At 40.3% G+C, this 494534-nt stretch overlaps 4 protein-coding genes and 1 long non-coding RNA gene across 20 annotated transcripts; 4 read left to right on the forward strand and 1 right to left on the reverse strand.

Annotated features, from left to right (window-relative positions):
- Window positions 1–1217: 1217 nt before the first annotated feature.
- On the forward strand, window positions 1218–210108 carry MYLK (myosin light chain kinase). 11 transcript variants are annotated; one of them, XM_065070503.1, is made up of 34 exons: window positions 1398–1609; window positions 4270–4368; window positions 15815–15871; window positions 63338–63495; window positions 89567–89774; window positions 91488–91536; window positions 92926–93091; window positions 96394–96559; window positions 99340–99376; window positions 101293–101867; window positions 103938–104141; window positions 105264–105398; window positions 110870–111022; window positions 128506–128643; window positions 129312–129509; window positions 130698–130944; window positions 137454–137534; window positions 137890–139019; window positions 148667–148783; window positions 150737–150820; window positions 162123–162173; window positions 163364–163491; window positions 166701–166854; window positions 179110–179415; window positions 182893–182928; window positions 183025–183118; window positions 184134–184337; window positions 189122–189339; window positions 194551–194674; window positions 202497–202649; window positions 203668–203791; window positions 205015–205144; window positions 206022–206141; window positions 207996–210108. In XM_065070503.1, the coding sequence occupies exons 2-34, from the start codon at window positions 4359–4361 to the stop codon at window positions 208253–208255; spliced, it is 6015 nt and encodes a 2004-aa protein (XP_064926575.1). In that variant the 5' UTR covers window positions 1398–1609; window positions 4270–4358; the 3' UTR covers window positions 208256–210108. The 11 variants fall into 11 exon arrangements, with proteins under 11 accessions (XP_064926578.1, XP_064926577.1, XP_064926574.1 ...); XM_065070506.1 differs by lacking the exon at window positions 15815–15871 and having other exon boundaries at window positions 1218–1609; XM_065070505.1 differs by lacking the exon at window positions 15815–15871 and having other exon boundaries at window positions 1346–1609; window positions 4296–4368.
- Window positions 210109–212490: 2382 nt separating this feature from the next.
- Window positions 212491–236540, forward strand: HACD2 (3-hydroxyacyl-CoA dehydratase 2). Of its 2 annotated transcripts, XM_065070518.1 has the most exons (7): window positions 212491–212666; window positions 219000–219117; window positions 219468–219486; window positions 223617–223705; window positions 229601–229722; window positions 230369–230547; window positions 232776–236540. In XM_065070518.1, exons 1-7 carry the CDS (start codon window positions 212536–212538, stop codon window positions 232856–232858), a joined length of 741 nt encoding a protein of 246 aa, XP_064926590.1. In that variant the 5' UTR covers window positions 212491–212535; the 3' UTR covers window positions 232859–236540. The 2 variants fall into 2 exon arrangements, with proteins under 2 accessions (XP_064926590.1, XP_064926591.1); XM_065070519.1 differs by lacking the exons at window positions 219000–219117; window positions 219468–219486 and having other exon boundaries at window positions 212509–212666.
- An 8963-nt stretch (window positions 236541–245503) lies between these two features.
- ADCY5 (adenylate cyclase 5) lies at window positions 245504–455396 on the forward strand. Of its 3 annotated transcripts, XM_021300981.2 has the most exons (22): window positions 245504–246667; window positions 250291–250380; window positions 368543–368692; window positions 373815–373936; window positions 397621–397732; window positions 397903–398030; window positions 401633–401791; window positions 402837–402978; window positions 410451–410591; window positions 423587–423609; window positions 428346–428490; window positions 430124–430221; window positions 432892–432979; window positions 439508–439624; window positions 441186–441350; window positions 443595–443770; window positions 447647–447673; window positions 448497–448629; window positions 449699–449962; window positions 450222–450426; window positions 451235–451359; window positions 452813–455396. In XM_021300981.2, the coding sequence occupies exons 1-22, from the start codon at window positions 245657–245659 to the stop codon at window positions 452939–452941; spliced, it is 3750 nt and encodes a 1249-aa protein (XP_021156656.2). In that variant the 5' UTR covers window positions 245504–245656; the 3' UTR covers window positions 452942–455396. The 3 variants fall into 3 exon arrangements, with proteins under 3 accessions (XP_021156656.2, XP_005512379.3, XP_021156657.1); XM_005512322.4 differs by lacking the exon at window positions 250291–250380; XM_021300982.2 differs by lacking the exons at window positions 245504–246667; window positions 250291–250380 and adding an exon at window positions 279228–279343.
- A 5970-nt stretch (window positions 455397–461366) lies between these two features.
- SEC22A (SEC22 homolog A, vesicle trafficking protein) lies at window positions 461367–481822 on the reverse strand. 2 transcript variants are annotated; one of them, XM_065070517.1, is made up of 8 exons: window positions 481690–481822; window positions 478064–478295; window positions 475704–475907; window positions 474329–474492; window positions 472883–473077; window positions 468093–468211; window positions 465712–465777; window positions 461367–462158 (listed from the first exon to the last, which is right to left on the reverse strand). In XM_065070517.1, exons 3-8 carry the CDS (start codon window positions 475883–475885, stop codon window positions 461958–461960), a joined length of 927 nt encoding a protein of 308 aa, XP_064926589.1. In that variant the 5' UTR covers window positions 475886–475907; window positions 478064–478295; window positions 481690–481822; the 3' UTR covers window positions 461367–461957. The 2 variants fall into 2 exon arrangements, with proteins under 2 accessions (XP_064926589.1, XP_064926588.1); XM_065070516.1 differs by having other exon boundaries at window positions 481681–481796.
- Window positions 481823–481873: 51 nt separating this feature from the next.
- On the forward strand, window positions 481874–488436 carry LOC110366100 (uncharacterized). 2 transcript variants are annotated; one of them, XR_010473996.1, is made up of 4 exons: window positions 481874–482007; window positions 482727–482785; window positions 487561–487656; window positions 488214–488436. It is a non-coding gene; the product is annotated as an uncharacterized LOC110366100 (long non-coding RNA). The 2 variants fall into 2 exon arrangements; XR_010473995.1 differs by having other exon boundaries at window positions 481877–482007; window positions 482730–482785.
- Window positions 488437–494534: the final 6098 nt, after the last annotated feature.

Consider the following 494534-nt stretch of genomic DNA (forward strand, 5'->3'; position numbering starts at 1 on the left):
GCCCTGTCCCCTGTCTGCCTGAGAGGGTGCCTCATTGCTGGGATTGGGGTAGGGGGTGGCAGGACTGCAGCTCTGTACAGACCCCTACCCTCTCCATACACACTCAGCATGGGTGTGGTCGGGAGCAGCTGAGGGACCTGGGGAGTTCAGCCTAGAGAAGAGGGGCTGAGGGGGAACCTTCTCGCTCTCTACAGCTGCCTGAAAGGAGGCTGTAGCATGGAGGGTGTTGGTTTCTTCCCCCAAGTAGCAAGGGATTGGATGAGAGGAAATGGCCTCAAGTTGAGCCAGGGGACATTTAGATTGGATATTTGGAAAAAGTTCTTTGCGGAAAGGGTTGTCAGGCATTGGAACAGGCTGCCCAAGGAAGTGGTGGAGTCGCCATCTCTGGAGGTGTTTAAAAGGCATTTAGACAAGGTTCTTAAGGACACGGGTTAGTGCTAGAGATAGGTTGGGTTATGGTTGGACTCAATTATCCTGAGGGTCTCTTCCAAATGAAATGATTCTATGATTCTGTATGCACATCCCTATAAACACACACCTTAAGCATCCTATTTAAGTCCCATACAGGCCTTCATGTACATCCTCTGTGCAGTTCCCCTATATGCAAGCCATACATTCAGCCCAGAAAACATATATACATTCCATACATATTTCACTCACATCCCATACAAGACTATAAACACACCTTGCTATGCTTCCCTATACAGTCTCCATACATATACTGTTTACACCCCCCATATGCACCTTATGCAACAGCCACTTCCCTATACACTCTCACACACATCTCATATAGCACCCACGTGCACTCCTATACAATCTTCACACGCCCCACATACAGAGCTCTATACACTCCCCCACACCCAGCCGCCCCACCTGTGCGAGCCGCACTCCACAGGTGCTGGGCTGCTGGCCCGGCATGGCCGGCCCCTCCCCACCATCATCGCTTGCTGTGGCGAACCCAGGACCCCCCCCAGCCCCGCGGCCGCTGCCTAATAAGGCCCCGAGGCGGCCGCCGGCCCGCTCTGATGGGGTAGGGAAGGAGTTAAAGGGAGCCGCGCTGACCGCAGCGAGTATCGCCGCCGGGCACCGCTTCCCCCGCGGGCTCCGCGCTTCCCCCGCGGGCTCCGCGCTTCCCCCGCTGCCGGAGTGCGCGGGGCTGTGGCTGCCGGCTGAGCCGAGCCGAACGGCAGGTGGGCTGATCCGGAGGCGCCGCGGCCGGGCCGGGCTGGGGGAGTTCAGCAGTGAAGCGGCTCTGGTAGCGCTACCCGGACCCACGGGGTTCGCCGTGCCGGCTGCGCTCCGGGGCGGGTACCCGTGAGGAGCCCGGTGCATCCTTGGGGCGGAGAGGGTGGAGTAGGCGGAGAAGAAGGAGGGGAACCTGCTTCTCCGGAGGGACGGGGCAGCCGCGCTGCAGTGAGCCGGCCCAGCGGAGCGGGCTGCGGGCACATGCCGGGCTTGGAGCATCGGAGCCGCGGGTTTTCTGCGGGTGTTCCAGCCCATCTCCCGTCTCTGCCCCCGAGAGAGCGTCGGTCGGGCTCCTGCAGGGAGAAGGGCTCATCTACGGCTCACCTCCCAGAGCGCGTTAATCTGAGAGCAAGTAAACCGGGCAGTAAGTACTTGTCGTCTTTTATGTGTGATTTGTTGTAGTTTTATTGTTCTTTGCTGGCAAGTAGCGAAGGACAGTTAAGAACAAGCATTTATAGGCTAGGCTGTAATGATAATCTCCTGGGCTCTCCCTTAGATTTCTGAGCCTTTCAAATGTAAGGGTGCATATGTGGAGATGTATGCAGAAATGTTCCTTCACTGCACATCTACATCTTTCACGTTTCAGATAATATGTATGCTTTTCTTTCAACTTCTGCTGTTTTCAAAGTAATTTGTACCCTGTTACACAACACACTTAGTGCCTCAGTGAAGTATAAATCCTGGTGACACCACTTAAACATATTGCATAAGGATGGGAGAAGGAGATGGATGCTTAAAATCAGTAACTTAGTAGAGGGGGAGGAGGATGTGAAATCATTTCTCAGTGTGTTGCCTTCACGCTATGGAGCCATTTGCTTTTTGGGATTCTTTGCCATTTAATCCTCTTTCCTGTGTGTGCACATCTGGACTCTGGCCTGGCACTGCTCCTTGCACTTGGACTGGGAGTGGCACAGCAGACAAGCAGGAGCTGGAGACCAGGGACAAAAAGACAGAGAATCCTCCCCTTCTCTTGCAGTTTAAAAATACTTTTTAGCCACAGCTCTGTTCTCTCCAGAGTAAACCCATAGGAGAGTCAGGAAACAGAATCAAAAGTGTTTTGAAGCATAGATTATGTTGTCTACAAAGGGAATGTCTGAGAGGATAAATGCAAATACCTAGTTCCACACACCCTGCTTCTGAGAGTTTTCAAGCACTGAACCCTATGGAGGGTGAGCATGGACTTACATGACATGTCAAAGGTGTGTTCCCCACTAAGACTCTCCAAAATGATACCACCTCTTAGTGTAGTTCTGAAAACATCATTTCTGTCAGGGAAGCTCTAAGGGAAGGAATAATTTTTCTCACATTTTAAATCCCAGACTGAGTGACTATCTCCCTCCCCTTACTTCCTACACGTGTTTATTTTTTTTTCTTAGTGACTTGCATTATTATTTGTCAAATATGGTATGTGTCTTCCTGTGCAACTTCATATTTGCTGAGATGTTTCTGGTACTAAGTTCTAAGAGTGCACTTTAGGAGCTTTTCCTTTTTAAACCAAAATTATATTTACTAATAACTGTCAGATGGCATGAGTAGTTAATTTTCTACTGGCACATGTTCTCAGTATTTTATGCTTCCTTAAATGATACTCCTGTAGTTAGTTGCTATACGCACGGTAGTTTTGTAGCTTGTGCTCACTGTAACACATTACACTTATGTTGCACTCATCCTTAGCATTTTGTGTTCTAACCCGATAGGACAAGTGTTTTAACTCTAGCAGTAATTGGGTGACTTTGATTGTAGTACGACAATGTTTGCCACCAGAGGACCAGCGACTATAAAGATTGGCAGCACATTCTGTGCTGGTGTGTGATTGTGGTGTTTAACCTCTGTAGAGAGACATAAGCAGAAAAAATAAGTGCCCGGTTTAATATACATCACAGCTAGGATTTTATGTAAATGTGGGAGGCTAACACTAGTTAATATCACTGACCCAAATTTTATTGCTCTTGTAGGGAAATTTTAACAGGTCTGCTGCAAAGAAAGTTAGAAATCTGATACTTTGTTGCAAGCATCTCTCCATAGCTTTGGTTGCCTTGCTACATGGTGCAAAGGAGGATGAAGGAAATAAGCCAGTGAAGTTCTGTTGGTTTGCATGTATAATGTTGAAAGGGAATTTATAAAGTCTGAAATAAGCAGTGGTTACGTATTATCATTGGCTTAAGTTAAATGTAAGAGATGCAGGATTTTTCACCAGTTTTTGGTCTGTTTTGAGTTCTCCCTGACTCCTCCTTTAAGATCATTAGGACTTCCTCTGGGCGATGATCCTATTTTTACAGTCAATCAAAATCCATACCAATATCCTTATGCAGGCCAAATACACTGTATTAGAAAGACTATAAACCAATAGCTACAAATTACTTTCAGAGCTCTCCTAAAACAAAATGCAGATGTAAATAGAGTTCAGAACTGCTCCAAATGCTGTTGTGCTTGTCTAAATCTGGAAAGTGTGCTCAGAAGCTCTGTTTGAGAGCCATGTAGGGAGATGGATGAAGTTTTTGGTCAGACTCTGGAGAACTGGGAGTCATAGTCTGTGGTTGTTGGACTTGTCTAGGTAGTTTGGGTTCAGGCCTGAGCATGGGCTGGAGGGGATTCTGGACTGTTTCATCCTGTTCTCGCAAAAAGACTCATCTCCTCTCCTTCATAAACCTGTCACATTAATAAAAAATACACTGCAGTTGTTTGCTTTTGCTCTGTTTAGAGCTTTAGAGTTCAGAACTTTGCTCCACAGCTATGAGTTAGGAGGTAACAAATGTAACTTTTTTTTTTCTCTGTCTGGTTAATACTCTCTTCTCTCTTCCATGCTAAATTATTCATTTTTAAGTTCTCATTGGAAGATAGGGTGTTCTTTCTCTCATTGCACTAGAAACATGTTGCTACACCTGTTGCAGTAGACTTCTTAAAATGTTTTTTGAGCCTGAATGCTGGCAGTGGCATCCACTGTTCCAGACAGGATCTTAGCAAGCCTTGCACAGCTGCCTTCCTCCCCTTCGCTGATGGAAATGCTTCTGTGATGTACTTTAGGATTACATATGCTGTTTGGATTTCAGCTCTGCGTGCGGAGAAGATATGATGAATCTATAGTGCTGAAAAGGATTCACTAGTGAAAGCAGATGGAGCCAGGTAGGATGGACTCTTGACTTCTTTTGTTTTGTTTTTTAGTGGGTTTGGTTTTTTGTGTTTTTTTGTTTGTTTGTTTTTGTTTGTTTTTTTTTAAGTTTTTCAGGGCTTTAAATGTCATTTATGTTGTCTGTGATTACAGTATGAGTTTTCCTAAAATATGTGTTTTTCTGAGCAGTTGTTAAGGGTCTGTTGAATGTCCTGCAGCAAGGTCTGTCTCTAATAATGTCTTCATTAAGCCTTTCTACAAACAGAAGCATATACTAATTGCCAGACTAACATGTCATTTGGCTCTGTGAACAAGCTACTGAATGTTAACTTATGAATGGAAACTTAGAAGGATCATCTACAACCTGCTACATGAAAGAAATGCTGAAATAAAATTAAAATACATTTCCACCTCTCTTGTTGCTGTTGCTAATAAAGCTGATATAGAATTCCAGTTTAACTTTACTGGGAATCCTGACTAATTCCATAAACTTTTTTTGCCTCTGACATTTCAGCAGCTGTTCCTTGTATAAAAGCTAGAAATAACTGGTTCTCCTTTGGTGAGAATGAAAGGAGAATTGAACTCTATAGAAACGAGGAGATTAGAACTCCATGAGGCATATACCCATTTAATGCTGCTGAAAACCAAGCCTGCTTGAATAATCTTAACTCTCACTTCTGGTGAGCAGAAATTCTAGGGAAAAAAGAGAAATTCCCTCAGTGACTTATTAACAAAAGCTTTTCAGGTTTACTGGGATTTATCATGTGAGCCTAATCTACCTTTTGTTCATCCAGTTGGCAGGCTTAAGATTTAAAAGGGTCTGCAGAAACTCCTCCCCCAAACTCCTTATTTAATTAAAGAGGCTTTGTGCGTTATTTACCTTTGAGGCTTCCATTTATGTGGGAACTCCGTATTAGGGTTAAAATATTGTAAAATATTTGTGAATTATGCATTATAAGCAGAGATGGGGGGGGAAGCAGAAGCTCTGGCTGTACCTTCAAATTTACACCAATTTACATGGGTTCATTCAGAATGTCTGGAAATGAGGCCACTCCTACATAAATACTAAAGTATAAATACAGGTGTGTAAGTACAACAAATGTCCCTGACTCTGTGGGTGATTAAAGAGTCTGGATGCAAGACAGTCTTCATTTGCTTCTATGGGAGCTCTCCAGAGTAATCAAATGTGCAGTTTTGGCCTTGCACATGCCAATATTTTATATATTTTGCTTTGGTGGTTCAGCAAGACAGGCTGATAGCTGTAGTTGGTTCTCTCACTAGTTCCCCCAGTTTCTTCTCCTCCCCCACTCCATTCATTTCTGTAGCTGTGAGCATCAAGTTGCAGATAGAGCAACTTCTGAGAGAGCAGTGGGATGTGGCTCTTGCCAAAGGCAATTAAGTGCTTAGGATTACAGTGTGCTTTACAAAGTGTGTTCTTGCTGAATCCCTTTCCTCTTCTGCTTGCTGGCACAAAGCAGTTTCTTGGCACTTACCTTTGTAATAACAAGTCTGAGCATTGCTAAACTTCACTACAGGGTGTCAGCTCTCTAAGTAAGTCTAGCATGCTGCAGTGCCTTATGTTTTGAGGATAGTCTTGCTGGTGTTTCTTCAGTAAGAATCAGCTTGACCTCATCACCTCTGCTGTAACTGGATTAAAATCACTTGCTTGCCAAAAATATGGCCAGCTGATGGCATATTAATTATTCAGACTCAAGTGCTACTTTTTATGCACAGGATTCTTGGTTCAAAAGGTATTTTTAGGGCTTGTGATGCACATGATGTGCCATATGATACAGAATTGTCACAGATGGATGTTTTCACTTATGTTCTTCATCAATAAAGGATTAAAACAGGCCACACTTTCCATTTGAAAGTAGAAGGTATAACCTGTGGGAGAAGGGAAAGATGCGCTAGTTGCCAGTCATGTGTTTCACTTACTATCTTTTTCTTGTGAAATGTGATAAATTGCTGAGAGTCCACAGGTGGTCTGAGGCTGCAAACCTCCTGGCTGAGGAAAGTGAGTGATGGCATGTGGTGTTTTACATAGCCACTGCAGTTTATTTCTGATTGCTGCACAGCAGGTTAAGACCATTGCTCTGAGTTGTCTTTTTACTGCTGCTTCTGTTATTCTTCAGCTGCCTTGTGATCTGAGGTATTTTCAGAGTGACAGGATGATATCTGAACAGAAAGATGTGCCCAAAATGATACCAGAACTGTGTAGTGAAGGATAATCTGACCACAAAACCTGTAGTTTCATCCCAAGACCTTTGATATAGTGTTTAAACCAGTGTAATCCAGCTTTTAGTGGGAAATGCCGCTAAGTAGTAAAAACCGCTATCCTGATTGTTAACCTCAGGAAAATATTAAGGGATGAGTGGGTAGTGGGGAGACCAAGGACTGAGTTGCAAATACTCTTACAAAGAGGATCAGGATTTGAGTAGCTGGAGAGACACAGCAGTACTTGGTCTGGCACAGGCACTCTCTGAGATATTTAAAAATGTGAAAGGCTCCCTGTTCTGTGAGTTAGCTGGTCTTATCTGCCTGGAAGTGTTGCAGGTTTCCTGTTTGTTTCTAAGGCTTCTAAGAATTGAGTTTTGCAGGCAAAATGAGTGAAAGTAACTACAGCTACCAGTTCTTAGTTCTGGTCGGGACATCATTGCATCTGATTTCACGGGGGTGTTGTTTTTTAAGTGCTATAAACTGAGGAATACTCATGGTGCAAAATGATAGATAAACAAGGTGAGATGGGGATGTAAGATTTTCCGTACCTACTAAGCAACAGTCACGATTTACATTTACAGCGTAAATATGCAGTGTAAATAATAACAAGGATGCATGCTTTAATACATTATCAAATGTATATGGTAGTGTAATAACATTTTCTGCAGTGTTAGCTCTTATGAGGTTGCTTCTTGTCTCTTAATGGAATAAATGTATCATTACATTTATATATATATATATATATATATTTTAATCTTTTTTTGGTCATATATTTGGAATCAGTGTTGTGTAAAAAGAAAAAAATAAATCACTGACCATCTCTCCAGAATGAGGATTAGCAGTCTGACTGGATAAAGTGTGAAGGCACGTTCTGTAAGAAGAACTCACATAGTCTGGGTCAGGGAACCACTCTTTGTATGGTCTTACACTGTCAGTTATATCAAAAGGAAAGTTACAAAACCAAAGCAATAAGCAGACTGTGTTTAAAATACACAGGAAAGAAAAAATTGTCAAACATGGTCTGCTTTGCTCAGGTTTTTTACCTTGATCTTGACTTTCCCTTTGGTGGAAGAAGAGGAAGGTATTATGTTAATACTTCATGTCTGAAAGTGTTACAAGGTCTCCACTTCAGTAGTTCAAGTCCAGTCTAGTTTTCAAAGCAAGAAACCTCTTCTGTTTTGTGCAGCATAAGTTTACTCCAGCGCTGTTGTAGGTTGGATTGGTGGGATCTGCTGTTGTTTAAGCTCTGACACTGTGGTTGTGGTGGCCTCAGGGGGTGTATCGCAGGCAGAGCCTGTGAGACCATTGGCTTTGAAATGTAACAGCTGGTGTATGGGTGTCTCACCCCCAACATCACAGCAGTGCAGCTCCTCTGACCTCAGCCGAGTTGCAGCATTCATGGTTTTCAGTAATGTGGGAGCGAAACTGTGCCCATATTCTTTTAACTGGTTTATTTAGCAGCTCTCTTCCATATGCAGTCTCCATGCCAGTGACAGGAGCTTCCTGGAACTGACAGGAGACACAAAAGACCCTCTTCTCTAAATCACTGGACCTTAAGAATATTGAAAGGATGTTACAACAATCCTCATAATACACCATTGTCAGGCTCTCTCTGAAGATGCCTGCAGTGGTATCGTACCTCTAAGCTTTCCAGAGGGGGTGCGATGACCCCACATGGAAGAAAATAGAAGAGTAATGGTTTGGGTGGCTGTGAGGAATTTTATGGTGCTGCTACCCCTGGCTGTAACTTGAAACCAGCTGGAGGGATTTAGGGCTGACTGAACTCATATCAATATAACACAAGCAAATATCTGAGCATGTATCATGCAGTTCTTTTAGGAAGAGATCCTGGCTCAAGTGTCTGGGTGCACCTTTCTCACACACAGGGTGTGTTGATAGGTTTGTTTCCTTTTCTTTCTCATTCCCTTTTCTCCTTGCTATTCATTTTCCTGTTCTGATGCGTCACAGCAGTTTTTCATCTTGCTGTGAAAATGTCCATGCTCCTCAGTGAAGTGAAGACATTTGAATGGAGAGGGCTGCTGGTTTTTGAAGTCTGAACCTCAGTACTCCCAGGGGAGCCACAGAGTTTGCATTCTGTACTTCCCTCAGCACTGCTCAGGGATGTGCCCTGGCACTGTGTATTAATAGTATTCTCACTGGAGAGTTCATGGCAAGCTACCTCTGTGCTGCTGGCAAAACAAGCTTGAGTTGGAGGATTTAATGTCTTATTATTTTCTTGGCAATCAATACAAACTTGTGACTGCTGATTCACATGCTGAGGAACAGGACCACCACAAACATTTATGAAGTCACTTATATAAATACTTAGTCAGCCCTTTCCTGGGTAGTCTCTGTTGTCTCTGTGCTCACTGCAGGTTGCAGTATGGTGGCAGTGCTGAGGCAGGCTGTCCCTCAGGATGCCATAGAATGTCCTGAGTTGGAAGGGACCCACAAGAATCATCGAGTCCGACCCCTGTCCCTGCATATGACAACCCTACAATTCACACCATGTGTCTGAGGGTGTTGTCCAGTCTCTTCCTGAACACTGTCAGGCTTGGGGCTGTGACACCTCCCTGAGGAGCCTGTTCCAGTGCTCCAGCACCCTCTGCATGAAGAACCTTTTCCTAACGTCCCTGTCCTTTTTGCCATGGAGGACCTCACAGAGTGTCCCCAGCCCTCAGTGGCTGCCTTATTATTTCCCTGACTCCTTGTATCCAGGTGCTTCTCTGGCTGAGGGAGGTTTTGGTGTGTGGGGCTCTGGCACACAGTGGTTTTCCCTGCTGGGGACTCCTCAGCACCAGAGCTGGCAGGAACTGGCTGGGACCGGCTCAGGGTGGCTCATGTTCTCCTGACAGACCATCCTGCTATGCAACTTCTCGCTCACACCAGTTGCAATGTTGCTATGTGAGAGATGTGAATAAAGGTGTTGGCTATGGGGATGGCGGTGAGTATCCTGAGGGAATCCCCTCATGCTGAGGGGCAGGTGGGGAGGCAGGAGCTGTGCTGTGTCCTGCAGACATGATTGGCATGAGCATGCGCCATTTTAGCTCAGCTCTGACCTGTGAGGCCTAAGCTTTACTGCAACTGAGGGGAAATTTTGTCCAAGTAACATTCTTTTATCAACCTGAACATGGGTACTGGGCTACTTAGTGTCAATTAAGCACATCTCATGCAGAGTAAAAGTCAGTGTGGCTGTTTAAAAGGCTGTTTTATGCAGATTTTCTTCAAATACTTCTAAACTTAGTCAGCAGAAGTATTGCTCCTTCATTTTACTTGAATGTGTCATTATCTAGTTCATCTGAGATGACTAAAGTATTTAGTTCTCTATTCAGTCTATTTAGCTGTTATATGATGTGGAACTTGAAGTTATATTCCATCTGCAAGGTATTTGCAAGCCGTAGCTGTGGACGTTGAGGTTTGGAGATGAAATCGTTAGTCCTGGTTAACCTGAATGCAAGTGGGGACTTGGTTCCTGACTGGACACAGTCACATCCAGAAAATGAGGTTGCAAATGTTAACAGCTGGCATGCTTCTCAACAGCAAGGGCAGAAAGTAAGAGATGTAGGAATGGTTTTCCAGGTAAAATAGTGTGGACCTTGCTCCTTCCTCCATATGCATCATTTTGAGCTTAGACTTAATGTAGTGTCCTCTAATTGTGGAGTCCTTACCACTTGATCCTTTTTGTGTTGTCTGAGATGGTAAATGTAAACATAAACATGTAAATATGTTTTAATACTGGATGTTATATTGTTTTGGTGTTTGGGTCTTTTTAATTGTTATTATTATGTGGTACTTTGCTTGACAACTAAGGTAACTCGCTTTGAACTTGCTGTGATTGCTCATTGGTGCATGAGCACCATGCAGTGCCCTGTATTTGTGCCACATACCTGTATCACACATTAGCAATGGATGATTTTTGGTACTGGTGTAGGGAAATGCAGTAACATAGCCTATTTCTCACCAAATTAAGAAGAAAAATGCTAATGGTGTTTCATGTCTGTTCGTGCCTGTCATCTGTTCTGCAGTGAACAGAATTTACTATATTGCTTTCTAGTGCTAGTTCCTTTCTAGCCTGTTTTATTACAAACATAAGTTTTTGAGACAGTGTCAAGAGCAGGCGTAGGAGTTATCTTTGTCAAATCTTGTTAATTTTTGGTCTGTATAGCACAGAATTATTTTCCCCAAGAATCAAACTGTAATATTTTCTTTTAAGACTGTAAGAGTTACAAGAAAATGAACTAAATTGAACCTTAAAACAAAGGATTTATTGTCTTGAAGACAAACTCACTGTAACTGGACATCTTGCAAGGTTTGGTTTTTTCTGTCCAAGCTTAGATTTCACTTACAAGACAGGAAATACAGTTTAGATAATTTTTTTTTGAGATATAAATAACTTATTCTCTTCAAAGATTATGCTAATTTAAAAAATGCTTCTACAACAAAACTTTGAGTTAACAATGAAGCCTAAATCTTGATTTACCTGGCTTGGTAAAATAGTTACTTATGGATGTCTGGAGTGTGTGTACAAATGTAAAAGGTTCATTCAGGGGGAAGGGTGTTAAAAGAAAGGCTCTGGCACATATATCTGGTTTAAATTAATTTCCTATTCTTTGTTGTTCTTGTCTGTCCTTGTCCCACCCCTACCATGAGAGAAAATGATTGTTTGCTTTCTGTCAACCTGCTCCTTTGCTGGGGTTATACAACAGATAAAATAACAAAATGAATGCAGAAGCTGATCAGGAGGAAAATACCACCTGTGTGTATATTTTATTTTATTGTATCGCTTGTGGATAATTATAATTTGATACAAGAGACAGTGGTCAGCATGTTGGCAGAAAGCAGATCTCTAAAACAATATTCCTGTGTTTAGCCAAGCAGTGAATTGTAGTTTGGTTGTCACAGTGGCAGGAGGTCCTTTTCTGAAGCCCTAATGAATGTTGGTTATCGCCTATCCTCCATAAGTGGTGTTTTGTGTGGGAATGCTGAGTCTACCTAAAAAATGAATAGCATTAAAACTGCCTCAGCACTCCAACTAGCACAGCATTGTGTCTGACAAGTTGACAGAAAATTCTTTTTGAGATCCACTTTTCTACCTACCTCTCCGATTTTCACAGGTTTTGTGTTAAGAGTATTAGAAGATATGTACAAGTATCCGTTTATGGACCTGTTATCCAAGAGTTTGTTTAATCCCTTTTTGAGTTGAGGGACATCCTTTGCCTTCACAGCTTAAAGTGACAGGGAGTTCAATAAGCTCGTAACCTGCTGTGTAAACAATATTTTCTATTTAAATGAGTTTATTGCTAGTATTGGTGAGTACCACCTTGTCTTAGTGTTGTGGGGTCTGGCAAGTAAGTTCTGCATTCAGCAGCCTGTGGGTTTTTTGTTGTATCTGGTCATATCCACCCTGAGCCACCTTCTTTCCAAACTGAGTTGTCCCAGCCTTTTTAGTCTCTCCAAGTAAAATATCTGCTTCATTCCTATTTGGTTGTCTTTTCCTGCGCTCCTCTGACATTACGATATCCTTCTTGTTATGCAGAGAGCAGATCGCAATACTCTGAGTACAGTGGCAGAATGGCCCTGCTTGGCTCTCAGTAGCCCTATGTTTTGCCTGCTTTTTTGACTGCCACTGAATACTGAGTCAAGGTCTTTAGAGAACTGTCAAGGATGGCTCCAGCTTCTGAATAGGAGTGGTTAGAGCTGATATTGTCTAGAGGAATAACTTGAAGTTTATCTTCACTAAAGCCTACCTAGCAACCTTTTTTTCCCAATCAGTTAGTTCTCTGATTGATGAACAAGCTGAGTAATGTCAGTGCCAGCACTGATTCTAGGGATTGAACTGCTCTCAGTCGTAAAAATGTTTAAGCTCTGTCCTTTGCTTTCTTATTCTATTTAATGTGCTTGCTCTCACTGTGAATGAAGTTGGACTTGACAGAGAGTGGTTCTCAAGTTCCCCTCCTGTAGCTGGAAGTTAGGCAGGCAGGAGCCTGAGTCCTCCGCACAGAGGCTTTCTATAATGCTGGTTTACACCCTGGCTAGTGGTTCTTCAAATTCACATCTGAGTTTCTTCAGAACTTGTGTGAATATTGTTCTGTCCCAGTGGTTTATTAACATCTAACTTCCTTGTTTGGTCTAGTGTTTCCTTCAGATTGATCTGGCTCCTCTGTCAGATTTGCTACAAAGAGCGCAATGGATATGAAAATCTCCCTCAAGATTTCAGCAGTGAAGACTGATGTAAAGAATTCACTGAGCTTCTCTGCTGCAGTGTCTTTGCTACATACCCATCTGCCCCTTCTACACCTTTGTCATCCAGCAGTTTGCTTTCCTGGCTGACTTCCTGTGGTTGATGTATTTAAAGAGCTGTTTGCTAGAACTGTGATCTTCCTTTGCTAACAATTTTTGGATTGGCTTTTAGCCCTCTTAATTTCCTGCTTACATTTGACTTGCCATGTTTTATGGCCTTCCCTGTCTTTACTCAAGCAATCTATTTTCTAAGAGCTGACCTATGCCCTGAAATACTCTTAACTCTCCCTGAGGCTTCTTGCTTTCTGAACTGCTCCTCTTCAGTGTCCTTTTCTTTCTTGCATCATCCTTATATAGTTCTTTCTTGAAATTGAATATCTGTACACTGGCTTTGTTTGACCCTAAGGATCAGTGCCATTCTTTGTGTTATGTAACTGGTAGCCTTTATAGCTTTTTCTGTTTTGGATTGTACCCTATACTTTTCCACTATTCAAAATTCAAAACCCCTGCACTTAATACATGAAGGGAGAAGATAGCCTTGTTGTTCTGGTTTTGCAGATGTGGAAAAAAACTGAAGAAGAATGCTCAGTGTTTATATGAAAGGTCTCTGTAGACATGTATACAAGAGCTGAAGTGTGTTTATATTAATTTCTGTGCAGTTACCAGAAGACTGTCCTTCTTTCATAAAGCATGTGCATGCATTTGAAGGAGCAGTACAGAAGTTTATTCTGTATAAATGCACTTTGAAGAGCTGCTTTTACAGATGCAATCCAGCATTGAAACAAGATATACAAACAAGATATTGTTGATTAGTATTGCTAAGCTAGTTGAAGCTAATATTAAGCCATAACATCTAAACAGGCAAATAAATCTAGTGTTGTGTTCCTTTTGCACTGCATCAGCAGAGTCACATATGTTCATTTTACTAGGAGAACAGGAGTGGAGTGGCTTTTATTTTTTTTGGTTGATATTGGGATTTTTTTTTGGGGGGGGGGGGGGTGGCTTGGGTGAGAGGGAGGGATTTGTTTTGTTGTTTGGGTTTTCTTTGTGTGGATTTTCTGTTTGTTTTCTTTTGGTTTTTGTTTTTCTTTTGGGTTGAGGCATGTCCTGTCCCCCGCTATAGCAATCACCTTGCATTCTGTAAATAGAAACACCTGAATTTGTGGATCTTGCCTGTTTGAGCCTTTATTTAGCCTCTCAGTACTGCACCAATCTTGCTTCAAATCTAGCTATGCATCTGTGCTTTGTTGTTGAAGGTCTTGGATTCAAGCCTACTACATATCAGCCTGGACCAGAAAGCTGTTGGAAATTTATACACTGTCTCTGTGTAATGACTTTTCTGATGAGTTGCAGGAGTTTCCCATCATATGAGATAAATAATGAAGTACAGTTGTATACTTTAAAAGTTGCCTAAAAAAAAAGGAAGTGAAATTGTCCAGAACAATTTTTTCATCAAAGCTGACTGGAGTAACATCTGTGGTGAAAACTTGTACCTCATCACGTTGTTGTAATATGTGCAAGGGTAATGATGTTAAGTGAAACAGTTGCATGACATAAAGTGGAACTGCACTTCACAATACAGAAGACTTCTTCCAGTCCTGTATCTGACTAATCCATTCTCGTGAGTGATTTCTTATCAAATTAAACTTCAATGGCTGTTGGGATCTTTTGTGATCATTGGCTTCTATGCAAGTATTTAGCTGTGGAATAGTTCTCAGTGCCAAGCTTCAGAAGGATTTTGCTTGTTATCTAGATACCGTTTTCTGCTTTACAGTTAGACTGGTAGATTTATGTAGCTGTTCCAGCCAGACTTCACTTGTCTGATATTTAGGTATTGATAATTTCAACAGCACACTAATTTGTTTTTCAAATTGTAAAATACATTCCTTAATGTGAATTATTTGCAGGATTTCTAAGGGTCTCTGAGGGTCTCTAAGATTTTGCCCTGTACTTGCTTTAGTATTAGTTTTGTTGGCTCAGCTGCATTAATTATCTCAAAAATATGTAATTAATTTAATGGAGAGCCAAAATATTAACTTCTTCCATAATGGGAGACTCAATGTAAAAACAGCTTTCAGAATTTAACTCTGACTTCTTGTTATCCGTAGCTATTCCACCCCATCAGCAGACCAAGATTTTTAGACGCTTATCAAGCGGACATGAAGCTATTACTTGCTACCTTTGGAAATCTGTAGCCTGAAAAATAAAAAAGATTAAAAATCACTCTTTAAACTTGTTACATGGATTCCTTGTATCTTGCCCCTTCCAGATGACAAAGTTGTCCACTCTTTCCCATCTTCACATGAGAGAACCTGAATATGCTTTATAGGAAAACCACTCTGCAAAGTTTCCAAGCTTACAGGGAAAAGAAAAACTTCTGGAAACTAAAAAAAAATGGCTTACTAGAAAAATAAAATCTTTGAATTATTTGACAAATATGGAATCTCAACTTGTGAAATAAAATTTGAGTTTAGGTTCAGTGTCGGGACCTGACACTGTTTTGAACAGTTCTGGTTAAATCCAGAGCAGGAGCTGGCTGCTTCTTTTTGCATTATGGAGTACATAGTACAACAATTAATTTTGAGTTGTGTTATGCCAGATGCTGTGCAAACACTGAGGAAGACCTTATCACTGATCCCAAAGAGTTTTGTCCAAGATAATGAACAGCTGCTTACTTCCAGGGCAGGGATATTTTGTGTATGTATATATATATAGAGACCTGTACTGAGCTGATAAAACTCAGTAGCTGTGATTTGTTTCATTCTTTAATCTAGGGGAATTTGATGGACTTCTACTTTTACTCCCTGCTTTTCAGAAGTGTGTCTTTTCATTGGTCTTATACTCAATAACTCATGTTGTTAAAACCTATTTTCTAGAAAACCACCTGGATTTTTAATCTGAAAAAGATAGGAAAACAAAATTGCGTGTAGTTGTGATTTTGTTTGGTGTGTGGTGTGTATTTGTTTGTTTCTGATTTGTTATCTTTTCATCTTGCTTTAGAAGAAAGGCACTCAAATTCAGGCTTCTGCAGCTTCAGATTCCAGCCCCTGGGTTTTGGTATGTCTTTCTCTGAGATAACTTTAGCATCTGGTACTGCTAGTCTGCCTCTGAAAGTACTTCTGCTCTGCATGATAAGAAACCTTTGTAACTATCTTAAACTGAACTTTGCACTTTTTTTTTGGCTACAATAAACAAATGTATATACTTATATTTTTAAAATATTTTTCCCAGTCTCCAAATCACTGTCATGCCCCATTTAATTTTCTCCAGAGCTTTTCAATGCCCTTTTAAGTGTTTACATGGATAACTCTGCTGTCAAGGCAGAAGTCTGTGGTTCTTCTGGCTCATGTGTGAGAGGACTTGCATCTGCTGCAGTGAGGCTGTAAACATTTTCCTTCATGTGTGTGTACATCAAACTGAGACTCCTTGTTAGCACTTTGAAGTTCTCTGAAATGGTAAACTTAAACCCAAACACTGGGGCAAAAAGGTGCTAATGTTGTATGTTTTTTAAAGAAAAAAAGGAAGAAAACAAAGGAGAGGAGGGACTAACTAGGCTCCTGGGGAATTATCTTGACTGTGCCTTATTACAACAGCTTTATCCTTTCCAGTTCTTAAAGATGTTGTCAGTTATTGAACTCTGATGACCTGATTAATGAATTGGAGGGATGCCTATAGATTGTGGTACTGATATTGTTTCCAGATGGTCTCCTGGCAAGCAGATTGGCAGCAAGATGTCATCTTTGTGGTGGCAAGGCAGAATAAAGTGGAGCTTTTCTCAGCAAATAAATACCAGTCATTGGGTCAGTTGCTTTGTAAAACAGTAGCCTTGTGGTAAGATTACCTCTGTAGATTTATTGGAGTCCATAGAGTAATACAACAAAAGGATATGAAATCTATATTGCTTGCAGAGACTTAAAAACCCTGTAATACCTGCCTCTCCTTCAGTCAGCAGGGAGCTGTCTTTTGAAGCTGCACGTATCCTGTGCATGTGGAATCTATGGGATAATCCCAGATATGTTTCTTGGGCAAATACTGGATTTCACTGGACTTAATTCAGAGAAGATTTGAGTTCAGTCAATGCAGCAGCTCTTAGAAATTCTTGAGACACCCCTATTTAGGATTTGTCTCCCACTATGTTGTGCTTCATCCAAGTGGCAACAACCAGTCTCAATAGAGGTGTGAAAGGGTTAAACTGAGTTGCTTACAGTGTCCAGTAGATTAGAACAAATAACTGTCCCTTCTAATGTTCCTCCCTGTCTCTTTGTGACAACAGTGTAGTATGCTGTCCACTTTTCTGTGCTACCAAGAAAGAGCTTCTTTTTAGTGACACACAATTTTGTTTGCATGATGGTCACATGTACAGCTGGTTCCATTTAACCCATGAGACTGAAATAGTTTAGGAAGTGGCTTCTTATTTTTATTGTTAAAGCAAAGATTAACCTCTAATCTCATGTTTCTTACAAGAGGATTTCTTCCATGTATCAAAATATAAAATGAAGACTTGTTGGGTGGAAGAATCACGTGGGAGACTGGGAGTGTCACAATGCAGTTTCTCCTTTGGATCAGAATTCTTTTGATCCCAGAAAAATGCTTCCCTTCTCTGAAGGGAAAGGAGCTGGATTCAGTGCAAACTTCCTATCCTAATAAACTGAAAATTACCTTACTTTCTTAGGGAGATTTGCAAGCTGTGCTGTTTCACTGTCATAACACATTTTAAAACTACTTCAGCTATGTCTAGAGGAGCTGTTCTCTGTGCAAACAGTAGTGTACGTATGTTCTATGCATCATAACTTATATGGAATGAGATGGAAACTTGCTTTTTTTTTTTTTTCTTCTACCTTCATTGCCTTACCGTTTCACACCACATCCATATAAATGCATGATTCTACCTACAGACATGCTAGGGCACAATTTTCTTCCTTTCTTATCTGTTGGTCTAATTTAATGTCAGAAGAGATCAAGATAGAACAAGGTGATGTGTTTTGCTGACCTCAGGGCTGCACATGAGCCAAGTGGTCTGCACAGAAAGGTTTTTTTAAAAGGTGGGTGCTGTATCTCTGGACTGTTATTGCATGTTTACATATAACCTAGGGAGACCATTGTACTGTTTGACTTTTAACACTGGAAGAGAGGGAGATAACCAACTGCTATAGGATGCAAAGCCTTGGCCAGAGTTTCAAACTTTAATAACTGTTTTTGTTGCAAGGAAGTTCTGAAATTGCAGTGGTGCTGAGCCAGGCCATGCTATAAATCTGGGATCTTAGAGACAACTTGCTGATCATGTTCTCTGAGATTTCTTACAGAAAATGTGGTTCTTATTGCAATATGCCTCCTCATTCCAAGAGGACTGGCAGCTGGTTCTACTACTGCTTGTGCCAACAAGGCTGTAACTCTGTTTTTCTCTTTATCATCAAGTAAATTTTCTTCTAGCCCATGAAACAGACTTCCATTTAGACACAGGTTTAATGGTGGGTTTAAACTTGCTGCAGCCTCTAGGTTGGTAGTGTGCAGTGTGGCAGGGAGAGGCTCATGGCTTTGGCAAAGTTCCACTTATCTACTTCGCTTACATTCAGTTTATGGCCTGTCCGCCATCAGCTTCAATACTGAGTCCTATTAACTCTATCTACAGCCAGGCCAGTAAAAATGTCATAGGAGTTTGAAGTGATGCATACAAGACACAAAGCCAACTCCTGCCATAGTTCTAAACCAACTAAATCCCTAGTGACTGATTTGTGTCTTGTGAATATCTGGCCAACTGTTCCCATGCAGTAATTAATGGCAACTGTCTAGTGAGCAATCTCTAGTGGAAGGATCGCTAAAGCTTTCTATGAGAACTTTCAAGGCCAACCAGTGTTCCAAATTCATTTTACCACTTTGGTCACCTTCTGAGGATCCACAGCAGCCTGAAATACACAGAAGCAACAAAAGTCTTGCTCCGGTTTGCATTACAAAATTGAATTACCGTGGAGAGAAACTGCGCATCAATGTCATCGGCTAGTGTCTTCCACAGGAGAAATTACTCCAAAATGGGTTCATTGCTATAGATGTTTGAGAGAGGCAGGGAGCATCTTGGTGTACTCAGTCTAAAGCAAGGAAATTTGAAATAGAGATTTATGTTCCCAGCTTAATTCTTAAAGCTGTGGGTAGGGAGGGAGAAACAGAAGTGTATTCAGTGGTATGAGGCTAAAGGCAAATTGCCCAGATCTGCCCTCAGAAATGTAAGCACAACTTTTAGTAATTTCAGAGGGATGTGTGTGACATAATGCCAGGATAACGTGATACACAGAAGTAGCCAACTCTGGTATTATCCTTTCAGGGAGCGAGACCCAGTGGTCCAGGGGGCCTTGTCCAGCCTTATTGATAACTGTGCCACATAACCTCTCATACTCTGATCTTTAAGAGGAATTAACCTTCTTTCTTTAGTTAGTAGGAAGCTCCTCTGCCATATTGGATGTATTTTTCTAATTTCTAATCTAAATATATTGACTGTTCATTTTATACCCATGACTTTTATGTCTTTGTTTATCTCAACCCCTTCTTATTTGTAATTGTTCTGTTGAAATATATTTCTGTTTGATATCTGTGAACAGTGGGCTATTGAGAGTGGGGCTAAAACCCAGCAGGGGGATGTTTACAGTGAGAAAGAAAATGTTAGATTGCAAAACTGCAGCTTTGGGTGTAGAACTATTCCTCTCGGAAGGCACAGCTGACCTCTTCCTGTGTTCCTTTGCCACCTGTGCAAGAGGAGGCTGGAGGCACTGATGGCCTTATACACATGGTTCTTGGAAATGCCCTGGTCTTACCTAGTGAAAGGTGATCTGTGTCCAGAAAATAAATCAGCTGGGTGCTTCCTAGTCCCTCATTTTATATGTGAACTTTTAAGTCCATGAAAATTAGCAGTGTATTTAGTCTTTCAATGGCAAGAGATGATGCAGAGTAGTAGGTGACAGAGATAATTAAATAGAAATGTGAGAGGTAGCACAAAGTAACACTTTATTTTGTGCCAAGTCTAGTAGTTCCTAAAAATAAAAAGAATTCTGCATTAGTTCAGTACAGATGAAGCTGGAATGTGTGTTATTTGGTTTCTACCTTTTTCACTTTGTGTGGTAGCAAAAAATATTTACATTCTGTTGAACAACAAAGGAATTTAACATAAACCATCCAAGGAGCTCTCTAAAAAATTTGTTCTCTGTGAACTACATTGCTTTTGCAATGATTCTGGAGAGAGGCAATGCTCCACTTGGGAGCAGGGATCCTACCTGCCTTCCTGTGGTTCTCCTGGGTAAGGGCTGAAATAGAACAGCAAGTTCCTCATCTATGTGGAAACAGGAAATGAGTCTGCTGCTCCATGCTTAGATGCATGTAAAAATAAATAAATAAATCAGCTTTTTTTTGGTTACTTTTTTGATTGAAGCACTTAAACATATAAGGTTCGTTTAGGTATGCAAGTTCTCTCCTTGGCTATATCTCAAATTTGTTCCTCAGTAAACCAAAATAAGCTGTGCAAGTATCAGGGAAGAATATAACTTGAAATCCATTACTACAGTGTGCCATGTTTTACACTGGACAAAAGCCGTTAGGTGGTATGTTATGATAAGAATAAAGGAAATACAAACTTGCAATAGCAACAAAATGAAACTGGTTTGCTATGAGGTTTCTAAGAGTCCTTCTTATTTCCATTTGAAGTAGTAACTGAACCACAGTGAGCATTGGTGTGAGCTGTGCTGCTTCTGCCTCCATCGGACAGCGTGCTCAAGGAAGGCCTAGAAATAATGCTGTTAAATATATGAAGGGGTAATGTTTGAGTTGTATGCCTTCTTCCAGTTTCACCTTTTCTTAAAGCATCAGCACACATACAGTTGTTTTTTCCCAGTGGAAGTCTCCAGCACATTTTGTTTAGTTCTTCATTGTGAAGCTCACTTGGATAGTTAATTGCAATTGCCTTTATATTTATATCAGTCCACCTTGGGAAACTAGAGAGCCACAGCATGTCTTGGGCTACTGTGTTGCCTTGTGTTGCTACATATTCTGCTTCCTCAGCCAACCTAGAACACTGAAGGTAGTAAGCAAAATAAAATTGTTTTATAACTCAAATTCTCCTCTTCACACAATTATCATGCAAGCTGATAAGATTCACTCTTCCCCCAAACTGGAAAGTACCAGAAACTTCCCTTAAGAAAGACTTTTCTTATAGCCTTGCTTTAAATTACGGTTATGGGCAAGTATTACAAAAACTCTAAGGTTATATAATGTTTGGCTCATATCTACTTGTGTGGAAAATTATAGTATGCATTCCACTCACTACTGCAGAGGCTATAGCATTTTTTTAGCTTGCAAAAAACCCTGCTATGGCTCTTGCCTGTGCACCAGATCTGGATGCAGTGAGGGCAAACCCAGATTTGCCTTCTTTCATTTGCAAAAAATGACCTCGAAGCTTCCCAACTCTCCTCTTGTTCTTTGTCCCCAAAAAGTATCCTAATATTGGGAATTTGTAAACACAGAATTTGGGATTCCGTATGCATCTGGAACTGAAACTCTGTTATTACAGAGATGTACCTCTTTATACCTCTAACCTAGGAATTCTCTAGACAAAACTTAACGGGACATCTGATGTAGATGTAAGGAAATTCCTAACAGCTGAAACCAAAATGAAAAAGTTGCTGTTGAGTTAGTCGAATTTTCATTGGAAGCTATGTCACTGGGGTGGGTGTGTGTGTGAATAAAAAAAAAATAGTCTGCTTGGTGATAAATATACCCATAATATTTTTGAGCTAGAAACTGAAGAGATGTGAGTCAAACAAAACTTGTCAGATGGCATTAGTGGGTGAGAGAACCTTTTGGAAGACAGTGAGTAGTGAAAGGGGGGGGTGTAAAAGAAACTCCCAACAAACCAAAACCTCACCCTCTTAGATTACTTGAGGTTCAGCGAATGGCTTTGTTGAAGACACAAGAAAAGAACTTAAATAGAGAAGGCCTGATAAGGTGCAGGGCATCACAGATCTGTTTCCATAGTGACATTGTTCAAACAGAGGCTTAAAGGAAGATTAATACCATTGCAGCTGGACTCTACCCAAGATACCAATCTTCCAATGGGGATACTGGCTTCTGTTTTTTTGATGTTTTTCCTTATTAGCTGTATTTGGGAAAATGGTGGTGAGGGGAAAACAAGGGCTTAGACAAGTTATTGGCTTGACAGACTCCTGCTTCCTTCCAGCTCCTGCTTTCTGCATTTTACATGACTTCTCCACTCATTTTTACTTTGACTGTTGCAATTGATAAAGATAGCATTTAAGTGTTTTCATAAAAAGAAATAGACACCCCCGCCCTGCACTCACCTATACTGAAGCAAATACAACTTTATAGCAGTGTGGGATCCTAAAATGCATGTTCCTTCGTGACTGTGTTTATTCTCCTTTCATAAAATGGTGCAACTGAACCATTTAGTCAAAAGTGAGTGCGGTGTGAGTGCAGCACAGTACATTTAGTATTTCCTGTTGCCCAGGATTAGTGTCCTAATCATCCTATATCCATTTGGAAATCCACCAAGCATCACCACCTTTTCATAACTGATGCTTTCCTCTTTGAAAAGCAGTGTCAAGTTCTGGTTAGAAAAAAGCTGTTTCATGTAACAAATATCATAGTGTTAAAGTTCTTGATTCCCTTCTTCTTCTCAAAATTGCCATTCTGCAGATTTTTCTTAGCTAAATGTACTCTGGAAACAAACACAAAACCCTTAAGTTATAGCTGTACAGAACATATTTTAAGATGAAAAGTATAGCAGTCACATCTCTGTCTAAATTATGATACATTTTCTTAAAAAAAAACAACCCACACACTTTAAATAAAACCACAGTGGTTCTTGGACTTGAACTTTTTAGTACAAACTGAATACACAACCTCATAAGAAGAGAAATATATGTAGAAGGAGGATAAAAAAAACTCTGTGCTTCTTTAGCAGCTTGACTTCAGTGCATAGAAGAGTGTGGCAGTATGGAAACATTGATTTTTTTTATTTTTTTTTTCGTTTATGTGTTTGTTTATTTTTAAAATATGTGAGTGGCCAGGTTTAGATAACTCTCACTCAGACATGAGTATCTTCATATTTTGGATGGATCCGCTGATTCTTATCATTACCATGACTGTTCCTCTCAAAGTGTATGACACTGTGTGGAGTCATTGGAGTTGCACCCAATCTGGATCTGATCATTAGCCTGTTTTCATCTAACAGGAGTAGTTTAAAGTGAGAACATTATGTGCTCATTGAATCCATTGACCTTGAGTTTTAGGGAGAATTATCTGGGGAAGGGTTTTAGCTTTAGTGAGGTAAATTGATTAATTTTTTTTTTTCCTCAGACTGATTAGTTGACCCAAAATTTTACCTTTAAAGTAACTTGAATGCATATTGCAAAATATTAATTTTCCATATGTTGATTCAATAGCTGCTTTACGTAGACACATCCCAAAGGTGCTCAGAAGCAGAGGGAAGAAAAACAAATTATTGTGAAAGTGCTATGTCTTGGCATGAATGTGCTAACTTTAAACATGCTATTCTAGTTAGACTTTGTGTTTGTTTTGGTTAAGGAAACAGGCTTGTACAAATGTCCTGTAATAGCATAAATTTGAGATTTTAAGTCAGACTGTGATAATGACAAACTTGAAAGACAATTCATTTTAAAATGGATGTTTCTGCAGAAACTACTTATATTTTGTAGTGAAATCAGTTTTTACATATTCCATTTTTTTCTTCCTCTCAATCATAGCCCTTCTGAGTGCCAAAACAGCGGGTAGTGCTCATTAAATTCTTCCCTTTTTCCACCCCCCACCTTAAGGGAAAAACTGCTTATATTGATATTTCTTATTTCACCTCTTGGGAGGGATAGAGAGCTGGGAATTACAGACACCAAAACAAAAGTTATTTCTCTTTAAATAGTGTGGAAGCAAAATGTCAATTTTAACTAAACTCTACTTTTACAGAAAGGTGCTGTTTTGCACTGTGCTGTTGCATTTAATATACAACTATGTAAATTAGCCAGAAACTGAAAATTGGACTCTTCAGTTTCCACTTTTCTCTCCAAAGAGATTTCATTGTCAAGCGTCTCCTGCTCTAGTGGGAAATTTTCAAAGATTTCATATATAGGCTTGTCGATCAATCAGTAGCTTGCATTTACTTGAAGGGGAGGTACAAAGACGAAATAGTCAAGTTTTTCTTAGTAGCAGCAGATGGAAAAATGAGGAGCAGTGTCTACAAGTTGCATCTTGGGTGGTTCACATTGAAGCTTCAGAGGGTAGTTCAGGACAAGAACTGGTTACTCAGAAATGTTATGGCACCTCTGTTCGTGGAGGTATTCGAGGCTTGTCGAGACAAAATTGCAGCTGATTTGATCAGGTGTTGATGGTAGTTCTTCAAGTGGGATGTCGGGTTATGAATGTGTAGAGATCCTTTCCACCTAACACTTCTGGGGCTTTGCCATTACATTATCAATTTATTATGTTTACTTCCTCTGTCCTCATCTCTGGATAAGACAAAGAGCTCTTACAGCATCTCCCAAAATCTGGTGAACTCTGAGTTCATAGTTTATAAATTTGGATGGCTCATTCTGAAGTATATGAAGCTGTCTCTATAATCCCATTTCTGAAATTTCCTGGATCTCAGGAAACAGTGTTAGTTTTTGATCATATTCTCACTTGTGTTTTGTAGTTGTTGTGGGTTTTTTGTTTGGTTTTGGAGGTTTTGTGGGGATTTTTTTGTTTGTTTTATTTTTTTTCTGATAAGACAAGCAATCTCTGCCTATCAACCTCTCATGGAAATTATAACGTCCTAAATCTCTTAATTTACTGCCATACTCTGAGCCTAAAGATGCGTATTCTTAAAACTCTACATGATAACTGTAGAATATTTACTTAGCTGTCTGGAGTAGAAAATACAAGTGATCCTGACTTTAAATATGGTGAAAACATACACATTTTTAAAAACAGTTGTCTCATTCAGTGTCGTGTTTCTTACTGCAGCATGTCTTTTTGAAGTCCTTTTTTAGAAGGAGTATAGTTGCACTTTAACTGCCTGCCTTATTAGAGCCTTTTCAACCATGTGCTTGTATAATAACTGGGTGGTTTGTTTTTGAACCTGAAAGGACCATTAAGTTTTTGACTAGAGTCAAAAGTAGTACAACTCAGGTTCTCTCTCTGGAGCTTGCACTAGTGCTTTGTTAATGTTGGCTTGGCTTTCTGTAGGCGAACACTTTTCTGTGAAGAAAGTACATGTTGGGTCATATAATTACACTGTCCTAGTCTATCGGAGCTGACTTATTGTCACAAGCTCTATAGCTGGGGTTTGAATCTGCCCTCTGTTGCACTTCATGCCAGGAAGGTTCTTGTTTTGATAGTTTACTTTTGCATATGCAGATATCTCTACTGTCAGTGCAATTCACTGAAGGTGCCACCTGTCTCTTTTGGATATTGGAGAAATGTACTAGAAAGCTAAACATGACAAGCACACTGTCATATGCTGCTTTTAAGGCTCATTACTCCTTCCGTAAGAATGGGATGCCTTTTACTTTTAAATAAGCCTTAATACTTTGAATCAAGTTACACTGAATACAAATATTTCTTTTAAAATCCAAAATATGTAATACTGCTTGAAAGATTTTTATAAAGACATAGGCAACAAAGCTGAGAAAATCATACTTCCCTGCCAGATCAAATCTTCTCTAACAAACAGAAAATGAATGCTATGCTATGATTCTGATGATGCAGTTGTCCAATGTATATCCATGCAGGAGAAACTTGGTTTAATACAGCTTGTGAATTTTATTTGTCCTGTCTGGGATTTACCTGAGGACAGCAGGTCATCTGACAGCCCAGTAGGAAGCAATTTTGCCTCTCCTCACTGGTACATAGACAGTTTCTGCCTCTTTGGATGTGCTATTGTCACTTTGGTAGGCCAGATACAGTCATCTAAGTTTTACCATCCTATTATAGTAAAAAAAGTGATTATTTTGGTGTCCCTTTTCTTCACGCAGTTAATTGGATACTTCTTTCCAGTGTAGCAAACACACCTACTGCTCTGAGTGCACCAAAGGCTTATTTAATGTATTAGTAAGAGTGTGACCAGCAGGTCAAGGGAGGTTCTCCTTCCCCTCTATTCTGCCCCGGTGAGGCCACATCTGGAGTGCTGCATCCAGTTTTGGGCTTCCCAGTTCAAGTAGGACAAGGAATTACTGGAGGGAGTCCAGCAGGGAGCTACAAAGATGATTAGTGGTCTGGATCCTCTTTCTTATGAGGAGAGACTGAGAGAGCTGAGTCTGTTCAGCCTGGAGAAGAGAAGGCCGAGAAGGGATCTCATCAGTGTTTAAAATATCTCAAGGGTGGGTGTCAAGAGGATGGGACCAGACTCCTTTCAGTGCTGCCCAACAATGAGATGAGGGGCAATGGGTGCAGACCAAAACACAGGAGGTTCCATCTGAGTATGAGGAGAAACTTCTTTACTTTGAGGGTTCCAGAGCCCTGGAACAGGCTGCCCAGAGAGGCTGTGGAGTCTTCTTCTCTGGAGACGTTCAAAACCCACCTGGACACATTCCTGTGTGATCTGCTCTGGTGAACCTGCTTTAGCAGGTGGGTTGAACTGGATGATCTCCAGAGGTCCCTTCCAACCACAACCATTCTAATTATCAAATTATTAATTCACTGTGTGGTAGGTTGTTCTATCTATCCTGAGTATTGCAGTAAACGTATTTCATTATAGCATGACAAGAGACTGCTGAACTGTATACAAAAGTAGGCTTGAATTAGTTAGTGAAGTATGCTACCAGCTTAAGATTAGACATTAATTTGGCATCATGGACCTATGTCCACACTCTGTTTACTCCTTAACAAAGGATATAAGGAATATTGTGACATTAACCTAGAATGTATTTCTAAGACAGCATGTAGAGAGGGACCTTTGAAAAAATCCATCTTGGAACAGAAGAAGATATTCAAACTCAAAATTCTGGTCCTTTTGAATGTAATGTGATTATTTTTTATTTTTTTTTCTTTCTTCAGTCCTGATGCAGCTCCCTCTGTGCTTGAGTGAATGCTGGACTTGGTAAAAAGGGAAGGGTAGGAATATGAGAATGAGTTGGTGGGCACAGGCAGGAGGGGTGAATGTAGTCATTGGTAGCAGCTGATACTTAGGGTGTAGATCTTAGATACCTCTAGACTGAAGATTAGACACCTGTTCTTGTTGCTGTGTAAGCACTAACAGGCACAGATCCTGGGCTAAGGAGTTTCTGCTTAAAATCACAAAGGTCCCATCATTTAACAAGCGAAGAGATGAGGAACTCTGTCCTGGAAAGATGAAGTACCCTGACAAAGATCACTGTAGTTACCCCTTCTCACACAAACTGATAGTGCTTCAATTCATGTCTTCTGAGTCCAGGGCATTACTGCCAAGCCATGCGTTTCTTTCCCTAATGTTTTCTAACAGTCTAGTCAACAAAACAAAGCTGGTTACCAGGGAGCTGGCAGAGACCTTCCCTGTGCTGTGGAGGGACTGTGTGTGCATATTCTGTTCCTAGGATAAAACTGCAGTTCTGCCTTCCAGGAGCCTTTGGAAATAACTTTCTCTCATTTGCCATCTAAGCAAGCAGCATTCAACTTGTGGATTTGGGATCTTTGAAGTGTCCTGAACCAGTGGTTATTTCGGAGCCCAGTATTGCATGCACAGAACATGGAAGCTCTCAGTGGGTGAGAAAAATGTGATCTTTTACAAGTACCTTTCAAGGTATATACTGAATGATCAGTTGTTTTTTTAAGACTGCATTATTATTGGTCGGTCTTTGTCTGAGTTAACATTGAAGACTTAGTGAATTAGGACCTTTTTTCTACTTCCAAAGGAATCTATGTTAGTTTTAGTTATTCTGGTTGTTCAAAATGAGAAAATTAGTTAAAGTCATGTCACGAGGGAAAAAATTATTAAAGACAATTAATAATCTTGCAAAGGAAGTGTCCCACTGTGAAACCTGACACCAGTGTTTGGGTTTTTTTCATTTGTGTGGGGGTTATATTTATGTTCTCCCCTCCCATCTTTAGTCACCCCTCTATTTCTAAGTGGTGTGGAAAATGTTGGTGCCAAAAATAGCTAGATGAAATATTGATAAATGTGGGAATTGCTTACTTAGAACAGAGGCAAATTAGAAGGCAGCTGGTTTTCATCTTTTCTGTTAACTTGGGAGGTTAGTGGGTGGGTGTGTGTGAAGAATTGAGGCTACTGATTTATGTCCCCTTATCATGCTCTTGGAGAGGGGGGGAAAGCAGGAGTGCTGAGAGTGAGAACTGAGCACACAGCATTTCTTCAGGCTTCTATTCATTGTAGATTGACTTCTAAGAAACGGAGGGAATGGTTTTTGCAGCTTTTTGTCTCTGCTTTATGTCAAATGTCCTAAGTGCTAGGGATGATATGAGACTAATTCATGGTATGCTTTATTCCCAAAACAACTTTCTACTTGAAAACTTTACTGAAGTGGAATGAGTGCTCTCCTATGTTTACAATGTTGAGGAGAAGTTGTGGTGTTGCGCATAGTGTCTGGGAAGGTATTGTAGTAATAAATACAACTGAGGAGTTGAGAATCCCCACACAATATGTTAATAGAGAATGTAATTTAATTTCTTTCATTTGAATAAAGGGAGAATTCATTAAAACTCAGATTATGAGCTTAGAACAAGTTTGTGTTTTGTTTTGTTTTTTCTCTTTAATACAAGACATGTGCAATTGATTCTAGAACTCACTGCAACAAAATGTCAAGAAAGCTTAGATGGGTTCAGGAAGAGGTTAAATTTATAGAGGTTAAACTCAGGGACTATGAAACATGATGGTCTGGCTTCTTAAGTCCATAAACCACTCATTGCCAGGAGGGTGTATTTGGGAAAGAATTGCTGTAAGCTTACTCTGGCTTTGTGTTCTTTCCCAAGGCAAGTGCTACTGATGGTCACTGGAGATAGGATATGCATAAGAATTAGACATTGGGGCAATTTTATGGCTTGTTTTCCAACATTTTTAGCTGTCTGACTCCATTTACAGACATGGTATTTTGGTAACATTCCACTTAATGATCAAACTACATACTTGTATTTATTCTATACTCTCTTTATACATCAAGGTGTACAGTAGCTCTTTCTGCCAGAGCATCATCCAGGAACTTCTCCAAGTTACCTTTTCACTGATTCTGTGAATTTCATGATAGTGACAGCTTTGTGAGGTGCTGATCCCAGTTTTGGTTTGCCTCTTTTGCAACATCAGTACACTCCATCTTCACTTGCTGTCACTTTAATCATCTTGGAAGCCTTTTCCACTTCTATTTATTTATTATAGTTGTTTCCAGCCACTAACCTTTCTGTTTGTCCACTTTCAGTTATAAGTATTCCTCAATTGAAACAGTGGGTGGGGGAATTTCCTGCTTTTGTCATGGAAGGGATAGAAGTGTGGTGTTCTGGTTCATGTTCGTAAATTTGAAGGAAGCAATACTGTAAGCTGTTAGTTCTGTAAAGCTCCTTTGACAAGTAAGAGACAATTGTATTTCACGTGGGCAAAACGCATGTGAGATTTTGTTATTCTGGATTTCACTTGTTTAATCCTGTAACTTCCATGAGTGGAATTCCAGGTCAATGCTCTTGTCACATTAGTGGTGTGTGCACCAGTGCAGGGAAATTGCAGGGGCATGCTGGTTTGTTAATCTCTGTACTGGTGTACTTAAAAAGTGTGTATATTTTTGCTGCTGTCTCAGAGACTGGGAGTGGGAACTTGGAAGTTTCCCACTACAATCAATAGGAAACCAGCAAGTACTTAGGAATGAGAATTGCTTTCCTTTCTGGTATCTGGCCCACTGCCTATTTTTGTGATTTATGTGATATTCCAGCCTTCACACTCCTCTGGGGGTGCAGAGGTGACTGCTTCCTTCCCTGGCCTTGCATATTAAAACACAGCTTGCATGCAGTATGAACGTATGCAACTCTAGGCAAGCCATCTTCAGGAACCTGAGGAAATTTTTGTCATGTTGAAAAATGTTGTCCCAAGGAAAAAGAAAGAACTGTCTCTTAAATGCATGACTTCCAAACTAATGAGGTATGCTTCCTTAAAAAGGACTAGCTAAAGCTTGGAGGCTACACGGATGTCATAGTTCTACTCTATTTTCTATGACCAGAAGTTTTCAAACTAACTCTATCTTTAAAAGGTTTTTTTACAACTACTGAAGAGTGACCAGTATGTTACTGCTGCAGCCAGAGCCACCTGAGTTGGCAGGCAGCCTGAGACAATAAGCCTTGAGGTGTGAATTCCTTTCATTCATTGAATGGATGGTTGATCCAAATGGCATTGATACAACTGTAAAGGTGAACGTTAACTGTTTCATTGTGCATCAAAGCAGCTAGAAAAATGGGAAGGTGTGTAATGAAGGTGGGTTGTATTGTGTTGGGCAGTCTTTTAAGTACATAGGCTGAGCTAAAGACTTGGCTTCTGAGTATCTGTGCAGCCCAAGTCTGCTCAATTAAAGAAACATTAGCTACGGATGAGCAGCAGTAAACAACAGAAAGTATTAAATGAATAAAGAGAAAGCAAAAAATAGACCTTTGTCATAATGTTTTGACTGGAGTTAGTCATGTATTTGCTTGCAGGCATTCTCATGCTTATAGAATTCTTTGACACTCTTGGCATCAGAAAGAGGTTGCCTACTTGGTGGATGTGGGGTTAGTACCTACCTAGTCTGAAGGAGGTAAGCTGAAGTTCGAGATAAGGAAGTGCATGCTGTATTTTGTTGCTGACAGAGGTAAAGAGTAACTTTGAGATTTTTCTTTTTCTTTCCATTTAGCACAAAATGATGAGTTTGAGAGGAAGACATTTGTTGCTATGTAGTCTGGCTCAGGAGGAACTGGCATGCCCTTTTGTGCTCATCTGAATTAGAGAATATGAAAGAAATCTACTGCATGAGCTTTTATTTTAAGGCACCTCCAGCTACTAAATAACCATTCTGAGAGGCTGATATGCATCCAAAAATCTTCTTTCTCTATATCAAACATAATTGCTCTAATTACAGATTGTTATTCATATTTTTCAAATTGCTGTTATGTTAAAGGACTTCAGTGTTGTAGTCTGGCGAAAAGACTTCTAGCCTCAAAGTGCTTCAGTCTGGAATTAAGTCAAGTGGTATGAAAGTAGAAGAGGAAAGTGGTAAAGCTTTCCAAGACATTCAGTGTAGATAAATTATCCAGGAAGAAGAGCTCTTGGATTTGGATGGAAGTCAGTTCTGTAGAAGCCAGGAGCAGATAGGCATTGGAAACTGTCAGCAATATAGGAATACTTGAGTATTTATAATTAATTATAATGAAATCCTCTTAGGCTGTGTCCTCCCTTTACAGAAGCTCATTGAAAGCAGCTTCTCCTTGTCCAAATTCATTTGGACATTAATGACAAAGTACATTTTTGCCAAGAGGCCTGGAAGGTCAAATAGCATCCAGAATACATTTGCTGGACAAAATTATCTTAATTCTATTCATTAGGCCTCAAAGAGACTTGCAGTTACCTCAGGAAATTTGTGTCAGTTCTGGGTTTGAGTTGTCCTGGGTGCCCATTGTCAAGTACTGGTCTTCAAAAATTATACTGCAAGATTTTTCTGTCCCAATTCGATCAGTTTCCTAACATGTGCCCTACCTTTTTTTAGAAACTCAAAGCCACAGTGAAAGAGGCAGTGCAGTTTTCATGTGTATATGCAAAATTGTCAGGGCCACCTTAAAATCTGCTTAGCTTCACACTCTGCCTTGAGTCATTACTTTTTCTGGTGTATCACATGCACTTTCCAAAGGAAGGGGCCAAATGCTGTGAAACTTACTGGAAAGGCTTAAAATCTTTGACCTATTCTATGTTCTACTTGTTCCCATTTTTCTTAGACTCTACAATTGGTAATTCCATTCAGTCTGTCCCATATTCTTCTAATCAATTCTCTCCTAGATCTTTTTCCATTTGGCTGTTCTTGGAGACTTCTGATCTTGTTGCCACAAACTCCTAAAGTGGTTCATTTTCATGACTTGTGTTATAAAAATTTTTTTTAAGGGTGGCCAGTATTTCTCAAACTCTCCATTCCTTTTCCAATGTCTGAATCTGAGAGCTGCCCAGTCATTTAAGCTGATGTCTGAACTGATCCTGCTGACCTTGCACAGCTAAAACTGAGCATCCCAACTCAGGGATGGCTGCACTCCAGAGCTGGATGTAACAATTAATGCATAAAACTACAATACCTGGAAAGCAGCTTGGGACAAAAAGGACATGTGAATGTGTCCGATATTAATGTCAGTGTTCCTGGAGGCCTTACTGTCTCCCCAGTAAAACAGGTCGAGAGATTGGCTTTGTATCCCTGTGACAGAATTCAGCCAAGATCATGCCCATCCAACTTCTTAAGTGACTTGAAAACACTGAAATAAAATGCTTTAAAACCTAATAAGTAATTTCTGTTACTAAGAAGGATGTATTCACTGCCAGCATGGTACTGGTGCTGAAAGTGGATTACATTAGCCTTTTGTTTGAAATCAATTGAGTTTACAACTCCACTTCAAAGTCTTTAGAGCTTTAAAATAGAGCCAGCAGAAACTGTTTAACAAGTCAATGATGCCCTGGGATTTGCATTGTTCTGTCTTTAGTTGTAAGGTGGAAAGACTTAATTTTCCTCTACTTTCACTTTATCCAGGGAGAATGGTGCAGAACAATAATAAGTCTTTTCAGTTTTGCCTCACCACTGGTTTGTTGGGTTTTACCTATGTGCAGATGCCTCCCTACACAATGAATTGTAATTTCTCTGGAGTTTCAGATTGGTCTCACTTTAAATCTTGATTTATTTTTAGATAAAACTGTTCTTTTTGATTGTTTCGGCTTTCAAAACTCTAGTTATGATGAAGAATCACTTAAAATAAGTTGATGGAAGAGTGGAGCCTTTTAGACTTCACACATTAAATTCTTATTCCTTTTGTACAAATGGAAGCTCATTCTTTTAGAGACTCAGGGAAAAGAAGAGCATTAGTTTAAAGCACAGATGATATCCTACCATTTCACCCTACCACTAATAAACCAGGAAGCCTTAGTTTAAACATCAACTGTTTCTTCTGAGGTGGGGGAAACATTTTCTATAAAATAAGGCCTTCTCTTTAACCCACGCACAATTAAAAGACTTTTGTCAACATAAGTAGGCAGAAGGGGAAGAAGAGAGCGAGTGGGTGAGAACCATTGTTACTTTAAATGTTTGTCTTTGCACTCTCATTTGTGGCTCAAGTAGTGAGGAAGGTGAAGTAAGCAACAAAGTGCTTTTTACCTTAGTGAAAGGCTACATCAGTCTTGGCTGTCTTTTCTAACCTTCCTTGGTCTGTGTTGTTCCAACTCAGGAGTAAAACTTCCATATTTTGCAAGGGTCACTAACTTGGAAGAAGATGAAGTGAAACATCAAGTCTGTGGGAACAAAAGTCATAGTTGTTCCTTTTTTTAGGACTGAAACAGTTTAATCTCTAGTTTGAGGAGAAAGTGTAGGGTCTAGGTTACTTGTAGAGTGTCAAAAAAGGAACAGATAGTGAAAAGCAATACATACTCAAATGAAGCGTCAATCCTGATGTGTTGAGCATAAAGGTTTCTCTGTGGCTCTGCTGCAGAAGGGACCCCAGGCTGTTACAGATTCCCTTCCTCTTTTACCTCAAGGACAGGAGCAAGGGGAGATACAAACTCATTATATGCTTACCATTAAAATACTTTTTAGATTAACTGAGGCACTTCACATGAATTGAGTCATGTAGAAGACCGAGGTTCAATAGTTGTGTGATACAGGCAGAATCTGAAGCAGACTCTCCCACAGCCTCTGAATATTTGTTCTCCTGACTCCTTTGGGGTAAGTCAAGGCTGATTTTTTCACTTTTTTCATTGATAAGAAGTTACCTTCTTCAGAGTAGCATTTATCTTTCCATGAAATGCTTTAACTGTAACAAAGATCCTGTTTCCTTAAATGTCAGAAAGGTCCTCATTCACCCTACTCCCATCCCATTAGCATCCTGTCTTTTTCAGAGAAACATGAAAAAGCCTTGATTGTCCTGTTCTTACATGTGATACCTCTGGCACCTTAACACAAGGCTCTACCTTGTTGCATGAAGAGAAGCAAAGTTAAAGTAACCTGACAGAATGAATTGCTGAAGTTTTGGACTGCCTGTGGTGTTTGCTGCTCAGAGTTTCCTTGTTCCTATAGCAAATGCACAAAGTGCTGGTGATGGAACAAACTGATCTTGGTGTACGTGTGGAAGTGATAGTGAATAAAGCAGTACGCCTCCCTCTGTAACTGTTGTTTCTCTAAAGCATGCATATGGATTTCTTACGTCAATGATTCACAGTACTAACAAGGTCAAAGTAGTTACATATCAAGTAAGCAAAGCTTTAATTCGATTTGATGCTCTGAACTTTTATCTTATGATTGGTAATATTTTTACATTCTAGGGTGCATAGGATTGATAAGACTGAAGGTTGTGAGCAAAGTATACTTATTTTTGCTTTTTCCTGAAGACTTGTGTAAGGGAATAGAGAGAGAGATAGCAAAAGTGTAATAAACCCAGGCCTTGTGTTTAGATCTTGGGGGGGGGGAGGGGGAAGGGGGGGAGGCGGGCAGGGAAGTTAATATCAAAAAAAATGGCTTTAAATGAGAAATAACTGATATTTACAATTAGTGTCTTCTTTTGGAGTGCAATTTGCATCCTAACACAAGGTCTTCATTATAAGCCCTGGTTTCCCTGTACTGGTACAGAAAATGCATCAGTGCCTTGTGCTGCCAAGCACACAAGCACAGTGGTTTTTCAGAAGGAAGAATAAGGCTTAATGCTATTTGTTCAACCCAGCCAGAGATCTACTGTTTATAATCTGAAATATCATAAAAATGTGTTTTCAATTACCTTGTGCATATTTTTAAAGAATTAAATTTCCATCAAAGGATTTCAGGAGCTGTTTGATCTTGCTGTGTCTAAAGAGCCCAATCTGACTGGAGATAGTTTTGTCTGAACACATATGGCACAACTGTAACAAATGTGCCCTTTGAGTGGATGTGACTTTAAGTGAAATCAGTCAATTTATTACTGAGAGAAGAGAATGGTAGGGGGCTAATTTCTAGAGTTAGCTGTGGAATAAGTAGCTAAAGACTAAATGTGTGAAGGGAGCATGATTCTTTTGTGCTATATGGCTGACTTGAGCTTTTGTTTTCTTCTGTGTTAATCTGGATATACTATTCCACTTTCCAGACATCTTTAAGTGTGAGACAGAGCCCTACCCTACCGTGAGAACCTGGAAACAAAAGATGTAATATTTTTTTGTTGTACTGAAAAAGACTGCTTGTGATGCCATTGTGCTAGGCTCTGTACAAGCACAGAGATTCTTTGCATAAAGCAAAGATAAAAGGAAAAAGAAAGAAAAGTGAAATAGTTTTATGTAGAAATAGTGTCTGATGTTTTAATTCCTACTATTTGATAGTTCTGCCTGCTAGACCGTGTTGTCTTTCTGGTGTCAGGCTCTAAATGGTTTAATGATAGAATTCAGATTTCTGCTGCACCTGAATGGAAACTGCATTTCCTGAGCTAGAAAAGCAAGACAAAATATCGAGAATACATAGTTTTGCTTTCTGTGCTGATATATCTTACACAAAAAACACCTGGAAAATTTAGCTTGGGTCTCAAGAGTGATAATTAACCCAGTGGATTAGCATGTTCATGTTGCTATTTTAGCTTTGGAACTGGCCTGGATATTTTTATAGGACACTGTACTGCCCTGATTAGGCTTATAGGAGATGTAAGAACACCTATTCCATCAAAGTAGCTGTTATGTCTCCTTTTTCAATGCAGCTATTTAGACATAATTCTCCTACTGCAGTAAAGCATATATTATAGCTTTTGATCTCTTTATCTCTAAGGAATCTTGACACAAAAACAGAGTTTTTCTTACGTGTTTTGCTTCTTCCCAGCACTTACTGTTCACCTCAAATCCAGGTCTTGTTTTAGCTCAACTGAAGATTGGGTAACAGTTGCTATTTTTTTTCTATGTACCTCTTTTAGAAAGCTATGTTTATCTGCATTTAACTAATTAAAGAAAATGTGTATTACATGAAATTAAACTGAAATTAAGTTGGGAACACTTGATTATGTGCGTTTGTGTGGTGGTATTTGACCCATCTTTTCCTGACATTGTAATTGTTACTTAGGAAATGCCAATGATATCACAAATAGATGTGAGGTAGAAAATAAGCAGCAGTAGGTGAAGCCTTAAAAAGACAAAGAGCCTTTTTGTGCAGATGTTGTCCATTCTAAAGAGAAAGAAAGAGAAAGCCAGACACTCTGTACAGCAAGAGCACAGTTATATCTAAACAGAAAGCTGCCTGTTTTTCCACAGTTTCCAGCTAGTGATAGTAATGAGATACAGAACTGCTTTCCATCTCACTCTGCCAATTCAGCTCCAACAAAGATGCCAAATAAGTTTCCATGTATGAGCTTTTCAGTAGAAAACAGCTTTAGCAAAATCTGTTTTATTCCTGCTGAAATTGTCTTTCCCAACTTGTGATATTTGCTACCTGTCTGACTGTCATTAGCATGAAGCAATGGAAGATTTTTTGTAAATGATATGTATGGAAAATCCCTAAATCATTCACTAGCTGTTTCTTGGTGTTTCTGGAAGGGAAAGAAGTGACATCTCTAGGGATGGTTTTTCTATCAGCTAAGCCTTCACTAACGTGATTAGCAGGCTAAGTACTCCAAATGAATCCATCACTGGCATAAATTGCATCAGAAGTGAATTTTGTTCATATATTAATACATCAATAAAAACCCAGTATTAGTTTCCAAGAATCAGTGGAAATGGATTAAATTCAATACTTATTTTTATCCACACTGTGTTTCAAATTAGTGCTTCAATATAACACGTACAAAACCATTAATTTCTCCTGACCTTTGCTTCTACCAAAATCTTACGGGAAATTCCCTCATAAGAGAAGCACTCTGACTGCAGTACACAGTGTTCTGATGCTAGACAAATGGTTAATTCTAAGGTGTTATTGACACCATGCAAGCTTCCATGGGGAAGAGTGGGTGTTTTTTTCATTGTTTTTGTTTGTTTGTTTTGTTGTGTGGGGTTCCTTTTAATATATGTATTTGGGGTTTTAACCCATATTACTATATATATTCCTTACCTTATTGGTTAAATATATTCTAATCTGGATCTTATTGCAAAGCGGACATTTTTGTTAACAGTCACTTGTTAGATCATGTATATGGGAACAGAATGTGGGTCACAGAAAATGGAATATTACATCTGAGAAAGCAGCTTTGGAAACATTTTGGGGCTAGAACTGGATAAACAAGGAAATGAGGATTGTTATTGTGATGCTGTAGGCAAGAGATCTGATTAAACCCTTTTTGAGATGTAGAGAAGGGAATGAAACATCAATGATGAGAGAGCTGAGGTGTTACTTTTTTGTAACACTGCAGAGATCATTATCCACTTAACATATTCAATTCTAGTAGCCACAGTTCATGAAGGAGGCTGAAACTGGAAAAGATTCAGGGAAGAGATAAAAGAATGATTCATTGTCTGGAAAAATGTCTTGAAGCCAGAGACTAAAGCAGCTCAGCCCATTTAACTTTACAAAAGGATAAAAACATGACTCTAACTGATTATAATTGTACCTACCTGGACAAGGGGTACAGATTGTAGGTGGTAGAATTAGACTCATAGGTTGAAATCTGAAGGAGGGTTTGATTCTCACTTGAACTGAGATGCCAAAATGTTTAATGATTTAAAAAAATTAATAATGACTTTAGAGATGTCTTGGGGTGATTAGACATCTTCTCTAAAGAATCTTCAAGTGGAAAAATTCTTGCATTGTTTCTTTGGGTTGTGTCCCACCAAGCCTGGAAAAAAATGATTGGAATAATCTCTTCTAACTTAGAACTCAATAGAAGTTATCAGTTGATGGTTTGAATTCAGTTCAAACTTCCAGTTTGTGGTTCAGTTTATAGTCTGTCTGAAGGTCTATTAAGATGCTGATTAGTGTTGTCTTATTTTTGGAGGACAGATATCTGTTAAAAAGCATCCTTATAACCAGTGCCAAAGGAAAGTGTCATTAGAGCCTGCATGGCTTTGATAATTAATGTCTCTATTGCTGCCAGATTGTTTTAACTCTTGAGTTCCCATAGGCTGTCTTTCTGTAAATCACGTTGAAAGACTCATAGGCCAAATGAAGACTAAAATCTGTTTGTACTGTAGTACAGGTGAGCTAGGACAACACTGGGGTATACAGCCAGACTTAAAGCATAGAAAAGGGACAAACTTTTCAGCTTGAATCCCACTTCTGCAGTGGTTGAGAACTCACTTTGGCAAAAGATGTTATGAGCAAGTGAGCATAAGCGTGTGTGTCTGTCCAAAACATGCTTAAGTAGGAGATTTACGTAGAACAAGCAAGGGAAGCTTCTGTTAGGTTTTTTTCGTGTGAGGCAAAGAAACTTGGGGGAAAACCGAAGCTTAATGAGGGTGGTTTGGGTTTTGTCCACTGTAGCTGTGACCTTTAAAAATAATAATAGTTATTTGATGGAAGAAAGCTCCAAAGAGCAGCTGGGGGTTATTACTGTTAGGTGTCCCAGTCACAGGAAGGCTGCTGTCTGTCTCTGTCAGGGATATGGAAAAACTGGCAATCTTTTAAAATGCCTCACTTCTCAGCTCATACTCAAATTGAAGGACAAAAGAAAAAATAAGCTCTCTCTATCCTCAGTCTGTCTGAGGAGTTAGCTACTGATAATGAAAACATATATGCTATTGCAGAAGGAGAATTACTTCATGAGCACTTTTGTGATCTTTTAAAGAGAGTTGCCACTGCATTATTTACCTACATAACATCTAATTAATAATGTATTCATCTGAGTTTGAGAGGAAAAGCTGAAAAGCAATCAGGTTTTATTAAGCAAAACTTTGAAGGGTAACAGCACAGTATTTCCACCACTGAGTGAAAAATTGGCCCCTGATAGTGCTTTTCATGTAAACATGTACTTTTTTTCAAGTAACCTTATTTCATGAGACCATTTATTCCAAAATACACAAATCATTCTGGGTGAAAGCTACAGACTTTATCATATTTGTTTTAGTTGGAAATGGTCTTGGTTTCTCTCAGATCCATAGAAATTGAATAGTCTAGTGATTGGCGCAGTGGGGAAGAATTTAGACTTCCAGATTGCAGTTACCAATATACATGGAAGAAGGATCTGTTTTCTTGGGCGTTCTGGAGAACAAACCATCTTCAGGGAGGTGGCAAATTCTTTTCTATGTATGCTGCCAGCCTCTACACCTCACTCTGCTTACACAGTTTTTGAATGTCTCTTGGAAATACCTGGAAAGAATGGGTCCTACAACATGTTTTTAAACAGTTTTTTTGCTTCATCTGTGTTCACAAAGCCCAAGCATATGAGCAGGAACCCTGAAAATTTTGCTGAGTCCTAATTTAGAAGATGGGTGCCCATACTTGAAGTTCTGCACTGGAAGCATCTTAGGGTGAATTTTATTCCCTATAATAGGATGTCATAAAGCTAACACCACCAGGCTTGACTGAAAACAACAGTGATTATTCTGTGGGTTTATTTCTAACATATGAATCTGTTGTCTAACGCTCTTACCTTTTCTATTTGCAGATTACTCAATAACACAGAGAGCATAGTCTGTTTCTGATCAAGGCACTTTCTTACAGGGCAGGTTGTCTCATTTGTATTTGTACTATCTTACCTCTTTTTTTTTTCTGCAGAGTTCAAGGTGTAGCAGCCACTTTTGCATGTAACTGGAATTAGCTATTACAAAGGAGAAGCTGGATTGCACCTATATTACTACTGTGCCTGTTAACCCTAAATGGGGTGTGATACTGCGCTAGACTAATCCCAAGTCTCACCTTATTAACAAAGCACCAGAATCAGTCTATGTTTGAGCTTGGCACAAAGAGAATGTCTGGGGCACTGTAACTTGGCCATGGCACATTATCTTTGGGAATGGCAATACACTGTCTAATTTGGATGTCTTGGAATTTAGAGAAAATGGGGAGGGGAGGTTCTCCTGTGAGCAGGCTTGTTGTTATAGGTGGGAAACACTTTTCCTTGCATAGTTCTTCAAAGAAGAAATGAAATATTTCTTTGGGGAACATGGCGTACAAGGGAATTTTCTTCTAGTTATTGAAAATTTCATGGTGACTAGGAGTGGTTCAGGTTTGTTTCTTAACAGAGAGTGGCACATATTTTTGCCAGACATGGCTCAGCTCTGATTAATTTAAATCCTGATTAAAGGGAATTTCACTATATTTTATATGATTGAACTTTCCTTCCCTGCTCCCTTTCCCATCCAAAGATCCCCACAGTGAAATAAAAAGATTGTGGTCTCCCTTTAAGAAGCTACATTAAAGGAACTGTACCTCATAAAAAAAACTGATGCAAGTCATTCTAATCTTTCCAGTTCCTTTTTGTGCATGTCTGCTTCTCAGGTGGATTCAGAAATCCCCAAAGGATTTTAGATAAACAAGATTATATTATGTAATCAATAAAAGGAGAAGCAATGAACTATTAAGAGCATTAAACATGAACATTCTAGATTAAAACATTTTTGCAAATTATAATCTTAACAGTTTTAAAACTACTGAAAGGTCTCAGGTTCTTCTTTTTCTTCCTTTTAATATTAAAATTTTAACGTGGTATAACCCTCTTCTGCTTAAATGGGTATCAATGATTACATTTTCAATTACCGTATTTTCCACTTTTTATGAGTGTTCAGACCTCTAAATAGCACCTGTATAAAACTCTTAAAGGCAATAGCACCATTCCTGTAAATTCATTAATTCGGTCCAGTTTGGATCTTGAGCCCTTTAAAGTGCTGTGAATTGAACTTGCAATGAATTTCCATTTTTCCCTCTTATTGAGTGATGTCATTGCAGGCATAAAGAAATAAAATGATTATAGATGGAGAAGCCAAAATTCACATGAGCAGAATATGCTATTTTTTTATTAGACATTCATTCCAGAGAATTAAGTCTATTTTTCCAGCATTTAAAGCCATTACATTCCTATTTAGTATTGTTTTTTTCCCCAAGTTTTGGCACTAGTTATAGGTCAGGAGATGACAAAATCTGGTCACAAGCAGGTATTGCTTAATCTGTTTTCTCTGCTTGTTGATGATGCGGTGTTTCCACTACAGAGCCAATCTCTTGATGAACCCCATGGGATCAAATGCAGATAATTTGATCCTCCAACAGCTGTAAAATCCTGATTTATTTGTGGTTTCACATGTCCAGTTTGAGTTACAGTGATAAATATGCTTTTTCAGCAGGAAACAAAATATCAGTTATACTGAGTGAAGGCAAGTCAAGATAGCTCCTGGTATTCTGAAGAAACTCAGTATTTTAAGTCACGTATCTCTCTTTTTGTCTTTACCTAGTAGAAATGTGGAATGTGCCAAGAACAGCCAAAAGCTTTTTGAACTTTTAAGGCAGGAGGTGCTTTGATGCAGGGCTGTCAACAGTAGCTCAATTGGGTCTTCTTGGTTTTGGTTTGGTTTAGTTTTATTGATATACTTTTTTCATCATTATTCCTGTGATGCAGGAATTTAGAGGGTTACGCAGGTCTTCATCACTTACTCATTGCATTGTATGTGTGGTCCCTCATTAAGAGAGGAAGCTGATTGGAGGTGCAGTGGTGAACACCTCCAGTTCAACCCCAGGAAGGTGCAATTGCTGTCTCTGTCACATATCAAAAACCTGTATGAATCCTCAGTGCTGAAAGCACACCAGTTTCCAGACAGTTAATACAGTAGCTTTATTAGCATAAAATTCACCTGTGTCTTTGGGGTGTTATTGGATATGTTTTTTTCTTTCGATACCCATTCTTAGTGAATGAGCTTTATCAGGTACTTTCTCTGAAGCAGTGATATGCAGGCATAACTAGTGTGCCTAGTGGAATCACTCCAGTTCAGAAAGTTGGGTTGAACCTGGACATTAAACAATTTGCTAGGATGGAAAACTAATACTCTGAAGCTGATCTTGATTGTTCTCCTTTAAAACAGTGAAAGACATTCATATGTGCTGGTGTTCCTTATTGGTTTGTGCTAGTAACCTCTGTGAAATAAATTGTGACAATTAAATTATAATCTGGCTTTTCATACTCAGATTGTAGAGTGGACTGGAGTTGTCTCAGCTTGAGTCGTTTCTAATGGCTGGAATGCAAAGACAATGCAAATGGCTGGAATGCAAAGCCTGTATATGCTTTACTATATGTTGCTACTGCACTGACTCAGCTCAAGGGAAGCCTCTATGCCATGGCCAATTCTTTTGGTCTGAAAAATCAGACTACAGAAAGCCGCTGACTGCAGAAAACGCATTAATAGGAAAACTGCTTGTCCTGGGAAGAATTTACAGCTGTAAATCTAGCTCACATTTTTAATTTCTTACTCAGATTCCCTTAAAGAAAGGTTTGATCTTCTAAGCACGTTAACCTTGAATGCTGCATATGTAGGAGTACAAACAGGTTGTATGTTTTCTTTGTAGATTTATAAGTTTGTCTGCAAAGTACTTTGAAAACACTAGAATGTTTATCTGGTTAAATAAGTTTTGATTGTTGAGCCTCTGGTATAATGGTAAACATAAGACCAAAATTATGATGTTCTTTGTTGCTAGGAAATATGTTCCTTTTAAAACATAACTAAAAGTGACCTAGGAGAGCAGAAAACAGGAAGAGGGAGAAAAGGTAAACCCAAATAATACACAAGTACAGGTTTCCTCAAGCTCCTGGCTGGACAGTACAGTTTAACATATGTCTTTCTGCAAGAAGCATTATAAAGGGGTCTTTTCCTAATGCTTTAACTAACAACAGATTTTCCTGATTATTTACATTTTTTTGTAAACAATGCAAGCCTGTTTTACCCTGTGGATGAACTGAGTAGCTTGGAGCAGATGTTCATGCGCTTAGATTGTACTGGATGTCTGTTCCTGAGCCTCACACCTGTCAGCAATGCCCTGGTCTGTGTCACAGTGGTGCTTTTCATGCCCTGTAAGTTCAGAATCAATCATTGCCATTAAAACATTTGTTTTCCTCAATGTTTGCTTAACTCAAATGCAAAAACATTGCAAAGGATTCAGTTCTGTCAGATCCAAATAATGTTACGCCTGAAGACTGCAGAGGATTAGGCTTCTTCTGACTGAAAGTTGTGCTAAGGCTTGTCAGATGTGTTCCGTGGTTGTAGCTTCATTTTAATTTCTGTCTAGGTGTTTATTCTTAATATTGCTTGTCTAAATAGACTCACCAAACTCATGAAGAGCTTTACGTATGTGCAAGGTTGTGCAGCAAGCAAGGAAGCTTGCAACAAAGTCCTTAGGGAAAGGGACTGACATTAACTGAGACTAGCACTTAGGGAAACAGTTTTCAAACCAGAGGGCGCACTATGTAGCATGCTTTATATGGTGTGCATTTATCTGTTCTATTCAATGAACGTTAAAAATGCAAACCTCCCATTGATATTTTTTTCCTATCATTCAAAATTATTTAAAAAAACCCACAAACCTACAGGAGTTTACACTTCAAAGTCAAGTTGACAGTCTCCAAAGGATGGGAAAAGAAGTAGCTTTGTAACAATGCTGAGAGCCTGAAGAGGCTAGAAACCTGTAAGCAGTCATTTTTCTGGTTTTCATCATTCACATTTTTTCCTGAAGCTACATGCCTTTGAGAGGAGCTTGTTAGTTTATTTTGCCTACTGACAATCTTTATTTTGTTGGAACAGCAGCGACATCTAACAATTATTTAAGTGACATGTAATTTCTTCTGCCTCTAACAGACCATTTGGGACTTGGGTGATTTGAATCTTCCATGCAGAAGATGAGCAGCTCTGCATAAGAGGGGTTAAAACTTAGACAGTACTTCAGTCTAAAGAAAGTAGCAGTTAAAATACGCATAGCATAGGGAAATCTGGCAAAAAGAAAGCCCACAAAAACCCTTTTCTGCTCTCTGGGAGATTTATAAGGTGCCACAGGACCTTCCCAAAATAAATTAAAATTATTTTAAAGATGTGGCAATACATCAGGAAAGTTACCACTAGCACTTTCTGAAAACTTAGATGGAAAGATGCAGAACTTAAATGTTTAAGAACAACAAAATCCAGATCATCTAGTCCTCCAAAATAACTACTACTTTAAAAACAAAACTGCTTGGACAGGAGTGTTTAATCAAATACTCTTCCAACAATCTCCAGTTACTGCAAGAATACTTTCCACTTCTCTGGGTGGATGTTTTGCACCTGATAATCTGGAATAGTGTTACTGATGAAGTTTGCCAAAAGGCACAATCAAAAGTCTCTTAAATTGGAGGAACCTTCTCCTCCCTTGAATGTGAGGTATCAACTCAATTTTAAGTTGAGGCTGGTTAGAACAAAAGCTAAATACGAAGCTATTCATTATATGCCCAGTTTTCACTGCTTGTTTTAAAGTCACAGCCCTTGACAATATCAGGTCTGTTCCTTGACAGAATTAAAGCCTGGCATATAGTTAAAATTTTTAATATGCCAGCTTTCAGCTGATCTGTCTTTCTACAATAAAGTAGAGAACAATTCAGGTCCTAATACTGTGAAAAATTACTTTCATGATTAGTTTGATTCAGAAGTGCAATCATATTGATCTTGGCCAAAACTCTTTCCATGCAAACTTTCATGCTGTTTGGTGTTGTGCACAAAGGCTTATGGGACAACCTCTGACAAACCTTTGCAAGCTGAGCAGGTGATGATCAGGACTGTCAGAAAAGTGGCCCATGGATGAGATTTTACTTTTATTTGTTCTGCCTACTGGGTGATTTGTTTCTTCCTCAAACACAATAATATTTGTTTCTTTTGAACTTTAGGAAACTGGCATAATGTAGCTCTGTGCTGCCAGAATAATAGAATTGCTTAGGTTAGAAAAGACCTTTAAGATGATTGAGTCCAATGTCAACCTAGCACTGCCAAGTCAACCTCTAAACCATGTCCCTAAGCACCAGAAAGCTGGGCAGCCCTTTGGAAGAGGTGATTAGAGATCAGTCTCTTCACTTAAGCTTTGTTACCTGTTGTCTGGCTTGAGCAGTACAGTGTGTTTGAGCATGAAACCATCAGGAATTAGGTCACTGCTGCAAGTATTATAGAAAACACTGAAGCATATACTCTGCAAGACAGGCTGCTCTCAAAAATTCAGATTTTATACAACTGTATAGAAAACCTGTCTTCTTTAACATTCTTCCCAAGGATCAAACATCACAAGATCATTTGTCAATGGCTCCGTATGTGAGATTTTGTATTATGTCAATGGCAAGCAAAGCAAATAATAAAATCTGAGTCCTGACATAACCACTTGGTAAACCTCAATCATTAGGCAGCATATCACTTCAAGAATAGAAGTCTCAGCTTCCAGTTTGTATAAATATAATTAGAAGTGCCCCAAATCTCTTAGTCTTCCAATTGGATAGTGTGTTACTTTGTATTAATAATTTAATATTATAGATAGTACTTCGTAGTATCATAGAATGTCCTGAGTTGGAAGGGACCCACAAGGATCATTAGTCCAACTCCTGTCCCTGCATGTGACAACCCCACAATTCATACCATGTGTCTGAGGGTGTTGTCCAGTCTTTTCTTGAACAGTCAGGCTTGGGGCTGTGACACCTCCCTGGGGAGCCTGTTCCAGCGCTCCACCATCCTCTGGGTGAAGAATCTTTTCTTAATGTCCAACCTAAACCTCCCCCAGCACATCTTCCTGCCATTCCCTTGGGTTCTGTCACTGGTCACCAGAGAGAAGAGTTCGGCACCTGCCCCTCCTCATCCCCTTGTGAGAAAGCTGTAGCCGTGATGAGGTCTCCCCTCAGTCTCCTCCAGGCTGAACAAACCAAGTGACTTTAGCTGCTCCTCATACAGCTTCCCCTCCAAACCCTTCACCAACTCCACAGCCCTCCTCTTCCTATCTAATGTTTCCTGTGACTGCCCCTTCCCCCATGTCTACATATATGGGACATATAGGTAAGAGCGTATGTACCTACCTGGTCAGTTATGATTTGTTTATGGTGTTATAAATCTAGATTAACTTTATCAATACCAATGTATTTATTTCACTTTCAGGAAAACAGCATGCATTGGAGAACTCTGCAAGTCTGTTTCAAGGATTTAATATTTAAAGAGTATTAATATTGACTTTTTAAAAGCATACTTTGTTTGATCAGGTATTTCACAGCAGTTACCCTTGTATTGTTATCTTTGTGTGATCCAGGAAACAAAGCAAACACAAGAGCTGTTTTTTATATTCTCTATCCTTATTCTAGTTTGGAAAAGCGTTATTTGGAATATCTTTGGGCAGTGAATTTCTGTTTCTCCTTTTGATGCTCCACTGTGTAGGAAGAATAACCCTCCCCAGGACAGAAAGCTAACTGCTAACATATTAACATGCAATAATGAATAATTGGAGATTTCTTGTGTGCTCGTAGAGGAACTTTCTGGCAAAAAGCTGCTCTGAATTTTGATGATTTTTTTTTTTTTTTTTTCTTTTAACCAGCTAGCATTTTTAGTTTAGTTCTAGTTCATTATTGCTTCTGGATAATGCAAAATATATATCCTGTCTCTGGGAAGGCTTTTTTAAACAGCTTAAAACAAAGTCTTACTCTCCTGTGACAAGTGCTCTTGCTCAAACAAGTGCTTGCCTACTCAGCAGGTGTGTCTCTGGTCTGTTTAAAGGCTTCTCTGGTAATTTTCAGTCACTGTGATGCTGTTTTGATGCTCCTCTCTCACCTCTTCAAAGTCCTGTTAAGAGGAACGAATCATCACTAGTGGCACTTTACATAGAAAGTTTCTAAACTTACAAAGCAGAGTGGTAGAAGTGCAACTGGCACCTTTTCATAACAATGTCTTGAAAATTTGAGGTTGATGCATGAAAATCCTGTATGACTGTAGTTCCTGTCTCCTGTCAATGTGACAGGAGATAGCCCTGCTGCTCTCCTGCCATCTGGTACTGTCCCATGCTGCCCTGAGGCGATGGAGTATTGCTGAGTGTTGATATTTCCATTATTCCCTTCTTGCTTCTAAATCCCTTTGATCATTGGATCCACATGGTTGAATGCAAGTGGAATTAATATTGTTTTAAGCCTCCAGGCTTGTTCAATTTAACATGTCTCTTCCTTCATATGTATTCAATATAGAACCTCCTGTTGAACTGAAAAAAATAGTGTATTTGTCTGCTTAATTCATTTTACAAGCTTCTAAGAGCTTATGCTGCTGTGTCCCAGCTAACATATGTTAAAAAAACCTAGCAGAAGGCTAGCTTCATTTTTCTGTGGCTTTGTGTGGCACAGGAGCAAAGCAGTCACTTGCTGAATAGGACCAGTAGTTTTTCAGCCAAAAAATTATTATTGTGACTAGAGCAGCAAGAATGTCTGCAGCTTCACTCATACAGGCTCAGCATGGATCTGTTTTATTCCATTTCTGCTTGATGTGGGTTTGCATTAAGCTTGGGTTTCAAATTCAGGGAAAAGCCAATACTGGAAGGAAAAACTTGGTGTGATTAGAGATGGCAAAGGTAACTGAAATGTTTGCCACCCTCAGGAAATTGGCCTAAGTTTTAGACTTACAAGAAATCACTTTAAATTGGGCAATTTTATTCTTAATTTAAGTTTTGTTCCAAGGATTTCCAATTGTGGTATCAAAACCCTGTAAAAATTGGTTTACTTCTCAGTTTCTCTTAGATTTCTCTTCATGCGTACCACCAGTAAACCCAGAGAGTGTCTGTCTTTTCCAGCACAGGAGCAGCTACCTTTTTGTAGGAAATGGTTAATGATTGTTTCAGATATCTCCTGGTCTTAGATAATAGTGCTGGGAAAAGCTGCTCTTTTCTGTTAAACCAACAAACCAGTTCTTATTTAGAATTCTTCTGCATCCTGTTATTTGTTCTTGCTGTTATTCTACATCAGAAATTTAAAAATAGAAAATAGCATAGTAACAAGTTTCTCTGGTATCTCTCCTGACTGCAGGAATTGCTTTTTGCTTTCATTTCTTTTCCTCCTTTTTTTTTTTTCTTTCCCCTGACTTTTCAAGAAGGGAATTATTTTTCTCATTGTATTCATGACTCTGTTTGTGTTAGAAATGCTGATGCTTTGCTGAACGTACCATGTAACGTCATCTTCTAGGATTCTAGAAAAGCTGTTTTCTTCCTTGTTGAGTCAGTCACTCAGATGAACACTGTCAAACTGCACATAAGTAACAATGTTGCCTCTGATCACTTGGACTGAAATGTCCTCAAAGCAAAACTGCATCTGACCACACACTTCAAAGCTTTCAGAGTGTATTGTGGTGTTCACTTTAATGATAAAGCATAAAGCTTCAATAGGCACCTCATGAAAACTTGCATAATTTCTATCATCTATTTTATAGCTAATCTGTATTTCTGAGTGCCTCAACAGCTGCTTGCTAAGGGCTTCTTATGTAGAAATTGTTTGGCTGTCATTTCTAGTCATATGAAGTTGACATGAATGAATGGCCTATATTGTGCAAATACTAAAGATGATTAAAAACCAAAGACTCAGGCCCTACCGATTTCTTGCAGCAGAGTTTTGATCCAGAGTTGTCAAACATGCTTTTAAAGAACTTAGCTATTAAAGCCATCTCGGATTCTTGCACCAACCAGAAGATGCACTGAGGCAACAGTGGCAGAAAAACATCACAAATTGGGAGGGAATCAAGATCAGAAGCAGTATCTGGAAGTTTGAGCTCCCTGTCTCCTCTTCAAATTACTAGATCATGTGTGGGATTTGCCTGGATTACTGTTTCAAGGTTATCTATTAAAGCAATGAAAAAGATACTTTGAAATATCTCCAGTGTCTGAAAACAGGATCGTGCTATTTAATCTAAAGAAGAAAACTCTTGCTAGCTACTCTACTTCTGGTTTCAGATAATCTAGTCATTCCAAATATGAGGCTGTTACCTAAGAGGCAGAAATAATCCATTGTCCTGTACCTCACCAGGCAGATTCCTGGAGGATGGTTTTTCCTGCCAGATAAGAGAATAAATAAAGCAGAGTCACTGTGATTGCGGATCTCACAGAACTGTAGCACTGTAGTTCATGATTAATGGGTTTACATTGAGCTGCCAAAACTTTCACAGGAAGATGTGCTACCAGAATCCCTAGCCAGTGTAAACTGGTTCACTTCTGTGACTCCATGAAAACAGACTGATTTATACCAGCTTAAAATATAAGTCCTTACCTTAAGACACTCCTCTCTCTTATAGAAACACGATAATATTAATCATAAATAACATTATTTACCTGCGCTTGTCTGGCCCCTGTGCTTTACCTTTTAAGTAGTCTAGTGTATCATGAGCCACACATTTATTAAGTCATCAGTAATGGTGTCTGTAGAATACACCACTGTACTCCCATACTGTGAAAATGCGTCTGACAGTGATGTTGTCGGAGCATTGTGTCACTGGAAATAGTAGGAAAATGACTGCAGTTACAGGAAAAGCAGGAATTGTATTTGAGGCATAGGGGGAAAGTTTCCTGTGTTGTAACCTGTGACATCCTTACGCTGTTTGTTTGAGCCCGTGTGGCAATGCACTGGCGGAATTCCACTGCAGACCTTGAACTTCCTGTGCAAAAGGCCTTTGTGCTTTTTCTGACATCTTGGCTTCCTGTGCTGTGGGTCCTAGAGGTAGTTACTGAGGGTTTAGGGTTTGCTGATTCTTGTCAAAATATTGCTATATTAATTTGGAGTTGTTTAGTGATGTAGGTATCTAGTCTATATATTCATGTAGTCTTATTTTTATTAATAACCTTTTCTTTAGTTCTCTGTCTTGGCAGCTAGATTCCTCAGAAACTATATCTGATGTTAAAAAAAAAAAACAAACACCAACCTCATTTTGATGCCTTTAGATGTAATTTAGTTATCTTTTTCTGGAAATGGCTGGGTGCTGAGGTGTTTGATTTCTCTTCATGAGTGTTTGTGCTTACAAAATTTTTTCAACGATCAATTATTTTGCATGTGATTTTTGGAGGCATCTTTTAAAACTGAAGCCTAAGCATTCCATGATCAGGAGACTTGGATATATATCACATGAGGTGCAAACATTCCAGGAATTTCCTCAGCAAGACCAATGAACTTTGTTTGTGTACTTTTGCAGTAATCAGTACAATGACTTCTGCTCCCTGTTTACTGGTTCTGGATATAGATTATCCTTACAGTTGCCTTTTGTTGGAAAAACACTGTTTTAACAATTTCTACGAGAAAATGAAATGTTCTTGTGTAACTGGCAAAACAGCCCTTTGCTACACAAGTGCCTGTGTTGTATCTGTGGGTCCACTGGGAAAATCAGTTTTCTACCCTTCTCTCTTCCCCCCTGCCTCCCCCACCCCCAGGCTGGTTTCAAGATTTGTGGCACAGAGGTTGTTGGTTTTGTTTGGGTTTGTTTGTTGGTTTGTTTATCTAAAAGGGCACTTCTGGGGTTTGCAAAACTCTCATTTCCATTTGACATCTTCTGCAACAATTTCATAAGGTAACTTTCTGCTTGCTCCTGATATAGGAAAAGAGACCCTGCTTAAGGGGAAAACAGTATTTTATTGGTGTTTTCTCAGACCCCTTTCCCAAGCTTTACAAAATTATTTAAACTTTTTAATGCTGTTTGTAATAACCAAACATCAGGTGTCCCATTTGTTTTATTTTGAAGTTAATTAAGAACCCTTTCTCCACAGACTTCTAGAACTGAGGCACACTGTTCCTTTTTTAATTTATCAATGACACCCCAAGGCACATCTGCTTTAGAACTTCTCTGCAGACTTTAAAAATGGACCCAGTTCTAAACGGGTTTTCAGAGCCCGCATTGCTCTGTATTGAGTGTGCACAGAAGCCTCCTGGCAAGCGTTTGTAAGTGAAGAGTTTGCCTTGGGCCAGGTTCCCTGCTCAGCCTTTCATTGGCAGCCTTGCTACTGGCTTCAGTGAAATCGAAATGAGAAGTTATTTTGTCCGTTGCTCACCTCAGATATACTGCTTGTGGAATAAAAATGTGTGACCAGGAACAAAACACAGAAACTGGCTGGGTTCTACCCTCTCTCTTCCATGGCTGAAATTGTTTTTCAGAATAAATTTGAGGGAGAGAGATTAAATTTTAATCTTAAGTCTTCAGCATGCTGGTCTTCTAAGAAGTCTAAGTATCTCAGTGTGGTGGGGAGGTAACTTAAGGGGAGGAGAGAGATGATTCTCTTAATCTGTTATTAAAGAATAAATATCTGATAGGGACTGCATACAGAAGAAACTGAAAAGAGAATGAAGAAAACATGAATAATTCTTGTTTATACAAAAATATGCAAAAGAGATAACAAGATATGACATGTTAGTGGCATGTGTTGCACTAGATTTTTTCATATGTGCTTTTTAAACAACTTCCTTAATGCTTGATCTTAGAATAGTGAAGAAAGTATTTTTCTGTTTTTAATATCAACATTGCACTTTTTTATTCACATCTGTGTAAACACTTGGATAATTGGCACCTTTCTGACCTGCTCACTTTCAGTATTGGCATCCAGAGCAGTTGTTGGGATCTCATCTAAAGTGACTGAGGCACTTGGGTGGGGAGAAATAAAAAATGTTTTGCAAACACCAAAGCTTAAAAAAAGTAGAGGAACATGAAGGGGAATGACTCTTCAGCAACGGACTTTGTGGGTGAAGTTCTGTCAAAAGAGGTTTGTATGAGCCTCGGTCATTCTTGGATTATTTGTCTGTTTTTTTTATGGGGTGGGGGGAATCAAAGAAAATGTCCTGTTATTCATTCAGTTAAACCTGTGGAATTCAACAATGGAGCAATCATGATTCTCAACCATACTGCCAGGACAGCTGAGAATTAGCTGGTCTTTGACAGTCTTCATCTTATGTTTCTTGTTATATATTCTCTCTGCCTGTGTGAACAAACTCTTCCCTCCCTCCTCATTACCTCTCTGCATCTTCAGATAGTTGTCTTTTTAATCAACTGTTCACTTATTTTTCCTCCTTTTTCCCTTTTTTTCTTGTTCTTAATCTTTTTTTTTCCCTCCTTCTTCTCATCTGTTTACTCCTTGCTGGGGATCATCTCTGCCAAGTAGTGACATGAAATGGAGTTCACCTCCCATCTTTCAATGCCTGTGAGGAGAGCGTGGCCAGTTGAGCCCAATGTGATAGACAAACTGATGTGACGGACAGGATCGAGCCTCTCTAGAACATCTGCATCACAGTGCTATGCTTTGCTCAATTTTGGCCTTTTAAAAGGGGATAGAAAATTATCACTTTGTAGACACGATGGAAAAAATTTATTATTCCTACCACATTTTTCCTTGTTGAAAGTATAAATGTTGATGTGTTCATTGAACGGATACACTGTGTAAAGAGGGACTGAGGACTGGATGGGGCCCAGATTTCATGAGAAGAGCCATTCTAACAAAATTCCATGTAGAAGAAAGAAAATGGGCCCTTCTTGGGTCTGTCTCCCAGCTGGAAGCAGAGCAGCCAGGACAGACTTCGATCTCAGACTGAATCCCACCGTTCTTCTGTTCACACTGGCCCCAGTGAAATGTAAATAGGGTCTAAACCACTGTTCTGCATTTGCATCTTCTTTTACGTACACTTTTAAGCTGATAGCTTCAAGATCGTGCATTGTGGGCTTTTGTAGAACACAGCTGAACAAATGTGATGTGATCTAAGTAACTTACTGCAGCTTTCTAATTTAGAAATGCAGTAGGAAGTACATATAAAAGAAGCTTTTCATGCAGTAAGATGTTCAAATGTAACAGGGCAGTTTGTGTTTGAAAATGGAAGTATCTTTAAAGGCATTAATTTCTTTGCCTGCATATCCCACTCTCCGCAGTCTCAAATGAAAGCTTCGTTCACTTGTTATCAGAAGTGGATATTTGGCTGAGATTTGCAAACTGGTGCTTAAGATTAAACCAGATTCTTTCTGTCTGCCTCCTTGCTAAACTCTGCAGTGTTAACTATTTGTATATTGATGCTGTTGTGGTTTTCGTAGGCTTTTTTTTTCACCTTATAACAGTTGTTTCTTTTCAGATTTATAATGTCCTCTACAGAATAATAGTTGTTCTACTGGCCCATATCCAGCATGTGTAAGGCTTATATTGTAGTCCAAATTTAACATCAATTGTCAGATGAATCATAGAGTTATGGGATTGGAAGGGACTTCAAAAGGCCATCCAGTCTTTCCCATGTCCAAGGCTAAATCAACTGTACATGTCATTACTGACAGACATTTGTATGGCTTCCAGCACTGAAGACTCCACAGACTCCTTGAGAAATCTCTTCCAGGATTGCTTCAATTTTTCTTTGTTAAACTTTCTCACTAATGTCTAAATTGTCCCTAGTACAATTATGACTTCGCATCTTATTTTTATGTACATTGAGAATAAATTTATCTTCATTTTCTTTGCAGCAAGCTGGTAAGTGTTTGAATATAATTACCACCTTAACTTCTCCTTTTAGTGGGGCCAATTTGGGGAATTATTCTGCTTAAGAATTTATAAAAATGCAACCACTTCTTGTTCACTTGTTTCCAAAGTCTCCAGCTGGTTCTTGCCTCAAGTGCAGCTTGCAGCACTGGATGTGGAACCTTACTAGTTGTAAGAAGAGGAGACAGATGGCCTCAGTATTAGGAGTTGGTCTTGTTTGTTTATATCTTTGCTAAAACCTGGACAGTACAGGTAAAGTAGAAGTCTCCAGCTCAAAGGATGCATGGAGAGGTTCACATCTCATCACCTGAAGACTGCTTTAACTTCTGGTGCAGCTCTCCTGGATGGCACTCTTTCATTTCTTTCTATGAATAAGGACAGGAGGAAGATGACAGGAAGGTGTCCCATGTCAGATGGTAATGTGCGATTTAGGGGGTTATCGTTAAGTACATTCTCTCTAGTAGACATTGTTTTAACCTGAAGTTCTGAGAGATGTTATCCCTGTAGAAAAATTTTTGCAATTGAATTGTAGATGTCCTTGTCAATGCTGTAACTGTTTGACTGCCTGGAGCATCTTGCAGCAATAAGTTTTGCATGTTTTCTTGTGCTTTTGTGAAATAAAACCAACTCTTTGTTAATTAAGAAAAAAAATATTGTCATTGTATAGCCCCATCTCACAGCTAGGTTATAACTTTTTCAGTAAGGTGGTGTTTCTGTTTTCCAAATACTTTAAGGATTGATGCATAACCAATGATTGCTGGAGTATGCTGGCTTGCATACATGAACAAAACTGTTGTTTCCAGAAAAAATAAACTTGCAAGGAGAAATTATGGGCTGGGTTTTCTGCTGACAGTTAATGGGACTTCATAGAATGGAAGACAGCACAGAATTTGGCCTTGTGCAGAGTATCTCAGCATGAAGAACCAGTGGCTCTTTCAAACAAAGAATCTAATTCCTTTAGTATTAAGTATTTACAGCATAATTTGAAACTTAGTGATGTTTATCCATGGCCCAGTCCATCTCTGGCTGAAGTCAACAGTTTTATTTCCAATGTTACCCCGGGGTTCACACACCTCAGCCAGCAGAGTGCATGTGTTCATTTTCCCAAATGGCACAGGACTTGGCAGACTTACATCTCTCTTTGGTTTTGGAGTTCTGGCTATATTTGAAACTAAAGCACAAAGCAAAATTTAGAGGCTAAGAATTCTATGTTTTATGAACCACAAATCTTTCATGAGTCATCTTTCATGCAATTTTATGGTCCTACTGGCTTGGGAATGGGCAATAGCAATTGGCCACCTGCAGCATCAATATCAAGTAAAATTAATGTTGTGGTTACTCTCTGAAATGTGGAACCTAAAAAAAAAAATATAAATAAATAAAAACAAACAACAGACAACTTCACTTGAACTTGCTGATTTTGAGAAAATGTTCTACTGCTAAGATATTGGGAAAATATGATATTTTCTATAAGACTTTTAATTTGAATCAAATTGTAGGCAGACCTTTCAAAACTTGCCCCATGATAACTAGCTTCAGAATTAAAATTGTTAGCTCTGCTAGAAGCCTTGCTGAAGCCTGCGCTTGGGTGAACGCAATTACCTTACAAAATAAATAGGAAATAAGATTTTTCTTTCTTTTTAAAAGGTTCACTTTTTATTCAGTCCTTGGATCTTCCTTGATTTCAGTTTTATTTTGTTGTCTCCCAGCTCTATAGTCTTATGCTAAATCATTGAAGCACCGAATAATTCTTCTTCCTTAATACTGGGAGAGTTAACATGTATAAATGACTTTCAAGGGGCTTGGATGGAAGGTATTGTGGAAGTGCCAAGTACTGCTGTTAGCAAAGCAGTTTCATTTGGCTTGTGGATGTTAATAAGGTCTGAAGCCAGAGCTGTAGCTGTGAATTTGTGCTTGTGGACTTGAAACTTCATGCTATTATCAGCTTATACTGAAGAACTTCACCTCCACATGGTCACCACTAGCACTGAAAGTTACTCTAGAATGGCAAGTTACATTTCAAGATGAGTTTAAGAGTCTCTCTTCCAAATGTTTCACACAAGTCCTTTTAATTATACAGTCAGATGGGATTGCCAGGTGATCCTCAGGTATTCTGTGTTGTTCGGTCACTGATGCCACATGGATGCAAGTTAGAGAGGAAACAGGTTGGAACTTCTCATCTGTTGTGTGAGGGTGACCTGAAACAAATATCTTTCTATAGGTTTCTCTGCTACTTGTATCAGTGTATATCCTGAAAGGCAGCACAGCACAGGGAAAATTGTTTTGCTTCCTGAAATATAGGTTAGAAGTTCAAGTCCTGCTGTTCAGTGGTCAAGGTCACATCCACACCTAGAAGTCACTGTGAATTTTGAATAATCTCTGACAGGTGCATGTTTCTATCATGAACAGCAACTTTTACCAGTTGTTTTCTGTACTTGTAAAGCATAAGATGTAAGGTGTAACTTAAGTACAAAGGTTTATTGGTGAGATGAGGACTGGTGAGATCTCTCTTCCTTCAGATATTATGACAGATGTGTGCTCTGCTTATCTTGAAAATCCTCCTTCAAGGACTATAAAAGGTATTATTAGAAGTTGTTCTTTTATGGGACCAGTTGGCAATGATGAAATTCAGATTGAGTTTTTTGATTGCAAGCCTTTTCAAGACTGAAGTGTTTGGATTTTGACACATATTCAGTACTAGAAATGACTCTTCAAAGGAAAAGCAGTGTACTGCTGCTTAGCACACTGAAATCCTTTCTGTAGGTCTTGGTCTTGCCCTTTTCTTTTTTTTTTTCTTTTTTAGTTTTTCTTTTTCTTTTTAATTTTTTTTTTTTTTTATGTTGCTTATAAGCTAGAGTCGTAGCAGGTTTTGAAGTCAGATTAAATTACTCTTCCCAATGTGCCACTTTGGAGTTGGCAAGAGCAAGCCCAGCTTGCATTCTATTTGCCATCTGGATTTACCTCTGGCTTCAATTTTCTGCTACAAAATAATTCTTAGGTATGGATACTGTACTGAACCTACCTAATGCATGTCAGATTTAGTTACTCATATTTCTTCCAAGATAACAGATCCAAAGATGTTTCTTGTGGTCTTCCCTGATTTATTGCTTCTTAATCTGATGTTTCAAATTAAACATGCAATGTTTTGAGTCTTAAAATGTCATTGCATTCTTTTAAGACACATGTTCAGCTGCTTTGTAATGGGCATGTTTTTTCTTGAAGTTTAATGCTCAGTAGTTATGGAATAATTTAATAATGTAGCATGTCTGTTTATAATCAAGATGAGTATATGTTATCAAAGGTATACATTAATTTTCTCTTTCATATGTTTTTCTACATTCTTTCTTGTAACTGGCACACCCTTTGCAGCTACTTTTATATATATATCAATAAACCATTAAGATGCAGTTGTGGAAGAGCACATATTTGGGCTCATGTTAAATGTGCTCTGTTGCAGCAACATGACTACTGACAGTAGGTGAAGTTAGATATTGGTGCAAATCCAGTGGACCTGGTATCTTTGAGTACCCTAAACTGCCATGTTAAGTTGAGGAAAATTCGAGAATCCTTACAACTGTCTCTATCCACAAGCAAGTCACATCCTTGCTAGTGATTTGTTTGCTGGGCAGCACAGTGGGCTAGGGAGCACAGGGTTTTCTTTCTCATTTAAAAGAACAAGTAGCAATTACTTTTCCTTAGATGATTTATATACAAAAAAGGTTTTTGACTGCCATCCTTCTTGAGCTCTAATAAACCTATCTTTAAATAATTGTAGGTCACTTAGTATCATCTTGAGTTATTCTTTTATATAAAATCAGGATTAACTTCCTCACCTAGCTATGTGATTGTACCACAGAGACCATTTCAGGTTAAAGCCTATACTTCATTAGTTATGCAAATATAATAAAAGCACCAAATGTATTTATTAGATAAATTCTCTTCTTACTCCTCCCTCTGATCTGCTAAAAATAGCTCAGTTCTCTGTCACACAAGCTGTATGGCAATATCTTTTTGTCTCTTGTAGAGACTTGTCAGCTGAATATTAATTATGGAGTTTGTTCTCAGTCACACTGGGTGAGTTACTTTTGCCTACAGGCACTTTACAGTTGCCATTGTTGTGATTTGCTTATTCAACAAAATCTAATGAACTAAGCATCACAGAAGCCCTGAAAGAGTATGTAGGAAAAGCTGTTATTATTTTTTTGCAAATATACCCAAGACATACAGTAGACTAAAAGAAACCTGCCACAAAATGCTTTCATTCTCCTCTAATCTCAGACAGTGCAGCCCAAACTCACAGAAGATATTGCGCAGGGCTACATAAAAACAACATAGCTTCATTTCAGAAAGCTCGTACTGTACTTCATAGCTCAAGTTCTATATCACAGTCTCACATGTGTACATCTCCTTTGGAGCTTGACATGATTTCAGTCTTTTGAAACAATCCGGAGAATGTTACTGTGCCGGAATAAAACATAGGGCTTGCAATAGTGTTTTGTTAAATTGAGCACCTGGAACAGCTTGAACCTGTACTTTCCTTTTTCTGTGTACGAACAAGATTCTTGCTAATGCAAAGCCTCATGGCTGGCTTGCTGAGTGTGAAATCCAAGGCACTAAAATTATGACATTTGAAGAACTTGCTTACTTCTGAGAAAATCTTTAACATCACAGTCCCAAATAGCATTGTAATTTTATTTGGAATTTTTTTGCTGTCAAGTTAGTAAGCCTAAGCTTTAGCACAAATTGCAAGTTGATCTATAATTCCCAGTTGTGTGGGACAGTTATGTAAATGCATATTGTGGGAACATGCCCAGGGATTTTACACGCATGGTGTTGCCAAAACTGAAGCTTGCAAACTTTTTGGAGTTGTGCGTGAAGATTTGGCATCTGATCCCGTTCCTACTGCCTTGTCTAATACCTGCTAGCAAATTTTACTGGGAAAAGGACAGGACATTTAGGGGTCTGGGTTGAAAATGCCTTGAAAATTTTTATGACGAAAGGGCTTTTCTAGAATCTAAGTATGTAAAGTAAAGAAAGATGATGAGGATCCTTTGTGGATGAAACAACAGAGGAAGAAATCCTAGTTGAGTCAGGTCTGACACAAAAATCTCACTTGCTCCTATTGTGACACATTCTGAGGCTCTGCTTGACCACAACACTCAGCAAAACCTACAAATAGAGCACAGGCACAGTAAGATCTGACAGTATGTGGACAGTATCCTATTGTTCCCTTAGAAAAATGAAAGATCTGTTTCTCTCATATAACATGGCCAGTTCAAATTATTCCTACTTCCAGCAGCATCATCTTGTTGTTGTTCCTTTTCTAGAGGCCTCTTATAATCACAGCTCTGAAGGAGAAGATGCCCAGCAGAGTGCAGCTGCCATTGGGGGGGGTTACAAGTCCCTCAGTCCTGTTCCAGCTTCCAACCCAACCTTTTCCTATCTGCTAAATCTACACATGACTTCATCACCTTTGCTGATCCTCCCTGGTTTATTGATCTCCCTATACATTGTTTCTTGGGCACTGGTAGCTGACAGAGGCAGGATACTTCCTTATGTGGTCTTGTAGGGCAAGACTGAAAACACAGTTGCAAGTCATACGGCTGCTAAACATCATTTCTGTAGCTTTGTGGAGAATGCATTTGGTTACAGATTTGTATAGAAGTATGGTGACCACATGTTAGGCCTTGTGGTAAAGAAAGAAGTTGTAGGAAAGGAAATAAGGTATGTGAAAAGGGGAAGCTATCGAGCACACTTAGAAATGAAAGAAACTATTTTAAATACTTGAGGTTTTGAAGCATAATGGATAACATTTAGTCCTTAGTAAAACCCTGTTGAATTCAGAGGTCTGTGTAAGGGGATAAATTTTACCTGGTATTTTAGAATGTGTGTCTTTTTGAAGACACCTCCCTGATAGATTTATTAAAAAAAAAGAAAGCTATAATGAGATCCAGCTTCCTATAAGTTTATTGTAATTTTGTGCCTTTTGCTAGTTATGCTATTTTTATTATATGTGGTTCTATTAGTGTAGCCTGACTCCCACCCTCTAATACAGTTATCCTTGCAGCATTTCTTTGTGGTAAGGAAGTACAATAATCCCCACTTTACAAATGGGGAGCCACAGCAAAAGAGAGGCTTAGTGATTTGCCTGAGGTCACACAGGCCACCCATTATGGAGCAGGGAATTCAACCAGGACTCTAAAAAAACAGACAAATGCTCCAGCCCCTGGGCTCTCCATCCTTTTGCTCCTGTTTTTAAAGAGCTAAAAAGGTTCCATCCAGATTTCAGAGGTGGTTCAAAGGTTATTGAGGGCAGTCTGTCTAAAATAACAGAATAGCTGGACCAAGTGAAAATGTGCTGCTTAGGTGCAGAGTTGCACTATGAGTGAGTCAAATAGAGGTTTTTCACCTGGCAGCTCTGGTTCCCTACAGTTGCACAAACTTGCTCTCTCATACGCACACACACGCCCCTCTGCAACTCATTTTTATTCTGCCTCCTTTGGTAAAAGGAAATTAGTATAATTAAATGGTTATGTAGGAAGTTGAGGGTAAGTATTTACTTATAAAATAAGTAGAGGAGAAAAAACTATGAGGTGGATTTCTTAGTGTCTGCCTTTTGGGCAGACACTTTGTGTATTGAGGGAAAGAGATTTGGTCCCAGTAGAAAATGCTTGAAACACATTAGTCTGCTTCAGTATTAGAAAGATTAGAGGGCACACTGTGATAATTTGTAAGGATTTATGTGCTTTTAAGAAAGGATTAAGAATAAAAAAAATCCAGATTAGAAATGCTGTCTGACCACATCACTGCCCTACAAGCCAACATTTGCATGGTGGTTTTCTTTTATGTTTAATGCTGCAATGTTTGTATTGCAACTTCAGTTACAGTTGGTTTTGTTTAAAGACCATAGTCTAGGTGTGCACAGCATGTGAAAAGCTGTGACTTCATGTAGCATCCTTGAAATCTCATTTAACAGCAAGCTCAAAATAACTAAAAAAAAAATAAAATAAAATTTAGTGATAGACTCATTCTAGAAAGTTTCTTAAATGGAAAAGAAAAAAGAGCATCAGATACATTCCATAACTTATAAGTGTCTGTTTTCTTCCTGTCTATCAAATTTGAAGTTTGAACAAGTTGTTTTTTTTTTCCTGGAACATAATTTCTTTAATGTGTTTGGACATAATAGTTCCATAGTAACACCAGACTGCACAACATGGAATTATTTATTTGTTTGGAAACGTAATTGTTAAACATCCTCTAAGCTAAAAAACAAAACCAAACAACTTACCGATTATTTACTAAAAGCATCTTCAGCATACATAGCTAATTAAATTCAAACTGCTAAGCGTGGATGATTAGAGGCTTATGTTGCTAGAAAACTGCATGTGCTGACTTGAGTTAATAATAATTTGTAAAGTCAGTCCTGTTCAGACACTTTATTTAGGAAAACATAAATCCATGCAAGATGTATGCTGTTACTTTATTTTATACTTTACATTCTCGCTCTATTAGACATCAGTTTGTTGACAGTTTTTGACATCTTGCCAACATGCAATTGAAATACAACCTGGCCAGTAAGAGCAGCCGTCTTAGTTTCTCAGTTTTCAGGATTTTAAAAAATTTCTACTTCATTCCCCTACCCTTTGTTTTTTTTTTTTTCCCCTTCTGTTTCATTTTGTGTAGAGTTTGATCAAATAGGCAGAGAAATCAGTGGAAATAGGATGCTGGGCTCTAGCTCAGTCTTTTCTCCAGGGGATGTTTCCCAGCCACAGGACTTCTCACCGAATGCAGTGTGGACACCCCTGAGCCCAGTGATGCCTGGAGGATGAGGGTGTGTTGGATACGGTCTATTTTCCAGGCATGTGCCGGTGCCTCTGTTTCAGGTACTTGGTGAACTTGGTCTTACAGTATAGCCAGTGTGGAGGTTTCTATGTGTGAGCAGGTGTGGTGCCCAACAAGTTCCTTAAAGTTGCCTGGCATCAGCAGTGTGTGGTACCTAAGGATGGATACTGGTGTGTCCGCAGTGCGTACAGTTTTCTTTCTTGCTTGTGTCAGCCATTGAAATGGCGTTGACCAAAAGGGAGTTCCTTTTGCATGGATGAATATCCAGTTTTAGTTAGTTTCTGTATGTTGGTTGTTGGGCTTTTTTGTTTTGTTTTTGATTTTGCAACTCTTACAATATTATTTTTAAAACAAAATTTAGGGGGTTATGTGGTTTTTTTGATGATGTTTTGGCTTTGTAAACTCTGCAAAGTTGGCACAGATGTGCGTGGAAGGATAGGTTTATTACATCACTGTGTCTTCAGATTGGAGAACATTTTCATAGCATCTGTATTATACCTGTCATGTTATTGTCACTACTGTCACTACTAAAAATTTTACTGCAGGCTTGTGTTGGCAGACTGATTCGTTAGCTAAGAGTTTCACAGCTAGAGAGACATTGCAGATTTTGGCATTTATTTGCTATGGAAAGGTGTAGCTTAGCAGAGGAAAATAACATGTTGGAAGAAAAACTGAAGATTGAGTTGTTAGTTGAGCGTGTTGAAAAGTGAAAATCATCTGTGGAAAAGAAATTCAAGGAAGCACTTTGAGAAAGAGGACAAAGGAAAAAAAGATTAGAAATAAACCTTCAGATGGCATTTAGGCCGATTTAGAATAGGTAAGCAGATACAAAATTATCAATGTCAAATACTAAAAGTGACTAAAGATTGTTATTGATATTCATGGAAATTTGAGATTTGAAAAATATTTGTTCTTAATCTGTAAAAAAATGTAAGTTTTAAAAATGTGCTGGCAAACATGGACTCAGTATGCATTAGTTTACAGCTTTGTAACTTATTGAAAAGCTGCTGGATAAACTTTGGGTTTAGCTAAGTGGAGAACTAAGCTTACAGTCTTCTCCTTGATGAAAGAATAGTTTAATTAAAAGGATAATTGTCTCATTTTGGGGGGCAAATGGTTTTTCATTGCAGTGGCTACAGCTGTGAGAGACTTTTTGTCTGTTTATGGCGCTAAGTACATTTGTTAGAAAAGAAGCAAGTCTTTGATTTTAATCCCTTGTCTCTGGAATACAATCAGTTTCTTTTTTATTTAAATTATGTTTCCATATGGTTTTTTGATAAGTTAATGTCCAAAGATAATTTGGTTTTGTGGGTTTTTTTCCTGTTTGTGTTTTAAAGAGGTTGTTATACTGGAAAGACTGAGCTGTGCTCTCAGGTGACTGGATGTCAATACAAAAATTCACTGCAAGATTAATTACAGTGTAAATTAAAGCAGAATCTCTCAGTTGTAATCCTCTGCATCATGGTTAAGGAAATCCTTCATATAGTCAGAAATAGTGGGACCCTAGTTGAATTTATTTTTCTCTTGTTCAATTTGAAATTTCCATGCTGATTTACTAGTCTATGTACTGTAGAAAGATTTGCAGTAGAGGTTTGGAATTTCTGCAAAAGTATTTGTTTTGTACTAGCAGTGCTTTGGAGGGAGATATCCAGATATTTCTTAAGATCTTAAAAGCATGGTATGAAAAATCAGATTTTCCACATTCCCTCTTGCAACTTAAATCCAGTGCAAACAGAGGTCTCTTTATTTCATAACCACTTGTTTAACATTGGCTCTACTTTTGAGACTTATTGATTTTGGTGTATTCCAGGCCAGGAAAATCAAAGTCACATTGTGAAAATATCCTCCTGAAATAAGTTATTACAATTTAATACAGTTGTAAAGGGTGACTTTTTGGTTAAGGCTCTGGCCTGGGACTTGAGAGTTCAAACTGAGTTCAGCTCAAGGCTGTGACCCTGACCGCAACGGTAGGCTCACCAGGCAACCTTCCTGGGTCTCGGTTCCCCACCAAGGAAATAGCATGTTTTACCTTAGGCTGAATACTCTTACTATGTGTATCAATATAGCAGACACATAGAAAAATGTGCTCCTGATCTGATTCTAAGCTGCACTGAAACGTGAGTAACTAATCATTGTAACTTTTGCTTTACCACTTGTTTCTCTTTTACAGTCCACATCATGGGGGATGTGAAACTGGTGACATCTACTCGAGTCTCCAAAACCTCCCTGACACTCAGCCCCCCTGTCCCTGCCGAAGCACCAGCATTTACTCTTCCTCCTCGGAACATCCGCGTGCAGCTGGGAACCACCGCAAGGTTTGAGGGAAAGGTAAGAAACGGAGATGATTAAGGGCTTTTCATTTGGTTTTGCCCTTTTCTGAAGCTGTCTAGTAGGCTGCAAAGACATTGAAATTACCTCTGCAATATGGGACCTTTACTCAAGAAGAATATACCAGGGTTTGCCCTCCTGAGGATGCAGGAACACTACAGGTCTTTCTCTGAGGAGAGTGTTGCAAAAACCTGAGGATATACAAAGTATAACCTAGTTGAGCATGCCAGGCAATGAGCTTAATATCAGTGGGTAACTACCTCAAGAGCTGTCTTTGATCAGAGAGTACGTATTCTCCTATTGCATATTTATTTCCTTGTATCCCAAATCTGCCCATTTGTGAAGCTTTATAAGTAACCCAAATCTGTGCTTCAGCATCTCTTTCCTAGTAGTCAAGCTAGGATTCTGTAAAGAGAGTTGTGATGGTTTTGTATCTGTACCACCTCCCATACTTCTCCCTGATCTGAAAGCAAAAAGAACGTTTTCAGAGGAAAGATGGGTTGATTCAAGGTATTTTGTTAACCCAAAGGGTTTAAAAGGATGCATAGTGGTGTATGTATCTCAGGTTCCCCCCTTCCTCTCATGCCTGGGACATCGAATTGTCCTTACTGGCATCCATATTTCTTTCATGCTTCAGTCCTGTTATGATCTCTTCCTTGTTTCAGCTATTTTCCTTTCTCCTTCCTTAACCCCAGTCTTTTTCCTGGAATTTTTCTTCTCAGCTTCCTTCTGCTTGTATCACGCTCTGATTGCATGCTGACAGCTGTATCATCACACTGACCACACTGTAAATCTTTGAAGTGCTGGGACTTGTCTGACAGAAGCAGGAAACTGCAACTTTACTGTAACAAAAGCAAGGGCTAGAAGGAATTTGGGAAATTCCTAACTTCTGAAACTCTAACTTAAACAGAAGGCCAATAGAGGGCATCTGATATTTATTTGTTTTTGCAAGAGCAGGCCAGAAACTGGGATCTTTCAACAGGAACTGGGTAGAAAAACAATTTTTGGAGTATATGACTTTTTAAGTGGAAAACCAAAACTCAACTCAGAAGTAGCTCTTGGATTTGACTTTTTGGCAATTTTCAGAGGAAGCAGACAATTTCAATGAAAGTGTTTAAACCAAATAACAGGTTTATTATCAAACCTTTAGAAAAGTTCTGGTTTATTTTTTTTTGTTAGCTTAATTTTATTGTGATTTTAAGGCAGCAGCCAGAAACTATCCGTGTGCCTGACGTTGGCCAGTCCCACTGAGCATTCCGTTTCTTACTGGTTTTATCTCTTTCTTTTTTCTTTTCCCTCATTATTTCACCTTCCTTTGTTGTAGACAGTGGAAAAATGGCAACATGTTGCTACTTTATGGATGTGACACTTATATACAATACTATTCTAACTCTGACTGGTTCTTCCAGACAACACTGCAACTGGCAATAGCAGTACAGTGAAATCAAAGTTGAAGCGTGTGATGTTGCTAAGATTTGGTTTTGTGATTCCGTGTTTCCTAATTAAAAGCTCGATCAGGATATTTCCAATTTTCAGTTCTCTCTTCAAACTTTTTCTTATTAGTCACGTGGAAGCAATTGTAAAATTGCTGGAGTGTTATCAGCGCTTTGCATTCTTTTCAGATCTGGTTTTAAAGTGTTATTTTTCAAGGATAACTATCTTTTTTTTAAAATTTGCTTTGAAGCCTGGAATGGTAAAGGGGGGGGGGTGGTGCGCGCCTTGGAAAAAAAATACACAAACTCAATACTAATCAAACTGACAGGCTTAAGTTCCTTGAAGGAACAAAGTTTTGACTGAAGTCCTCATTTGAACCTACTTGATGAAAATCTAAATTCCAGTTCTGCCTATTCAGTATACGAGCATGACTGAAACCTTTAATTTTCCATCCTTAAAATGGGGATGATAATATACTAGTTGCATGCATGCCATATAGCTGAAATAAATCTTCAGCGCTCCAAGTGCTTTTTAGAGTGTCAAACATTAAGAGCACAGCTCCACTCAAATACATGTGAGATCTGCAATTACTTTGTGGTGAGTAGCCTGCCTTAATGGTTTGGCAAACCAAGATCACACAGTTACGGCCACTGTCTTTGACACTTCAGCCTCTTGCTATGCATGGAGCATTGACTGGTTTTTGTTCAGTGCAGCTTGCTGCCCTGAAGGAGTTTTGTTTTACCTTTCAGGTAACACAAGTGTGAAGAAATATATGACAGCTGAGACATGAAACAGTCAATCTTTCTCATTATGAATCGGTTCCAAATTTCCTGGAATCCACCCTGGCTGTTATTGGGGGCAGGGGGAGTAGGGAGAACAAGCTACTCTCTGTATCCAATTATTATAACGTAATGGAGCACAACATGTTCTTCTTATTATCTTATGCAAGAAAAATTAATTTTAAAATTACAATACCAACTATTAAAATGAGTCTGTGTGATCAGTTGTTTATAATTTAACACAGTTGGGGAGATTGTGTTTGGTTCTGCTTTTTATTAGTATGTTGTTTGTGCTCCTAGTCTAGTAACATGAGCAGGGTGAGGGTGCATGCAACGGTACAGTTTGAAAGGATTCCGTCACCTAATCACTGCAGAACTACAAGATTGCAGCCTGAGGGGCTTGTATCATTCGGCTCCATCTTCAGCTGGTTCGCACAAGGCTGTTTCTTCTGTCACTTGAATGTTCCAGAGGTTCAGAAGGACAGTGGGCCTGTTCAGAAGGACAATCTTAATAAACACAATTTATTAAGAATTAGTAATAAAAGTAGCTACTGAACTTATTTAGGTTTTTCTGTCCTGGGAAATAGGCTACAGATGTCACGATGGGTTGTTGCTGATATTCTTGCTTCATCACACAGTATAAATATTAAACTAAACTTAGGCTAAAGAAAAACAAAAAATTTAAAAAATGGCTAGACAGGAGATTTTCTTCAAAGAGCTCCTTCGCAGTGGAATTTCTTATCAGAAAGAACAAACATTTTGAGAGTCCAAGACAGGATATAAACCTGATATTTTGATGATCCTGTATTCTCATTAATTTACAAGGAAGAGAAGACGCCAAAGTCAAACTTGTTGCTTTTCTTTCCAGCAGCATGTAAGATAAGTTGTGTGAAACGGCAATTCAATTGAGGAGAGTGCAGAAATTGAGAAATAGCACAAATGTAAGGAAATTGAGGTAAAAAGGAACTGGAGTTGCTATTAACAATATTTTTTTTCCTGTTCCTCCCACTGTCACTCTGGTTTTCTTACTAAAATATCAGTGAGTTTACCTTTATCTGACTGCAGTTCTCGGTTGTCCAATGTGGCCTCAGTATAAAAAGTTAGCTCATCATCTTTGAAGTGTATGGGGAAGATTTTGGCCTGGAGCACAGCCTGAGGGGTGGAACCTCTTAGTAAGGCAAAGGCAAGGTTACCTTCCCTAGATGCTCCCCAAATGTCTGCTGTTCATCAGTCAGTTGCTGAGGTGATTTTCAGGGAAACCATCCCAGATAATTCTGAAATTGTGTTGTAGGTTCTCAGCTTGTTAGGAAGTGACTGATGGGCTGTTCTTCAACTGCACATCATGTGTGAGGTGGACAGGTCAGAATAGTAATCTCCTGCCTTGTGCCAAGACATTGTAACTTGTCTGTCAGATACAATTGGAAAAGGAAAGCAGGCCAGTGTTACCAGGCTTTGTTTTAAGCTGTTTGTTTCTCCATTGTATTAATCTCTGGAATATTTATCATTGTTTTGCAACATTAAATTGGCATTGTATATTTTCCTTTCTAATTCAACTGAACATCACCGGATTTTGCAATACTCAGTGACATACTAATGAGGGAGATTAATTTCTTTGTAGCAAATATCGTGGGGGTTTCTGTGTCAAGTGTCACATGAGAGGACATGGAAATTATTTACAGCCATAGCATCTGAATAAGCATCTGTAAATTATTAGGCAAGGTGGTATTTTGATGCTGTTGATAATATTTTATTAATTCATAATCCAAGCACAATATCCTATCAAAGTCTTTCAAATTTTGAGTGTTCCTAAATTTTATTTTGCAAAACTGTGCAGGATACTTCAATCACAACATAGAGCACGTTAGTATGCTGACCTACAAGTACATATCTAGTTTAAAATTTAATTTGTTTGTCTCTCTCACTCCCATGCTCAGCTGCACTATTCTACAGCAAAAGTTCAAAATGCCATAGTAGATCAATATGGAAACTCCAGGTTCAGTGACTTTGGGACATAAGACAGGCTTCAGTCTAAACTCCATTGTTTTTGAGAAGACTCAGTCCTTCATATTTAGATATTTGACTCCTAAATCTTAGACAATTTCATTTATCCAGCTCAAAGTTCCCACTGTAACTGGAAGTTCCATTGTAAAACCTAGCAGTTATTTAAATGTTAGCCGACTCCACTCTGCATCCACCTATAACCACAGCTTAAGTGTTGCTCTTCGCCTGAATTGGTTCCAGTTAAGCTTTTGCTTGGGTTTGTGAACCTTGCCATGTGTGAATTAAGATGGTATACTAATCCTCTGGTTCTGTTTCTGTATTTAGAAGGACTGAAAAGTTCTTTCATGACTGTCTGGGAAGTCTTGATAGCAGGCTGGCTTTCTGTGACAGCAAAAGCCTGACACTGGAACCATGAAGTGCTGGTAGTGTGTGTAGTGTAGGTGAATCGAGCAGCAGGAGGGGCTGACCCCAGCAGGGCTCTGCACTGTGAGTGCCAACCTAAGGAGTCAGTGAATATTGGTGCTTTCATCCCTGTTTCCCTAGTCCATAATAACTTCTGTACAGAAAGAAATGTTAAGGCCTATTGAGATTTACTGAGGTTTCTGCAGCAAACTGATGGAGAAGCTGAGAACAAAAAATTAGAATCTTTGCTGTTCTCTAACCGCTGAACCACATTTTCTTGATCCTTCCCTCCCTATTTTAAGCTTTGGGTTCTGGAACCAATAAAATAGTCTGCAGCAGGGTTGCTTTAAAAAAAAAAAAAAAAAAAGAAAGAAAAGGTGGTTGCCCAAACCAAGCATTTGTAGTTGATAACTATATGATCAGCTGCCCACACATAATTTTGCCAAACTTAAATAGCAATAGGCTCACATCAAAAATATAGCATGAACACTTCTGGCTCTTTACTGTAATGTCGCTGAGTGTCAAGCAGTGAAAAATGACATCAGTTTCCAACAAACCTTTCCCTGTCCAGAGTGATATTAACCTCTGCATTTTATTGTGGCAAGCAGTTAATTCAACCTGCTTTGGCTGCACACATGTATAACTTTTGAGGGTAATATTGGTGGTTATTAATTTTATGAGCCTCAAAAACACTTGTGCTATAGCTCTGCTAGAAAGGAACAGCCAAATGTCATGCTACGGACTGCAGACTGATTGCCTAGGGGTCAGGAAAGAATTTTTCTCCTTGGATAGAGCATTGCATAATTGGCAACAGTGCAGTACAAGTTGTTTTTCTGTTTCATGTGAACCATCATATATGGTTGATTGCCAGAACCAAGATATCAAACTACTAAATCTAGTCTGGTATTCTAATCCCAGGGAGCTTGATTTCATGGATTCACATGTAGTTCATAGTCTGAGTAGATGTTGGGGTACTTAGTTCAGCTGCCCAGTCAACAGATACTGTTCTGCTCTTTCCCTTCCATTCCTCTCCAGGTAATGGAGCTGGATGGTCAATTTTAAGGCAAGCCTGGTGCATGTCAAATCCTGCCCCCAGTTAATGTGCTTTCTGGTTCTCCTTCTATCACCCTGCTATTGCAACACCCTGTCTGTATCTGTTCATATCAGTTAAGTCCAGTGATGTGCATCGATTTGCCGTCTTCTCAGCTGCTTTTGCTGCTGCTGGTTACACAGGTACTCTCTGAAATGTCATGCCTTAGAAACTGAGACAAGGCAATGAGGAACAAGAGACTGTGGGAATATTGACAGTGATTCTGCCATCTGTTCTGAGAGAGAGGAGACTCATATATGTGGTGTGTTAAGATATAAAGAGTAGGGAAGCATTAAAAGAAGCATCGAAGGGAACGCTGCCACAGCATTTGTAAATCCTATCAGCTATCTGCTAACAGGAAAACCAAGATCTAACCAATTTGTTTTACTGTGGCTGCTGCACTAGCTTTGCATGGCAAAACCTTTGTTATCCTTCCTTTGCTTTGGACTTCAAGCAGCAATGTGTTCTCCATTTCCAAGCTCCGGTCAGCAGGCACTCCACAAGTATGCCTTAATTACACTGTATGTCTACATTTGAGATGGCAGGCTCTGAAATGAGAGAAGCCCATATAACGGCAGAGAATGATGACATGACACAAAATCCTCTGCTGTAGGCAGGAAATATTTGCTGTTACAAAATGTATTGGGCAGTTAATTGCAGGAAGCTGCCAGCAGGTTTGGATCTGCACTCTGTGGAGGGGTGACTCTGCTGAGCCACATGAGGGAAAAACCTCAGGAAAGATCTGTGTTTTTCACATGAGACAGTTGTCTGAGGAAAGAGAATGCTGTGGGAGGACTTGTACTGATTTGTAACACTACCATGCTCTGAGATGCCCCCAGAAACCTGATACAAAACACTGAGGCAAGTTTTGGGGAGAAAAAAAATAGAAAAAGTTATTGATTTGACTGCAGATTTGATTTGATCTTTTTTTCTACATACCAGTGGAAAGAATTTTTCTTGGGAAAATTTGGTCTGTTTAGAAGTTACTGAAGCATGCTGTATCAAATAAGCATTGGGGTATAGAAAGCTGAAATAAAAAAAGGAAAACAAACAGAAGTTAAGTGGATGCAAACAGCTTATAGCACACGTTTTTTTCTGTTTGAGTCTTCTGCTATTTCTTTTTCCTTGCTGTAGCTAACCTCCCATTATATTTGCTTACCACGGTAGATGCATTATTTTATTTGGTTTTATTTCATTGCATAACTCTGTCCTGGCATATAGAAACAGCAGCTTGAAGAGTTTCAACTTCAGACAAGGACAAAGTGAGAGGGGCTGCTCTGCTGTGAAGTGGTTAAGGTGGGATTCAGGCAAAATTCCTTCCCCACACACTTCATCTGCACCTAGAATTATTCAAAGACACTTCCCTTCATCAACTGACACAAGCACCCATGTGTGGACACCCATTTTCCCTGCTTTGCACATGGTATGTCCTTTAGAAAAAAACTGCAGAGGTGTAAGTGACTGCTCAAGAAGTTTCTAGGTTTCAGACAGAAGTGATGGTCTGTGAGCTCTAAATCAGTTTTTCAGTCTCTTTAACTCATAAATTCATACCTGTCTCCCTGTCACCTATGGCCTTCATAGTTATAATCAGGATTTTCCAGGTATAAGTATTTAAGCATTCCTTCTGTATCATGTGTGCAGGATATGGACTTAGTCCACCGTCCCACACAACTGATCTGTATATGTGTGCCAAGGCAACAGCCAAGCTTTTTGGGCGTTTGGCAGCAAAGTTTGGTCAGACCTTTTGCAGAGTTGCTCCAATATGCCAGACATTTAGAAATCCTAGACAATGCTGATTATCTTCAGATTCCACCCAGACAAAATTTCTAAGCAGGAAAGAGGCCATAACTGGGGAAGACCGGCCATACAGTATCCCTATGCTCAGTTGCCCTTTCTCAGGGTTGATTTATATATATATATATCTTTATAGATATATTTATATATATATCTTTATAGATATCTATATATATATATACACACACACATGTATATATACACACACATATATACATAAATGAGCCTGTTTGCAGTAACTCATCCCCAAACTATAGAAGAAATGTGTTATTTGCAGCTATCATATTTAGTATACGGTTTGCTTTCTATCTCCTTTCCTACCTTAATTGCTTATCTGTAACCAGTTGGGGACAGGAGGACTCTGCTGATTTCTGTGATGGCAGAAAGAGTAGCTCCCTATTCTTGACTAATTTGATATGATATGAACTACTGTAATTAAAGGAACATCAAACCCATTTTAAAAATAACAATGTTAATAATAATAGAAGTATTTTAGAACACTTCAACTAATGTACATATGGAGCTAAAGAGAATCTCTTATTTTGTGTAGTATCTACTCAAACCAGCATTGTTTTAGCTGAAGCCAGACTCTGCATTTGTGCTGCTCTTGGACACTGATTTTTCTTTCCTTCTTTACTTTTTCTTTAATGCGTTTCCAATTCTTTTGAATTTTGAGATGGAAGGAATTAAAATCACATAAGGAACTTGACAATAAAATCCTGTGTGATTTAATTGTATCTGCCCGCTCCCAGTCTGAGTTGGAGAAAGGAACAAACTTTTGATTCTGAGAAGTTTATTGTAGGTATCTATTTTGTGATCACCCACTACTGTGATGTATCCTCGTGAAGCATGGTTTTGTGGCAGCTAAAGAAGGCAAGTGTGTTTTTTCAAGGATTTATTCATAGTGATATCCCTGGGGTTGATTTGGAAGAAAATAATTTACTTCATTAGTAGGGATTTCTGGCCTTCTATTTTTCTATAGTCCTCAAATAGAAATCAGAGAAAAACTTAGATATTGTCAACATTTTTTAAATATTGCAGCTTTGCAGAGGAAGAGGAGATGTGAAATATTAATAGTGTGGTTTAAAGGAGATTTGGTCTTTTTAAAAACTAGTGATGGAATACACACAGTGACTAATCATGAAGTCCACCATTTGTGGATGATAAGATAAAAATATCTGAAAAAAACAATAGAATAGAATCTAGCTGTTTTCCAAGAGAAAACCCACTAATCAGCACATGCTAAATAGCTGAACAAAGATATGTTCAGGGATTGAGTCCATGTAAGTCAGGGTAGAAGGGATCAGTATAATTCTTATTTTTCTTGTCCTATGATGGTTAATCATGAATCTCTCAAATTTCAACAAAGACTTACTGGATTCTTCAATTCTGTTTTTAATGTAAAAAAATATCATTATCTTTTCCAGGCTAGTTTCCCTTGCTGCTCTGGGCCAGTGCATCCTTGTGGTCAATTCCACTGGCAATAAAACTCATCACGTAGCATTGTGCGTTCTTATTTAAATAAATGTTCTTAATAGTATGTGAAACATGACTGCAATTTATTATTATGATGTTTTAAAATTGCTTTTTTGGGGAATTGATTCTTTTCACAGTCATAATAGATTTAGAGGTTAAAGACCCAGTAACTGGAACAGTGTGAGCAGTTTACTTTCTTTTCCTTGTGCTGCAATATAGCAAATAGTGCTGTGAAAGGGCTTTTGTTATTGTTGTTGACTTGGGTTTTTTCTTTTGGCTTTGGGGCCGTGGGGGGGGGTGGGTGTTTGTTTTGGTTTTGTTTTTTCTTCCTTCTAGAAATACGCCCCAGCCAGAAAAACTTAAAATTTCTTTTTCTAGCTGAACCAAAAGTTAGGATGGGACATGTATCATCAGACAGGCAGTCGACTAACTAGCAATGTATGTCTTCTCCCATTATAAGCAAGGCTTAAACTTCACTCCAGCACCTTGCTTTCATCTGGCTTAAGAAACCACTGAGGTCAGGGAGGGGTTCAGTGCCGTATATAACTGCAAGACCATGTAAAATAGCAATGTATGTCTTTGACTGTCTATAAATGTGTCCCTGAGCATTTGACCTAAATTACACCAGATGACACCAAGTCACACTTTTTGGTATAATTCTGTATTTCCCCTGTAGGAAAATAAATAGTCATTAACAGACAGCAAGCAATGACGCATTCAGAATCATTGCAGAAGGCCACATGTGGAGAAGGTTTATAATCAAAACACATCATTATTCACTGCGGTTTTGCTCAGTCCACACTCACTCTAGCACCTAGACTCCAAAGCTAAAAATTTCTGCTTTTGACATGTTACTTGGCTCTGTTTACTCATCAACACAGTATGAAGTTTGGAAGCCTACTGGGCAAAACCAGACAACATACTTTTTTTACATGTAACATCTGGATTCCCTACCATTTAAGTGCATGCCGAACAGAAAACAACACTGCTGTGAATTGTGTACAGTTCAACACATTCATGCAGGAGAGAATCCAACTTGTCTGACGGGGAGCAGCACGGGCTGGCTGCTCCCAATGGGAGGCTGAGCCAGGAGCTGAGGGTGAGCCGTGCATGGGCTGTGCCATCCCCAATGGGCCGTAGTCCCACCAGCTCTGAGCAGAGCAGTCAAGGCCCTGGGCTCTAACAGGGTCTGTGATGGTCCCAGACACAGCCAGCAATGAATTGTTTTCAGGATCCAACCAGAGGATGCGATCAGGAGAAAATTAGACAGGGCCAGACTGTCCTTCCATAGGTCCCCAGTCAGTTCTTAGTGTTCCGTCTGTAAGATGTTATCACTGTGTTTAGTGGAACTTACTGTATCTCTAGCAGGTGCCAGAAACAGCACATATTTCTGTGCCTAAGCTGCCAGAGTTCATTGTTGTCTGTGGGTACAAACCTGCATTCATCATGATTTTAAAATAAAAAGTAATCCCAGTTCATAGTTCAGTATCACACGTGAACAGATCTCTCTCTGTGTTCTTCTGTTCCATGAAGGAAATAACCTTTGGAAGAGGAGAGAAGCTGGTATATCGGGGCAGTGCTCGATAAGTGGGACACTACTACTCCTATTGCTGTCAAATGTGATTTGTCAAAGCTCTCTGCACTAGTAGGAGCCAAAGAAATCAAGGCATTCCACCGACTGGTCATCCTTGAGATGACTAGTCCAGTATAAGGACCCTGAATTGCTGGTCTAAATATGTTGAATTCACTGTTCTGGGAAACCTGACAACTAAGTTATTTGTTGAGAATCAAATAATGCTGTTTGACTGACAAGTTAGTAATGTGACATCTGGTCTAGCCTTCCTACATTAAGGATACTTTGTGAGATTCTAGAGATGATCTAAGCTCTTACACCTTCCTTCCTTAGAGGAGTTTCAGGTATATGCACCACTTTTCATGAGGGAGTGAAAACCTGGAAATGTTCCATTATCAAAGAAGAATATTAGTGTAATGCATGGTATTTTGTAAAAGCTTTGTTAAAGCACCTCCCGCATACACTAGTATCTGGTATCATGTATCCGAAATCTAACTCGTATCACATTCCCATACCCGTTAGGCAAACAATCAGTTAAGAATTTTTCTGTTCTGGGAACACCCTGGAACAAGAGTTCAATAAGATTGAATCTTTTGTCTATATAAATTCTGGTGTTCCTTTATAGAAGAATAACTCAGCAGTTTGTCTCTACAGGGATGCAAATATAAATATTTCAAAACAAAGTGATGTTAAAAGCCAGGGCACTGGAAGAAAAAGTATGATAAAACCTTGGAAATACAAAGAACTATGGTAAATGGTATTGATTTTTGCATATTTCATGGTGCCACTTAAACAGCCCAATTCAACTGGAGTCCTAGTATATGTTTGCTGTGAGAGTATTTAACACATATATGGGGCAGACCAGAGCTGGACCCTTCCCTGATGACCTTCCCAGCTACCAGAACAGAGGAAATAGTCATCGTTACCCTCTTTGACATTTGTGCGAAGTACTGAGGCATGGTGAAATTTCTTGGTTTGTGCAAGATCACGCAGAAATACGTGTCTGGATTCAGAATTGAACTCCTGTCCTCTAGAAGTTCAGTTCCCATTTGGTACCTTAGACATAAACTTATCCTTATGAGAGATAAATAGCTCCTGGTTTTGGAAGAGAAAGTTAAGATTTGCAATAGGAGCAAATATCACCAATATCTAGGTGGCTGCTGTTGGATTAAGAGCATCACTTAATGAAAACACTCTGCCAGAATTAGGTCCTCAATGTCTTGATACAAAAGCTAGTTTCCTTGCCTGTTGGGATATGCTAATGGACAGGGCGGTAAACAAAGATTTCTCTGCTCAGGACCCTCATAGGTTTAATGGAAAACTTTATGTTGAATTTGTTCAGATCTCTCAATAAGAATGCCAAAGACTGCAGCTAAGTGGAACCCTATCGAAAGCATTTGCAGAACAAGCACTTTTTCTGCAACCTAAACAAATATAGCTACTTTTGAGTGCACGTGTGTGTTGCTTTTACCAAGATCACAGCAATTTTAGTTTTGAGAGAAAGCACTGGAAAGAAGAGACGAGCCCACAAAATTTCTCTTGAACTCAGCGTGTCTATAAATATTTATTCTGAGCTGTTGAACTAGAAATTCATAGCCATATTTATTCAAACTTACTCTTTCAGTTAGTGCTTTGGGGGTTTTTTTCTTCTGAACAGTTGTTTCTCAGCTCTTTTATTTTAAACATAGCTTTATATTGTACAGTATGAGTTATCTCTACTAAGCTCTTATTAAAAAATATATGTGTGAAAGAAGCCTTGAAAGTTTATAGATTTTATACACAATTACAGGATAAAAACATCACTGACAGTTGCTAATGAGCAGTTGCTGTTTTGCAATAGGTTTATGTATGGAAGTACCTAATTATTTAATGCATAACAATAAGATGCACATAGAGGAATAAACAATGCAATGAGAAATGCTAGATGTTTGGGCTGTTTAATGTATTTGTATCTTCACAATCCAACGTTATATTTTATATCTCTTTGTAATAACATTAATTCTACTTTTTAATGAAATTTTAAACAAATGCCATTTCATGCACTTCATTAACAATTAATCAGCACTTATAACTGAGGAGAATTTTTATAACATATCCAGAGCTCTGCCTTTGCCAGCAGCATTCGTAACTGCCAGCAGACAGTCTTTACATGAACATACAGCTGTGCAGTCAACTCAGCAACAAAATCTAGTTTTAGCATTTCCTGTGACCACTGACAGACTCCTAAATTGCAGGAAATAAATCCTGTCTGGCTGGAAATTGATAAAGTACTGGCGTGATCATTCAGAGCAAAGAGTTTTTGTCACCTTACACTCCAGATGTGGATTGTTGCCCTTAATAATGAATTTCATAGCGCCAAACAGTAGCTTTGTGTTTTGGGCACAGAAACAAAACACATTTTCTTTTTTTATTGATTTTCCACAGTAGGTCATGCAGACTGTGTGTGCTTCTGTAAGTGTATAGAGATTCCTTATCTCTTGATAGTATGCATTGATATTGAATTGCTAAGGACAGCATCCCCAAACTAGGAAAGTATGAAGCTCTTCTGGTCAGTGGTATAGGTCCTACAATGTAATAGGGCCACTAGTATTCAGCAACGTGTAAAATCATGTCCTATTAAGACAGAAATTTCTCATCAGTAAGAAAAAAACTAACCCTTGATTCTTCCAGAAATAATATGCAATGGAAAAATCATTGGTTTACAGGTCTTATTACAGTGAATGATGGTTGTTCTCTTGAGAGAGGCAAGAAGCAGGGTGGCTAGTATTAATTTTAAAGTAACTGCCAATTCAAACCCTAAAAATTTTTGTTATGAAGGGATCATTGCTCTGAAAATAATTGACGTCGTTTAGTTTTGCTATTGTTGTGTGGTATCAGCAGAGTTTTTTTGACCTGATGGTTCCCCAGTCTCGGTGTGAGGCTCATTGTGTCTGGATTTCATGATCAATTCTGTGAGATAAAACAGTTAAGTATTTATAGTTTTAAGTGGGAACATACACACATTTTACTAATGACAGAGCAAAATGTTGGTGTTAATTTTATCCTGTATGTGTCACAGGGCTTCCTAGTACTTTAAACCTGTGTTTAGACCTGTGCTTGGTCTAAACAAGCTTCATCCACATTTCTGTGTTGTTGCTGAATGAAGAATTCACAACTGAAAGTAAAAACATTACTCAAGAGTTAAAAGCTAATCTTTTTGTGGTGGAAAGAGGGGAGACAGTTTCCCAATGGCTTGTTTTTCTTGTGTTTTAAGTTTCAGCCTTTCTTCTAGTGCTGCCAAATAAAATTTATGAACACAGTAAATCAGGCTGTCCCATTGAAGTGGAGATGAATGAACTGCTCCTGTTCTGACAGCCCTTGCAATACAGTGAAACTCTGGTCTGATTTTTTAAAATCTTGTTTTCTGTAGTAAAGGTTCCTGCTGCTCTGAAGTGAACACTGGCCTAGCAGGAAGCTTCTGGCATGCTCTTAAACTCATTGCTACTGACTTAAAGCAACTGCTTCCTTTAGTAATATTTTATAGACATCTTAATCCAGAATCACCAAATATGTCAACCACTGTGAGCCCTCCTTTGAAAAAATGTCAGAATTTCACCACTCTGTAGAGACCATGTCATATTTTTGTGCCAGTGTAACTCATCAAAACGTGCAACAACTGCAAGGGAGTAGGAGGGAGCCAGGACGGCATCTGGGTGGCAGTGAGGAAATAGCCTAAGCTTTCTTCTAGACTTTAGCTAAGGTTTATGGCATCTGACTGCTTTTGAATTGCCAACTTAGACAAACTTTTTTTTAAAAAGGGGATAAAATGGACAATGACTAAATATAAATATAGATCTAAAGACGGACAGAGATTCAGTCTATTTATAATCCTGTCTTAAGTTCAGAAAACTTGTATCTGCAGAAAAAAGGTCCAGGTGAGCTATATGGGTGGTTTGAATAAAACTCCTCATGCGCTTAATGGCCACAGGTCAGCTGGCTACAATGCAGGGGAAGTAAAAAGGCAGATGTTGCTGCTGGTAGAATGATTTATTAAAGCTCCATCAAAAAACTGCTGCCACTCTGAGACTGCAACACCTGTGCGAAAATGCCCCCACTAGTGTAACAGAGGTTTACAACCTCTGATCCACTTGCTGATTGACATTATAGCTACATGGAAATGTGTTTCTCCATGTGGTGCGTTCCTCTCATGTTCACTAGACTGGAAAGCATAGTCATCCTTAATAGTGTTCTATATTCCATCCATTTCAGGTTATTTTAGGGCTGTCTGAAGACTGAAAATGTTACTTTAAATGCCATAAATTTAAACTTATTCTTTAAATAAAATCTAATTTAGAAAAAGCATGTATGCATGTGATTAAGATTAAAAGACCTAAGTAGGGCTTAAGCATTTTCTTAAGAGCTTCATTAATTGGGGCTGGTGCTTGAACTTAGAAATCAAATAAACTCAAAATGGTTTGATACCCAATTCTGCTCTGAAATTCCATCTCAGTCCTTCAGAAATAATTTATGACAGATGAACTTCTAGATGTTATGGTACCTGGGAAGGCAATGCTTTATTCCAACAGCTATACTCTGGTGACAGTGCAAAACCAACACTCCGTGCACCTCTGAGAAATCTCCACACCAAATTTTACAAAAATAATATTATTAAATGTAAAAGACCGAAGAAGAAACAATCTGCAGCTGCTGCCTGCTTTTCAGTTAGCAGGCCATGTCTTCCACAGATAAATACTTCCACAGATAAATATTTCCACAGATAAATACTTTCCTGCTGGGAGTACCATAGATGCTGATTCCCCTAAAGAGCCGTGGTAGCACCTTTGCAGTCTGCAAAAAGGGGTTCAATAGTGAGCTAACAAAATTTGCAGGTAATGCAGAACTACTTTAAAGAGTCAAAACTAAAACTGGTGGTGTGCCATTTGCAAAAGGATCTCATTCTGTTTAATGCCACGACAATAAAATGTCAAATGTGATTTGGCATTGATGAGTACAAAGAAGAAAAATAAAATATACTTAGTCCAATTTTTATTAGCTGTTACTATTCAAAAGAGAGATCTTGCACTGAACAGCTCTCTGACTAACCAGCTCAAAGTGGGAAAAATAACAAATAATGTTTAAAAAAAAAAATGGAAGAAAAAAATCAGCTGTATCAGTCTAGGAGTCTGTGGGTTCCTGCATTTTGGATACTACATGCAGTAGTATCTGATGTGTCCTTATCTCAGGCTAGAAAAGAGACAGAGAATTTGGCAAGGATTATCAGATGTGTTTCATGGCTCCTAGTACATGCACGAATTAAAAAACAATGGCTGTTCAGCTTGAACAATACAAGCAGACAAGGCTTTTAAACAAGTTTATACAATCATGAATGACATGGAAGGGAATAAAGAATGTTTATTTACTGTTTTCTAAAATATAAAAAAATAGGAAGCCACAGTAGAATGCCAAACAACAAGGTGAGATGAGACGGTGCCTTGCAAGCAGTCTGGGGGCCCTCCTGAGCCTGCCCTGATGATGGACACAGGTGCTGCACTTGCCCGGGTTTGTATCCTCCAGAGCGGAACTTGTGGCTGTTCTCTAAATTCTGATGGTAAGCATGAAGTAAATCTGGTTTTGCAACCATCTCATAACTTGATATTTTCAGATGGAAAATTCAAACAAACTTTATTTGTATCATTTCTGTAAAACTTCACAGAAACGTAGGCTCCAAAGTGTTCTTACAAAGAAGCACGTTTTTCATGAATTCCAAAGTGCCTTACTGTTTTGGGAACCTTTCTTTTCTTTTCTTTTAGTATCTCTTGCTCGTGACCACCATAATGGCTGTGTTTGTGTAGGCATTTTCTGTGTGTGTGTTTCTTTATGCATTATAAGATGGAAGTTTTGTCCTTGGCTACTTGAATTCTTGCTTAAACAATCAGGAACTGTGAAGTGTGCTGGTAGCTCACTAGACCAGCTACATACTTTTCTTCTAGATTATCTAAGTAGCATGTGTGTAATGTCAGCATTTGTTTATGATCTGAACTGAATGTACACTTCCAGCCAAGTGGAGCATTGCGGAATTAATGAAGAAAGATCAAATGAGTTTTTAGCAGAGTCAAAGAATTTTGTATATGATAAACTTTCGTAGTTTTGCTACAGCATTCTAGATTGTCAGTACTCGTGTCAGGGACGGAATATGCACAGAAGCATGGCAGAAAGTTATTTTTCCATGCGATCAAATCATTCCACACTTTCTAGGATGAAGGGACTTTTTGCCAGTCTCCTGCAGAAATCCTTGCACATTGCCAGACAGCAAAGTGAAACTCTATGAAAGGATCTCTTGTGTGAAAATTCAGAAAATCCTTTAACTCTTTACTTTCCCCCTCAGCACTTACTATCGTGCTTTAAGGCAGTGAAAACTACACATTACACAGCATCTTCTGAAACTGAGTTACAGGTTTTTCCATAGGACTAGGAAGAGATAAATTCCATACAGCATAGTAACAGTTGCATTGAAACAATAATTTTAAAGGAACAGTTTTTACTAAATAGGAAGAAGGTGGTAAGTCTCTCTTTCTTTCTGACTCTTCTTGAATTCTATGAATTGTATTTCCAGGTTATTTTTCCCTATTTTTCATCAGGGCAAACAGGACAATGATAAATCTTGCAACCTTTGGGTGTTAGTGCTGTGGCATATGATTTTTCTACTCAAGGCTAAAAGAATACAAGATTTCCTTCACGAACGGTGCTAAAATTAGTGGTATCAAGGGGTTCAACTTGGCAAAGATTTTCCTTTCATTGCCACAAGTGAGAATCACACAAAATGTGTACAATTTGACACTCGTATAGGTGAAACTTTGATAAGGAGCTGGGCATAATTATGCATGGTCTGATATTCCCTAAGAACAGAATGCAGTGATTGCCAGGGATGGGTACCTGAAGAATGAGTTGTGGCATTTGGTGATTCTTTGCAGATGTTTGATTCTACTTTTGATTTTTTTTTTTTTTTTAATTGTTGCTGGGTTTGGTTGGGGTTTGTTGGTTTGTTTATATGTTGTTTTTGTTTGGGTTTGAGTTTTTTATGATTTTGTTTTGGTTTCTTGGGCTTTTTTTTTGCAAGACAAGGGTCTGTTCAAAGGCCTGTGTTGTCATTTTTCTCTCCATGCTCCACTCCATTTGGGGGAAGGAACAAATAATTTCACACACCAGTTGTGAAGACTTACGTCTTCAGGGTTGTGTTCCAGTTAAGGTTACGCCCAAAGAACTAATTTATGAGAACTGTCTCCATGTTGAACAAGAAACCTAAACACATATGGTGTACCAGGGTTCAGCTCTTAAACAAAAACATACCCAAGGTTTATAGAAAGACCATTATTGTTTCCTGTACACACAATAGGTAATGCTTTGAAGTGAGCTATGTTTAGTCCTAGTATGTATTCCATTTTTGCTTTAAATGAGGCAACTGTAGATTCTAGACCACTGCTTTGTTTGCAAGATCATAGCTAAGTCTCCAAATATTTAACATTTTCATCTTTAACCTTGCCAGGCAAGTTCTGTTTTAGAAGCATGCTTTTAAAATAGATAAACTATTCTTGAGACATGGTTTGTGTGTGTTTAAAGTCTCAGAAGGAGCTTGAAAATGTATCATGTCCACTTTCCTTTATCAAGAACATCTGCTGTTCATTTGTTAAAGCAAACTGCAGTTTGAGCCTGACAGAAGCTTTGTCAAGACTTACAGAAGACTTACAGAAGAGCTGCACGGGTCAGAACCATGCATTACTCCAAAAATTTAAATTAAGAAAAAAATACACCACCTTTTAAGTGGAGTTGTATTCATAATGTTCATGTTGTAATCTCCACAGTTTTGTAGTACTTTTTTTTCTTAAAACTGTCATTCAGAGTTCCTATCAGTATGAACTATTACAACAAGAAGTGGCTTTTTTTCTTGTTAGATAGAACAGCTCTGTCCACGTGGACAGAGCCCGTTGCAGAGTATCCAGTTCTTAGACCTCATTGCTAAGTTTGTTTTCAAGTACTGCATTCCCCCCACAAGTCTCCTGGTGAAAGTCCAGATCCAAAACCTCTTGGCTCTGGATTCAGGGAAGACAGAGGACACTGGCCAGAGTCTGATGATGGTGGGAAACACTTCTTCTTTTGTAGGACTCAGGATAAGCCTCATCCACAGAATAGCTTTTACTGTATGGATTGAATGTCTTGGGGCTGCATGAGGGCCTTTAGATGAGCCCACCTAATATATAGCCTGTAATAAAGTGGATAATGTTCCATGTTTGCTGATATCTAGACACTGGAAGAAGAGGTACTCTCTACAGTCTATACTGCATTTAAAGTGTAAGTGCTATACATTGTTTTTTCCTGTATCTTCACTTCTTTGAGCAGAATTACAGTTACAAAATTTGTCATGCTGCTTAATCACATTTCTTCTGCTGTTTGTTTCATACAATCCAATGAATCAACACTCCAAGTTTTGCAAAAGGTGCAAGCAGTTTATGCCCTGCTAATAATATTTGCTTGGCCAAGTCCCTTCTATATTGTGTCAGGCTTTTGTTTGCAGTCAGCAGAATAAAGGTCAAAGTTTGTGAGATATCCTGAGTGATTTTCTGCATCTCCCTTTATGTCTCCTCCTGGTGTGACTTCTAATGATCTGTCCAAACCATACTCTTCGGGAAGCTCAATGGTAACATCTGGCAACTATAACCGAGGCTATCCTCTTTTTATCCCTTAATGCTTCTGATCTCTGTGGCCTTTTTTGAGTTTCAGTTCGCAGAAATGACTGGTTTCTGGTTGAAAGTGGGAATGGAACAAAGTATAGCTAGAAACCCTTTTCAGAAAGTTACATCACTCTCTGATGTTCCTTAATGTTAAGACAGACAGGCAGCCAAATAAGCAAAACACCTGCTGTTCTTCTAAAGGTCACTGCTGTGAGACATCATCTACCAAGCCAGTGGCCAGTCTCATAAAAGTCTATTGCTTGTCCTATTTACTGTGGACGTGGGAAACAGTCTATTCTCTTCTGCTTTGCAGGTATCTTTATGCATTCAAAAACATTTCACATTACCACCACTCTTCTTGAGACTTGTTGCCCAGGTCATGCAACCTTTGTTTTCATGTTGTTTTAATGCTTCCAGACTCTACAGTCTAACTGTAGATCTACCTACACTAGTAACCATCAGCATTTTTGATAAATGATTTCTCTGTGTTGCAATGAATGAGGTACAGGCTGAGAGCATAACTTTTAATAGCCTCAAGGGCTACGTATCCCTAAAAGTCCCAAGACAAGTGGAAAAGTCTATTTTTCATAGCCCTTTATCAGTGCGTATGTTAGTCAAAATAACTAAAACTTCCATACACTTTGTCTAAGTAGTAAATTTGGTATTTTTCTATCTGAAACATAAATGGGCAGTTTTCATACCAAGCTCTCGCTGAGAATCAGGTGCCAAAAAGCAGTGTTACTTAGTTGCAGGAACAGCAAACCTGCTTGGTTTAGGCTATTAAATACTATCTACTGTACCATGTTGTTCTTTAACAGCCTATAAAGGAGACAACCTTCCTCAGGTGTGCAAATTGGCTTGACAGTTACATTTTAAATAGCGTTGAAGAATACAAAATTGAAAAGAGAATATTTCTGGCTTTCAAAGGTAAATTCAAACTCAGTTTTCTTTTGACGGATTGCACCACCCAAATACAAGTGATTTTATTCAATGATTGAATACTTCACTTACACAGGAATAATTCGGGATTTTGTGGAATTAAATGCAACGGTAGTCTACAGAAATAGCAGGACAATTGAACACTATGTGCTCAGAGAGTCTGGATGTTTTAAAATTCTGACTTCATGGGAGAAAGATTGTTTCTTGAGAGGAATGTTAGTTATTAGGGGAATTCATATTGCAGCATATGAAATCATTTCTACAAGAGGAGTTAGTTTCAGTAGCAAATTCGTAACAGTTGTATCATTGCCAGTATTAGTACAACTTTGAACGTGTCTGTCCATATATGGTGTAATTTGGGAGGATTTTGCAAACCAAGACATCTTTTTGATAGATGTTTTCTTTCTAATCTCATTGTTGGTGCGTTGATGTTACCTTGAGCAGCAACACAGGACATTTATCTCATCCTTAACATCAAGAACTGCACACCTCAGCCACTGTAATGAATGAATCATGTAATGTTTGCCATAATTTCCAATAGTCTTAAAGTGTTACTGTCAAAGTGAGAAACATTCATAACAGTATATAACTCATCAGTGTTTCACAGCTACTTACTTATGCTTCGGTTTATTGTCACTCATGGGTGACTCTTTTTGGGTGCTGTGAGCTGTGTTTATTGTCATCCTCCCTGGAGCCATCAACAGTTATTACAAAGCTGGATATCAGTTTTGACTTAAAAGCATGAGCCAAAAGAGTGCATCTCATTGCCCTAAACTGCTACAACTGTGATGCATTTAAGTAAGCAAAACTATGGTTTTCTGAAATTGGTATATAAACTGCTCTTTTATGGAGGAAAGATATAGCCCAAGTTTTAGATAATCTTTTCTGCACTTGCAAACAATAAAAAGGGTCACTGAATATATTTGACCTTGGTGGTCACTGAATGCCTTTAGGTTTGTGACAATGGGAACTAGGTTGTGGCAGCACATTTTTTAATAGTACTATCCTTTAGTGTACAACTTCAGCTGTATTTTTGTTCCTTATTTATTTTCTTTGGGAACCTACCACCATCCCTATTCAATAGTGTTCCCCCAGACCTAGATGCAGAACTGAATCTTAACTCTGGAAGTTTCACAGGCAACAGGTTCTCTCCCAGCACTTTCTACTTGCTGTGTTGATGCATGGAGCAGAAGGCCTGTTTTACCTTAGCAGACTTTTCCAACAAGGCTCTATGCAGTTGATGGATCCAGACAAAATCTCAAAACTCATGTTTGTGCTAATACAATGGTTATTTGCTGCTTCCTGTCAATTTTCCACTTGTTAGTGTTGTAGAACAGGTAAAGAATAGCTGTAGCCTCCCTGGGACTGGCAACACTCACACAGACCAAGCTGTAAATAAAGGTTATAGCCTGCTGCTGGGCATTAAATAAGCAGATAAATTTCTTTTTGCTGTGGATTTATTCAAGGCAGATGTTTTTAGTGAGCTCTGGAAAGGTTAAGGAGGAATATAAAACCTGCTGCAGTTCTGGAATTGATCCATTAGGATCAAAACCTAGTAACCAGTGATTCGTTTAAGGGTCCTTGACACTTTTATGGCAAGACGATGTATTTCAGAGAGGGCTGGCTCAATTTGAAACACATTCCAAAACCAAACCTGAAATAAATCCTTGCAACAGAGCAATTCTATAAACTTCTGCTTTCCCATCATTTCATTTTTGACAAAAAATGAAAGAAAAAAATACAGAAATTGGGAAGGGAATGACTTAACCTTTTGAAAGGATATGGTATGCTGACCACCTGTGTTTGTAATTTTCTGTGTGGCATTTTCTCAATGTAGAGTTGTAGATGAACAGAATAATACAGACACAGCAAGCATAAAATAAACACACATGGAAGGAATGGAAAAATACTCAATGCAGGCTCAGCCATGTGATACTGGAAGGGTATGTATAGTGGTCTACTAGAGTTTGAGGGTCAGGTAAAAATGGCCTTGTGTGGTCAAGAAAGACTTAATAATATCACCATAGAATCATAGAATACCAGGTTTGAAGGGACCCCAAGTATCATCTGGTCCAACCTTTCTTGGTAAAAGCATCATCTAGACCAGATGGCCCAGCACCCTGTCCAGCCAAATCTTCAAAGTGTCCAATACTGGGGAATCCACCACTTCCCTGGGGAGAGTGTTTTCATTATTAAAAAATTCTCTCTTGCGTCCAATCAGAATCTCCCCAGGAATAACTTGTACCCATTACCCCTTGTATTTTCCATGTGATTCCTTGCAAAAAGGGAGTAGTCTTCTTCTCTGGAGCCACCCTTAAAATACTGGAACATGGTGATCAGATCTCCCCCTAAGCCTTCTTTTCTCAGGGCTGAACAAACCCAGTTCTCTCAGCCCTTCCTTCTATGGTGGCTGCCCGTTCCTTTGATCATCTCTGCCTCCCTTCTCTGGACCCTGTCCAGCCCCTCCATATCTTTTTAGTATAGTGGTCACCAAAACTGACCGCAGTATTCCACGTGTGGCCTGACAAATGCTGAGTAGGGTGGGTTAATGACTTCTTTGTCTCTGCTGGAAATGCCCTTGTTGATGCAGCCCATCGTCACCTTGGTTTTCATCGTCGCAGAAGCACGCTCGTCACTCATATTGAGCTTGTTGTCACCAGGACCCCCAGATCACTTTCCACAGAGCTGTTTCCCAGCCAGTCAGATCCCAGCCTGAGCTGCACTCCTGGATTATATTTTCCCATGAATTTAAAACATCATGTTAGATCACATATATTGACCATAATGATCTGCAATATGGATTTTTCACACTTTAATAAACCAACAGCTACTTCAGTAGCAGAATGCATAGCTGATAAAACAAAAATAAAAATCAGAGGAAGGTGTTTCCCATTACTTCAACCCCAATTGTTCTCTGGGACAAGTGATGGAAGGTTTATGCTAGAGAGCTTTCAAGCTGGGTTGAACAATACATAGAAGAAACCACCAGAAGGAATGATTGTGGACTGGAAAACACATGGACTGGTGTGTAATTGATGATTTGTATTCACAGGCCAGGATCTTAGCTGTTAAGAGATGGGACTACACTAATGTTCATAAAGGGGTTGTGGTGTAATGCACTGAAAACGTTTTTTTTCATACCAATTCAAGTGCTACTCTGTTTTTACTGTATTGTATTACTTGAAATTTACTTACAGTTTCAAAGCCATTTTGCCTCAAATATTTCAAATCCAAGAAAACCTTAATATCTAGTGAAGCAAAAATGAGAAGTAAATCTCCACTCTAATATACTCTCTCACTCTGGATAAGTCACTTAATCTCTCTTTTGGATCCTTAATCTAAAATGAAAAGGTAGGTAGGAGAGCACTGACAAGTTAATAGTAAGAAAGTCACTTTCTGTACCAGTGAGCACATTATCAACTAACAAGAGTTACACTACTGTAAAAGTCTCATATTGATGCTTTGCAACTTCCATCTTCTGATAATGAGATGAGCTGAGAAAAATACTTCTGGGAGCCCGCCCTCTGAGTAAGCATGAAACCAATACACCAGAGTAGCACTAAGGAGCGTGGTTGAGTGGGAGCTGCTGTTTTCTGAAAAGGTACAGCCACAAAGAGATTTAGAAAGATGCTGTAGTATTTTTAAATAGCAGTCAACTCCCCACTGCGCAGGATCCCACAGCGTATTCTTTATAGAACGTGGCTCTTACTTAGGTAAAGACAGACTAAGAAAGAACTTGAGAAGTTTGTACCAGAAGTGGAAAGTTTCTCCAGCTTATTCAGGATATTCATGCTCTTGGCAAACATTAATGCCCTCTCTATATATATTGAGTAAGTAGTGCCAGGAAGACAGGGTTGCCACATCAATGGCAAAATTAATTTGTCTGAACTGATACTGAAGGAATTAAAGGAAAGAGAAAAATTTCTGACAGCTGTTGGTTAAGATCCAACAGACAAGAAACACAGCTGGAGAGAGGTGGGGCTGGATTAAAAATTAAAGGTTTAGGAAGAAGAGAAACTTAGAAAGGGCAAGGTTGGTTAGCTAAAGATTGTAATTTGGAAAGTAAGTGCTGTGCAGTCGGAAGAAAGTAGAGCTGAAATGCCGATTTGAAACTGAGAGGAGAATGCTAGGAGGAATTTGTGCAAGCCACAACCAAGCCTTCTTCCAGTCGAGACAGATCATCAATATTTTACCCACCTGGAGGTTGAAGGGACATCCTGTTCACTTGCCAAGACTGGATAACATAGTTCAAAATGCAACATTGCTCCTTTCCCAGTGAGCAAACACAGCCACAGCTATTACTCATCCCAGCTCATCTTGATCCACTCAGTTACTTTATGACATGTAGGCAAAGGATCAAGGAGTCAGAAGATGGAGAAGTAACACATCAGAGTGGGGAAATAGGGAAGAAGGGGGGAAATATTGTAATCATGAGTTGCTATGATGACTGGAGAAGTGTGCTAAAGTGACCTTCAAAGAGGATGACATCTCTCACAAAGCAGAGGAAGAACCTTTACCTGATGCGTTAATTCTTTCTTGGAAACTGGTGTATGTCTGCTTTTCCCTTTTTTTAATGAAAAAATATCCACAGATCCTCAGCAGGTTTCAACAGTTCTGCTGAAATCAATAACTCTATTCTCAGTTATGCCAACTGAGAGTCTGCCTGCAAATCTGAAGGTATCATTAATACCATAGCAGGTAAGGATACATTAGTACAGTTGCTGTTTAATGAGCACAGGACTGGCTCATTTTGTTGAAAACTCTTCACAGAATCACAGAATCACAGAATCGACTGGGTTGGAAAAGACCTCAGAGATCATCGAGTCCAACCCTTGGTCCAACTCTAGTCCGTTTACTAGATCATGGCACTAAGTGCCATGTCCAATCTCAGTTTAAAAACCTCTAGGGACGGTGAGTCCACTACCTCCCTGGGCAGGCCATTCCAATGCCTGATCACTCTCTCTGTAAAGAATTTCTTTCTAATATCCAGCCTAAATTTCCCCTGGTAGAGTTTAAGCCTATGCCCCCTTGTCCTATTGCTGACTGCCTGGGATAAGAGACCAGTCCCCACCTGGCTATAACTTCCCTTCAGGTAGTTTTGAGAGTGATGAGGTCACCTCTAAGCCTCCTCTTCTCTAGACTAAACAACCCCAGCTCCCTCAGCCTCTCCCCATAGGTCTTGTGTTCAAGTCCCTTCACCAGTCGTGTTGCTCTTCTCTTCTTTGGGCTACCAGTAGATCACAAAACTGTTTAAGTTGAACAGTGTCTCTGTGTGAATACCTCTAGGTCTTTATAGTCCTCCTACCACTGTAACGTGAGAATGACCCTTAATGGCACTTTCTCAGATGGCAACTCCTTATCTTCTGCTTTTAAAGATCAAGACAAATTTTGGTATGTGTCTGCATTTCTTGCCTGTATATTGTCAGCAGCTAATATATCTTAGCACATTTGAAAACTGCAGGGGTCCATACAGATTTACAATATAAGCCTGATCCTTGGCTAGAAACCATGCTGTAAATTTTTGGTCTTTGAATCTTGCATATTAGAGATATAGTAGCACTACAGCCCTTGAGGAGTGGGACCCATGTGTCAGAATTCTCCACTGGCACTGTCATTGTGCTTCTGCAGGTAAACCATTCTAGTGGGAAACTTTTCTGTGTTGGTATCTGTCTGCCTGACTAGTCTTATGGTTTTAACAGTTTGACTTATCCAAGAGTTTTTTCATTTTATTATGTTCTGCCATTTGGCTTGCAAAGAGTATGTGTTTAACAGCTCCCGTGTCAAGAATTTTCCACTGCATTGCTAAAAGTCCAACATTTCTTCCTAATGCCATCATCTGTTGTGTTTGCCTTCTTTCTCCGCTCTCACATCTTCCCAGGTCAGAGGCTACCCAGAGCCTCAGATCACATGGTACAGAAATGGGCACCCTGTCCCGGAGGGGGACCATTATGTCATGGACCGCAGCATTCGGGGGATATTCAGCTTGGTAATCAAAGATGTACAGGAAGGTGACAGTGGTAAATATACCTGTGAGGCTGCAAATGACGGTGGGATTCGTCAAGTGACTGTGGAGCTGACAGTGGAAGGTAAGAGGGTACTTATAATGTTGTGATTATTGTAGCATTTTATTAAATGAACAAGCCGTGTTAAACTGTCTCATTAAAATTGCAACTGTACACACATGCTTTCTCACTGGTGCAAGGGCTGCTTTTCACAGCTTCAGACATTTTGCAGGGAGCTACGATCTCCGGCTGGATAAAGTGTGTGTTCAGTTTCAGATATGTATGATGATGCTCAGGTAACAAAAGACCAAGCTTTAAAGACTTCACTATAAATGTAATTTCTATGGACACCACCACTCAGGACACAACAAAGGCCTGGAAAACTGGCATTTTCTCTCAGGCAGTAAAAACTGTGGCAATCTTGGTTGTTTCACAGCCTATCAGACAGGCATACTGAGGCAATGGGTTTCTGGAGTTCTCCATGCGTGCTTCCATTTGCTAAGCTGAACGGCTGGTTGTAATTGCATGCTTAATGTCACACAGGAAACAGCCAAGATCAAACCCAGGAATTTTTAAGAGAACATCTGCATATTAGATAGTTGCAAACTGCCAAATTTTAAATGTGAAGAGTGACACAAAGCCAGGGAAGGATGGAAATCAGTTGTACTGCTTCTCTCTTTGGTCATGTTAGAGATCTGTTGAATATCAAAGCTCCTCAGGTCAATACTTTGTGTTGAATTCTTGAAGCAAAGCAAAAATCCACAGCAATCCTGAAACAACAAGCATTTGGGTTTATTCAAAGTCAAAATCTCTAACAGATATCCTCAGAGTACATACTGAAATATGCATGGACCTGACATGACTGTTACTGCCTTCTGTTGTAAAAATTATGCTTCCCCCCGCCTAGTTTTAAGTTGTGATAACTTCTATGAATGACAGTTTCCATGGAGGTAGAAGATTTTTTTTAAAGCTGTTTTTATAACAACTTTTCTGACCTGGGCCTTTCTGCAGTTTAAAAGCAATTTCATGGCAGTACCCAATGACTGAATTTCTCAGAGTTTAAGAATTACATGGTCTTTGTACTAAAAATCCCTCTATAGAGCAAGATAGCAAAGAACAGGCTTTTTTCTGTTCTCAGCAAAGATATCACGATGTGTTGTTGACTGCTACTTGAAAAAACAAATGACTGAAACACAATCTACTTTTTCCATCCTGCATGGCTGTCCTATCTGACAGCAACATAGATTCTTGTAAGGCTCCAGAACACTTATTTCACAAGAAATCCTGTGTGCAGTAGATGGCGCTGAGCTTACACGACTTCTTACACCTCTCCCTGTTGCTCACTCCAGCAAGCATTATAAGCTACTGTGCTTTAAAAAGAATAACTTTACAGAAATGGTAGCCTGGGCTAGTACAGGGCTAAAAAAAAACAAGTGAAGTAAGACCTCTTTCAGAGTCCAAAAGCTTTTTTTTTTGCTGTCTTAATTTGAATTAGTGCTGTAGGATTCAGACACAATGTTTCATTCACTTGTTTAAAAATATTTTTGCATGAATACTTTGCAGTGTTGTTACTAACTGAGGCCAGAGGTTAGACGGTAACTATGGTAAAACTTGTTTTTGAAATTGGAGAGCCTAATTTTGGACTACAGATGACATAACTTTATACTGCAGGTGTTGCATTCCTCCTTTATGTGTGAAACCTGGAGAAACGCATATTTTACATAGTCTTTAGTATCTGTAATTCCCAATGGTCTTGATAGGCTCCTCATCTCCTGTCTTTCTGGTCTGTGCTTACAGGAAACTCCTTGAAGAAATATAGCCTGCCATCCAGTGCCAAAACCCCTGGGTAAGAAGTCCACTGGCTTTGATGTTGTTTAACAAACACCTGAGTATGTTTTAGTAGGAAAACAAGTAAAATTACTCTCTCTAAAGGATAACCACTTCTTCCCATTTTAAGTGCCTCTTGCACTTCTTTAATACACATTTATGCTCCTATTTAGTGGTAACATGAGGAAGATGATATTAAAAGCTATCAGATATTTATATTATATGATGAATATACATTTTACAGTCACTTTTCTCTCCCAAGAATTTTTACTGGTCCTCTTGTCCATGTAAATCCTTTCATTATGGTATTGTCTCTTACTTAGAAACCTCAAGCTGCCTATATGGCAACCATCATGTCTTGACAGCACCATGGACTAAGGCAATGCAGTCTCTGTTAATATCTGACACCTGGTAGAAATGGTGAGGTATTGTCACATCTTACTTGCATGTGGTAAAAGACCATCTGGAAAAGCAGGTCTTGAAAATGGTTCCATTTGCTTGAAATTAATGCTTATAAAAAAAAAAAAAAAAAAAGAGAAATCACCATCTGCCATCTGCTAATATGTGTCTGTGCTACCAGGGCTTCAGAGCAAAGAGTGTGAGTGTTCCCTTTGAAATTAACAGACTTAAAGTTGCACCTTTATTTTTTGTCTTGCCATAATACTGCCTCATGTTTGATGTTTTATGGCTGTGTCACGGAGGTTTTTGGACTGCAGTCACTGATGTCAGTGTAGTTTCATTCCACATGTCGTTTCCCAGCTGTGCCATCCAAGTAAGTAGAGCTCGGCATTTACACTTAACAGACACTTACCCTGGATGTGCGTGTATTATGCTTTGGTTTTTTGCCCTTTACATGTTTGCTTTGCAAACGTTGTAGTGAATGAGATTCCAAACAGAAGCCTTCCCCAAACCAAAAATCTTTACCAGGACATGTCAGAAATGTCACAAAAACAAATCGCTGATTCATAAATCAGAAATTACTGTGTCATTACACTCAATGTCAAAACAAATTACATGATAGAGAACTGTGAACAGTTATGCACAAATAGCCTTTTAGGAGGCAATTAAGAAACTGAAAAGGGGGAAAACTAAACGTATGCAGTGTTTTCTTTCATTTGGTTTGCCCGGCTCTGCTTATAAACAACCAAAATTGTCCCCGGGATGTGTTATGTGAGTTATGCCTATGCTGGATGAGGGTGTGTAACACCACATTATTCAGTTGCATGAGGAATCAAGAGCAGTCATCACCAGCATTTCCATTTCTTCCATTGGCCAAAACATTGTGTAACTGTAATTTGCTTACCACCAATTATATACACTCATTGGTCTGAAATGCTTCCAGAAGTGTGCTCTAACCACAACAGCTTCCAGTTGTTCTGTAGAACCAGGATGTCAATTGTCTTTCCAGGGGAAGACTCACTGTTCCATCTGTGGAGCACAGGCCAAGCATCTGGGGAGAGAGTCCACCCAAGTTTGCTACAAAACCCAATAGAGTTGTTGTGCGTGAAGGCCAAACAGGCAAATTCTCATGTAAAATAACAGGACGACCTCAGCCTCAAGTAACTTGGTTTAAGGTATGATTTTTAAAACAAATAAATAATGTTTTCTTTCTCTTTTGAAATTTGCTTGCTTGAAAGGATGAAATGCACTCGTCACTGCAAAATATCATGGTGGGAATTTACATACGAGGAGAGAAATATTCTTCCTCATTTTTATGCTGAACGAGCACACAAAAGATAATTGTGTTCCTTCTCAGTATAAACTTCTCCTTTATCTGTCTCATTGTTGAAAATATCTGCTCAAAAAAAATCTGAAAGTACCAAAGAAGATCCAGGTTCCATTATAAAATAGCAAGCATGGGACATACCTATCCAAAGATCTTACTAAATAGATAGGAAAAACAGACAAAAGATGGCAGATGTGAATATTGTCATAATCTCTGTTTTACAGAGAAGGTCTGCAGGGATTTAATGCTTTGACTGTGGTTACAGAGGAGTCTCTGACAGCTGTGAAAATTACAGCTGTATTTTCGAAGTCCCATGTCAGTTTCTCAGCCATAAACTGCCTTTTTTGTATCGCTCACATTGGGTTTTACCTGTACATTAGAATGAAGATGATGTTTGTAAAGAAATAAAATTGGATTGTAAAGAAAATTTACCGTTAAGGAATTAACAGATACAATTGGATTTCAGCATGTATGATTATTTTGGAAAAAAAAAATCCAAGGCAGATGAGCAACAGTTCAACTGCTTCAGTCTGACCTCTGCTGAAATAGTGATGGCAGAAAAGTGTCTGACATAAAATAAAGGAGATCTGAGCTATAAATTTCAGATCTGCATTAAAATTGGTAATTGTGAGCATTTGTCATTTAAAATATATATATATATTAAATAAGCAATATTTACAGTTCACTAGGCGTTTAAAGCAGCATTGCACACTGAAGCCCTAGTGCCCCCTTTGGGCATACACAAGATTTCCAACCACTTTTTTTTTGTTAATAAGGAGAGAGCTTTCAGGTGATAATTAAATACTATGCTGATGAGGCCATTGTTACTGAAACTATTAGTATTTTAGAGAACTGTAATTAATTTGGAGGAGCACATATATGACTTCTCTGCTGTCATCCTGCTCCCCTTCAGCCTTCATCACGCAGTTGCCGTATGTATAGTAAAAAAAAGCCAACAACACCACCTGCTTCCAAGTCATTGCTTTATTCCACACTTAGCCATGTTGTCGGTAAGACAAGAATGACAGGACACATCTCGGAAAACCAGCAGCCTCTTGCTGTGAAGCGCTAACTAAGACAATAAGACATCTCCTTCAGCTGGGGGCTCCATCTGGAGTCTGCTTCTCCCCCCAGTTGCCAGCAGTTCTTTTGGGGCTGCTGGCTCCCTGGGCAGTCTGCGCCACAGCTGTGCCACAACAAACCGCTTCCAGTCCCACTGGACTTGCTCACGTTTTCCAGCCATGCAACTCAGCACAAAACAGGATTTGTCAGTCAGTTCTCTTTGTTCAGGGCTGCGTAGTAAACAGCAAGTAGGGACCAGCAATCCAACAGTTGGGATCTACACCTGGTATTTCTCCATACATGTTTTTGCAGTTTGTTAGAGGTTATATTATATATTTTGCAATTGTTTGTCAGCTTCCCTAAGGTGTTATTCTACAATCTGGCATTTATTGCCTGATCAAATGAATGAAGTATGCAGAGTTCTTGCTATTAGCAGCTCCGTGAGTTCTGTTCATGTTTATGTCCTTAAAAATCATATTTCAAGACTTCCAGGTCTGCATGTACTATTCTGTAAAATACCACAGGTGTGTTGTTCAGGAGTTGAGTAGTCATGCCATTGCTGGCCTGCAGACACCTAGTCCACTCTCTTGAAGTTATCCTCAACCCATTGCTTTTGTTTAAATTTATTTTATTTAGGCTTTCATAGCATTATTTTAGCACCTGTTTTGGGCACCAAGAAGCTGTCTTTCAACAATTCATATACTCTGTAAAGTGCAAATATGCTGTTGCTTTTTAACAGAGTTTTATTTGTAGGCTGTTGTTGTGAAGCGTGTTTTTGCATCCCTGTTCATAAGGCATGGGTTAACAGGTAACCATGCATGTGCTTTGGCTGGCTGCAAACAAGCTCAGGCAGACAGTGTTTCTGCTCCTGTCAGGATGGTGCTGCAGGGTCCTGCGGAGTGGTAGGAATTTCAGCTCTGCCTCAACATCATGGGAAAGAACTTACATGACTGCTAGACTACATCTGGTTAGTGCGCAGCCAACACAATCACCTCCCATCCAGCACGGAAGCTTTATAAACAACTAAAATTTCACTGTTTAGAAGTAATGAGTAAGCTTTTGTGTACGTCTTACTCTGCTTATTGTTTTCTTTCCCCTTCTCTCATTGTTACATTGCAAAGAACAGAAGCTTCTACTGTATTGCCACCAAACCCCTGATGTGAACTAGCTTTTTTTTTTTGTTCAAATAGGACTTATAGTACCCAGGTAGAAGTACATTGATAGAGACTTCAGCAATGACAGTTTCTGAAAACATTGTGGTATTTCCCAAACGTTTACTGACCAAAGCCCTACAAATTGTAGATTTGTACACTTTCCCTTCCTAAACTTTGGATAGGAAGATCTGTGGTGCCTGGTAGCAAGGGACTCCTTTAACGGATGGTGCTGAAGCAGAAGCACTGATTTACTCACAAATGAGGTGCTGGTCAATTATTTCATAGAATTTAAAGGCAAAAATTGTCATTCTGACCATCTAATCTGTATAACAGAGAGCATAGAACTACATGCCTTTCTTCCTGCCTCAAAGCTGTAGCCTTTGTTTTAATTCCTGTGTGGCACCACAAAGGAGCTGTGTTGTAGCAATGCCTCCTAATGTATGCCTACTGCCTTCTGCCAGCCTCACCTGGCCATGGATGAGGTCATCTTGGGAAGAATTTTTTCCTCTTTCTGAAGTGATACAGCATAAAAGAGTTATTGATGGATAGAGGACTACTCTCCAAGTTGGAAGTTTTTGCTTAAAAGTGTAATGTTCGACTTCCTGGAACAAACATGAACAGAAAACTGTTTTGAGTTTCACATACAGTGAAAAGAAATTTTTCTAGGTATATGGATATAGTAAATAATGAAAAGCCAAAACCAAACTGAGATGCGTGGGTGGCAAAATGCAGGTAAAAGCAACCTCCTGCAGACATGAGTTATAGAACTTTTGGACACAGTGTTTTGTTTATACCATCTGAGTATTATTGATTGAAGGAATTTGGCTAAAAGATAGGAGAAAGGCATTTTGACCTCATATTTTACCAAAAAAGTTCTTTCTCCCCTTTTCTTACCAATAGCTAGCTGTCTTATGGTGTCTTGTGATATTTGCAGGGTGATATTCCGTTGCAGCAAAATGAGCGTTTCAACATGTTTGAGAAAACAGGCATCCAGTTCCTGGAAATCCAAAATGCTCAGCTCGCTGACTCAGGAGTTTACACGTGCACAGTGGTAAATAGAGCTGGGAAGGCATCTGTGTCTGCAGAGCTCACCGTTCAAGGTACAGCACAGAGTTTACAGGACAGAGCACAAGTGAACCAGATATCGCTTTAAAATATCTTTGGTTGTGTTCTCAGTATAAGCATTTGCTTTTCCACACTATTTTCCTCTCTCTTCATTAAATGATACTGTGATAGCTTGCAGTGCCATCGTGCTAGTTCAATGGGAAAAAGGCTATCCAAATGCTTGGTAACAACCTTCTTTAAAACCAACTTTTTACTTCTACTGTGATTTTTGACCTCCATGTGTGTTGAACATATATTTTAATTTCAGAGGATGAAAGCCTTGTGCTTGTCATTATAATCAGTAATTAATTTTGTATTTGTTGAGTACCAACACCAGATGCATGTTTATACCAGCCCCACTTTGGGAAACAAAATTGTATCTGTATTTGTAGAACCAGGAAAGAAAATTAAAGGAGCATAAGTCTAAACTGTAAGACAGAAAAAGCAGCTTAATTAAGTTAAAATCCAGGCTTTCTAACTCCCAATCCTGCTTAATTTCACTGCTGTTAAAGGAAATCAATGTCTTTGTATAAATAATTTAGGAGACATATATATATATACACAATCCATTTTGCAGTTTGGTGCTGCTTAGTATGTCCTTTGCATCAGCCTCGAAATCATACAGCCTTCAGCAACCACACTAAAGAGGAATTTCATCAGTCAGTGGGTAAACAGTCACTGGACCCAACTAAATAATTAAGTCAACAGCTGCTGGCTTCAGCTGTAGTCATAAGATCAATGGGTTACAGACACACCCAGCAAGGATTTTTTTGATGCAATATTTTTAGGTTCACATCAATCCTGTCACTCTGTAAGACATCAAAAATAAAAATAATAAGAGGATTTACACTTGAGATCCTCAAAACCACAACTAGCCTTTACAAGTTAAAGCTGTACTTTTTATCTGTAAGTTCCAGTCTGATGAAGCCATTGTGGAAGGAGCTTCTACAGGTTGCCTATTCAACTAATGTTTTATAGAATGGGCCATTTTGTTCAATAAGCCTTTTTTTCTAAACATGAAACTCAATCCTTACTTGCTCTCCCTGAAGTGGTGAGCTGTCTGTTGTGCAATGGCTATGTCTGCCTTGAGAGCTGATGCGGAACTGGGGTCACAAAGTCAGTTGTGGTATATGTTTGCTTCAGATGCTGACCGCATCTCTGAATAATGCAGGCATTCTTTCTTGGATTAGTACAGGTCACTAAAAAGGGCACTCTCTTGCAATGTACTTGACTAATCGGATGATTCCACTTACCTAACCACGATATATAATACCTAATTCTTTCATCATCAATTAAATCAGGTCATAGGAGGTGGTTCAAGGTGCTAGCAGACAATCAAGTGGCTCAGAATTACTACATTTTATTTTAAATCCATGCAATCTTGTATATAGATAATCTTCTTCTAAGAGTTAAATTTTTTCCCCTAAGTTCCAATAGTGAAAAGTGGAGAGGAAGAGGAAAAATGTTCTTTTAATTGACAGGGTTGCATGGTATTGTTTGCAACAAGAAATAATTCAACTTCCTCTTCTGTATTTATCCAGTGTCTTTTCAGCTTTAATTTTTATATGAAGAATTTAGTTTACTGTTTATTTAAGTGAAGCCAATGAATTATTTCCCTCTCTCACTGCAACTTTTGTGTGTGTGTAAATAGATTCTTTTAGTCACTCTGAATAGTGTGTCAAGTTCAAGCATTTAGATGTGGATTTTTGCTTGCAAAACACAGTGGAAATCAGGGTATTATTCATCATAAGTTTTTTTACTTTTTCCTGAGGAAAAGACTCTGAAAGCATTTTTGTGGAGTATTTGTTGATGACTTGCAAAATTTATTATCTTGTAAATTCATTATCACATGTCTCTCTGCTGTAGTTTCTAGTCTAATAGCTGATAACTGCGTAGATGCAACCTTGATCTGATCAGAAGAAAGCAAGCTGTACCCTGTAGATTTAACTAGGGAAAAATCAAGAGACTTGGTTAGTATTTGACCTGGGGTGGTATTTCTCCCCTCCCAACTATTTATTATCTCATGCTGCCCCCCAGACAAACAAGTACTGTCAAGGTTTGAGAGAATGCATGGAGGATTACATACATATGAACTGAGAACATGCCCCATTACAGTGAGGAACCTGATGAAGTACCTTGGCAAATCCATATAGCTCAGGCATTTTCCCAGATTTTCTGGAGGTGTCACAAAGTGAAGAAATGTGATATAAGAGATTTTGTGTTATTCATGTTAAACATGATAATACTTGCTACACACCCAATGAGTTGGTAAAAGTTTATAGGTGGGCACAGGTTTTGGGAGTTTTTACTACCGTTAATTTGGGTTTGTGTTTTAGCAGAGGACAGCTGCAGTTTCACTGCGGGCATGCCCAGGTGTAGTACTTTTGGTTTGTCTTTCTCCAATTCTACAAGCTCTGTGGAGTTCCCATACGATTTGATGAGCTGCCTCCAAGCTGGAATCTCTTGCTTACCTCTCACCCCCAACAGGGACCCTTTGAGGTTCACAGAAACTTTAGTTCTCAAGGGACTTGGGAACTTACCTGACCCAACAATGTCTCAAAATGGATCAAGCCCTCTTTGTGTTTCAGCCGAGCAGCTTGCTCTTGTCCATATAAAATTTCAGGTGTGGGGATAGTCAATCTTTACTTCAATGGATTGAAAATATGAAGAATGAAGGTTCTTAAGTATATTATTTGCTTAAAATCTTTCAAATTTATGGAATTGTGTACAGTACTGTATGTTTAACTTACCTGTTTTTTCCTTTTTTTTTCTTCAGGTCCAGATAAGACTGACACGTATGCTCAGCCACCATGGTACGTTTTTACTAGAGTACTTTCTCAGAATATTTAATTGCAGTGCACTGATTTTGACATTTACGGCATGAGTCTTCCTCACAAAATGATAAATATTTTAAATCAGTCTGTATTTAGAAGTTAATGTTTACTTGGGATTAGATTCTTTCTTACTGCCAAATTCAGTTGTCCTGGTAGACTCCTATGAAATAGTTGGTGGAACTGGTGGCAACACTATGAAGCACAGAGTTGTGGTCTGTTTGGGAAAGCAAAATTTAGATGGCTTTATACTCACTGTCCCCATGTAGCCAAATACTTACATATAAGCTGAGCAGAAACTATGTGAGGAGAAATGGTCTGTACCAGTTGAACAAACTTCCTGTTTGGAGTCAAAAACCTGCATGCAACTTGTCAGTACTGAAGCTGGTTGTTCTTTGCTGCCATCAGTAAAACGTGGTGTGTCCATGATATTTGCTGATGTCTGAAAATATATACAAAAGTATGGGTAAAATAACAAGAAACAAAATATTCCATATTTTAGGGGTTTATCAAGATTTTTAAAGTTAAATTACCATAATTTAAAAAAAAAAAAAGTAAAATGCTCTGTCTTCATGAATAGAAAATGAAGGGATTAAATGCTCTAAGCTGACTATGTAAGATGCTTTCAGGAAGGCCAGTTGCTTTACAGTCTTCAGGGTGTTTAATCTGTCCTCATATGGCTTGGATGGGATTTCAAAATGGCATGTTTACATTGTCCTAACTCCATGTCCACTGCAAAGTGGATATGAAAATGCCGTGATACCCTGTTTTTCAGATCTGTGTGAGTTTTAGGAACATACCTTAAAATATGTTTAGTGTATATGAAACTGTCCAGCCCTACAGCCAGAGCTCCCTGTGTTCTGGGTTGTCCATTGGAGTTTTGCCTCCTCTATCACTTAAAAAAAAAAAAAATAAATAAAAATTAAAAAGTATATATATATACGCATCTTACAGTTGTAACTGCAAATCTCGTAGGCATTATTTCTCTAGTACATTTAACTCTGACTGAATAAAGTACCACAACAAATATCCTGAATATCCCTGAGAGAATAAGTCATTGGCACTAAGCATACCAAAACAGAGCAGGGCTAGAAATTACTCCTCTAATTTCAAATATGTCCCAATTCTGCCATGGAGTAATACTTTGGAAGTGTGAGACAGACACAACACTCGACAGGTGAGAGCTTAGTGGTCAGGGCAGTCAACTTCAATGAAGGAAACTTAGATTCAAGTCCCAGTTAGTCAGCTGTTCTTGTGCTCCCAAAATACTGAGCAGAAGATCCATAATAATTCTGAGAAACTCTTCCTAATAAAACTGTAGCTGATATTGTTACATCCAGTCAATTGATTTCTTTTTTTTTTGACAGAGCCCCTCTCCCTCCCTTAGACTTTAGTCAACTTTTCTGATCAGTTCTCTTTTGAAATCACCTAAATTACAGGATACCATAATTGGAAACAGTAAATTCAATGCAGAATTTACATTTTAATTTCCCTTTAGGGAACAATGCTATGTGGCATTTTGAGCTATAATTATATTTGACCACAATTTATTAAAGCATGAGGCAGTGTTACATCATGGTCACTCCAGGGCCTTCTGTAATTGTTCTCTATCTAGAGCAGTGGATGCAAGGTCAGTGTCTGAATAACAGAAAATGTCAGAACCTGAGCAGTGGATTTGTATCCAGAAACTCCTCAGTTATGACAGTGTCTGAGCATGGATCATGTACTATGAAGCTTTGTCATTCACCTCTTTCATCCATGTTCTTAAACCGTATGAAGGAAACTAAAGGCTAATTAGTTCATCTTCTTTGCTAATGGCTTGTATGTTTATATCATTGCTGAGAGTAGTTAGTCTTTATTCACTGTCATATATCTTTAAACGTATCCTTTTCCTCCAGCATGCCACCAAAACCAACAACACTTGCTGTTAAAGCTATTGAAAGTTCAGAATTCAAACAAGCAACTAGCAATGGGATTGCTAAAGAGCTGAAATCCAGCAGCACGGAACTCATGGTTGAAACCAAAGACAGGGCATCAGTAAGGAAAGAGACCTTGTACATCACCAGAGAAGCCAAAGACAGTAAGCAGGGACAGCACCAAGAAGCCATTGCAGTGTCTCCTCCAGAACCTAAAGAAGGAAAAAAGGGATCTCAGGTCTTGCAGAAAACTTCAAGCACCATCACACTACAAGCTGTGAAACTGCAGCCAGAACCAAAGGCAGAACCCCAGGCCACTTTCATCAGACAGAGTGAAGACAGGAGAAGGGCTGTGCAGCCCCTGGTGTCAGCTCAACAAACCTTGTCTCTGACAGGGCAACTCAGTCAAAGGAGTAGAGAAGGAGAAAACAGATCTGGAGCCCGGAAAACTGTAATGGAGGAGAAGAGGGAGCCTCTGGGAATTCCACCTCAGTTTGAGAGCTGTCCACAGAGCCTGGAAGCATCAGAAGGCCAGGAGATTAAATTCAAGAGCAAAGGTAAAGAGGTGAAAGTTATCAGAGCCCTGGGGTTAATTAGGTTCCCCTTCTATGTGTGGAAGTGGGGAAGCAATTCCTTCTTCATTGCAAGTTGTCCTCCTCCTGAAGGATTTTGGAAATAGGTGCAGAATCTCATGCTGTTTCCACAATACTCTTCTCAATGCAATGTTCAAAATATTCTGTACCCTAATGTCTATCCCTTCTCTTATCTGGGTTTTCCACAGGTGTAATCAATGCCACTCTTTCTAGGAGGTAGTTTTAGGGTGTCTTATATGAGGGTGCAAGAGAGAAAATGGACAGTACCCTTTCCGTAAGTGTAATCAGTTACATGGCCCTTGAGCCGAAAAAAATGATCCTGTAAGAATCTACAATCTGTCACTGCATTTTCCTTGTGGCATCTACATATTGGGTCAACTCAAGGCTGGTCTGCGTGCTTCCTAGCAGCTGAAATGATAAAGTTAGAATTAAAAGGGAGGTTTAGAGCTTACTCTGCAGAATTCGTCTGGGTTTTAACCTCTCAGAAGAGTAATGAGAGCTGCATTTTGCTCAATCCAGATAGTAGACTTGGAACACTTTTTTTAATTACATTTTAAAAGAAAGCTATTTTGGAACACTTCTCTACTATTTTTTAAAGTAATATTTGCACTTTAAAGTGCAAGTGAGAGAGGAATTGTTTTTTATGTCTCTGGAGGAAAAAAAAAAATATCACTACAAAATCACATTAAATTATTTCATTTCTTGAATGTTCTTGTCCCATGAGTAAAGAATACGATTTATGTGACAAGCCCAGAGGATAAGGAGAGGATAAAATATTCCAAAGATCCTGGCACCTTTTGAATAGTTTGTTTTTTCAGGTATGTTAGTACTGGGAACGTGTATTGACTTCCATCAGAGCATCTCAAAATCTTTGCAAGCTTTAACTACTTCATGGTTCTGTTTGGTGGGGAAATGTAGTCCCTGTTGCACAGAAACCAAGGACATCATTCAGTTGTTATTGAAGTCAGTGAATGCCTTTGCATTTGGCTTTGGACTCAAAGCACAAGCTCCTATGTCCAAAGGCAAGGGAAGTTACAGGGGAATGTCCCTAGTGTGCTTTAATAAGTAATCTGAGAAACCCTCTTTCCTGAGAATCCTCTCCGCAAGGGGTGACCAGGATTGGTTTCAAAGCCACCTCTGATGCCTGGTTGCAGTGGACAAATGGACAATGGAAATGCTGTTACACCCTTAAGGAGGCTTCTACCTGCCAGGCTGGATTATTTTTTTCTTCTCTCCCCAGCTTTTGGAGGTTCTCTCATCTCAACTGTTCTTACTAATTCTCTGTGGATTCCAATGTAGTTTTTCTCTACTGAGCAGAAAAGAGAATATTTTCTGAATAGTAATTTCTAGTGGAGAAAATGCACAGAAAAAAAAGGACATTTCCTGCTTTCTAATGTACGCAACGGACATTCCAATTTTTGCTGCATTTGTGGGTGTAATGGTAATCTGCCCCCTTCCTCAGACAGAATCTCCTGTGCTTCAGTTGGTGCTCATCGCCTCTAGTCCTATCACTGAAAAGAACCTGGCTCCGACTACTTTACGCCTTCCCTTCAGATACTCATATATATTGATGAGAGCCCCCTCAAGCCTTCTCTTCTCCAGGCTGAACAGTATTAGTATAGACAACCTCAGTCGTAGGTTCCTTGGATTGCAAAGTACTGCTAGGTGCTTAAAGAAAACAATTTAGCAGGGTAGGAAGGAATGGGGAGAAATTTCTTTCTTTCTTTCTCCTCTATAATATCTCATCACATCCATTTTCTCTCTGACTTCTAGAGGAACATTTTTCAGATAGAGGTGCTTGGAGTTTTTCAAGTTGCCAGATACTTGCTGTGTTAAAAGATGGACTGGCCAAGAGGTTTTGGAAGATCAGAAATATCAATCAATCTTTTTGAAGATAGTTTTGTGTATTACTTGCTCATTAAGGTTTGTGTAGTTATATAAATGTTAATTATACCTAATTTACACTTAAGCAAATAACAGAATTACACTAAGGGGAACACATGTTCATAAGAATTCAAATAGCTGATTGTCTAGTTTCAGGGAAACCAAAACCAGATGTGGAGTGGTTCAAAGAGGGTGAGCCTATTAAAGCTGGAGAAGATGTCCAGATATATGAAGAAGATGGAATTCATTGCCTATGGTTAAAGAAAGCCTGCTTGGGGGACAGTGGATCTTACAGCTGTGCAGCTTTCAATCCCAAAGGCCAGACTTCCACCAGCTGGTTGTTAACTGTCAGAAGTAAGTTCTCATGAGCCCATCTGCACTTTGAAACCTGTGGTTGGGCTTTTCTAAACTGTCAGAGGATGGTGACGGCAAAATGTCTATTACGACTTCTCGATGCAGGTTAATTCTGATTCCTAGCTCTGTGAATGATGTGATGTAGGACAGCCGACAATCCACTTTCTGGATCAGTTTCTCTTCTGACTTGTTGTTGTTTGTATAGATAAAACCGTCTCCTTTAATGTTTGTACATAGGGAGGCCTTTTCTCCACTGAGGTTTTTTATTAATGCTTGTATTCAATACAGGTTGCAAAAGATTTTATTTTGTTGTTCAGTATTCAGTTCTTTTTGAGGTGCTTAGGATTTCTATAGCATATCTGAAATGCTTTGCAAGCACAAACCAATCCTGTTCAGTACAGTAAACATGAAGAAAAGTGGAGGAATGAGAATTGTGTTCTGCTAAATTCAAGTTAGTTTCCCAGTGACAAATTATTTTGAGCTTGAAGGCACTGTCTTACTGGTGTGGTTGAAAGATTTGTTGGCCTCTTAGCAAATCCTGTCCTCAATTCTCATCTTTTCACGTGGTTTTAGGTTTTGACCTTGAGCTATGATAATGTATGCAACATTTCTCTATTTGCTGTGCCTGAGGTTAAACCAGGATACCCAAGATGCTTTCTTTCTGTCTCATGAGAGACCAGTAAACTGCATCCTTAAGCCACCCTGTTTCACTGCCAGCCAGGGGAAATTTGAGAGAGGGACTGGGAGAACACAAACAAGAGGAGAGAAGAATTGTCCTTCCTGTTCTTTGCGCTGAGTTCTCTGGTAATATGTCGCATACACTGATTGGCTGCAGATGGTGGATTATGACATAGAAAACCACCACGTAAATATAGTTTGAGAGCTCGCAATGCCTGCCTTGTAGATTATAAAAGAACCCATTCTTTATACCAGTCCATTGCTCAAAATTATTTCTGTTTCCCAAAAAAACATTTCACCGTGGTTTTGATTTCTTTTTTCTTGCTTGTTTGCATGGGATGAATCTGTTAGTCACCTAAGCATACCCAGACAAAGTCACTAAGCGGTAAACATAATTTTTTTTCAATTTGGGTTAAAGGTACTCTTTTCATTTTGGTTTTAAAGGGCCTAAAGTTCAAGAGGTTGCTCCATGCTTTTCCAGTGTCTTGAAAGGATGCACTGTGAGTGAAGGGGAAGACTTCGTGCTGCAGTGCTGTGTCAGAGGGGTACCTGTACCTCAGATCACTTGGCTTCTCAATGGTAAGGAATCCCCTGCACACCTGTACACACTTCCATCTACAGTCCCAAATGCCACTCTGACCACTACATAGCAGGGCTGCAAATACTCTGCAAAGCACTTTAAATCACTGTAATATAATCTATTAGAATATCGAAGAAGGGTAGTTTTCTTGAGCAGTTTTCTGTCTTACTGCAGTTCTTCGGACCGCCCAGCAGGGGACTCTGGTGACAAGATTGTTCGCAGATGGGTTTCCTGGGTTTTGTTAAACACAGCTTTAGACCAAGCTGAAGCAAAGCTTGTGTTGCTGCTGTATCCTGCACTGCCCCCACTCCTTCTGCATGGCCTCTGCTCTGAGAGTAACGGGTTGGCATCATCATCCTGCAGGGATAAGTAGTTCTAAGCAAAATAAGTGCAATATATCACTCTTTATGGTATGAAGGAAACCCATGTCTCTTAAGATCAGAGTTGGGCCCAAACATCAGTGTTTTGCTTAGATTCCAAGTTATTTCAGAGATTCAGGGAATACACACTCTGTTTCAGGGCTCTTTCTATTCAGAACCATACCAATTCAACACTAGACAGATTTATTCAGTTTAACCCTTGATCAGCTCTGTTACTCCTGAAGCGCAATTGATTTTTTTGCAGACTCTCACCTACCTATCTTTGTGTGTGTGTGTGTAATTTAAAGACAAAGAATAACATACTTTGCCATAAAGCTGTTTTCTCTAGGATTGTTTTAAAATCAATTATTTGCACATCACCTCTGTTTTTCTTTGGCTATTTGGAGTAAATGGGATAACTGAAAAAAGAGGCAGGGCAAATGAACCATGACCTTGAGATTGGTATGTTCCCACAGCCTGGTCTGTTCCCCTTCCCAATAGCTCCATGTCTGGAATAGAAAGGCCACTGTTTTATTTACAACATGAAACATGTGACTAAAGGCTTTGACACTCTCCCATTGGAAATAATTTGTTTCTCTGTTGAAAGGCTACTCTGCAGTTCCTCCTTTGCAGACGTGAGTAGAATCACTGCTTTGCTATACAAGAATTACATCTTGCAGCACAGAAGAAGCAACTCTGACTCACAGGGTCAGTCATTTCCCCTTCATATTCCAAGGGTACTCCCTGCTTGTAAACAGTTCCCTTAGTCAGTGAGTGGTGTAGTTATACCCAGTTGTCTTCCACACACAGAGCATCTCCCTGTCTCAAATGACTTTCTGTGTTACAGTTCATCAGGCACAGATACAGCATCTTCATTCATGCAACGGTGTTCTGCTTTGCTAACCAGAAATCCATTGACTCCTGAAAAATACAGCCTGGAGATCAATAAACAACCTGTTTCTGTAGACCTCTGGCATACACTGTGCCCCCTGTCTTTTTTCAGGATTCTGTTCTGCATTGATCTTTCTTCTTACTGATCTCAGATGAGTCTGCCCCTGTTCAGGTATAACCAGGTTTATATTGCATCCAACCTACTAACTGCAATTGGATCAATATCACAAGGAGGCAAAAGCAAACTTTTTTTCACATAGTTGGATTTCAAACCCTTAGGGTTCTGTAAGTGAAAGTCAGTGCATTGACTCTGCTCTAAAGTCAAAATGCAGCGATGACTCTGAGTAACAGAAACACAAGAAATTATAATAAAAATTAGGGACATCATGTATTATTCTAAAGATATAAGCACACCACTTTCATTCCAGACTCCTAGAACAGACCACTATAGTTTAATGCTTTTCTGTCTTGCATCTGATTGTGATACGTAACTGTTTATACAACATTTTGATACACACTTGAATAGATTATAAACAGTAGTTTAATGCTTATAAGTCCATGTATACTCCTAGGGTCATTATTTTACCTAAGGATCAAATTAACTATTGTGATATCCATTTGAATGCAAACATTTCCTTCCTGTCTACCAGCTAGCTAGATACTACGAACTTCTCATATTTATACCCCTTATAAAATAAAGGAGAAAGTTGTGTTTCTGGTCCTGAAATATCACTCCAAGAAGACCTAACAATATTTTTGGCAAAATGACATGATGGAATCTTTCATCAACGGGCCATATGAAGAAAACCATATATTCACAGTATATAATTAGAGGCAGGCAGACAAATTTTGTTTTAGAAAAAGATGTGTTATAATCTGTTGTCCTAGCTTGGAATATAAAGCTTTTTACATCCACAACTGATAGTCTGCGGCAGAGAAAAAAGCAATCTGCTGAGAGCAATCACACTGCTGCTTAAAAGACAGCACTTTTGCAGAACTCCATAGAAACAAAAATCATATGGGACAGAATGTGAAAAGTTCACAAGAAAATATCAAATGCAAATTGTCTTCCAAGCACGACAATGATAACGGACTAGAATTAATTTTTGAAAGGAAGTGAGAAAAATATGTGTATCTTGGCAAAATAATTAATGTGAAGACCAAGTTATCAAGTCATAAGAAACATGAACAGAAGGTTGCTTTGAGAAACAAACAAAAAGAAATGAAAAAAGCAGAACAGTCTCACTCTTGGGCTGCCCAGCCCTTGATACTGAACAGCTGGTATGATGTCTGATCTGCCTTCCTGCGATCTCTGAGAAATCTAAACCACCTGAGAACTAAAAGACTTGCAACAACTTCTTGTACAATGTTACATACAAGTACTACTTTAGATACTGAGCATGTTTACCAGCTGTGACTACGTACAAATTTAAAACATTTTCCAAGCCCTTGTATAGATAGACCTCTCCTTCAGGTCAACCAAGACAAAAACTACATGATGTATGTTGTGCATTGTCTACAATTACTTCTTAGCATCTGTGAGGATAAGTAGTTTTTCCATATTCATAGACACTGCGCAAATAAGAGCTCTTACTCTTCTCTGCAACTCTACCATCTTCAGTTTCTTTCTTATACTTTTTGCCTATTTTAATGATTTAAGGCTTTTTTCCAACTTTTTCAAGATGGTTCTTCTGTCCCATTTCTCTCACTCTGCCCTTTATTTCAAGTTTCTTTCTGAATTTTCACCGATTTACTGGCAAATAGCCTCACAGTAAATTTCTTGTGTTTAAGTTCTGGCCTCACCAAAATGTTATAAATAACTTTTTACTCGTGCTCTCTGTGACAATACTTCAGTATGTAGCACCAATTTACTTCAGCTTCTTTAAATACTTTATTGGTAACTTCTTTTTTAAATTACGGGAATAAGATGTATATGACTGTATTTTAAATATTTTGATTTTCATATTGCTTGCTGTGTATGTTTTTATTTCCCCTAAGCTGAATTGAACCTCTTTCTGCTCAATTTAAAAACAGTATGACCATGACTTTAGCATAACAATTCTCCAAGTAGTGTTTGGTTTTAGGATAGCTTTCTGATCTGTCCAGAAAGCTTCTAATAAATAGGCCAGGGGAAAATTTCCTTTCTTCTGGCATAACATGCCAGCAGAAAGGTATTTTTTGTTATTGTTCCTGCTGCCAAGCTGTCATGAAGATTTGACTGTTCTGCCTCTGGAGAAGGGAACATTTCACTACTGGGAGGGATGTTTTTATTACCTCAAAATATAAGTATAATGAATATAACTTAGAATCTTGCTGCAGGTTATTCCACAGGGCTGATGTGTTTGTTTTCTGGGGTTTGATGAAGAGGCTGTTTTGTAAGTGAATTCACTATTGTATGAATAGTGCTAAAAAATAGTCACAGTTTTGCTGGGAGCTGGAGTGGAAAAAAGGGTGCTCTGACAAAATTTGAGGACACAATGAAGGAGACCAAATTTTCTTTTTCCACATAAACACTTGCCCTATTATTTTTCTTATTTAAAACAGAAACAAAAAGGCATTGTTCTGGGTTTTATGATGCAGCTTTTACCCTGAGTGTGTTTCTGATACGGTTATCATCACAGCATCGTTAAGCACCATTCATAGTTTTACTGTCAGAATCCCAGACAGGACTCCTGTCAGATTAGACATTCTACAGGCAGACCAGGAGGCCAGTCCGGTGCCCCATGGCCTCTTACAGAAAGCTTTGTCTGCATGGGCTTAACTCCACATGTGCATATTTGAACGTAATGTTATTCCCACTTGCAAAAAATATGTGATTGGACCTAATAGTTACAACAGTAGCTGAATGAAAGGAAGATCAAAGGAACTGGTAATAAGAATATGTAACCTGTGAAGAAAGTGGAGAGAGTTAATTCTAAAATTGGAGTCTGCGGGGAAGTTGACTAATTGTTGAATTCAGTTTTTCATGCAGTAGAAAATTTGCTAACTTAACAAACAGATGACTTATAAGAGAACTGAAGACACAAGATCATCGGTGACATTTTACAACATATATGTCTTGAATCACAGTGATTTTGGCACATGTTTGTATTTCAGAATGAAACTTTGTATGCAGATACTGCATAGATAATGACTGCCTGATTTTGCTAGTGTTGAAAATCAGACGTGAGAGAAAAATCTGTCCCATCATGTAATTTATCCTGCTCATAACGCAGAGCTGGTCATTAGAAACCTCTGAGTTTTGTCCTAAACTTTTAGAATTATTTTAGCAACAAAATCAAGTTTGATCTTTCCTTTTGACCATGATTTCCCAAGTGACAGGTATCTTTGATCAGTCTTATACAATTTCTCTGCCATTTCACCCTCTTCTCTTAGATGACCCTAATTTATTTTTCCAGCACAAATATTGGACCCTCTTAAGCATTGCATGCACTGGGAAAGCAACTGATGAGTCAGTATTGGAAACTATTTAATATAGGGAAAACAGATTGCAGAAGCATTTCAGAAAGTAAGGCCGAGATTGATGACAGTTCTTGAAACAATAGCAAAGCCACTTTAACCACTCTACACTAACATTTATGCATGTTCCAAACCAATTCAAGGATCAAGTTTTTAAAATGAACTTATTTAATAGTGATGTCACCACAGATCTGACTGTACCTGTCTGTTACCAAACTATACGTACTATAGCATAGATTGACTGCTCGTGTAAATCAGCCTCCTGGTTCCATTGTAGATTTTGCTGTCTCTCTTGTGATGTCTTCCACTACGAAATGCTTGATGGAGGACTTCAAGAGCTTCTTCATGGCCAACACATTTTGCACATCTAGACGATAATGCTAATATCTAGTTTCAGGCAAAGTGCAAGATAGAGACAATGGCTGAAGCAAACACACAAGATATTTATTTTCTTATCCACCTGAAAGAGAATCTATTTAAATTACAAAGATTAACCCTTCTCCTCTTGCTGATACTCAGGCCAACACCAAGTGAACCTAATGGTAAGATTTGTCTGACAGCCAAATTCTGCTTTGTGTTTGTGATGCTGCTGTTTATAGTCACTAGAGAGCAGTGGCTGTGCACCCACCAGACAGCAGGACTTGGCTCTGCAATTTAATACACTAGCTGGTGTTAAGTATCCAGATTTCACTGAAAACAAGAAGTGGTTTTGAAACTTGTGGCTGTTGTATTAAAACATTTCTCTTCCTTTCTATCTGCAGACCAGCCAATTCAGTATGCCGATTCCACTTTTGAAGATGGAATTGCAAAATTGACTGTCCAAGATGCCCTACCAGAAGATGATGGCTTTTACACCTGTCTGGCTGAAAACAACATAGGACAAGCATCTTGCAGTGCTCAGGTCACAGTCAAAGGTGAATATCTCAGCCTGCTGTAATTATTGTAATGATATCTACTATAGTATTTACAAAAACAAACAAACAAACAAACAAAAAAAACTTGGATCCTTAACAGAGATTGTTGTAAGTGGATTCTGCTTGTTTTCTAAGCTGTTGTCAACTGGGTACCTTTTATCCCCCGTGGAGATATGGGCAACTTCAATGTTTAAGGACTGTGAAATGTTAAGTAACATGAATGTTTCAGAAAAAGCTATTCATGCTCTGTCCTTACCAAGAAGAGCTTTGTGTGGTACAGAGCAGTGAGGCTAAGGTTTGGAAGAAGTGTACCAGTGTAGGAAGGTACAGTCCCTGCTGAAAGCAAAAATAAGTGCAATATTATCAGTATTACCTATTAGGCAGACAGTGTTTTGGTGAGGAGGCAGATGCTACCCCTTCCTCTTGAAAGGCAGAGCACAGACACCAGTGCCAGAGACTGCAATTATGGTAGCAAATGCCAATATTCTTGTTCTGTTACCAGCATTTATCAGACATAATTCTGAAGAGGTATATATCAGGTAACTGGGAGAAGTATATCTCTAAATAGGCAGAATTTTGATAGTCAAGGTACCAAAAGAACATTGTAGTGAGCAACTGAGGAGATCTGTTGTCTCTGAAATCTGAGAATAACCTCTTTGCAAATATCAATAATTTTATACCCTCAGTATTGGTTTAACATAGCTGATTTGTCCATGAAAGCCATAATTCTACACTAGGATCTGAACAAACACAGTCTAAAAGACCACAGTGAAGACAAGATGACAGAATCCCAAGGATAAATTGGACAGTGAGGTAGTATCAATCAGTATTATGGTCTTTATTCTTGTAATCTCACCTGATATCAGTTTATACAGGTGTTTCGCTTTATGCCCTGCAGATGATCAGTCCTCTCCCTCTACAGTTCCCCTCCCTCAGACTCCGTATCCGTCTGCAATCAAACTTGCATTTGGTACTTGTCATCTGCAAATTATTTTTTCCTAAAGTTGTAATAGTTTGGCACTGCCTGTGCAAGAGACTGAGGAGTGACAGCTGTTAAGGGAACTATTCCATTTGTCTATGACCAAATAATATCTGCCCCAAATTTGTACACATAGTTTGGTGGGAAATGTATCCTGATCCCTGGATCCCAAGATTTGTTCTTTGTTTGCCAATGTTCTGTGGTGCTTGTCTACAGCACTTCAGTGATATGCCTGCCCCTATTCTGTCTGTATGAATCCACTTAAAACCCTAGACAAGCTTAAAATGAAAACAAATTCTGGTGAATTTATGAGCTACTTTTTTGATTACCGAGTTGGAAATGCAGTCAACGCAGCCCAGCCCACCCTCTCCTCCTCTGAAAAGAAGGCACAAAGTAGGAAAACATTGATTTAAAATAAGCCTGAAACTAATCTGTTCTCAAAGCTGTCATTTATAATTTATCTGAAGCATTTCATCTGCATTAGTTGAGGGCCAATCAAGAGTGCTCCACTTCAAGGGACCTGTCTTTGCCATAGGACCTACTGATTCTTCACTGGGATACAGGAATCAAAAAACCTCTCTCTTACTAACGCTTTCTGAGTTATTTTAGGGCTGATGTACAAAGCTAATGTGGGAGCAATAGTGCCCCAGCCTTTCCATAGGCTTGCGTACTCTGCTGAGCTGTTTCAGGCTATGTAGCTGCTGGTTTATGAGTTAGTTTCCTTCTGTACTTTAGCTAGAAGGCTGCATTGCCACTTTTATGTGGAGCTGTCCCTCTATTTTGCATCCCATTCTGTTTTCTGGGAGTCATGGGGTGTTGGGGGAAGAACAAGAGCAGAATTAAGAACATGCGTGACAGGCTGTGAAGCCACGTGTTCAACATTTTTACAGCTTTAGCTGTCCCCTCCATTTCCTCCCTAAACTCATTATGTCCCTGTTGCCATGAGGATTACAGTAACTTTCCCAAGACTCAGATCAGTGTGGATTTGCCTGCCAAAAGTAGTACAAAATTTAAAATCACAATTTCCAAATGTCTTACCTGTTCATATATTTTTTACAGCAGACCCTCTAGCAAATGTTTATTGGTGTTAGAGTTCTCTGAGACTCTGAATGCTGCTGCTAAGGCTTTTCCAAATACTCAGCTTTTGCAGACAGATTACAGTAGGAAATCAGTGTACACACAAAAAGAGTGAAAACTTTAAAAATTCCTCTCCTGACTGGACATGGATTTTTGGAATAAAGTGTGTAAAAACTGTTTCTGAATTGTAATCCATCTCTCTCCAGTTTCTTTTTCTCTCCAAGATGATCTAGGGTTTTCAGGTTTCATGAAGTGCTCAGTTTGCTCATTCATTGCTATAGAAATATTTTCCTTTTGTATATGAAAAGTAATTTGTATTTGATCTAGGAAGGAATGGATGTTCCTGGCATATCAGCAGTATCAGACCAGTGTCAGAATTCAGCTCTTCGTTAACTTGCTACTGTGGTCCTTGGACACATCTCTAAGTCTGTCTGGGTCTACATTTCACTTCATATTCCCATTTTTGGCTTTGCTGTTCTAATGCAGCAAGGATCTCATGGAGGGGCATATCTACAGTGACCACTGGGGAAACTTTACCTGGAATGAATTGTCAGTCTTAACAGTAAAACTCAATTCTATTTTCAAAGCCAAAAAGCTCCACCTCCTGAATTAAATTAGGCTCACAGATGACTCAGAAAAGTCCCATACTAGTAGGAAGGACAGACAGTGCCAAACTGTTCAAAGGGGGAAAAAAAAGCAATCACAATGTAAGCCTCATGTTTGAACTATATTACAGCATGATACTTAAAACTGCTAAGAGGTTACAGGTGTTATCTGGACACATATTTTGTGCATTTTGTCCTTTACAAGATCTGTTGCTTTGTTTCTGTCAAAGAAAATTTCCTTTTGTGGGATTCTTGTAGGAAACAACATTTTAAAGGCCCTTTATCCCATAAAGGGTGACTGCTCCAACTGCTGTCAAACTAAAGGGGGAGATTTTTTTCCAGTACTTTCAGTACACTTTGCATTGGGCCTTGGATAACCAACTAGGGCTATTGTGGCATAGCACTCCTTCTAAGTCATCAGGCTCAGATTCATTTATGGCTGTCTTTTGCTTCCTTATTATTAATCAGGATCAATTCTGCCTTTCACTGGTTTTGTATGAAAAATGCTGAAGGTACTTAGCTGTTTGTTGGAGGCTTTTGGCACTATGTCATATAGTTCATATGACAGTTCATATGGATGTGGCATAAGAAATGCAATAGTCATAAAGAATTCAAACTAATCTGTCTCTGCTTATTTAAGACAAGAAAATATTCAGATCACTTAATTAAGTGATCCAAAGGCTGAGTAAATTGGGATAGATCCATTAGGTAGTCTGTGGAGAAACTAAGTTAATCAAGGTGAAGCTAATTTTGGCCTAAGACTAAGCAGACTAAATTGAAACCTGACAGCTGTCTTCCCTGTGACAGTGGTTTCTTACAGCTGAAATACAGGTAGAGATGAACTACAGAGAATGAGCAACATTTCTTTGGGAAACAGTCCCAACAAATGTCTTCACCTTGAAAACTTTTTCTAACTGAACTTTCCAGTGAGTGGGGTTCTCCAGGTAAAATTCTTTAATTAGTCTAATGCAAGAAAACCCGAGACGTGGCAAACATGGTCCAAGCTACTCAAACATTCAATGACAGACATTCCTGAAATGGTACCATTTGCAGTTCTGCAAATGTTGTGGGTTTTTTTTTCCTTTAAAATTATGCATAATTTTCTATACACATAAGTGATAATAACTGGTATAGTTGGAAGGTAAGGCCAGCTCCCAGTCAGAGTAAGTTTTCTTTAGGTCTTCCACATACCTGAGATAAGCCTTCTGATATGTGGTTGTCTCTGTCAGTTAACAAATCACTGACAGGAAAGGTCACATCCACCTGCAGAAAAGATGTGTTAAAGGATTCTTTAACCACCTGACATTCACACCAATAGCTGGGTGTACTACACAAGATTACAGGCTGAAGGGTGAACAGGAATAGGGATGGGACATATGATGGACTCAATCTACTGTTGCACCAAACCAAATTAATACTGTGTGTAGGATACTTTTTTTCTTTTGCAGACTCTGCACAGAAGAGGCAGTTAAGTGTTTTTTCCAGAATGCTTTTTCCATCATACCTTTTTCTAGGTATAGTATCAAGCTGGAGTGCTTGTTATGAGTGCTGACTCCTAGGAGAAAGATGTCCTTGTCTCCTGCAGTTCTGCAGTAGATGACAAAATATCCCACCCACTGCAGGCTTCTTGAGAGTTCTCCAGCCTTCTCCCAGCAGGCACCATCATCACAGATTTCAAGAGGAAGGGCATGAGGTGTGGGTAATGACAGTAGCTTGCAGCCAGGGTACTTTTCTGGACTCTAATGCTCTGCAGCCCCTCATTTTGCTAATGCTTGTCTTCCACACATTGCTTTTTTGAATAGAGGCCTAATACTGCCTCCCTTGGTGAGCAAACACTATTCAGCAAATACCGCTGCTCCTGCTCTTTGGCTCCTAACCTCATTTCTCCTTCCCTGCCAGTGGTGCACTTTCCTGACTTCACATCTGTTCCCCTTTCTCAGTCACCACTTTCTGTTGACTTTTTTTTTCTGACTTTTTTTAGTGCAGCTTCCCCAGCATAAGTGTCTATGTTGGGAAGTCTGTAGCCCTTACAATCCAATTACTGTAGTCATTCATTGATTGTTGGATGAGCCGATTAGAGTCACCTGAAAGGCTCTCAGAGTCCCTGCTGTAACCAGTTTATAAGAGCAAGGTGCTTTCTGGAAAACCAGTTCCTTATGTTCCGGTCATTCTTCCATCTGGTGTGAGTGGGACCATAAAATATAACCAGGTGGAAGAAAGGCTTTCAGGTAGGAGTCTTTTCTTCCAGTCATGAGAGATGCTGTCTTTAGACGGTGGGTTGCTTTTCCTTCTATCTCAGAATGACCTCTCTTAGACCTTAATCTTTTAAAGAAGGTTATCACTGTGATAACCAGTCTCTCTTTGAAGACTTAATTGAGGGGCTACAGCTTTGTTTCTCTGAGATATAAAAACTTCTGCCTAAGGTAAACAAAGGATGATGTCTTACTTGCCTACAGTGATCAAATATTTGTGACAACTTTTCAAATCACTATTTATTTGAAAGCATTTTGCTGTATTTCAAGTGCAACGTTAATATAAAGGACTATGGAACAAGTCTAGAAGAAAAATATACAAGTAGAAGAAAATATACAAGTCTAGTCTTGTTACATGTCCAAAAAGCATTCCACACCAGTAGACTTGTGGAACCACTTGGCTGTGTAAGAATTGGTTATGAGCACCAAAGGAAAGGGAGGGGGGTTTGTTGCTGTACTGAAAGGTCAGAGGTAAGATGCTGTGAGCAGGGCTAATATTAGCCATCAAAGAAAATCTGTTCTAGTGCTTTCAGGAGTGTCCCAAAGTTCTCAGTCCATCACTCTGTGTGGGTCACTAACAGCTGTAATCCTTGTAAGACTGAGTTTTCTTTCAGCATCTCAAGACCAAACGTGAAACACAATGCCGGCTAAAAACCAAAAATGAAGGACAAAAGCAAAACATGTGTGGCAACTTTTAATGATATAGGATTTGTGCCATCAATATAAACAATGTTTTCTAAAGACAACTTCTTGGTATAAACCATTTTCAGTAAAACGGAAACCAAATTTGGATGTAAATGAGGGATGGGTGCTTGCAGAATGAGAAAAGTTAAATGGCAGGAATTGCATTAATATTTCTTATAAATGAAAAACAAAGATGAGATGCCACCAGAGAAAAAATGTTTAATTTAAAAATAAAAGAAGAAGAAAACCCTACATTTGATGGTGGTTTTGACTTTGAAGTGATCAAATGCAGTGAATATGAAGCTATTATGTACCAGAATGACAGAAAACAGATGGTTATTATAACAGTCTTAGGAATGGCCCTGCATTGGCCAAGGGGTAAACTGCCCCAACTTGGATTGCCAAATTCTATAATGTTGTAGGTTTCAGCTGAAAAGAAGTAGTCATCAAAATACAATTAAAACCTGTAAATTGAATATATGCCAGAGTAATTTTGAAAGCATGAGCGTGATGTTGACCCAAAGAATGTTTCCAAGAGCAGCTGATGTGGATTAGCTAATGGGAACTCAAACAGTCAGCCATCAAACTGTCTTATAGGATTACCTCAATTTATAAAATTCTCCAGAAATCACTGTTGTGCAGGTAGATTTGAGGCATGTCAGCTGAAGGATGGAAGGAAGCCCTAATCAGAATTAATCACTGAAAACTGGCCCTGAAGCATCTGAGACCTGGATGTAGTGTGCGTGTATTTTTCTGGAGGAAAATGGACTTGGTTTCTGACAATAAGCATCATTTCTGTCTGCATTTGTTTTTTGGCCTTTTTCCTGGTTTTCTCATGTAGTTAAGAGTTCATCCAGTTTATATCGCTTCTATGAATTGACTTCCAGCATAGCTTCACTGAGCTCCCTTTCCATGACTGCTAGATTAACTTGAATCTATCAAAACATGGTCCTGTTCTGCCAATACTGTTAAACAAATGACAAAAACCAAATGCATGTTTTAGTCACTTGTATACTATCAGTCATGATACATCAAATGCAGTAGTCACCAATGGGAAATGTAGTCTGCAGACTGCTTATGTGACAACTAAAAACCACTACATAGCCAAGAACATCACAGGTAAAATGGTTAACTAAGTGCTAAAAGGTGACCTGTTTCCACATCTAAGATTTTCATCTCTAGTGCCTCATATTTAGGTAGAGTGAGAGTCACAAATGGAAAACTACCTGTGGGATTGACATTTGCCTTAAAACCACAAATCAAAAGGTGAAATACATCTTTTAAAAAGTTGTTTCCCAACATTACAATTAAAATTCTAGAGGCAGCAAGACAGACTCTAAGGATACATCTGTACCTACTTTTTTCCATTTTATTTTTTAAGATAATTAGCACATCTGTTAGTGTGAGTTTTTTTCCTTTCTATTAATTTCTCTCTCTTGGATTTGGGAACAGACATGCTGACGGCATTTAGAAGCCTGTGGTATACCTTGTATTGCGAGCTGATGTAAAACATATACACACACAAACGCACATTCTCCAGCACAAAAATCTCATGGAAGCTTCACTTACAAGAAAAAAGATTCTTGCAGAAGCAGATGAACATGACCAATGCTTACAGAGAAACAGAAGATGTCAAGGTCTCACAAGCATTTTGTGTTGTGTTCAAGAAAATAATAATTTTAACAAGGTCCTTAATCAAAGGACTCAGTGAGCTGAAGGGATTAGTTTGAAAGCAGGGTAATGAGCATGTTTCTGCTCAGTATAAATATTTTTGTGAATACCCTTATCAGAAGTATAGGGAAATGGGAGAACTACAGAGAAGAGTTGTGTATGTATAAGCAAGTGATATGCAGCTCCAGCAGAAACAGAAGAGTTGTAAAGTCGGGAATGACAGAATTGCTTTAGGAACAGCAGAGGCAAGAGAAATAGTGTTGTAGGAGAGGAAGGTCCAAGTGAGGAAAAGAGGAGATGAATTTTCCTAAGGAAACCACCGTACTTTGACTAAAGAGAAATCTGATAATCTCAAACACATAAGCTGGTGGATATAGAGCCAGGTAAGGGTGGCAGGTTCTTAAAGGTATATATTACTTCAGTTCAGTTCTACAAATTTAACAGCATGTTGCTCAAGCATCTAACTGTGCTGCAGCATAGAATCCAGGGTTAGTACAGAAAACCAAACTTAAACAAAGCTGAAAAAAAGAAAAAATACAGGGTTCCCATGCTGAAATGTGGCAGGTCCTGGCTTGTCCTTACTAGTTCTGCACATCTGTGCAGTTCTCTTGCCCTAAAAGGCAAAAATGTTAAATGTCCATGTAACAGAAGTAGCGTAACAGAATTTGTTGTATGTACATTTGGAAGAGAAAATATGTCTAACTAGACAGTGTGTCACTCCAACACCTGCTTTAGCACTTCTTCAGATCTAATTTTGTCAAGCAGAGATCCCTCAATTCTTGAAGATTAAGGTTGCTATTACAGACTGAAAAAACGGGCAATACAGAAACGTCTCAACACTTCGATACAGGTTATAGTGTGAGTCCTAATGAACAGGTCATTTCTTTGCAGTAGAGAAAAGAAACAGAGGGCAGGAACTTTGCAGAGCTGCACACTACCAGACTTAAATGCTAAACAAGCCTTGCTTCAGAATTCCTTTCTGACACCAACTTTTACCCAACAATACAATGTTGCTGTGTGTTTTTTTCCTTTGGATTAGTCTAACTTCAAATGTTTCCTTGCTCTCTAAGTCTTATTTGTCTCATTTGAGTGGTTCCTTAAAAGCATTCTTAGTACAGAATTGTTTTGATTACTCACTCAACAGATTGAGCAGAAGTATTTTAATGTTACCACAGGTAACTATTCTGTTGCCAGTGTGGATTTGTCAGAGGACGGAAGGGCTGAGAGGGCTGAAACTCTTTATATTAGTGGCATCCTCTTTGCACTTTATGTGACTGCCTGTTCCTAATGTGCTTCAATTGCATTTTAGCTCACACACAGTCCACATTTTTTCCTAATGGCAGTGGTATCTCTATACATCATGATATTCTGTAATTAAGTTAAATACTACCTGGGCAGCCACACAAGAAATTGAGACTGAACACGTGAGGGTGAAATTCTGCCTCAGCAGTATGCACATTTTCACAGTGGAGCTAACCTGGCTTGATCTAGTGTATATAAAGCACCTTTTCTGCAGTTCTCCATGTCAGACTGGTATCTAATGCTGGGGAATGTGTTAGCAGTGGGGCAGCTGAGCTGCCTTTTAGGTGCATTTAGTAGGTATATGCACTCTCAGGCGTTCCACGGAGTTGCTGTCTGTGGCAGTGACAAAAGAGCAATTACTTGATGTAAATAACTTGCAAACAAGGTTAGTCATTAATAAGGCAGACAGCTCTGAAGGCAAAAGCAAACACACCACCACTCTGGCTGCAAAAACTTCCAGTGAGACTGTCTCTGAGGAATTTGGTCTGCCAACTGCAAAGTGATCTGAATTCAGCTGCATGCCTCGTATCTCTGTCCACTGCACCCTAAACTGAAACTTTTCCTGAGGAGGGGAAGAGGAGATGGAGGTGCTGGTCTCTCCCCCCTGGTATCTGGTGACAGGACACATGGGAATGGTCCCAGGCTGCACCAGGGAAGGTTTAGACTGGACATTAAGAAGCACTGATTTCCCAAGAGGGTGGTCAAGCCTTGGAACAAGTTTCCTAGAGAGGTAGTTGATGCCCCAAGCCTGTCGGTGTTTAAGAGGCATTTGGACAACGCCCTTAACAGCACACTTTAGCTTTTGGTCAGCCCTGAATTGGTCAAGGAGTTGGACTGGATGATCATTGTAGGTCCCTGCCACCTGAAATAGTTTGTTCTGTTCTATTTTGACTGTTTCTCCCAAATCATGTTTCTTATTGGTGTATTCAGCCTTTTGACAGCAGGATTTCTGGGGCAGCATCTCTTTAAAATGCTGTGGGTTGCAGAACAAACTGAGTAGACAAAACAGAGGTTAAAATGCTGATGATCTGGTGATAGCCCATACAGAAGGAAAGATTTTGGAAAGAAGGAGCATACGTGGAGTTGCAGGACGGGCTTGAAGACTAGGCTGCAGTAAAATAAATAGATTGCCAGACTGGATAAAGTGGAACTCGGCCTCTTTTTTATGTTGTTAACCACCCTTAGGCTTAGGGCATTGTCAATCTTGGGTTAATAGTTTTTCTGTGTAATGCAAGGCACAACATCCAGACTATAACTTGGCCCGGCTCTTCAGGGAAGGCATCTCCTAAGGATATTTAAATCTTGTCTTCCATTTACAAAAACAGATTATAACTGCAGAAATAAATTATGGGAGGTAGATGTGTAAAGAACACTGCTAGGCCATTAGCATCTAGTTCTCATGACCTAAGTTTGCAAAACGGCATACCAACCTGAGATCTTTAATAATGCAGAAATGTCCCCACATGTCTCAAGAACGGAGAGGTCTCGTATTTTTTCATGCCAGTATAAATCAAGCTTGGAATTCTTGGAAAACTTGCAGGAGATATTTTGACCGTATCACTTCAGGCCTGAGACAGAAAAATACTTTACAGAAAGTAAGACAAATGAGATGAGTGTCCTAATATCCATTTTCTGCCTTATAAAATCTGTTATTTTGTGAGTCAGTAGCATTGTTAACATGAAATCTGATAAGAGCTAGAATTATTTACATTGAAAATATTTGGAGAGGTGAAACTCATTTCAAGATCAAGATCTCTGTGTGATCTTGAGTCTTGCTTTGAGAGATGTTAGTGGAATCTGCCTCTTCTCTCTCCAAGCTTACTCACACAGAGAGCTTTTTGAGTTAAGCATTCTCCTCAGCTCAGTTGACTTATTAGCCTCTGAGCCAAAATGATATTTAAACACCATAAATGGTAAATGTTGCTGAGGCAGTCCTTTCGCACGGCTCAGCCTAGGCACTATTTGGCAGCTAACCACATGACTGGCAAACAGATTCCTCGTGGATAATTAAATCTCTTATAAGACTAAACACCGCAAGTTGTTTGCAGTGTTCTGAACGTAAGGCAGCAAACTCTCTATTCTTTGCGTGTCTTTGACTCGTAACCAGTTGTAACCCTGACCTTGTGCAACAGAGCAAATGCACTGCAGGTGTGGATGTGTAGGGCTGCAGCTGACCCTGCCTGAGCCAGGGGCTGGACTGGACCATTTCCATAGGTCCCTTCCCAGCTCAGTGATCCTGTGCAGTGTTGAGCATGCTGAAGTCCTGATATTCCAACAGGAGGTGTCAGCATTCTGCAGCTCGCACTAGAAAAAAATCTTCACTACATCTGGGTAGGCAAATGAGCAAGAGATTTTGCTAGAAGAGATGATGTCCGTAATGTTAACTGTTTTGACAACAGGCCGGGTAAAAACCAGGTCCAGTCTTTGGAAACCTTTTTAAAGTTCCCATCCTGATCTGGATTTTCTTCCTCACTCTGGTTTCAAGAGCAAATCTGGCAATGGAAACACCAGAGTGCAGTTATTGATTCTTACTTTCCTTTTCTCCAAGTGTATAGACTTATCTCTATATTTTACCTCAGAAAGTAAAAAGCTGGTTGCATATTAGCACTTAAACTCATACATGTCTCTTGTATAATCAATTTGTAGCAAGTTAAGTGTACAGTGCAGAATGATTTTTCCACTTTTTCTTTTACATATATGTCTTCAACACAACAACTCACCCTTGCTTGTCAATATAAAGATGTTTACAGTTATGTTCAAGCATCAAGTTCTGATCCAGGTCTAGGTTTTAAAAAATGCAAGTGGATTTTGGCCTAGGCCCATAGCTGGCATTAAGACTTCTCTTGCAATAATTTCCAGTCTACAGATATGTGGAGGTTAAATGTAAGGACTCTTTAAATCCTGGATTGAGAAAAGTCACAAAAATAGGAAAGCATTTTTTTATCACCTTAAATTTCTGTTAATACATCTTAATAGAAAAACCAAATGTTTGATATGCTAGATTTATATGGATTAACTTGCTATCGATTACACAAACACAGGAAAACAGAATAAGAGATTAATAGAAATGGTTGTGTATCAGAGGCAATGTATCTCTTTTCCCATTGCTATACAAATACACTGAGAATCTGTATTTTTGTAAGAAACTGGAAGAGTTTCAATTCTCCTTAATCTCTGTGGGTTTAATGCACTAAGTGGCTTTTTTAAACATAGATTTGGATGCTTATTAGAGTGTCTTTCTAACAAAAAAAACAAGTTCTTAGGGGTAAGGGAATGCTGTGGGAAAAGCCTATATTAATTTTGCTTTGTAAAAAACATATGTGGGTATATAAGGTACCCTTCAAATGCTTTACTTACTATTTCTGGTCTCCCAGACTGTGTTTCCCACTGAGCTGTGCAACTTATTATTTGCCAACACTCGTGCATATTAAAACCTGAAGAAAGGCAAAAACCACAGGAACCATATATGTGGTGGACTTTTAAATCAGTCACCTTGTGTGATGCCGTATCAAAAGCCTGTTGCAATGACAGAAACCCCTGCTCACCAGAGAATGCCCCAGCTGAGTCTAGATATTATGCCAGACCACAGCTTTGTGCAGAAATTTTTAAACTTTTTGATCTCATAATTTTATAACAGCCTTTGAGAATTCAGTGCTCTGTAAGAAGCCTTTGGGAAAATCATAGCATCTTCTATACTGTCTTGTATGATTTGACCTGCACAAAACCAGCAGCTGTGGTTAAAAAATATGTCATCGTTTATAAGCTACTGTAAACTAAACTAGTTGCATGGTCAGAAAACAAATTATTGAAATGTACCTGTGATTTACCAAGCCCAGCCCAGGTAGTGCTTTCTGATGTTCCTCATTAATTGCTTTGACATGATCCAACTGCTGCAGCAGCAGCAGTTTATTGGGCAAAGGAAAGGGAAGGAGGAAATTAACTGCCTGTGGTAGAATGTTTTTTAGTCACTATGGCAGTACTGCTATGTGTTAACTCTTACATTATTTCTTTTCATTCTTAGAGATGCACCTACTCCTACTTAGAATTAATAAGAAGTGAGTATGGTGAGGAAGATGTTAAATTGCTATAGGCGATTACAGCATATTAACACGTTAGGAAGAGATCAGATCTCCTCTTTTCCACATCTATTTGATTAAGCCTGAGGATGCACAGGTATATAACGAAGTCATGCCCTTATGCTGATGTCAGACAATTTTTTCCTCAGGTTCCAGATTTTCTTTCTGGTGCCAAATGTGCCATATTTTTATTGTCTGTAGTTTTGGCAGCAAAAATCCCCTGCAATGTTGTGAAAGAGGTTGTCTCAGCCGTAAGTGCAGTGACTCGCAGTGTCTGAGCTGGGAGCTGTACCTCTGCTTTCTTCCTTCTCATCCTTCCCCTTGCTCCAGGCTCTGAAGCCAGCTGCCTCTGGAGAGCACATGAATTTTGAACCCTACCAGAGTTCTTGTGGTAAAAGAGGCTTTGGAAGAATGAGGGAAAGCAAGTTCTAATACTGGCCTTTCGTTATACACAGCTTGCTTATTTGTGTCCTGTCTTTCTTGTTTCTTTGCCCCCCTTTTTCCTGGTGCAAGTCACAGATTTTGTTCCTGAAGTAGGAGACTATCCAGCACCTCACTGTGGCCAATGAGTGTGAACTTGCATTGTTGTTACACTTTCTACAGCTACCCTTTTGCAAACAGTGCCTGTTTTTTTGGTGTATGGTTTTCCTTGTACTACTTTAATAGCAAAATAATTAGCCAAGTATTTCCAAAAATAAGTAGAATCACACAGTATCTTGTCACCATAAATGGGGTCAGGATAATTTGCTTAATCTTGAATGAACAGCTTCCCTTTTCCTAAGTGCCCTCCAAAGTAAAATTGTTGTTTTTCCAAACAAGAGCTGTAAACCCTAAAATTGAAGAAGCTTTTAGGTGTATTAAAATAAGCAGTGAAAATGTACAGTGCTGCTGTCTCATGGTAAAACTGTGAAATTGTGAAGCCTTCATCAGAGGAGCACTGAGTCACTGCATGGTGCTATGTAAGAAATAAACAAGTAAAAGCATTTACAGGCTTCAGAGGAATTTGAAAATAGTTAACATTCAGGCTTTAAAATTTGGCCTCTGCATGATTGTATCAGTCTCTTCCGAGATAATGCAAAGATTTTAGACTAAGACTAAATAAAACTAAATAGGATATCTAAAACTGGCTGTGTTGTCTTTCATGAAACAGCTGTGAAAAACTAAAGTTGTCAGTAGGTCAGTTTAATTTTTTTCTAATATCAAATTGTGAGTAAAGGAAGAAGAGTTACATGAAATGAGCCCCTATGGTTTCTTAATGAGAAAATAGAATTTATGGATTAGAACTTCAGTATTTTTAATTGTTGCTGCCAAATCAAGAAATATTAGACAATTTTTGTGGTATTCTACTTAGGTTGTTGGTACAATAAACATATGCTACTGATCAACATATACTACAGAACAACAGTAGCATAATACTAGAGTTCAACTTTAAGAAAAAAAAAAATAGAAGAGAGTGCTTGTGTTTTGAAGCAAGACTGTTCAAGTTGCCATGGAGTCAGTCGTCAGGTTTTTTAGCCAGATATTTACTGTATCCTGGATGTCACAAATTTGAAAAGGAATACTCATTGCCTTAGCCATGATAGTTTCTATTTTTTGAGCTCCTTCACACAGCAGATTTCGTATCTGTTAGTAAAGAAATGCCTTCATGGCCCCTGTGTACCAAAAAACATCAGCAATGGGAAGGGAGACCTTTTTCTCCTGCTATGTAATAGTTATTGAGAAATCAGACAATACTTTGAAGTGTATGTGCATTGGTATTCCATAGGTTCACAGGGACAGGAATGTCTATGATATATAAAGTTGCCTTTGTTTATATACCTGGAGTAATCCTCAAGTTTTCAATATTTCAGATTTAATAATCCATCTTAACATTCTTCTGTGTGATTACATTCAGTTTCCTCTAATAAAATAACTCTTCTATCTCTCCAGTAACTTCTTGCACTGTTGAGGCTGTACCCCTTAAGGTTTTTACTACTCATATGCCATAGACTTCTGTTTTTTCATACCACTATAATTTAAGCACAGAACTGGTATTCATATTTCATACAAGAGATCAGCATAAACCTATGCAGTGCTTATATTTAGTGTAAACACTATTTGTAAAGTTTGTGCAATGCTGAGGCAGGTTCTGGCCCCCTCATTTCAATTTGACAACTTCACTTACAAATAGTGAGCACTGATAAGCAACAATACCAAGTTGTTCTTCATCCTTTAATCCTGCAGGTCACTCTTTTAAAGGCAGAGTTCTGCACCCCCAGAAAATCTTGTTAATGTCACTCATACCAGCAGGTCTCCTCAACAGCATGGGACACATCTGCCCGAGATAATTTCAGAAACTAAGACCCAACTTTTTTGTAATCTTGTTGGGTTTGTGATTCATACATGCAGTTACTGTGAATTATTTGCTTGCACCCTTTTAATGTTTATGCAGCTCTGTGCAAGAAGGTGTTTTTATTTCAGTCCATGAAACTTTCATTTCTGCAGCACATATTTTGGAGGAGTTGGGAAATCCTTTTGGGAAATTATTTTGCTCTGTTCCTTCTGTAGTTGCTCACCCATTTCTTTTTAATAAGCTGAGGCTATTATACTGTGTTGTCTTCCTTGATTACCGAAAACCATTTATTTAGACTACATGGAACAGGCACATCAGTCTAATAAAGCAAAGAGCCAGTTGGGAGGGCTGTGGAGAGCTGGTAGCACTTAAGTTGTTTGTACCAGGGCTCTGCTGGGGGCAGCTCAGTCTCTTCGGGGACAACTGCTGTTAGGGCCACTACCAGGAAATTTGTCTTCTGGTGACTGTTAACTTTCTCGTGGGAGCTCTTTCATCTCTTTTTTATTTATCTGTCCTCTGAAGGCTTGAACTGCTCCGATCGTACTCCAAGTGTGTATCTCTGTTGGTCTAGAACCACACCTTTGATTTTATGTTTCTTTTCCCTGCTTTCCGTTTATTGCATATGTGCCTTCTCAATTTGCAATGTTATGAATTATTTCAATAAAAAGGATAACAGAAACATCATCATTTAAGTGTCTTTTTCTTTTTTCTTTTTTTTTTCCCTGTGTCTTTTTCCTGTCTTATTATTTTCTAGGTTTTTTTTTTTTTCTTTTCTTCCTTTCTTCTTATTTGCCTCCTTTTTCCCATCATATGGATTTCTGCTTTCCCTCCCAGGTCTGTTCCAGCATGATGGACAAAGGAATTTTTTGCAAGGCATCCAAGTATTGAAGGAGCATGTGCTGATATTGCTTAGTATAGCAGTTGTTTGAAGCTGTTTCCCTGAATACACAGTACAAAACAGAGGAATATGGTGAACCACTGCAGTTTATTATTGTAGATGGGATTGACCCAACTTCATGGCTATTTTCTATACAGCACTAGTCACTTACAAGTAGGTGCTATAGGAAGCCCTGAGATGGATCAACGTGGTCTGATGGTGAACCAGGCGTTTCAGAGAAGTGCACAACCCTGAGCTGAGTGGGTCTCAGACAGGTCTCATATTTCCATTCTCACATGCATCAATGTCTTGCTGCTCAGTGCCAAGAAAAGACCTGTGACATAAGCCAGAAAGACAAGATTTTTGGCTAGAAAAAGCTTTGCTAGAGAAGAGGAAAAACTTCCTCCCCAGACAGCTTCCAAATTTACATTGAGCTCAAATAACCCTGGGACAAGCTCAACTTTTTGCCTCAAGGTAGCTCAGTGGACTTGTTCAGTGAGGTGCTTTCAGTTCTTCTAATCACCATCCTTTTATAAATGGTGGGGTTTTTTCCAGTCTGGCACTTTATGTTGCTGTAGTACTGTTTTGAGTGATCTTGACATACCTTTGAAAATTTTGAAGGTAGGAAAAACCAAAACGAAACTATTTTCATGTGTGGACAAAAAATAGAGTTAGCATTTTAAAGGCAAGACGTAAAAGGTCTGAACTCAAGCTAAACAAAACAAAAAGTGTATCCAAGTGACCGATAAATATTTACGACTTCTTACATTTGGTCATGGCCACTGCTTTGGCTTCAAAAGTGTCTTTGCTCAGGTTTTTAGAGCAGTAGTATCTTTCCTGGTCTGGTTTATTATATAGATCACAGTTAAATGATCTTGTTTCATAGCCTCTGAATCCAAGACAGAGGAAACCATGGGGGCTGCTGGAAATCATACATCTTATCACAGATAGATTTTATTTTTAAGAGTGATTAATTTGACCCTAACAATCATCATTTTATTGTACAGCCTGGAAAAACAAAGAAACAAAGAAACAAAAAAATCCAATAGTTTGTTTTGTGATATATGTCGATAACCTCAGGCTTTCCCATCATCATTGCCCCAATGTAATCCAGGAGGGGATATGGAACTTGAACCCATTTGATGTTGACTGTCCAACAAACTAAATGTTTTGTAGTTTCATACAGAGTGGTAAATCCTATATTCCTGTGATTTTATATTTTTAACTCATTAACTATTAGCAACTTGTAACATAACGTAAGATTTTATGTGAATTTAGCAGTGATTAAAAGCATTGAATTGCTGTTTACAAGTTGCTTTGGGGTTTGTGTTCTTTCTTTTGCACCTGAGTATGTGTACTTGGGAAAAATGAGTTTAAATTTCTGTTTGATACTCTGTGATATCTGTTAACAATTATTTAGGAGGATCCCTGGAGAAAAGATAGTTCCATTCCCATTTCTTGACTTTCTGCTTGGACTACTGGAAAGGCAGAAAAGCTGTATTGGGTGGTTTCAGTTATTTCTGCCTTCTGAGAGCTGAAACAAGACCACTGACTCAAAACCAGTCTGAACCTAAGGAGAGTCAAAATTTGTCATGAAATTTTCCCCTTTTGTTCTCTTGACTTCACAGAAAAGAAGAGCAGCAAGAAGGCAGAAAGTACACAGGCTGCCCAGTTAAATAAGACTTTTGCACCCATCTTCCTTAAAGGGCTGACTGACCTCAAAGTAATGGATGGAAGTCAAGTGATAATGACTGTGGAGGTATCAGGTGTGTAGCTATAGAACAGTATTATTTTAAAAATGTAAGTCCTGCTGCAAAGTGTGTGCTTTTTTCCATGGCCATTTTCTTTAGCAGGTGTCTTTGCATTTGTAAATAACATTTCAAGGAACTAATTTTTTAAAAATAAATAATAGGTTTGTCTAATCTGATCTTCAGGATGGATGAACATTGTCCAGTGTTAATGTGTCCAGACCTGTAAAAGTGTTTACTTAATGGAATAATAATAATAATGATGTTATTATTGGGTCCTGCTGTTGAACTAAAACTAAGTCTCAGGGTACTTGTAACAGCTTTTGTTGTGAACCAAACAAGACTGAATTCCTTCCAGCTGGAGTAAGATTAGTGCTGCAGAAAAGAGTAGTCCTGGTATCAACTTTGGTAACAGAAACCCTTGATAATCACCTTTGTGGGATCTAGAACTCATTCTCCCTGTCTGTTGTATACACACTTCCCTTATCATTTGCATTTTAACTGTAATAAGACAAACTTAGAACTATTCCACATTACACAGCATCGACAGAGTTAATGAAATTCCAGAATTTTTTGAAAATGAAATTGCAGAATCAGTTGGCAGACAACAACCAACCTTGTTTGTTTTCTTAATATATGGCGGGTTTTATGTGTGTCTCTGGTTTTTGTTGTTTCCTACTTTTCAGCTAACCCACCTCCTGAAATTATCTGGCTGCATAATGGGAAAGAAATCCAGGAGACAGAAGATTTCCACTTTGAGAAGAAAGGCAATGAGTACAGTTTGTACATCCAGGAAGTATTTCCTGAAGACACAGGCAAATACACCTGTGAAGCCTGGAATGAATTAGGAGAAACTCAAACCCAGGCTACATTGACAGTACAAGGTATAAAGTTCTTCTCCACCTTAGGGAATGCTAGAAGAAAATAATTCTGATGTGCTGGAGGAGTGTCTATTTAAAGTACATGAGTGTTTATGAAGTCTGTTGTGAAGGATGCTGGGAGTTCTCAGTCCCTGCATCTGAATTTAAAAGGATATTGAGCAGAAGCAACTTTAAAAAAATCTTTTCCCTCTGGAACATTATGTTACTATTTCAAAAATGCATTCCTGAGTCCTATTCCTAGGGACAGTGCAAAACTGCTAAATGCAGCTTCAGATTCTAACTCTTAGTTAGCTCTGGACTTAATGTAAACCATTTAATTATGTTTTTCTTTCTAATTAAAGACCTGAGTATTTGGAAAATCTGTCTAGGTGGCAGGTATCCTGGCCTTAACATTAGTGTTGTGGTATCAGGTGAGGAACACGTGATTTCTGCAATTTGAGAACTAGCTCCAGAAAATTTGGCTTTGAATCTGCATGCATGATGTAAATCCCACAGTAAACACTGAAGTACCTACAAACTTCCTGTGATTGGGCTTTCACTACCTTCATGACAGGGGACTTAATCCTATCTTACTGTAGGCCAACATTTTCCCATAGTCATTACTGAGAATTATTGGAAATCAATAGGAGACTTTTATTATTCTTAATGTAAAGGAACTTAATCAAAGGATTTAAGAGAGCTGTGCCTCCAGGGGTGGGTCCATATCTGTTGTCACTGTCTACTCTGAATTCAGACCTTCCTCTATTCTCTACAGTCCCCTGAGGTCTGGCCTTGGGGTCAGTCTGCTATATTAAACGCAATTTTATGCAACTGTTAATGATGATTTATTTCATGAGCTCTCAACTGCACAGCAGTCATAGTACTGTCTCTTGCCCTTGAAGCTATTCCTACTCTTATTCTCCAAGGACAAGTCTTCAAGATTCCTTTTAGGGCAGCTTTAAAGTCCTTTTGTTTTGCTCTTAATATAAACCTGGATGGAGCCAGTAAAGTGCCAAGTAAATGATTAATTTTAGTACCAACACAAGTTACTTCCATAATTAAAGCCTGACTTATTTTCAAATTAAAAGCTTATACCCTGCATGTTCAAAATAACTTTGTCTTCTGTGAAAGCCCCTGAAATTATTTATCTTATTAGTTACAATCAAGCTTGGTATTTTCTCCTGATTTGTAAACTGTGTTTGTAAACTACAGAACCTCAGGATGGTATTCAGCCCTGGTTCATTAGCAAACCAAGATCAGTGACAGCAGCTCCTGGGCAAAATGTCCTTATATCCTGTGCCATTGCTGGAGATCCTTTCCCCACTGTTCACTGGTTTAAAGATGGGCAAGAAATAATGCCAGGAATGACATGTGAAATCCTGCAAAATGAAGACATCTTCACACTGATCTTGAGGAATGTGCAGTCCCATCATGCAGGGCAATATGAAATTCAGCTCAGGTATGTTTGCCATGAAAAGAGTTGTTCTCTTGGAACAATGTTATATTTACCCTCACACTGAAATTCCCACCTGCTCGCACAAAACAGAAGGGTACTAAAGAACCACAGAATCATAGAATTTCAAGTCCTCTTTCTAACATTTGTGACGGTAGAACCACAAGGGCCATTACCTTTTCGCAGATAAGCTCTTTGTTAGATATAGGCCCTTTGTACTCTACAATAAATTGTGAACTGACCTCTATGTGAGAAAGCGACCCAAACTCTGGGATTTGTTACCTGCTGCTGGTACATTTCCACACTTTGGTTTGTGTCCTCTGGACATGGGCATCTTCTCTTATGATATGCTGGTGGTTTCACTTGGACTGAGAGAGAATCAGCTATTTCAGGAAAACTTCAGGGACAGAAGAAGGAAAGAGAACAAGAAGAACAAAGGAGAGCCAAGAGGGCTTTGTGGCAGATTTTGTTGTGGCTGTGTTAGACAAGTGAACAGTAATGATCCGGTGTAGTTGTTGGTCATCCAGGCTAAGTTAATCGCTGAAGGCACTTGTCAAAGTGAAAGCCTCATGACTCTAGAATATAACAGAATGTACACTTAGAATATTAATTGTTTCAGAAAATTAGCAGAGAAGAACAATTTTGGGAGAGTGCAGAAGTAAAATTGTAGCTAGAAAATAACACAGCAGATTAAGTGCTAGTTTCACTTATTCCCTAATCCTTTTACTGGAGAAATAACTGGGGATTCCACAAAGATCAGTGCATTCATGATGGCTTTTTCTAATCCACATTGAGTAAAGCTATGTTGTAATTAGAGCAAGGGGAATGCAGATACCTCTTTTTACCTTGCTGTCATTTGTAAAATTCCTGTTACTCTTTGGGGAACAGAAAGCCATGTGCTTTTAGGCAATTGCTTATTACTGTGAACAACAGAGTAGTAACTACCTCTGGAACATCCAAGGAGCCAAATGTCAGCTGTATAACTTCAAGTTTCCAACAGAGCTAAAATAATTTTCAGCAGCAAATAATCTTGTCTAAATAGCTTTTGAACTCCTTGCTTTTGTCTTGAATATTTGATTGAGAATTGTTTATATATTCAGAAACAGTCTTAACAGTACCTGAGAGGAGAGCTGTGTTTTCTGTCTTTCTCTCAAAAAAATCCTATAAAGTCCATTAAAAATATTGAATAACTGAGAAACCACAAGTCAATTCACTGAAGAGTTTATGGAGAAGTTGACAGTAGTCTATTTTTAAACAATAATTTTCTTTTCAAATAAAATGTGCAGCTCTTTTCATGTATTTGTTTTAGAAGCATGTTGCATAGTTGCTTTTAGGCAGTCATTCCCTCTCCAACTCCCTTAATTTAGTCTGGGCATGGTTTCCTACCAGTGTTAATTATTTTCCAATTTTCTTCTCCATTATTGTTAAGCTCTACATTCTGTCCTAATACCACCACAATTCTCCCTTTTTGTTGGCTGCTCATAAATTAAAACACTGGTATTAAAAATTTGGATTTAACAAAAGATCTTTTTGTCTCTTCATAGTTCTTTGTCCTTTCATCAGAGTGAAATTACAAGGGTGTGTAGCCCAGTGTGATTCTAGTGTGATCCATCAACAACTGCTGTCTGGGTTGCTTGCTTTCCCTCCTTCAACGTTATTTCGAAAATGCGTTTGCATTGCATTTTACTATATAGCAGACTACCAAGTCTGACTTTTAAGAGGGTAGTCATTGTAGCCTCTCCCAGTCCCTGTTTAAAAACTACACAGACTTCTGATTCCTCTATACTTGCATTCTTTAATTGTCCTAATAATGTTCCATTGAGCCTTTTATTACTCTGGCCTCAAGGAATGATGTTGCATAAATATTAATATAAAAAGAACAGAATCATCCACTATTGTGGTTCATCCACTGAAATTTGAACATTTTACAGCCTGAAAAATGCCAGCCCTTGCAGTTGGGTCAGAGTCTCTGTGAAAACATCATGACTGAGATGGGAAATAACAATCATTTTTCGATGCAGAAAACCAGAGACATCATATTCTGCTCCTGTCCTTTGCATCCTTCCAGTGATGCAAGCACTGGTATCCTTTTATCCCAGTATGACTTTCCCACTTTCTTTCAGTCAGAGGGTACATCATAAATGAAGAGGTAAGCAAAGAAATGGGCAGTACTGGACAGACATTGACTTTGTTATGCAAAACCTTTATAATAGCACCGTCAACATGAGAGACCTCAGAAGTCCTCCTGCAGTTCCTTAAACAAATCATCTGCTTTGTTAACCTTTGTCTTTTCAGACACTGAGTATTTCTCCATAAAAGTGTGATTAGTGTTGATTAATCTCATTTAGAGGTTTTGGTAATCTGATTAAAATCACAGACAAATATTCATCTTATAAATCAGTGGTACCTCAAGTACTGTGCGATTCAGGTTATATAAAAATCAGTTGTAAATTTACATTCCATTACACTAAAGAGTAAACATAGTTCTGTCTTTTCAGTAAAACATAGTTTGCAAACCTTGTTTTCAGATATCAACACATTGTCTGTTTTTAGGAAACAAAACCATGACTCCTTCCCACTCCATTCTCCCACTCAATGCTATAAAATGCAAACAAAATGACTGGTCTTTCAGGTATAAAAGTTTTTGGCCAGACCCTCAAATGAGGTAAATCAGTGTATCCTCTTTGAAGCCAGTGGAGCTGCTCTGCTTTATGTCAGCTAAAATTGTGATCCAGTAGATTAGTTGCTTTCTTTGGGGTTAAAGCTTCATGGAGTCTGGACTTTCTCTCCATTTAACTAACTCACAAAAGAGTTGCAAAACTTCATTCTGAGGCCTTGCAGTTACCTGCACTGAAGCACCAGCTGGGATCTACTTCTTTGCCCCCTTCAGTTCATTCTTAAAAAAATGTGATTTACTCTGCAATACTGTTTTCACATTTAGCAGCCTGGTAGGATTTTTGGTGTGTCCCTACACTTTAATTAACGATGGTTTTTTTTTCCTCTTCCTCCAGAGAGTCCTTCCTAGGGACACGCAGACAATAAGTCTCATCTAAGCTTCAGTGAAAATATTTGAATAGATTCTGCCAAGAAACTACTATTTCAAGATATTTTGAACATAAAAGCCATTCCAGGGAAAACTGATCTCACAATAGGACAGAGTGCTATTTTTAAAATTCCTTCAGGCTTTGCAGCTGGGGTTTTATTTGTTTTTGGTGGGGTTTTTTTATAATTACTCCTTGACATTCTAAAGATAAGTTCTGTGCGTGAGCATTCTACAGAAGAATACTGCAAAAGTCAACACTTCCAGACACTTCTTTATAGCATAGCTGCTGAGCATAGGTTTTATCCATGTCTATCATTATTCTACAATAACAGAGCCACTAACATCTGTCTTTGTCTAGGGTTTTGTTGATAAAATGCCAACACAGAGAACCTCAAGTTGCAAAAGTAATATTGTTATTGCCAGGATTCAAAACAGTGGAGACGTGAAAGACTTTGCTGTGCTTGTGTACTGCAAAACTGTTTTTTCTAACTGCCCCTGTGTATCTTGCCTTGCCTAGATTCTGAAATTACGTAAATGAAAAAATATTTACAAAGTTTCCATAATTATTCTTGATTTAATTTAGCATCTAAACCATCCAGTCCTTCTTAATTTTTCTTGGCTTGTTTCTCTTTTTCCATCTTGTGATCTCCAAGGTGGGTCAGTGTTATTAATTTCACCTTTTTAGACTCTGCAACTGAATTCAGAAGACAAAATTAAGTTTTCCCTGCTCCTAAAATCAGTAACAAAACTCACTGTGATTTGGCTGGGAGCAGGACTTGCCCTGAGAAGGCTACACTTTTGAACGGGGATATGATGAATCAGACACAGACTTGAGATTTGTATCCAGTGGTCTAGTTTTCAGCCATTCACTTCAGTCAGAAATCATAATTAAGATCAGAAAACTACCTTGTGAATATTTTTTTCCATCTAGGTACTTCTATATCCCACTCTTGCCATAATTTGTAAGTGCTTCGCAAGGTTTTAAAAATAGAAAGGACAAAATGCTCTCCTGCTTTCTTACCCCCTCCTTTATTTTCCAAACCCTGTGAAAAATAGCTTAGTTTAGAAAGGTTTACTTTGCTTTCCTTACTTGCTTCTTTGCATATGTGAAGAATTTGCAGAAGGAAAGACGCATTGCAGAAACGGGTCCTGCAGAAATGCTGTTATTCTTCACAGTGGTCAGGACCGTGTTCAGTATCCCGAGATCCATCTCCTGGGAGAGTACTGTCTTTGTTACTTGAACCTCTCCCATTGGTGACACAATTCTTGTGGGCAAATATTTTTGCTATACAGTCATGACAGAAGTTGTGCAGTGGTGCCTCCCTATTTGATGTATGCTGTAAATTGTCTATACTTCAGCTTGCATGGCTTCTCCTACTTTGTCAGCTTTGGATTGGTTTTAAGTCCTAAAGGAAGAGTAATTGAGTTCTAGGAGACTTATAGGAGGGATCTGCTGGTAAAGCAACATCCTGCTAACAGCCCTGTAGCACTGCTGGATGAGAAAGTACTTGAACAGTTTCAGAATGCGTCTGCTTTTCTTAAAAGCTTCTGAGAGCAGAGAAAAAAAAGTCTTGAGTTTCCATATTGGCAAAAGGGAACAGTTTGAAATGCATTGTTTAAAGACAACAGGTTTTCAGGAGTGTTGGTACCCTGCCATCGTTTGATGCCAAGCAGTACATTGGGAGGATGTGACGTGCAATTCTTTATTTTTCTGTCTTTGCTTCTTTCTATTTCTCTTGCTTCCAAGTGGAAGTCACACATAAGAGGAAGTAAGAATGGCAGATCTCCAGTGCAGGACTGAGTTAAATACTCTTAGCATTAGCTTGGATCCTCCCCTGCCATTTGGACAGTTTCTGTTTGGTACTTGGATGTTCTCTAGATTTTGTATTGAAGGAAATGAGGGCTGTAACTTTCAGTGCTATCCTTGTGCATTGCCTTCAACAGTAGTCTCTAGTGTACATATTTGGACTTGTTGGATATGAAGCGATGAAAACATTTCTATGGATTCTTGTTCTCAAAGCTCTCAAGGTCAAGTAAGGTGTGTTCCTAGCAGCAGGGCCTTTACTTTGCAATCCAGTTACTTCAGTCAACCCTTCCAATTTCTTCTTAGTGTTAAAGGCTTGATTTTCATATCAGGCTGATCCACTGTTTCATTTTCTAAAGAAACAGAAAGCAAGGGAAATACCTCTGAAAAGGTGATGGCACTAACTGCTGTTATAAAGATGTAACTTAGTGCCGCACCTGTGTTAATGATCTTGCATACTGTATGACTTCATTGCAAGTTGCAAATGGGTGAAATTATAGCTTATCCATATCTAGGACTATATTTCCATGGACTATTTAAAAAACAGGCCAGACAATATGTTTATGGCAAACTACCAAAAAGTACTCCTGAGTCTGTGTTTTAAATGTCAGGGCAAAGTAGACTTGAAGGTACTCTTATCTAGCAAGTCTTTTGAAAGCGGAACACAGCTGGGAAAATCCGTCTCTCTTTCCTTCCTCCCCACTACACAGATGTTTTGTTCATGTCCAGGAAATGTTTTCAGTAGCAAAAATTATTTTTGTTTGAAAAAGAAAAATCATCCAGGACTTTGCAGTCCATTTACAAGGGAAGGACAAAAGTGTTTTCACTAATGAAAAATATCTGTAGCCCTTAATCGATTCAAGTTTGGTTTCTTAATAGCAGTTCAGGGGAATGGTGGCAATAGTTACACAACTGCTGCCCTGGGAGGGTTAAATTTTGCTTTTGACATCTCCTGTGTTGAGTCGAGAAGAGCCATTTGGGGCTAGAAGAATGATATATATCTGTGGGAGGGAGGGAGCAGCAGGGGTAGGGAGAGCACTTTAAATGAATTCTTTAATGGGAGCCCTTTCCAGAAGGCATCCGTGGTATTCCTCTGCAAAAGGAAGAATAAGTACTCAGCACCATATATGGTGACACTTTTATGTTTTTTAATATAAACACGTACAGGCTGGAGCAATCCATGTTGATGGGTTTTGCTGATTGGTTGGGCTGGGGGGGAGGGAAGGAAATGAGACCCTGCTTTTAATATCTTAGCATTAGAAAACTTAAGAGCTTGGGTTTGAATAAATAAACAGTAGGCAGAGTTGGAAAAGTTTTCAACTTTGCAAAATAGCCCCTTCCCCTGCCCTGATTTTCCAGCTTTTATATTTGTTTTCCTTTAGCTTGTTTGTTTGCAGCTGTTTCATTCTGTAAATTGCTTTGATTTTTGTTCAGGGAGTATGTTGTTCCCAATATAGACAGCAACAGATCAGTAGAAGTTATTTGAGATAGCTTGGCTCCAAATATAGGGGGACCAAATCCACGCAGTCAGCCCCCACTGGGCACAGGAAAGGAGGGTGCCCGCTGGGTTTGAGCTGCTTTAGTGCAACACACAATCACTTAGCTCAGGCAGCTTGTAGTTTTGGAGGGAGAAACCTCTGCTTTTCTGATTTCACTTAAATATTTCAGGAACCAAGTTGGAGAATGCAGCTGCCAGGTGTCTCTGATGCTGCGGGAGAGTTCAGCTTCCAGAGCAGAAATGCTCAGAGAGTGAGTATTTTTCCCAGGGAGTTGCATGGGTGGGTTCTATTTTTTGCTCCGTTAATTCCCTGCTCTTACGGACCCAGGCTGGCTGCTGTTCAACCTAATCCCCAAATGTGACCCAACAAATTGTTTTCATCATAAAGTCTAAGCACATTGCACCAAGCCAGAGTAGAGAAGATCTTTTTTGTTTGTGCCCTTATATGGCTCCTGAAGTCATCATTGATGCAATAAACTAATGGAGTGTGCTCCTCTAATCAACCTCCCCTTCTATAAACACATTTTGTTCCTGCTCTGAGATTGTTCCCTGACATTTTCAAACCAGCCCCTTTCCTGGCTCTCTCTTTTCTTTTTCGGATCATAGTGGGAGGGAATCAGCCAGCTCTGGAGAGCAAAGAGATGGTGGAGATCATGGTAAACTAACATTTGATAGAACAAGTGGCTTCAAAAAGAACAACAGTGAAACAAGAGCAGCTGAGGAAGAGCAGGAAGACGTCCGAGGTGTGCTGAAGAGGCGAGTGGAAACTCGGGAACACACAGAGGAGAGCCTGAGGCAGCAGGAAGCTGAGCAACTTGATTTCCGTGATATTTTAGGCAAGAAAGTCAGCACCAAAAGTTTTTCTGAGGAGGAACTGAAAGAAATCCCAGCCGAGCAAATGGACTTCCGAGCAAACCTGCAGCGGCAGGTCAAACCCAAGACCTTGTCAGAGGAGGAAAGGAAAGTTCATGCTCCTCAGCAGGTGGACTTCCGCTCTGTGCTGGCCAAGAAAGGCACCCCAAAAACCCCATTGCCAGAGAAGGCACCACCTCCTAAACCAGCAATTACAGATTTCAGATCTGTGCTGGGCTCAAAGAAAAAGCCACCTGCAGAGAATGGCAGTGCTAGCACCCCAGCAGCAAATGCCCGCACCAGTTCTGAAGCCCAGAATGCAACCCCCAATTCTCAAGCCCCTGTTGCCAAACCAGCACTGAAAAAAGAAGAGAAGAATGACAGAAACCGTGAACATGGGTGTCCAGTGGTGGATGGTGGAATAATTGGGAAAAAAGTTGAAAACAAAGCAGCAACAAGCAATCCACCGGCAAGTAAACCACCAGTAAGCAATGCACCAGCAAGCAATCTACCAGCAAGCAAACCACCAGTAAGCAATCCACCAGAAAGCAAACCACCAGCAAGTAAACCACCAGTAAGCAATCTACCAGCAAGCAAACCACCAGTAAGCAATCCACCAGAAAGCAAACCACCAGTAAGCAATCCACCAGAAAGCAAACCACCAGCAAGTAAACCACCAGTAAGCAATCCACCAGCAAGTAAACCACCAGTAAGCAAAGGAACAGCACCTTCCTTTACAGAGAAGCTCCAGGATGCTCAAGTAGTAGATGGTGAAAAATTGGTCTTACAATGTCGGATTTCCTCTGATCCCCCTGCAGCTGTCACCTGGACTCTAGACAGCAAACCCATCAAATCATCAAAGTCCACTGTCATCTCCCAAGAAGGTAAATTAATTGCATTTGAAGGCAGCTGGATGGCACACTGTTATATCCGGCTCTTGATTAATAATACTTAGTTCATTAAACGTAAAGCAATACTTTATTTAAGTGCTGTGCTAGTAACTATTTCCAGATGCAACTTTCTTGTTATTTCAGTGGAGTACACAAGGAACAGTATTGTTTGACATTTCTTGCAGATTCTTCTTTAACAACCTGCAGATGTAATTTTTATAAAGTTGTCTTCTTGCATTTTCAAATGCTGTTTACATTGCTAACGCTGTTTGAGGAGCTGGTACATGACATTTACTTAAGCTGTACTTTAAGGATTTAGAACGTTGGAAACAGAATAATATTCTTGCTGGTTTACAAATTCTAATTTAATTCTTCTGCATGTTTAGTATTTCAGGCTTTTTATTGCAATAAGAAACACAGAAGCAAAGAGGTGTTGTGTTATAGAAAGATATTACAACAACTTCTAGTTACATAGTTAAGATCAGAGTTGAGAATTTATTTCCAGTCTATTTAATGCCCCACCACAGATGCATCTGTTGCCTTTACAGACACTTAAATATTTGAATCCCACTGGCCTGGCAACTTTTAACTAATGTAAGAACAGTACAGTGTTTGGTAGAAGTCCTCAGAGAGAACACTTACTGTTGTCAAATTGAGTGATCTTTTTATATTCCACATTGTGAATAATGAAACCCTACTAGGCTGGTTTTGTATGAAAGTTAATATTGTTTCTGGACAAAATATGTTTTCCCTGGGACAAAAATAGGGAGGATAACTCCTAATACAAAAATATTATTAACTTCATATTTCTTTCATAAAACACTGAATTATACAGAGAATGACACTGTCCTGCACGTGGTATTAAAAAGTTCTTGCTCACAGTAAGAATTATAGCTTAGCATAGTGGTGTGCACTCTTAATTGTGAATCTTTTTAATCCAGACTATTTTCAGTATTATTAAATGAGAACCAAATGAATATGCACAATGGTTCACCACAAGAGATGAATCCCATTGCAGTGTTCCAAGCACTGAAACATGAGGATCCCTTTAAAGTGGATGCAGTCAGAAATAACATCGCCTTCAGATAGCATGGGGGGAAAAAAGGTACCCAAGCGCTACATTAAGGGGATACCAAAGTAAGTAGACAGAGAGAGGGAAACGGTAGCAGGTGTGTTGTGTCTGGCATGTGTCTGAAGTAGCATTAAAAAATTATTTATGAGTACATGATGATTTGCACCAGACTGTATAGAATAGGGGTAACTGTCATGTATGTGAGAAAAAGTTGAATGATGGAAATGCCACCCTTGTAAAAGTTACTGACAGGATCAGGAAGGTGGAAGACTGCAATTTAATCAGCCTTACACTGGAAGAAAAATTTCAAGGGTTTTCTTGCAGTTGCTCAGAGTGAAAAGAAATTATGCATCTCAAAGCTTCATGTCTCCTACCAAAGTACATCAGATAGACAGCATCTCTGTATCAAAACTTCTGAGCTGTGGTAGAGCCTCCTAAAATTCCAAAGCATTAGTGTTGTCGTGCTGAAGAAACATGTTTCCTGACAGAAATAATCTGAGTGCTTACCTGTTACAAACTCCCAACTTATATTCACTTTATAAAATGATACCGTGGAGCTGAAACTCCAGTGTAGTTGTGTTTACAGTGGAGTGATCATCAAGTACAGAAATGCTCTAGTACCTGCCTGAGCAGGGCATGTGACTTTTCCCATCCAGTTTGTCTGGGCTAAGTGACACTCTGTCAAAACACTCCAGAGCTGGTATTTTGTCAGGATGTCACACTTCAGCAGTGCTTTCCGTGGAGGCAAGGAGCACTGGATAAGGAATCCACACTTTCAGGGCAGCTTCTTGCAGGGAGTGAATAAACTGTCCTTATGTTTGAGTTTTACCTGCATTATTACACTAGTATACTGCTTAGGCAGTCAATACCACCAGTACTTCAGAGTTCTGCTTTCTTTTGCACATATTTGCAGAGCATCTTAGAAAGAAATACTACACAGGGAAGTAAATGGTATAATTTTCTCCCCTAATGGAAAGAAATTGAATGAGGATTAGAGCTATTTTTTATAAACCTTATTACATGCCCTCTGGTACACTGAGGGGATGCCTTGCACGATGGTGGATTTAGGGTTTTTCCTGACAATACCTGCTAGCTTTGGTACTTGGAGAACAATGTGTTGCTGCTCTCCCGCTGTGAGATGCTTTCATGCCAACTGTTAAGTAATTAACTAGGTGTGCATGATACTCACTTTAAGTCCCACTTTTCTCAGAGATTGATTTTTCTCTTTTCCCCTCATGAGGAACACATAAATAGTTGAAAGAACCAGGGGAGGAGAAGGAATAATTAGAGCTGCAGACTAGAATTGAGAAATAACAAATTCGGGATGAATATCAGGAAATATTGTTCAACAGAGAAACTGTATGGATTAGTTTCACAGAAAACGTTTGGTGCAGCTTTAAACATAGAGAGCAACAATAAAACTGGATGCAGGACTCAGCAGCCCAATGCCAAAACCCCAGATTCCACCTTTTGCCCCAAACGCTGAAAAAGCAGCTTTGTCACACCAGCAGGTGTCATGTCCTTCAGCAGCAGTTGCTTTGGCCAACCTTGGAGCAGCATTTAATGGGCTCTGGAGATAATTCCCTAGAGTCATCCTCAGCTCAAAGGAGGTTGAGTCTGTGGGGAAGGAGAGGAATTCAGAGCAAACGGACCTAGCTCATATTGGCAGGCTTAGATGTTGCAAAGCCATTTTTCATTTCTTCAGTATGACCTTGCTCCTCTTGTGTCCAGCAACAAAATCCACTATGGAAGTGGATAGACTGAGTCTATTCTTAGCTATTTCAGCAAACAGTTTTGTGCTGCTGTGATGCATGGTGACCACTTGTTCTCAAGTATGGAAAATTGTCCAGAGATACCTCACAGAAGAATAATTTATTTGTTCTTAGTGAGCTGGATACTGGAAAATCCTCTGTCTAGAGTGAGACACATCTATCTGCTTCTAATCATATTACAAGCCCATCTTAGTATGGGCCACTGGCCAGTGGCCCACCAACTGTTCAGTATAACCAGCACATGAACCAGCAGAATGCCATGTATTTGTCTTTTGGAAATTCAATAAACCCTCTCTGACATTGCTAGAAATAGATAACAGTTTCCTGATGACCTGGTGAAAAAAATATCGCAAAGATAAATATACAAAATCTCATTTCTGGAACATGCCCACCTGATAAAACAAATGGCATATTTGGCCAGGAAGGGTGGACTTAAAAGTATACTTGTGTGTAACAAGTTCACAGGATCGACAAACAAATTAGTCCCTTTATGTGTCACTGAAAGTAACTTTCTTTGGCATATTTGTCCCAGCTGATAGTTAGGCTCTTTACCTGTTAGAAACAACCCTATTCACTCATCTCCTCTGTGTTTAAAGACATGAACACTACATCGCCTGTCCAAGGCTGTTCAGCCACTAGTGTGCAAGAGAAGGGGGGACGTTAGCCCCACTTCTGTACCATTGGAGAAGCCCGAATTCAAACACCCGGAGCAGAATAATTGCTGATTAGTAAGGCAAAGGAAAAACTAAATCATGCCTCGAAAATGACCTTCATCTTCAGGTGTATTTATACAACATTTCTGTTGTAGTCTAGTAATTAATCTAGGGCTTGCAAGGATCCTATTATTCCAGGGTTAAGTTTCCATTAGTAATTAGAAGTCAGCTCTGGGCAGCATCATACTGAATGTCACGATCACAACATATCGAAGATCAATCTCATTCCTTCCATTTTGCATTTCAACTAGTAATACTATTTTGTTTCCCTTTGAAATCATGGATGTCAGTACTTGTTTCTCCATTTTTCTTAATAATTCCCCAAATAGTATTCAGTCTGTTGATTGGTATGAGTGATTTGTTGCTTTAAGTATCATTTTGGTAGGAGTTTATTAATGCTTTGATTTTACTTTTTTCTTATTTTAAACACTTGTCAGAGTGTGGTTATCTACATTCCTGGCATAGATACTGATGAGATTTTTTTGTCTGTGAAATCTCAAAATAAATGGTAACTGTAACAAACAAACAAAAGAGAGTACTCATAGATTAGACCATTATGCAGTTATATGGACAGGTTAGACAGTGTATGATTAAAAGGCAGTTGATTTTCATATGAGAGAGTTTTTTGTTTGAAATTACAGGGGGCTTTTGTTTGGAGAAAATTTTTTAAGAAGCTCTAGCAGACATGACAGTGGACTTAGACTTATAAGGACCGAGTAGAATAAATTTCCTCACACAGTGAACTCTTTAGAGCAGGAACCATTTTGTTTTACATTTGTATGGTACTTGGCACAGCAATGCCCGTCCTGGTGTGTGACTCAGGCTTGGATAGAAAATCCAGATAGAAAATTTTTGCATGATTACGAAAGTTGTTCTAGAAGATGACAGTGAAAGGGGTTTGGAAGCTGGCAGCCTTACTAGACTGAAGAATTGAGGTGCACAATGAATTTAAGCAAAATCTGGCAAAGTTGCCATTTTTTAAATCAGCTTGTTCTGCTTTCTTTGGGTAGATTCAGTGCCATGTAGCTATACAGATGGAAGAGGAACTATTCACTGTAGGCTTAGGTAGTAGGGGTGGTGTAGCCCAGAAATGCCCAGAGTTTGTGCTGCTTTGTGCAACACAGCATTTTTTTTTCTTGGCAGCTATAAAAAGTTGGTAATCTTGTTAGCAATAATGCCTTAACAACTTTCTTGTGACTTAACTCCTAAATCTTCCTATCAGTTGTGCAAGTCTGTGTGTGTCAGTCTAACTAGGATCTGCCATGACTCTTTTTATTTCTTTGTAATTAACTTCGAGCAAGACTTTCATGTATAATTAACATAACTGGGTGTACTGCTGAAAGTAGGTGTATTCTGCAGTTTAAAAAAAGCTTCACAAAGTTTAAGGCTAGGGAGATCATCTGAGCGTCAGTTCTGACACAGCTCCATGTTTGTCACATGCCACAAAATTTCCCTCTATACTGCCATTTTTGTCTGAATCTTTCTTCCAGAAATGCATGTAACACAGGTTTCAATATAGCAAAAGAGAGCCATTTGCTATAATCAGTGGTAATTTATTGCAATGCCTAATTATTCATATAAGTGTTTTCTTTTTAAAACAAGAAACAAAGCAATTACTTAGTTCTAATTTGAATGTATCTGGTTTCTTCCTCTGTACACTTGTCTCCTTTCTCTCCTAAGCCAAAGAGCCCATTTATACTTGATAGAATGGTTTTGACTCTGTAATGTAGATACTTCTCTGTCTCTCTTTTTTCTAAAACTTAACAAGTCAAGCTCTTACTAACTTTCTCTCCATAATGTCCTTTACCCAGCCCTTGGAGGCTTGAGGTCATTTTTTGTTCTTGTTTTCCTGTTGTCAGCTTCTTTGTGAGATCTTTATTTGGGCAACCCTAACTCTCCCTAACATCAAAGTCATTAATATAGAAATACAACAATATAGCATTAATTACAGGCAGAATAATGTAAGCACAAATATTTCAGTAAAGACGAAGAAAATTACCTTTACACAGATACATTTGCCAATTAAATGTGTAATCTCATGAATAATGAAAGTAGGGTTCTTATGTTGTTTTCCTCAAAACACCATCAATTAGCAATAATTAAATTTAACAGCTTTTCATCTCTGAAATTCATGTGAATTTTTTCACTATTTTTCCTGCTGTCATTATAACTGTAGTCAATATTTCCAAGTCAACCTACTTGCAATTTTTACACAACTGTGACACTAGCACATATTTGTACTTTCCCAAACAATTTGTGATTTATTAGGAAATTAACACCAACGGGCCAACAAGTTCTTTAACAAATTTGTTATGACTCCAAGGCACAATTTCTCATGGCTTAGTATTTATTTATTTTGTCTAAATACTCCATAGTGCTTCTTTATGCCATGGGATACCAATGAGAAAGACATGAACTTCAATCTGCATCATGGATAAGATGCCAGTGCAGGGAATTAGACTCAGGAGCTTTTTTGTGTTGGTTTGTGTATTTGTTTTATATCTGAAGTTGACTTTCTGCAGAGGTTCATGGAAAGAATGCAGAAGCCTAGAGATATTTTAAACTGGCTTGCACTATTTTTGAGTAAGTCAGAAAATCCTTTAATAGCTCAAAATGCAAGGGAAAGGCTTTGTGTATCTAAAGCAGAGCCTCCAGTAAACTGACGGCTTCTGTGGCTGTTCAGGTCTTTTCTAGACCTGCACCGGTTCCGATGTCTAAGTGGAATATCCCCTTACTCATCTTTATTCCAATCCTGCCCTTTGTAACAGTATTTTAAAGACTGTCCATGGGCTGGTTACTCAAAAAAGAAGGGATGAGGGAACTAAATTGACAACAAATTCTTTTAGTTGGCCAGGATTTGTGAAGAGTGAGGATTCAGAACAATCAACTGGAGTAACCAGTCTGGGATTTCTTGCAGTTATGAGAAAATAAGCTTGTTTCAGGTCATTAAGGGTTTTTGTAGAGGAAATACCAAATTCTTCATTGAAAGACATTTGCCCTTCTAGCCCCGGGAACTGACTGTAGCTCCAGATCACAGAGCATAGGCCTATTGGGGAGTTTCCTGTCCTTATAAAATCTCTTCAAGTTTTACCTGTTTCTTTTTTCTGGCTTTCTGGTTTTCTATAGCCATGTGCCCTCTCAGCCTTCCCTTACACTCCTGACCCAGCCTGGCTAATACTTTTTTGAACCATTGGCAAATTTCACACTAAGTTCTAGAAGCCCACAGTTTCATGAAAAGTAGTGGCTAAATAAAGGAGAATGATCCAAATTATCTTGTTTCCCCCTCACTCCTCCACTGAGAGCAGAATACCACCCTTGCATTGGGTGGTAGCGGCAATCCCAGCAATCCCCATGTACTTTGTATGTGCTGTTCCAGTGCAGTTGCTGGGGAGTATAAAGGACTGGAGGAAAACGGGATGCAGATTACTGCTGCAGGGAGCTGGAAGTCAGGAGAAAAAGGATACAGTCCTTGAAAAAACAGGCTTCCTTCACTATTCTTCTCACAAAATAACTTCATTAAAATTCAAAACATATCAATATTATTTTGGAATGAGTAAGACACTTTATTTCATGAGGACTCTGCCTCCAGTGGAATAAACTAAAGGCAGATTCAGCCAGACCCCAGCCACGCAGCCTGGCCAGGGCTAGATTTTAAATGCAAAACTAACACTGATCACGCATGGCGAGTAAAGGATCATCATGAGAAAAACATAGGATTTGCTTCTACTTTTCAGTATAATTGTGGGGAATGACTTATTGTTAGGGTGGGATGTTTCTGTTTGTATATGCAGCACAAGGAATTGTTTCTCATAAGGTGTTATCTTGCTGCACCGTGGTGGATGGACAACACTGCCATGGCATGAGTGGTAAGGGATGAGCCTAGGTCACATTAGTCTTCAATCAGCTGATTAGCGTTCAGGTGAGGAAGGGCTTTTGAACCAGTAGAAAACTCCAGCAAAAACTAAATAAGTAAATGCCGCTTTGTTCCAGTCCCTTAATCATCCAGTTGTCCTTACAAGTCAGACTCCTTCCCTGCAGTAAGGGAGACAGAGATCTCCTTTATAGGTATGTGTCTTTGTTCTGTAGTTTTATGTTCGTTTTCAATAGCATTTTTAGGTTCTAATGTGGGATCTTTCCTAATCATGTTATATAGATTTGTACAAATTCTCAGACTGGAAGTTATCTTTGGCTTGCTCTCCAGTTGTCTCTCTAAACAGCAGAGACATGTGAATTTATGTTTGCTAGATGCCTGCAAGAATACTTTTCTAGTGTCCCTCCTCCATTTGGAATGGAACTGCAGCTCGTGACATTTTTGGCTCAGCCTGACTCATGGAGATGAGCTGCCTCAGGGAAGGCATGTGGCTTTTCTTTTCACCCTGTTATTGGCTGAGCACAGTGCATGTGAGTGAGGGTCAGTGGTCTTCATCTGAGATTGCTTTCACATCATTTCTCAGGGGAGAAGTTGTATTATTTAGAGCTTCTTGATTTTGTGGAGGATGAGGAGGTGGGAAAAAATAATTTTCTTCTAACCCTTGTACATGTCTGGCAAACCCAGTTTGTTGGGAACCATTTGAATGTTTTTTTATAAGATTTGTCTTGAATAATAACATCCAGTTTTACAATGAGGAAAAATCTAAATGCCAAAAGCATAATTGCCATGTCAAAACTGAGGTCTAGTCTCCAAGGGCAGTCAGTAAACAAAGATTTTCTGACAGAGGGATGTTCTTCCCAAGAACCTTTTGAGATCCTTTTCAAGGACCACTGTCACCTGTGCCTGTGCCATCTCCCACATCACAAGGGATACATTTGATGGGGAGTCTGTGGTCAGGCACTCTGGAAAGCAGAAGGCAACCTTTGGTTAACACAGAGAAAAGTGGCAAATAGTAAGAGAAGCTGGGAAATTTCCTTTTGCCTGAGGACATGGGGGAAATGTCTAAAACATATCATCTGTACAGTCTTGCCATTAATTAGGAGAGCCTGTGTATCATGTAAATGGAGGAATGTGGAAAGGTATTACTGTGGCTGAAACAAGTGGAGGGTGGTGGCATTCTGGACAAGCTAACAGCAATGGGTGGCAGTGCACAGTGCCTCAGGCTGTGTTTAGGGGACAGGCCAGGCTTTCCAGTGAGGGAGGAGGAAGTAAACCCACACTTCACCCTATGTTCGGAAGGGGATATTTGGAAAGGGAAAGTCTGGAGCATTTTATTTGGGATTCTCCCCAGAGAGCAAAGTACTTCGTTGTTCCAAGCAATGGGAGTGAGCATTAGGTAAACCACAGTTCTCCTTCCTCATCCCCCAACTACTGGGAACAGCTTCTGTTTGGGTTCACAGAGTTTTATTTGTTAAGAGGAAATGCGTTTCCCTTGGGTCATACGAAATTTCCCTTGGTAACTACAGAGCTTATGTCGCATCCTGTTTCTGTAAATCCAATGAATTAAATTTTTGCGCTTTTTTTTTTTGTAAATAAATTGATTTGTTGCAGTGACAAATCTGACTGCCACTGTTATATTGGACTTTCTAACAGATGTTTTACAGTATCAGACACTTGTTCTCTGAGTAATTAAAGCAAAAAGAAAATGGCTCTCTGTTGTATTTAAACTTGGGCACTAAGCTGATGTACTTTCACACGTGGATGCTCATGGGAGTGGTACAGATAAGGCTGAATCAAAATATTGCAGATGGTCAGTTGATAGAAGCCCTGTTATTTATGGTCCTACACTACTAGCACTTTTGGAAAAAGACAATCAGAGTGAGGGCTTCTTATCCCTGCTATAAAACAAAGAACAGCAGCAGAGATTCTGCTTTGGCTCTTCTCTGCCCTCATCCATTAACCACTCTAGAGCTGCAGAGGCAGCTTCAAATTTCCAATAAGATTCATCTGTCAATGTACTTTTATTTTATTTGGCATTAATAATGTTCCAATCCTGATGTTGAATTTTTAAGGACAAAACATCTTTTTTCTAGCTGTGAATATCACCTGTAGTAAAGGACTGGATCATTTGATGCATTCTGTTCCTTAATAGCACTAAGGTATTTGTGAACTGCAACATAAGATCCATTTGATCTCTTCTTCCTTTGTCTTAGGGACACTGTGCTCACTTACCATTGAGAAGGCTGTGCCTGAAGATGGGGGTGAATACAAATGCATAGCTGAGAATGCAGCAGGAAAAGCTGAATGTGCTTGCAAAGTGTCAGTAGAAGGTAAGTAATTTGCTGCATGTAGGAAAACCTTTCCTTCAGACTTGCTCCTTCCCCACTTCATTTCCCAAAAACAGCCTTTATGAAAAACATACAAACAAAAGAACTCTGCCTCCTCCCCTCCTGCACTTTTCAGTCAACACGTAATTCAAAGTCTGCCATGAAGGAGCATGAGCAGGGAGACAGTGGTTTTTCCTTTGACTTTGTCTTCTGATCTCCTTCAAGTGGTCGCTTTTCTTCCTGAGGTCTCCCTTAGCATATTTCCCACTTCTTATTTCCTGCTGGGCAGTGCACATTCTAGGAGGCTGGAGGTAGATTTTGGCTTGCAAAGTCTTGATCACGGGAGGCTGTCAGCTCATGACATATTCATTGCATGACAACGTGAATGGTGTTAAACCAGCTGCCAGGCTCACCCTGATAGCAGCACCCATGGTGTTAGGAGCTCTCTGCTCATGCAATGTCCGACACCAGAATGACCACATTCCTTGTCTTGATACTGGCTGCCTCATCTGTCTTTTCCACTCATTCCCTACTGGCATGCTGCTTTGTATGCCTGAGAAGAGGTTTTTGACGAATGGCAATAGAGCAAACCCCAGCTACTTAGGAGAGACGCCATTTGATAATTCATGTCTGTGACTAGCAAAGGGGATGTCTGTTATTTTAAAATAAGAATTCTGATCTAAAACAACAATTAAAATTGTTTCCTTCTACTCAGTCTGCTATCAGCATCTCAGACACTGATTTTTAGACTCAACAAGTAATCATAAATATCATTATATTCCATTTGGCCCCATCGACTCAAATTAGACTAGAGGAGTATTTTATTTCAGTTGTCAAATTAGCTCAGGGACCAATCACTAGAATCTGGGTGTCTGAACTCAGCTCTAGCACAGCCCTCTTCTCTGAATTGTTTGCTAGGAGATTCTGTCTTCCCATGTTAACTTTTTGGAAACTTAGAGAGACCCACTTTCATGCTCTGGTACCTAAAAGTAGGTGACTGAAATAGATGGTTTCATAACATTTATGTTACCCTTTCTCTGGTAACTAAATTTCAGGCAGCTATCTCATGCAGAAATCCTCTGAAAGATGAATACTTGAAAGCTATAAATTAATACAGCTATTGCTGAGATCATAATCCAGATTTGGGATCTTTCTTCCAAAAAGAAATCTCAACATCAAACAGTCTCATATGTGGAGCTCATTAGAATTAGTATTACATCACATGCTCAACCTGGGATAACGTTGCTGAAAAAAAGGTTGCACCTTCTGGTTGTGTGTGTCTCTGTCATATGAGATACATGTGGAAGGCAGCTTGTACTGACTCCCAGCTGCTTGTGGAGCCTGTAGTGCTGAGTAGTTGCTGGATATGAGCTGTGTAATCTTGAGAACAAAGAAATTCATCAAACTTGAGTCCTGTGTTGTCCCTTTCATCGTTTTTCTATAAGAATGAACCAATGTGTAACAGTATCTTCTTGGAAAGATTTAAACATACAAAGGAAATGCTCCTTTTCAAAATGTGTTCATCTACATAGATCGCATAGCCAATGGAATAATCGAATGACATGGCAAGAGGTTCTTTTTGATGAAATGATGCTTCAAATCTGCCTTTCTTTCCCTCCTCCATGCACTGCCTAAAGCAGATTTGCGCACATTATACTTTGTTCCAATCAGTTTAAAAAGACCTATCAGTTTAGATGGTGCTTCTTGTCTAGTTGTTTTCTTAGGTTCTCAGTACAGCTGCTTTCACAGAGGGCTTTTCCTTCTCTGCTCCCTCTTCCTTTTAGAATGTGACATTCTCCTGGAAGTCTGTCCAGAAACTATTTTCTTAGAAACTAAAGGGGCAGCAGTTTCTTCTAACTTTGCAGAAAGATCCTAAACAAACTGATGTTAATAGGCAGTTTTTTAATTATTGATTTTTAAATAGGATTTACATTTTATTGTTTGTTTTGATTGCAGATGCCTCCGCAAAGACCTCAAAGTCTGCTGAGAAGAAAACCAAGAAGCCTAAGACCACACTTCCCCCTGTGCTGCCAACAGAGAGTAAGTGACAGTGATTTCTGATTACTTCCTTTACACTGGAAACAAAAGAGTGCTTTGGGATTCTGCGGTCATTCCCTTTTGTTTGCAGACACAGTATCAGAAGCTTGTGCTGTTTCTTTAACCCTTGCACATAAGTCATGCGACATGAGTTTTTGCCTTGTGGGGATTAGTGCTGAAACTCTGAGTTCAGACCAAGCCCACTCTATTTTCAGTTTTCCATAATAATGCAATAAACTTATGACACAGATTTATTTTTGGCTGCCTCCTCAAGAGCACAGAAATTCTCAAGTAGTTTTCTTCAACTTGTACTGTGTCCTGTGTAGACAATATACTGCTTTACCATTGGTAGGCAAAGTATCTTGTCTGAAATGTCCTGTGGTATAATCTGTCCTTCTTTCTATGGCCACGGGGAGTGGTTTGGTGAGTGTTACATTCCTTGTTTAAAGCACAGATTCTTTAATTGCTTTTAATGCTTTCTGAAATAACAAATGAGCCATAAATTCCCATGCTTACTATTCTGCATACACGTGTTTTAAATGGTAAATTCAACAAAATAATGTCAGTTTAGAAATTCTTAATACCACTGCTGCTTTTGAAATTAAGAGTCCATGGGATACAAATCTCTCTTAAATCAAACACTGGACTTTGAAAGTTGTTTTTTTCTTTCTAAGATGCCCACCATGTGAGTTCCTAAATAAGATATGAAACACGGTCCTAATGGAAACATGAAATATTTTATCCAGCTCTCTCAAATCTAAAGCAAAACAAAACAACCCACAACACTATAATCTGATTTTCCAGCATGGAACATTTTCAGCTGTTTTCAGCAGGGCTCAGTGCAGTTTTGTACTGATTGATGATCACAGGTAGTAATTGTACTTCTGGAACTGTTGACTTGCATAGAGCTATATCCTGGGCTTACAGCTATTTCTGAGTTGCTGGCTGAGCATTTTAACTTTACCTCCACCCCATCGTTCAGGGTGTGGGAAGGGTCACACTGACATGCTCCACCTCTGCACCTAGGCTTCAAATGCTGTAAATAATAGCTATTAAGAACAATCATTTGTTCTTGCAGATCAGTAGAAAAGAACGTTTTAAAGCTATTTAAAGCTCCACAGGATAGTGTTTTGAACAGTGTTTTCTATGCCCATGAGTGTGTACGTTTCCTCTGATCCTCCCAGCAGTGTTATCAATCGCAGCTTTCCCAGGAGAAAGTGTGAATCTAAGTCTAAATATGCAAATACATGACATGATCCACATCCTGCTGAAATCACTGCTTGTCTTGCTGTTGATTTTACTGGAAATTGGATACAGGTAGCAAAACAGAAGCTAGCAATTCTGTCTTAAGAAGTTATTGGGAAAATAAAGTTGAAATACTGGTGAATGGTATTCTTAAGGTTGTTCCATAGCATATTGCATCAGTGATTAAAGTTCTTGAACTTCTCATAAGCTCTTTTTCCAAAATACCTTTAAAACATCTTTACTCTTGAACTGAAAACATCAAGGTAACGAGAGAGAATGTTAGGAAGTTGGGCTTTGGAAGAGACTTTGGAAAAACGCATATTTAATTTTAAAAGGATTTGGCTGCAGAGATTCCACAGGTGGTGTTTAACATCTCAGCCTCGGTCACTGAGGACTGCAGATATTTTTCTGCCTGAAATGAGTGTTGTATTTGTATGTTTGTCAGGGGCAAAATATACAAAACTGATGCAGTAGGCTTCACAATTTCAATTTAAACAGAAACTCTTTTCAGACGCAGAGATTTTAAAGTTCCTTACCTGAAAGAGAATGGGCTTAACAAGTCAGATACTTGCATCTTTACTGTACTTATCTTGAAAAGAAGGTTAATAAAGAATGACTGTGAAGTAAGATGTCCCTATCTAATATGAAGATAAATTTTTAGTCAGATGTTTTCTAGTCTTTGTTACCACATCAACTCACCAACAGTCCTAATGGCAAGTAGAGTGTGAGGAATAATATTGAAGAAACAGAGAACAAAATTTCTTAATAAGCCCACTGAATAATTTTGAATAGTGAATTTGGTCACAACAGTGTATACTGTATGGGGTACCGAAGCTATATACTCTGTCATATTTAGAAATACTTCTTGGGGGGGAAAATCCATTTTCTGTAAGAAAGTACATGTCAAATTTCATGGTTACCAGTTATGTCAAACTTTTCTCCTTTCAGATAAATTATAAGTGAACCACTTCCCCCCCCCCAGGAGAAACCTTCAGGAAAGTAATTAACTTTTAGTTCCGGAAAGCAAAAATCGATACATTTCTTTTTGTGAGAGGTTAAATGTTGTCAGTGTGTTTAATCTGTAGACTCTGTCTCACTGTGAGAACAGTTGCTGACCCAGGTCATTTGACTGCTCATTCTGACAATGTTATTTTATTACTGGAAACTTGGGGTTTGTAAGCTACAGAAGTCCAATCATAAGTAAAATTTTGAGTATTACCGCTTCTAAAATGCAATATATAGTAGACTCTGGTTTAGAATAACCAGTTTTTCTCAAAAAAAAAAAATCTAAGAAGGCAGTTTTTAACAATATCTCTGAATGGATGCATGCAGTGTTTATGTGCATAAAGCTCTCATGCTAGCAAATTAGGAAAATTACAATATATTTTTTTGCTTACAATTATTATTCTGTCACCAGAATTTAGTAATAATTATGACTCTGCAGAATGCCACTCTGTAATGATAAATAGAATAGCACTCGGTAATGATAAATAAATAATAACGTTTATCAATCCTGAGGAAGAAGGAAGGAATGACACCTCTTTTTTAATGTTGGAATTGGTTCATTCTTCACTGACTGTACTGATTTAGGTTTTGTCGCTTGTGTCTTTGCTATGTGGATGTGAAATGCCACTGAGTTAGAATAATAAAGTGTTGCATTTCTTCTGCACAGATATAAAAGACTAGAAGAAGCAGTGGAAAATTGGAACCTTTCATTATTTATCATACTCCATGCTATGCCAGAAAATCAGTGGATAATCTAAGGGTCTTCTAGTTTGACATAACCCTGCAGCAGAAATACTAAGCTAAAAATTCTCACCACTAGAACATTTCTGTAGTGAGCACCTGCTGTAAAGGTCTTTGGGCACCCTATTCCCATTGAAATAAGATGTGCAATTAGCCCAAGATCACACATTCATTTGCAGGCCTAGAACTCAAATTTCTTCATCCTCAGTCTTCCGAGTAGTTTGCTTGCGACATCCAAAATACTACAGTGTTTTTTTAAAAAGACATCCCAAAAATTTACATAAAACATAAGTTTTCCAAAAGGCAGATTTTTTTTATCATTTTTTTTATTTTTAGAGAGAGGTACTGGGGGAAAAAGACATATTACAACAGTTAAATGTTATTTCTTGACCCTGACCAGGGCTGAGCAAAGCAACATAACTTTACTATAGTAGGAAGAAGTTTTATCCCAACCATTGCTACTGAGAACAGAATGGGCTTTAATGTTTTAGAAAATAGCCCACCTAAATCTAAGCATTGGATTAAAGTGTTTGGAAAGAAATGCCCACTGGTTTTTGTAGGGCTAATTCACAGCACTACTTCCAGTAAATATTAAGAAATGGCAACTATCACTTGTCATAATCAGTGGTATGAAAACTTCACAGGATATCCTGGGTTCCCTCATCAGAGCAATACACTTGTTAAACCAGCTGTTCCCATACCCAATCCACACATATTAAAGGGATGACCCAGCACAGAGCCTCATTGCACAAATAAAAGTTCTTCTGCTCAGTTAAAAGTAAAGTTATGTCAAAGAAAATAACTTCTTCCTCCATACACGTTCAAGTAAAGGGGCCCAAAATACATTACTTAGCAGTATTTGGTATCTTGCTGATATAAATCTGTTATATCTGCTACTATGTAAAATCTGTTTGATTTCCTGTCAAACACATTTTTTGGTTAAGTAATGATGCATTCGCTTGCTGACAGTTGTTAATAAAATGTCGCCACTGACATTGTCCAGATCAAATCTTCTGCAGGGCTGCACTGTTATCTTCCCGTTTCTTGACATTGTTGGTACTTGAACGGAAGGCTGAGCAGTGGCCTCTCTGAAGGAGCGTGTCATAAATGTAACTAAGTCAGACAGGACTCCTTGTCATTTATATCTTATTTTCCATAGCGGGTGGGTTTCTAGGCATTTTAATTGCCATGGAAAAATTATGAGTCAGTGGCCAAGTGATTAGTATGCAGCTCTGTTATTTACTCTTCAATAAACAATCTTGTCAGAGAATCCAATTCCAAAAGTACCATCGTTAAAACATTAGACTTGATGTGTCCAGTTTAGATAATATATAACTAAATCAGTAAACATTTCAAGTGTTTTCTTGATTTCCATTCTATCAATATAATATGAATACAAAACATTTCCAAATCTTCCTTTCATGTCAGATTGTTTTGTCCTCACTATAGAATGTGCTGATTTCTAAGGGAAGAACTCAGTTACTAAGGAAGTAAATGATCAGGCCAGAGATGTTCTTTCAATTGCAGAAATAAGAGCACTGTGTAGCAGCTGTAATCTGGTGATGGTGCTGCTGCTGTCCTCTTTGGTCCCTGAGGGAGTCTGAGATGCTTTTAAGGGTCAACAAGGCCATTCATATCAGTTCTCTCCGTTCCACTCATTTCCCAGTAGGTCCATGCTGCTCTGCTCATGGCTGGTGCAAAAAGAACTATGAGATTTTCTGCACAGTGAGTGTAAGTACTCGGTGTGTTGGAAGAATATGAGTTACATTGCCAGGGAAGGCTCTGACCAAACTTTTTCAAGGAAAATAATGAATGTTTTTTTCTAAGAGAAGCTGAAACTTCCTCTTTTAGTCTATGTAAATACAATTGCCATGAGCTAGTTTTGAGATCTAGATATTATTTCTCTGAAACTCAGAATAATGAAAGGTGCTGATACCATTCCTCAGGACTGGAGTCCAAGAATAAGGAGCTGCGGTACAAGGCCAACCACACTAGCTGAAGTTAGAAGGCGATGTAAGATTTAACTTGGTGATTCTAAAGGTTTATTGCCTCCACAGCTGGAAAGAAAATTCAGTTACTATACGTTTAAAGAAAGCAATGGAGAAACACTGATTTGTTGTGTAAATCACCTCTCCTTGATGCCCAGTTCAGCACTGTTTAGTTAATGCCAGGTATGCATTTTGAATCTCTGCCAGCTTACTTTACAGCTTGCACCAGACTGACATTTTCTGAGTTAATATTGGCACAGAACAGTATTTTCCATGTGTTTTTCATACAGCCCATCCTACATAGCTGTATGTTGACAGAAGAAGACAGAAATGTTTATTGGCTGTCTCATGCAGAGAGAAATGAGAACAGTTTTTGCAACGTGGCCTTGAACTGAGGAGATGCCACACACAATTAATTCCCAGTTCAGTTATTGACTAGAAATGGCAGCACTGAGGCATGTAATAGAAGCATTGACCAAAGTTTCTCCTCTATAAAACAGGGACCTAAATCCAATGGCTTAATTAATGTGCAAAAATATATAACATCTAGCTTTTCCCACTGAAATCATTTGGATCTTCTGAATGTCCAAATGACCTGACAGTATTTTCCTACTTACTAGACTGAGTATCATGCTAGTAATCTAGTTTAGATTGCTGTTCCTACACACTTTGGCACAGCATTTTAGCGTCTAATTGTAGCTGTTCTCACAGGACATGAGAAATATGAAAATGAAATCTAGATTTAAGAAATTAACATTGCTGTCTTGCTCTCAGCAGAGCTTTTAGTGGAATGCACATGAGCTGGGTTCTTTGTAAGCTCTATTTGATACTGGATCTCTTCTGCTCAGATCAGCTTTAATTGCAGAAATTGCTCAAGCACTGTCCTATGAAAGTGCAATGGAATTGATTCTTCCTCCAGCTGAGCTGTTTTAAAATACTGAGTCACTTTCACTGTACTGTGTTGCATTATTGAAGCTCTTAGTGTGCCAGTATACGTGAGCTCTCTCTTGACTGCAATGCATGAGTATTTCCTGGATTTTAATTTTTATTTTGAGGAGGTGGTCGAATTTTTTTTCAATTAGAGGACAATCTCTGCTTGATTTAGAAAGTAAATATGGGATGTTGCAGCAAAATGACAGTTGTTTTAAATGAAAAATATAAAAGCTATTAAAAACTTTTTTGAAACATGTGCACACTCAAATAAGTGTCTTGTATGGCATTTAGTTTTTTAATTTCTGCCTGTCATCAAATTTAAGCCAGAGTTGCTTTTTATTTTATTCTATGTAGATAATAAACAGTTATTTGGAAACAGTATGGGGAATTTACTCTTTGAGAAGAATGAAGCAGCACTGTTTAAGCATTCAAACCTTGATAAAGTGATCAGGCTACTGGTGCTAGTGCATTGTCACTGTCATTCTTCCCTGCAGCAATTAGTGTAGGTTCATGAATGTATGAATAAATTGGTAAGTAATCATGTGTTGTCTTTTTCTACTATAACTGTAGCAATCATCTGTCTCCTATATCATTTTGTCTGTGCTAATACCTATAATAACTTTTTGTACCATCAAGGAAGTCTATAGCAGAAGATAGAACTCAATAATTAATTGCCTTGACCATAAGGTCAAGTGTTTTATTTTTTCTGTACTTCTAGGTGTCAGTCACTCCTTTTTTTCCAGCAGAGCAGTGAGTAGTGAAGCCTTACAGACAACAGTCACCTTTGATTCAGCCTCTGATATCTACCCCCAGAGGGATCTGAAGGAGGTTGCACAGTGATTCATTTACACGTGGGAGAGAGAGACTTCATAATGTCACATCCCACATGTCTGAAGCATTCAAGTGAGATGGGGAAGAAGGAGCAGAGACTTGAAGCTGGTTTTTCCATCTCCTGTATAAATATTCTTGTTACCATGATATGTGACACTTTGCAGACATGAGTTCTTTTTTTCAGCTTCTCTTAAAGGAAACTGAAAATAAACCGATTTAGATACTCTCAGTAGATGAAATCTTTAAAAGTTTTACATGAGGAGAAAATATTTTCCTATGTGTCTATAGTATTAGAGTATGTCATTAGCCCTTCTGCTATTCTGAGCTAAAATGAGGCTATTCCTCTAGCAGAAAGGAGCAGAGAAATGTCTTGGTCCTTATGTTAACGGAGTTAGGTATTTACTATACTCTTGCACAAGGTGCTGAAATCCATCACTATTGAAGACATGCACATAATTTTAGGCACGTTCCTCAAGGAAGACAGTAGGAATTATGGACTGCTGGGAAATGCTATCCTGAGTACTGATGTTTTTTTCAGATTGTAGGAGTTTTACTTCATGCTTTATGAAAGCAAGTTGTGCAGAGAGCGATTTCAGGGGAAGGCTATGCCTATTTTTAGTAAAATTCCAAAAAAGGGAAACAAAAAAGAAGGACGGAGGCTTCTGAACATATCTGCTCTCACGAATTCAACATCAGGACAAAGCATGGCACAACCAAACATCCCACAGCTATTGGTCTATATGGGATCTTTCCCTTTTTTAGTTTATGTCCCCCTCCAAATACAAGCTCTCTAAGAGGCAAACCTGCCTATAGAGTTATGTAAATACCAGCCCTGTAACGTTTACATTAAGTTGTTTCTAGAAGGCAGATTCATTTAAGGAGAAAATATTATGTCCTTTTTCTTCCAGACTGGTTTTCAGCTTCAGCCTGTTTCAATGTAAATATCCAGAGAGACAAACTGCCTTTTTTTTAAAAAAAAAAAGCAGAAGAGGCAGACTTGAACTAAAGTTTCCAAGAGGCTGAAATATTTTAATGAAAACAATCATTTGACCTTGTCAACTTTGGGTAATCTTATTAAATTTCTTTCACTAACTGTCTCCAGCAGGTTTTGAAATAAAAGTTGCATTTCAAAAAAAATGCATGAGATGAGCTGATATTCTCAAGGAAGACCTAAGAACAGTGGAGTGTGCCCTATTAGCCAAAGAAGGCAGCTGCACAGACCCCGAGACACATCCCTGGATTTATCCCCTTCCACACTGCCCCTGCCTTTCATTTCTGCTCAGGGCTATTTGTGTCTGCAAAACAGGATATTCAGACAGACCTTCCAGCAACCCTTTCCAATCTGCATGGTTTGATGAAGTCCAGTGACAGTCTGTATATCCTCAGTTAAGTGAATGTAATGTCCTGGTGGGTAAAAACTAAACAACAAACACATTTTTTAATATTTGCATATAAAAAGTAGTAGCCTAGCTGAATGAGGTGATGGATTCTTGTTCTTTGCTTTGCCGCTATGGAAATCTTCATTTTGATGAGAGCCTTTTGAACTGTCTTAAGCATAGCCCTTGGTTTTCCAGGGCTAGAAGGGACACCATGCATTTATTCCACTTACAGGGTAAATTAATACCTGGTGGTTCATTATACATCCTATCCTGTATAGAAACATTGTTCTTTATTAGTGATGAGTTGAAAGTCACTGACTGTAGTTGTGAATGCACAAATTATGTTATTGAGGTTCCTTCTGTGATTAACTGAAAGTGGCTGATAGAAGGCAGAGAAAATGAGAGTAGTATCTTGAGTACATAGGTATCCATTCTTTGCATATATTGTGCAGAGGCAGAGAGTGACATTGTTAGCCAGGAGGAAAAAAAAATAATAAATTAAAAATAACATATTAAGAATCAGAATGAAACATGAACATTTGGAGAGCGTGATGATTGCACAAGCACCTTGCTTGTTAACTTAGATGCTACAAATAAATGCACAATGTAGACCAAGAGGTGATAGCTGATTGAAAATCATGCTGGATTAAGGAATTTACTTTTCCTCCTATTTGTGTGCGGTGACATTTCTGAAAAATAGCAATAGTATCTGCAGCCCAAGATGGCACTTGACAAACACGGTGGTTTTTCCTCATTGTTGGTGCTCATTGCTCTTATCAGGCTAATGGAGTGTGGAAGTAATCAAATTCATGTAATTGCTTTAGCTTGTATTAAAAGCCATTGTAGTTCTGAGGAGACGCCCAACAGCTATTTCATTCTCTGTTTAGAGAAGAGCAGAGAATCTGATGTCAAATACAGCACACGTACACACACAAATATTCACATGTTTCTAAATTGTATGTCTGAGCTAGTTTCATGGGATTATGCACCTAATTAATACCTAAAGGATTACATCCATTAATAGGGATGTTTAACAGCAGGTGATAGGCCAGACTCCACAGCCCTTCCAGGTGTACCTGACCATATAGGCAGTTTCACCCATGTAACTGTAACTACAGCCTGAAATAAATGAGAGTTTTAGCCCAGGGTGTGACCATAAAACAAAACACCACTTGTTGCCTTTGCTCACATAGCTTGAGCAGGACAGAGGAGCTGGAGATGTATTTGCTGTCACTACTGCAGCAGCTAGGGTACACGGCAGTCTGTTGGTGGCCCAAAATGGGTCTCTTTAACAAGCAATAGTGCTCTTTGAAGGCCTCCAGTTAAACAGGAGGTCAAATGGAAGACATGGCAGGACAGATACCCAGATCATGCCCTGGTGGTCCACTTATACTGAGATAAACACCTCACAAGTACGAATCTAAACCTTTAATTAGTTCTGTTAAGCCGATAGTCATTATAGAGGGACTTCTTGGGACACATCTGACTATTCATTTTGACTCATCCATAAGTACTGCAAGAATAGCCTGCCTCTCCAATGTTGCATTTCCGGTTCCAACAAAATCAATAAAGACAGAGCATATAAAAGCTAAGCATACTTTGAGAGAAAATTACTATGAAATTAAAGTTTAAAAAAAGAAGGTGGCAACAACTACTTCTATATACAACGCATAGTCAAATATTCCCCAAAATGAACTGAAAAAACTGTGCTGTTAACAGCTAAACCGTAATATATTTATTAAAGCATTTGATTTTTAACAACCTATAGCACATCAGTTACTATTTCCAGTGACTCTGAAATTTAAAATCAACCTTCACATCTGTCTGTTGCTTGAGCTGTAATGTTATAATGTGAACCCCATGGTGGGTTCACAACTGATGGCTCCTTATTCATGGGGCGCCAGGTGATGTATTCCCTGGGTAGCATGCACAGCTGGTAGTTTGCTGTGGCAAAGGGGGTTAAAATAAAAGACTGTCTGTATTGGTTTGGAGTTTTGAAGATTTTTTTTTTGCTGCTCAGTGTCTTTGATATAACATAAGTAAACAATGAACCGAAAAATTCAGACCTTTTGAGACTGTTATGACTATCACTAGGCACATATGTATATGCTGCCAGATATTCAAAAGCACTGAGCAGACACTGCCTCCATCAGAGGCAATAACATCTTCAAAGCCAGACTACTTCAATCAAGCTGCCTGCTTGAGCAGAAGAAAATAGGAAATGTCCTTTCAGAGCAGAGGCCATCCTCTGACAAGGATGCTTTGGATAGCAGATAAAAAGAGAGTGCTCTCCAAGGAATGAACCCCTCCACTTCTGGAATTCTGTGGTTTGAAAGCATTCAGACTGTCATATTTAACGGCCACCACTAGACCTAACTCTGAACCTTTTGAACCTATTTACATTTTTATCTTGCAAAACATTACTTGTCTGCAAACATATCATATGTGTGCTATATTTTTAAATGCTTCTTTTGCTACTTTCATGCCTGCTGCCCAGTAACTTAATTTGGTGGCCCTTAGTTCTGCTTGTGAAAAATAGCTACTAGTCATTTTCTACCTACCTGTCTTCTCTTTCTTTCTACCTACCAATCACAATTTGTTGAATATTTTCTTCCCAATATTTGTGTGCCCAGGTTTTAAATTCGGTTTTGACTCTTTCTTTTGTGAATAAAGCAAAATGCTGTCCCTGCCCAGGGAAGAGGATGAGGCAGAGGGGCAATACTAGTGTTTACTGCCTGTATATTGCTTATTTGCTAGCTCACCAGTGGTGTAAGAAGTAATATGTGGTGTTAACTGCCCTAATTTTAAGTGACCACATTCAGCATTGACAATGCTGGAAATCTGAGCTGAAATTCAGTATGAGACTGATCTTGTCCCTATGTTTTCACCCCAGTTAAACTGCTATAAGGAATGGAGTATCACAGAGTATGGGAGATGTGTAGCAAATTGCTCCGATTCTTTAAAAAGTTCCAGCTTCGACTGTGAGTGTTCTGAGGATCATTCAGGATAATAAAAGGGGATTTTTTTAAAGTATTTTTAATTCTTGAGTTTAATATGCTGAAAGAACATATTAGATTCTCAACTGCCAACAAAGTATCACTATGGATGTAAGCTTTGCATTTAGGTTGGTACCTTCCAAAGTTCACCTTTTAATTAACTTTTTTTTTTTTTTTAATTAACTAGGTGAAGCAACAGTGAAGAAGAAACCAGCTCCAAAGACTCCTCCAAAAGCAGGTAATTTGTTGCATGTGTCATCCTGTAGGAATAAATAAAAAACAATATGGTTTTAAAGAACAGACACCACTTTTTTAGGTAGAGCTGTTTGCCTACTAAATTTGTTCGGATATGTGATTAAAGGGTGAGTATGAAGTTTTATGAGGAGAAAACTGGAAAGCAAAGTCCATTTTTCAAACTCATCCTTAAGGTTACATTACACTAAGACTTAAATTACAAGCATGCAAAAAAGTTTATATTGAATAAGCCATAGCAAGATCCTACCAAATGTCAGCTGTAGTATTGCAACAACACACCTGAGCCATCAGTGAAAGAGATTTCAGTGCCTTAAAACTTTGTCAGACTTTCCAATTGTTCAAGCTCTTTTCTTTGCATATGTGTGCCTCAGCCTAGTTTGCTTCATGCATTTCAAAACACAAAACACTTTTCAGAGAACGAGTCTAGGGAAAGAAGAAAAAAACAAAACAACAACAACAAAACCACACTTTGTTTTAATTACACTGAAAAGAAAAAGAAAGCACATTTTTCATACCCAGTGGCCCTGTGCTTTGGACAGGAATGTTACATTTGCCAGGAGGTCGTTCTAATTTTGGAGAATGCCATTGATTGTTTCTGTCAAAGTGTTCTCGAATCTGCTCGCATACACATGCACACAAACCCCCCCAAATATTTTTTCCACTGTGCTGCTCCTGTAAAGCAACAGAACAGGTTTCACTCTGGAGTGGTCCAGGCTGTGATATTTCTGGCATCTGTCCTGAGCAGCTACCAGGGCTCTCGCACACTCAGCATCACCCCCAAGAGCCGGGGAGTAGCACATTAGCAAAAGAGATGTTCTGCCATTTATTGATACTCAGGCAGTGAGAGGGAAGAGGAGGAGAAATACCTGATCCAGACATGGAGTAGTATGAACATTTGGAATTGGTGGTAGGTCTTAACACTTTGGATTTCTGTACGTTGATCTTGCATGAGAAAAATTCTGATGGGTAGACTGCTATTGCTTCACTACAGTAGAATTAACGATGTCCACAATTGTTTCATTGCAAGCAACAAAAGAATACTAATCTGGATTTCAAATGCTGCTCTGAAACTGTGCAGCTGAGAGGTGTATATGTTTTGAATTTTAAGAAAAATAGAAAGCACAGTCACCTAAAGAGAGATATTTTATTTATTATTTTTTTTTTTTTCATCAGCTGTTCCTCCTCAGATTACTCAGTTCCCAGAAGACAGAAAAGTCCGTGCGGGTGAATCAGTGGAACTGTTTGCCAAGGTGGTAGGAACAACACCCATAACTTGCACCTGGATGAAATTCCGTAAGCAGGTAAATTGTTTTCTGGTCCATTTTAAAGACAATTGAAAAAGTCGAGCTGGAAAAAAACTCCAGTGACCCACCTTGTCCATCTCCCTTCCCTAGAAACTGGCAAAGTCCATTGTAATTCCTACCAGATGTTTTTCTCACCTCTGCTGAAAACTTTCCAATAATAAAGTTTTCACAGCCTCCACTAGCAGCCTATAGCAGTGCTTAAATATCCATAGTTTTAGAAATTTCTTCCTAATGCCAACCTAAATCTTTCCTGCTACAGTTTAAACCCTTTGCTGGCTGTCCCCTCCTATAACAAATGACTGTTCCTTTGAGAAAAGCCTTAGACAATGTAATTAAAGGGTAGGTGATGTGAAAGATATGGGTATCTGAAAAGTCCCTGTCACAGAAAATGTTTCTCTTCTTCAAAAATAACCTCTTCTTCATTGATGCTTGGTCTAAAGTTATGTCAGAGGGGCAAAATGCCATATAAGAAGCCTGAGTGAAATGTCTTACAACACAGGTGTCACCAAGCAAGACACAACCACAATTATGCTGCTGTGAGTGCTCTCACCCCTCAAAGTTTAAAGTTACTTCTACTTGAATTAATTTCCTTGAACTATATTATATGTGTCCATAAGGGCACTTTCTAAAGAGAGTTGCTTTAACAAATAATAAAACCACTCTAAATCAAATAACCCAATATGCAAGTACAAAGTGGAAGATGAAGTGCCGTGTTAGGACAAGCAAATGTAAATATGTACTGTAGATGCTCTTCTGTTTATTTCATTCTGACCTCATTATGCACTCTGTAGAACATAAATAACAACATCTCTTCCTACAAGAAAGTTTAGACTCTAAATCTAGATGTGTCAGCATTTAATTGAAAGAATTCAAAACAGTTTGCTAGTGCAAAGGGTATTTCAGAGTCCATCTTTGCTAACCCTAAATAAACTCTTACTTTAGAGGAAAGGATGTTTGTTTGATTTTTTTTTTTACTGAACTCCTACATTTTCTTAAAATTCTCTAGTTTCAAGATTGGAGTTAAAAAGTGGCCTACTCATTTCTACAAAAATAGGTCTCAGAAGATCCAGTGACATTCAGTGTCCAGTTTTGTTGAACTTTGTATTAACACATGGGTAAAATGTAGCATTCAAAAGAGCGTTTCTGGTTTGTGCAGAATTCTGAGTTCATTGTTGAATACAGCAATCCTATTTACACAGATTTCAAGGCCATTTTTATATATGAAATCTGTGTGATAACAGAGAACAGCAGCCATATCAGATCCATAATCTGTGATCCTACACCTTTTTTCCTTGTAAAAGTTTATTTTTACCATATTTATACTTCCTTTAGTTATTCATTATGAGACAATCGGAAGGTTTGCAAAATCATATATTAAAATGACATCTAAATTTTTTAATGGTGATATAGAAAGGAAAAAAACTGCAGGAAGGTTAATAAACAGTGTATGTGGACAAGCGAGGGCAGCAATCTTTCTTTTATTAAATTAAATGGGGAGCCAGTGACTATGTATCGTGCTGCAGCATTATTTTTCTTTTTGACTTATACTTCACCACACATTATTTTATTCTTGGATTTCTGCCTCTTCTATAAACGTGGTTGATTTCAACTCTGTTCCAGTCACAGTTCTAAAAGTGAAAATCACCCAGGTGTTCTCACAATTTTCGTGGGGGCTATTTGTAGCAGTGATTTGAGCAGATTCAGGAAGTGGTGAGCTGTGATTTCAGCGCTGCCACTGTGTGCTGCAGCGTGCGGGAGGGATGGCAGTCTAGCCAAGGGATGCTGGAACTGTGCTGAGCTAAAAAGGGTAAAGCCTTTGAAAGCCTCTTCTTTAGCAGAGGAGCAAAACCCATCGTTTAACACTGGTAATTGTTGGAGATTCTCAGCTACAACCAGTGACTTTCTTTAGGGAATATGGGGATCCAGCTGAGCATCCTTTCACAGCTTTCCCTGCATAATGCACATTTTGTTCTAGTACCCTGATTTTTTTATTGCTGTTACCCTTTGACTAATTCTAATGAAGCAAAATATATAACATAGCGTAGAATCTCAGAAGAACAAAGTAGAGGAGTGGGGAGGAACAACTTTCAGTATAATTTAAACTGTAATCCTGCATAATCCCATTCATTAACTTTCTATTCAAGTTACTGTAAGAGCATCTTTCTCAGGTTACTTTTGGGCATAGAGTAATGTATGTGTCTCCTCAGCTGAGGAGAAAGCAGCACAAGTCCTGCTATTAGCCTTGTAGTTTCTTATTTTCTGAACATATGAGACAAGATAAGGCAAACTAAATAGCCTTCATTTATAATGAAATTCTGAGAATGAGCTGCAAGGGTCACTTATCTAAGAAGGAAGTTGTGGGAGGAAGAAGGGCATTGACATTATGTTGTCTGTTTCATAAGAACGCAGTGTACAGCTTCTATAATTGCAGTATAGCATTATGAGGTTTTTAAATAATGTCATGTCTCAAGCTAATACTGATTAAAATCTAAGTCTGCTTGGCCATTTATGTTATGATAGCTTTGTTTCAATTAAAAACTAGTTCATAATATGCCTATAGTATTCAGCTGAGATTTTGATTTTTGCTATAGGAAAGCTAATCTGCTCTTTGTATGTCTCTCTACACAGCTGTAGCATTGCTTAATGATCTTAAAAGTCTTTTCCAACCCAAACAATTCTATGATTCCATCTCAATTTCAAGCAGCATCAGCTTCAATTGTTTAAATCGAAGGAATTTTTACCCTTTTTTATGTGGAAGTACAGAATAAGGTTGGGTAAGACAAGATGGTAAAACTCACAGCTAGAGATGATTTGTACATTGGGCCTCTAAAATAGAATGGCAAATGAATTAGGGTATTTAGAGCTAAACCGTTGTTCCACTGTGGTCTCTGTGAGATATGCGAGACCAAACTTTGTTCTTTTGCCAGTTATACAGTTTGCACTTTCATCCTGTCAAAGAGGAGTCAGAAAGTGAAATTCTTGTTCCAACACTAATGCCCCCTCTTGTCTTTGTAGGACTGGAGCCAGTATAATGTTCCACTGCATTTCTAGTTGTTTTGTGTCGTGAGCTGCACATATTCACTGTTGTAATAGATTTATATGCAGGTAGCACTCAATATGATATCCTTGTGTTGTAATTTGAACTCTTTCAGATAGGAGGAGTGTTATATCATAAAATCTTTATTTTTTTCCTTTGAATTTGGCAGATTGAAGAAAATGAATACATTAAAATTGAGAATGCTGAAAACAGCAGCAAGCTAACAATAACATCAACAAAGCAGGAACACTGTGGATGTTACACCCTAGTTGTAGAGAACAAACTTGGCAGCAGACAAGCACAAGTCAACCTTACAGTTGTTGGTGAGTCCATAATAATGTTTGAGACATACTCATTCTTCAGACATCACTCTACATTTGCTTTATATATGATGATATGTAAGGAAATAAATAAAATAATCAGATAAGTTAAGAAAACTGAAATGAAAAACTAGTACTTTATAAAATACCTGGGCTGGACAGTGACATTGTAACTACAAGCATTTTGACTGTAAGCAAGTTCAGTAGGACTGAGTTTTATTTTGAAAAATTACTAACTACAGCTGGAGGCACAAAATAGCTTGGAAAATAGCTTTTTTTGTTAGATATCACGTCTTCTTCCCATTTGATGTTTGTTAGACTGCAAATTTTAACATTGTTATTTCAGGAAGGATTGCGGTGCTTTCTGTTAGACTGTAAATTTGAAAATATCCTGTTGCATGGGAGAAGGAGATTTTATCCTTTTAACTGAAATTCCCATCATAATCTACTCTTTCATAGTGGCAGAAAGCAGTGAAGAAAGGCAGTCAGGTTTGAATATGGAGGACTTAATATATGGGCTTTTACACAGACGTATTTTAAAGCTCCAGCCAGCCTTGTCAGGTGACAGGTTCAGGGCATCAGTTTTGTTGTAGGAGGCTGTGGGCAGCTGCAGATGGTTCTACACTGGTAGACAGTTGCAGTATGTTTGCAGATAAAGCTACAGCCTGAATCTAAACCAGCTAGCTTGACTATCAGGCAAAATCTAGAGCTGTGACATCTAGCTCTGAATGGGCTAATGAACCCACCCTGGTGTGGAAACACAGCAAATGGTTTCCACGGAAATCTAGGAAAGTTCTACAGGCAAGGATGGTGATGTGGTTAAAGAGTTAGTCTGTGGAATGGGTGTTTCTGGGCTCTGTTGTCTGTGGCCTGCAGAGGGGTTTTGACACAAGGTGGGGGTAGGCAGAGCTTGCCTGGGCTTTTGGACGAATTCTAGTTCAACCAGCAAGGCTGCATCCTAATCGCACACTCAAAACTGCCTTGGCTCTGCTGTCTGAACTGATATGTAGGGTAGTGAGCAAGTAAGGAAATGCAGGTATAAGGTCAAAGATGAAAAACTGACTCCAGTGAAATCAATGGTAAATATCGTTAACCGAAGTTGGGCTGGAAATTCATTCCAGCAATCCAGTGAATAACATACACAGCTTAATGAACAGAATCACACTTACAAGTACAATATCCACTGCAAAAGAGTGGATGTCCGTCAGCTGCATACTGCTGTGCCTATTACCAATAGCGGCCTCCTGATTATTTAAGTGAATTTCACCTGATCCGTGGCTCTCATTGCAGTTAGAAGATAACTGAATGAATGAGTATAAATATCAAGTAGGTTCCAGCAACATGCCAGAGAATTCACAAATAGAAGAAAACAAAATATGTATTCTTCACATGATGCACAGATAAATTGCACTGCCCCTTCCAACAGTGGGCTGTGTAGATCAGAAGTATAGCTAGGTTAAGAATAATGACCATGAAAAATGGGTCCTTGAATAAACATAAAATACGTTGTTCTGGGTAGAGCTTTTGGCTCCAAAGCCCAAACACAGCTGATTAGCAGAGAGAAGAATGGCAGGAGGTTAATTGCTCTTTATATTTCCCTTTTTTTCACTCTTTCCTAGGCGACTGCTGCAGGCTGTGAACTGCAGCACATTATTGGGCAAGGTGGAGTTTTATTTAGCTGACCTAGGCTGACAATTCCTATTCTCTTGTCACTGTTTGAGCCTTGAGTCATTATTATATAAGTCACTGGTTTATATCCTTTGGAGTTAATTGGTTTGAAAGTCTTTGAATTCTATAACCTTATAAAGCTACATCTCAGCCTCCTGCCTTGCTCTTCCATAAGAAATGTTCCAGAGAACCATGGGATTCCCAGAGATGCTTTTGGGACAGTTAGTGAAGAATCCTTACAATGTGCTGGAGTCTGCCATGTGTTTTCACTGATGACAAGCTATCTGTTTCCAACTGAAAAGAATAAATTCCCTCTTGTAAAATTGCCCAGCTCTTCAGTGAGACATCTCGCTGATGTCAGCACTGCCAAAAGCATGACAAAGCCTCAAGATTCCTAGTTTGCTACACATACACGTGTTTTAAGGCCAGATTCTTCCATCTGGGTACTCAAACGTGGGAGAAAGGAGCAAAATTGTCTTCCTTCTAGGAAGTGGGTTGGAATCTCACTCCTGAGATAAAATCCTTCACCCTGTTTGCACCTTGGAAGGTGTTAAGTGTTCATGCAAGTTGGAAGGTATTTTTCTCCAAAGCCTGCTCCAGTCAAAACAGGGAAACTATCTTTCAAATATGCAAAATGTGAGATCTCTTAGTCCATCAAAGATCATCTTTAGTTCTAAATTCCCACTTGTCTTTTCTCTCTGCTCCATCCAAAGTACTGGGAAGAAACTTGTCCTCCCTGCCCTGACCCCACATTCATAGCAAGTGTTTCTGGAGCAGGCCATAGTGCTAAAATCGGCTCTGTTTGCCTCAGCTGTTTATAATAAGGCTTTAAACTGTGTGAGCTGCCTCGCTATGAGTTTACTGACAAAAGGCACATCTATGTGTATGCCGTGTGCTCAAAACACTGCTGACTGACCACAGTTCACAACTGAGTCTTGAATGTATTAAGGGAAACTACAAATAGAGAACATCTGCTCTCAGGAGGAGCATGTTTCAACCATCCTAGAGCTATGTTTCTTAAAGAGGTAGCTAACAGGCTTGTCTGTTCTGAATTTCAGCAAATGAATGGGATTTGTTAAAATATAAAATGAAATAAATAAATATTTCTTTTATTATTACCCCTTACAACCATGTGGGTTGCACAGTCTTCATGCTGATGGGCAAGCTTCTTATGTGAAAGACTCCAATAAGCATTGCCTAAACTAAATTTGGACTACAACACATGCCAGGGTGCAGGTTGCCCAGAAAGGTTGTGCAGACTCCACCCCTGGAGGTATTCGAGTTCAGACTGGATAAGCATCTGAACAATCTGGTCTGACCTTATAGCTGACCCTTCTTTGAGCAGAGGGTCTAAACACCTTCCTGGGAATATTTAAGATCTTTGTTTTATGCTTTCAGTTGTTAAAGATGTTTCTTCACAAAAAATAGCATTATTGACTTACCTCCAACCAGAAGACAAGGGACTGAGTTTATCTGCCAGGACTCAAATCAGAAATGATCCTGCTATGATTTAAACCCTGGGTCCCAGACTGTGAACTATAGCTGGGTAGGATTATTGTAAATGATTTTTAATAATGACTTCTAGGGGAAAAAAATCTACCTTGCATTCATTTGAATTTGGCTCCTAAAGTCTTAAATTGAACTGCTAACAGTGTCAGGCTCAGATTTCAACTGCAAGCTTAACTGAACTGAGCTGGGATTCTGACACAGAGTTTGAATAGTACATGATTCAATGCAGTTTGAGCCTTGGGAAAAGATGCTCTTGAAAGAACCCCAGATTTATTCTAAGTATTGCTTTTTTCCTTTGCGATTTTAATTAATATCATCAAACAAAATATCCATTACTCTCAGCCTAGAGCATGGGCTGTTTGCATTACACACACTCACTGCAGAGATCTGTAGTCAAGTTAGAGGACACTGTTAATTGATGGGCAGTGCAGTGGTGATGAGCACACAGCAGTGAGCCACAAGGTCTGCATCTTTGGTTTCACGTCGATTCATTGTGTAACTTTGTCTGTATAAGCACTAATAACACTGGGAGAACGGCAGTAGAACTGAGACATCCAAGTTAAGCAATGCGTTCTTTTAAAGGGTTGATTGGTCCCAAAATGTCCATGTGAGCTCTCCTCTATTGTTATGATTAGCTCTCTTAAAAAAGCAATTTAATTAGCCAAGTGATCTCTCTGGGGAAATTTTGCAACATGTTTCTGCTCCAAAACCAAAATGGTCTGATGTGGGACTGAGCTAATGATTTACAGCAGACATTGGCAGATTAAAGAGGACTTTTGTTGCTAAAGCTACATTAAATGAGCCAGTGATGAGCTTAGTGTAAGACAGGACTGATTTAGGTGAAGTAGAACCCTCAGTCTACAGTGCTAGTAAGGCATATTCATTGCTTTTATGCCATTTATTAGATGTATATGGGTAAATTTATCAGCTTCTGGTTCTGAACATTTTTGCTATGTGACAGGAATACCCCAATCTGTAGCCACTTTTGAAAAAGGAACTTGGTTTTCATACTGGCTAAATCTCGATACTGTGACAAAGAGTCAAAAGAATAATGGAGTATTCAACAAGGAGAATTTGGCACTAGAGAAGTGGTCTGTTCTGCAGCTATGCCACAAGGTTCCTCCATTACTGTGGGCAAACTACTTCATGTTTCCATGCTTAGCATGCAGGGGTTTCCTGATGATCAGTATTTGATGAACATTTTGGATATTAGTGACATCTTTTACTTTTGTTAATACCGAAGTAAAAGCACATGGGGGCTGATTTTTATCAACTTCGTCTAAGTCCTTTGGATTTGTATTGTTCCGGGTGTGGTATTGTATAAAAAAATTATCATGGTGATTAGTGAGCTATATGATATGTATATACAGAAGAATAAGAGCAATATCATTATACCCTGAGAGGCCCAATGATAATTGTTACGGTGCTTTTATTAATGCAGGCATTTGTGCATGTACTGTGTGTTGTGTCCTCATGCGCTGTTGTACAGTGATGAGCCAAGTACTAAAGGAAACATATATAAGCATGCTGCACACAGGCATGGAAATAATATAATGTGAATTAACTAAGTAATTCTTGCTCCTCTGCATGAGATTACAATTCCATACTTGATTTGGGATGGAGAAGTTACTTTCTGTAAAGAAACTGTTACTCCTATGCCTTTAACAGAAGCTGTATGAGCAGAATCTTCCCAAGTAAAAATGAGAAATTACAGGTTTAGCTTGACAACAAGATCTGATCATCACTAACACCTGTAGTCACTGAATATAATGGTAGAATTATTAATTGCTTGTCTTAGCATCAGTTCGTTGTCCTGAGACTCTATTAGAAGTAAATGTGGAAGCATAACCAACAGTTCAGAGTGGCACTACTGGTGGTTTTGGTGAGTGCCTGAGAAGGCTGGCTCAGCGCTGGTCGCTCACACCGAGTGGCTCCAGGAGTGGTCAGAAAATGTGCATTCTCTCTCTGGAAAAGCAAGAACAGACAACTGTAAGGAGAGAGTGAAGCAGAACAACCATAAATGCTTCTACAGAGAATACTGCAGCTCAGCAGTGCTAGCATGAAACTTTATCTTCTTTTGAGAAGCATCTTGCAGTATCCACGTGATTCCCTGTTTACAGTTCAGGTTGAGAATGCAGTGAATTTCCTAAGAATATGTGGGTGGACTCAGTCTATAACCTTTAGCTTTTTAAATTCCTCTGGATTGCTGAAGGATTTTGTCACCAGTTTAATTGTTAAAGGGCCACCAGACTGTGGTTAAAGAAGAGATGTCTTACGTTGCTGTTGCTGCTGTTGTAGTTCAAGTGTCGTAACCTCCCCTGTCAACCTCCCCACTAATGCTTGGTGGCAAAACTCTGCAGCTGTATCAAAACAGATAACAACGTATAGAGGAAAATAGCCTACGTTGTTCTATGCATCAGTGCCGATACATTGATCCAGATTTATTCTTTGAAGTGCCATCTAGTTGCAATGTCATTTCTATTACGAGAAATTCCAGTAGAACTCCCTGCCTAGTTATTTTCCTGGTACTTATATTCACCTTTCTTCTAATGAAGAAAAAGAAATATCATGACAGTATTTCTCCCAACAAAATTCCTGTATTTTACCTGCTGTTAAATGCTAGGAATGTCTTAGTTACTAAGAAATTATTGATCATGACTCCTGCACATGAACATGGGATTCCTAGGACCCAAAGTCATGCCGGTGAAGATGTGGAATCTGCTGACAGTCCTACCGGGGAAAGTCCTAAAATTTATCCTGCTTTTCAGTGGACAGGTATCAGAGCTCTAATTCAATCAGTTATCAAACCAGATGTCTAATGTGTAGCACATGATCAATCCAAATAGCTTGTTGACTCAGGCACGGGAGCAGATGGTTTAGAAAAAAAGGCTCCTGAGAATGCATTATATATTTGTTTGTTCCATTAGGACTGTGGCAGAAGGAGATGTTCCTGCGCTGAGGGCATTTGCGTGGGAGTGGTGAGCTCTGGTTTCGTTCCCAGCCCCATTCGCCTGCGTGTCCTTGGGCAAGGTCATTTTACTCTTTTATGCCTCAGTTACCCCAACTGGCAAAGTGGGAACAACAGCACAGGGTGGTGCTCTGGGCCCCCAGTATTTGTGAGTTACTTTATCCGCAGGTCTCAAAAGGGCAGTTTTTAAACAACTTCATTTTATGTCAGAGGTGTCGGGAAGGGCAATATGGTGAGGGATCACACTCGGAGGCAGCCAGCAGCAGTCTGCAGTGTGTGTTACATGGGAGGGGCGAATTTCAAACTCTGGTCCCCTGAGCTAACTAACCTTGTCCATGTGGACATCTGCTCTGCTGGGGAGGCTGTTTCATTAGGAGAAAATTTCTGCTCAGCTTCTCCTGTGTTGTTTTGCAGAATGCAAGCATTTTTCTCTAGTTTAATTTTATGCTAAACCTATGGTACACTAACATCCAGAAGGGTTCTAATGGGTGCTACAGGGTGTTAAGGAGTAATATTATCTCTACTTGTAGCACTCTTCTCCCTCGGAAAAAAAGCTGCAGGGCATGGTTTTCCGAGCAAAGCAGAGAGGTCTGCCATGACCCGGAGCCCTGTCAGCAATAATGCAGAGTTCAGTTATGGCCTTTTATGGTTTCGCTTTTCTCCTGCTGATGAATTTCAAATGAAGGCTTTGCCAGTGCTGTCGGCATGGACAGTGTTCAACTGGCTTTTGCAGCATATTAAATACCTTCTCTGGCTAAACAGCTTGTGGAATGGAATTAAAATGTTTCTTTCTGTCTGTTCTTTATCTGGCAGACAAATATCACCATAGCTAATAATAGTATTATACAGTAATACGATAACTGGATTTAGAAAGAAACCAAACCAATTTTGAGAACAGATAAAGAAAACTACTTCAGAGACATTGTTTTAGTGCTGTCTCTGTTCATAAAAGAAATAATAACTTTTTTTCAGAGGCTGTGGTTATACTGTTCTCAGTTTTCAGAGGCTTTCTGCTGGAACAGCATTGCTGCTTAAGAGCCCAGCGGAGCCCTGCAAGCTCTTAATGTGCAGAAAGTCCTGCCGCTTTGCTTTAGCTCGGCCTGACCCTCAGAGCAAGTAGCAGAACAATTTCTATTCCCTGTGCTCAGAGTTAGATAAGGAGGTTGCTGCCTTTTTTGGTCTCCTGGAATGGTGCTTGTGTTCTGAGGACTCTGTAAACCGATCTACGTGGAAAAGGCAGTGAGATCTGGATAGCATGGTTTCATGTTATGTGGGCATCCTGTATGAGCTGTGGGTTCACCACCTATGCAGAGAGAAAGTCCCTTTCCTTATCAGGAGGAATTTTGGGTTACACACCACTGAAAAAAGAGACAAGGACCTCAAGTCAAATTTTTCTCATAAATAACAATGATTTAAAGGCTGAGCAGGCTTATGCTTTATGCTTCTCAGAGTGTACAAATACAAATTAACTGAAGGTTACTGCAAGCTGTATATCAAAACGTGTTTACAAAAATACTTCTCAGACTTTGTCTGAGGAAGGAGTGCAGCTGAATTCAATTTGAGAGTAAATAAGAAGTGTGCGTTTCAATCCTGGTATGGTCTTAAATGTGGCTTATACATTTCATGTGAGGCCAGCTCATGACCTTACCATCTGCTGTAAGGAATGCATGCCACAAAGAATAAACTGGAATCTGACCTCCTTGCTCTGGGGTAGTGGTAATTTATGTCTCCCTTTGTTGGGAAGTAGTTTTTTTTACTCTGTGCCTAGTTTGCTGGAGCACAGAGGGAAGAAAGCAGTAGAGTCCTCCTGCACAGCACCTCCACTCCCTTCTGGCTCCCCTATGCATGATGTATGGCATGTATGAGTGGCTAGTGCTGTTTCCTCTGTGCCACTAGTGTCAGTGACTCTATGCAGTCCCTGTGCTGCTATGCAGAACAGTCCCTGAGGTAGACTTAAGCCCAAATTAGCTGTTTGTCCATCTTTTCTGCCTGCCACTAGATTTTGGGAGCCAGCTCAGGCAACCTGACTGATACTCCTGTAGAGTTTACATAGGGAGCTTTGTGCTTGAGTCCTCCTCAGCAGTTAATTTTGCAACCTCTTGCTGTCTTGTTAGGCAAATGAGGCGATCATGCATCCTAGTAAAAGAGGTGTAAGTACTGTCTGCTACAGAGGAGGTGGAGTTTGTAGGATTCTGACCAAGTTCAACAGGACTGTGGGGATACAGCCAATCTGACCAAGACAATCTAGAATATCATTTTGGTGTTATATGCATGCTCTAAGTAGCCGAGACTGGACTACACCTAGTTTCATATAGTTAAGACATCTCATGGTGGAGAATATATAAATGTTTTCTGTTTTATTTTGTTGCATGTAAGAGTGAAAATGGAGTTAGAGCTCAACATTTTAAATTAATTGCCTTCCCTATAGAAATGTTCACAATGAGCGGTTTATTTTTGAATGAACTTCCTTCCTTCTAGTTCATGTGTTGTGGCTATGGTTTGGTCCAGAACAGGGAGAACAAAACTACAGTCTGATGAAGCCTATGTAAAGCCCTCATAATATAAGCATAACTATGAAGTATGGTTGTGTGTGTAAAAGACCACACACGAGATGCAAAGGAAGTATTGAAGATGGGCAGCTCAAGGACATCAAAGGTATATTAAATACGAAAACAGAAGGACAAAATAGAGAATTGTGCTTGGCACACCCCTCCTCAACCCACTGGATATTTTTATTGGAAGCAGTTGATTGTGCTGATAGAGATTTCATATTCCAGAAGGGAATGTTGTTTGGCCAAATATCCTAGCTTTCAATACAGACAGATGAATAAAGAGTAACCTTTAAAATCCCAATAGAATAAACTGTTGAGAAACAAAACAGACACATGGAGAGACCATCTGCAAATTTTCTGAATGTGCAGAGCAGTAGAACACCATCCAGTCTGGTACCAAATCATTTTAGCATGGCAAAATGGTACATATACATCTGTCATATTAAGAAAGAGCAAAGATTAGGCTTTTGTTCTTGTTTATGATCTCCCATAGCAGCTACTACCCCAGTATTTATACATTGAGCAGATCTGCAAGCAGTGGCACATGGTAGACTTCAAACAAAAATGTACATCTCTGTGGCTCAAGAGAGTTCAGCCGGGATTGCAGGTTTTTGTCTTTGTCTACTGGGAAAAATCTATTAGGAAAGAAGAAATGCTCCCAGGGCTGGCACATATTAGACTAAAGCCATGTAGCATTTTCTTTACTGCTGATGTCCCCTTGGCCATGAATATTTTCTCTCCAGTGCTCACATACCTGAGCCTTGGTTTTGTAAACTATGCTGGCCAAATGGATTGTAGTTATCTAGGTGAGTCATGGAAAGAGAGGTCACTAAAGTAACTGTGGCCTAGGCAACTAATAAATCATGCTTAGAGTTCCATCTGGAAACAGAAGTGTGTTGGAGGTCAGCAAAGAGAGGCTGTATTTTCAGGTCCTGCATGGGAAGCAGGCTACTGTGCTCTGCAAAGACTGAAGCATATGGATTCTTTCCTCCTTCAGTGTGAAATTCACTGCAGAGCATTAGAGTAAGCTAACACTTTTTTTTTCTTTTTGTTTTCTTTTTTTTTTTTTAATAAACTCATACTGTCCATATTTAGCTGTGTGCATATTTGCACTACTTTGACAAACTCGAACAGATGCCTCTGGAGGTTGATAGGCTACTGGCTTACCTTTTTCTTCAAAGTATTTTCCTCTTGCTATCAGCAACAGCTCTTTTCTCTTGGATTTAGGATAAGTCAGCTGTTACTTATCCAAGTTCTTCTCTTGGCATCTTGGGATGGTGTAATGATGATTATACAGGAGGATAACATGACACACAGCTGAATATTCTTCTTCTGATTTTGAACGGGACAGAGGTTGCATCATTCCCTACAAGGTCTGCATGGATAATAAGTTGTAGTGAAAAGAAGATGGCTGTATCTGCTGTTTGACTAAAATCATATAATCCACATGTGCCTCATAACCAGATCCCTGGTGGCTGCTGTAATATTGTTCAAGGATTCTGATACTGTGAATGGCGTGAGCACTGAATTTGCATTCTTGCAGCTCTGAGGAGGCTGGGGCAGGACTAGTACAGGGAAGAGGGATGCCACTGTTTGGGAACCAGGAGATCAAGATTCAGTTCTCATCTTTGCTACAATCTCTCTTTCTAACCTTGGACAAACCATTTAACCCATCTGTGATTCAGTTCATTATATCTACACTATAAATACATTCTTGTTTAAATAGTCCCTTTTATTCTACCAGAATGTAAAATGTGACAACTAAGCAGGGCAAGAAGCCATTCAGAGGTTAAGGACATCTGGTCTCTGATTTTTGTGTTTAACAAGGGATGTTCTGTGTAACGATGACTCCTAGTGGAATGGTGTTTTAAATGTTGCCAAAATGCACAAAGATAACCTGCATTCTGGCAGTCTCTTTTTCTCCTGCCTGATCGTTCTCATGCTGAATGCAATGGCAAGCTCTTGGTGCCCATCTCCCTCCTTCCCAGTCTTTTCCCTCATATTTAAAAGTTCTATTTATGTATCTTCTAATCTGTTTTAGTCGTGCAAGGAGATGGATTTTCCATCACAACTGAACTGAAAGGAATTTGAAAAGTATTCTTCAGGCAAGTCATTAGTCAACAGAACTTGCATTCTTCCAAATAGTGAACTGCTGTTTAAGTGTCTTGATCAGATTAGATTACCCCATCTTCCCTTTCTATAAGTGAAACCACAGCCATCAGAGAAGTCCCTCTGTCCAAGAGCTAAAAACATGTTTATGGCAAGCTGTGGCTATTTCTGTCTGCTTAGTGGAATGATAATTTGAGTATGGAGAGATAACTGATACAGCCTCCCACAGTAAGGCTTTGATCAAAGTCAACAGCAGTTTCCTCCAGCATTTGGATGCTTTTGTTGCTGAGAAAGTGGCTATATTTTTTGGCTGGTTTGGCAGTTCTGCCTTTCTTAAAAAGTGACAATGTCTATTAGCAGTTTTAACCAGCAAAATGCGATGAGATTTTATCAATCCATGTCCAGTGTAAACACCATTTGTAGCATCTCACGATTTCTTTCTTTTTCTTTTAATCTTCTGTCACTTTATCCCTCCTTTGATTTCTCATTCAACCTTTGGCCACTAGTTCATCCTGATCAACATCATCATTATTTTGTAGGTTTTGCTAGATTACCTCTGAGAGGATTATTCCCACGGAAGATATTTGTTCCCTTCAAAGTCTTTCGAAGTACTTAACTTCCATAATGATTTTCTCAATCAGTGGGGTTTTTTAAAAAAAAAAAAGTCAACACTTTTCTGTCTTAGGAAAACCTTCATTTCAACAACTATGTAATCATTAAACTTCATTTTGAAAAAGTCGTGTAACTGCAAGGTTTTTGTATTGTGTTGGATGTTTGCATAGTTGGTTGCTCATCTGCACACCAGGTTCTGCTGATATTGGCTCTATTCATGCAAATAAGGACTGTAGGAGAAAGCCTCCAACTGAGGAAAAACAGAAGTTTCTGTCTTCCACCTCCCCAACAAATTCCAAAATTCACATGAGATTAAAAAAACCCTCCATATTTAAATGATGTATCCTAAGTTCAATTATTTTTTATCAAAAAGTGCACTAAGCTTCCAAAAACTGCACATGGGCAAAGTTGGCACCCTTCAAGATTTGTTCTTCTACACCAACAAACTGGCTTTGGTATTATAGATACACAGGTAGAATCAGATAAGTGTCACATTCTGAGGCTGTGAAAGGTTAATGGTGGCCCTGAAGTCTGGAAGCAGATGAAAGGAGCTGGAAAAAGAGCATCACAGCTGTGGTGACTGTTACAGGGGTAAAGTTCTAAGGAAGTTCACTGTGGAGTGGTTTGCCCTATTGGGGGAGATTTGATTTCATTCCTTGTAGGCATAGCTATAACTGGTTTTAGTCTCAATGGTTTTAGTCTTCAAACCTCTGAAGCAGAGCAATGTCAGGGAGAGAAAAGGGCTGTTTGGTAGGGCCAGTAATACCCTAACAAAGTGACCAAACAAAATACCTCTTACCTTGACTTCATCTAATGTGCTTTAAATGTATATTTTTACAGATAAACCAGACCCACCTGCAGGAACGCCTTGTGCATCAGACGTACGGAGCTCCTCCCTCACTCTCTCATGGTATGGTTCCTCTTATGATGGTGGAAGTGCGGTGCAGTCTTACACTGTGGAGATCTGGAACTCCGTGGACAACAAATGGACAGACCTCACGACCTGCCGCAGCACCTCTTTCAACGTGCAGGACCTGCAGGCTGACCGGGAGTACAAATTCCGTGTGCGAGCTGCTAACGTGTACGGCATCAGCGAGCCCAGCCAAGAATCTGAGCTGGTAAAAGTTGGAGAGAAACAAGAAGAAGGTTAGTTTTTAAAAGAAAAAAAATTATGAATTCAATTAAATGATATCTTAACAGTTCCCCAGTGAGGTCGGGCAGCTATGCGCACTCCTTTGCATGTGCCTCTGTGCAACAAATGCTTATGCCGCCTGTAAGTGCTGAAGTCCCTTTGCAGACTTCACGTGGATGTCTATGCATGGAAGTTTTGCATGCATCCATTGTAGAAACCTGTCTTCAGGTATTTCAAAACACTACCTTGTGAAATCAACCCGTAATTTAACTTCTGGCTTGCTGTGTGAGTGCTGGCTGACAGACTTGTGTAGTTCAGCACACAGTTAATGGGAGATTAAACCTTTTGCACGTAAACTACACATTCAGACCATGCCCAGTTGGAAAATTATGTTTGGTGGCTACCTGAAACATACTGATGGATTCATTATAGTCTGTACTGGACACATCATGGAAAAACAAGCCATAAACAATATCCCAAATTTGCTCGTGGAAAATGAATCAGCCTCTCATACCTAATTGTAGTTTTTATGCTTCAAATCTCAGCATGCTAGTGCACCTCAGTCCTGTTGCCACCAGTGCACCAATATTGTGAATTCAAGGCTCTCCTACTTAGTAGGTTGGTTTTGCAGCATTATGGGTGTTAAAAGTATTTTTTTAGGGTTTTTTTATTACAGTTGCACACACTTGTAAAAATATTTTCCAGTATCTCTTGGCTCTTATTTTTTGCTTGATATTCTCAAAGGACTAACAGAAGAGATGGAGTATTTTAGAAATCATTCAGAAACTGGTACCAAAATTTTAAACACACACAAAATTCAGCATTTGATAGCCCTACCACACCAAAAAGCCCAGACCTGGACTAATGTATTTTGCCAATTTTGTTTGTCTTTAAGGAGTGGACTGTGAGTTGTACCTCTCCCTCCTTACGCATGCAGGGCTTTGAAGTTTTAAGTGTCCCACATAAGCCTTTTGATGTTATCTTTTATTGCCACAGAAAGACAAAATGATAGCAAAGTGGTGCAGCATCATATAACTGTGCAAACCTCTCAACAGACATTTCCAAACAAAAGTAAATAATATTTCTTTTCAAGTGCTAAATTGGATGCATTCAGAGAACTTATTTTCCTCTATTTTAAAGATTTAAAACCTGATCTAAACCAAGATGCAGCTTCTCTTCAAAAGGGGGAAAATAACACTAAGAGTACCAATAAAATTGAAAGGAAGCCAGAAGGTATTGGCTCTTCATAATAAAATTCCCTGTGTTTGCATGCCCTCTTTCTTCAGTTGCAGGTCAAACACCTTCAGCAGTTTGGGACCTGACTTCACTATATTTGTTTTTGCTCCAGCAAGCACTACTTGTACTGGACCAAAGTAACAAGTTATTTTTCTATTTAAGACTGAGAGTTTTCTTACACAGATTTACCAACAAAAAAAGTTGTTTTGAGTAAAAAGAAAATGTACTCTGTTTGCAGGATGGTAGGTTGTCTTGGTGCTCTCAATGCCAGAGCTTCTTGATTTCAGTTCTTGATACCACAGCTAGCATGGAGAAAGGGCAAGTCATATAAAGCGCGATTTTTCAAGTGTGTGAATGTAACTAGTGCTTTAATTAAGGACAGTGGAAAATGTATGTGTTCAGCACCTCTCAAAGTCGGGACTTTAAGCTGCCATCTATGTAAACACTGAGCTGAGTAACCAGGGATTTTCCATTGCTGCCAGAAAGACTGATTACTCTTTTTTGTACTGAGGTGGCCAGTGCATATTAGCAATCTCAATATACTCTTAGCGAAGAAAGTCATTGTGCATTGTGCATTGTGCATTGTGCATTTAAAGAAAACAGCTATTAAAATAAGGTTGCAAGCCACAACAGATTGCCATGTTTAAGGAAAATTTGGTACTGTTGACTGAGTTCTGAGAAAGGTTTTAACACAGCTACCCAGCACTTACAAGCTCAGCTATGTTCCTCTTATCTAATTTAGGCTTCCACTGATGGACCAAAATGTTTCTAGTTCATGTCTTCACCATAGTGTCGTAGAACCAGGAACTGACTTCTTTGTCTAATCAGTATTTGGCAGACATCAAGTACTGGCAACGTGGCTGGGATCAGCTCCCTTATGCAGCCCTTAAAAGGGGAGGAAAATGTGCTGTGCTCTGTGCAAGTGTGGTTTCTAGCTGGGGAAGATCTGAGGACAGCTGCCCCTGAGCGGGGAGGGCTCGTTTCCCGCCCTGCTCCTCTGGTAAATCACTGCAGACCAGCTCCTCTGTTCTGGGACATGCAGGGGTTGCAAATCCAGAAAAAAAGAGAGAAGGGCTTTAGTAATAGATTCTATCTACTTGATTGGCTTTGCCGCCAGAACAGAGATGCAGCATTATGTGTTGGATGTCAAAAGGTGATGCCTGTGCATCAAACCAGCTATCTGCTTACCCTGCACCCTTTTCTTCTGTTGTTTTCTTCTCATCTGCCGCATATAACTCCAAACTCCAAAGCACCCAGCAGCATCCAGAGTACCGCATCAATGTTTCATGACATAAATTTGTTGACACAGCAGGGATAAATCACTTGGTCAGGCTGGCGCTCTATGATGGCGAAGTGCAGCTTCAGCAGCTAAAGGGAGAATTGTACAGGTCACTGTGCAACTGCCTTTGCAGTTTCTCAAATTACTGGCCATAGCCACAGGTCTTAGGAGCAAGCCCAAGCAGTGTAAGTAAAGGTACCAACAGTCCAGCTACAACCCCTTTCCACTCATACCTGCAGGCAACATAGGGAACAACACACAAACCACTGCTACTGACAGTTCATGCACATGAAAATTAAAAATTAAAATCAAGGCACTCAGACCAGCTTTTATTCTGTCCTATGTCACTGGGTTTGTCAACACCTCTGCCTGCCTTTGAGCCTGCAGAACTGAGGCTCCATTTGGACCTCAGTGATTTCAAAATTCAGCCATGCTCAGGAAAGTGCATGCTGTCCAAATGCTCTAGTCATCTCGAGTCTGAAGAATTTGTCTGGATGCTTTGTAGGAAATCTTTTCATATACAAACTTTCTTCACTTTTGGCTTTGCAATCCCAAAAATGCATAGAAAACCCAGAAAAGGCTGGCATTGAACATGAAGTGTTGTTATTGTTTTTAATATTTTTAATTTATTTCCTATTTCACTTAAGTATTCCTGAAGCTATTTATTAGATGACTTTGAACTGATTCAGTGAGCTGATGTTTCTATTAGGCAGGTAAAATAGACAAGTGCTGCAAAACACATGAACTTGATTTATTAAGAACTTCTGACCAGATTGTGATTGTATAGTCAATAGTTACAAGGGAAGTGGTAAACAGATTTTAATTATTAAGTTTATGCCCAAACTCCCTGACTGCTTTTTGCTGTTTAGCCATAGGGTCTACCAATTGCCCATATTACTGTGAATAATTTCACTGTCTTCAGTAAGTACTATAGCCTATATAATAAGCTATTCATGCCTTTTTATTTTCATTGTAGAACTTAAAGAGGATGAAGCGGAGCTGTCCGATGATGGTAAGTTCATGTGTCAATCAGGACAAATGCAAAACTGTGTTTATAATTCACGTTTTATGGAGTTTTTTAATCATGGTCCTTAATACTTATTTACAGAAGGGAAAGAAACAGAGGTTGAGTACCGGACGGTTACTATCAACACTGAACAAAAAGTTTCAGATGTCTATAATATCGAAGAAAGACTGGGATCGTAAGTACTGTATTGCACTTTTGAAGACACGGAGTTTTCAAGGCTGCCAGTCAAGTATAAGGATCATGTGTATTCATTCTTTGACAGTGTTTTGCACTTTCAGTGCTCCAGCTGGGCTCCTCTGTTGCAGTTAAAGTAGATTTTAACATCTGTTCACCTCCACTCCATAATTATCCTTTATTATTATTATTAATCGATAATTTTAAATAGGTACTACATGTGTTTCTGGTGAGGAAAATGGAGCCCACAGATGAATAAAGACAGAACATTCATTCGTTTTTAGTGTTCTAAGAACTAGCAGAAAAAAAGGCACACATTGTGTGCTTGCATTTCCATTATATCCATTAGCGGTAATAAAATTATCCTGCCCACGGGCTGGAATCTCTGTTGACAGTGGTCATAATCCCAAGAGCATTAATAGTATTGCTCAGTGAAGGTCAGTGATTAGCCCGCCTGGGTATCTCTGTGCTCCAGCTCGTTGTTATGTGAGCTGCATGCCTTGATAATCTTTCAGCAACTTGTGCTGCTGGCGGTGCTGAAGGCCAGGGAATCCTGTGTGCGGCTGTTAATAAATCTTGAGAAAAGTATCGTAGAGGTAGAACTGTACATATAAAGCAATGTGAAATAATAGTACTGAAACCTTTAGCATTCAATTTCTGATTTCATCTATATCCTACACCTGAGATGTCTCCTGCCTGCTGCCGTTCTGTATGATCTACAGAAAACTGTGTGCAGAAAGACTCGAGCCACATGAATTAAAGCCTGGTAGAAGTCTACTTTTGAACCCAGTTAAAAAAACATGCTAATTGGAATACTGAGGCATCTCTAAATATGGTACTTATTCAAAAGTTCCTGCAGATTACTCTGCACAAAATCAGTAGAGAACAGTACTTGATATGAAGACATTTTTATTTCAGAATGGAGTGGTTGTGCTGGAATATTTAGTAAAATGTTACTATTCATGGTGGCCCATACATTGCAAAAATGTTTTACGGAAATAGTTGTATATTTTCAGGGGAAAATTTGGACAAGTCTTTAGGCTTGTTGAAAAGAAGACTGGAAAAGTTTGGGCAGGAAAATTTTTCAAAGCATATTCTGCTAAGGAAAAAGAAAACATAAGGGATGAAATCAGCATCATGAACTGTCTACATCATCCAAAACTTGTCCAATGCGTAGATGCCTTTGAAGAAAAAGCCAACATCGTTATGGTCTTGGAAATGTAAGTATAAAGTGGATCACACTAACATAGCTAATAACAATGAAAATAATTGTACATACGAAAGTAGCAACTTACCTAGACATGGCACTGTGAAAACTTCAGGGTCTGGATGTTTTTAACCAATTATTTATCCAATTTGTTTAAACTGTGTAAGTGCATCTGTGTTGTATCTCTTCAAAATCAGAGATGTGTTACAGTCTTTATTGTCTAGTTTGTTTGGTTTTTAATCAAGTACATGTGCTGTTTTTCTGCAGCTCACTCATTTATTGCCAGCTTGGGAGGGGAGAAGAAAAAAGTTAGCTGCAATTTGCGTTTGCATTTAGAACCAACAATATGTTTAAGGAGAAGAAAAAACGTTCTCTAGGCAGTTCTAAACATGTATCAAATAAGCTTGTGTCAAACTCCGCTTAAACACTGATCAGTTGCCTCTTGCAGAGACTTGAATGTTGGTGAACAACAGATTGGAGGGGAGAAAGATATGCTTGAGAATGCAAACATCTAAGCTGCAATCTAACAAAATTGTTGCATTTCTGTGAAAAAATTTCCCAGTCAAATTTATGGTACTCAACGGGTATTTGGAACGTTTATCATCAAGTGCTATATCCAAGTTTTATATTTTAAGAGTCCTTAAAGGATAGTCTGATTGCAAAACATTTATTTATAATAAAGCAGGGCTGTCTGAAAAATCTCTGCAGGTGAACACAGTGAATGTCCTAAATCTAGATCAGTAGAAGCAGAAAGATTGAACATACTCATTGTTTCACCAAAAAAAACCCCTAATTAAACATGAATTGATCTGTCCCTAACGTCAATATACAGATTCTCCATGACGGTCCAGGCATGGCAGTTGTAAAAGGGGATTTCTCGTTTACCTGAAAGACATCGTACTCTTCATCCAAAGCTATACAGTCACGTAAAGCTGAATTTCAACCCAGCCTATCTTGCTGTCTTGTTCTTGCTGAGCAAGGTAGCAACAGCCCCCAGAAACTCTTTGCCATGGGCTACTTATTCCACACCACTGTGCAAAATAGCAGAAAAGCAGCATGAAAGCATCTCACAGGGCTGTGACTTAAGTATCTTTGTATTTGAAGATAGTAGATATTTACTTATAGAGAAGAGTAGGTTCAGAACATGTTCTTCATGCACCAGAATTCATTATAAGAAAAGAATCTGCACAACACGGGACCGAAAGTAATGGTCAGACTTCAATAAGAATGACCAATGCGGCCAATGTTTGCATCATCCAAACGCACCTGCTTACTGTGATCTCCGTACTTGTAGCCGTAGCAGCTGGAAAGATGATGAAATCCTGATCTGTGCTGATTATTTTCCCAAAAAGTTACATCAGTCACTGTTCTGCTGCCACATCTACTTCATGTGCTGTCTGCTGCAAGAAGGTGAAGCAGGTTTTTTGCTGTCTGGAAGTGGTGAATAAGATATAAATTGTTAGCAGCAAAAGAGACTACACATCTATTTTACTTCCTTGGCACTCACCTGAATTATGTGCAGACTGCTATTGCAGTTGCATATTTTAGAGACAGGATGTCCATTATAAAACCTTGGTGCTTATGTGCAAGAAGGTGCTTTTATTTTTAGATTAGCAGTTGAGCAAGCTGATGACGGTAAGGGCATGGAGCCCTACTTAGCTTGGAATTGCGAGCTGGCAGACCTAATGGAAAACAAGGAAATGTATAAAGAGTTTTGAATAGCATATGGCTTTACACTCCATTAGTACCCCCCTGCCAACAAAGGGGGGGCACTTTTTAAAAATATAGAAAAGTGCAATCAAATTTAAAGTAGTTTTGTTAATTAGTCTAATTAGGATTTTAGTTTGGGGTGGCCACCTTTTCTGACTATTGAACACCCACACTGAAATGTCTATAGAGAGCCACAGGAGGAGAGGTTCTCAAAGCAGGACGCGGGCAGGCAGGAGCAGCCTGTCCCTGTTCTGGACCAGCTCTGGGCAGTGAGATGCTTGTGTGACACCATTGTGCCAGATGACTTGGTTGCCTCCACGCCATCACATGTTACTCAGCTGACACAGTCCCAGCACGGCGCTGTCACTGACGGATCCTTTCTGGTTTAGCTATTAAGCTCATATTTTGCGTATCAAAGAAGTTGCGGGAAATACCTTCAAAATTTTTAGCATCCAGGCTGTTTTCTTCATTCCCATCAGGGTCTAAATGTGTAGACTTCAAATGGGTCAAGCTCATTTGCCCATCAGTCTCCCTTTAAAACAGATTTTAGCACTCAAATTGGAGCTATTGATGAGGAGCAGCACCTTTGGATTTTTCTTCATGATATTCACCCTAAAATTTTCATTTTATTCCCATGTGATTCTTACAACTTTTTGAACTTTTTCTTCTCTTTGTCATGCCACTAGTTTGTATGGTTTGATTTCATATTTAGAATAAATTTAGAAATTTTCATCATTCATCTATAGTCAAACACTATAAGGATTCAAATCATTTGATGTGCTCCTACCTGAAAACCCTCCCAACTACCATTTGCTGCACGTCAGGGGCAAATCTCAGACATTTGCTTTTCAAATATAGTGATACACCTGTTCCACAATAAGTGGAAAAATAACATCTGAAAAATAGTAGCACATTGGGAATGGCATTCAGCATTGGGAGCTAAATGCCTTAAAGTGTTTTTATAATTCAGGTAGTTTATTTTCACATTGATCAAAAGAAGATTATTGTATTGCAAATTGAGGTTACTAAAGCAAAATTTCAGCAGTAAACTCCATGTTTCTCCATTAATCTGGTGTGATTTAAGTTGGCACAAGTCGCTAAGGTTTCCATTTCGATTTGAAGGGAGATTTATTAAAATCAAGGGTATATTTGCCTGGGCAACCCTAAAGTAGATTTTTCTCACTGTTCTTCCGTGACCAAAACCTTACAATAAAATATTTTAAGATGTGTATTTTGTGACTCTATATACAGGAATATTTTCTGCTGTGACCTCGTTTAGAGAAGACTAAAAAGAGGAGAATCAAGAAAAGAATGGGACATATAGATTCTGACCTAGTTGTGACTGTGTGAAGAAAGCACACTTCTCTGTATATGTAAATCTCATCTGCATTGGTTCAGTTCAGCTTCCTAACCTGGCAAAAATCAAACTGGATTTGGTTCAGGATATAAATGCAAAACCACACATTCTATAAAGGCAATTGCAGTTTAATCCAATACAGTTCCCAGAGTGTCTAGACATCCCAGGGTAAAAACGGCATGCACATGTATTAACAATAGTTAATTTCCAAATAATATGCTAAAAAGTGGTGCTTGAGACAATGGTATGATTTCTGAAAAAAATTCAATTTAGAGATTTGAAAAATATGGCACTTTTATAGGAAAAATAAGTTGTCATTATCTGTGTTACACAGTCAAAAACAACTGATAATTTTTATTATTAGTTGGTTATCATTTGGGATTGCAGAGTGTTCTGGATACAAACATGCTGTTTTTATGGTAATAGGAAACTGCAGTAGCATTTCTAAGTATATATTTTCTGAAATCTTATAGCCAAAGCAACAGATGTGCACAGAACTCCAGATGTCTCAATTTCAGTTTAGTACACAATTTCAGTTTAGATATAATATTATGTCTGACAACCTGAAAACATTGCAAGGCCAATTTTCAGTTGTGTGGGTTTTTTCTGTAACTGAAATGTACAATTACATTTGGCAATAAGCATGAGCACTGCAAAATATTAAGCCATACAAAGAGCATGGAGCATTTAATTTAGAACAGAATTCTAAAAGCACCATTTGCTCCTTTCTGTAAGGGTCATTTATCCACTGCCTACAAAAACAGTATTTCCCCTCTTTGGACCTAAGCAGATAAAGCAGTTGGATGATTGCTCAGAATTTAAAAAAAAAATAATAACAAATTGCAACTAAAATTTTGCTTCATTAAATCTATGTTAAAAATGTCCCACTTTAGTTCCACAAACAGTTCAATCCAGGAGATTCTATCCTGGAAAGACCAATTATTTCTCATCTTAAATAAGCATAAAAAGGGAACTGACCTACAAGGAGTGTGAAGATGGTTCAACTAAAAATACCAGCACTGAAAGACTTGCGGGTTACATTCTTGACCTGTCATAGCGAAGGAGGAAATTCCCTCTGAGCTCATTTGGGTCAGTAATTTACCCTTTGTGCTTTGTGTTCCAATAGCCGAATCATTTCAACTCTTCCTTCTTCAGCCTTTCTTTGTCACTTTCAGTCTCTCTTCTACCGAAATTTTTGCTTATCTACTAGTTGTTTTGTCCACTTTTCCTGGGACCCATCCCGTGTATTTTCTTTTTCTTTATTTCTAAATTATGTTATCTGCCCTTGTGTGGTGCTGGAGCACAGGAGGGAAGGCAGCGGTGTGAACCACGAGCGTCAAGGCTGGAGCAGAGTTATAAACACCCGTCAGCAGGGTGACAATCACAAGGCGCATGCTTCCCTGCCAGCTCCAGGTGGCTGAATCCTAAGGGCTGGATGTAAATCCAGCTATATATCCCTACTGCCTGGGACAACACTATGAGTGTTTCACAGTCCTAACCTGGGAAAGAAATGCAGAATGGAAAACATCTATTGATTCATACCACACACAAGAGGTGATTCTTCCTAGATAGTCTGTCTGTCGATGGAAAATGCAAAATCACAAAACATAGAGGTGTCCCGAAGTGGCTATTGCAAGCTTGAACTAACTGTATTTGTGTAAAGAAAATAGTTTGATTATTCTCAAAATGAAAATGCTAGAGAAGACCTCTTTTCATTCTGTCTTTCATAGGGTTTCTGGAGGAGAACTCTTTGAACGAATCATTGATGAAGACTTTGAACTGACAGAGAGAGAGTGCATTAAATATATGAAGCAGATTTCAGAAGGAGTTCAGTACATCCATAAGCAGGGTATTGTCCACTTGGATTTGAAGCCAGAAAATATTATGTGTGTCAACAAGACCGGTACAAGCATCAAACTCATTGACTTTGGACTTGCAAGAAGATTAGGTAATAACATTTCCGTCTATTTCAATGTGACATGGGGAAAAGGGCAGGACAAGCAGTAATTCATACTTACTGTTATATTTTTTTCATGTATAAAGAGTAGGTAACTCTCTAACTGTAAAAAATAGAACAAAACCTTGCTCTTAATGAACACTACAAATCCTTGACATTTGTAACAGTGGGAATTAAGGTGATATTCTAGAAGACTTTCAGATATGGATACTTGCATACCATTTACATTTGCCCATTAGTTTTACCATTTCTTACCCTGAACACCAGCATATTGTTATACATGTTAAACGTGGGAGGAACTCTACAAGGAGCTGTGTTTTGGTCATGCTCAAAATGATTAATAAAATAGCACAACTCTTAAAATAATGCAATGGGACAGGGGGAGGAGGGGAGAAAGTTCCATTTGACACACTCTTCCTCTTCCTAAGCTGTTGTGAGCTGCTTTCTGTCATTCAGTTTGGCCAAAGCTTTCCAACATGCTCTGCAATTTGAAAGCCAAAGACCTTGGAGGGTTCTTGTCTTCATATGGCCCAGTGTTAATTCAGCTCTAAAAATCAGCCCTCCTGTTGTGTTTGTTAGTGTTAAACAATACTTGTATTTTCACAAGAGAATCAAAAAATAATTTCAGGAGCTACGACGTGCCTAAATACTTTCTGAACCTGTTATATTGGGCAAGCTGAAATTTGTGGCTCTTCTGTCATTAAATTGACTGGGGCAACTCATATGAATTGCTACTTTCCATACAATGTGGCCCACAGCTAGATTCATAGTTGTAATCTTTCACATTCCCTCTTTAAATAAAATAATATATAATACTTTTTAAAAATAGAACAATTATATTTGTAAGAGTAAAATTTGGAATTACAGCTTTCTGGGTTTTGTTATCTGCCTACATGCTGCTCATCCTTCTTCTTTGACACTTGACTAACAGGCTACTGCACACCCAAGAACACATTTTTTCTAAAACAAGCTAAAACTTGTATGTTGAATGAATAGCGGAAAATAAATCATATTTTTAGATGATGTTCAACTCCAAAAGAGTATTACATGAATCTTGGTCACATGGACAGTGTGAACTCAGAGATAAGGCATTTACTTCATTCATTTAAAAAAAATCACTGCCATTTGTGTTCCTACACCAGTATGGAGCCACAGTTTTCTGGGAGCACGAACGGGATTTTGTACTTGTTGGGGAAACAGATGAACTGTTAATCAAGTTCCAGTGCTGAAGGGTTTTTTTTCAATCAGAGGTGTGTGAAAGGCTTCATCCCATGACATTCCAGCTGTCAGCCTGAAAACTATGCATCTGTTGCTAAAGTGAGTGGATTTCATCAACAAGGGAGATAATGTAACCACAGAATGGCCTTTCTATAGAAATTTCTTCAACTACCTCTTTATCTTCAAACCACAGTTAAACTCACATTTAGCAAAAGGAAGACTCTGTTTTCAGTAGCCTCTTCATATCCATCAGCTTTTCCATTTGTCTGTTAATCTCCTGCCATCACGGTGTATTGCACAGCTGACAGTGGCTTGTGAGCTGCTAGAATCATGCCATATGTAGTAAATCTCTAACCCATATATAACTTTTCTTGCTGTGGAAGGATGGCAGCTATGGGCACTGACACCGATTTTGATTTTACAATAATGTACATTCATTTGGCTTAGTATGTTGCTAAATCTTGCAAAGTTACATTATAGGCATTTGCTGTTTCTTTCATTGCTCTGCTGTTCTGGAGAACGCGGAGTGTGGGGCATTTCACTAGGAAAAGAATGTGCCCTCCTGTTCCATGCCCACAAAGCAAAGCCACTATGTTAATCATGAAGAAATATGTAACATTTTGATTGAGATGTTTTCCAAAACTAGAACACAATTTTTACTGTTGCATTTACTTACAAAAATTGCTAAAAGCACCCTTCACAAAGTGCCCTATTCTTGCCTGTTTTCTCGTAAGTTGCACTGAGGGCACGTTCCTCCACTTGTGTTACTTCAAGCATTGTGATTTGAAATTGTCCGTCAAATTCACTTTGGCTTCAATAGATATGGGATTGGAGCCCTTGTACTGTGGACCTGACCCTGACTGAGCAGAAATCGCTCAACCGAGGGACTGCTAAAGGGAACAGGAGCTGAATTTGCACTTCAATTTGTGAGATTTACTTTTAACTTTTTTGTAACTAGTGCAAATTAATGCTTCTAAATATTCAGTGTTTTAATCAAGTTTAATGAAATGAGGATCAGCTCCTTCTGCAGTCATCTGCTGCAGCTAATTAGTTCTCCTACACTGTCAGGAAATACCAAAGCTGCAGTGGGATATTTTCCTGACCTTTTTTGGTGTGCTGAGGAACCCATGTAAAAAATTGTTTAAGATAAACTTCTTAAGGAGAAAAGAGAATGGGTTTTGAGTACTGTAAAGATTTTTTTTTAAACGGTTGATTATATACAGTGTCGGCAACGGTTTCCAGCTAGCTTGTCAGCTTTCTATCTGAACTACAGGATATCCAAACACAGATCCTACTTGTGTACTGAGCTTGTAAACATCTGGGTAAAGATTTGACATACTATTGCATAGAAAAGGTCTTATTATTTTTTTCTTTTTTTCTTTTATACACAGAAAATGCTGCATCAGTTGTTTCACACCGTATGCTCGCACTCTAGTGCCATGTTTTCAAAAAAAACATTTATCGGACCTACGGGCAGCACATTTCATACACCAGCCTTTTGCATACACAGTGGCTCGCGACAGTTTACACAGAGCACAGAAAAGCCTCCAAACTTGGATGTGAAAACCTGAGCCTGAGATTTGGATGATCACGCTGAAGCTTTTAGAAAAATAGGGTCTTTGTGACAAATTTCAGTAAATTTTCGTAAGGTCGGTTAGAAAACAAAATGTAGGTGTTGATCTTACAAAGAAGGCAAATGGGAAGATGGGATCTTAGGCTTCCCGATTGTGCTTGGAAAAGGAAGAGTAATCTCCAACTCCTCATTGCCCCTGTGGAGAAGACATTGCCCTTGTTTTAGGCTACATCACTTTAGGTTGGATACAAAAAAAAAAGGATCCCGCCTTTTGGGGTAAAGGCGAGTCAGACATATGGCAGGAAGGTCTTGATGATGGTGAACCTGCAGGGGATCTCGGTGCTTTCCTGGGGCTGCTCCCAGGCATTCTTCTGTCTGTCTCTAGAAATGGGTACTCTCTGCATGGAGGGGTCTCTGAAGGCAGGATAACATGTGGAAATGAGGTTTCAGCAGTTAATTCACTATCACCATACTTGAGCAGAGCAAAAAGGGTTTCACAGCTTTTAAAAGGGGGAAGCTGGCACGACTGAGTGAATTACTGTGCCAGTGCTTAGAAGATACTCGAAACATGCTGCTCAGTCAACAGGCAAGTTATTAACCCCATATATCCTTCAATTTTCATTCAGTAAGTTGTGGATTTGCATGCCGCAAAAGAGTACTCACTTAGGTCGATGACTGCATTTTATGGAATGGCTCAACAGCTTTCCATGGAGGAAACTAGTTGTGGAGTCAGTCCTGGGATCAGCATTTATGTCGCAAAACTTGGTAGGGGAAATTCTAGTAACCAGAAATATTCTGTAAAGATTCAGTGTTGTGGACAAGTAGCTTCTATTGTAGTCTTCTCAAAACTTTGATCTTCTGCTGTTTGAGGTTTCTTAAGCTTTTCTCTTGACCATAGAGCTACAAATCTCTGTATTTACTGTAACCTTAACACAGGCAGGATTGAAATCTGTTACATCTGGTTTTCTTCCCATTCATACCTGTTTTGTTTAGATGGCAATCTCTTTGGGAGAGGAATGGTTCCTCACTATGCCATTCTGCTGTGCTTAACCTGGATGCTACTCTTGCACAAAAGATAAATATAATGCAATTAATCCAACATAATGCAAATATTGATTACTCGGGCACATGTGCAGACTGGACAAGAGTTTCTCAACCTAAATCCAAGCCTATTTCAAATCAGAAACAATTTCTTTCCTGACATTTTTATACTTTTATAATACAATTGTTTTATTGTGATTGTGTTTTATTTTCCCCAGTCCCTGATCTATTCCTTAATTTCCTTCCTTCCTGACCTTGCTTGTTCTTCTCCTCCTCTTCCCATTCTATTCAGAGTGAGAATCAATGAAAATGAGCCCATTGAGATTTGCCTAATAATTTCTATCTAAATGATTTGCATTGTGTTTCACACTATGACTAAACGTTAGGCATACCACTCACAGTTGCCCACTGGCAATACCAGGTTCTGAACAAGCGGTTATTCCACCTTCATCACTGTATTTTCCAGTAGAGCAATACTGGTGGGTCAGCACAAGAAAGATGAAGAGCACATTCATGCACCCTATGACCTCATTCTTTCAGTTCTTATTGCTAGCAGTACCTTCAGTGTAGCTCATTTTAAAGGCATCAGCATCATGTTTAAGCAGAGCCAAATGTAGGACACCTGTGCTACAGACCAGCTGGATAAAAGTTTGGAGTGGCAGCTGATGACTAAGCACTTGTGGTCCCCCTTCACCAGGCTGGAGCTCCACAGGTCCACTTGTAGGCAAGCCTGGTTCTGAGAGCAGGCTCAAGCCCAGATTTAACGGCAAGGCAGTGATCTGACAGGCGCACGGCATCTGCTTCTGTTCTTGTTTCACCACAGACCTGTGCCACTTTATAGTTCAGAGACATGCAACCCAGTATTGATTTTCTTGTTTAAACTATAAAATGTGTGTTGGATTAAAATAGTTATTTCTTAATATATCACTACTGTTTCTCTTTACCATAAAATGCAGATCCCTGAGCTTTGATAAAACTTCAATGTCTTTCTAACACTGGAATCCTGAAATCTGCTTGTGCAACTGCTGAAGTGATGGAGGCTCAAACACTCTTGTGCTTCAGGACGTCCGAATTCGAATTAAACACTAACAGTTCTCCTCATTCTTAGACTTGGTGTTGTGGAAACTCCTTGCAATAGGAACCTTATTATGTGCCTTGTACAGTGTTGTGTGCTTGAGGATGCTTAATAAATATTTATTGCTATACATGTATCAGCTGAGAAAATAGCAGTTAAGGCATCTTTTTTTTTTTCTGATAAGGATCTTTAAAAAAAATCACAAATACAAAACTGGTTTTCCTGCTATTGGGAAATAATTGCTTTTAAAAAGCTGCATGTAGCAGTTAATGGTTTTCTCTTTCATTCTTCACAGAAAATGCAGGTTCTCTGAAAGTTCTCTTTGGGACACCTGAGTTTGTGGCTCCAGAAGTTATAAACTATGAACCTATTGGATATGAAACAGATATGTGGAGTATAGGAGTTATCTGCTACATTTTGTGAGTACCTTTGCTATTCTTAACACAGATCCTGACAGTTGCTGAACATACAAAATTTTCATCAACTTCTGAATTCTTCTCCAGTTTTCAGGCCTTTTGTATTCTAATTAGCATCTCCAGCATGTTTAATAAAAATTCTCTGTTCTCTGATGAGTGTAATTGGTAAATTGCAGAACTAGAGTTCTGGAAATTCAGCCATCTTCATTATAAACAAGTAATGCTTCATCTCATTTAAAAAGACAAAGTGACAGTATTTTATTATTAACTTTAAACTCTTTTTCCTTCCTAGATGTTAAAGAGAAATGTTTGGACATACACTAATAACTGATAATTCCTATTCTTTTGTTCCCAAGAGAGAAATTTCTTCTGAAATTTTGGGGTCTCCTTATTCAGATTAGGTCCCCTGTGGGACAGACTAAAGTATCCCAGCATGACTGTATCTGTTCACAGTGCGTTTTAATTTATTATTAAGCACAAACTACTGGATAATACATTTTATAAGCAGCATAGATCAAGCTCATGGAAATATTTTAGAAGATGGTTGGCTGCAGCTCTCGGTTACATATTTCAGTGCTTGATTTGATCTTAATTTGTGATTTGATAACGCATGAATATAAACTTCAATGGGTCTGGAGAAATGCATATGGAAATAGGATCTCCATGCCTAGAACAGCAAGTGATCTTCTTCCACCTGTGACTTTCCACATTTGATGCCATATAAACAAATGAAAAGAGAAGCTCAGTTTGGAGCATGGTTCTTCATGTTTCAATAATAAGTAAACGGCAGATCTGCTTTGCACTTATTCTTTTAAAAAGCAGAATTTTCTCAATACCTTACTTCCTTTTTTGAAAGCGCCTCCTCTGCCCTGGCTACCCTTTTCCTTCACACCTGGCAATGCACAGTTGTTTGCCCCATGTCCACTCGGTCTCTCTGTGATTCTGCTTGCCCTTGTACTTCTTCTCATCCTACTCTCATTTCCAAGCTAAGCAACATAATTTTCTTTCTTGTCCTGTGCAAAAGCTTCTACATCAACTCTCTTACTCCCAGCAAAGACTCGGAATATTTCTGTTATCTTCTGCTTCTTATATGAAGTGTGCTACACTCTTCAAGGTCACTTTCCTCTGCCAGTTTATTTACAGGATGCTTATTTTCCATTCACTTCCAGCATTTCTTTCTAGATCTTGAAAGCTCGTTTGGATCATTCTGTAGTTCAAATAATGCAGACCACACAGGCAGTACTCAGATGACAAATTCATGTATTTCTCTGGCTGTTGAGGCCTCCTGAGTTGCAGAGCACAGCAGAGCGGTGTGGAGATGCCGGAGTGCCCGCCGATGGGAGCCCAGCCGGGACACCAATGCTGCATTGCCCTCTAGAGGCCTCTTCTCTGTGATGGAACCAAACATCAAGCACTGTGTTACACGCACATTTGGGGGTTTAGCGTCTTTTGCTGTCATTTGTTATGAAAGTAAATGTGAGGGTTTGTGTGTTTGCAATATAAGCAGTGACATGTCAGGCAACGCAGGCAAAAATGGGTGACAGCAGCTGTGTGTGCTCCTAAGGCACAGAGCCCGGGTTGCTGCTCCAGTATGGGACGTGCTGGAGAACACCATCATTGTTTAAGTAAACAAGGCAAAGGCAGCAGGTGAAACAGGTGGAGAACAGGTGAAATGTCTTGCCAACGACCAGTCTGCCAGCAGTGGCAGAACTACTGCTTCCCAATTTCCCTGTGCCACCAGAAGCCAGATATTTGAATGCTGTAATGTTTGGCTGATGGGACTGGGGTGGTGTTACAGTTGATGCAGATGACCCAATATGCCTTGTGAAATATATTATGAAATTACTTGTTTGCTAAGGTGTCTTTAAGCTTATTCAACACTTCATGAGGGGAAAATTGCATTATTCCAATGCAACAAAATATCTTTCTTTTTTATGTATAGCAATTGCTGCAATAATGATTAACAGTAATAATCAGCTTTTGTCTTTCTTGTGATAAGAACAAGGTAACAGAACTTGGAGAAGACCTGTGAGTCATCACTTGGACTTTCTCTCCCCCTCAGAGTGACAGGCCCCCAATCTGTCTTCACTTCTTTAAGGCCCAGCTATTTTTGCAGACTCACCACTATAAGCTGTTATCCAAAATGGAACATCACATCATCATTACAGAATGCAAATAGAAGTCATTGAGAACTGCACCTCTCTTTAGCTGTAGCTCTGCTTTCCTGTTTTGCGTATAAGCTCAGAACTGCCAAATCTCACGCACAAAGTGTAAGACTCGCTCATTTGGTGTCTGACTCACATACCATGGCTGCGCCTGTAACCCAGCATTGCTTCTTCTGTCCCCCTGCCACGGTGAGCGGGGCCATGGAGGAAGAGGTGAGCACCGCACGAGCACCGGGCTGAAGGATGGGTCTGTGACAGGCAGATGATGGCCCAACACTGTTGCGTCCGCCACTTGTCCCAAGTGAAGCTGCAGGGAGTGTGCTGTGGCATGCCCTGACATAACACCACGAGGGAGGGTTCAGAAGTGTTGAGAGACTTGTAACCTGCCTAGACAGAGACTCTGTTTCCATTATATCCTGTGCAACAACAAATACAAGCCAGGTTTAGCAAAGAGCTGCTGAAGAGATCTCTGTAGGCAAAGGGTCTTCCCTGCAGAAGAAAAATGGGTGGGATATAATCCCAAGTAGGAAACAGGGTAACAGTGCTCCTCCAAAACCCTGCAGCTAAACCTCTCTCCTAGCCTGCTGCTGTGCAGGTGTAAGCACAGAGATCACACTCTCTGTTGGGATGCTGCAAATGTCTTCCTTATGGCATGGCTGACTTAATTCCATTCTGCAGCTCATGGATTCCCTTTCCACATTTCTAAGCTACACATTAAATCCTTTTAATCTTTCTTGATAACTTATTCAGTCCCGTCTCTTCATCAGTCTTTGTTCTTCCTTAAATTTCCCTGTTTGCATTTTCCACCTCATGTTTTTTATCTTCTGCTTTTATCTTGCTCTCTGTCCTGTTCTGCATCACAGTGCTGTCCCACATACTTAAGCTGATCTATTGCCTTTGAAGTAACAGCCACAAATATTATAGCTTGTGTATATCATCTCCATTTATGTCTACTTGAGTTTTTCTTTTTGCATTTAAAATAATCTTCATCTAATGACAGTTAAACCTCCTGAATTCTTTCCAGCTCCCTCTGGCCCATTTATTCTTCCAGACATTGCTAAATTTGTTTGTTGGTTTGTTTTTTTTTTTTCCTATTTCTGGTTCTTTTCTGATGATCCACTTGAATAGTTGGTGTTTCCAGCAGTTAGCAATCTGAAACAATTTCTAAATTCTGTTTTTATTTCAAAACAATTTTGGTCTAAGACTGTAGCACCACATGTATATACATTAAGATAGTCCTTTTCCTTCTGTCACCGTGGAGTCTGACTAGTTTCAGTGAGGAACGGGCTATGGCTGATTCTTTTGCTTACTTTCCATTAGTTTGGCTTGCGTTATCAGTGCAGGCAGTGTACATCTTTTCAGAGTAGCTGATCTCTGTCAATTAATATTTTTAATATGCTATACCTTAGGCTGGTTTTTAATATCATATTTGTTATTGCTGTGTGCTCTTTTCCTTCAGCGCCTTCGTAATAACATGCACCCCGATTCTTCAAACATTCTCTTCCCTTTTATCTGTTGTGTTATTCATCACTGCTGTTATTCCTTGTTTGGCAGTTCAGGTTGGTTGAAAGATCTTTTGGCATCGTTCATCTTCTGGATGTGCTGACTTGGGACTTCAATAAGACAAGACACATTGCTGGCTTACACTTGGCCTCATGTTGTACTAAAAATTTAATCCTTGTTAATAGAAAGATGAGAGCGCATTCCTTGTTCTCTCAATAAAGCAAGTTAGGAGGGCTCTAATGTCATGACTGTACTGCCCAAAAGAAAATGACTTATTTTTTCAGTGGCACTGGCAAATTGTGATTCCTCATTAATCCACAGGGCATGTAACAGAAGGGTGAGAACGCAGTAACCCCCTTGCTTCAGCAATGAGCCATCTTCCTTTACATGGGTTCAATGGTCTGTTTTACCTTGAGATGGCCCGTGTGGAGTCAGTCTGCCCTCAGCTGAGGAAACGGTGGTTTTGTCCAGTGGGTGTGTGTCACCCACAAAGTAACCTGAGACTATTTATTTGTTTGATTTCACTTGTAGAAGAACTAAATTACTACATAATCTCCAGGGTGCAGGCATGGTTGTGTGCTTATTTGATCTGACCTGCACAGGTGTATCATAAGCAGATATTATGGTACTCTTCACTGAAATCAGCTACTTTTTTCACTGCTAATGTAATGCAGACTGTAAGGAGGAGCTCATTGTCATCAGCCCAAATCAGCTGCTGCTGCAAGCATTGCTTGCAGAGGAGTGCTCAGGGTCTCACTTTCTGAGACATGCAGCAAATTCATCTGTCCTGGATTAGTGGCAGTCTTAAATACAAAGATTTCCAAGTGAAATGCTATGGCGTTTGTTACATGGGCAGTCAGACTGGTGACCACATTGGACCCTTTTGATCTTAATATTTCTAAATCTGTACTCAGAGCTCTGTTAGAACAGGGCAATACATGTTAGGGAACTTTGGAGGATAAAATATCTTTCTTCTTTATTTAGAAGTGGAAAATGTGAAAGATTTTCTAAACAAATGGTTCTTAACATGCCAGGAAGATGCCTGGTTAAGTAGCTGGAAAAATGTTTTCAGTAAACAACTCACCGCTTGTCTAATAGTAACTTTGCAGTGTAAGCTCAATATTAATTTTCTGGAGCAGTTGCTCATCTTTATCACTTAGCCTCAGCATTCCAATGAAATTGTTTCCATAATCTGTCAAAAGAGTTGCTGAGCCATTATTACTTTAAATGGCTATTAAGAAATGAACAACCAAGGCTGAGGTCAGTGAAATCTGTGCTAAAGATAAGAATTTCCGGTTATAATCTACATTAGTTGCTGGATCTTGTTTTCTGACTATAGACAAGGATCTATTTGTCCTTAAAATGTTTTAATGACAAGGCAACTGATTCACAGTGTAAAACCGTGGTAGAGAAAGAAAATTCTTTTAGCCCTATAAATTTGCACATTCAGAAATACAAAAATACATTCATTGAAATGTTTGAATGGGTACTGTTACACTGGTGTTTGGAAATGACAAAGCAACCGGAGGCTTAATCGATACCCATCTGGTAATTTACCAAATGCATGGAATGGGTCAATACTGCCACATTTAAGACTATATCAGATAATTTTGTCATGCAATTCTTAAAAAAAAAGCCAACCAAAACAAAGTTATTTTACCTCTCTAATCTCCTTCTGTTTAAGCTCATCCCTCAAAAACTGTGTGTGCCATGCAGAATCCCTTTGCCCAGAAAGCCAAATGTCTTTATAGCCACTGCCCCCGACGGCAGTGCGGAGCAATGGTGCTTCCACATGAACTATGTCTCTGCATCTGTAGCAGTCTTCTCAGCACGAAAATGATCTCTCAATATTGCAGCTTTAATCTGTGGAAATAGGCCATAATATTATCACATGCAACACAAGAGCTGCACAATACTGTTGGTGGTAATAGCGTGCAGAGGTCAAGTTGCAATACTTCCATCAAGTATTGGGGGAAACAGGTTGTCATTGCTCTGGCTGCCCAAGTGTGTCCTCTGGAAGCTCACCTGGGCAAAGGGAATATGTGCAGCTCCTGTGTTGACAGTGAACTGAAGAAATACTTTACAGACCCTCCATTTATATAAAATGTGAACCTTTTGAGCAGCTGCTGAATTGGCTGAGAAGTTGTTGTACTTACTACATAGTCAAAAAAGAGACAACTTGGCAATCAGTATCTGGAACCCAAAACTTAGAACTGCAGACTGGATGAGATTTTTTTCACATTCTAAAATATTATAGAGAATGATGGCATTGTCATAAATAGGAAAATGCTTAAATATTGGAGTGGAAGTAGGTTCAAGGCCCTGCAGCAGTGCTTTGTGGATTCCAGAATGGAGATTCTGCTTCAACAATTTACCTGGCCGTGACGGCCCATGTGCACAAGGACAGAAGAGAGTCTCTCGTTGTGCTGCAGCTACACCAGCTCTCCAGTGCTATCAGGCACAGACCTTGTCTCTCCCAGTGAAGGAAGAGTCAAAGGCAGGGAACAGCTGTGTTAAAGTTGTTTTATGTGAGCACTTTTTGTCACCTTTATCTTTCAGCTTTCTCTAACTCATGCCTATTATATGTTCATAAATGGGTCTATGCCACCTTATACATTTACAAAGTCATGCTTCACTGTTGCATTTGAATGCACCCCATCTAATGGAAAGTTAGACAGCAAATACCTTCTGTTCTGATTTACTTCTTCCTGCCTGAGAAGAAACAAACCTTTCATCTTTATCTCATGTATTATTACTAGCAAACTTCTGAAGTATACATGTAAGATTCTGGACTCTGCTGTACTGCACACAACTTCCAGAAATGGTAAAAGCTTTAGTATCTGCTTTGTCTGAGGCTTCAAAGAGTGGGTGTTTCTGCTTTGCTTATAGATACAAAATCCTTAGGAATAAATTCCAAATCAGTTTTTGAATCCAATTAGGAAGAAAAGAGTAGCAAAGTAACTTTGGAGGAGGGGATTATGCCAATATTATTAATCAATTAGCTCACTGGATTTGATCCCAATCTCTTTTTCTACCAGTCTGCTCTGTGATACTCAGTAGCATCAGGATATTCATATAGTACTACATCCATATAGTATTTTCAGAACCCTAATAAGTTCCACTTACTTTTCCATATTAAAAGAAAATGTACTACTGTTGAGATGTAATTGGTTAACATGATTGTACAGAGGAAGCAAAGTCTGTAAGATTTCATGAAGAATAGGTTATTATGTACATTGCATGTCAGGAAGAAGACTTGGAAAACTGAATAACTTGTAGTTCTAAGAAATAAGCAACCTTCCACCTGAAAGTTTTTATTGAGAGAGTGATATATACTGGAATCAAAAGTATCTGGAAGCACAAAGGTACAGTATAATAAAGGACAACTCTCAGCTGGAGAAAGATACTCTGCAAAAATGACACCATGTTGTTCTGTAATTGCCTTTCACTGGCAATTTATCAGTTTTATTGAGTAAAAAGCCTTAGAAGCTCAACTTAGGTTATAAAAGAGCGTTATTTGCGTTTCATGCATCATCATGACTGATTGAGAACATAAAGACCAAATCACTTTTGGATGCATCTGCATAACCCTACAGCCTGCAGTGATGTAGCACTGCTTTATCTGGCTGTATCATTCAGGGTGGTTTTGTTTACAAAATAGCATTGCAGATTTCATGATTTCACAACGCATCTTTCTTCTTGGACTCTGTCTGCAGGAGTAAATGGAATAAAATGTACAAAAAACCCTTGTTTTGACAGTAAAGGCAGCAAAGCTACTCTGAAAGCACCAGGAAAAAAAAAAATCAGCTGAATTTGGTGTGAAAATTGCAGGATTATTTATGCAGAACTAGACAAGTCATTTAACAAACTACTGTGCTCCACTTTCAGCTAATTCTAGTTCTCTCCTCAAAAATGTCTTGGGAAAAGAGAAAGAGCAAAAATCTCCCTTTCAGTTTTGCAGTCAAAATTCTAGTTTCCTTCCCATGAGACTGTCTGTAGTTAGCTTTGAGTCCTGGTTTTTGTTTTTTTCTTCTAAGCTTTTACTGATAAAGATCTGCAGAGCCTTGGAGATGTCACAAGCAGTTTTAATTTGCTCCTCTGATACTTTGCAAATTCATGTTGTTTGTTTTGTGTCTGTCTGTCTCTTCTATCCCCAGGGTCAGTGGACTTTCTCCTTTCATGGGAGACAACGACAATGAAACCCTCGCCAACGTTACCTCAGCAACCTGGGACTTCGATGATGAGGCTTTTGATGAAATATCTGATGATGCCAAGGACTTTATCAGCAATCTACTTAAGAAAGATATGAAGTAAAGTTGTTGGACTTGCTGCACTATGTTTGCATTTAGCTGAACGTGTCGTTCTTGTTTCCCCACTCTGAATCTGCAGGCTGTGGAAGCAGGCATCTCTGGCAATACTTTATAAGGAGCTCTGTGTGTCCGTCTGTCTCTGCGCACAGCTCTCACTTATTTTACGGTGCAGGGTCTGAATGGTGCGCTTGCTTCCCATCGCCTGCTCATTCTGCTTTTCCCTTTCCTCAGGAACGATGCAGCCTGAGGTTTTCTGTAGCTACTTTTATCTTCACTGTAGTGTGATACAGACTCCTGCATGACATGTTCTGTCTTGATCTGAATGGGTCGCAGTTTTGCTAGATTTATTTCCATGTGTTGCTTTTAAGTGTGGTACCTCCAAATAGGCAACTTTCCTGTAAATGTAATGATTGGGCAAGAAAATAAAAAATCAGAGTAGGAGCCGTGTTTACAGCAGACTCCAAACAAACCAAAGAAAGAGAACGTACTTCTTCCAATGAATTTGAAATCAGCTGGATGGAGAACAGAGGGTTATTTACCTGTGTACCAAGAACAAAGTGAAGAATGGGTGTGGCTTCATTAGAGATTTGGACATTTCTGCTTTCTTAAATGTTCAGTGCTGCAGGGGAGGAGGGTATTAAATGGTGGGAAAGGAGAAATGTCTGTAAATGAAGGAAAGGAGATCTAGATCAGGGCACTGCCAGCATGAGGTAGCTGAATCATTGCCATCGTGGTTCTGCTGCAAGTGTTCCATGCCTAAAACATATGGCTTTCTGTGCTTTGTTTTATAATGTTTTATTAACACTTTAAAATGCACAGTATTCTCTGAAAAAAACCTACAGAAATTGTGAAAGTGAGTTTAAGAAGTAAGCATGGCTGGGAAAGCAGTGCCACGTGATCTGTGTTGCTAAATTTAGGAAACAAAAGACAGCTTTCAGCAAAGAGTGCAAAATAATGTTAAAGCAGGTAGGTTCAACTATCATTAATGGCAACACTGACTAGTCTTTTTATGTAACAGGAGTCGCTTAAATTGTACTCAGTGTCTTCAGCATCCTTGGCTGCAGAAAGATACCAAAAACATGGAAGCAAAAAAACTTTCCAAAGATAGGATGAAGAAATATATGGCCAGAAGAAAATGGCAGGTAACGAAGAAGACATAGAATTGGGCCAGTTATCCTAATAAGTCTCTTTATTTCTAATGTTTATGATTCTGAGAAACACCTTCTACCAGGTGTTTTCTGCCGCTGGTGGAAACTCCAGTGTGGCCAGTGTATGAATGCAGGCAAGCAGGCTTGGTTTCTATGGGTGAGAAGCAGAAGGCTGCATAGCTGCATAGATGTGACACGTGATGATTCCATTTCAGGCTACTAAAAGGCGTACTAGCTCAAGTAGAAATTTTCCTGATCTTTGGGGAAGAAAACCCCACTGAGGGCTGGGGAATTATGTTATCCTTCACAAACCCGAACAGCTAGGGAAATGCTTCTCCGCCTGGCCTCTCTACATACACCTCATTTTGCAGTAGTTTCATTCTCCTAAGCCAGTAGTTCTGTTCAAGCTTCTCATGGATTCGGTCAGATCGGTTTAATAATTTTCTTAGATGTATTCAACCTCTGTATCTTCTTTGTTCTTAATCCTGGAAGCATTAAGTAGCAGGTCCATCTGTGCTGTTCTGAAAGCTAGGGGAGTTGATGTATAAAATCCTGGACCCAGTCTTTTGAGTAGCCTACAAAATATTCATTCATGTAAATCTACTTTATATTTCCTCTTACAGTCACAGAATCACAGAATGTGAATCACAGAATGTGTTCAGTCTACTGAACATGTTTCTTAGGAGCTCAAGCAAGTTATAAAAAAATGCAAGTGTCCGTACTACAGAAAAGGTAGTTTGAGCATATTTTAGTATCCTGGTGGTTGATTCTCGAGCCTGTCAGAGGTCTGCTTCCATCATGCAGATAGTGCTTTCTCATTCATTTCGTATTAGCTGGTTATTCGTCCTTGGTGAAAGCCGGTCCAGCCCATACAGCTATTAAGAGAGCAGCCCGCCACCAGAGTTAAGTTCCAGTTAAACAGGACAAAGCTTTTCGCTGGCCCTCCTCTCGCACAGTGCTTTTTATCCGCAGCTAACAGAGACATTCATTTAGGTATGAGTTCATCAGGGGAAGTTTATATCTGCAACTAAATTTGGTAATTCGGACCAGCCTGCTCTGTCTCTCCTAAAACAACAGAGCTATATATAAGCAGTTTGTCCAACAATTCCAGCGAGGTCCGCAGAGATCCCAGATAATTTGTGCGAAGCACGATTGTTACAGAAAATCACATGCCTTTTGGATTGGATTGATCAGAAGCCTTTTATGTTATGTCTTAGAAAACAGGCCATGCTGTGAGAGCAATAGGAAGACTGTCGTCCATGGCGATGATTTCTGGTATGAGCGGGAGGAAGGCCTCCGGGAGCTCGCCCACCAGCCCTATAAATGCAGACAAAGTAGAGAACGAAGGTAAGGATTTTTGCTGCACCATATTTTTAACCTCTCTGTGAATCAGTCTTACTAAAACTTATAGTGAAATGCTAGAGATTAATCATTGAGATGGTTATTCCTGCTCTGGCGCTCTCTCTCTGTTTTTATGGTCTTTTTTTATGTTAAAGAAATCTATGAAAAATTCATTGTTCTCATATTGTTCTGTTACTTAAATGCCCCAGTATAAGTATGGGCAGTGAACTCTTCTCTTTTTAAAGCCAAAGAATTTAGGCAGATTTCTCAGCTGCACTTTCTATCAGTTTGGGAATGCATGTTTATACAAAGATTACAGTGATGAATTACCTTCTCATGCAAGCGAGCAAGCAAGCATTAACACTTGCTGTAACCACGATGTACCCTGCATAAACCATGCTGTTCAGACAAGGGAATTTCAGAACAAAAATCATGTGTCTACATTATACCCCTAGGTCCCCATTTGAAATGTGGATTTGGGGTGTGTAACAATCAGAGGTGCAGCTGTTTGACACTTGCGAAAATCGAGCAAGTCATTTTGACATATCCACATCAACTGCGGGCCTGAGACAAGCTGAACTGGTTTACCTCTCTGACTAGCAAAAGTTCAGGTTCAATTAGAAACAAATTCAAGAAAAAATAAAGATGATTTGTAGCACGGTGACCTGCATGTTGATTTAATTCTATTTATGGTCTGAATCTTTGTCCTGTTGCGAAAGTTTGGCACAGAACTAAGTAGCGAATGTCCTCACAGTGCCATTAGGCTTACAGAATTAAACAAAATAAAAGATGCTTTCATTACCATCTGATAATTAAAAATTAAAATGCATCTTTTGAGAACATGCCCTATAAAACAATTAACTATATCTTCGCTCTTCTCCAGATGCTTTTCTTGAAGAAGTGGCTGAAGAAAAGCCTCATGTAAAGCCATATTTTACTAAAACAATCCTTGACTTGGAGGTTGTGGAAGGAAGTGCTGCTAGATTTGACTGCAAAATTGAAGGTACTTTGAATTAGCCTATCTCTTTCTTTCCTTCCTTCCTTCCTTGCCAGCTTTCTGCATCATGTTGTTGTTTAACTTTTTCAATTTTTTCCTTTATTATTGTTGAGTTGGTGCCATTTTGCTTTACCAATATCTGCATGTCACGGCTTGAATGTGTTGCAATAACAGGAATTATTTGAAGCTGTACGGGCTTGTTCTGTGCTTGCCGTAGAACCGAAGTCTCCAAGAGTCAATGTGTGAATCACTAATTCAGAACAGCAAGGGGGAACTGTACGGTGATTTTTGAGGGTAGAAACAGTAAAAACAAGATGCAACATGGTACCATAAATTGCAAGAGTACACTCTGAGAGACTGCTAACTGGAAATAATAGGTAGGAAGTCACTTGTCTGAAATGACACACAAGTTTCAGGTGACCTCAAGATAGCTTTAAGCCGTACATACATTGTACAAAAGGCAAAGTGGTCCCTAACAGTGTATTTGCATGAGAAGTAATGCTAATATAATTGCACTGGTTACAAAAATCATAACTATAAAATACTATATTGCTGTTTGGTTTTTGTGGTTTTTTTGTCGTTGTTTGTTTGTTTGTTTTTAACTTATGAGTTCAAGAAATTAAAACTCAGACTGGAAGATGCAGATAGAAGGAATAAGTTTATGAGAAGACACTTGAGGACTTGGCTCTGTCAGCCGAACAGCCTGCAGGCCAGGACTGTAAGCACTGGTACTGCAGTGACACTGGACCTTCTCTGTCACAGCTGCTGATGCAAGCTGGAAATTAGGAAGAGCTGTTAAAACAAAATGGGTAGTCAGTGCCATATTGCACGTGTTTGTTAGACAAATTCTGATCTTAAAATGAGGTTCAGAAACTGCCTCACTGACCTTCTGCTTGTTTGTTTCTGTGCTCCTAATCTCTTTCACTGCTGTTTCCTACCTCACAGTGGAGATGTGAGGATGGATTATTGTTGCTGATGGATGCTCAGCGTGAGGGGTATGTGCATAAGTACTGCATGGAATAAAATAGATGGATCTACCATGGTTGATGTTCCAAAGTTTCCAGCGAATCACTGTAGTGTTCGTTGTGTACCAGGGATTCCTGCAGTTTATTTCTGCTCAGCAGGAAGTCACAGCCCAGAACTTGGCTGAGACAACGAGCCTTCAGTTTGTTATAGCAGCCAAGAGTACTGTATAAGGGATTGTTCTCCAGCATGCAAAGTACAGCCCTGCTCCGGATGCTTGAGGACAGCAGCCATTTGCTTCACAAAAAGCTCCAAAGCTCCCGTTGAGATGCATAATCAAAATGTTTCTCTTAGACTCCCTTGCTTATCCTAATAAACACAATTAAGAAATAAGACAGGCCAGTGTGTAAGGAGCAGATTAGGAGGAGGAAAATTCAGAATAGCCACAATGAAACAACCTGAGAAGGAAATTACACTGTAGCTGTTGCCCCAAACACCTTATCCTTGAAATTCTAAATCTCAGTGTCAGGAACTCTGGTTTCCACAAACGCTGCAAGGTAAGGTAAGCCTCGAATACGCTATTAACAGTCCTTTGCTGCCTGATGTCTGAGACACAAACAGCTGCCTGGAGTCACTGCAAAAGTAGTGGAAAGGGAAATCTAGTGAGAACCTCAGTGCTAACTTTCAATTTTTTGCTATTCATATTAAAGCTGTTTCAGGTAAACGTGAAGCAAAAAGGCCTCAGATCACCTACATTTATTTTAAATAGAATTCAATGAAATATCTGTATAGCAACACATTGGCACGTCCATACAGACATGGAATTAAAGCTTAAAGTAATTACAGATAAGTCAATACCCATTCATTGCAATTGCTGTTCTCTCTGCCCTGTTGCAGGCTATCCTGACCCTGAGGTAATGTGGTACAAAGATGATCAGCCTGTCAAGGAGTCCCGTCACTTCCAGATAGATTATGATGAGGAAGGGAACTGTTCTTTGACAATTTCTGAAGTGTGTGGGGACGATGATGCCAAATACACCTGCAAAGCTGTTAACAGCCTTGGGGAAGCCACGTGCACCGCAGAACTCCTTGTGGAAACAATGGCAGAAGGAGAAGGAGAAGGAGAAGATGAAGATGAGGAGGAGGAGGAAGAATGAAACAAGGCTCAAACAAAAAAAAAAAAAAAAAGAAAAAATATATTTAAAGACTTTCCCTTATAAGGCTCAGAAAACCAAGTTATCAAAAGCACCTTGTGTGATACATAGGTATTTGGGGGTTGTTTTTTCAGCATGATCAGTTGATACCTGTTTGCTTTATGTATGGGCATTAATTCAAATCAGCAGGCAATTTTAAGTTGCTAGCATGATTTGATTTACTTTAAGCAAGTCATCAACTAAGTTGCCCAGTATATTTTGAAAATTAAATGTATGGAAAACAAGTCTACAGTTATTCTGAAAGAAAAAGTCTATTTACTGAGCTCATTGCTCTATACTATTACTTTCCTCAGCCAAAACTGCACCTAAGTTGACTCCCCAAGGTCTTCTTTACAAGGAATCATCTGACACAGCCAGAATTGAAATTTGTATGTTGGTATGGTTCATTTTTCATTTGTTTTAAACAGAATTCCACAGCCCTAACTTCAAACACAGTTCCTGCCCTTTCTCAGTGCACTGTCCGTGCCATTGCAATACTGGCTCATGTTGCACATCCAGGTGGTTTCCTGAGAAACTCCTGATCTTGCTTTTAACCAGCTGATCACACCCTTTCACCTCTCCCTGTCACTCAGTGCAGTCACAGCTGACTACTTAAGAAACAGACTGAAAACACAAAGGCTGACCATATTTTCTGTTTTTCTGGTCAGTCTAATGATGATTTATGATTCATATATACGCTGCTGGAAAAAAACAGGCTATTGCACAATCAGGAACTTCTATGTTCATGTGTGTAAATGGAATCCCAGGTTAGCTAAAGTTTTACTTGTATTTATTTGGCAACTGCAAAACAGATTTCAACTGATAAGCTGGAAACTCCCACAGATTTTTGGAGCAGTCAAGAAGATAGTAGCCTGGACTACAAACTCCTCTATACCTAGCAGTTTCCAAAGAATTTTAACCTATATAGGACCTGTTTCTACCTTATGAGCTTGACTGTCTTGTTTTTGTCTTAAACCTGCACCAATAAGGCTGCTGAGTTTTTTAAAACTGCAGAAAAGCAAAACAAAACAAAAAAATCCAAGCCCTGGGTTTGTTTTTGGTTTTGTTTGTTTTTGTTTTTGGTTTTTTTCTCAGAAATGGTTAATGCACTCAGATTTAGTAACTTTGCTTTCCTTTCACAGTATTGGCACCTTTTTTTTTGCTGTTGTTCAGAGGTAATATCAGAGGCTGCAAGGTGATTTGCATCATCTAAAACCAGTGTGTCTTATATCTGTGTATCATTCCAAAAGTGATTCTTTTTCTTTTCCACTTTTTGTGCATAAAGTGCAACCATTTGCATTTCAAAGGTTACCTCTTTTAAAGAAGAAAAGATTACCTTAAATCCTCACCACTAAGTAGCTAGTGTACTTTAATACCGGTGTGTACCATATCGACCTTAGGTTGTTTGATATTACCTAGTTGTGTATGTGTTCCATATGATTTGCTCTTCTACATTGAAAGCCCAGCTAATGTGGACAACACAATGGGTTTTAACTGCTTTACTCTTTGCTGCTAAGTTCAGATTGCCAGCATGTCTTTTCAATTGATAAAAACCTCTTGTTATACTAAACACAGTATTGCCACAGTTCCTTATACAGAAAGGTTTTGAATCTGATTTACAGCATACAAAGCTTTTCTCACGTTTTGTTTTGTTTTTTTTTTTTTTTTTAATGTTTTAGGCAACAACGGGGTGTATTTTGTACCTTAATAAAAATATGCTAATATTCTCCCAGTTTGTTAAACCATCAGAATTGCAAAGATGAGAACGCTACGGCTGTAGTTACTCACAGTTCCTAAATAAATAATACCACAAAGCACGCTCCGTGTATACTCTATTGCAGGCGCCACTGCGTTCATATTGGCTAATCATATCGTTAACAGCATCTTCTTTCATTCTGTCCCAAGACCTACTTGGCACAAAAATGGATGAGGTGGCAACAGTGAAACCTCCTGGATGTCTGTGGTACTGCCGCGCTTCTCCTACCACATCAGCACAGACCGGGGCGGTGTGGAGGCTGCTCTGCCCCAATGCCATCAGGTACAGCCCAGGTGGACACTAGTTATAGCCATGTGCTCTGCCACACGTCTCCAGCCTCATCGCATCATTCACAATGAACGATGAATTGTTGACATGGATGGGGCACCAGGACAGCTGTGGTTTTCTTTTATAGTTGAGAATTACCTTACGGTGGGGAAATGAATATTTCAGAAAGACTGTAAAAGCAAGAGAGAAAAAATTCAGGGAAGTCTAAATGTAGATGTCTGCTTATACTAATGTTCCTAGAAAGGGTAAAGATGAAGATATTTAGCAAATATGCTTGCGCTGCCTTTATGCAGACTTTGAAGGAGCAGTCCAAGACACCACAGACCATGCAGGACCACACAGAAATTCCCTAAAGTGAAACATCCTGCTTGTAGTAACATGTCTCTTGAGCAAATTTGCAGCCCTTGAAACAGTCACCTTTGCACGATGGGCTCTGCTGCCTTGTGAATGTTATTCACTGTCTGTTAGCTTTTGTTCAGGCGGGCACGTGTGTAAAGCAGTAAAAGGTCTGGCTCTGATGGCCTGGTCCATGGGCATGGCAAGGTCTCTGGGGACATATACTGAGTATCAAAACCCACAGACTCAATATTGGGTGTTCCACACAAATTTACCCTTCCTTCTCCTTCTTTACTAGAGTCTCCATGTCTCACTGGCTATAAACTGCCTGTTGTTCTTTTACCCAAGCGATATATCTAGCTCACCATCTCCCTGTTGCCTCCTATTAACATCCCTTATAGTCTGCAGGAAACAATCTCTGCTTCTAAAACGATGCGATACGTAGTGAATTCAACTCTGAGCAACTGACTCCAACTTGTATTCAACCTTTGATTTTTTGTTTTATTTGAATAACAGAATTCTATATCCACTTGAAATCCTGTCTCACATCCTAACTGATCTAATAAAAGGTATTACTTCTTTCTATAGACCTTGTCTTGCTTGTATAATGTTTGCAGAGACCCAGTCCTGAGGTGTGATAGGGCTGAAACCATCCTCAGTAACTGAGGTTATGCAAGACATTATTACTGCCCTAGATGGACCACTTCATTTTTGTATTTCTTTTGTATAAAATTCAGTCTTCTCAAGAGACATGGAAAATCTGGGATTGTCACTGGTTTTCACTACTTAGGTTTCTGGATTTGCAGAAAGTTAATTTACCTAAGGACAGACCTGTCCAGCTATACAAGCAACCCGTGTATATTTCTGGATGATGAGGAGACCTTTGCTAATTGTGTGGCGTGCAAAGACTTCCGTAGTGCTGCTTCTCTTTGCTCACAAGGAAGACAGCAGAGAACTTCTTAGCTCTCGCCACTGGAGTGAGTGTCAGGCTTTCAAAACAGACATTTCTTTTAGTTGCTTACGTGAATGATCTCTTTCTCTAAAATTTCTTGGAGTATTTATTGAAACATTGTACTAGAATTTCATGAAATTCTTGTAAATCATGTTTGAATTTTGAGCCCTATTGACTGCAAGAGATGTGCACCCAGCACCATGAATTTATTAGGCCACATAAAGGCGTCAGTGAAAGCAGAATTCGCAGGCTGTGAGGGAGACCAATGCTGTTACTCTGCACCGCTCAGGAAGGCACTGCACTATAACCAGCATGAAAACTGAAAATTGCTTCTGGAGGTTGAGAAGTAATTCCCCAGAATATTTAGAAGTTCTGTAGGAAAATCTAAAAAAAAAAAAAAAAAAAAAATCATTTTAATTCTTTGGAAAGGTAGTTCTGGTTATATCTTCTCTATACAGGATGCTTGAATTTGTGTTGCGATGAAAGTAACGCTATCCAAGCCTTTGCCATCCTATAAAACTTTAGGAGAAAATGAGTTACAGCTGCATTTGTGCCCAGCTTCTGCGGGTTATTAAACTATAGAAGTGATGAAAACCTACTAAGTACTCCTAAAATAACCTTACCTGGAAAACTAGCCCTATTAATTTCTCTAAGGAAATTACAGACCTATTTATGCTGCAGGACTGAGCCCGCAGGGGGGCATTTTTAACCCGGTTTAAAACGTAACCGAAAACGCCGTTCACCCCCCGGCGAGGGAGCGGAGCGCCCTTGGGACGCGGGGCGGTGCGGCTGCAGAACCAACACCTGCGCACAGCGCCCTGCCCGCCTCCAAGATGGCGGCGCTGGCGTCAGCCCCGCCCCGTGGCTCCACCGTAGGCTGAGAGCGGGCGGAAGTCTTGGGAGCGCTGCAACATGGCGGCGTCTGGCAGCGGCAGCAGCCGGGCGGATAACGGCTACGGCAGCCAGCAGCCGCGGCGCAGGAAAGGCCCGGGCGCCCTGGCCACGGCCTATCTCGTTATCTACAATGTGGTGATGACGGCGGGGTAAGGAAGCGTGCGGGGAGTCTTCCTGGCAGGGGCGCCCCGCTGTGCTCCCCGGAGCAGGGGTTGCCGCCGCTCCTCCGGCCGTTGCCGCTTTCCCCCGCACTGGGGGAACTTTTTCCGCACTGGATGTCTTCCGCCTGGCCGGGGGAGGGTGGCTGAGCGCCGCGGGGCGCCGCTGCCGCTTCTTATTGTTTCGGCAGCGGTTCGGGCTCTCCCCGACGCCGCCAGGCTCGGCGGAGCCCGTCCCGTGGGAGGCGGCGTTCCCGGAGCGGCGCTCCGCGCGGTGCCCAGGCGGAACGGCGGCTCCGCTCGGACGGGCTGCGGCCGCGTGTGCGCCGTGTCCGGCTGCCGGCCCTGGCGCTGTCCCGGCGGGGGCTGTGAGGGCAGTTCTGCGCCGCGGGGAGCTCGGCGAACCACGGAGGTCTTTCCTGTCGCGGTGCCCTTTGTCGCCTCTGTCCCCATCTTCCCCTCCAGTGCTCGCAGCTTCAGTCGTGCCTGCCCGAGGACCGGATGGAGGCGCGTTGCCGTTCCCGTTGTCCCTCGCGCTGTCAGCGATCGTGCCTCGCACTTCTCATAACGTGAAAAAAACACACACAACCCCTCTCTTGCTGCTTCGCATGCTGGAAAGGGGTTTCTTGTGCGTGTGTGTGAAGCTGTTTTTCTTGCTCTCTCCGTTCTTGCCATGGCGATGACCCAGCTGGGAGCGGTTCGGTGCCGGGGTGTCCCCCGGGCCGGGTCCCCGGTGCTGCCCCTGCCTGGCCTCGGCCGGGCGGCTGTTCCCGCTGTGAGCCCGCTCGGCACCGGCTGAGCTCCTCTGCGGTTTGGCCTCTTCCACACGCCCCTTGAGTGGAACAAGTGAGCGTTCTCTGAGAACTACGGCGTTCTGTAATTGACACATTCATTCCCTCTGCAGCTATTTGTCACCCAGGTGACTGTGCAGACCCTTGTTCTCGGCTCACCACGTCTGTGGTGTGGACTCCAGCACTTTTCAGTAGAGGTGAACATAAACACAGGGAAGTTAGCTGTAGCAGTAGTTAGGAACGCAAAGCTGTTACCCTTTAAAGCCCCGTGAGATTTCCCCGTGTACCCCTCAGTAGGTACGTATGTGCTTTGGGTGAAGTTGAGAGCTGCTGCTTGCGGCCTGCGAGCTCCTGGGCCTGCCTGCTGCTCTGCTCTTGTCCTGTGTAGTGAAACGGAAACTTGGGCAGGTTGATGCGTGCTCAGGTGTGCTCGTAGTGACAACTGGGGACTCTCAAATTAAGATATATATATATATACACACACACACACACATATATATTTCTTTTTTAAGAGGCTGTAGAGTCTTTTTGGAATCCAGATAAAAATAAAACCGTCTTTTGAAAGACTGAGGATATTTGGGTGTGGGGAGAAAAGAGCCATTAAAATGGATCCAGAATGAGCCTGGTTTTCCTTAGATACATTGTGGTGGGTGAGGAGTCAGGCAAACAGACCAGTGTCACTATTTTTGAGAAAGATTAGTATAGAATTAATATAGATATTTATTTCAATAAGGTAACTGGACACGATGATTCTTGTCTGTGTGAGTGACAGCTGGTGGTATTTCTGCTTGTGAAATAGTTACATAGAACAATGGTAGTTCTTGTAAGGTGCTTGTTACAGCCACTGCCCAATAGGTGTGTTACTCTGAAGTGGAACTGCTAAATAGATTTATGGCTCTATATGATATTTGCAGGGTATTTCACCCAGAGGGGAATGATAATTACCCACCAGTTTGATAGAAGTGAATCTTTGGTTTCAGAAGTACTTAATGACATGAGCAATACAACACAGTACAGGCAGGCAGGTCTCTTCTAGTTTCGCTGTGATGTCCCTGCACAATGTTAAGAAGTTAACCTTTCTGAGTTCTTCTTAGAATTAAAACATTTGCCTGCTCATATTTAATTCACTTAAGTTTCTAAAAGATCTCAAAAACCTGAGAGAGAAATTGCAGCATACATGAAAAATTTCTTTAAAGAACTTTATCATGGCAGGCAAGTTCCTGAGCATATGAAATTTCCTCAGAAGAAAAAATGAAACCTGTTTTTAAAACTCAGAAATAAATAGTCCAAATCTCTATTTAGCTTCCTGTTGTCATGTGAATCTTGATAGTGATGTTACCCATTTTCCTGATTTATACCAGAACTCCTAGAAAATTCCGGTCTGGGAGGGGGGTGTAGCCTATGGTGCTTTAACATGAGTTGCTTTTTTCTGGACGTGATTTCTGCAATTTGGGGAGCTAACTTGGGAGTCCTGTGATCAGGGTTTGTATCTCTGTGTTGTCACTCACCGCCGTTCTTTTGGGGTGGCTCACTGAGGGCTCTGACTGATAACTTGTCTTCAAATGGATGGGGGTTTTGCACTTCCCCTGGACACTGCTGAAATTCCACAATATACAATGTTGAGCTTAAGAAAAAAATCGCAGTTATTTTCTTGTTTTTAAAAGACTCAATGATCCTGAGGGTCTCTTCCAGCTGAAATGATTCTATGGTTCTATGATAATAAGGTAGTTTTTCAGGAGTTAGTTGGCAGGAGCTCAGTTGTTCACGTGAAAAGGTTGGTACACAGCTGGTAGCAGTAATTAGTTACTGTCCTTGTGTCGGACAGAATGGTCAGACTTAGTTTCTGAGATAACACTGCCTTGGATAGAGAATTGTGAAAAGAAAGCACCAGGAATTTGAAAGGTCCACAGATTATGAAGTGATGCTGTAAAAGAACATGGGATTTTTTTGTAAGTGCGTTTTTTGGTTTTGTTTTACAAAAATGTGGCTTTTAAACTGAAGCACACAACAGCTTTATCATGCGATGAACAGGTAGAAGAGTAAATGTTTTAGAATCATAGTTGCCCTAGTTATTAGCCTTATTTAAAATAGGTCAGGGAATAATTGAAAAACCTTGTTATAATTATTGTGTTTACTTTGCATTTATCTTGACTTAGCTGAAGAAAACATATCAATTCTAGAAATAATACATCTTATTTCTTAATTTATACTGTAGCGCAGGTAGTATATGGATTCCTAGTAATACAATTGCTTTTGCAGAGCAAAACAGTAGAAAAAGTATAGATACCTGCAGATCCCTAAATGAAGCTACATACAGGTAGCATTTGGTTCATATGTTTGGGTTTTTTTCTCAGAAAAGGGACCAACATGACATAAGAGGGAATAGCCGATCCTGCAGTTGCTTCTCAGCTGTGCTTGCTTGGGGTTTTGTTTTTTGGACCATGGTTTAAATTGTTAAGATATAGAAAGCATTGCTTCTTTCATCTCTTGCATTCAGTCAGACTACTATTTTCCTGTCATGGTGTGATATCATGTGGTCATGCCTGACCTGGCATAGAAAGCTCATTCTGGAGGCATTGATGCAGCATGGAAATTATTCCCTAAAAACTGTGGTTGACTGAAATCACTGAATCAGGGGAGGTGAGGAAGGGCACGCTGTTAGAGCTGAGTGTGAATGTTTGATGAGCTGCTTTAAAATGTGATTTCATTTTTTATTGTTAGTCAAGTGCTGTAACTGACTAGTACTTCTGGGTAGAAGTAGCCAATGGTGGTATAAGCAATTAAATTGAGCAAGATAGATCTTTATGTAATAGCTTTTGAATTCACAATGCTTTGTGTTACCAGTGTTGAGCAGAGTGTTCTGGGTTAGAAGTTTGTTTTCCGTGTCTTCGGTGACTGGTTGTTAAGAGCCAAAGTACATTTCTCCCTTTTCAGGTTTGTTCACTGCATTGCTTTGTTGTATTTTCTTGCATAAATGATGCAGAGCCTCAGTAACTTTGCATAAGAAACCACCTTTGCATAATGTAGGAACAGAGGGAATTAAACTGAGGACTTGAGCATGAAGCTTGCTTATCAAATCTGAGCAACTGAAAGTGAAAAAAACCTAAATTATGTGTTTGCAGGATTTTCCTTAGTTTGGGTTAATCAAAGAGTTTAAGAGTCTAACTTAAAGGTTACAGGCATGGTAGTGGTAATTTAGTGAAATGTAACTCCAGCTGGTGTATTGAGTAGACTTTAGTGTCCAAGTCAGAGAAAGCTGGAAAAACTAACTTATAGTTCAGATTTCATGTGACAGTGGTGGCTTTTGCTGCACTTTTAAACTTCTCACCAGATTTCTTATTCAGTTTATCTTCCTTGCTTTTCCCTGTTCCTGTTCTCTTTTCTCTGGTCACAGAGGGTGAAGAACAATTTAAGAATCACGTAAGCAGGACAGAGGTTTTAAAAGCTTCAACACAAAGTAGGCACAGCTTGGAATTTTGTACAGATTAATATTTTGATCTGTATTAATTTTTTTTATTTTAAGGACAGTAATTTTATTATTAAAAGTGAGATGTGGTCTTTGGCAATGCAAAGTACACTTTTTCTGGAGTCAGTGATCTGGCAGGGAGGGTGGAGATGAGCAAGGGGCTGGAGGTCCTCTGGGAGCCATGTACTTTACCAATCACTGGGTTAAGGTGGGAACACTCTGCAGGGGCCAACAGTTCACAGGCACAACCGAGAACTGGTATCTTGTGCAACCTGAGAAGTTGCTCAATTCTGTGAAGTTTCTCAACACAGAAGATTGGGAAAAACTGAGAAATTTGACAAACAGGACAGTGTCAACCTACTTTGATATAAAATTCTAAAAGAGAAGCAGACGGTGTTGCAAGGGAGAGCCATCTATTAATACTATAGCACTTACTAGTTTATTCTGCACTGAAGTCCAAATACCGAATTCATACGATTCTTCTTTGTAAACACCAATTACTTGGCAAATGTTTGTCTCTTGGTTTCACAAGATAGCTTTAACTGAAATAAGCCCTCCCTCTTTCCAGTAGTGACAGGTTGTTTCTCATTCCACATTTCTTTTCCCCACCCGTACTGCTTTTCTTTGGTACTCATCTTCTGAGAAGTCCAGGCAGAAATGAAATACCTTATTTTTCATTTGTACTGACAAATGTTGTTATGAATACAAACTTGCATGCCAGAGTTACTTATTATTGAAAAATCTGAATCTTACAGTGTTTCAAACAACTACTACATTTGAGACAATATTTGTATATACTTCATAATACCTAAGCTAATGTTGTACTTGTAGGCGTCTAATACGCAGTAAATTAGGGAATTTCTTCATCTTCCCTGTTACAAAACCACAGCTGCAATTCTTTTCCGAAGGGTAAAAAGCTATTGCATGGATAGGAGGCTTTCTACATGTCTACACACACGCTGTCACTGAGATGGACTGTTTCTAGCAGAGACACTTGGTGACTGTTAACACAAGCTTTGTAGCAGCACTTCTGGGTTTGGATTGAGCTGCAGGTAAAGTCAGGGTGGCATTAGGAATAGCTGAGGGCAAGGCAGCCAGGGTGAGCCTGTCAGTGCAGAGTTTGGGAGCTGCTGGTAAGGGTTCCCTCTTCTTGTTGATAAATCCCTTCTCTCTGTGTTTGCCACAAGCAATTGGAAATTAAAGTTACCTATGATGCTGATTTCAAATAAAGTGTTTTACCAGGCTGTACCCACCTTAGTTTTGTGGCTTGTCCTAGACTTCACTGAAGAATTTCTGAGATTGTGGGCAGTCACCACCCCTGGGCAGGTGTGGGAGTGAAAGATGTTGCTGCATCAGCCAGGACTGGAGGAAGAATTTTTGGCGTTGCTTCCTAAATTACCTGAGGGGAAAACCAGCAAGGTTAACAGGTCACATTGTTTATAGTACATAGTTGCAGTTATATAGGCCAAGATATATTAATATTTGTTGCTTAAAAAGGAAATGGCCATCACTGCCTTCAAGGCTTTAGCAGGCTTGGCTTTCTTGCAGCTAGTTGTCCATAACTGTTCCTCAAAAATACATATGCTAGCAATTAAGCTGGGTGGTCTATCATAGAGTCTAAGGGTTTACTTTGAACTGAAACATTAATATGAATGCCTTCTGAATCTTAATGGTTTATATCATACCTCTTTAAGTTATGGTATGATAAGAGATCTTTGACTAGCACTAAATGGTTTTCTGCTTAAACTAAGCAAAATGTGATGCTAGTCTTCTTTAAAATGTCATTAATACCTTCCATAATTAAATAGTTTACTGAAAAATAAAGATGTTGGTATCATGTTGGTCCTGAAAGATGCTTAAAAAGGCATAACCTTTAACTTTGATAAATTTGCAGAGAATCCAAATATTTAATGTTTGCAGTGTTGCAGAGGGCAGGCAAAAAGATAGTATCTTTCAGGACAGTTATATGCCTGTTGTGTTCTCAGATACCGAAAGGGAGTTAAGGATTTCTTTGTATTTATGCTCTGTTTGATGTCTCCTTATCTTAGACTTTTTTCTCTCTTTCAGATGGCTTGTTATTGCAGTTGGCCTAGTTCGAGCATACCTGGCTAAAGGTAGCTACCATAGCCTCTACTATTCAATAGAAAAGCCCCTGAAATTCTTCCAAACTGGAGCTTTACTTGAGGTAGGTGTAGTCTTCTTCCCTAGAGCTACTAATAGTTGCATGAGTGTTTTCTTTAGGTGAAATAAGGCAGCCTCTGAACAGTGCTGTCTAGGTACCTGGTTTTTCATTAGCATTTATGGAGTGATTAGAAGATGAACGTAAGAAATATGCCTCACACAAATGCTGAATTCTTCTTTTCAGCAAGCGGTGAGGGCGCTTACTGTCTGCTATTTAGCTTGGGGAGCAAAGCTAAATATTCGGCTTAATCTTTGAAATACAAATATTGAATCTTAAGCTCTTGTAGAACTACATGTGTTTCTGAATCTTTTCATTTGAAATGTTAGTGATTTGTATTTTTCTTTTTCTTCTAGATTCTGCACTGTGCATTTGGTAAGCTTGCAAATTTTCACTTTTGTTGCTTTATAGAAGATTGTAGTTTCAGCAATGTATTAACATCAAAAATGTTATGGTCTGTGAATTGCCAAATGTAGTCCCTGCATAACTCACTAATTTTTGCTTGAAGCACATTACAAATTTTTACTAAATAATTTGGCAAGTTAAATCACAAGAAGGAAAATAGCGTAACACGTTTTAAATTACTCGACATTCTGTTTTTATCGTGATTCTTCCAATGCTACAAATCTTAGAGCAGTTGATGAATGTTTTATAGTATTACTCTCCAACTCTACATCCTGTAATCTTCTGTACTAAGGTTTCTTTCCTCAAAAAAAAAAAATTCTAGCTGGAAGTACTTTAAATTTCAATAATAATAGCATTTCAAGTACTAGAACTTTGCCCACATCCATAGCCATGGATATGTATTGTAAAATTAAGAAGGGATAGCCATTCTCTATCCCAGAGTCAGCTGTGCTTTAATGGAACTGTTTGGGAGAATAAGAATTAGGATTTGACTCGACAATTGTTGTTAGCCTGCACTGTGAGGCTTGTTGGTTAGCTTGGTAGCAGGAAATCAATTATGTATATGTGGCCTGGGGTCAGTAGCACTGTCGTGGTTCAGTCAGCCTGAAGAGCCTCATGTCTGAAGGACAGGATTGCATCTCGTCTGGTTTGTTAGTCCTCATGAGTAATGAACAGTTTGGCCCCAGCTTTTGAATGTTTTGTTCATAGAATAGATGATATGTCACAGTCTCTCCAAGATCAAAGCCGTTGTGCTATAAAAGGAAGCAGTGCCTGTCTATGTACCTTTGCTTATTTCTGATTTTTTTTCTAAACAATCCAGTCCTCACTAAGAGACAGTCTTTTGTTAAGGTTTTAAATACAGTGTTTGAGCTCCTGTCAGTATTTGCAAACTACTGTTAAAGAGTAAGATGGCATTAAGGTTCCTAAAACTGCAGCTACAAACCTGCTATTTTTCATGTGTTAGACAAACAATCTACATACTGGAGGATTTATGATACAAGTAGGTTCATATTAATTCCTGTGCAAAGGATTTATATTTTTTTTATTTAAATAACCAAATGTGGTAGTTGGAAAACTTAATCATATACATAAATTTGTCAGCAGAGGGCAGTCTAATTCCGTATTTGATAAGTAGTTCTGACCTTGCCTAATAACTCAGTTACTCTGGAAACGTTATCTTATGACGGGCAGTTTGTAGACTGTGCACAGATCATCCCAAGAAAGGAATGATCATATACTCCTCAAATTAATGCAAAGGCGTCTCAGAGTAAACTATACGTATCATATGGTTGCCTGTGCTGCCAAGGCAGTCCTTCCAATACTGTTTTATATTACTAAATCTCAGTTACTGATTTTTACCAGAATAAACCATACTTACTTTATAAAAAAATTAAAAAAAAAAAAAAATGTGAAATTTTTCAAGTCTTGTTTAACAAGGGGCAAGAAGGACAAGTTAAGTCTTAGAACACTAGGAAAAAAACTTGCAAATAAAATGTTATTTCACCATGCTAAATCTATAATGCTCTGTTTTCTTAAGTGAAACTTGTGGGCTGATGCCAATGTTTACTTGTACTGTATCTAAGAAAGAGTGTAAAAATGTGTAACTGGATTATCTTTTCCCCACGCTTTGGAGTATATGTCCATACAAACCGATGAATAGCAAGAGGGAGTCCTGTGTTTCACCTTCCAAGCTGGTGCAGAACAGCAAACAAGATGACTGTACCAATTTGTCTGTGTGCAAAACTAATAATCCTGGCTCAGCTGATTTGAGGTGTGGATCCTTAGTCACACAATCTAGGATCTATGAAGACAGACATTAGCAGACTGTGGCAACATTTTATGCCATTGTAACTCTTTTTTGCTTACTCTAACAAAGCTTCTGTTTACAGAAACCCCACTTATTATAACTGTTTGGAGTTTTTTTCTGTTAATGGAAATACTTGTCAGCTAAATAAATTGAGGCTTTTTTGCACAGCTGGATACCCTGCTGCTGTCTGCTGTCGTCCTACTGACTCTGGTAAAAGTTTCTATGCAAGGAGAAACAGGAAATTTGCAAATTCCTTTGCCCCTGCTAAACTAAGTGCTACAACTAGGGCTGTAATACTCAGTCACTAGAGGAGCTTATCTGTGACAGATGGCTGTATCACCATAACTTTTCTCTCCACATCTTTTCAGTAGAATCGGAAATGTTAGCATCTGTGAGGCAAGTTCTTCAAAATATGAAGACTGATGGGGAATGTTGCTGTCAAGCGTGGTTGAGAACAGAACTTTGGCATGTGGCAAAGATGTAAAAAATGAGCTCTGCATGATTAGAGAAGGTAACGTGTAGCCCAGAGACCAAGAGGAGAGACTGAAGGACAGGCAAATGGAAAGTGAACATGCAGTTCCTTGACTTGTGTAGCAGACAGAATCCAATTGTATGAATGGCATTTGTAACAGGGAAGAGCTTCTGCCTGGTGGAACTTGGTATGGAAAGAGGTGTTAGGAAGATGGAAGGCTTGGTCTAGGACCTGGAAGAGTCTGGGCATGGCTTACTGGCTGCTTGATTCTGGACCTGAGTGCCTGTCAAGCACCACTCCAGCACATGCAGTGTTGGATAAGTGCTGAAAGATGTTTTAATAAAAAATACCAAGTTTAAAATGGTCTGTCAGGTACCTTTTCAGGGCAACGTGAAAATAATTAGAGGCAAGTTAAGCTGAAATTGTAGCTGGCGAGTTGCTTATTTTGATCTCCTGTTTTGGCATAGATTGGCATTGTCTTGGCTGTAATGAAAAACCTTGTTTGTCTTACTTGTGAGATAATCTTGGATGGTTCCTACACAGTCTTTTTTGGCTTATTTCTCGATTCTTTTGCAAGAACATTAGTTTATCTTACTTAGGAAGGGTTGATGTAAATTGTATAAAAGAAAAGCTCTGTTGTATCATAGGAGTGAGCCTTAATGAGTACAGATTGTGGGATTTTATAGCACCCCCTTTGTGTTGTCTGAGTAATAGAAATTCTGCCCTGAGGTTTTACAACAGAAATTAGATTATGAACAATACATGATAAAACAGAAGAGAACTGTTTGTAGGATTTTTCCCTCTTTTTACTCGGAAAGAAGACTAACATAATGACTGTGACTGAAAATAACTCTAATGAAACTTGCTTTTGGCTTTTCTTGTTCTTCCTTCCTCTTCTACTTTCCAATTTGGTCTTTACATCTTTCTGAGGCTGTTGTGTTGCTTGCTGTGATTTGCACTAGTTTTAGAAGCACTTTTTACTGTGCATTAGGAGCTGCAATTGCTCTTCATTTGTCTTCATCACGCCATTGGAAGAAACTAAAACTTTGTTCTGTGAATTTTGGAAATATTGTATAATCTTGCAGTCTAAAACTATTCACGCTCTGTCAGACATGGGTGTGTAGGATCCTTTTAGTGATAGTTTAATCAGCACCTCAGAACTTGCTTAGACGAACCAGTGAAATCTGCTTCCTTGAGAAAATCTTTATTTCTTCTATACTTACCAAAGCATCAGCTATTCCTTGTGTGTGTGGTGGGGCTGTTTTGGTTTGTATGTTTGTTTTATTTTGTTTGTTTGTTTTTTAGAAGTTGTATTCCCAAGAAGGAATTTAAAACTTTGTATCTATGAGAATATGGACTAGATCAGTGTTTCTTCAAAGAGTTATACTTTTTGCTTGCTGTTTTTTGGGATATACTGTGCAAAATGTCTTTATTGGTTGTACTTTTTAAATCACAGTAATGAAGAGTATCTGGGATATTTTAATCAAATGGGGTTTATTTGTAAGTTTGTGTCCCAAAAGCTACTTGATTCAAGTTACCTCATCTTATTCAGCTGTTTTGTGTAATAAGGAATGTGCTATGATTGCAACAAGACTGACTGCTTTTATTTGTATTTTGATGCACAAAGTCTTGTCAGGGGATTGCATTGCATTAGGCTGTATAACTGCACCAAAGGACAGACTTCATACTCTCAAATTAAAAAAAAAAAAAATCAAATGTTTTCCTTCCAAAAATTTCAAATAATTGGACTTTGGTTCAGCTGTGGTTTGTTTCCCCACCCCAATAGTCAGGAATATTTACTAATTGCAAAATATCTTCCAGGCATTGTTCCCTCTTCTGTTGTACTGACTGCTTTCCAAGTGATGTCAAGGGTTTTCCTGACGTGGGCAGTAACACATAGTGTAAAGGAGGTAAGTTACGCTAGAAAATAAATAGAAATCTAATGACCCTTAGTGAAAACCAAGTGTTGATCGCTGCCTTATTTTCCTTAAAATGACTTATGTTTGTAGCTTAATGTGAAATTGTTTATGTAAATTTCTGTGGGTCAAAATAAGTAAAAATAAACCTAATGCCATCATTTCTTGACAAATAGGCTGAGGTCTGATTCTCTCGCTGTATGATGTCTTGCTCCTGAATAGGTTTTGCAGTGCTCAATGAAAGTTAAAGAGGTTCCAGTGTGTAATATGGAACCTGTAATTTGGGACAGCGTTTTAGCACCTATCTCACTAGTGCAATAATTAATAGCAAAATCTCCTCACTTCTCCCTTTTTCATACACGATTTGCTTTCTCTACCATGGCACATGGAAGCTCCTCCTCAACTGCTTCTGCACAGCAATGCCTGGATGTTCTCTGTTGTCACTTTCCAGGATAGTCTTCCCTCTGTCCATTCATTTTTCTTACATTCAAGCATAGGTGGGCTTGGGGGCCTGTGTGTTTTTTCTCAATGCTGACCACACCAAATATTGCCGTACTTTATACAAATCTCTGCAGAATCTTTTGGAAGCAATCTTACTTGAAAATTATTCCTGGCAGCTATTTTAAAATATAAACTTGATTTAATTGGTAGAGATCATGATGACTGACTCTTCCATGTCATCTGAATGCCATGTAGTAGCCCAGATATGCCACATCTGTGTTGTTACTTTAGCCAACCAATCTTACTGGTTTTCTTCTCATTAAAGAAGGAAATTAGTCTTGATGTCAGTGTCAGCATGGCTGCCCAAAATAAGTGACGGTCATCTAGTGTCATTATATGCATAAGATCTTTTGTGACTTGGCATGGAGAATGTTTTAAGGAGCTTGTCTCATTACCAAGTCTTCAGGGAAGCTGCTTTCTCCTTACTGCAAGCCTGTTATCACAGCAACCACCCACATGTAGAGTAACGTAAGTCACCGTAGTTCCTAATAACTAACAGCCCTTTCTGATATTACGATGCTTGTTCATGTGGAGCCTTCATTTTATGCTATTTAAAGTGGAGGAATGTTATTTTTCTCAGACTCAAAATCTTGTAAATACTTATCTTGTGATGGATTCTACTTTTGATGCAAATAAATTTACTTCAGTCTCACTGGAAAGAAATACTAGATTTCTTTTAAGTTGTAATGCCAAATCATTAGATTTTTAGATACATGTATAAAGTACTTGTAAAGAAATACACCTGTAGTTTTGCTTGTTATCTGTATAATGTTGCATACTCTGTTTTTGTTAATTGCTTCTTGATTTTGAAGTAATCCAAATGTTAAAGGTTGAATTGCATGGATTAGAATTATTCCATGTGTTGACTGTTAGCCATTAAAGGGAAGCCTGTAAAACGATTGTGGGTTAGGTTTTTTGAAACTTATGCCCACACTCTGACCAGAGAAGACCAGCAAAATGGGAGAAAATGTGGGCAACAAGTTCAGCCTAACACTGAGTTTTTTAAGAAGGATTTTTTTAACAAAGATTATTTCACACAGTTTTTTCCTCATGCTTGTGTGGCCTTTTGATTGAAGTCTTTCAAGAGGCTGTATTATGTGTTAATTTTTTTTAATGTCTTAGGAATTGGGCATAAGAATGGTGAGGATGAGGAATTGTGTGATGAGTTTTTCACCTGTGACTTAGAGCAAACAAATGAAATGCAAAGGCTGTGTTCTGACCCCTCCCCTTCCTGCCAACCAGAGAGCATGCAGTCGCACCTGGGGAGCTGTATTGAAAGTGTCACAAGTGTTCTACTTTTTCTGAAGGGCTGTCTGCACAAGTGAGCTCCATGGTGAAGTCCAGGATTAAATTCTCACACAGCTTTATGGAACTTGTAAGCTATGCAGTTGCATGATGAGGTTCTTGTAAAATAAAACGCAGTTTTCCTCTTTAACTTTTTGAGTGAGGCTTGTTCAGTATCTTCTTTTCCAGACTGTTTTCATATATATAATATAGCTAAAAGAAGAAACATCTGTATTGCATCACTCCTTTCTGTCAGAATACACTTCTAGATATGTGATGTGATTTGAAGCATGCTTCTTGCTACTAACATGTTTGTGCTTTTTGTTAAATTTAGTGCTGATGTGTTGTTAAATTCAATATGAAAGTATTTATAATAAATGTTAAAGCATGGCAAATGTTAAAGCACTGCACACTACTTTGGGTAGCAATGAGATTCCCCCTACCTCCACCATATGAGCTGTGTTAGCCTAGTGGAGGAGGGCATGGCATGTAATACAATGCTTGTAATTGTTTTGTCATTGCATCAGAAAGGAATTGGTTTGGTGAATTTCACTGTTTCTCCTACAAAGGAGGGAAGAGAATGAGCAGACTGGCATGAAGGGCTAGAAGAAAGTAGGCATAAGAGAACAGAAGGTGCCCTTGGGTTCAAAGTTGTCTTTTTGGATTTGTGTGAACCAGCTGGCGACAATGTGACCTTTGCAGAGTTCCTTTCTGATAGGTAGTTAAAAAGTGGTGTCAGCAGTGACTTAATGCTTATCCAATTGTGTGCAGTTACTGATAAGTTGCAGATAAGTATATTATATATTTAGAGGAACCTTTCTATAACACACAATTAAAAGGGAGGTGGTGTGAAGATGACATGCAGCCTATTGATCTGGTAATGAAGACTTCAGTGTCTGCAGTTGTGAACTAGTACCTCCAATCACTAGTGAAGCGTACTTAATTTCTGATATTTAAGACTTAAGTTGGAAAGTTCAGAACTCTTAAGTGGGTGAGTGCAGTTGAAAGGCCTCATTCATCACTGCTTTACATCTATGTGAAATTTCAGTAATACTGTATAACACAAATGTCTGTCAGGGCCTTTGTGCCCACTGTGAAGCTTCTTTTTTTTTTTTTAATTGATGTACCAGAGAACCAGCGCTCTGGAGGGAGATGTGCTGTTTCATCATTACAGTTGCACAGTGCTGCTGCTTTTACTTTTCTGCACTGGATTGCTTGATTTTTGTATTAGCTGAAATTTTCTGCAAATCATTTGTTAAACTGTTGCTCTTAATGTGGAGAAATCTATAGAGTTTCCTTTTACATCCATAAGGAGAACAGTAAAAATCTCTCAGGCTCTATTTTGTCAGTTCCCAATTGTCATGTTTGCATCTTAAAAGGCTACTGGTTCTCTTCTATTTTAACAAACATTGTCTGCTCTACATAGTATTGAAGATAAGCTAAAATATATTCAGAACCCTCCTTGATGATAAATTGGTTTGAAACACCTGCCAAAAAATATGCGTGTGGTGCGATTGACCCTTATTAAGGTAGTTGGACAAATATGTTGTAAATAAAGTAGAAAATGTGCTTTGACTTTTAACACCTCCTTCAAAGACTGGCATGAAAAAGTAGAGGAAGAGAAATTGGGGGTTGATAGCAGTATTTGGCTTAGTGGTTTATTAAGGATCTACTGTTGTTTGGCTGTGCTATTCCCTATATCCTCAACTTGGAGGAAGAACGATAAAAATGCAGCATTAGCAGTGCCTGAATGAGTAAGACTCTTGAGAGACTGTTTTGTAAATCACTTCCCAGGGGTCTGATAATGTGCATCTGAGACATCTTTATTTGAAGTATTGAAAAATTGTCAGTCCTCAAAGAGATGTACTAATAGTGACAGACTTATGACAGATCTTTTAGTGTGTAAAGAACATACGTTTAAATTATGAGATGTGGAATGTAGCTAAAATACGATGATGTAATGCACTGCACAGAATGGAACTATGAAAGCAGTATGGGTCACTTTTGGATGAAAACCACCACCAATTTCCAGTACTCTTTCTTCCTTAAATAGGAACACAAGCTATAGAGGCACAATCAGTGATTCTTTAAGTGAACTTATAAGGGTGGTGTGTGTGTGTATTTTATAATGGTGTGAACTGTTCTAATAACTTGTAAACACAGTACTAATATTAAAGTAGGTGGGAAAGACTAGACCTGAGAAGGCAGTGTTACAGGAGTCCTGTGATATAACTAGATTGTAACAGCCAGATTTTCTACTTCTACACGGATCATTCACTGTTAGCTTCACCATTTCTTGTCCTTGCTCATATCCTGGGATGATACTTAGAGCTAGAAATTTTTGTTTGTTGGTTTTACTGACTTTCATAGTTAGGGAAAGAAGTGGGGTTTCAAAGTACAGGTTGAAGTCTGTGACATGTATTTAGATGAGCTCGCTAAACTGCTGCTCCTGATTTGACCAGAAGATGCAGCTCTGGTGTGCTTGTGAAGCATGTTGCTCCTTGGGAACAGCATTCTCTATGAAGTGCTGGTAACTTTTCCAGGTTGAGTACTAAATCCTGCTTATAAAGCAGACATCAAACAAGATTAGGATCCTGTAGCAAAGTAAAAGTAGATTTGGGTTCTTCTCTCAAAATCTTCAAATAGGTTTTGGATTTTGTTCTCTTATGATGAAGTAAGGGAGATCAATCTGTAAGTAAATTTATCAGAGTTTCATATGGAAAAATAAGATGCATTTGCTGCAAAATGCAATGAAAGTGACTCAAAATGCTGTATGCAACAGAGTAGATAGATTAACAGCAGGTCTACATTCCAGGATATCCCAAGATTTCTGCATAAATCTTTCTGGGTTTTTTAGTCTGTAACAGAAAGCTTCTTATGGGTAATCCTCGTAACCTTTTTTACACACAAATAGATGATCAGTCCTCTCCTATTAAAAGGTTTCTGATCACCCATATATTTCCTTGTTCCATTTTTCATTTGCACATGTACTTTGCCCAAGATGAATAGAGTATGTCACCCACACCTACTGACTTCCTTTTCCCTTTTTTCAAGAGTTGAAGGAAAAAAGAAAATGCAGGCCCCTGTGGTTGAGCTCTTTTTGTTCCCACGGTCCACTGAATTTGGGCTCAAGGTACTTATATAGCTGAGAATTATGTTGAAGGGGGACAGAAGGATGGGGAAGGCTATGTAAAAATCCTGTTTGTTCTCTCAAGACTTTGTAGTGCAGGTATGTGACCCCATATACTACTTCATCAGTGATACTCCATCTGAAATTTAAACCTCATAGTTATGCTCCCAAGTCTAGTAAATCTAATAATTCATTTAAAATTACATGCTTTTGAAGGTTAACCTTCAAAAGATGAAGGCAATAAAAGCTGGTTCAGTGATGTATGTCTGAAATAAAAGCTTGAAGAGGTGTAAAGCAGTGAAACATAATAATGCCTTGAGTGTAACACTAGAGGAACTATGCTGGATACAACAAGCTGAAAAAGAAGCAAGGAGCAGTGAAGCAGGTAGTTGTCAAGTTTGAGGTGAGACAATCTGAGCTGCTGTTTTATCTCTTCTCCCAGCCTGTGTCCTGGTGTTAGCTGTTTTGCTGCTGTTCAAAATTAAGACCCAGGTTTTCTTTTGTAGAGAGAAGAAAACAGTGCTTCTACTAAGAAGCAGCATGGACTAGGATCAGAATATGAAGTCTAAACCAGATATCAAGCATTAGACTAATGTGTTAGCATCCTTTCTGCTTGCTGCACTAGGTAGCAATCATAGGACCTAAATAGAAGCTGGTACTATATCGGAATGCAAAGAGTTTGGAGTTGTTCTCTGCGTTTCATTGATTTCTCACACTGATTTACCTTGCATAGAATGGGAGATCTTAAGGTCACCAAGCAGAGCTATTCTTAAGTGAGTAGAAAAATATGGAGCATGATAAGCTGTTTTACTGTTGTTACTAATGTTGCTTTTAAACTGATTCTTGGAGTCTGTTCTCTAAAATGAAGCAGTAAAGTACAGCCCATGGGATTTGATTTCTTTGGGGTTTTCTGGTGCCTGGGGAGTAATCGGTAACATGTGAATTCATACTGAGCTTTTTTTTTTTTCTTACAGGTGCAAACCGAAGATAGTGTCCTGTTGTTTGTGGTGGCCTGGACAATCACTGAGATAATCCGTTATTCTTTTTATACGTTTAGCTTGTTAAACCATCTCCCTTATCTCATCAAATGGGCCAGGTAAGTGGCATAATAGAAATCATAGTCTTAAAGCACTGATTTAACAGGGTTATTTATCTTTTAAACTACTTGCAGTACAAAAAATTGGATTCTCCCTGGATCTAATTGCCCTGTTTGTGAATGTGACTTCCTAGCTTCTTTCCAGCAGATTTCTGGGTTTAAAAAGTCTATTACATTTTAAGCTGAAAGAGCAGTTTTTCAAAACTCAATCCCACTTACAAAGTGATTGTTTGTCAGGAACTGGCGTTTAACAGTAACCCTTGAATCCAAGGGTTGTATTTGAAACAGTCTGTAAGCTCATTGATTAATATCAATTGTGTTTTGCCCTGTTTTAAGTGATATAACAATCTCTACCAAAGGGTTCAGAGATCCAAGTAACAAAAGGTAGGCGACAGGGTGTGGAGAACAGTTTTAAAGATATTTACAGGTTACCTTTGCAAATATGGAAGTAATTCAAACTGATGGCTGATTTGAATACTTATCTTGCAATAATGTTCATGCCTTGCCATGCTCTAGGCAAATAAGAGCTAAGGAAATTAAATACTGAGTTGAGAATGAAAAATGTGGCTATCTGTAACAGCATTTAACAAATACTTTGTCAGAGTTTGTAATAACTTTAATACTTTCTCTAAATGTTTTGCTCTAGGTACACTTTGTTTATAGTATTGTATCCAATGGGAGTCTCAGGTGAATTACTTACAATATATGCTGCATTACCCTTCGTCAGGCAATCTGGATTGTATTCCATCAGTTTACCTAACAAGTACAATTTTTCTTTCGACTATTATACATTCCTGATCCTGGTTATGATCTCCTACATTCCAAGTAAGTATGAGGTTTAGATTTATTATTTGTAATACTAAAAGCTGTAATAGGAAAAGCTAATAATTGTGGGATTAACATACATGTAACTAATTTTGCAAAGTTAGTTTTTAAAATTATCTAAAGAATAAAGAGTTAAAACTGCAGGGATTGCCTTCTACCAACACCAGTGAAAGAGTAATACATGTTTTTTCTGTTATGCTTGGAATATAAAGTAACTGTGGTACTTGTTGGCAAATGTTGACATCTTCATATTTTTCCCCCTACTTAAAGACTCTTAGGAGAACAAAGCTCAAACCAGCTTCTTAAAATTTAGTTCTTTATCAGGAATAAGAACATTGGGTTTGCATTAGTGGGTCGGGAACCATTTCTGTTCCATTAACTTGAATTGACATAATCTCTGGTTGATGTTTCTGTAGATGGAATGAAGATTTGGCTTTGCTTTGAAATGGGGAATAGGAACATGGAAGCCTTTAGCAAATTGAAATGTGCAAATAAAGTCTTGCATGCAGAATAACGTGTTGATGATGTGTTCATGTTAGCTATCTCTGCAGCTGTCTTTATATGAACCTGGTTGTTTGTGCAGAATGATAAATTCAAAGGTTTCAGTTTCAGTAATGTGGCTGTCTCTGTAACACACACTTAGGCCTTCAGTGCAGCATCTTGTAATTCTGACATCAAGGTTCATAAGTTTTTCCAGCTGTTCTTAAAAAAAAAAAAAGCACTTTTCATGCATTTGTTTCTCCTTGTCCCCCTCCTCCAAAAATGGTGATGTTACTAACTCGAAGCAGTCAGAATAATTTCTTTTGTTTTAGTGAAAATAGCCACAAGTATTAATTCCTTCTTGGGCGGTAGCTAGATTAATGGGCCATGTGGGAGGGAACCTACATTGAACCCAACTAACAATTTTACCCTGCTTTCTTCATTAAAATTCCTGTCTCTTAAATGAGGTATTTTCTGTGAACCGTTATCATTTGCTGCATGTGTAACTTGCATGTGGTATTTTTTTTTTTTTTTTTACTTGTGAATTGGTATATTAACCCTGAGAACCAACTGCTTGGACTTGAGCAGTTTTAGGTGCCTTTTCACATGAAGGTATTCCTGCGGTATTCTTGAGACAGAAGAAAAGCAATGTTCATTGCTGTCATTGATTGTACCGTAGTTCAGCTGTTCATTCATAAAAGCTACCTGTGCAGGAGTTACGTGTTCTGAACTCACTAAAGATCTTTGGAATTGAAAGCAAGTTTTGAAAACTGTTGTTAAAAATTGAGTTTTTACATTCTTGATAGTTGCATCTTACCATTTATCTCACTTTAATTGTCTAATTTAGTACTTGTCTGTCAAAATTGACATCTTGCAAGAAAAGATGTCGTTAAATTATTTGCATATAATGGATCCCCATTAGTTAGATTTCTAACGGAGAAACCACATGGCTCCATATTCTGCTGTGTTTCTGGACAGCCATATTCACTCCTTAACACTGGTGGAGTGAATCAGGATGGGGAAACAACAAGGAAATGAAAGACAGGGTAAAGAAAGCCAAAACAAAAAATGTTGACCTAAAAAAAAATAAACAGACTTTGGCCTGTGTGACAAACACTTTGCATGTGTAACGGATATAATTTAGGCTCTTGCTGACCTTGTTTAATCTTGGTGGTTCACAAAGGTTTAGTGTCTCATGGCAATTTTAGCTTTTGCTGTTTATGCATCTATGTTTTCTATCCCCAACTTTGTTTTTCTGCAAACCTACTGTGTAATGTAGTCTTAGAAACTGCAGCAGAAAAAGCTTTTCATGGAGGAGAAAGAAGAGATGAAGGAGAAACCAGTTTGTATAAAGTTCCTTCTATTCTGAAAAAGTGACACCAGAATTAGATGAAATGAAACAAATCTGGAAATTTCATTATTTTGGAAGGACTTTTTTCTCCCTGCAGTGTATTTTCTTTCTATTGTCTGTGGGCAGTTCAGGAAACTTTTCTCATCCTGCTTGTACATGCAGGCATTTTGCATTTAATTAAAAATGTGATTGCTTTAGCAAAAAATAAATAGTACCTGAAGCCTAAGGAAATAACACTCTCTTTAAAGAACAAAAGCCAATAGATTATTTGAGTGTAAAGCAGATAAGCGTTTTCTTTCAGTAGAGAACTGGTGACCTTGAGCATGTGACTGTGCATCTTACATTGACATGTAAGCCTCACTTCATCTGTATTTACTTAAGTTTGTTTTCTCTTCAGTCTTTCCTCAGCTGTATTTTCATATGCTACATCAGAGGCGAAAGGTGCTCTCCCACACGGAAGAACACAAGAAGTCGGAGTAATTCCAACTCTTTTTTTCAGAACTTTTCAAACATCGAAATGCTGCAGTTTTTCAATACACAGCACATTTATAAAGAATATACCAAGATAAAACAAGTCAGAGGTAAAAGACCAATAATTTAGCAAGAATAACCAATACATCTGATTTCACTGAAATTCCACAATGTAAAACATTGAAATAGTTTTCAGCTTGCAGTGCTTCAGAAAACTTTTTAACTTTGTATGGCTTGGCAGTTAGCCTTTTCCTTAAATGATGTGCTAAGTGGTTTTCATTTATTACTAAATGCTTGAAGGTTGCAGTATGAGCGATGAAGTTGTACCCACTAAATGCTTGAATTTGGATTATATTACTGATACCTCTTTTTTTGTTGTTTTTTAAGTGCTTGACTGCATGCCAGAAACTGTATGCATTGCTGTGAAAGCAAACAATATGCTCTGGAGTACTTTAGGGTTTTGTCGGAGACTCCAGTGGAGAATGTAATCTGGGCAGAGTATTTGTATTTAGAGAGGTGGGTTGTGTATTTAAAAGGTGATGGGAACAAGAACAGGAAACCAGTTCCTGGAAATAAGGGGAATGTGGTTCTTTAGGAATTTAAACAGTAGGGTGTCTGACCAGAGAGTGTTCTCTGAAGATCTTGTTTAAGCTGATTACTCAAATGCTAATGTTAATTCAGAGGCTATAATGCTTATCTGAAACATTAAAACTCCTCTTAAGTACTGCATCCCTGCATACTTTTTAAAATATTAAAAAAATACTAACTGTAATATTTCTAGTGATATTGGCAATGAATCTAAACAATATAAGGAGGCAGATCGCCCAAAACCAGGTGCAGTTCTTCATTTTTTACTTAAAATTATCATCTCTAATGACTGTCTACTATCTCAGTGGTACTCATCTTTTAGTGTTGAGGACTATTTGGTCTACTGTGGCATCATTTGAGGGCCTTGTTCCTCAACCTAACTTTTCTCAAGTGACTAATGGGTATCACTGGCACATCGAAGCAGGCAGTTCCAGGCATTCAGCTTTGGAAATGTTGCAAAGTCATAAGCTCCTTCTTTGAAAGCAGATTATCTCGTGTTACCTGCTGCTTTTGCAGATTGGACAAGCCTTCACTCATATGCTCTTGAAAGAGCAGGAGACCGTGGAAAGCTAAATTTTCCTAGGTGCTTTCTCTGGGTTCTCAGGCTAAGCCTTCCCTTGGGAAGGTAAAACAGAAAATGAAAGAACTGAGAAAAGCTTGTGGTGAGGCAGAAAGCAGTAATGCTGTGTACGCAGTGCACCAAGTTATGAACAAACCCCTGGGGGCAGGATTTGGGGAATGGAAGGGACAAAGAGAGCAGGGAAATGAGCAGATATCCAAGCAAAGGCAAAAGGAAATATAGGTTATGGCCTTTGCTCTGTTAAGAATTGATAGTCATATAACCCTATCTTCACCCAGTCAGAGCCACTAGACAACAACACAAGGGCTTCTCTGGCTTCTCTCTTGTAACATCAGAGTTAGTGCATATATGAGGAGTGACCACTGCTGTAGTACCTGCAACTCTAGTCTTACGCTGTGCCTGCCAGCACTTCCCCCTGGACGTGGCCCACACCTGTGTGCCAGTTGCCCTTGACACATTGCAGCTTTCCCTAAGCGTAGCCAGGAAATGCTAAGGGCACAGGCTCTCTGTTGTAGCACTTGGAGAGAGCTGGATTTACAGTTATTTTGGTCTGTTTTTGTCAGAGCTATATTAAAAACCAAAACAACACTTGGCATTTTTCAGTAATTTCCTTTGGCTGTATCAAAAAGTCTGACTGAGTTTTCCTACCACTCAGTAACACATCTAACACCTTTCCTGTTCAACAGCACCATTGTGAGCAGGGAGGGGGTAAGAGACAATAATGATCTTTGCTTCTATTGTAAATCTTTTGGAGACACTTATTGGCTGTAATCAAAACAGTATTACTATATACAACCTCAAAGTGGTTTTGCATTCAAAGATGCAACAATTGCAGTTCATTTTTTCATTGGGTTATGTGGTGCTTTGTTGTAGTGATCTGAGAAATGTTGCATTAGACACAATTCACTGTTCAAAAGTGTAAACTTCCACCTCTGAACAGAACATCTCCTTTTGCTTATACTTGCTATCGAAGGAGTTAGTGCCAGTATTTCTGTAGGATGTCATCTAAAAGATCTGATGTACTTGGGTTACTCGATATTGTCGATGCTTAGCTCCTGAACATTTCTTGATTTGATTTCTGTGCCAAAATAAAATATTTGGTTTCAAATTTGTTGCTCTAATTTGGAGGAAAAAAATGGCTGTGTAATATTCCTGTATGAAATGAACTCATAGCTCTGATGAGAAAGATGTAGTACAGATCTGTATTAGATAGCATTGGTACTACGTAGAAGCACAGAACTGCTGAAGGGAGAAGGCAACAACATCTTTACCGAATAAGCTTTATTATGGAATATTTCCTTTAATTGAAAACACTGATTTACCACACAAATGCAAATAAACTACAGCCTTAAAAAAAAAAAAAAAAAGTTTTCCTTTTAAAAGAAGATTTCTTCAAAGCAATTTATTTTTATCAGCAAAGTTGGTTTAAAAATTATACTCTGAAGTATGAACATGCAGTTAGGATATACAAGAACGTCAGCACTTCAGCTTGCAGTGCTTTTTAAGTGTAGCTTCTAGGGAAATCACTGAAAGGTGATCTTGAGTAAGAACTGTAGGATGATACCCTACTACTGTTTGGGTGTTTCCCTAAAACTGACTTTGGTCACACGCGTGGGTTTTGTCCTCTTCATAAAATAAGAACAAATTGTAATGTGGTTTATAAGAACTTTATAATAGAAGCTTTGATTAGTACTCTTTGTCACAAATCTAGAGGTTTGTTGTGGGGGTTTTTGGTGTGTTTTTTTTCTCATAAACTGTTTCCTCGGCTTACATGTTTTCTATCAGCATCACCAAACGTGTGCAGCAGACATGTTTTCTGCTTTGTTAGTCTTTGTCTTATGTGCACTGCCTCTGTTAACAATAAGTTCTATCATGCTGGCATTGTTTGAATTAGTCATTATCCTCTAAAAGACCAAGGTTCTTGCCAGTGTATAGTTTACAACTGGAACTGTGGAAATGTTGATATTGTAAATTATAGTAAGATGGAGGTTACAGTGCAGGTAAATTATAATTTTTCACAATGTGATGTTTCTTTCAGAGTGTTTTTATTTATCAGTAGAAGGGTTGGCCTTTGTGTGGACCAATCTGCTGTGACATTTTAAAACCTGTCTTTCAGCTTAAAATCTTCATGAGTATACATCAAATCATACATTTTTATGTACATTTTATATCAGTGAAATTTGGGTGAAAACTATATACAGTCATTTTTGTATTTTTTTCTATGTTGTGAAGAATAAAATTGTAATTTTCTAAGTCTGATTCACTAAAATTATTATAAGTTAGATGTATTTTTTGTATATTTAGGAATCTGGTATTACCTGGAGCTCTGAAAGATTAAGCATAGACTTTTTATGCATGTTTGGAAGATATTTCTACCTGATAATGCAGTGAAATGGTTTGTATGCTAAAATACTAGTCTGTGTTGTTGCCTTGTGAAATTGATTCTGTGCTCTCTGCCTGGATTTGGCCTACTGATCGGTGATACTAACTGCTGTAATCCAAATAAAGTAATTCTGAACAAAATATGCTGTAGTGTTACTGTTTAAGCAGCAAAAGCAGATACTTTAGAAATGTGAATTTATGTGTTTTTATTCATTTGTATATAATGTGTACCTTGCAATTTACAAGATTTTTTGGCATACGTAACTTCTGAGTGCAAACAAAAGAAGTAAGTGTCTTGGTACTGTTATGAATGCTCTGCTTTCCACTTTAAGAGGTATTCATAACCACATGTTGAATGACTATGTTAACATTGAAACTTACAACTTTCTGAAGGATCCTCAACAGAATGCAAGCTCTCTGCTCTCCTATTGTCTGTACTCTAAATGCTGATGGCTTTCTAAAAAAAAATAAAAAATGTTTTGAGTCTTATAGTGGAATGCTTAACTAAGGCAACAGAATACTTCAGAGTTCATTTACTAAATATAATATGTCTGCTACCACGGCAACGTTCTTAGCATTTTTAACACTTCCTAAGAGAGATTTAAATACCATGTCTAGATGCCATTAATGCTTGTAAACAATAAGTTATAATTTTCTAATGGGAACTGAGTAGTTGCTGCAGAGTGCAGAGTGAGTGCTGTTATTCTAGGCATATGCTTGTCATAAGATTGCACAACTACAGTGATTTTTTTGTTTGATTGCAAATGGGATGAAGTAATGTCATCCTCAGCATCAGCACATGTCCTACGCATGATAGCTGTGATATAGCGCTACTATGTAATTAAAAACTCCTCTTTGAAATGTTACACCGTGAAGAGTGGTGCTGAGCTCCATTTGTGCCTTAGAAGAACTATTATTAGTTGTATTTCCTCTTCCTGTTTTGAAAACAGTATGTGTGGAAACACTTTTAGTTTCCTAGAGTAACATTTAAAAGTCTGAAAAGCATAAGGATTCTGTGTTTGTAAGCAAATTAATTTCAAAATAGTATTTCAAGCACATCTTAAAGCATTGGCAGTTCTTGATATAAGACGTGAGGAAAAGATCGGTGCTCGTGTGCTGAATGTACAATACAAAGGTGTGAACATCTGTGTGATTCAGTTTCACTTGGTATGGACCGAGCATTTCTAGAGTTGGGATTGACTGACTGATTCAAGCCACCTGACTTCCTGGAACTTCCATTCAATATTGTGGCTTTTAAATTCTGCTTCCCATCTCCTAAACAAATACTCTTCAATAATTGCCAGAAGGCTTCTAATATTGTAGTGAGAGAATTAATAAAGCTTCTGCTGTGGTTTTTAGGGCTACCTTGAAGTGATTGGAATTAAAAATGTGGATAGATAATTTGGAACTCTCTTAATACTTTTGATCACTGATTTCCAGACTAGTACTTCCCTTTACAGATGTGAAAGATCCTAAAGCCCTTTTACGTGTTTACAAGGGCATTAGTATTGTCAGAGGTGTTTTTTTCTTTGATGTGCTGACTTTGATAATCTGCTAATATTAGGGAAAGATGTGTTACTGTCAATATTATATAGTAATTTGTCAAGGGTTTTATGTAGATGCATATTATTTCAATCTCCCACTATAAAAGCAAAACACACAATATTTAGAAACACTTCCATATCTAGCTATACTTGTACAGATTTTGTCACAAACTGCCTCTCTGTAAATTAATTCTTTATAATTTGTACATACAAGTTTTGCATTACTTGGTACTACAGGAGGATGTTATTACTGGGAAATACATTAGTGGAAGTTTTTGCAGAAGCTTATTGAGCCAAATTGTGAACACAGCATTGCATTTTGTCCTGTCTTTTTCACTCTTGCTTCAGACAGTCTGCACAATCTTCTGCAAACCATCTGTAGCTGTCATTTAGGCACCGTTAGACATTATACTCACAATGTATAAATATCACTTGCAACAAGTGTACATTAAAAACTCTAATACTGACATTTTCTAATTCGAACCCTGGAATTTGCAGAGCCATATTTGCTGTGTAATCTACATTCAGCCTCTTGGACACTACAGTGGGTTAGTCTCGCTCTAAAAACAGTGATAATCTGAAAAAAAAAAAATGCCATTTCAGGTATCTTCTTTAAAACTAGTTTTAAGTTGATATCAATTTAAAGGTCAGCTCTTGTTTTTTTCTGCATCAAGCATCCCTATGGAAAAATTCAGTTGTGGAGAGGATGTAGGACGTGGAGGGCCTTCCAGTCAGCCCAACACTAGATCACTTTTATGAATTCAGTTTGCCTTTTAGTTAAAGATTTCTTCAGGTAAAATACCTCTTCACTTACTGGATAAGAAAAAGATACTGAGTGCTGGTCTTCTCTACTAAATTACAGTCAATAAAAGGATGAGATAGAAGAAGAGGAGAGTTACTAGAGGATACAGAGCTACCATTGTGCTTCCCAAAGAATATTTGGGACTTAACAAAAGATGAAACTTTCTTCCTTTTTTCCTTTGGTGTCCAGTATCTTCTGGGGGTTTTTGTTGTTGGTTGTTTGTTTGTTTGTTTGTTTTTTGTTTGTTTGGGGTTTTTTGTGGTTTGGTTGGTTTGTTTTGGATTTTTTTGAGGGGGCGGGAGGGATGGTAGGAAGTGTTTTTTGGTTGGTTGTTTCTTGTTTTTGGCAGGATAACAGCACTTAATGGAAATGCTGCAATGTTTTGTCATGTGTGCTGATGACATGAAATCCCTTCCATTCTCTACCAGGTGTTTATTGCATGTTTATGGGGAATGGGATGCACCGGCTTAGGTGCTCTACTTTAGTCCTCTGTTCCTGTGTATGAACTACTTCTGGGAAAGTTACTGGTTTGAGTAGTAAATGTGTTTCCTTACACAGCTTTTTGGTGAAATTTAAGTTAAGTAAAGAAAGCACTTTAACTGTTTTGAAGTTAGCAAACTGGAATAGTATGCATCAGCAAGGAAACCTGAAGTGAAATTGAAAGTAGGACATGCTGTTTAGTTTATTACATGAGACTGGAAATTAACAGTTGATATTGTCAAAGCCCTACCAGAAGTAAACGGTGCAATCTGAAGGTAATGGAATTATTCTTCAAAAAGTATTGTCAAAGGATATGTGGAAATCTGCTCTAAGCATACAGGTGTGTACAAACATGGGGCAGACAAAAGCATTCATGGGCTTGTGTGCTCCACTGGTGATACATGACTGCAGATCAGGCCATAGCTTGCCAGATTTTGACTACATACATTGCTGGTGGAAAGATGTAGAACTACTCTGTACCACTGGTGTTAAAAATAATATTATTTATTTATTGTCAGTTACATGTTTTAAACTGATAGTAGTTTTCATAATAAACTATCATTGGAATCCTGTTACATGAGTTATTCAGAATAAATGTACTGTACAATGTATTGTTATCTGCCCATTGAAGTTGTGTAATTCAGAATTACTTTTCAATAAAAAATGTCTGGTTTTGCATATTTTTATTCAAGCATGGCTTTCTCATGAAAACAAGGTAGACAATATGTTTTTTTTCTGGCCCATTTACCCGTTCTTGACTGGAACTACAGTCAGTAAAAAGTACTAGTCAGATCTGGAAGAAGGGTAGAAGTCTTGGAGAAATTCGCAAGAATGACGAATTCCTACAGCTTGTATCTGTGCTTGGCTTCAGAGCACCTACAGCATGTGTTAATCTCATGTCAGAGTAAGCAAGGATGGGGGTCAACACAGAAAACAAGGTGAAAACATTTGAGACATAAGTTTTGCTAATCTTGTGCACAGCATAGCACTTTGTCATGGACCCTTTTGTGGTTCCTTATGTAATTATAACGGTATCAATCTGGGTTGTGCTTTATGATGGGTTTTTTGGTGTGTGGGTGTCTTTTTCACCTTTTTCTTATCGTTGTTGTTTATTTGTTTTTAACCAGTGTAAATTCGATGGGCAGAATCACCTGTCACTGGGCTCTGTTTTCAGGTGACTGAAGCTAGGCTTCCTGGTAGTGGAAGTCCAGGAGTTGCTGGTGTGCTTAGTGCTATAGTGACAAGGCCTATCACACACTTCCATTTTAGACACGTGTGACCTTAATTATTTGTGCTTGTACTGCAGAAAAGTGATTTTGCAATTGGAACTTTAGACTGAGACTCACTTCAGTGTGTGTAAAGGTATTTTATAAACTAACTTAACACTGTATAGCTTACATGACAAAAGCATAATTGTTCTGCTCTGAGTTTCATACTGGCTACAGGAGTCCGCTTGAGACAAATATTTCAGTCATGCTGACATTGCTCTGCTATTATCCATAGGTGAGTTAGCAGTCTTTGTAAAGAATTGGGATCCTTGTCTACTTTTTTTCTTAATGTCAGGATTTTGTGAAATCCCTGTGAATGACTACCTGAATTATTTGTGTTATGGTGGATTTTATGGTGCAATCTTTGTGTATTGCATATATGCATGTGTTGCAGGTCTGTGTCCCAGCTCTAGCTTGTCCTAAACAGCATAGAAATGCAAATATTTTTAGTTTTGTGTTTGGGGTGAAATGTGGATGCTGCTGTGAAAAAGCCGACAAATCTGATTCAATAAGTACCTTCTCTTACTAGGCTTCTTTGTACCCCTAGGAAACCTAAAAGTCATTCATGAGACAAGTTGTTTTGGGTTGTTTTTTTTGGTTTTATTTTTTAAGTGACTGTGGGTTTGTGTTTTGAGAGTTTTCTATTCACTTTTGGTTCCATTCTTTCTGAATCATCAGATTATGGAGGGGGGAAAAAAGAGACTAGATAATAGCTGCCTGTTCAGTTTCAGTATTTCATGACTCCGTGTTGAATTCTCTTATTAGCGCTGGGTTTCAGAGGGCTGCTTTGGACTATGCAAAGATAGCTGGTGTTCTGAGGTCACCGTCTAGATGTTATTCCCCATTTTAGGTAAATAATGCAAAGAATGCTAATATTTGTCTGCTGCACCTGTTGTAATAACAATAGAGTAAAAATGTTTTGATAGAGGTTTATGAGGCCACATCTGAAGTCAGAATTTATGTGAACTGTTTATGTGTTGAAGAACTTCAGGTCTGTGCTTCACTTAGCTCTCTGATCATACTTCTTGATTCTTTCATGGCTTCCAGAAGGATCTTGCAGAGGTGATATCATTCTAGTCATTTTGTGCTAGCGTTCTCTAAATCTTCCATTTAGTTATTATTTTAACTAAAGAAACACTTTTTGGAAAAGAGAGAAGCCCAGAGAGGCAGGGTTCCTAAGGGAGTTTTGTTCCCTCCAAAAAGGAATAGCTTTTATGATTGGGCAAATAGAATTTGGGAAGGCTAGGCTAGGGTGGAAGGTGGAACATCAGCCTTTGTAGATAAGGGATAGTAAATGTCTCTGTTTTGGCACTACACAGTCATGTGATATTTGTGTTCGTTGATCTCTATTAGCAGAGCAAATAAATATTCTCATTTTGCAGATTAGAATGCAGAGAATACTTGAGTTAATTAAGGTCATAATTTGTAAATAGCCAAGTTGAGACTGAGATATAGAGGCTTCTCACTTTTACAGTCAGTCTTCAGAAACTGACTAGACCAAGACACCAAAGGAAAATGTAACTTATCAGTGTATAATGTATTAACAGAGAATGATTGCCTGAATGGTCTTATAATAAATGTTGGACATTTTAAAGTTACTTTACAGCCATCCAGGGGATGTTGTTTTGTTGCATAACTCTTTTGGGTGAGACCAAACATAGGTCCTCATCTGCTGTTTATAATCAGGTTACTGAATTAGAAACAAGAAGCCAGGGCTTGAAACAACTGCATGTTAGAACGAAAGCTGTAGGTAAACTGTTCATATTATAATCTGTACCCTTAATATTACAATATCCTACTAGTTATCTTTCTTCTACTACAGTTCTGAGATAAAAGATCCAGTAATATGATCACCTAAAAGTAGGCATTAGTTTTAAGATTTTTAGTATCTGTGTGGAATATTACATTGTCATAGCTTTCTATGTCTTTATTGCGTGAAGTGCCCAATTACTTGGCACTACTCTTTGCTTCTAATACAGCATCCTTATTGTTTTCACAAGTCACGGATTTCTTGAACAACCTCTTCTAACTGCTCCTTTACCTTTCTTTAAACTTGCCACCTCATATTTACTTACCTGTTTTTAAAGTTACAGACTTCTGGTTGAATACTTGATTCCCTCTGTAGCAAGAGCAAAGCTTTTTCCCCCCTCTGGCTAAGGATTAAAACAAACAAACAAAACAAAACCAAAAAAAACAACAACCACTCAACTCTGATGTCTTCAGCTTCAGCATCAATTATTGTGACATTAGAAAAAGCGAAACTATTCATATGTAAAAATGTCATGGTGAACAGAAACATGACTAATACTCTAGAATTGAAAGTAGTGGTGTCTGGGACTTGCATATGTAAACTTTCTGGAGAAGGGACTATAGCTTATTGTATAGTGAAATCCCGCCTTGCTAAGTAAGACCTGACTTGGTTCCAGTGGTGAAACATAACCTTAAAATTATTTGGCCTGTTACCTGAGCAATGCTTTGTTGGTACCCAGAACTAAATGTAGCAAGATGTCGGTGTTGGATCTGCAACGTGCCTGGCTCTTATACAAACCTACTTAGTAATTTTTTGTGAAGCAGAATTAATTTTAAACATTAAGTTGTTGTGGGTCATGTTTCTCCTTTTACTTGATTTTATGGTTGCACATTTCTGTGAAAAGCTGAGATCTTTTTCTGCTGGCTTTGAGAGAACTCCAGAATGGTCCTTTGTGTACAAAACAGCCAGACTAACCAATCATGGAATTCTTGAGTTTTGTTCTACTCTAGTGTATGGATAGTGGCAGCGTTGTATAATATCCCAAGAAAAGATAAATTCCATCTGAAAGACAGTTGTATTTATATATGAAAATGTCTCCTCCAGGAAAAGGAACTGCGATGGCAGTCTTGATCAGCTGGAGTGTATAGCATCTAGCAGGAAAATGCCATATAACTGAGCGCTGCTGGAATTGTTGCATGCATTTTTTTAGTGAAAATCTTGAACTGTATATTCCTGGTGAGTAAAGGATGCTCCATGAAAGCTGCTGAAAATTCAGCCCACGATTTTACAAACCTTCAGTGAAATGTAGAAAGACCTAAATTGCTGTAGTTTGTGGAGTTACTTGCAAATGTAAAGGACACATGAAGGGCTTGTGTTTGGAAGGTTATCTCTTTTTTCCAACTGTATCCACCCATGCTATCTCTCTACAAACCTTACATTATTGCTGTGCCTTGATATTTCAGGCTACTTGTAAGCAGGGATTTTTCGATGTTTGGACAAGCATCTAGACAATTGTCAGTTTCAGCTATGTAAGCTAAGCAGTTATCTGATTTCACAGTTTTTAATAAAACATGATACAGAACATCAAGTGATAATATTCTTAGTACATATGGTGCTTACCTTCAAGACATTGTCAATTGTTAATTGGCTAACTTCACTGCAGAAAGAGTGGGTTGTTTGAAAGAGCATTGTAGAAAAGTTTGGTGTTTGGAACATGTTTGGAACTGCTGTGGAATCCTCCCCATGCCTCTGGACCAGTCTGGCTAACCAGGGTAGAGAACATAGCCTCCAGTAAGACTGTCACGATGTTGTCAGATGAAAATGTAGGCTGCAGTTTAGGGGTGCCTTTATTCACATTTTAGCCTTGATTGCTGTGTTGGTAGTAGGTCTGTTAATAAGTACTGTGGTTGGGAGACGTTTCTTTGGGGCTTTACCTTCCTCTGTTCACCAGTGTTTCAGTGTTCCTGTCACCTTGAACAGGAGACAGCTTCCCTTTCCCCTTTTTACTCCAGGGAAAACTACCGCAGAGGAGCCCGCAGCCTTGAACATGAGGCAGAACGCGGAGATAACCCCGTCTGCCTCCTGTTGCGGTGGCGACTGGTTGATCCCCCGGCTCCGGCTGGGTGTGACGGGCGGTCCGGGCGCTGCCCCGGGGGCACCCCAGACAGGCGGCGGGAGCGGCGCCTCAGGGAGCGCCCTCGCGAGGCGCCAACGGCCGGCGCGGCGCGCGGGGCGCCGAAGGAGTTAACGGCCACTCGCCCGGCGGCCCGCCCCTCGGCCTCGTGCATTGGGGAGCCCGCTGGCGGCGGCGCCCAATCGCGGCGGGCGGCGGCGGCGGCCGCGCCAATGGGGGCCGGAAGGGGGCGGGCGTGGGGGCCGGCGCGGCCGGCGCCCGGTTGAATGGGGAGTACAAAGAGGCGCGGGGCCGGGGCGGGCCGCTGCCGCCGTGCCTGACAGAGGCGCGTGGGGCTGCTGCTGCCATAGCCCCGCGCCGACGCCGCTGCCGCTCCGCTCCTCTGACAGCGCAGGGGAGGGAGCGCCGAGCCCCCGCCTTTTTTTTCTTTCTTTTTGTTTTCTTTCCTTTTTTTTTTTTTTTCTTTTTTTCCTTTCCCTTCAGATTTGCTCGTTTTTCCCCTTCCCCGGTACCCGTGGAAGAGGCGCTCCCGCCGCCGAAGGCACCGCGGCTTAGCGGGAGCGGCAGCCGGCGCGGCGGCTGCCGTGTGCATGAGCAGTGCGGCTGCCGCCGGCCCTGTCTTGCCGCCGGGGCTCCGCCGCTGGGAAGCGAGCAGAGGCAGGGGCACCGCTGCCGCAGCCCGGCCTGCCTCAGGCAGCCCCCCCGCCGCGCCCAGAGACCCCCCGGCAGGGGATGCTCCCGCCGCCACCAGCTGCCGCGGCCCTGCGAGCCTGAGCCTCCGTGCCCTCCCCGCCCACCGGCCCGCGGTGAAGCCGCCCGCCTCCTTGGGGGGCGGCCGGTGCCGCTGCCCGCTCGGCCCCAGCGGCGGGTGCCGGGCCGGTGCGGCGCGCTGCGATGCGGCTCCTCCGCGGCGCGCGGAGCCCCCGCGGCTCGGCTGAGGGTGCGCGGCCTTGAGGCGGGGGCGTCCCGGCCCCCGCGGCGCCGAGCTCGCTCGGGGGTGTTGGAGCGCTGGGGCTGGCGATGGCGCCCGCCCCTACCGCGCTGCCCTGAGGGTCCCTCCGGGAGACCACGGCTCTGGGGGACGCCTGGCAGCTCCGGAGACTTTGGGGACGTTTGCGGGTCTTGGCCCCCCCCCCCTTTTTTTTTTTTTTTGTTTTTCCTTTTTTCTTCTTCCTCTGCTGTCTTTTGGGGTTTTCTCCTAGCCGATCATCCCCTGTGGTGGGGGAGCCCCCACCTCTGCCTGGCAGTTGTCCTCTCACCCTCTGCCTCCTCTCAGGGCATGTCCCGGTCCAACAGCATCAGCCCCCCGGGCTTCGGCAGCCCAGCACCCTGGGCAGGCACCGAGCAGCACCGCTCAGCCTGGGGTGAAGCAGAAGCCCGGGCCAATGGCTACTCCTACCCGCCGCCTCCCAACAGGTCCTCGGGCAAGAAGGCCTCCCGCATGTCGAGCAGGTGGAGGAGTGAGGAAGACTACGAGCCCCAGGCAAGCCGGAGCCGCGGGGAGAGTGGCCGCAGGATGATGAGCTTTAGGTCCAAATCCGCCTGGCAGGAGCACAGTGACGACAGCCAACGTCACTGGTCCCGCCACCCGCCTGGCAGTGATTCCCCTGCTGCCCCCAACAATGCCAGCCCACGGCAGCTTGGGGAGCAGGGGGAGGTACGGCCCCGGTCTGTGGAGCTGGGGCTGGAGGAAAAACGCATCCAGGCCAAGATTGAGGAGCTGGAGGACGAGGACGGGGACGAGGGGGACTCTGAGGCAGCCTTCTCCATGGGCAGCTGTTGCAGCAGCCTGCTGCAAATCTTCAGGTCCAAGAAGTTCCAGTCGGAGAAACTGGAGCGCCTCTATCAGCGCTACTTCTTCCGACTCAACCAGAGCAGCCTCACCATGCTCATGGCCGTTTTGGTGCTGGTCTGCGTGGTCATGCTGATCTTCCATGCTGTGCACGGCCACTATGAGGTATCCTACGTCGTGGTGCTCTCCCTGGCCATCTTGCTGATGGTGGTGCTGTGCATGGTGTGCAACCGCAACGACTTCCACCAGGATCATATGTGGTTGGCATGCTACTCTGTCATCCTGGTGATCCTGGCAGTGCAAGTGGTAGGGGTTCTGCTGGTGTGGCCCAGGAGTGCCTCAGAGGGCATCTGGTGGACCGTCTTCTTTATCTACAGCATCTACACGCTGCTGCCGGTGCGGATGAGGGCTGCGGTCATCAGTGGGGTGGTGCTCTCCGCCATCCACCTGGCTGTCTCCCTCAAGATCAACGCAGAGGATAAGTTCCTCCTGAAGCAGGTAGGTGAGCCCCAAGCTGGTTCAGGTGTGCACTTGGCAAGTCCGCTGCCTTGGAGGGCGAGTAAAGTGGGGTTTGTCTGACTTCCAGAGGCCTTCCTGACACCGGAAGGCTGAGGGGGCTTTCTATTGAACCCCTGGGTTACTTGCCACAAGATGGGATGGTGTACATTGTGGTGGCTAGACTGTAATCTTGCTTCTTTTATAGCCGTGGTGTTTCCTCATTGTTGCTTTTCATTAAAGCTCTAAATGTTTAAGAAGCATGCCTTACTGGTTTCCTGTGACCACTGCTCTAGCGCTGTCAGCCAGCCCTGCTAATGCCCTTCAGTTATATTTAATGTAAACAGGTCTGCAGTAAGTACACCTGTGGAATGGTATCTGTGTGTGCTGCTGTGGGTTATCCTTGTGTGTCACTCTGGAGTCTGGGTTCAGTGTCAGCGCAGTGCTTGCTTAGGCATCAGAGAGTGTGCTCCATGGGAACATGGAATAAGCTTTTAATTTAGGGGGAGGGTGTTTGCTCTGAGATGTGCTGGAAATACCTGTGGTGTTCATATACCGCCAGAAAGGTTTTAAAAAAAATGTATAAATGCATATTATTATTTAGCTGTGATATCATGTTGAACTGGAGCAGCTCAGTTTGCAGGAACAATAAGACTATTATCAAATGCATTACAGTGCAATTTTTAATTACCATATCTGTATAAATAATAGCAATACAAGGTACCGCTCTTTTCAAGTAAAGCAAGCAGCCTTGCGGCTCATGTGCGTTGCAGTTGGGAAGCCATTGACTTAAAACATCGTAGCTAGGTGGTAATCACCATCCCTCTGATGAGCAGTACTCTGAACAAGGATGAGCTTGTCACAGGGTCAGCCCTGATGTTTGTATGTAACTGGGGATTGTTTATTAAAATCAGGTGTTTGGTAGCTTTACAGCCTTATCTCATGATAAAAAATGAAGACTTGTGCTTGTAGAGCCTGCCTTGAGTCTTACTTCTAAGTTGTTTTGAGTTCAACCTCTTACAGTGTCAGGAAAAGTTATAGGGCTTAAGTAAAACTTCAGAAGGATGAGGCTGTTTCTGGTCTGGTCTACAAAACAGCCCAAGTAATGACTCTTTCTTTCCTCCTTCTATTCTCTATTCTGGCATAGTTCTTAGTTTGTTACAGATATTTTTATAAACTGTACATGACATATTTTTCTTATGCTTGATATAAATGGCTTTTTGTACATTTCCAGCAGAGCATACACTGTAAGCAAGACAGTTGCTGTTTTTCTGCTTGACTTGGAAAAGTTTGCTAATGGCCTCAGCTCTTCCTAGCTGGGGCTCTGGTCCTGCAAAGCCTTGTAAATGCTCTTAATTTTATAAATCAAGACTTGTCCTATTGAATTGAGTGTATTTGGAGACTGTGTTCTTACATATGATGGGAAAGCTTGTCATGATTATGGCCAGAAGACTTAGCAGCCTGTTATGAGCAAAGTTGAGTTTAGAGGATACCAATGAGTACATAAAATATCTTTGTGTTGGAAAGTGTTGGTAACTGTGTTTTAATGGAAAGGAGCCTAAAGGGCCAAATGATTCACTCCCTCAGTGGAGAATTTGGGATTATGATAGCTCTCTCCCTTTCCAAATACAGCAGGATTATTGGTAAGAGGTTGAGCTTGTGTAGAAATGTGCACTTGTTGGAGGTAAAAGCACGGGCAGTAGGTGATGGTGCAGTCTGCACAAACCTGTGCATGATACACTTTCCCTTTCATACTAGTGCTGGGTTTTCTTGAAGTTTGGCAATAAATATTTAGTTAATGAGGAATGTCTTAGGAGTACTCTGACTTCGTTTTTGAAAGTAGAGTGTCTCTCCATAATGCATATTTATTTTTCCTACTAACACCAAATGCCGGTCTCTGTCTTGCTGTGGTCTACGTTGGTGTAGCTCTGGCTGAATTCATTGAGGTTGTACAAGGCCAAGAATTAGCTTCCTTGCACATTTGCGTATGAACATGAGCTGCTATCTCTGGCTGTCTGATAGAAAAAATCTGTTTCTGCTGAGCACATCGCCTCACAGCTGTTAACAGGCCTCCTTCGCTGGGGCTGTATCTCGTTGCCATGGAAATCTGTTGTGTTCAGCTCTGCCCACTGATGCACGCAAGCCCTGTTTTCTCCCGTTCAAACTAACAGGGGTGAAGGTAGATGAAGACCAGATTAATAGAGAGCAGGGGGTTAAGTTGTTTTCAGTGACTTCATGCTGGCAGTCACATCAGCCTGGGTTTCATGGAGCAGGAGTGGACGTGAATGCATTGGTGACTACGTGACCAGATGGTCCTTTATCCACAACAAGTCACAGAATAAAGGCCGATTACAATGTGTATCGCCTTTCCTCTTTTTCATGGCATTTTTAACCGTAATACTTAAGCGAGTTTTTTCTTTGTGGGGGCTTTTTTCTTTTAATCTTCTCCCGGTTGTTTCCATGCCAGGAAAGAATCATACAGTCTCGTTATGATCCACTAATATTGAAAGCTGGGTGACTTTTTTTGTAGACTCCTGAGCACTTCTGTGATGCTCAGGAGCCCATTTAAAATCTCACTGCTCGTCTTTCTCTAGAGAGTAAAATTCTTGGTTGTAGGTCCCTTTCGGAAGAAAGGCAACTTTTTTTATTCCCTTGCTGAGAATGCATGATTTTATTGTTTGGATTACTTTCTCCTAGTACTACTGGACTGCCCTGTCACCAGACCATCTGGTCTGAGGCTGTGCTAGTCAGGCTTCATGAAAGGGGTAAGGCAGTCTGCTATTTCCGAATCGGTAAGGTGACAGGAGTAAAGGTAGCTGGGATTGTTCAGTCGTAACTGAGCTGTGTTTTTTAGTAATTCTTCTGGGGTCACTGGGCTTTCAAAGTAGGCTCTTTCTTCTGTTTGCTACCTGGAGGAGTATGGGGTCTTTCAAGAGTGCCCTGAAGCACTCCTAGCAGAAGCAGCAGATATATTTGGAATCTCTGTGTGTCTGATCGGGTAGAGGCAATGATTTTGGCTTCTTGAATTGATGTTTGATTGGAACAAAAAATACTAATGAATACAAATTACTGCATTATGTTAAAAAGTTATTCAATGCAGAGGGAGGGGAGAAAAATCATGTGTTTGAGAATTTACCCACATTCAAAGACTGCTGCTGGACACAGAGCACATTGAATGTATGACATTTCACCAACTGCAAATCTTAATTACTTAAAGATTTATTTTTTTTTGTACCTATGATCAATTAATTTTAGAGGACCTGCTTTTGGCTTTATTGGGGAGGGGATGACTGCATTTGTCTTCAGGTTTGTGTCCTTGTGTTTTTCTGGGACAGTTTGGATTACAAACATATTTCAATGCACACAAGTCTATGTCTTTCTCTCTTGTGTGTGTATATATATATATATATAGTGCATCTCTTTGTAGGCCAGCTTTTTCCATGTGTTCGTTTTGATATACTTTCAGGCTCTGAAAACACATTCAACTCCAGGATTCATGTAAGAAGTGCTTTATGTGTGAATGAGACTATCTAATAGTTAGGTGAGAAAGAAATATACTATTTATCCACAAACTGCCTTACATTCACAACAAAGGTGATACTGATGTTTATTCTATGTTCTGGTAGAAACAAACTTACCCAGCTGGCCCACAAACCTGTACAGACGCGGGAGAAGAATTTAGAGCGTATGGGGTGCGGATGCTTGACTGGAGTCATGTGAGTAGAGCAGCTGCCCTGCACATAGTCTTGAGCAAGCACTGGCATTTTTGTAAGACTAGGGGCTAAGGGACAGGGAGTTTCACAACAAAGTTTATTGGACTCTGAATCAGACTTACAAAGGGATGAGGATTGTGTGTGGGAGGGGGTGGGGGACCTAGGGGTAAGGGATAAGAATGCCATATACAAACATCAAATAAACCCATGGACTGAGGTTAGATTTACTCCTTTTTTCCCCACCTAAACCTGTTTTATTGTAACTTTCTGAGGTTCAAGGATACAGTTAAGCCTTTGTATTAACTGAGTGTGAGTGGGTGACTGTTAAGGTACAGTGAAAACAGAAGACTGGGTAAAATAAATACTTCTTTTTTTTTGTGTGTGTCAGTAACCTCATTGAAGGAGTAACAGAAATACTCTGATCTCTTTCCTCCCCTTAATACTACTACAGACCTTCTGCAAACGATCTCTGACAGCAAAGTTCTGAACAGCTGCTCCAGCCCATGGCTCTTGTTTGTAGCACTCTGATTCTAGACTCCTGATGTTGACCTCCTTTTTGCTTGGTCCCTTTCCATACACCTCCATCATAACAATGTTACATTAGTATTCCTCATCCTTCACTTCTGAGAACTGTGTATGTACCTTTCTCCCTGTCAGTCCACTTAATGGTCTGCAATAGATCCACGTGGTGGGTCTCTCGAAACTGTAGCATGTCAGTTTAACCATTTGTAGGAAGACATTATATGAAAATCTGTGCAGTTGCTCTTTTTCCTTTCCCTAAATAATCTTTCACTTCAGCGGGGCTATAAAAAACTTCTCACTGTAATAGGTTATTGACTTGAGTCTTGTGGATATCTTCTAACATCTTGTAAATATGCTTTTTATATGCCATTTAAATGGCATTCAATAGGAAGCAAGTCACATAGCAGGAGAAATAGTACTGTATGTTCCATCTCAGCCTCAGCATGCTTAAGATATGTCAGTGATGACTGATTTCAAGACTAACAGATTTTTAGAAGTGTGTTACTCAAGTCACTGTGTTGCACTTTCATTGTCTTCAAGTGGCCTTTATTCATAAAGAAGGAGAGATGAGCTATCTGAAATGCAGATAAATCTGTATGTCTTTTTTTTTTTAATTTATGGTTGTTTGCTGCCTGTTTTACTTTCGTCCACCTGGACGAAAATCTCATTTAGGATGAGATTTTAAGGCACTTGGCCACATGGAACCAGATACTGTGTGCCTCAAACAGCACTCAATGTCCTGTCCTCATATCAGTGGAGCTCTCATACAGTAAGATGTGCTCCAGCTTTCTAACAACTGAAGAATCTGCCTGAGCAGCAGTTTGACTGATGTTGGTAAAAATTGGTGATTTGAGTTCTTTTGTTCAGGAAAAAAATGCCAACCTGAAATATTCAGTAACTGCTGCATTGATAGTTGCCTCCCTAGTGTAATTCTGTAACAGAGGTAATTAATTAAATCCCTGTGGTATTGTATATCAATTAGTCCTTAGTATGAATATTGTCTGTATCTCTTGGGAATGCACGTGGTGCTTGAGGTTTACAAAGGTGTATCTGTTTTTCTTATCTCCTGAATTACCCTATGATCCTGCTGCCTTCTCATCTCCCTCCGTTGCTTTATCCTCCTTCCCGCCACCCTGCATTAGTTTGATATTTCACTGTAATGTTCACTGGTATCAATAACTGCTACTCTAATAGTGTTTGAGTGCTGTGCATCTAATTTCTTTGCATTCCTGGACTCTTAATAGGTTTGTTGTCTCAGTAAACTGACCCATTTGACTCACTTCTCTCAGCCTTGTGGTAGCAATTGCAATCTTATAGCTGGGTTGGATCTCAGTGAATTGAAGACAAAACCTGATGGGGATGATTTAGGTGCATTACTCTGTCAGATGTACTAATTCTAGCAAAAGATTTGTCCTTCTAGGTGTTTTTATGACATGCTTGGAAAGGCAGAGTGTGATAGTTCTGTTTATTTCTGGAGAGGTGAAGATATTTCAGCAAAATGTTGGGATTCGTCGAGATATGTGAGGCTGAAGGATAGCTTTCCATCCCCTAATTGACTTGTCCTTCAGTGGCCTGGGCCTGATGGCTTTATTTAACCCCAGCCAGTGACTAAACATGATGTAGCCACTTGCTCACTCCCCTCCAGTGGGATGGGGGGAGAGAATCAAAAAGGTAAAAATGAGAAAACTTGTGGGTTGAGATAAAGACAGTTTAACAGGTAAAGCAAAAGCCGCACACACAAGCAAGGCAAACCAAATAATTCATTAACTCCTTCCCATGGGCAGGCAGGTGTTCAGCCATCACCAGGAAAGCTGGGCTCCATCACTCATAATGGTTACTGGGGAAGACAGACACCATAAATGAGAATGTTCTCCCCTTCCTTTTTCTTTCCCCAGCTTTATATGCTGAGCATGGTATCATATTATTTGGAATACCCCTTTGGTCAGTTGGCATCAGCTGTCTCTGCTGTGTCCCCTCCCAACTTCTTGTGCACTCCCCACCTTCTTGTTGGCAGGCCAGTATGAGAAGCTGAAAAGTCCTTGGCTGCTTAGCAACAACTAAAACATCAGTGTGTTATCAATATTATTCTCGTACTAAATCCAAAACACGGCATGGTTCCAGCCACTAGGAAGAAAATTAACTCTCAGATGAAACCAGGACAGACACCACTGTGACCCCTATACATGATCTTTTGTGATTAACCAGAATGGGAGTGGAAACAAAGTGCTGATGATCCTGGTGCTAAAGGCTCACTGGAACTGGTTGTGCCCTCTTGGAGCCTGAATCGGCTCAGTGGTTCCTAAATGCACTTTTGCACCAGGTTTGCTGTTGCTTGGGCAGCACTGCTGAGGTCTGGGGTGAAAGAGGACGGAGACTCTGCCCAGCTGGAATGTGAAATTTGGGCACCAGACTATTCACCAAATGCATTCAATTTGTGTTTGATTAGCTAATCTTTTGGTCATGCACCACAGCTTCCTCTCAGTCTTTTAAAAAAACTGGAGCAACTGCTAACTTTTTGGCCATTTCAGTAGTTGGAATACTTGCAGTCTTTTGGGAATAACTGGTTTTGTCTTCATATTTTGGTATTGGATATTACTTTTATTTTCTACTCGAACTAAAAGTACTTTCCTTCTGTCCTGGTAGAAGATGCAATGAAAAATCTCCAACAGCAGCTGAAACACTGAGAGGTAAAAACTGTAATTATTTTGACAGCAGCTTCTATGTGCATGTTAAAGTGGGCCACCCTGTAGCTGGTAGTGGCTTCTGAGAAGCCATGCTTTGAAAAGTTCCTGTCTTCCTTTTTTTTATTTTAACTCCTCCCTCTTGTGCAGGTGGTTTAGGTTCAGAGAAAATACCTGCTTTTGTTTGGGGAGGTAGAAGACAGGGCTCCAAGTTTTGCTAGCCTTGGGCAAGCATTATCTTTCCATCTGCTTTATACTGTAAGATTTACATGGCACCTTGCACAAGCAAACTGTACCCAGAAAATGCAGTGGGGAGGGAGCTGGAGTGCACCAGAGTCTCCCCCGAGCCTTCCAGCTGCTACATGATTTCATAATGTGTTACACTTATGTTTTTCATGGCTCAGAGGAGGACAGTGACAAAGTGCATGCAAGGAATGCAAAGATTCGCAGCTTCTGGGAAGTGGGTGGGGTTCCTGTATAACTGCCGTGTGACTTTTTCATCTCCTGCGAGTCCTGCAAGTGTTTTGATGTGGGATACACTTGGTGTTAGTTCCTTCCCTTCTTCTGAAGTCTAGCCTAGTGATGTGAACTTGTGATATCTTGCATCCAGGAGATGCTCTTTCTTCTTTTTGTTTTGAGATTGATGGATGATACTTTAAAAAGATTTTTAGTCTTTACCTGAGACGTATCCTGCTGCTGCCAGAAGTTTAATTTGATATTCATTATTATGGAGTCCTTAGGCTAGGTAAAAACCTAAGGGGAAATCTCATGTGAATGAAAAAATCCAACCCCAAAGATATTAAAAAGCATAATCTAGTTCTGAGGGGGTGTGAGAAACAGACAAGAATTTTAATATTTGTCTCCTGAACTCCAAAATGTTTTCACCTTATCATAGGAAAGCTTGAAGTTTCTAGCACTTAATAAGATCACAGATAAAATGACTGTCAGGCCAAGACAAGAATCAAAATGCTTCTTAGCACCTGCAACTGGACCACTCCCAAGGAAATCGGTACTTGATGTTTTATGGTGGTGTTATTGCCAGCTGCATCACTGGTGGGTACAGGAATGGCATCGTTGAACAGATCTGTGGTAGCATTGAGAGAGAGGGTCTTGTTCTGACACTTGGGAAAATGGAGTGAACACAATTTAAAGCTCTGCCTTTAACTTTTGCTTTCAACTTTGCGTTTGAACATTTGGGAAGCTCTTCTCCCATCAGAAGCCTGGCAGTTAAGCAAGCTTGTGAACTGCTTCAGCCAGACACCGTCAGGTTTGGACCACAAAGGTGAAGCATTTACATGTGGTAAGAAACCCCACAGTTTAAGAATTCATGGACAGCGTTGATATCACCAATAATATTGGTTGTAGTGCCAGGCTGGCATCAAGTGATGCTGAGTACGATTTTCATTACAGTATTCACTATAGAATGTTTCATTGTATTGTCAGGCTTTGTTCTGCAAATAAAATATCTTTCTTTTTTTTTCATATTTATAAGTCACTAAGGCAATTGCAATATATCCTTCCTCTCTTCCCCAGACATCAAGTCCACAAATCCTGTTTCTGTGCTTAAGATCTTATCCAGACTGTCTGCATCAAGCAAATCCAGTGTTCACTATATGGTTATCATTTGTGGCTTCTCCTACTTTGTAGCAGCAGAAATACCAGAAGAGAAGTATATTTCAGAGCATCCTCAATTCTGCCCCAATTTTAGTTTTAATCCCTCTAGCTAGACTGCTGCTTCTGCAGTTTGAGTGATGAGTTTTCAGATTAAATGTTAAACTTCCTTTTCATGAAAAGTTTCATACATCCGTGCAACACCCATGAATTTTTTTTACTGTGAATTGGGCCTTTGTGGTACTGCAGTGCATGGCTATCATCTCTGTTCCTGGGCAACTTTGCTCATGGAAGGCTGAGTTGGGGATTAAAGCTGCTCTACAAATTTAACATACACATTCCACTAGTATCAGAGTGCATCTTTGCAGATAGTACGCAAAGGACTACATTGCAACAGAGGGGGGAATATAAATGAAGAAATGTTTGTGTTTTCTTTTTCCCCCCTGTTAGAAATTGATCGCTCAAAGCTGCAACTTACACAAACTGTTTATTCCTTAAATGTGTTTGCAGTTTGTAGAATACATTCTGTCTCACTTCATAGTCAAAAGAAAAGGCTAGGATATTGCTTGCAAGAATCTGTCACAGAACATTGCTAATGTAGACAGTTCCCTGGCTGTATTTTCACCTCCAGAAAAAGACACAGCTCCTTCCCTTTATTCCCTGCTCTAGACTAAATGCTACAAGCACCGTTCTCTCTGTCCCTCGGACTGAAAACTGAATTCTTAGAGCTAGCGATGTGGTAAGGGACTACTCAAATCAGTATTTCTAAAAACAGTAGTTTGTTGGGCAGCCCGCAGATGCCAGAGCTACTCAGACATGCTTGCTGAGTGATGAACTCTTTCCGTTTGCTGGGAAGTACCCAACAGCAGCTTTCTGTGTATTCTTGCTTAATGTGTGGGTATTTGTGCACAGAATTGCACAAATAGGTGGACAGAGGGACATGTTATTAATGAAGATATTTCCAGTTGAATGGGATTTTTGGGGGGGGGGCAGGTGGTTATAGTAAGCTCATGAAGGAAAGGAAGAAAGGCTCTGTGGTACTAGGAAAGGAAGATACTCTGCAATGTGGTGGGAGACTGTGTAATTAAAATGTCAGTCTCCCTCATGCTGAAAGCTGACTGCAGTTTTTAAAGCTGTTAAACATGAAGTAGGTTACTAGTGTGGGAACTGCTATCGTGTGATGAGCTCTCTGGATCTTAAGGCCAGCAAGGACTATGGAGCTCCTTTAACACGGCTCACAGAACAATTCTTCTCTCACACTTAATGATTTCTTCTGTTCAGATAGTATGGAGGAAAAAAAAGTTTAAATGCTGAATTGCACGGTATTTGTCAGTCGAAAAAGCAACCTGCAGTGATCTCTGAACTGAAGGTGAGCTGAACTGGAACTTTTTTTTCTTCTTCCTTCCTAGGATTATAACACCCTGTGATGGAACATACTTGGTGTATTTTCCTGCTCAAGGTGACATTTTCTACTTAAAACATAACACAGATTGCCATATTAGTTTGTGAAGGCGCTCTGTGACATCATGCCCAGATTTCATACTGGGTAATTATGTTCTTGCCTTCTTTGTTGATGTCGAATATGGCATTTTTCTTTGCTCCATTTCTCTTCTGAACTCTCTCACATTACAAATAGCTGCTGTGCATATGTGGGTTTTACTATCATATCTCAGAAATTTGCAAGGCTGTGGACAAGTTGGAAAAATGAGGGAATAGAGCTCAGGCTTGTGTCGTCTTAGTCATGTTGGTGTACTGGAGCAAGTATCATCCCCCTGGTATGACAGATGCACTGATAACTTTTGAAAGCTACAAAAACAGAAACGATATGATTGAAGGATACTTCCAGAGGTCCGCTATACCATCCCACTGCACCAAGTCAGCCTAAACATTTGTGGCAGGTACTAATCACACATCTATTTGTATAGCCTTTGTATATGTAGTCTTTGGGGTTATTGATGTGCTTTCTTGTTTGTTTTTGTTTGATTTTTTTAAGTGAACAAGCAAGCACAGCCCTGGGTAGGAGCAGATAGTAAAGAAGAGATTGTTGGTGAATAGAGCTCTCTGGCTCCTCTTAGCTGAAACTGGCTCTTAATTTGCTTCACCTACCTTTAGTTCCCAACCCACCCAAAGCACGCAGTTCTCTGTCACAAACCACACGTTTGTATGACATCTGGCACAGTGGTTCTCATTCCCGAATAAAGCCTTCTCGAAAGCACTGCAGTACAAGCAAGAAGCTTGAAGCTGAACTGTCCTTTCACAGGTGACTTCCCTCTCAGTGCCTAGTCCTTTTCATCTGCTACGACAGGTGTACTTAGTTAAATTGTTAGCATCCAGGTCTGCTCCAGAGGCTCTTAAAAGTGTATGCTTTTTGCAGCTGTGGTCAAAATAACTGTGAAGAAATACTTAGGAAGTATTTCCTGAAAATATTTTCATCTCTTGTTAGAGAAAGTTAGGAGACTTCCCTAATCTAGGTAATGAGTATCTGACTGTAGTCATGGCATGGAAGGTTTGTCCAGGTCATGTTGTATAGGAAAGGTAACCCTGGAGTGGATTAGTTAAGCCACAATATAGAGCCCACTATATAGAGACTGTAGTCCACTGCTGAAATCACCTTCTCTATTTTAGATGCAAATGGACCTAGTTAATTTAATACACCTCCAGAGGGAAAGAAAAATAAATGAAGTCATGCTTGTTAAGAGGAGTGTTGACACAGGTTTAAATAGTTTTCTTCAATTTATTTTGAGGAACTTTTCTGAACAGACCAATCTTTACTGTAATATCTCCAAGATAAGGCTGTAGCTTGTGTAAGTCAGGAGTACTTTATATTATTAACTTAGTATGTTGCCCATATATGCCGTTTTCTATTAGAAGAGACAGTGTCACCCTCTTGTGCTGAGTGCTTACCCCCTTGGCAAAGGCTGGGGCTGGCTGCTGTAGGAACAGAGTCAAGAGAGGAGCTGATCTGTCACATTTAGCTAGTCCTTGGCCCTGTTCCCAAAACTGCTTCTCCGGAGCCTGGTCATGAGTCTCTCTTTGATACGACTGCTCCTCTGCTAGGGACTGCTGCAGCTGCTCACGACTCATCCCTTGCAGAGAAATGATCTGCTTTCTGAGCCTGGCCTCTTGGCCTGAGAGCAAACCTTTTCATTGCCAATTCCTTAGCAGCTGTGATCAGGACAATACACTGTAATAAAATGGAGGTCTAGGATCTCAGGTTGTTAAATGTTGAAGTGGTAGGTGACGCTCTTCTGTGTCTCCTGGGAGAAGCTCCTTTGTTTTCCATCAGCTCATCCTCTGTTTAAACTGTTTGCAATACTGCATGCGCTATTCAGCCAGTGCCTTGCCACAACGTGAGCATATCCACTGCGTGGAAAGCTTCATGGGGAAAGGTGCTGACAGCTCCCTGCCTGCCTGACCTGCTGGAGATTATTGGAGAAATACTGTGCTCCGTTCAAATGGGCGGCATTACAACATTGGCTTGCTGGTGGAAACTTAGCATTTTGATCTGGGCAGAGTGGGAGAAAGTGTTGATTTTCTTTCAGTGAAGAGGAAAAAATCCTGAAAGTTGCCTTCTGCACAAATGGTGGCCTTAAGCAGGACTGCAGTTTCCTGGGCTGAGTTGAACAACTTTTGAAGCTTAATGGGCAGGATACCTCCTTTCCCCTCTGCTATTCCCTGTCCCAGCTAGATCTAACAGGAATCTTAATCTCTGTTCAAACCATAACCTAAATGCTTCTTGCCTTGTCTAGTATTTATTTAGCACCACAAGAAATGAGTTGGAATCTAAATGCATTCTGCTTAACACCAGAAATACCTTTTTCCCTCTGGCTGCTTGCAAAGTGCCTTTAACTCCCCTCAGGGCTCATGTGTATGAAGGGGCAGCTGGTATAGAACAATAGTTGACTGATTTGCACCGATCAATCCTCACAATACTGAAAGGCATCTGTCTTGTACTAGCCACCCTGCAGTGCACATTTTTCAGAGAGATGCTGGTGGAAGATGTGTCTGCAGTGTCTCTTGTCTCTCTCCTCAGCCTGAATGCTCTCCAAGCCCTGAGGAAAAAACCTTGAGAAGAAATACTGTAAAAAAAAATAGTGGCAAGAGGTGCATTTTCCTCTTCTTCACCCCTGCAGTGATGGATCAGAGGCTCTGGTTTTCCAGACTTTCAGTTGTGTGTACTTTAGCAGCAGTAGCTGCCAAAGAGACAGTCAAACTCAGTAACTGAAATGGGTTTTTGCTCCCAGCCTAGTTTCAGCCAAACTCAACCCAAGTTAGTTTAGTCCATTTATTTGGACCAAAATAATCTGGGAGGTGCACATATGGACCTGAGCTGGCAGATCAGGGGTGTGGGTATCATCTAGTGAGAAATCAATGTCAAGGAGCTAGGAACAAACACAGGTGCAGCTGAAGGATGTTAAGGACAACATCCTGATAGGGACATATGCTGCTTTCAGACTTGGCTGGAGGGAAGGACATAAAGCTCTATTTTCCAGAAAACCTTAATATAACAAGAGAGGATGGCCAAGCAGGGTCTTTCCACCTGCTCCAGTCCACCCTTCATCTCCTGTTTCCTTGCTTTCACCTCCTCAGTGATGTGAACAGCCACAGGAGAATGCTACAGGCAGCGCAGCTCTGTGCTCCTACTGCCAGTGCTTGTTTTTCTGGTGCACTTTACCCGTGCATTTAGCTAGGATGAGCCCTGGCAGCCATCACCTTTCACTGACAGCAATCAAATGGTGTTGCTTCCTGACAAAAGGAGAAACAGTTGTGTAAGGTACCTGCAGCTGCAGAGTGGATCTCCATTGCCCTGTGCTCCAAACTGACAGCAGAGAACAGTTTCAGTGGTTGTTAGAAGCTCTTACCTTGCTAAGAAGCTCTGAAATTTGTTAATGGATTGAATATCTCTGATGGTCTGGTTGAAAGTTTCCTCTTTGATTTCTAAATAAACTGCAATGGATAACTTTATTAAAAAAGGAGACTGCCCAAATTCCTTCCATTTTGCTTTGGTACAAGTGGAGTATGTGGTGAGAACAAGATCCAACAAGTGTTACTTTGTAAGCCTCCCCAACAGCACGAGATTAAGTAGTGCCCGCTCCCTTGCACTTCATGTGCGGGCAATTAGCACACGTGCATGGCAATTAGTGCTGCAAATAAAGTCGACACGGGTGTATTCTGCTTCTTTAATGGCTTGCTTTCCTCCTCTGCCAAAAGAACAACCAAGCAGTCTCAAAGGAACCTGCTGCCTTCTGATATTTAATTTCCTTCGGGCTTACCTTGACGTTCCACCTCTTTCTTCTGCTGCCCAGCCTGGCCCACCTGCCTGTTCCTGCTACCAGCACTGCAGAGGAAACTATTCCTATTTCTAGCAAATCAGGCCGTGACTTGCCTGATGTGCTGTATTTGGGCCTTGCAGACCTCCAGCACCATCTCTCCCTGATCTCAGCAGATCATTGAGCTGAACTGCACTGCAAGTGGCATCACCTGGTAAAAGAATGTGCTGGTGGGAAATTGCAGAGAATTCTACTCTTTTCCATCTTTTGATCACAGTGACAGGGCCTTAAAATAGGTGTGATATGCAGTGTTTATTTGTGACCAGCTGTGACTCTCTGGAGTGTGTATATCTGGCAGTATAGATGGAGTGTATATAAACTCGACACATATATGTATAGAGTTACATGGTCTGTGTCTTAACCAGAAATATTTAAAAAATTAGAATGGATAAAACAACTTGCAGTTTAATACTCACTGATTATATGACAGGTAATGGGATAAAATAATAGAAGAGACCTTACAAGACATGGCAGTAAGAGGAGTGCATGGAAGTGCAGGTGGGGTGTGTTAATTTGACCACTAAATTTTGGTGCAGGCCTCCTTGTATGGCTTTCCTTATGGCAGCAGAGCACATTGTACCACGGGCCACCTATCTGGGTTTGGTTTTGAATGCCTGACAAGCAATATCTGCACAGTGTCTCCTAATATGTCTCTTAATAGGAAGCTGGTAGTTATTAAATTCATTTTTGAGGTGGAAGCTGTTTTTTCATGGCAGAAAGATTGCTCTGGACAGGAGTATGGAGTAACCAGCTTTACTCTGAGTGGATGCTGTAGGCACGAAGAAAAAGTTCAGCATTAGTCTGTGCAAAAGAAAAAAATGCCTAAGAGAACTCGTCCACTGAAGATGATACACGGGGTTTATGGTGTTACTTTGAGAGCCTTTTTCTTATGCATTGCTGATCACTGAGACAGTTCGAATGTGGGCCAGTTTTTCTTTCTTTTTATGCAGGCTTTGCACACAGCGACAAGCAAGCAGTTGGTTTCTAGATAATGTGGGTCAAGTGCTGTTTTGCTGAGGAAATGAGGAGGTTTTCACTTAGCGAGCATTAATATTCGAGTGTTTCCTAACTTTATTGTGCTGAGGTCCTACATTGTTACACTGCTAGATGTTTCTGTAGCTGAAGTGTTCATTGAGCCATGATTTTGTGTCATCAGGAGCACTCGCTTGTGTCATTTACAGAGGTGGATGGAGTTCACAGAGGGTATGCAAGCCCCCATCGTAATGGCTGCCTTCAAAGCCAGCTCCAAAATTCATGAAAAGCAACTGTCACAGAGGTGCTTGGTGACTTTTGGGAGGATCAGGGACAGGCAGACAGAAACTGTGTGAGGATGAGACTGTATATCCCTGCTTATGAACTAATGAACATATGGAATAGACTGTGGTTGAGAAGGTCTCAGGGACAGAATATTAAGCATGATGAAAACAGTCCTGGAGGAGCACATGTGTCCCTGCTGGTGCTTTGCATATGTGTTTTCATGGAATTTACAAAGAGGACCCTAAACAAAGCAGCTTTATGGAAGAACAAAACAGCATTGTTGGCGGTGGCCAAGGAAGCTGTGCCAGCACCCCTCTCTGTAGCCATGCTCTGAACTGGTTCTTGTTCACAGTGTTTCTGTGGCTGTTGCTTGCACAGCTGTATGTTAGCATCTACCTTAAAGTGTCTTATGAAACTGTGGTGCAGAAAACAGTGGCTGGGCTTTATTTAGCTACTTTTTCTAAAATCTTCTTTTTTTTTTTTTATTAAGACCAGAGTAACTTATCCTAAGGGAAAAACATACGGAACAGTGAGGGTTTTTTTTTCTTTCCAACAGCTGTGTTCATCAACATTCCCTTGCTTTGCATCCGGGAGACTGTATTCTAGCCCTCTGCAGTGATAATGTGTCTGATCCGAGGTTTTATTTCTTTGATCAGCCGCTTGAGCAGGCAGGATCCCTGTCCACACTGAGGTATTTAAGAATTGTGATGAGGACAGTGACCCAATACTCCTAGATAAGCATGCACAGAGTGTGTCTGTCTCAGTCGTGGTGGGGATGTGATGCTGGATGAAAGTGGGGTTTGCTGTGTTATGCAGCATCTTGTCACAGTGAACCTATGGGACAGCTGGTATGACTCATGTACCTTCCAGGACAAGGGGAATGGCTATGGCTTCCTGAGGTCCTTGGCTTTCCAGCCTCCGTAAGGACGGTGGGGAGGAGAGGTCTGAGGAAAGAGTAAAACCTTTTTCTTGCATCCTCTTGGGTTGGTTAGCCTGTGACATGAAGTTTCCAAAGCCAGTCTTCCCTGTAGTGTCTAGGCACTCAACGTGGGATGCCTCAGGCATCTGAAAGCTCCCAAGTGGGTCTTCTGAATTTAGGCATATAAAATCTTTCAGAAGAGCATTTTTCATTGACTAAACAGTGTGACTGCCTCCTCTTGCCTCTAGTCACTTCTACAGAAAAAATAATAAGTTTGTGGGCTTCTGTGTTTCCTGCCTTTCAGTCAAGCTTCTGGATGTAGCTGCACTTGAATAGGGATGAGCTGCCTGACCAATCTTGCCTACTGCAGCATGCTGATTACTTGTGTGATCAGCACTGGAAATTGGTCTGTTAGAGCAGAAAGGATTCTCACAGCACTTTTGACTAAACTCTCAAGAGCAGACGTCTGCTAGAAATGAAAGAAAATACATTAGCTTCAAAGGCTGGGTGTCTGTTGGGTTTTGTTAATGTACAGAACCATTTTCAATGGGAATACAGCTTTGAATTTGCATGCTGGGAGAGCAAAAGGGAGCAGGCTACTATTAAAAATACTTTGTGTCTGAAGGAGAATGTGTGTGAGGAGACAACAAGCATCATGTGTGAGATGGAGTAGGCTCATGTACCTGTATGGAGGTGGTGGGGGCAGTGGACTGGCAGAGAAACCAGGAAGATCAGTGGGATGGTGCCTGGAGCTGAGGGGGGCAGCTGTGAGACATCACTTTGGAGTTGTTATTTTTCAGAGTAAACTTGTTTCTGATTTTTTGAAAGCAAGGATTGCTTTAGATCTGGACCGGTATTATAGACCAGACCAACCAATTCTTTAATTCTCTCCCATGAACAAAGGAAAACATTACAAAGAAGTTGCAATTAAAATGAGTTGTGAAGTGTTACCTGGTGCCTGCTGAGCAAAATCTCATGAGCTAGCTGAACTAGCAGTCTGATAGTGTGCTGTGTAGGATGCGGTGAAGCACAGAGCCTTGGCTGTGGCAAAGGGATGGGGCAACAAAATGTGCCAAGTATACCCAAGCCCTGCTGCTGCCTTGGAAGGGGGCAGTGGGTGTATGGCAACAGCTCAAGTGGGTAAAAATTGTTCAAAATTCTTTGAAGGAGGCCTCAAAGAAGAGGATGGAGGGAGGAGAGAACCAGGGGCTGGATGGAAGGAAGAAACAAAGACAGACTGGTACTCTGAAGATGGGACCCAGAATGTCTTGCCATGGATCTTATGTTGAGAATAACTCTTATTGAAGTTTCCTGGCATGCACGTGCTCGTCAGCTTTTTCACATGTGACTTCTCTGTAACAAACATCTCTCAGCTGGGACTGACAATGGAAAAATTGTAGGAAACTTTCATCAAACAACTCAGTGGTAGGGCTGCCTCCTGTTTTGTTCTTGAGCTTTTCTGTTTTAAAGGAACCATCTGCTGTATAACTGTAAACACAGCAGACCACTAGCAAGCTTTATCATCTGAGGGTCAGTATCCATCTAACACAAGCTGCTGGCAGGCTCCTGTGCCCTGTGTGTTGGTGCCACCACCTCTTCTTCCAAGCTCCAAGCCTGTGGAAAAGGCCAAAGTTAACTTTGCAGATCACACACTCCTGCAGCGTGGTGACGGTGCCTTCCTGCACATGCAGAATTGCCAGTAGCAGGCAGACCCATGAATATATGGAGCTGGTGTGTCCCTTCAGCTGCACCCACTCTGGATGTTAGTGTGGCTCTGTTTCTGAGTCAGGCTCAACAGCTGAGCGGGTACATTTCAGTTTCTTTTTGCAGAATGTTTTACAGTGTCTGCTCTTGTCAGGAAATCTTTGGCAGGCAAAGCAGAGCACTCTGCAGAATCCCTTTTCCCTCTGCACTCCCTGCCCAGCAGCATAGGTCAGCAGTTAAGTGAAGAAACATTGGAGGGGATGGGATCTTGTGTTATAAGCATATCTTGACTGTGGGGCATTGTGGCTTTGCATAGTGTAGGCTTGGCACAGCTTTCTCCTCATGCTTTTGTTGAAGTCATGTTTTACCTGTTGAGGCTTCTTCCAGAAGAAAGAGGTGCAGGCTGCCAGGCCGATGTGGAGAGAAAGAGAGATGCTGAGGATGAAGTAACAATTTAGTTCATTAAGATGGGGAACTCCAAGAGAGTTTGTTGGAGGAAGCGCTGATAGGGGATATGTTCTACCAGATGGGATTTCTCCTCAGCAGAAATCTTCTGGCCTGGTTTAATGCACACTATGGCACAGCCACCAAAAGAAGTGTTTGCTGTGGCAGCACAAGTATTTTTGTGACATGTGGAATTCCAAGTCTGGGAAATGGCTGGATTTGAAATTACCTTGAGAAGGGGTAGGAGGGCAGTTGTAGGTGGTGCAGGGGAAGGCAGGACACATAACATGTTTCTTAGTGCTCATATGGGTAAAACCATGTATGGGTTCATATGAGTGAAACTGGCCGGAACACAGCTCTTGAGGTGGTTATTTCTGGTTTAATGCATCTAATGAATGGGCTCGGACCTGGACTGCATCAGAATAAAACAGGAGAAAGCAGCTGATGCTTCCACTGGTAAGAGACAGGCCAGATCATAGGGCTTGAGAGGGCCCAAGTCCTGATGTCTGTCTTTAATCTCTGGTCTCTGGCAACTCGTTTTAATTTATCAGTCTCATCTTTGTTAAACTGATGAGGAAATTAATGCAGGTTTATAGAGACCACACCACAAGTGATATGAGGAGCAACTAGTTAATGTTTAGCAGAGTTCTCCTGAAGACAAGGAGTGGTATACAAGTGCTGTTCTGACTGTATCAAGATTACTTTTGAAAGAAAAATCCTATTTTAAAGAGTGCTTTTGTCCCCTTAGTCACTGACCTGGCAAGTGAGCTTAAAGTATAGCCATATTTTCATCCATTGTCCAGCTAATGACCTGTAGAATTACAAAAGCAGAAGTATATACCCCTACAACCTAAAGAGAGATGTATGTCAGGTGGATGAAGCCAGGAGAAAGCCAAGCTAAAAAGCATGCAGAGCAAAGTGACTCAGATGGCAACATGCCCCAAAGGAAACTTTCAACAAGGGTGATTCATTAGCAGTCAAACAGTCCTTTTTCTTTTCCTGCCCTGCTATATTTACATTTTGAAATGTGTGCACATCTCATGGAAATGGACTTCCTACTAAAGTGTTCTTCTAAATGGGAGAAAGGAAGATTTTGTGCTGTATGTTTGATAGTCTCTGAGGCTTGGACTACAAATAAAACTTTCTTTAGTGGGATACTTGTATATAGTCTGTAAGGTGTTGCTAAAGTCTTGCGCTGATAGCATCACAGTGGTTTGGGCTGTGATTTTGACCTGCCTAAGGAGACACCCAAATTCCAGGTGTCGATCAGTGCCAAAAGGAGAGACTTCAAATTTTTCAGATAAGCTGCACACACCTTGGCTTTTTCATAGCGTGCTGAAGCATTATTGTATCTGTGAATCCTTTTGCATTCAGAAATCCCACTGAAACCAAGGGAAACATCCTACTGAGGGGATATGCAGAGTCTTGTGAGCCACATGAGCTACTGAGACCCACACTCTAATCCCGTGGAAGGGTGGTTGTCCAGTAGCATCAAAAGTGAATCTCTGATTTCTGTTTGGCGCTCCCAGCGCTATGCTGTGTCATGCTTGCCAGGCTCATGCTGTTAATGTGAGAATACGGTGAGGTTTCCTGCATCAGTGTTGTGCTAGCAACAGCCACCAGCGCCTGATTCAGTCGAACCCAGGCATGATGTGGGCAGACTGGTAGCTGTGATTACAGGGCTCTGTTGGAATAGAAAGCCTGTTGTCTATCAACACATTGTCCAGGCAGCACAATAGGGCAAGGTAAGCACTGGAAAAGCAAGGTCAAAGAGTGACAATACCATATTGTATTGCGTGGCCCTGAGCGAGTGGTTTACATGCCTTGCTTCTGCTATTGTGAGTTAAACCAGAATAGCGTTTGCTTTTAGAAAAAGTGCTTTACGATCTGTGGGTGGAAAACATTTGTCTGAGTGTAAAATATTTCTGTTGTAGAAAGAATTAGTCTAACTTGCCATAGTTTCCTGTTCCCAGACCTGGTTTGCAGGGAGATCAGATGCAATGGTTCCTTTTGAAGATGGAAATCTCTTTGTAGGTGTTCTGTATTTCATTCATCAGGATCCATCTGGAAATGCATTTTGGAACAATCCATTTTGTTTGTTGTTTTTGTCTGGATTTGCATTCTTCAAATAGCAGAGTGTAGTTTGGGCTTTATAATGGGATATATGGGCTGTTTGGCTTGGTTCCAGCACAGGTTGGGAAGGACTGAAAGGAATTCTCTTTAGGTCTGTAAGGCACTAGCAAAATACTAGGTATCTATTAGCAGAAGCTGGACTAAGTGCCTAGTCACAAGCAGCCTGTGTGGTACAATTTGGTGGTCCCAGGCAGTCAAACAAACAGTGGAGTGCCTTTCTTGTGGAGGATGCCAGAAGATAAAACTGATTCATAGTGGAGAATCAGTTACTGATTCAGGCTGCTCCTTAGAAGTGGTCTCTCCTGCTCGGCATTGGTACAGTGGATTGTCAGCTTTCATGACATAATTTTCTTGCTCTTGCTAGTCCATGACCTTTCTCTGAATTAATAAGCTGTTGCCCAGTCTGCTGGTCTGTATGGAAATGGCACATGTACCTGCCAGGTGAGCCAGTACCTTCTCTTTCTAGGCAACGTGGTGCCTAGAAGAATTGCAAGAATTTAAGACTGTTAAGCCACAAACTCTCTTAGAAGTTTTTTTTTGCCCTTCAGTGGGACAGGACCAGATATTATAATTAACCTCCCAGCTAGCTTTCAGTTGAGTGTCTGCATTTTTAGATTCTGTCTGTCTGCGGTCCAGCCCCAAGACAGTTAAATTTAATAAATAAATAATGATAAAAATAGTCTCTGAGGACTCGGCAGGCAGCAGGCCAGGGAATCTGGGCAAGTCGCCAGCAGCTCTTCCACTTGAAATCTAAAGTTAACTCAGGCTATGGCACTCACATTGGTCTGTTCATATTATTTCTTTGAAAAGTGCCTTTCCCTTCCCCACCTCAGATGGTGCCCTGTGCCTCACGTCCTCCGGCGTGGGCTCCAGGGCTTCGGTGGGAACGTGGGAACTCCCAGCCCAGCAGTGGGGGCAGTACCCGGTTGGAGGCAAAAGGCTGCAGTGTCAGTGCTCTCTTGAACAGAGGCGGGGACATCAACTTTTTTTAAGTGCCAAAACCACAGAAAAGCTCCAGCTGGAGCAAGTGGGTTGGGCACAAGACACAAGGGTAGAGGAAACCAGCCCCTGTGATTGCTGGCGTTTGCAGCACTAACTGCTCGCTCTGTTGAGTCTCTTCTAATTTTGTGCCAGTGCTTTGTGGGCTCCATTCTAATGGCTTTATCATTGTGTGATGTCCCACTCCAATCTCCAAGTTATATCTCAGGGTAGGAGCTGTCACACCACATGCCTTTATATTCCCATTTTCTGTGGTGCCATATATTCACAGTATATGGTTCCCGCAGCTGTAAGAAATCCATCTGAATCCTAGGCAGGTGGTTACCACTATCAAGAATACCTAGGAAATTGTGGATCCTGGAAAATGGATGCCCTCTGGTGAGAAACAGCCTGCCAGCAGGTGGGAAGGTTTAGAATAAAAGAGTTGAGATTTCCCCTTTAAGAGAAGCGAAGGGGCCCCGAAGAGTGAAGCTGTCTGGACTTATCTGCACACAACGATCAGCACGTTCAGCATTGCGCCTACAACAGAGAAGTCGAAAGTACAAATGTGAACCTGTGCCTTCTCACCCAGCCCTGCCAGGAACACTCCCCAAAACAGCCCTGCTTCCCTCAAGTGGGTTGGTAGCTGTTTTAAACCCTCCAAAAGGTTCACACTTGCTTTTCTGTAGGCACGTTTCTGAAAGAGCACTTAGAGTAGAAACTGGTGGCAACTGGGTTTAACTCCAAGTCCCACCAGCATTAAAAATCCTTGCTGTGGGATAATCAAACATCTCCAGATAGGCACACACCTGCTGCAGTGATATGCGCACAGAAATTCCAGCAAAGGCTGTTTTGAGGCATGGTACCTTTGTTTCGCAGGTGAGGCTGGGCATGGTATCTTTTTTTCCTTTCCTTTTTTACTTTCCCCCCACCCGAGCTTTATAATTTGTGTTAATAACGTGGCCCAAAGAACTGGCAAGGTAGCAAAGAGAAGTGCACTTTTGACATTTCACGTTGTGCATTCCAGTCTCTGGGGATGTGTTAGTCAGTAGTTTTACCTGGACCTGGGAGTGTAAAATAAGCTCTTCATGGTAGAGGGGAAGTTGGTCAGAAGGCTGTTGAAGAGGACACACCTAGATTATGCCTGGCCCCAATACCAGGGGCAGTCTCAGGTGATATGGGTTAGCTAGGGAGAGGAAATCTCTTTGAATGTCTGAGATGTCTACTCCATTTTGGGCCATCTGGGGGTGCACGTTGTTTCTGAAGGAGGCAGAGTGGTGAATCAGGTTGCTACTGCAACAGGGACCAGTCTGTCTGGGGCTCTGGCTGCAGGAATGCATGATGTGCGTTTTCACAGCTATCATGGACCAAAGGACCTCTAGAGGAGGGACACTGGGGACATCCAAAGAGACCTGTGATTCAGCATGCACTAGAATTACGGTTTTCTTTATTTGTAGCTTTTTCCCCTCCCCTAACCACACATTTAGAAGCCCACCATGCTCACTTTCATGATCTATCCACTGTTTTTTGTAAAATCCCGCCGGTCCATGGAGGAACATAAGTGAACTCAGGGTGAAACTTTGGTACTTGAACTTTCTAAGGCAAATGACTCAGACTAAAGCAGCTTTAAAGAACCGTATATCCAAGATGTGTGTGCAGAGAGGCTGGTAAGCAAAGAGCCTCTGGGATGCCTGTGCTGTCAGCTACCAAATTTAGGGAGGGAATTTACTCTGGCAGGACCAAATTAGCACCACTCCTGCAAGAAGATGCAGAGAGAAAATCAATGGCCGAAGTTGCATCCTTGGAGCCTCTCAGTACTTGGGAACTCCACACTCCTTTGCAGGGTGACAAAAACAAGTGTTAATTTTGAGCACTTGGTAAATACTCTAGGGAGGAGAGCCCTTAGTTTCTGTGACAAAGCTGAAGTGGCAGGGCAGGGCGCTCTCTTTTCCCTTGGCGCCAGATACACATACTACATCAGTGAAAAAGTGAGACCTTCAGGGCTTCAGCATAGTATTGATGGGGGGAGTAAACTGCAAGGGCTGCTTTCTAGCTGGAGCAAGTCCATCTAGCTCAGAGCTCCAAGTGAGTCTCATCTCAGGGAGAGTCTTTGTCCTTCCTGGCCTGTAGCACTGGACTGATTTGTCATGAAAATACATTAAGTTGTATAAGTTTGGTCATGACCCGTGACCCCACGTGACCTGGAAGGTGATGGATTCCCTTTGGTTCAGCAGCCATTGTAGAGAAAAAATTTAAATACAAATTCTCAGAAGATGGAAGTAATTTTTTAATGGGCTCTCACTCTGTTTGCTGCAACAGCTCACCTGATATTAACCTGGACATAGGACAACCTTGCATGTAGACGTTTGGTTCATTTCAGTTAGTTAAGTACTCAGGTCCTGCTGCAGTGACTGCTTAATTTAATAGTTTATTGACTTCAGAGGGTCTGTGATAATGCTGATAATATGTACTCATGGCTTCTACTCCCTGTGTGAATGGAATGAAATCCTTTGTGTAGGTGTGGGAAGAAGGAAGGGATGGGTGGATTTTTGTACCCAAGTATAAGGTAGTTATAGGAGTAGGAATCATAGTAGTTTTTCTGATTCAGTGAGGTCTATCTAGTCTATAAGGGCTGCAAATAAAAATACCCATATACCAGGAAGGGATGGAGAGGAGCTCCTGCCAGGTCAGCATGCAGCGTGGTAACTGTGAAATCAGCAGGCTGTCAAGCGGAAGACAAAGCAGGCAAACTAATTACATCTTGGCAAAAAAGTGTAATTAGGAAAGAAAGGCTGTTGCTTAACTGAATGAGCACCCCTTCCCCTGCCGTGTATCCCAGCCCTCTCGGTGCTCCTTGGAGTTTCCTGCAGAGCAGCCCCCACTTGAGTGATCTCTTTACCAGGAGACAATTGCAAATAGACAAAGGCAACAGCTTCTTCTGACTTCAGCTCCCCCTGCCTCAAGGAGGCACAGCCTGCGGATCACAGCGGTGACGAAGGGCCAGTTAATCTCTGGGATAACCCCATCAGAACCAGTGCCACGCTCTGTGGTGCCTTGATCTTTAAAGAACAGTGGTGGTCGGCTCCTTGAGCTGCCATCATCACCAAGCTGAGTCATCGTCACAAAGAAGCAAACTTCACAGCCTTTGGCAAAGGCTTTTCAACTGCAACCAACACTACTGTGTGTATTCTGCTGACAGATCCCATGTTGTTTTCTTGACAGAGTTGCCACCACTTTCTCAGTTGATTCCATTAACTTTTTGCCTTGTTTCTCTGCTGTTTTTACCACCCCTCTGTTCAAGAGACTGGTCAGTTCTTCCAGCTTCTGTCTCTTTGCCAAGCTATTGCTGCATACAGGGAGAAGGGAGTGTCTTTGCTGTGTCCTGTCACTATGTTGTTGTTGTTGCTTCCAGTAGCTCTGACTCCTTCCCTGTAACCCGATGATTTGATTAGTGGTCATCACCTTTTCTACTTGCACTGACAATTTTCCCTGCTTCTGTCTTTCCTGTCCCTGTGTGTCTTTCCGCTACCTCTAGCCACCATCTTTTTGCATTGTTGGATTTCCTTCTCTTGACAATTAGAAGATAGATAGAGTCCATAGGAGTAGGGAAGTCACTGTGGGTTTTATTTAAATAGTTGCAGTTTACCAACCTGGAAGGAGGAACCCTGGCTTACAGTGGACCGGGATGTGCAGTGAGACCGGGGCTCTCATGCTGGCTATCACTAAGCCACGGATTTATGCTGAGTGTATCATTGCTCAGGGATCCCTATCTGTAAAATAAGGAAAATTGTAAAACCTTTTTCGTACCAGTATGGAGTCCTACTAAGTTTGGGAAAAGAGTCTATTTCATCATATTGTACATTGGCAGTGATGGTTATGATCCTATTTAGCTTAGAAAAGTATGAACATTGAAGAATGTAAAATATTGGCATCTTGTGAAAGGCAGCTACGCTGCTGCAGCAGCTGATGCTAGATACCAGCACACCTATTAATGGCTTTGTACTGGTGAAATAATAGCAGAGAGCCAATGAGAGCCTCTGAACACGTGCTTTAAAACTGCAATTAAAGCTGTGTGCCTTTCATTAACTTGTTTAGCTTTTATAAGTCATGTGAAACATTAAAGTGTTTGTCAGGAGAACAACACTTTTATGTATGGACTAATGTTCGAATGTTTAAAAAATAAAGAAGCTTTTAAAAATTGTGTTGAGGTAAACAAAAATGTTCTTGTAATCTGTTGCTGCTTTCTCTGTGTGTCAAATTTGCCTTTGTTTTACATTTGACTTGGTTGCTTTTACTCCAAAATTTTTATTTTCGGCTCGCTGTTAAATATTTCCTTCTTCAATTAATCCTCCCGTTGTGAAAGTTGTGAAGTCCATGCTCTGCAGGAGTACACTGCACAGTATCTCCAGCTTATGCCAGTGCTCTTAACTTAATATTTGAGGTAGTGTTAACTTTTTCAGAGACATGAGATTAATTTCTGTAACCTAACCCTTGCTGCATGGGAATTTCCTAAAAGATTTTTTTTTTAATAAACATTGTCAGTGTTTCATAAAGTGTATGTACCTTTCAGTCTATTTGCTTTACTGAGAATGAGGAGGGAAAATGGGATGAGGCTCTTCTGTCCCTGACCATGGCATTGACTGAGCTCCTTCCCTTCTTTTCACTTTATTTTCCATGTTTCCACTTTATTTTCCAAATTTATTTTCCATGTTTATAACCAAAGAATAATGTGAACTGATTTGAGACAGCGCTCGTTAAGGGGTAAGTTGGTTGAAAAGTATTCTCAGATCCTCTGATAAGAGGTTGAGTGGCAGATTTCTCTACAATTTCTGAATGTGATTTAAATTATTTATTAAATAATTCTTTACTGTTGGTGACATGTACCCAGTTACCATTCTACTGTCAAGTGTTGTGTGTTGCTACCAGCCACACCATTGCATCTAAGGGCCAGGAGGCAACAATCCTCTAAAGGCATCATTGAGAACTAAATTTTAGCTGGCAGCACTTCACCACTCTCTGGAGGGACAGGGAAGTACCTACAGCTCTCTCTGGTTTACAGGATGGCTGGTCCACTCTTAGCCTTGCAGGAGAAAGATGATAACGAGCTAATTAGTGGAGACTGTACTATTCAAAGTATCTTTTTTTCACCTTCCCTGTGTCAAAAAATGAGATTTTGAATTGTATTTATCAACAATGTTATGTGGCTCAGTGACCTTTGTTAGAGCAATAGAAGTATACACCAGGAAATAAATAAATAAAAACTAAGTTTGATCAGCCAAAAAAAAAAAAAAGGGTGGGAGTCCATTGTATCAGTACAGTTTCTGGTATATCAAATAAAAAGGCCAAACAAAAGAAGAAACCTTTGCTATATGTAGAAACTCAGATCTGAATATCTTTGTATAGGATATAGGCAGATGTGAGGTTACTTATTAATGTTACCCATAATTTAATAAACTTGCAGAAAGCCTTTCGCAGACAAGGCATGTGGAGATGCTCTGCATCAGCTTTCCCTCCCTGAAGCCGTTGTGCATCTTGCGTGGGCTGGGGAAGCAAACAGCCATGGAGTTATTTCAGACTTATATGACTGTATTATGCAAATGTATCTAGTTCCCTCCTGAAACCATCAGGAATCTTTCCATTGCCTTTGTAGGAAACTAGGCTAGCCTGCAGAGCAGAACAGTTCCTGTTGACAGTTCCCACCCTTTACTATTTCTGAGGTTCATTAGTTTTCCCGGAGGAGCGGTACGCTGGAGTGGAGATGGAAATTTGGAGCTCTGCTGAGTGCTGTAGGTGCCATTACCCAATTTAGAGCTCCTGGTTTTGGTTCTCTCAATCCTTGCAAGTCTACCTTAATTGTCCTTTCTATAATAATCTCTGTCGAAGTTGGTTGATCTTTTGGATGTTCACCTAAAACTACTTGTTTAATAAGGGCTTTTACAGAAGAACAGAGCAGCTTCCAACAGGAGCAAAAGGCTGCCTATATGACTGAACTTACAGGCTTTGGATAGTGTCTAGTGTATTTTATTGCCTTTGTGGTGTAACTGACAAAAGTTATTACTGTAGATTGTGACATTTTAATTACTAAGTTTCTTTGGACCATGGATAGGAATGTTTTAAACCCAAAGTATGTAAAATAAATGGAATAATACTCCTGCTATTCTAGTGGAAAAATAATAGAACAATTCTTTATGGAAGTATCTCAAATATTGGAATCTGTCCTGGAAGCAAGATGTTTCAATGCAATTGCATTTGTACCTACAAAATATTAATGGGAAAAGAATGATGCAAAGTTGAAAGCTGTTCTGGTGCGTCAAGATTAAATTGGGTTAAAGTCTTTGGGTACTTAGATATTTGTTCCCCAGAGTGGAGTCTGAAGCCCAGATTTAGGCATCTTGGGCTCCTTGTACAAGGAAAGTTGCCAAATGATGAAAACAAGCAAGAACATGCTGAGAAGAAGCGTATACATTTTTCTGTATTTAAATACCTAGTTAAGGAGACGCATTTGGGCACTTGCTGCAGAGCACAGAATCCTTCCTGATCCAAGCACCTATGTGTGCTCTTTAAAGCAAAGTCAGGGAGGAGGTGATAACACCCCCATTTAATAGTTGGAGGCAGTTACCATCCATCTTTTTTTGGGGCTTTGAGGAAAGCTCTTGCTTCCAAGGGAACTGGAGTTTAAAGCTACTAAGAATAGATGTGCATTTCCTAGACGTCTTTTCCATAGCTTAAAACCCAGAGCAACATCAGATTTCTTACAGTACAAAATGTTCTATTCAATGACTTTTTGCAGGTCTTTCAAGATAGCTTCTTGTTTGTGCAAATGGTTTTGTACCAGGCACTTCTCAAACTTTGATTGTTGTTTAGGTATCTCCAGTTACCAGAGAAACCAGCCAGGTTGCTGTCAACTTAAGCTGTTCTAGGTGAGCACAGGATAACTTGTGTACAAAGCAATTAATATTTTCATCTTTTCCTAATTCTGCCCCCTAGGATAAACTCCCAAATGGATGTACAGAACTTAATGAACTCTTTGAAATAAATACTTTTCAACTTTCTCTGCTAGAGGAGTTCCTAAATATTATAACTGGCAAATTGCTGTTCTTCTGACAGCAAGATTAGGTGTGAATTTCTGCTAGTACCTCATTGCAGTCAGCTTGAGAAGTTTTATTTTGTTCTTTTCTAGATAGGAAATTGGACACAGAATGTATATATCCATTAAATTGAAGTGTTAAGAAAATTGTGGGAGTGTATGGTCACAGTTAAAAGAAAATGCAATCCACTTAAATAATTTAAATGTTGGTTTTGGCTGTGAGGCATGTTAGGCTTGGCTTATACTGGGGGTTTCTGACAGCTGAGTATTTATTTTGAAGTATGATGATGGCTTGTATCAACATGGCTCTTAGCTTATATTCAGTTGTGTGACAGTATGCAGTGCTTTCTACAGAGAGGCTTGTCTTTTTGTACGTAAAGAAAATGTTTTAATTGTACTCATAGTAATGTAGTTTCATCCACGATGGGTAAGTTGCACAGCTTTTTATGAGAGCAATAGAGCAAGATACACTACATCAGGATGTTAACAAGGCTTTTATTCCAGGTTATTGGATTTTCAGAGTTTTTGTTTCAGGAGCAAATATGTGATCCTGTGTTACATTCAAACCTTTGGTGACCTTTCTCGTGTGATGAGAGAAGAGATTGATGAAACTGCCAGAAAGCTGTTTGTCATGCCCTCAGGTTGACAACCTGTGCCCCAGGTATCGGAGCACTGGTGCTCCTCTCAGTGTTTGTAGGAGCCATATTCTTAAAAGCCCCCTTTGCTGTCAGGAGAAGGCCTGTGAGGACACTTGAAAAAGTGGCTAAAAGTCCCTTGTTACTGTGCTGGTTGTATTTGAGAGGTCATTGAGGGGAAGGAAGAATGGAAAGTATCAAACATAATGCTTGCCTTTTAAAAAAGGGGAGGCGGGGAGAAGCCTTGAAGAATCGTAGATCCATCAAGCTTCACTTCAGTTCCTGGAAAAATCTGAAAGAAATAATAGCACAGTGTCCAAGCAGCTGGGACGTAACATAGAGATGAATAACAGCCGGAGTGGCTTTGCTAAGAACAAATGGCATCTAACCAGTCACATTTCCTTCTGCAACTGCAGTAAGAGAAATGATAACAGTAATAATAGTGTCCTGCATCTTGTAGGTTGGATTTTGACTCTGTCTCATACAAAAATCTCTGAAGTAAATGGCATCTAGAGTGTGTTTTCCTAATATGGGGTCAAGCAGGAGAGACAAAAATGATTGTATATCCTAGTGCAGCTGTAAAGGATTGGCTGTCAGGTGAAAGGATGCATTGAGTACGATTCTGTAGGTACTTCTTTTTTGTCCTGGGTCTGCTTCTACTCAGTGTTTAGCAGAAGAGATATAACTATCAAATGTGTAGATGGCAAAACCCTGGGAAGAACTGTAAGTGTACCAGTACTACTGGTGATACAGCAAGCCTCTCCTCATTCTCAGTTGTCACAGGAATGAACGTTTCCTCTGACTTCTCTCTGTAAGGCTAGAGATAAAATCCTAACTGCTTCTAGTCATTGACACATATCTGTGGATCTTGTCCCAGATTTGAAGTCAAGGTTAGCCAGGCCTGCTTTCTGTTGGGAAGTGAGGGCACCTGGAGGTTACGGAGTGCTTTTGTTACCCCATTCCTTCCCCATGTCACCCCACCAAGCTGTCGGTTGACCCAACAGACTTTGTGTCTCATAAGAGAGGACACATCAATCAAGCTGTCCCAACAGACAGAGCAGTACAGTTGTAATAAACAGTTCAGGCACAGATTTGGTCCTTAACTTTTGATTATTTTTTTTTTTAAGTTCCAAATTGTTTGATTTTGTTAAACAGTTGAAGTTTTCTTTTAGTCTACAGCTGGTCTGGACAACATACCTTAGTTAAAGCAATATAAGCATCATCGCATGGGCTGTTAGAAGCAATTACTGTTTACAGTCAGTGACAGTCATGTTCTCTGACAGTTTGTTCCTTAAAGCCATAAATTCAGTAGAGACAGGAGAAACCAGTCAAATGCCATGTATTTTTTCACACCTTATATGACAAGCTAGATATAGCTCTTTGACATGCTGACTTCGTGTTTGTCAGTTTTCTTCCACATCTGGAGAAAGCTTGAATAACAAATATAGATGGGTAAATTAATGTTATTCTAATTGTTTCCACTCTAATTGGCATATTTGAGACAAGATGCTGAAAGAAATGTGACGCAACATGGATTTTCTAGGGCATTCTTAAAGGATGCTTTTGGGATTCAGAGGACCAGCTTACAGGGCTGAAGGTGATCTAGAGTATAAAATGTAAATATGAACAGTTTTTTGCTGGTTTTGGCTTGGCTTCCAAAGAAAATTAGGCTCAGATGATCTTCTTCTCTTCCCTTCCTTCCTCACTATAAGTTTCAAATTTGTTGATTATTTTCAGCTGAAAGACAGAGATGCAGTATCAATTTCAGATAAAGTCTCATGAACAGAGGCAGGTGGAGGACAAGATGCCCCATCCAGTAGTGCCCATTCAGACAGATGATAACACTGAAAGATTGACCTCTGCCATTTTTAGGCAATCCTCAAAGAAGAAAGAGATGTTATAAATATCCCAACTAAAAAAAAAAAAAAAAAATCAACAACCTCATTAAATCTCAGAGAACCAAACTGTAAAACCATAGGAAAGCACATTTACTTCCCCTGTTCCTGGAGCTGTTGATTAATTTCTCTAGAAAGGTGGCATGTTCTGAGGTTCCCCTTTCTGTGTTTGCGGGGCTGGTGCCTAAGAACCAGAAACTGGAACAGCTCTGAGTGTTTTCTTGGCTCCAGAGGATTTGAATAAAAGCAGTGTCTGAAACACATTTGTCACCTGGCGTTGCTCCTCTTTAGCCATAGAGAAGAAAAGTGCGGGAATTGAAAACTCTGTGATGCTGACCTGTGCATTTAGCTGTTTCTAACTGGACTCTCGTGTGCTGCCATCAATGAAGAATGCTGAAGCAGTAGTTGTATTTCTCAATGGTTTTAATCATGCTTTGGTTGGTTCTCTTGAATTCAGTGATGAAAATTCAGTAGGTCGGGAGCAGCTCAACTCCTGTGTTAAAATTATATGTAGGCTTATTACTTTGTGTGTCATACGGTGCCTAGTACAGTGACTCCACAAGCTGTCAGAAGGCTCCCAGTCCTGCTGTTAGCTCAGGGTGGTGTCCTTAGAGACATTGTCTGTAATAATGTCTCTGGTTTAGTGATAAAATTACCTTTGAAGAAGCTGCTATGAAGATTATTGGAGAGATTTCTATGTTGATCATTCGTTCCCCCAGTGCTTGTATCTGTTATGGTTTTTGTTTAGACAGTGAAAATGTGAGGACAAGCTGGTGTAGGTAATTTAAAGGTATTTCTCTGAGCCCTTAATGTGCAATGCTATGCTGTTGTGTTAAAATTGTTCCTAGTTTCTCTTTGTGTAAAAGGAAAAAGTGGTATTCCTTTTATTTTATAGCTTTGCCTGCAACTTGAAAAATAGTTATATGGGAAACATCTGTAATACATTTAATTAGGACATTGCTAATTGGTACTAAGTGCTAGTGTTAATGTTTCAGCTTGGCAGAAGTAGTCTACAGCTGGTAGCAGTTAAAGCTGCTATAATGTACCTTTGCTTAATGTGGCTCTCTGGCTAGCCTAGGGACATCCAGCAGTTGCTAACAAAGCTGAGAACTTCGGCTCTACATTGACCGTGGTCAAACTCTGGTGCAGATGTTGTCTTGGACCTCAAGTCTATTAAATTTTTTGTGCTGAGAGACTCTGTCCCAAAACTCATGGAGCTTTCCTGCTTAAGCTGAAAGATTTGTTTTGCCGGGCTTTACCTCTGGAATAGGCACTGTTAGGCAGGGTCAGGAGGGCACAGTGGATGTGCAATGTCTCTTCCTTCCCTGTTGGCCGACCTAAGGAATTTTTACAATTTATTTTGCTTGTCCACCATAATCACAAGCTGCCTTCTCTGCTCCCAGAAAAAGGCTGTGGTGAAGTATGCAAAGGAGAAAAGGAACCAGCATTAGGATGCCTCGCCTTTCTTTACTTCATGCAATTTTAGGTCGTTGAATTTGTTGGAATTACCTAGAAAGAAGCTTTCAGCTTTGCCATCTGTAGTTGCTCAGACTAGCTTAGCTGCAGCTGCAAGTTTCTCAGGTGGCTGCTTGTGGGTTTTTACAGCTTTTTAGCAGATAACAATTCACAATGAAGACTGATGGCAATAATGAAACTAAATTGCTCACGCTGAGGTCCTAAAAGCTGTGAACCATGACTTTAATAGAGAGAGTACGTAGAGCACTGGTGAAGTGTGGGGAAGAACTCACTTGAGTGATGACTGAACCAGAGGTAAGTTAAAAACAAACTTGTATTTACGTATATAGAAGATGGTGACTGAGTGAGGTAGAGAAGGAAACAAATTTTATCCTTATTTCACCAAAATTTTGCTATTTTGCTTTCCTAGCTATTTGCATTAGGAATTTGGGGTATGTTTCATTTGAATGAAACCAGATATTTGAGGGGGCTGGAATAATTCTCTTTTAATCCTGGGCACCTGCTTGATAATACAAACTGAAGAGGATACATACTGCAAAATTTAAGCTCTGTGTATGAAGTAGGGAAAAACAGATGCCACTTTCTGGGGACAAGCAGAAAGATGAGCTAGCATTGTTCCTATTAATCTACAAGTTCTCTCCAATGTATTAAAGCAGCAAAAATGGGTAACTCTTGGTGTGGCTGCATTGGCACTCAGACTTTTTCATGCTTCCAGTCAGTGGTGGAGTTGGAAATAGTTCATCATTTCTGGATTCAGTTGTGTATTGCAGCTGTTAGCAGCTGCTAACTCCCCTTATTAAGATTTTTTAAAATAAGTTGTGTTAGTGGAGTCAGGATCAAGCATCTGTGAGTTCTAGTCACACCAGTTAATCTAGAGCTTGTACCTGTTTACTTCAACATGTTTTCCTGAATGTCCCTGTCTTTAGCTCATATCACCAAGACTCCCTTTTTTTAAGGAGGATTCAGGCTACTCAGAGAGACTGCAGGGTGACTGCAAGGCAAACAATAAGGCTATAATAGGGAATGAACTTGTATTTCCCACTACCATCACCAAGGCATTCAGATCTTTCACACATGGACAAAGTTTCCATCTCATAGAATTTTAATTTGAAAATTAATTTGGTCAGCAAATCCTCCTTCTTTCAGTGTGCTGGATTCCCACTTACATTTAGGTCTTGTTTTTCTCTGGGTGGAGAACCAGGACTTTCTTACAGAGATCCCTTAAGCAGCTTTCATAAAAATAAGAATTGAGCCTTCATGTTTGGTGGATGATGGTCACTAAGATTCAGCTCCATATAAAACCTTTCTGAAGGAGAAGCTTTGTTCCTTCCGCAGGAGCTGGTTTTCAAGCTGTGGTATAAATCCTACCTGTTGGAAAGGGATATTTCTGGATTGATAACTCATTGTCAGGGTTGAATTTCTTTAGATGGGGTCGGTGAGACCCCTGTCTTTAAGGCACAGATGTGTTTTGCTTTTGAGAGTTCAGTTACTGGGAGATTCATTATTCTCCCTCTCTTGCATCCAGAATTAAGTAATGTGAAGGGGAAAACAAGGCAGCTGAATACGCCTCACTGAGGACCTACATCCCCTCACCTGGTAGTGCAAGAACAACTGGGAAATAGCATGTTTCTAAGTAGTACTGATTCTAACTAAATCTTATCCAAGGCATTTTGACTTGCAAAACAGAGGTTGTAGAAGAATGCATGAGTTAGGCAAGCTGGAAAAAAAACAGACACAACAAACTTCACTTTTGAAAATCATCTGATCATAAAATTTAATTAAGGCAGGTAATATCTTTGGCTTTCTTAATTTCAGTGTATGATTGGATTTTATTTCCTAATAATCTGTCATTTTGTAAGGGTGAGGAATGCAGTAAATAGAACCTCTGAACTACCAGCATGGACAGACAGATGCCCTTTTCCCATGCTGTGGTGCAGTGAGATGCCTTTTACGTGCATGGGTACTTCTGGTTCCTTTGAAATCCAGAAAAAGCACTGGCTCTCATCCTTGCTGCAAGGTCAATGAAAGCATAAGTGATTAATGTTGTTATCTTTAAGTGCACCCAGTTTTTCCATTTGTTTTTAACTTTGATGGTAGCTTCAGCAAACTGCCTATATAATGACTCTTTTGTTGTATAAGCAGATGAAGGACATGTCTGGCACTCATATGGAGAATTAGTGGTAGTCGTAAAGTTACAAACCCCCCAACTGTATTTAGGTTTTGTTGCTTTGTTCTGTTACAGACTGAAGTGTCAGGGTATTTCGTGCTCACTTTGTTTAAAAATGTAGAACTAGATTTGTAATGCAAGACTTCAGCTGAAGACCCTTCCTCACTCTTTTGTAGATTATCAGTTATTACGCTTTTATTTTTAGGAATTACTTGCTGTACTTTCAGAATTATGAGTTCCACTGAACACTTCAAATGAGGACAGAACAATCTCCAGCAGCCGGCTCAGCAGTGCTTTATTTCCAAGGCCCTTTTCTAATATCTTCCTGATAACAGCACTTTCTCTCCCTTTGTGAGGAAAAGGTCACAGTGGTGGAAACGGTGTGTGTTTGTTCTCTTGTTTCTAAGCTGTGCTATTCTTTCCTTTTTGGTTTTGCTCCTGACAAGATGGTTGCCAAGCCACTTTGTCATCGCTCCTGCATCTTGACAGAACGCAGGAGCTGTCCCAGATAACAGGAGAATACGTCCTTCCAGCAAAACCTGAGTGGCTTTATCCAATCCTGGATTTAAACAGACCTGACATGCTCTGGCCCTGTTTACAAACAGAATACTTCAACAGGACTCCGCCACAGAACTAGCTCTGCTTTCCTTGCTAGAAAACAAATGTTTCATTTTGGAAAAAGCAGAGCTCAATGCTGATGGTATAACCAGTAATGAATGTTTGTAAGGAGGCTATGCTGTTTATCGCTGTCTTAAGCCTATGATATTGCGTTGTGCTACATGTTGAAAGACAACATACTAAAGAGAAACTGCCTGCTGGGGCTAGTAGTCTAAATTCAGTCAATATAATTTTGCATTGCATTACACATATAGTTGCTCTAATTGCAGGAGGAGAAGGAAGAACAATGAGTGAATACAGTCAAACTACTGCCATCATTATCTTCTGTCCACATCCCTGTGCTACAGTCAATTCCATTAATGCAAATGGTAAGAGCCTCCTTTGATGCTCTTATCAGTCTGTCTGCAGTTCCTATGGCCTGTCAACTCCCAGCTGTCCAGCGAAAGGCACACTGTGTGAGTAGCTTATCGTTTGGTGAAGTCACAATGTCCTTCAGAGTTTCTTTCCTTCATGCACATACATTAGTATATTATATCCATTTTGCTTACATGTGGATTCTGGGATTTGTCTCTTTGGCTTTTGGTAACTTAATGCTCAGTGAAAATGGCATTTCATAAACTTCCCTATGTGTCTCAGCCAGTATCTCAACAAGGACAACACAACTGAGGTGCTGCTTCTGTGCTAAACAGCCATGCAGCACTGCTGAGGTTCTACCAGATGCTCTAGGCAATATTGTGCTTTCTTGATCTCTCAGCCATGCTGCGTCCTCATGTACAGATGCCAGTCTTAAAGCTATGAGGGGCTTTTAATGACACACTTGGTCTTAGAGATTCATTTCACTGGGCAACTGTGGCAAGATGCAGTGCAAATCATCAGTCATAAGGCTTGCAGCAGCTTTATTTGTCCCTTTGCTTCTGCTACTACTAACAAGGGAGCAGCTGTCCCTGAGGTAAGACAGACATGCTAAAAATCTAAAGAGAATCTTATTTTTCACAGTGCAAATCTTTTTCTCAAAATCAGAATATTTGAGCCAACTATTTTGAATCACTTGTTCAGCATAACTCTCAAAAGCTTGTCAAAATTCAACATTCAGTTGACTTGGGTTTCTAAAATTGTTTCAGAAGGTTTTAGAGATATTATCAAGTAAGAAGATTTGCACTGGCAAAATGATGGGACAAATCTAAACTGAAGCAGGGAAGAGAGGAGAAAATAGTATTCAGTAATGCTTTTGGAATGTTTTTTTCATCTTGGCATCTCATTAAAGTAATGTAAAGATCCATAGCATCACAGAAGAGTGTAGAGAACTGCCTTTAAAAGATGAAGACTCATCACATGCTAGTTTATTGCCATCATTCATCAGAATTGCTTACTTCGGTCGTGATTTTTCAACAGCCTGTGCCATTGCAGCCACATCTCTAGAGAGAAGAGCTGGGTGAATGTAGATGTAGTTCCAGTCACTTTGGATGTTTTATGTTTTTAAGAATGAGACCTCTCGCACAGTCCTCCCACCTCCATGAGAGTGTTCTAACCATGGGGCTGTACTGTCATGTTCTCCTCCTGCTCCCATGCTGTTTGCTTTCCTGACTGTACTTTGAGAGTGTCTTCATCCAGATCAGCCTGATAATGTAGGGAGGTGAGTACGATAAATTTGAATGTTCTCTAACTGAGCAGGGCATATTTCGTTTTCCTGGCTGCATACTCTAAACTGTTAATTAAAACTAAGGAGGGACAACATGACCTCCTCCTCATTTGACACACCTGCCAAAAAAAAGTCTTGAAGGTGAACTCTGCTCATTTAGGCATCTCTTTTGCAAGGGCCCCATGTTCTGTGTCCAGCTACATTAAGGTATAAGTGCTCAGCTCTCATTCCAACACCTGTGTGCTCAGGAGAAATGGGGACTTAGACACATTCATGTACAAAACATCTCCTGTTAGTGGGATGTAGGTGAATTCCTGTTACGGCATGAGGGTCTGAAGTGCCACCTGTCTGATATATCCAGTTCACCTAAGTGACTGTGCCAGGAACCTGAACATCTTATTCTATTCTCTCAGTTGGGGCTGAGAGCTTTTTGAACCTGATGGTCTCCTTTAATGTCAAAGAAGACAAAGGAAATCCCAGCTAGTGATTACTTAACTTTATTTCACTGCTTCATGATGGAAGAGTCCTGAGGGAACCAGAAGTGGTCTGAAATAACCTAATGCTCAACGTTATGTGAGGAGGATCAGAAGTGGCAGAGACTGACATGGCGTTTGGGGGAAGCTTGGGCTTCCAGGTGTGAGTTTGCACATGAGCGAGAGTGAGTGGGCTCTGAGCACTCTGGGGAGGGCTGGCAGCCTGAATGGAGGCTTTATCAGTTCTGTCCCTCCAAATGTTTTAGCACCTTGGCTTGTTTGCATCCATGCTTGGGGGAAAACCTGTTCTGTTGCAGGGCTGAGAGTCTTCTGTAGGAGTGGCGTAGGTGTTGTGAGCTAGTGAGTAAGTGTCACCATATGAAAAAGACACCCTTCCATTAGATGACATGGAAACTCAGGCTTCGTGTTTCAGAATGGACTCCAGCTAGGGACCTGTTGCTTGTCTCAAAATCACCCTAGGGAAAAAGAGGTTGTTTTTCTTGTGATAAATGCACTTTAGAATCAGTGTTTCCTAATCTCCTGCATCTGGATATTTTAAGTGGACATCTGTCCTACTCCTTTCCTTACTCAGAGTTATCAGTTCTCGATGGCTGTAATGAAGAGATTAGCCTTGGTTTACAGATGACTTCTGTGTTACCAGATGAATTGGTGGATTGCTCTCAAAAATTGTCTATTGCTGGGCAAGGAAGTGAGGTTTGTGTAGGTCTTTGTCTGAGTAGGTGAAAACTTGGACTGACAAAAGCTGCACATTCCCTTGGTAAAATTATGGAATAAATTAGAAATAGATATTTCAGCATCGTGACTGGCTGAGAAAAAACTTAATCTTTAGGGAAAGTTGGGTGAATATGTGAATTACTGCTTCTATTGGAAAATAAGGTCCTGTGCAGTTAATTGGCAGTGCCAGTGTGTCAGAATGGAATCCTTCAAATTCCCAAGGAGGGGGTATTGAGACAATATCTTGGATAACTCTTGATGGTTCAATAGGTAGAATACATCTCTCTCTGAAGCACAATGTAATCTCTAGTGGGAAAAAATCTGAAATTGCAAAAAAGAAACAACAAGAAATGTTTGTTTTGACCAACAACTTCATTGTTCCTTTCCTGCCCATGAAGTCCTTAATAAAGAGGTAGATGGTGGAAATGTGATGGCAGACTGACTGTAGGGAAGCATCACAACAATTTCCAGTTAAAAATGTTACATCTGCCACTCAACGGTGTTTGTCGAAGCTTAGAAGACAGAAGGATGACAAGGCATTGCCTAGTAGCTGGCTGAATGGGAGTCTTGATTGCTCTCCTAGCAGTGCCAAAGAGCAGCCTTTCTTTTGGTGTACTGGGAACTGTGTGTTGAGAGCCAAGGCTGCAAGATCCCTTTTCAGAGGATTTTTCAACCCTGGTAGAGCGCTGAAGGGCTGTTGTTCTTAGACAAGGTTTCCTTTGCAGCAAAGCAATTCCACGCAAGCTGAAGGTGTTTTAAGCTGTCTAATGGCAGATCCCAGAGTCTGTTCTCTGGTAGTTTAAAGAATCCACCGGCAAAGCTGCGTTGTGTTGGGCCCCAGGGACATGGGCAGTCAGTAGCGGTCTCTGTCCTCAGCAGATGAGCAAGTAAGTGTTAGGTCTGGAAAAGGCATTTCCTAAGGTGTTGAGTAACTTGTCTAGAAATTGACTGAGGCTCTTTTAAATACTTTCTGTCTTCTGCTATTGATTTCACCCAGCAGGTTTTTCTTTTAGCTCATGTACAAGATGCTTGAGCTTTTGGTGTTCATCAGTTGCCTGTCTAGTGAAGTTACTATGTTCTTGCATGTGGGTAATCTATCACAGTATGTTTGGGATTGGAAGGGACCTCAAAAGATCATCTAGTCCAATCCCCCTGCTGGAGCAGGAACACCTAGGTGAGGTCGCACAGGAATATGTCCAGGTGGGCTTCCTGTGGGTGCTGAAGAGCAGAAATTAAGTTGTTCTGCAAAGCTGCCTCACTAAGAGTAAGCTACAGGTATTGGATGATTGAGAGCTTTACATGACAACTTAGGAGGAGCTTGGAAAGTAATTCCTTTCTTCTGGGTTAGAATGTGTCCAGCTGACTTAAAATGTTGCTGGTTCATTTTGACATTAAAAGGGGAGTCACTGTACAGAGAAGAGAGTGGGTGCTTGGAAATGAAATGGTGTTTTGAGCTTTTCCTGTTCTTTAATAGCTCTGAGAACTGTACACGCAGGCAAATGACAGCACTTGGCGAACTCAGGTATACAGATCTCCATCTATTTACTTTTTACCCTCTCCTTTTGTGTACTATGCATTGCTTATATATGGCAACCACATCAGTGAGGAACAAGCTGTATGACTTCTGTGCAGGAGATATAATAATAAAAAAATCTAGACCATCCAGTTAGACATAATTAATTTGTCTGGCTCTTTAGCAGCACTTCAGTGTTGGGGTATCTCTGTGCCAACGATATGTTCAAAATCTAGTGACATCTTCGTGCTCTACTTTTTCCCCTCCCTGCTGGACTGCCAGAGTGCAGTACAACATGAAAAAGGGATTGGTGCAATAGTTACAGATTCCCATTTGAAACAGTGAAGGACAAATACTTTCTGCTGCTTGAGGTTTCTATGTCATTTTATGCTCTGAAACAGAACTGGCACTAAACTGAGTGTTCATTTTGTAATGTGTTGGGTTTAGCCTTGTTTCCATAGGAAACAAGCATACAAGATGAAGCTGGTTCTGCATATATTTTATTTCCTTGTTCTTTTCCTCTCCCTTTTTTAACCCATTGGCCAATCACAGACAAATTTTACAGAAGTCTCAAGGGTTAACTTTGATACCACAGATGAGCTTCTTCCTATGGACACTAGAGAATCTGCATAAGGCAGAGCCCTTTAACATGGTCCCAGCTATGGGAAGAGCTCAGAGCTTGTGCTGTGAGCCATCACTGAGCCCAAGATACAGATTTGCAGGAAACCGCTCCCTTTATTCCAGTACTCAAGGAATTCCATGTTTTATACTGATAAGCAGCAATATCTGTGTTTGAAGATATGCCTGATGTTAGGATTACATTTTTATGCGGTACTCTGGAGGATGAGGATCTTCTGTTGGAGACTAGACTGGAAGCTGGTTATCCCCACGGCTAGGGTCTCAGAAGAGCCTCCTGGGTCTGTTTCTGCTGTCTCTGTCTCATTCAAACAAACAAATAAATCCTCCTTCAGTTGTTCTTACTGTTAAAAATCTCTAATTCTTTTTATGGCATCTTTATTATCTGGAAACAAGAAATACAGCTGAGCTGTTTTTCAAAGCAGAAGCAATCCTAGTTATTCTTTGCAGTCTCGTCTCCATGATGCGTAGCTTCCAAGTGATATTTTTTGGCCTGTTTCTCCCCCTCCTCTCTTTTGGTATTTTAAATAAATCCTGTGATCTTTAGGTTTCCAGCCAGCCTCGCTGCCTTCAAGTGTGAGGCATTTGCCTGAAAAAGAAAACCTCACAGTGAAGCTGTGGGGTATTTTCTCCAGCTTTTTCCTCTAGTCTCTATCTACTGAATTATAAGTACCTGGAGAGATATTTTCACTGTACTGTGCTTCAAGGCCTATAATGCTATGTAAAACTAAATCTTCATGAGGATAAAGCTGGTTTCAGTTATAATGTCTAGTGAGGTTTCCTTTTTAACAATGTTTGTAGCTCACTGTGATGCTGGTGTGAGCAGATCTGTAAGCCAGTGTTTAGTGTCTACTAGATACAGTATAACTTGGGTTTTAACAAAAGATGCTGTTCATATTTACTACTACCCAACTGTCAAAGACCGGCAATCTTTCTCAGTCCCACATGACTTCAATTGGGCTGAGACATCATCATTCTGATACTGAGCTCAGGATAGATGAAGTTCCCTGAGCCTCACATTTTCAAAAGGCATCCTTGCACAGCGGAGAGTGGGAGATCAGATTCTGCATAACCTAAACAGCCTTCTGTCTGCTCGGACACTGCCAGCCTTGCAGAGCTTTACCCTCTGCTTCCCTGGTTTTGTAAGACTGTGCTGATCTCTGCTGAGGGAAAATCACAGCATTTCGGATGAGTCGTGGTGATGCTGCTCTTAGTCGCAAGAGGCAGACAGATGGATTTGTCCCTTTGGCCTCCCCGGTGAGCTCCCTAACTAATCTCAGTCTCACTTTCATTCTGTCTCCCAGTTATATTCTTCTCCTGTGTGCTGCACCATAACTCAGCAGAGATGTGCTAAAATAGGAGTGAAAAAGCTAGTGTTTTTGCCCAAGCACATGTAACTGCTTGCACATGCTCAACAAACTGTGTAAGTTGCTCAGCCTTGCATCACTAGTACAAGCATGAGTTGTTTCTGTCCCACAAAAGAAAAAAAAACATTATTGAGATGCTTTTTCTCTAACTTCCATTGGCAAAAAGCTGGGGCTTGGAAAAATCCTGTGACTTCTGTGTTGTTTTTGTGACGCAGCAGCAGCAGAAAGAAAGGCCGAGTCTTCTGACTCGCAGTTTCTCTCCATTTGTTTGTTTAGTGGTGAGCTCTGCTCCATGTTGTCAGGTTTCATGCCCTCACTTGAAGTTTCGTCTTGGTAATGCCTAGAGAACAGCCTTATGTTAGGACCTATGTGCAATACACTCTTTGTCATACCTTGTTCACTGCCTATCCACTTATTTATTACTCTTGTCCTCTCCTAGTTCACATGAAGGCATTTATTGTCTCTCTCTCATCATTGTTCAGCTGTTAAGAGCATATACCTCAGAAAACAGTGCGTAGTCTAGTTACCTTATTTAAACATGAGAATTTTTCAAATGCAGTGTTCTTAGGCTGAATGAGCTGGATGTTTTTTTCTTTAGAGTTTTTAATGACTATGTCTCTTGAAGTTTTAATGGGGAATTTGTTCTATGTAACAATTACATTGAAGTTTTCAGAGAGAGAGGGTCATGGCTTACTTAAAATGCCAACATCTAAAATACACTGACATTTTGCTTTGGTTTTTGATGAGTACTGCTCTGTGTTTCAGCTTTCAGGGACATTATCTTTCAATTTCAGTGTCACTATGGCTGGCTTTAAGCCAGCTTTCACAATTTCAAAAGAGTTATTATGAAGAGCATCCTGAAGATAATAAAATTTATTAGATGAATAAATTAATAACAATGTGGTGTAAAGCTTTTATTGCAGAAAGCTTAAGAGTAGTGCATTATTTGTCAGCAGCAAAGTCACTTCAGTGTAGCATATTCTGAATGACTACTAATAAAAGGAATATGCATCCCACTACAGCATGTTTAGCTTATAGCATGGATATGTACAGTTTATCCAGTATTTAAAAATGAACATCTTTTAGTAATACTACAATTTTTGTCATTGCTTCTTGTGCAACCTAGGTTGCCCTAGTTCTGTTATATCCCATTGCTATTAGAAATCAGCTGTACAGCATATGTGAAAACCCAATCTTGTTCTCAAGCCCAAAGTCTTTGAATCTGGGCTTTCTGCTCACAGAAAATTGGAATTTGCTATTTTGCATGCCCGTGTAAATTTTAGACATTGTTCCAGCCACAGAATGTTGATTGTATAGAAATCATGGTCTTCAGCTTCGGAAACATGACCCCTCTCCTTTTGACCTTCCACAAGGTGCTGTGGCCATGCTTAGTGAGTGACTGTGGAAAATCAAAAAAAAAATAAATATATATATATATATATGTAAACCAGGGAATGTTTAGAAATCTGTATCACTTTGTGTTAATGTAATCAAATAGAGCATTTGTGGGTACCACTGCAGGCAAAGAGAACTGTGCATTGCTCTGGGGATGGCAGTGGAGGAGCAAGAAGAACTCCACGCAAGAGGAACCACGTGTCCAGTTCCACCACCTCACCTCAGGGCGGTGTGGGCAGGTTTCCCTGCCCGTGCCAGCATCCAGCCTTGCTTGGCAGTCGAAGGGAATGTGCCTGAGGATGGTAACAGCTTGTTTGCATATCTGTGCAAAGTAACTCGTATTGATTTGCTGCATACTCCCAGCCGGGAAAGCCCTACAAAGATCAATTCATCCTTTGTTATGGTTGTGTTCAGACAGTTTTAACTCAGTTGTGACACGTTGTGTGACTCCACGAACTAATTCTTGCTTTAAGCTGGGATGTGTACTGATGAATTAAAGGGTCTTAATGAAAAATATTCAGTCTTGATTAAAGTGGGTCCTAAATGATAGTTAATTACTGTTGTCCTCTCTAAGCCATCACAATAAGGAACTGCCTGTGTGGTAAAAAGGTGTCTTTTGTTTCTAGCCTGAATATCTTGTTTCTCAAATTCTGGTCATTGAGATGGTTCAATGCAAAACATTCTGATCATGTTCTGCCTGTATCTGCATGACTAAGAGCTCTGCGGCATCAGTTCTCTTTTCTGCATTTGAATAATTGCCTCCCATCTTGCTTTTGTTAAGCTACGTAAATGAGGTGCTTATGATCTGTTCTCATGATCAGATCATTCTAGTAATTTTTCCTTGAAACCATTTCAGATTTTCAGTCTTTTTTTGTGCAGGTCAGGCTTTAGAGTAGGATGGCGGCTTCTAGTGCAAGACATGCCAGGGCAGTCCTTCTGGGATTCCAAGGCAGCCAGGGGCCACTGGGCCAGACACAGGACCTAAATTAAGCCCAAATTTGCAGTTGACTGGATTGATGCACAGGACACCTGTCAGGGTTGAGATCCTCAGCATAGAGGTGGAAATACTACATTTCCAGGGAGGTTTGTGTGTATTTTTGTGGTGGTGGTGGTGTTTGCTTGTTTGTTTTAATGAGTTTCATTGCATCTTCTGCACCCCACTTGTGGAAGATGTCACCTGCCTTATCAGTTTGGCATATAAATGGGTGTAATGTTGTTCCTTCAGCTGACGGTGGGTTTCCAGACAGTACAAGTTACTCATCATGATCAAAAGTTTGATCAATATAAATTGTTGCAACTTGGAGCAGATGCTTGATTTGCTAAGCAGCATTATCTCCACGTCCTTTTGATGCAAGGTTCTTATTCATAGACCGAAACCCTGCTTGGGACAGCTCTTAGAAGGCACAATACTGACCTTAGTGAATTTGTGGAACTGTTTAGTAGTAAGTCTGTGCGTGGTTGTGAGCCTGATTTGAGAGGTGGAGAAAAAGCCCTGTGAAAAACCTACTTGTCCATAGCTCAGTAGGTTTATTGCGGAATAAGAAGCAATTTAATGTTGGGTTGTAGCATGTTGTCACAATTACACAGCCTGGAAAACCTTGTGTTAGATTTTTTTCTTTTCTGTTCCTCCCCTCCTCCTTTCCCCACTCACTGCTGGCAGGTGGTCATTTGCCCTATGGTCTTTATCAAGTATGGAAATGTGTGGGTGACTTCATTTCAAAATGGATTCAGAAGGGACCTTCCACCCACTCGGAAATGACAGTCAAATGGTTTTATTAGCCTTTGAGTTGCGTGAACTTGCAACCCCTATTGGCTTAGAGAATCGCTCTTTGAAACAAAAAGAAAGGCATTAGGATGTTTGGCTAACTAAGTGATTTGAGCAATTGAAGGTGTTTTTGTACTTCTCCTCCCCCTCTCTGTCCTCTCCCTAAATAAAGGAGCCACTTATTCCACAGCTATATACTAGGCTTTTAAAAATCTCTGTGGGGTAATAAGAGCCAGTGCTGCCTTTCATGTGTGAAAATAACACAGCAAACAATTGATTCTAAATTAAAGTTTGCAACAATGAGTCAAATCCCTGTGGAAAAATAAAATGTGGCTGAAAATGCTTCTTTTGTAACAAGGTGATGTCAGAATACAGAGTTCTGAGTCAAGGAAATTGTCATCAACTCGACAAAAAAAGTGCCAGTCAAATGTGTAGCTTTACTGTTTTCTTGCCCTGAGATGTGTTTTTAAAGCAAAATATCATCTCCTTCCCTGATGCGTGTATTTCTCCTAAATTAAGTTGATATTCGATTCCAAGCAACTGGCAGGCTATCTCATTGGAACTAATTTCCTAAAGTGCCAATATAATTTTTAAAGGTGGTAATGTTCAGGGGGAGGCAGAATCTTTGACAACTCTGCTTCTTAGTCTGAGAACCAGGAGAAAGGTATTTCATGTCCAGAATGGGGAAGGAGGATGTGGAACAGCTGGTAAATGGCAATGCATTTTAAAAGTTTTGCAAATGAAGATTGAATCCTGGGTTTATGAGTGAGAGGAGACAGAGGCATGGACAAATGAAGCCCTGCAGCAAATCCAAGGTTACGTTTGAGATTCACAGTCTGTCCTGTGCTGTTAGACTGTGTGGCTTCCAGTGTTTCAACACTCATTTTTCCCAAAACTAAGTCTTTTTACAAACAGGTTAATCTTTCTCCTTCTTTCCATAGTGCGTTTACTCTCTCCGGTTAAAATAGTTGCTTATAAATGAATTAATTACAATGATTGGTTTTCTGTGGTGGCAAAATACTGGGGAAAGCTCCTGGACAGTTCCAGAGGGGAGGGTATCCCAGTTCATGGGGGAGCTGCACAGCAGGGAGAGGCTGTGGCTCTTTCTGTCCTGTGGCATTTCCCTAGATCTCCAGGCTTTTTCTGTTTCACATTTCTGTATTCACAAAGTGTCAGGATGAAAAATATGTTCCACTGGGAAGAAGAAGAATGAACCTTCTGGCACTGAAATAGGATGCCTTTTGCTGCAAAATCTCTCAGCTCTGAATGTAGAGATTGAAATAAATATCTTCATAATTGTCAAATAAAATCTGAACCCATTCCTGCAACATTTTCTAGCTGTAGAAATACTCTTTTTATGGTCATGTCTGTATTCATCTTCTAACAAAATGTGAGCTTACAGCCCTCTTGGCTTTGAGTGTTGGTCAGGTCTCACCATCTGAGTTCCCCACTTGACGCTGTGCTCTTGTACTGAGGGGAGAGAGCAGACAAGCCACGGGCGATGCGGCTGCCCTCTGGGAGCTGTGGTTGGCACATAAGTATGTGGGGAGGCCAGACAGCACCTGCAGATCAGCCAGTGGGGATGGAGAATTTGACTGAAATTCATCCTAGGACAGAGATGGCCCTTGCTGGCAGGTCACTGCACTGTCCCTGTGCTACGCTGCATGCCCACTGACAGCTCTTTGGACTGGCAAACAGCGAAAGGGGCAGCAGCTGTGGCTCTGCTGTTATCTTCTCCCCACCTGGCACCGCAGATTCTCCTGAGGCCCTGACACACATAGACTGCCATCCCCTGCCTCCAGCCTGTGCCCTGTGAGATGGACATGGGGGACGATGGCCAGGCTGCTTTCCCACCTGCTGCTGTCCCATTAGCTCATCTCTGCCAGGGCAGATGCAATCTGGCACTTTGTTGTTGTCACTGCATTAGGTGAGTCTTCTGCCTGGCATGAGAAGTCGCAGATCCTATGTGGTTAAAGCCGATGAGGAAGTGCTGCATCTCCTGAGGAGGGGAGCCAGCCCACTTGGGTGTAGAGCTGTTTCTTGAGCAGGAGCACCTAGCAAGACAGAGACAGGTTAGCCAAAGGAAAGCAGCAAGTCAGGCTTGTGAGACATTGAAGACAAGTTATACCTTTCTTTTTGGAAAGCTTTTCTAAAGCATTTCCTTTCAGGTGCTCACCTCAGAGCAGGGCTGCACATTGCTTCATGCCTTAGTATTTTATGATGTTGTAAAAATCAATGCCAGTCCCTGCATCCTGACTGCACACAAAATACATCCAGTTATGGTTGTGTACAGATAGTTGCTGATGCATTTCTCCCCCATCCTTTATGCTGTTCCCTCAGATGAAAATGTGACGCTGAAAAAAAGCAGCTGGTGACTTGAAATACATACAGATGTATGGGAGAAAGCAGGTGCAGAATTGGACCTTAACATGATGCTTACAGAGGTGTCAAGGACACTACAAGGCCCTTGTATCAATTTATTAAAGTATTTGCTTTTCCAAAGTTCAGGCAGCTGAAACAAAAACAAATTGTATGAAAGGAGTAGACTCTGTCCTGATGAATAATAAAACTGCTCTTCTACCTCATTTTTCTTTGAATGAAGTATACCGTTGCTTGCCTTTGCTAACTAGCAAACTTCTTCCAAATCACAATAGGGAGGATAGCAATAAAGTTAAAATTATTAACAATGTTTGTGCAACATGTCACTGCTGTTTCATGATTATATTTTGTGTGCATTTCTCTCAGGTAACGGTAGGACTTAGATTATACAAATAACTGGTGTACTTAAGCTATAAAGCATGTGTTGCTGGTAATTCTGCTTATCAGCAGAGTACAGTTATGGCTTGATTTATTACTCGAACTCAAGTTGTTTGGCCACAACACTGAAAGGTACTGTACACACTTGCCAAGGCCCCCTAAATTATGACTGTCATAAAACAAATATTTTCAGTTACTGGGAGAAATAATTGAAAAATGAAAAGGTCAAAATTATGGTATGAAAAACCGTGAACATATTTTAATGGGTTTCATGCACTTTGGTGAACAGGTCATCCTGATATTTGCTCCAAAGCCATAAAACAGGACTGGTCCTGTTTGAGGAATAGTTCAGTCATTTTGAGAGAGTAGCCGGTGTATCTCAGACTTTTTATACATTAAAGCTTTAAAGATATCCAGTGGTGGATATGGTACTGGCAACATATGTTTCACTGTCATTCCAAATATAGAGATGGGAGAAGGAAGACAAACACCCCCTGTTATCAAAGGATATAGAATTATGTGTCTGATTCTATAGGTTTTGCCACAACATGTATATCTTGATTAAGGTCATCTGTGTTGTCCCATCATGTGCTGGCCTTCTAAATTTTCTGCAGTGTGGCCTTAAAAGGAGTAGCTTGTGAAGAAATAATCTTCTAAGGAACACTTAGTTCCTATTGTTTCTCTTCAAAAGCTTAGAAATATTGAGGGTTTTTGCAAGAAAGCCTGGATAGTGTTGTGTTGGTTGTTATCGAAGGCTGTAAACTGGAATTTCTGGCGTACTGTAGAGGAGTTATTTCCACAGTTGAGTGCAGAAGTACTGCAGACTTTCCTGTGCTGCTCAGGTGCATGTTCTGCTGGAGGTTTTACTCCCCTGCCACTACTGTGGCAGAGAGTGTGTCTGAGTGTTCCTCTTACCAATGATGCTGAAGTCATGAAGTCAAGTGGATGTGCTTGGAAGTGACATAAGATTCAGATACTATTCAGTACAGTCCATCAATGGCCTCAAAATGCCAGCTATTCTGGTCACTGAGGCAGTGGTATAGATAATATATCCAGTTTTTGGTGTAGTAAACTGTATTTGTGAACCATTGGGAGTGTGCATGCATGCAACAGTACAGTGATACGGTTACAATACATGATGCAGAAAACTGTCAAATACAAGCTGCAATGATCTTTGGTTCATTCTGCTGCATGTTTTGCATGTTATTTTCCATGCATGGTCAGTCTTCACTGGTAACTTCCTTTAGGGAAAAAATGAACCAGTAGGATAGAAGGGACTGAAGTGATGAAGAACAGAAAGGAGTCATTTTTGATTGAAGCTGCTCTTTTACCTGGAGCAGTAGATAACTAACTCCTATAACTGTACTTCAATTAAGCTTGAGGCATTGATTTCCTACTAATCTCTCCTACGTAGAGCTGTAAGCTGAATGTGTGTGTGCTCCAAGCACTGATGGAGAATCTGAAAGGTCTGAATAATTCCTGGGAGCCTCCCTGGACCAGTTAGTCACTGTGTGTAAGCACCCACTGGCGTCTAAAGTTGTATTGGGCTATTTTCATCAAAATGAGACAGGGAACTTGTTATCAGAGAGATTGGAACATTCAATGATTAAACTTTGGCAGGTGAAAATGCAGAAGACGACACTATTCCATGAGACAGATTGTACTTAGTGGCCTTTATGTTGCTATGATGGAGATACATGTCTTGTATCCGTATGGTAAGAGAGAGAAATATACGTGTCCCATTCTATTTAAATATATAAGATTTAAGATTCAGAAGATCAAGAATAAGTGTTCAGGTTTCTCTGCTGGTTTCCCTTTCAATGTAAAATTCACCTCATCTAGAGAAATCTGAGAGTAATGTACTGATACAGAGAAAGTCTTATAATGGACTCCTCTGTCTTGCTTAACAATTTAATCAGCACAGCAAGATTTATTTTTAGTCCCTGTTTTGTCTTAGTGGTGGTTTTTTTTTTGGGGGGGGGGAGATCTTTGGTTGTTTGGTTGATTTTTTGCCAGTGCCTCACTGGTTTTTTGTCTGCCACTTTTTACCTGGGGAAAGTGTCTCAAAAGCCATTTCTAACATTGCGTTTACAATGGGCCCTTGGAGGCACAGGAATGTTGGCAGCAGGAAAACAAGCCAGAAGCACGGCTGTATCTGGAAAGGCGCTAAACCTGGGAGTCTGCCAGCACAAAAGCCCACTGGATTTATTGCTTAAGAAAGGAGAATCCTGAACACGAACAAGCATCCAAGGAATGGATTGATACATCATTGCAAGCAAAGGCAAAGTCTCTTGGGTGTAAATTGAGTAGATTTATGTTCTTAACTGCAGTATTGGACTTGATTAAACTCTGTCCTCTTTTGCAGTGCTATACTTTGAACACTTTGGATGGAAAAAACCCCATATCCTTATAAACTTCCTTTCTTGCTGCCATTTTTCATTAGGAGCCTCTCTTGTTTTTACCATCAAAGAAGCTAAGTGGATTTTTTTCTTGTTTACTTCCTTGTGTGGTATTATCTATGCCTGTAGTTTTGGGAGTGTAGCTTAGCTAACTTAGCCTGTGTGGGTGAGGCAGAGAGTGGAAGAATCCAATACAGAGCTGTCATTTGTATAAATAGTCCTTACAGCCTGAGCTTGAGGTCTTTATAGCTTACAGGGTGTGTCTGTGCAGAGAAGAGCACGTTCCCCAAGCTTTTGTCAGACTGCTTTTCTGTCTCGGTATCAAAACGCCTTTCTGAAAGGAGATTTCCTGGGTTTCACCAGGAAAAAGTGTGAAGATGTCCTTAATATTGTTATTAATGCAGAGATCATGAAGATGATCATGGAGGTGGAACACAGCATGACTGAACATGTTTCTCCAGGGCTGGAGAAATCTGAGTTGGTAGTTCTGCCATGGACTCCCTCTTTTAGGAAAATTTACTTCAAAATTCTTACCTTTTTTGCTTTTGCTTATTTAGATAGTAAATTCCTCAGGCACAGAGTGATCTCATCGTGATGATATATTAGACAGGAAAAGTTACTGATGTTGGTTTTATCTCTTGATGCAAACATAGTATTGGTATTTCATTATGATCCAGGGTTGACTGTGAGTGACATTAAAGAGACCAGATTTGCGTTTATGGAAATGCTTTTCAGAAAGTTATTTTTGACCCTGCTCTCCTCCCACTGGAAGTCAATGGGAGCTTTGCTTTGACCTAAATATGAACAGAATTAGGCCCAAGGAGAGTGAATTTGAAAACATTGCCTTTTAGCAAGACAGGAGCAGGCCTGGTGGTTCACCTTGTGCCTGGAAGACAGTTCTGTGGTGTTCTAATGATGTGATGGTGTCCTTTTTATCCCACCTTAATTTATCTCTTCTTCTTCCCCAGCCATCTAACTAGAATTCAGAGGAATATTCACTAGGTGACTAAAAATGTTGTTTCAAAGAAGTAGCACTTAACGATGCTAATCACACCCTTCCCCTAACAGCAGTTGCATTAAGAATATAACTTCTCTAAAAGCCATCTCTCCTGTCAGTTTGAAATCTTCTATCTGAGGCAAACACTAGACTGCTTAAATTTATTCAGTTGGTTGCAGTATTTAGTTATAACCTTGTATTGATCTTTTATGTTACAAACTCATTATCTTGTTTACAGGAGGTGGAAGTACACGTGCAGTATGTCGCAGCATACATCTTGTGTCTGGTGGTGGGAATGATACAAGAACAAATAGATAATCTTCGGTATTCCTCAGTGTGTGTTTGTGTCTAAACGTGATGGACATGATCATTAAAAAGTACTTGTTTCTTGGGGAAACTGCAAATTCTTCACGCCGTTTAAAACAAAAATGAAGTGGAACAAGATACTTTTTGGGGGATATGCGTAGTAATGTAGTTTCTGATACAGTTTTGACAGCATTGCACAATTATCAGTTACAGCTATGCAAAGCTTTTTCCAGCACTTGGCAGCTGTGGCTGTAATTTATATTAATGACTTTTTCTTAATGTTCATGACATGTATTGGACCGACCGCTCTGGCGAGTGCAGTATAACTCTGTTTGCACAGCATGAACGGCACAGACGGGAGCAAGGAGGCCGTCTCCAGGGCTCTGTGACACAACATGTGCTCACCTCCACCTGGAACGATGAGCCCTGCAGCTTCAGTTTCCACACCCACGTTCACCTTGGCCAGCCTTGCTAATAAGAATGCCAGGGTTTTTAATAGACAAATTGCCAAGGAGAAACAGGCCAGCAGACCAATGTCAGAGATGAGCTGTCTGAGCCGTCCTGCAGCTTGTCTGCCCAGAGGAATTGCACTGGGCAATTCTGCTGCATGAGGCAGCCCTAAACCACTTGCTGGGATTTGGTGTATCCCTTTTCCATGTTGTGGGGTCATTTTCTTTCAGAGGAAAGCATAGGACAAACACACTTAAAGGAAAGTGCCAGACATCCTTTATATCAGGTGTGTTGCCAGCAGTAGTACAAGCTTATCCATTTCTATTGACAAAGTTTAGCGCATTTAAAGAACATATTGTGCTGTGAAATGTATTAAAGGTTTCCATGGAAATATCAAAATGCAAAAGACATTTGCTACTTTTTAAAAAGTTTTCTTGATGACCTTCGCCTATGAAATTTCAAGATTGGAAACAAGGGAAAAAAGCTAAAATCTGAGATTATTCAAGCTTCTGTAGATCTCTGGGTTGTTACTTTGCAAGTGTGTGCTGCAAATAACTGTTTGCCATATTCAACGGGATTCTCATTTAATAGAGCTCTGCTCATTCAGTGGAGTTCAGCCAAACTCATCCTTTGTATGCTTTTAGTTAATCTGTACTAAAACCATCCTTTTCTGTGACCTCCACTGGGGCTGTCAGCCAGTGTCCTGCTGTGCTATTTCATCCGCTGCTTGAATGAGTTACTGATCCACAAAACGGTGTTATGTGGTGTAATTGTCCTCAGCTCCTTGACTCAGCCAGTATTATGTGAACTGGTTACCCAGTGTTAAGAACATGGGAAGCCCCAGGGTAGACTCAGAAATGCTGATTCAAATCTTGCCATGGCACAAAAGGTACCCAGCTAGTTAGGTAGGCTTGACATTGAGTAAAGCTTTTAGGCTGCCATGATGAGCTGTGCACCACACGGTGAGGCCAGTCTCTGCAGAATTCATCCCTTGCTTCCCCACGTTCTTCTGCCTTCACTTTACCTGGTGAACACTTCACCTGACCTTGATTCCTGTCCGCTGTTAGGATGGTGCAGGGTGGTGACTGCAGGTGGGAGGCATCCAAGGTGAGCTCTAGTGAGCCTTCTGTGCTTTGCCATGTGAGTCTTCAAAATAATGTAGGAATTTGAAATAAAAAAACAATTTAGTGAGCTTTAACTTCAGCAAGTACTGAAACAACCTGTTGTTACTTTGATCCTGTTACTCACTTACCTCTCCTCTGTTAGTCGTATAGCCGTATGTATTAAGCTATAACTTACTTCAGTAGATGCTGTTATTTTATAGTCCTGCAGTGTATAGTAAGATCCTGGCCTGGCTAATGGCTTCTCTGCAAAACACTGATTGAGATTTCACTTGTGGGTGGTAGTAAGGAACCCTGAAATTAGGCTATATAACATCTGGCTGAATGTATTATTCAGATATGGTCTTGAATATTCTAAGACCTGTCTCTTACTCTCTTAGTCTATCTTATGTCATGATGCTTTATCATCTGATCTTGCAGAAGTGTTTTTAATGGAATGTTTATGTGGGCAGATCTCTGCTGTCAGGAGAAGGCAATCAAATGTATTATAGATTGCGCAGTAACAGCAGATGATAATACACCCATCATAAAAACTGACCAGCTGTTTGCATCAGCAGTGGCATAACAACACCTCATGAAGATAAAGTGTGGGAACAAAAAGTCCACTGCCATGGAAAGCGCTGGAGGGATGGGGAGTTAGTATTGCTGGTTTTAATCTATGGGACAGTCAAAATGAATATGGTGACAAAGCGGTTAATTTTGCCTGGGAAGCTATCAAAATAATGATCCCAGCAGGATTAGTTTGGCCTTGTTGTACAGATGTTTCATATGCCATGTGATAAAGAAGCTGCCTGACTGCTCAAAGCAGCGACGATGCTTTGTCAGAAGAAATGAATACCAGGTCTGCTTTAAACTGGTGAGTTTCGTTAGCAGAGACTCCTTTCTGAGCACATGTTTAACTTCACAAGGCAGAGCTATCAGGACATACGTAACAGCCAGGAAAAAATAACCTCAGAATAACGCTTTACTATTTTTACCCAATGATGAGTTCCAGAAAATGCTTAGGAAAAATGAACTTTGTCAAATGTAAGGAGCCCAGAGTAGAGTGGTTAGCCTCAAAGAATGATAGTAGCTTAATACAGCCCTGTTCATAACTGCATTTAAAAGCGATGCTCAATGGTAACTGTGACTATTACGATTTTAATGAGGGATGAAAGTGGCGGGCAAAGGTTAATGATGTATTCAAGCTCCGTTATTATTATTCTGTCCTTTCCAAGGGAAAGATAGTGGGTTAGAATCCACTCCCAGCATTTTGCATTGCCCGAAACGCCGTCTGTATAGAAATGTATTGATATTGTGGTTTTCAGCTCCTGTGAAGTTCTCAGTTTTTAGCAGTTTTTTCAGTCAGCTGTGTTTCTTGAGCCATGGAAAGATCTTAGGCACTGCTACTGCTGGCTCAGGAAGATGAAAAAGTGAGAAGAAAAGGTTGCGAGGAAAGGGGAGCCAGCTGAAAAAGGACATTTGAACATGGGGTAAGCAGAAGCTAAACCTAGTGCAGAGAAATGGGGAAACTAGGGAAAAATATGAGGGTGGGAGAGAGTAATCTGAGTACCAGGTGAAGAGAAAGATCTTACAACTGAGTGTAGGCTTTTAAGGTCCTTTTTGGATACATTTGGAGAAGTATTTCCTAAATAAATAAAAGATTGATTGATGAGCAAGCAGGAATTTAACGTTGGTGTTCCCATTTTACTGAAAGATACATGTTACATGAAAATAAACAGACCAATCCAGATTTCGCAGGTGTTTAGAAAGCCTATCATGTATTTCAGCACAAATTTATCTTTGTATTGATCTCTAATACCTTGAAGCAATTTTTACCTCTACAAAAACAATAACAATTGTATTTTGGTGGCCTACAGATTTGGCTGGAACTTAAGCTATCTGAATGAGGCCTCTAGAGCAATGAATATATTTTAGGTATGCATTGTCTGCTGTATTGAGTTGCGTCATTTATATGTAGGGAGACTTAACAGTCATTTTTGGGAGCGAATTTTTTAGATACCGAAACAACCTGGAAGTCACAAGTTCTAAAAACTTTAAAGTTCTCAAAAATCAATGTTGTTCAGAAAAAAAATATTGGAGCCTCATTCCATTTGCACCTTGGTCAGTTTTATATATCTTGGAATATGTTGACTTAATATATTCAGATATTGTAAATATCATAACTGCTTGTCACTTTGAATGAGGATGCCAGCTTACCACCTCTGGATGTCAAACTGAAAAGTCCCATGGCTGAAACTTCTTATGGTTTCTCATGGGACTGTGATTTTGAAAGGATCCTTCAAAATGCTTTCATTTTTTGATTGATCCACACTGCTAAGGTCAACCATCATCAATCAGTTTTGATATCAAAAGAACTTTTGAACGCTTAACAGACCCCTTAATCTTTCTCATAAATGTGCATTTCTCTCTTCAGTGATGTTTGTGACTTTTGGAGATGAAAGCTGTGGTCTTTTTATTGTTTAGAAAATGCTGTTTGATATATTTGAGAATTTTTTTTTACTTTCAACAAGTAGCTACTCTAGTTAACCGTATTTATACCAGAGTGGGCAAAACCCAGTGATTATATGTTGCATGTAAATGAATGTTTATCCCTCAACCAGAGAACTGAAATTGTTTGGTAGTCAGGGAAAACTTGTACTTGAAGTTTTAATAAATATTTTTTGTTTGACTAGATGACCTCTAGATAAGAAAAAGTTAATGTTAAAAAATATTAATTTCATTTAGAAAAGATTCAACAGTATTTGAAGTAGACGCTTTGAGATCAATTTCTAAGCTGAATTAAATATTTAACACCAGTCTCTTTCATTTCAAGCCTTTCAGCTAGAGAAGATAGCAAAGACTCATTGACCACAGTCTGTGAATCTAAACTTAGGGATGGTAACAACTTCAGACAGGTAAACTTTTTGAGCATGTAGAAGCCTTGTTAAGGGATCAGCGGGGTAGAAATTGTCACTGCTGTGCTTAAAGGATGATTTCTAAACACAGTGCTGTTGTCACCTGAGTGCCTCAGGACCCTGGGTGCAATCTGGGCTTTGTATCTTCACTGTCAGCAATAACAGAGAGGCTGTGTATGTTCTGTCATATTTACATTTAAAATAGAGGAGAGTGAGTAAGATAGGCAGAGAGTGAAGTGATTTGCCTGGAGATACAAGCAGAGCTACTCTTCAATACTAGATGTTCAGTGCCTTATTTGTAGTGGGACTCTAATTCAGTGGTGCTTCTGAAGTCTAGAGCTACCTCAGCCCTGGTAGACCTCTGACCGCTATTTTTGTAGTCTGTTTCTCCTTCATCAGAACTGCTTTTCACAGACACAGGAGAGTAGGGCTCTTGTTTGAGGGTTTTGCTTGTTTTGCTTTCCAAAGGACAGATGGGAGCCAGTGTTACAATGAAAAACCTCAGTGAACTCCGTCCAGATGTGCCAGTTCCAGATGTCTGTCTCCATTTAGCCATAACTTTTTTGTTCTTTTTTTGTTTTGCTGAAGGTGCAACTTCTAGGTTCTGGTGACAACTACTTTTGGCTTGGTGGACTTGGAAATGGGCTGATTTCAGGGTGTCCAAATTCTGTGTTGAATCAGAAGGAGGACTGAACATCTGCGCACCTCAGAAGATACACAGTTTTCTGGGACTGTTCTTATTTGGGACGTAGCCCAAAAAGGGTATGCTTGTGTAAATGCAGCTTGCATATATGTTGTCAGATTTGCATAGGCAGGTGTGCTGTACTCCCTGATGCAGAGTTATAATAGTTTTTAGCTGTAGCATCAAGTTGTCCTTCAAGTGGCAGACTGCATGAAGCAGAGCACTCCGCATTGTGTTTGTAAGTGCCATTTTGTTGGCTCTTTTGGATGAAAGCCTTGTCCTTTGACACTCCTCCAATCTCAAACTACTACCAATGCCTTAAATGCCCTTGTTCCTCTGCAGCAGGATCCCTCCAGCAAAAATGCTTCAGAGGGCAGTGGTTTCATAGGCAAGGCTGGTGTGATGAGGCACATCTGTAATCCATAATGCAGTACAGTCTGAATGGTGCTGTGGCCCATAGGACATCCTCACAAGATTCCTGTAATTTGGAAAGGCCCAAGGTTCGAAGCAGCCAAAGGAGAGCACAAGCAGAGGTGCCAACAGGTGACAGAAAGTCCTTTTAGTTTGTCCTGTCCTTAGGCTCTGAATTCTGAACCGCTTCTCTTTATGGATGTAGAATGAAATCTTGCCCTTATTTCATTCCCAGAATAATGCGTAATGCTGCAAAATTACATCAATTTCTGTCCAAAACTGTTGCAAAAGCCTTATCTGTGATAGCCGCTAGAGAGTACATGATTTCAGCAATTCATCCTGTACACACAAAAAGCAAGAGTTCATCTTCTGTTAGTAGCTCTAAAGTGACTTGTATGACTTCTTACCATTTAATTAACTTAGTCTTTAAGTGCTTGTGAGAAATCAAGGTATTTTTCTCTGACACTTTTTTTTTTTCCCCTCTTAAGAGCTGAAATATTATTCATGTGATAAGCTGTAACAAACCTGTAATGAGAAAGATTAATACAGAACAGTTCATTAGTTTACTTTAAAAGCACTGATACTGTAGATATTTGTTAATTTAGACTGAAAAATGGCTCTTGAGCTCTGTGTAGAGAAGAACAATGTTACTCATCTCATGTGTTTGTGCAGGGCATTCCTTGCAAAGGCAGCAGAGTGCAGGATCCAGCTAGTCTGTGTCCATAACTATCTTTTTCCTTCTCCTGCTGTGTCAGTTGCATCCCCTGGAGATGCCTTTGCGTTCAGTGCACGTGTTGAATGTGTGGTATGTGGCTTCTCAAAAAGACCATTCCAGTTTTTAATGAAGACAGTCTTTTCCTGTGCAAACAATGATCACGTTGGGTATCAGGGACAGGTTCAAAGCCCTCACTACATAAAACTTCAGACCTAAACAGTGGGTTTAGAATTTTAGAAGGCTCAAAATTGTTTTCTCTCATGAGAGCCTGTGACAATGACATTCAATAATATTTAAAGGATAATGTTAGAGACCCACAGCTAATCTTGACAAGATGGTATTTTTTTGCTTCAAGCTCTATGAGCAATTTGAATGCCATTCCTTTCTCCTCTTCAGATATTATTTTTTTTAGCATTTCAAAAATATACATTCTAGGAGACTGTAAACATTACAGGATACCAATATAGCTGTGATTTGATACAAACTAAAATTACTATCATCAGCAATAAGCAGAGAGACCGTAAAAGGGAAACGAAGCAGCACTGCATATTTGCTTAGGGGCAAGGTCAAACGTGAGAGACATCCCGGCCTCTCTGCTGAGGAGGAGGAGGTGGCTGAAAGGGGGGGGCATGGGGACCTCATCGGGCTCCAGTGACTATTTAGGAGGGAAATAAAAAAGGCAAAATAGTAGCTCTGCTTAAAAGGGGGCACAATGCAGGTGGGACAAACAGCCAGTGTTTTATGTCAGGAAAGGTAAATTGATTTATGAAGTGGACAGCGTGACTTAATGTACAGAGGAGAGGCCTGTGGGAAGCAGAAAATCTTCATCATGAGTCATCTTTGGTTTTTCCATTCACCGACCTGATAACCCAGGCAGGCCTTCCGACGCTGCTTTGTGGGGCAGGATGTGAGCAGTGTGCTCCGTGGATGAGGAGTATCCGCGTTAATCCTGCGCCCGCCGTGTGGCAGGAGGTTGGGGAGGGCTGGAGTTTGCGGACCACACCTCTCTGCCCACACGGTCCATCTGCCTCGGGACCAGGGGTGGCATCCTGAGCACAGGCACAGCTGCAACCGCTGGAGCTCTCTAAAGCTGTAAGTTAGGGGCCGTCAGGCTGAGCTACATACACCATTTGAAGGGAATAAGAAGGATTATTCTCTTCCATGTGCCATGCTCTGTGCATGGGCTCTGCATACCACTGTGTGAGGCATGGCGGGAGTGCCCACTGCCACTGCTGCCCGCCTCTTCCCACAGGTTCATCTCCTGCAATTCCTGGTTGTGGATGGTGATACTTTCCATTGCAACAAGCAGATTCTAAGAGTTGATGTCTCTCCACAGCTAAAGTTTTGAGACACTCAATTTGAACTAGGGTTTAAAGGAATCTGTTCTGGCATGGAAAGGAGGAGATGCTTTCCTTCATCTTGTTCTTTCCTGTCAAACCACAAGTTGCTCTGCAAGAAGGAGCTGACCCACGTAGTTACTGTGAAATAAACTACTTTGCAAGAGTCATTTTCTAATTTCCTATTCTGAAATGGGTGTTACACTTTAAAACTGTGCCTCGTTCCAGAATACAGGCTTTCTGTAGATAAACCTTCTGGGGGAGAATAACCCTAGAAATACTGACATTGGAATGATCAAAAAAGACAGAGAGGAAAGCTAGGGAAGCAAATGAAACAGCCTTGACACAGCAGTCCCCAGCAGGCAAAGCCTAATGCTCTGTGGACCATATTCCACTGTTTATGCTCGTGCTGGTTTACACTACAACGTCTCTCAAGCATCCTGTAATACGATGATGAGAGAGTACCATAACAATCGATAATGCAGTTATGTCTCAGCCTGTGATAGGTAATTCAAACTGCAATTTCACTTTGTGTGCAGGTGTGCTCACAGATCTTGCTAGCTGGAGGCCCTGTGGGTACATTACCGGTGCTGTCTCTTGAATTTGCACTCTCTGTTTATTGGCTTGCTCGATAGCTTGATGGTCTTGGGACAGTGGATTTAAGCTCTTCTTTCTGAATATGGGGTAAGAAAAATATTTGGAGAAGTGTAAGTAAAATAGAATGCAAGGGATGTTTTCAGGTTATCTCTTTATGACTGATTGATTGCCACCACTCTTGAGAAATATGGCTACCTGAAGACCTTTTTTATTTATGGGTAACCTCATAATTGCTTAGTCTGTGGCTTTACTTTACTGCACCTGTCATCCATGTGCCCACACCCCCTCCCACATGCAATCTCAAATATGAAATGGTTCTGTTACACAGACCCAGATTGCATTGCAAACAGACAGGCTAAAATTACAGTTCAGAGTAGTGCAGATAATTTGTAGCTACAGTGCAGTGGTCTATCATTTCAAGGTGCTGTAAGTGTATGTTGCTGGAGAGGATTTTAATTAGGGTGCAGTTAGGCACAGCTTTGCTGCTAGCAGGGTTGGTGTGCATGCAGAGCTCTGTAACCCCAGGGAAGGATGGACCTGGACTCCAGGTGTCTGCTCTGGTGGCCTTTTAGCATCAGGGCCCAGAGTGTGAGAGGACAGAACAACACCCAAGCAGCTGCACCCACAGCAGGGTAACTCACCTTTTATGGTACGAACCCCATTGCCAGACTTGGCAGTCATTGGTTTTTACCCCCTATGGAGAGCCAGAGATGCCAGGAAATAGGCTGGAAAATGCACAGCAGCCAATCTGGTTTTATGTGTGGTGTGCTCTGGTGATTGCAGGTGAGAGGATCAAGCCTGAGGATGCATTACAGAGAGGTTAGAGACTGGGCTTTCCACTTACACAGATGTTTCACTTTCCTGATGGGTTTCCAAGGTCAATAGATTAACTTAAGATGTTTTCCCAAGACCTAGAAGGAATTACACGTTTAAAATGTGTTCACTGTCAGTTGCAAGGTCGAGCTAGCCTAGGGCAGACTTTAAAACTGCCACTGCTTGTGACGGACAAGGGGGCTTTATTTTGTAGAGCTGTCAGCATCTTACATTAATTTGTTCTATCACACGCACTGCCAACAAAAGATAAAAAATAGCACTCTAAGGTTTTTGTTAAATATACGCATATTAAGAGGTCTGGGGAAGAATGTTGTTGATTCAGCCTGTTTCAGTTGTTTCAATTGTTTTCCTACATTAAATCTGGTTCTTCTATGCTTGAGTACTGTGCTACAGTAATAATATACTAACTATACTGACAATGAAGACAGGTGATTGATGCTGCCAGCTTCTGTTGGATGTCTTATAGAGATCTGCACAAGACGTATGTTGTTGGTGCTTTGCTAATGTGAATAGATTTTCTTCAAATACTATAAACCTTCTAATTACCTTGTAAATAGAGCACTACATTTTGAATAAGGGACATGAAATAAACCATACTATTAAAACCAGTTTTTTTTTTTTTTTCCTGGCAATTACTCAGACTCTAAAGATAAATTATCTTTTATTAAATTACAGTGAGTGCCTATTATTTCTAGTCTTTGTATAAATATATACTTACCTATAGCGAGAGAAGGAAGGGCAAGAGAGAGCAAGAGAAGGGTGAGGTTGTAGGGCTGCTGGAAGGAAAGAGTTTCACTTCAATAACAGTAATCCTTGGAGTTTGTTTGCATTGCTGCTTTGCACTGAATTGACCTCGCATTGTCAGTCAGCTTTTGGTAGAATTAATCCCCCGTCTTCCCAGATGAAGGTGGCTTTGAAAACAGATTAGCGCAGATCATCTTAATTCTTCTGGACCAGGTCTGGCAGCCGCAGTGTGTTGGTGCACAACCAGTCCTTCTGTCAGCAAGATGGCAGAACCTCTGCTCCCCACAATGCACACAGAGCCTGGCCACGCTGGAAATATTGGATTCTTAAATGGGAAAGACGGGACAAGATGTATAACCTACAGGTGTCTCCATCACATATTGGAATACCTCCATTGTCTCCTGCAGAGGAGAGACTCCTCTTAGAGGTCAGAAGCACTTGAATTGGGAAAAAGTCCAAGTGCATGTTTCAGAGATGCTTCAGAGAAGATCTTCATTCCCTCCCTGCTCCTTAAAGAGGACGAAATGTAAGAATTTGTGGGACATGGACTTTTTTACAATCATATCATGTACAAAGTGTCAAGTGGGGATAAGAAAGGAAAGCCTTTGTGCAGTACTGTAATTCCCCTTTCACAACGTCTATTTCTGAGAAGTCAGTGTACCTGACCTGGCTTTCCGTGGTTGTGTGCCAGGTAGGTGTACAAGTCTGGAGGTGTAAATATGGGGAAGAGGACCTGGCACTTTTGGGGCTCATTAGTTGCTAAACAATGGCTTTGGAACAACCTGTAGTTTCATCAGAGGTTTTGAGGAGGAAAAGGTTGTCCTTGAAAAGAATTTCCAAACTTCTTTCAAAGACATCATATATCTGGAGGTAGGATTACTACCTGTTTTCTCTAGAGTTAAGTGATCTCAGCTCATCACACTAAAAGTAGTCTAGCCCTCAAACATAAATATACTCTAAAAAAGCAAGATAAAATAGTGGAAGAACTGACTAGGGCAACTGCAAGAAAAAAGAAAATAAAGAAAAACTTTCCTTGTTAGAATCTGGGTTACTACAGGAGAAAATAAACAAGGATTGGAAAACACTTTAGGGTTGGGATTTTGTTTGGTTTATATTTTTTGTACCTTGGAATTTTCACTGAAATCGACAAAAGTTTGTTTTAGAGGTGCTTTGTCAGAAATGCAGACTAGCTGCTTTCACGGGTGCGTACCACGCGTTTCTCAAACTAGAAAACAGCCACTTCCCTTTCTCATCTCTTCCACAAAGAAATATAAAATTTGGAGAGGTTTATTTTGGTTTTTGTCGTGATATTTTTTTCTTTATGGTCAGTCTCCTGGCTATGAAGTGTCCGGAAGCTTGAATGTAGTGAGTGGGATTTGTTGATGTGAAAGATCTTTTCCCCTCTAAACACTTAACCAGGTGCAACCATTATTCTGTGCAGTGATGGAGGCTGGAGTCTCTCCGTCATTTTCTGTTACATATGTGGAGGTACCTGCCAACTACTCCACTGCTAGTTTTTCAATTCATTTAAATAAATACTTACTTTGCTGTATCCTGTGTGGGCTGAGCCAACGTGTTTTTAGCTGAGCAGTCCCTTGCAAAATTTTACGCATTCACAGCTCAGCACTTCCCAGTCTCGTAGGTAACACCTGTCACAGACTTGTATGTCTAAACAGATGCTTAATTTTTCAGTGGAGTAAATACTAACTTAATCCCTGTTTCAGACAGCTCTTGCTTACGCTAACGCAGAATAATTTAGGGTTGGTGTTGCTTGCTTGATTTGAGAATGAAGCGGTTGCTGAAGTTAGGGTGAATAATTTATTTTTCAGTTCTTCTGAAGGGTAGATGTTAATATTGTGAAGCTGCAGCTGATGTTATAAAAACTATTCATGTTATGAGAACAAATTGCCACTTGGCATGCTGAAAAATTAACCCAATTTACAGCATGGGTGAAGATGAACTCTCTCTGGTGAAAGCTATATTTAAACCACCAATGAGATAATTGTATCTTGGCCTTCCAACACATCTTATGTAGCACAGATGTGACTTTTTCTTCATAAATGAATGCTGCTCTAACAACTTATAAAAATAGTTTGTGCTTGTTTTTCTAGATCTTAGGCATTTTTATCTGGAAAGTCTGGAATATGAAAAATAAACAATGTAAGACATGCGCACATACTGTGTCAGCTAGGGATTAAGCCCCAAGATTGGCAAGGCAAAGGCAGTGGATGCTGTTCGTATGTGAACAGAGCTCTGGGAGAATTTGTGCAAGTCCTGTTTCCGAGCAGGATGACTATCTGTTGTGGGGGCAGCTGCTTATGAACATAGTTAGTGACTGTACAAATTCATCTAAGGGGGAGCCTCATCTTTTCATTATCTTACGTGGAAAATTCAGGTAGTTGCACAAGCAAAATAAAGTCACTTCTCTGTGATGTTTAAAAATAAGGTCCATGATCTTTGTATCTTGCTCAACATAATTTTGAATGTGGGATTTTTAACTTTATCTGTTTATATCTGCTGCAGGACCTCACAGCAATTGCTACTCCTGCAACTGAGCTGAGCTTTCCTGAGCAAACAAATTATCCACCAAAACAATGTCTTTGTGTTTCTAATAGAACTGGAACAAACACATCTCTTTTGTTCCCTTGTTTGTGCATGATCTGTGTAGAAGATGACAGTGCAGAGCCGGGAATGGCTTTCATCTGCTCAAATCCCTCCACCCACCAGGCTACAGGAAGATCCTGGAAGCACCCGCCACCCTGTATATCCCTTTGACTCCTTGCTGCCCTGCCGTTCTCTAATTTGGGGGAAATGGCAGCCAAAGTTTGGTGTCTTGTGCATTTGAACTTCATGTCATGGTGTCACCAGGCCGGACCCATCCTGCCCAGCTCAGCTGAGCTGTCCCTGGTGGTCATAGGATGAAGAGTGAAGAGGGGTAGGGCAGTGGAACATCCCCAAGGGAACTGGTATTTTACTGTCATGGGTTTTCCTCTCACCTGTCTTTCCTCAGCTCTTTGGTCTCACAGCTGTTCTTCCATGGGTGTTGGCAAGGTGGATGGCTTCCAGGAGCTCCTGAGCTTGTTCTCTTTACCAAGAGGGGCCGTCTCTATGTCTGTGCAAAGGTTGTGTTCAAACCTTGCCCCTTTCTGAGACTTTTCTCTTTGGGAGAAACTGGCTGGTATTTAGACCATAGATTTATACATGTGTTGAGGACAAAAGAAGTTATAATACATACTCACTTGTAGAATTTAAGCAGCTTAAATAAACACATTATCTTCCCATATGAAGAATGGCTCTATTGCCTTAAGCAGCTTGGGATGAAGCTGCAAGGAAAAAAAAAGATGCTCTGTTCTTATCACAGTATCCAGTCCTCCCTCTGACAGGTCAATTAGAGAGCACTTTCTGTACTCTACATACCTGCAAATGTGCTGAGATCCTGTTGTTTAGCCAGTGATTACAGGCAGTGTTTGTGGAAAGGGTTTTGTGGCATGTCATGTATTTACAGCTACAAAATGTTACAAATCTAGGGCTTTCTGAGAAGGCTTTGGGTAGCTGTGCTGCATTAAGACACCCTTCATCTCTGCATGGTGCAGCTACACAGTAGCTCTTAAGTCACATGCACCTAATTAAATGCTGATTTGTTTTCGATGTAAGTAGATAGGTAAAATTGGGCAGGAACTGTTAGTGAAATTCTCAAGCTCAGAAGGATGATAAAAATGCAGCTTTTGAGTTGGAGCTGTTGGTCTCATCCACAAATTCATTCAGGTTTGTCTAAGAAGAAAAACAGCGTAAGAGGAGGTGTAAATTTCATTTTCTGTTTTGTTTTGAAGTAGGTCTTCACCTCTAAATTGACCTGAATCTTAAAAAGGGATCTCAATATCTGAAGCTAATAGTAATAAGAATAAATAATAATAAAGTAGTCACTTTGTCAACAAAAAGAAAAAAAAATATCTTTGGGTAGGACTTTTGTTCGTTTGATTACAGCTTTTTCAATAAAAAAAGAGAAGTCTCTGATTCATGTAACTGAGCTGCTGAATGTGCAGGGAGCTCATCTCCCAGACTGAAAAGCTGAGGAGGCTGGATTTGGAAAAAGAGTTGTTGCCTCAGTTTGTATTAAAGGAGGAACAAACAGAAGGGCAGAGCATCATATGAAAAGTAACACCACAAGCTGGTGATAGAATAGAAAATGTCATATATTTGAGTGTCTTCATTGCTGCTTCCTCTCACCCCTGTGGTAAACACCTACCTATGATAGACTGAGCAGAACTTGTCTTTGTGCCTATGCCATGCTTTAGTAGAAGGGTTATATTAAGGTTTATTTCTCCTGTCTCCTCTCAGCCATGGTACATTGGCAGTCATTTATGCAAAACTGAGTTTTGTAGTGGTGTTGACTGTGTAGCCAGTGATTTAGGGGCTGCAGGTTAGGAGGAGAATGAATAGACTATGTTTTTCTATATGGTATTAGGCGTTCTCCATTAAATACTGGTATTGACTGCAATTATGGGAAAATCAGATTTCTAAAGCTTCAAATACTAGTTCTGAGACTTGCCATTCAGTGGGATATTGGTGTAGATTTACACTATGGGGAATGCTTTGCAGTTTCTAGCTCTCTACCTGTGGGAAATACCTCTAAATAATCCTCTAAACTTCAGTCAGGTGGTCCACCCCAGTTTGGGAACTGATCTAATAAATAAGAATTAAACATTACTAGTGGAGAGTGAGTTGCTGGACAGATTTGGTGGCTGGGTCCAGAACTCTTCTTTGACCTTGAGGGTGCTATTTAACTGCTGTGTGCCCATAAGGTAGACATAATTGCTCTGTGTCCATAAAATGGGTATCAGAGCTATCTCACAAGGCTAATTAATGTTGGTAAAGTGCTCTGAGGCCCAGAGATAAAAGGGGTCATAGACTATTGGTGCTAAATACTGACATCTGTTTATTGATAAAGTAATTTCCCTCAGTCACTGTACTTCTGTCTTATTGTCTAGGATCAGACTGTTTCTTAATAATTTGGATGTGTTTGTAGGTCTGGAGATAGATAGCTCATCAGCTATAAATCACTACAATTAGTGATACTGAATATCCTTTTCTGTAAGGATTCCCTGAAATTGCTTCTTTTTCAGTTTGAATTGTCTAGGCACTTAATTGCAATTTGGCATGATGAAAAAGTGTAATTACAATTAACAACTGGAATGATGGGCCATCTCTTGTCCCTCACCAATTGGCTTAGTCAAATGTGTGATGTACAGTTCTAAATGAACTAGACCCTCTGTGCCATGGGTAACCTCTCCTTCCCACCCCCAAAACATATTTCCAAGCTTCCAGGTGAACCATGGTCCTTTCCAAATAGGACTTGATGTGTGTTTAAAGCAGAAGGTTGTATGAATTTAAACACTTCATTGATTCTTGCTCTAATATATGATGGTTACAGGACAGTTGCTACTCCCAAATGCCAGAGATTCAAAAAATTGTTTATATTCTTATGATGATGGTTAGTTGGGAAAGTTTCAGGCTTCTTTGCAAGAACAAGGTTGGAATATGCAAAAAGGCCTATCAAGCTGCATTTCCTTAGCTAGCATTTTGATTTCCTTTGGAGAAGCTGTGGTTGTGGTGCCCGTAAGCTGAAGTCAGATGCTTAAAATGTAAACCATTTTTCTGAGCTTTTCCCTTGCTTTGTGAATAGCTCTGGCTCTACCGTTCTTGTACATCCCAGTCAGTAGCAGCCAGGATTCAGTAGTTCAAAGTACCGCTGCTTCAGGCTCGGGATCTGAAGGCAGATGTTTGTCAGTGGTGCCAAACAAGCTCCACAAACCCCAAATGCTGCAGTAATTTGTGTAATAGGATGATGGACTCTGGCAGCTTCCATCTGTGGCCAGGAGATGCTATGCTTCCCTCCATCTTCTTTGGAAGGACAAACACTGAGTTTGTGTTCTGCACAGCTGAGGCACATTGGTGCTGAAATGACTCACCTGAATGACAGTGTCAGGTGAAGCAAGGAGTCAGCCTCAGTTATTTGAAAGCTCATATTGGAATCAAAGTGCTAAAACATCCCTTTAGCTTAACCTATCTTCATCTGTCACAGATCTGAAAAAGATTTGAGCCTGAGAAGGTTGAAATAGGCAGCTTGTCTTGCACACACCTGGCCCAGGGAAAAAGCAGAGGAGTCAGGCTGTTGTCAGGCTGTGCCAGTGTGTACATAAGTGCTTATGGGTGCCCTTGCAAGACAGGAGGGTGAGCTGCTGAGAGCAGTTGTTGTTTCAGGATGCTGGATTGCATTTATCATGGTAGGTGGGATATTAAGGAACTGTGGGAAGCTGTGTCCCCATGGTAACCAAAAGCTGTTTCACCCAGAGCCAGAGGGGAAGCTGAAGATGTGCCCTTCCTGTGGGCCCCCACTACAACTTTCTCATCCAATGTTAAGGGCTCATTATGTTTGAATCATATTGATCAGGATGCAGGGATTTTTCAACATGAAGAGGGATAACCTGGTCTCTCTTGGTTGTGAAGATGCTGTGGGAAACCACATGATGTTTTGTGGTCGTTAAGGATTCTTGCAACAGAACTGTATTTATAGTGCAGCTGTGGGACATGCAGCTTATGGGTTTCTGATTGTTTGCTTAGACTATGAAGCAACAACTCAACCAATGTCTTGTTTGAGCTTGGGAAATTTGCGCCATGACCTTTATCTGCTTTAGCATTGTGATTTCAATATTTTGATGAGTAAAATAATCAATGATGTTGGCTTACAGATACCATAAAATATTTTGCTGTATGTGCACCTAATGTTTCAGGATCTCAGTCCACAGAGGAATTTAGACTTAGATATTAGGTTCCCAGTCTCCCCCAAACATAACATAAGGCCCCTGAGAATAAGCTCTACACCATTGTCATGCTGAGTATGGGACATCTGTCTCCTACCTGTAGAAAAAACTATGTATAGTGTTGCGTGTGAGTAGCATCCTTTCTCTGGAGATTGGGAACTGGCTGCCCACACAATCCTCTTTGCATCCAAGGTCTGCAGCTTTGAAGACCTCTCGAAGGAGTGATGTGTGTGAACATCTCTTCCCAGACTTTAAACTCCAGGTGGAAGAAGCGGAGAAGGTGGAGTAGGGGTTAAGCTGCCCCTTTTACATGAAATGGCTTTCTCAACCACAGTGAAGTTGCCTCTAAGCAGGAAACAAGGTGATAGGAAACATTTCCACATTTCTGCGGGAGCATGTCATTTTGCAGAAAAGAGAATGAGATGTGGAGCAGGCAAAGAAGTTATTCTGTTGCACAATGTTGAGGGAATTCACCTGGCCCAGGGAAACATGGGATTCTCATCCCTTTTGTCAGGATTATCCATTTTCAGTTAAAATGTTTATTCTTTTCTAGCAGTTACTTGTCATCCTCCCTCTCACTGGAGGCAATGTGCTGATTACACACTCCAAAATAATTAATTTCCCACCGCCAAAACACTGTGCTGTGTGTGGTGGGATCTGACAGTCATTCAGGAGACCTGAGCTGCAGTTTGCTGTGCAACAAATTAGGATGGGGAGTGACGATGAATACCCTCTCCTTTTAGAGCTGTAGGGGGGGTGGGATTGTGTCAATGAGAAGTAACACCTGGAATGAAACCTTGGTCAGGAACATCTGCACTACAAGGACTCCTCTGGCATCTTTGCTAATGAAGATGCTACTTTGTGGTTATGTTCATTGTAGCATCCATTTCCCTCCTACTTTAATCTCCCTGCATCACTTTGCTGAGATCACATTTATATTGTGAAAACTTTCAGTGTTACATTGGTCAAGATCAATTTTAAGTTAAGCTGTCTCATGTATTGCAGCTTATTTTAGAGACTTGCTTTAGAAACCAAGCATGTTAATTATTTGGAATGTGACTCTTGAATTTAAAAGCTATGTTTTCATGGTGATGTTACATTTTGCTTTGTTTGTACATATTTTCCCCTCACAAATGTTTTGTGGCATACATCAGAGCAGGGCCCTCTCCAGCCTGTTTTGAGAGAAGTGTCTGAAAGAAGTGGAGTGGATACCTTTCAAAAACTGAAGACTCTTACAAAGTTGTGAAAGGTTTAGTGCAGAATGCTCTCACTTCAAATCTGTCCACCTACCTGAATCTCATCTCTCCTGTATTTGAAAACGCAGAGGAGGAACAAATCTCACTTTGATGAAATTGCTTCATCTTGTTCCTTAACCAGCTGAATAACTCAGTATGCTAAAACTATGCTAGAGAAATATTAAAGCAGAAATGGAAGAACTTAAGAAGTTGAAAGTGATTTGTGTAGCCTCGTGCATATGCTTTTCTGCATAGCCTTGAATTATTTATTAGGTATTATTTCAGTAATTGATTTTTCTGCAACTTTATGCTGCCCTTAGAGAAACCTGCAAGAATGAAAACATTCATGTGTATTGTTGAAACAATCCAGTATGTATTTAATTGCTTTTATGAGGCCATCCTGCCCTTCTATGGCACTGCTGATCTACGGAAATTCAGTGCAGTTGATCTAGTTATACTGATTTAAGTGAGAGAAGAAGGGGCGTTTTGTAGCTTTTATACATCTTTCTTCCTCAGAGCAATAACCGTTGTGCATTTAACAAGATATTTTTCTTGTGCATTTAACATGGAAGCATTATTGTAGTGCCGCGTAAAGCTTTTGTCATGGACACAAACTTTCAAGCAGCAGTAGGTTTCGCTGAGTGGCTTTTAAGTCACGCAGCAATTCCCAGACTAAAGGCAATCCAAAAGTATGAAGTGTAGATAACTACATTACTTTGAATAATCACTCTCTGTAATATATCTGTTAATTTCTGGTGACCCCCTCTTATTATAGGGAAAGAATTAAATTTGATTATTAATAATCATTAGATTCTCAAAGTCCACTTCATAGGGGCATTGATACAGCTATACTGGGCCAGAGAAGAGACCCATCTAATCCAGCATCCTGACTCAGACCATGGCTCGGTCCTTCATTCTCTCTTCCCAAGGCATTGCTACAGGCCAGTGTCAATAGCAGCAGCAGTTTTCCTTCCCAGCTTCTCACAGTCGGCTGTTTGGGTACTTCTTGAGCCAGAAGTTATATCTGCATCATTCTATTTAATAGCTCATGATGGACCTTTTTTCCATTAATTTCTCTAATTGCTTTTCTTTTAATCCATTTATGCTTTTGGCTTTCAAAACATCCTGTGGCAATAAGTTCCACAACTTAATTATGTAGTGTATAATAAAAAAATAAAATTGTCCCCTCTCATTTTAAGCTAACTGTCTGATCATTTCATTTGGTGCCCCCTATTTCTTGCATCATGAGTACGGTTGTTCCCACTCACTATCTCTATGCTATTCATGATACTAGGCCATAATCTTAATCTTCTTCACAATGATCTCTCTTGCAGGCTGAAAAGCCCTCCTCTGGATAATCTCTTCTTGTAAAGAACTGTTTTGTACCTCTGCTGTTTTGTCTTCTTTCTCCTTTTCTAATTATCCCAAATCCATTTTAGAACTGTGCGTAGTATTGAAGATGTGAGCAAAACCTCAGTTTATCTGGAGAGAGATGCTGTTCTCCATTTCTTTCATAATCATCCCTGACATTGTTTTTCCCTTTTACCATCTCCAAGCATTCAACTTGATGCTTTCAGAGAACTCCATGTTATGATTGCAAGGTCTCTTTCCTGAGTAATAATGGGTAATTTAGATCACATAACTGTGTACGTGCAAACTCAGTGGGTTTTATCCGTGTACAGCCCATTGCATTTACTGACACTGTATTTCCCAGCATCCCAAAGCAGCTTTCTTACTTTCTGCTGTTTATAGCATTTAGCCTTGCATAATGGGTGGAACTGAGCAAATAATTCATATGAAGGATTTTTGCCTCAGTTGTTGCCTGCTTCAAGTAAACTGTGGTTTCTTCAAGTTCAGGTTTTGCCATTGCTGTACAAAGCAGCGCCAAGTGGTGAGGGGGAAAATGAGACATTTGCAGAGAATCGTGCTGATCTGTTTGTACTTCTGCTGGTACCCAAGCTAGCCTGGGGCTTCTGACACAGCCCTGCACTGTGCTGGCATGTCTGTACCCACAGAGAAACTGGTCAGAGAGGAAAACTCACCCCCAGTAACATTTCTCTATCTCGGTGATAAAGATTACAGTTAACAATAGATGAAAAAAAAAGAAAATCTCATGTGTCATGTAGAGGGCCAGACTATGGCCATGTAACTTCCTTAAATGAACAGATGAAAGTGGATGGAGGCTTTTTTGTGCTGTCCCTCACCAAGGCAAGGCAGGACATGCCACCAGTGTGGGACTTGTGGGGTGTAAGCAGGAGAAAGGGTGCAGCCAGGACTCTCTTTCCTTCAGCGCCTTCCTCAGCTCCTGGTGCACAGGCAGGATTCTGCTCAGGGGCTGCATCGCTCATCACTCCCTTTCTGTTTTGAGTTTCTGTATCAATGTTAAAAACAAATCAATGCAAAACTAAATGCAAAGGTGAAAGTCCATTTTGCTGGCATCTGAAGTGCTGAAAGCACAGTATTTCTGAAAATGGAAAACTTCTGTGCTGTGACTGAGTGTTTGATGGAAAATGTAAAGGGTGAATGGCTGGGTAAAAAATCCAACTATTTTCTCTGAAGCGCTAGCTTTCCAAGTAGTAAAGCAGTAACCAAATTTGGTTCCTCAGAGGCTTGCATGGCTATTAAGTATTTAGTACTGAGTAAATATTAGCTTTCATGGTCTGGTGGATTTGTGTCAGTGTGTGATTATCATTTCTTATTAAGAGGTATCTTTAAACATCTGGGTGATAAATAACTGCACTGTTATGCCAGCTCGTATCTGTCATGTGAGCTGGGACCCAACCAGAAAGGCAGTCTTTCTTCCATCGCAAATGCACATGTTTTTCATGGTTTTTCTTCTCCAGAGAAACAACTAGGCTATTGTGCTTTGCAGCTCTGTGTTTATTGTCCTGCTCTTTCTTTACACTAAGGGATGAAAGTGGAGGGAGTGTCTTTAAAATTATTGTGACTGTCTATTAATTTATTTTTTCACCTGCCCCCATTATTATCCAGAAATGAAAGTTACAACTTGTTGAGTAGGGGTGGAGGGTATAAGAGAAGCATTAAATGCTGTTGATATGAGGTGGCAGCAACTGCAGCTGGGCATGCTTAGGAACTAAAACTAATGAATGCAAAACTAAACCTGAGACAAGCCACAAAGGAAAGCAGAGAAAAAGTCAGTTAATAAGTACGGGAGAGGAAATATCTGGCAGAGAGCCTTCCCTTTTACCTACCCCTTGTCGTTCCCAGAGCATCCACTGAAGATAAATTTAGAATCTGAATCTGTTTATTGTAGTATTTGTTGTGTGTGTGAAAGTTGATATTGGGGAAAAACGGGAATGCTTTCATTTCCAGGTTTTGGATTGCGAGAGGAGGAAAGGAGGGGCACGGTTACGCACAACTGCATGTGAGAACCAAAGCAGCTTGCTGAACCCAAGAGTCTTTCAATAGCCCATGAGCCAGCTAATCCCTTGTGGATATTACTTGTATTGATCTCATTAATGGACCTCTAACAATGAAACTTCCCAGCTGCAGATGGCTTATAGACAAGTGGAGAATACACAAAAGCGATTTACCCTGTTGACTGTATTCCATTATATTCTAATGTATTACTATATATAAACATAGGTGGATTTTTAAAAAATCCTGTAACACGTGAACAACTAAACTGGATTTGACAAACTAATAGAGGAAATTATTTGTCTAGGAATGCACTTAGATTATTTCTGAATCATCAAAATATTACGGTAAAGGTGAGAATCTTTTTAAATCTACATTTGTGAGGGATGGCACAGCTAACTTGTATTTCAGTCTGATAAATATTCAGCATACCCTTGCAGAATTATCATAATGTGAAATGGAAAAGCATATGTTGAGAACTGCAAGGAAAAAATCAGCATCATTTTGTACTTCAGCAGGTATAGAAGATGAATCATTTCACCCACCTCTGAAAAGGAATGTGGCTACTTACTAGAAGCATATTGCACCTCTGTGTGACAGTTCAGGGCAGGTAACAAGATATATCTATATAGATATATATTTTTAAAAAAATATAGGTATTTATTTATATATATATATATATATTTTCCAGGACACAGCTACAAATCACTGTCAAAGATGGGTCATCTTGCTCTGCACCTGCTCTGATAAGGAAAGTTTGTCCTCTGCTATCAGCATTACCTGCAAACTTCAAGCACAGATTTCCTTTCCATTGCACTGCAAGATCAAAAGCTTCCCAATCTAAAAATCCGAGTAGATATGTATTTCTGAAAACAAAACAAAACAAACAAAAGATGAAAGCAATTCTTCAGCTTTTGTTGACTGCTTTGTCTCTGATTGCTAGGCCAAGATTTCATTTTATATGCTGTGCTGACCATCACGTATTTCCTCTGAGTCACAGTAAATTAGAAATTGAAGAAAAACGCTGCTATTGCAAAAAGATTAAATGCGTTCCTGATCATGCTTATGGAAGTGCAGACCAGGCTTTCATACCTGTGCTTTTGTGGTCCAGGCTAGATTCACAACTCACCATCATTTTCCTCGTATTAGGCAGAAGAAAGACTGATAACATCGGAGTTAAGTGGATGTGGTCTCTTGAATACAATATGGAAGAGGGTCCTTAAGGGAGGCTTTAGAAAATCCTTCAGCTGTGAAGGAGGTTGCGTTGGCTCCCGAGACGATCAGCTGCTGCTCTGGGTCCACTTACTTACACGTGTTCCTGTGTATTATTATAATTCAACACGTAGAGAAGTGTCACCAGAGGAGCACTGTTGGGCACTGAAGGTGAGAGTTAATGGGATGAAATGTGACTGTGTTACGGTGTGAAAGTGAGTAATGGTTGGTTACTTCGGTCCTGGCCGCAGATTTGTAGGGAAGATTTCTGTCCAAGTGAATTATATGAAATTATTCACGAAGCTGACAGTTATTAGTAGCAGACTTAATTGGAACATCATGAGAGGATTAGAAATTTTTGCAAAAGAGGCTGAGTGCTTTTGTCAGTTGCATGCCAGTGAAACAGTTACAGTTTGGGGATCTGAAATTGCATATGCTTGAAGAGCAAATGAAGCCCTGTTAGTGTGGCTGTATTTCTGTAAATAGTCTGTGAACCCTTGGAGCTTCACCCTGTGCTACTCTTGGATTTTTTTCTAGTAGATCAGAAATGAACCAGTGCTGTGCCTTGTACCTCATCCTGTCTGGAGCGTGGGTGCAGCTGTGCTGGTGGCTGGGACTCACCTGGGCTTTGAGGTTCCTTGGATACTCTAGTGTCGAAAGCACCATGGCGATGCTGATGTGGTGCAAATACTGTGTGCTGCCTGTTAAAGGAAAGGTGATGTGGACTAATTGTGTACTGGCAAACTTTCCAGCTTAACTATTGAGGGATGGCTTCGGTGGATCCCACAATGAAAGCATTTACGAACTTCTCCTCCTGATGGATTTTTAGCAGATTTTAGAATATGAAATAGCCTGAAGGTGCTGCTTGTAGGGTGTCATTCCTCAGTAAACTGAACCATATTTCATGAGTAGAGCTTCATTCTTTAATGCCTAGTGCCCCTCTAAATATCTGCAGTTGGGTTTTGTACATTGTGTGGGAGTTGTGAAAATTTGCTAGTTTAAAAAACTATAGTGTGAGCTCAATTCGTGGTAGGCACTTTAAAATAATACAGTAGTAGAGATATAATAATGGTATCGGTGGATAGGAGCCACTGTAAATGGCTGTCGTGGGAACTGGGCTCCTTGCAGGGGTTTGGTTCTCTCCTTTGACAGAGATACTTGGTTTGCTGCATGGATTAATTTAAGGTTTCTCATGCTGTTTTGTAAGGTATATGTTATAATTTCCATTTTTTCTTTTGGCCAAACCACATACTGGAGACCTTCCTCAGGAAGCTTTTCTGAGGATTTGTGTTTCAGGGCAACCATAGGAAAATGCAAAGCCGCTAATGGCAATGGAAGTATACTGGGCATCTGTTGTATTTGTAATAGCTGTAGAGCAGCACAGTAAGAACCCAGGGATGCAACTTAAGTGATCCAAAGTAAGATACAGATCTCCAGTGAGCCTGTAAGTCAAGTTTTCTTTCAGTTCATTGTGTTTCATAATAAGTATAATCAGAAGAAAGGGAACACAAAGCAGATTTACTCTGTCTGCATACAGACCAAACATGTTAAACTTGGCACACAGTCTGTATTCACCACACTGTGTTGTAGCTGTGTGGCTTCATAAAAGAGTATTTACAATACATGCTTAGCATTAAATTTACCAAAGCTTCAGTCATCTGGAGTGTGTTCTTCTTTCCACATTAGCAATCCTGAAGTTAAATTTCCCATACGATTTTTGTTTCTATGCCTTATTAATTTAATGAGCAGCAAAATAGGTATTGCAGGGTCGGTTTCAATTGCTCACTCAAAAATACCTTTCTATCAACATCGCAATCTTGCAGTGGTTCTTGCTGAGCCAGTTTCACAATATCACTAGATCATGTTTCTCCAACATTTTAATGTATATAAATATTAATAGTATAAATGTTATAGCAACCAAAGACTTTTTCCCCCTCATATGAGGGTTGGGTTTTTATTTTTGCTGTTATTAGAAACTTTTACTAGTCCTGGGCACACCAAAGATGATCCCTGATTCCTACAAGTAGTGCAGGGAGGAACTGGTGGTGTAAGCAGCATTGTTCTTTACTCAGATATAAGAAGCCTTGCTCATTGCAGGTAATTTTTACTGTAACAGTATAAGGTACAGTGTCTTGCATAGATGTGCCTCCTGCAGTTGTAGGGACCTGCCCCTGCAAAAACACTTTATTACACACAAAGGAAAATTTTTCTTCACTGTGGTGACATTATTATTTTTGGAAGAAAAAGCCAAAAAAAGGTTCACTTTAGAGTCCATCCGCCAAAGAGTATGTCAGTAAATTTTGTTGTCCGGCTGATAATAATAAACAGCACATCCCCATCCAGATAGTCTTTCCTGTTTCATTGCATCATCTGCCTCCGCTGGGAATGTCATACTGTTAAAAGCTAAAAGGACATTAGCTTCTCAACAGCATGCCTACTAAATTTTAAGAGCTGAATTTAAGCATAAACTTTTCTGATTTCCTAGCTGTGTTTCTGTAGGCAGTTGCAAGTTTGCCTCAGGGCAAGGATATACCGAGAGGCCTGTAGATACTCCAAATAACGTGATAAGCAAGCTCACGGTTATCTCATGTACAGCACTTTATTCCTGCAGGTTAAGTTGATGTATCTAGCCTTGGTAGCTGTTTGCCTTAACTTCTATCCCATTTTTCCCTAGTTATATCCAAACAAAACATCCACGTTACACTCTCTTCCTTTTTTTTTTAAAAAAAAAATCTCTATCAGTTGAGTTATTCTGTGGTAAGTCACCATGTTTTAGCACTGCATCTCACAGTCTGCATGGTTAATTTTGCCTGTCTCTGCCCTTAGTGTGCAAGTGTTACAAGGCAGTCCTTGCTTCCATGGTTATCAGCTGCGAGGGCTGTTACAAGTGGAGGATGGACTATGAGAATTCTTGACAGACAAGACACACAGTGAATGATCAAAGGCCATCTTGGAGTCTATTTTGCGAGTCATTCCTCTTGTGGCAAAAGGAGTTTCTGTTCAGTTTTTCTAAAGGCCACCCCAGCTATGGCACAGAAACTGCTGGTAACGATCATTGTGCGAATTGTCTTCTTCACAGCCGTGCAGGTCACTTCAGTGATGCTCAGGCAAAGGAAACCTTTCCCCAGCTCCAGTAGTTGATTAAATGCAAGGGTCTTTAGGCTGCTGGCAGCTTAGAGAAAGAGAACTTTGATTTCATGTATGCAGTCTGTGACTAATATGGGTCACATATATTATCTTGCATTGCAAGCAGGATTTTGCTTGTTTTTCAAGTGAAGTAGGTAACATTGTTCTAAGATGTGTCGTTGTTATCAAGAGCTGAGAGTTGTATTCAGAAAGGTTGATTTAGCTGTGAAGGCTGTTTTCTCAGCCTAATGAGCCGAGTGGGAGGTTTTTCTGGGGGCAATTCAGAGCACCTGCAGCACAGCTTCAGGTTTGAATCACTGTCCAAAAAAAGCATATTTTTTGGAATCCTTTTGCAAAGTTACTTCAGTGTTTTGAAAAGAACCTGAAGTTGAGCGACTAGCAGCAACCCGGAGGTGAGCTTTGCTGTCTGCTGCTTTGTTCTTCTCCTGTGTCCCATTCCCAATATCACCTTGGGTTGCTCCTGAAGCCCTAGGGAATCACTGAAGTGTAATGTACCCCCGGAAGGGACTTCAAGAAACTATGTAGCTTCATTTTCATGACCTTCCTTTTTTCTGTGGCACAACGGAATATCCCAAGGCCTTCTGGATAGCCGTTCTTTTATTGGTGAGCATCTTCAGTGAGGGCAGTTCTACAAATATCCCTGGGACATGTTCCCATCCTTAACTGTCCATATCTGTGGAAAAATTCTCCAGGGTCTGACCTAAATTAACCTCCTGTTCTGCAAATGGAGTCAACTACTTGTCTTTTACTCTGTAATTGAGATGAGCAATTAATTGCTGTCTTCTTTAAATATCTCTAACATATGTGAAGAGTTACTACACTCTTCTAATTTTCCTTTTTCCTAAACTATACTAATTCACATCTTTCACTCTTTACTTCTAGTAATTATTCCTCAGTGCCTTAATTTTCTTGAGGGAATTGAAACATTTTACTTTCCCACTTTGCTGAGTCTTTAACATTCAGGGAAAATTCTTGAAGATGATTAGCAGTGGTTCGAAGGTTTGTGTTTTTCTGATTGACTTCAGTACTGAATTTCACCTGAGCTGTGGGCTCGACTACATTTAACCTGACTTATGTTTTCTTAGCTGCTTCTTTTCTTATTCCCATCTATATTTTTGACTCATTTTTAGAACGGTATGAAGTTTCTGGACATAGCTAACCTTTTCTTGTGAAGATGTGGAGCAATTAAATTGTGGATTACTTTAGTCTCTCTCAGTCATTAATTATTTTCTCTCCTTCCTTATTAAGCAATAGGGCTGTACCTTCCTTCTGATATATTTATAGAATATTCTCTTGCCATCTTTCATGTCCCTCGGTGCTTGTAATGCTCTTCTTGTGACATAGCTTCCTGTGTTGTCACAGGAGAGCTTTATTGTTATTATATTTTACATTTATTCTTAGCCATAAGAAGTTGTTTCTGTGTTGGATTTTCAGAAGTTTGCATTTTTAAAACGGCTGATGCCTCCTTGTCTACTGCCCTGTTCCAGCCTTTCCCTCTGGCTGCTTTTCAGTGTTTCCCACTCAAGTTTCTGTTCCAGGAACCCAGCCAGCTGGTTCCCTGAATTTACTGAAGCCTTTTTAAGTCCATCATCCTCATTCTGTTGCTGTTATTGTTTGCCCCCGCACTCAGAGGGTAACATCAGTACCAGTCACCTTCCCCTTCTAAATTCTCAAAGGGTTCTTCTCTGTAAATCAGAATTACATCTAAAACAATCAACTCTATTGTAGTTTCTTGGAGTTTTGAAACCGAAGTAATCACAATGTAAGCAAGTCTCCTTTGAATAAAATGTCAAGAGTTTGAGATTCGTTTTATTTAAATGTATACACTGAATATTGTGGATACCTGAAGTGTTGAGCAGTGCATCTGTGTGGTCATCAAGACAACAGTAAGAAACAGGTACCAGTGGGGCACTTCATCTCCTCATTAGAGGAAGAAATTTTGCTGCAGGTGGGATGGTCCAAGGACAGAGACAGAAGAAGTGAAGAAGAAGAGCTTGCATGTCTGAAAGCTGCTCTTTCTGCTATATCAGTTTAGTAAAACACATTACTTCAATTTACAAGCCTTGTTTTTGTCTTAGGGAGTGGATTTATTTAATCCCACCTCTGTAGCAGCCTATACCTTTGCTTCTAAATAGGTGGTGGGGAGGAGGACAGCGTGGATGTGCCCACTGACACTCTAGTGTAGCCATGTAACACCTGAGGAAAAAATTCCTCATGCACACCATAGCCTATTCCATTTGAGGAATTGTTTAAAGTGAAATAGCTGTTACCATAAACCACCAGAGTAAAAATCTAGACAAAACAGCTTCTTCTGCCACTGTCCAGACTAGGAAAGTGGCCAGTGTTTACCAACTGCTTTAGCTAAATCATTTACCTAATGTAGGTAGGTGCTAAGTGGTGTTTAAAACCTTCATGAACACCTTTCCTAAACATGCCTCATCTGGTTTGTTTAGACAAGACTGGCCAATATTTCCTTTCATTGGAAGTGATTAGTCACAACCCAGAAGAATGTTTGTCGTAAATTTCTCAAAGGTCTAAGAGCGTGGAGACACAAATCTCAGTCCCAGGAATGGGTGAATGGTGCTTACAGCTACCTTCTTAATGTTTCCATGGCAGTTGTGTGCATTTTGCTTAAATACAAATTGTGTTTTTCATTGTTGGTCTGCTTGCACCTTCATCTTCTTTCAGGGCCCTTCACCGTGCATTTGATTTCTTGAAGAACCTTTTCAGAGAGAATGTAAATGTTTATAGACATGTGACAGTAGGCTCAGAAAATTTTCAAGCAAGCCAGCTTCTTTGTTACCTTTTACATAACTTAGGGAGAGAGTTTACTGTTTGCCAAAAGGTTGGTTGTTTTGTTCATGTTTATATTACTCCATAGACTGGAGTACTGGAAAAATGGAATATGGGGTGTTGAAACAGAGTGAGAGCATGGGCAGGCTGCATATGTATGCGGAGAGACCTGTCCCAGGGCCACACACTTAAAAATGCTCAGCTAAATGTTTGGAGTTTCTCAGAATTGTTCATGGGATTAATTCCAAAGTTTCATACAAAAGTAAACATATTCTTTTTTAGAACAACAACAATTTACTCACTTTCTCTTTAACTCTGAAAAATTGATAGTGCAACCTTGGCTGCTGACTTGAGACTTTCCTCCTCAAGGTATAGAATCCGCCTATGTCATATGTCTTTAGTTAGGCTTTTATTTTTTAAATATCATTGTATCTTCCGTAAAACTGTCTTGTTTTGTAAGTTGCATCATATTCTAGGACCTTTGACTAAATATTTGTCAAGTATTGAACAGAGGTGCAGATAGAGCAAGGGGGTGAGAGGGGGATGCCTGATGCTGAAGATTTTCATTGGAAGTAAACCTGAAACGTGAAGATAAAATTCTGTTGAAACTGTAAAGCATTGTTTATGTTGTGTACTGATGAGCAGAGGACTAGACTATGAAGTGGGCTACCTGGATTTTGTGTCTGGTTTGGCTGTTGGCCCGCTGCATCACTGCAGGCAACTCTCTTCCCTCATATTCCCTCAAAATGAGGTGGAAGGGAAAACTTCATGAGTGAGTGAAGTGCTCAAAAGCCGTTAGTTTGGAAAGGCAACATAAAAAAATGAGTTGTTTACAGTGATGAGTCTTTCAATGCCAATATCAGAAGCTGACTGAAATTTTCTCAAGTCAAAGTCTTCATGTAATGAAGAGCCTACCACTTTTCAGTGAACTCTCACAGGACTTAAACTTTTAGTCGGTAACAACAGAAATGTAAATTCTGGGAGGAGCAGGGGCAGCAGGACTGTTGTTTCCCAGGCCCCTACCCTCCCAGCACACGTGGATGTGTTTGTGGGTCGCTGATGAAAATTTTTTAACTATTTGCTGAACATCCCAAGTCATGCCAAGTCCAAATGCCCCTCTTTAATTTTAACATGCAGCTGCCTCAGTGGGATTATGCTTTCTCTTCATCCATCTTTCAGCAAGTGTATTGTGCAAGAGTATGTAAATATCTGTACAGAGAACGCAGCACAAACTGCACACATGGTACTGTTTAGGCAACTCAGACAGATGGTGTGAGTGTAGTTACAGTTAAAACAATTCCTTAAATATGGGTGGAGGAACATTTTATGTCTTTTTGCTTGTGTGGAAGCTCTAGCAGGATCTGGGCCTGGGTTCAGACTAATCCCTCAGCTGGGGGCTCTTGCTGGCAGAAAATTGCATTATGGCATTCCAGGTAGCTTGAGTTCTATAATATTTCTTACCTCAGGAAAAATGCAGGGTGAAGGGGGAATGCTGCCTCAGCTGCGTTTCATTCTAATCCTTTCCTATTATTTGCCTTCTAAGAGGCATTTTTATTTACCCTTCTCCAAATGAAAACATGAAACAATGGTAGGATTGGTTTCTCAGGGCTTCAAATAATCTATTAGTCATCTACACTGCTGCAGAACACTTACCACACTGCAGATGAGTCTTGTCTGTTGCCTTCTACATTCCTGCTTGCACAGGTGAGGTGGTGGTTGAAAACAGAAGAGTAACCAAGAACCCCTTTTGGAAACAAGAACCAACAGTGAAGCTCATCAAGTCAGACTCCCCACATGTGGTGATATGGGTTGTGTGGTCTCCATTCATACATCCATACATCCGTCCCTGCCTACCTCATCCCCTTGCACCAGTTTGTTACTCACTGTTTGGCTGCATGGCTTTTAAAATGGGGGCTTGGCGATGTGGAAACAACTTGGGCAAGAGGAAAAGCAGAGAGGGCACACACATAACAGTAATTGCAGTAAAACTGTGCTCAGCCTTTTACTTGATAACTTTCCTCGCCATTTGTCTTCCTCTGGCAGGGTTCCTTTGCTGCCAAATGCTGCTCTGCAGACACTCCCCAGCACTCCTCCGGGTACAGCTTCCCTCTTCCTTTTCCTGCCTTGGAGGCACAGAAGCACCATTTCCCTGTCCTCCCAGCTGCTTTCTTGCTGGAGCTCCTGAATGACTGCTGTGCAGAAAAATGCGTGACAGACAAGATCTTGCTCAGTCTCACAGCTGTTGCTAGGGTAGGATGTGACATGTAGTGCTAGGACAGAAGGTCAGTTAGATAAGAGCCCTAAGGATAATTTCTGTGATACTGGGCTCCGTGATTTGGAGTGGGGGAGAGAACAGTAAGAATTATGCAGTTACTACTAATCTGGTTGTAGGATTTTGTTGTTGTTGTTGCTTTTTCTTTTAACCTTGCCTCGGAGAGCTCACAGTTTCAGCCAAACAGATGTTACCACCTTCAGATATTAAAGACATGCTTAATCTCTATGGAGACATTTGCTTCACCTAATTAAATGAACTGCTGCAATCAATTTTAGTCTGCACCTATTGATCATGTCTGTTTTAGGGAGACAAATACAAGACAACCTTAATTAAGAGGATCTATCTCTTCCTTTAGCAGTTCTTACCAGTAGGAAGTTTTCACATCTCATATTGTACTTTTTGATAGACAATTGCTGTTCTGTTGGAACTGTGATTAAACTGAAATCAAATGCTTGTATTTCTATCCCCTACGCTGATTTTAAAGGAACAAAGTGATATGTATTTTTGAAGTACCTAATTCAATTTATTTAGATTTATTGTCCCTCAGGAATTGGAAATTCAATGACTTTAGCTGCCAGGTGCACTGTTTATTTGTATATATTTTTAAGCTTGTGAATGTGGGTGACATCTGTCGCTTCTGAATTGAGTGGCTTCCTTGTTAATAAATAAAAAGCATAGGATTGGTTTTTTCTTTAGCATTTAGCTTCAGGATATTCTCCCTTAGTTTCTTTCCTTCTTTTCTTGGCCATATTCCATATACAATACATACTGTTTTCAAACTAGTTTGCTTTTTGCCTTTAGCATAGTCCTCGGAGGAGCTTCAGGAAATCAAATGGCTGTTGTGAATGTTGAGGGAAGTCTAACTCAACAGCAGTCCTGTGTATTAAATGAGATGCCAGCACCAGTGATGTAGAGCATATTCCTTTCATGTCTGACCTCTAAACATAAGTTAAAATATTGTGGTGCAATTTCTGAGAGAGTTGGTGCCAGACATAGGCTCTAGAAAGCTTTTGCAGGCAAATCTATAAATTGTTTGTGGCTGGTGGCTAGCAGTGGTGCACGGTTCATGGTGAGGAACTGGCTTGTTCAGCCAGTGCCTTGAGCAGCTCCTTGCCTTTTGCAGGAAAAGGAAAAGATGGTAGTGTGTGCTGACTTCGTAGCAGGAACAGTGCTCCGATCATTTCCCTGCCAAAGCAAAGCACTCCTGCATGGACAGATGTTTTCTTTGCTCACAAGACAGCTATGGAGAATACACTCAGAAATTATATTTAAGGAAATATTTGCTTTTGTGAGGGCAGAAACATAAAAATACTTAACCAGTGGCATTAGATTGCTCACAATAACTAATTATAGTAGTGCATCTCAGTATCGAGCAATGAATGCACCAAACACCATATCAGCAGGGAGTGATTGTAGAGAGCTTTGCCAATAGCACTTAGTATGTGTTCAAAGTATGTGCCATCATCCTCCACAGAAGATGAGGATTATTCTGTTGCACAGCATGATAAAATCAGGCACAGTGAAGTGTCTAAGCTGAGCATATAGCAAAATTGGGAAGAATGTAAGAGGAACCTTGTCCTTCATCCCCTGCACCTCCAAGTGTAAAACTAGGAGCACTTTGTGGTCTTGTCTGGTAGCTCAGCACTAACAGGGCTTTCTGCTCACCTTGTTTTAAACTGGATAAGGTGGGCCCAGCGTGGAATCCTGGATCTCCTCTGGCACACAGGTACAGAATATCAGTAAGGTTAATCAGCCCTGACTTCATTAGAGGTGCGGAAGCTGCAGTGAATCCCATGCGTTGGAGTCTCTTGGGTGCAGTAAGGCTCTGCGGGGGTGGCATTAATCCACGAGCAGTTTTGTAAGAGCAGCACTTTCACCTGAAAGCTCTGGGTTGAAAACCCTTCGTTGTGGCTCAGCCTGCCATGCTCATGTCCCGTCACCAGGACAGCATTAGTTCTCCTCCTGAAATTCAGACAGCATCTTCCACTCTTTCAGAGTTTGCTGCAGGTGCTTCTCAAGACAGGGCTGAAAAGATATTTTCACTTCTGAGCTCAAGTTAGCCAAAGTAGCTGCCTTTTATGGGAAAGCTATGTATGTCAGCTGGGGAAAAATGGGAGTTTAGCATATTGCTCTAAAAAAAGGGAATAATCTGACTCTTCAGTATTTTAATCCACACTTTTTGTAAAGCTGATATCTCCAGTTTTAGAGGATAGTGCTTGAAATGAATATATGTAGACAGTATCTACTCAAAGCAGTAATTCAAGTGTTTTTACTTAGCTGACTCTCACAAGTTTTTTGTGAACAATGATGTACTTACATAAGCTTATCTTTATTTACACAAAGTTCAATAAAATAAGCAATAGCGATCTATTGTTATTTTCCCTCTCCTTCTCCTCCTTTCTAGGACATAAACTTGACTTCATTTGACCTTCTTAGACATTTTTTGCCCCTATAAGGAAGTTCAGCATCTTGCAGCAGTACGCTTTGCTTTGTTTTAGTTCTCTCCTGGGTCTCTGGGTGGTTTGGTGTCCATTATATGCCGCTCAAAGAATTCCACACACCAGTTTGTTTATTTGTAGGAAAGCAGTTGTTGCTGGACATCTACTGCTTGTTTTATTTCATGCTGGAGTTAACACTGTTGCACTGCTCAGCCTGAATTAGTAATAAATAGTTTGACCTATGTGACTTTGAGAGATGAGACCTATCCAGGGCCTTACTGAGAGTGGTATGAAACATATGAAGATCTGTGTTGGATTTCTAAGTGCTGCGATGACGGATATTGTGCAGCCAGCGTGAGACCTCTGCACTCCAGGCTTTTTGCCTTTTTTACTGTTATTTTTTACTCAGACACTTGCTTTTCATCAAAAACAAACTTTAATGATTCATTAATTTAATGATTCAGCCAGCACCCGTTGGTTCCATTTAGGCTGCACAGATTAAAAGGTCGCAAAGTAAATCCCATTCAGTTGGTCTTAGACAGGCTGCAGAGAAACGAGCGCTCCAGGATGATTAGCTGGAGGGAAGGGGACTCTCCAGGGCTCTTCTAATGAACTGAGAGCTCTTCTAGGGGCCTGCTGGTAAGACAGGAGCCCCTTGTGCTTTTCTGTCTCCTCCCTAGGTCTTCTAGCTCATCATTACAAAATGAGTAAACTAAACAAAAAAGCCATGATTCATACACAAAACCTTTAGAGGGATGTATTTTACAGCTGAAAACAGTGTTTTATATCCTTTGAAATATTGATGCTCAGATAGTTTTCCATCTGACATTTTTCTGTTTGAAAGCTTTTTGTAGCAGATGATGACTTTTGAAAGGCCAGTTGCCATCTACAGGAGTTTGTGGGGTGATTTTTTTTTTTTTTTTGTCCCACGTAACTTTTTTCCGAATTTCAAAGTGGATACAGTTCCTTTCTCTTTGAGTCCATTTAAATATAAGACCAATACATTCCATAACAGATTGAAAAATGGGAGTTCTGGTGTATGTGGAATGGCCAAGGTATATTAATAAAATTTCATAATGGAAGATGTTAGACGTGGTCAGGTATCAGGCTGCATTCAACCTACCCAAGTTTTCTCTGGAATTCCCCTCAGAGACAGTGCTCTTTGGTTCCTCCTCTCTGCTGTCCTGTGTGAGGTTGAGCTGCCGCAGCCTTTTTCACAGGTTCACCTGATGGCAGCAGGTTGAGCGTGCGTGTACTGCATTTCAGAGAGCAGCAATTCCTGTACAGGTGTCTCTACAAAGCCTTTGGGATAGAGGCACTTTGCTGTTGTGAAATGTTTTCTTGGTTTTATTAGTGCAGAGCTAACATCTTGCATTGCTTTGTCAATGGCAGTATTGCACCCGAGAGGGCAAATGTGTTTGCCCAAGAGGTTTATGTGTTAGGAGTACTACTAATTAACACTACTTTTCCTTTTCTCTTTAAAGTAAGGTAGTAGCATCCCTGTTTGATAAACAGATGAATTTGAGGCAGAATTAAAATTTCTTTTGAAGGACAGTCAGAAAAGATATTGCAATGAGGTTTTAAGGACTCATTCCAGAAGGCTATCTGTCATTGTATATGTTCAGTCCACCAGACAGAAAACCTCTTTTAAATTAATGAGGGTAGTTACATTGATATTCACCCATGTGCAGCCTCCAGTATCACGGGTTCGCTGCTAATTCCAGTGAGGTAATATTTGCTTGTTACATAGAGGCATCAGGCTTGCCTTTCAGAAATTCTTTCCATCTCCAAGTGTGAGAATCTGCTGTATGGTAGCAAGGGAGGGAAAAGGCTTTTTCTCCTTACCAGTAGAAAACAAAATCTTTCTGCAGTTCAGTGGCATTACACAGCACAAGTCAACTGAAATCCATGGAGTGCGTTTTGAATGCAACTGAGTATTCCATGTTGAAATAAGTGGTGAGGGTTTAATAATTTTGAGGTTGGTGGCCAAACATGTTATAACACCAATTAGTATGCAGTCACAGAGTAGAATGGACTAAGTCATTTGACATATGAACTCTGCTTCTGATTGAGATGTTATTACAACTTCAGCCTCTTAACTTCCTGTTTAATGATTAAGTAATATGAGTAACATTTACTTATTGTAATGTTGCATTGATTTTAAACCACAGGTTTACTCAAATGGTAATGATTCAGCTTTCTTTTTGAGGAAACTTAGCAGAAAGGCTTTCTTCTTTGGGGGAAAATACAAGTAAGTGGGCATTTTCAGGGCATCTCCATGGCACTGTTTCTGGAAACAAAGCGTAGGAAGCAGCATATGGTATTACATCTGCAGACTGTTTGACAGAAACCAGTCCCAGGTACTTCAGAGGTCAATTTAGAGAAGCCAGAAGAAAACAGTTAATCTGCTCAAAAAAATTGCTCCTCTTAAAGCCAGTCACTCGGAGGTTAACATAAGCTCTGAAGTGTTAGACACGTAACCACTCCACCACTCACCCTTGCTGAACTCTCTTTCTCTACACCTCTCTGGATAACTGTCCAGAGATTGGTCCAGTTTTTCCTTGCACCTTGATCAGACTTTGGCTTCAATAGCATCATGAACATTTTGCAGTTATGTAAGCTTTACTAAGGACCAGGCTAACTTTCGAATAACCCATTTAACTTGATATCTGAGAGACAGTAGAGGATTCTGATATCCATTCTGCTAGTTATTTGTGACAGTGCACACTTCTATCAGTCACCTTCTTATTTCAGGTAAGCAATTCCAGTCTTTCCCTGTCATTTTGTGATAAAACCCTCTCCTCTCATGCCCTTGATCATTGTCATCTGTCTCTGAATACTCTTCAGTTCTTCAGTGTCTTTTAGTGGAGGAAATACTTTGGCATACAGTCTCTTAGAAGAGAGTGAACCACTGATTTACAGAAGTCTTTGCTACAACTTTATGGGAGCACCTATCATTTGGAAGGTGGATGGGTTTCCTTATTCATAGCTCTGTCCTTAAACCCTACTGCTATAAAATTCTAATTTTAGATGGTCTGTGATTAAGTACGAAGATCTTGGTGAAGCAGAGTCCTGTCAGAACCCAGATTACAGGACTGAGATTGCTTTGAGCAGATAAATGACTTCTGACCTGTCAAGGCTTCAGTGTCTGAAGAGATTATATTTTAGCAGTGAAAAAAAAACAGTGTTATAAATGATGTGGTTACGAAGATGAGCATGTGAAACTGGCACACGAAAAACAGACTGAACATTTAAACTAATAGAGTCATTCTTATTTTGCATGTGTGTCTTATTGTTTCACATCTGTTATGTTTGTGTAATTGACTTTTGTAGTAACTCCATAATACAAGTGAATTGTCACCAATAAAGCAGATGGAATGAAATTCCTTTTGAATAATGTAATTAAGAAAATAAGCGCATCGTAGGAAGGAGCTGGGACGTTGCTCGCTCTCACAAAGCAGGAACTCATCATCCCTGCCAGCCTCTGTTGGCAAAGCACTAGAGCAAGAGATTGTTCTGCTTGTGTTTTCTTTTCATTTCATTTGAAAAAGCCTTATATAGATTATGGTGTTCATAATTACTGTTATCTCTTTGAAACTGGTGAGAATTTTGGCCTCTTTGGGAACACAGTTGAATCCCATAGTTATAAAAGCAAGAGTGCATTTTCCTCTTAATTAGGAAATAAGTGTTTCTAATAAATAAAATAATTTGAGCATTTATTCAGTCTGTTTTATTCTCCTAGCGTAAGCCAACTGAAATGTATAATCCTGAGACATGTTAATTGACGCACCATATTTATAAGAAACTGTGCCATTTAAAAAGTCATGCTCATAAAATAATAATTAAAAAACAAGCTGGAAAGATGCGGTATCTATTCGTGTCATTTTTGACCTGTCTAAATTATTATGTAACATCTCTGGAGTGTGAGATCTCCCAGCTTCCCTAGGCAATCTATTTCACTGCTTAATTATCTTTACCCTTAGAAAGTTGTGTTTGTTCCTTAAAAAAAAATTAAAAGCAAGTTAATGATGATAATCTGCCTTCTGCCTTTTTCTCTTTTTTTTGTATTCCAATTAACTTGTCCTGGCTATCAGTGACATGAAGAACAGATGATTTTCCTTATGTTTTTGTGGTAGCCTTTCATATATTGAAGAGTATATTACCATATCACTCTTGCTTCCCTTTCCTAAATCAAGCAACTGTAGTACTTTTTACAGAATAAGTTTTCTATCCCTGTAATCATCTTTATTCTCCTGTTGGAGTAGTGGACAACAAATGTTGAGCAGAATAACAGCATTGCTGTATATGTCATGCAGACCATATTCCTGGTTATATACCAGTACCGGAGTTTCTGTTATGAATATTTTACTTCAGTTCATCTCCTTTTATGTGATGAAACTTATGTCAACTACATCATGTTGTTGTGTTTAAAAAGGAGGTGGAGATACTAGGCTTGGGTATATGAAGGGGGAATGAATTTTTTCCTAATTTGAATGCTATTTCTAATATTACAATTTTGCTGTAGGTCTTATATGGAACATTGGTAAATATTGACCTTCTCTTAATTAAATGGTAGTTGTTGTGTCCACTGAGATAAATCAAAGAAACTGCTTGTAACTTTGCAAATAGTTGATTTGTCTTGTTGTCTTCAGGAAAAAAGTCTTTAAACCAAATACAAGGCTTAGCCGGTCTCATTTGAAGTAAAATCAGATGAAATAGAGCACAATGGGGACAATGAAGGAATTAGGATCTAGAATAGAGGAAATGTAGTAAAAACTGGAGTAACTCTGTTGTTCACCATTGATGCCGTGTTTTATTGGTTCTAAATTTATTAATAATCATAAATTACTGTTTAACAGGGCCTTGTAGTATTGTGGGTGTGTTTATTCTTAATGAGGTGAAGTGATTCTTTCAGCAATGATGTCTGAATTGTTTTCAGCATATTTTTAATGCTTGGCCTACAAATCCAGGCTTTGGTTTTGAGCATCAGAACATTTTTGTGATGTCATGTAGTTTTATGGCATCTCTGTAGTCCTCATGTTCTTGAGATGTGTCAAACTGAAACATATAAACCCAGAAGGCACTACAGCCTTGAGCTGGTTGACTTCATTGAGTTGGAAAGAATGATAGAAACTTTAGACTTTCTACTCTGAAGAGAGATTAATTGTGAAGCAGCCTATCAGTGCTGCCACTGGAGAGGAGAGGCAACGTCATTTCCATCCTTCGGACTACTTGCATCTCTCTCTTTGTGGTCATTTTCTGACATCTAGAATATTCCAGTCCACAGCTGAATTTAAGCAATCATTATAATTTTACAGGAAGCTGCAAACGGTTGGATGCTCTGTCTATGCCACTTTCCATGCAGGAGACATAGAAGACCTTACAACTTACTTCTGTTGAACACCAGGGTGCTGTTAGTTGGAGCAACTCTCATGTAGGCAAATATTTTATTTCTTCATCTAGTCTTAGGAGTTATGTAGTCGAGTTCAGATGATGATCAAAGGATCCAAACTTCAGAAAGGAATAGTTAATTACATACCATCAGCTGTGTGTTCAGAGTAACTGAAATGTCTTAGGTAAATTATTTTTGTAGCATGCCTAAGCAATATGAATGTCAGTTATAGTCCGGATCTTTTTATGGCTTTATAGCTTAGGATGCTGAAGATAGCTCGAGTGTCACCGCTTTTGTGATGAGATTAGTTAATTCTAGGTGATGTAAAAGAAAATTGCACTGTTTGTGCAGGAAACAGAACTAAAGCTGGTACTTTCTGTGTGTGTGATGCTAACAAAGAAGAATTCTATGCTACAGCCATAAAAAGCTGAAAAATATAAAAATTTAATAGCTGTTGCAAACTCTCTTAGTAAACTGTGTATGTGTCTTCACATCTTTTTAAGTGATAATAGATGTCAGGGAGTCAATATGGACTAGAATTTAAGGGATATAATAATCATCTTCTTTCTTGGTTCCTTGACTATGGAAGCTGAAGGTAGAGTCTCACATGGCTTTATTTCCCCATCTGCCTCTCATTCCCACCCAAAGGGTTCCAGCACGGATGAGCTGACAAGCACTGCTCTGATAGAACAACTGGACTGGGAATCAATAGATGATTTTTTTAATCCCTACTGAGGCACTGCTGAGCCTTGTAATCTTGAAGAAGTGCTTTGTTTCCCCACCCAGCCAATTTTTGGCTCTTAGCACAAGGTGCTATGATTCCCTAGTAAGAAATACATAGAAATAATTAGAGGATAGGAAATGCTTCATGCCCAAAGATTTTCTAGCCAGAACCCAAGGCAAGAAGCATCAGCTGGGTACAGGTGGGGCAGGGAGTGTAAAGGAACAGTCGGGCTATTTTGTATGATGGGCAGACACACTTTAGCCTTGCTCTGTTGGACATGTAGCATACTGAGTGCTCCCCTGGCGTTAACCTTCGTGGGGAAGGCAACCAAACCAAATCTGAACATGGAGAGTCTGAAGGGGCGTGTTTGAAGGGGGCCTGTGACGTGGCTTTGCAGTTAATTCTGGGAAATGTCTGTCCATGTGTGGGAGGCGGCAAGGAGCAGAACCAAGAGGAAAGCAGAAAAATGTTTGTTTCAAAAGTACAACAAATAATGAGGTGAGGGAGTGGATGGCTTGAGGGTGGATAAGACCAGTTTGTGCAGATAGGACAGGAGAGGTCTGACATGGAAGAGAAGCTGAGGGGTTTTTTGTGCAGCATGGTGAATGTGAGGATTTTGCTCCATTAGCAGTAAGGGCAGTCAGACTATCTGTAGTAGTCTGTCAGCCATCAGAGAGCCGAAATTATAATTGTTAAGCCTGACATGGAGATGAAGCTGAGGATTCCAGCAGGCAGTCTAGCTACATAGGTGGAACTCTAATAGCAGCACTTGCAGATACACCCAAGCACACTCTGTTGACCTCGCAACCTAAAGTGTTAACGAATTCAGTGCAAAGACACTTGAGCTGGCTGGTTGCAGTCAGGCTGAATGTCCCTGACTATTGAACTCCTTAGAATTAGTGTTAGTGCAACCTAATAAACTCACTGCATCCTAAACTGCAGTTATTAAGACTTACATGGCCTTCAAGTGTGCTGTGCCAGACACACTGTCTTGAGCTGGCAATAACTCAGGTATCTCTGCACTGCTGTGTTGTCATGTGAATTTGTCCACTGCCTCACAGGTGTCTTAAAAGAACCATAACCAGAATAAAACAGTACCATAAATTTTTATTTCATGGCAGATCTAAAGGAGACAAATGAGTGCTTGAAAGCTGTGAAAAAGGAGCTCGTTGGAGTGTTTGGCAACATTTGCTATTCTAATGCAATCTTGAACTTAAGTGTGACATATGCTCTCTTTGGGTAAACCAACATTCAGGTCCACATGCGAAGTCCATCTCTACAAAGGGTATTTGCATGACGAGCGCTCTGTTCTTTTACAGTTGTTTATTACTCAGCTAATAATCTTCTTCTGCAACTTCCTAAGCGTATTCACTCTGAAAGGTGTCACACCCACAATACTTCAGTTTCAGTTAGAAAAACTGTATAGGAAAATAAACAACGAATGAGAAATTTAGACTAATAAAGTTCTTGGTTATTAACTTAATATTTGCAAACAGTGCTTCTGTATCAGGTCTCACTGAAAACGTACCGTAATGCAAATGTCCCTCTTAATTCTAAAAAATGCAAGAGAAAGAAAACATAGATAGCTATAAGTGGATAATTTTTAAAAATAGAGCAGACTTCAAATTTGCCATTAAGATATTCCTTTACAGTTTTATTTATTCCTTTTCCTGTAAGAATTCTCTCTGCATGAAAGTACTTTGGCACCTCTAATTTAATATTCTTTTCTTAACAAAAAACTCTGCAAATTGAAGATCACATTGATAAGCATGTAGATCTTATGATCTAAACTGAAAGCAACTGAAAAAGGTTTTCTCTTCTCTTCTTCATGGTGCATTTGGAGCACAGGCAATACAAAGAGTATTGAAATTGGACAGAGTAAAACCAGAATTTGAATGGAACTGGGCATGTATTCAGGCTTCATAGAATTGCTTCATTTCAGAATTATATCAAAATTATTCTCTATACTGTCTACTGGTAAAACAGTCAAAGACAAGACTGTTCAGATCATCTTTCATCTGAGATCTAAACACTTACTGAATCTAAACCTCACAGAGGACAGCTGCAGGACTGAAGGCTGTCGTGGTTTCTTAGGAGACATAAGGCTCTGGGATGTGTGCAGAACGCGCTGTGGTTAAGAACCAGGTTCAGAAGCCAAAGTAACATATCATACTGTCAATTTGTAAGGAAAAGGCTTTTAGAACCCTGCAATCCACTGTAATTTGAAGTATGTTACCACTTAAGCAGCAAACCAAAAGCAGCTCTGCACCTGCAGACCTTATTGTTGAACCCAGTGCTGAAATGAAAAGCTTCAGAGTACAACTGAAGATTTACTGGAGAAAAAGAAACCTACTGACAACTGACATGTGAATTTGAAAGAAATGAGAGAAATAAGATGGCTAAAAAACTTATCCTCAGAAGGAATGGTAGCTGTCATTTGTATTGCAATGAGAATTTTAAGGATGCTAAGGTAGTTTACGAAGGAGATGTTCACTTTCATCCCTGCTGCTACTTAGTGAAATGGTATGTGCTGAAGAAGTGACCAGGAGATAGCTGGGCACAAACAGTGCTGGCATGCACAAAGCCAACACTTGGGAATAAAGGGGATAAAAGGAGAAGTCTGAGCTTCTCATGTTGTCATGAAATGGCATGTAGGAAAATGTGGGTTCCCCAGTAAGGGAGAGAAAAGGAAGGCTGCTCCCTAAGCTATCCTGGGGTTTCTCTTCCCTGGTCAGCTTAACACCTGAGGTCAGTATCTGACAGAATTGTTCTGTGAAGTTCAGCCACTCATGTAGAGTCTAACCCAGTTTAGCCTCTCACCAAATATTTGTCCATCTTAGCAACCCACTCATCACCAACTCCAGCCATAGGACAGCCTTTGTCAGGGACAAGAGGAGGCTGAAGGCCCACATTTCTTTTATGCTTTAGGTATCTCCAACTACTTGGAAGCTGAGTGAGGTTTTCAAAATATCACCCAGCTGGCCCTGATGCCAGAGGGCAGCAAGTTTCCTTAAATACTGGATTGCAGACATCATTGTTCTCTGTTTCTCTGAAGCAAATGACTGTGTAACATGTGTGGAGTCCCGTAGGTCAGAATATGCTTGTAAAATCACTTGCTACCATTATTATCCTCTTCTCTGAGTTGCTGCTGTTCCAAATGGCGGGATTATTTTCACCATCCTGCCAAGAAATGGGAGAAAAAAAGATAAAGGAATACTTACTTTCATACAAAGTAAGTGAATGGTTGGGACTTCAGTACGGTATTTAACGTTGTGCTCTGCAGATACTACGTATATAAATGGGAAAATGTGGTTAAGGAGAGGTAGTAGTTCAATATCACAGGGAATTGTAGAGGATAATGGAAATGAAGGATGACCAGGGCAAAATGAGGTGAGTGGACATGATGGCACATGAAATGCACTTTTGTCACAAGCTAGGCACAGAACAAAGAGTAACGAGACTGATTTGTGTGTTGTGGGATTTTAGATTAACAACCATTGGTTTTGAGAGGAAAAATATTTTGGGGAATAAAGATATTTATTCCCACAGCTTCCATGGTGGGAAGTTGAATGAATGTGTCTTCTCAGTGTGTCATAGTGACCTAACAGAACATATGTCAGAATTACAAGGAAGAGGAGAGCAAGGCCTTTTTCCCATTATTATTAGTAGGCGCTTTCTGTCACTGATCCCATTCTACTTCAGCTGCATCCTTTTTTAGACAAGTGATGAGAACTGAAAAAAAGAAATGCCTACCCAAGGTTTGCAACATGTCCACCAGTAGGTTCACCCTTTTTGCTTTATGGAGAAAAACTTCTGTCCTTCAGACCATAAATTTTGGCAAATGGTAGAGGTTAGGAAGATGCTTCCTTCTGTGTGCAGTTTATAATTTAATTTTACTCCACAGAGTTTCTTGCACCTTCTGCTGTGTCTGTTACCATCCATGATCAATTACTGGATAGTGGTCAGACTTGCGTTATTTTTGTGATGCTTATGTATGCTTCTATTACAAGTATTTTCATATCTGATACAACACAAAATGGAACTGCCTTTCATTGGTGATCAGTTCTGGATAGGCTTTAGCTCCCAGTCTGGACAGAGTTGAATACTAAGGAGCAAACTAAACAAGGAAAAATTAAAAATGGATGCTATTCTGCACTCTTTAAGCAAGAGTGAAAAACCCATGAGTTTGTATTGGGTGCTGCAAACTATTTTGGCAATGAGAAAGAGGCATGTTTATGTCAGTGCAGATATTGAAGACCCTAACAATTTGAGAGAGGGGAACAGGGAACGAGATCAGAAGTCAATTAAAATAACTTGGTAATCAAAAGACAATTTCTTAGAGCATTTTTGCAAATAAATTGAAAAGGTAAAAGCAGAGAAAGGCCATAAGAATAACTGATTTTGTGAAACAATCTTATCCCCACAAAATGTGTGTCTGTATGTGTTAGTTGGGGACTGAGATAATTAACTCGCTTCTTACAGACCTAATTTTTCTAATACACTGTAAGTGTGCAGTTAGTCATCAGGACCTTAATGTAGTTCGTACTGTGCAAGCTCCAAACAAAAGATCTTATTTGGCCCTGTTTGGATCTATTTGTTCTGAACATGCCTTTGAAAGCCACTGAATTCATATTAGTGTCAGATTTTTCTGATTTAAGGGTTTTAGTGGGAACTCATAGAACTGAGAGAAGATGTGCTTCAAAACTAAGAGTAGAGGTTATTTCCATTAGAAGTTATAGAAGTATATAGAAGTATATAGAAGTATAGAAGTATATAGAGGTATAGAACCAGGGACCCTTCAGGTTCATTTTGTATCATCCCACATGATACAGATTGGAACTTGGGCAAAGAGGTAAAGACTTTAACTTTCGAATGTGTCAGCCCTTTTGTTTGTGCAGTGCTTAATTTGAGATGTGGATTAGCTGAAACTCCCAGGGACTGCAGGGATCCAGCAGGAACAAAACTGCCTCAGATGACTTCACATGGAAAAATAAGATTAGGTAAAAATAACATGGAGTTCCTTCCTGGCATTTTTCTGCAAGCTTCACTTGCTAACTCCCACTGAAATCCATCCAAGCTTGCGTTGCATAGGACAGAGAAGAATCTCTCAGAAAAGGTACTAACTGATGTGGAAATCAGCTCTGGTTTTCCCCAGCACCGTTAGAAAAAGTGGTTCTTCAAGGAGAGGTGAAACGTGGAGCCAATTAATGAGCTTAGTCTGTGTGTAAAAATCCCTTCCTGCACTTCAGCAGAAAGTAACCCCTTTCTACGTGCATTTTTCCTTGAGGAGTTGTAGTTAAAAAGGCATGTCCAGTTTGCACTTTTAGAGAAATATAGTTCATCTTGCCCTGATGCTTGGCCATCTACTTTTAATTATTTTTCCTTAGAAAGCAAGGGATGTTGCTTGCTGTTAGAGCTGCTTTTATCTGTTGGTCGCCCTTCTTCCTCCTCACAGAAGTTTGCACTGCACTTCTCTATCCTGACTCTGCCATCCTTTCTCTTTGGTCTTGATGTCTTCCATAGCCCATGAAAGTTTTCATTTCACATGACTTACTGCTTGTTGCGGAGCTGCCCAGTTTTTTGGGACAACTCTCTCTCTTTGATTCTCAGCTTTTTTTAAGCTTCGTCAATGAAATACTTGTGTTTGATTCAAATATTTGCTTCTACCTCTTTCACAGCCTACCTCTGTTCTAATATTTCAGTAAGTTTTCACTTCAGTTTTTGGGGATGGATTTATGTGGAATAAATATTGACAATATTTTGACAGGTGTGCATATTATATTTCTTGTGTAAACATGATTATAATAATCTGTGGCCTGTTTTAAACCAGTGTTTGGAGCTCAAGGGCTGTAAATGAAAGTGAGTCATGGTGGTCCTATTGTATGTAAACAAAACAGGGGTTTGATTGATTTCCAAGATCAGTTAGCATTACTTGATTGGAAAGGGTTGCTATGGGAGAAGGAAGGCGATAACAAAAGTAAGCAGTTAGTTTCAGAGCACGATGGCAATCGCAAGCTCTCATCACATGTGAAGTCTTCAACAAGGTATTTTTAAACCTTACCTTAATCATGCAATAATGTAAACATTTGCTGGAGTTCTGCCTCAGTGGAGCAAGAAGCAATATTTGCTAGAGAAAAAGGAGCAAGGGGCAGGCTCAAATCAGCGATTCCTTGGCACGCCACAGCCGAGATGTCTGTGTGATGTGCCTCCCAGCCTACCAGTCCACTCTTGTTTTTCCTTCCAGTTGAATGATCTCCGAGGCAGCCAGGTTTCTGTGATTTCTCAGCTGGGGATGTGTGGCATGATGTGTGTGAGGTTTTATGCTTGCTTTGGAAAAGGCTGGCTTCACATGCCTCCTCTCTCATTCTGGCTAAGTCCCTAGAATAGAAATGCATCCAGTAAATATTTAATTCCAGAGACTCTGCCAAAAGATTCCATGCTCTGTGATTGCTTCGAGGTTCGTTAGTGTGAATCAGTTTTTATTATTTCTTAAAACTAACCTTACAGAAGCAGGAAAAAAAAAAAAAAATAAAAATCTGAGCAATAATCAAAAACACAAGGTGAACTGCCAGCCAGTAATTTCTACCTTCACATGAGACAAGCACGCTACCTGTACCCCATTATTTCCTAGGAATGACACCACATTTGTGGCTATGAGCAACACCTCACCTGTCCCTGGCTCAGTGTTGCTGCCTCTGTTCAGTTTTGCACTGGGTTGCAGCAGATGAGGCTCTGAGGTGTTACAAACTTTGACTGTCTTCATCGCACCATGTCATTTAACTACCCACCTAATGGCTGCACTTCTGTTCTTATTTTGCCTGCCTGAGTGTATTTACAGAGATAAAAATAGAGCAAGGAAAGAAGAGTAGCTGCCAAGGCTGAGTTTAACTTAAAGACCACCTAGGAATGGATTAAAGGTGAGTAACTGTTTTGCCTCGGGACAATACTGGTGAACAGCAGGGGAGAGGGAGAAGGAGAGAAAAGGTGAAAGGAGCATTGCTAAGAGATACAAAGTGATGGTGCAGTTGCCACAGCCGAATGCAAGCAAATTTTAAGCAAGCTCAAATGGAAGGGTGAAAGTGAGTAAAGCAATCCTAGAACAGGCAAACTGTGGTACCTTAAATTGCAAGGAGTTTTAATGAATACATCATATCGGAGAGGATGCCAAAAGTCTGAAGAACAGCAAATATGGATGGATACTTGAGAAAGCAAATTCATCTAAGTGAACCGTCAAGATGCTCTCCTGCGTTATTTCAGTTGTGATGTCAATTGACAAATAGAAACCTTGGGCTTAAGTCTTGTTTTACAGTTGTGCACTCTCTCTTCTCAGAGGTAGGGTCTTACCAGTTGATAGCTGTTAAATCGTGTTAGATTTAATTTCAGCTCTGCACTTAGCCTTCATCAGTTGGAAATGACAGAAAAGGAGAAAGACCATGGTGCATGAGTCAGTCCGAGAATGACTAAGCTGCCGTAGTGATGCAGCCGTGAAAGACAAGTACAACCCTGAGACGCATTTGGTGAAGTGCTCCTTGGGGGTGGGGGGAATGTATTAGTAGCTCCGTTGTACAGTGAGTGAGACCTTGTGGTGTTGGGAATACTGCATACAGGCCTGGTTAGCCAGGCTTGGAAATTAATTACTTGAAACTAGACGTGTAAGAAGGCCTTCTGGGGTTAGCTAAGGAATGAAGAGTCTCTCTCACATGGGGAAATGAAAAAAAAGTAGCTTCTCCTTATTTACCAAAAACTAATGCTGAGTATTTTAAAATATAGTTGTTTACCCTGTTTCATATATAAATAAGAGACAACTGAGAAAAGGAAAAGACTAAGTTAAACCAGAGGACACTGCTCAAACAAAAAAAACCCTGTCTGTGAGTAAATTAGAAAATTAGACTATTGTTTCTGCTTTTTCAAACAACATTATTTTAGGATGGTCTATGCTGGCCCTTCCTCAGCTCATCAGCTCAAGTTCCTTGGTCCTTTTGTCACAAACAGAAATTTACACCGAAGCTGTCACTGAGTGGCACCCAGCTGACCAGCTGCTAGAATCCAAGGAATATCAGCAGAGATTAGATTTGTATAGAGCATAGGCTATAATACATTTCCAGCCGCTTCTTACTTGTATGCATTTGCTACACAAACAAACTCATCATCTGTCAGCATCATGAAAGCACGCTTGCTTGCAATGCATACTCAGCATATTTAGGACTACTGCAGCTTTGGGGCAATCTTTTCAATTAGTGTACACAACTAAATCTGAGTGTAGCTTGGATCATTTTGATATAGAGTCTTTTCTCCTGTTTGCCTGTCAATATGAGCATTACCCCAGCTGGCATGGGCACCCAACAGGAGCTGTTTCTGTGCTAGTTTGATGTAGAGTATTCATGATCAGTGAGATCTGCGTAGTAGAGATGCAAAAAGATAATTAGATTCAAGAGTCACCTACATAGATGTGTGAAAGCTTGCCTGCGACACCACGGTCCCAGCTTCTAACCATCTAATTTACATTCTTGCAGTTCTTGAGTAGCAGGATGGCTGTAGCACTAGCTTATCAGACCACTTTTAAAGGGAACACATGCTCCATGAAAACAGTAGTATTGCTTTGACTGTTGGCAGGAATTCTCTTTACTCCTACCCCTTTCCTTCAGTTATCTTCATTCTAGTGTGATACATTGATGTTCTTTTTTTTTTTTTATATAAAAAAAGAAAGAAAGCCCTGAGAACTCTTAGTCAATTCAAGTCTAATATACACTGTCAGAGCAACAGCTTTTTTTTTTTCCAGCTTTGTCTTTCTAACACTGTTTTAGGTCAAGTTCTGTCATTTTACACCTATCCAACCTTGTGAAAGGCTTCACTGGGGTTGTACAAGGACAAGCGTGGGTGGAACTCAGTGTTCAAAACCTTGTATGGCTGTTGACAATGTGTGAGAAGGGAAGAGCCCTCTGCTTCCCAGACCCCAAATTAAGCCTGCAGGGCTGACAGCAAAGCAATTCTTGAAATGGTACATGGAGCTAATTTGTTATGAAATCAGAGAAGCAGTGAATTTGGAAAAACCCCCATTCCAAGTTTAGTCTGGAGGGAAATTACAGTGTGAGCTCTGCACTGTGCTGCTGCTAACTTGCTGTCTTCTAGACTTGGGCAATGATAGGGTAGGGTAGGTTCATCCCCTCGTGTTTTCCCTTCCCTGATCTGGAGAAATGCAGATTTCTCTACTACAGCGTAAAACTGAGTTCTTGTGGTTTTTCCCCACCAGGCTTTCAGGTGTGCCGTTCATTCACAATCCAGAGCTGCTAGTCAATATGAAATTGCTGTGATTTTTGCAGAAGGGGAGGTTCACCTGGTCCGACCTTGACATTTTGTGTTCCCTCTGCTCAGGGCCAGCTGTGAACTCACAACAGTGGAGGAGCCCTCCGGCCTCAGCAGAGAGAAAGAGGCTGCGGCTGCAAGATGTTTGGCAGGCAGATGTGAGGCCATCCGGCCATTAACAGGGTGCTGAGATCCAGTTGGGGGGTCACTGCTATTGTTAGGGGACCTGCATGGCTTTCTGCCCATCTGCATCATCTATGATGCTTACTCATTCTGCCTGTGAACACCCTGTAGACGTACTCAACACACTCAATACGCTTTGCAGATTAAACTAGTGAGGAAAATTTGAGACTGGTGATAAGGCTGGGTTCATGGCAGTACAGGTTTTCTGTGATTTCTGAATAGTAAGTACGTGAGGTTTTAAGGCACCTCTTCCACGCCAAGCTTTTTCTATGCAAGTACCAGCCAGGAAGCCTAGGTCAAATGCAGGATTTCTACATCTGCTATTCATCGAGGCGCATGATTTAATTCAGTTCTATCATTGTTTCTGAATTCATGACCAGAAAGAAACAGAGCTCCTGCAGATAGTGTAGGCTATGGGAAATTACAGCACTGCTGAGATAACATAGTTGGTACCAGTACGTCCTGCTCTCATGCTTTGTGAATTACTTTTGTTAAAATAAACAAACAAAACAAGAAAACTCTGCTGGCCTGGAAACCCTTAGCCATGCTTTCCTATTTGATGTTGGAAAGATTTAAAGAAAAAGGCAATGTCTGTTTCTTATTTTCACGGCTTCTTTTTTACAAATTACTTTAAAACAAAACACAAAACAGGTTTTATTCATTGTCATAAGCAAATATGTCTCTGGGGAAGACATGGCTGGCCTAGAAGGAAGGAGCTGTACTTGGGGTTGCTATTTGAAGGTATCCTTCATGGCCACATGTTGCAACTGAGCAGGTTGGTTGGAGTTTGGGGCGGTACAGTGGATTCAAAAACTTAAGGTCTTAGAAGTAGATGGTAGGAAACAAATGTTCTTTATGCTGCTGCAAGTGTATTGATTTATTTTCCTAGAAATTAAGGGTTTACTCTGACCAGACTCCCTCTGAAGGCACTAAGATAGCCTTTGCCCAAGGGTATGGACCACAGGGTTAAATCACAAAGAGTAATTGCTCTGTGTATGCTGTGCCTTCCCCCAGCCTTTCTGTCCTGCCACTGGCAGGCTATGCTGTTTGTAATAAATTGTTATTAAGCTCTTCTCCCTAGGACCAGGACTGGAGCCATATTGTGCTAGATGCTGTGAAGCTGCTTAGTAACAAACCGTAAACTGTTCTCTGAGCGGCCTGATTAAATATGAGAAGGGATATGAAAGGAAAATAATACACAAACAAGCTATGGCACATGGCGATATTAAGTAAGTAGCTGTAGGTTGTGTAGTACGTCTGCTGCAATGGCAGAAACTGGGCTGAAGTCTTCTGTGCTGTCATTATGTGCTGAAAAAAAAAAATCTTTATTATTCTTGTTCTCATTTAACTGCTCCAATTTATTCCATCACGTGCAAGTTTGGCTGGATTGCAGCCACGTCCCTCGAGATTGTTTGCTCTCAGTCCTCTACTATCCCTATGACCATAGCTGAAAGATTCCAAGATGCCTGGGTATTGCACTGGCAGGAATAGGAAGCATCCTTGAGTGTGTTTCTTTTGAAGTTAAGCTTTTGTGATTAGCATCTGTTTTTATGCAAGATACTTTCATAATGCAGACTTTTATTCATTCCAGTTTGACCTAAAGAGTAGTTACTTGGTCATTTTAAATGGACACTTTGAAGGCATGAGTCAGCTCAGCCATTTGTTCCTCCGTTTCTTTCCTTTTCCCACATTCCCATCTGTTTGATGGAGAAATGGAAAGGAAGGAGGAACTCTTGTTTGGATCGATCCTTCTCTCCACAGGCCCAGCAGTGGCCGAGGAGGGTCAGTGTAGCTGCATTGGTTTTAAGTACACAGGGACAAGAAAGCCTGAAAAGTAACTTCTCTGTTTGTGCTTGTTGGGAACATTGTAATAAATTAAAAGCTTGGGAATGCCTTGTTCGTGTGCAATCTGTACCAGAACATCATCAGCATAAGCAAGGAATCCATGTTTCATCCAAGTACATGGTAACCACAGAGCTCAGTCCCTTTTTCGGTATTATTTTTTCCATCCCTCCCTGTTACCTCTAACTCTTGGTTTTCTGTAGTTGAGCATGTGAACGTGCTTAGGCTGGGTGCGGTACTGACAACACAGGGACTTGCACTTTGGTTGGTTTTCAAAGGTGGAAGGACTGGCAGTACCAACACAGCAAAATGTGGTGGGTGCCTTGTCCTCCTTTGCCTTTAGTCTCCTAAAGTTACCAGCTCACCTGGCCCGTGGTGTGTGGCTCCAGATCAATGAAAGGGTTTCATGAGGCTAAATTAGGGATCAGCAAGCTGTCTATTTGCAGCTGAATTCATGGAGTCCCCAGGTCCGTGTATGTGATGTGGATGCAGAAACTCAGTTCCTGTTGATGTGCAAAACCGTGGATTAAAGCTCTGCTGACTTAAATTCAGTGGCTCATGACATATGTACATTGGAGAAATCACTTTAAAAGGGGTTTCAGGCTTGTTTCCTGTGAGTGCTGAACTTGATCAAGCCTGGTAACACAAACTGTCATAAAGGAGGGGACAAGGACAAAAGTAATTCTTTGGGACGAGCCATGCAGCAGTGGGGAGAGATGGTCCTCACTGGAGTGTATTGGAAGTGTTTGTAAGATCATGTCTTGCAACTGTGACCTCTGCGCAATTTATTCACCCGCAGCTTTTGTCATACGTGCGGGCATTCCATCTTATTTCTCATTTCTTTTTATTGTTTTAATTCATTTGAAGGTAAAGAATGAAAACAGAATTCGGGGCCTCAAAATCTCTGCGACTGCAGGAGTCGGCACTTAATGGCAGCATTGCCTCTGGTCGTGGCATCGAGTTACTTTTGAAGCCTTTGAAGTCAACAGGCCTGGAGGGAGAAAGTGTTGTGTTGTTTCTTTAAAAAGAAACATGCTTCAGTTATATTTGCAGCTGGGGTTTTAATGACTGAGAATTAAAGCATGTTTTATTTGGCCTTTGTTTTTAGTACACTTTTCTCCCCTTAGGGGGACTTGAAGCCAAGTCACAGCTTGACATGTAGAGGGCTGCAGCACGCTGGCATAGCCACCCTTGCTCAGCCTCCCCTGCTGTTCCTCTGCGGAGCTCAGTGCTCACGATTTGTGTCCCCCATGGCACAAGTTTCCTGACCTTCCCAGTTTACTCGCCTGGCATCTCTTTGCAGGCATTGGGTCTCTACTCACACAGCAACAAGCAGTTTGCGGTTGGCTTTGTGGCTTGGAGTGAACTGAAGTAAACTTTGTGTGTTGGCCCTGGAGACCTTCATTTCTAATCAGCTCCTATTAAATTGCTGTGAATCTGATAAAGGGAAAGAAGCTCAGTTTAAAAAGGTGCAGATAGGCACTTAATGTGATTTAATGTGTGTCTAAATAGTTTAGCTGCTTATCTGCACATCTGGCCTAAATACTTGTGCAAATGACCTGTACTTTTTTTTTTAACCATATTGGTGTTGGAAGGAGAGAAGGTAGGTTATGCAGTTAATAGCTTACAGCTTGTTTCCCCATTGATCCTGGGAGCATCAGGGTTCCTGCTGACGGTGCCAAGTACAACAAAAGGTGCTCAGACAGCGATGGCAGTGGCTAAGCAAAGTGTGCTACATTGCAGGTTTTTTCAGGAGGAGTTAGTTCCCTGCCCTGCTGTGTTTCTGCAGGAACTGCTGCTGACACAGGTACAAGTCTCCTGGGTAAATGTTTTGAGTCAGGCTTTTGGCTTGTCCTAACTGTTGTGCCAAACTTGCCTTGCGCTTGTGTCCTGTTAGTAGGTGGGGTTTAAGAGTGCTCTGACATGAGAGAATGGAGTCCTCTTTCCAGCCGTACATTCACAGACCCTGTAAGGTGGAATCTTTAGTAAGCCACATCAACTGGATCACACAGGCACCAATAAATACTGAGCAACACCTTTTTTGTCCTTGTTTTGTATTCCCTGCCTGATAATCAATGTTGCTGCATTTTGTGATTAGCAGGCCAAATCAACTAAGTCAACTCACTCAAGCAACAAGAATATAGGCTAAATTTTATTTACCTATTCATGTGATAGAAAGTAGCTACAGTGAGAACTTTTAATGTAGAGAAAGAGGGGATATGATATTATTACCAGGACTAGCGCTTGTGTGGCTGACAAGCTCACAAACATCCCAGCTCAGGCCTTCTTTCTAGAGGCTAATTTCACCATTCTTTGAAAAATTCACAGAATTATACTGTGTTAACTAGTGCATTGAATCTTTGTGAATATGATAGTGATTGTTTTAATCCATAGTCCTTTGGGTACTGAGGACAAACTGCTGTATGGTTTCATTGAGACTGTGACAAATGGCCAGTGAGTTTCCTATACATCCTCCTCGTGGTTACAGGTGAAAGTTCCGTCTTACGCAGAATAGAAACAATTCTCTGGTTCTTTTTGTGAAGTTGTTGTTCTTTAGATCAAAACAGCTTTATGTCTCCTTATCTGAGACTTTTACAGCTGTCAAGTGTTCCAGCCCTTTATGAGTTATGGACCTGGAATCACTTTCCCTTCTCAGAGTTCATAAAATGGAGATTATATAGATAAGGCAAATTCTTTGTCTTTTAACATTACTGACTTCAAGGGACGTTGCAAGAATATTTTGCTTGGTTCTTGCTGTATAGCTGTTCTTGCAGAGGCTTAGACAGAGAAGAAACTGGTACTTGAGAAATCTGAATGCAAATTCTGCCTTTGGTTTCTTCTATAACCGTGAACAAATACTTTGCTTGCTCTGTATATGTGAGACATGAGGGTAACATCCCTCACATTTTCAAGACTGGCATAAGAATAGATCTGTAAGTACCTGAGGGGTCATGGAGGCAGGAGATGTCATCAACCAAACTTACACCCCTTTATCACCACACTTGTATACTTTTGTAAAGAAAGAATCTTATTTTTTTTTTTTAACGTTTCCTAAAATTTAGACAGCCTGTATCACCCGTCTACTCCATATAGCATCACTATCAGTCTGCCCAGCTTCTTGTACTGGGTGCTTGAGTGGGATGGTTCCCTTTAGGTGGTTGGGTTTGGTTTTCATTTTGCTGTGTTTTTTAATTATCAGGGCATGGGGGGAAAGCTTTCGGTGTTCATTTTGCCTGAACATTGCCACGTCTTCTGCATGCGTTTGGACTCTTGAACTTTTTTCCCTGTTAATTTTCCCTCTGAGTAAGAGCAGTAGGGAGTACAAGAACACTCTGGTTTGTAAGGTATGTCCCCTCCCTCCCCTTGCTTTCTGTGCCTGGGAAGATAGTGGCCTGCAGTAGATTCCCTGCAGCATCTGCGTTATTGCATACACATGCTTGTGACACTTTAATAGTAGCTGTCAGATAACATTAACGTATTGCTGCTACAAATAAATCAAGCAGAGCTACGAGCAAAGAAGTGAGTGAATGAGAAAAGACAGTCTCGTCCATCGCTGTCAGACAAGGCCACCGTTAGTCTTTGCTGCTCACTTCTCTAGTGAAATTGTTGGCTGCATGAAGATGTGCTTAGTGGGGATACCCAGTCCATAGCCAGAAGCCTTCTTTTGTGTGGATACCCAAAGAGCTTAGTTTATCAGTTTTTCAGAACGAGGAGAAGAGGAAGCCTTCAGAGATACCCTTGAAGACCCTCTCTTCTAAAGTCCTGAGGACAGACCTTTTTTCTGATGCGTGGCTTTCTCTTGAGAAAGACATGCAGTGGTTGGGGTACTGGAAATACCATCGGTGCAGCAGGGTCCAAACCTCATGGTTTCTATCAGGTGATTCAGCATGATTATTGTGCTGAATCCTGTGGCAGCCGGCAATATTGGTAAGAGACTGCTCATTATGTTGAACAGATGCTGATTGCCTGGCTGGGATGAGTGGTCAGGTAGACCCTGAAACCCCTGGCTGGCCTCCTGGCCCTCTTTCTAGGAAAACTGTAGCTAGTGGAGCTGGCCACAGAAGAAACAACTGAGTGAGGAAAAAACAGTTACACTGAATTTCCTCCCACAAAATTATAGCCCTCATTTGTCAGCATGCTACCACTTAAGGATCTCTGTTCTGTGGCTCTCTTTACACTTTGGAGAAATTCATTAACTTGATACTGCTTATAAAAGGCTCTTTATCTGATAGTGCGGATGTTTCCAAACTCAGGAGTGCAAACTGTGCCTGGAATACTGTCCTCCCACTGCTTGTGGTGATCCTGGAAGTATCTCTTGCATTTGAACACTGTTGTTAGAAAATCAGCCAGCAGTAACTTGCTTACAGCTTAGGTTGCAATATGCTCAGTGCACTGGCGCTGCAAGCTCTGCAGATACACTGGTAGTAGAAGTTTGGCATTTGAGAGCTGAAATAATGTGGCTGGAAAATTACTGTGTTAGTTCTCCCTCCTTAGCACTTGTTGACATAGTTTTATTAGGTTGTGATAGACTACAAGGAAAGATGGATCATAGGCATAAAGTATATCAGACCATTGCCTGGTTCCTGAAAAGCATTAAAGTGTCACTTTGAGTGACTCTGTGATTCAGATGAGTTCTTTGCAAGACTGAAAGCTCAGAAAAACTCAAGAAATTTTTAAAAAAGAAAAACTTCTTGGAGAAGCACTTGCTTTTACTGTATAAAAGTGGAAAATTATTTCTTGCAGATCCAGCTGGAGAAAGTAGCATCACTACTTTTTTTTTAATTTATACATGATTGTCATGTTCTTAAAATTCTCTGCATGACAAGTCTTTTGTATTTCCTTAAACTGGTGAAGGGTTTATTATGCTGAATTTGACAGGTTAATGATCGAGTAGGAAATCATATAACACTTGTTAGTGCAGTTTCTGATGACACAAAATTAACTCTATCCTGTCTACAGCTAGAATCAGAAATTAAATCTAGAGTTTGGAGGAAGAGGGAGAGATTGAAGCAGATAAGTACCAAGAAGACTGCCTAAGAACAGGGCTCTCTCTTCCCCTACTTACATGTTTCATCTAGGAGTACAAAAGCAACATTAACCTTCATGCTGAAAAGTCAGTACTGAAGTAATGAGATTTTTGGAGGAATATTGTGTGGGTTATTCTAGTGATAAATTGGTCGAATGCAGGATTTCTGGAAGTATCTTTCTCTGAAGTATCAGGGTTGGAGTTTAGCCTGTCCAGCAGAGGTAGTGATGCATGATGGTTTGCATACTGGTTTGAAAGACTGAGCCTGTTTGAAGTGGGCTGCCACCTTTGATTTATTCAGTCATTAACTTCCTTGCTGGGACCGCTATGAAGGCTTCGTGTGAATGGAAACATCGGTGATATGAGCAGGTTCTGATGGTACGATGAGGGACGCAGTATGGACAGCAATACTGACATGCCACTGCTAATCATAATACTAAAAAGTAGTAAAGCAGTAAGAAGAATAAAGACAGTTGCTTTGACCAGCACTGTGGTTGTTATTTTGAGAGCAAAAGATTTCACAGCCTGTTTTCAGTCCTTGTGCTCTGTGTATGTATTTTAATAAGTTATGTTTTTCGTGTTTGAACAGAGTGAAGCCTGGAGAACAAGCTGTTCTTCTGGAATCCTGTAGTTCATTTATTCCCAGTAGATTCCAGTGGGAAATAAAATCAACAACCTCTCTGTTTCTGAACAGTGACCCTCACTGCGTTTGCTAATACCTCTCAGTGTCTGTCTCCATTGAAACTCAGGATATAATTGCTAGGCCAGAACATGCAGGGGAACAAGAACTGAGATTTTCTGAAATTTAAAGAAGTACATGAATTACATTTGATTTTGGGTGCCCAAAGACTATGCTTGACTGTAGGAGCAGCTCATTTACTTAAACTGCTTTTAAAAATCAAACTTTTGAAACAGAGTTTCAGCTCCTAAAACCACATCATCAAAGCATGTTAATGAACTCGTGACAGCGACATACCTGAAAATTTTGGAGTGTGTGGGCACAAATGCCAAAAATTGATTTCCCTCTGGGGCCAGGAGAAAAAAAGCAATGTTTTTATCTCCCAGTTTAATTTGCATTTGACTTTCCTAACATTTCAAACTGCTTAAATGGATTAGTGACTGAGTCCTGCAGCACCAGATCTGGAGAATATTTCCAATGTACATACCTTGAAAATGCACAAAACAGTTTTAAATCATGTGTTGCAGGGCAATTAAAAACAGGTTCTGTAATGCACACAGCGAGAAAGGGAGTTAATAGCCAAATGGCAGGACGGATGGACCGATTTAGCAAAATAAAAACAGAAGTGGACCTTGTCTAGTGATACCTGGTGAAAACAAGGTCTCCTACAAGTGCTAAAATCCTGGCTGAATCAAAATTCTGGATGTCTGGACTGTAATTCCATTTTCTGTGTGCCTTGCCAAATTGAAGACTAGAATTATGCTCAGGTGGGCAGAAAACAGTGCAGTTGGAGCAGTTGGATCAAAGCAGGCTGTGGCGGAAAGGAAAATATATGAAAAAAGAAATATAATAGTTTCTTCAAAAGATAAAAAACCCTGTAATAGTTGTAAAAAAAAAAAAAAATAATCCAGTGATTAAAAAAAAATCTGTTCTGCGTGAATAAAGTACTTGTGATGGCTTCAATATTTTATGAGTCTTACCACAAACTGTTTGACAACATGGGGTAAAGGTAGAGGGGGAATTAATCAAATCTTTGTTGTTTCTCTGAAGACCCATTTAGTAATCATACTTGGGGGAAAATAATAGCACATACTGAAAACACCTCTGTTAACTATAAGCTACTCAGTGGTGGGGTTACTTATTGCCCTGTTTTGAGAAGACCTGACATGATAGTCTTGTGGTTCTGATGATGTCTCAACTAAGAACAGTAGGAGTCAATGTCTGAGTAGCTGCGTATCGTTGTTGTCCCTGCTCAAGTTGTACAGCTACAACAATAGCAGAATTCCACCTTTCTCAAAAGCTGGTGAACCTTAGGATGTAATTTAGGAGCTGGAACAAGGCTCTCCTTGGCACAGCAGAGGGGGTCTCCAAAGCAGAGCTGATCTCATGGGAGGAAGGGCATCCAGCCTCCCTTGGGTAAGTCGTTGCAAGGATCCAAGCTTGGAATTGAAGAATTCGACCTTCTTCCTTGGATGAAGAGAAATTAATTCTCCTGCAAATTATTTGAAGTGCCCTTCTGGGGAAAGGAATCTGTGACAGAGGAGCTCTGGTGATGCCTTTCATCCTTGGGATCCCCTCAGACCAGCCTCGCTTCAAGCCACGGCACAGTGTAGAAGCAGCATTAATTCCTTGGCCAGTGGTGATCCCTGCACATTGAGCAGGTTTCAAGTGCAGGTGTCAAAAATATTATGGACATGCCCAAGGTATGTATTAATATTAAGGACAGAGGTAAAGGTAGTAGTTAGGGATCACTGTCCTCTTGCCTAAAACCTTTCTCGTGAATAGGGTGAGTTCCCACCTTGTCCATCTCTTTGCTCTGCTTTCCTGTGTTGTGTCCTCTACCAAGCATTCTGAAGTTGGGCATGTGAAACTAGAAATAGTTTAGAGGGACCAAAGGTATTTGATTGCCTAGTGCTGCTGGTGATGGATTATTGTATAAGCTATGCCAATGAACAATGGAGTACAGAAATGGAAACCTAACATACTTAGATGAGCAGAGAGGTAGACTACCTGTCTTTTTAATCCTAAAATAGCATGAAGAAATGTATGTCCGTTTGATAGAGCTGTTACACAGTAGCTAACAAGGGGCTTGACTGAACACCTGCTGGGTGAAATTTAAGGGTAGTTGGACTGAGGCAATTCTGCGGAGCTGGGGAAAGCTGCCATGGCACAGGGTTATTCACCGCCCCCAGGGAATTGCACCTGTTGTTAATAAGACAGCTTCCAGTGTTGGGGATCTTTGACTGCTTCCAGATGCTTTAGGAGCTGGTGTACTTGAGCACATTTTCCAGCTGCATTCAGACCAAGGGCCAGCCTTTTTCTCCCTACAGTGGAAGCTGTTACTGTCAGGTTCTTTTGTTCCTTTGATGCCGGAGCTGATATTAGGCATTCAAATGGAGAAGCAGGAGCAGAGCTGAGAAGGCATGCTTGCAAACAGGCATCTCATGATTAACCAAGTTTCTTTACTATTCGGTGTCAGCTACAATTACTTTTGTAATTCTAGCAGCTTTTATGATAGTATATAGGATGGTGGACTCAGGACAATGTTTTCTTTAGGTGTTTCTCTACCCTTCCTCTCCCCCAAGGAATCACCCTCCTCACATTCCTTGAATTAAAGAAAGGCATGCGAAGTCACCCAACATTATTTTCCTGTTTCTGTTATTTTCAGTCTCTACTTCCCTTCCTTAGTTCTTGTGGACAGATAACTTCTAGCATTTTAATTCCTGTTGTTTAGACCTGATGTCTGCATATTTGGATGAAATTATGACTAGATGCCAGCATCTGACTCATCTGTAGTGGTGGGAAATGGTGGAGAAGGTAAATACACTCCATGGAGCCTGGATATTCACTTGTATCAAATACATATTGAAAGACCAATTAAACTTGGTGCTGATTTTCAAACTAGTTTCTCTTTGAAAGGAGCACAGCTTGCTCTGAACTAATTAAACAGCCATTTGTAAGATAGTTCTTCCTGATCTGTTCACTGCTGATGATCAGATATAGCAATATTACACTGTAAAAGTGATATTTTAAGGGGAAATTTAATCTGCGAAGTTGGGCACTCGTGCTAGGAAGTGTGACACATTGGCTACTGAGCCTTGTTTAGAACTGGTAAAAACTTGCCTGTGAGTTGATAAACATTATTCAGCATTTAGGTGGTCTCCGCAGCAGCAGTTCAGTTTCTTTGTTTAAGGCTGTCCCAGGACAAACACAGTGTTTAATATTTATATTCTCTGCCAGCAAGGTGTACCAACAGAGACCATTTGGTTCCTTGCAGACCTGCCAGGTGAAGGGACCGTACGCACAGTTTGTTATTGAGCAGAAGTTACTTTTTAGGCAGAAAAAACAGTGGGGAAAAATAGCGGGTTTTTTTTAGGTTCTATGAGAAGGAAATGTGTAATAATTCCAGAAAAAAAGTACAGATATTTGTGCTTTTCTGTCTGTAACTTACTAGTTCTGGCCTTCTCTTCTGGTCTCTGCTTCTCCATCTCCATTTCACGCTTCTCTCCCGTTTGGTTTGGATTCTGCCTCCTCTGAGGTTCCACCACACAATCCCCTCTATCTGCTTTGGTTGGTTGGTCGGTTGGTTTTTGTTTGGTTGGTTTGGGGTTTTTGTGTGTGTTTTCCAAAACTACATAGATATTGTGAACTTTCCAGTTAAACACGAACACAACAGACAAACCACATGAGAAATTTCTACGCAGGTTGTGGTAATAACAAAAGTATTAGACAGACTTAGCTGTGATTTGTACTCTCTGTGATGCCTGTGTGATGCTCAGCATTACACCAATGGCTTAGCATCAGAGTTTTGAAATAGTTGGTTTTATCAGTTGATTTCTGCTACAAGTTTCTGAAATAGTTTCTTAAAAACGAATAGGGCTTGGAAGGGTTTTACTCATAAGCAAACAAGATACATCTGAGTCACTGTATTTTGTGGTTTGTCTTTTAAGAGTTACATGACTATTTTCTGGAATTCTGATAGAACCATTTTGAGAAACTTTTCTACTCTTTGTTTAGGAAAGGTATTCGAAGTTCTGAAAAGAGCAGTTGGTTAGTTTTAAAGACTGTCTTGGAGACCTCAGTGGATGAAGGAAGTCAATGGCATAAAAGACCCATTTAAGTCTCTTATTCTAGTCTATTCTGTTTCTGGATCCTCCTGCCTTTGCATTGCATATGTGGCATTATGACTTTCACCATCCTTTCACTGTTTCATCTGCTTACTGTTATTTTACCAGCTCTGCAGCAGGTTGTGTATTAGAGCGTTGGGGCCTTCTGTATACCAGGTGATGGATCAGTTGTCACTGCTGTCTGTCGAGGACCACCTGCTTTGCCTTCGAAGGGATATCTCTTATTAGCTTATGACTGATTATCATAAAGCACTGAGAAGTGTTTGGTGAGATGAGGTATAATTAATCATTTTCTCTAGTTCTGTCTGCCTTAAGTTGATAGAGTTAAACTGGTAAGAGTAGACAACTGGATCCAATATCTTTATCCCATCAAAAGCGGCTTAGGAGCTCCCTATTGGATTTAGGCAGACAAATGATATCGCATTACAGTAGCTTGGCAAAGAACTAATCTATTATTTCAAACCGCAGTCATGGAACTGATCACATACAGAAAGATTTTACACCACTTTATTTTTTCTTCTCTCTTGATAGTGTCTTCTTTTGTGTGTGTGTGTGTGTGTGTGTGTCTCATTTCTCAGACATAAAGGCAATAACTGTACCTGGTTTTCAGTAGAGAGCAAAACTTCTCTCAGCTATCTTTTTCCTCCTTAAGCAATTATTTATCCAGTTATCTTCCACGTTTGAAGTATTCTTCATAAACTCATTTTAAGTTGAAGTATACTAATAAAACTCCACAGAATACAAGCGCTGATTTATGAAAGGCTTACTAGGCAAGGCCAAATGCACAGGTATTGTATTCCTTGAAATGAAACATCAAATGTCATGACTAAATACTTAAGCAGTGACACAAGAGACGATGATGGCTGGGAAAGTAGATTGCAAGCTAATTTGTTTATGATCAATATTGGCCACTCCAGTAAAAGTGTCTCTTTGGAATCTATTAAGAGAAATACTGTTTATAATATAACAAAAGCAAGTACTGCTATTCAGTGCCCTTTAAAATTCAACAGAATTGTTGTATCGGTTTTTGGATACAAGTTTTTCAGAGGCAAATGAAGAACAAATTACATAGTCCGTGAAGTCTCTTGGGTCCTTTACAGTTTTGTTGTCACATTACAAAAAACTCTGAAAATAAGTAATCACTTTTTTTTTTTTCCTGTCTGTCTTCCTCAGATGAAGTTACTTTAAATATTTGTAATTCACTATTTTTCAAAGTTCAAATCTGTGGTGTACAGTATCCTCTGGGGGAGGTTAGTATGATATTATGTCTATTTTAAGTTCGCCTCAGAAAACCTATTCAGCTGCATAATCTCTGGTAATGATCTTTGAGAGTATAAAAGTACATGCTCAATTACAGACTCAAAATTTTCCACTAGCTACAAAAAATTGGATTTATTTTCTTTACATCCTGCCCAATTCTTAGCAGACCCAGCTTATTTCAGTTGTCAGAATACAAAAACTCATCCAAACTATGCATTTCCAGCAAACTGAGGTTGTTTTGTTTGTTTTTGTTAAACATTTGAATTTTTACAGTATTGTAATACCAGTATTTCCAGTATATTCATGTTATACATTTGACAGCAAGAAAAAGCAGGTTTAAGATACTAGCAAAAATAACCTTTGGCTATAGTATATCCTGATTCACGAATCCAGCTTCCTGCCATTTCATAATGCTTACAGAAATTAATGATGCAGTCTTGTGGTATGGGATTTAGTTAACATTTTCAATACATATGCCTCAAAATTATACCCTGAAATGTTTTCCTTTGGGTATTGCAGAGCGATTAAAACTGTGCCCCTGTAATGTATACTGTGAAAAGCTCACATGGTAGTAGAGTAACCATATTGTTTGAGCTATCAGAAAAGAATGAGGTTCATCCTGGCCAATTTAAAAATATTACTTTGGTTTGATCCTGGAATCGTGAGGTGATGCATTTGTGTGTGCATTTGAGGAAAGACAGACTGTATAAAGAAGACAGAATGAAAGACACATGTAGAGTGAAGTAGTGCAGCTCCAAAGGCAGAGGAAAGAGGGGCTGTGTATAATGAAATAAAGGCAGGCTAAATTGTGTTGTGTGATTTGTATTATAAACAGAGCTGGTCATAACCATTGTTGTTAGGTTGTCTTACGCTTGTCTTTACAAACAATCCTGAAGAGTCTTTTAGTGCTTCTCTATAAAATCTTTATTGTATTACTGTAGACCTTTGAAATTCAGTGTGATGAATCTGCAGGCCAAGGAATGTGCCTTCAAGCCGTCCATTGTGCTCTGTTAAAATTTGATTGGGAATTGCCTGCTGATAGTTTTTGTGTTGTTGAAACAAAATCTGTTCAGAGATCAGTGCGTTCAACTGCTCAAACAGCCAGACCATAAGATACAAAAACCCATCTCTGACTTCTATGAAACCTCTCTTACTCAGAAATAAGCTTACTTTACTGTAATAGCTGGTAAAACCACACATCAGCTTTTAAAGGAGAGTATTCCATTGTGATCCAGTCACATCCCTTATCGATTGATTCGGGTATTCGTGGTGGCTGCGCACAGTCTTTGCTATCTTCTATGAATGCTGCTCATTCACCTCTCCTGGTACAAGCCATGGCTTCAGTTCAAGAGTTCAAATTTGCTGATGGTGCTAGTAAGTTTTCTTTATTAAAAATATATGTTAGGATAGGGATGTTAGTAGGAAGGAGCATAGCTTGTGCACAACCTGGCCCGGCTTGATTTGAAATCCAGCAACAGAAGAAGAAAGGAGGTTGTCTTTAAATCAAAACCAAAAAATCCATCTGTATTCCATTCTTTCTCCAATTTTACATTTCTTCCCACACAAACAGACAAAACCAGCCTAACTCGCCACCTCCCATAACACACATTCTAAATGCTTGGGAAATAACGATTTTTATATCTTACAGACCATATTTGGGGCAGTCATTTCTGCCTGCTGAACGTTTTTCCCAGATAAATGAGACTTTCATGTAACTAGATAAATATTTTTGTTTTCTTAGTGACCTGGAGGTGACGCCTGTGCTTAAGTGACCATGGAAGATAAGGGCTGATGCACGGCCTGTATCTGAGCCCAGGGCTCCCAGAAATGTTCCCAGAAACACAGTGGAGCAGGGTGCACTGTGATGAACGGGAGGCACAGGGGTGTTGATCTTCATGATTTTGCTTATTTAGTACAGATTTTTTTTTTCTTTTCTCATAGCCATTGAAAGCAACCAAGAACTAACAAATGCAGAAAAGCAGAGTAAAGAAAATCCCGCTCCCATCATGAATCAAATCAGTATACGTGTTTGCTTGTTGAGTGAGTCAGCAAATATGAGATGAAGTTTCATGTGTGTTTCAGGGGGCTAATTTTAAGAGGGCCTAATAGAAAACCTAAGCATTTGGCTTCCTGCGCTTGCATCCTTTCCACCAGATAGGGAAGGAAATATGATATGAATCAAGCACGTTTCTTGACCTTTCTCCTCATTGATTGCAGCTTCCTTTAGCTTCACAGAAAATCTTGAAAGCATAACCAGACTTCTTAATCCAATTTCTATTCAACTACAGTGTATTTTATTAGCACCATTTAATTAACAGCTATTGTATCTCCTTATCTGAACAGCTCCTCCCGCCTTGGGAGCACATGGGAAGGTGGGACTGGCATGAAGACAGCCCAGACTCAAACATGCTTGCAGTCATTTGCAGAACAACTGATTTTGCTGGAATATCAGAGCTTTGCTTAATTTTCTCAGCTGAAGTCATTGTCTAAATTGCCTAAGCTATCATGCATCTGGGCAAATTTTGTACAGTTGTCAAAATTATCTTTGCATACCTTGTGTGTGAAGTTGTTTATCCAACGGCAGCTGTGAGTCATGCACAGAAAGACTAGGAGCTTTCATCCACTTTTGTGACCTCGAAGAGATGTACCTCATGTCTGAAGTCCTGCTTGAAGAGGTTTTATTTCAGTAAGATTGTATTTGGTTCCTGAAGTCTTTGACACAGACATACTCCTATGGATCAGAAATAAATGTACTTCCAGGGGGATGAATTCACTCACGGTACAAATGCATTCTCACTAGGGTCAGGTTAAGTGAGCTGGAGTGTTAAATGTGCCCCGACTAACCCACTGCGGTATTGCTTGTGAGAGCTGTGGCAATCCCAGCCCTCCATTCCCAGCCTGTTGTTCCTTCTGGAAGCTGCAACAGCAGATGTGAAACTGGCCACACTGGCAGCTTGTGCTCAGCTCACTGTGCTGAGGAGACACATCTGCCTGGGTGCCATCTCTTGAGATAAGAAACCATAGAAGGAGAGATCCTGGTTGCAAACGCTTTGGAGGTGATAATTTAAATAATAAAGCAGGGGCTGAATTGTTAACAGGGGAAGGGAAAGGAGAAATGTCCCTGTTGCAGTGGAAGAAGTCTTGCCCGAAGTGGTTTCAGGGTCTCACTCCTGCATCCAAACACCTCTGGGTGTTTTTCCTGGAGTGGCAGCTTCCCACATGGCCATCTCAGCCACAGGCTGTCAGCTTGCTTGGTCCAGCTCACCACCAAGGATCTTCACACGAAAACCAGTACCGATTCATAGCCCATAAAATACGTTAAGTGTGAAGATGCACAGAAACTTGCTTGCGATGGAGATTCAATGAGGATGGACAGTAGGACCTGAGTCTCCTTCCCAGCTCTTTGGTTGCTAGCGAAGGGCAGTGCTTCTGCCCACCAGCCTGTGCCGCCAAACAGAGGATGTTTTGCTGGGATTGTGATAGAGTTCCAGGAAAATTTAGATACAGAAAAACTTCTTTTAGCTGGTGTTCACCAAGATTTGGTCAGGACAGTATATTCTCCATAACCTTATTGCTCAGTAACCAAAGAAAATAGGATCTCACTGAAATCCCAGCAGAAAAATAATTAACAAAACAGTGATGAGGAAGAATAGTTTATCAGTTTGATGTAGGAATGTTTCCTCTTGAGACGCATACTAAAGATATACCTGTATTGGTAATGTTTTGTTCTTTAAGAAAATCAGGATTTGGAGGTTTTAATTCTAAAAAACCCAAAACATAAATACTGTATTCTGTATGACAATAAGAATATCAGTGGGAAAGGATGCATGGAAGGTTTTTAACTACAGCAGTCAGTAAATTAATTAAAAAGTTGTATAGAATAAGGTGTGAGACATTAAAATTAAGGAAACAGCATCAAATGTTTTGATGTCACATGAAACAACTGGAAGAATTGAAAAATATTAACATCTTATATTTGTGCTCTGGATAGGGTGTATAGTGTATTATGTCTCTTCCTGCAACTATGTAATTAAATGGTAGGTTAGATAATTTTTTTTTCTAAAGAAAGAATGAACTTATGTGGGACAAAGTACTTGTTCGGCTGTTCTCTGGGAGAACAGAGCATCACATCTAAGAGATCAACATATGCCAGAGCTAGAAAGGTGAGATGCTCACTGAAATACATAGAATGGATAGCTTCGGTGTAATGTTTTTATTGACTGTAATTCTTGAACAAAGACATTCACAAATGACATAGAGTTCTTTTAGTGTGTTCAGCCAAAATACTACTGCCTTACTCTCAGCAAGTAACAGTATCCTGATTATAGAATCTAGTTGAAAGAGTAAAGTAGACAGGTTTTGCTTCTTGCAGGCCTCCCAAATAGAAGGGATATGCAAGAAAGTTTCAGAAGTATTTCTGCAAAGAAATTTTTTGTTCTCAACATCAACTGAAGAGGCTTACTGTGTATCTAGAGCATCGCTCTCTAATAGAATCTCATACTTTGAGATCAATAAATTGACTTAGGGAAGCTTTTAAATTTTCAGAGCTGGCTTCAGTAGCACTACTAGTGTGCACAAAGCTCACTTAGGTAAGTCTTTGGAAGACCGTGGTGGTAACCAGCTCTCTGTTCTGCTCGAGATCCAAGTAAGTGATTGCTGCACAGAGGCAGCAGAACGGGGGAAGGTGCCATATAGCAACTTCAGAAAATTTGTTCTTAGGCTCTGGTGTATTGATGTAATCTTTCGTTGTTGCAGTTATTTCAAGTACTCAGTAAAAGGACTTGTCGCATTTAAAATAAAAAACTCCTCCTAATTTCTTCGCTAGTACTTACTCTGTTCTTTACTGGCCAAATACTGGGAGAAGACCAGATGACTTTAAATGTTAAGTTGTCTTTCTAACATAATCTACAAGTTTTCACTATCTTAGTACTCTGCTAGTTGTAGCTCTGGGAAATGAAAGATATTGTTGTATATCCAGCACAAATATATAAGTAATCTGATCTTGGAGCCAGCTGATGTTGTCTTTTGTTTTAATTTTCATTATGCCTTTGGCTCTATAGCTTCTCCAATATTTCTATTAGAGAGTAGTATATAAAGAGGCAATAGAGGGTTAATTGCTGTTCAGGGAAAGTGTTTAAAAAACAGCACCGTCCATACCTTATAACAGCATTTTTTTCATAATTTTTGTAGTTTTTATCTTTCAAATTTATCTGTATTTCCAAGTCAGGATTGCACACGTAGGTGCTGTAGAAGTATCTTGGATAGTCAGAGCTTTTGTAGTCCATCATATTTTTGCTCTTATATTGTTTTAGATAAGTATTAAAGATTTCATGGTTTTCACAATCAAGAAAAGGAACTCTCAAAAATAAAGCTAATTTCAGTGCCTGCCCCTGCAATTAGTAATTGGGCCAATTTATCAATTCAGTATACAACCACTATGAAATGTATTGTAGAAATTCAGTTGTTTTCTGCTTTATATCCAGCTCTTGCACAGATAATCAATGTAAGAAAAATTTGCTAGTGGATGACTATCATGGGAGGTGGAAAGCAGAGGCAGAGCCGTGTCACACTCTGGAAAGAAGGGACATGTTGTTTGTAGTTTGCTCTATATTGTTCTGTGTGAGTTTTTAATCTCTGTGCATGTGCTTTCCTTCTCATTGTGACAGTTTTACCGCCACACAGTAAAAGCTTAAAATGTAGTTGTTTTCAAAACAGCACTTTATGAAAATATCAAAACACTATTTTGATTTAAATGAAAAATAACTAGAAAAACAAAGTACTGCCTAGTGATGTTGGAAACTAGCAGGGACCAGCGTAGTGCTGCGATCGCACAACAGAAATAACCCCGCGCCTCTGCAAGAGAAGTTGAGCAAAGCGGAGTAAGTTGGCAAAAAACAGCAGCTGTGATTTTCGTAATAAGCGGTGATATTCCATGGGATATGGCCCACACTCTCATGTCTCAAAGCCGGCTGGCTTTGTTTGCTCTGGCGGAGGTGGGGAACTAACAAAATTTATCTTGACGCTGTCCTCTTAAATATGCTGTTGTCTCTTAATTACATATTGAACAGCATCTGGTGTTTGAAGAATAATCGAATAGAAACACGGCAGGGAGAAGCGTGGCAAAATTGATGCAAGTTTTTCTGCTTGTGGTGGTCTGGAGGCCCTCCCCTGGTCACTGAGCCATCCCGGTTCTTCTTCAGCCTGGGTCGGAACGCCGGAAACACCAATTTTGTAACAATAGTATCAGGCCAAATTTAGCTCTCAGTTTTGATTATGTAATACCAGGTTTTCATAACTCTTTGAACACGTGCAACTAAAATGTTTCCATCTCTCTCATTTTTCCTCCAGTCACCAAGGGAAAAAATATTGAAAACAGTTTCCTGCAAGAGATTCAACAAAAGCATCTCAGTGGTCTGTTTGTGTGATGAAATCAAAGTGTCTAGAAACTGTCTGGTCTGTTTAGCTGTCACATTGCGTGACCTACTGTTTCAGTGGAACTGAGAAGTCATGGTGGTTTTTGAAGACCGCTCGTAGTCCATAGCTTTTCATTAGGTACTGCATTACCTGTAAAGAACTCTGACTTGGGAAGGTCAGGATAATAGCGTTTCTCTGCCACGTGCAGATGCTGTAAGAGGAAACGTAGTAGTTTATGAAATACTCAAGTATGGCAATACTGCAGGCAGCTTTAATAGCTTATCTAGCAGTTATATGTAAGTGAAATAGTCTTTCAGAAACTGTTTCCAATATCAGAAGGGTAGGAATCTCAGTCTAAGTCTTTAGCTAGGCAGGGGAAGGAAATAAACCACAAAATAGACAACTATATTTTTCTATTACCTTGAACATTTCTTCAAGCACAGACTGTCTGAAATAGCTGCCATAATATGGTTTTACTCTTCAGGTCATGGAGCTTAGGGAATCAGTTTTTTAATATCTACATCATCTCTTTCCTCCTGGGACTGAAGCTGGTTACCATAGCAAAATGGCAAGGAAGCTGATAAGCAAGTAGAACCATTTGGCAAACAGGATATAAATTTATTTCATTAAGACAGAGAACTGTGAAAAAAATTGATGAGATTAGAAAGCGTTTTCTTTTTTCTTTTTTTTTTTTTTTTGCTTTAATATATTTAAAACACCTGTGAATTAAATGTTTGTGAACAGATACTGAACAAAATGCTTGTGCTTACATAACAAGTGTTGCTGGAAATAGTAGGAGCTTGAGTTTTAAATCTCTGCAGATCTTTGATACTTCCAACATTACACTGTGATTTCTCCACTTATGTTTAAGGGTGTTGCAAAGATGCCATACTGTGAATTCAATGAACTACTTCTTAACAGAATAAATATGGAAGTCTGTCCCCTGCTACTTAAAAATTACATTGCAATATAGTTTTTATTTGTACTCGATGCATCATGGTCATCTGAGTCTGCCTTGCAAATCAGTCTGCAGAGTCCCTTAGGTTTGTATAAAATGATGTCAGTGGGTGCTGAAAAGCTGAATTGCTTTATGTTCCACAAATGTTGTCAGTGTTAAGTCTGATGCAGTTTTTTGTGCTCCTATTTGACAGTGTTGGTCTCAATGCTTAATATGAGTCATGTGTCTTGGACACCTGTACAGCTTGGCTATTTAAGGCATCACCATGAGTGGGCCCCACTGGGGGGACATTTTTGTTGGCACCAAGATATATCAAAAAAGCTTGTTTTCAGGACTGAGGTGTTAGTCTTCACTGCTTGGTTAACTCCTCATCTCCTCATCTAAACCACATGTTGTCTCCTGTTCTTGGTGCAAGAGTTGAGTTGCTGTTTCGAGGAGTTCATTTTGGGTTTGCAGTATTGACTGTAGGTGAAATGAAGTCTCAGATTCTTAGGATTAAAAAAAAGAAAATTTTCCTCTTTCCTCTGTGGTGGCCAACTTGGTCTGGGGATTCCTGAGCACCCCCCGTGGGGTCAGGGCTCGAGGGGTGCCCTGCGCCCTTCCTGCCATCCAGAGCCTGGCCCCACATTTCCAGGGGATGGACTGGTCTGGAAATCACGTTTTCATTCTGCAGTAAAAAAGTAATAAAGGTGAAGGGTATATTTGGGCTCCTTAGGTAACAAACCAAAGCCCCCTATTTTTAAGAACCTTGCAGGTCTGACAGTCTTTCCCCCTAGAAGAGCTGAGAGGTGTTTCAAATACGCCTGTCCCAAAAGGAAAATCCAGTACAGCTTGTGTAACTCTCAGAAAGTTATAGTGACTGACCTTTGTCAAGGGAAATGTTTACATGATACCATCAGAAGCAGTTTTGAACACTTTGCATGAACCAAATGCCACCAATGGGCATGTATTTTTTCCTCCTTTTTATTAAAAAATAGTTGAGAAATAAAAGATTTCAACACTAGTTTTCAGCAAAAGATATGTGACTGTGTCCTTGCAAAACATAACCCACGTAGAAGCAGAAGAGCAATGCAGCTTTTCCTTTGTGCTTGTCCTCCAAGTATGATTCAAACTTAACAACTCCTTCTGTAGTCAGGTTCATAGAAATGTAAAAAAATGGGGTTTGTATCTAGTAACAAAAAACCCTTGAGTTGGAACTAGATTAAAAAAAAAATATTTCCGTTGCTCTTAAACATTATGAATACCAACATTTTCTCTTCAGTATTTTAAGCACTATTTCAAACTAACGACTAATGTATCTTTGATATGTTTTAAAGCCAGATATGTAGGTACACAAACATGGAAGTATTTGTGTTCCTCTGTCAGTTCTGTCTGCACAAGACTTAGCTGACAGAGCAATGATGCATTTTCGGATAGCTTTTTGTCACGGTAGTTCTAAGATACCGGATTAGCTAGAGCAGGATTACAGAATTATTAATACCAGTGGCATTGTATTTTTTACCAGTGAAGTAATACACAATGTTAAGAACATATATTTGAGGCCATATATGGAAGTTTTATATTTTAAAGACTAGAGAGGTAAAATACACCAGAATTAAGAGCTTGAGGTTTAAGCGTGGCTTGGATTAAGGAGTCATGGAATGGACTGGGTTCTGGCTGGCGATCTGTTACTGATGGCAGGTTTCCAAAGTGTAACCAAGTGTCTTTCTCTTTTTTTATATTTTCTTGCAGCTGGTCTCCAATGTTCTCATCTTCTCCTGTACAAACATTGTAGGCGTGTGTACCCACTACCCAGCAGAGGTGTCCCAAAGACAAGCTTTCCAGGAGACCAGGGAATGCATACAAGCCAGGCTGCATTCTCAGAGGGAAAACCAGCAGCAGGTAAGAGCAATAGTGGGAAATAAAAAATGAAATTGCTGAAGCAGAATTAGCATGCAAATTGTTCCTCGAGGATGGAATTTTCAGGCCTCTTGCTTCTTGACTGATACAAGCAAGAAGAGAGGAAGAGGGCAGGATGTTTTAAGGTTCAAAGAGAGCTCAGTAGAGTATTTCTTCCACAATACCCTGACAGACTTCTCCACAGACATCAGCAAATCCTGTGGTCTGTGTTCTGTGGGTTAAAATTACACAGTACGCAGAGTCTGCATTTTTTTTTGCAGTCATTATTTGAGCCACATGTTGAATGCAGATGCAACACGCAGGCTTCGGGCTGACCCTCTTTGTAAGGTCAAAGCTTGGTGTGTGTGTCAGCAAAGCCACTGTCAACATATAGCTGGAAGGCAGGTTTCAGAAGTGAAAGATAAAAACTGGCCCACAGAACGTACTGTCCCTTGATGCCTCAAATCAGGTCCTCTCCCTGCCTTTCTCAAAGGTTCCTACCTGCTTGCACACCTCTGCATGCCTTATAGGCCTCAAGTGAATCGTATTTGTTCAAAAAGTAAGATTCATTGCCAGCTTTGATGTTTTTCTTCCATAAGACCTGTTGCTCCCAGAATACAGCCTAGTTATCAAGGGTACCAAATGTGTCTGCTCCCCTAATTCCTTCATGAGTTCTCTTGCAACGAATCTCTTGTGTCCTCAGAATTAGAGACAGAAGACCTTTGCAGCAGCTTGACTGTTCCCTTGCTAACACACACATCTCAGGCCTGCAGTACATCTTGTAGTGGTCCATCCAGTCCAATTTGAAATGAAGCATGAAACAGGGCTTCCAGTCTACCCTAAGGAGACATCCCAGAGCTTGGTTGTGGGTTTGGGGAAGAGGTCAGAGGAATGAATCAACTGGAGTGTCTTTGCATCTCTGTGGCAACACAGCTTCATCTTGCCTCGTGTCTCAGCCCATCTGTATCTATGGATTTGTCTTTTGGCAGTGTTTCATGAGGTACTTCTGGCTGACATACTTGTTGTTTAACTCATACTGTGAAATAACATGTACACGTGCTTTATTGTGATAGCATATGTATGAAAACGAGATTCATGCTCAAGGCTCCTTTTTCTTTTGTAATGAATGTAGTCTCAGAAAGATTAAATTAGCAGCCCCTCATCCCTCCACCCCTTGAAACAGAGGAAAGGATTGAACCAAGACAATACCACATATAACTTATTGATCACAGCTCTGTCCTCCCTGCTGGGAGGCTGCCTTAGCAGCACGGCTCAAAGGCTTGTACTCCTCTGGGTCTAGGATCTCTGTGTCAGAAGTAGTTAATGAAAAAAACCCTGACAAATGCCCTAGCTTTATGCCTTTTTCTTCTGCCCCTCCCCAGAAAGTACTATACTACAGAGAAGGAAGCCAGCACATCAGAAAAACATGGGTCAAAGCCAGTCGCTTAGAAGTACCCTCCAGTACTCCCAGCAGTAGCTGTGGGTCCTAACAGCTGGGAACTCCTTGTAAGATTATTTCTGCTACAGCCTGCTCTGACACTGGTGTCCAGGTTGAGTTCAGATGCAACCCTATGCGTAATGCATTGAGATAATTTTGAGGTGGCAGCAGACATGAATAAGGGCAGCTCAGCCCGCATCTGGGAGTGCTGGCTTCCAAACAGGCATGGAGGGAAAGACAATTTTGCAGCCCAACACTGTCACCATTGCTTGCCTGTTTCTGGAGATCTGATGGTGCTCCTGTGTGCTGTTCTCTGTTATAGGCAGGCAGATTATCTCCAGCAAAGCAATGTGTATTTTCTTTTATTAAGCATCTACGAGCACACAAAATTTGCAAAAAAATAAATAAAAATCCAGAAAGTCCCATGCAGAAAATAAACTTCTCATTATTTCATTACTGGAGATAACAGGGCAGAGCCATAGCAGGAATCAGTGGTGCTTGCCCAGAATGAAATATTCTTGGATAAAAAAACAGGTGCTCTCCACAATCTAGAGTGAGCAAACACTTAGGATTTGAGTAAGAGATGGGTTATTGAGACTGCACCGTTTTACTTCAGCATTGCCTCCCTTTTGTGTCCCAAAAGTTGTTCTCTTTTTCATCTCTGCATCACTTCACTTGTGATGAAAAATAAGTGTTATTAAACCTGAGGACAAATGGATAGTCATAAGACACTAAATAGTCATCTTGGGAGACTATGACAAAAATTTACAATTCCTGTGTAGTACACAGTCATCATAGGGATGTGTGTGCCCACATGTATATATATCTATATATATACATCTCTATGTATATGTATGTAAACAGAGTAGAGCTGTATTGTAATCTTTCATCTGTGCTCATTCTAGAGACTAGTGCTCCTTGGGATGCATTTTTTTAATGTATAATTCAGTGGAACTATACTCGCGTCTTATTTTGAAGTGAGAATTATATATGAATTTGCTCCTGCTTTTTTATCAGGTCAGACTGCTGCCTTGTTATACTTGTAAAACAGCAGTCCCAGTCACCTCGCTGGTGCATAATAAGTGATTTTACAGCGAGGGTTGCAATACTTTCTAGTCATTATAGCAAAATGAAAATCGTACTCTAGTGGAGTATTTAATTTCTGTGCTCCATTTGAAAGAAAACATAGGGATTTTGTTGTTTCGAAGGTCTTTTAATATGGCTTGTGCTTTATAAAGGCACTTGTGGCAGCCTCCTCCTGTTAGCTTCAGAGGTTATTTTCATTGATTGTGATGTTCAGAGCAAACAGAATAAAGATAATGCCCAACTTTATGACATGGCTCAGCTGCCTAATGAGTTGCTACATGAAGGGATGTTGTGCTACATGCATTTGTTTCACTTGATAAGGCAGCCTTACTCCCCAATCGGTGATAGTGTCGAGCAGTGTTAGTTAATTTCCTGGAGATCTCAAACGTCTTGAAAATGTTGGTGGTTTGATCTGGCAAGTGCCTGTGTTGTCAGAAAGAGCAGGGGCGGGAGCTCACAAGCAAAAGTTATCCAGAAAATCTCCTGCAGTACTACCAGTAAGAGACACTTGGTCCACTGAACGTGTCCCTGGTTTGCAAGCAAGTGAAAAAAAAAACCAAAACCCTCCACTCTCCTGCACCTACAGGGAACGTTCCAAACCTGTGGGTGCCCCTCAACTTCCCATTAAGCTCCAAGTTATTCAGAGGATGTGTAAAAACGACACGTGAAATAGCAGCTTTCACACATTGGAGGATGCCTATTATGCAAATGACAACAGCGTATACACCAGTTACTCCGGAAAGCATACAAATGTGTGGTGCTTTTGCGCTCAAGGAGTACACTAATAGTTGACAGAAGCCTGAGGACATGTGTGTGATTCATGATCTTTTTTTTTTTTAAAAGTTTGGCTATGTAACTGTTAGCACCTGCAGTATGCTAGTGAGAGTACCTGAAAAAACAAGTATCTTGTTGGGGTTTCTGCAGTTCTGAGCAGAGGAGATAGAAATCCCTCCAATACATCTTTTTCTGTGTTATTACTACCTCTTCAGGGACCAGAGGCAAGAATCAATCTCTTAAGGTACACATTGAAGAGGGAAAAAAAGAGAAACACTGGGCAATGCTGCAGACTATAAAATGTCTCGGTGCATGCTGAGCATATTTCCAGTGAATTCATCTCCTTCCGGTTGCCCCTAAGTTCCTCTCTCTCCTGATGGGAAGAAATAAATGGGGAACTTTCAGTTAAAACGGGGAGTTAGAAATCAAGAATGTGTCTACAACTGTAGTATGGGCAAGAGGTTTGGTGACGTGAGTAAGTAGTACAGGATTGCTGACCCCTCTGAGTCAGGACTGCGTTTGAGCCCTACTGTTCTCTGTGTTGTTGAGAACTAATGAGCTGTTAGATAAGGTTGGGACCTTCCTTTATGCCACATTGTGTCTGTGTTGTCAGGAAGGAAGGACCTTTTCTTCCCTCTGCTCACTGCGGGCAAAGAAAAATAATAAAGATGAGAGTGGCAGAAGCATTTGGGATTCTTCAGCTATTAATATTCCAAAGTACTGCCTGCATGTTGGACCGCAGTGGAGCTGATCCCAAAGGAGATGCTCCTCACCTTCTTCAGCCACAGCAAAAGCTTCTTTTGAACTGTGCAGGGTGTGAGTGGGAATAAAATAAAGGTCTGCAAGAACGTCACAGATATGATTCCTGAAATACACAAATGCATCCCTGGGGTGCATATCACCTGCAGGTTTAAATTCTATAGCTTTTGTATGAAATAGCCACCAAATTTAGAATAATAACAAGCACTGGCTTTTGTGTGAGCTTTTAGGAAAATTACCAAGAAGTCATCATTTTGTCATGTAACTGATTTTTACCAAACATGCAAAAATAAATACAGAACAGCTTACAAAATAATGTTAAAAAGTCACACTAAAGCTATTATCAGTAAATAAAAGTGCCAAGTGAGGGCAGAGAGACATGAATTGTTCATGACAGAAGTTAGTTATTGGAAATACTCTTGCAGGTGAATGGGTGGGTTTACAGTTCTTAATGCAACAGGTCACTAATAGTGGTTTTAAATATAGAAGTACAATGCTGTGTTGTGTAGTTGGGCCAAGTTTTCACACTAGTTTTGTCAGGGCATTCCTATTGACTTTTTAGCTGCTAAGAATGGGTTCGTGCCCGTTGGGGGAATGTGCACAGATGATTAGATAGGAAAGGAAGGAATTTTAAATGGTGCCCAAGGGTTTTGGAGTATCAGTCCTCTGGTGTTAGTGAAGGAGGACTTGATGGTGGTATGGAGAGGCTGTGTGGGAGCTCTGACAGTATCATTTATCAGAGTCCTTCCAAGAATGGTGCACGGGCACTTTTTGTGTTGCATGGCTCTTTCATTTGCAAGAATTCGCAGCCGTGAATCACAAGCCCAGTGCAGCTGTGATGAAAAATCATATTTTTTCTTCTAAAATATTTTAATTCTTATTGTGATATGTGGACAGAATTGCATATGAGTTGTTAGGGGGTCAGCTGATGGGTTTGTGAAGACTGTTTTGCTTGGTTGTACGCATCTCCCACCAAACCCATGAGTCATTTCTCTCCAGTAAGGAGCAAAGTGTGTTTGTTAACTGGGCAGCAGGTGTTTTAATTGGTTCGTCTGTCTGACTCCACAGGAGCGTCTCCTGCTCTCTGTACTTCCTCGACATGTTGCCATGGAGATGAAAGCTGACATTAATGCCAAACAGGAAGATATGATGTTTCATAAGATCTACATCCAGAAGCATGACAATGTCAGGTAAGAACAGCAGCCTGTCTCCCAGCTGCTGGGGAGGAGGGACCTTGCCGGTGCTTGTCACTTAACACCCAGAGACAAAGATGACAGCGACACATAATCCAAATTAAGTGTAAAGACTCTGAAGTGTCACCAGTTGACTGTTGAAAGTTTATTTATAGGGCAGGAGGAAGATTGCCACATTCCTGCAACATCTTCCTTTGAGAAGCAACTTTAACTGATCTCTTTCCTTAGATTTTTTTTTTATTCTTCCTTTCCTGGAGTGGGTCTTGGTGTTTTTGAGGAGGTGGTATATTTGGGTTGAGTTACAGTTACAGACACCCTTCTAAAAAGCAGGGGGCCCATTAGGGACAGCCCTTGGCACTTGCGCAGTCACCCCATGCTGTGTTGCTCCTTGGTCTACCTGGATGTGCAGAAGAAATTGATATCCAGTCTCTGGCAAGTCTTGCAAAATCAAACCCAGTGTGTGCTGCCGGGGCTGTCCAGCACCTTGAGCTTCTGAACATCATCAGGTTCCCACTGTCCACTTCCCAGGGAAGACGCAGTAATGTAGTAGTTTAGTTGCTTGATATCTTTATGGGCTGCAGTTACAAACTTAACATAATCTTGACTCATTTTACCTCTGCTGTTGTACCTGTCCTCCTTGAGAATCACTTAGATCTCTACTAAGCCAGGTTCTAGAACTGTGTCACGGTTCTGTCAGTCTAGAAATACTTCAGCTGAGACATGGGGACTGTGTTATTCCAACAAGTTGTTTTCCTGTAAACTGCTGGCATAGCATTCTCTCTTATGTAGCTTTAAGTATGTTTGTGAATTATATTTTCAACAAATAAAAAGCAGATTGCTTACATCTCTGATATACTATGCCCTGAATAGTCTCCAATAGATGATGTGGTGAAATTCACATGAAATTATGAAGCATTTGAAGACATTTCCTTAGCATTGAGGGTAGAAGTGAAAGGTAATGTACAAGCAGCGAATTGGGAGGAGGTTGCTCACTGTTGAATGTAGAGTCTGATATAAAACTCACTGAAATCAGGGCAAGTCTGTGTGCTGGCTTGAATGGACTTCAGTTCAGCCATTCATATTTTTGGTTGTGACTCAGTAAACAGATAAAGATCCACTAGCCATACTGAAGACAAAAGCGTTATCAGATATCAAAGACTATAACAGTTCAGTGATGAAAAATAAAGAATATACATATCGTGATGAAGGTGAGGGGGAAAAGCTGTCCAGAGAGCCCTGAACAAAGTATGTTCTACAGTAGATTAGGTTAGGTTTTGTGTCTTTACATTCATTTTTTCCGTAATGGCACTGAGCTTGTTCAAGAAGGTGTGTAAATTTCTTGTGATAGGTGCTGTTTGTGAGTTTTCTTAATAGAGAAATTACTTTTTTCCAGTACTCAAAGGTCAGCTTGACATTCAAACTGAGTGCAATTCGTTAGATATGATATGAAAGTTGTCAGTATGCTATTATAGTCTTTCACATGAATTTCCATATGTCATTATTTGCAGGTTTGAAAGTTGTTCAGTACAGTCAAATCTTAGTAAAGGTGATTATCTCTTTAAGATGATACTTACTTGAAATTTTAACTATATCACTAAATAAACAAAAATGAAATAATAATAAACTAAATTTAGAAATGAACCATTTTAAAGGGAGAGGGGAAGCTGACAGAATGTTTATCATGGGAAATAGTAGCCCAGAGTTAAGGCTGGTATGGAGACATGGAGAGCTCAAAAAAGTACAACAAAAAATGGCACATGACCCAGAGTATAGAAACAGTTTACTAAGATTTTCAGTTATGGCTGTGAAGTAACATGAAAGGTGAAACTTGTGTACATAAATGGTTACATGCACCAGTCAGTTCCTCGGACTGTCCTGATGGGTACCTAACAGGAAACTTGTAAATATTTAATTTTCACGTTTTTAATATTTATTGAATAATATGAACATTTCCATAATAGATTATCATCTGCAGCCTAAAAGTAATTTTAACTTTGTTCCTCACGGTAATGAGTGTTTAGGAATCAAGGCCTTGCAGATGCTGAATGTCTCTAATGCAAAGGGAGGCTGATGTTTCAAAAGATCTTGCAAGGGGAAACAACTTCAATGGTATCTGCCTTAAAGTGTGGACTTTGTTGCTTGTGCCTACAAGGTCCTGAATCAAAGCCCACTGAGTTCATGGAAAAAGCTGGAAAAGGGAGATAAGAAATATGAATAAAATAGTATATGTACTGAGAGCAAATAGAAGGTAACTTAGGAACATCTCATCTTCATGTACTTTAGGGAAATGAATAACTAAGTACGAATATTGAAAAAAGGAAACATGGTTTGGAACAAATGACTCATTTCACACTAGGAGTCCAGCGCGGAGCCTTTGCTCTTGCCTGGGTGTGCTGAAACCACCTCTGGTGGGAATGACTGCGGATGATTTTGAAGCATTTACATGCACACAGAAACACACTAGTGGGGGCGGGTAGCATCTCAATGATGTGGATTAATGAACTGGATTAAGAAAAGCAAGCCTGCTCTTTACTTTTCACAAGCAAATGCCCAAGGGGAGGCTTTGGAGATGAGAACGCCCCAAACAATTTTGTTTTGGTTTTGTCACTATTCAGAAATGTCACAAGATCTAAGTTTTTATGAGCTAAAGGTTATTGTGTCAAGGCAATAGAGAAGCATGTGAAGCCGGTGCAAGGGTGCTGTGCCCAGCCATTGAATCTGGCTTCCTGTTGATGATTTATGAGCAGGAGCGTTTCCTCCGCAGTTCATAGAACGGAGAAGGTCTGCAAGTCTGCACAGAGGTGGGGGTTTCCCTCCTCCATCAGCTGTATCCAGTGATTCTCTTTTCCCACTCTCCCAGATCAGCTAAAAAGGTAGATTTTTAAATAAAAGTATAATGGATGGGAATTTTCATGAGCTATTGACTTAAAAGTTTGATTGCCGTCGTAATGCCTGGAGCCTGAGATCTTCATTATTACTAGATCTTCAGGGTGAGGCTGCTCATCGGTTTCACAGTCATTATGCAAATAATGAGCCTCAATGACACTGGAGGTTTCCATCCAGCTGGTTTAGCTTTGGCCCTTCGAACTCGGCGCGCAGGAGCGCAGCCTCCTGCACTTGGCCTGGTTTAATTTTTGTGTGGGAGAAGCGGTTTACTAAATTCTGTTCCAGCCAAGACTAAATACTTTAATTTTCAGGGATGATTTGGCCTGGGCTTCTGGGACCACCTCTAATTTTAATTAAGAAAAACCCCAAACCTCTCTATTAGCAGAAAATGTTATTCTAAAATTATTTAAAGTTACTGTGTGTTTTTTTTTTTTTCCTGTTTTAAAATGATTGCTCTTTACATGATCAGTTCTGTTGTGATATGCTTGGATTTAAATACTAGGTTACATGCTTTCTTTTCAAATTTTTACATGATTCTCTCTCTCAAAAAAAAAAGAATAAATTAAAACCTATGTGGAAAAGACATCTTCCTCAGCTCCCAATAGCAAGTCTGTAAAACACAGCCATGATCCTATAATAAGAGGCAGTTCTGCCATGGTATTGCTTACTGTGTTACACTTCCCTTAGAGACGTTAGCTCTCTGTTCAGGGAAAGATGATGTTTTTATGCAAAATACAGTGGTCTTACTGACCCGAATGAGTAAAAGCCAATCTTTTTTAGAGCCTTATCAGGACTTCCCGTGAATGAGTTCATAATCTCCTGCTTATTGTTATGAAAAGTAAAGTTCAGAGACTAATTTATCCACAACAAAAATATAGTTTCCTCTCATTTTTTGGCAGCAAAATTTTTTCAAGATTATGTTGTTCTGAAGAATTTAGGGTTATGACGAAACTAAGATGAAGAGGTGTGGGGTCAATACACTCTTTGATGCAAATGAACAGAGCCTTTTAACAGAGAATGAAACCGTTTCCCATTCTGATTTATTGAATGAGAATTAACTTTGACAAATCCAGAACCTGAGAGCATGATTTGACCTTTCCCACGTGTGTGTGTGTGTGCGTGTGTGTGTGTGTGTGTGTTAAATATAAAGTCTATTGTCAAATGCAATCAGGAAAGGAGTTCCCAAGACTATGCAAGTAATTTGGGGTAAACAACAAGGTGAATTATGTAACTAAATTTGTTCATGTTATCGTGAATGAGATTATGTCTGATAGAAAAACCCTAAAATACGCATAGATAATATTGTTTATCTAACATGCTTCCTAGGCAGAATTTTAAATGTTTTACATTACTGTTTCTATTTATAGTATCTCACTGCAGTGATAATGGCTTTAATGTTATCTCATTTTGGCCAAATATAGTAATCTCTGTGCTATAAAAGGAGGTTTGAAGTGCTCTGTGAAGGGATAAAGGTTGGCTTTGTCATTGAAATTCCTTTGATAAACTCTTTCAAGAAGCTTATTTTAGGGCTGACATCCAAGTGCAGTGAAAGTGACAGTTTCCTCCCTTCTCCCCATCACATAATTCTTAGGAATCATGTCCTCAACAACATTAACCCGATCTCAGAGTTTTTTAAACATCTTGACAACCTGAACTAAACCATTTGCAGAAAAGAAACAGTCTCTTTGCTTTCAGCTTGGTAAACAAAAAGCATTTTTACCTAGTTTCCTGATTTAATTACATTCTAATACCCAACATTTTCCCCCTTAAAAATGGCCAAATATTTGTACTTTGGCTGAGTGTGTGAATATTCAGACCAGCTGTGTCAACGTAACCTCTTTGCCTTATAGGCGTTGTGTTGCTTAATTAGTTCCATACAAAGTGTGTTAAATTCTCAGAGTGCAGGTTGCTATATAATTGTGTGCTAGGAAATTTGTGAAAATTTCAATTAAGCTAACATCCCTTTCCTCCCTCCTCCCACTGTCCTTGCACACAGGACATCTAGTTTTCATGTTTCTTGGTGTTAAAGGACTTGTCAATATAAAAGGTAGCACAAAGTTGAGCTCTGATCACAGGGTTCCCAGGATAAAGCTGTAACTGGACATACTGGTGCTGTGCCTTGCAGAAGCAAGGTGCTGCTCAGAGGTATGTTCTTGTTGGTGAGAACAGGCATCAGGCTCGTTTTTCTGGCTTGCTAACAGTGCCTTAAAAATGGTAAATGGGTTTACAGTGAGGTATATCCCACCAAGCCCGGGTCAGACAGTGGGTTGCCTTTGGAGGTGGTTACGCCAATGAGCTGGTTTTGTTTGGGAGCTCATCCTGATTCTGTTTTCGTGCTTTTTCATGAGAGGTTACTGAAGCTAAGCAGAAGCCAGTTTAATTTTACCATCTTTACTAAACAAAACTACGTTATGGCATGTATAAATTTCTGACAGTTCCTCCATGGTTATTTTCAAAGATTCCCCAAATCTCTCATCTCAGCCAAAGTTTATATAGCTTTAATTTCTATGAAGGCCTCACTGCCAGGAAAGTGCAGGAGCAATAACTCTTTTTAACCTTTACCATATAATCCATCTTCCTCCTTGTCTTTCTCCCTTTTTAGGGGGAGACAGAATGAAAATTGGTGGTTTGTATTTGAAGATGAGGAAAACAGCATTAAGCAGGAGAAATCCCAAGAGCAGGTTTTATCCATGACTTGGCTCCTGGTGCTGCTCACTAGCCTGTGAGCTTTGATCTCCTCCCAAAATGTGTTCATGGGGCAGTTGGTTGTTTCTCAGCACCAAGTCTTAGCAAGACCTCTACCTCCTTTTCTTGATTGGAGGCATATGCCCACAAGCAGTAGAAGGTTATTTTTGCAGGTAAGTGGGGGGAAACTGTGTGGGTTTCATGTGGGTTCAGGGCCTCCCCGCATTTAATTGCCGCAACTTCTGGTTGAGGCTGTAGGCTGAGAAACGTGAGTAGGAAGGAACTGATCAGCCTTCCCACTCCTTTCCCCAGATGACAGCAGTGAATTTTGCCTATATGGGAACTCTTCTGTTTCGCTGTCAAGAGCCAGCTCCTGGGAACTGCGCCTGTGTCTGCCTGGAGTGAATCTTGGCTCTTTAATTTTCCCGAAAATGTAATGATTTTTTTTTTTTAAGTTAGCAAAAATTTTTAGGAAGTGTGGAAGTAGTTTTCACCCATGGGTGAAGGTGAATTACTCTGCTCTTACTACCACTAATTGCTTGACTCTTCTTAGCCAATTGGTTAGTTTTGAGAGGAACAATCAGTATGTTTTGCAGAAAGGCATTTAAGCTAAAATCTATATGTAAAGGAATTTACTCATTTTGCAGCCACTGTTACACATGAACTTGACATCAAAGCTGTGCAGTAAGACTGGTCATTAATATTAAAGGAAGATTTTCAACCCAGGATCACTCTGTCTTTTCAATACATGTGTGTCTATGGTTCCATCTTGAAAATTTTTAAGCCAGAGGTTTATATATTTTATCAAATCTACATCTTCATGCATGTGCAGAGCACCCTTTAAGAACAAACACATGCTGACTTGTTTAAGCATTTACCTGACTGTCTGCAGATCTGTCTTTTTGAACTGGGAATATATTGTGATCTTGCCCCTACTGGGAGCTCCTGGTGTCTCCAGGGACATGAGAGAGCCTTGTACCCTCTGAAGAACAAAACAGATAAATAACTGGCTGCAAGGCACCCTGCTGGATGCATTACTTAAACACGTGTGTTGTGATAAAGATAACATCCCAAAAGTGCAGCGTGCCAGGTCACAGCAGATCTGCAGCCACCAGCAAGCCATCAGCAATTAGAAAGGGCCTGTGATGTATAATTCACACCCTGCTGTTCTGAGTTTACACAAGGGTCTGTGAAGTTCACAGGGTGATGGATTGAAGAGTGTTAGATGTTTTAATGATGAAATACCGTGAATAGCAAGTTGGAAAGAATAATGAAGGTGTCTGCAGAAGTTTACAGAACAGTATTTTAAGTCATCAAGGTTATTTTTATTCTCTTTTTTCCTTCAGTACTAAAAATAAGAAATTTTTTAATGTAGGTCTGACTGCTGATTGTCTGATATTAAAAAAAAAGGTATTGCACTTAAAATATGCATCAAATTATGTTTATTAAACTAATCCACCCCTAGCCTTCTCTATTCTGGCGTAACCTTGACAAGAAAAATTTAATCTTCTCTGAGCAAAACTTTACTTTTGTAAAGACTTGCTTGCAGAGACTTGCTCTCCTCTTGTAAAGACTTGGTAAAATTTCAGTTAACGAACTACTTTGTCATGTAGTTAACATGCAAAGTGGTTTTAAGAACACTGAGTTTCTGTAGTATTTAAAGAGATTCTTGTTAAAATCATCCTACCTTTTTGCTTTCTCCTTAGACTATAATGACTGAAAAGGAAAAATCAGTTAAATTTTTTATTCTGTAAGGCACTGAACTGTGCAAGACTATTTAAAGCTTTCTTACAGAAGCTGTAAAACAGAGGCACAGTTTTAGATGGCGATAGATTAACTTCTCTTGTCTTATACTATATTTATATCCCCAAACAATTGTTGCTAATTTGTGCATCTGTTCTTACTGGTCTATATATAATTTTGACAGTGGATAACTGATGAATAAAGGACAAAAGCTGAAACCAATTAGTGGAGAAGAGCTCTCAAGTGGTCTGGTATCTTGTGACTCAAGTTAGTGCATTGCTAACTTGAGTCTATGTCCTCCAGACACTGAAAGTCATGGTATATTTTTTAAACTTCCTCTTCTTTATTAAGTTTGCTTGATACTAAGTGGTTAAAAAGTTAGCAAGAGGCTGGTACTGACTATGCAGACTGCATGATTCCATAAGCAGCATTTCTATAAGAAACCAGGCTAAGAACAGGTCACTTCAGAAACAGAGCTCACAGAAATGAGAAGTAGCAGAGAATTGCACAAAACAGCAGAGGAGGGAAAAGACCAAAGAGATTAAATGAATTTCAGCACACACATGCTGTTGGCAGGACATTGGCCTTGTGGAATGACAGATGCGCCCTTTTTAGAAAACTGAGTTTTTTCTGTGTCCCTTTGTGATTCTGTTACAAAGCCCTAGAAAGATGCACCCAGTTTTAAATCATGGTAATAGGGATTTCTAAGACCATGTAGGTTCTGAGCACTTGGAAGTTTGCGAATAGTTTTTAGAAATCACAAAGAAGTGCATGTATGATATGCTTTAAAAAAATAATACAGGAATACAGGTATTATCTTCCCTGATACTATGGCCAGCAGGGATCTTTGTGAGTGCTCTGTGTGTGTTTGGCAAATATCTGAGGCTCTCAAAAGCACTGAGAAATTCTAAGGATGTTCTTGACCTGCAACCATGTCCCTGTTTGAGCCAGAATCCTAAATGAACTCCTTAAATATATAGGAGGATCATCAGGGTTTGAAATCAGCTCCCTGAACTCCATTTCTACAGAGCTGACCCCCAAGCCCAAAAACCTAGTGTAGTGATTGCTTGTGAAACCTGGTCTGTCTGACTCTCAGCAAAATATTGTCTCCTCGCCCGCTGGTGCAGAGATCTCCCCAGCAAGTGGCATGCAGAAGGCTGGATGACCATGGCTTTGCTCAGTTGTAAGATCATCTGTAAATGCGTTTGTCCTCATCAGGAGCTGTGCAGAGCATCTGGAAGCACAACTTACCCTCCCACGTGAAGAGGAAGGCTGAATGTGTGAGGCAGTGGGGAATTTTTCCAGCAGAGATGTAGTAGTGGCAGTTTGTTGATCCACCTTGTCAGCTCATTTGTTTGGGGCTTTTTGGTGGTGGTGGTTTGAGTGGGTTTTTTTTAACTTCAAACATGATTCTTTGCAGACTCTTGCTCCATTTCTGACTCGTTGCGGGGAATGTGTTGCTAATAGGAGGTTACTAGGACAACCTTCCTTCTTCTGAGTACTTAATTCCTGTTATCTGTGAGGCCTGGCAGACCCATACGTCAGTGCTGAATGCAGCAGCAATTTGGAGAGATGTTTTGGAACATACTGGACCATGAAGGAGATGAGAGGCTGATGTCAAAGAGCCGAAGGGATATTTGCAGGGTGGGGAGGTAGGCACATAAGATGGGAAAGACCAAGAAATGTGGAAAGCAAGGAGCAATTATCAATTGTTAATAATGGCTAGAGGAAAGGTGATGAGAGAATGAAAAACAGATGCATGCCATTTTAGATAGTGGATGGTTATGTGCCATAGCAGTTCTGGTGGAAAGCCTCCAGTCTCAGGAGCATGAACACCAATGCACTGCTGCTTTCTGCTAAGGCTGTTTCCAAAGAATGAGCTAATAAGAAAGAATTTGTAGAACAAAGCAAGCAAAACTTTGGCTTCTGCTCAGGAGAACTTGAGCAATTGTAGTTACAGATCAAGCTTCACCAGGAGCCAAATGCTGATCCATAAAACTATAATTATTCTGTTTCATTTGGAGTCTTTTGTTCTGAATTACATTCAAAACTACTGTAAGCCCCTTTGTGAGATTCTTTTTCTTTCCAGGCAAGAAAAAAGAGGTCTTTTGATTTAATAGTTCTACTTTGTTTCAGTTAAAAAGGAGAAAAAAACCCATGTTGTCCTTGCCTTTCTTCCTTAAAAATCTTCCCTTCTGCAGAATAGTGGCCAGCAGGTCACAGTTTAGGATGGCAGGTCTAATGTAGAGACAAAGTTCTGTTACAGAATAAAGATGGTAAGTGATACTCTGCCTTTAAGATCCAATACTCTTTGCTATTTTCAGCTGCAAACTGAATAAAATTTTGTTATTGAAATTGAAGGTAATTCCAAATTTCTTGCAAATCCCTTGAAGTTGTAGATGTGACTTACCTGCCCAGCTCCTTTTCCTTGAAAGTGTGCAGTGGTGGAAGAAGTGAATTGAAAATGGTATCTTCTCTGAAAGCTTAAAAACAACTGAAAAAAATGATAAAATAGTATAGGAGAAAAATTATATAAAACAAAACTATGTTTAAGGACTGCGTGGTTTTGCGGAGGACGACTGATTCTGAGAACAGCATAGGAGGTTGAAAATATTTGTTCATCCACTATGAAATGGCTTGTCTACTGAGCATCATCCAGGGCTATGCTGTGATGCAGAAGCCCAGTATGGACTTCATTACCATTTATTAGATCAGTGTTTTCACTTAAATAAATGTGTTCACTGGCTTATTTTAATCTGTTGCGTGTATTCTTTCATCTCTTTTTAGAATATTTTTCCTGCAGATTCAAGAATCATTTCTAGTGGAGGATCATAAAAGCTGTATTTTGTTGGTCTATCATGTCCCACAGCTCTTTATTTTTCCATTATGTATATCAGACACAGCATTTATTGTATTACTAATGGCAAAACAAATTCTAAGTCATCTTGCTGGATAATGGGCACTGCCTAGAAACACCTCCTTGCATTTTTAGTGCCTTGCACTCACAAACTCTTGTCTAAGTATCCACTGCTACCAGTCAGCACCACAGGGGAGGTTAGTGCTGGGGAATGGAGAGGCTGAGATTGACAGTTATTTCTTTAATTTGTCTCGGTAGCAAGGCTGATTAGAGCTCAGAAATGCCTGGCTGCTGTTACAGAAACATCCAAACAACCAGACCTGGAAGGCTGTGTCCTGCCTGTGCTGCAGAGCTGTGCAGAAGGAGCAAGCAGGGAGTGTGCAGAGACACACGCGCTCTTTGTGCTGGGGACTTCTTGCGACTGCCGGCCGTATCTGCAGGGGAATGAGCGCTGTGTTTCGGCTGAGCTGCCACCCCAAACGGGCATCTTTCTGTTCCTCACTAAAATGAAAACCCAGAGAAATTAATCATTCAGATGACATTCCAGATGGCAGAAAGTAAAACAAAGAGGTATGGAAGATCTGGAGACACAAGCGATGAGGCATCCCATGTTCATCCAGAAGCACAGAGGATCAATCCACATGGCAGTGTAGGTTATCCAGATTTGGTTTTCCCATGTGCCAGAGGTAATTTGAGGCCACATCTCCTAGGAGAGGCTCTAACCAAAGAAGACGTCCTCATTCTCTTTTGTTAACTCTGTTTCATTTTTTTATATAAAAGAAGCAAACCCCAGAGCAGCAGCTTGAATCCCACTGTCCCATGTCACAGAGCACACCGTAATCAGCAGGGCAGAGCGGGGAGCTTGCTGTCTCTGCCTCTAATTATTCTGAGTATTTTATACATAATGAGCAGCTGCAGCATGAGGTCCTGAGGGCACCCTCGTTCCCAATCCAAAATAGCCTTTTGTCCAGTTCAGGCTGGATTCAGGCAGAGGAAAAATCAGATCCGTGTTTTCTCACTTCTCAGAGGGTCTTAAGAGACAGTTTCCTTACTTGGCTTCTCTCTCCATTTTCTTATATATAGCAGGCATTTGCAGAATACTAAGGAATCAAGAATGCAAATTTCTGAATTTCTGTGTACATTTCTGTTCCTTAAAGATGTGCCAGTCTGTTGTGACAGGCCAGTCGTATTTCAGCTGGCAGGAATATGGGCTCCCAGCAAACATTTGGCTACAGTCATGTAGCAGGCACTGTGGATACAGTACGGATGTTCTTAAATGCTGGACACATATCCTTTTTTATTGTAGCTTATTGCTTTGTCTTAGCCCTGTCTGTATTTCTTAATTAAAGTAAAAAAAAAAAACAAAAAACAAAAACCAACAGTGAAGTATTCCTGTAAGATACTATCATGAGGCTCAGACTGAAGTGACAATTTGTCTGCTGGGTTTTCCAGCCTCAGTGGTCCTTGATTAACCAGGAGGGGCAGAGGCCAGTAGCGTCCTGGGGATTATTTGCTTTTGCCTTTGACTGCTTTTAACTTCTTTTCGGGTTCTGTGTGTAAGGACTCTGGTGAGCGGCTCTTGTCAGCGGGACTTTTTTTCAGTTGCATAAGGGCTGAGAAAACAGTATCTGTCTGACTCTTCCACAGTGAATGGCTTTTGAGTTAAGCCGTGGCTGCAGTTATTGTGCTCTAGCTGTGACACTATAAATAAAGTTATTAACAGCAATATGTAAATGGATTTCTATTTTTGTTCCCTGTATTGTTTGCAAAATCTAGGGCAGTTATTCAGTAAGAATCATCTGCTATTTAGCACTGAGCCTACCAGCATTTGATGCTGTGTGGGCTGCTGCTTTTTTTTCCTCCCTTTCTTTCTTTCTTTGCACTGGCTTTTAGAAAATCCAACTCCTTGCAAGTTTGTTTATTGTGGTATATAAGAAATAAAGTAGCTGTGCTAAGCATTTTCAGGCTTCCAGAGAGTGGCTCGGTACTTAAGAATAGAGAATAATCTCTTGATATCTGAACTATAGGAGCATTAAAAACAGCTACACAAACATCAAATACCACAGCTGCTATTTGGCTTAGTGCAGATCTTGCAAATTCCAGTTTGTTCAAAGACCTTCATGGTTTGTGTTCTGTTTGCATGCTCCGTTTCCTTCCGCTCCCCTCTCCATCGCTCCGGATCTGCCTGACAGCCACGGGCCTTGTTCACGCTGGAAACTCGTACCGGCTGAATTCGGGCAGTTACAGTACAGCCCCCCGAGGGAGAGCGTGTGGTTTGAGAAACACTTCACTACAGTCATGGCTACTCCTATCTGGAAGAGCAAATTATTGTAATCCAAGACATCTGTTTAGAGACCTGAATGCATCTGTGCTAGGTATAGGAGCTGTGTTGCTGTTAGCATATAAACTCTATAACATATTTCACATGAGACAGTTGGTTCGAACTTCTTCCTGCTCTGCAAGTGAATTGAGCTCTGGCTTCCCCAAATCCCCAACTGGGAAAGTCCCAACCTGTTTGTCCTGTGACTCATGAGCCACAATTTTGTTGCCAGCTGAGTTAGCCTGCAGATGGGCAAGTGTCCTCCAAGGCACTTTAATTCCATTTCGTGCAGCTTTGTGAAAGGCCATTGCAATGCTGGGACACCAGCAAGCTGTGTCTCCAGTTTTCTTCCTTTGTTGAAGTAGCAGTTACTTTCATGGAATATATAAGAGATGAATGTACAGAAGTGTTTTGAAATTGTGACATCCGCTGTTCTGAACTGAACTCATCCTTTCAAATGCCAGGCACTTTATTTCTTTTTATTTGCTTTTAATCTTCAAGCCAAAATTGCTGCTACTGTAGTGGCATAGAAAGGAAGCAGAAATCAGCTAGACTGGTTTTGCAAAGATGTAGAAAGATCTGACACAGTAACTTTCCTCTTATTTTTATGGTCTAAGGCACATTACCATAGTATATATTTTAAGTGGTCTCTAAGGTGGATTTCTATGCTATAGAAAATGTTTGGTCAGACTCTATCGATTTTATTGTTATTAGTTCAGTGGTAAGCTAATAACTCCACAGGAACTTCATTTGGAGATAATATTTTGTGAATATTGAGAGTAGCAAGCAAATGGCTTAGTGAAATATCTTAATGCGTTAACACAGAAATTAAATTTTCCAATGGAAAATGCAAGAGAAAAGCCATTTCTTTATATGCAGATCTATTATTCTGGTGGCGGCAATTACAGTAATTCTCTTGCAATCAAGTTAAAATTATATGCCTGCTTCATTATGAGAAGAAACCGCTGATCACAAAAATCAGGAGAGATTCAATAGAAAGTTCAAAAGACTGACCTGTGCAGTGGGCAGAGCTGCCTCACCACACCCCCCGCCCCAGCCTCTCAGAGGTAGGTTTCGTGTGTAAGTTCCCTGGGTTCATGAGGCCAGGATTCACATTCCTGCTTTGCCATGGCTTTTCCATATGACCTGGAGCCTCTTTATGTAGTTTCTTTATATATGATGCTGCTGTCTCTGCAAAATGGCGTGGTGTTGCTTTCTACACCAATGACATTTCAACAATTGTGTGATGCCCATTTGAATACTTAATATGGTTAAGAAGCTAGGGATGCAGTAGTCTGTTTTATTTTATAAAGAAAGTTGAGATAGAGCTGGCTAAGTAACTGATCACAAAGTCAAATGATGGGCTGCGAAAAATTAGACTCAAGCCACCTTGATAGCTACTGTCTTGATCAATGTAACTAAAAAAAGGGGGTGTAAATGTGTTCTGATAGTGCAGTATATAATCTGAATGCCATAGAGTAGGTTTAACATTGCACAATATCTATGAAATAATGGACATATGCAAAGTATTTGGAATATGAGGTAGGTTAGGGACTAAAGAGGTGCTTAGAATTTAATATTCCCTGTTCAAGGATGATCTTTGCATAGAAATACTCATTTAGTGAGCTCACCTATACTCCCTTCTAAGGGGGAGTGTTTTTACTGCCGATATTGATTGTATGGAATTTCATTATATTTACATTATTTCTCTATGGCAGTTGGAGTTTTCTGCGTCCCCAAAGGGAACCAAAGATAAATGTCAGCTCAAGTGCCGTTGATCGATTGTAGTGTAATGGTAGGTCACACCTCAAAAAGGAAAGAAAACCCTTAACATTAAATTGTAGTCCTTGTAAAGTTGGGAGAACTTTACTCGTGACTTGAGGATATCTATTCATTACTGCTTCTTATCAGGTAACGAATATTAATATAGTGTACAATAGCCAGATAACGAGTTCAATTTCCTGCAGGGTTTTTTCCTTTTCATTTAATTCCGAAATTATGGCCAGTCTCTCTTCTCACTGAAAACATCATGTGTTTTATTATTAAATTTATTATCAGGTTTGTTAATTAATAACAAGTTAATCCCTTAGTTAATAAGCTGCACTATTTTCTTTGGCCAGCCATTTTACCTTTCCGAATAGCTAACAAAGGATTATGTCTTCATTTTAAAGTTCTCCACTGGTGTTGCATTGGTGGTTCTCAGAAAAGTGGCCATTAGAAAGTGTGCACGGTTAAATTTCTCTATATGCTTTGGGTCCATTTCTCTTTGCAGTTTCATTGGTGTCATTTTAAAAACACAACTGCTCAATTACATTTGAAAACATAGAAATGAGGAGGCTGAGCATCAGCTTATTGTTGGCTGTTCTAAAAAGGTCAGTAAGACTTATGTTCCTATTCTTCAGCAATCAGTTTTCCAAGCAAATGGCCACTTCAGCAGTATTGATCTTGTAAGCTCCCAAACACAAATGGTAATTGTGTATACAGAATTTCACATCGCTTGTCTGTTCTCAGCTTATCCATAAAGTATTCTGCATATTTTGGTAACTGCTCTCCTTCCTCGGGGGAAAAAAGGTAACTGTAGGGAAGGCATAGTTATTCCTTAATGTTGTAAGTGATGTCATATGGAATGTTTTCATTATGTAGTGACTTTTCAGAGGGAAAAGTGGAAGAGTGCCTGACTTACAGAAATTGCAGGGTAAATAAATCATAAAAGGACAGGACACTGAGGAAGCTAATGGAGAGAGTGAGGAAGAAGTAAGGCTAGGTAGAAATGACCACTGCCTACAGAATTACGGCAGCTTTTGGGGTAGGGAATATAAAAACATCATTGTTTGGCTAAATATCCATGATAACGGGGAAGAAGAGACAATGCAATTGCACAGGTACAAAGAGCTCATTCTTTTGCCATCAAAGGCCTGCACAATATATAATAGAAAGCATCCCAAACTTGATTACATGCAACTTAATCTCTATCCCATGTGCCTGACCTGAGATATACATGTGAAACAGTTAGCTGGCTGTGCCAAAATTTATCACTCTGTTGCCTTCTCTGACAACTGACTGAATGCTGGCACACAGCCTCTCTGCAACAGGTTGTCTTTCATTTTAATACTTTAGTTTTTAGTTGTAAAAGGTATAGCATGGCTTTACTTTTTAATTTTATATCCAGTTCTGCATTTCAGGTTGTCTTGTGTCAGAAAGGAATCTGGGTTTTATTTTGGTGTCAGCTGGATCCAGCTGCAGTTTGGACAGAGGTGCCAGCTGTTTTGCACGGATCAGGCAGATGCAGGTGAACCAGGGCTTGCACGGAGCCAAAGTGAAGACACATGTTCGGAGTCAGCAGTATGCAGGGCTGCTCTGCACCTTTCTGCAAAATGTCATGTGTATCCTTCCACTTTGCTTTCCTAAATTTTATTGGAGTTGGAATGGATTTGGCATCTTTCTCACTTTCATGCTTTTTCCTCTGACCTGAATTATTGGGAAAAAAGTTCGCATTCCCATCAATCCGTTCTTAGATACATGAAGAAGGTCCAAAGTCCCCTCTTCTTAATACCCCAAAATTGCATTCAAGCGCGTGGATTTTGTTTTTATGTTTGGCAGACAGCAGCATCTAATTTGGCCTCAGATGATTGAGTACTAAGATTATTTCTACTCATCTCAAAGACATCTACAATGTGCTCCACCTATAGTTTGGCTGGTAGCCACTGTCTATCTGTCTATATTTGTTTTGCCTTCTCCAAATAGTTTTTCTTCCCAAAAAGCTATTTATTACTCCTGTTTCCAGTGAAGAATCAATCTGGTTAAATATAGTCAGCTGAAATAGGAAAAATCTTTAAACTCAAGATATTTAGAGGAAGAGAGTAGCAATTTTTTAATGTTTAAAATGAAAGAGTGTTGATGCTGCTTTGCTGTAATTAAGTTCCAGTAACTGTGTTTGCTGCTCATGCTTGTAAGCCGCAAACCTAGGAAGGTTATGCAAAAACTTTTCCATGTATGACTGGTGCAGCCTTTTCCTGCTGCCTGGTGATCTCAGGATCTTAATTTCTTCTCGTTTCCTGCATTGACAGTGAGGGACAGACCACAGGCATTGGGATGAGGAGCACCAACCATGGTGGAAAGTATGGTGCCATTTTTCTTTGCAGGTCTTGAGAGCCAGCAGGGCCAGGCACGCTCAGCGGGACATTCCCTGGAGCACATTGCTAATGCAGACAGAGCCGCAATTGCTGAGAGGCTGTGTTGGAGATGTGCATCTCCCACCTGTGTCCCCCTGGCAGTTCGGACCTCCAGTAACTCTCATCTGAGTGCAAACGTGTCTCCAGAGTCTTCTGGTCTCCTGCTTCTATGTCACCTTTTACTCTGTAACCAGTTTCAGTTGGTCTTGCAGAGTGAACAACTTCTCAAATACAGGATGTGGGTTTGGTTTACATTTTTGGCTACTTTGGAAGAGGGACAGGGGGCTTTTCTGCCTTTTGCTGTAAAGACAAAGTGAAAAGGCTCACCAGTTTCTGGGCTTTTGTTTTTGTAGGGGTTCTGTGTATGTTTCCTCCTGCCTTGCATTATTCTCTCTCTCTCAAATATTGCTTTACTTATCAGAGCACTTGTGTACATGTGCCTTCCCACCCTCTTGAGCAAGTGGGATCCAGCATGACTGATCTTAAGATGGAGCACTGTCATGGTGCACAACAAAGTCCCACTTCCCATGGGGTGGCTGTGCCAGCCGATGTGACACAGAAGTGCTAGGGCTCAACTGAAACAACAGGTGATTTCCAATAGTAAACCAATCTTCTCTAAAATGACTGTATAAGCTTAGGAAAGATGGCATATCTTTTTAGTCTTTTGTTTTGGGTTTTTTTGTTGGTTTTGTTTTGGGTTTTTTGGGTGTTGTTTTTTCCATGACTGTAGGAAAAGGAAATATTTTAACCTCTGTTCTGTCTGATATCCTGCTCTTCTGGAGAACATTTTTTGTATCTCTAAGGCTAAGACCTTAGCTTGCCACATAGATGTCTCTAGAGAGCAAGGCTGACGTGGAGTTGAGACCTGAGTTAGTCTGGAAGTAGCAAGCAGCCTTTGCCAGACGAGTCACCGAGCTGTCACTCAGCATGGTGATCTTCATGGGCCACTTCTCCCTCCTTCGGTGGGCTTTGCTGCACTTGCACAGTTCTGTACTGCTTTACCTAGATGTGCTGCCTGACCACAGTCACTGCACCACTTATGAATTTGTCCTCAGATTGTTTTGGTTTGTCCTTCTGTGTTGCTGTTATTAAAGTCAGGAGGGAAAGAGCATTATGAGATGTTCTCACTTAGAGTTCCTGGAGACTGAAATCCTTTTTGTACATCGTGTGGGTAGAAGAGAGAGCACATACAGGAACTCCTTGTCATCCCATCCCCAAGTAGCTATAGCTAGGAAAGAAAGGCTGGGTGTATCTTGGTGCCACGTCTATACTAGGAACTCCTAGATGAACTTAACACTGTGCAACTGCAGCTGGAAAATAACTCCTGGGCTTGCAGTGCTGTTGGGAAAGTAGCTTTTAAACAGATAGCCAAGTACAAAAATTGACTAATTTCCCAAATTGCTCAAGAGATGATCCCACCTTGGAGACACTCAAAAGATATCTGAACATAGTCTTGATCTGGTTACCTCTTCTAGGTGGCTCTGCTTGAGCAGAGAGTTGGACAAGATGCCTTCCAGAGGTCCCTTCCAACACGAACCATTCTGTAAAAGCCTATTTGGTGTTAAGGGCTCAACCAAGCCCTTCAACTGAGAGTTTTGTCATCTTCATCCCAATCCGTCCTTCTTTCTTCTTCCCTGTTCATAGTATGACTTAACGACATGTGACACAAATAACAGTGGATGGTGTTATAAGTAGCACCCTGAGACACTGTCCTCACCAATTAGCCTAGTGAATTCAGTGACACAGGCAGACTGTGTCTACAGCAAACAGCTTTTTCTTGTTACATCTTTGCTCATGAATGCAAATTAGTGAGCATGTATTTAGTGAAAAACGATTGTTTTATTATGCTGCCTTAACTTTTTCCTCTCTTGTAGGTAGTGTTCATTGCAGCAAAACACCATGGCTTTGATTCACACGCAGTCAGATGCACTTTGCTGTTTTTACAAGTCATTAGAGCTCACCGACTCTGGGGTTTTGTTCTGTTTCCCATGCAGTGCCTGTGGTGTTCAGTTTCCAGTAACACATGGTGTTTATATTCATGACTGGCATTACCGTTGTGATGGTGATAGGGTTTGTGTTTCTTGCCTTGCTTGATTTATGTTGTGGCTGGCGTGCATGGCACGCACATATCTCAAAATAGAACACAACTGTTTTTTTGTTTTTGCATTAGAAATACGGATGATTTAATTTAGTGTTTTAGATAATCCTGCATTTGCAGGGAAACCTGTGTTATGTCCCTTCTTTGATAACTCTATTAGGTTCAGATATTTAAGGCTACATTTCAAAATCACTTTCTGTAGGTGTGCATGGTTTCTAAATTTCTCATGTGGGTTTCCTGCTTCCCACTTTGTCCTTGGCTCTTCCTACTCCTTTCACTGTTCTTCGCTTTCTGCCAAGATCTGTCCCCTTCCCGCATTCTTGCTAAGAACCGTCGTCTTTGCCATCTAAAAGATCATTTGATGCTTCTGCCTCAAGGCAAGTTAGCAGTGCAGTCAAAGCACGGATTTACCTGAATTTCAGGAGCTAGTTTTAAATGACCTGCAGTGGTAGGACCCAAGGTGCAGTGGGATGGACCTGGGTATGGACTGTGAAAGCAGCCCAAGCTGGGCAGGCTCACACTGCTGATCTCCGGGGTGTTGCACTGAGACTTCTGCTGGTACCTGAGCTGCCTGTCTGTGTGCATCTTAACTATTCTGTGAATGAATTACAGACCAAAAAAAATGGGAAAGCTAAGCTCAGCGCTTCAGGAATTTTCTCATCTTGGCTCTGCACCTTAGCTGCTCCTCTTTCCATTTAACTTCTTGTTGGCTTTGCAGCTATGTGAAGCATTCTGCAAAAAGCATCTAGGCATGCTGCTCATGGAGGTGTTGCAGTCCACAGTGGTGGTGGTGTTTTGGGTAAGGGCCAAGCTCAGGTACAGGCTGGCATCCTGGTGGCAGCGGGACCTGTGTGCCCAGCCTGCCTTATGCGGCCTAGCAGCCCCAGTTCCTTGGGTTCAGGGATGCTCCAGTCTGTGCATCCGCCTTTCTAGCCCTCTTCCTGGGTCTTGGGCAAGAGCAAGCAAGTACCAGGCTGGTCCCTAAGCAGAGGGAAGGATGGTGGGATCTGGAAGCTACCCAAGCTCCTTTTCATCTTTCTTCCCTGCCAGCATCACGAGCCACACAGGGCAACAGGCACAAAACTGAGTTTGGCTTGTACAGCTCTGAAATCTTGAGCCAGTCCTTGCTGGAAATAGGAGCTGAAATAGGAGCTTAGGAAAGTATTCACCCCTACCCTATAACACAATTTGTGGTACTTTTCAACCAAAATTAAACAGAAATAATTTTTTTTTTAAAACTTTCAAAATGAATGATAACTTGTCTGTCTTTCCCAGAAATAAACCATTTTTTGTCTTTTTTGAGGTCATACCCTGGTTGCTGCTGGACAAAACCCAATCAGATGGTAAATCTGAAGGCAGTGACAGAGTGGAAAATATATCAAGAGCTCTGAAGCCATTACAGCATTTTAATTACATGCTAAACCAGTTTTTCCACAAAGCACTAGCCTTCCAGATGAAGGGACTGGGACCCAGGGCTGATCATAGTTGCTGATGCCCAGACTGCAGATCATGTGGTCAATCCCTTCCAGTCAACCACTGCCTTACTTATCTCACGACATTTCATAGCTATAATAATTATTTCATTTGACCTTTTGTTGACCACTGTCATTTACCCCGCATTTTGGCACAAGAAAGGCCTATTACTGGCATTGTGTTCCCACCAACAAGGAAATGCCTTCCCCCCTGAAGACTGACAGATAGTTGGCTTGAGTTGTGCCCTCCATCGCAGTCATCCATCGCTATCGTCCTTTAATAAAATCTATCCATTGCTAAGAGGAGTCTGACGTCAAAGACTGAAGTGTGGAGTGAGGACCCAAGGGGAGTGAGGAAGCTGTGTGTTTAAGGTTCCAAGTCTGGACAAGATGCACTGGCAGGACTGGGAGATGCTCCTGCAACCTCACTGCATGCGTGTTGCATGTGTAAGGAGATACAGGTCGCTTTGTTTTTAAAGAAAACTCTGACTTAACACAAGATGAGGATCATGTGCTGTTCCCTGATTGCTGCCATAAGAGAAATCTACTTTTTTCATAGCTGCTTCTGGGCTGCTAGGTATTTTACAGGGAGAAGGCTGAATTTAAGGGTTACTTGGGCTAATAACAACAGGAACAGAAGCAGCATGGCACAGCACGACGTACACTGGTCCACATTCCTTCCTTCTGGGTCATTAGCAGAGCAGGGAGAGGTAAACCTGGTTGTTGTCTCTGTTGCTGGAGCTGCAGTGTCAGCAGGAGTGTGTGGAGTGAACAGATTAGGCAGGAGAAGTAAAATGTGATTTAGTGGCTTTCAGAGCTCTCTGTTGAGAGCAGAGGACAGAGGGGCTTCAGGCTGGGCTCCTGTTTGCAAGGGCTGTTTTCTATGATGGTCGTATGCTGTTCTTTCTTCAGTCTCCTGCCACAAATGTGTCTTTCTCCCTCTCTGTCTTCAGTTCCTACATCACTGCTCTGTCCTCTGCCGTCTCCCGCATTGTCTTTTCCATACCCCAATGAGGTTTTCCATCCCCTGCAGCCTGATTACGTCATTTGCCTGGTTGAAAATATTGCTTTGATTTAACTTCTAGGATGTCTGATCCATTTATCTGGCATGACAGTAATGGCAAATGGAGGAGGCAACTTTCAGTCATTGATCCATGTTCATTAGGACGCTGTGCTAGCACTAGTTTTCTGAATGAGGCATGAGAAGGCTCAGGGCATCCCTGTGTAGGATTTACAGATACACCCATTGCTGTCTGACCCTCAGAGCAGCAGTTGCTCTGTACTCCTGTTATAACACACGACTGTTACAACACACACACACACACACAAGTAGAGTGTGAACATGCCCACGAGTGAGGAATTTGCAGTTTGCCCCTTGCTGGAAGACGAACATGCTTACAAGAAGATACATTTTGTTACCGCCACAAAAACTGGAGACATTTCCTGCTTGTATATTGCATATTAAAGCATACTTAAGTTGCTTAGCCAGCAATACAGAGATCTCTAAGATTGCAGTTGGTTTCAACTGTATTTCTTTGGGAAGTTTACTTTTATTTGTGAATATGTGAAAGCTTGATTTATTTTTGTGTGTTTTCTGAAGTGCTTTGGGTTTTTTTATTCAGACATCCCTGCATTCCTCTCTTGTTTTTTTCTTGTACATTTTGGTTTCAGTCTGACTAACAAAGAAATACTTAATGCAATATGTTCGGTTGATGATTTATTGGAGTTAAAATGTAGAAGGAAAATATGAAAATCATGCCAGAATTGAAATGTGTTTCAGGATTTTTGCAAAAAAATGCTTGTGAAAATATTTTTGTTGTCTTTGCTTTCCGTCTGAAGACATTGCAGTGAATTCCAACAGAAAACATAGGCTCTGCAATTTGCTGAAAACATGTTGGAGTTTTATTTTACAAATAAGAAACAATTCCAAAATGCTTGTCATTTACACTTGTAATTTTTCTTCCTATACAAATACGGCTTCATGCAATAATCAACTTCAAAAAAGAAATCAACTACTGGATAAATATTCCAACATACAAGTATAGCTTATTAATGTTATGTTTATATAAATGAGTGTGCATATATACATTTTATCTTAGACCTATGTAGGCAGTCTGGTGCTTATTTTGGTGAATAGTTTTAAATTTAGCATTATGACTGTGTGTGCAAATCAGGATTTTTGATGTTGTCATTATCAATGAGACAGAATCTTTTTCTAGTAAAAAAAAAAATAATAATCTTCGCAGTACAACATTGAGATTGAAATCAAGGAATCATTATAAATACTTGTGATTCAAATAATGGCGTTTTCAAAACCGTCCAGGCTGCTTTCAGAGGGCTTTCCTGGTCCGCCCTGGCCAGATGGGGTGACTGGCCTTCCCTGTTGCAGTAGCAGAGCTTTGGCTCGCTTGGCAAGGGCTGCGCGTGTCCCTTGGCAGAAGCTGGGTGCTGCCTGCCGCAGCCTTGCTGAGAGGAGCTCCCGAGTACCGCAGGTGTATGTTTTTGTAGTGTTTCAAGGGCTAAGCCAGCTGGAAGGTGTGGTACAAATGGGAGGTTTCATTTCTGTACTTCTTTAGAAGCTGAGCAAAAAGAAAAAAAGGCAATGAGTGAGAAGTGTACGCAGCTGAATAGAGTAGAGCAAAGCAGTGTAGATTTCCTTCTCCAGTGAATGAAGAGTAGAAAACCCTGACAGCAAGTCTTGCTTGGGACAGCCGAGTGTGTTACGGCACATCCAGCCAGCCCTGCAGCACCCAAACCTTCGCCCCAGCACCATGGGTGCCATCGCGCCAGGCGCTGTGCCTCTATAGCACTGCAGGAACGTGCCTGCCCGGCACAGGGCAGGGGCTGCGGTGCACGTGTGGAAGCAGAGCACCAAAGCGGGGGTGAAAGCTGTGGTAGGCAGGTTGGAGTTATTCACTAGAGAGGGACATTATTTTGTGGCTGTACTTTGGCCGCAGGGGAAGCAGGCAGAAGAGTGTGGTTTTCCACAGCAGAGCTAGGACACAGGCAATGTTATTGAGCCGAGAGGTTGAGGAATGTGAACAAAATGGGTAAGCGTTGATTTTATAGCTGAGCTAATCGGGTCACTGTGTAGGAGTGCCTTGTTGTTAATGACATCTGATAGCATTATCATGCCACCACCTCCTCCCAGCGTACTGTAAATTTTCGGGGCACGGGGCAGGGGTGGGGGTTAGAAGTCCTGGGGGGGTTTTCTCACCCTTTCTAGTCTCTGGAGGGGATGAGGTAATGCCCCTCACGGCTTTACATGTGATAGAGCCTGTAGCGTTAGGTGGCATTAGGAGTGCTCATCTCCTTGCTGCTGGGGTAGGGCTGGGATGCCCCTACATATCTCCCCATCCTTGGACTTCTACCCCAAGACTTACACAAGTATCAGTGCCAAATTTTGTGACACTTTCATATTTTTTTTTCTCTTCTTTTTTTTCCGAAGCATCCTCTTTGCAGACATAGAGGGTTTCACAAGTCTGGCCTCCCAGTGCACTGCTCAGGAGCTGGTCATGACGCTGAACGAGCTCTTTGCCAGATTTGATAAGCTAGCAGCTGTAAGTTTTCTGTTATCATTTTGATTATTTTTTTTCCTGTTGCAAGAATTACATACTGTGCTGGTTCACTGGATTTTTGTAAATATTCACTGCCCTAAAAGGCAAACTATTGCAAGCATGAATATAAGCTGAATACTTCTCCTTTATTATTGTTATTATTATTATTTTAGGACAACCACTGTTTACGTATCAAGATCTTGGGCGATTGCTATTACTGTGTGTCTGGGTTGCCAGAAGCAAGAGCTGACCATGCACACTGCTGTGTTGAAATGGGAATGGATATGATAGAGGCCATCTCGTAAGTACCATATTCCCCATGGAGAACTTCAGAAGAAATAGTAAGTAGATTCTCTTTCCTGTCAGGTCATCCTTACATTAGTAGCAAGGTAGCCAAACCAGGGAACTGATGCCAGCAAAAAGGAAGACCAGCTGGAACAAGAAAACACAATGCAGTAAAGGTTTGAGAGCAGAAGGACAGACACTTGAGTCTGTTACAGCCATGTGGGTATCAGAGCTCAATCTCCTGATGAGAAAGGCAAAGGTTACTGCAATTACTAGAAGTCTCATTCCCAAAGGAGGATTCCAGTGAATTACAGAAATGTGAAATCAGAAGATTAATAATAACTTTATTAAATTTCAGTCACTCTTCACTTGTCTGTCTTTAAACTGGCTTCTTATTCACCTTGCAATTCTTCTGCTAACGTCTGTCTTGTCTAGCTTAACTAATCTTTCTGCATGTGTCCCTATGCTAAAAAGGTGAGATTCAAGACTTTCTAGCTTCAGTTAAATTAATTATTGAGAAAGGGCATGAAGTTGTTCTGGTACAGACTGGAATAGATCCATGGTGCTTTTTCCTTTATTTCTGCTTACTTCCTCATCTTTATTTTTTTTCTTTTAAAATTGTTCTGAAGCTTTGCCTGCTTCTGAGATCAGACTAGAAATGCTGTGTTTGTCCACACCATTCCTGTCTTTAGAGAGTAACAAACATGAGACTCACGTCTAGTTGTATGACTTGGAGAATTGCAGACATCGAATATTGTTTGCATCAGATATGAACTTTCAGAGGCCAGTTGGTTTGGAATTCAGGGAGGGAAGATTTATTTGGTCATCTTGAGCATATGCAAGTTTAGACACAATGTTCAGCCAGTTTTTGATGGTAACTGAGCAGACCTTAATATCTACACCATCCCTGCTGCACAGGGACTCTGTCTCTTTTTCCCTTCTCTTCTAGTTTTTTATTTTATGAACGCATCTTCTAAAGTATCAGTGGTACCAGGAGAGCAGCGGAAGATCTCTATGCAGTTCTCCTCTTATTCCATTCAGTAAATTGATGGAGTTGCCGCTTCATCTCAATAAAACCTAAAGCTGCCTATTTGCTGAGCTTGACATAGTTCATCCTTACCATTTGAATTTCTGCAAGGACGTGAATGCACACTTCTCAGCCCCATTTTCATAACACAGATACGTGGTTTGAAAAGCGGTGTTTTCAGCTGGAAGAGCCCATTCAGAGGGCGGTACACAGAAGCATTCCCATGCTCAGTATACAGTGTACACTGTCAGGACCTTTACTTGCCTGGTTTTAAACTCTTGTTGCTTTGCACCAGTCTCCTTTTGGGGTTTGTATGCAAAATGCAAAATAAAAGGAGTTGCAAGTAACTAGTTTTCAGTAGCCTTTAAAAGGATGCCATTTCTTCCACATGAAGTACAGTTAAGTGGCAGGTGACCAAGTGTCTTGTCAAACACAGGAAGCAGCAATTCTTAGCCACCAGCCCCACAAAGAAGGCATTGTGTAGATTGCTCAGAAAAGTCTCGTTTTCTGCAGTAGTTGGCCTGATGAAATCCAGAGACCTTGGCACTGTGTAATCCCCCACAAGGAGTGTAGCACCAGGATGTCTAGACTTCATTGATTAACTGCAACCCACCTTACCTTGAAATAAACATGGAGTTCTAGTGCACTCAGTGTTTGTTTACAAATAGCTCTTCAGCAGCCTTTAAATCTTGTTTCCCACTCGATCTATAATGAATGCATTTAACAATCTTATCTCTTAATAAGTCTGGAAGGTGACTCTGTTCTCACTACCTCTACTTCCCCCCCCGCCGCCTCCTCTGCTAAGGATCAAGATAAGAGGTTTCACAATTAAGGTAACCAATAGCTACTGAAAATTTGATTTCAGGTAACAAACAGCTGCTGAACATTTGATTGCTGGCTTCCCTAACACTGGGCCCTGCCCGTAGGCTGATTTCATCTGTGCATAATAACAGCAGGGAGTGTTACCCCAGATTGGAAAGATAGAATTTTATTCACTGTACTGCTAGTATAAATGAACTTTAAAAAAAAAAATTAAGTTAACAAAGAATATTTAATTTGTCTATAAAGGCTAACCAAACCCATTTGTTTGCTGTGAAGTCTGGAGAAAGTCACCTTCTCATTGACTACTTGGAAGTTCCCTGGTCTTGTATCAGTAACGTGGCTTGGCAGAGGGTGCAGTGGGGTTTGTAGCAGTTGTGCGGCATGTTCTTCCTCCCTCCCCAGTGCTGTATCCACACTGCAGCTGCTGTTCTCCATGCAAGGGTTATGGCTGCAGTGACCCCAGTTCCTGTTGCTTTCCCAAGTGTTGTGGTTGGAGCCCTGTGGCACCTTTACCCTCATATGCAGCTTCCCTGCCCTGCTAGAGGATCTCTGCTTCTTGTTAATAAAAATAATGAATATCACTTCAGCAAGTGGATAGTGAAACACAAGATAGGGAGTGTAAGGAAAAAGGAACCGTAAGAGGGTAGGATCTGTTTCAACAAGAAGTCACCTTGAACAGTCCTTTAAGGGAAATATTATACTGTGAGGAGCGAATTGGAGTCCAAGATTAGTCTATTTTTAATCATTCATTAATAACTAAAGCGTAAATATTAGATCTGCGTTGATGTTAGGAAGTTGGGAGGATACCTGTCCAGAGGATGTTATCCTAGATAAGTAGGACTAGATGAACCTGAAAAACAAAGAGGTTGAAATCTAATAGGTACAACTTAATGCTGCAAGGAACTAACAACTTAAAGGAAAGGGCTGTGGTATGTGATACAGGCAAAATTTCTGGTGAAACATGGACATTCTGGGAATTATGTGATCAGCAATAATGACAAGCAGAGTTGTTCTGATGGCCTCATCAAGACTTTCCCCTACCCACATTCCTAAATATATTTTCCATGTGAACAGCTCTTGAAGTTAACTTTTGCCCTAAAAGGGCAAAACCCACAAAGTATTCCAGCAGTCAACTTGGGAGTAAGAAGAGCATCCAAAACCTCATTAAAATCAGAGCTTGAGTATTTGTAACTGCCTGTTTGAAGTGATGGCAATAGATGTGGTTCTCTGGTTTTGCTGCTCTGACTGCAGCTGTAAGCCCTGTTCAGGCTTTCCAACTGCAGTGGGGTATTTCACACACATATCCTATTTCATCTGTGGAGGAGCTGATGCTTGGTGCCATGCAGATGAATTAAGATCTCTGAAATCATTTCCTTTTTCTCTTTGCAACATGCTATTACTCTTAATGAGATTGAGTGCTGACAGGTTACATCCAGCTTTGGTATGGAGATCAGAGACCAGCACTTTATTCCTTTTACTGTCTCAAAGATTTTTTTTTAATGAGTTCTCGTCTTGACCATGAGTTCAGAGTACGTGGATTTACTCCAAAGGCTCCCCTTTCTAATTAGTGCTCTGACTGGCCAGCCAGAGCAGTACAGCCAGTCTGGTTTAGTTTTGTTGTCCTGTTGTTGTGGATGAGCAGCACCATGTGTCTGTGTGAATAATTTATGGGTCATTATGGATTTTTGTGTTATAGGTGCAAATTTGTTCCACTGACTACAACCATGCGGTTCTTTGTGATGCCCTTTTTTACCCATATCTCTTTTCAGATTAGTCCGGGAGGTAACGGGAGTAAATGTCAACATGAGGGTTGGAATCCACAGCGGGAGAGTTCACTGCGGGGTCTTGGGCCTTAGGAAGTGGCAGTTCGATGTGTGGTCCAACGACGTTACATTAGCCAACCACATGGAAGCAGGGGGCAAAGCTGGGTAAGTTGCTTCATCAAAGCTGTCGTGTTAACCCATGTGTTGTTCTGTCTCTGACATGTCACAGTGAGGTGAGGAAACAGGAGACACATTCAGAGATTCTGTATGTCTGCTGTAAAATGAACTGTGGGTGTAGTGTTTTAAGCATGTGCAAATGTTAGCAAGGTTATTCTGTTCCATGTCTACATGTCCTTGGTTACAGAAAGTCTACAAAATCCCAAGATGGGCATATCCTTCTGTGGTAAGAACTGAATTCCTTCTCTGCGAAATAAAGCTGATAGATTAACAGAAGTGAGCACGTCTGTGCGAACACTGGCAGAGCTGCTCATGGTTACAAAGAGATGTGACGATATGTTAGCAGTGTTTTCCTGGAGAGCATCCCAGCTATCGATGGATGTTGCATGAAGTGTTGTTTCAGACCAGCCTTTTGTTTTGAAACGTTCCTGTGAGAGGGCAGAATTGGTTCTTGTTTCATTGCTGTATGGATCAACTGAAGACTGAGTTGCTGCCAAGTTGACTCTGTGAGATAATTTTTCTATGTGGATCTCCACTTTTTCTCTGCTCTGGAAGAAAGCATAAGACTATAGTGCTTTTAACATACCTCTACAAGGCCTCTTGTACCACAGTGATTAATGTGATACAGCGAAAAAAGATACAGTATATATTGCTACAGTGAATATTACACTGTCTGCTGAGTAGACATGTCCTTGTGATGGGCCTGTGTTTGCCAAAAAACTATATCTGCTGTGTGTTAGAGCAAAGTGAATAAAAGGTTGAGTGCTTTATATCTAAGGAGGTGCTTATAAGTGGATCTGTAACATGCTTAACATGAACAATTCTCTCTTTAAGAAAATGCTTCCTGGCCTGCTTCCTTTAAAACAGATTAAACTCCCGTGCTACATCTATAAGAGTGGTGGCATCGCTAAAGAAACTGGGTTTTATTGCTGGTTTCTTCCAGTACATGGAACCTGTCACTGACAGGAACTGGGTTTTTAGGTGGTAACTTTTCAGAGCCCACAAAACTGGCTTGTCTTTTGTCTCATTCAAGGCGCATACACATAACAAAGGCAACCCTGAACTATCTCAATGGAGACTATGAGGTGGAGCTGGGCTTTGGAGGGGAACGCAATGCTTACCTGAAGGAGCACAGCATTGAGACCTTCTTGATTGTACGGTGCAGCCAGAAACGGGTAAGACCAAATGTTGGGTTTAGATACTTTTAATAACTAGACAGTTTCCAGCACACTGAAGTAGAGTGAACACCAGCATTTACTAATGAGTGAGTTGACTACCTGACCTTCAGTGACAAAATCCTGTTTCGCTGTCCTCTTCCTGAACTATTGCATGTGTAGAAGGGAGTGTACCCACCTTCTGCATAAGGTTTTTGCACCGAGTACTTTCTAGTTCCGTCAAAGAAACTGTCCTGAGTTGTTCTCATAATCATTTTGAAAAATGTTGTTAATACAGATAGGTATTTTTTCAATGAAATTTGATACTTGTACAAGTTCTTAAAACAATAGATTAAAACCACAAAGACCTCTTCTCTGTCAGATTACAGACTGAGGTGTTTTTGTCCAACTGCTCACTATATTACCATGAACATAGAGACTAGAGCAGTTCTTGCCATTACTTGTCAGCCTCTTTCTGAAGATGGGAAAATCTGGCCCGCTGTGATGATCGATAATCACTGTGACAGTGGGATGAGATCATACCTACTGCTATGACACAGGTCAGGCTACACAAAATAAGGCTATTAGGGCATTGCTGACTTGTACTTGAGTCAAGTCAAACTCCAGTGGACTTCAGCCAATATATCGTCTTTTTGTGGCACTGTCAATAACAGAAAATAGGTTGATATTGTCACTACTTTGTATTATTTTAAATAATGCTAGACTGTAATACTAGAAAAAGAGCTTTTTTTATCATCTAGTCAAGCCTAGCCAGTAATATTTCTCTAATTTCTGCATTAGAGACACTACTTTGCTATTCACAGTATGGGCAAGTGTATAAAGATTGGCCTGATTTGAAAATAATTTCAAATATTTCTGAATCTAAGACCAATTAAACCTTTCCACAGCTCTAAATATGACAACCATGAGATTAAATAAATTAGTGTTTGTGACATGTTCCAATAGCATGGTTGATTTGAGTAACTATAACACCTATGCAGAAATACTTCACTACCATTGCCTCACTTCTTGAGAGAATGGAAGCCTCAAATCTCCTTAATGGATATTGTGTGAAAAATCTCCCAAGAAAATCCCTTATCATCTCCTAAAGAGAGAAGATGATGTTTTGGTTTCTATCTGCTCATAAGATAAATCTCATTAACGATTGTCAATCTTCAAAAGAGGATTAGAGCTTGCAGTGCAAGATGATTGTTTCTTGAGCATCGCTGCCTGTCAGTGGGCCAGCTGGTGTTTATACTTAAACCACTTCCTTGCTGAGTAGATTTAAGAACATAAACCAAAATACCATTATGGGCAGGCCCCATCTCCTGGGATGGAGAAGATATATTGACTTCTCAAATCATGCACTCACCAAGTTGTCTGCATGTTCTTGTGGAAAACCGACGGTTTCTCTGAAGAGAAGAGGAAGACCTAAGGTCAGGATTCTACTTCTTGCTGGTATAGACAAAAAACTCAAAAACAGAGACACAGAGCACTTGGGACTTCATCTTTGAAATCAGGGCTGTGTTTTGACTAGGAGACTGGGCAGAGACTCAGGAGAGATGTGTATTCCATTCCAGACTTAGATTTTGAGGAACTCAAACTTTGTGCCTCGATTTTTCATGGTAAAATGAGATAGGTCGCCTCCCCCCTCATTCTTTCACTGCTGTGTATGTATTTATTGCAGCTCTGTTACACAGTGTAGCCCTCAGCTCAAGTCTCTAGGCACTACTATAACGCTGCTCTGATGTGCTGCATCTCAGAATAGCTGAGAATTGAGACATGTGCATGATCTTTGTAATTATTGTGCTAAATTAAAACATAAAGAAACTGCTACCAAAGGTCATGGATATTAGTATTTAGAGTTTGAGAGACTCCTGGTTTGCCCATGCTGCTGCAGCTTTCTTGCTCCCATAGCCATTTTCTATCCCTTTGTGAATAGTTTAAAGTTTTCTCCTTCTTTAAAAACTCATTTTCATGCAATATGAAGATCAGAAGTGAGAAAAGCTTTTTCCCATAGTCAGCTCAGTGAGTCTTGAATATTTTGCTTGATGATAGACAAAGTCCTAGCACTTAACTTTTTCCTTCCATTTCTGTTTGATTTTAATGACTTCTTGTGATGTATTTAGCTAGGTTTTCAGTTCAGCCTGTTCCAGTAATGGCCATAAAATGTTCACCTAACTTAGTAATGGGTTCCTGTGAGTCGTGTCTGGGTTCCTGCTCTCCACACACAAGGCACAGGATTTGCATTGAACTGAGAGCAGGTGCGGTTTTGACCCAAGTAACTGTTTGTCTGGGCTGTTCCTTAGTTCACACGGATAGACATGAACTATCGGAATACCCAGTCCATTATCCTACAGCCATTGAAACCAAACAATACCAGGAGTTATGATGAATCCATAAAATATAACAGCATCTGTTCCATACCCTTTCTGCTTACTGTTGCCATGGGGAGCCATGACTTAAAGTTTTCTGCCTTTTTTGTTTATTTGACTCTTTCATTGTGTTAATACCATTTCTCTGGCACAGAGTAAATGGGAGGAACATTTATGTAATATTTTTGTTCCAGGAACTCAGATTAGCTCCTTCTTTGAAAATAGTTGGGGTTTTTTTTGGTTTGTTGTTTTGGTTTTTTATTTTTCCTTCTTAAAGATGTTGTTAACTGGAATAGATTTAGTTGAGCTTTAGGGTGAAAAAAAGCTAGATTCTGATCACTCAGTTTTTAAATAAAATCCTTAGAGCTGAAGATGCAGTCCTTTTTTCTGTATGGTATACAGAAGAGTTGCTTTCTATTGAAAGAGAATAAACTGCAAAGTTCTAAAATCCAGTCTGCTTAGGTTTCTCTTTCCTCATCTTTACCTCCAGATCCACTTTCACCTTGTTGTGTGCCCTGTGCTGCTGCTGCTCTGGCGGGTGAGGAAAGCAGCGCTCAGGTATCCGGAGCAGCGCAGCAGTGCCTTCACTGTCGCAGTGTTACGTTCCCCGACATGAAAGTTCTCCTGGCTTTTTTTTTTAAAGCATAAATCCAAAGTTCCAAATCTGTTTTCCATGTGTTTGCTTTCAATTCCTTAAGCTGGGGTTTTGATAATTGAAATATAAAGGTCTTAACTGTGTGATATGCAAGGGGTACCAAAGTTCATACAGGAGCATGTCACTTGGTGGTTGTTGGCAGCTTTCTGCTCTTCTTTGAGATCAAGTGCTGCACTAATTTGCAGAACCATCACAACTAATCTTCTCATCACTTCTAATAATTGATAAAAGCTTTACTCTGGAAGGGTGGAAAAGTATGTGTTTGGAAGAGTGGGAAACAGACCTTGAGGTGAATAGGATTTTAACAGCACGTTAGGTTTACAGTTAGTTTTCTTGCCCTTGTCAACATTGTCAGAAGGCTGGGGAAATGCTTTGCTTTGACCACAAGTGGAAACAAAATGTGACTGTCAACAGCGGAGCAATACTGCTGACTAAACACACTGTGCTGGGTGCACAAACGAAAAAATGTTTATTTTTTTCTAATGACTTTCAATTGCCGTAAACATGGGTGTTTCTTTTAACAATAGCAGGTACACAACAGTTTCAGAAAGGATTGTTGATGGTGGCCCTAAAACAGCTCAACGAAACTTTGGCTGTAACTCCTAAAAAAATAAATCTCATTCTTTTCTAAATAGTGTCCTGGAACTCCATCCAGCTGAAGAAACAAAATGGTCCTTTAAGTGTTGGGCATGTGACTCTCCTAAAACACAATCAATCTAATATGATGATTCCTTAGTTTAACAAATTTAATCTTAGCACAGCAGGGTTCCACCCGTGTAGATTTATGAAGGCAATGGTTTGGAGCATGTAGCCCTGCAAGAAGTATCATTCACATGTTAATAGGACTTCAAGACAATTTAAAGAATAATCTGTAGCTGAATCTGAAATGGCCGACCCATGTTCAGCGTTCACTGCTTTGTTGCACTGATAGTGATCAATATGCTGGAAAATCCTATCGCACACTAAAGGAGTAACAGGCATTCTTGATGCAACTGATAAATATAAGAAAATACCAGCTATTTTTGCTGTTTTGTTATAGCATTACAGTAGCTCAGTGTGTGGGAACTGGTGGTGGGAACACAATAAAACCTCTGGGAATAAGATTTACAGTCTCTTTGCAAGTCCAGATTTGGAAAGTTCCCACAACAGCTTCCTGGAGTTTAGCCACTTTAAATCTGAAAAACTCATTGCTGTCAGAAACTCTTCCACCTGCTCCTGTTGTTGGTAGTACCTGTAATGAGTAGGACTGAAAGGTATCATCTTTTCTTTATGCTTCTTTCCAGTCTTGTTATGCCTTAGGTAGCCCTGTGTCTAAATTGTCCTCATGCTGTCACCTAGCCAGGAAGAAATGGAGCAGAGATCCTCATAAATTTCCACAGAGGCGCTATGATCTTTCTAATTCTTCGTTTTTAGAGGTTGTTATTATCATTACCCACTGAACAAGTGATTTTTCAGGAAATAAATTACCTCAACTTTTCAAAATATTTGGTTCCAAAAAAATATTTTTGAATAAGTATTGATGTTAACAACAAATGCCTATTGTTCAAGATAATATAGTAGCACAGTATGCAATACAGGAAAACAAATACCCACTGTGCTTGTATATATGTGTTTTAATCTGATTGGAAATACTGCTGAAACATAGTTCACAATCCAGTGGAAACCTTCTACAGGGAGTGGAGGGAAATACTGCCAGAGGTCATCTTGCCATGGAAGATTTATGATGCCTGACCTCATGGTTAGAAATTATCTCGAAAGTGTATATTTACCAATTTGTCGCACCCTTACCTCAACCCAGATGTGTCAGTAAACATGTATGAGGTCTTTTATTTCTTTCAAATTATTCAAGTGATGTTCAGAATCACCAGCACTAGCAGCAGGTAGAAGGATCATGCATTGGCTGAGATGGGTTAGTACATTTGCTTGGAATTTTGTCATTAAGACTTTTCTCAAATTCTAACCAAATTTACTAACCCATGGAGGGGAACCTGCTATATGTATCTTTTATCACCTGTTCATGTAAAAGCGTTTGTAATGTAACCAAATAGCTTTGCTTTTATAGGTTCCCAGACTAGTTTCAGCATCTGGGGTTTTTTATTGCTTTTGGCTGAAAACCTTTCATTAAGTTGTAACAAAATGGATTGGCAGTGTCACTTCTACTATTGAAAACAATATATGTATATATATATTTGCTTGGAGATAATGAAACTGTATTTTCTACCAGTTTTCTGACATATAATAGAAGAAAGAAGCATAACTATGAAAAAGATTGTGCAACTGAAAAAACACAAGGAAGTGTGAATGATGGCAAAATGATGGCAGAGACCATAAAGAGCAGTGACTTTAAAAAAAAACTCTCAGACCAGCTCATATCTGGACATCAGCATTGCATCACATTAGTATATTTTTAGGAACATTTAAAACGCAGATCTCCTGGAGCTTGTCCAGTGGCTCTGTCATGATTGCTCAAGTGAAATTCAGCTGGTGCCAAGGGCTGGAGTTTTCAGCTCTTGCAGATGAAGCAGTGGTGGGTTCGATGCGGGGAAGAGGTGACATGGGAGGCACTTGCTGTCCAAGGGGTGTACAATGTGGGACCATGGATGGCTCTCCTCAGCAAACATCCCAGGGACCTAACAGCTCCCTTAGGTTTGCTCCCACCGAGTTTCCTTGAGATCCTACACTTGTCATCCTGGCTGGGTGGAAAAAGACCTTTGCTGGCAGCCTGTGGCTGCAGTGACCACTGCTACTCAGTGTCACGGGGCTGGTTGGGTGTCTGGCACGGGACACGTAGCCTGCAACACTGCATTCCCGGGAAGGTTTGGTTGCCTGCGTGGTGAGCTTGTGGTCTCACGGGAAACATTGACATTATAGCTGTCTCTTCTTTGCAAGAAAAGAGATGATGGTTTCCCATGCTTGTCAATCAGGCAGCTTTCCCCAGCACTGGATTTTAGCAGGCTTTTAAAAATTTCTTTAAATAAAAATAATTTAAGGCAGCGTAACACTTGACATTTAACTCTCTGGTTGCCATGGAAATAACACCAGGTATTTTGCAAACTCCTGACAGGTGCGAGGTACAGTGTATAGTGGAGAATCAAAATAAGTAAGTAGGGAAAGCAGACTCCAGGCAAAAAAAAGGATGTGAACCCAGCTGTATTGTCAAACAACACTTGAACCAAAATTCTAGAGTTTAAAATAACCGATGCTTTCTTTTTGAATTATTCAGTTGTCTGAACACTCCCTGAAATCCAAAATTAGCCATTATGCCAATTTTTTTCAGTAATCTCATGGAAGGAGCTATTGTTTTGAAAAAGTTCAATCTCTTAAGTAATAAACAGCCAAGCTGTAGCTATCCATCCCGTCTGTATTTTCCAGCTCTCCAGAATTTGCCTCTTCTAAGTAAGGATGTAATAATTGCCACCTCTCTGCCTTCTGAGTCAGTACAGGTAAATCACAGTCCTCACTGAGCAAACCTCCAGTGCAGTCCTTGCTAGAGAAGAAAAGAGGGTTTGATCTTATACAGTAAACTCCTGTCTTTCCGCAAAACACATTCCACATGGAAACCTGCCAGCCTTTTTAGCTAGGTACTATATTCAAAGTAAGTAACTAACCAGCCTGTTGTTTGGCTTGGTTATGGGCTGCACTTTTGTGCTCTGGTAACTGGTGTTGAGCTTGCCTGAATCATTTCTGACAGATCCCCTGCAAACTTTGCAGTAAGCTCCAACTAAAACCAAGATTCCAGACCAGCTCTAGCAACAAAACCAAAGGCTTTGTCCAAACTTTGAGAAAGTTAGTGTCAGTGGCAAAACTTGCAGCTAGCATTAGGGTAGAGGAGACCATTTTGTCACACTCTGCAATACCATTACCCGTAACGGATAGGCAGCTGTTTGCAAGATTTACCTAATTTCCTTAGCGTGTATGGGAAGGTGCTCTTGTCTTGCAAGTGTGAAAAATTACTCACTCGTACCTACAGAGAAAGGTGTCCTTTATTCCCATAGTTTCAAGGCTCCTGTTCTTCAGCCAGAGATCGCTCTGTGTGTTTTTTCTGTTGCACACCAGCCTTTTTATTTTTTTTGTGATCTTTTATGTAGCATCTCAGTTTGGAACTGCAATTTCCTATCTGAAATGATTCAACTGGATTAAGTTTATTAAAAAAAAATACTAGATACCTCCATTTTGGAATGCGTCTTGTGTTTACACAGGTAATGGTGGTTGTTCAAAACAGGCAAATGACTAAAATGGTGGCTACCACTTAGGGGCAAGTGTTCTAAGCATTTTCACAGTGCAGGTGTAAACAGGGAGACAAAAATGGTGGATTAGGACTGCTCCTGATCGGTGGCCACTTCATAAACTTCAAGGTGCAAAGCCAACTTCTGGAGCAAGAAATCAGGAGACATGGTTGTGAAATGACTGCCATGCAAGCGCGTCAAAATTTATTCTCCATTTCTCTTTCATTTGTATTTCAGAAAGACGAGAAAGCCACAATAGCCAAGATGAGCCGCCAGCGTGCTAATTCCATCGGCCATAACCCATCGCACTGGGGTGTCGACCGTCCCTTTTATAACCATCTTGGTGGTCACCAGGTCTCCAAGGAGATGAAGAGAATGGTAATGCTTTGCTTTGTGGGCATTAATTTCTTGTCTACTTAATACAGCATTATATATCTTTCCCTGCTTTGTCTGAAGGTTTTTGCAGCCCTGGGGGTGGTAAATTCTACTTTGACTCCAGAAATAATAATAATTGGTACATGTGAAGGTGACTGTGAGATGAGGCACAAGGTTGTTTGGAAGGGGAAGGGAGGCTGAATGGCACAAAGATGCTCTTTTGTGTGACTTGTCCCACGTTCGGAAAACTCATCCAGGCTGTGTGAAAAGACATGATTAGCTACAAAAATTGCTCAGTAACCTGAGCATTCAAAGAGCAGCTGACATACATTTGTACTAGATCATTACAGGCTTCAGCACCTGCACGGGTTTCTTGCTTGCCTTATAACAGCCAGATGCTGTTCACCTTCTGTAAGTACATGCCCATGTACGCTCATGTGTCCCCAGGAACCACGCCACTGCGTTAAACTCTTGAGAATACATTCTCAAGTACATGAGTTAATTAGCCCGAAGCAGCAAGTGTGTTCATTTCTTGCTTATACCTTTCAGCCCTTCTAAATTAAAATGAACAAGAGCTGGTTACCAACGTAATTGGACTGAGAACACGATTATGGTTTATTTTACAGAAAGTTGTAGATGATATCTTTGTTTCCTACAATAAAGGTGAAGAAAAGAGGGCTTCTATTATAATGGCTATTTGTAATAATAAAAATGTTCAGTGCCTCTGTAATTGCATGCATAATCAGATTGCTCTGCGACTTCCTTAATGCTGTTTTCATGCTTCATACACAGTCGGAAGTGGGTATTTCTTGCCCACTTTGTTGCCTATAGTCAAAGTTCTGCTGGAGGTCATGGAAACCTTAAAGCACTCAAAAAACTTTTTAACATGAGATTCGCTCCCACAGCTTAAAAATTTTGTTGTAGCTATAAGCAACTGCATATGGTGTCTTCTAATGGGAAATGCTGGCACATTTATTAATAGTTGGTGCTAATATTATTCAATCATGATATTATTCTACAGTACTAAACCAAATTTCTTAATCTCCATAGTAATGTTTCTTTCATTTCTCAGATCTCCAAATGAGGGCTTCTGACATAAGCACACAGATCAGTGGAACTGTGCATTTTTATGTGGGCTTTTCAATAGGGTGTGCTCAATAGGCATGACATTATTAGAAGAGCCTAATCACACTAGCTCATAATTATAATTATAAGTTTCTTTGAATAGCTTTTAAGGGGTTCTTGCAGCCTCCTGTTCAGAAACAAGGTGTAAGCATGCCAAATGGTATTATGCTTCTTGGTGTTAATTACAGTTTGCCGTGTCTAGCTGGTTGTTCAGTTGGAAAAACATCATTATTGAAATACCAAGCTGAGTCCTAAAAACTTCACTGCCCCTTGCTTGTAGGAGGAAAAGCTTCTCTATTTTTTTTCTTTTTCTTCCTTATCTTGAAACTTTCCCTGTAATGGTATTTACCTTTTTATAAATTCAGCAGCTCAGAAAACCTTTTCTACTCAGTCTGCTTCTGTACTGCCTCCTGCATTAAGCTCTTTTTTGAGAGGCTGATGTCTGTGTTACATGCGTCAGGCTATTTTTTGAAAACCAATTTAAACCTGATTCAGATGTATTATTTTCAGCTAGACTTTTTGTTGTTCTTGGGGAATATTTTCTAAAATGTGTTATTTACAGTAGTTCCTGCTGCTTTGTGTTTGAGATGCATTAGTCAAAATGAAAACATGCTGCTCTCCGCGGCCTAGGGACCATTTTAATATCTGCTAGATGGACATTTTATTGATTAGATCATAGGAACAATTTCTCCATCTCCTGGTTTGACTCTTTCTCTCTCTTTCTGTTAACTTCTAATTTAAATATGTATTTCTTTGTACCACCCAGCTTTGCACAGTACTTATTTGTCTGTAATTCCCAACACTGCGTTACACAGATGCTGTGTGTGCTTAAATGCGTGCAAAGGGCACGCTGGCTGCAAACTGCCTGCTTAGAAATACACAATACAGACAGAAGGGGAGCAGAACTTCAAAGGCTTTTTTCAGTGCTCCTCTGGGATGACATGCCATTGATCTTGCTAAGCCGCACCAGCTTTCAAAGCTCCTGAAAATGTGCTTTGTTTCACATCACCCACCTTTCCCCCAGCCCGCTTGCATGTTATTGGAGCCTTTTTTCTTGGAAACTCTGAACATGTAAGGTTGGATTAGTCAAAGCAGTAGGCTGAAGGCAGGCAGTGCAGTGTTGCCTTTCTCTTTAAAAACGGGAGCTCTTTAGCCCTGTAATTTCAAAATAGGTGTTTCTAAGGGTAATTGTGAGATAGTCCTTGGGCACTGCCAGGTAATGTTGCAGTGGTGTGCAGTTACATTATATTGATATGTAGATATTTTTGTGTGGGGAATAATATGGGCAGTTATGAAGGATGCATATTTTTTGTCACAAACTTAGAACATTTTGCATTATGAAGACAACAATCTTTCCAGAAAAAAAGAGACAGTTTTTTTGTCGTGCTACTTACACTTCCCTGAAAGAAAATAATAAAGTTCCTCAAATTGCATTTTTGGGAGGGAACTGTTATATTTAATAGAAAACAGAATTACTTCAGCCATTTTCCGTTCCTTTGAACACTGGCTCTGGTAGCTGTCTCTGTTCTTAGGATACATTAGCAATAGTCCTGGATGAGCCGGATTAGTATCAAAGTTAGCCGTATTCTCCTTTTTTTCCCCCTTCCTCTTCTGTCGTGGCATTTCACCGTGCTGCCGTGTTGGGCACCCCGTGTCAGGCAGAGCATCGCGCCGAGGTGCAGGCTCCGCAGGGTTTGTGTGGGGCATGGGAAGGTCGATGGTCCCCACTTTGCTCCACGTTGTGTCTTGGAGCTTAACTGCTGCTGGATCCAGCTGAATTTGCACGGTGCTTCTAGGCTTAGTTGTTCCCCTGGGCACACAGGAGTTTATTCAGACATTTGTACATGCATGTAAGCAAGACAAAATAGCCTGCGCATATCCACACAGCAGTATTTGAAAATGTCCTGGAAAATGAGTTATTTTCCTAGTCCTGGGGCCTGAGTCAGCTGGGATTGCAACTGTACCGACTCATCCCATCCTGCCCAACAGCCCCTTTGCTTCCTCATGCACCAGTCCGCTTTCCAGACCATCCCAAATCCTTCTTTTTCCCATCCTGTTGCTTAGTGGTGGCCTTTCTTGCAAAGCAAGCGCCCGTTGCTGTCCCTGACCCCCACTAGCTCTGGGAACACTGCCCGAAGCAAGTGAGTCCTGGGGACTGTGCTGAGTTGGGCTGCCAGGTTGGTGGCTGCCCCTAAAACCCTGGGAAACTTGCAGTGGAGGAAGCTGAGATACAAGTGGCCTGGGAGGGCAAAGAGCCTGGCTCTGAGCTTGCAGCCTCCACTGTAGCCCTGGCCCTGGCGAGCCCGTGTCCTGGATGGGGCCATGTTCCCCATGTAGCAGGCGTTGGACGGGTAGAGAGCTGTCCAGAGAAGCCTGGACAGGATCAGCTTCATGGCTGTATACAGAGTATGAAAACAGACAGAGTGGAGCACAGCTGCTTTCTATTTTTATTGCTTTTTACAACATGTTCTCTTCTTGCCTGAACAAAAGCAGTCAGTCCTGGACCAGTGACTGTATCTCTCTGGAAATGCAGACTTTTGTACTGCTCGTGCTGTACACAAAGGAGCAGCGTTCCCCCAAGTGTCCGTAGGCCAGCCTTGTCTTCCCCTCTGTCTCTCTGGTCCAGTTTTTAATTGCAAAAGGGTCAAAAAGAAATGGACTTGAAAGCATTTGAGAGTACAATATTTATACACTACTAAGAAATACTTTACTTTTCCCAGTATGGATTTCAGGTGCTTTTATAAATATTGATGCATTTTAGACTTCTGGAAATAATACTCATGTCTTAGTTTCCATCAGCAAAACAAAACTACTATTAAAAAAAAACAAAAAACACAACAATTGAAGGATTGTACTTGACTGAACTGGAAGAGGTTTGCTATAAACAGTGATAGAAAGGCAAATGTTGATACCTTCCAAAACGACAGGCCTGTTCTAGATGACAAATGATTCTCTTGCATCTTTTACCCTGCTCAGCATTCTTGAGGCCATAGTTGGAAAACCACATCCAGTTTGGGATTACAATCCTTTAGGAGAATGTGGATGAATTGGAGATAGTCCAGTGGAGAAAATTACAAATTAGGAGAATCATAGAATCATTTTGGTTGGAAAATATTTTTAAGATCATCAAGTCCAACCGTTAACCTAGCGCTGCCAAATCCACCTCTAAACCATGTCCCTAAGAACCTCATCTATGCATCTTTTAAACACCTCTAAACTGTGAGAGTTTCACTAGTGTGATCTGGGAAGAAGTGTTGAAGTATTTGGTTTGTTTAGTCTAGAAGAAAGAAGATTTGTTAGAAACAGAAGTCTTCAAATACATTAAGGTTTGTAAGGACGGAAGGTGCTGATAAATCATTCTCCATAACTGCAAAGGGCTCTGTAAGGAGCTTGTGGAATTCCTAGTTTTTCTGAAAACATTTTATTTCTTTTATTCAGGGCTTTTCAGTCTGGAAGAGCATTGCAAAATCCTTTGCAAATATAGAAACAATAGCATAAAAAAATCTATATTAGGAGAATTTACAGGGAATAAAAAATATAAGATTAATATGAGACAGATGTAAAGATTTTACAAAGTTTCCAATTTAGGCTATGCAGAGCTTTGAGGCATTGATCTTCCCCCTTGTACAGGAGCCAGCTACACCCTCAACATTTCTGACAGATATTTAAACATGGGCTGTGTAGCCCTTGTTTAAAAACCTTGAAGGCTCGAAATCCTACAGTGTTCCTGGGCATCCTTTTCAACAGCTTGATTATTTTTTCTTGATGTTTCACTTGAGATTGCCTCAATTCAATTTTAAAAAACAGTGCTGCATGAGCTATTCACAGTAGACAGAGGACAGTTTCATTTTCCCCTCTTTACAGTTATCTTCTTGGTATTTGAAGACCATTACCATGTATCTGCTCGGCTCCAGTTCCCTCATCGAGTTTGTTCCGAAGTTGGTGCTTTACAGCCCCGTGGTTGTTCCTGTTCCCCTCTGAGCGCTTCCCATTTCATCGATAAGCAGCGGTGCTCACTCTGAACCCAGTAGACACTGGGCATTTTTGAGGTCTTACAAGCAGACGTGACACAGCCTAATGCTCCGTGGCTTCTGAAAAAAACCATTAGTTGTGTCATGAGATCTACTCAGCCGTGGAAAGTCCTGCTGTTGGATCTTAAGGCTGCCATAGAGCTATTATATTTATTTCACATTGGCTAGAATGACTGAGCATCTTAGCTTTGGGGAAGGTTTACTTCAGAAACAGGTACCTCCAAGTCCTTGTAATCAAATGTGAGCAGAGTGCCTAATGTGATTACTGAGCCCAGTTGTAGATGTCTGGCAGATTTCCTTTTATTTTTTCAGCTGTTGGAAAGGTTCAACATTAGGATGTTTAGGAACAGAAAGAGGAAACCCTGAAGATCTGCAATGCTGATTTCAGTCTGTCCATGCTTCTGTCATGAGTCTGAGTGCAACTAATGAAGCATTTAATTTGCAAGGAAATTGCGTATTACGTCGATGTTAGTTACAAAGTAAAAACCGAAATAAAATCAAAGAGGGATTATATATTTGTAGAAAATATGACTCCATACAGATGTTAAAAATGTGAGACAAAATTAGAAAAATGCATCCTGGCTATGGCCAGTTCAATAAAGAGCAAGCTCATCGTTCAGGTAGGCACTGCCTGATTCCTTGTGGTGCTGCTCAGAGCTCCGTGCAGTCTTCTACATGATATTTGATTGCTTGGTGTTTACTTTCTAATGAAACAGCACTCATCTACAAGCCCGGTCATTCAACCATAAAATACAATTCTTTGTCCTATTCACCCTGTCCTAAAGCAAACAATTTTCTGCATGTTGCATGACAAATACAGCTCACTTCCTCCCTTTGTCTCCAAGTTGCCCTTACAATACTTTTTCTTGTTACAAGGAAATCAGAATTGGGGAACAGGTGCATTAGAGGAGCAGACACTCTAGCTGATTCTGTGCCAACTCTACTCCTTAAACATCAAAAATTATTAAAAAATTAAAATAAAACTCAGTAGAGCAAGTTTTCCTCAGTCAATAGTGCAACCCCGTCGATGAGAAGTGGATTTGAGTCCATGAATGAGGCACCGAGGGTTCACCCTCCTTTTAAAGGTTTCATTTAACTAGAGGTCACCATTATCCTCTTTTCCAGCAATCATCTGCTACATCTGGTAATAGCAACACTGACGTCAGCTGGGCTGGACAGGGGCGCCCAGTGGAGAAGAATTTGACCCACTATTTTTTCATTGCTATTGCAGTGTGCAGAATCCCCTGAACTCGTAATCAGGCAGGGAGAAACCCTTGAGGAATCTTTCCTGCTGTAATCTCCGTGTCTTTCTACAGACCTGAGAGGAGATTGTTAGTCTAGTCTGAGTTTTATATAGCCAATTTGGTTTAGAAAGCTCACAAACAGCGGCGGGGGGGTTGGGGGGGCGGAATCCTGTCCTGTAGTTATCCTATATAATTGCTTTGATGCTTCTGTAAAGGTGATTTGCCTGATTCACATGTTCCTTGTTATCTCATATATAATAGATGAATGGGAGCCATATAAAAAGCACTGTATAGTGCTCAAATTGTCAGGTTTGTATCCTCATCTGAAAACTTAACTATTATTCTATTTGATCAAGATCTGCCATCAGCCTTGATTAAATTATTTAACAGAGGGAAAAGAGTCAGTGAGATGCAACAGCCAGTCTGATGTTGCTTTTGTGAAACAAGTAGAGTTTAATATTTACTTGGAATTCTTGCACTGATAATTTTTCCACCATCCAATACCCTTTTCTTGAATAAATCGTAGTCATATAGGAAAATGTGGTTTAGAGTGAAATAATACTAAAAAATGTTAGGCAGTTTCTGAGTGGGACTAAATTAAGCCTCCAGAAATAAAGATACCAATTTCCCTTTATTCACAGAAACATTTCCTCTGATGTTTGTGGCAGTGAAGCCAAGGTGGTCATCAGAGTTGGAGTTGAGGCCCTCACCAGAATGATTTCCAAAGCTTCCTAAAGGGGACAGGAAGCTTTAATGACAAAAGGATGCCGGTCAGCAGGTTTGGGTCTGGTTTTCAGAGGGAGTGAGCAGCTCCCACCAGTGCCAGTGGGTGATTTCAGTTAAGGCTTGGATTCAGCCTGTCTGCATCGGATTAGGAGGATATTTGACAGGAGTTTCTGTAGAATCTTGTTGTGTTGATCATCATTTGGAGTGTAGCGATGAAAGTGCAGAGATTAAGAAGCCATGAACCAATTCAGAGCATTTCTAGGACTAGCTATTTTTATGTATTTTTCTGTTTTGCAAGTTCTAGTAACGGTTCACAAGTGAGGTGCAGAACCACATACCGTTTTGCTTGAAAACATGAGCTTTGAGCTAAAGAAATTTGAATTCAGAGTACACAAAAAACTGGGAAGTGTGAGCAACCTGCACTTCTCAGAGGTGTGAGTTCAGAGCCAGAAGTGAATTAAAAGTAAGGGGGGAAAAAAACTATTTCAAAAGCAACTGCTTATGTTCCGTAGATGCGAATCTGATGGGCCAGATAAATTCATAAATTGGGCCAGGTCCAGTCTACCAGTGGGGGCTGCATATGAAATCATTTTGAGTAGAATGAAGTAGAGGGTTTTACCATCTGCGAGCAGTGCAGAAGAATGAAAGTCTATTTATCAAGTGGGGTGGGGTGCAGAAAGGGAGCACTTCAGCTTTCCTTTTTGGAGCTCATTAGCCTGTGTTCCAGCGATTGCAGACACACTCGTCATATAATCTGTTTCATTAAAGTGGTTTTCTGCCAGTTTGTTGTTCTGCACTTAGATGCTTGTTAAGTATCCTTTCTGTCAGGCTTAGCATTTTCCATGCCAGGTCTTTCTGGACTCTGGTATAGAAATTGTGTTATTTCTGGTTTGAGTACTTTGAAGTCCTTCAGTTTTGTTACTGCTTTTACACCTGACAGCATCTGTCTTAATAACCTTCCCTTGTTGACCACAGGGACAAAAGTAGAATGTATAACACTGCTGAAAACAGATGTGAATAATTAGTTTTGTGGTGAGGCCAAACCAGGTTTGTTTTTAACTGCATCCACTCTCAGCCTGTCATTCTCCTTTACTGTTTTCCATGGTCACTGTCTCTGTGAAGCACCTTTGCTTTGCGGGTTGACCGGGCCTCTTACAAAGCTCATTTTGTCCCTATTCTCCTTGGCCCTGAGTCTAAAGTTCTTTTGATTTCTGCTTTAACATCATGTAAGTCCCATTTCAACTTTGTTCTAGAGATAAAAAAAGGACAAGAAAAAACTAGTTTCTCTGTCATTTTTGCTCTTACAATCATTGCTGAAGTTGCCAGCAAAGTTTTTAAGGTGGAATCCATGCTTTCCAGCCACATTGCCATTAAGAAGGTCACACAGCTCATCAGCCCCTCTACTGTCTTATTTTTGGAGCTAAATGAAAAGTTAAAAGGATGTAAAGTCTATTCCACTTTTCTTTGCATATTCACAATATGTTAATAATTGCAGCTAATGTTCTCAAAGTTAGAATTATTATTTCTAATGGTTCTTGAAGCATTATGGTATAGCAGTCAGCTTGTCATGGTTTTGACAAACACTTTATCATTCTATTTAAGGAATCAGTTTTAATCTTCAAAGAAAAGGGCTTAGTTAATTTAGAAGTCAAGCAGAGAGATGGCAGTCATGTGAGCTTTTAGCACAATAGATATTCATAAAATATCCCCCATAAAATAATAAGCCTTAGGGACAGATACAGTAATGTAACACTCCTTCTTTTCCTCCTGCACATGTCTAGTCCCACTGAGGATTGTCATTAAAAGTAAGTGCTTGTAAATTCAGAGCCACCTGACCTGCCATTAAAAATACGGATTTTTGTTACGAATATCATGTAGAAAAGAAGAAATAGCAGGACCATTCTTTGCTAGGTACTATTGCCTTAAAGGGAGCTGATTCAGCTAAGTTTTGGTTAATATTCCTGAAGTCAGAGAGAACAGTCTTAGTCTCAGAGCAATTACTGAATGCTGTTATCTTTATGTTTGCAATCTGATGGCAGAATAATGCAGCCTCCTGGGGGAAGGGAAGAAACTCCAGTATCAGGGATATTTAAAATGAGACTGAATAAAAATTGCATGAGGTCCTATATGCAGCAGCCCATTAGTACTGCACTGCGATGAGATCTAACCCATGCCTTATGTTCCCTTCTAGAGAAAAGGAATTTTGGCCCTAACAGGGGGTACTTCATCATCAATGGTGACGGAGCTATTCTTGAACTCCTGTGATCCTCCTTTCTGTCTCATTCTTGTAGCCATCACAACTTCTGCCATTTTCATCCCCCTGCCAGTTCCCACTGTTTTCTTCATAGCACCCCAGAAAGCCATCAGCACTGCTTCAGTCTGCTGGGCACAAATCCATAGGCAGTCAAGAGGAGATTTATATACTTAACTCCAGGAACTGGCTGTTTCTCTTCTTACGCCCTTACTCCCCCTCACCTAAACAACAGGCACCTCATTTTTATCAGCTATTTTGTTTGGGCATTCAAATTTCTGTATATGTGTGTGTGGAAACACCAATGTTGACATATCTTTGTGCAGCTCAGAACCTGCTGTGTACCCAAACAGGCTGGCGCAGCCCTGGCAGCGAGCACAGGCAGCTGAGATCAGGGCTGCGGGGCAGCGGCTTTACAGACACGCTTGCAGCAGCAGCCCCCCTTATTTTACTTTCTGCTTGAGCTTGGAAGTTTGTCTACTAGGTCATGAGTGTGTTAGTCCTTTAGGAATGAAGACAAATCTATTCAGACCATATTTCCGCAGGACTGATTGTGCTTAGTGTTTATCCTGTGTGTAACACAGACCATTGCAATACATGCGAGCAGCCTGATGCCGAGCCAAAGGGCTTTAATTGGAGCAAAGCATCTGAGTCCTCAAGAAACTGAACTATTTGCCTGCTGCAGAGAAGAAATACGACCAATGTGTCATTAGTGCCTAAGCCTTGTGCGAGGGGACGGAAATAATTTAAGCGCAGATTTTTCAGTGGACCGGGCATGCCCGCAAAGTAGGAGGAGGTGAAAACACATTAACCAAAACCCAGGGGAAAATTTCCCTTGCAACCCAAAATGGGGCGGACAGCGTGACCCTGTGCACATGATCATCTCTATTTAAAAGGTTTCTTGGTGTGTGATTGAGACACGGGCTCTTTAGTGGATAGGGAAGAAAATCTCTGGCCTCAGCCATATCCTAGAGGTAGATTTGCTCTGTATCCTGGCAAAGTACTTCAGTGCAAATAAGAAGGATCTCCTGTTAAAAACAACCAGTTTTTAAGAAGCTGTGTTTGAGGGGTTTTTTCCAATAATAATCCTGCATATCTTCTCCATAACAATTCCATTTTTGGCAATTCTGCTTGAACAATCATTTGTATGAAATGAGAACATTTGAAGTGAATCATTTAATTTGCTTAACTTAAAGAGGTTCCTACTACATTTAATTTTAAGCTGATTCTCTCTAATTAAAGTTCAAGTCACTTTTAAATATTTAGCCTCGTTAAATGAAGATCCAGGAAAGAAAATGTAATAATCTGTTCCTTTTTTGCTTTACCTGAAATATGCCTTTTTTGAGTTTTTAATTTTGGAAAACCAATTTAATTTGAGCTACCAGCATGAATAATTTCCAGCGTTTTAAGCACAATTTAGTATTTTACATTGAAAAGCTAGAACAATTAGTTCTGTATTATTTTATAGACTTTCCTTATAACAGTTTCGCTAGGGGAGAGGAGCAAGGGAGAAACAAATTCCATGTTGATCAAGGGATCACCCATATAAATTAGCAGTTAAACATGCATTCTATGTGTTCTTCCACATTTGAAATATTAAGGAATTTTTGAAGGATATGCTTACCGAGGTTTTTTGATAACTTGATCTGGTTGGTTTGTATCCTCACACATGCACCTAGAAGGCAGGAGTATGATATCTGCATTTAGTTTCAGCCTTTCGGTAGAGTGAATGGTTACGCAGCTGCCTGTGAAAATCAGACCATTTTGGGGACTCAGTCATCCAGTCCCCATGTGGCTAAGCTTGGAAATGGGAACTTGATGTCTATCTAATAAGCAAGTACTGGCTCTTTTCTCGTTGCTTCTCTCCCCTCGTTTCTTGGCTGGTTGTTATTCGTGTTCGCTGATTATTTTATTTTTCAGCCTGATTTTGACTTCGGACAAATTAGTGAGCGTTTTGTCTTCATGATTAATCAGTGAGCTTTTGGTTTTGGCACTGTGTTGTAGCATTGCTTAGAGGATAAATAAATAAATCAATCAGATATTCCTAACAACTGTAAAATGATTAAACAAAGGGAAAGCAAAAGCCATACAACAAGATGTTGACTGATTGCTTCATCGCTCTTTAATGTGAAATCAAAAAGTACATGGGTTTTTTGGCTTGGATAATTGGGCATGCTGACTTTGAATCAACATTACTATGTCCTTATTCCCACTGAATCTCCTCCTGGTGGTTAGTACATGGGACTGAGAGACCTTAGCTGAATTTCTGATGGGTTGAGTTGGAGTTGCAGTTTCTATTTTGAAGTGTGGTTTTAGTCTGAAACGGAGTATGTACAAATGGAACTTGCTCTGTTAGTGAATCACAGTCATGTCCGTTGACCTGAGTAACAACACCACTTTTTCTCCCATGCAAAGCTGCTGACAGGGAGACTGTTTGCTTTACTTCTGCCTCTCGCTGTATTTCCACATCGCTAACTAGCTGTGAGGGCAAAATCTGTTCTCATTTAGTATCTGATCAGCGTTCTTGTTTCTGATGGTATTGGACAAGGCAAGTGCGGGGACACTTCTGCCCAAAGATTTTTCCTTTTTTACAGTCAGGACTGATCTCAGTTTGCTGCCTCCAGCCTGACAGTGGCTGCAGGTCCAGCAGCTGGAATATCCTCACGTGCTCTGAGCATTTTTGGCCTGAGATCTCTGGAAGGAAAACAAAAGGAATTCTTCCTATCTCCCAGCTACATTTGTCTTATGTTTTGGAACACAGGGTACAAACTCTGTGCTTGAGTATTTGACCCTGCTTGTCAAATATACAACTTTCCTTGACTTCAGTTAAATTTAAGCAAAGATGTCAGAGGACAGATCTTGTCTCAGCCCATGCAAAATGGCCATTTTGATGCAGTTTGGTCTATAAGGTATGTTCGTGCTAAACATATAAAACTATGCCTCTGCACGTAGGTTTCTCTGAGGTCTTCTATCCACTTGAACTATGGATGACTGGTAAATACCTACACTTGCTCAGTTCAGGTGGGCCTGAAGGAATTGTGAACATTTTGCCTTTTACAAAAATTATGAATAATTCCTGAAACCTTATTCAAGAAAACATGTTTTGTGTGTGCATGCAGTGAGAGGAGAAGGAAGGACACCCCTTGAGGTTCCTCCTGAAGACATTAAAATCGTAATGCATCCAGCTTCCTTAGCAAAGCCTTGACTTAAAGAATTGAAACCTAGTTGAATACTATAGATGCCACATCTTATCAATCTGGGTTTTGTTTCAAGTAAAATATACCCTCGGTTGTAAGAGCAGCATAATTTCCATTCTATCATTTGTAATGGTGACTGACAAACAGAAGACACCTAAAATAAAGAGAGCCAGCAGTCAGCTGAAGCATTTCCCTTATCTTCACATCCATAAATTTATATCTGAAAGCATGTGTTTTTCTAAAACTGCTCTGTCTGCCTGGTGACACAGCAGCACAACATATTGCCTTGGGTCACTGCGGTTCTCCCTCCACACCTGACAAATGAGCGCCCTGAAAACTCCTCTCGAAATGCCGTTCTCAGGACACTTTGTGTTCTCAAGGTCAGCCTGTTTCCTAACCCTTGTGTCCTTTTCCTTTCTTTCAGGGTTTTGAGGACCCCAAGGACAAGTAAGCAAATTTACTTCTCTCGTACACTGTTATGTTTGCAGATTTGGGATTTTTTTTCTTGTATTAAAAAATGACAAAACTTAATGCCCAGCAGCCAAGAATAATCCCTGGACTCTCTGGAGGTTTCTCCTGGAGGGACAGCCAGTCGAGGGCATGGGATTGACTGATGTGCATTCAGAACTGCTGCTGTCCTCAAAACATTTATTCGTTTGTGTGGTTCTAACTTGCCTTTGCAATTAAAATGCTTTTGCTTCTCTCCCCCTTGCTCTCAGTATTCTTTGCTAAATAGCTTTGAAAATATCCTGAGACCAAAATCTTCCTGTAAAGTATGTCTAAGTGCTGGACATCTCAGATAAGAAAAATTTATGTATGTATTGAAATACATAGATTATTTCTTGAGTTTGTTGGTGTATATTTTATATTACTCATTATTACATATTACTTATTTCTATATGTAAAAGTGAATTCAGAAATGACAGCTTATTTGAAAAAGTAAATTCAAACTTGCATGCTCTGAAATACAGCTACATTAAAGCAGCATTTTTTTTTAATCCAGAACTTTTTAAAGTAATTTGTTAAAATGACAATTTAGCAAGAATGGTATTTTGAAAAATTGCTTTTGGAGGAAAAAACCAACTGTGTTCACCTTTTAAATTCTACAGCTGGAAATAACAAAAGCATTTCCTGTACTGAAGGTGTTTATAATAATTTCACAATTGGTGCTACTGAATGGCATTAAATGAAAGGTTGCTCAGCATGAGATAAGTGACCGCAGAGGAGACTGATGGCTAAAATATGTTGCTGTTCCTCCTTATCATGCTTCTCAGGCTGTTGGTCAGGACTAAGCAGAGCTCTGTCAGCTAGGGCAGCTAAATGCTTCTGTGGGCCCTGAGCATCCAGCTTTGGGAAAATTCATGTTACGGTGGCTGAGCATTGACAGGGACTCCCTAAAAGTAATGGGATGCAATAAGTTTGAACATGGCAATGTTAGGAATCATTCTCTCCTTCCCTTGCCCTTCACTGCAAACCCAGTTTCCATAACATTATCCCTCTGCACTCTGGGATGTTTCAATGGTGGTACATGGTGTCCAGGGCAATCACCATGATTTCTTTTTGCATCCATGGCTGCAGGGAGCTGGGCTGATATTAGATATACTTTGGACAGAAAAGGCCTTAACAGATTACAAAAAAAAAATCCTTAGGAATACTGGAATTTTAAGTATCTCATGAAACAGGATCTCTCCTTATAGTTTGTCCAACAGAACATAGATTTATCTGTCTCGTTGTTGGTCCACAAGCGTTATTCCTGTGCAATTTGGCCTGGCTGAACCTGCTTTAGCAGGTGGGTTGGGCTAGATGATCTCCAGAGGTCTCTTCCGACCTCAACCATTCTGTGATTCTGTGAAGACTCACCTAGCTGGTGAGGAACAGCATCTCCACTGTTGCTCCAAGGACTGTAATCTCTCTCCTTCAGTTTAAAAAGGCTACTTGCACTGTTATGGCCAATAGGCTAAGTGCTGGCAAGGATTATGGTGTATTTACCAGTGCTAATTCAGTTTGACTTCATGTTATTATACAGATTGCAGAACTTTTCTGTTTATCTTCATCACCAAGAGAAGCTACTATTTGCCTCAGATTCTCTTGATCCAGAAATCTTTTTAATTCAGGGACAAAGATTTAGCAAAAAAAATCTCTAGCAGAAAACATTCACGGTGACATTGGTTAAAATCAGGTACTAAAACCATGTCAAGCGTTAAATCCAATGCCTTCACGTGCAGAAAAACTGAGCATCAGTGCTCTGACAGTGAAGGAAGACGTAGGCACCACGCAGCTCTGAAAACAGGACCCGACACTTACTTGCCTAAATGTAGATTTAGTTACTGAATCTAGGCATGAAGCATTTAAAATCATGGCATACGTGTAGCTTTGGCAGTGGTCACACTCTTCATTTGCAGAAAGTAATTAAATCAGCAGAACAGTTTTGCATTACTCTGTAGCCAGCATCTCCGGGTTAATCGCTGGCCTTCACATTTCCAAGCTGAATGCAAAAGTTGCTCCAAGCTCTGTTGGTGCTGTTCCTGGCCCTTGCAACAATCTTTTATTGGCTACATTTGGAGAAATTTCAGCTTTGCTTTTAAGAGGTGTTTCTGGAAGTTTCATGTCAGCCTGAAATCCATGTGTTCCGCACACACACACACTTCCAATATATCAATAGATATTTCCCCATGTGAATTTCATTAGTCTATGGCAGTACCTCAGCCCTGACTTACAGACACTGCCTCCAGGGCACTCCTTGGCATGGGGCAATTTTGTATTTCAAGTCAAAATTACATTTATGCAAATGTACCCAAACTGGCTGTACAGTAATTTAGTTTGGGTACAACTGGTTGCGAAAGTCACCTGAGGTGTTATGCAAGGTGACCAAGCTTCCCTGCAGTCTACATGAATGCAGCTGCCTCGCTTCAAATATCCCAGCAGAGTAATTTAAAACCTGCAGGGATATTTCTACACCATCTGCAATCACACAAGTTGTTGTAGTATTAGAGATACCCTCAACAGGATAATGACCTGATACAAAACTGGAGGCAGCCAAGGCCAAAGCCTGACAGACAGTTTCTTCTTCTCTTCGCATCTTCTGGAGTGACGCTTTTCAACTGGAACTTGAAATGTTACTGAGGTTCGCCAAGATGCTGAGCAGACTCTTTCGCTCTGGTTGTAGGGGAAAACGTATTGCATCTCTTGTTCGTGGTATGAAATGACTAAACGTGAATGACCCAAATGTGTAAATAACTCACAGGATCTTGGAAGACATTCTGTAAATACGAAGCCTAATGATTTCCTTGCTCATTTTTATGAGTCCAAAAGACATTGTGAGGACTGGATAAAAATAAGCAGCATCGTCTTGAATACCCAAGCAGATGTTTTTTCTCTAAGGAAGCATGTAGAAGTAAATTGAATATCCTGTTCTTCTACGGACAAAACCACTTTTAATTTCAAAGTGGAATATATGAAGCTCAAGGAATTAAATAACTCTAGAGTCCAAAAAAAACCTCTTTTCCCGAACCCCACTGAAACATTAAGATAGGCTAAAAACAGGTAAGACCTTGAGACAAACTAGGTGTGCAATTGCCATACAATCACTAAATATCTGCCGCTGGTGTGTGTCGTCACGACCAAGTTGAAATGTGGACACATTCAGCTCGCTGGCTGGGGCAAGGGGAGGTGGAATGGAAACAAGCAGATGGACCTGATTTATTTTTCTCTTGGCAGGAGGTACATGGTACAGTCAGGGTACAGAGTGCTTCTGAAAATCTGGTTGAGTTTAACAAAAAGCTTTGGGAGACCTTTTCTTTTAAAAAGAGGCTTTAAACTTTTAAAACAGAGTCATGTTCTGGTTTGCAAGCTACTTTGAGTGATCTCCAGTTCCAGCGCAGTTGTACGTGTAGGGACCTGCTGGCTGCAACACGGTATTTGTGCAATATGCACTGTTATGCAGTACAAATGCACAAATAATATTGAGAAAATGAAGCAGTGTAGCTTTCCATTGTGCTTGTCAGACTTCAGGACTTTTTTCTTCAGAGTGCCTAAGGTGAAAGCCACACAACATGAGCTGTAAGTTGCTGTGCCATCACGGGGTTTGCACACAGATATAGTTGTCCACTGGAAGATGCCCCAGTGCAAGTGGGGGGCATATTTCAATAGATAACTATTGACATATCCTGCAGATAACTTTGGCAATCATGCAGGCAGAGCAGAAGAACAGCACTTCAGGATTAGCTTTTAATTTCTGCCTATAGCTAGTTTTAAGGCAGCCCATGAAACTGACTGCATCAAGGCATTAAAATCCTGTTAGATTTTTAAAATAACTAGGGAGTTTGGGAAGGTGCTTCAGGTTTCCTGATCCTCAGTGCACCATGCCTCCGGGCAATTAGGTTTTCAGTGTTATTTTTTTTCAACAGTTTTTGAAAATCAACCTAATTTTTCTGAAGCTGTAGCTGAGCATCAGAAACACGCTGATACTGAAGATTGTAAGCAATTTAAAAATCTCTTTCCACATATTTAGAAAGCAGAATTTAATTTGTATTTTTTTCTTTTGCTACCTTTTTCTTCTGTAGCCTTTGCTTGAGATAAGTAAATATCTTGTGATCAGAAAATCTTGTTTTGTTTATGCTCTATACTCATAAATAACTGCACAAAGGGGAGGCACTGGGGAGTCAGGCCACATCTTTTTTCCCACGTTTGTTCTGTAAACAATTTTTTCACAAAAATGGAGAATTGTTCAGCTTCAGAAATTTTCACAGAAATACTTACAGATTTTATTATTGGGAAGCAAGAAATATGGCTGGTTACGTAAATCATTTTGCCAGTTCGGGCACTAACAGCTATGACGGCACAGCCGGTGCAGGGAGAATAAGCCAGGGGACTTGTGGAAGGAGACTGCTGACCAGTTTTAGAGAATGAAGGACAGTAAAGAGACTGCAAGGCAAAAAAACAGATGGATGTAGGACAGAAAAAGGGCAAGTAAATCAAATCATTTCACTGGTAGACTCAGGACTGGCAATGAACTCTAGAGCTGATATCATTTTCCTCTCAGCTCATAATCCATTTTCTAACTTGAAGCTGTCATAAGCAAAATGCCATTAACCTCCAGCTCGTTATATAGTGAAATGATAACATATAGTGAAGAGGGGAAAATTATCTTGTCCTCTTATGCTCCCTTTTCCTGACATCCTCAGGAATACACAGGAAAGCATGAACCCAGAAGATGAAGTGGATGAGTTTCTGGGCCGTGCCATCGATGCCAGAAGTATTGATCGGTTACGCTCTGAGCATGTGCGCAAGTTCCTCTTAACATTCAGGGAGCCTGACTTGGAGAAAAAGGTAATGTTGTCTAAAAATCATTGCAACGTGTCAGTCAGGCTTGTTGTGAGTTTTAATTTTCATGTATAAGGTCAAGCTTTTATATCTATAGGTAAAGCTATATAGGTGTTGGAGGTGCAGTTGTGGTCTTTAAAAACAAAGTGGCTCTTCACAGCAACCTTAATATACGTCTCCATAGAGAGTCGCAGTCATCTGAAGGGAGCACTGGGAAGGAAAACCAAGCTATTCCTGTCAGAAACACATGAATTTGCAATGGTGAGCTGCAAAGGAACACAGAATAAACCAGATCTCTTTCTCTGACCTTGAGGCATCCAAACTGAGGTTGCAGTCACCCCTTATCACCCTCAAATCACTGGAGAAACCCACTTAAGCCTGCCTGAGCTCCAGATCTCCTCTGGATGGGCTTTTCCCTGCCCTTTTTTCTCCCATGGACACCAGGTACCACTAGGTTCATTGGGATGCAATTTGTACTCTGAATCATTCTGGGGAGCCCATTTTAAGCAACAAGTAGAGTTCTCTATCTCACAAATGTGAGAAAGGGGAGTAACAGACCCAGAGGTCCCAAATAGCTGATTGCTTCCTGATTTTGTTTCGGATATCATTGTTATGAGGCAAAGATCATTTCAATTTCTAGATTTCAATTTCAGCTCTAGATGGCTGCAAAAATAAATTCAATTAAGTCCATAGCTACCCAGATGCTATTATTACAGGTGCTATATAAACTGCTGGTTTTAATTGTCCAAAGAAGGTCAAAGTCATCTTTTTGATTTATTTTTTTTTTTAATTCAAACACAGATCCTTGGGATACCTGAGTGGTCTTCAGGCTAAACTCATTATTCAATGGAAAAAGCTTCAGCAATAAGTTTGCACTAATTATTTTATCATTTTATTTAGAACCACTTTTTCAGTGATAGGAATTAAAACCTATTGCGAAAGCAGACCTTTACAGGATTTACGGCTATTCAGTGAATCGGTGTGGGACTGGATAAAAGCTCAAGCATGTAATTTCCCCCCACTCCTTCCCTTCAGTTTTTTAGCTGAACACTGCTAGGGAAATTAGCAGTTCACCTGTTCTGAGCACCTTTTATTTTGTGGTTCAAATGCTGAGATTGTCTGTACTGAAAACTGCTTCAAGCTAAATAAAGCATCTTTGGGAATCGACTGCAGCTCCTGTGTGACCAATATGTTGACAAGTAGTTGGAAGTAGTGACTGTGTGAAAACCACAGCATCCTCGTGCTATCATTAGAGCGAGCCAAGCTGTCTGCACAAAAATACAAGGTTTTCTCATTAGCAACATTAATCACTGTTCTAGGAAACTTCCCATGGAAGAACTTTAGGTCTGACAATAGTGACCTAGAATCCTGGTCACAGTTAATCCATTTCTGTTCCTCTCGTGCAATGGGCAGATGGCGAATCCTCTCTCCACCCAGCTGTGGAGGTTTGTTCCCTGGCCTTTGGGTCTGTTGATGCCCTTACAGCTTGCCCAGGGGCAAGGGGAGGTTGTAATGTTAGTTGTTTCCTACCGGCACTGCTTTCCAAGGACCTAAACAGATGGCAAGCAAGAAGGTTTTATGGAGAGAAGGCAGCCAGTCAGATTTCCCACTAACATAACCCTGTTTCCATTTTTTGCAGTACTCCAAGCAGGTGGATGACAGGTTCGGAGCCTACGTGGCTTGTGCCTCCCTAGTCTTCCTCTTCATCTGCTTTGTTCAAATCATAATTGTGCCACAGTGAGTACCTTTTCATCCCTTTGCTCCCATCTACTCCCCTCCTCTATTCTGGCCTACTTCTCTTTGGCGTTTTTTTGAAAATTCAGAGCACTGAGGGGAAGAGAAAAAATCCTTAAATAATTCATGCTCAAGTGATGCATGGTGTTCATTGTTTTCACTCATTTCTCGTGCAGATTAAAACCTCCTCACTGGCACGTGAGGATTTATATTTTCCCAGCGTGATTTCTCTTACCATTTACCCTCATCTTAGGAAATTCAGTTCAGCACATCTATAAGCCTTTGGAAAACAAATACCACTAAGCATGAGGGATTGCCTACTAAGGCATAGTACCTACTCACAACATGAGGCCAGGCTGTCCTGTTATCTGAATGCAGTGGGACAGGGAGGTGAAAAACTTGTCACAGCCCCTTTGCTCAGAGCACTGAGGTCTCAGGGTCTGCTTCACAGGTGAGGCATCACCTCTCATGCATTTATTCTTCTGGACTCAGAGTAACAGGGCAAGAAGAAAAGTATAGAAGGAGTTGGACTATATGTGCCTGTGCTTTGAGTAGCTTACTCTGGGTTTAGGGGTTGCAGTCATTTCTTTCCTCAAGCAAGAGTGGCATAAGGGCTGTGGGTCACAGTGCTCTTGGACCACTGCAGTGAAATGCTTTGTCCGGAAGGCAAAGTATAACCCACTGGATCTTTTCCAGCAGTGAGCTCTGCAGACATATTTCTTCTCAAAGAGTTCATAAAAAAGTCCCTTGAAATTAAAGCGTGATGGTATTTCCTGTGCCTTGGTTTAGTAGCAATAATATATCATTCACTGAGCACTGCTGTGTTGGAAATAAATTTGGAGTTAGTCATTTTTTATCTGAAGAACAAGATCACAGAAGTTCTGAAAATGCTTCAAATTAATCTTCATTACAAGAAGACAAAAAATGGTTTAAAGAGATCTTCAGTACTATTACATGCCACTACAACTGCTTTATACTTCTGTTCGCACCACAGATCTTCAGAGTAGAGATTGGTTTGTACCGTTCAGATCAGATACTTGGAAGGTCACAGAAACAACACATAGTCTGATGTTTGAGGTCATTTACTCTCCCAGGCAGGAGGACATTCTCTTCTGCTCACAGAACGACAGAATCAGCAAAATCACATCAGTACAGATGCACTGTGTAAACAGATCCGCTTTGGGAAACTGGAAGCGAAGCTGAAAGGGGCTCAAAATTGGAACTAGAACAATTAACACATTGTTAATTATGTCCAGAAATATTCTTTGAAAGTAATTGATTTAGAAAGGGCTTATACTTTGGATATTACTGCTGTGACTTCACACCTGCAGAGGCCCTATAGCAGCCTTTGTGTTGCTCATCAAACTCCCTAAGCAGCCACTAAGCTGTCTGCATAAAACCCAGTTTAACATTTTAATGACAACCTGATTTCTGATCTGTGGCAACCATATGGCTGTCTCCTTTGTATTACACAGGAGCCAATCCCTTATGGCAGCCTGGTGTAAATGCCATGCTGCTCAGTCTCCTTCCACACTGCCCATAGAAGTGTCCTTAGGCAGCTTGGCCTGTCTGAATGGTTTGGTTCCAGAGTAAATAAAATTCTATGTTTTTACTGCAGGTCAAATACACTTTCCTTCACCTTTTGGTTTGTTTTTCCTTATATTTCAATTGGATAGTTTTGGTCTTTTATTGAAGGTGGTAACAGTTAAGCAGCAGCTGAAACCACAGGGGTGTATGTGTCACCATTAGAGCTTCATGAAAGACACAACATGGAATTTGAATCTGAAACTAGAGGCAAAATGGCAGTGATAATTTATGATGATAAAGAGGAATAGCTTTAATGAATTTCACAAAGGTTCAAACGGTGAATTAGCAAGTACAATTATCTTAGCAGTTATGAGAGAACACAGAGACCAGCTGGCTTTGGTGTGGTTGGCCTTAATGTCACGTTGAAAGAATATTTCCTTTAAATTATGAACAAGGCTGACTCCTGGGAGGGGGCCTGTCTTGTCACACTGCGGCCAATCACTGGGAAATTGTTGTTGAATATCTTCATGATCAAAACAGATGAAAATGCCTAGTACAAAGTTGGCCCTGGGGTCCTGTTTGTACTTCAAAGGTGGGAGGAACAGGAACCTCTCAAGCTGACCAAGCTAAGACTGTTTTCCCTGACTATCCTCGTGCTGGGGTTGCTCCCATCCCAGTCACAAGACGGAGCATGGAGGATGGTGCAGCGCAGACATTCCCCATGCACGACAAGGACGGGCAGCTCTTCCCATTGAGGCTGTTCCCACTCAGCTGCGTTGTGGCTCTCAGCACCATTTCCCTCCCAGGGGTCTCCTGCCCACAGCCAAACAGGAGCCAAACCCCATAACAAATTGTTCTATCAGCTCCTCTAGTGCATGAAATATTTCTCAGTCCCTCTGCTGTCACTCTGACAGGAAGGTGACTGCAATAAAAGATGCAGTATTCTCTGCTTTGCAGCCTTTATGAGTAATTTGAAATAGGACAGAGTATCTTGGTATTCAAGGCACCTCATATCTCCTACTGCTATTCTAATTGGAAAGCCCGTGCAGTGTGTCACAGCTTGTACTAATGTTGTGTTCTGGAGACCAGAGCTGTTGCTACTCTATATGGTGTGCATTTAAAAATATAAAATCTCCTTGATTTCAGCTCTACATTTATGCTGGCTTTTTACCTGACCTGTTTCCTGATCCTGACCACAGTGGTGTTTGTTTCGGTCATTTACTCCTGTGTAAAGGTGAGTACTGTGGTTTCTTTGTAGAGTCCTTTGCCTAAGATAAGTGGATCAGCAATCTGTTTCTTCAGCTAACAGAGCATGTTTTGTCAGCCATCCTTTCCACACTACGTGATAAGGGTTACAGAAAAAGCCTTTGATAAAACCGAATGAACTGCAAACAGATGTTAGGGTTGGCATCTCTTTAACTCAGCGAGAAGTAATCACTCTGTGGATCTGCATGTCTATTAGGTCCCCTGCAGGCACTTTCATATTGATATAAAAAGAATACATTTTCCAACGTGGAACAAAACACTGACCATTCGTTTCCTCCCTGTAAACTTCCTGCGGAGTAGCCTGTGTGCTGGCCCCTGCTGCATATGCATGTTTGGATAGGCAGATAATCAAAAGCAGAATATCATCAAGGAAAAATGTCCTGAAGGGAAGTAAAAGCCATAAACATATAGAAGTTTATCAGCCTTTCTCAGATGAGTGGAGAGAGCTTCCAGCATTTGGTGGGCTTTTTCTTGTAACTGGTTTTGATCAGCAAAGAAATACTTTGTGTGAAATCTGAAAACACATTAATTCTTCCTGGCAGTCTGTGGTAAATTGGCATTCAGCACTTTGGGAAGAGTGTTATGCTCATCTTTTTCACTTAATGCTATTCCTATTAAAATGTTGATGCTAGTTGATTTTATTTGCAGTTTTGGGGATCCTTCCAGTCTAGCAGTGTCTGAACATGGACAATGTTCAGATTCAGGCTCCTTTGCCCAAGCTCAGTTTTGTTCCTCAGAGCCTGGAATAAAATAGCTCAGTAGCATTGTGTTTCCTGCAGAAGAAACAGTGGGGTAATGGATTATGTCAGGCAGATGATCTGCCTCACTTTAATTATCTTCTCAGTGCCATTTTCAACAGTTGAATGTGGGTGATCTTGACAGACTTGCACCTTTCATGCATTTTTGATTTTTGAAAGTTAGATTTGGAGAGTTAAGCTTTGTCTTCTTGTTTAATAAGAGCTACAAACTGTTCCTAGTGAAAGAAGCTTCAGGTTATATCTTCAGGTTATATTTGAACTTAACTCACTCATGGGGCTTCCCTGGGGCTTATGACAATTTTAAAGGGAGCCTGGTTTGTAAGTGCAGCATCCCATTGGTCCTGCTTGTTTACCAGCAATGAGAATTACAAGTCAGAAATAACAATGCTAATAGGAAGGCTTGAGTCCATTGAGCTGGGAAAGGGCACCCAAAGATGCCTGGTTATACTTGGTGTGTCCTTTGCCTGTGAGGGTGCTACTGAGTGTCGCTAGTTTGTAACCTGGTATCGGCAGTTAATATGATTAGCAGTTAATTAACAACCAATGTGGAAAGCTTTTGGTAACAGCCTCAAAGGACTTGGAAACAGAGCTGTACTGGAGCCACTAATGCTGCGGTGCCACAGTCAGGGAACGTCCCAGTGCACTGCCCAGCCACACAGAGCCACACCAGCACACCAGCTCTACTGGTGCTGTGCGAATGCTGGGGCAAGAGCCAAGGCAGAGCCACACCTCTGCAACCAGACCCATCCCGGGGCGCACAGCTGCTGGTCACCCCCTGGCTTTAATGGGCTCAGCTTGCTGCCACGTGCTGACAGCAGCACTCATTTCTCCTGACATCATTCAGAGGGTTTGGGTTTGGCTTTTTGGTTTGTTTAATATTATTACTGATCTGAATTAACGATTAATTTAAAAGTCACACAGGATTTTTCAGCCCACGTGACCCTGGCAGAATGCTCAGTCTTGCTTTCATTGCCTTGAACTTCCAAGTCCCTGTAGAAGAGGTCTGCTCAGTGCTGCCTGCAACTGGTTTTATGCCAGGTTTGCCTCAGTACACAGGCCCTGGGAACACAAGACATCTGAGAGAATTCAGACTAACATTAGAGTTTAATAGGATTTGTTGAAGCTCCTGGTATTTCCAAGAGTGAGTTTTCAGCATGTTGGCCCAGACCCACCAGGTGCTTGTGTATAACATCCAGCGTGGTCAGTGCCTTCTGTGCACAGATTGCAAATATTGAAAATATCATGCCTTCTAGCTCCAGTACCTTTTTGGTTACCCCTTTTTTAGTGCTCCAAATTAGCCTCTGCTGACAACGTCTGAATACAAGATGACTTGCTTGGGGGACAGGTACTTCTAGCTTGTCAGCTACCTGTCTGATGGCAACAGCTCCCAGTAGCTGCAGCCGGCTTCTGTTGTTAAAGATTTTGATCTTTCAGGTCAGAGATTTTAAGCAATGGGTTGACACAGCCCTTGGTTAAGGGTGTTACTTTATATCTGTAGTCCACATTGCTCCAGAAAGCATTCTTACATATATGCACAAGGAAGGCACTTCTACAGATCCTACAGATGAAATTTTAAGACACGGGGATGTCAGCATCATTTGTTTTGTTTCACACTCAGATGTGGGATAGGAGAACATGTGTTTTACATACCAATGGTTCATTCCACACAAAGTTGGAAAGCAGATGTCCACCCCAGGGTATCAGCATAAGCATAACTTTTGCCTGTTTGCTGTGCTGTTACAGGATAAGTGGCTCTTTTTTCTTCCTCTTTCCAGCTTTCATGTGAGATTTTCCTTCCCTGTTTTGGCCTCTCCAGCTCTGGCTTTGACAGTGGTCAGCAGCCTCTTTCTGGACAGCTTGATCGTGTTTTATTTTCTTTTGCTGTCATGATTATCTTCCACTATAAAATTCTCCACAGACTAGAAGTTGATCCTGGAACTTCCAATGCAGCCAGCTTGGCTTTCCAAGTTTCTTCAGCTATAATAAACAAGAGAGTTCCAGTTCTTCACTTTGATGCTTCATGAAGACTTGGCCACCATGAGATGGTTTCCCTTCCCAGTAGATTCTAAGGTCGTGGGAACTGGGGTCCCTTTGCAAATACTCCACTGACAGACATCTGTTTTGCTACTAACTTATCAAGTTTGTGTTTCTTCTTAAAATGCTTAACTTCTGGTATCTACGCTGCTGTGTGGAATTCAACTTCTTGCATGTTTGTGGGAGCACATTATGAGAGAAATTTCAAATTATCCTTTATGAGAAAAGTTTTTTCTGTAGCTTTACATAGGTGCAGCTTGCCTACCTTTTTAGTTGCCTACCAAATCTAGTTTAGATGCTCCTTAAGTGGTTTATTGTTGTTGTTTTCTTCTCGAGTAGGGAAAAAAATACCCCTGAAAACTGTACTTTTTTAATAGACTAATAAATCACTGTGAAATAAGTACCTAAATGGACTTGCAGTATCAGGTTGCCTGGAGATGTTGTCTTTTACTCCAGAAGCATCTTAATGTACTTCAAAATGCCTCAAAGGCTTTTATTACAGATTGAAAAAATCTGAACTTAAAGACCCCATAGTTGTTGGTTGGGTTTTTTTGTTTTGTTTTTGGCCTGGGTTTTTTTGGGTTGTTTTTTGTTTGTTTGTTTGTTTGCTTTGTCTCACAACACAACAGCAATTATCTAAGCAGTTTTCCATGTTAATATATGTTAATGATACAGTAAGGAGAAATATGCCTCTTCTGTCTATGATGAGCTGTTATTGCAAAGTGAAGGTTTTATTTAATGTATTTTTGTCATGCAAATAACTGGAGATTGTGGATTATTTTCAATGTAACACTAGTACTTGTTGGACAGGTTTTTAAATCCAGACTCCTACCTGTACAGCAGTGCCCTACCTTCCCCTTCCATACCCATTGGTACCTGCATGCTATCAGGGCCTCTCTCTTCTGGGAGATAATACTTCCAGCAGGATTTATGCATCTCAATTCAGGATGAGCTGGAATCAATGGGACAATCCAATTCCCTTTTACCCACTGTGGTTATTTTTCTTCACACGTGTACTTTAAGAGGGCTAATTAGTGACTTTAAGCTTGTGTGGCAAGCCAAACATGATCTCGGCTGCCCAAGTGGACCACGTTCTTTCTTTCAGCCCCTGTTCTCAGAGGTGCACACACGGGCTTAGAGTTGTCATCACATCAGCCCTTCCCTTGTCCTGTTCTTCACTCAGACAAGATTTGAGTCTTGTCAAGAGGAGGAAAATGGTGTTGGACAGTACAAACCAATGGGCTAACCAGCAACAGTGTGCAGGTTTTCAGTGTGCTGTAACGTCCTGATGTTTTGTTTCTTTTACTAGGATAGAAGGGATTTTATTTTATTGGAGAATGGCAGAAGAATTCATTTTTTTTTCTTTTTTTTTTTTTTTCTGTTATAGCCCTGGCTTACAGATGATTTTATGGAGGGAACATTGCTAGAGCAGAGCTGAATTGTCGTAGCTGAGACAGGTCCCCCCTTTCTGTTGCAGACCTCCAAGCTGCAAGGATTCCTGGTCTCTCCATCTGCCTCTGTGAACTGGGGAGAGCATTACCTGTGTCACAGAGCCCCCAGGAATGTTGTTTGCAAGGCAGAGGTTCCTCAGATGTGCAGCACGGCTGTGCCGTCGCTCTCTCTATTGCAATCCTGACCTCCTATGGTTTCTGGCATTTGTTTTGCCTTCTGGACTCTTTCCAGCTGCACTTGTTTACTGACCTAAAATTTTCCCTAGTTTGCAAAGTAATGAGAAACAAGATTAATACAAAGAAAACATGTTTTCATTAGAATTTAAGTGTCTTCCACTGATAGCTTTGCTTGATATCTCAGGCTTGGTTCAAAGTCAGGCTTTTTTGGGATCGTTGGCAGCAGGGGCTTGAGCCAAGATCCACAACAAAGCAGTCCTGAGTTTTATTTAGGTGCCTGATTTCCCAGAGATTACAGGAGGAGGTTAGGTCTGTACATACCTTTGTGGAGCTTGGCCTAGAGGCCTAAACAAGGGGGTGGCAGGAAAACCTGTCCTGCTCTAATCCAGTTTGAAAACTGTTCAAATGCAACATAAACCCCCCTTCTCCCTCCAAATCCTATAAAGGTGAGAGGGGAGGAAAGCCCGTGGCGTTTCCCCCATCCCTGCACTGGTGGGTTTGCTACCTGATGTCTGCATGGAGGCAGATGGACTTTGGTGGGGCAAGGAGATATCTTGGTTCATGGCTTATTACCAGAGCCAAGGATTTCTGGATCAGCAAGGGTTTTTGCTGAGAGAGAGGTGTTTTGCATTGTCAATCAATTATTATGCAGTGCAAATAGGGCGTAACCCTGATTTCCCCTTTCCTCCCATCCCTCACAGAGCCTGGCACTCTCCTTCCCCCTGGAGTTAGCTGGATTTTTGTGTATGTGCAGGTGAAACAAGCTCTTCCCAAACTTTCGCCCTGTGAACCTCTCTCTCCCTCTGCAAAAGTCATCAGCTAATCAGCGCTGCGGCCCATCAAACGCTTCATAATTACGTTGTAGGACTGCTGTGTGGGAAGCTATGCACTGACACAATGTTGCATCTCTCAAGATGTAAGAGTGAAGGATAAAAGGGAGAAGCAGGACTTTTAATAGAAACATTAGTCATAGTTAAATTGCAGTGCCGTGTCGCTGAGCTGCTGGCTTCTTTGCATCTCTAAAAATACCCTCTAGTGGCTTGGTTATTCATGCTGTGTGCTGGTAGGGAAAGGAGAGTTGGGTTCTGGAAAAGCTTTGTCAGTCTTCAGCAGAGCCCTGGCCCTGGCATGATGGCGTGGAGGGGAAGGACCCCGCAGGGCCCGGGTGTGTCACTGAGGGTCTCCTGGCCTCAGTCTCTTGCTTGTGCCAGGATGGTGGTGGCAAGTGAAGAGAAAGGGTTTGTTTCAGTGTCCTCTGGACTTCTCATGGTCCTGCTGTAGCACAAGGAGGCCTCACGCGATGCTGAGCAGTGACACCTGCTGCTAAGTGCTCCTGGTTGGTCTCCGCTTTAATCCAGAGTATGTTCCTACCTAGATCATGGTGCAGCACCTAAAGCAAAGTGTGCTGGAGACCTGCAGTCAGAAAGCAATTAGAAGAAAGCTTCTGGCTCTGCTAATAATGAATCACCGGGACAGTCTGTCTGGGGGAGCTCTGTGATCACCCTCTCCAGGGGTTATTTTTAGCCCTGCATGTCTGCGGTGCCGGGTGCCATAGACCAGAAGAGGCCAGCTGGTTTCTCCAGCACCTTCCACCAAGGGTCTGACAGATCACAAGACCGACCTGGACTTTTTAACAGTCTATTTCTGAAATGGCACCAGAAAGTGCTGCAATATGGCTTCATGATCAAAGGGATATGAAGTGTACTTTTTTTTTTCATTTCTGCTTTTTTAAATTTTTGATGCAATAATTTACAGGCCCAAGCTTCTGGCTGTTTCACTTAGAGATAGCTCGTGGTTTGCTTCTTATGACAGGATGAGCAGAGGCCTGCGAGCCATGCTCTTTTGGTTCAGGAGCCATCATCACCATTAGGGAGGACTAAGTAGATCTGGTGAGCCAGCCGGGCCTGCTGCCATGAGGTGCTCACATTCCTGCTCGCCCTTCTTCCGGAGCCGCCATCCCCCATCACCCGTCTCTAACCCCTGTGCAGACTGAAGAATGCGGGTTGTAATCTGTAAAACAAGCAATGATTTTACATTTTTATTGAATCTTTCTCTTTTTTCTTTTTCCACGTCCAGCTTTTCCCACCTCCACTCCAGACTCTTTCTAAGAAGATTGTTCAGTCCAGGACCAATAGTACCTTAGTTGGAGTCTTTGCCATTATCCTGGTTTTTCTGTCTGCCTTTGTCAACATGGTATGTGCATTATTTCCTTTCAGCTGACTAAGTTCTGCATAATTTTCTTATTGGCACTCTACAGCATCCTAACCCTTAGAGCCACTGGGTTTAATGTAATCCTGCCTAAAGATTACAGTACCTGTCATAAGTTCTTTTTTGCCTTTTGGGCACAGAAAAGAAACAGGAGCCTGACAGCTGCATCTCTATAGCACATTATATGCCTGGCACTGATTTCTGCCCCTGTTCTCTCCTGATTCTTTAGATGCTTCTGGTTCAGGTACATAAGCCAAGCCTGGAGCGTACCCCTGTGTACGAGCCAGCACGAGGCTGATGCATCATTTAGCTCCCACAGCACTGAGTGGGTCTTAAGTGTTGTGTGGGCTTTCTGCCGGCATCTGCACGGTGCTGATCCTGCTCCGAGTGCAGTAATCACCCAGCAGTGGCTCTGGAGACTTTGCTTGGAGTTGCACTTTTGGGACCAGGGTGGTCTAACTTCCCATCCAAACACCGCTGTGTATTTCAGACTCAGAGAGAGACAGGATTGTTCTCTAGGACCCTGTGGCTGCTGGTTTCTCACTTGTACAAATGGCTTGAAGGTTGAATGTATTTTAAAGAAACCGCTTGAATATTCTTTACCCTGCATAAGTCTATTTCACTTTTTAAGCTGGGGGTGAGGGAGATGGGAAAGGGAGAGAGATGGTCCTGGGGTCAAAGCCTTGAGCTTGGAGGTAGCTACAAAGATTTCACATGGCCCTGTGCTCCTCTCAGTTATGGCCTCGCTGACTTCCACTGGCACGGAGAGGCTTAAACACCTGAAAATCAGACCGCTACTTGCTCTTGCCTCAGCTTCACTATATGCAAAGTGCAGATTTAGGAACAATTTTATGTTCTGTTGAGGTACTTGAATGGGAGACATTAGCTCATTGACACCCCACCACCTTCCCCCATAGTCACCTGCAAAGATCTGCTGGTGTGGGTTGCTGAGCACCACGCAGAAATTAGAGCTTTATTTTTCTGCATAATGTGTGATTCTTTGCATTCATGAACTGTTCAATGTAAAAATTAGCAAGATGGACAAACGGAGAAGCACTTGGAGATCAGAATGAGCCTCTGCTGCTTCCTCAGCGCAATGTAGCACATCAGCCTTGTCACTGCAGTCCTGCCTGTAGAGGAATGCACAGCAGAGGCTTTAGAGACAGCAGGGGAAAGTTATCAGTTCAGAAATTCCCATCAGCAGAAATAGACCAACACGAGGACCTTATCACAGACAGCAGAATATCTTTGTATGTGTGTATCTGCAGCCCATCTACCTGCAGATGTTCAGACATAAAGTTGTGCGTGAGGTTGAGCATGAAACTAGCTTTCTAGAGTGCACAGCCTAGATTTATTAATTAATATTTTGGGGGAGAGAAAACATAGCCATTTCACATGCAGTAAAATATAAGCTGGCAATTTCATTTTGCACATTGCTTTATTTTCTTGCTACAGCCATTTCTAAGGGGCTTTATAGTTGATGCAAACTATTTGTTTTTCTTGTCCTTGTATATGCGTTTGAGTTTAATACCATCTTTTTCTCCAGTTCATGTGCAGCACTGTGAATCTTGCCAGCTGCATGGCTGCAGAATACAACATCACTCCTGACCGGGTGGACATATGCCTTATCAGCAACCTGACTTCCAACTACAGCCTGGGCACCTTGCAGGGATTCTGTGACAGTCCTTTGCCCAACTGCAACTTTCCAGAGGTATTGCTTGAAAAAAATGTGTGGCAGGGGTTGGTCTGAGAAGGGGCTGCAAAGCCTGTTGGAAAAATCTCGGTGTTTCAGAGCAAAGAAGGTTGTGCCTGACTGACGTTATAGGACTGACACAGGCTACTACGCACAAACTGAAGTGTCTGAAGTTATTATCATGAGTCCACATTAATGTTTAAGTTCCCTTAGGGCTGAATAATCAGTAGGCTTTTATAACTGTTAGATCCTGGCTGCAGCAGGAGAAACAGCCTTTCTCCATGAAGCCATTGATGGCATGCGGAGCTGCAAATCATCTCAAATGACTTTGTGGGTGCTCAGTGTTACTTGAAAATCATTTCACTGAAATCAGTGTCTGGTCATAGATTTAACCCTTCCTTCCATTGTTTTATGTCCAGATGAAAGATTTTGCTTACATCTTTTTTTCCCCTAAGTATAGTAGATTCCGGCATCAAGCAGGTTAGCAGCCCTGGTAGTGGTCTGCTTCAATTTGTAAATGCAAATCCTACCTCTTCACTACAACTTGTTTGAAAAAAATGCTTCTAATGGAAAAAAAAAAAAAAGTTTTGCACACTGGTAGAATACTTTGCCAAAAATACCATCTTTTTGCAGAGTTATTCAAGACCTTTCTGTGAGTTTATAGGTCACAGGCACTACATGTGTTGTCTACTGGAATTGAAAAGGAAAATTAATCTGTCTAGGATGGGGGCAGAATTTATGTCAAGGTCATCTGGGTTTACAGGGACCTGACAGATTTATGGCTGTTCTGTTACTATCCGGATGTCCAAGGTGCTGTTGAAAGCCCTGATATCCCACTAAACCTATTTCCATTTAACCTAACAAGAATATGGTCCTTACGTGATTCTGTGACTTTGAACCCTTCAAAGGTTCTTAGTATGTCCTCAGAAAGACCCAGGAGGAAAATCTGAACTAGAAATAGTCTGTGCCCATCATGAGGTTGTCAGGAGTGCTGGTTCAGTACAGAGAAGGATTTTGAGTGATGAGGAACAACCATTTTGCATGTTGAGAAGGCTGTGGCACCTTGAGCCAGGCCCTGTGGCTAGCTAGTGAGGAGTCCCTCCCCTGCACTCCGCAGGGCAGATGTTGGACTTGGTACAGGCTCCGTCTGTCGCTCCCAGTGAGCTCTCAGGAGATGATGGGATCCTACCCCTCAGCCACAGGGAACGTCCACTCATTTTCTAGAAACTGAAGAGTGAAGTTACAAACTGTACAAGTTATTTTCTCAAATTTGATATATCAGCGATGAACTATTAATAAATGAGCTCAGAACATGGCCATATTTCTACTGCAAGTAGGGCTTGCTTTTAACTGAAAGGATGGGTTGCCTCAGGCATCTGATAGAGTGGTTTTGCTACAAATAGGCCTGTCCAGAGAGAGTGGAAGTTTAAAGCTTCACAGATTTGATAGCAGGAAGGTGGTGAGCTGAATAACATGCCTGTCTTTGTTGCGCATCCATGCTAGCTTTCCCAGGAACCGTAAACGGTACTTGCAGTCTGCAATCACATCTGAAAGCCCGGCCATGCTGAACATTCAACTCTAAGGCTGGCAGAAGTTGGCGCTGGTGGCCCTGGTGAAGCAAGGTCATGGAGGCTGCCCCACCACCAGCTGTGGCAGAGGGCTCCGCTGCCACACATGCACACATTTCTGCAACTGCTGGCAGAAAAAAATGATCATGGTGTTGGGCATTGGTAGAAGAAGTTTGTCCAGCCCACATCTTGCCGATGGATTCAGCGTGTCCCATCAGCAGGGGCGATACTTTCCAATTGGCATCAAGTGGGTGTCTGTCCTGGTGGTGTGAATTGCTACTGCCCTTGGTCCTGTGTAACGTGCAGATGTGCAAATTCGAGACCAGGATTTGACCTGAAAGCACAAAGTATTCCAGCATAACAGGATGATGCTTTCTGCTAATTCAGTAACCATGTCCAGGGCAAACCTACATCACAACCTGGGATATACAGCTGTGAGCCATATGCATCTTGAGTGTAAAGCAAATAATGCCTGATAAAGAATGCTTTTCCCTCCATCAGTTTAACTCTTTAATCTCCTGTAGCATGGGAAGATCACACAGGCAGCCCCAGGTTTATATGTTCAGTCAGCCCAACTACATAACTCCCAATCCCTTTCTATCCCTCTGTTTAGTTTCCTTTGTTTTCAGTTTTGATTTACCCAGCTGACATTCATCTCTCTTCTGTTTTTTATCCCCTTTTTGTCTTTATACAGTACTTTACCTACAGTGTCTTATTGAGTCTCCTGGCCTGCTCTGTGTTCCTTCAGATCAGCTGTATTGGAAAACTGATCCTTATGTTAATCATTGAATTTATATATGTTCTCATTGTGGAAGTGCCAGGGGTCAACCTTTTTGACAATGCAGATCTCCTGGTTACAGCTAACACCTAGTAAGTGCCTTTCACTTCTGAAATCTTCACCTAATCTCTTTCACCCAATGATTTCAGTGTGGCGTTAGGTGGACGGGAGCACCGAGGCTTGTGATACAAGCAAGGGATGTGCATGACAGCAGAGAGGGCATGGCTGTGGCTTAAAGGCTTTGTCAGTGCTGCTCTCCACCTCTGAAGAGAAGTAGAGCACAGGTCTCTTTAAGATCTTCTTAATCTGGAACTTGACTAATGAACTATCTGTTAATAACAAAATATAACTGGAATCGGAGTGGATCTGTATTTCTTTTTCTTCCAGAAACGGGGAGCTGCAGTTAGTCATTCTCACTTCTTCTGGTGTTACACTCCCAATATAGATATGTCTTTTCTCAAAAAAGAAAAAAATAACATCTACGACAAACTTGAGCTGGCTCAGGGATGTGATAACAAACCACCGAGATGTTCAGACATCTGGTATATCACGCCCAGGTTGGGATGGTGGAACGGTGGTGTTTGAAGTTTGGCTAGTGATCTCCTGACAGTGGCTGTTGGACACGTGTCCACATTTGAAAAGCCAGTGTAACAGCTGGTCTCAGCGCAGTTCCCAGCAGAGGGGCCTGGGCTAAGTGGGAACAGACAGTTCCCCTTTTACTTATAAAAGGTAGTTTGTCATTACCAGGTCACACATTAATCATGGTGGCAACCTCCTTCCATTGGCATGGTTACCGCTCTCCTGAAGGTCATGCCAGGAGGGAAATTTGGCACAATTTGGCACATCTGCAAACCCACCCTCCTCCACAGGTTTCATTTCTCACTGGGAGTTGTGGTGGTGTGTTAACTACTTGTTTTGATGATTTCCCTTTGTTGGCAACAATTGTATGTGAAGGTGAGTCAATAAAATCATGGTGTTGTCTGAAGGTGAACATGATGCTAGGATGTGTAATAAGGAAAGTTGCTTGTAAGACATGAGAAGTAGACTTTTGCTTTACCCAGGAGTGGGAAGGCCTAACCTGGAATATGTTTTCCAGTTGGGGGCAAGAAGGTGGTTCATGGTAATGGAGAGTCCAGAACAGTAAAGAACAATCAGCTGTGGTGGACAGGAGGGTGGCTGAGAAGATTCCCACCGTCCTTGCCAGTGCTGTCTTGTACATTATGAAACAGCTTGTGTAGTTGCTTTAAGCCGAATGCACCTGGTTACTTATGTCCTTCACATAAATATTCCATGATTTTAGCATTCTTGTGTGCCTGGCAATAATTAATGTAGGTACGGCTTTTACTGCCATTGGCAGTAATAACTTAAATTATTTTGTTAGCTCAAGCAAATGAAATAATGTAGGAAAGCCCATGGAGCTTGCAGGGAGGGTATGGGGAGAATGAGTTTTCCCTCCTTTTTTTGCAGATGTTTTGTATTCCAACAGCAGAAACTATTTAGCATTTTCTAACACAATTAGAGAAATGAAAGCATTTTATATCCCAAATATAATTTCATTCTTGTAAGTCAAGTACTAAGCAAAATTACAGCACTTAAAAGTATAATTTACATCACTTCACAATCAAAATGTCAGTAATAAAGTGGAGAAGGTTAGCATTTTTTCCCAGAAATAGCTTTCTGTGATGCTATATTATCTCTCACTAGATGGTATTTGTTTTGTCCAAAGAGCTCCGTGGACAGCTATTTGTTGTCCCAGTGTCTGGCAGTCCATTTGTGTGTTGTGGGAACTGGGAGCTCAGCATGTAGCACATAGTTCAGAGATGTACCTTATTGTCCAGCTGATACTAAAAGAAAAACCATCACGACCTCATACTACTTTAATTGGGTGCCTGTTGTAGCCACATAATTACTGTCTGCTCTGCAGCCATTATGGTACTCTGACTAATTAGAAGTGATGCAGATGTCACTTCACACTTCTGTGTACAAACCAACCCAGCATGCAAGCAACCGAAAGGCGGATTATAGCACGCTGGGAGTCGCTAGACTCGACTGCAGCAACACACCAGCGTGGGGATACACGAAGTATAACTGGATGGATAGAGCTACTATTGTATTACCTTTACCCTATGCAGAAAATAAAACTCATGTGTTGGTTTTAAAGATGTGATGGACCAATGTGATCTCGCAAGCTGAGTTCTTGCAGAGTGGAGCCCCAAGAGGCTTTGTCCAGTGATTTGTTCATCAAGCCCATCATTTCTGTTGGTTTGTGATTTAGAAGGCCATCTGACCTTGGCATCGTGGCTGCGAGAAGAGAGATGCTCCTGTCCTGTGGGAGCTGTCCCCAACATGAACCACCTTTTCTGCTAGAAATGTGCACTTAACTTGACCAGGAGTGTATTTAGCAAGCTTGTCTCTGTGTTACCTTCCAGTAATTAAAGAGCCATCTGCTACTGGAAATGTCTGTCCCATGGGGGAGCAACCTACCAATGCAACAGCATTACTGCTTGCATTGGGCATTTTCACTTATCCAACGCGTTACTGTAAAAACTGGGTTTCCTGCATTTCATAGTCTCTGCTGAGGATTTCAGAGCAAGTGTAAACCCGCATTGAGATGCAGCCCCAGCACAGAGGATCAGATCTGCCATGCTCCCATCATAAACAGAGCGATAATGGGCGGCAGTCAGTCGTGCCTGGCCAGGGGGTCATTTAGCGGGGTAGGGAAATTCACACTGTATGTGGGAGACATCTCCAGCTCTGACTAGATCCAGCCTTTGGTGTGGGAGCTGCTGTCACCAGGGCTCCCAAACTGGATCTGGGTACAAGAACTCATGTTCAGTGCTGGAGCTGGCCAAGAGGCCTCACAGTAGATTGTGTGCTAGACAACAGTAGGTTGCAAAATCCAGAGGAAATTCCATGCTCAGAGCTGCAGAAAATATCCTGAAACAAACAAGCTTAGAGAGTCACTATGCTTTTATTATTTAATTTTATGCCCAGCTAGGCACCCTTGGCTATTTTGATTTTGATGATTTGTACCTCTGATTCTGTAGCAAGAGTTTTCCCCTCAGCCCCAGAAAACTGTGACCTGAAGCTCTCAGCACAGCTGTGAGATCCTCAGGATACAGATGTATCATGTTAGTAGCCTGCAGAGCTGTAATTGCATCAATGACACTATAGTTATTTTACCACTGATCTCTTTCTTTCCATTTAAATAGTGTTTTAAAAGATCCACGTACGTGGTTCTCAGTCACCTAATATTCCACCCACAAGTGAGAAGAAATCCAGCAGCATTAAGCAATCAGTCAGGAAACCTACCAGAAAGCTCCTTTCCACCCTTGCACTGTACAGAAAGCACACCCCTGCATCTTCTCCAGCAGCTCTGCTTCGGACGAGTACTTTGCAGTGTTGTGAACAGTAAAAGCAATCGGCACAAGGGTTTTCTTCAGTGTGCTCATGTGCAGCACCCATAGCTGAGCACAGCACGGGCCATGAACAGCCTGCAAGGGAGTAGTGCTGGAGATAGAGGAATTAAACACAGGTTGGTGTTACAATAAATAGGAAAGAGAGGAGCTATCCCTCACAAGATATTAGCCCAAAGCTGCCTTCTTTAGATCAAATTTTCCAGTCTGACCTAAAGAAGAAGTGATGGATGCACAAGCATTTGCTAAGCATCCCACACTGACATTAAAATCCTTAATGATTCTCTGACTCTTAATGCTTCTTAGATATTTTAACCACATTAACCATGTTGCACCATCACTCTAGATCTTTGAGTGTAGCTCTGTGGACCTTTTTTCTGCCTGCCTTTGCTTCCCCCTGCCAATCTGTTTGTAATTTTGTGCTTTAAAAGGACCACAGCCCCACACAGTGTTAGAGGAGCCACATTGCAGAGGTGCTGGTGAATAATGTACAGAGGAGTGCTGGAGGGAGCGAAACACGCTACTAACCTTGTGTTTGTGTTTTTTTTTCAGCATGTCTGCAAATGCGACGTTACCATGGTGAGTCACCTTGGCATGAAATATTTGTATGGGTTTTGCTGGTAGGCATTTTCTGTTCACGAGGTGCAGTGTCAGCACATCAATAGCAGTGCCTGCTATTTGACTATACATTGCTGTGAGCTGGTGCAACACAGTGCAAATGCCCCAAGCAGCCCAAGTGTTGCCATTTTGTATGTAAAGCTACTCTCAGACCATCCTCTTCCTTGTAGGACTTACGTCCACTTGCTTTGTAGAGCATCTCATTGAGCTCACTTGTCAGAGGTTTTATCAAAATATTTTCATACTGTATAATTCTGTAATTCAGATTTATGCTTCTATTTGCTTGCGTGTCAGAAGGGATGGGGACGTGTCTTAGTGCTCTTTTCAGCATATAGAATATTTCCAAAACAAAGGCCATTAAGAAGTGACTAATTAGAGAAGCAGTAAGTGTCGAACAGTTCCAGACTGAGAGGCTGGGGAAGCCAGTGCAGGAGACACAGTGAATACAATCTGAAGAGCTGTCAGCATTTTGGTTTTGACAAGCATAGCAGTGGCTGAGCACTCTGTAAAAATGGCTTTTATATTGATTTTAACCCTTTTTAAGAAGTTGGCTTAAATTTCCAATTTCAAAGTCCTGCTTTAGAAGCCAGCACTTATGACCCAAAGTCCTCAGCTTTTTGCAGATATTGTTTGTCCCTTCACCAACACATTCTTGGGGGCCAGGAAAAAAAGCCTTTTCTTTAGAAGTTTGGTAGCCTTAAGGTGAGAACTGGGGAGTCTGGCCAAGCTGCGTTCCTCCATGCTGAGACTAACGGGGAAATTCTGCTCTTTCCTTGGCCCGCAGCTCTCCAGCGATGACAAGAGTCGCGCTGAAGATTGTGACCCCTGTCATCATCACCGTCTTTGTCCTGGCGCTGTACTTGCATGCCCAGCAAGTGGAATCCACTGCAAGGCTTGATTTCCTCTGGAAACTCCAGGTTAGTGGGGATTTGCTGTGTTGGAGGAATGCACAGTCACCAGTGTTAAAAGTATGAAGCTGTTCGCTATCAAGTTGAGGAATGTTATAAAGTGCCTTTGAATTTAATCTGGATCTGGCATATAACTGAGCATACTAGTAATGCTCCATTTTGCATACTCAGTGCTCCTCAGCCTGGTTATTTACTTTACCCCTTTGTTTCCTTGTAAATGGTCCTTGGATGGTCCCCACAATAAAGGGTTATAGATTTGAAGATCCAGGTTAATGAGTTTGGACAACTGAGTTTGTCACTGTTGCAAGAACCTGTAATATAACATGGACTGTAAATATAAGAAGCTCATATTCACTGCTGAATTGATTCCCAGAGTTCAGGGAGCTTTAGTTTGCTGTGTTCAGGTGTGTGAAAGGTTCACATTTGCATTTTCATTCGCTTTCTTGTTAAGCAGTGGGAACTGGCTTGACATCCAACCTTCATTCACCCCTAGGCAGCAGTACTGCAGAGCCAGCACACTGCAGATAATGCCACGCTTTGCTCCTGTCCCTGGATTCAGCGTTAATGTTTTCACTGCTTGTGCCCACGGGCGATGTTGGGGCATTGTGTGTGATTCTCAAGCAAGCAGGACTGAAGGTTTTTTATAGATTTTTTTGCCTTCTGGATGACAGGACATTCTAATAACAGGTCACAGTGGTTTGAGTAGGAAGCACTGAGGAAGCACTGATTAATTAAAGCTCTGTGAGAAGCAGATAAAACATTGTTATCCTCATTTATAAATGGTAAAAAAATGGAAGGGGTGAGCCAGCTTGCCTGTTCTAGGTCTGGTCTCAGCTGGCCAGAGGATTTGTTTCCCCAGGCAGAGCCAAGTGTTGTTCTTGTTCTGCCTGGACATACCACTTTCTAAAGGGTCTTTCTCTGTTTAACTTTTTACGGTTTCAAACGTCCTATTTCAGAAGCCAGCAAAGTCATAAGTGTTTTGCAAGTATTGCTTGTGCCTTTACCACCATGTGCTCAAGGGATGGGGGGGGGGTTATCCCTTCGCCCCTCACATCACTGTCTCTCCCTCCTAAACCAGGCCACTGAAGAGAAAGAAGAAATGGAGGAGCTGCAGGCCTATAACAGACGCCTCCTCCACAACATTTTACCAAAGGACGTGGCAGCCCATTTCTTGGCTCAGGAGCGGCGAAATGATGAACTCTACTACCAGTCCTGTGAGTGCGTGGCTGTCATGTTCGCCTCCATAAGCAACTTCTCAGAGTTTTACGTGGAGCTGGAGGCCAACAACGAAGGGGTGGAGTGTCTGAGACTGCTCAACGAGATCATTGCTGATTTTGATGAAGTAAGTCGCAGAAAATCTGGGTGGGCAGAGTGAACTGAATCAATGAGTTTATTTGGGCTTTGCTGAACTTCTGAAGGAAGGCGGCTCTTGAATCCTTGCGCCACGGTTCATTTCTCCTTGCTCTAGAAGTCTTGAATATTTTTTTTTCTCACATTAAAAACCCCTTTTATTCCCTTGTCACTCCTCCAAATAACCAATCCCCTTTCTCCCTGTGTATGTGTCAAGGTTCATTTGCATCTTTTGCTCTCTTGTGAAACAGATAATAAGTGAAGACCAATTTCGGCAGCTGGAGAAGATCAAGACCATTGGCAGCACGTATATGGCTGCGTCAGGCCTCAATGATTCCACTTACGACAAGGAAGGGAAGACACATATCAAAGCTCTGGCTGATTTTGCCATGAGGTTAATGGACCAAATGAAACACATTAATGAACATTCATTCAACAACTTCCAGATGAAGATAGGTAATGTCTCTGTGTGTACAGGATTGGTCTCTCTGACCTGGGGGTTTTATGGAGAGTAAAACCATAGGTGTTTCCTTTGCTGTGCAGTCATGTTAATTGTCTGTTAATTTGGTGACAACAAAAATAACCTCTTTGGCCTCTCTGAAACATCAGGGCAGCTTTGTTAGGGCCGCAGCATGATTACTGAAGCTCCCTGGAGAATTAGGAGCAGTTGGGCAACCAGCCTTGGCACAGAGAAGCTCCTATCACAGCACAGTCTCACGTGGTGCTTGAGCCTGGGCTCTTGTTGCCTGTGATGTGTTTCCTGCTCACACTGCCTGGGGTCCCAGGCTCTGTCATTCTTGTATATTAAATTGTCTTTCAAGCCAGGGACTAAAATGAGGCAGAAAACTAGAAGGAGAAAAAATATGAAATGTCAAGTGTGGTGTTTGTTCTGGACGGGCATCGGGCTGCTGCCTTGCCGCAGCCTGACAGGGCAGCAGCGGTGTGCTGACTGCCAAGTGAACAGCTTGCTTGGCAGCCAGATGGCAAATAACCTTACCCTGTTCTCTGGTACTGGGAGGTAGCTCTGGATTGAGCCAATCCAGCCTATGCTGCTAGTCAGTCACAATGAATCAAAGAAGCCAACTTTTCTTTAAAACTTTCTTCCCCCATCGTTTGGCCGTAGCTTTACATGGCAGGGTGAAGCACAGCTAGAACCAATGAACCTTAGGATGGTTTTTATTGTCTGAAAAATAACTTGCCTCAAGCTTCATGTGCTTCATACATGATGGATCTGAGCACTGTGGGATTTCTCCTCTCCTTCCAGGCCTCAATATCGGTCCCGTTGTAGCTGGGGTGATAGGAGCACGCAAACCCCAGTATGACATATGGGGCAACACGGTGAATGTAGCCAGCCGGATGGACAGCACAGGGGTGCCCGACCGCATTCAGGTAAGGAATTCACTGGAAAACTTACGCTGCCAGCCCTGTGCCACTTACAGGTTTTGAAACTTAAATAGAATTGCAATTTTGATTTAATTTTATTCCTTGATGCCATACATTTAGTTATGGAGTTCTGAAAGAAAAGCCAAATGGGGATTGATACTGGTAGCATCAAGTTTTGCCTTTTGATTTTGACCACTTCTGCAACCGTAGCTCAAAAACTTGCAGTTTGGTTCTAGGTGGAATTGTTGGGCTGAGTTTCCAGCCCGGGGTGCCCCGCTGGGCTGTGAGCGCTGTGATGCTCGCTCGCTCATTCTGCCGGCTGCGCTGTTCGGCTCTCTGCAACTGTAGGCTTTTTTATTTTCCAAGGACTCAATTCAGATACGTATTGCTGTAATTCACTTCCCCGTTCACAATGCCATACACGTTGTGATGCCAGCAAGGACCCAGGCATCAGCAGGATGGGATTGTATAACTAAAGGACAGTTAAAGGTTTAATGGAAACTGTCTTGTAATCAAACATCTTCTTGGCCTTCAGCCAGTGACCTTTCCAGTGATTTGATTCCCCTGTCCTGCTTTGCTGAGCCATTGTCCACAGTAGCAGACTGTTGTTCCTTCGGAAAGTACTAAAGGGATGTAAAAATAGCGTAACTATGTGAAATCCAAGAGGGGAAGCCGTGCTGTTTCTTTCCAATTAAGCTGTCAGTCACTGGATCAATATTTATCAAACACCCTTTAAACTTTCCTACAAGACAACCTGTGAACAATTTTTATTCTAGTTAAGCAACTCAGCAATGTTACAGCAATAGGAAGCCAGAAGTGACAATATTTAAAGCCATCTGAAAAAGGGAGAAAAAATATACGAAGTAAATGAATACCTCAGGAAACCTGGTCTTTAAACGTCTGTTATTCTGCAGTACAAATGATTATTTTTTTTTAATGATGGCATCTGTCCAGAGAATTTGGATGCTAGCTAGGTTATTCCATTTATTTGGTCTTTTTCATTGCCAGCTACCTTCTACTCCATAAAAACAAAGCCCTGAATAACTGCGTTAAATTACAGATCCACGGTGTGATTTTTCTAGCCTTTGCAAGGACTTCTAAATTATTTTAACCAGTTTCCCAACCACCATGCCGGTGATATAATGAAGGCATCTGAGTATCTTGAACTGCCAGGTGCAGGTTTTTAAATGTGACTACTTTCTTTTTTTCTCCTGTGAGCACCTTGAAAAATGTGGTTCACCCCCAATTGTGTACCGCGTGTGACTTCTGTATTCTCAGTTTCTAAAGACTGTGTGTGTTCTGCAACTAGTGCCCAGCTTTTAGTGATCAATATGCGAATGATGACGTAGAATGATGACTTGATCCTGCTTTAGTTTTGTCTGTGGATTACTCCAAATGTGAATGAAAAGACGGTGTGGAGGCATGACAAGCATATGCTTACTCTAGTTTAATCCTGCAGGTAACCACAGACATGTACCAGGTTTTAGCAGCCAACAACTATAAGCTGGAATATCGAGGCATCATTAAGGTCAAAGGCAAAGGAGAAATGACCACCTACTTTCTAAATGAAGGGCCCCCGATCAGTTAGCACCAACCGCAGCGTCACTCAGAGATGGAGTTTGCGTTACACGATTGTGAATCTGGGAAGAATCACATTTTGGCGGTGAAGCTGAACATGCAGCACAGCTGAAACTTCACAGCGTGACTCTAGAGCTGGTATCAGCAAACTCTTTGGCCAACCATCATGAAAGGCAATCGAAAGAATCCACCTCGGAGTTGTTCCTGGCTGAGTGCTAAATCGACCAAAGATGTGTACTACAGAGTCCACAGAAAAGACATGAATTTGGGATTTATAAAAAAAGGCTGCTACCACAGGATGATATAAGAAGCTATTTAAGTATTTATTGACGCAACACAACATTTACTTGGTTGAAGGAATGTATGATTCACTACAAAGCATCATTTTGGAATGGATTTGCACTCCCATAATGTTTCCATCCCATACTGCCAGCTATTTGAAGTGTGCCACTGTGTTTTTATTAGCTTTTTTGAATGGGCTTTCAAACTTGACACCCACTGTTGCAGCACACGAAAAGGCCTTTTCTGAGGGTATTGATAACGTTTCAGCGTGAAAGGACATTCTAGGCCTGGCCCCCTCTTTTCCCTTCTTCTGCGTGGCTGAATGACTGCTGTGCTGAGTGGGGCTGCCACATCTGCTGACGGGGAAGATCAGCTGAAAGGAAGATGGCTCTACAACCCTATTTATTAAGAAGTCTTCTGTGCTCTCCTTTGGTATATATCAGTTTACATAGGAAAGACTCGATGTAAACAAGAGACACTTTGTGGGGGGAACTCCCCTGAAATTTGTCGTGTTTTGGTTTATTTTTTACTTTGTAATATTGAAAACATGGAGATCTAACAGATATACCAAATTCTATATTTTGTAAATTATATATAAATGAGGTGGCAGGCTGTCCACACCAAGGTGTGGTGGGAGTTGTAAATAACCTGTAGACTTCTGTGTAATTTTTTTTGTGCATAATACTCTGAACACAGACTTGGCAGTTTTCAGATTATCATTATACAATCAACCGACAACAAACAGGTGAGTTTCCAGGCTGAATCAGATGCATTTAAAAATGAAAATCCAGAAAACCTCCAACCCCAAAGAAGAGGAAAAAACAAACCGCGGTAGTCCCGCGGTTGCTCCATGCAGCATTCAAGCAGAGGGTGGCGGCTTAACAAATGGAAACGGGACCTTTGAGGTTTAGCTACTGAGACGGTATCAGTTGAACATGTTAGAATGTGCTTTAAGCAAATCTAACTGTAAGAGGAGCTCTTATAAGAAGAGGGGAAAAAAAACAAACTCATTTGAACTTTTCTCTGAAACAATGATTTTTCATAGATGGTGTTAATAGAATCCTGCTGGTATGAGAGGTGTCTGATACTGCACTGCCATTTGACATTACAAGGAACCATGTACTGCAGCATCAAGTTGACTTGCCTGTAGTTGGCACTTACATAAACTGTCTCAGATTTTCAATTTTCAGGAATTAGCTGATCTTCAAAAAAAAAAAACTTACTTATGATGGCAAATGTGGATCTTAGGTGGTCGACCGTAAACTTCAGTGCCATTGACGTTGTGTTCGACATCTTTATCACTAGTGGGGGGTTTATGAATGGTTCACTGTTATCATTTATGTACCTTTTTTAACTATTAAAGAAAAATCCCTCAATATTTTATTAAAGAAAAATAGAATTTTAAAAAAAGCTATATTTTTTATATTCTATGAGGGAAGAGTTTTGATATTGAATTTGGCTAGCACTAAAAATGACTCCACTCTTGACATTTAATAAAGTTCTTTTCACTCTTCTCAGGGCAGAATTATTGTAGTATTAACAGCTTAATGATTGCACTATGGCGGTGGTGAGTTATTTTTTCCTGCTCAACAACGAGAATAAGTGATAATCCATGGGCCTGTCTTAATTAATTTGCCTTATTGCTAAGCATAACCCAAGCATTAAGCCATTTAAACGTGAGCTTAAATGGCATCGCCCCTTTCCTTCCTCCTTCCACTAGGAAACATCTCTGAAAAGTATAGTATATTGACTTCTGTAAAACTGCCAAGTCTGCCCTTGTACTATACTTTTGCTCCTCTACATCTTTCCTGATTTGCAAAGTATTTAAGTTGCATCACACTGTTGCACCTTTCTCCCCCTCCTCCACCTTCCATCCATTTTACCCCTTCACCAAGTTTCATTACCTCCATGCCATCCACTCGGTTTTTTGGGTTTGCTTTCTGCTTTATGAAAGTCTGCAGTCTTCTTAACTTTTGATTCATCTTATGAAGTTGTGTTGTTAATGAAATTTCAAGTCCCCAGTATCTCTAGCTGTGATTGTTGACAGTGTGTCATGATCATTTCAAGGGGTATTCACACACTCTACTCTGGATCTTGCAAAAATGGATACAGTTATGATTTCCCATGGAAATTGAAATCTATTTAAGTAATTTAACTATATTAAACACTGTTTCACTGGTAAAGTGTGTCTGTTTTATTTTAGCTGCATCTGGCTACTGAAGAGATCAGGCGTAAGTCGTGTAGGAGATACTGAGTTTGCACATAGAAACATCTAAGTCTCGGCTAGAGCTGGGTGGATGGATGGGTGCCCACTGGGACCAGCCTGGCACTACCCAATCCCCAGTTACGGATCCTCGAGGCCTCGTTTGCACAGTGACATCCTCTGGGTCCCTCTTCTCCATCCACTTGCCTTGAAATGTTGGTCTCAGGAGAGCTGACAAAGCCTCGTTGTGGCACTGTGGTTAAATATATTGGTAAAACTGAAGAGCTAAAAAAATATTAATATTTGTTTCTATACTATTTAAAATACACTTTTTTAAAAACAAAAAAGTACCTTTGCCAAACAATTCCGCAGGTGCCTCAGTACTTGTCCTCTCAAGGACAGGTGGCAGGAGGCAGCAGGGTTGGCCAGCGCAACATTTTCAGTGGTCACGGGTAAAAGTAAATGCTATGTATAGTTACACCAATTCACAGAAGTCTGAAGTGTAACTGACAAACAAAAAGCTCCAGCTTTAAACTTTTTTTAGTTCAGGAGACATTACACAGACAACAATTAACTAAATGACTTACACTCTGGTATTGGGTAGGAGGGATTGTTGTAAGGGTACTGAGAACAGAGTGCTGCAGTGAAAAAAAACCCAAAACATTAAGAACTTAAAGCACTGGTGTTTAAGAGAGAGGGGGAAGAACCATTTAAGACTTTAGATGTTCTCCACAATCATACAAAGAGCAAGGTAGGTGGTTTTTGAAATTATCTATTGTCTGGAGAAGGTTATTCCCAGGGGGAGATAAACCAGTAGCCTCCAATGCTGTGCCCTCTCATTTAATTTGCTGTACACACTGACTGGCTGAACTATTTCCCTTAAATGCACCTTTTTCCCATCCAGAAAGCATTTTGATGAATTTTATGGCATTTAGCCACTTTCCCTCAACACAAGGCTGGCTACATCAATCATCTGCCTGCACGTAATAAAATGATCCATTTGGGATGCACCAAATTCCTTACCTGTGTGTCCTGCACTGCCAGTATCCCCGGCCTTGCTGTCGGTGCATTTCACAACAGCCATGGACAAATATCTGGCCAAAAGCTTTGCCCAGAGGTAAATATTTTCATTTTGTTAAGCGTCCTGACTGCTCCTCAGGGCAGTTTGGGGGCTGGTGGGGTGAGACAGCTTGGGATGCAGCCTGAAAAAGGGCAGTTCAGCTAAAAAAAACAAACAACCACTTCAGTTTCCGTTCCCTTGACCCTCTGCCACAGGCATTTCAATTGAAGGAGCCAGAAGAACCTGGGCAGGACAGGGGCCAGGACTGAGAACACTGACTCGCAGGTGGGCTGGGGGACAGCAGCAGCACCACATTTCTGCCATCTGGCAGCCAGGCAGCTGACTCTAAATACAGGCAGATTCATTTTCATTTCTGTCCCCGAGTGCCTCCTAGTCCCTGCCTGTCCTGCTCCCCCGGCGCTTTGCTGCAGTGCTGGTGCCAGCAGTGGGCACTGCGTGGGAATGACGGCAGCACGGTGAGAGCTCACTGGTGATGATCACGCAGCACAGCACATGCACCATCTGAATCAAAAACCCCCTAGAAGAACAGCTAGAGAGAGCGGGCTTCCCCTGGAAGCACCTGGCCCCAGAGATCTTTACACCCAGGATTTCAGAGGTAAATAACTATTGCCATCTACTGGAAACAAACCTACACAGCCTTCGCCAGGCGATGTTACAACTGCTCCCAAGTAGCACACAGGATTGGGCTGAGAAATCCATACCTGCACAAAACCCCCTCCCTCACAGGGAGGGGAGCGCTTCACAACCTAAAGGCAGACACTCCTCCCAAAGTAACTGATTGTACACGAACTGTCAAATGCAATTTAGAGATAAACAAAAAAAAATAATCACCCCTGGTATGTGTCAGCACCCAGCCCTCACAGCCCCCGGCAGCACAGCAGGCGGCGCAACAGAACAGAGCGTGCCCTTGGACTTCTCCGGTGAGGCGACCCCCCCCCCACCTAATGGCAAACAACTTGTGTGGTGCAGCCCACGTTGCAGCAGGAGCCACGAAACACCTGTGACAGCCAAATCATGTTATTCTGTTCCTTTACCTAATGTGGCATCACATGCCCTCAGTCCCACCAAACCCCAGGATAAACTTGTTACCAGCAATCCTGCTGTGCTGCTAAGACAATGGCACGTTCTCATTTGCTTTCACGCTTTGCACTCTGCTTGACAACTGGCACGTGTTCTTAGACTCCGCTCAGCATACAAGTCAGTGGGCTAATCCCTGTGCCTGGAGCAACCTGAGCCAGACAGCCAGGTCAGAGCTTTGCACGCTGAGCTGGGTACCCAGAGAGTGTTTGTGCAGCCCCCACTGAACCTACCTCACCCTTTCCGCAGATGTGGTTGTCATCTACCTGCCTCAGGAAGAAAGAAACATTACTTGGGAAAACAAACACTCCATAAATGTTCCAAGAGATCTCAACAACTATTCTATTGCTCTGTAAAGCCAGATAGCAAATGAAGGTGCACTGCTTGACAAAAGTGCTCTGTTAAGTTCATTAGCAAACAATTTGAACAATAAAACTGATGAACCACAATTCTGTTAAGTAAACTGGTACAGACACCAGGAGATCATTTGGCCTTACCAAAGCCAAGGGGTACCTGGAATATTTGATGAGCTATGACTGGAACTGCCCACGCAGCTGGATGCTCCAGGCTTCCTCAGACTCCCAGTGAGAAATCAGCTGGACTCTCATCAACACGGGACTGCCAGTGCCATTGAAGCAGACTCCCTGCTGCCACCCTTCGCACCACTTACCTCCAGTCAGGGAAAAAACCCTCCTGGAATACGTCCCTTCTCATTAACACCACTCAGAAAGCATGGATTTTTGCTAGCCATAACTAGAATGCTACTTATGCTGGTAAAAAGCTGATCCAAATATCATGTGTTTAGTGCTTGCAAATGTTAATGGGCTGTTTGTTTCCAATACAAACCATGAAAGTCAAAACAATCATATCACAGCACTCGCAAGGGAAACGTGGAACAAAAGGCAGAAGCCTGAAAGATAATATCCCTAGACAGATGTTCCTTAGTCCTTTGATAAAGTGACTATCAATTTATTAAAGAATCCACAGTGAATGTCACATAATCACTGTGTCTGCAAAGAAAAAGTTTCTATCATCTTCTAGTTCTCTGCTAGTTCCAATACAGCTAAAAATCAATCCAAGTAACACATGCATATATTCCCCTGTACAAGGCTGCATTCTTTTGTACACCTCTCTCTCTCCATCTAGATACGTTCTTATACATCTAAGCGCACACATGTGCATGAGTCTGCCACAAAGCTCTGTGACCAAAGGGGTCTACACATCTTCCAGGGTCTGAAAAGTTATTTCTTAGCAAAATCTTGACAATTCATAAATGAGACAAGTTCTTATCCCCACCTGTTGGCTGAGACACTGAATACAAGAGAGCAGTTCACTATGAAAAACCTCAGATACTAAAACAAAAATATACAAGGAAGAACATGATTAAATCTCTAGAAGCGCAAATAGGGGACTCTGAGGTAACTAAACCTCAAACAGCATTAAATACAGCTTGTGGAAGGCAGTCAAACTTTTGGCCATCTCTTCCCGAATACAGCGACACTGTATTTAAATAAAAATATGGTATTGTGGGTGTTGGATGGACCCAATCAAAACTTAAAGTGGGCTTACTTCATAAATACAGCATGAAGCGAGCTCTGCTTCTACTAAAGCCCACAGCAAAATCAACCAACTATGAATAGCCCTGTGCAATTCAAACTAAGATAACACATGCTGTTCAAGAGAGTAGCCATCTTTCCTGCGTTCAATAACTCAAGTATCTGGTAAAATCAGCAGGAAAGCACCTACTACTTCTCTGAATGCTGAGTTTGTATAAGCAAATGGGAAATCCTGGGAATTTTCAGTAAATTTTGACCTCCAACTTGGCCTAGAGTATCTTCTTTCTCAACTCACACAAAATTTCAGCAAGTTCTAATATTACAGTCAAACAAAAGTAGCATGTTCAAAAGCCATGTTTTTAGCACCTTCTAATATCAGGTAATGAAGAACAAACATGCTCATTAACTTTTCATTGTGAAATGGGATTATTATTATCAAAAGCAGACAAACAGAATCCCAACTGTCTTCTACTACACTGAGAGTTGCATTTGTTCCTTACACCTGCTCATCAGCAATTAGTTTAACAGCAGCATAACTGGAATGGAATAATTGTTCCAGATGCTATGACAAAGGAAGTTTTCATTCCTTAAAAATGCGTCTTTAGGAATAGGAGGAAGGGAAGGAGTCAGAGAAAACAAGATTCTCTGCCAACATCTAAACTGAAGAAATGACGCAACAGAAAATTCATGTGCACGACAGCCTGTGTTAAAAACTAGACAGTACTTCAGGCAATCATAATAGCTTCCCTGCCTATCAATGGAGCTGAACTGAAAATATCGGTATAATGACTCTTCTAGATTCTTTGCACAAGATAAAACCTGTTTTCATATTTAAAACATGAATAGCTACATCTTTCAACCACTGACTTGAACTGCTAAGGGACTGCTTTTCACCTTTTCTGGTGTCCAGAGTTCAGAAAGGTGCATTGAACCCTAACACAAGCAAACTGCTCAGTGCTAAACAAAGGCTGTGTTCTGTTCTTCTGGATTTTGAAGTATTCATAGTGTAAACATTTCCCAAAATTCTTGTATGCTTCAATCCAGTCCTCTTGTTTATCTTTTGCCCATTGTCTAGATTGCCAAAACAAAAGCAGAGCACGTTCATGAATACATTCTTCTCTGTCTCAGCTTGGGGAGGGAAGAGAATTAACCGCAAAGCACATCACCTCCAACACCAACCTTTGCAGCTGCACAACAAGGGAGTTCCAAGGTCTTGATCTCAGGCATCACTGTGAGAAACACACCACGAACACAATACATACTGCTCCTGGTCACTCTGGATTACAATTTCATTGTCCAATTCTTCTTGATTCTATCAAGTGTAATTTTCTTGACTAAGACCATCTATTTAAAAGAAAAGAAAGTATCCAGCTCCTTTCTTCTTGGTCATAATCTGACACTAAATAACTTACTGAAACACGTAATATTTTGGTATGAAGTGCCCAAAGACATTTGCCTGCAGCAACTCTCATAGCACAGCAAAGCTCTGCCAGGCCCCAAATCCAACACCACAAGCAGCATGGCAACCTCCCTGCCATCAAAGCTTGCTTTTTTCTCCCCTTGATTTTTCCCCAGCACTTCAGTGAACCCTTAACATTATTCCAGGTCACATATAAAAATCTATCTATATCTATCTGTTTGTACAATACGAACGATCATAAATAACTGTCAGATAATTGTAAAAAAAAACGGTGTCACTGCTGGTGGTACTATATGGCTGCTATTCTAGTTTCTAAGTGTTTGGGGTTTGCTCATTGATCCGCAACGTCAAGAGTATACAATGGTTCTCTCGAACACAAATCTAGATCAAGGAGGTTCTATCCCAGCGCAGAAACACGGAACCCATAACACCACATGAATAAACAAAATCCCTGGTCTTTTAATCTTCAAGCTGGTCAGACTGAGTTATTATTTTCCTGCCACCAGTTGTTTATCTCAGGTTTGAACTATTTATTCATCCATTTCTAAAAGTATATAAAAGGAACAACAGACCAACAAGTCGCTTCATCTACTCACCAATCCATTTCCTTTCCGGCTCTGCAGAGTTCAAACAGAGGAAGCGTGCACAAATCCTGGGTTAAGTGGCAGGACCTTCTCAGTAATTACTAAAAAGAAAACCTGTCCACATAGATCACTTTCAGAGGATAATTAAAAGGAAACAATAAAGGAAAAAATGTTGAAGTATTTATAGCACTAGACAGAGGGCCACAGGTGACATAAAGGCGATCCCCAGAAATCGAGTTTCCAGGTTACATTTTAATTAAGAAAACATTCACATATATGTCAACGTGAAACAAACATTCCAAAATTTAACATCTTACATGTTCCAAATCTACTTTGCTAATATGCAACAGCATTATTATTATTGTTATTATTTATTTAGCCTATCCTCTACTGCCTCACAAAGGCAAAACTGATTTTGGAAGTGAACAGCTTGCATGATATGCAGAAGACTTATTCTGTACATTCCTTCCATACTTTCAAATGAAGCTATTTTGTGCCACCAGTCAAATTCCCCGATCTTGGTGTCCCTACATACATTTCACTGCATGGATATGATCCGTTTTCCTCCTCTAGTCCCGGATTGTTGTGTGTCCTCAGTTCTTTAAAAAAGAAAAAAGTTTAACCATTAAGCAAAAAATGTCCATAGGCATCTTACATTGCTTTATTTAAAAAAAAAAAAGGGGGGGGGTGGAGGGAGAGAGAACACAAAAAACCCAAAAAGCCCCATCGAGACCAGACAGCTTCTTCTTTTGGAGAACAGCTTTACATTCCTGAGAGTGGATAACTGTTGGAACAAGACCGCTGCTAAACGTTCCAGGACTTGTCAGACATTGTAATCAGGGGACTTGCCCTGTGGTTGTCGCAGTCGAATTTGTAAGGTAGAAAACGCTCCCACAGTCACGTGAAAGAAGAGCTGCCACAGGTTGCGCAGTTCATACAGGTACATGTTACACAGGCAAATTAACCCAAAATTCAGGAAGGATTTGGCATTCCTCCAGCCCGTGTAGTATACAAACAGGTAACACTGTCAGGAAGAAAACAAAGAAACCAGATGACCGCATGGAAAACAACTTCCACTGAAGAAACACTATCTGGTCATAGAGAACTTACAAACCCCAAACAAGTAAAAGTCTAAATCAAACATGTAAGGACAGTATCAACTTAGCAGAAGGGCGAAAAGCACCTGACAGCAATACAAGGTTACATTTTGCTTCCATTAAACCCACTTGGAGAACAATTCTCTCACCATAATTGATTACAACTTGCCATAATGAGTGGCCTAAGAGAAAAGAAAATGGATGTTCCTGGCAATCTCTGGTCAGAATACACTCTGTTCTACCCGAGCAGTGGAGAACGAACACGAGCTGGTGTGAAGCCTAGTCCAGGTGAAGCACTGGGAAGGAGAGGGAGAACAGCAGGGCCCTGCAGTGAATCCTTGGCATCCCTCAGACACTCATCCAGCGCCCTGCTGGGGCCAGTGCAGAGAATTAACTGGCAGATGCAGGGAGGACCACAAACACTCACTGCTCTTCTTGAGCTGCTGCAAGATGGATCACAATCGGAGAGAAATACACGACTCTACTGTCATTCTACCGTGGCTTAAGGTCACGTTCTGCAGGCTGTGGTGTAACACAGAACGTGAGGACTGCACACGGTTCCCTGCTCTGCCTTTTTCCTACTGCAGCTGGAAATCTGCTCAAGTCTCCTGCCTCAGTTTGCATCTCTAAAAGGACACAGCTCTTACGTAGACATTATTTCACTTCCACTATTGTTCAAAAAACTTCCCTGACCTCTACAAAAAAAACAATCGTTTTCCTCACCCCCACATTCTAGCCATTTCTGTCTGCTGAAGAAAGTTTTTGCTGTGCTTCAAGATAGATAACAACATCACTTGGGCCTACTTTGTATTCCAAACCTGTTCCCAGTGGATATGTAACCACGCTCACACAGATTTTTAACAGCATCCATCATCAGATTATCTAAGTGTCACTTCTGTTATTCATTGGCATTTGCCACGTTTTATCAGTCAGAGAAACTTCACCTGTATTTTTTTCATGTTGCTCAAAAAAGGGCCAAAGTATTGTATATTTGCAACCAAACAATGCAATTGATTGAGGTTACTTTATATTCTATTTTAAACTCAACCACTTTCTTATAAAGCATGCATTTCCACTGTACATGTGGCTGAGATTAACTGAACTACTTGGAATTTCTGCATATCTAAATATCGTCAAATCTGAGTACTGACAGTATCAGTAAGGTTTTTATGTCCTTCCACCAAAGCAAAGTACAACTAGAGATAAGTAATCTGCGTGTTTCAGAATCCAGAGGGAATTCCTCTGAACCTGCTTAGCTACTTTGAGCAGAGCAAATGCAACCTACTTGTACTGCCAGTTTTACAAATCATAGCTAAAAAAGCAATTAGTTGATACTAGTACCTCAGCAATAAGAATTCAGATAATTTCCTAGTGTTGTCGCCTCCACTGACAACATACGAAGAAGTGTAACTGCTTCAAAGATTAACATAAGAGTCGGGATACGCTTCATCAAAATGATTAATAAATGTGAAGGGTTGAGAGACCAAAAATACTATGGAAGTTTTAAAAGTGTTACTGCAACACGATGAACGACTGTGAATTTCATTGAATATCTGGTTTAAATTAATTTTTAAGCTTATTTTTCCATGAGTCTAGGTTTGAGATACTAGATGACGTGCCACTTACCAAATAGAGCACCAATCAAAAGGCCAAAACTCTGTGGTTTTAAGACCTTACTGCATCAAGTGCTGTTACAAAATTCCTGGGGTTTTGGGGTTTTTTTATATTAAAGTGTTAGCCTGGCAATTACTGAGCATAACTTTTTATGTAGAAGGCTCCTCTGTGCTACTTCAGAGAAGATCTTTATTTTTATTTTTTTTTCTTTTTGTATTTTTTTGGTAATAAAAGTCAAGAGATCACTGAAGGTTCAGCTCCTGACGCTTTGCAGTTCAGGTACAACTGAGACAGCTCTAACTTCTGTACATTTCTTCTTCAGAAGTGCCAAGAAAACAGGGAGGAACACCAGACATGTCAGCAGGCCTGAACATCATATTCCATTTAAGTCCCATTCTTTGCCTGCAGACCCAGGCTACAAACATTATTGAAACCAGAAACACACTGCTAGGTTGTTACTAACTGAACAAGACAATACAGCATCATGGATGCCTTGTGGGTGAATTATAATGAAACACGCTGTCATGTAACACACAGAATTAATCTCCCAAACTCTTAAGTGTGGCAAAAGAACAGTAGAACATGCCAGAGAACCGACAGCCCTCTGAGTTCTGAAAGGTGACCAATTACGTATTGTAGGAATGACAGCAGGGGGTGCAGAACATGAGTCTCAACAGGTAATTTTAAATACCAAAAGAAAGCTTACATTCCAAGCTGCATGTATTATTTTTTAAAAATAGCTCTATTCAAGTCAGACAGTGGGGGAATGACATATGTCCTTATGCCAAAATGCACAGATGAATACTTCGCAAAGAATAAGATTTCTAATTTGGGAGAGTAGGGAAGAATGTGTATTTTTCACACACACACAAAAAAAGAATGGAGGAGCTCCACCCTTATCTGATATGAAAGAGATTATTGGCATAGAAAATTAACAGCAATCTGAGGAATTATTTAAGGCAGAAGCTGATGAAAAGTCAACAAGTAATGAAGAACACAAGTTGTACTGTGACATTTTGCTATGTATAAATCACAGAGAATGGAGATTACAGGTAACTTGGAGAAAAGGCTGGCTGATAGAAAGGCTGATAGAAAAGGAAAATCCTAAGACATTTTATTTTATGGTCTGACACTGTACTAAATATCAGCACACACAAGTAGAAACTGCACAGTCCACAAGTGCAGGAGATTAAAAGTCAAAAGAATTAGAAACAACAGCAGTTGAGCATGACAGACATGACAGTCATAGCTAAATGTAACAGCAGTGCCACTGAATGACAAATGCCAATGGGCACCAGAATACCTTGCTACAAACTATAGAGAAAAGTCAAATTCAGATGCAGAAATAGAAAACCAACAGACATGAAATGTAACGTGAAATAACAGACATAGTGGAAAGTGGCTGAAAGGTTTGAAAAGGAAAGAGGTGCACAATAATGTACGAAGTGAGGAAAATACTGGGGTGTAGTGCCCAGGTATTAGTGTATTTACTTCAGGTTTTCCCAAAGGAAAGAAGCAGTAATAAGGCATTTGTTCAGATGGTTAAGTTTACTCAAACTATTAAACTACTATTTGAAGGAAATTGACATAACCTCCGCTGCTGCTGACTTCAGAGATAAATTGTAAGCTCCAGACAGAAAAGTACACCAACTCTCTTCATCAACTAACTGGAGAAAAATGCCAGCAAACAGCAGCTCTTTGTACCAATCTGCTGTATGATGGTTTATGAACAATGAAATAAAACAGCAGAAATTATTTTTATAATCACCCCATCCAAGTACCAGTGACATTTAAGAAAACATGATGACATTTATGACTGGGTAATGTTTCTAAACTCTGGTGAACTATGCAAGCAGAAGAACATACCTGGTACAAACAGGCTGCTGTTCCAAGAAAAAATGCAATAACGTAGCTGAAATCTTCACCTTCATTCTGTGAAAATAAAACAGAAAGCTGTGTTTGAAGTGCTGGAGCGGGTCCAGAGAAGAGCAACACGACTGGTGAAGGGACTTGAACACAAGAGCTATGAGGAGAGGCTGAGGGAGCTGGGGTTGTTTAGTCTGGAGAAGAGGAGGCTTAAAGGTGACCTCATCACTCTCTAGAACTACCTGAAGGGAAGTTATAGCCAGGTGGGGACTGGTCTCTTCTCCCAGGCAGTTAGCAATAGGACAAGGGGGCATGGGCTTAAACTCTACCAGGGGAAATTTAGGCTGGATATAAGAAAGAAATTCTTTACAGAGAGAGTGGTCAGGCATTGGAATGGCCTGCCCAGGGAGGTAGTGGACTCGCCGTCCCTAGAGGTTTTTAAACTGAGATTGGACATGGCACTTAGTGCCATGATCTAGTAAACGGACTAGAGTTGGACCAAGGGTTGGACTCGATGATCTCTGAGGTCTTTTCCAACCCAGTCGATTCTGTGATTCTGTGATTCTGTGATTCTGTTTTATACTGTTAATATCTGGTATTTTACAATAATTAATAACTTTCACAATGTTTCAGTATGTTAAAATCATCTCACATAGAGATTTACAACATTTTCCTATACTACACTAAACCAGAAGACTAAGCACTAATAATTGCTTTAATTATATGTCTGGGGAAAAAAAAAAACAAAACCAAACCACTGTGATCTGGAACCTGACAAAATGTTTGTTCACAAGTCACAACTAACACTGAGATTTTCAAAAGCCTTAAGAGAAGAACAGCTCTAACACTGGATATTTACCTTCTCCAGGTGCCTCTGAAAATTCAAGTCCAAACACTGGTAAATACCTTTCATGTCAATTTTGTAGATCAGTGCCTTCCTCCAGCTTCACAAAATGGAAATGAGAAAAAAGGAAAAGCTGGAAACTGGCCACTAGGGTGTGGTAAAATTCTACCCAGAGAAGGCAGCAGGGAGCTCTGCCTTCAGGGCAGGGACAAAAACATCAATTTATCAGAGAGATTGTTGGAAAATTAAGTTTTCTTGAAGGAAAAGACAGAAAAAATACTTGAAGTGATAGATCTTCCTACTGTGTGTTAAAAAAAAATTCCTTCTAACTTATTCAAATGGGTTGGTATAGTTTCTATAGAGCTGAGCAGAATAAATTTACATGCTCGGTGATTATTCAAACTGCATTTCAAACAAACATCTGTGACAATCAAAAACTTTCCTAGGAAAACAATGGGTACTTATGCAAATGTTCTTCCTTGAAAGCCAGTATAATTTTGAGACAAAAGTGGTCCATTTGGAACTACAACTTGTTTCTGCTCTGACCATGTTCAGACTGAGAGAACTTGGCATAACAGAAAAATCTACTGAGTGATGAAGTAGTGATGTACGTTCACTGTTTCATTCTTGCTTTTTCCTTCAAAAATAAACCAAAACAATTCAAAAGAAGGACCAAGTATGTAACACTTTCATCAACCCTGTTCATGTATTCAATAACCTTCAGGAAATGTCGAGACCTCAAACACGACTGCTTTATTACATCTTTACCTATATCAACAATTATCTAAGTCAACTGGAACACAGGTCATCTTCTTTACCTCACTTCCCTAGAAAGCCCATATACAACTAGCACAAGAAATGGAATAGAAAGAAACTAAACGGCTCTAAGAAGGGTCAAAGCAGAAAGTTGAAAAAAGGAAATAAGTGTTTGTTGGAGAGGTTGTTTGCAGGGGGAGGTGTGTTATTTTTTAGGGGGGATTTGGAAGAAATCACTGAACAGTTTCCCTTATATTGATCCTTTCAGCACACAAAGAGAAATAAGCATCCTACTTAAGAAGGTTTATTTAAAACAAACAAACAAAAGGTTTCTAAAAATACAATTTTACAAAACCTCTTTAAAGATCCCTGCTGTGTGGACCTTTCAAAAAAACTGGCCAGATTTTCAAAGCTGTTCATAATTTTTCTCAAGTGTTTTTAAATAACATCTATTAAAATTAAACAACTCATATCCTGGCATAAATTTATAAAACAGAACATTATGTGCACATACTCACTGCTAGCAAGGTACCTAGGGAAGGAGTTGGCCACCCACCTCCTACTGCTTTGGAAACTCTCAGCCTCAATGAATGATGCATCGCACCCAAGCAGGATGCACAGATCACAAACAATACATGTTTCATAAAGAGAGGTCTGACCTCACAAACAGTATTTCTGAAAATAAAACTGGCAGGACTTAGTTCATATAACAAGCATCTTCTAAGGTGGTATTATGATTGCTATGAAGCATAACTCTTAAATTCATAAATATGTACAATACCTGGAGAAGACTTTCTATGGCATGAAAGCCACGAATTAAATTCAAAGCCCCACATAACAAACTAAGAACAAATGAGACAATCCCTGGCAGAGTCACAGGTTCCAGACGCTGATGTGGAGCTGCAAAGCAAAAGATCGAAAAAGGATATCAAAGGTCAAAGCAATGTCTTTAGAAATTTCATAAAACAGTAATCTCATTTCCTCAGTGGCTTCTAGCTCAAGAAGACATCACTAAAGAATAACACAAAATGACAGGGTTTTTTTCTAAAAAGAAGAAACATTTTAAATACTTCAACACCAAGGTTTAAGAAAAAGCCTACTTTCCTTCAATTCACATGCATAACTGTCTTATTATATTTAGTCTTTAACACAATACATATAGTATAATACCGAAAGCTGCTCAAACATGCCAGGAAATCAATAGCAAACGATGCACTTCCTAGTGAAATTCATCTACAATTAGCAGCCAGCTAATAGGTACTTAAGAGCTCCTCTCACAACCTCCACTTTTCTTTACCACTAATGCACTAGCAGAGCTACTGAGACTGATTTCGCTTGTTTGCTGAACAGAACACTATGAGGCAAAGCTATTACGGAGCCCTACCTTAAAAAATACAGCCAGTGAGTGCTACTAAAGACACAAATAAAAACACAGCTCTGAAACTAAGCTACTATCTATATTACAACCTTATACAGACCTTCCAGACAGTGCTCAGAAGTCACATACAAAATGCATTAAATTAAAACATGCTTCCTTTCCATGCATACCCACTCTTCCAGGCTTAGCTGGGGTTACTAGTATAGAACAGCTGTCTATGTTCCTCATTACTGTCCCTTTCCATAATTAATAACAGAAAGCAAATATGAGAAAACAATGTAAACCCCTTAACAATCTAAGTGACACTGGGAAAACAATAAGACTGCTGAGCCATACTTAAATCATTCTGCTCAAATCAACAAAGTGTAAAGATGTGAACAATGAGGTTAATGAACTGTAACATTAATAGAGGGGGGTGTCAATCCGGGTTGTTTGCATTGCACAGATCCAGGAAAAGGGCTTTCCAAACAGTTTATGAAGTTACAGAACCTGAAGAAAAAATGACAAAAGCTATTTCACATTGATAAGCAGACAGGGTGTCTAATTATGAGTGTGTGATAACTTTAAAATAAAACACAAAATTAGTTCCCTTAACTCATTTGTACTGAATTTAATAGAGTTGGGTTTTTTTTAACAAAAATAACTTATGTTTAACATTCAGAGCTTATTGCTTTTGTAACCGTAGCGCATATTAGAGGAATACTACCAGTAATCACTCAGTTAAGGCTATTTGCGCACCAACCCATTCTTTTTCAGTGACTCCTAACTGGTTGTTTTGTTGTTTGTTTGTTTGGGTTTTTAAACCACCTCATCTAGAGAGTGGCAACAAGCTGAAGGTGTATGTGACTGTTTGTAGCCAAAAGTCATTGTATTTCATTAACTGGTGGATAAAATTAGTTCACGGCTCTCCATGCACAGCTCTCCAGACACTCTCATTTTCCACATGTACCAGGGTAACTTTAAGACATCATGCGTTAAAACAGTATTTGAAACACCTCTTTGAGATGCACAGAGGGAAAAGAGTCTTGTCAGCTAAATCAAGACAGTCTATGAACGATCACTTTTCCCTCTTATTAAAATATGAAAACAACTCCTAAACCTTTAAAGGATGTTGCATAACTCTACTAATGTCATTAAGCTCTCCAGGGCTTAATACATTTTAGTGTTACAATCAAAGCAACAAGAGTCATTTAAATACAAAAAATAAAGGTGAAAGCAGAAGAATGAAGGAGCGTCAGGGCAGTGTAATGGCCAGCTGACCTTGAGCCAGTACGTCCAGAAATCTTAGAAATATGGTAACTGCCATATCAAAAACTCTCTAACACAAGCCAAGGATCAAATACAGCACAAATTATGAATTAAAATGTTAACATTTAAATAAAAATTTGGCAAATTTACATGATGTGAGAAACTGCACTACTTGTAAGAATATTTATTTAAAAATAAAAAGGAAGAAAAATAAACCTTGAGTACACCATTAGACAAAAAGTAACTTTGATTTGACGACTGCTCCTTCATTGAAAAAAAAAAAAAAAAGCTCAGATAACAGTAAATTTATCCTAACCAAATAAATACCTAAAATATCACACATCAGCATGCTGTCACCCTATTTCTAATGCCTTCCAAAACCTACATTCACTTTTGAAACAAGATTCTATCCATAATCTACACACTTTCTGCTTCACATATTAATAGTCACCCCTGTTTCTCAATACACAGCACGACTTTTGCTAAAGGAAAAGTGCTGCTATTTTCAATTACTTTAACAACATAAGAGGCCTGGACACCAGACCTTGGCTACGTATCCAGTTACAGGTACAGGCAAGTAACAGATGATGCTTCATTGGCAGAGCCCAAATGGACACATCAATTTCTGCTGTTCTGTATAACGAGATTTGCATCTACCTAACTTCCTACCTCTGCGTGCTATCCAACTTGATTTAACATACTTAATTCACTTAAAGCACGTCACACTTCTAACAGGGCAGCACATTCAGGAAATTATACTCGGCAAACCCTATATTTCTGTAAGAATCTGTCCTTAGAGCAAAGGAGAAACTCTGACGTTTAGCCAACTGAGCAGGGAGCAATCAGCCAGCGAAAGTTATTTTCAAGGGTGGACAGAAGTGATTAATGTAAAGAATTACAGAACTATTAATGTAAAGAATTACAGAACTATGAGCAGGCTTGCTAAAAAAAAAAAAGACTGTTATACAATAGCATCTAAAATTTGAAGAGGTGAAAAAGGAGCAAAGTGCAAACCTCTCATAATGTACAGCCCTTTGATGGTGAGTTTCTACAGCAATTCAAGGAAGGAAGTGGATAACTGAACAGAGATCTATGGAATTCAGAGGAAGAAGAAAGTTAAAAGTAACTGAAAGAGGGAAATTAAACAGAAGAAAGTCGACATGGAAAGAAAAGAGGACAACAGAACTGCTTCTATAAAATGAGTTGTGGAGAGGTAGGTAAAAAAAATGGAAGATCATCTGCCAGTTGTTGTTTAGATTTACTTTATAGCAAAAATGGAAGTGGTCTTTGCAAATTTTAATTTAAGCCCATATGATCCTCCAACACTTTTACTCAGAAAAGTGCTAAAACCTCATCTCCCACTGCCTGCACAACTCTGAACACACAGCCAATTTTGACACAGGCAGAATTTTAATTTTCTTTTTCCAGTTGCAGGTAGCTCAAATCTAGACAATTTTCAGAGTTAAATCGTTTGCCACTTGTGCCACCATAACCTTTTTCACAAACCAGGATCTCAGCAGCACATGAAAAAGTAACAATGATGCAAGCACAGACAGAGGCCAAAGAGTGGTATCACAGCATTACATACCTTTAAAAACAGCACACATGTACAAGCAGTAGGTAATTAAAGGTATGTACAGTGCTGCTTAAGAGATTCCAGTCTTCTATGCAATTTAAACATCTTCATACATTTCCTTTATTAATTTTACAGAATGTAATACTGTTAGATAGCAAATACAGAGATTCTAAGTTATTTCTACACTGTCTCACAGCACTTAGAATTTCCAGGATCAGGGTGCCAGCAGCACCAATAGGGCACCCTAGTGATTTGTTTGGGTTTTATCTTCAGTAGAAAGTCATTTTCAATCTTCCAGAGGAATCCTTACAAGTAAAGTAATTAGGATAATACACTGGCAAAGAGATCCTCTTAATATATATAAATACAGCACAAAATTAAGCTGATCTCTTTTACTACAGAACTTTAGGAAGTGTTTAGATTTATAATTGCAATTTTCACCCTGACAAAGTAAATGGTATCAGTGCAGGTCTGCCCAGGATAACTACCTTACAGATAAAGGCACTTTTGGGAAAAAAAAGGGGAGGGAGGGACAGTAACTAACTAAAAATCAACACTTCCTTTCATTCTATTTACAATTTTGCTTCACTGAAGACTGAAATCAGATTATACCAGTTTCACATGTGGAGTCCACGTATTAGTGCAAGAATTTGACGAGTTTTAAATTTTCTGTCCTGCTGGGAAACATCTAAAGGTGGGTGTCAAACTGATTCAGAGCGCTCAATAGCACAAATCTTTAACCCTGTTCAAACACACAGTTCTACATTTACATTCTACGTGACGTAAATTAATTTTAAAAAATAATTAATGACTATTTAAATGAATGTAGCAAGTATACACTAAATTTCTATTATTAACATCGTACATAAGGTACTTATTTTAGAGAGTACAACTTCTAGCCAGCACAGCTCTCTGGATTTTCACTGTCACAGACGCTTCCTAAAGCATTCCCAGATCCTTGTCCCTCCAGCTGCTCTAACTCCTGACACTATGCTCTTACCTGATGTCACCATTGGGTCTTACTGGGCAAAAACAATAAAAATTTTCATAAATCTTAAAAAGCCAGAAAGAGGATCTTGTTAAGTGCTCATATTCATTTGCTTATTTTCATGTAGATTCTTTTTCCCTTCAATAAAGCAGCCCACTGAATAGACGCATTTCTCTCCCTGAGTGCCTTGGGAAGACAGGCACTTTGAGCAGAGGACAAAAGAGACATCTAGGCTAAAATACATGTAAGGTCATGGCAGCTTTATGCTTTAAGAACACCACAGTGAAAAAGCTTTTCTTAAAGAAAACAATATCAAAGATTAATTCTACTACCCTCCATCTGTCTCACTTCAGGATACAAAAGCAAAAGTCTGAAACTTACCTGCAGATATCTTACCAGCACCCTTGTATTCTGCCACAGATAAATGTGCGAACCCATTAGCTGAGCCAAGTTCTGACACGGAGATTTGATAAGGTGGTCTCAGTTTGATCTCTGTCTGCATGTCAGCAAGATTCATCTTTGTTGACAAAGAACGTGTGTTGTTATATCTCTGTTTGGTCCTCTGAATGAAATTATCTGTGTAAAATTTAAAATAAAAAGATACACCCTTACGGACTTTCGCTAATTAAATAATCCAAGACCATGCAGCTTTATGTACTACGTACTTTGCAAATTGAAATATATTGTTTGAAATTATTGTATTTATCTCAGATTTTTATTACCATTTCTGGTTTGTGACTAATAGATCGTGGGCTATTTACTTTTGCAGTAAAAAAAATTAAGCTCTAGAAATCTAATTACTGTGAATAAACTAATGACTTTTCACTGCATGAGACTGAATGCATTGCTAATACAATGGATTTAATGCATGTATTCTAGCTCTTCCCTTAGTTTAGTAAACATCCTTATGAAAAAATTAACTCCTGCATTCAAGTATAAACTTACTAGGAGTATGAAATGTGCTTGCAAAATATTCAGGTAGAGAAAATTAATACCATCTTATACAGATATAAAAACTGTAATAGACCACATTCTAATTTAACAACTAGTAGAACAAAGAAGGTGTTAGGAAAAAGAAAGTTCACAGAAATATTCATAAGGAAGACAACAACGTCATACAGAAATCGTTAAAAATTGCCTGACTGAATTATAGACAAGAATTAACCAACTGGAATATCTTCCACCATATTTCTAAAACCATGGTTCTTTTTTCTCTAATGCATTTTATAAGAATATTTAAAATAACTGCCTAACATATAGTATTAAAGCCATAGATATTAATGGAATCCATAACAGCTGCTATCTGGTATGTATGAGATTAGTTGTATTTTGAGCTTGCATGACAGAAGACTAAATGCTTCACTATATCATAAAACAAATGAAAATCTCTCCCTTTCATGTACTAAAAAAAATTACAGCACAGCTGAGAGCAAACATGAAATTGCAATCTTTTACTTGAGAAATTTACAAAGCTCAATGCCTTTATAAGTTAAGTATTTCAACAGGTATGAAATCAAACAACTCCTAGTATCATTAACCAAGAGAAGATGAATTCCAGATTCAGTCACACAAGGCTTAAACCAAAACCTACTGGAATGAACAGAAAGATTATAAACAAGTTTGGATAAAACTCTAGGAGCTAATTCAAAGCCCACAGAAGTATTTCTTTATTGACTCTAATGGGAATTATATTAGATTCTAAATCCACCTGAAATGTAGCTATAAGCTGCCTTGGACATGTTTGTTTTGGGCACAGCAAGTTGCACATCTATTTAAATATTCATTTCTCGTACTGTGAGAATCAAGGGAAAAAAGGCAGATCCTTACCAAACTCTATAAAACAGTACGGTCTGACAGCAGTATTTGTCTTCATCATATTGTAGGTAGTGATGAACTCCTTCTGAAGCTCATCCAGGAAGCAGAAAGCCAGGACACTGGGATAATTTTCAGTGCACAACATCATGTAGCTTACTCCCAGAGAACTTATAAAGCTAGAATTGAGACCAAAAAAAAAATCAACCTTTCAAATTTCAGTGCAGGTAATTCACTGCCTCACTACTCTGATCTCATATTCTATAATCAGAAAAACAAACAGTGCTCTGGGACAGCAAAGGAATTAATGTTTAATGAAATGTCCAACACTATTCTGGAACTAAAAAAAAAATTACTTTTAGGCAATGTTTTACTTTAACACCATATTGTATGGTCATATGAGAAGCTATTATACATGTATGTATATGTATATACGCATGTGTGTGTAACAAAGCTTTCAGGATACAGAAACACATCAGGTTTGTCCTGTAATAGCTTTTCATTCATCTCCAATGCAGAATATGAAGTCTGGTATATCCCCAAAATGCAAAAACTTATCTTCAGATTGTGGGGGGCAAGAGGGCAGGCTGCTGGGGGCAGCTGGTTCTTTCTAAAATATGTGAGGAAATAAAACTGTTCCATAGAACGCAGAATTCATAATTCTCCAAAGACAGTTGCAAGGATGACCAGAAATGGCAAATACAAAATCAGAAAGGGACAGTATTCAATATAGCTACCCCTATTGCATTTAAGCAATTCATTCACGTTTTCATGTCACATTCAAATTTCTTCAAAATCTTGATCGATAACTTACACTATTAAAAGCAAAGACAAAAGTAATAAAAAACATCCTGACTAAGCCTTATGTTTCATTCTTAAATGTTAAAGGTTATCAGTTTACAAGCCAACTACAGCTGAGGTTTAAACAAAAAACCACAGACTGGAAAAATTCATGCTTGGCCTAACCCTGAGAAATGCTGGGATGGAGATGGGGAAGGCTGAGCACTTTCAGGATCATTCTGGTGGTATATTTGCCACCACTGTAACTTCAAATAAAAACAAATGAATAACTAGTTGATGTAGCAGGACAAAGAACAAGACTGGTCATTTGCATGTAAGAAACAACCTTGAAATGTAAAGAAATATTTCTAGTAGGTCAAGGACTTTAGTATTTATAAAAATGCTGTCTATTTCAAACTAGAACTTCCACCAAAGTTTAAGCAAGTTTCTAATTTTTCTATAATTTCTCATTTTTCAATTTCTGATACATAAATACTGCCAAGAATTAATCTTAATTCGATCAATAATTTCTAACGTGAACTGTTAACTTTATAACTTATAGACAGACAAAACCTATGACACCACAAATATATAGAAAAATAAGTCTTACTTTATATTATATTGCCCAGTTTTCAGAGTACACCTATCAGGAAGCTGAGATAATTTCTTTGAGAGCATTTTAAAGTATTTTCTACATTCCTGCATGCCCGTGCTCTGGTCATAATCGGTAGAAGCAGACAGTGGGAGTCCATCCCTCACGCGGACCACGGAGGCAGATAAAATCATAGACATTGCCAACAGAGTTACCGACAACCTACAACAAAGCACAAAATCAGGAGGAATCAGAATTAAGGTAGAGGGAAAAACAACTGAATCAACTGTTCATTCAACAAATTTCTAAAACTGTATACTGAGCTTAGGCTTAAAATGAGGCACAGGGAGGATTTCAACTATAGTTCAGATTAGAGTCCTAACTGAATAGGACCTATTAGTCTAAACGAACCACGAAGCAGCAGCAGCACATCTAATGTCACGTTTTCAAATATTTTTATCTGAACTGCCATGAATCCTCACCTAGAGATACCTGTGGAGATCGAAACACTATTACTTAGCCTTAGTATTATACTACTGTGGCACTTCCACCCTTCAAGCTGTGAGTCCTCTTGTTTACTGTGATGGCATTTATAGTGTAAAAAACCAAGAACAATAGCTGGAGAGGAAAAACATGTATGGTAAAGATATGCCAGATGGAAGAGTTATCCAGGTCTTGGATCAAGCAATAATATTAATGTGCTTTCATGAAACTGTGTTACTGAGGACATGTTTAAGTACCCTGACAAACAGACTGACACAACTTACATACTATCAAATAGGAAATCAAGGAATCAGGACAGCAAGGAACATAATCCAGCTCCCCCAACTCTCAATAGAATTTCTTACACATCAAATGTCTTTTTTTTATCTGGGTCTCTGTTTTCTTTAAATCTGCAAAATGTGTCTATCAGTATTACAGAAGTACTGAGCAGGTTGAAGTGGTGCTTGCAAAGCCTACGTGCTTTCACAGTATTTAGTTTTTCAAAGCATAACGATTAAAACTTTCTGGAATATAGTCACTTAAAAAAAGAATAAGTTGTATATTTAAACATTTTTTCATCAAAAGGAGAAAATTTATAGCAGGCATTTAATAGTATAAACACATAGCCTGCTGACAGTCTTTCAAGACTGACAACAAATTTTTTAAATCTTCAGGTTCTTCAACCCTTAGATTAAATCAAAACCTCCAAAAGTTCAGCAAGACAAGCATTAAAAGAAGGATTACTGCTAAGTATCAGTACACAAGGTTGTCCTCTTACAAGTGGGCGAACTGCTAGAATTTATATGAAGCCAAAAGCAAACACTTCCTCAACTCTTAACACTGCTCTGTAGATTCCTGCCATATACTACACCTATCACTTCAGAGATTGTGAAAAAAACAGACTTTTGCCTCCTTCAGATGATGCTACTCAAGTTCCATAATGCCAAACTGCAAAAAAATCATGCAGATTTCTGAATACAGCTAAAGGATGCTTTTGTGTGCAATACTGACATGCTTATAGCATCTAACTATGACATTAAGGATGCTTTACAAGCCATAGCAACTAGAAGGCTGAAAAGTTAAGAATTCAAAAGTTTTCCAAAATAATACCACCTCTTCATAAAAGAGAGGAAATAGCTTTTTTTCCCTGAACTCTCACCTCCCATATCTCCCACTACCCAAAGGTTATATACTCATTAGGACACATATTGAATAATAGTCAATATTCAGGTTTTCCAACTGTATTTACTCCTCAGAAAGAGGTACATAATAATGAAAACATTGAAAAGGTTTCATAATTTTCAATTTAAGAAATTCAGCTCCATCAGCAGTCAAACTTCAACCTGCTTTGAGATGCTAAACAAATCCCAAACTAATAGCCTTCTAATTTTACTTGTATTGCATATCAGACTTGGAAGCCACCGTTGCTCATAGACTGCTGAATATCCCTGGGCTTTTATTAGGTATACTTGTTATTTCAGCACTTCACTACAGAATTCCCTATGGTGCAAAGTGCTTTGATCAGCTGGACACAAAAACAGAAAACAAAACAACTTTAGAATTTGCTCTAGATTAGCTTGCTGGAGTGAAGCACTCTAGAAATTAAACATGCAGTTCTATCTCTATGTGAGTTCACGCACGTGCTTCTGGCAGGAAAATTCAGATGGAATGCACACAGAATCTGTTTTCTTAACTACACTGCTACCATATAACCACAGCAGCAGCTCATGAGCATGACAAAATTGCAGAGAAGCTTTAAACTGTAACAGTTCTTCAACAATAACCACCTCTGCCTCTTGGAACTCAATCCTGAAAGGGACTTCGGGAGCTGTATCAACATAAACATAAGAACCACGATGTGATAGTAAAGTTTAAAATTTCGCTCATTAACTTACTTGCACAAAATGTAATTTCATGGATATGCATCTCCTCTGAAGAAGCAAATAACTTCCTTAGCACCTAACATGAAGAAAGGAACATAGCTCCATGTCCTGTTCCAGGAAAAGGTAACAAACAGAACAGCAGTGCAGGAGAAACTCAGAATCCTGTTGCCAGCTCTCAGAAGGAAAAATATTGTTCTGTTCACTTTTTAAGTGATCTTGATCGTTAAAGTTCATGTTGAGCTACCTGATGAGATAAGAAAAAACAAAAAAGTTAATAAATGTACTTACTGGCTAACAATATTCTTCAGCTCTTTTTGTGACGGCATATGTATTGGAAAGGCCTGAATGCAACTCAGGGAGACTACTCACAGGTACTCAAGTAGAGAGGAAACTAGAATAACAGAAATAGCAAAATGTTTCTATGTTATTTAAGTCACTTCAGCCACTTAAAAGGGGAAAATATATATCCATCTGTATGGTACATGAGTAACTCAGGGTAACAACCTTGCACTCTGAATCCCATCAGTCACCACATACACTAAGATTAATTAATCTATAATTTCACCTGATCAGAAACCTGAACACTTCAGGAACATAATACAGCATAACCATGGCTATATTTCCAAAGCATTAAGTTTTTCAATATTCAATCTAACAACAGTTGATGTACTCCTACAACTAAGAATAAAGAATCTAAATGTCACTAACAATAGCAAGTATGCACAGACAACAGACAAAGTGAAGGATAAAGACCCCTCTAGACCTCTAGATGTACTCTTCCTATTCTGTATGTAAATAAATATTTGCATAAACCTAGAACAAAACCAGTTACTTTCTTCAGGACTCCCACTTATATTTAGAGAAACTAGTCTCTCTAGCAGAAGATAAGCCCCCATTAAAACTTGCCAGTTCTCTTCTTGTAATATGAAACCACACAAGGTAAAAACTGTGTTTAAATGCATGGTCTTAAGATCACCAGTCAACCCGGTTTGTTACCATCATCTTAAAAACCCACCCAGTGAAAATATGTGCTTTTTCCTCAGCTTCCTAACAGCGGAATCAGAAAACTACCTAAAAAAACTAAGCTAATAAAAGCAAATCACTTTTGTTGAAAGCTCACACATATGTACAGAGATGTGTAATACACATATTGTAACAAAATATTCAACCTTACTTGAAAATGTATTAACATAGCAAGAAACTCTAGTAAATTTTCAGAATGAAAGAGTACTTTACTCAGCTCTCAAAACAAAATGGTTCTACAGAAGGAGCCAAGTGGTAAACTTGATATAGGCATATAGGCAGAGATTGAAGAAAGAACATTAAAGATACAGTAGTGTTTTTAGAACTATCTTTAAACGTCTTTTTGAAACATCTATTCAAAACTACAGAAAGTAATTAACCATACCATTACAAATTTCATAGGTTCTCCCCTAAAAATTCTGTCTCCATCAAACACATGAAGATGTCAAAAGACCATCCTTCCACCACAAATGGTCTACAAATCCATTCCAAGTAGATAGACATGGACAGGGACCGGGTTCGCTGTCTCATTCTATGACAGAACTGAGGAGTATGAAATCCAACCAGCAGGTGTTGGGCTCATGGACACCACAGATGGTCCTTCACAAAACACACAGTTCACCAGTGGAACTGCTTGTCACAGGATGTTGTGATGCCAAAACATTATGTGAGTTCACAAAGTAACTGGAAAAGTTCACAGAAGACTATAGGGATTATTAAAACCAAAATACTACCCTTTGTTTATGAAAAATCTCACCCCCAAATGATCACCAACAAGGACCGTACATCACGGAAACCTCACGCCATGCTTGCGCTATTCTTACGTTTCCCTGTGTGCGGCTACTTCTGGCCCATCCTTATTGATTTCCCATTAACACAGACACTTCACAGCCCTTCGTGCCAAAGAGGATTGGGAGAACTCATGGGAAAAAGGAACACGGAGAAAGCTGGCCAGGTCACAGTCAGCTGAAATGGTCACTCCTGTTACTCCACCCTCCCTAAAGCTGTCCAATTTATCATACACTTGTCAACCTCCACCGCTTTCACAAATAGGAATTATCAAATGTGGCTCCAGTTTCATTTCGTCCCATGAGTGTGAAAACCTGGACAATGAAAACTAGAGCCTGTTTTACTGTGCTTGTTTTTTGAAGACATATTCTCTTGTCATCTCATTTATTTTTGTGTTATGATGGTACTTGATCCTGAGGCAACATCTAGAGAAGTCCTAGAAAGTGGTGTATGTTCCAGTCTTCTGTAACGAGCTGGTCTTCCAGCTTGTGATCTGACAGTAATTGTTTTATACCTAACATCTCCCCATAACTTTTTTACAAGTAAGTGTTTGAAAGGGACCAGTGAATATGGTTTGCTCAGGATACTTCAACTGTTTAAAAACAATCTAGCTCCATAAAAATTGAAAGAGATTCTAGGTCGATCTAGTGTAAAGCCAAGCCTACCCTCTTGCACCTGCTGGCCTTCAGCACCAACTCAACCAAGGCACTTCTTGCCACGATGTTTGCTTCTCATAACCACCTTCCATAAAACATAAGACTGGAAAGTGGGTGCAAGCTGCACATCTGCTTGATGCAGAACAAAAATATAGTTTCTGTGCTTACTTCAAGTGCACATCATAGTGTTGGACAATTTATTGTCCCCATTTTTGAGTGTTGTGACAGCTGCATTACGCAGGTAGGTGTCTTAATTTTTCCACTGCACAGCATACTTCAGAAATCCGTATTACAAACTAAAGCACTACAGAAGGTTACAACAAATATAGCCACTTTGACATCATCAGGTATGATCGGACAAGGAAATAATCCTGAACCAGTAGCCCATATAATCCTTCCCATAAAGCACAGGAAAAACAGACCTTGGGAACAGAATCAAGATTCTGAAAAACTATGGGAATGGAACAAGCTGCATCCCAAAGTTTGGGAGCTCGACCGTTTCATCTGCCACCTACTTACATGGCAGCCTCCACACGATCATTTTCATTATTCTAACAGCAACTAGAGCAGGACGAGGTAACGTGGTCACTGAATTAACCAAGTTCACACTGCTTTAGACTGCAAACTTTACACAAAGCAGGGATGCTCACACAGACCCCACCACAGGCTTTTGCTGCCAAGCGATAGTGACGACCAGGCCTGAGGTGCCACCGGTGCCCCTGGCCGGCCCCGCTGCGCCCGGCGCCCGCTGACAACGGAGCCCCGGGGGACGGCCCGACACCCGCCTGTCGCCCCTGCCCATGAGCAAACGCAGGCGAGCCGGTGGCTCCAGCGGCCGGACTGCCACCGGCAGCCCGGGGCACGGCGGCGGCCCGAAAGGCGGAGAAGCCGGTGACAAGACGCTTGGCAGGACCAGACTCGCGCCCAGCCCGGGAGCCCTGAGGCGGCCCGGCAGCCCCCGGGCCTGGAGCCGAAAGGGGAAAGCAGGCGGCAACCGTGAGACCGGGCAGACGCAGGGCCCTTCGGCAACACCTCCAGCACCGCCCCATCCCTCCCTCCCTCCCTCCCTCCCTCCCTCTCTCTCTCCCTCCCTCCCTCCCTCCGTCCGTCCGTCCCGCCGCCAGCCCCGCCAGCCCCGGCAGCGGCCCCCGGGAGCGTCACCTGCCTCACCGGAGCGGAGCAGCCGCCTGCCGCCAGGCATTGTGGGAACTGTCCACGTCCGCCCCGCGCCCCCCCCGCCGGCGGGGGAGCGCCCTCACGTGACTCGGACACGGCCGCCTCATTGCTCCACGGGCGGGGCGGTGCCGTCGCCATGGCGACGCGGGGGCGGGGCATGCGCGGGGGGCTCCCCCGAGGGGTTTTGGGGCACAGCCGGCGGGGCCTTGGGCGTGCGGGGCAGTCCCGGCGCTGCCGTGGGGAGCCCTGTTTCTTCACGGCAGCGTCGCTTTCACGTCGAGAGAGGTTCTCCTTCCCCTCTACTCCGCCCTGGTGAGACCACATCTGGAATATTGTGTCCAGTTCTGGGCCCGTCAGTGCAAGGACAGGGAACTGCTGGAGAGGGTCCAGCGCAGGGCAACGAAGATGATTGAAGGAGTGGAGCACGTCCCGTGTGAGGAAAGGCTGAGGGAGCTGGGGCTCTTTAGCCTGGAGAAGAGGAGACTGAGGGGTGACCTCATTAATGTTTATAAATATGTAAAGGGTGAGTGTCACGAGGATGGAGCCAGGCTCTTCTCAGTGACAACCAATGGCAAAACAAAGGGCAATGGGTATAAATTGGAACACAGGAGGTTCCATTTAAAAATGAGAAGAAATTTCTTCTCAGTGAGGGTGACAGAGCCTGGAACAGGCTGCCCAGGGGGGTTGTGGAGTCTCCTTCTCTGGAGACATTCAAACCTGCCTGGACACCTTCCTGTGTAACCTCATCTGGGTGTTCCTGCTCCATGGGGGGATTGCACTGGATGAGCTTTCCAATTGGACTGGATGAGCTTTCCAGGTCCCTTCCAATCCCTGACATCCTGTGATTCTGTGATTAATTAGCCTAATTTTCAAAAGAACTGAGGTTTAGTAATTGAGCCCTTTGGGTTCTCCTGTGTAATAACTGCAGTTGGCCGGTTTCCACCAGGTTTAATGGGTGCATATAGAACTTTGCATATGCTTGATGCTGTATAAGTAACAAGATGTGTGTTGGATGTTTTCTGATGGGGCAGCAGACATGGGGAGGATGTGCAACGGTGATGGAGTTGTTGCCAGGAAAAAGTGCTCTGAGGTGAGACCAGCTGCTGTGCTCATTTCACTCATTTCCCAGTAAATCAGCTGGGGATGTTTCAACAATAAATGATAATGGAAAAATGAAAGTTTGCAAATCTCATTACTAATTCCAAAGTGGGGTTCCTATTTTAAAACCTGCATTCTTTACCAATACAAGAATCATTTGCTTCCTATATTGCTCTTCAGCTTTACTGTTTTCCTACCATATCATACAGTTTTAGCCTGTTGGCTCAAGTCTCAAGTGAAAGCAGCTTATTTCCCTGCTAACGCCTTTTAATTTCTCCTTCCATCTGTTACTACTTCACTATCCAAGTGCTTGTATCATTGCAAAGAGTGTTGGAGTAGCAGTGATACACCTTGAACTCTGGGCTTTTGGGCTCTGCTGAGCTTCACTCAGGAGCCAGGTGATCAGGCACTGAGGCACGTTCACACTTGGATCTCACAACCAGGTGTAAGTTGCTGTTTGCTAGAGACGAATTTCACCCTTTCAGCCTCCAGGATTTCTCCTCTGCATTTCAGAACCACGCTGAGGAATCCAGCTCTCTGTGTCAGATGAGGCAGCAGCAAGGGGTACAAGGTTAATTATGGCCACGGAAGTTGAGTAACAGAGAAGGAGGGAAGACTGGCCAGAAGAGAAAAATGGTTTTCAGAGAAGGGTCAAAATGAGGCAGGAAAGCAGTGGGGTGAGGCGGGTGTCAGGAGATGCAGGTGGCACGGAGACGTGGGAGAGGAAGGCAGGTGTGGGTGAGCAGAGGAGCTGCTGCTGGAGAGGTCCCGTGCAGGTGCTTGGTGACGTAGTTTTGCTTTGAACATAAAGAAAAAGTGATGTTCTGAAGGCCGCAGGAGACGACGTTTTTCTGAGCATCCTCTCAGTGAGAGCTGTTCACCAGGTGAAACTGCCAGAGCTGTGCACCATGAACAAGTCTTGCATTCGCCTTGCTAGGGGCAGGGGTTCTGTGTGTTTGAATAAGCACCTTCACATCTCCAAGTTGGTATCTTGGTCCGTCGGGAAGAAATTATGTTCCTTGTCAGGCTTTTGTAAAGCTGAGCACTGGAACATCTCAATCCTGATTGACTAGGCACGACTGTGGCATACGTTTGGAAGATGATCCACTAATCTAAATGATTTCTAGAGAGCCCTTATCCTGTATAAACAGAGTGCACAGTATTACAAGCTGCTACACAATTCAACAGCTTATGATAGCATCTGCCATAATGCTGAGAAGTAGTGATTACTTAATTAGAGGCTGCCTAAAGGTTTGTGATAAGTGCATATGTGTGTAATTTTAATTTTTCTAGTTCTTCTGAACTGTTTCATCTTTCAACTGTAAAATTCTCTTGACCCTTTGTAAATGTTTTGTAGGAATAAAGATAAGCATTTTGCATTTACATAAATAGGACTTCAAAAATTATATACACATCTATTAGTTAAGACTTACACATTCCTAGGGGAAAAAACGTAATATTGTTTATTTTCAGGTGACCTGTCCCCAAGAGGTTAAATTGCACAAGGTCACTGATGGAGGTAGTGGCACAGTCAGAAGCGGGGTTACAGCTCCAGCGCTCCTAGCTCTCACAGTGAACTTAAATCATACCCGTTATTCAAGAATTTGCATGGCTGACAAGCCAGCTACACTTAAAATAGCTTCTTTGCTAGTCCCATTGAGTCCCCTAAGACACGAAAGCAATAAAACATTGTTAGAGGGGCACCACACAGTGAATAAATTAGCGAAAGCTGCAGCCAGAGATAAAACTGAGATTTGTAAGAAGTAAATCCAGTCAGTGCAAAGGGAAACTGAAGCGGAAGAATGTAGGTGTTTCAAAAGGAGGAGAAGAGGTGAAGAGATGAAGAGGAGTATGAGACAGTACGGACAGCACCAGAGGCTGATGAGAGCACTGGACTGGAAGGACTGGTGCCAAAGAAGTCCCTGTGGTGCCAATCCCCTCAGATGACAATGAGGTGCTTCTCCATGAGCTCAGCAAAATAACGAAGCTGTGGGCTTGCTTAACGTGCCATCAGCCAGCTGAAGGTAAAACCCAGCAGTGAACACCCAGAGACAAGTTAGGACAGGATTTATCTCACCAAAGTTTAATGATCTGGAAATTGCCGACTGTGAAGATGCTCATTCCTGTTTCTCTTTGGTCACTGCAGGGGGAGCAGGCATATCCAGCCATGTTTGTACGCTTTGGCTTTAGGTGCCTAAAGGTGGGGAAGATGAACCCTTAGGCTCTGCCCACTGGTTTTAAACACGACTTTTAAATCATGTTTCCCCAGGGAAAAATATCCAGCCTGAGGAGCTGGCAGTAGTTGTGCTTGTTGGTGGTGGAGTCCCAGAAGCACAGAAGCGAAGGTCTGAAAGGAGCCTCAGAAAGTCTCTCAGAAACTCAAATTCAGTTTTCTTTGCAGCAAATTAAACTGTGGAATATATTAGCTTGCTGATCCACTTTGTAACCCATTTTTACAGGGAAAATAAAAGCCTTCTCCAATTTAGACAATTAAACCCAAAGCCTTTCATATTTTTTTTTCCAATTTCTGTTTACTAAACATCTTTACAATTCTATTCCTCCTTTCTCTGGATTTTTTACTTCTCTATATCTTCTTAAAGTTTGGTACTTGAAGCTGGAAGTATTATTCAAGGTGGAAACCAGACTAATAATCCATTAGTGTGCTTCTTGTTTCTTGGATGGTAATGCCAAATCCAAAGAAAAAAACATATTTGGAATTATTGACTTTATGTTGAGTGCAGCCCAGCTTCATGATGAGTGCTTAAAACTCCGAGTCAGGGTCCTGAGATCATGGCACTGGCTGAGAACTCGTGACTTTCTAACAATTCTGCACTCTAAACAAAATTGCGTCTGATTTTAGAGGTTTTAGAGAAACCTGTGTCCATAATCACAAGATTATGTTCATTGGAATGAGCTGTTCTTGCTAACACAGCACCAGCAGAAGTGTGAGCAAGGTCGTAAAAATCATCAGCAGAACATGCAGTTTTATTTCCTTGCTTCTCTTTTAAAAGTCTTCTCCGCTGATTCAGTCATAAGGGGCTGTGCTGGGCAGAAGAGTTTATTTCATGGAACAATAGTGTTTAATTCTCAATGGCTTTACAAGTCTGAAACCACCTCGTAATGTCACATAAAGTATCTCACTGGTAATAAATGCAGATGTTAGAACAAAACACAGCGTTATCCCAATGGCTCTTGTTGCAGCAGGGCCCAGCATGATCTCCTGCATAAAGAATATCATATTTCTGAAAAGTAATCTTCACGCTGCATCTCAATTAGTTTGAAAAGCAACATATTGTTAATGCATTTTTATTTACAGGGCCATCAGCATTGTGGGCTTATGGAAATAACACAAGTGGGCTTATCAAGTCCCAGGCCATTCCGACTGTTACAGTCTCTCTTTGGGGCTTTTCCCCTTACTTTATTCCCTCTCTGGTAGAAGCAGCTGATCTGGAAAGCCACATGAATACACTCCTAGTACACATAATCTCTTTAGTTCCCTACATGACTGTAATTGAACACACTGGCAGACTTTGTTTGTATTTAAATATTTTCATAGAAGAGAAAGTCATGCCAAGCTAATCACTTCATGAGGCCAAAAATTTCATTAGGATCCATTTAAACAATTACAATAAATAAGAAAATCGTTATTTGCTAGTACAGTTGTGCCATAAACACTATAATTTATATTCAAGGAACTCTTGATCCCTAAAGAAATTTGTCTTTGTTTATGATAATAGCCACAACAAACTTACTTGAGTAAGACAAAAAACACATATGGCTTTGTAATCCGCAGTTAGGATGTTCTACTCAAAATTTAATTCAGAAGGACAGAAAGGTTTCCTAGGACTGAGGGGATTATTAGGTACTGTAATATCTAATAAGATTATAAGATGGAGGTGGTAGATCACTGTGACAGAAACCTGCTAAGACAGAGGAATACACTAAGGGAAAGGACCAGCAGGTCTTTCGGGGTTATGAAATCCAGTCCGCAGTTACTGCAAGTAACCGGATCACATCTTCCTTTTAATACATTTTGTGAGCTTCACATTAAAACTAGGTATGGTTTCATCCCTATAATTTTTATACCTTCACTATGCAGGTGGATAAAGAATACCTAATTGATGGTTTAAATTATTCATGGCCAATTTATACCTGCTTGCTCATATGCCAAGATTGCCTACCTTTAATATTTTGCTGACCTGATGAATTTACAAAGGGTAATTAAACCACATCTCAGATTTCAGCTGCATGGCTAAACAAGCAGTGTACCCACACTTTCCTTTCCTGAAAGGTTCTCCAGCCTCCTCCTCATCTTGGCAGCCCTTTTCTGTACCCATTTCATCAAGAATTCAGCTTTCTTTAATGTGATTTACCAGAAACCTGTGTTTTATTCCAAACTTAATCTTATTGGGGTCTTACACGAAGATGTTCGTGCTTCCCTTGCTCTTCTGGAAATGTCTCTCCTGTTGCATTTTAGCGGTTCAATTGCCTTTTCCATGCCCACACCACACTGGGGCAAACTGTTAGAAATCTTTCTGTGTTGTTGCTGATTTCTTGCAGAATTTTTACTGCTGGCTCTCTCGCTGCTTCTGTGGCTTCGCTCATCAAGGACACTCAGTTCTTGCAGCGGGGTGTTCTGAACTTCCCGTACACCAGTGATACCTCCTAATTTGTGACTTCGATGCATTTTAATGATCAGACACCTCTGTTTTCCAAATGTGTCAATAATGAAAATAATAATCATCGGTCTTAACGCTTACTTTTCAGGAGCTCTTAATAATTCCCTTCCAACACAGCTCAGCTTCTCTTCTTCTGACACTGCGTATCCCTTGCAGTTCCTCTATAAATCTCAGACTTCTCCAGGTAGGAGACATAGTTTTATACATATCTTCTCATCAGGTACTTTACTGAAGTCCAGGCAGTCAGATTTCTCTTCTTTGTCTATCTAATTAATTACTGTATCAAAGAAAGCTATTGAATTGGTCTGGTATTATCTAGCTTTAGTAAATGCCAATTCCATTTTCTTCTGTCTTCCAGTGACTGTCATGACTTCTTTAATTTTCTCCTCCCACATTCTTTCCTAAAGACTGACAGAAAATGTTGATGTACACAAAGGAAAATATATTGTTCCTTTTGACTGAAATCCATGTTTTATTTTTCTTTGGTATAGATTAGTTATTTACATCAATATTTTTTACTAGCGGGTAGGGTTGAGCAGCAGTTATAAACATATTGGATGCTACATTCAGTAGCAGAAATGTATAAGCATCTTTTTTATTCTAAATATTGCTAATACTACTTTTTTAAAGGATTGGAATGTAAACTCAGCAGGCTGATCTGACTGAGACATGGCCCCACATGGAACAGGGTCTTTCCCCAAAGAGGTTTGTAGTCCAACACAAACATGCTATCTGTTGCAGAAAATCAGAGGACGACATGTGCAGTGACTTGACTTGTAAGGTGATTACGGGCATTGGGCATGGAAGAAATACAGGTTTTGAAGAAAAAGAGAAGAGTTGAGGAGGATTTGGCTGAGAGATCCTGGATGATTGTTCCAGATAGATATAAATTACACATGGTATTGTCTTCTTTGCACTTAATTTTTAATTATGTTGTGGACAGTACACAAATGGAAAGAAGAGCTGGTGAGAGGCTAAATCGAGACTTGAATTTCAAGTCCACTGCTGACCCACAGACTTTGTGCGTCCTTGGGCAAAATGCTTTCTCATTTTTTTTCCTCTCACCGCCTCATCTGTAAAACAGAGATAACAGTACTTCTTTTTTCCCAACCTGACTATTTACATAATAAAAGCCTTTCCATGCATGACAGTCTCTTATATATTTGTGCAGCATCTAGCATAATGAAGACCTGGATCTTGGGACTACAATACAAACAATACACAACAATTAAGATTATACATCCATCCAAAATACGCCCAATGCACCAAATACTGTGGTACCTTGCCAGAGAGACATGACTTTATTACACAGTGAACTCTCTGACTTCTGCAGTTCCTCCTTTCATTCTGATCTCTTGCCTAAGCAAGAATTTGACAGGGAGGTAGGTTTTATATTATAGAATCATAAAATCATTTTGGTTGGAAGAGACCCTCAGGATCATCAAGTCCAACCACTAACCTAACACTATCACTAAACCATGTTCCTGAGAACCTCGTCTAAATGCCTTTTAAACACCTTCAGGGATGGTGCATCCACCACTTCCCTGGGCAGCCTGTTCCAACGCCTGACAACCCTTTCCATGAAGAATTTTTTCCTAATATCCAATCTAAACCTCCCCTGGCGCAACTTGAGGCCATTTCCCCTTGTCCTATAACTTGCTACTTGGGAGAAGAGACCAACACCCTTCATGCTACAACCTCCTTTCAGGTTGTTGCAGACAGCAATAAGGTCTCCCCTCCTTTTCTCCAGGCCAAACAGCCCCAGTTCCCTCAGTTGCTCCTCGTGGGACTTGTGCTCCAGGCCCCTCACCAGCTTTGTCACCTCCTCTGCACTCTCTCAATGTTTTTCTTATGATGAGGGGCCCAAAACTGAACACAGGATTCAAGGTGTGGCCTCCCCAGCACGGAGTACAGTGGCACAATCACTTCTCTAGTCCTGCTGGCCACGCTATTCCTGATACAAGCCAGGATGCTGGTGGCTTTCTTGGCCACCTGGGCACACTGCTGGCTCCTGTTCAGCTGCCATCAATCAACACCCCCAGATCCTTTTCCACCAGGCACTTTCCAGCCACTCTTCCCTGAGCCTGTAGCGCTGCCTGGGGTTGTTGTGATCCAAGCGCAGGACCCGGCACTTGGCCTTGTTAAACCTCATACAGTTGGCCTCAGCCAAACCTCCTGGAGAGGTCTCAGTACGTTCTGGGGCTGCAATAAGAATCATTGGAGCTGATCACCCTGTTCGTGCCCATGGGGTGGGGTACAGGAATAAGTGTCCCCTCACCAGCAATCTGGAGGCTCCAGGGTGGGAGTTTCATTATTATGCTGCACATTTTCCTAGGAAACGTTCTCTTGAGAGTTTATGTTCAGCTTGGAGAAAGACAGCTTCCCACACCAGAATCTTGGGGAGGTGGGAAGCTCTTTCCCCATAACCCGTACGGCCAGGCGATACCAAAACATTGTTCTCATTGGAGATCAAGATGGGTCTGAGCTGCAATTTCTCTGCACATTGTGAGAAAGTGGATGGTGCTGTGCTGGGCTGGTGAGTCCAGGCCCTGGGGCTGGGCTGGCTCTGCAGCCACTTGGCTTGAAGAGGAGTAAAACCATGCATAAATGAGGAGCTCTCAAGGCAAAGTTCCCTGTTTGGTCACAGGGCCAAGGGCACTTAACATTTATAGCAGTAGACCAGCCCCTCCCCACAGACAGGTGACATTTTTAAGTGCTTCTCCATGGGCAGATACATTATTATATTAATTTAATTGTGCAGCACTGCCCTGGCTAAAAAACACAGACATTAAAAAAAAAAAACAACCAAAACCAAAAACCAAAACCAACTCATTTCATTGCCCACCTACCCTTTCTCCTTTCAAGTGTTTTACAAACAAAAAAGAACAAGAAAAGTGATGGTAACTGGATTATTAATAATACATAGTTAGTAACTGGTTCATTTGGTTTCACGTACTGTGCAAGGAAGATTGCACTGTGTTGTGGCTATTGTTGTTTTATGGGAACTGAGACTAGATATCGGGTGTCTGTTACAAATGTTAGGCACAAAATTAAACACCCACGCATGCTGAAAGGACCAACACGACAGGAAGAATTATTCATTTTGCAATCAGAAAAATGACAAAGCAGAGGAGTGACAAATGCTCGTGATAAATCCAGAACTCCAATTTAATGTATGGGATAAGTACCTCTTTTTTGCAAGTAAAGACTCCCAACTCTCACAGTTTCTTCTCCATAATTTAGCTGTGCACATATTTGGCATTTGGAGTGTGACAAACTTACACATTTGCTACCAAATGAGCTGCAAGAGCTAATCAGCTTGCGCAGAATTGCACATATTAATGAAGAAGGCTCTTCTGCATGCCTGTGTTGTAGACACCCACTTAACTGGGGCACCAGAGACTAATTTGGAAAGATTTTGTTCACGTAGAAGCTTTTTTCCTATGATGAATGCTTGCAAGGAATCGTGTTGTAGAGAAGAAGGGAGCAGTATCTGCAAAATCTGACTAAATGGTTCTCATTACTAAGTGATGGAAGAGCAATAGCAAAGATAATTTATTAGTGGCCCAAAGCTAATGAGAATAATTAGCACTATGATGCTTTCTAAGCAAACACAGAATAACTGTTCCTTAAGGAGCCCCGTTTCCTTATGGGCAGGAGGACAGAGAACTTCAGGGGCAGAAATCTTACAAACCAGGGACCAGGGCCGGCAGCTGGGTCAAAACACCCAGCCACGTCCTGGCTTTAATTACAGGCTAGCACTGGAGATGTAATTCCCTACATTTTGGGCTAACATCCCATCTTTTTTCAGACTTCAAAATAAGCTGCCCTGGGCTGATGAATACATAGAGTTTACAGTTCAGCTTAACTCCTTGGAAACCACAGTCTGGAAATCGCTGTCTTAGATACTGAGGTTTTTGCAGCATTGCATCATACAGCGCCTGCCAAAACCTTGGCAAAAGCCAAGCCAGTCGAGGGTGCTTTGCAGGGAGTATTTCAGCAGTGCTGGTCAGTTGGGTGTTCCAGGAGTCCTGGTTGCCAGCAGATAAAATGGCATTTGGAGTTATTTCCTCTGTAGAAATGCCCAGGTACCTTCTTTCCTTAACCAGTGAATAAAATCAGGACACACAGAGAAAGAGTAGCATCTTCTCAAACCCAGCCAAAGAAAATAACGGGAGAAATGTTGGTTTCCAATCCGTTCCAGCACAGAGCGGTTATGTACACAACTGGATTAGCCAAAGGGCCGCAGCCCCGCGGTTCCAGCGGAGCCGTGGAGCGCTCGGGGATGCTGGGCTGCCAAAGGCAAAGGTAATGCCAGCGTTTGGCTGCGACGCTCAGCACCTGCTGATAAAAGCTAATTTCCCCCCATCTCAGTTTTCAGAATTTACTCCTGCAATCCCAGCGTCCCATTACAGACCCAATCCCACTAAAGTAAGCCTATTAAATTGAAATGAGGTGCACGTGGACAACAGTCCCCGCTCCCCTGAGTGTCGTTTTGAGCGAATGGCTTGTTTCATAGTTTGTAAAATGCAGTTGGCAGGAGTTTAGTATTATTCTAGGAAATCCATATAAGCAACATTTCTTTCTCATGATATAGCATTACCAAGAATATGGAGAGTGATTTGCTTTTTCATTTTTTTTAAAGGAAAACAGACTAATAAAACACCTGTAGGCTAAGTCACTAGGTTTGACTTTTCTTTTGAAAAGCAGTTAGCCTCTAAAATCAAAATCACTCATGAAGCAATTCTATCTGAAACGAGACTGTCTGAAGCATTCTCTTAGAGCTTACTCAAGAGGGGAGAAAGATGTGCTTTTTTGCTCCCAAATTAAATGCTGTAAGAACATAAACCTTACCCCTCTAATCTTTCTTCACCATTAATATCAATCCATCTTTGTGGATGACTATTGAGAGAATTTTGAGTCAGCAAGATCCAGAGACCTAATTTGGTCTCGGTGGGAGTTTAGAAAAACTTCCAAGGCTGTTTCACCCATCTGCAAGAAGTCACTATCAGATCCAGAATGTGATTTTACAGGGCGAGGAAAGGAAATGGAGATTTGCTAGGTTGCTTTTCTTGATTCAGATTGGAAAGCAAGTCTCTTCCAGTCTCTCCTGTAGGAGTTGCTCTAGTTTGAACAAATAAGGATGTAGTTATTGGGTCAGAGATAGGTGGGTAATTCCTTTAAACCAGAAGCCAAATTATCCTCTCGAGTTGCAGGGGACTGGGGTATAAGCTTACGCTCATCTTGGTTCTCCCATATCCCAGAGTGTTCACTCTCCTGGGATCTTGCCCAGGCTCCCTTTCCCCTCCTTTTGGTGGATGAAACAAATCCAGGATCTCAGGCTCTCTCATTAGAGAAGAAAACCACTTCCTACCCATCTGCTACCAGTCTGCAAAGAGCGCTTGGTTCTGCTCCCCTTCGTCTCTAGGTCTGATTGCACAACACGACTCAGACCTGTGGGCTCTTTGTATTTTGTTTAAGTCAATGCTGAGGAACAAAGTGATACACAATCCTTGCTCAGTCTCTCCGCTGTGTACACAGTTTACCCTTCCTCAACAAGATTTCATCTCCTTTGGGTTAATGGTGTAGCGGGTGTCCAAGACCTTTGAATCACACCTGAAAAGGTCTGAAAGACCAAACCCATAATTGCAAGAGCAGAATCTCTGATTCACTGCAAGCCATTTGTTATCAGCAGTTGAGTTTCCTGCTGATAAATGATTCATGATTTGAAAGCCCAAATTACTCACTTGTAACCATGGCAGAAATTCCTCTGTGGTTATGAATGCCTGGGCTATGCATCTACCACAACGGGCTGGAAAGTCTGCGTGAAATGACCAACAGCTTAATTCCACAAAGAGCTCTTGCATATAAGATACTTTTCATTCACAGTTTGGAGAACAAAGTATTTCAACTTGACTGATGCAAATATAAATATAAACTGACTTCACTAGCAAATATAAACACAAACTTTTGCGTTACTGGAGGCAACAGAATTACAACAGCGTAACCGAGATCCAGACCTGGTCAGCTAATTAAGCAGCCCTGGAAGCAAAGCTCCTGGTACACTCTAGTTCACAGTAACTAAGGCTTTTGTCAGCCTTTGGATGTAATCAGTTATAGTGTTCAGAACTGTATTTTTCAAAAACCATTCAGACTATAACCCAGATGAGTCATGACCCTGTAACAGAAGGTAAATTATTCTCACATATTTTATATTTGTGCATTAACACATGATTACCCAAGAAAAAAAAAAATGAATGCCCAAGTCCAAGAAGTAACTAACAAAAGACTGAAGGGAAAAACGAGAATCCTTAATTTTAATTTTATTATGGTGTACCCAGCTGTAAGGAATTACTGGTCTGAAGCACAGTGTGCAATTGTCCTATCCTAAACATTTACTAAAGCCTATAATTCAGAATGATCCCGACTAGTGATGTCACCATTGGCAAGCTATGATTTATTTTTTTTTTAAGAAGTCTATATTTCTCAGCAATTAGCACAAACATAGGCACAGCCTATGCACAGAAATGTTCGAGCAGTTCTGGAGACCGTATTTCTTTAATGCCAGCTGCTTTGAGATCAAAAACCATGCAGTAAGTTCTGTACTGATCATACTTGATAGTTTGCTGGTAAGCAAAAGAATTCTTGTTTGAAATCAAACAGCATCAATATGTATTATTTCCTAAATGCAGGGCAGAATGCTTGCTACTCATGCAAGGATAGTTTGAAAGAATTACCATGATCTTATGCAAAAATACTGAACACAACATGAAGTAACTATGCTAACAGAAAAGGAAAACAAAATACAGTAAGAGATTTAATAAATTAAGCTACTTTCACACTAGAATATTATGTACTACCAGGCAGCTGATTTTTTGAGTGAAGAGACTCATCAGGTGCCTAATAAGAGAAGATACTTGGCACAGCTCCACTGCTGTTCAAATTGATGTCCTGGTTAACAAGCTGGCTACCATACAAGGCCAGTCAGGCTACTGGTATTCCAGATACTCACTAATGGCTTCAGCAGCTTAATGAGCGCCAAACATACAGTGCCATTAATTG

The sequence above is a fragment of the Columba livia genome, chromosome 7 (assembly GCF_036013475.1).
Source record: "Columba livia isolate bColLiv1 breed racing homer chromosome 7, bColLiv1.pat.W.v2, whole genome shotgun sequence".
Classification (NCBI taxonomy): domain Eukaryota; kingdom Metazoa; phylum Chordata; class Aves; order Columbiformes; family Columbidae; genus Columba; species Columba livia.

Coding starts and splice junctions, on each gene's coding strand:
- MYLK (XM_065070502.1), top strand. CDS start 1,447: ATGCCGGGCTTGGAGCATCGGAGCCGCGGGTTTTCTGCGGGTGTTCCA. Junction 105,399..110,869: donor GATCACTTGGCTTCTCAATG/GTAAGGAATCCC, acceptor TTCTATCTGCAG/ACCAGCCAATTCAGTATGCC. Junction 162,174..163,363: donor AAAGACTCCTCCAAAAGCAG/GTAATTTGTTGC, acceptor TTTTTTCATCAG/CTGTTCCTCCTCAGATTACT.
- SEC22A (XM_065070517.1), bottom strand. CDS start 475,885: ATGTCTATGATTTTATCTGCCTCCGTGGTCCGCGTGAGGGATGGACTC. Junction 474,493..475,703: donor ACTGGGCAATATAATATAAA/GTAAGACTTATT, acceptor TCTCAATTCTAG/CTTTATAAGTTCTCTGGGAG. Junction 465,778..468,092: donor CCATAGAAAGTCTTCTCCAG/GTATTGTACATA, acceptor TTATTTTCACAG/AATGAAGGTGAAGATTTCAG.
- HACD2 (XM_065070518.1), top strand. CDS start 212,536: ATGGCGGCGTCTGGCAGCGGCAGCAGCCGGGCGGATAACGGCTACGGC. Junction 212,667..218,999: donor AATGTGGTGATGACGGCGGG/GTAAGGAAGCGT, acceptor TCTCTCTTTCAG/ATGGCTTGTTATTGCAGTTG. Junction 230,548..232,775: donor TATGATCTCCTACATTCCAA/GTAAGTATGAGG, acceptor TTTTCTCTTCAG/TCTTTCCTCAGCTGTATTTT.
- ADCY5 (XM_021300981.2), top strand. CDS start 245,657: ATGTCCCGGTCCAACAGCATCAGCCCCCCGGGCTTCGGCAGCCCAGCA. Junction 397,733..397,902: donor GATTTGATAAGCTAGCAGCT/GTAAGTTTTCTG, acceptor TTATTATTTTAG/GACAACCACTGTTTACGTAT. Junction 451,360..452,812: donor GGGTGCCCGACCGCATTCAG/GTAAGGAATTCA, acceptor TTAATCCTGCAG/GTAACCACAGACATGTACCA.